The sequence below is a fragment of the Schistocerca gregaria genome, chromosome 7, assembly GCF_023897955.1.
Source record: "Schistocerca gregaria isolate iqSchGreg1 chromosome 7, iqSchGreg1.2, whole genome shotgun sequence".
Lineage (NCBI taxonomy): Eukaryota > Metazoa > Arthropoda > Insecta > Orthoptera > Acrididae > Schistocerca > Schistocerca gregaria.
Genome location: NC_064926.1, coordinates 178091662 through 178668377, shown reverse-complemented (window position 1 = coordinate 178668377; position 576716 = coordinate 178091662). Strand labels below are relative to the sequence as shown.

General features: G+C 41.6%; 3 protein-coding genes across 3 annotated transcripts; 2 read left to right on the top strand and 1 right to left on the bottom strand.

Moving 5' to 3' along the window:
- Positions 1 to 8854: 8854 nt before the first annotated feature.
- On the top strand, positions 8855 to 28790 carry LOC126281986 (lipase 3-like). Its single transcript, XM_049981369.1, has 9 exons — positions 8855 to 8875; positions 11543 to 11658; positions 15883 to 16087; positions 19746 to 19860; positions 21270 to 21516; positions 22973 to 23131; positions 27449 to 27533; positions 27751 to 27893; positions 28414 to 28790. Exons 2-9 carry the CDS (start codon positions 11545 to 11547, stop codon positions 28576 to 28578), a joined length of 1233 nt encoding a protein of 410 aa, XP_049837326.1. The 5' UTR covers positions 8855 to 8875; positions 11543 to 11544; the 3' UTR covers positions 28579 to 28790.
- A 64972-nt stretch (positions 28791 to 93762) lies between these two features.
- On the top strand, positions 93763 to 100071 carry LOC126282342 (lipase 3-like). Its single transcript, XM_049981999.1, has 4 exons — positions 93763 to 93911; positions 98089 to 98335; positions 99668 to 99826; positions 100048 to 100071. Exons 1-4 carry the CDS (start codon positions 93763 to 93765, stop codon positions 100069 to 100071), a joined length of 579 nt encoding a protein of 192 aa, XP_049837956.1.
- A 23859-nt stretch (positions 100072 to 123930) lies between these two features.
- On the bottom strand, positions 123931 to 400801 carry LOC126282341 (lipase 3-like). Its single transcript, XM_049981998.1, has 12 exons — positions 400715 to 400801; positions 400212 to 400387; positions 387591 to 387718; positions 387337 to 387496; positions 233655 to 233892; positions 228808 to 229012; positions 204110 to 204224; positions 186085 to 186331; positions 184219 to 184377; positions 166350 to 166434; positions 135607 to 135749; positions 123931 to 124242 (listed from the first exon to the last, which is right to left on the bottom strand). The coding sequence occupies exons 1-12, from the start codon at positions 400799 to 400801 to the stop codon at positions 124078 to 124080; spliced, it is 1908 nt and encodes a 635-aa protein (XP_049837955.1). The 3' UTR covers positions 123931 to 124077.
- Between the last annotated feature and the right edge of the window lie 175915 nt (positions 400802 to 576716).

The window sequence follows — 576716 nt, the reverse complement described above, 5'->3', positions numbered from 1 at the left end:
TCCACGTATCGTCTCATGCGCCAGAGTTTACACCTCTATCCATACAAAATTCAAATGCGGCAACCTCTCAGCGCCGCTACCATTGCTGCACGAGAGACATTCGCTAACGATATAGTGCACAGGATTGATGACGGCGATATGCATGTGGGCAGCATTTGGTTTACTGACGAAGCTTATTTTTACCTGGACGGCTCCGTCAATAAACAGAACTGGCGCATATGGGGAACCGAAAAGCCCCATGTTGCAGTCCCATCGTCCCTGCATCCCCAAACAGTACTGGTCTGTGCCGCCATTTCTTCCAAAGGAATCATTGGCCCATTTTTCAGATCCGAAACGATTACTGCATCACGCTATCTGGACGTTCTTCGTGAATTTGTGGCGGTACAAACTGCCTTAGACGACACTGCGATCGCCTCGTGGTTTATGCAAGATGGTGCCCGGCCACATCCCACGGCCGACGTCTTTAATTTCTTGAATGAATATTTCGATGATCGTGTGATTGCTTTGGGCTATCCGAAACATACAGGAGGCGGCGTGGATTGGCCTCCCTATTCGCCAGACATGAACCCCTGTGACTTCTTTCTGTGGGGACACTTGAAAGACCAGGTGTACCGCCAGAATCCAGAAACAATTGAACAGCTGAAGCAGTACATCTCATCTGCATGTGAAGCCATTCCGCCAGACACGTTGTCAAAGGTTTCGGGTAATTTCATTCCGAGACTACGCCATATTATTGCTACGCATGGTGGATATGTGGAAAATATCGTACTACAGAGTTTCCCAGACCGCAGCGCCACCTGTTGTTCACAATTGTAACTACTGTTATTTCGAAAGTTTGTCTGCCTGAAAATGTACTGTTGTCCCATGCATATTGCAACAAACTGTGTATTTCTATCGCTGCTCGTTTAGTTTGTATTGCCGTTTCAAATATACCGGTCATTTTTGAAACACCCTGTAACTTAGCTCACTCCCCGTGTGTCATGTGACGACCACATACACTGCAGCGGTACCACTATGCCCAGTGTCAGTTGTCCATTGCAACAGGTAGCTTGTGATGTGCCCATGGTAAGATGCGTTAATGTGTACAATGCATGACACCTACTTACAGATGGAACGTTATTATCCACGAGAGTTGGAAGATATTCATTTAATGTACGATGCGGCCGAATGTAGTGCACGTATAGCACCACTAATTTACAAATGACGCTTTCCCAATAGGTGTCACCATACCTGGAAGAATTTCATCTCCGTGGATAGTAACTAATGAGAGACATAGTTGGCCAAAGTTCCCGCCCAAGATATGTCCGATCACTAGACTTTGAGGAACATGTGTTGGAACATGTGGGCGACCAGTCAGCGAGTATTGATGAAACGCCGGCCGCGGTGGCCGTGGGTTTCTAGGCGCTCCAGTCCGGAGCCGCGCTGCTGCTACGGTCGCAGGTTCGAATCCTGCCTCGGGCATGGGTGTGTGTGATGTCCTTAGGTTAGTTAGGTTTACGTAGTTCTAAGTTCTAGGGGACTGATGACCACAGCAGTTGAGTCCCATAGTGCTCAGAGCCACCTGAACCAATTTTTTTTATTGATGAAACAGGTATTACACCCTGTCATAAATAACGTCTGTACATACTGGGATTAACGGATTTGGAGCCCCAGGTTCGCTTCTGTCAGTAGATTACCCAGTTCATTGCTGTAGTGTGGAATTCATATACACACAAAAGTTTTGCCTCACCCCAGTTCCCAGAACTCTTGAAGATAGACGTTGACTGTGGATATTGTAACACAGACACAGTCCCTTTGACTGTTCAGAGATGTCACTAAATACTCCCAAAGATGTAGACAACCATACATGAGCAGCTCCTATTAGACGGAGGGGCTCCGACAGCCGATCACTTACAGTCGTTTCACCTGGGCGGAGGTACACGGCTCGTGCTGTCTGTAGTTTGACCACGGCTAGACGGTCAATACCGCTGTTAAATCGCGTCCGCACTGTTACTTTGTGCCAGGAAGGGCTCTCAACAAGAGAAGTGTCCAGACGTCTCGGAGTGAACCCGCTCGCAGGAACCCTGACAGCAACGGCACTATGTTGAATAATGCTTTTCGTGCAGCCACAGGAAGTCGTGATACGACTCAATTTGTGTGCAATAGGTTGATGATGCGCCACTTCATTCCCGACGTCCATGGCGATGTCCATCTTTGCAACCAGGACACAATGCAGCGCGGTACAGATGGGCCCAACAACATGCCAAATGGACCGCTCAGGATTGGCATAACGTTCTCTTCACCGATGAGTGTCACATATGCGTTCAATCAGACAATCGTCGGAAACATGTTTGGAGTAATCCCAGTCAGGCTGAACGCCTAAGATATACTGTCAAGTGAGTGCAGCAAGGTAGAGGTTCTCTGCTGTTTCGGGTGGCATTATGTGGGGCCGACGTACGCCGCTGGTGGCCATGGAAGGCGTCGTAACAGCTGTACAATACGTGAATACCATCACCCGGCCGATAGTGCAACCACATCGGCAGCATATTGGTGAGGCATTCGTCTTCATGGACGACAATTAGCGCCCACATCGTGCACATCTTTTGAATGACTATCTGCATAATAACGACATCGCTCAACCGGAGTGGACAGAATGTTCTCCAAAAATGAACCCTATCGAACATGTCTGGGATAGATTTGAAATGGCGGTTTATGGACGACGTGACCAACCACCCTGAGGGATTTACGCCGAATCCCCGTTGAGGAGTGGGTCAATGTGGATCAAAGTGCCTTGATGAACGTGTGGATAGTATGCCACGACGAATACAGACATGCATCAGTGGAAGAGAACGTGCTACTGGGTATTAGAGGTATCGGTGTGTACAGCGATCTGGACCACCACCTCTGAGGGTCTCGCTGTATGATGGAACAAAATGCAAAGAGTGGTTTTCATGAGGAATAAAACAGGCAGAAATGATATTTATGTTGATCTCCATTCCAATTTTCTGTACAGGTTCCGGAACTCTCGGAAGCTAGGTGATGCAAAACTGTTTTTCATGTGTGTAGTTTCTATTGTTCACGGACGAGGTCTTATTCACCCATAATGGTGTTTCAACAGCCATGTCTGGAATGAGGACGATCCCCACGCCAACACGTCGGTGGCCACCAACAACGATTCTCTGCCAATGTATGGGAGAGGGCATTGTCCAAGATCACCTGGCAGGACTTTATTTCCAGCCTTCCTGTTTGACTGTTCCGCGTTACGTGGTGTCCCAGTGAGATGTGCAGTCACAGTTAGTGGGGACCGTACTCGTTGTTGTCCACGAAAGGATGTGGTTGGTTTCAACAATACGGTGTACGAGTCCTCATCCCTGTTAATGTCCATGAGCACCTGAACAACGTAGACCCTCATAGTACGTCTGGAATGGAAGGTCTAGTCCCATGACTAGTGCGATAGCCGGACCTCACACCTCTGGCCTTTTTCCACCAGGGTTACGTTAAGACGTTGGTGTACAAAACACCCTTAGAAGAAGACCCGCTTTCTAGGGTCCACGCAGCCAATCATCTGGTGCAACAGACGCCAGGGTTCTTTGAGATATTGGGCAGAACTTCATGCGCCATTGCCACGCATCCACTGAGACTAGAGGTCGTTACTTTCAACAATTACTATGAGGTACGTTGTTTTTATGCAGTGTACACTGTGTACGTCCATAACTCAATAAACTTGTATCTCCGAATATTTGTTCCCTATCTCAATATCTCGTCGGTTGTGAACCCACTATCGCCTATTTCAGTTTGACTCTAAAGGTTTGAGAGACCCTGTATACGGAGCGTATCTTAAATTACTAGCGGAAGCCAACACGTTTACTGTAAACATGGGTCTGCAAACGAACCACTTGCGAGATACTTGCGAATGTGTGACAACTAACTGCCCCTGATTTCAGTCTGCACGGCACGATCTTCAGTACTGGACACTCTTAACTTCTAGTTTAAGATGAAGTCTTAACATTTTGTGTTTAATCTTACATCTTCTTCCCTGGTTTTGCCTTGTCCTTGCAGGTATGTATTGCAGCCATAACCTGTAAGACTGACTTCAGTGTGATATACTGTTCCGCGCGGCTCCCTCCGTCGGAGGTTCGAGTCCTCCCTCGGGCATGGGTGTGTATGTTGTCCTTAGCGTAAGTTAGTGCATAAGCTTAGGGACTGATGACCTCTGCAGTTTGGTCCCATAACACCTTTCCACAAATTTCCAATTTCCTAGTTAGTGGAAATGTGTTTCAGATGTAAACTTTGCTGTTAACTCCAAACCAACAGGGCCCAATTTTGACGCATGGCCTACCTTCACAAGGCATACAGTACTGCATCACCAAGTTACGTGTTATGACTTACTGTACACACGCACCTGTCAAACAAGATGCTCCCAGTGTCGTCCTTGCATTCGGATGCAATACTTCACTCGTCCTTGTTCGTAAGAAATTCCTTCGAACACCCTCTAATTTTCTCGTAAATCCTCAGACGGATGTACCATTCCCTGCTCTAGTTCTTTGTTCATAATCCAGAGGGCTGAGGCCACGTACTCTGTAAGCTAATGTATCTTAAAGGAGCGTTCAACAAATAATGCGACACCTTTCCTTCTAAATACAATTTGGTTTCGTTAAGGATTTCACTACACCATAATATTTCCCATTCTTTTGGCTACAATATCCTATTTTTAAACATAATCTCCGTTCAATGCGACATCCTCATGCGAGCATTCTGGGAGAGCCTTTATGCTTGCATGGAACTACTTTACAGGTCAGCGTTGGAGCCAACGTCCTGCTGCATCAATAACCTCCCCATCATCCACGTACTGCTTCCCGCGGTTGCGATAAGCGAGCTATAGGTTGGAAGAGAAAGAAAAGTCCAGTGAAGTCTTGTGAGCTCCTCTCCATTGCACCGACTTGTGTGAGGTCTTACAGCGAGGTGTTTGATTTTGATCTGTCGATTATCTCGAATGAAGGTGTCCATAACGTTACAACATTGCAGGAGTAATAACTGTGTGCGGGCGGCCAACATGCAGGAGACCGGACAGGTTTGCGCGACCTTGCGATAATGACAACGCCTCGCCCAACGACTCACAGTGTTTTTGTTCTCTACCAAGTCTCTGTAGGTATTCTGCAAGCGACTTTGAATATCTGCGATTCTCTTGTCTTCCACCGAAAGAAACTCAATTACAGCTCTCTGCTTGGAACGCACCACCGTCACAGAGGCCATTTCAAAGCTACGTATAGCTGCGGCACCTATCACAACTTCATGAAACTATATGGGCTAGGTGGGTATACTTCGCGATGCCACACAACAAATTCTGCAGTTTTCCAACCAAAATTAGCTGACGAAAAAGTGTTGCATTACTTATTGAATGTTACTCGTATCAGCAGAAAATTGTACCGGTGCCCCGCCATGCACCTATCACATTCCCTAACCGCTGGCAATGGGTGAAATTTGAGTACAGTTGAATCAAAACTTCGTTGATAAATTTACGTTTAAAATATATTTGTAAGCATGCAGTTACCTTGCAAACGCTTTATTTGCAGACCCTTGTTCGCTCTAATTTTTCTGTTATTGTAAACTTATACCTGCACTGAGCGTTAGTTAAAGATATTATTGTTTTAGGATCCATTAGAGATGATTCGAAGCCGTTTAGGACTCTTAGTGAAATATCTGTACAACTGGTTCGGTCATTAAGTTACAAACCTTTGGCGGATGATGGAGAAGGGTAAATGTAGCAATTTGAGGCAAGGAACCCATGTCAGGAAGCGACCGAGTCGAAAGTTATAAGCGAAAATTGTCCTGATACCTCCGACAGTGGACCAATTCTACTGCCAGCTCTTCGATTTCCATATTTTCCGAGGAAGTCGCACGGACAAAAACAAGAAAAAACTGACTGGTAAATCTGAGTTGTAAGCTGCATACATTACGAGTATGAGCACTTATTCAATAGACGAGTTGTGTTTCAAAGCAGCAAAGATGAAGAAATACTGATAACTCTCAAGTCATGCACTTTAGGGCTCATATCTATGGGGAATTTTTTGTTGTTTTGGTCCATACTACCTCCTCGAAAAATATGGTTACCAACGAGCTTGCAGAAGAAGAGGTCAGTGTTAGGGATGTTGTTGTTGTGGCCTTCAGTCCTGAGACTTGTTTGATGCAGCCCTCGTTGCTACCCTATCCTGTGCTAACTTCTTCATCTCCCAGTACCTACTGCAACCTACATCCTTCTGAATCTGCTTAGTGTATTCTTCTCTTGGTCTCCCTCTACGATTTTTACTCTTCACGCTGCCCTCCAATACTAAATTGGTGATCCCTTGATGCCTCAGAACATGTCCTACCAACCGATCCCTTCTTCTAATCAATGTGTGCCACAAATTTCTCTTCTCCCCAATCCTATTCAATACCTCCTCATTAGTTATGTGATCTACCCATCTAATCTTCATCATTCTTCTGTAGCACCACATTTCGAAAGCTTCTATTCTCTTCTTGTCCAAACTATTTATCGTCCATGTTTCATTTCCATATATGGCTACACTCCATATAAATACTTTCAGAAACAACTTCCTGGCACTTAAATCTATACTCGATGTTAACAAATTTCTGTTCTTCAGAAACACTTTCCTTGCCATTGCACGTCTACATTTTATCTGCTCTCTACTTCGATCATCATCAGTTACGGATATAAGAACAATTTTCGCTAATATCTTCAGATTCAGTCGTTTTCGAACCAGGGTTCCTTGGTTCATATTGATACTTTTACCCTTCTTCATCATCCCTGGAGGTTTGTAATATCATCAAGAAATCAATCTGTATACTGCACCTTAGCAGGCAACGGATTTGCAATGGATACACCGGTTCCCGTGTGATCAGCGCTGTTGGTCGTGGCCGGCCCTTGGATGAGTGACCATCCAGCCGCCATGCGCTGTTGCCACTTTTCGGGGTGCACTCAGGCTTGTGATGGCAATTGAGGAGCTATTCGACCGAACAGTTGCGGCTTCAGTCAAGAATGCCGTCATAAGGACCGGGAGAGCGGTGTGCTGACCCCACGCTCCTCCTATCGGCATCCTCCTCGGAGGATGACATGGCGGTCGGATGGTCCCGGAAGGCCACTCGTGGCCTGAGACGAAGTGCTTTTTTTTTAATTCTGCACCTTACTAGGTGTAGCTGGTTCCGACCGACATTTTACAGAAAGGTCAGTGACAACGGGGAGTGAGACAAAAAAAGCTCTGGTCTCCTTAATCCAATTTGTATAAGATATGTGTAAATTAGAAAAGAAAATTGTTTTATGTTCGTTTCTCCTTTGGTGGTGTGCAGTTTTCAAGAGTTGTGAATAGAATTACTTAACATCTTCTATTTGTGTGTGGTCCATACGATAAACGCCAGTGGTCAAAACTTTTCGCCATTACCTTAACAGCCAACGTTAGTTTCAAACAAAATAATGAAAACAGATATCTGATATGCACACTATGTAATATATTTCATACGCTACAAATAAACGCACACGATGTTTTTTTGGTTGTGTAATCATTCGATAACACATGACAAATGGAGATGATGTCTTAATTATTGACGACGCCTTTGCCACAATTGTTTTATTAATGTCCATTGCATGATGTAATTTTGGTAAGTAATTAAAAGATTTCCTGCCTGTATTACTTTGGTAATTTCAGCGTTACTTAAGCTTTAGGGTTTCTCATTCCCGATGCTAACGAAAGTATCTTCCTGTTCAGGATTTTCTACTTCTGATGAAGGTATATTTATATATACCGAAACCTTGGTCAAGAATTTTAATAAATTTTTATCCTGCAACTGTTTTGGTTGTCATCCTTTATCGTGAAGAATTTCAACAGTTGCTGTTTCAGCCATGTTTAAGATTTTGAAAAGGTGTAAAATTGGGTGTCAGGCGAATACCGTAGCTTTTATATACCATTAAGTATGCGTGAGCGTTTGTATTAAACTTCCTTCAAGGAACCAATATATTAAGAAAATAAAACCTGCAAGGGACCAGAAATTGAGGAAAAAGCTACTTCTTCCATAGCTACACTAATCAACTGTTATATCGTTTCCATTACTTTTTAATATTCACAAGACTACACTGACCGTTAAGACGTAACTGTGAACACAGCTACTGCAACAGCAACTGCGTACTTACATTGAGCACTGTCGCTTTACTATACTCGTGAAAAGTGCCTACAATCGCTGAAGCTAGATAATCGTACAGGTTTTGGACATAGTCGAGAAGCAAAAAGTAAAAAAAAAACGAGTAACCAGTGCACAACGCAGAATGCAATTCATTTTTACGATCTAGTGCATTACTTTCACCCTTACAATCAACTTCCATAGCCTTATGCTCAATAAGTTTACCTCTGCCCTGCAATACTTGCTCTTTCACAATTATGTGGTAAACTAAATGGTATTACTTCCAGATTTTTAAGGCAAATAACATTTATCTCTCTCTTAAATAGCGTCTGAATGGACAGGAGCAACATTAGAGAAAACCTGAAATAAGAAAGTGCACAGAAATCGTTGTTTCTGCTCTCCGTCCATGATTAAAAACTGACTGCTCGATTTATCGATACCTTATGAAGTCTCCACTTCAAATCCTATGTTACATGAGAACTGCCAGTATATTACACTTTACAACAAACTTGTTAAATCGAAATCAGGTGACAAATTGTAATGAAAATGACATTATTCACAGATGCCGGCTGCACGTGGTGTGGATGGCGCTGCCGAGCCGCCTGCCTCGTCCGGTGCTGATGTCTGCGTTCTCAGCGCTTCGCACATCAGCTGTTCTCCGCCGCTGGTGTTTATAAAGCCGTGAGCTCCACCGGCTCCCTATACAGATCCAGAGGCCAGCAGCCGGGTGAGTGTCTGCTTATCCTATATGAAACATATCTTTTGTTTGGTTCTCATCTGCACTATCTTGTACGCAATTACCGTAGTATTATCTCCATGTTTTACTATGTTACCACTATTGTTTTCGTTTAAATCTCGAATGTAACATGTTCTTTGTTTCATTCATTGTACCGAATTTGCTTCTACATCAACAATTAACTAGAGAAATTTGGATATTCTACTCCAAGTTGCGTACATTCCTCTGCTGTGAATCTCAACCGGATCACTGATTAAATAATGTAGAAGTTTACGAATATTCGTCGTCAAAGCTGCCTCCAGAGAAACACGACTCTGCAGGTGACCACCATGGTTAAAAGGATCCATAAAACATTAGTTACACCGTTTTCCGAACTGTTCTATGCTCACTGTTTGATGTTAGAATTGCTTATGAAGCATAAGCCTGTCCCTGCATATTTACTTACAAGTTTCCTCGGCATCATTCCATCCTTCAGTTCCAGCTTCCTGAGCAATGTAGATCACGTTAAGGAATTGTGACGTATACAGCACTAAAGTTCTCACTAAGTTACCGAAGAGCTTACGATAATGGTTTTTACTCCTGTCATGCTCGCGGAGAGGTTACAACTTGTTGAAACTTAAGAGTATCTACGTTTTAACATAATGTCATTGACTTCCGTGGTTCTCCATTCTGCGATGTCTTTTTTAAAATAGTTTAACCACAGCCAAGATTATTTCACAACATGAGTTGTGTGACACTAAGTACTTAAAACTAAGGAAACTTACGATTTATTTCGATACAGCCTTAAGCATATCACCAACAGCGCCGAAAAGTCTCACCCTTATTTCCCACAGCAGGACTGTGACTATTTCTGCTCCGCGATTCCCTTTATGTTATATGTTACATCATTACAAGACTGCCGTTTCTTAATTTACTGTACTATCAAGCACTTGCGGTATCGCTCGTATACTGTCGTTAAGACTCTCAGCTTATGATCTAGGAAAGTCGTTATGTTTACTTGACACAGTGTCAATATTTTACAGTCTACATATCGGCGCGTTGGATGCCAAATGGTGTAAGTCACAAAAACTGAAAAATGGACTGACACCACTTATCGTTACTTGAGGGGCAGATATTCGTACCCGGCAAGCAGAGTGGGTCCTAGTTCAAAGTTAGCGCATACTGTAGGTAGCTGCTGAGTTCCTTGGTAATCGAGCGGTGTCTTTTTGAGAAAGACCTTCAAGAGTTTTCCACGAAAAGGAAAACAATATTGCAACAAATGTGTCACATAAAGTACGGCAAAGCGAATGGAACATCGGCTTTTTGTAGATAAGCGTTGAATAACAAGGTTGAATTCCACCGGCTTCATTTCAGAACTCAAACCTTCAAAGAACTTTCCTCGGTGGCCGTTTCGAACTTCCCCTGACTCATAATTCGTGGCAGAAGTAGAGAAAAAAAGTAGACGAAGCCATTGTATTTTATACATCCTTGCAAACAACATTTCTTTTTAGATTTAAGATGTGGTCGTGTTGACGTTTCCAAGAGTAACCAACAATTTCATGAAACTGTGGCATTGTCTGATATTTTATTTTGTGTTCTTTTCGTTTTTCTTAATATCTCTTGACAATAACTAACAGTTCTTCCCAAAAAAAAATTCTTATGATATTGATTTTCAGGATTTTAATATTGAGGTAGTCAAAACTAGTCAATAACATTTCATACACTTTGACGACATTTTACATTTACAGGATACAGCGATGTGCCATAACGTACGCAAGAAATATATGATTATGAGTCGCAAATTTTAAATTTGCTCTCCTAACAAGAGCTACATTTTGGATACATGTCGGTACGCAGCCAAACCATCCACACCTCTGAGAACCGTTTAAAAATGCTGCATTTAGAGTGCAATAAGTAAGACTTTACCAAAATGGGTGATAAAATTTAGGAGGGATGGCTGTTCCCTAGCTGTAACATTAATTTACATAAGTTATTCCACGCACATACGTTTGAATACTTTCTCTCGTAAGCGATAAATTTCTTTCTGTCTCTTAGGGCATTTCAAACGACTAAGTTTATAGAGTTTGCTCCTGCGCTCGGTTGTATTATCCCGATATCATACTTCAGCTAATCTTCAGTTATCTCACGGTCGTCCTGAGATAGGGTACAACGCTTAAAGCACGTCCGCCTCGCTATCCAGATTTTGTTTCACCGTGGGTTCGTTTAATTTGAAAAGTATTTGGATTACTTCCTCCCCATGCTTGTCGAGACTGATCATAATCTCTGTCCCTCATCACTTTATTGTCATTAGGGCGTTAAACACAAAACTTCCTTCATTTCTTCTTCTGTCACACGCTGCTCTCTTTAGTTCCGAGTGGTATCATAGGACGCCCACATTCAATTTTCTTAAACACGTATCATGGGCGCATCTTACACCTTCAACCGAAAGGAATGTCTAGAGGTATCTATTTTTATTTTTACTTGAGAGATATTCTATCGCTGGGCCAGATCACTGTATATTTGTCGAAATAGATGTCTAACAGTGTATTCCTGTCTCTCTAAAAATTTCAGATTTGCTCGGTTCCTCTCTACTTTACCTTTCACTCTAAATAAATTTCGCATAATTTTCGATAGGGTATCGATACAGTAATTTCTCAACCTGCTGTTTCGTTTCTGCAGAAATGCGTACCGGAGCGTACCTGCTTCTCGTCCTATGCGCTGCCGCCTGCACCCGGGCGGCAGACTGGCCTCTGGAAAGAGCTGGCGGTCGAGATGATGACGTCGACCTGGACACGGTAAGATGAAATATCTTCTTAAAGAGGATGGCAATTCAGGAAAGTAGTGAGTTACAAAATTTTCAACCTTCTACGTGGCTGAGCACTGTTCTACGTCTTAAGCTGAGATGGAGCATGTGTAATAATCACAGTTCATGAAAAGAATCCCCGATTCCTGCCATTGGTTCGAGACGGAGTACACAGCAGGACTGAACAAGTATGAATAACTTCTCAGAATACGACATCTGTCAAGAGGACTCTCTTGATCATCAGCATCGAAAGACCAGTGAACGAGAGATATGGCGCAACAATTAATATTCGTCTCTGCAGCAATGAGCCTTTCATATTGATTTACATTATCCTTAAATCACTTCATTCGAAAGTCGCATTGCGTCTACTTAAGCGTAGCTGTTGGAAATGGAAATGCCGTGTGGCTAGGGCCTCCCGTCAGGTAGACAGTTCGCCTGGTGCAAATCTTTCGATTTGAGGCCACTTCGGCGACTTGCATGTCGACGGGGATGAAATTATAATGATAAGGACAATACAACACCCAGTCCCTGAGCGGAGGAAATCTCCGACCCAGCTGGGAATCGAACCCGAGCCGTTAGGTATGACATTCAGTCGCCCTGACCACCCAGCTGCTAGGGGCGGGCATTGTAGCTGTTCGTCCTTGTTTAATCCAAGGTCATACTCCGTCTAGGAGCTACTAAACGGCAAAATTTCTTCAAATTCATACTTAGTTACGTCATTAACTTCTACAATTTCTTGCATCTACATACGTACTCTCCGAATCACTATAAACCGTGTTACAGAGCCTTCTTTTCATTCCATCATACACTGTAAGACAAAAACGACGCACCACGAAGGAATTAACTCTATGGTACGAAAATCGGTAGCTATAAATTACATGTACAGAAAAACAAATGATTATAATTTGAGAAAAATTGAATGATTTACTCAAGAGAAAGAGCTTCACAAATTGAGCAAGTCAGTAAGGCGTTGGTCCAAAAATGGTTCAAATGGCTCTGAGCACTATGCAGCTTAACATCTGAGTTCATCAGTCACCTAAAACTTGGACCTACTTAATGCTAACTAATCTAAGGACATCAGACACATCCATGCCCGAGGCAGGATTCGAACCTGCGACCGTTGCGGTTGCGCGGTTACAGACTGGAGCACCTAGAACCGCTGGGCCACATCGGCCGGCAGCGATGTTCCTCTTCTAGCTCTTACGCAAGTAGTTATGCGGCTTGGCATTGATTGATAGACTTTTTGGATGTCCACCTGAGGGATATCGTACCAAATTCTGCCCAACTGCCGCTTTAGATCGTTAAATTCCCAAGCTGGATGAGGGCCCCTACTCATAATGCTCCGAATTTCTCAATTGGGGAGATGTCGAGCGACCTTATTGACCAACACAGGGTTTGGAAAGCCTGAAGACAAACAGTAGAAACTCTCACCATGTCTGTTGGCCAGTAAGGTCACCGGATCTCTCCCCAGTTGCGAACGTTTGTAGCATTACGGACAGGGTCCTCCAGCCAGCTCGGGATTTTGACTATCTAACGCGTAAATTCCAAAGAATTTAGCACGATAACCCTCAGACGAATATCCAGCAACTCTAACAATGAATGCCACTCCCAATAGCTGGTTGGATAAAGACCAGAAGTAGGCTAAAGCGTTATTGACTTGCTCAATTTCTGAAACGCTTTCTCTTGAATAAATCTTCCAAGTCTTCTGAAACTGTAATCATTTGTTGTATGTGCATCTTCGTCATATCTACCGATTTCTGCCCGATTCGGACTATTCCATCCGCTTTTTTTCCATCTTGAAACGTCCCCTTAGAAAAATTTATAAATTACCGTGCTGATAAACCTCTTACATTATTTGATTTTCAAACAGCTGAGCAGAACTGAACGTACTCAGACATTTCACTCTTTACCTATTCTGATCAACACTAAACTGTCACACAATATTTTTTGCGCAACGCAATCTGACTTTCAATAATCCCTACAAAAGAATGGCCCTGACTAAAAATAATATATACCTTTCATCAATCACTTACCTCACAAAAATCTTCGTCACTCGAACTACTGCAATATAACGAGCACCAATACTGCCAGCTAAATAAATGGTTCTAACTACTGAAGGCACTAACTACTGATTGGCATAGTTAGCAAATGAAAGATTTTGATGGAGAACAAACAATGTATTTACCTTAATAGTGTTCAAAAATCATTATATATATATATATATATATATATATATATATATATATATATATAGCATTTCATGACATCCAGTCATACAAATTTACTCTCTCTGATGGACACACGTCCAGATCATCCGCTCTCAAAATTACGCCATTTCTCTACCCAAGTCCACCACTGCTGGCGGCTCACCTCCAACTGCCCAACGGTACGCGCTGTTAACAGCCAACTGCCCAACACTACAATGGCGAATATTCCAACAATGCCAACCAGCCACAGACTGCACACAGCACAGCCAGTGATTTTCGTACAGATCGCTACGTGGCGTTACCAATATAAAAACCTAAACAGCCTACTTACAGTCTTAGAGTGAATATTAAAAATTCATCCTAGTTCAGTGGACATGACGAGCGTGTGAAAAATGAGTGTGTGTGTGTCTCTATGCGATCTACAGAGCGCTGAAGAGCTGTCGTCATTTCCAAGCTAAAATCAGTATTCCTGGAGTTCTTGAAACAGGCTTCCGTGGTGAGTGCAGAGTCTTTCTTTGAAATCCTATCAATTTATGAAATGCTAATTAAATCAAGACCTTAAGCTGTCAAGATACGTTGATATACATCAACGGGAACACTTGAAAATGTGTACCCCGACCGAGACTCGAACCCGGGATCCTCTGCTTATATGGCATACGCTCTATTTATTACAGAGGCCAACCATCTATTTTTTTTTATAACCCGACCGGGAATCGAGCCCGGGATCTCCTGCTTACATGGCAGACGCTCTATTCATCTTTCTTTCTTTTTCCTTTTTTTTTAATTAAGGAAATGAATAAAACTGAAAATGCCCTAATGAAAGAAGATATTGCGAATAGTACAAATGCAATCCATTTGAGCCATAGAGGGTACAGAACATAGTGTGACTGCAGGGGCTTATCCGTTACACGCTCCCCGTGAGACCCACATTCCCAGCCTAATGTCCACACACTACATTCGTAGTCCCCCTTCCCATTACATTAAGTACTCGCGGCAGACAAGCTTACCGAGTTCCGTAAGAGTTCGGACAATGCGTGTGCAGAAGAAAGAATGTCCGAAAGAACAGATACCATTTTCATAAACGTATAAATTTATTCCCATTGCAGTCTGTTGCCAGTGGCGCAAGCCTGTGACTATTCGTTCCGTTCTTGTTTGTGTACGTTGTACACTATGAATCCTGTAAGTCTGACCTGATATGGATATAACATATTTGAGCAGTATTTCAGTAAGTGAAAACCATGTCTTTTGAATGCACCCTAATTCGTAGGCATACTGTAGTTTTTCAATTTTTTTCATCTGCAACTGAATTCATGTGGTCGTTTTAGTTCACACCAATACACAGTGTCACTTGTAGGTGTTTGTAGAACGTGACACACTATTTATGACTAATTAACCGTGTAGTGAAAGGTAACTGTGTTTCTACGTACTGTGAATTTCGTTACTTGACAACAACTCATCTTACTGCGCTGATTCCTTAGAACCGAGTCGCACGTACTCACCTCTTCACTGCCATGACTGACGTCAGCGTGGAGGGTCACGTGACAACGTGGTACTAGTGCCACACCATCCTCAGCATCCCAAACCGGCCAGCGTGTTCTTTTAATTGGGCATACGTTGATCGAACGTATACTACTTCGTTAGAGAGTATCAACAGCCGTCTTCTTTCAAAACTGTACTAATAAAATGAATTTATTATTAAGTAAATAATTCCGGTAAATAGTGGTGCTTCATGTTAATTTTCACGTCTGTGAATTACCTCAGTGAGCAAGGTTTCGCAGTGAATTATGCCAAGAAAACTTTCATGATTTTCGATTACAAACCGAATAGCAAACCTCATCAACGAATTCTCAAATTCGATCAACAAAATAGTTGCAGAATCTGCTTCCACATGGAGTTTTCATTATAGCCAGACAATCATTTTACTGTGCCTACTAATCCCAGATGTCAACAAACATATGTGTAACTACCCGTCCTGCACAAAACCAAGCTGGTATTTCTCTTCATTACAGCCGGAGTTGCTTGAGAAGTACGGCTACCCGTGCCAAGAACACATCGTGGAGACTGAGGACGGCTACATTCTGCGGATGTTCAGGATCCCCTACGGTAAGGCCTCGCCTCTCGTCCCGGGACAACGCAAGCCCGCAGTGCTGGTGCAGCACGGCCTCATGAACAGCGCCGACGACTGGGTCATCATGGGGCCCAACGCCTCCCTGGGTGAGTGACCTTACTGGTTATATTTCAGGTTCATTTCATGTCGCATTCATTTTCAGCAGCATCAGTCCGGAAATTCGATAATTTTACATTATTTTAGTCTAACGAAACATGTAGTATGTACGTGATGTGGGCACACGTATTTTCACAGATTATTGACTGATTCATCTGACTTGATGTGTGGAGCCGAAATACCCAATTTCTTCTACTGATATTATGGTAGTTTCCCTTACGAGTCAGCTGACAGACAGAAGCTGCAGCACTCGCACCGTTACTTTAAGGGGACTGGTCCGTGAATACCACGGGAAACCCCGAAAAAATTGTCAGTTTTCTAAACAGTGCAACTCAGAGAAGATTTTTATGCCCATATAATGCTTACCATTTTTTAAGACATCTTTTGGGAGCATTTTTATGTATAAACCACAGATTTAGCTCTCAACAATTTTTTAATTGTATTTTTTTGTTTCACGTGAAATAAACCATGCTAGTTATTTATGTACATCATAGGTACACATTACTCAAAATATAAACAAAGTATAAGGTTAATTTTTCCCCTGTCAGTTCTTTACACTATTACCTTTAAAGCAGAGTACTGAAAAGATTGTGACTTTATGGTTCTATTTGAGGTTCTTTCCACGTCGCATTCATTTTCAGCAGCATCAGTCCGGAAATTCGATAATTTTACATTATTTTAGCCTAACGAAACATATAGCATGTACCTTATGTGGGCATACGTATTTTCACAGATTATTAACTAATTCATCTGATTTGATGTGTCCAGCCGAAATACCCAATTTCTTCTACTGATATTATGGTAGTTTCCCTTACGAGTCAGCTGACAGACAGAAGCTGCAGCACTCGCACCGTTACTTTAAGGGGACTGGTCCGTGAATACCACGGGAAACCCCGAAAAAATTGTCAGTTTTCTAAACAGTGCAACTCAGAGAAGATTTTTATGCCCATATAATGCTTACCGTTTTTTAAGACATCTTTTGGGAACATTTTTATGTATAAACCACAGATTTAGCTCTCAACAATTTTTTAATTGTATTTTTTTGTTTCACGTGAAATAAACCATGCTAGTTATTTATGTACATCATAGGTACACATTACTCAAAATATAAACAAAGTATAAGGTTAATTTTTCCCCTGTCAGTTCTTTACACTATTATCTTTAAAGCAGAGTACTGAAAAGATTGTGCTGTCATAAACCGTGGTACAAAAAAATTTAAAGTATGGTTATAAAAAATTTGGAAATTAATTCATAGTTTTTTTCAAAAAAGCGTTATCTTTTCAAAGTTAAGTAACAAGAATAGTCTAGTTTTTAGTTATGCATGTTTTAAGACAGTATACAAAATTTCTGCTCTCTATCTTTAATAATTTTTTAGCCAAAGTTTACCAGACAATGCAGTAATTTAACTTCTGGGAAATCCAAGTTAAAGTTAAAACTTGCTTTTTCCATTAAACTTTCATGGCACTAACGCATGCCAGGTCCATATTCATCTAGTTTCCTGTGTTGTTCTTCCTCTCTCCTCTTCTTCACACTTCTTCTTATTCTTGCTTCTCTGGTCGCTTCCAACACTGATTTTTTGTGCTTCAGAGAGTCTCCTTTGGTCAGTGGCTATTAGAGCTCTATGCACACTTAGTCCACCAGGAACTCCCATCAGCTCCATAACAATAAGCCTTAACACTGTTACTGAAACACAGAACACTATCTACCACACATACTTTCAGAGTATTTAGTCATGCTAGAAAGTTTTTGGTATCAGTTCACATATACGATTGTTCAAACTTGGGTTTAGATTTTGAGTCCTAGCATATATACATTTCTCTAATAATCTTGTGTCACTAAGATCCTTATACACAGGTTTTATAACTTCCATTATAGCAAATGGTGAAGAATGTTTATAGGTGTAGATCTCACCTTGAGTAACAGCCCTCTGGTAGCCATACCATGAATCACTGCCAGGTTGGCAAAGTGCTTGACATGGGTTGTAACCTGTGGAGGATCTATGAAAAAAAAAAGGTAGCCCATACTGCCTTTTTCATTCCCTCAAGATCATAACAGTTTTTAATTTTGATGCAGAACCTGTTCTAGCACGTATGTCCTCAACTATCTTCACACCACTATTGCCACAATCATTAAGTTGCAAAGCTTTATTTATTAGTTCAGACAGAGTAGGGAGTTCAACAATAATACAGCTTGAATCAATACTTGGCTTCCCTGTTCTAACAGCATTAATACTTTCAAGCCCATAGTCCAAATATTTCAGTTTTAGCTTCGAAGCATTTTGACTAGTGAATCTGATTAAAGTGTTGTATCACCTTGCATTTCAGTATTAGCAGAGCTAATGCGTTTGGTTGACCAATTTCCACAAAATTTATGTTGTTTGACACCGAACTTCTTAATTCTTCTCATTGCTTTCAAGTTACATGCGAAACTCTCGCACGCAATAAGGAACTCTCACACACATATTACTTCCATGTAAACAAAATATTCGCGTCAAAACAACAGCAAACAATGACTTAACTCTCTGTATAAACAGAAGATAAGCATCTGTAAAGCTTTCGCAGGTTAGCCAACTTAAGGACTAAAAAGTCATAAAAAGGAAACAAGTGAGAGCAAAACTATTTCTAACAGAGATGACAGTGTGCCATGGAGACGAGGTGCTGCATGCAGCCACTTTTAAATTCCTCTACTTTTGGTACTTTCTGTGGTTCTTTTTCCACGAACTAAACTTTTTCTTGTTCAGAAAACTGTAGAGAATTTTTAAGACAAAAATTAAAAATCGAGTTTTTGACTGTTATTCAAGTACAAGTTCCCTTAAACGCGAGAACCACGTCATCGGTTTAGTGCCACAGAATTCACAAGTGCCAGAGACGTTGTTTGGTGACCGAGAGCTTTGTGTTATACGAATCCACGGTCATGACGAAGTTCCGCCCCCTCGTGTAATGTTCACTCGACAGATGATTTCAAACGTCACTGGCAGTTTCCGCTTTTACTTTCAGTACTTCGTCCGGATATTTTTGTGGAAATTTGCACTCCAGGTAACTTCCTAGAAGTCCATGTTGTTAAACTCCTCATTTCAGGATCTATGGAATTCCGTTAAACAACAAATATAGTTGCTCTTAAAAAACAAATCGTTTCATCTTCAGTGTCTCTGTATGCAAAGAAGTTACGAGTATAGACAAAAATAACCTTTTGTAAGCTTCCACGGCTAGTATAAATTTGAATAGTATCCTTTTCGGCATTATGCCATGTGATTTTGAGACTCAAAACTACCATTAAAACGGACGTCTCGGTCGTCTTTGCAATGCTGTACTTCAGGCGACTGAAGAAAACGTTTGCAAAGGTTCTGGTACTTGCTTTTAGTTTCATAATGACGCGACGAGCGGCGTAATGCTCAAAATTAATTTATTCGCAAAGGATTTGACCTCTTCTCTCTTTCTTCGCCAGGTCCTTTTATAGGATTATTGTATATATGATGCTACTGAATAACCCGACAAAACCGGAGCACTGCAACTGGGGCATTCATTTGTGTTATTTTCCGGATATGTGACTACGTTGACAATAAGACGTTGCAGTGGTTTTATTGCTCTTCGTGAACGTACAGAAACACCAGTACCTTTCAAGACTACACGTACTGTCTTTTCGTTTCAGCATACATTCTGGCTGACAAAGGGTACGACGTGTGGCTCGGCAACATCCGTGGTAACTGGTACTCACAGAGGCATCGTACCCTTTCTCCAGAAGAGGACAAATACTGGCGTTTCAGGTACGGCTACAAATGTGCAGTAGGCTGTGAATCACACTTATTCACACATCATCCTTCACTGAAGGCAGAACCATCCTCAGAGACTCTATACGTCGAGCAATCTGTTCTGGAACGTTTTAAGTTACCATTACATGATAGTGGAACCGTTTGTCCCAGCCGAAACCACTCCCTCTCACAGGAAAATACACTGATTGTAACTACCGTTTATCTGGTTAAAAATCACCTCATCGATACAGTGACTAGCACTTGTACTCTGTACCTCTGTCAGTCACTCTTTTTTCGGCGCTTTTCATAAACTGAAAACTGAAATCAAACGTGATTCAAATAATTGTCTTTCCATTTCTGCGGTCCCACTTAATTAAATAATAATTTCAAACCAGAAAACAATATTATATAAACGGGGACGTTATAAACTATACAACACTGTAAACATATTATGTCGATGCACCGAAAGCGCTGACAATAGTAAATAAACACGACTAAGACTGTTTTTACAATCAATATATTACAATCGCTGGAATTCCGCAAAAAGATTATGTCTACATTTATTGCGTAATTGCGTTATCATAATTTCTATAGTTCAGACAAAACTAATAATTTCGTAGGATCCTCGCCAGTACCAGGCACGTTAGTCTTCGAAAAAGTAGCAATAGAACGAGTTTATAGTATCAGTTTTTTAGTCCTCTGATTACCATCCAGTAGAGAAATGAATAGTGGCTCCAAACTGGCGAATTTCGAGAATGTGTGTATGAAACAGGTAGAAGACTCCTTGGCAGAAGATTAGGAGTGAAACGTTTTGCGGGAAAGCATTTATACATCAACCATACAAGCATGATCCCTCCCAGTGCGATTTGCATGTTCTTGGAGACTTGAAGAAAGATATTCGTGGCCGTTGGTTTCCTTCGGACCGAGAAGTGCACGCCTGGGAACAATCATAGTTCCGCAAGCAACCGCAAACATTTTTCCATGACATTGACCGTCTTGTCCCACATTGTGATTAGTTTGTAACTTTTATAGCGATTACTTTTGAAATAATAAACAGTTTACTTACTTTCTTCCATCTGTCGCGTTTTGATTTGACTGCCCCTTTTACAGTACCACAGTCATAAGTCATTTAATTCTCCATGTATTTTTTAATTATATTTAAATTATCATTTAGTATTTTGTGTTTTTGATCACCCTCTGATGACCACTGCAATACGCAATACGCAATCCTTATTATCTAAATTACGACATATCATTGACGTGCACATTATGCAGATAGTAACATAAATTGTTTCGGATTGCGTTAATGACTTTTACGGGCAATTATTACCCACTTATTCATTGATTTTGCTTTGAATGTTCCCTCAGGATCAAAAGGAATGACATTTTTTCGCTGTCATAATAGTCCGTTTTTCTGTTTTTAGCTGGCACGAACATGGCATTTATGACATGCCCGCACAAATAGATTATGTCTTAAACACGACCGGCCACAAGCAGATCTACTACGTTGGACATTCCATGGGGACTACCATGTTCTACGTCGGAATGTCAATGAAGCCTGAGTACAACGAAAAGATTCGTGCCATGTTCAGCTTGGCGCCAATTGCTTACATGAACCATATGATCAGCCCACTGTTCCAACTTTTGGCTCAGTTTACAACGTCCGCTCAGGTAAAAATCTCTTCTAACATTTTTTATATTTTATCTATGCACGCACTTTTAATGTGAAATTTAAAATATTCTTTGTTCAATTCTTGCATGAAAGAAACCGTTGTTTCTGTGTACTGATCTCTTAGCTCTTTTGTTAGTTGTACGTTTGTTATGTATGGAAACCAAGTGCCTTTTGTCTGACAAGAATGCGAAATAGCGTAAGAAAGTAAAATCTATTTTAGAACTTGTAAGAAACTGGACCTAAAACTGCTTAAAAGAGATGTTTCTATTTAGAACCATCTGTATAAACATTTGATTCCTTTTCATTAACATAAAAAATTATTTCTGTTTTGTTAACCAGTCTTTTTGGAATATTCATACATTCACTATTCAAAGTTTGAAATTTACTGCATCACTTATGCGTATTTTTCCTTTTAATGGGATCGTTTAGAGAACAAATATTAGTAGCTATAAGTAGTTTATTAATGCAATAGTCGGTTAACAATTCGGTGAAGTAAAATTTACTCCTAATTACGAAACGAAGATAATTGTAATCTCTACCGAAATAATATTTTTCATGGAAACACTACATGCGAAACAGCTACTGAAGAACTTAGAACTGACAATAGACTTGACCTTTTGCAATATTTCTACTGTAACGGTATTCATCCTTATATCTGTAAAGAAAACGAATTCACTTATTTTAGGATCCACAACAACAGTGCGTGAAACCTTTACAAGTACTGATAATAGCTTCAGTAAAGAAATTAAATAGTTACGTAGAGAAGGTGGGATCAATTCCGAGGTGTAACAGACCAGTAGGACCAATTGTTAATTGCATGATGATGATGATGATGATGATGATGATGACATTTGACATTGGTAACTGTACAGACTTTGCTTCCGAATTCAAACAAATCTAAAATAAAGAACAGTATTCATTCGAGATACATCACTATATTACTATGAAAATTACATTATTATTCTGTATTAAGTACATAGGGAACCTATTATGTACATGTAATTTCATGACAGAACAATACTAATAACGATGATATGGGTGCTAAAGTGAAATAAAAAATAGTTTCATATAAAAAGGACTTTAGTGATAGGTGTGCATGAAGTAATTATTTATGAGTAATGGAATTACAATAATAGTGGAAATAAACTGTTTAATAAAATTCAGTGTTTGCACTAACATTAATCAAACAATATTTCATGAAAAGCTGAGTCACAGACTTCCGTGATATTACACTACCAAATGCTAACTGTGAAGAAAAGTGCACACACAAGAATGCTTATTTTTAAAATTTACAGTGCCACCATAATCTTTTGACTATCAAATTAAAATTATTTCACATATAAATGCACTTCATTTTACCTTTTGTCAGTAGAAACGAAATATAGTTGACTGTGCACATTGTTCTAGAAGTAAATAGTTAAAAGATCCATCTGCATTTCTGTATCTGTGTTTCAGGTGCTGCTGCATCTAATTGGAGCGAGCAAATTTACTCCCAGCCAGGAATTGATAAGGCTAATACAACCAAAGATCTGCAATGACAAAGCGCTTACTGAACCAATATGTACCAATGTCGTATTTATGATCTGTGGTTTTGATAAGGAACAGGTCGTTGAGGTGAGTTGCTACTATTCGTTTCTTAGGTAACTGAACTAGGTGTAATGTGGAACTACGACTTCGACAGTTGCTACTTAACATCGCTGAAATTTACTGTCTCGGGCGTCTCTTTGAACTCTGCTTCTTCCCACGTTCTTTGTACCTGTTTTCATTTCCAAAATTGATTGTACCGTCAAAAATTCCACTTTAAGACTCTTTGTGTTTCTTAGAGCATCTTCCAAATTTGTTACCACATGACATAACGCTACTCCCCCTTTCACTGTTTTGGTTTCACTGAGATTGTTTCCTTGACCTTATCGTCTAACTGTGTAAAAGTTTTATGTGTCTTCTCTGGTGTAAACATTACATAGTACATCCTTGATTTCGTATGGTATTATTTTTTTCATTTACATCAGGCAACATGACCTCTGTAACCGATGCGCGCCGAAGGTTGTACCTTGATGAAAATTAATTAATACGCAGAGATATTACTAAATGAGTACCGACAAGTCTTTAATTCCTTCTTTTAAACACAGCGATACAAAAATTAATTTCAGTATTATTGTCGTCAACTATCCAGAATTTGTTTTCCAGCTTGTTGATGTTTCATCATTCATTCTACCGCTTGCGTGGTCAGAATTCCAGAATGCATCTCTTCCCCTGTTCGGCACTCTATTACATTAGGTAGCCATTCCCTCATCCAACTTTTCCATACACTGTAGACAGCGTAACTTGTTGACCTTAAAGTAAGTTAGTTTACGTTAGATTAGTAGTGTGTAAGCCTAGGGACCGATGACCTCAGCGGTTTTGTCCCATAGGAACTTACCACACATTTTCACCTTTTTTTATTTATAGGGGACCTGGTTTAACACGAGTTTCAGATTTAGCTGTTCTCTTAGGTACCTCTGTGTGCTGTGATCAGCAAAACTACAGTCATTTTAAATTGTATTTTTGCTGCCCCAATTTTGTTTTTATCAGGTCTGTGAAAGGGCTGTACTGTAATACCACGCACGAAAGTTTGAACTAACAAATTTGCATAAATTTCAAGCTACAACTATGTCTATTTCCACGTGTCTACTTTGAACCTTAAGCCTTATTCCAACTATTTCACGTGTGACAAGTCTTCAACTGACTTGTTACGTAGCACCACATGGTCAAACATACTATTAGGTTGGTGTATAGGTTCGCAGCGTTGTTGTATAGCATGTTTGTATTTCGGTTGCTGGGAGTTCATTTATCGATTGTCATTTTTTATCAGTAGTTAACTGTTGCTATTCGAGGTTATGTATAGCCAAAATGGTTCTGAGCACAATGGGAGTTAACATCTGTGGTCATCAGTCCCCTAGAACTTAGAACTACTTAAACCTAAGTAACCTAAGGACATCACACACATCCATGCCCGAGGCAGTATTCGAACCTACGACCGTAGCGGTCACACGGTTCCAGACTGAAGCGCCTAGAACCGCACTGCCACACCAGCCGGCTATATATAGTCATTTTGCCATTGGGAGGTAGTGAGTGGAGCTCTGAACGCTAAGAAATGGATTTATAAGTGGAGAAATCGGGACATTTCCGACATATTCTTCTATTTGAGTTCAGTAGAGGGGTGACAGCAGCGTAGGCTACCAGAAACATTTGCGCGGTGTATGGGGATAATGCCATTGAACACAGCATGTCAAGAAAATGCTTTTCTTGTTTTAAGGAGATCGCTTTGACATTAGAGTCACTCCATGTTCAGGAAGACCTTCGGGGTTTGGCGAAGATTGTTTAAAAGCGTTAACCCACAATGATCCACGTCAGTGTACTCCAGAACTGGCAGATGAGATGAACTGTGAGCATTCTGTCGTTGAGCTACATTTGTGTGCAACGGGGAAGGTTCCAAAATGGGGTTATAGGTACCGCATGCTGTAAGCCAAAATCACAAAAATCAGAGAGTGGTCATATGGGCTACTTTGCTTCCTTGTGATCAATTGGCTCGTGAACAAGACCCACCATTCCTATCCTGTATCGTTACTGAGGATGATAAATGGTTCCCTTATGCTAACATGTGGAAAATAAACGAAAGGTTGAGGCCAAACAAAGCAGCAGCTCTCCGTATAAAGACCAGAGCGCATCTACAAAAGATGTTATTATTATGCATCTGGTGAAACACTGACGGTGTGGTGTACTACGAATTGCTTCCTCGAGGTGTACCTATCTCTGCTGACATTTATTGTTAACAACTGAGACGTCTTGAAGACGGTGTCCAAGAACAACAATCAGGTGGACTGCGTGAAGCGATGCTACTCCACGATAAGGTCCGCGTGCACACTGCGAGACAGATAACACCATACAGGAGTTGGGTTAGGGAATCATTCCGCACCCACCTTCTTCACCTGATACTACGCCATCAGATTTTCAGATTTTCTGCTCTCTATCGAACAACCTTCAAGGATTTCCTTTCCGGATGAAAACGCGCTTCGAACATGCCTCGATGAGTTCCTTGCTTCAGAACCGTGTGACTTCTATAGTAGCGGAATCGAAAAGTTCCCACAACATTGGGAGACTGTAGTAGAAAGTAAGGGAAATACATTGCTGATGACTAAGTCTCTGTTATGTATACCTACAGCGTTCATTAAACTTATGGAAAACGCTACGAACTTTTGTATCAACCCAATGAAATGCAATGGAGTTTAATTATACTCCACATGATCCGAGAGACGCCATGAAAATTCCTGTACCTGTGATTTGTATGCCCAGTTAGATGTCTCTGTCTTTCGCCATGTGTATTTCGTTGGTTTCTCAGTAATCACTACTTTGCTTAGATCATCAAGTACCTATTATAAGGTGAAACACAAGCTCTGATTTATCTATTACTTTTGTTGTAGCGATCTGTAATAAAAATTTTATATTCTAAAACTCTTGCTCCATTGAAACTTCCTGGCAGATAAAAACTGTGTGCCAGACCGAGACTCGAACTCGGGAACTTTGCCTTTCGCGGGCAAGTGCTCTACCAACTGAGCTACCCAAGCACGACTTACGCCCCGTCCTCACAGCTTTAGTTCTGCCAGTACCTTGTCTCCATGCTACTGTCGGCCCAGCACTTCACGCTAATTTGCGTTCAATTTTGCATTCTAGGAAAGCGATTCAACACATTGGTGTTTCATTCTCATCATTAATACTACGAAACTTAACATAATTGCCATTACTCCTTATCTAACGCTACAGTAAACACTCATTTCGTAACTGTAAGCTATTTTTATTTTGAAACTTCCTGGCAGATTAAAACTGCTTTCCAGCCAGTGACTTAAAGCTGAGACCTTTCACCTTCTTGGTCGAGAGCTCTGCCGGCTCAGCTGTCCAACCACGATTCACTAACTGCCCTAACAGCTAAATTATCTCCATCTCTATGAAGCCGGCATGCCGCGCCTGCACCTAAATTTCTTTCTTTACAACAGCCACTTTATTTATTATTTTCCTATTGTGCTACTGCCGTCAAAATGCTGTATATAGTTTTCTGGGTTTTTTCCTTTTTTTTAGGTTCACTCTGTCTAATGTGACCTGAGTCAAAAATGGTGGCAAACATTCAGTCACAAATCTTCTTCTAGAGCACTTCTGCTGTAAACCGTATCGCATACATAGTGAAGTTATTCAGTAATACGTTCGTAATATTAACCAGACCTTAATCATATGTCTCGTTGCAGAGGCTGCAAGTTTTTACCCATTTTATCACCGGTCTGTACCGTTCGAGCACCGATATGAGCCTATTTATTTTTTTATTTTTCATTTAAATTGCCTGTTTCTCGCCCTGTCTGCTTCGCTTGTCGTATCCCTTCTAACGTTTCTGTTAGTTCACATCTTCCTCTCCTATGTCTTTCATCACGCCCATACTGCCATGTTCTAGACTCTTCTCGAACAGAAGTAAACTACTCTTCTTAGTGTAGTTATTTCTATTTTTCTGTCATTATTTGTAAATTTTACACCAGACACTACATATATCAGATACTGAAACACAAGTGTCACAAAAGATTTCAAGATAAAATATGAAAAAGACCCCAACATTTCCGTAATAAAATATCCGAAAAGAAATTAATGTATAAGCGAGAAGAGCAACGAAGATTACTGTCTTATAAGGTTGTGTGGTCTCCGCGTAAGTCAACACTGCTTAATATATAAATAATGTACTGATTATATTATTCACATCATTTGCATTTTGTATACCTCTAATTATCTTGCAACCAAAGAGACCTAAAATATTAATCTCCATTCTTCCTTGACCCTTGATGGCAGATGTGTAAGTAACATATCGACAGAGTTCTTCCAGTCAAATTAAAGAATATCTGTGTTTTTCTTCCCTAGGAAAAGCTAGCAGCAATTTCCTCACATATCCCTGCTGGATCCTCCACCAGACAGTTCATACATTACGCGCAAGGCATAGACAAAGGTAAGTTTATGATAAACATCATCTTTCATGAGGTGAAACGCGAGCTACTTTCACAAACATATCATAATTTTATTATTTTAGTTTTTGATGTCTTACAACCTGATATAGGATAATATACAGAAATTAAAGTTCATTTTCAGAGTGACTATTCGTACATTTGTAGCCAGTGTTCACTAAGCCAGATTCTACCATACACACACAATTTTTTGCATTTCAGGCCATTTCAGGCAGTACGACCATGGTATGGTGGAAAACATGAAACGTTACAAGCAGCCTACACCGCCTGATTACAAGCTTATCAACGTCAAGGCCCCGGTTTATCTGTTCTACAGTCTAAACGACTGGCTGGCAGGACCTAAGGTAATCAATATAATTCAGAACGTTTAGCTACTTTTATTTTATGTATCTATCCATATATACACCCGACTGAATTAGTCAGTTTGCTAAGAGAGACAATTCCAGAACTAAATGTAAATACAGTTAATATTATCATTTTATCTTGACACTCGTCCATTGACCCGTGTTTGCATAAAAACAACAGTATGGTATTGTTGGTCCACCATGATTTATTTCATTTTCTTTCCCCAACTATTAAATGAAACAACAAGTTTACTGTTACCAGTCACGGTTTATTTATCTCCACGACGCGTTTCAAAGGTTTAAACCCCAACATCAAGTGGATTTACATTTGTTAGTATAACATTTGTGGGTGTGTTGTGTTACGATATTTTGGAGGAACTTGTGGCACTGTCTCCAGTGGTCACAGGTTCCTTTCACTGTCGTAACACATCACATGCATACTGTCATATTTTGTATAAATGATTTTAATACGTACCACAACTACGCAACCCTTATCTAAAATTTATCTGTTCTTTTGCAGGACATCGATCGCTTGTACACTCAGCTAGGAAATGCGAAGAGAAAGTTCAAGGTTGCGTACGAGAAATTTAACCATCTCGATTTCACATACGGAAAAGACGCGTACGATTTAGTGTACAAACATGTGTTGGACTTGATGCACAAGTATGAACAAGGAGACTTGTAAACAGACAACCATAGCAGGACAAATGGCAACTTCATTGAGGCACATACAACCATTCTCCGAAACATGTTCCATTATCACTAGATGTAAATTTTCACTTCCTTAAATAAATCATTTAGCATAAAAATTTGTTAATATTTTTTGTGTATCAACCATTGTTTCACGTGTAACGGCTTATCTTCAGTTAAGGAATTACACATATCTATCTATACCACATGATGTCGAGTTCATGAACTGTTTTATTAACACTGTTAGCGACTCAAACAGTCAGCATATCCGAATTTTCAACGTTGTTTATGGCTATTCATTATTTTCGTTAAAACACCACAATGGCATAACATTTCAAAAATGTTCATACACTGTTATTCATTTTTAAGTGGATACGAGCAAATCATAATACACTGAGGTGACGTAAGTCATGGGGTACCTCCTAAAATCGTGTCGGACATCCTTTTACCCAGCGTATTGCAGCAGCTCGACGTCGCATGGACTCAACAAGTTTTTCGAAGTCATCTGCAGAAATACTGAGCAATACTATCTCTTTACCTGTCAATACTTGCGAAAATCTTGTAGTGCAGGATTTTGTGCACGAATTGACTATACGATTTTCACTTTGGAAGTGTTGCAATCGAAACGATATTGTCAATCCCGTTTTTGGGAGTCTGTGTGTGCCATTCTGACACTACTACACATCAATAATCAGTAAGTGAAAGGAAATTAGGAAGTGTCATACGAAACTATTTGCAAGTTAAAAAATGTTTAGTTTAAGGTAATGAGAATGAGCAACAGTTTCTATTTCCAAGATAGGGTAATTTGTTAAGACATTAAGGAAACTGTTCCTCTACAAATATCATATGTGCCACGGTAGACCAACATCTTAGGTTTCAAGGTGCAGGACTGTGCAAGACCGACGAATTATGTATTAGCCATTCGCAAGTTATAGAACTAGATAGTCCAAGCACGACAATACGTTCGTAAAAGCCGCGTGCGGAAATGCGATTTTCCAGGGAATCGTATCTCGGGTTCAGTTTCTCATAAAAATAAGAGGTCAACTGTTTTGGATAGCCCTTGTTTTAGTGACTACCTGTATCCCTGTTGGAAAAAGGGGATACTGTAGCTGTCCTAGAGTACAGGGTTAAAACTTAAACACTACGCACTTCCTCTAGACAACGAAAATTGAGCAAATCCGTTGGTTCTTTTGCATTAGCTATGGTTTAGAGTTCACATTAGATGGCTTATAAAAACACCATTTGTTCATGGGCCGTTCCTGAGAAAACCCCGAAAAACCTTCATTTTTGTGTCCGCATAGTACCAATTGTGGGGATGGCCGCTTTTTTAATTTCTGTTCATGTCAGAACGTCAAAATGTTTCCCTTACGCTCTTAAGGTGATATTCTCAGAGAACTTAGAACTTTTTCCGGTATCATTATACTGTATACGTTCACCAAGAACTTCCATTTTATTGTTTTCGAAAATCTGTACCTATAACACAGATACACCCTAAAAACCATTATTTTTGGGTACCAAAACTAATAATTTTGGGGATGACCAGTTCTATATCTTCTATTCATTGCAAATCGACGAAATTTTTACAAAATGTTCTTAAGATGATGATCTCGGGGAACGTTGAAACTGGTTTTGGTATCATTATCCGTTACAGAGATCCAGAACTTCTAATTTTCCTTACTTATGCGGGTAATATTCGGTCTGGGTTGTAAGTGTAATATTAACTGACGTAGTGAACACATAGAAAGGTTTCTAGGATCATCGCAAGGGTTGTGAGGTCGCCAGGCTATGTTTTTGGTCAACGTTTTCACGAATAAAACTTTGACCCACTGCTTCTGTGTAATGGACACGTCATGGCTGTACAAGTATGCCCAAAATGGTACTACAGTGAGGAAAAATAGGGCTAAAAGAAATATCAACTGTCCTGAAAAGAACTTATAATGATTGCCAAAAATTACGCTAAACAGAAAAGACTGCAAATTCATTAAAATATTTCTAATAATTTTTTTTTTCTCTTAAGATACAAATCATAAGCCGGGCGTTTTCGGTGAATTGCGATCGATTATCAAATAATCCATAAAAATTGTAAGGCAAAGAGTTTGGTGTTTATATGTGTCAAATTATAACAATATGTCGAAACCTAACTGACTTGTATTATTCGTTTCACACCTGCATAAGCAGCACATCCTTTTCTACCAGGGAAAAGAAGGGAACCAGCGTAAAAAATGGGAAATATGTTGGGATTTAAAAGACTGACAGAAAGGGGGGGGGGGGACTAGCTGCCTTAACGTCATTCCGACTTTCTTAGCCAGACATTTGTCATGCGAAGATATTCAAGCTTTTTTTTTTTTTTTTTTTTGCTGGAACAGATTATCAGATACAGTGACACAGTAGGAGGGAAAACACATTGTAGAAGAGCGAAAGAGAGAGGAGACAGAGGAAATGAGAAAAACACAGAAGATTAGAGACCATACATAGGCTTGTGGGGAGTGGATCCTCATGACAGGCGAGCTTTGACACATAGGTATAGGGGAGCCACATCTTGGACTTAAAATTTTAATAACGTGGGTACAGAGGAATAAGCAAGTTGCAGCCCCTAGAATTTTTAAGCTGCTGACGTATGGCGGCAGTGGAAAAGAAAGACAAAAGGAAATAAAGCAAGTAATGATAGCTGAAGGGAACCACACATACAGTCACAGATGCAGAATGCCAGAAGGTATTAATAATTATCACTAAAATGGCAGAATAAGTGTAGATCAGTTCAAAAGTAAAGGGCAAACGCAATCAGAAGATGATCTCGATTATTTTCGTTCAGCTCTAAAAGCGGTTCCTAAGTACAGAGTTTTCTAGGAATCCTAGTACACTTTCTTCTACATCTACATCTACTTGGATACTCTGCAAATCACATTTAAGTGCCGCGCAGAGGGTTCATCGAACCGCCTTCACAATTCTCTATTATTCCAATCTCGTATAGGGCGCGGAAAGAATGAACACCTATATCTTCCCGTAGCTCTGATTTCCCTTATTTTATCTTGTTGACCGTGCCTCCCTATGTAGGTCGATGTCAACAAAATATTTTCGTATTCGAAGGAGAAAGTTGGTGATTGGAATTTCTTGGGAAGATTCAGTCGCAACGAAAAACGCTTTTCTTTTAATGATTTCCAGCCCAAATCCTGTATCATTTCTGTGACACTTCCCTCATATTTCACGATAATACAAAACGTGCTGCCCTTCTTTGAACTTTTTCGATGTACTCCGTCAGTCCTATCTGGTAAGGATCCCACATCGCGCAGCAGTACTCTAAAACAGGAGGGACAAGCGTAGTGTAGGCAGTCTCCTTAGTAGGTCTGTTACATTTTCTAAGAGTTCTGCCAATAAAACGCAGTCTTTGGTTAGCCTTCCCCACAATATTATCTATGTGTTCTTTCCAATTTAAGTTGTTCGTAATTGTAATACCTAAGTATTTAGTTGAATTTACAGCTTTTAGATTACACTGGTTTCTAGTGTAACCGAAGTTTAACTAGTTCCTTTTAGCACTGTTGTAGATGACCTCCCACGTTTCATTATTTAGGGTCAGCTGCCACTTTTCGCACCATTCAGATATCTTTTCCAAATCGTTTTTGAGTTTGTTTTGGTCTTCTGATGACTTTATTAGTCGATAAACGACAGCGTCATCGGCAAACAACCGAAGACGGCTGCTCAGATTGTCTCCCAAATCGTTTATATAGATAAGGAACAGCAAAGGCCCTATAACACTACCGTGGAGAACGCCAGAAATCGCTTCTGTTTTACAACTTCGTGGTTGCATTCCTTCCTTTTTTGCAGCAGTTTAACTCCTAACGATTTAGGCTGTAATTTTAGCTGTCAGTAACTGAAGAGAGTCGTATGTTGCTCTCAAAGTAATGTAATACCATGTGTTCTACATAAGATGTCACTGAGATCACCTTTAACTATTATCAGTTTTTTAAACTATTATGGTCACATTTCACTTGGTAATTTCCTACCATTAAGTTCTAGTTTTCTGAGGTAACCTTCTTGGGCCATGTATAAGCATTCTACAACACAGAACATACAATGATTCGCTACTGGTCGCGCGGTGTAGCCTCGCGGACTGAAGGGCCTTGACACGATTCGCACGGCTCCCCCCGTCGGGGTTTCGAGTCCTCCCTCGGGCATCGGTGTATGTGTTGTCCTTAGCGTAAGGCAGTTTAAGTTAGATTAAGCAGTGTGTAAGCCTAGGGACCGATAACCTGAGCAGTTTCGTCCCTTAAGAACTAACCACAAATTTTCAATTTTCACTACTGCACTGTGTGTTTTGGAAAGACGATGAACTAATTCCAGTTTTCGGTAAAGACAGAATCTGATGTAATTAAAGTTTGTGCCAAGGCGAGGACTTAAACCTGTATCCCCCGCTTGCTAAGCAGAGTGTTCTCTACTATATCATTCTGGTACAATTGCTAACACAGCTATAAGGACTAACTTAGTTCAATGCCCCCCTAATAGTAACTTCAGTTCACACCTCAGCCCATCTTGATTTTTCCCTTCTTAAGTCGTCAGTATCGTCGATACTCTCCGATAGTGAAATAGCACCCCAGTTTTGTACGTAATGGAAAATCCAACCTGTAACTCAGGCGTAGGTGATGTGCTGACATGATGGAAATACATTTTTCATCTTTCATAAGGACAGACCAGTAGATCACCTATGCCTGAGGTACAGGCAGGATTTCCCCATTATGTACTATGCCGTGGCTGCTATTCGAATATCAGAGAGTATCGGCAATACTGACGATATAACAAGGGGAAAATCAGTATGGGTTGTGGCGTGAATTGAAGTTTGTGTTGGGGAAGGCACTTGACTAGAGTAGTCCAGGCAGGTATGTTAGCCACAGTGCCAGGCTCGTTTAGTGGATGACACATCTGCCCAGTAAGCAGGAGGCCCGAGTTCGAGTTCCAGATTTAGCACGAATTTTAATTAACTTCTTCGGCTTATACCCCTGTCAAAGATCAAGTTGAGATTCAGTATGTCTCCAGGAAAATATAGTTCCATCAGATCAATATTTCCAGTCTGGTGAAACAGCTACGTACTGCAAGACCCCAATTTCACGTCTGGGATAGTTCATTGACCAAGGTCCTTCAATTAACTGATCTTGCCTACAGCTCTAGCTTGCATAGAAGCTAATGATACACATTTCAGTACTAGGCAGTCTGCGAAACCTACCACTTAAGTGAAATTCTAAAATGCCCGAGGGTTCTAAAGATTTTCTTGTTCCCTGATTGTCAATCAACTTTAAGACGACGTGCTGTTTTTTTTTCAGTTATACGTGTCGCACACACTGCGAAAACGATCAAAATGCACCCACAGCATGCTTGAGAACATTTTTCTACACAAGCGACATATCTTTTGCTATCCGACCTCCCACACCTCTCGCAGATATTTTCTGTTTCTTCCTCGGCTCTTGGTAAGGACTTTCAAACTACGTAAATCTAACGACCTTGGAAATGGGTTGCTTTTTTTCTTTTAAAATGGGTACTACACAGATACTCCTCTGTAACAAAAATAGATTCACGTATCTTATTCAGATGACAAAAGAAGAAATTCATTTCCATTTAATGTAATTCCCGAGGTATTTACAGGCTTTCAGTGAAACCAGAAAAGACTAGCATCGTTGTATTGTTTGAGTTTAATAAGAACTATCTAGATGTAAGGAATGAAAATATTTGTGATTTTTTTAATTTTATGAAAAATCTTATCAAGGCTATAATTTACAAATTATTTCATTTTTCATTAGAAAAATGTAACAGAAACACATAAAAGTCATCTAATCGATATTGATATTATAAATGCAAAAGTGTGTTTGTCCTTCAGATTTTCACACCTAAAATGCTGCACCAGTTTTGATAAAATTTTGTGTGGAGATAGCGTTACGTTGGAGGAAGGACACAGGCTACATGTTAAAAAATTATAAAGTTTCCAGTCTTATGTACACGTTGTATAATATACAGCTACTTCAATAACATGACGCATGGATGTGCACTGCTGGCCACACCTCTTCATATGTCCTGCCTGGCGGCGACTGGTGAGCATGTAGCCGTGTTGTGCTTACAGCAGTTATGGTGGAGGGAGAATGAGTACGCATCATAAGCTATGCTCATCCGAACAGGCAGACAGGTGGGGACAGCTGATTACTCAGTATCACTAATCATAACAAAACTACTGACATGTGAGTGCAGCTGCTGGTAACAGCTAGTTCTAATTACTGATGTGTTAAACGAAAGACTGTGGAAGTTGTACATTAGACACTAGAATGTAGTTAAATTGTATGAAATTTTCCATGAACGTTGTTGAAAGTAGATAAAAAAATTGTTGTGTATGTGACTGAAAAAGACTGTATAAATTTGTGTGTGATACAAAAGGGAAATAATGCAGGGGATCTAGATTCGCCTACTGGTGACATCACTAGTTAATCGGACATGCCTGACATTGATATGGCATCAACTAAAACATTCATGCGACGCTCTAAACCATGTGAGATTTATTATTTATTTATCTAAAAACATAACAATTTTTTGTGATTATACATACAGGGTTAATAGTAATGTGAATGACATGGCTCATTTACGGACCCATATTTTTATGGAATGGTTTTACCTCTCTTGTCAGTTACTTTTCCCCATGCCTCTGGCGGCACGGTAGCTTAGCGTCCCGAGTGGTTGCTGGTGTCGCATAGGCCTTGAACTGGCCCTGTATGCACCCCACATAAACAAAAATAAACTTGGAAATAGCTTAGATTATCATACAAACTCCGTCAACAAGCAAAGAACCTGACAATAACAGAACGTAACAACCCATGTCTCGCTCCATCTAAATCGTTCACGGAACTCTCGCCAAATGGGGTCACTTATGTTACCATACTCTAGTGAACTCTGGCGACACATTCAACAACTTCGCAAGTATTTGCAACAGTGACAGAATTTCCATTGCCACAAACAAAAAAGTGCCTTTCCACCATCAAAACATTTATATTAAACGTAGATTAACCACCCATGAAAGCCTATTTGAGAATATACAGGGGAAAAAAGGTGAAGGTCTGCTGATATCCTTGCGTTATAAGCAGTGGAAAGAGAAAACCATACGGTTGTCATTAGAAGTCCTCTAGACTCAGCCTATTGAGCCTTCTGGGAGCGTTTATAGATGTGTACTCTGTATAAAGTACACCGCCAAACGTCTCCTACATGGAGGCAAGCAAAATTTCAAGAATCAGCCAGTTTCTGAAGCAGCCGTAAGTCTAACACTGTTTAGTGAACATCACAATGGGACTAACAGTTATACAAAAAATTCACTGTCATTGTGTAAAGCCAAATGGAAATGATCGAAATGCCTCCTGAAAATTATAATTCTTTAACAGATGAAAAATACATTTCAATATGGGTTTTGTGGCGTTTCGGACTCAGAGCACTTGATCACAAGCCACGACTGGTCTCTCTGATGACAAACAGAGTGCATCTACACTCGTACATTAGCGAATCATCTTTCGCAGTAGCCACTGGAGGAGAATGTTTATTAACAAAATAATCCAACATCATCAACAGACAGTACTCTGTTGGACCATTTCACAGTAAAAGATGATGAGAGAAACTGAAGGATCACAGGTATCACGTCTACCAACTTTAACCCTCCAATACCGATTCCTTAAAGAATCGAATTCCTATGTATAAAGAACCTTCAAACGTCTGAATACTTTAGAAATGAGTTAACGTGCTAAATATTTGACTTTAAGCGTGGAAAAACTTTATGTGTGAACGCTAAAAACATTCAGTGGTGCATGCGGATACTGTCTGTAAAATGTGTTGCGAACAGAGTTACTAATAAATAAATATTAAATTGAAACATCATAACAGATGTTAAAGTTTTACTGCATGAACTGCGAAAATGTGGTAAGTGCTAAAGTTGTTTCTCTTCAATATCTTACGGGATAGTGTCAATGACTCATAAGACACTGATCGTGTTATTACTATCTGCAAATCGGGGCCGTGGTAGTCTAACAGACAGAGAGCTAGGTTCCACACCTGATGGCCAACTATCAAATGAGTACCGGAGATCTTTCTGGGGATAAAATAGTGCCGTGAAGACAGGTCCTCCGCCTTCCCCTTTTAGAAACCACGGCAAGGAAAGTATGTACTCTACCTACAGTCAGGCCAGCACCAGCGTCACAATCTGCGCGCTACAGACTTTATATGAAGGGCTTATTTCAATAGTGGTACAAGTCCATCACCTCCACTTTTCTGCCTATAATGCTTATGAAATTAACGGTCCAAACAAATAGAAAGAAAGGCTCATCTCTAGCATCTCTGGTATCTCAACTGCAGATTTTTCAGCGCTCATTTAACTTTAGGTCTCTGTATCTCAAAATGAACAAAAATGGACTTGTACCACTATTGAAATAAGCCCTTCATATGTGAGTCAGTTTGTATCCATGTTGCAATGTCAACTGTAAAGACTTGACCTCATGTTTTAAGGAGGAAAGAGCACAACTGAAAGATATCAGCCCCAACAATAGATGTGGAGCAAAAATTTATGATAGTATGCAATTATGAACTTCTGAAAGTATAACTTTTAAATTTTCGCCTTCACCAGCTGTTTGTCGGTCGCCCCACCCCACTGCAGACGCTTAACGGTCGAGTTCTTTACAGCGGAGTGACGTCCAGAGCTTTGCTGTTCGCGAGATGTTGAAGGCAACGAAAGAGGGCGAAGTGGACATATCCGTACAATTTGTTTCGAACTCTTGTTCGAGTATACGGAGAGGGTCAGAAAAATTTAGACACTCTTTGGTACTCAATATTAATGGAACAAAATGCCATAGCCTTACAATTCTTCCACGGGGGAAAGTTAAATGGCTCTGAGAACTATTGGACTTAACTTCTGAGGTCATCAATCCCCTAGAACTTAGAACTACTTAAACCTAACTAACCTAAGGACAGCACACACATCCATGTCCGAGGCAGGATTCGAACCTGTGACCGTAGTGGTCGCGCGATTCCAGACTGAAGCGCTTAGAACCGCTCGGCCGCTCCGTCCGGCGGGGGAAAGTTTAGAATAACCCCAATCAGCAGCCAAAAAACGTCAATGCTGCTGAATTGTTGGCTGAAATACAACTGTCAGTGTTGCTGGTGTGATAGCCGTACAGCACTCCTCAATGGTTCCTCGTAGCTCGTTCAGTGCAGCTAGCTTCTGTTGATAAACATCATTTTTCAAAGTCCCGTATAGGTGGAAATCAATAGGTGTAGGGTTTGGAGACTGTGGCTGGTACTCAACAATTTCTCTTTGAACAGGCAGATGTTCATCCAAATATACTCTGACATCTATGTGGTTTTAAGGTGGAACACAATCTTGTTATAGGTAAAATCTTTCATTTCCAAACACCTCTCGGATGGCACGTAAAATCGATGTTTGCAGCATACGAAGACACAAATCACCAGTTACACCACTTTCAAAGAAGAATGGGCCAATCAAATCACACGGGGACAGACCACACCGCGTATTAGCACTCGATAGTTCAACATGTTTGTCCACATGTACGTGAGGATCTTCAGGAGCCCAGTACACGCAGCTGAAGCGGTTTACAGTACCGTTCAGTTTGAACTGCGCCTCCTCAGACCAGATAAACCCCCCTGCAAACGAAATGAAATGAAAATTAAATCAAGACCCTCAGCTGCCGACAGGCGTTGATATACATCGACGGGGGCAGTTGAAAATCTGTGCCCCACCTAGGACTCGAACCCGGGACCTCCTGCTTACATGGCAGACGCTCTATACATCTGAGCCACCGAGTGAACACAGTATAGTGCGACTGCAGGAATTTATCCCTTGCACGCTCCCGGTGAGACCCACATTCCCAACTTCATGTCCAAACACTACATTCGTAGTGCGCCTGCCTATTACTCTCAGTACTCGCGGCAGACAATCTCACCGAGTCCCGTAAGCAGGAGATCCCGGATTCGAAGCCCGGTCAATGACCACATTTTCAATTGTCCCCGTTGATGTATTTCAATGCCTGTCTACAGCTTATTGTCTTCATTCAATTACCATTTCAGTCTAGAGAGCTGCACGGTCATCGAAGGTTTCCGTTCTTTCGGTCATGTTCGAAAGAACAGATATCATCTTCATATACACTCCTGGAAATTGAAATAAGAACACCGTGAATTCATTGTCCCAGGAAGGGGAAACTTTATTGACGCATTCCTGGGATCAGATACATCACATGATCACACTGACAGAACCACAGGCACATAGACACAGGCAACAGAGCATTCACAATGTCGGCACTAGTACAGTGTATATCCACCTTTCGCAGCAATGCAGGCTGCTATTCTCTCATGGAGACGATCGTAGAGATGCTGGATGTAGTCCTGTGTAACGGCTTGCCATGCCATTTCCACCTGGCGCCTCAGTTGGACCAGCGTTCGTGCTGGACGTGCAGACCGCGTGAGACGACGTTTCATCCAGTCCCAAACATGCTCAATGGGGGACACATCCGGAGATCTTGCTGGCCAGGGTAGTTGACTTACACCCTCTAGAGCACGTTGGGTGGCACGGGATACATGCGGACGTGCATTGTCCTGTTGGAACAGCAAGTTCCCTTGCCGGTCTAGGAATGGTAGAACGATGGGTTCGATGACGGGTTGGATGTACCGTGCACTATTCAGTGTCACCTCGACGATCACCAGAGGTGTACGGCCAGTGTAGGAGATCGCTCCCCACACCATAATGCCGGGTGTTGGCCCTGTGTGCCTCGGTCGTATGCAGTCCTGATTGTGGCGCTCACCTGCACGGCGCCAAACACGCATACGATCATCATTGGCACCAAGGCAGAAGCGACTCTCATCGCTGAAGACGACACGTCTCCATTCGTCCCTCCATTCACGCCTGTCGCAACACCACTGGAGGCGGGCTGCACGATGTTGGGGCGTGAGCGGAAAACGGCGTAACGGTGTGCGGGACCGAAGCCCAGCTTCATGGAGACGGTTGCGAATGGTCCTCGCTGATACCCCAAGAGCAACAGTGTCCCTAATTTGCTGGGAAGTGGCGGTGCGGTCCCCTACGGCATTGCGTAGAATCCTACGGTCTTGGCGTGCATCCGTGCGTCGCTGCTGTCCCAGGTCGACGGGCACGTGCACCTTCCGCCGACCACTGGCGACAACATCGATGTACTGTGGAGACCTCACGCCCCACGTGTTGAGCAATTCGGCGGTACGTCCACCCGGCCTCCCGCATTCCCACTATACGCCCTCGCTCAAAGTCCGTCAAATGCACATACGGTTCACGTCCACGCTGTCGCGGCATGCTACCAGTGTTAAAGACTGCGATGGAGGTCCGTATGCCACGGCAAACTGGCTGACACTGACGACGGCGGTGCACAAATGCTGCGCAGCTAGCGCCATTCGACGGCCAACACCGCGGTTCCTGGTGTGTCCGCTGTGCCGTGCGTGTGATCATTGCTTGTACAGCCCTCTCGCAGTGTCCGGAGCAAGTATGGTGGGTCTGACACACCGGTGTCAATGTGTTCTTTTTTCCATTTCCAGGAGTGTAGTTTAGGCTAACCGGTAATTGACCTTAGTCTGTGCTGATGCAGACGCATTGTCCGAACTCTTACGGAACTCGCTAAGATTGTCTGCCCAAGTAATGAGTGTAATGAGCAGGTGCACTACGGACGTAGTGTGGACATTAAGTTGGGAATGTAGGTCTCACGAGGAGCATGCAAGGGATAAATCTCTCCAGTAGCACTCAGATGGATAGAATGTCAGCCATGTAAGCAGGAGATCCCGCGTTCGAGTCCTGGTCGAGGCACAGATTTTTACCTGCCCCCGTTAATGTATATCAAGGCCTATCGGCAGATTATGGTCATGATTTAATTATCATTCCATTCTAGAGAGCTGCACGGTCACCGATGGCGTCCGTTCTTTCGAACATGTCCGAAAGAACAGTTACCATCATCATATATCCCTGTAAACCGTTCATCCTCGCGAAGCATACTTTCAAACCACTCCACACTTCGGTCGTCTTCGTTCGCAGCGTGCAGCGACATTGGAACGTATGATTCTAACTTTGCAGCCTTCAGATTTCATCGTACGCTTGACTGGCTTACCCCGCTTTCACGTGCTTCCTGCTTCACAGATTTTTGAGGTGACCTAGTAAAATATTGCAACACAGCAGCGCTGGAAGCTCGACATGTTGATATTTTTATGCAGCCAGACCTTTCCTCATGCGTATCCTGAACAGTACGGTCATCTTCAAATTTATCCCGAATACGATACATTGATCACTTGTTGGTGGCTGAGTTCAATATACATTACGCCATTGCCTTTGTGTCTCCATCATGTTTTCGTATTTCCAGTAGCACTTCAGTAGGGCCTTGGGGTGCTCAAATGGCAATCATATTTCATTCATTGCTTCGAGGTGTACTGTCTGTGTTAATGCATATCGATAAAAGGAGTGTGGCACTAAACTAATCTGGGACCGCTTTATCAAATGACCACATAAAATCCCGCTTTGAAAATAATTTTGTTTATAATGAGAAACAAACCGACGATATCCATCGACATTGGGCGCCGCAAGAAAGATGTGATGAGTTTAGGCTGACTCCAATTACAAAATTCAAAAACAAAATTACAAACATCTGCTGAAACACCAGACAAAATCCGCCTGACGGCTCTTCGGAGAAACACCTTGTATTTATTTTGCAAAAATTCTTTAGTTAGTTAAGTTTAAGAAACTGAAAAATTGTTATGATATAAAGTTAACGATTTTAGATTCACAATTTAATTCCTCAGTTTCCAAATTTCCTTCATCCTTTTAGAGTGTTGTTCCCTTTCTTATTGAGTCCACTTTCATCTAGTTATTTTCTTTCTCTCCTGAAATTCTGCCTTTTGAACTGCCTTTCTGAAATGTGTTCTGTTTTCTATTGTATCTATTGAAATTATTATAAGATTAAACAACCAGAGGTAGACGAGAGTTTCAAAAAGAGCACAAGGCACCTATTTACTGAAATAGACGAAAGAAACAAAATATGAATGTGTATCTCTGACAGACGGTGTAGTGAAGGCAAAGAGACAAACACCCTTAAGAAACCTTGGTTAATGCACTAGATATTGAAAGTAATTGAGGAAAGTGAAACTCAAAATGCAGCAAGTAATCTAGAAATGAGAGGAAGTGTTAAATGACAAAGTAGAAATGCTAGATAAAAATATCAAATCGATAGAAGTATGCATTACTATAAGAAAGATAGATAGTATCAATATGAAAATGAAATAAACCTTCGTAAGAAAGAGGAACAGCTGTCTGAATTACAAAAGCTCAAATGGCAAACTAGTACTACCCAAGGGAGGAAAGTCTGAAACGAGGACGCCGTACATAGAAAGGCTATACAAAAAAAACTAACTTGAAGACAATATTATGGAAGGAGTACTAGATGTTGACGAAGATGGAAAATACGGTACTGCGTCGAGCGGCTGCTCATAAGCCACACATCGCACCGGTAAATGCTAAAAGACACCCTGCTTGGTGTAAGGAGCGTAAACATTGGACGATTGAACAGTGGAAAAACGTTGTGCGCAGTGACGAATCATGATACACAACGTGGTGATCCGGTGGCAGGGTGTGGGTATGGCGAATGCCCGGTGAACGCCATCTGCGAGCGTGTGTAGTGCCAACAGTAAAATTCGTAGGCGGTGGTGTTATGGTGTGGCCGTGTTTTTCATGGAGGGGGCTTGCTCCCCTTGTTGTTTAGCGTGACAATATCACAGCACAGGCATACACTGATATTTTAATGACCTTCTTGCTTCCCTCTGTTGAAGAGCAATTCAGGGATGGCGAATGCATCTTTCAACACGATCTAGCATCTGTTTATAATGCACAGCCTGTGCTGGAGTGGTTACACGACAATAACACCCCTGTAATGGACTGTCCTGCACAGAGTTCTGACATGAATTCTATAGAACACCAATGGGATGTTTTGGAATGCCGACTGCGTGCCAGGCCTCACTGAGCGACATCGATACTTCTCCTCACTGCAGCACTCCGTGAAGGATGGGCTGCCATTCTCAAACAAATCTTCCACTACCTGACTGAACGTATGCCTGCCAGAGTGGAAGCTGTCATAAAGGCTAAGGGTGGGTTGACACCATGTTGAATTCCAGCATTACCGACAGAGGGCACCACGAAATTGTAAGTCATTTTCAACCAGATGTCCGGATACTTTTGATCACATAGTGTACCTTTCTACGTTGTTTTACCTTTTCAGCTCAGGGTCCGTTCTTAGCCCATGACATATGAAAACATTTCTACAAGTATTCCTTGTATCAACAACGCCACGTTTGAACCAGGTAACCAAAATCGGAACTAACTTTTTTCAAGCGTAAATAGTTCCACATTAACTTCTTACAATATCTACAAAGTTTCACTGCCATACAATAATAGCAGCGCTCACTGGAAGTCTGAGTGGTGCTGCACATTAATTATAACCACTCAGTACTTGGAATGGTACGTGAACAGGATGGATGGCGTCTGAAAAACAGATTATACAATGGACATCAACATAAGTGAAATAAGGGTAGGGGCCAAAGATGAATTAGCCATTGCAAAGGGAATTGTAGTAGAAAACGAGACATTAAAAGTAGAAATGTAGTGGATGAATGTTGAAGTTGTGACAGAAAAGTAACTGACGGTCAAAGTAGGGAAGAAACACAGTATAACAGAAAGAAAAGCATTTCTAAAACTGAGAAATTTGTTAACATAGAGTCTTAGGAACCGCTCTCTGAAGTCATTTGCTTTTAGTGCAGCCTTGTACAGAAGTAAAAAGTTTAATCACAACTATTTCTGGTAATCGAACGAATTTTGAAAAATATTCCTACCAAAGAATGCTGTACATTAGATGGATAGATCGAATAACTAATGAGTAGATACTGAACGTAATTGGTAAAAAGAAATATGTGTCATCACCTGACTAACAGAAAGTATCGATTGAGAGAATACATCCTGAGTCACGAAGAAACCATCAGTTTGGTTAGTTTTTTACATCGTGTGCCACAACCACAGATGGAAAAAGGAAGTGCCATTTAGTCAAATTGGTAATCGAGAGGAATATAGGGGTAAAAATGTACAGGAATACCAAGCCGAAAATGGAGGTATGTTGCAACTGTTCGCAGAGATGAGGAGGCTCAAGAACTTCAACAAACCGGACTGAAGACAGCAGTAAAATGAACAACAACTTGTGTGAGTACATCAAGCTAAACCCGATATCCGTTGTTATTATTTCTACACAGTTGTCATCCATCTTGAGATCCAGCCACTTGGCTCTGAGAAAAGATAGATTGGTGAGATGATGTTCGGAAGGTTGTAGTCAGGAGATGTAGCCTTACCATAACACTTGATATTTTCCACAATGCCATAATCATGCTGCCTAAAATGACCTATAAGACAGGAAATGATCTATGAAAGTAATTGCTTATGGTTCGACTAATTATTGCAGTGAGACTCGTTTGTGATGTTGGTGATCCGGATGGAAATCACTCCTTCTGTACAGTATGAAAACATTCCACTAAATGCAGAATACTGAGTTTACAACTTCCGTGACCTAGTTAACCACAGTGCATGAAATGGATTGTGCTCCATTACGAAAAACATTATTGTACAGATGTTCTTACTAGCGTGTATAATTAATATGTTTAACGTTCTTCCCTTACTGTAAGTGGTATGTGTACCAAATTTGGTTGAAATCGATCCATTGGTTTAGGAGGAGAATTGGAACATACACACGTACATACGTATAGATTTGGCATTTATTTAACGAACACATAGTCACCTCACATAATTTACAGTTACCATTATTGTTTTCAGCATTTTTCTTCTGAGTAGAGGGTCGGAAGGCTGTAGTCGCCAGTCATCTGAGTGGTTCGATGAGATAGACCAAAACTATCCCAGCTGTGCCAACCTCTTCGTCACAGAGGAGCACTTGCATCCAGTGTCCTGAATTATTTGTTGAATGTGTTCCAATTCGTGTCTTGTCCTATAGTTTTTACCCTTTTCAGCTTCCTCTAGTACAATGACTCTATTACCTGATTACTTAACACATCAGGTTCTAACATTCTGTGCCGTCTTCTTCTCAGTGTTCTCCACACATTCCTTTCCTCACCAATTCTACGGAGAACATTCTCATTCCACATTGAACCGGTCCACACAATTTTTCAGAATCCTTCTACAACACCACATCATAAACCAGTCGAATCCCTTTTTCTGCAGTTCTCCCATAGTTCATGATTCACCACCAGACCATGCTGTGCTCCAAACGTACATTCTCATAAATTTCTTCCTGTGTTTGACCTGAGTACACTTACTTTAGCTAGGAATGTGTTAGTCCCATATACTGTAGCGTCTTTTATGTTCTCCTTGCTACACCCTTCATGTATTGTTTTGCTTACAACGTAGCAAAATTCCTTCATTCACTTCGTCTATTTCATGCTTCATAATTTCAGTTTTAAGTTTCTTGCTATTCACATTTCATTCTCGTGTTTTTTAGGTTTACGCTCAATACAAATTCTATTCTTATCATACAGTTCATTCCGCATATTCTACAGTTTCTACAATTCTTCCTCATTTCCGCTCACAGCTCGAATATCAAGAGTGAATCTCATTGATATCATTTCACCCTGAATTTTAATCCCACTCCTGAACCTTTATTTTATTTCTGTCATTGCTTTGTCAAAGAACAGACTGAACAGTAGTGGAGAGAACTGCATCCCTGTCTTAGACTCTTTTTTAATTCCAGCGCTTCTTTCATTTCTTTCATCCTTTAGTTCCGTATTGGTTCCTGGACGTATTGAGAATTACCTGTCATTCCCTATAGCTTATGCCTCTATGGGATTGATGTTATAGCCAAGCAGTGGAGGTCATACCTAACCAAAAGAATACAGGAAGTTGTACGTAGGAATTCAACGACTGTATTCAGGGAAGATTCCTCTGACTGTGGAAAAATCGTATATAGATTTCCCCAAAGCTCAGTCTTAGGTCTGCCGTTGTTCCTTACGTACGCAAACGATCTTCCGTGTAATATAAAACAAGCACAATTAGTTCTTTTTGAGGAATAGTGCTGGTATTGCAATCAATCCACGCAAACGTACAGAAATAGAAGAAACTGTAAATAACGTTCTTGACAGTGTCGTTGAATGGTTTCCTACGAATACTCTCACTCCTAAATTTTAAAAGACACATCGTATTTTTTTCTGCACATCTGGATGTAATACACCAATGATAAGTGTAACACACAGTGAGGAAATAATAAGTAGGGTGATAGCGTAAAATTTTTGGGTGTCGGTATGGTAGCAATTTAAACTAGCAAAAAACATCTTTTGGATCTCCTAAAACAACTCAATTCAGCTACATTTACAATTGAATTAATTGCAGATTTTGGGGAAAGACAAATCAGTAAGTTGACATATTCTTCATTTTATCATCCAATAATGTCACATGGAATAAACTTCTGGTGTAACTCATTTTTAAGAAAGAAAGTTTTCACTGCTCAGAAACCTGCTGTAAGCATAATCTGTGGTGCTGACCACGATCATCTTAGTGACATTTGTTTAAAGATTTGGACGTTCTGATTGGTGCTTCACGGTATATTTATTCCCTCATGAAATTTGTTCTAAATAATTCACTGCAGTTCAAAATGAACAATACTATACATATTTAGAATACCAAAAGAAAAAATGACATTAATTATTCACATTAAGGTGGTCTTTAGCACAAAAATGGGTGCACAATGGCGAAAATAAAATTTTTGATCAGTTACCCAGTGATCTAAAATGTCTGACAGACAGGAAAGAAAAAAGGTTTCTTCTTGACAGCTCTTACTATTCCGTAAAGAATTGCTATTATTGTAACGTGTAATAGATGGTGGGTAGGGATTACTGACTCATCTATGTATACTGAATAATAATAATAAATTTATTTTATAAATTATTTTGGGCCGTAAATGTAAAATGAGTTGTTACACTTCATTACGATAATTGCGCAATTGCCCCATGAAACATGAAACTAACTAATTAACTAACTTATTTTTTAATATCAAGCATCTTGTACCATTTTATGTTGTCGAATCCTTTTTTTACGTCGAGAAATTCTATGACAAAGCCTTGATTTTTCTGAAGTCTTACGTTATGAAGTGCGACGTCAGAACTGCCCCTATAGTGCCTCTACCTCTTCTAAAGCTAAATTTATCGCAGTCAAACAAACACTTAATTTTCTTTTCCGTTCTTCTACATATTATTCTTACGAGAATAACGGATACTTCAGTTCCTAAGCTGATTATCGGATGCTTCTTTCTGTCTTCGGGATTGTGTGTACTACATTTTTTTCTGAAAGTCTTCTAGTATGTCAGTTGACTTATAGACTCTACACATTCAGTTAAATAATCATTTGATTAACACTTCAGCAAATTATTGTAGATATTAAAAAAAATTCTATCACTTTTGCTTTATGTTACTGCAAGTCTTCCAAAGCTCTCTCGGACTCTGACTCTAATATTAGATGTCCAATGTGTCCCAAATCGACAGAAATTTATTATTCTATAAAATCAGCAAACAATTAATTCCCCTCGAAGAGACCTCTTTCCACGTATCCGCTCTCTCCTGTAGCTTCAGTACTGGAGTTCCTTTTGCATTATTTACTTCACAAAAGGTTCCTTTGACATCTATACATGTTGAATCCGATCTTCCAACGAAAGTTTCATCTAAGATATCCACTATGTTCTGCAGGTTTCCAAGCACCCATGCACTTCCTTGATTTCATTTCTAATTAAATTGTAGCATTAATGTTAAATTGTAGCATTAATGGACAAAAACTTACATAATTCAACCAACACACTTTTTTACACATACGTATTCCGACACATACACTCTCACATCAGAGTTCTTAGTCTTGCACGTGTTAGGAATATATCATAACAAAGATTTTTTCCGTTTTCCAAAATAACTATTGGTTCTTAGGAACATTCACTAGCAGTTACGATTATGCAACTAATAGTTCACAGTGACCGGAGTTAAAACAGTAGGTGTCTGAAGTTTTTCGACCTCTATGAATTCAGAGTTGGTAACTTAGTGGTCAACAAAAAATTTAAAGACAGTGCAGCTTGATACTGTAGACATCCACCAGAAAAACCTATTACCTTTGTGAGAATACTGTATGTTGTTCATCCTCCATGTTCTTATCCTTTGTCCATGTAAGTGTTAGAGGATTTTTTCTCTGTAGTGCTTTTAATAGAATCTCTTCCACGAATACAACCTGGGGCAACCGAAGATGAAGATTAAGTTTGTAACTCTCGTAGAATTATCAGCAATCGCATAAGTAACATTCAACAAAATTCTGTAACCCCCATTTTTATCCCTCTATAGGAAACGTTAGCGGCAATTTCAGCACATATTATGCTGAGTCTTCTATCAAGCAGTTCATATATTATGCAAAAGGAGTAGACGGAGGTAAATCAGCGATAAATATGAGTTTGTTGAAAATATTCGTTGAGAAGTGTCAGAAAATGAATTGACAAATAATATTCTACAATGTACTTGAGACTTCCTGGCAGATTAAAACTGTGTGCCCGACCGAGACCAGAACTCGGGACCTTTGCCTTTCGCGGGCAAGTGCTGTACCATCTGAGCTACCGAAGCACGACTCACGCCCGGTCCTCACATCCTTACTTCTGCCAGTATTTCGTCTCCTACCTTCCAAACTTTACAGAAGCCCGCGAAGGCAAAGGTCAGGTGTTCGGGTATCGGTCGGGCACACAGTTTTAATCTGCCAGGAAGTTTCATATCAGCGCACACTCGGCTGCAGAGTGAAAATCTCATTCTACAATATACTTGTCATTTTTTAATGTAATACCTTTGAACACCAATGCAGGAGGTAAATGCTTACTCGTCAGATAAATATCTTTTACAGCTTCCACTTTCGTGCTTTTCTGGGTGTCATTATCCTTCCAACTGGCTGGGATATGTTAGGATTACACAGTTCGTCTCAGATAGGGAATAACTGTGAACATCTTTACTATTTGTATAAACTGTTCCCGGTGCACCTTTTGCGTTAATTCACTGTGAAAATTCGAGGTTTCGATATTAACCACCGTCGTTTTTGTGAATAGAGAAAACGAGTGTCGGAGATGTAAAGGAGACACACAGATGTAATGGATGGAGTAGCACCCGCTGTCACTACAGATTACATTGTCGTCAACAACGTAATGTCATTCATAGCGTCTTTGGTGTATTGTGATAGCTAGTCGCAGTGACCACTACATCTTATGCATTTTCGTGAATCCCTTACTTCTTCAACAGCTAGTTGCTTTCTTGGCAAAGTGAGTGCTGATTGTTGTCGAAAGTTTGGATTCTAACAGTTAATTAGCGCTTGAGGCACGCAGAAAGCATTTAATATAGTAAATCTGTTGTCATACCTTAATTATTTGATATAGATGGCATAGTAAACCAAACTACTATAGATATTGATTCCTACTCAACTGCGTAACGGGAATACCATTATCAATGCTAGAACACCCACACCAACTTCAGTTTTGAAAAAAGCAGTGTGGATGGCGTTTTATTTAAGTGTCGTCTTCAGATTTGAAACGAAAGTAAAGAAATGTTTCTTCTGTCAGCGTCGGCTGCTGTGCGTTGTAACAACTCAAACAACGACTTTGTCTCAGTGATGATGTAATACCTGTTCAGAAATGTTGAAGAGTGAATGCTCTCTTTGAAGTTATTCTTTGTGTGCCTTTGACTCCAGGAGAGCTAGGAGAAAAGTGGACACGGCCGCATCAAAGTACTACATGTTGCCCTCAAACATACGATTCAAATGTTCTGGCTAGTCCGACATGATCTGAGGGTATACCATAGAGGGGCATTTCGTTGCTGATTTCTACACCTGGTGCGTAGGGTTCCTGCTGAACGCAGCGGATCAAAGGCCGCACAGTGGCTGCAGCAGACTCGTGCTGACAATAGCGAAGCCGGGCGGCCGGACTGCTTACCTTGCCGCCAGCAGCCGCCGGCTTGTGCGTGCGTAGAGCACACCCTGTCTGCTAAAGAAAATAACGAGTATACCAACCACAATAATCTCTACTGAGTATCTCAGGAACATGGTCTACAATTCAGAGTTGGCTTCGTCAAGGGCATCAAACTTCGAGTAGTGAAAGAAAGGCTGGCTTGGGGCGGAAAGAGTATATCAACACAGTGCTAAAACGTGTTCGGTACGAGGGTCAAGTGATGAGCTACCAGCCTGGCTGTCAAACAACGTGAATACTTTTGTCAAAAAGCATTCACTTTTATACGAAATTCTCTTTCAGAACAGAGCACTTAGTCCATTTTTTTCCCCCGGTGAGTAGGTTCTTCCCTAGAAATGCATTCTGAAGAATGGCAAATTATCGATTTACAGGTACGATTAGTGCTTATTTCGACACTAATTTTGGATCACAAATTTCCTTTGACGTAGGAATATTTGAAAACCACAGGTTTCAGTCGCTGGTAAACACGGTGTACAGTTCCCTTCTTGTTGTGTAGCTATCGACAGTTATTGTTTTTCAATTAATTACGTTCATCATAACAGACGTATTTTCGAAAGCCAGATGTTGTCTACATAATGGTTCAAATGGCTCTGAGCACTATGGGACTTAACTTCTGACCGAGCGAGGTGGCGCAGTGGTTAGCACACTGGCTGGACTCGCATTCGGGAGGACGACGGTTCAATCCCGTCTCCAGCCATCCTGATTTAGGTTTTCCGTGATTTCCCTAAATCGTTTCAGGCAAATGCCGGGATGGTTCCTCTGAAAGGGCACGGCCGATTTCCTTCCCAATCCTTCCCTAACCGGAGCTTGCGCTCCGTCTCTAATGACCTCGTTGTCGACTGGACGTTAAACACTAACCACCACCACCACCACTTAACTTCTGAGGCCATCAGTCCCCTATAACTTAGAACTACTTAAAGCTAACTAACCTAAGGACATCACACACATCCATGCCCGAGGCAGGATTCGAACCTGCGACCGTAGTGTGTGTACATAATGACTAAAATAACTAAATTATGTTACTAGTTACGTTTTTCCATGTGTAATTTATTCCCCTAGGTTTCGCCAAGCGCTGAACACACTCACCACAGCAGCGCGGGATTAGCCGTGAAGTCTACGGCGCTGCATTCATGGACAGTGCGGTTGGTCCGGCGGAGGTTCGAGTCCTCCCTCGGGCATGGGTGTGTGTGTTTGTCCGTAGGATAATTTAGGTTAAGTAGTGTGTAAGCTTAGGGACTGATGACCTTAGCAGTTAAGTCCCATAAGATTTCGCACACATTTGAACATTTTTGAACACCCACCACAGAACTCCTCGAACATCCGGCAAATCGTGCAGTTCCCGAAATGCACGTGAGAAGCCTTCGGGTATTCACAATCTGCCCTCTGTCAAACTCAGATACATCGCGCATCTTACCCAATCTACACATGGACAGCACGCTCATTGCTACTACAAGCACCGTGCGTGTGTCTGACTAGCAATCATTCCTCGCCAGATGATGCTGCTGTTGCCTGGACGGGTTTATATCGACAGCAGGTGACCATAATGTTCTGGTTGATCAATGTAAGCAAATACACAAAAATATATGTAAACAAATCACATCCAAAAGCTACGTAAAATTCTATAGTACTGAAACACGTAATAAATTATCTAAATGGGTTTTGCTACGCATGTAAGACCGTAACTGGTGCAGTAACTTTATTATTTTAAATCATTATTTGTCCACGTTTTCCAAGGCACTCACTGAACATGACTAAGGGCAAAGCGAGAGTAACGGAGCGTTGTGAAGTATGTCAGATGATGCAGAGGGCAGTTAGGAAAGAGTCACTAAAATCAGTAAACGAATTTTGCTATTTAGGACGCAAAATAACTGACAATGGCAGACGTGAAGAGAGTATAAAATTCAGCCTTGCAGTAAGAAAGAAACATTTTATGAAAAGCAAAAATGTTTTCACATCTAACATAATGTGAGTGTGTGAAGAGTTATTTCCTTAAAGTATTTGTCTGTGAGAAGCAAAAACTGTATACAAAGAGAAAAGTTTTTGCTATAGTAAACAGTTTCAGAACGAAGCAAGTTGCAATCGCTAAGCGAGTAGAACAGTTCAGAGTACAGAGCTAAACTGTAGCAAACCAGTTTTCGGACTGACCTCAACTACAACAACAATATGAAGTACTCCTTCTGCATTCAAGAAAATAATGCCACAATCTTTCTTGAAGATGAAATCGAGTTCACCAACTTAGATACTGGGTTACAGGTTTTCACGATCTGCTTTGCTTGTTATACACTATGTGATCAAAAGTATCCGGATACTTGGCTTAAACGGAGCGAGGTGGCGCAGTGGTTAGCACACTGGACTCGCACTGGGGAGGACGACGGTTCAATCCCGTCTCCGGCCATCCTGATTTAGGTTTTCCGTGATTTCCCTAAATCGTTTCAGGCAAATGCCGGGATGGTTCCTTTGAAAGGGCACGGCCGATTTCCTTCCCAATCCTTCCCTATCCCGACCTTGCGCTCCGTCTCTAATGACCTCGTCGTCGACGGACGTTAAACACTAACCACCACCATCACACCTGGCTTAAAATGACTTACAAGTTCGTGGCACCCTCCATCAGTAGTGCTGGGATTCAATATGGTGTTGGCCCACCCTTCGGCTTGATGACAGATTCCACTCTCGCAGACATACATAACGTCAGGTACTGGAAAGTTTCTTAGGGAATGATAGACTATCCTTCAAGGTGTGCTGCACTGAGGAGAGGTATCGATGTCGGTCGGTGACGCGTGGCACGAATTCCCAAAGGTGTTCCGTAGGATTCAGTTCAGGACTCTGTGCAGGCCAGTGCATTACAGGGACGTTATCGTCGTGTAACCACTCCGCTACAGCCCCTGCATTATAAAATGGCGCTCGATCGTGTTGAAAGATGCTATCACCATCCCTGAATTGCTCTTCAACAGTGGGAAGTAAGAAGGTGCTTAAAACACCTGTCCTGTGATAGTGCCACGCAAAACAACAAGGGGGGCAAGCCCCCTCCGTGAAAAACACGAACACACCATAGCACCACCGCCTCCGAAGTTTACCGTTGGAACTACACGCGCTGGCAGACGACTTTCATTGCCAATTCGCCATACCCACATCCGGCCATCGGATTGCCACATTGCTTATCATGATTCGTCACTCCATACAACGTTCTTCCACTGTTCAATCGTCCAATGTTTACGCTCCTTACACCCAGCGAGGTGTCGTTTGGCATTTACCGATTTGATATGTGGCTCATGAGCTCAACCATGAAATCCAAGTTTTCTGACCTCCCGCCTTACTATCGTAGTGCTTTCAGTGGATCCTGATGCAGTTTGGAATTTGTGTTTGATGATCTGGAGAGATGTCTGCCCATTACACATTACGACCCTCTTCAAATGTCGGCAGTCTCTGTCAGTCAACAGACGAGGTCGGCCTGTACGCTGTTGTACTGTACGTGTCCCTTCACGTTTCCACTTCACTGTCACATCGGATACGGTGCACCTATGGATGTTTAGGAGTGTGGAAATCTCGCGTATAGACGCGTGACTCAAGTGACACCCAATCACTTAACTACGTTCTAAGTCCGTGAGATCCGCCAAGCCCCCCATTCCGGTCTCTCACAATGTTTACTGACTACTGAGGACGCTGATATGGAGTACCTGGCGATAGGTGCCAGCACAATGGACCTAAAATGAAAAACTTATGTTTTTGGGGGTGTCTGGATACTTTTGATCAAAAAGTGTATGTGTCTAGCATGAGTCACAGGGCCACGTTTTAGTTATAATAACCGATCGAGACAAAAATATTTTATTTGCTAAACAATGAATACACTGGGAAGAAGTTCGTTTTGTCAGTTGCTTATTGTGAGCATTCAGTCCCCTCGAACATATCTAATTCCCCATAAAAGAACGTACAATACTTTCTCTTTTGATGCACCTAAGGATCTAGCTATTTCGTGCATCTTTAATCGTTAATCATGCAGACTATTTACTAAATATCTGAAAAATGCAATATATGGCACTGTACCATCAGTTATGTGGTCAGAATTATTGGATGGCTGTCGTCGTAGATTATGTTCACATTAATCGGTAAGCTCTTTATTGGTGTATGTCGTCGCGTCCTACTTAAACCTTCAGAGACCACTTTTGCGAATACTATCTTTGTTGGATCTAGCTAGGAACTTACGATCTCACTTTTTGAGGGAGACTGATAAAACGAAACAAAGGAGCTAAATATGTTTCATCAATAACCAGAACTTAATATCTCTGTAAAGAACCTGGGTGTAAAGCTAGTATGCTCAATACGTACTTCTGTTTTCTTTATTTCGACATCATCCACGAGGACATAGTTAATTAGAATCAAGAAACAGCAATAACGAAGTTTCCAGAAAGAGATTTTCACTCTGCAGCTGAGTGTGCGCTGATATGAAACTTCCTGGCAGATTAAAATTATGTGCCCAACCGAGAGTCGAACTTGGGAATTTTGTCTTTCGCGGGCAAGTGCTCTACCATCTGAGCCACCGAAGCACGACTCACGCCCCTTCCTCACAGCTCTACTTCTGCCAGTACCTCGCCTCCTACCTTCCAAACTTTACAGAAGCTCTCCTGAGAACCTTGTACAACTAACACTCCTGGAAGAAAGGAGACTGCGGAGACATGGCTTTGCCACAGCCTGGGGGATGTTTCCAGAATGAGATTTCCACTGTGCAGCGGAGTGTGCGCTGATATGAAACTTCCTGGCAAATTAAAACTGTGTGCCCGACGGAGACTCGAACTCGGGACATTTCCCTTTCGCGGGCAAGTGCTCTACCATCTGAGCTACCGAAGCTGTGAGGACCGAGCGTGAGTCGTGCTTCGGTAGCTCAGATGGCAGAGCACTTGCTGCGAAAGGCAAAGGTCCCGAGTTCGAGTCTCTGTCACGCACACAGTTTTAACCATCCAGGAAGTTTCAATAACAAAGTTACGTAGCGGAAACCCAAAATCTCGTAACTAAAGTTAGCGTAATCGACAAATAAAAATAAATTTTCATATCTAGTGATATAAGATGTTATAGTTGCATTTTTCTCTTTCGGCATGTCACCAACAAGTTTCAGTCTTCGCACTTCCCGTGCAATAAAGCAACATTTCTGAGGTGAAGCAGAATCCGAGCTGTTCACATTTACGAGCATGAATAGGCCGTGAGTTTGTCGAAGAAACCCAACCCAACATTCATCTGAAAGGATGGAATATAACTAAGAAATGATGGATAATATTCAGGACAGGGTACTCCCCGAAATCTAAATCTATTGACTTACGTACTACTTATCATTCTCATGACCGTAAAAAAATTTCAGTCTACAATATTTCATCTATCGGTGTGTTGAGAATACAGGGACCTATTAACAATTTTCATACAGCTAAGTACTTCGACTACTACTTTGCAAACAAAAGTATATCACAGTTTGACGAAAAAAGTCATTCACCTTCTTCCGTCAGCGAAATACTTTAGAATACTCAAGGAATGATTTCGTACGTATGGCAGAACAGTATCGCACAGCAGACCATCTGTACAGGTTTCCAAAGTTCCTTCACTGTTCAACATGTGTCTCTTAGGAATGATTTCGTACGTATGGCAGAACAGTATCGCACAGCAGACCATCTGTACAGGTTTCCAAAGTTCCTTCACTGTTCAACATGTGTCTCTTTCCTTTAACATAGCAAGTCTCTATAGTTTTAGAGATCGAATTTAAGTTCCGGTGACTAAAGGATACCATTTCTCCGTAGAATATACTCGTGGAGTGCCCAGTCACTGTACTTCAGCTAAGCGACAATGTACTCTCGATGACAGGCACAGTCAGCATCTGCGCATATCACCAGCTGCCCATGTACTTGATAATTTCAAATTTGCACGATAGTACAGCTGAAATAACACAGTGATGTGTTGAAAGATATAAATCCACCATTACATCGAGAAACAGAAGACTTACATTAAAAATTTACGCCTACACTCTGCAAGCCATTTTGCGGTGTATGGCGGGTGTTCTTTGTGTGTTCCACTGTCACTTCCCTCTTCACCTCTTCCACTCACGAACAGTTCATGGGTATGACGACCACAGCGCCATATTCTGACTATTTAAAGATCTCTGTATTTGAATATGTAAGGATATCTGTTAAGACGAACAGCACGTTATATGCGAATTTAGACTTTTCAGGAGAATCTCGTGAGAGAATGACTTCCATGGTACTAGAGGGAGCTGTAGAGGTACAGTGCATAGCCTTGCATATTCGTCTCGAATATTCTCTGTTTCCTCTATCAGTCTCATCTGGTATATATTCTAGACTAATGAGCAATAATCAACTAAAGGTCCAATGAGTATTTTGTAACCTGCCGCATCTTTGGATGAACCACATTTCCTGAGCATTCTCCAAATGAAACTCAGTATCCACTAACTGAGCAATTTTTTGCCGGCCTTACAAGTTTCTTCAGGCAGTTGGCACTTTAATCTGGATTTGACAAAGTTAGTGGTATGGCAGGACTATGCCAGTGTCTTTGGAGCTTCAGTGTATTATATGCACGGTCTAACTTGGCACATTTCTGGGAGCGAAGGAATCGATGTAATTCGGGTGACTTCGGACTGATATGTCGGTGCGATGACAGGAAGTGCATCCGGCCAAACTCTATCACTTGTTTTTGAGTCATCAGTCTTTTAACTGGTATGATGTGGCCCGCCATGAATTTCTGTCCTCTTAATCTCAGAGCATCACTTGCAACCAACGACAGTTAATTGCTCTCTACACCTCGGAGGCCATGGCTGCGGTTACCTTTGACGCTGCATCTTAGACACGAGCGCCTGAGATGGTGTACTCAACGACGAACCTGGGTCCACGAATGCCAAAACGCCATTTTTTCGGATGAATCCAGGTTCTGTTTACAGCAGCATGATGGTCGCATTCGTGTTTGGCAAGATCGCGGTGAACGCACATTGGAAGCGTGTATTCGTCATCGCCATACTGGCGTATCACCCGGCGTGATGGTATAGGGTGCCATTGGTTACTCGTCTCGGTCACCTCTTGTTCACACTGACGGCACTTTGAGCAGTGGACGTTACATTTCAGATGTGTTACGACCCGCGACTCTACCCTTCATTCGATCCCTGCGAAACCCTTCATTTCAGCAGGATAATACACGACCGCATGTCGCAGGTCCTGTACTGGCCTTTCTGGATACAGAAAATGTTCGAATGCTGTCCTGGCCAGCATATTCTCCAGATCTCTCACCAATTCAAAACGTCTGGTCAATGGTGGCCGAGCAAGTGGCTCGTCACAATACGCCAGTCAGTACTCTTGATGAACTGTGGTATCGTGTTGAAGCTGCATGGGCAGCTATACCTGTATACGCCATCCAAGCTCTGTTTGACTCAATGGCCAGGCGTATCAAGGCCGTTATTAAGGCCAGAGGTGGTTGTTCTGGGTACTGATTTCTCAGTATCTATGCACCCAAATTGCGCGAAAACGTAGTCACATGTCAGTTCTAGTATAATATATTTGTCCAATGAATACCCGTTTATCATCTGCATTTCTTCTTGGTGTAGCAATTTTAATGGCCAGTATTGTATTATCGAACTATCTGTTTAACACGTCAGGGTTACGAAACACTGAACTGTTATTTACAGAAGAATGGAATAACCGGGAAAAGCCTACCTCGATCAATATCTGTTTTGGTTCCAGAAATGTAGGAATACACAATCCAGAAATGACTCTACGAGTTATCTTAGAATACAGGGTAAAGAAAGGCACACCACAGTTTATAGCATTTGCAGACTTAGAGAAGGATTTTGCAATGATGACTGGGATAAACTCTTTAAAAATCTGAAGGTAGTAGACGCCCAACACAGGGATTGTAAGCCTATAGGTAACTTGCACGGAAACCAGACTGCGCTAATATGAGTCGAAGAGCGTAAAAAGTAACCAAGAGTTGAGAAGAGAGAGAGAGACACACTGGGTTGTATCCTGTCACCGATGATAATCTGTGCCTTGAGCAAGCTGTAGAGAACAAGAAAGAAAAATTTTGAGAAAGAATTGCAGTTAACAGAGAAGGAATAAAACTCCCATGATTTGTCAATAACATTGTAATTACGCAGGGGCAGCACGCGACACTGAAAGATCAGTTGAACCCAAAGGGTGACGGAATTCAGTAGAATTAAAACAGGCAACGCAGAGGGAACTGTGTTAAGAAGTGAGACACTGAAATTAGCAAATGAGTTTTGCTATTTGGGAAGCAAAATAACTGACAGTGGCAACGCTACGAAAAATGTTGAAGATACTATGGATATTCTCGTATGCCGTAACCTGTGAGGAGAAACTGAATAGAATTGGAGAGAAAAGGAATTTGTGGCACAACTTGACTAGAAGAAAGTATCAGTTGATAGTACACGTTCTGAGATATCAAGACACCATTAATTTAGTTATTGGAGAGAAGTGTGTGTGGCGAGGGGAGGGTAAAAGTTTTCTATTGTAGATGTAAGGATGATTACAGTAAGCAGGTTCAAATGGATGCAGCTTGCAGAAATTATTCGGAGATGAAGAGACATGCGCACTGAACAACAACATCAAGTAGGCATAGCGGCAAACTTCGAACGATATCATGGATGCACTGATAAAATCGTAATACGTCAGCATACACAGAAATGTAACAGTGATTCAATGGTAGGGATGGCGGTTATCACTGAATCAACCACTTTTCGGTTATATCGGTTTTTTCCCGCTCCAGTTTAATCTCACTGTTAAAATCGCTCAAAAAAACAAGTTTTGAAATAACCGGTTTTCGGTCTTTCATTCCTATTAATTTCTTAATAAACGTAGGAATAGAACAACGAACGAAAAATTTTGAACCTCTTAGTTCCAAGATACAAAGAATCAAAAATATTATATTAAATAAGCAAATTTAAAAAAAAACTTAGTCCGTGACCATTCGCAGTTTTCCTCGAAAAATAAGTGCTTAAGAAGGAGACACCTGGCACAAAAGTAACATTTTACATATTGCATTTTTACTACCTCCCTAAACACTTTTGAACCAAAAGGAACTAATGTTTGTGTTCTATGAAGCTTCCTAACACAAATGAATTTACTTTCCACAAAATTAAATACATTTAGTATTTGTAAAACCAATTTTAAGACCTGCCGGTGTGGCCGACCTGTTCTAGGCACTTCCGTCTGAAACTGCGTGACCGCTACGGTTGCAGGTTCGAATCCTGCCTCGGGCATGGGTGTGTGTCATGTGCTTAGTTTAGTTAGGTTTAAGTAGTTCTGAATTCTAGGGGACTGATGACCTCAGATGTTAAGTCCCATAGTGCTTAGAGCCATTTGAACCATTTTTAATTTTAAGGCACAGGTAAGTTACGAAAGTAACATTATAGGTTAAGCCACATTCTATTACCTACAGGACTCACACAGTAACGTAAAGTAAATAACCATCACAAAACATTAATTAAACATCAATAAACATCAATTCTCATTCATTTACAATTATTGGGTGAAGGTCACGGTTAAAGCAGGCTCAGACATGGTAATGGGATGACTCTATAGGCCCCCTGGTTCTGCAGCTGTTGTGGCTCAGCACCTTAAGGATAATTTGGAAAATATTTCGAGTAGATTTCCCCACCATGTTACAGATCTGGGTGGAGATTTTAATTTGCCGGATATAGACTGGGAGACTCAAACGTTCATAACGGGTGGCAGGGACAAAGAATACAGTGAAATTTTTTAAAGTGCTTTATCTGAAAACTACCTTGAGCAGTTAAACAGAGAACAGACTCGTGGCGATAACATATTAGACCTTCTGGTGACAAACAGACCCGAACTATTTGAAACAGTTAACGCAGAACAGGGAATCAGCGATCATAAAGCGGTTACGGCATCGATGATTTCAGTCGTAAATAGAGATATTTAAAAATGTAGGATAATTTTTCTGTTTAGCAAAAGTGACAAAAAGCAGATTTCTGAGTACCTGACGGCTCAACACAAAAGTTTTGTCTCAAGGATCAGTGGATAAAGTTCAAAACCATCGTACAATATGCGTTAGATGAGTATGTGCCAAGCAAGATCGTAAGAGATTGAAAAGAGCCACCGTGATACAACAACCGAGTTAGAAAACTGCTGCGGAAGCAAAGGGAACTTCACAGCAAACATAAACATAGCCAAAGCGTTGCAGACAAACAAAATTTACGCCAAGCGAAATGTGGTGTGAGGAGGGCTATGCGAGAGGCGTTCAATGAATTCGAAAGTAAAGTTCTATGTACTGACTTTCCTGGAGACTAGAAATATACTCTGTAGAAATCAGCATGGGTTTCGAAAAAGACGGTCGTGAGAAACCCAGCTCGCGCTATTCGTCCACGAGACTCAGAGGGCCATAGACACGGGTTCACAGGTAGATGCCGTGTTTCTTGACTTCCGTAAGGCATTCGATACAGTTCCCCACAGTAGTTTAATGAACAAAGTAAGAACATATGGACTATCAGGCCAATTGTATGATTGGATTGAGGAGTTCCTAGGTAACAGAACGCAGCATGTCATTCTCAATGGAGAGAAGTCCTTCCGAAGTAAGAGTGATTTCAGGTGTGCCGCAGGGGAGTGTCATAGGACCTTTACTACTCACAATATACATAAATGACCTTGTCGATAACATCGGAAGTTCATTCAGGCTTTTTGCAGATGATGCTGAGGTGTATCGAGAGGTTGTAACAATGGAAAATTGTACTGAAATGCAGGAGGACCTGCAGCGAATTGACGCATGGTGCAGGTAATGGCAATTGAATCTCAATGTAGACAAGTGTAATGTGCTGCGAACACACAGAAAGAAAGGTCCTTTATCATTTAGCTACAAAATAGCAGGTCGGCAATTAGAAGCAGTTAATTCCATAAATTATCTGGGAGTACGCATTAGGAGTGATTTAAAATGGAATGATCATATAAAGTTGATTGTCGATAAAGCAGATGCCAGACCGAGATTCATTGGAAGAATTATAAGGAAATCAAATCGGAAAACAAAGGAAGTAGGTTACAGTACGCTTGTTCGCCCAGTGCTTGAATACTGCTCAGCAGTGTGGGATCCGTACCAGATAGGGTTGATAGAAGAGATAAAGAAGATCCAACGGAGAGGAGCGCGCTTCGTTACAGGATCATTTAGTAACCGCGAAAGCGTTACGGAGATGATAGATAAACTCTAGTGGAAGACTCTGCAGGAGAGACGCTCAGTAGCTCGGTACGGGCTTTTGTTAAAGTTTCGAGAACATATCTTCACCGAAGAGTCAAGCAGTAGATTGCTCCCTCCTACGTATATCTCGCGAAGAGACCATGAGGATAAAATCAGAGATATTAGAGCCCCCACAGAAACATACCGACAATCCTTTCCACGAACAATACGAGACTGGAATAGAAGGGAGAACCGATAGAGGTTCTCAGGGTACCCTCCGCCACACACCGTCAGATGGCTTGCGGAGTATGGATGTAGATGTAGATGTAGATTATATTAATTGAAATAGTAATTAATAGTACTGAAAGAATTCAGGATTTATGAGTAAATGTTCATTAAGTCAATAAAAGAGAAAAGTGATGCATATCTTAGTCCTATTCAGATTCACAATTGTGGCACACGTAAATATCCCCCCCCCCCCCCCCCCTCCTTTTGTATAGGCCACACGAGACCAACCCTTACATTCCCAACACTGAATAGACTTCGCTTTGTGACGACTGTAGCAGAAGGATCGACACATACAAGGCAGTAGCTCTCATTGTTTCTGATGATGATTCTTCGGGTTTTTTCTGCTTTCGCACTCATGGCCGGCTGCTTTTTAAATTTAGCTTCTTTTCCGCTTTTTTCACCTGGGGACGTACTCTTAGCACTTCTTCTGTAGCCAGTTTCTCTAGAGTGTCGGTCAAAATTGCAGACTTTCTCTTTTTTCTTCCTTTTCTTGTTTCTTGCCTTGGACGTGCTTTTGGTAACGGATGAACAACTCCGGGTGAAAAGGATGCGCGAACTGAAGAAGACGATTGTAAACTACTAGATCCTGCATTACAGGCTGTGACATTTGAAAATGTTTTCTCGCATATTACTACTGGATCAGGATTAGATGTCATCCCAGCTTCAGATAGGTCACTAGAAATCGCTAACGATTCTGGTAATGATATAGTTTGCTTTCCATATTCGGAAGCTTTTGCTGGGCGATCAGTGACAGAAGATGGTGCAAAATCGACTTCACTGAACGCATTCCTATTAAATGATACTGTGCCTGTGCAGTGAAAACCTGCTGCATTGTTTTTGGGAGTTACAGCAAGTGGAAGCGCTTCCCTTACAATTGAAGGGATGTCATAAATTGACATGGCCTTTCCCGGATGATTCTTGAGCCTGTTGTTAGCAAAAGCACTCATCATCTTTTCAAATGGACCATAACTGAATGGTCTAGAGTCTACATCTTGTGTGTACAGTGAGGTGGGAATGACAGCATAACAATTCCCTTCCTTTTGCAAAAATTCAGGCTTCTGATGGATATATGAGATTCATGATTTTCGAGAAACAGTAAACATTTGTGCTGAGTTGGTTTAGCTAATTTTACGAAATGGTACAAGAATAACAGAGATTCTTCCCCTTGCATCCAGCCACTCGCATTTCCTGCTCCAATGCAATCAATAGGACAGTCTTGAATAAAATGGACATGATACTCAAACGAGGGAATACAAAGAGAGATGGTGTACTGTTCCCCCGAGCGTTGATGGCAATAGCAACAGTGGCAAGAGTGCCTCCTTCAGGCTAAGTGATAGCTCCTACCTACTTTATTCCCCGTTTAGCAACAGTCGTGTTTGGTTTCTGAACAGTGGTGACACTTGTCTCGTCCATATTCCAGACGTCCATGGGCTCTAACTTTTATCTCTACATAACGCTAGCCAGGTTGTAGAAAAAGGCATTAACATTTGTTGGATTAAAGCTCGTTGCTCGAGCAAGACTTGTGGCTTGAGGTGACGAATAAACAACTGGGGATTCGTCTTCCTCAATGCTGAAAACCAGTTTGGACCAGCAGTTTGATTGTCCACACTAGTTGCTGGAACTGGTATTTGTTTGTCGTTGACAGTTCCTCAGCTAATTTACGGATATCCTGAGGGCAAAGTCAGTAAAATATTTCCTACGCTTTAATCACATATTCAGTTCCAATTTTTCTTTTTCATCAGAGAACACTCCTTTTACACTTCTATATCCAACATGAGGCATTGGTGAGCTGCTACCACTCATATGTTTCTCTTTCTTTTTAATGTACCGATGCAATGTCACATGGCATACACTGTGTTTCTTTGCTGCTGCTCTAGTACTTATAATTTGCAGTAACATCTGCAGCAGTTTGATATACAGTAGTAAGAGTTAGTGCTCTTGTAATCGTCCTAACCTGTGTTCGTGACATAATTCCCTGTAACAAAATAACTGAGTAAATAACGAGTCTGGACAGTAATAAGGTGTTTGTTCAGCACGACACTGCTACTCCTAACGTTATCATACCAAATTTACTGTTCGCTAACGAAAAAAAAGGGGGGAGTTGCAGCTAATAATACTTTCTCAGTAACGGGGACGAAAGAAACACTGTTACTTTCACCCCCAGCAGTAATGTTTCTTTTGTCCCCGACCACGCTTTTCTGTTTAATTGATATTTCAGACACAATCTACAGAAGTAATGAAAAAGTTGATAATGGTGGCATAAAACTGAAATTTTCACATAGTTAAATTATTACAGTGGACTTACCTTTACAGAGTGAAGCCACCGTTATCACCAAACTAAGAAAATTGAGAAAACGTACGTGAGACACTGAAAGCACGTTTTACTGCACCACACTCATCAGAGACTCTCGAATACTGGCCAACAATTGGTAGGCAGTTGGGAAACAGGAAGGGAATACACTGAATACTGGCCAACAATTGATAGTCAGTTGGGAAACATGAAGGGAATACACTGTTTGAATCACGTGATTTTCGGAGCTACATGCGAAGGTAGGGGAGGGATGTTATTTTCATACCCTGTTACTTTTGTCCCCGGTCTTCCCTACTACAAAACAACATCAGTATTCTCCTGTTGATTCTCATTTTTTTGTAACTCTCCTCAAAAATCGTGTAGTCGGTGTTAATACCACTACTTGGGCGTTACCGTCAGTGCTAGAGGGTAAAGACTGAGGCTAAGGAACTAGTTTATTAGTCCATTCTCAAGTGCTACATGCAAACAAAGACAAGTTATGTAGACACAGGCATCGTATTAGCTACAATCTATTTTTATTGTATATTATGAATGAACGTTGTTGAGTTATTAATTTATTACTGTTATCATAATTTCCTTCCTTTTATTTTTTCAGAGAAATGGCAGGCAAATCTTTTATTTTTTTTAAGCAAAGGAAACATTGTTCTTCATTGCTACGTCACTTCGTAGCAATATTTCCAGACTAGGGTAGGGCCATTCTGCACTACAACCGATGTCCGGTGGCGAAAGGGAAAAACTACTGTATAGACGCAGAAGAGTATCTTAAGCCACGACACACGGAAACAGGGACATTATTGTCTCAGCAACGCTGCACCAGGTTTGATACCATGTATTTGTTTTTGTCGACATTGTTACTGAAATAACACTGACCACTTTTCCCATTTTCTATGATAACGCAATATTTCAAACCAGTGCAAATTTCACAAATGTAAATCACCCATTTTTAAATTGAAATTTCGGTTTTTCACTCAGTTGTTAGTAAAAAAGTAAAAATCACCTGTTACTCTACATAACTGTGAACCCCGGCTATGAGAAATTTGCACAGGACAATCTACACTCTTGGCCATTAAAGTTGCTATACCACGTAGATGACGTGCTACAGACGCGAAATTTAACAGACAGGAATAAGATGCTGTGACATGCAAATGATCAGCTTTTCAGAGTATTCACACGAGGTTGGCACCGGTGGCGACGCCTACAATGTGCTGGCATGAGGAAAGTTTGCAACCGATTTTTCATACACAAACAGCAGTTGACCGGAGTCGCCTGATGAAACGTTGTGGTGCCTCGTGTAAGGAGGAGAAATGCGTTTCATCACGTTTTCGACTTTGATAAAGGTCGGATTGTAGCCTACCGCGATTGCGGTTCATAGTATCGCGACATTGCTGCTCGCGTTGGTCAAGATCCAATGACTGTTAGCAGAATATGGAATCGGTGGGTTCAGGCGGGTAATACGGAACGCCGTGCTGGATCCCAACGGCCTCGTAACACTAGCAGTCGAGATGACAGGCATCTTATCCGCATGGCTGTAACGAACGGATCGTGCAGCCACGTCTCGATCCCTGAGTCAACAGATGGACACATTTGCAAGACAACAACCATCTGCACGAACAGTTCGACGACGTTTGCAATAGAATGGACAATCAGTTAGGATACCATGGCTACGGTTACCCTTGACGCTGCATCACAGACACGAGCGCTTCCGATGGTGTACTCAACGACGAACCTGGGCGCACGAATGGCAAAACGTCATTTTTTCAGTTCAATTCAGGTTCTGATTACAGAATCATGATGATCGCATCCCAGTTTGGCTACATCGCGGTGGAAGCGTGTATTCGTCATCACCATACTAGCGTATCACCGGCGTGCTGTTATGGGGCGCCATTGTTTACACGTCTCGGTCTCCTCTTGTTCGCAATGACGGCACTTTGAATAGTGGACGTTACATTTCAGGTGTGCTACGCCCGTGGCTCTACCCTTCATTCGATCCCTGCAAAACCCCACATTTCAGCAGGATAATGCACGACCCCATGTTGCAGGTCCTGAATGGGCCTTTCTGGATACAGCACATTCTCCAGATCTCCCACCAATTGAAACGTCTGGTCAATGGTGGCCGAGCAAGTGGCTCGTCACAATACTCCAGTCACTACTCTTGATGAACTGTGGTATCGTGTTGAAGCTGCATGGACAGCTGTACCTGTACACTCCATCGAAGCTTTGTTTGATTCAATGCCCAGGCGTATGAAGGCCGTTATTATGGCCAGAGGTTGTTGTTCTGGGTACTTATTTCTCAGGATCTATGCACCCAAACTGCGTGAAAATGTAATAACATATCAGTTGTAGTATAATATATTTGTTCAATGAATGCCCGTTTATCATCTGCATTTCTTCTTAGTGTAGCATTTTTAATGGCCAGAAGTGTATAACCAAAATCAAACAAACAACGAAAATTATTCAGAAATAAAGTAGTGCTGTCGGTTTTAACCGATCGGTTATTGCCATCCGTATAGCAGGCCAGGCCAAACAGTCTTCAAGGCCGCGCTTCTGCCTAACGGCGACTGGGGCAGAGGGGCGAGGTATAACGGAGACCGCTAGAGCGAGGCAGTCTGTTTATTACAGACTGTTAACAATACCAATTCTGTTGAATGAGATTTATTTTCTGGTTAGGAATACCATGGCGTCTACGTATATCTCCAAAAAAGGAGGATTGGAAAAGCCACATCATTCAGTACTGAATGGAAATATTCTATAGTTTGAAATCCATGCAAAGTGCTTAATAGACCATCGCAGTATTATGAGCTGGGAAGACATTCGTTGGGACATCATTACAATACCAGCCACGAAGATGATTCGATGCATTTCTCTTTTGACGAACTAGAGTGAGTGCTGGGTGAACTTTGGGAGACTACTACGGAAAAAACTGGCTTAAGGGCAAATAGAACTTTCAGAAAATCTTTTATAGTCGTTATAACCGATTATTTGTATTCATTAAGTCTTTTACTGCAAGAGGAGAATAACTGGAAACAGATACGGAGAACAATATTGGTGCTATCAAACAAAAATTAATCCTGTGGAAAAATCATCGTCATGTTTGTGACATGAGACATATCCAGGAACTGAAGGCAATCATCTGTGAACCAGACATTCTGACTCCCTTTCAGTAACTGAAACATTTCGGCATGAGTGCTCAAACACATTCCTAGACTTCGCACATTAAAGACTGACACTGGTTTGTTTGTCAGACCGTTCTCGCTTTTGGCTGATGTACGTCTTCAGTACCGCCAAGTAACTCTTTATTGGCACGAAGTAATGAGTGTTATCGACAGGCGATCCCAAACTGATTCCATATTTTTAGATTTCCAGAAGGCTTCTGACACCGCTCCTCACTAGAGACTTCTAATCAGATCGCGTGCTTATGAAATACTGCTTCGTTTTTGCGACTGTGTCCGAGAGTTCCTCTCAGAAAAGTCACAGTACGCAGAAATCGACGGAAAATCACCGAGTGAAACAGAATTCATATCCAACGTTCTCTAAGAAAGTATTATAGGTCCTCTTCTGTTTATGATCTACAGACACGATTTAGGAGATAATCTGAGCAGCCCCCTCAGAATGACGGAAGATGATGTTGTCTAGTAAAGTCATCAGATGATCAAAACGAATTGCAAAATGACTTCGACGAGAGGAGGAGGAGGAGATTAGTGTTTAACGTCCCGTCGACAACGAGGTCATTAGAGACGGAGCGCAAGCTCGGGTGAGGGAAGGATGGGGAAGGAAATCGGCCGTGCCCTTTCAAAGGAACCATCCCGGCGATTTAGGGAAATCACGGAAAACCTAAACCAGGATGGCCGGAGACGGGATTGAACCATCGTCCTCCCGAATGCGAGTCCAGAGTGCACTTCGACGAGATATGTGAATGGTGCGAACGGTGGTAACTGTCTCTCAGTAAGGAAAGATGAGTACCAAAATTAATCCGTTAAATTTCGATTACACGATAAATCACACAAATTTCAAGTATGCCGGTTTGACAAAATACCTAGAAATTAGAATTACGAATAACTTAAGTTGGAACGCTTACATAGATGATGCTGAGGGGAAGGCAAACCAAAGACTACCTTTTATTGGTAAAATACTTTGAAGATGCAACAGCTACATGAAAGAGACTGCCTACACTACGCTTGTCCGTCTTCTGTTAGAGTTTTTCTTTGCTTTATGGGATCCGTAACAGGTAAGATTGACGGAGTACGTCCCAAAAGTTCAAAGAAGGGTAGCTCGTTCTGTATTACCGCGAAACTGGAGAGAGAGTGTCATGGATATGGTAGGCGAGTTGGAATGGCAGTGATCAAGACAAGGACGTTTTTCGTTGCGGCGAGATCTTTTTAGAAAATTTCAGTCACCAAATTCTCCTCCGAACGTGAAAACATTTTACTGGCGGCAACGTACATAGGGCTAAGGATAGTCGTAGTAAAGTAAGAGAAATAAGTGCTCGTACAGAAAGATTTAAGTGTTCACCTTTTTCTCACGCACGTTAGGGAGTGGAATGGTAGAGAAATAGTCAGAAGCCGGTTCGAAAAACTCTCTGTGAAGGCTTAATTGTGAATTGCAGATTATTCAGGTATATGTCGCTGTAGATATAACTTTTTGTGACAGACATACAGTATAGCACCTGGATCAATGTTTCACCAACCCAGCTATTTACGAGACTCATAAACTGTTCCGCCAAGAGCAATATGCTCAACTGCACAAACAAGCTGCTAAAGTTATTTCAATCTTTGAGACAATGCATGTCAGCAAACGGTACTTTTCTGTTATGAAACCAACACGTACCACCAATGCTTGGATTTAACAGAATTTAATCTGCGTAATTCCAGGCGTGCGGGATTAGGCGAGCGGTCTCAGACGCTGCAGTCATGACCTGTGCGGCTGGTCCCGGCGGAGGTTCGAGTCCTCCCTCGTGCATGGGTGTGTGTGTTTGTCCTTATGATAATTTAGGTTAAGTAGTGTGTAAGCTTAGGGACTGATGACCTTTGCAGTTAAGTCCCATAAGATTTCATACACATTTGAACGTTTCTCGCGTAATTCCACGTATTTGAGTGTATCATGAACCACAGTTACAGAACCACACTCTAAGACAAAAAAAGAGGAAATAATGCATCACATAGGAATTATGCGAATTGGACGGAAATCGGTAGATAAGATGCGCATGCACAGACAAACAAATGATTCCAAAAGGAGCCAGCTATGAAAAGAAATGACTCGTCAGACCATTACACCTGGTATGGAAAAGAGCGTTTGGCGTCATTGGCCGCCTCGGTGCAGGTCTTATTACATTCGACACCATATTGGGCGACCTGCTCGCCGGATGTGGATGAAATGATGATGAAGATAACACCCAGTCCTTGAGTGCAGAAAATCCCCGACCCAGCCGGGAATCGAACCTGGGCCAGTAGGACGGCAATCCCTCACGATGACCACTCAGCTGTCAGGGCGGACATCACTTGGTTATCGGGCCATATGGCGGGTGACAGTCAGGTTGGTATCCTAATGCTGCCCAGAGTGTCTCTAGACGTCTTCGGCCTGGAATCTGATTGACTGCAGTAGAATTGTCTCCAGTGTTGAGTCCGGTTTCGAAATAAGTCCCGATGCAAATCGAGTCTGGAGACGCCGAGGTCATCAGCTGTTTACTAACCAGACTATAGCCCATCATACGGCCCCAATAGGTGGGAGTGATGGTCTGGGGTGCCATTATACTCGTATTTCGTAGCAGCAGCCCTCTGGTTGCCATCCGCTGTAACCTTACAGCACAGCGGTTCGTCGACGATGTTCTATGCCCCATTTCCTTGCCCTGCGTGGTTAGTCATCCTGGGTTTCCATTTCTGCTAAATAATGCCAGCTCAAACATGGCGACAGTTTCTACGGCTCGTCTTCGTGCTTACAAAACCCCATCTTGGCGAGCAGGATGGCCGGATCTCTCCCCAGTTGAGAACGTTTGGAGCATTATGGGCACAACCCTCCAACCAGCTGGGGAGTTTGACGACCTAAGGTTGCAGTTGCAGAGAATTCGACACTATATCCATCAGGATGACATCCACCAACCCTATCGATCAATGCCAAGCCGAATAATTACACACATAAGGTGCAGAAGCAGATAAACACGTTATTCACTTGATCAATTTGTGAAGCTCTTCTCTCTAGAGCAGTGGTTACCAACACGTGGTCCGCGAGCTATGTCAGAGCCGTCCGCAAGATGCTATTAGAATAAAAAAACGTATTAAATATATTTCGTATGATAACAGATTTTTTTATTTTGGCTGCTTACTGCATGAGCAGAGCTTTAGCGAACGCTAAATTCTGCGTCTAGCGTCTTCCTAGAGCCAACTGACACTAACACACTCTAGCGCAAAACTAGAATTAGAAAGAGACAAGTAGTTCTGCTGTATGCCTTTAGACTGCGAGCGCTGCCTCTTTGCAGCTGACAACTGACAGTCACTTTACGCAGAGACTCGCATTTCAGACGACAATCGGTCATTGTTAATTTATTGCCAGTGCTTTCACAGACCGTGAAAGTTTCAAGTTTGGAACCTAATATTTCAGAAATAATGTATTCAAAGGTAAGATTGACCTCATCTCATTACAGCTGAAAATTAAAACTGACTGTATACTGATGGAATAATCTGTTATAACTGTATTTTTTGAAGTAAATAATACCTTGTATGAAATTAGTGTTTTCTTATATTTCACACTTGTCTACTCAATGTAATCTCAAGTGTAGTTCCCTTGAAAGACCAATACACTCAGTTTTTATTTTTTCCCGTCATTTTCAGTTCATACTCAATTTTTATTTTTTTAAGGAATTTGTTATACTAAACACCCAGATTTGAAGACAAAGATTTTGAGCAATAATCAATAATTTGACAATAACAATGATGGCTAAATTGAAAAAGTTTTAAGCTCAATATTGTTTCAATAATGAATATGTCAATGTTTTTTCTAAGTACCAAAAATAGAAAACGTATAAAAAGACTCTTAATTTGGGTTTTTTAGGTACTTGAGACTGTGATGTGACAAGGTACAAATCATGCTCGATGAGAGGATCTACCAGAAAATTTTGTTCGGAACCCCTGCTCTAGAATAAATCATCCACTTTTTCCGAAATGTAACCATTTGTTTGTCTGTACATGTACATACCATCTACTGATTCGGGTAATGCCTCCGTGGTGCGTCACTTTTTAAGTGTTTTGCCCATTGTAACTTAGAAATGTGAGTAAATTTTAAACAGTACTGTCTAATGTTAGGTGACTGTATCTAAAGTTGTGAGTAGTTCTGCTCGCATTATTCGCGCTCCATACTGTACTCATTTAATCAAAAGTTAATGCTTTGGCAGGAAGATAAAAGGTTAATTGAAACACTAGTCATCCTGCTTATAGATGCGTGCTACAATATTCGTCCCTCAAACGCAGTCGCATTTTGTTGCAAACGCGTCTTCCTAACTTTCCCGCGTGTGCAGCTTACAGCGTGAAGCATTCTCTCCCGCTTACCTCCTCGGTATAATGCAGTGGTGGGGGAAGCTGCAGCGCTGAGCAGACTCTGCTGCGAACGCAAGGCGCGAGCGCGCTTCGTCAGCGCAAATCTTGGCCAGGCCTGTTCTACCGGAGCACAAACAGGGATCTTTAGAACAGAGGTCGTCAAAATGCTGCCCGCGGGCTGCATGCAGCCCAAATCAAGTATCCGGTTCTCAGTCATGTTTTATAAAAACGAGCATCTACAACTAACAGCCGAATCCACAAACATCACCTAACGTTAACAGCTTCTTAAGAGCGTAGACGTCCAGTAACGAACAAAAATACTTACGGAGACAATAATATTTGAGAGTGTTCACTTTAAATGACGATAGTAAATTTGGCTGTGACCTAAGTAAAAGTGGCTGCTTTCTTCAGGGGCAGAGGTGTAAGCAGAGCGGCTACTGCCGGCGGTAGAGGATGTGAGAGGCGGAATAGTGTGCGGTACCAATACGTTCCAAAAAGCCGTGCTAGAAAACATGATTTTCCAAGGGGACATGACTCGGATCTATTAATCACAGAGATAAGGGGTGAGGTATCTGTCATAGCCCTTGGACGAGCGATCATTTGTATACCGCCCGATAGCCGACTGCATATCATTCCTCACTCTTTGAATATTGTAATTTATGACTGCAATTATCTGTCACCTTATTTATATTATTTCATTGTAAGCTAGCCAAACGCTCATTTCATTTGTATACCTATGAGAAAAACGGACATACTGTAGCTATCCTACAGTATAAGATCAAAGTTTAAACACCACGGACTTCCTCCAGGCCAGGCAAATTCAGCAAATCGGCTGGTTCTTTTGCATTAGATGTGGCCTACGGTGGTCCTTAGGCATCTCTTAAAAATACCGTTTACCCATGACGATTCACGTGAAAACCCAGAAAAAACATGGTTATTGGGTACGAAGTGTCAATTGTGGGTATGGTGACATCTATAATTTCTGTTCATGGCAGATAGTCGAAGTTTCTACCATATGTTCTTCAGGTCATATTCTCTGGGAACTTCGAAAGTTCTTTCGACATCATTAACCGTAATCGAAAACCAGAAATTCAAAGTTATCGTAACTGCGCATGTAAAATATACATGTAATATCCTGTCTGAGGCGTAAATGTTGTACAAACTGACTTTTTGAAAAAGTGACAAGTTCTAGGCTCATCGCATGGATTCTGACTTCAGCAAACTATGTCTTGGTATTTTTTCACCAGTAATAGTTTATGACGCGCTGTCTCTGAACAATGAGCACTTTACCCCTATACTAATACACCGAAGGTGCTACTTCAGTGACAAGAAATGACATAAAAAGCGATGTAACATGTCTGAAAAATTTTATTGATTGACGTCTCCATGGCGTGTTGTGTGCACCACGACCAAATAGTGGATAGAATTGGAAGGAAAATCAGCACTGGCCGTATTTTTTTCGGTCACTTAATTTCCATCCTCAGTGCTGTAATATACGAGGGTCAGTCAAAAAGTAATGCCTCTTATTTTTTTTTCTACGTTTAATTGTCAGGAAATTTAAATGCAATTACATAGGTTGAAAACCACAACATTGAGGATCATTTTGTCATTTTTCAATGTAATCTCCGCCCATCTCTACAGTTTTGGTCCATCTTTGAACAAGGGCATGTATCCCAGCACGGTAAAAATCACAGCTCTGCTTCCTAAGCCATTGACGCACAGATGTTTTGACGGCCTCCTCATCTTCAAAATGAATCCCACGATGAGCTTCTTTTAGTGGCCCGAACAGATGGAAATCTGATGGTGCCAGGTCAGGGCTGTTTGGGGGATGAGGCAAAACTTCCCATCCAATTTTGACAATCTCGTCAGAGGTGTGACGACTGGTGTGTGGTCTTGCATTGTCATGCAAAAGAAGAACATCTGCCATTGATTTTGTTGGGCGAACTCGCTGAAGACGTGCTTTAAGTTTTTTGAGGGTTGTGACGTATTGAACAGAATTTATTGTGCATCCCTGCTCCAAAAAATCAACCAGAATCACACCCTCTGTATCCCAGAAAACTGTTGCCATAACTTTCCCTGCCGATCGCACAGTTTTGAATTTTTTCTTCCTCAGTGAGCTTGTGTGACGCCACTCCATTGACTGCCTCTTTGATTCGGGTTCAAAAAAATGCACCCATGTTTCGTCCCCGGTCACAATGTTTTTCAGAAACTCATCTCCCTCCAAACGGAAGCGCTGCAAGTGTTGGGAGGCTATTGTTTTCCTTGCCTCTTTATTCTGATCGGTTAACATTCTTGGAACCCACCGTGCACAAACTTTTGAGTACCCCAATTGTTTAATAATCGTAATCACACTGCCTTTACTAAGAGAAATAATGCGACACACTTCATCTGCAGTCACCCGACGGTCACCACGAATGATGTCATCAACTTGCTGAATGTTGTGTGGAGTCACTGCACTCACCGGCCTGCCGCTCCGCTTTTCGTCAGTCAACGGTGTTTGCCCTTCAGCTTCCTTACAACGACGAACCCATCGTCTAACAGTGCTGACATCCACTGTCACAACACCATACACCTTCTTCAGTCTTTCATGAATGCGTATGGGCGTTTCACCTTCTGCATTCAAGAATTCAATCACACAACGCTGTCTCAAACGAACGTCGATGTCGGCCATCTTACAAACTTCTGCTGTGCTGCCACCTGTTGATACAGAAAGTTACTACTGCAGTGGATTGCAGAAGAAGGTTTGAGGAATGGCGCCAAATTCAAATTTTTCACTTAACTTAATTTTTTTAAGTAGAAAAAGAATGGGAGGCATTACTTTTTGACCGACCCTCGTACAATCGCTCTAAGCTTGTGGTTATAGCTTGATACCAGTGCCTAGCAATTTTAATTGTATATTACAGTACTGAGGATGGTCACTAAGAGACCTAAAATCGATTTTGCTGACAATAAAACAACAAAATACGGCCAATGCTGATTTTCCTTCCAATGTCTGAAAAAGTTGTGAAACTGGAAAGACTGAAAATTCAGCAAAATATTTCTATAAATTTTTCTACGCTTTTTAATACAATTCTTTCTGTTTTAATTAGTCGGGAGTTGACCGTCTGGTTTTAAACTTTCTTTGATTTTTGCGTTTAATGTGATTGGGAAACCGTTGAGATTGATCTTAACATATACATGGATGGAGATGAGAAATGAAAGTTTGCAATACATTTTTCATCTGTGATTATTACTTTACGTATGAAATATCCTGTTGCAGATTAATAAAAATTAATTTCTTTAAATATTCCTAAAATAATTATCCAAGTTTTACTTTTATTGTGCAAGAATGAAAATATTATTGTCCATCGAACTTAGCAAAAACTTTCACGATGCAGTGGATTTTTGTTTACTGGATATACCCCGACTAGCTTTGAAGCATAAGACTATCTTCACTATAAGAATTTTATATATATATATATATATATATATATATATATATATATATATATATATATATAAGCTCTCCTGAAAAATTATCCACTTTTAAATACACTTTACTATATGTTCAGAATTTATCACTTTTTGAATGAAAATTTACAAAAGTTACAGCTTGTATCCACTTGTGTCTGGAATGCTGTGAAAAGAAACACTTTACTATTTTCCTTTACCTCTACCTATACCCTTTTTAGGATGTGGTCGTTATTGCAATCGCATATTTAAATCTGCCGCTGCTGCAGACTGCTCTCTCGCGGTGCAGCTCCGCACCGCCAGCGATATCCAATAAAATGCTGAAATTTCTTAAATAAAAAGGGTAGTGTCCGGGGCGAACTTTGCAGTAATTGTAACAAACAGATTTTACTACATAAATATTTTTTAACGGAAACAATTAAAATCTTTACACACCTTTAACAATCCCAGCTACAAATGGCGTCCATCATCGACTAATGTCAAATGAAAAGTTCCTAAGAGCCTAAAGCAACGTCACGGGTTCCTCTCCCATTCAGTCCGTGCAGAAGACAAGCGATTCTATTACAATACATTGCCTATTTATATCTTAACTAATTATTGGACAGTCTTTGTCATTTCTCATTACATATCGTTTCTTCTGTGGCGGTTTTCACATCCTCCGCCACAGATAGTATTTCACACTCTTTGAATAATCATTTATAATAGCAAAATTCATAATTATCTTTTTCCTCAGAAAATTAAGTGTCCTTTTGAAATTCAATTAACAGAAATACATACAAATGGTTTGTTACAGTGAGCATTAAACATCGAAATGTTCTTTAAACTTTCACTTTAGATGCGTGCTACCAAAGAACGTTACAGCGATCGACGAGCAAAGTATCCAGAACAAATTTACAGCAGATTATTTTGTGAGGTTACTGTAAATCAACGGAAAAAACGAAAACTGAGGCAGAACGTCATGCACAGACATTGGCAGCGAGACTAAAATGCTCAGTATGAAGATTTAACTACATAGAGAGACTGTAGAAGGAGTTCCAATATTTTGTGTTAAAAGAGGGAGAATACGTTCACACACCAAAATTTTTGGTGAGGAAGGCGGAATCAGGATTAAGGCCACTGGTTCCTCACTTTTCTGTCAGAGTCTCTCCTTTCTCTCACAGTCTTTTAAAGAGGATCAAATATGCCTTTTTGTGTTCCGAGAGGAGCATACTTCCGCTAATGTTGTATTGTTTAGCCGGCTGCTGTGACCGAGCGGTTCTAGGCGCTACAGTCCGGAACCGCGCTGCTGCTGCGGTCGCATGTTCGAATCCTGCCTCGGGCACGGACGTGTGTGATGTCCTTAAGTTAGGTTTAAGTAGTTCTAAGTCTAGCGGACTGATGACCTCAGGTGTTAAGTCCCATAGTGCTCAGAGCCATTTCAACCATTTACAGAGACAAACAACAGCAATTCCTCAGGCAATTTTAGTGTCACAACTTGGGGGTCGCTGATGGTGGCAGTCATCTGAAACACAGAACAGGCATCACAGAGCGTTCCGAACGGTGTCGATACTTGGGGCCAGGGGTCAACTTATTGCTCCGTTGCTACAGCTAATCAATCGGGGGCTCGTACTTACTAATTTAATTATAAAATCGGTGCGTATGTGGCCAGAGGTGCCGCCCATAAAGTCGGTATTGGCTCTTCACTAAAAAAACGTTTGACGGCCACTGTTTCAGAATAAAGGTGACGTAGTTACCGAGGAGCATTTAGAGAACGTGTATTACAGTGAAGCTGTGTGAAGATTCTGGTGCCACCACTGTGAATCACACGCAGGATTTATGACAACCAGGTAAGAGAATTTAGGGTGGTTACAGAGGTGTATAGGCAATCGTTTATTACTCGTTCAACCGGGAACAAAATAGGACAGAACGTTAATAATGTGGGTTCAAAGTGCACTGTGCAATGACTTGCGGAGTATTTACGTACACACAAATTTAGAATTTTCTACTTGTGTGAAACCTGAGTTAGTTGCTGCAGTAGTAAGACCCTGGACTCGCGTTACAGTGAGCAGCAGTGCCAGTCCCTGCCAGACCGTTCAGATCTAGTCTTCCCGTACTTTCCCTGAATCGCTGAAGGCCCGAAGAATTCTTTGATAATGAGACAGCCGAATTCCTTCCTCACGTTTCCCAAATACGAGTTAGTGTTCCATTCCTAAGGGCCCCATTACCCGTGAGCTGATACATGCAGGGTGTATCTTGAGAGCTGTCTTGGTTAGGACAAACGTGTTTAGGATGTTAAGTATCCGATAACGCTAATGGCCCATTTTTTCCAAGAAATACAGTACTGCTGCAGCACGTTACATGTTACGACTCACTGCACACATTTATTGTGTCGTCCTCGAATTCGGATACAATTTTTCAGACGTCTTTGCAGGAAGTTACAAATTATTTCGAATTACAATAAGTAGCTTTAATGTAAACCTATTAGCGTAATGACGTTTGGACAATATGTTTGTTCTTAATCTTAAAAACGCACTGACAGAGTGTAACGAATGATGATGTTTGGTTTTTGGGGTGCTCAACTGCACGGTCATCAGCGCCCGTACAAAGTCCCAATTTTTACGCAGTCCATTTTCTGGTGCTAGGGCGTGAAATTTAAGTCGAAATGAAAAGCTTACAATCAAAGTACATTCGTATGCATTCGCAACTAACTCGCAAACGGATTTTTGCTGAGCCATGTTTCCAGAGACGTTTTTGCTTCTCTTATCGTTAACATTCACCTGTAGTAAGCTTTAGTTAAAGACAGGTGCCTGTTCCAGGATTCATTAGAGGTTGCTTGCAGTTGAGTACGACCCTTAATGCACCAATTACATTCTTCGTCTTATTAGCCTCAAGTTGTTCAGACCAAGAGTTTACAGAACGGCCAGTTGAAACTTTTCTCCGTTATTCTTAAATACTTTCTGTATTAAGTTCGTGTAGAGTAAAAAAAAAGAGTTTCTTTTCATTTTCCCATTTGCTGATGTGCAGTTTTCAGATGTTCTGAATAAAGTCAGTCCATATATTTGATGGGCTATGCTAACTCTAGGACAGAAACACGTAACACTTCAGTGGTCCGTACTTTTTGACTGTAACTTAAAACGGAGATAATCCCCCAGTAAAATAAAGAAAAGAGGTATCTGAAATGTACACCATCTAATATCTTCCAACAAAACAAATGAACGAACTTGACATTTTCTGGAGGTGTAACTGTTTAATATGGAACGTTCCAAATTCATTCGTTTATTCAACGTCCCGTGTATTCCACCATGAAGAAGTTTCAGGGAAGTAGATTACGTCAACGTGTAAAACGAGCAATCAAACCAATATCGTACATTACATAAACCATGAACTATCACTGAACGATCTAGTCTATTCATCCTTTAATAAAAGTATAACTTAACAGATTGAAATGTGCAAGGAAGGAGTGACTTCGGAAAACATCTGCCACTTTCATAATTATATTAATCAACTACTATTACATTCTACTTCCTTTCTAGTATTCACAAGACTACACTGGTCATTAAAAAATCATTGCTGCAAAAGGTAGCGACCTATTTAAATTCAGCACTATGATTCTATTATGCTCGTAATCGTAAATACCATCCGAAGCTAGGTAATCGCACTATTTTTGGAGATAGTCGGAAAGTAAAAGTTAAAAAAGAAGCGGTAAATCTCATCGAAGGCAGAAGAAACATTATCCATTAGTCGCTAATTCTCTCAACTTATTTCTTCACATCAACACGTTCAACTTTCCTAGATCTAGGCTCAAGAACTTCGCCTACACTGATGAATATTTGCTCCTGCACAATTATACAGTAAACTAGTTGGATCTCCTTGCAGAATTTTAAGGTAAAGAACACATTAGTTTCCCTTATATTCCGTCTAAAGGTATCCCGACGCATTAGAATTTTCACAAGACATCCTCTTTCCCGCCCACCGTTCATGAGTACAACCTAATGGCATGATATAACGATACGTTATGAAGTATACCCTACAGATCATATATTACTTAGGAATTGCTAGGGGGTATTAACAACAAGCTTGTAAGAAATTTATCACGTTCGTAACACGCCGCTCTTATAAATTTCGAAGTCAAGTCACAAATCATGTTTTTTCCCATTGGTGTAGTACAATGGATTGTACGACACATATTTTAATTAAACAGTGCCGCTGAATAAAGAAATAATAGTCAAAGGGCACTGACCACGTGCGGTATGTTACTAAAACCACTTAAATGGGTGCGTAATGAAACCGAAATTCATCATACGTGTTGGGAAACGCGCTGCCCAGCCGTCCTCTCCTGTGGTGCTGATGTCTGCGTCCTCAGCGCGTCGCACGTCAGCTGTTTTTCGCGTCTGGTCTTTATAAGGCCAGGGGCCCCTACAGTCCCCATACTGATACAGACGCCAGCAGCCGGGTGAGTCTTTGCTTGTATATATTTACCTTGTATGTATTTACCTTAGCACTATCTTGATTTTATTCTATGTATCATAAATATTTTCGTCTATGTCAAGAATGGACCGTCTAGCTCTTAGACGTACCCCTGTACGTCGTCATTCTAGCGCAATGTCTGCTTTTGTTTCTTGCTCCGAATGCGTTCCCACTCCAGATTCGGATGTTTTATTCCAAGTTGTATACTTTCCTTCGATCTCATTCGGATCATTGTTATGCGATCTAGAACGTTGCGAATTAATGCAGGCCATTTATAATTAGTTGTCAACACTGTTCCCTGATGAAAACTTGAAGTGCAAATAAAACATTAGTCACTCATTTTTCCATAACTTTTCTTTGCTCCCTGTTTGGCGACACAGTGTTTTATCGAGAATAGGGCTGCCCCTAAATATTTACTTACAAGTTCCCTCGGCGTCTTTCTGTCTTTCAATTCCAGATTCCCGGGTGCTGTAGGCCACGTTCACGTATTGGACGTATACAGCACTGGTACTGAGTTACCGTAGTACTTACGTGAAAGGTTTTCACACTTGTCTGTGTTGCAATTTAGAGTATCTGCTGTTTAAGATAATGTCATTGATGTCCGGAGTTATTCATTCTTCGACACAGTTTGGAATTAGTTCGAATTGTAATGAGTGTTTAACTACAATCTTGATTACCTCGAAATATGTATACTGGCCCATGCAGTTTTTCTTCGTGCACTGTGATACTGATTCACTGTGATGTACCAAGTTGCTACTTATTTCGATTCTAATTTTAAGGCACCGTCAACAAGGTCGAAAACTCCAAATATCTTTTCTCACAACAGGATAGTCACTATTCTTGCTATGCATTTCACTTTGGTTCATGTGTTACATCAAAACAATGTCGACGCGTCTTAGTTTAGTACTCTATCGTGTAATTGTACTGTTTATGGCACAGTCAAGTTCAACCTCTCCGCTCATAATCTGAAAGGTCGTTAATACCTAAATGAGAGACAGGAAGTTGCATTTTGCTTCCTGCTGCAAAATTCGTAAAAACATTTCGTCTGTGGCCTTAGCAACACAGTGCCAATGTTTTGCCACACGGCTATGATTGAAAACCTTCTCTGGTAAGCCATAAAATTATTTCTGCGGTTACTGCAAATCTGAAAGCGTTTAAAACTACTAAGTTCCCAGAATCATCCTCTGCGCTCGGACACAATATCCTGTATTTCAGATAGTTCAAAAATGACTCGAGCACTATGGGACTTAACTGCTGTGATCATCAGTCCCCTAGAACTTAGAACTACTTAAACCTAACCAACCTAACATCACAGACATCCATGCCCGAGGCAGGATTCGAACCTGCGATCGTAGCGGTCGCTCGGTTCCGGACTGTAGCGTCTAGAACCGTTCGGACACACCGTTTCTGACAGTTTTCAGCTATCTTGCGTTCCTACTGATAGCTGTCACAATGCTTAAAGCACTTTTCTGGACATCCAGATTTATTTACACCTTGTTTCTTTAGATCGTTCAATCTGTCAGTACGTTCGAAAAACACTTGGATGATTTCCTATCCATCGCTTTTCAAATCTGAACTAGTGTTCCATTCTTAATGACTAATACGGACGTTAAATCCTAAACTTCTTTCGTATCTTATTGCCCTTGGTCCAAAAGCGAAATATTTCCTTTAAACTTCACCGCGTTTCGTAACATAGCAAGATTTCCAACAGATCAAATTACTCTGACAGTTTACTATGTAAAGGATAGTTGCTACTCGCCAATAGCGGAGATGCTGAATCGCAGATAGACACAACAAAAACTGTCAGGAAATGAGCTTTCGGCCAACAAGACCATAGTCGGAGACAGCACATACCCACACACACAAACTCACGCAAATTTTCTGGCAGTCTTTTCGTTGTGCCTATCTGCGACTCAGCATCTCCGCTCTACTCTGTGCCCGCAGCTCGTCGTCTAGGGCCTAGCGTTGCTGCCTGTGGATCACGGGGTCCCGGTTTCGATTCCCGGACGTGTTGAATGTTTTCTCTGAGCGGGGACGGGGTGTTTGTGTTGTTCTCAACAATTCATCATCATTTGTGAGTGACTAGATTGTATTGCGAAAAGAAAATGGACTGCGTAAAAATTGGTACTTTGTACGGGCGCTGATGGCCGTGCAGTTGAGCACCCCAAAAACCAAACATCATCATCCGTTACACTCTGTCAGTGCGTTTTTAAGATTAAGAACAAACATATTGTCCAAACGTCATTACGCTAATAGGTTTACATTAAAGCTACTTATTGTAATTCATAGGCCGAGCTAAAACCGTTCTCTCAATGTCAAAATTCACTACAGAACGCACAGAGGCGATATAGCATCGGAAAAATAACTGGAGCTAGTTATCGAGCGAACGGTCTACCGCCTCTGTCAATCATCTTACAAAAGCTAATTTTACTCTGGTATATTCACCAGCGCTATTAGCAACTGTCACTTTGAGATGACAGCATTTCCGGTTATGTAATGTGCCATTCCACCACCATTAAAATATCTGACGTCAATCCACTTGCGAAAAATACATTGGAGAGCTACGTAAGTGAAATGCACATTCCTGAATCCAGAGCGAAACCACACAATGAAAATATCCATTTTCTGAACTAAACGTCAATGTTGGTGACACTCGTGTCAGCAAAATGAAGATGCAATGGAAGCTACTTTTTTATTGCTTTTTCTGTACGTTGTCGCTAGTGTACTGGAACTGAAATAGAAATGTCATGAACTATATTTGATTCTAATGGCAACTAATCTTAATTGCCGCGTGAGGAACTAAGCGCAGAAGTATGAGCTGTTGACCCCTTGAGGAATAATACTGGAAAGCCGTCTCAATAATATCCGTAAGGCAACTGCTGCCCTATTTGCTGCCCCAGACGATACATGTTTTGGATGGAAATATGTTAAATACCGACTAATTAAACTGATGCGGAACGTCATCTCACCGAGCGAGCGAGTTGTCAGAGTGGTGAGCACTCGACTAGTATTCGTGAGAGCGGAGGTTCAAATCCCTTCTCAGTCATGCAGGTTTAGGCTGACGGTGATTTCTCTTAGTCGTTCAAGGCGAATACCGGAAATTCTTTGAAAGGGCACGGCCGACGTCCTCCTCGGATTCTCCTTACTATAAGACCATAATTCAATTTTAGGACTGCATCAGAACTGCTTGATTCGGTAAAAATTCTCTGTTGTCAGATGTAGCTCTCTTTGCTGTAATTCCGTATGGGACCTTAGGTTGCCCACAAAGAATATTTTATTTTACACACGTGTTATGGGTGCACGCTACACATTCAGAGACACATTTATGTTAGAAGTATCTACTTCTTTGCAAGAGATACTATCGCTGGCCCTCATCATTTGGAATTTGTCGGAAGAGACGTCTAACAGTGTACTCCTTCCTCTCCAAATAAGCACGTTTCAGATTTCGTCTGTTGTTCACTTCTTTACCTTTCACTCTAAATAACTTTTATGTAACATTCGTTATGGTATCGCCATAGCAATTTCTCAACTTGTTCTTTCGTTTTTGCAGAAATGCGTGTCGCAGCGCACGTGGTTCTCGTCCTGTTCGCCGTGGTTCTGCAAGCCAGCGCTAAGGATGATGACATCGACTTGGACACGGTAAGATAAACAGTGTCTTGTTTATGAAGAGGGTAGCAGTGCTGCAGAGTGGCGAGTAAAGAATTATTTGACTTTCCATTAAGCTGAGCATGGTTTTTTATCTTAAGCTGAGATACGACATATCTTAGAAATTATTGTTCTTGAAGAGAACGCCCCTTTCCTGCTGATGTTTCGAGACGCTGTAAATCCTAGGTTTGGACGAGGGGGAATAATTTCGCAGACTGTGACATCTGTCTGCGAGGCGCAATAGTTAAGGCAATGCATTGGTATCGGCAGCAATAAGTCGTTTATGCTGTCTTACGTTATCCTTAAATCCCTTCAGTATCCTTGTCCAATATTAGGTCGTACTCCACCTTGAAGTCTACGAGACGCTATACTGCAACATTCCTTCAATCTCATGTTTAGCTGCGTCAATAACTTCTGTAACTTCCTACATCTACATCTAAAATGTACGAGTCATTATAAAGCTTGTGAGCGAGGATTCGTTTCATTGTCACACATATTTAAGTATCTTCCCAGTCCCGTTGAAGTGTCGAACGTGAGAAGAATGGGTGCGTGTGCCTCAGTGCAATCTACAGAGCGCTAAAACGGCTTCGTGGTTTCAGCGCTGAAGACATTATTTTTGGACTGTTTGAAGAAGTTCACGCGATAAGCGCAGTGCATTTCCATGCCACGTGTGCAGTTAAGACTTTCCACCATTCGTGTAGCATTCTCCAACCACGCAAACAAGTGTGACAATTCGTGCCTCTTTTGTTTGTATACGCTGTATTAGAGATGGTGGTTTCACTGAAAATAATGCTTTTCGTTATATTGATTTCTTTTTCAAATCCAGTTCAACCGAAGTATTAAAACCGCTCAAAGTAACTGGATTCTGAAATAACCGATTTTTTGTTTCTTTATTCCTATTACCTTCTGTAATAAAAGTAGAAATCGGAAAAAGATTGAAAAATCTTAACACTCTCGGTTTCACGATACATAAAAAAATTTAATTAAATAGGCAAATATAAGAAAACTTTGACCGTCCACCATTCGCTGTTTTTCTCGTAAAGTGATTAGTGGTTGACTAATACAAAGAACCACCAGTATTCTCCTACTGTGTCTAATTTTTTTTTAATTTTGGTCAAAAATCATATTGTAACCGAGGATCATGTCACTATTTGGACATTTCGAGTAGTCAGTGCTGAAGAGTGAAAACTGACGTTGAAGAACTCTATTTTCCGTGTTGATTTACCCGTTTTCAAGGTTGCAAGCAGACAAAGGCAACTTATGTAGACACAAAGCAGCAGTTCAGCTGCTTTTTATTTCTATTGTAAGCAAAGAATGAAATGTTAAGTTTTAGATTTTCTTCTTACACTGTGTCAGGTTGGTTGTGGCTCCTTCAGTTTTTAATATTTGAAAGCAAATGAAGCATTGTACTTCATTGGTACCGCACTACATAAAATTTGCTTTCCCCATTTCTGTAATGATGCCATATTTCAAAACAACGCAAATTTTACGAATAGAAATGTTCATTAAAAAAGGTTTATTTGAATACCAATATTATTGCAGCTATGGATAATCGATATTTCGGCTTCTTTACCTGGTTATTAGTAAAAGTAAAAACGCCTGTTATAACCGAGGCCAATCAAATACGGAAAAATACATGATTTTTAAAACTAAAGTACCGGTATCAGTTCTAACGAGTCTGTTTTACCCATCCTTACGCTGTAGGCTATGTATCCTGTTAGCCTGACCTGATATGGATCCAACTTGTTTGAACAGTATTTCAGTAAGCGACGATCGCCCGCCCACGTAGCCATGCTGTCTAATGCGCTGCTTCCCGAGCGGGAAAGTGTGACGGTTCCCCGGCAGGAATCCGCCTGGCTTTATTGTCGAGGTCCGGTGCGCCGGCCAGCCTGTGGATGTTTTTTAAGGCGGTTTTCCGTCTGCCTCGGCGAATGCTCGGCTGGTTCCCCTTATTGCGCCTCAGTTACACTATGTCGGCAATTGCTGCTCGCAAACACTGTCCCCACGTACCTGTACACCAGCGTTATTCTACCACACAAACATATTTTGGGGCTACACTCGAGCCGGTCGGTGTGGCCGAGCGGTTCTAGGCGCTTCAGTCTGGAACCCCGCGGCCGCTACGGTCGCAGGTTCGAATCATGCCTCGGGCATGGATGTGTGTGATGTCCTTAGCATAGTTAGGTTTAAGAAGCTCTAAGTTCTAGGGGACTGATGACCTCAGATGTTAAAGTCCCATAGTGCTCAGAGCCATTTGAGCCATTTTTGGTTACACTCGTCTCGTAGGAGACATGCCCAGGCGCCCCCACCGCGTGCCGAACCGCACAATAACCTTGGGTTCGGTGTGGGGCGGCGGTGGGATGGGTGCACCGCTGTGGCCTGTTGTGGGGCTGTGAACCACTGAGGGCTACGGTGGACGAAGCCCCTCCGCCACTTCTATGTGCCCGATTCAATACACACAATGCAGAAGCGACGGCAACGTTGTTTTAATGCAACATCACTCGTACGCAAATTGTTATTTTCCTATTTTGTTTGTCTATAACTGAATTTATGTTGCCATTCCAAGTCACATCCATACGCAAGGATACTTGGCAGGTGTGTGTAGGAAGTGACTGACATTATTTATGACTAAACAATAGTGAAATGTAACTACGCTTTTTACGTATTGAGAACTTCATTAGTTGACGTCAACTCATCTTACTGTTCTGGTTCCATACAACCGACTGTCACATACACACCGCTTCACTGCTATGAATTACGTCAGCGCGGAGGGATCCGTGTGCAACGTGTGCTAGCGTCGCTCGGTGTGGAGTCTGTACAACCTCAAACCCTGGGATTTAACCGCCTGCCACCCTGGTTACTGAAGAGGCCCGGAGTGATTTTAGATTTATTGCAGTACAAGAGAGATTGCACTCCTACCACCGTTTTTAATGCAGCATTTTCTGCCATTTTATCTGAGCACCACGACTATGTAGCTGTTTTTACGGATGGGTCGAAACAAGGGGATTCCGTTGGCTGCTCAGTTGTTTTTCCGGATCGTGTCCTCACGGTCCTACTGCCTCAGACATTTACTGTCTTTGATGCAGAATTGTCTGCGATCTTGCGGGCCCTGGAGCAGATGGGACTTTCTTCCTCTGCTAAATTTCTTGTCTGTTCCGATTCACTCAGAGCCCTTCACTCATTGCAACGTTTGTATCCGGCGAAAAAAATGTAGTCCAGACCATCCAGAATGCCCTTCTCCGACTGCAGCGACTGGGGTACGTTGTACCTTTCTGCTGGGTTCCGGGGCATGTTGGCATTGCTGGGAATGAAAGGGCAGATCTGCCAGCCAAGGAGGTGTGTCTCGATTCACAAGTATCTCAGTCTGCTATCCGCTTGCACGCACTCACCTCGCTGTTGAGCTCAAGAGTCATGCGTCGATGGGAGGATGAGTGGCTGGAAGTGACTGACAATAAGCTCCGTATAGTCAAGCCCACAACGCGTGTGTGGTGTACTTCCTTTCAGCCCCGTCGACGAGACGAGGTTCTCCTCACTCGGCTTCGGATAGGCCACAGCCCTGTGACGCATGGCTTCCTGCTCCGGCGAGAGGACCCTCCAATTTGTGGTGCTTGCGGCGTCCAGGTCACTGTGCGCCACGTTTTATTGGATTGCGTTTTATTTTCTGACCAGCGGGCCGCGGCTGACTTGTTGGCGGACATGCCATCTCTTTTAAGCAACACTCGGGCGGATGTGGCTAAAGTTTTAAAGTTCTGTGCCATGTGAAATGTTTTTACAAAGATTTTAGGGAGAGGATTTTTATTTGCTCACTGTGTGACAAGCTCGCCCATATTTTATGTAAGAGGCCAGCCAATGACAATTTTGTGTGGCATTCCTGCTGCTATGTTTTCCCTTTCCTTCGGTTTCACTTTCTTACGTAGTATTTTCCTTCTTTTCCTGCTTTCTTTGAGTGTGTTTTTCAGTTTTATTAGGTCTGTCCACATTCGTTCCTTTTAATGTGTGTCAGGGCGCTGATGACCTCAATGTTGAGCGCCCATAAGCCCCAACACACCAACACACACGTGACCACCTGATACGAATTCTACACCATCCATAGCGCTTAAATCTGCCATTTTGCTCTTTTTAAGGGAGTTTACATACACTACTTGGTTACAGAGTACAAGCGTCATATTCATATGAAACTGTACTAATAAAATGAATTTATCATTAACTCGAAGCCGGCCGTGGTGGCCGAGCGGTTCTAGGTGCTTCAGTCTGGAACTGTGAGACCGCTACGGTCGCAGGTTCGAATCCTGCCTCGGGCATGGATGTGTGTGACGTTCTTAGGTTAGTTAAGTTTAAGTAGTACTAAATTCTAGGGGACTGATGACCTCAGATTTTCAGTCCCATAGTGCTCAGCGCCATTTGAACAACGTTTTAGACACCGCACACCAAACCCGAACCTTCTGATCATGTAGTGGTGTTTCGTAGTATTATGCGGATCCTCAGCTGCTGAGAACACGTGATTCTGTGAGTTGACATAACCACCCAGGTGAAACCAGGCTTCAACAGACATAAAGAACAGATCCATGTATAACCTATTCATTCTCATCTCAATGAACAGCCACTCACAAATTTGGAGGTGAGCCATTAACTCCAAGATTTGAGCAACACGGTGCTCCATGTTTATTTTCATGTGTTTTAATTATTTCGGTAAGCAAGGATTCGCAATAAAGTATACCAAGGAAGCTTTCATAATTTTCGATTACAAACATAGAAACTTGTACGATGAATTTTGAAACTTTCGATCGACAAAAACTTGCAAAATCTACTTCGTCATGGAAGTTTCGTTATAGCCAGACAATCATTTTACTGTGCCTACTGATCTCAGATGTTAAGAAACATATGTGTCGCCGAGCGGTCTAAGGCGCTATAGTCCTAGAGTGTGAGGGTCGAGTCCTCCCTCGTGCATGGGTGTGTGTGTTTGTCCTTAGAATAATTTAGGTTAAGTAGTATGTGAGCTTGGGGATTGATGGCCTTAGCAGTTAAGTCCCATAAGATTTCACACACATTTAAACAAACATATGTGTAACTATCCGTCCTGCACAAAACCAAGCTGGTATTTCTCTTCATTACAGCCGGAGTTGCTTGAGAAGTACGGCTACCCGTGCCAAGAACACATCGTGGAGACTGAAGACGGCTACATTCTGCGGATGTTCAGGATCCCCTACGGTAAGGCCTCGCCTCTCGTCCCGGGACAACGCAAGCCCGCAGTGCTGGTACAGCACGGCCTCATGAACAGCGCCGACGACTGGGTCATCATGGGGCCCAACGCCTCCCTGGGTGAGTGACCTTACTGGTTATATTTCAGGTTCATTTCACGCCATATTCATTTTAGCAGTAGTAGTACCAGCAATTTCGCTCATTTTACATAATTTTAGTCGGATGAATTCAGTGACAAACATACTGTATATACTTGATGTGTACATACACGTTTTGTTTAACTGATTCATCACATTCTGGGTGTGTAGCCGCAAATACTCAATTTCTTCTATTGATATTACGGACGTATACCTTTAGAATCAGCTGACAGACAGAGGTTGCAGCACTCGCACCATTCGTACTTTAAACGAGAAGAACCACGTCGCCATGTTTGTGACCACAGAATGCAGCGCTGAGAGTGTCCTGTCAGTGAACTTCGAAATCGGGAAAATATCGCACGATAATCTGTATTCCTCCTTTGGCGAAATACGAAAACTATAGTATACTCTTTCTCATTTACATTTTATGGGCGGGTCTGATAATTAAGTGTATTTATTTGCATAATCCAATACAGAAATTTTGACCGTGTGATTATTATCAAGTGGCAACTGTGTTTCTGATTACGACCTTCTTGTGTGTGTTGCACTCTTTGAATTACATTGTAAATACAGAGTCCGCCAGAAAAATGTATGCACTCTTTGTCATGCTCTATCGCGATATCGATATTGTCGTTTGATTTCAGTTTCGAGTGTATTCTAGTATGATCTTTGGTTCAAAAGATGTTAGTACTTTCATCTCGGTATTCAAAAAACAAGATGGCTGGAGCACGCTTGACACTCGAGCAACGGAAATGTATTGTGATGTCGTTTTTCAAGTTTGATAATGCCGCTGAAGTGCAGCTTCAGTGGAGGCAGATGTTTGTAACAGGACCGCCAACTCGCCTAACAATTAAGCGCATCATTGACAAGTTTCAATTGCATGAAACGATTTACGATAATCACAAAGGAAGATCAGGAAGACAGTGTACAGCTACAAGTCTTGCTTCGTCGGCTCTCGTGTTTGAAATGTTTGTTAATTCTCCACAGAAGTCTGTTACGCAATGTGCACGTGAAAATGGGGTTAGCAGTACAAGTGTATGAAGAATTCTGAAAGCCGGAAAGTGGCAAGTTAACATTCCATGATTACTGCACGCGATTAATGATGACGATCCTGTTCACCGAATGCAATTTTGCGAACAGTATCAGCAAATGGCATCTGTTGACGAGCAATTTGTGACGATGTAAGTGTGGAGTGACGAGGCACAATTTAAACTTATTGGAACCGTGAATCGGCATAGCCGGCCGCTGTGACCGAGCGGTTCTAGGCGCTTCAGTCCAGAACCGTGCTGCTGCTACGGTCGCAGGTTCGAACCCAGCCTCGGGCATGGATGTGCATGATGTCCTTATGTAGTTAGGTTTAAATAGCTCTAAGTCTATAGGACTGATAACCTTAGACGTTAAGTCTCATAGCCATTTGAACCGTTTTTTTTTTTTTCGGCATAACAGTGTGTACTGGGCACCAAAAAATTTTCATGTTTATGTGGATAAAGTGGTCAATATACCAGTGGTTCATGTGTGGTCTGGAGTATCATGTGAGGGTTTAGTCGGACCCTTTTTCTTTGATACTAAAGTCACTGGAGAAATGTACCTGGAAATGTTACCCACATCAATTTTGCCAGATATACGTGCGCTTTATAGAGCTGATGAAGAGGTCTGGCTGGGACGCCACCACACTACCACATGGCCCTACTAGCTTTCCTGGATGACAGTTTTCCGGACACTGTATCGGACGAAGAGGGTCGATTAAGTTCCCTCCGCGTTCGTTCCCTATGGAATTTTACTCGTAAGGAACTGTGAAAGATAACTTCTATCGACGTAAGCTAAGCACGCTGGAGGAACTTCACCAGGAGCTTACAGCCACATGTGCAGCGATCTCCATTGTAGCATTGACTGACGTAGTTACGGCGACCGCTCGTCATTCTGTTTATAGCCGCCAACGGTGAACATTTTGAACACTTAAAGTAACCATGTGATAAACTGAAGGTTGTACAACATGTGTGATCAACTATTAAATGTAAAATAAACACATAAGTAATACTTTTCGATACTTAACGCGTGTATACATTTTTCAGCGGGCTTTGTATATTGCTCATATTCTGCTTAATTTTTGCTCTCATCCTTCAAAATGGGTGAGATCAGAAACGGTGTTCGGCGGCAAAGAGCTTTGCATTACATAAATCTACCGTCACGACAAAGTTTTGCCCCGTTGAGCAATATTTACGCGACAATACAGCTAAAACTTCACTGTCAGTCTTGAATCTCAATTTCAGTACTTTGCTCAGCAATTTTTGAGTAAATATCCGCAGTAAATAGTTTCATGAAAGGCGGTATCGTTAACTCCTTCTTTACATAGTCATGGAATTCCGTTAAACGAATAACTTTGCTGTTTAAAACAAAATGTAGTATCATGAAGGAAGTTGTGAGTATAGACCAAAAAGAAAAATATATGTTCGTAAGCTTCCACAGTGAGTATGAATTTGAATAAAATGTTTTTAGGCGTTAAACTCCGTGTTTTTGACACTGAAAAAAAAACAATTAAAACCGTGTTTACAGTGGTGTTCTTCAGGGCAGCTGAAGAGAATTACTGCAAAGGTTTCAATAGTTGTTTTAGTTTCAGGATGACACGGCCTAATATCCAAATGATTTTAATCACTTAGAGGCTCAGTATTTGTGCCTCTTTCTTCTCGATACTCCTTTTACAGGGCGACTGTATATCTGATGATACTGAATCAGACAAAACCGAAGGACAGCAACTGAGACAGTCGTGCGTGTAGTAAAACAGTATTGATCCTACAAACGTGCGATTAAGTTCAAAATATTTGGCTGCATAACAAAAGTAAGCTGCAATCGTTCTGTAATTCTTCCTAAAAGTGCGGAAACACCAATACGTTTCAAGAAAGACGAAAGATAAGCAACCCATTTGACAGGTGCAACAAAGATTTTATTACAGTTTTCTAATAATCGAAAATCGACCGGGAACTTATAGACTGTAAAGTTCTCTTTCCCCTTCGCAGATATAACAATTGAAATCTAACCTTTGTATACATCGGTGTACATCGAATTCATATTGCAACAATTATGGTTTTCCCGTTTCAGCATACATTCTGGCTGACGAAGGGTACGACGTTTGGCTCGGCAACATCCGTGGAAACTGGTACTCACAGAGACATCGTACCCTATCTCCAGAACAGAACAAATTCTGGAATTTCAGGTACGGTTACACATAAAATTAGCTGTGATTCAAAGTAATTAACATCATCCTGCACTGAAGATCCTGTGAATCAAAGTAATTAACATTATCCTGCACTGAAGACAGAATGACGCTCAGAGAACTACAAGTTGAAAATTCGGTCCACCAATAAGATCTGGGAACTTTTTAGTTTAGCATCAGTTGATGGAGAAAATGTTTTGTCCAAGCCGAAAGTGCGATACTATCTTTCTCTTTTCTGGAAAATACAGTGATAGTAATTACAATGTATATAGGTAAAGAGGATACTTCATTTTCACCCTTTTAACAATTGTTCTTTGATACACCAACTAGGACTTCTACATCAATAAGTTCTTAGCTTCCTCGATCTATTCTTATTAACTAAAATTTGGTTCGGGGATTTTCAAGAATGAAAAACTAAACTCAAACGTATTTCCTCATTTATTTCGTCATTGATACCTTCGCGTAATTAAACCATAGTTTTAAACCAGAATGCAGTGTGATAGGCAACGAGGATAGTATTCATTATATGAAACTGCGGACGCATATAATCTCGATTTAAAAAACAGTCCTAATCATTCTGCTCAGTTTTCGTCAGCTACCAGACGGTATTACCTCAAAGGCCACGACACTGCCGCTTCAAATTTTTCTGATGGTTGTCTATTGACCGTAAGTGCTCACAACAGAAAATAAACGTGACTCACACTTTCCTTTACAATCAATATATTGCAATCGCTGCAGTTCCGCGTCATTCTTCTAGACTTGTTGCGTATATAATCTCGTAATTTCTATACTTCAGAGGACACCAATGATTTTATGGGATCGTCACCAATACGAAGCAACGCTAATCGTCAATTAGGTAGCAATGGAAAAAACTGGCCGTGTCAAACTCTTAACAAGCCGCTGATTGTCGGAAGGGTGAGAAGTGAATAGCGACTGCTACCAGGAAAATTTGAAGTATGTAAATGCAATACAGAAGAATACCTGCCAAAAGATTAGGAGTGACAGAATAACAATCTTCTACGTAACAATGGACTCCCCATACAGCAGTGACCAACCACATAATCCAACAGACGAAGAAGTCACAATTTAGCCTGTAGTAACGTCTACTGCTCTAACGAAAAAGCATAAGTATAGGAAGAATACGAATATGTTTACATTATTTTAACCTATCCGGACAGAAATACGATAGTTCTTTCCTTATGCCAGAAGATACAAAGCGAGCTACTCGAGAGACATATTTGTCCTACAGGGTTTTTGATTTATTTACGTTTTCGGGTACTTCCACAGGCGTTTCAGTTAAGCTTAAAAGTGTCCTTTAATCGCTTGTATTTTACTGAATCAAGATTGAAAAGGACTGCCGCACTCTTGGGATCGTGGAAAGAACCTTTCTGAAGTGAGTTATGCAATACCGCAGTCATATAACCGTTAATTCTCGGTGCATTTATTACTATACCGTCCGTCCACGGTAGCTGAGTGGTCAGTTAGCCGCTAGCGACCGTGCGAAGCGGAGGTCCGATACTTGCACCTGTGCGGCGTTTGCGAGTGTTTGTTTACTTGTGGACTTAGTCTGCGCGCGGGCTAGTAACAACGATCATGGCGAACAAGTACAGGAAAACTAATTTACGATTCAATTCCTGCAAAGACTACGAACGACCAAAGGCTTTAGCAGTGGAACGATTCATTCGAGAGGACGTCAATATACAGCCAAACGATATTGTCGGAATTCACCTGCCCATCGTTAGTCCCACGTTGTATGTTAAGATGGTAAATGACGCGGCGTGTGAGAGAATTCTACAGGCGACAAAAGTAGGTCTCCGATTTTGCCATAGTGACGGGAATGTCGGCACAGTAACTGTAGAACATGCTGGTCTGAGTGTACGGACAATACGTGTTTTTGAGCTGCCATTTGAGCTCCCGGCTGACGAAGTTTCGAGGCTTTTAAGCCATACGGCACGGTACATGGTCACACAGCAGAACGCTGGACACAATTCGCCACGTACCCCGTTCTTAACGGAGTGCGACAGATCACTATCGATCTTCAGAAGCATGTACCGTCCTATCTGACAATTGGTGGTTCTCGGGCGGTGGTGATTTACGATGGTCAGCCACGTACATGTTCTGGCTATGGCCAGGAGAGACACCTCAGGTCGAACTGTATGCAACGGCAGATTACGCAACTGCCTTCAGATGTGCGGGAGCCCTCACTGCGTCCGCTGATGAAGAAAAGGACACAGCCCCGGTGGAAGATCAAGATGGCACTCTCCGAAACCTTGTAGCAGACGTCGGGGTGACAGAGGATGCTGCTCCATCGAGCATACAATCCACGGCGACAACATCAGATGAGACAGAACTCCCACCAAGCACACCACACCGATAGTACAGGAAGCAGTTCCAGCCACTACGGATGCTGTGGCGTCTGGAACGCACTTTGTGACGACAACATCAGTTTCGACCGAACTACCGCAAAGTACAGCGATGGGACTCGAAACACTTCCAGTTCCTACGGATGATTTTCTGGCGGGCACCCGTGATTCCCTACAATATGAGGACACGAAAGGAAGATCACGCAAACAACGTTCCCCGAAAGGAGGAAACGGCGTCGTCGCACGACATCTCCTAGGGATGACTCCCCTTATTCCGACGGCGATGTGCCTGTGGACCAAGACGACACAACAGCCTCTACGAAAAAGGATGAGACAATGGAAGCTGTTCGATCAGACCCGCAGCGGTCTGTTACATTGATGGTACCGGGACGCGGTGATGCTGAAGAGGAATCACAACCAGTTGGCTCTCCAGACGCAGATGCTGTGGCTATGGACACGAATATATCACTGCCTGCAGAGATGTGGTATGACGATATTGAGGAGGCGCCGGAAGTCATACAGAGGCAGCCGGCACTCATGAAGACGGCCTAATAATTGCTGAAGATGAAGGGAGAGGGTCGAGAGAACGTCTTCTAACTCAGCCCCTAGCGCCGATGCAGGGTGATGTTGTTGCGCCTCGACAGAGTGGGATTCAACGCCATGCGAACCGTATTGCGACATTAAATATAAATGACGTGCGTTCACCGGCCAAAATACACCTACTGAAGGAAACGATTTGGGCATCTGATGTGGATATTGCTTAGCTGCAGGGAATCCACATAGCTGCACTCCCATACATGGCAGGCTACCAATCCTATTCGTCACATAGAGATCACAATGGGAGTGGGGTGGCAGTTTAGTGCGAGATGGCTTCCCAGCGGAAAACGTGTGTTACCTTCCGTCGGCCAGGGGAATGGCTTTCACGACGTTTGGGACACGCATCATCAATCTTTATGCACCGTTGGGAAACAATCGGCGGCGGGAAAGGGCCCGATTTTATGCAGAAGACATTGCCTCACTTTTCCATGGACGTTATGAATGTGTAATAATTGGTGGAGATTTCAACTGTGTTCTCAGCCATAAAGACCAATGGCCGCAAGCAAACATCAGCCAAGAGTTGCGAATCGTTGTCCACGACGTTGTACTTAGTGACACGTGGGAATTACGACATGGAGATGCACCTATGTGACAGGTCATTCGGCGAGCAGGTTAGATCGCATTTATATCTCATGGGCTCATGCAAATGATGTCCAGGACACGGAACGCTGGCCATTGGCATTTTCAGATCACAGCGCTTACATCTGTACGGTGATTCTTCCCCGTAGAGAGGTGTGGAACAGTAAGGCCCCGTGGAAATTAAACATTCAACATCTACATGATTCTCAATGCCATCAACGGATCCTTGAGACATGGACGATGTGCGAGCGAAGGGTTGGAAGGTATGCGACGAAGCTTGATTGGTGGCTGACTTGTGCTAAACCGTTGTTTCACCGTACGTTCATCTCATATAGCAGAGAGATGGAACAATGACGCCGCCGTACTACCGACTTTTATTTTGCAGCGCTGCGCGACCTGGACGATGGTCCGCCAGGACAGGACGTCTGGATCGAACGCAAAAGGATAAAAGCTAAACTAGTGGCTTTCGCTCGGAAACGTCTTCAGGGAACCATGGTGAGCGCCAGATGTCACGATACGATACTGCATTTGATTCCTTCCACGCCCCACGTCGTGAATGAACGAAAGCACCGACGACGCGTTTTGGTACGGGAATTAATTACCCGCGAAGACCGAAGAGTGACGCGTCAAGCGGACATTGTCTCTGCATTCGTCGACCATTACCAACACATCTATCAGGAAGAAGCAGCCCCTGTCGATGACCTCGAACGTATAGCCACGTACGTCTCCCGTACACTGACGGTGGAAGCCGCGGGAACCTTACTGGAAGCCATTAGCTGTGAGGAAGTACATGATGCGATCGCAAAGGGTGCGTTGAATCGGTCACCAGTCATTGATGGACTTCCTGCTGAATTTTATCGAGAATTTCGCAACGAAATGGCACCGAGATGGACGCAAATGTACAACGAGATGTTAAATTCCGATGCGCCTATTCCACCGGCTTTTATGGAAGGCCTCTTGGTGCCAGTACATAAACCGAAGCCAGGAATTACGGTCACACATTATCGCCCCATCACCCTGCTTAATGCCGACTATAAGATCTTTGCACGATTGCTAGCGTCCCGATGTTAATTTGTAGCGTTCTCTCTCCGGAACAGACGACACCGGGTGGATCGGTGAATGTGCAAACAGCTACTGGCGAATGCCTTGGTGTGATAGCGCTGGCGGAGGAGTGCTGGCTTAAAGCGGCGATGGTGTCGATTGATTTTGACAGTGCTTTTGATAAGACGCGCAACAAATATCTGTACGCTGTACTGGAAGAAATGGTGTTTCCAGACAGTTTTACTGGTCTCTTTAGAAAGATTTATGGGGGCGCACAATCCTTGATACAGGTTAATGGGCGTAAAGCAGTGTCCATTCAAATTCGACGATCCATTCGCCAGGGCTGCCCTCTTTCGATGCTGCTGTTCGCGATAGCGTTGGAACCATTGATTGGAAGGCTAGCAAATTCTCTTTGTGGGATGGAACTGCGGGGCTACACCTTCAAATGTTGTGCCTATGCGGACGACCTCCTGCTGCTCGTTCGTTCTTATGAAGAGGTGAAGCCGGTCCTTGAACTGTTGTTGGACCACAGTGTGACGGCGGGTAGTGCAGTGAACATGAACAAATCGGCAGCAATGCCGGTTGGAACGGGCCTTACGCCGGAAGAAATCAGTCCGTTTCCTTATGTGCAACGATTCCCCTATCTCGGCATAGACTTTATCTCATCTGTAAAACATACTGAGGCAGTTAACTACCGATGTATCTTACAGACAACACGTACCATGGTCCGACAACGTCTCCTACGGCGCCTTCATCCTTTGCAGCGAGTCGAGTATCTGAACACTTATGTGGTTCCTCGAATGGTGCGTATTTCGCAGATCCTGCCCCTACCACTCACGCTCGGACGTCGACTTCAATCAGCACTAGGCTATTTTGTGATGATTGGGTCGCCCCTCAAGGTGCGATACGCAACGCTCACACTCCCTACGCACAAGAGGGGACTCGGACTTACGAATGTTCACTGCCGAGCGACGGCGCTTCTTCTAGCCACGATGTACAAGCAATGGCGTAGCGGGCGTGATTCCCTTACATCTCGCCTACTGGATCTCCTAGTTCCAGCGTCCCTCACACATCCGGTGTCGGTGGGCAACATTACGCCACATTTTGCGCATGTATCAACATTTATCGCGGAACTTTGTTATATCAGAGACGAGCTTCCACGCACGAGACCGCCATGCGCGAAGGATTTTTATGTTTGGCTGCTACGACGGATAAGTCGTAATTTCATTGAACTCAAACACCCCACGTTGCATTGGCCGAAGATTTGGAGACATGTGCACCAAAAATTCCTTCCTACCTTCGTTCGGGCACTGAGGTTCTCTGTCACGTGTGGCAAGTTCAACACCAACCAACGACTCCATGCAATTGGACTAGTGGACTCTCCGCTATGCCCGAAAGGTTGCCAAGTGGATGACGACCATCACCGCTTAACTTGCATCGCGGTGGAGGACGTATGGCTCCTAGGAAGACAGATGGTGGCTTGCTACCTCCGTATGACCCCGCAACATATTACACCTGCTTCCTTCTTACTTCCGGAGAGTGACTACTTTCCGGCGACTAAATCACAGTCGATCATCTGGGTCAAAGGTTGGACGATCGCGTACCTCTATGGGGATGCTGCCAAGTCGTGACTTGACTTTTGGTATTTCTTGCAGCAAGCCCACAATGAGGTTCATAGATGGTCACACTATCGGAAAACCTTTGCCAGCTATCTTCAGGCAGTCTTCCTCGACCCCCCCCCCCCCCCCCGCCTCGCAGTTGGGATGTGCCGGGTGCAGTCGGTGTGCACATTTGACAGCTCATCATGAACCTCACGCTTCTCTCACCGCTCCATATGTAATGCACATACTATACCATGAAATGATCTAGATGTTCCTTTTAAGAGACTGATCTTTATGGAAAATAAATAAATAAATAAAAACAAAAAAAAACAATAAGTGGTCAGCGCGACAGTCAGTCAATTATAAGGGCTCGGGTTCGATTCCCAGCTGGGTCGGAAATTTTGTCCGCTCAGGGACTGGGTGTTGTGTATTCCTAATCATCATCATTTTATCCCCATCGACGCGCAAGTCGCCGATGTGGCGTCAAATCGAAAGACTTGCACCTGGCGAACGGTCTACCCGACGGGAGGCCCTCGTCACACGCCATTTATTTATTTTTTATTTAAAACTATACTTAATTTATTGTTTGGTATGATCAGGTTTTGATAATCGTCTCATGACCATCACAGCACCACAAGCTTACGCAATGCCTGTTACCTACATTTCGGCAACTCATTGATGTGCACTTAAACATGCATGTATTACAAACTGTTTCGGACTGTGTCACTGAATTTTGTGGGTGATTATTATTCACTTATTCGTTGATTTTCCTTTGAATGTTTTCCGAAGAGCGAAAGGAGTGTTATTTGCTCATCGTCGTCACTGCCCGTTTTTCTGTTTTTAGCTGGCACGAACATGGCATTTATGACATGCCGGCACAAATAGACCATGTCTTAAACACGACCGGGCACCAGCAGATCTATTACGTTGGACATTCCATGGGGACTACCATGTTCTACGTCGGAATGTCAATGAAGCCTGAGTACAACGAAAAGATTCGTGCCATGTTCAGCTTGGCGCCAATTGCTTACATGAACCATATGATCAGCCCACTGTTCCAACTTTTGGCACCTTTTACAACGTCCGCTCAGGTAAGAGCTTATCCAAACCCTCATTTACATTTGATGTACATTCTCTTTTAACATGAAATATAAAATCTACACTAGTCACTTCTCGTATAAAAAAACATTTGTTTATATGTATTTATTGTTTATCTCTTTTGTTACTTATATGTTTGGTCTTTATTAAAATTACTTGACCGCTGTCTGCTAAGCATGCGGGACAATGAAGGAAACGATTTTTTGAAGTAATTGTACTTATAATAGCTTAAAGATTAGTTCCTGTTCAGGACCGCCTATATAAACACGGAAATGGCTTCCCTTAATGTGACAACAGTGTTCTTATTTTATTATCCAGTCTCCTTGAAATGTTTATACTTTCACTCTACGACATTTTTTAGTCTTAGTCCATCATTTGTGCAACGTTTTGCTTTTTACTACGATTATTTAGAGAACAAATTCTAATTACTCTAAGAAGCTATCCAATGCAGTGACAGGTCAACAGCTTGGTGAAGTAAAATCAACTCCTAATTTCAAATCGAAGATAATTATAACACCAGCCGAAATAATTGTTTTTTTCATGGAAACACTGATTGCTAAACGCCAACTTGAGAACGTAGAAGTGACCACAGAACTGCTCTTTTGCAGTATTTTGACTGTATTCATCTCGTTATTTGTAGAGGCGATGGCCACACCTATTTTACTATTCACAGTAGTAGTGTATGCAGGTTTTAGAATTGTTAATAATAACAGTTGTAATCAAACTGACTAGAGGCGGAACAGACCAATAGGCCAAATTCTTTATGTCTGTGATGATGATGATGATGTTCTGGTGGTGATCGCTTCATATCCAACAAATACATCTAAACGTAAAAAATTGCAATCATTCGAGATTTAGTCGATTAATATTCTGTGTTATGGAGACATGTAACACGTTATTTTCACGTAATTTCATGACAGAACAATATCAATGACGAAGATGTGGGGTGCTACGGTAAAGAAATCAGTAGTTTCACAAAACTGGATTTCAGTAATAGCTGTACATCAGGTAAGTATTCTTGAGTAGTAGAACTGCAGTAACGGTATTACCAGTTTCGTTAGTAAAGTTCAGCATCGGCATTAACATTAAGCAAACAATATTTCATGAAAACCTTATCAACAAACGTGGGTAACATTATATTGTCAAATTTTAAGCGGGCAGATTTTACTAATTAACAATATGAACAAAATTTTCAAATTTCAGTTAATATTAATATACTTCATAATATCTTAGTTGCGTAGAAAATAACGGGAACGGACACTTGCTCATTTTTCTAGGTGCAAGGAGCTAAAATATTCATCTGTACTTGTGTATCTTGATTACAGGTGCTTATGGATCTAATTGGAGCTAGTAAGTTTACTCCTAGCCAAGAGATGATCAGGCTTATTCAACCAAAGATTTGCAAAGAAAAAGCAATTACAGAACCAATGTGTACCAATGTAGTATTTCTCATCTGTGGTTTTGATAAGGAGCAGATAGTTAAGGTAAGTTGCTGGTATTCGTTTCCACACAAAACAACTGAACTAAGTGTAATGTAAAGCTATGTCTTCTAGAGTTGCTATTTAAGTTCACTGAAATTTACCTTCTCGAGAGTCTCTTTGAATTCTTCTTCTTCCCGTGTTTCACTGTGCTTTTGACACTCATTTCCTAAACTGCCAACTGGAAATTATTTTAATTCAACTGTAATACTTCTTGTGTTTTGCAGATCATATTTCAAGCTTCTTCCTAAGTGATGTAACGATTCCGGCAAAGATACGCTACACATTACCCTCGCTTTCACTGGTTTGGGTTCACAGAGATTTTTTCCTTGATCTGATAATTTACTTGTGAAAAATTTATGTATGTCTTATCTAGTCTAAACATTCCATAGTACATCCACTGGTCTCTCATTGCTTCATGTCTCCATTACTTCTAAATTTATGTGCCGACATAATTCTCCTGTGAGTTCATATGCCTGTTATTTTTTTCATTTCCGACAGGCAACGTGATCTTAGTACCTGATGTACGCTAAAGATTGCACCGTGGTAAAAATTAATTAACACGTCAAGACGCCAGTAAATGAGTAACGATAAGTTTTTAATTAGTTCTTATGCAACAAAGTTTTATATACTTCCATCGCAGTACTATTGCCGTCAGATATATGGATTAGGCTTCCAGCCTGTTTAGATTTCATCAGTTATTCTAACGCTTGCATGGTCAACCTGTATCTCTCTCAAACTTCATGTATTACATTACACAGACTCCCCTTCTTCAATTGTTGTACTCATTATTGCCATTATAACTCATTTTTAGAGACATAGATTAATACTGGTTCCTGATTTAGCTCTTCTCTTAGGCAAAATGTTTGTGATGTGACCGAAAACACCACTTATTTTACTTTACGCGGTCAGGCTCAGAGTACTGCGTACAGCTACAAGACTCCTCCTCCATTGGATTCTGTGCTGTGCCTTCTCTCACCAGTCACACTCTATGTCGATCTGCATCCTCATGGATCCCATATCTCCATCTTTCCTTTCCGTCTTCCTAGTGGCCTTCTTCCGCAGGGAGATTTATGGATTTCAGAACTCATCCGAGCGACATGTCGTGTCCACACTAGATGCTTGCTTTCCATCAGACCTGGCGCTTGGTCTATTGTGGATTTCATCCAGTTTTAAATTATGCCGGATCCTCCTTTCTCCAATGACTTCATTTTACACCGGACCGTAGATCATCCTGAAGACTTTTTCCCTCGAAAACGAGATTAGTCCAGTCTTTCTTCCGGACAATCAAAGTTTCGCAACTATACAACACTGCAGATTTTGTATAGCTGAAGCTTGAAATTCCTTGACAGACTGAGCGATTTAAAAAGCTGATACAGAATGAACTATTACCGGTTTACGACTTGAACCCTCGCTTTGATTTCTGCCTCACATGGTGCGTCCTCTATAAAGAATAACCCAGATATTCGAAACTCTTAACGCTTTTGTACGATCGGTTTGCGACTACCAGAGGCTGGAGTGGATCCCTTGAATAGGTATGGGTCCTGCTCGTCACCAGATTCTCGGTCTTCGACTGAGCCACAAGGAGACCGATTCTGCTCGCTGGAGCCTCCATGCTGTCGCTCATCCGCATCAGTTCTTCCTTAGATCTGGACGATAGCATCGTCGACAAACGGGAGGTGTGTGATTTTCTCACCCTCTACCTCGATCCCCTAGAAGTTCTTATAAAAAGCTTCTCTCCTTACCTTTTAGAGGCCCACGCTGAACACTATCGGTGACACACCATCTCCTTGTCTCAACTCTGAATTTACGTAAAACCTCTCCATTACTTGTTTCCCGAGCTCCACTTTGCCTCAGGGACCAGTGAGACAAACTCCAACTAGGTTGACGAGTTTCTTTAGTATTTCAAATTCTATTAGGCAGTTCATAAGGTTCTCCAAGTGGATGAAATGATACACCTCCTTAAAATCTATGAAGAGTACATTTAGGTCTTGGCCGACCTTTCCGCTGATCTGTCGCATCACACAGACGTTGTCGACAGTCGAACGGCCCTTTCTGAAATCTCCTTGGTATTTACTAACCATCTCTTCTGTAAACGGCTGGATTCTATCCCTATACAGTTGGACAAGACGTTCAGGAGGGCGAGCCTCTGCAGTTGGCGCAGTCCATTTTGTGACCTTTATTGCATGTACAGCAGATGACCGCTGTCTTAAAATCCTCTGGGATCTCCTCCGAAATCCAGATCCTCTTGATTATTTGGTGAATTTTCTTGAGGCGTGTCTCTCCTCCAGGTTGAATGACTTCTGCCTGGATTCCATCTTATCCTGGACTTTTGTTCTTCTTCAGCTTCATTATCCGGACCTACATCTCTTCTCGTCTATGAGGTGGATAATCTAAATCTACAGTGTGAAGATGTTGACATTCCTACAGATCTTTAGGTTCACCGCAGTTGAGGAGCAGCGTGAAATATTGTTTCCATCTCTCAGCAATGTTGTACTCATTGCTGTGTTGCTGTTGTTATTGTCACTCTTGTGACCTTCAGTCCGAAGACAGGTTTGATGCAGCTCTCCATGTTACTCTATCCTGTGTGAGCTTCTTTATCTCCGAATAACCACTGCAACCTATTTCCTTCTGAATCTTCTTACTGTACTGATCTCTTGGTCTTCCTCTACGATTTTCAACCCTCACGCTTCCCTCCAGTACTAAATAGGTGATCCCTTGACGTGTCATAATGTGTCCTGTCAACCGACTCTTTCTTTTAGACAAGTTGTGCTACAAATTTCTGTTCTCCCCATTTCTGTTCAGTTCCTTCTCATTAGTTATGTGACTTACCCATCGAATCTTCAACATCTTTCTGCGTATTTCGAAAGCTTCTATTCTATTTTCGTCTAAACTGTTACTCATCCATGGTTCACTTCCATACAAGGCTACACTCCAGACAAATACTTTCAGAAAATACTTCCTAACACTACAATCTATATTCGATGGTAACAGATTTTTCTTCTTCAGAGCTTTCCTCACCATTGCCAGTCTACATTTTATATCCTCTCTACATTCGCCATCATCAATTATTTTGCTGCCCAAATAGCAAATTTCAGCTATTACTTTAAATGTCTCTCTTCCTAATCTAATTCCCTCAGGATCGCCTGATTTAATTCGACTACATTCCATTATCTTTGTTTTACTTTTTTTAGATTCATGTTTTATCTTCCTTTCAAGACACTGTTCATTCTGTTCATCTGCTCTTCGACGTACTTTGCTGCCTCTGAGAAACTTTAAAGTTTCCATTTCTTTTCCCTGAACTTTAACTCCTACTCCAAATTTTTCTTTGAGTTCTTTTACTGCTTGTTCAGTGTACAGATCGAATAACATTGAGAATAGGCTACAATCCTGTCTCACTCCCTTCTCAACGGCTGCTTCCCTTTCATGCCCGTCGACTCTTCTAACTGCAGTCTGCTTTCTTTACAAGCTGTAAACAAACCTTCACTCCCTGTATTTTACCCCTGCTACTTTCAGAATTTCAAAGAGCGCATTCCAGTCCACAGTGTCAAAAGCTTTCTCTATATCTAAATTGCTATAAATGTAAGTTTCCCTTTCCTTAATCTATCTTCTAAGGAGTAGAAAGACTAAAGAAGTCGAAAGACAGTATTGTCTCGCTTGTTCCTACATTTCTCCAGAATCCAAACAGGTCTTCCCCGAGGTTGGCTTCTACCAGTATTTCCATTCTTCTGCAAATAATTCGTGTTAGTATTTTGCAACCATGACTTATTAAACTGGTAGTTCAATAATTTTCACATCTGTCAGCGACTGCTTCCTTTGGTATTGGTATTACAATATTCTTCTTGAAATCTGAGGGTATTTCGCTGTCTCATACGTCTCGCGCGCCAGATGGAAGAGGTCTGTCATGGCTGGCTCTCCCAAGGATTCTGACGGCACTTCTACACACTTGAAATTTCCTGACAGACTCATTCTAGGCACTTCTAAACACTTTATCTTATGTGTGTACCTCTCAAGCAGCAATACGAAACTGTTTTTCTTCTTCTTTTTCATTTACTGTGCCTGCTTCTCGTCCTTTCTTCTTCCCCTTCCACATCCTCAGAATCCAATGTTTCTACTTCTTCCTCTGTTATTTCTTCCGTCATGCCTATTACTGCCACGGTCACCACTCTACACATTCACCAACTTTAAATCACATATATGACTGCACTCTTCTCAAATAAAAGTAAATGTTTTTCTGGTGTAGTTACTATGTTTTTATTCAGTGTGTCGTTGGAAATGCTATAGTATATACTGCAGTATCATCTACTGAAACTCAAGTGTCACAATAAATTTCCTAATAAAATACGGACAAGGTCTATTTACATTTGAGAGTAGGCCTTATGACCCATATTTCCCTTGTTAAAAAGTCCATAGATAAATTACCTTACACACGGGAAAAGGATCAACGGTTACTGCTTTAGTACCTTGCGTGGTCACCGCAAATGTCAACATTCTTCTCACATCTGGAGCATTAACTGAAGGCATTAACATCACTTGTATTTTTTCCTCTCTAATTAACTTGTGATCGACAGGACTTGAAATAGTAATCTTCCTTCATGCTTCCACTTTGAAGGCAGAAACGTAACATACCGCTCGAGTTCTTCCAATCTTATTGAAACACTTCTGTTTTTCTGCCCTTAGGAAAAGCTAGCGGCAATTTCTGCACACATCCCTGCCGGCTCCTCCACCAGGCAGTTCATACATTACGCGCAAGGCATAGACAAAGGTAAGTTATTCACAAACATCACCTTTGCCGGAATGATCATGTGAGAAATAAGCTACTTTCAGAAATATATAACAATTTTGTGTTTATCACATGCATTCGCAAACTGCAAAAACGATCGTACAGTGGCTATACGATTTACTAGTCAAGTATGAAAATTTGTGACGGAACGGGACTCGAAATCGGATTCTGCGCTTTACTCGGGCTGTCGCCATAACGGGTTGGGCTATCTGTGAACGAATCACTGCCAGACTCAAACTTCTATATGTCCTAGTGTCTACGTCCCAAAATGCTCGGATGCAAGCCGTATGATTACTGCACAGGAAGAGGCATTTTGCTGTTCAGATTGTCTTGCTTTGACATTAAATACCTTAGGGCAGTGTCTGCATTTTGCCTTGTCTGTATAGTTCGATGCAATGTTCCTTCGGACAATACAGACACTGTAAAATACACACACTGCCCTACTGAATTTTGTGTTTGTATGTCTGTATCTTTCAAGCAGAAAATCGAAATTAATTTTTTTTCTTCTTCATTTACCTTGCCAGTTTCTGTCTCTTATTATAGTACAACCCGTTTCACGATGATATACCTAAATTTTAGTTCACTTTCGAACTGACAATACGTACATTTATAAGAGTTACTCAATACGCCAGCTGATACGTTACTCACACAATGTTTTGCATTTCAGGCCACTTTAGGCAATACGACTATGGCATTGTAGAGAATATGAGGCGCTACCGCCAACGTGTGCCACCTGATTACAAGCTTATCAACGTCAAAGCTCCGGTTTACCTTTTCTACAGTCTTAACGACTGGCTGGCAGGACCTAAGGTATGCAGAACGCTTAACTACTTTTACTGTGTGTATCTACGTTTATACACTCCTGACTCAATTAGTCGATTTCTCAAGACATATTTCGCGAACTAAATTTAAATACAGTTAAAATTTTCATACATAATTTCTTCTGGATAAACTGATAGTACATTCTTATTTACCGCAGCCATTTTTTGTCTTTTATGACTGAGATAGCAATTAGTTACACATCTGAAGTTAAGATCAACTTTAATTGAAAGTTTAATTTATATCACACGCAAGTTTAATTTAAATGATACTTAAATTTCATGAAGTCGAAATATTTTTCTTCTGAGAACAGCTTCCGGTAAAAGCGAATACTTCTCAGTTTACTGAAAATAGTTTAGTTGTTTCATAACATTTCAATGCCTAACACAACACTGCAATGCTTTTCTAAAATGCTGTCCGTTATTTTGCAGGACATTGATCGGTTGTACACTCAACTAGGCAATCCAAAGAAGAAGTTCAAGATTGAATACAAGAAATTTAATCATCTCGATTTCACATACGGCAAAGATGCACCTAAGTTAGTTTATAAACATGTGCTGGACCTGATGCAGAAATACGAACAAGGGGATTTGTAAACGGTAGACTTTTGCCATGAAAGCACGATAAATAGCCATTTCATTGACACACGTACAAGCAATCGCTGAGACATACCATTACCACGACCTGTATGTTTTTAGTTCTTCAAATAAATCATTTTCCACATAGATTTTATAGATTTTCTTTTGTACATTACTCATTAAATTTCATATAATTATTTAACTGCAGTTAACGCATTACAGATGTGTATCAAACTTCACCATACAATTCCAAAGTCTATATAACTATCATTACCAACACGAACAGCTATCATATATGAGTATGCATCATCATTTTCGGTTATTTATAGTTTTCCTCAAAACATACCAGAGGAACATGTTTAATCAATGTTGACTCAATATCATCATCTTATCCATATACAAGCCATTCAACATATAAAATACACAAAATGATATTCACAAGGCAGTACATCGGAAATACACCCTAACTCCTGAGGTAATTTAAAATATTCACTGAGTGCATAATTACTGTGGTATTTGCTGCAATAAATAAATAAATAAATGAGAACAAAGACAATGACTGGTAACAGGTTGTTGTAGCAGCTACGCTGATATAATTTTGAAAATTTTGACTGAACATAATTTAAATCATGATACCGATATGGTGCTGTTGTTGTTGTTGTTGTTGTTGTGGTGGTGGTGGTGGTCTTCAGTCCTGAGATTGGTTTGATGTAGCTCTCCATGCTACTCTATCCTGTGCAAGCTTCTTCATCTCCCAGTAACTACTGCAACCTACATTCTTCTGAGTCTGATTAGTGTATTCATCTCTTGGTCTCCCTCTACGATTTGTACCCTCCACGATGCCCTCCAATACTAAACTGGTGATCCCGTGATGCCTCAGAACATGTCCTAACAACTGATCCCTTCTTCTAGTCAAGTTGTGCTACAAACTTCTCTTCTCCCGAATCCTATTCAATACCTCCTCATTAGTTATATGATCTAACCATCTAATCTTCAGCATTCTTCTGTAGCACCACATTTCGAAAGCATCTATTCTCTTCTTGCCCAAACTATTTATCGTCCTTGTTTCACTTCCATACATGGCTACACTCCATAAAAATACTTTCAGAAACGACTTCCTGACACTTAAATCTATACTCGATGTTAATAAATTTCTCTTCTTCAGAAGCGCTTTCGTTGTCATTGCCAGTCTACATTTTATATCCTCTCTACTTCGACCATCATCAGTTATTTTGCTCCCCTAATAGCAAAACTCCTTTATCACTTTAAGCATTTCATTTACTAATCAATTCCCACAGCATCATCCGACTTAATTCGACTACATTCCATTATCCTCGTTTTGCTTTTATTGATGTTCATCTTATTTCCTCCTTTCAAGACACTTTACATTCTGTTCAGCTGGTCTTCCAGGTCCTTTGCTGTCTCTGACAGAATTACAATGTCACTGGTGAACGTGAAAGTTTGTATTTCTTCTCCATGGATTTTAATTCCTACTCCGAATTTTTCTTTTGTTTCCTTTGCTGGTTGCTCAATGTAGAGATTGAACAACATAGGGGAGAGGCTACAATCCTGTCTCACTCCCTTCCAAACCACTGCTTCCCTTTCATGTCCCTCGACTCTCATAACTGTCATCTGGTTTCTGTACAAATTGTAAATAGCCTTTCGCTCCCTATATTTTGCCCCTGCCACCTTCAGAACATTGTCAAAAGCTTTCGTTAAGACTACAAATGCTAGAAACGTAGGTTTACGTTTCCTTAATCTAGCTTCTAAGATAAGTCGTAGTGTCAGTATTGCCTCGCGTGTTCCAATATTTCAACAGAATCCAGACTGATCTTCCTCGAGATCGGTTCTACTAGTTTTTCCATTCGTCTGTAAAGAATTCGCGTTAGTATTTTGCAGCTGTGATATTTCGGTAATTTTCACATCTGTCAGCTCCTGCTTTCTTTGGGATTGGAATTATTATATTCTTCTTTAAGTCTGAGGGTATTTCGCCTGTCTCATACATCTTGCTGACCAAATGGTAGAGTTTTCTTGGGACTGGCTCTCCCAAGGCTGTCAGTAGTTCTAATGGAATGTTGTCTACTCCTGGCGCCTAGTTTCGACTCAGGTCTCTCAGTGCTCTGTTAAACTCTTCACGCAGTATCGTGTCTCCCATTTCATCTTCATCATGATAATGAATTTAATAAACGTGAATATACACTGAAGAGGCAAATAAACTGGTACACCTGCCTAACATCGAGTAGGGCTCCCGCGAACACGCTGAAGTGCAGCAGCACGACGTGGTCATGGACTCGACTAATGTTTGAAGTAGTGCTGAAGGAAACTGACATCATGATTCCTGCAGGGGTGTCCATAAATCCATAAGAGTACGACGAGGTGTGGATCTCTTATGAACAGCATATTGTAAATCATCACAGATGTGGTGAATAATGTTCATGTCTGGGGAGTTGTCGGCCAGCAGAAGTCTTCCTGGAGCAATTCTGGACGATTGGGGTGTCGATTTGTCCTGCTGGAATTGCCAAAGTCCGTCGAAATGCATAATGGACATGAATGAACGCAGATGATCAAACAGGGTGCTTACGTCCGTGTCATCTGTCAGAGTAGTATCTAGACCTATCACGGGACCAATATAGCTCCTACTGCACACGCCCCACATTACAGAACCTCCACCAGCTTGAACAGACTCTGCTGACATGCAGGGTCCATGGATTCATGAAGTTGTCTCGATACTCATACGCGTCCATCCGCTCGACACAATTTGAAACGAGACTCGTCTGACCAGGTAACGTGTTTCCAGTTATCAACAGTCCAATGTCGGTGTTGACAGGCGCAGGCGAGGCGTAAAGCTTTGTGTCGTGCAGTCATCAAGGATACACGAGTGGGTCTTCGGCTCCGAAAGCCCACATCGATGATGTTTCGTTGAATGATTCACACGCTGCCTCTTGTTGATGGCCCAGCATTGAAACCAGCACCGATTTGCGGAAGGGTTACTCTTCTGTCACGTTGAACGATTCTCTTCACTCGTCATAGGTCCCGTTCTTTTTCCGGCTGCATCGATGTCGGAGATTAGGGGTTTTATAGCATTCCTGATATTCACGGTACACTCGTGAAACGGTTGTAAGGGAAAATCCGCACTTCATCGATGCCTAGGAGATGCTGTGTCCCATCGCTCGTGCGCCGGCTGTAACACCACGTTCAAATTCACTTAGATCTTGATAGCCTGACATTGTAGCAGCAGTAACCGATCTAAAAACTGCGCCAGATACTTGTTGTCTTATACAGGCGTTGCCGACTGCAGTGGCATATTCTGCCTGTTTACATGTGTCTGTATTTGAATACGCATGCCTACACCAGTTTATTTGGCGCTTCATTGTATATCCTGCACTATCAGTGTGAACTCGATTCTAAAAAAGTGTAAGGAAAGAAAGTTGCCATTCAGTAAAATATGGGAGATCTTACGTAGGCTTAGCAGAATTGGTTGGAAGGAAATAAAAAGCCAAATTAAAAGCAGCTGAAATGACATTTTCTAACTAAAGTAAGGAGACTAAATGTCGGGATCACATAACAGATAAGAATATCCGAAGGGAACCACACACACAATCACAGATGCAGAATACCAGAAGCTATTAGGAACAATGAGGAAGTGGCAGAGAGGTCGGGGCTGGCAGTCTCGCGAATTCCGTGATCAGAAGGCGATCGCGACGGTTTTCTTTCAGTACTTAAACGAGCCGCTGGATTATAAGTGTGAAGAATTATCTTCATATTCTAGAAGACTCCCATCCTAGCTTCTTCGTCCTCTTCTTTTCTTTTTTTGCGTCCATTTAATTCCTAATCATAGGGGCTGTAATTTCTGCAGGTAGTAACTAAAAGATTAAAACTGTATGCCCGACCTAGACTCGAACTCGGGACCTTTGCCTTTCGCGGGCAAGTGCTCTACCATCTGAGCTACCAAAGCACGACCCACGCCCGGTACTCACAGCATTACTTCTGGCAGTATCTCCTCTCATACCTTCCAATCTTTACAGAAGTTCTCCTGCAAACCTTGCAGAACTAGCACTCCTGATAGAAAGGATACTGCGGAGACATGGCTTAGTCACAGCCTGGGGGATGTTTACAGAATGAGATTTTCACTCTGCAGCGGAGTGTGCGCTGATATGTCTCCGCAGTATCCTTTCTTTCAGCAGTGCTAGTTCTGCATGGTTCGCAGGAGAGGTTCTGTAAAGATTGGAAGGTAGGAGACGAGATACTGGCAAAAGTAAAGCTGTGAGTACCGGCCGTGAGTCGTGCTTTGGCAGCTCAGATGGTAGAGCACTTTCCCGCGAAAGGCAAAGGTCCCGAGTTCGAGTCTCGCTCGGGCACACAGTTTTAATCTGCCAGGAAGTTTCATATCAGCGCACACTCCGCTGCAGAGTGAAAATCTCATTCTAGTAACTAAAAGAGTTTGGTGCAGTTACCAAGGTAGTTATGTACACGTGTCACTGGAATTACCTTTAACTATAACGAATCTCATACTAATTTAGTCGCATAACATTCGTTGCCTGCCGTCTAGAGACGGCACTACCTGCTGAAGAACAGGAGGGGGTCGACCGTGGGAAACTACAGCAACAGACGGCCTCCACATCGTGCTACAAGCAAGAAGGGTCCCACTTCAAACACCGTCGCAACTGCGATCACTTTTAACATGACCATAGAGTGTGAAATTTATTAGACTCAAAACGAAAATATTGATATTTTATAGTTTCTCTCAGGCTAGAATTACTCAGCCATGTGATATTGGCATTTTCACTCACTTACATCCATATGCGGTTACTTTCGTCCTTTACCTGCACCTACCTGTCAACTTGTTGCAGCAGATCGCCGGTAGGAAAGCCGAAGAGAAACCTACCATACTGCAACTGGCACCAGGCTCCATACAACGTAACTATTCCAAGCATCGGGAAAAGGTCTTAATTTTGAACGGAAAATGGAAATATTGGCAAAACTTCAGTATATTCTGAACCTTGATAATGTACACATTCACTGCCAAGCCTGTGTTAATCTTGACACTGTCATGCACAAAAACCTTTCATTCACGTTAGCAAGTTTGTGGTAACCTATTTCCCGAAATCTGAACAGCTACTAAGCACGGATTGTTCTTAAATGGAAATGCTCGCCATACTATTAACTTCATCGCTGTCTAATGCACCCAAGCTTTTGGTCACAGATCTGCTGAATATGCCACGTCACATTGATGTCTCTTCTCATACACAAAATTACTTAAAAATCTGTAATTTCTAAAAACACACATGGGAATAAATACGCCTTTACTTTAAAACACTTTTGAGACATGTAGCACAACTAAAACCGGAAAATAATCACTTCCTTCGGAGCTCATACTATACACGAACGTACCATTGAAAGGCTGGGTTCCGTCTCCTTAGACGCTGAAAGCAATCTGTATCTCCAAGAGAAAAGAGAGGCAAAGAATACTCCGTTCTCATTGGTGAGTTTTCTTTAAGGCCAATAGAAAAATATTATTCTCCCGCTTTAATCCGCGCTTTTATGATTAACCCCCCACCCCATGAAACATGGACCTTGCCGTTGGTGGGGAGGCTTGCGTGCCTCAGCGATAGAGATGGCCGTACCATAGGTGCAACCACAACGGAGGGGTATCTGTTGAGACGCCAGGCAAACGTGTGGCTCCTGAAGAGGGGCAGCAGGCTTTTCAGTAGTTGCAGGGGCAACAGTCTGGATGATTGACTGATCCGGCCTTGTAACATTAACCAAAACGGCCTTGCTGTGCTGGTACTGCGAACGGCTGAAAGCACGGGGAAACTACAGCCGTAATTTTTCCAGGGGACATACAGCTTTACTGTATGGTTAAATGATGATGGCGTCCTCTTGGGTAAAATATTCCGGGGGTAAAATAGTCCCTCATTCGGATCTGCGGGCGGGGACTACTCAAGAGGACGTCATAATCAGGAGAAACAAAACTGGCATTATGCGGATCGGAGCGTGGAATGTCAGATCCCTTAATCGGGCAGGTATGTTAGAAAACTTAAAAACGGAAATGCATAGGTTAAAGTTAGATATAGTGGGAATTAGTGAAGTTCGGTGGCAGGAGGAACAAGACCTTTGGTCAAGTGAATACAGGGATATAAATACAAAATGCAGGAGTAGGTTTGGTAATGAATAAAAAATAGAAGTGCGGGTAAGCTACTACAAAAAGCATAGTGCACTCATTATTGTGGCCAAGACAGACACGAAGCCCACACCTACTACAGTAGTACAAGTTTATATGCCAACTAGCTCTGCAGATGATGAAGAAATTGATGAAATTTATAATGAGATAAAAGAAATTATTCAGGTAGTGAAGGGAGACGAAAATTTAATAGTCATGGGTGATTGGAATTCGAGAATAGGGAAAGGGAGAGAAGGAAACGTAGTAGGTGAATATGGATTGGGGGAAAGAAATGAAAGAGGAAGTCGCCTGGTAGAATTTTGCACAGAGCATAACTTAATCATTGCTAACACTTGGTTTAAGAATCATAAAAGAAGGCTGTACACATGGAAGAATCCTGGAGATACTAGAAGGTATCAGATAGATTATATAGTGGTAAGACAGAGATTAAGGAACCAGGTATTAAATTGTAAGACATTTCCAGTGGACTCTGGCCACAGTTTATTGTTTATGAACTGTAGATTAAAACTGAAGAAACTGCAAAATGGTAGGAATTTAAGGAGGTGGGACATGCATAAACTGACTAAACCAGAGGTTGTACAGAGTAGCAGGGAGAGCATAAGGGAACTATTGTCACAAATGGGGGAAAGAAATACAGTAGAAGAAGAATGGGTAGCTCTGAGGGATGAAGTGATGAAGGGAGCAGAGGATCAAATAGGTAAAAAGACGAGGGCTAGTAGAAATCCTAGGATAACAGAAGAAATGTTGAATTTAATTGACGAAAGGAGAAAATATAAAAATGCAGTAAATGAAGCAGGCAAAAAGGAATACAAACGTCTCAAAAATTAGATCGATCGGAAGTGCAAAATAGCTAAGGAGGGATGGCTAGAGGACAAATGTAAGGATGTAGAGGCTTATCTCACTAGTGGTAAGAGAGATACTGCCTACAGGAAAATTAAAGAGACCTTTGGACAGAAGAGAACCACTAGTATGAATATCAAGAGCTCAGATGGAAACCCAGTTCTAAGCAGAGAAGGGAAAGCAGAAAGGTGGAAGGAGTATATAGAGGGTCTATACAAGGGCGATGTACTTGAGGACGATATTCTGGAAATGGAAGAGAATGTAGATGAAGATGAAATGGGAGATACGATACTGCCTGAAGAGTTTGACAGAGCACTGAAACATCTAAGTCGAAACAAGGCCCCGGGAGTAGACAACATTCCATTAGAACTACTGATGGCCTTGGGAGAGAGAGTCCTGACAAAACTCTTCCATCTGGTGAGCAAGATGTATGAGACAGGCGAAATGCCGTCCGACTTCAAGAAGAATATAATAATTCCAATCCCAAAGAAAGCAGCTGTTGACAGATGTGAAAATTACCGAACTATCAGTTTAATAAATCACAGCTGCAAAATACTAACAAAAATTCTTTACAGACGAATGGAAAAACCTTTAGAGGCCGACCTCGGGGAAGATCAGTTTGGATTCCGTAGAAATGTTGGAAGAAGTGAGGCAATACTGACCTTACGACATATCTTAGAAGAAAGAGTAAGGAAAGGCAAACCTACGTTTCTAGCATTTGTACACTTAGAGAAAGCTTTTGACAATAATGACTGGAATGCTCCCTTTCAAATTCTGAAGGTGGCAGAGGTAAAATATAGAGAGCGAAAGGCTATTTAGAATTTTTAGAGAAACCAGATGGCAGTTATAAGAGACGAGGGACATGAAAGGGAAGCAGTGGTTGGGAAGGGAGTGAGACAGGGTTGTAGCCTCTCCCCGATGTTATTCAATCTGTATAATGAGCAAGCAGTAAAGGAAACAAAAGAAAAGTTCGGAGTAGGTATTAAAATCCATGGAGAAAAAATAAAATCTTTGAGGTTCGCCGATGACATAGTAATTCTGTCAGAGATAGCAAAGGACTTGGAAGAGCAGTTGAACGGAATGGACAATGTCTTGAAAGCAGGATATAAAATGAACATCAACAAAAGAAAAACGAGGATAAGGGAATGCAGTCAAATTAAATCGGGTGATGCAGAGGGAATTAGATTAGGAAACTAGACACTTAAAGTAGTAAAGAAGTTTTGCTATTTAGGGAGTAAAATAACTGATGATGGTCGAAGTAGAGAGGATATAAAATGTAGACTGGCAATGGCAAGGAGATCGTTTCTGAAGAAGAGAAATTTGTTAACATCGAGTATAGATTTCAGTGTCAGGAAGTCATTTCTGAAAGTATTTGTATGGAGTGTAGCCATGTATGGAAGTGAAACATGGACGTTAAGTAGTTTAGGCAAGAAGAGCATAGATGCTTTCGAAATGTGGTGCTACAGAAGAATGCTGAAGATTAGATGGGTAGATCACATAACTAATGAGGAGGTAGTGAACAGAATTGGGGAGAAGAGGAGTTTGTGGCACAACTTGACAAGAAGAAGGGACCGATTGGTAAGACATGTTCTGAGGCATCAAGGGATCACAAATTTAGCAATGGAGGGCAGCGTGGAGGGTAAAAATCGTAGAGGGAGAGCAAGAGATCAATACACTAAGCAGATTCAGAAGGATGTAGGTTGCAGTAGGTACTGGGAGATGAAGAAGCTTGCACAGGATAGAGTAGCACGGAGAGCTGCATTAAGCCAGTCTCAGGACTGATGACCACAACAACAACATGACTAACCAATCAACAAATAACACACTTTCGAACAGTACTTTTTCCCGAAATAAATATTTAACCTTCTGATATTTTGTTTATACTTTACGTTATTAACTATTTTCATTTGCACTCGAATTAGCTTTCCTTTTACCTAAAGTTACCCAACATATTTTGATACAAAATTCCCTGTCGTCTGGTTTCACACTGTCTTAAAAATTTCTCACGCTGTTTCGTACAGCGCTTACCAGTAGAACAATAGAACTTTAGACGACATTCACGCATCATGCTAAAAGCATATACAAAACTGTGCAACTGTAAATAATCAAAAAAGCCTTCAAGAATAAATATAACAATTCACGAAAACATTCTCTTGACCTGTTTCTTGAATGTCTCTGTGCACTGCTGTCCTGTAGCAGATGAAAATTAGAACTACATACTCTACTGATCCCGCTTCAGACCATCTGTCACTGTGAACACATGAGTCACCCTCCCGATACACAGGTTCTAGACAGAAGCGATAAGGAGTCACGCCACAACATGTAGAAATTTTCTTATGTAAAGTACGATTCATATGAGCATATAACATCTGAAATTATAGACGTCTTATGATTAAAATGTTTTACTTCTTTCAGGTCTGCTTTTCTGACTAGTCAGTATCCTCTATATGTGAAGAAAGTAGCCATTGTGTCCGAAGAACGGTTGACGAAGAGTTTTCTGAGCATTGCATGGCACGCATTGTAAAACATCCCACATCTGTTGTAGTGTGGAGTTGCATGGCTGCAAAGGGTACTGGCCGACTTTACATTGTGGAAGACACTATGAATCAGAATCAGTATAGGACAGTTTCGGTAAAGAGGTTTTTACCTCAGGTGAAGGAATGGTTTCCTGATGGTGACTTTGCGTTCATGCAACGTGTCTTAAAGTTAAGTAAAGTGCGCAACTCTTAGCTGAAAATATTGTAGAAACGTTGCCATGGCCTGGGAATAGTCCAGACATGAAATCATGACTGTTCTTTTAGCAACTATTATGTTTTTCATGTTACGTTTTAACAGGTGTTCACTTAATTTTAAACCTTTGGCTATGTAGCCCATGGGACATAGAGTATTTTAATATATCTCAGTGCTCTTTCAGAATAATATTTACACGCTTTTATGATAGAAGTTTATTTTTAACGACACGAATTTTTGATGCTTGTAGAGGAGGAGGAGGTTAGTGTTTAACGTCCCGTCGACAACGAGGTCATTAGAGACGGAGCGCAAGCTCGGGTGAGGGAAGGATGGGGAAGGAAATCGGCCGTGCCCTTTCAAAGGAACCATCCCGGCAGTTGCCTGAAGCGATTTAGGGAAATCACGGTAAACCTAAATCAGGATGGCCGGAGACGGGATTGAACCGTCGTCCTCCCGAATGCGAGTCCAGTGTGCTTGTAGAGAATGGATTAAAAGCTCCCACTGTAGTCAAATGTATAATTGGTTGCCAGCCATATACAGTGACATTAACACGCGTATGATAGAAAATATTATCAGCTTATTATTTAGCCTTGCACTATGAGCAATGGTGTTTTCTTGTATAATCTGACCTAAGCACCATATCTTTAACCTGATCCTAATCGATAGGTGTGACAACTAGTAAAATGGAATAAATGTGCAATGCTGTTATGCTGAATATACTCTAATGTAATGGTTTTTGTAAAATTCCGTTACTTGAACAGGTGCATTTGAAGATGACTTTGGTCGTCCTGAAATCGATTAGCAATTAAAGAAATTAAAAACCATCCTTGTAGCCAGAGGCAAATTTATTTACAGTTGCATATCATCAAGCAGTTTCTTTCCCACGATCCACTAAGATGGAAGATCAGAATAACTTTATGTGTTAAATATATTTGATGTTGAGCATGTAAAAGCGTTATGCTTGAAGACGTAAAACATTTTGTGGAATAAATGGCTGCTATCTGTAAAATTTGTTGTGAATAGAGTTTTCAGTAAAGAGGTAATAAGTTAAAAGTCATGATTAATGCTTAAGTTTTACAACATTAACAGTGAAAATGTAGTAAAATAAAAAAAATCCTTTCATTTTTGTCGGAGACCTTCAGCGAGAAAAATATTCCACAAAAATTGAAATTATGTGTAATGTTAGCTGGAAGTCATTGAGTTCTCTCATTCTGAATGAATATGTTTTGGATAATACGTACTTTGCGTTACACTGGCTCAAGACATACACTTTCTGAATTTAATGGACTACGTGTCATATTTCGTTAAATCTTCAGTGCAAAACTATAGTTCTTAACGAGCAGATTGTAAAAGTATTGTTGTTAGTGAGCAGGTTGTAAAAGGATTACAAATTTTTGAATTTGGTCAATAATCACATGAAATACTGAAACTCAAGTTGTTATTGGCCCTGGAAGCAGTTAATAATGACTGACCGCTATAGTTGTTTAATAATATAATTATTGAAACTGCTCGTGGCTCCTGTCTATATCGGAGATAAATCAGACAGCAAAGCTTTGACACGTAAACATTAAAATCACATAAAGAACTCTACGTCAGAAGTTTCGTTAACGGCTGAAGAACTACACATAATATTTTCCGTAAACAGTGTTTCACAGTTGCAATGCACTAAAAGAACTGCATCGTAGGACAAGTTGCTGTAGTGTATTTTTCTAACAGGTAACCAGTTTCGGTCAAGGACCCACTTCCAAGTCACAAATTGTACGTTGCATTGATAAATAATTTATTTCAGGGGCCAGAAAATATTTTTCTCATTAGAGACAAGGTTTGCGAACGTCAGCCATCTGAACCGCGTAGAAACGTCACAATCGTTTAAACCACATTAAGAAGAGGCAGCTAAAAGGCATCTCTCCCTTCAGTGAGATATTTTACCTGCCACACCAAGCAATTAACAAATAAAATTCGGAATACAATCAAAAGAAGACTCCATATAATGGTTCATCACTAGAGAACTAGGCATAGAAGTTGGTACACGGGAAGCGGGGGCTGTGTGAGTGGGATTTGGTGACTTCTTAGGTTAGAAGCTCTCGGTAAACTACAGAGAGGGCGTCAGTCTAAAAGTGTGCAGGAAAAATATAGGAAGGTAGACCTACACAATCGGCAGTGTAGTCGTAAATTGTCGTAGATGTGTTGGGAAAGAACCAGAGTTCCAAGCACTAATAGAAACCACTCTAACTCAAATCGATATAAGTACGGAAAGCTGGCTACAGCCGGAAATAAGGGCAGCCGAAACTTTTACAAAGGACCAAACCGTCATCAGAAAAGATGGATTAAATAGAGTTCGTGTTGGAGCGTTTATTTGTGTCAGAAGTAGTTTACCTCGTAGTGAAACTGAAGTATGTAGCTCCTGTCAGCTGGAATCAGTAAAGGTTTCACATGACAGCCGGAATAAAATAATAATTGGCTCCTTTCACCGTCTCGCCGACTCAGATGATAGTTCCTGAACAGTTAAAAAAAAACTTGAGTGTTATTTCAAATAGTTACCCCAATCATGCAATTATAGTTAGTGCTAACCTACCTTCGATATGCTGACGAAAAAACATGGTTAAAGTCGGTGGTAAGCATAAAACTTCCTGAACTAATAGGGAACACCATGACGGGTACGGATATTAATGACAACAAGGTTCTTGTAACGAAACTATATACCGTAACATCAAAGCCCACCAAAAACAACGCAAAACATCAATTTACTAAATCAGATAAAAATTATCTTGATACCTTCCTAAGAGACAGTCTCCTCTCCTTCCAATCTATGGAGGTGTAGATCAAATGTGTTTTAAATTCAAAGAATAGTATCGACGGCAATTCATCGATATGTACCAAATAAACTAATAAGAGACTGTGCTGATTCCCCACGGCACAAAATAATTCAAAACACTGTTGGAGAAGCAAAACCTCCAAGATTGGCAAAGTTTTACTGAAGCTCGAAACTTAGCACGAACTTCAATGCGAGACGCTTTTAATAGCTTCCACAACGAAACTCGGTCTCGAAATCTGGCAGAAAATCCAGAGAGAGTCTGTTCGTATATAAAGCACATCAGTAGAAAGAGAGAATCAATACCCTCACTGCACCATAACAATGGTGACATTACGGATGACAGTGCTACTAAAGCAGAATTACTACACACAGATATCCGAAATTCCTTCATCAAAGAAGATGCAGTAGACATTCTTGGATTCGAATCACGAACAACTGCTAATACGAGCAACTTATAAGTAAATATCCTCGCTGTCGTAAAGCAGCTTAAATCACTTAGTAAAGGCAAGGCCTCCGGTCCAGATTGTGTAACACTCAAATTCCTTACGAGTATGTTGATACAATAGCCACATACTTCGCAACCAGATAGAGTGATTTTTTCCATCGTGTACAAACTCTAGGGATTGATCGATGAGAAGATACGGACCAAACAAGGTCTAACGAACTTATGTCCGGAAATGCATATTTTCCATGCTAGCGTCCATTTATTCAGTCATACATTGATACACAGACTGCGGTCTTATACGCAGCTTTCCTCTTAGATGGTGGTGCTATAACCCCTTACGTCATGTCTTAGCGTCCTCTCCTGCCATAGTACTTGGTAATGCTGCGTCCGATTTAATCATCTTGCTGACTCACTTTGTAGTGGATGTTACACAGCGGTGTACTCAATGGTTCCGTATTCAAATCGAGAGCTTGCCCATATGGTATTTACTTACAGAAAGGCAAATGGCGACGGGCCCCGGGCAGCAAGGTTGGTATAAGGAGACCTATCTCCGCCGACAACAGCCACAGAATCAACGTTTGCAACAGTGTTTCGCCGATTAACTGCGAAAAGGTCTTTTCAGGTAGCAGGAAATCATGAAGGATGTACGCGAAATGTTCGGACAACAGACTTGGAGGAAAATTTGACCAGTACAGGATAAGCCAGACGACAGTGTGGAACATTCACTACGGCAGTTGTTACTACCCTTATCACTTACAGCGTGAGCAAAACTTACTAGCGACAGACTTTCAACATCGGAAGCAGTTTTGTCACTGGTCTCTTCACCAAGCAACGATTCCGGAATTTGCGTTATCCACCCTATTCACAGATAAGGCCACCTTTACGTGGAGTGGTATCTTTAACTTCCATTATAGCCATCTGTGAGACAGTATGCAGAACCCCCATGGTATGCTGAGAGCTAATCATTGATGCTGCCTTTGATACTGTTCAGATGCAGCCTGACCCACGTGAACGTGTGAGACAGAACATGCTACGGCGCTTACTCGCTCGCATTCGTTGAAGCACATGGAAACCATTTTCAGCGCATACTGTGTCTGTGGCTGCATGCTACAGCGTGCATTAGACTGCAGTCTCTGTAACCAGGTATGATTGAATAAATTGTCTCTAGAATGGAAACCATGGATTTCCGAACATAAGTTCATTAGACCTTTTTTGTTCCGTACCCTCTCATCGATCGATAACTAGAGTTCGTACACGGGGAAAACATCAGCCTGTATACATCCGCTCCCTCGTCGAAAAATCCGTACCTGAACACTGGAAAGTTGTTCAAGACACACCAATACAGAAAAAAGGGATTACGGATCTATATCGCTAACGACGATTTGCATTAGGATTGTGGAAGGTATATTATGTTAGAAAATTATGGGTTATCTCGAAGAGAACGATTTATTGACAGACACTCAACACGGATTCAGAAAATATCGTTCTTGTGAAACCCAATTGGCTTCTTATTCTCACGCAGTACTGTGTGTTATCGACAGTGGATGTCAGACTGATTCCACATATTTATATTTCCAGAAGGCTTTAGACAGTCCTTCACGAGCGACTTCTACTCAAACTGCGTGAATATGGAGTCTCGTCTCAGACTATGGAGTCTCGTCTCGTCTCACGAGCGACTTCTACTCAAACTGCGTGACTATGGAGTCTCGCCTCAGTTGTGCGATTGAATTCGTGATTTCCTTTCAGACAGGTCACAGTTAGTACAAATTCTTGAAAAGTCATAAACTCATGGATTAAAACGGAAGTAATATCGTGCAGTGTAAGCTTTCACGCTAGGTACTGACATCACTTAAAACTTCCGGGCTTATAGACAGTAGTCGATGTACAAAACTTTCTCCTGACGCTTCCTCTCCAACTGCAGAAGACATCTTCAGATTTAAAATGTCGAACTGCAATCAGAACTCGAGGGAGCGCCGAATATACTCCTGTAGCCTGTGTAGTGGGCACCACAGTCTATCACAAGACTTCGGCTACGAGATTATCGCTGATACTGCCAACATTCTCGACTGAAAGTAATCGATCGTCATTCTTACGTTGCAATATTGAGATCCAAATTTTATCTAATTTAACACCTTCCTCTTTACTGTTAAAATTATTATGGTGTTTATAAATCTCAATAGCCTCTCCATGCATATGCGCATGATAATACGATGTTTTCGATATGATACTCGTCTCAGTGAACTGTATTTAGCGATCACCCTCTTGATAAAGGTGTTCCGCTACGGTAGATTTATTCGTACGTTTTAGGCAGCAATTCCTCTTGTGTTCAACGACACGGGTGTTAACACTTCTTTTTCTGGTACAATGTAAACCAGTCAACAACTACAAGGAATTTTACATACCCCGTGTGTAGCCAAGGGATGTCCTTTATCTTCCGCTGATCTTAAACATTCAATGAGGCAGTGTCTAAATAACTCCACAACATCTGCTGGAAAAACATCAGCTATACATGAGATAGCTTCGTTCACTGGAATCATGGTAAAAAACGACACAAGATCAAAACTAACAAAAATATTACCTTGGCCCACGTGCATTTCTTTTAATTTATCAATGAATTTTAATATGACTATCAGTTTCGCCAGCATAATGTTGCAGCAGTGACGGAAGGTGTCTAGCTAATTCGTGGGTGGGAGATCCTATAACTATCTAATGTTAGGTAAAGTACTATGAGTAAAACATCATAAAATCCTGCCGACACATTGTCAAATGCAACGACTGTGCTAATATCCGCAGCCAAGCGTCACGCAGCCCTTCCTAAAAACAAGTATATATCTCGGAAAGTATGTTTTTCTGGACCCATGTTTGTGGGACTTACTTTTCTTGTTTCGATGAGTACTGTCACCTGTCAAACTATTTGACACTTTTTTTAAGACCCTGTACATTCTGAACTTTGTGTAGTAAAATAGCATAATTTTGTAGGCACATTCACCGACATATGTGGATACTAACTGTGAAATTGGTTGTGAATAGTTTTTGTAGCAAAGAAGTAATAAATTTAAACGTCATGATTGATGCGCTAGTTTTTCAATCATCATAGTGTATAAGACGTCATTTCTCATGAACTATGTGTTTCACAATGAGATAATTTTGCAGATGAATTCACTGGTAAATGTGAATACTGTGTGCAGAAGTTAGTAGTAAAGAAGTAATAAATTAAAACGTTATGTGCAATGCATCAGTTTTACTGTATGAATGGAGAAATTGCAATAAACGATAAACATTTTTGTTTCATCGTGTTGTGGGGTTGTCAGAGAGAAAATGCTTCTTAAAGGTTTGAAACTATGTGTAAACTTTATTGCAAGTAATTAAGTGCTCTAATTCTCAAACACTCGTTGAATAAACTGTGAGTATTCATTCGTCGTGGGCTTCACTTCTTTGTCATTCCCCCTCCCTTTAGCAGCTATACCCCTAAGGTGATTCTTTCCATTCAGTAAGTGGTGTGTGTATCACGTTTGCTTAATATAGTTCCAGTGGCTTAGAGGATATGTGGAACATACCTTTCGGCTGGCGTACTGCACCAAGTTGACGTCGCATGGACTCAACAAGTCGTTTGAAGTCCCTTGTAGAAATACTGAGCCATGATGCCGTCGATAATAGCGAAGTGCTGCCGGTGCAGGATTTTGTGCACGAACGGATCTTTAATTATGTCAAATGAATGTTGTTGACGTTCATGTTGGGTAAACTGAGTGTTTAAATCATTCCTTCGAATTATTCAAAATGTTCTTCAAACCAATCGCGAACAACTGTGGCCTGGTGAGCATTGGCATTCACAAAAATTCCTTGCACGGTACCTTGTTGACCACCTGGGTCTATGACTTTGCGGGGTCTGCGCCACACACACACTATACTCGAACCTTACCATCAGCTCTTATCAACTGAAATCGAGACTCATCTCACCAGGTCTATGGTCGTCTATGGTCCAACCAACATCGTCACGAGCCCAGGAGAGGTGCTGCATGCGATGTCGTGCAGTTGGTAGAGGAACTAACATTAGTTATCTGCTGACATAGCCCATTACTGCCTAACGGAAACGCGGGGGAGGCATGCATGCATGAGCACTGCCTCCGAGCTGTGTTCTTGCTCGTCGCTGCTGTAGTATGTAGAATGATAATAGCAGGAAGAGTATGTTAAAAAAAAGAAAGTCGTTAACCTGAGGTGTCACAAATCATTTATTGTTTGTCCGGAGTGTAGCCTTGTAAGGGAGGGAAACGTGGACGATGAACTATACAAACAGCAAGGGAATAGACGTTTAGGAAATGTGGTGCGAAAGAGGATGCTAAAGATTAGATAGACAGATTGTATAGTAATGAAGAGGTACTGAATTCAGAGAAGAAATATGTGTCACAACCTGACTATAAGAAGGAATCAGTTTATAGCACATATACGGAGTCATTACTAAATCTTCAGCATGGTAATGAAGAGAAAAAATTTTAGAAGGAGTCTATGTGGCTACTACATTGAGTTGTTGTGAAGAGATGAATACGCTTGCACACGGTAGACCACCGTGGACAGCTTCACCAAACCGGTCTTCAACCTAAAAAGCACAAGAACAAAGCCGCGCGGAGTGGCCGCACGGCTGAGGCGCCATGTCACGGATTGCGCGGCCCCTCCCCCCGTAGGTTCGAATCCTCCCTCGGACATGGGTATGTGCGTGTGTTGCTCTTAGCATAAGTTAGTTTAAGTCAATGTAAGACTAGGGATCGATGACCTCAGCAGTTTGGTCCCTTACAAATTAACACGCATCTTAACATTTTTGAAATTTTTGAACAAGAACAATACGTGCAAATCGCAGTACATTGAGTAATACAATAACAGTCATGGAAGAAAACTCGGAGAAATATAACGAAAACACAATACAGACATAGTTACAGACTGTTTATTTACCACTGACAGTGCACAGAGTAATTGTGATACATTTAAGTAGTTGAGTACCATTTTTCCTGAAGGGGCTATCATTAATTTTCTCTCGCTCCACTCTTAACTGTATACAAGTTTACCTTCTCCAATCATATTGTTCCTTTTTCATAACTGTTCATTAAGTCCAACACTGGTTTGTACACAAAATCATACGCGTCTCTGCCATATATAAAATCCAAGTGGTTAAATTTCGGAAATTCAATCTTGTTCTTTTCTTTTGAATTTCCAAGTTGATTGTGCAAACGATCGATGTCCTGCAAAAGAAAATACTTATTATCTGAGGAATTAAACAAGCCTTACAAAATAGAAATATTTATAATAACTGAAAACAATTTCAACTGAGTGACTTCACTCTTTTTTTCGTGTAAAAAAGACGTAATTAACAGTGAAATTACAACAGAACACTTACTACATCCATATGAATACTCTGAAAATCACATATAAGTGCCTGGCAAAGGGTTCATCGAACCTCCTTCACAATTCTCTATTAGTCCAATCTCGCATAGCGCGCGGAAAGAATGAACACCTATATCCTTCATTAGTGAACTAATTAATAATAAAACAGTTTTGAGACATTATTTATCGTTTATTTACACAGATTCTAGAATCTGTTTAGTAAACTACGTGGGCAGTATTAAATTGTATAATTCAACAGGGCTGTTGGTACACAACAATTCTCTTCTCCCACTTCTGGTAGTAACTGTTTTTACTTTCCAGACTTCACAAATCTCCGCCAGGAAGCTTCATAATAGCGCAAGCACAAACCATGCTGAATGACTCATGCTGGAAACAAGTTAATGCCGTGGCTAAGGCGTTTTTCTACAGTACGCTTTCTTCCAGGAATGATGTTCCAGCAAGGTATTCTGGAGAGTTTCTACAAGATCTGGAAACGTAGAGAGAGTTGCTAGATGCTTCGAAACTGTGAAGATAGCTCGTGGGTCACGCCTTGATCACTTTTAAAAAAGCATTGACTGACAACGCAAGGGTCCGGGTCTGATTCTCGATGGAACACACTGTTTTAATATATCAGTAAGTTCCAAGAAAAACCGCACCGTCACAGAAACAAAAATTAATACGGCCTGTTTCCAGGTTTCGGTTAAGATTTTCAGGATGTTTCCACTGGTCATAAGGCAACTGTTGAAACCGGTAATACTCTCAAAGCTTTTTGGGATTTGGTTGAAAAAATGTAGCTCTAGAATAGGCTAAATCTCTAACGGCCCTTCACACCCAACGGAAATGAACGATACGAAGAATCAAACTGGGCCCCAGTAATATTATCTAACTGAGATTTTGTCTCGAGTGTGAAGTCATATCGTACTGTAATGTTCAGAAGTTGTTTGTTATTGAAATGGTTTATTCAGTTACCACTTGAACAACATTTCCTCTGTTTCATTCCTGCAGAACATGATTGCTGTAGTTTAGGTAACAACTCATACTAAAAGTACGTACAACAACTTCCAATGGAAATTAGTATTGCGGTATAAACAGAAGTTCTGGAATTGTTTGGAAGTGAGTTGTAATGCAGGAAGTTATTTGACTGATGAAACATTCGAGAATTTAGATTTGTTTTGTAATTACTTCTAGAACGGTGCGGACAGAATATGAAACGTCCCCTTAGAACAATTATACATGACTGTGCTTAAACTGACACACAATATTTTTTAGCGCAACGCAATCTGACTTTTAATAATCCCTACAAAAGAATGGCCCTCACTGACATTTACCTATACCTTTCACAAATCACTTACCTCACCAAAAATCTTCGTTACTCGAACTACTGCAATACAGCGAGCGCCACTACTGCCAACTAAATAAAAGATTCAAACTACTGAAGGCACTAACTACTGATAGGCATAGTTAGCAAATGAAAGATTTTGATAGAGAACAAACAATGTTGTTTAATAGTCATAACATGTATAGCAGTTCATGACATCCAGTCTTACAAATTTCAAAACTCCCCCATCTCTCTCCCCACGTCCACCACTGCTGGCGGCTCACCTCCAACTGCGCAACGCTACGCGCTGTTAACATCCAGCTGCCCAACACTACAATGGCCAACAACAATGCAAACTAGCCGCAGACTGCCCACAGCACAGCCAGTGATTTTTCATACAGAGCGCTATGTGGCGTTACCAATAAGAAAACCTAAACAGCCTACTTACAAATATATTGGAGTAGTTCCAATGATCGGAAGTAAATAGACAGTTTTCCTTTAGATATGGCACAAATAGCGTATTTTTCTTTCTTATTCGTTGCTTGTGTAGAATTTCATATATGATCGATAGTTCGGCAATTGACATTTTGCATGTGAATGGCATAGATGATTAGGGTGTAAAAAGCTCTGATGATTACTTAAGTGGCACCTGTACTGTGTACGCAGAAAAATGCAAGATAGAATGCATTGTAAATAAAGTACTTCAACGATTACTTGCAAAACGGTTGACAATGGTGAAGAGACGTAAGGAGCTGCATTCTACCTTCATTTCCTACTACCTGTACTGTGTACGCAGAAAAATGCAAGATAGAATGCATTGTAAATAAAGTACTTCAACGATTACTTGCAAAACGGTTGACGATGGTGAAGAGACGTAAGGAGCTGCATTCTACCTTCATTTCCTACTATCGTCGAATCAATTATAAATGTAGGGTGGCACAGCTTTGAATGTTGCAAGTGCACAGGCTGTAAAGCAGAATGAGATACAGCTCAGATAAAAGGTAAATCAGATCAGAGACCATTTACCAACAGACGAATAGTATCGAGAAGGGAAGAAGGATCGTCTATTGAAAATACAAAGGTGGGAATCTAGAGAGGTAGAGGAACTGTACTATTTGATAGAACAGAAAACACTATTCTATTAACGGGAACATATCCCAAAGTAAGTATTCCATTATTATGAGACAAACGTTGTGTCTTTTGCAGTATTGTGTTGAATATAATCAACACTCCAGTGAACAGCTTGGCAAGACGTGGGCTCGCGTGCGGTGCCTGGTTGTGAGATGCAAGGCGCTCTGATTCGCTGCACGCTTCCCCGACCGTCAAGCCACGCTGTCTGAGCATGAGGAGGAGGAAGAGGGGAAAACTGCGAACGAACCGCATTTAAATGGTAATGGAGTCATACTGCATACGACTTGTTTTTGTACTTCACATATCCCAACAAATAGCTCATAAATGAAATAAATTTTCAGTACTATTCAATTATTTATCGCTCGCTGAAGAAATAATATAATTTTTATCTGGTACAAACTGTCGGCACATGGACAGATGCAAACTATTTCACATGCTCTCGCACTCAAAATGTGACGTAATCGCGACTTGTTAAGTTTCATAATCGAAAAAAGGTCTCTCACACAAATCACACAAATAAGTCGATCGACATATTGTAGCATTTGACAACTGCAAACTGGAAACGTGGATATTCTAACTGGGGAACCAAATGTAGACTCCCTGGACAGTTTTAACGTATAAAGATTTGTCATTAAAACTGGAGTTACCTTGCAGGTCAATCTGTCACATCTGCACATGCACAGGGACGCTTTCAACTGAATCGGCGAACGGTCTCGAAAACAGATGTGAGAGCGACATTGTCATCAAAACCTTTAAAAATCTATCCCTGTATTTGTCTCATGGCATGGCACTGTCTTGCTGTGGACAGTGTGCTGTAAAGACCACTCAGAATGTGAGATTTCCAATCCATTCTAGATGTTTTCATTTTCGTTCCTGCACTCCTTTTTTTCTTCATAAATTCAACGACAGCGATTTTTAATTCAAAAAGTAATTTCGAGTTTTCTTCACATGCTGCGTGCCTGAAACTTCGGAAGTTAAGTGTTTGTTGATGTACTGAACAACGAATTCCATCTGTCAACTGTTTTAATTTTTTGTTCTTTCATTGCCAGCTAAATCTTTAAACTCGTCATGTATGGTTCGTAATGTTGTTTCATAGGAAATTTGCAATACCTGCCGTTTATGTGATTGCATAATAGATACCAAGAACTTTCATCTCTGTCTTCCGTCATTCCCACTCATGTTTAAAGGCACGTGACAATAGATCGCTACATTGCCTCTTTTTCGTAAACATCCACTGAAACAGTGAACGTCCATCATGCCACGAACAGAAGGCCAAAGGTAAACAGCCCTGACACCACAATTCTGCCGAACTGAATAGAGTTCTGGCGACCGAGAAATGCCACATCGCAATACTAAATGAAATGTCGTGCTGTATCGAGTACTCCTGGGAAGGAAAAAGCTAAGTCGGAAGGGTCAAGCCACAGCCCTCCCATGGTCAGCACCTCCGTCCTGTGTGAAGTTTGTCACTGAGTGGCTGACTCAGCTCTACTGAGTACAGAATACGAATTAAGAGTAAACCGAAAAAAGACAAATACAATGAAAATTAGTAGAAATGAGTATAGCTGGAAACCTGACACCAAAATTGTTCGTCGCGACGCAGACGAAGTTAAGGAATTCTGCTACACTGGAACCAGAATAACCCATGAAACATTCTGCCAGATTAAAATTGTTTGTCAGACCGAGACTCGAAATCGGGACCTCGGCTTTTCCCTGGGAAGTGCTTTACCGACTGAGCTACCCAAGCACGACTCACGACTCTTTCTCATAGCTATACTTCCGCCAGTAGCTCGTCTGGAAAATAACCCATGATGGACGAAGGAAGGAGGACATAAAAAGCAAACCTGCACAGACAAAGAGGACGTTCCTGGCAAAGAGAAGTCTACATGTACGAAACGTAGGACATAATTTGAGGAAAAAATTTCTGAGAATGTACGTTTGGAGCACAGCAATGTAAGGTAGTGAATCGAGGGCAATGGATAGACGAAGAGAATAAAATCGAAGGGTTTGAGTTGTACTGTTGCAGAAGGAAGTTGAAAATAAGGCCTCAGGCAATAGCCTCCTTGGTACCAGAGGCAACTTCAGAGGGTCAAAACTATAGTGGAAGAGAGGAACTGGAACGCATCCAACAAATAATCGAGGATGTAGATTGCAAGTGGTACTGGGAAATGAAGAGGTTGGAACAAGAGAGGAGCTACTGGTGGGCTGCACGAAACCAGTCAGAAGAATGATGACTCAAAAAAAAAGGGTTTGGTAATCTGCTCAATTAAAAACAGAATGTCGTGAACTACGAGATTAGCGTGAAAATTAATGTGGGCTAAAAACTGACGCACACCTGCTTTTAGAACGCGACCTAAATGACGTTGAGAAAAGTACCAGGTGTGATGTGGAAGCTAGCATCCCCCCCTCCCCCCTTACGCATGTGTCGTTTGAATGCGCTGCATTCATCCAGTGCATTCTGAGTAGCCGAAGTACAGAGACATGTCCTACTGCTACGTCAACGCGAGGTAAAGAGCGTGCTTTTAACGTATTTTTAACTATTGAAAATGTGACTCCTAGAGAGATTTGTCCTCATTTAATAGCTATTGATGGTGACGTGCTGTTGATAGGTCTACTGTAAATCATTGGGTATTAAAATTTCGCTTTTACGAGTCTGGAAAAGCTATAATTGTTAATCAAACGCGCAGCGAATGTGCTGTAATTGCCACAGACGATAAACATCGCAAACTCGTCGAAAGCTGCATTCAAAAAGATCGGCCAACCACACCAAAGCATATCTCGAACAATAGTGCAATATCACAAGAACGTGTCGGCTTCATTACTAAACAATTAGAATACCGTAAAATCTGTGCACGATGGGTACGAATACATCACACAGACGAAAACAAACAGCGTTGACAGGAGTACTACGAGCAGAATTAGCAGCGGTTCCGTGACGAAGAAGACTGGCTACCTTTTGAAAATTGTGAGGCGGCCGCTGTGGCCAAACGGTTCTATGCGCTTCAGTCCAAAACCGAGCTGCTGCTCCGGTGGAAGGTTCGAATCCTGCCTGGGACATGGATGTGTGTGATGTCCTTAGGTTAGTTAGGTTTAAGTAGTTCTAAATCTAGGGGACTGATGACCTCAGACGTTAAGTCCCATAGTGCTTAGAGCCATTTGAATGTGAACATTGTGACGAGAAATGAGTCATGGATCCACCATTATGACCTAGAGGAGAAAAGACAATGCACCGTATATCGATATCCGTCTTCTTCTCAGACGAAAAAGTTGAAAACACAACCATTCGTAAAAAAAAACGAAAAAAACTCTTTTGACTGGGTTTTGGGATGCTCACCGAATTTATGTGGCTGATTATCTGGTACGATGGGCTGCGGTAAATTCTTTTCAGTGCACAGAGACTCTAACACACCCCTCAAGCGAAGTTTGTAGTTTTAGAGGCAGCCTGGAGCCAATATAACAACTCGTCCACACACCTTGCCCTCAAACTAAAAGGCTCAGTGAAACCTGAAGTTTGAACCGATTCCATACCCTCCTTCCTCGGAGCGATCTGGATAAATCAAATTTATCACATCAGAATCCTGTTCAACGCCACCGACAGATTTAAACGTTAACAGTTTGGCTTCAGAAGAAATACAGAAACACATGACACAATAACGGCGCTACGACTTATCTTAGAAAATAAGCTGAAAAAGGGCCTATCTACGTCATAGTGCCGCACGGGATTAGCCCAGCTGTTTAGGCGCTGCAGCCATTGACTGTGTGGCTGGTCCCGGCGGAGGTTCGAGTCCTCCCTCGGGCATGGGTGTGTGTGTTTGTCCTTAGGATACTTTAGGTTAAGTAGTGTGTACGCTTAGGGATTGATGACCTTTAGCAGTTAAGTCCCATATGATTTCACACACATTTGAACAATTTTTTTTTTACTTTACAGCATTTGTATCCGTACACAATTTTTTTGACAATCTTGAGTGGAATATACTCTTTAAGATACTGAAGGCAGCAGGGAAGAAAAACACCTAGCTCCTAGCGAAACCTTATTTACAACTTGTACAAATGGTTCAAATGGTTCAAATGGCTCTGAGCACTATGGAACTTAACTTCTGAAGTCATCAGTCCCATAGAACTTAGAACTACTCAAACCTAACTAACCTAAGGACATCACTCACATCCATGCCCGAGGCAGGATTCGAGCCTGCGACCGTAGCGGTCGCGCGGTTCCAGACTGTAGCGCCTAGAACCGCTCGGTTACTCTGGCCAGCCGGCACACTTGTATAGACCCCGGACTACTGTTGTACAGGGTGTTACAAAAAGGTACGGCCAAACTTTCGGGAAACATTCCTCACACACAAAGAAAGAAAATATGTTACGTGGATATGTGTCCGGAAACGCTTATTTTCAATGTTAGAGCTCATTTTATAACTACTCTTCAAATCACATTAATCATAGAACGGAAACACACAGCAGCAGAACGAACCAGCGTGACTTCAAACACTTTGTTAGAGGAAATATCCAAAATGTCCTCCGTTAGCGAGGATACATGCATCCACCCTCCATCGCATGGAATCCCTGATGCGCTCTTGCGGCCCTGGAGAATGGCGTATTGTATCACAGCCGTCCACAGTACGAGCACGAAGAGTCTCTACATTTGATACCGGGGTTGCGTAGACAAGAGCTTTCAAATGACCCCATAAATGAAAGTCAAGAGGGTTGAGGTCAGGAGAGCGTAGAGGCCATGGAATTGGTCCGCCTCTACCAATCCATCGGTCACCGAATCTGTTGTTGAGAAGCGTACGAACACTTCGACTGAAATGCGCAGGAGCTCCATCGTACATGAACCACATGTTGTGTCGTAGTTGTAAAGGGACATGTTCTATCAGCACAGGTAGTCTATCCCGTATGAAATCATGATAACGTGCTCCATTGAGCCTAGGTGGAAGAACATGGGGCCCAATCAAGACATCACCATCAATGCCTGCCCAAACGTTCACAGAAAATCTGTGTTGATGACGTGATTGCACAATTGCGTGCGGATTCTCGTCAGCCCGCACATGTTGATTGTGAAAATTTACAACTTGACCACGCTGGAATGAAGCCTCATCCGTAAAGAGAACATTTGCACTGAAATGAGGATTGATACATTGTTGGGTGAACCATTCGCAGAAGTGTACCCGTGGAGGCCAATCAGCTGCTGATAGCGCCTGCACACGCTGTACATGGTACGGAAACAACTGGTTCTCCCGTAGCACTCTCCATACACTGACGTGGTCAACGTTACCGTGTACAGCAGCAACTTCTCTCACGCTGACATTAGGGTTACCGTCAACTGCACAAAGAATTGCCTCGTCCATTGCAGGTGTCCTCGTCGTTCTAGGTCTTCCCCAGTCGCGAGTCATAGGCTGGAATGTTCCGTGCTCCCTAAGAAGCCGATCAATTCCTTCGAACGTCTTCCTGTCGGGACATCTTCGTTCTGGAAATCTGTCTAGAAACAAACGTATCACGGCTATTGCCCGTGCTAATCCATACATCAAATGGGCATCTGCCTACTTTGCATTTGTAAACATTGCACTGACTGCAAAACCACGTTCGTGATGAACACTAACCTGTCGATGCTACGTACTGATGTGCCTGATGCTAGTACTGTAGAGCAATGAGTCGCATGTCAACACAAGCACCGAAGTCAACATTACCTTCCTTCAATTGGGCCACCTGCAGTGAATCGAGGAAGTACAGTACATACTGTCAAAACTAAAATGAGCTCTTACATGGAAATTAAGCGTTTCCGGACACATGTTCACATAACATCTTTGCTTTATTTGTGTGTGAGGAATGTTTCCTGAAAGTTTGGCCGTACCTTTTTGTAACACCCTGTATACATTTATGAGCCCATACATTATGACCACCTACTTGAAAGCGTATTGGTTCACTTCTGGAACGCTATATACCAGTGATTCTGGGTTCCATGGATTCGAAAAGTACGTGATAGGTTTGTGGCACCAGATGCCTATGCACAAGTCACACACTTCCCGTACGTTACGGTCTGTTGATTTGTGGGCGCAGAGCTGGCGTCCGATAGCGTCCCAGAAGGGTTTCATCGGGTTCAGGTAAGCCGAATTTGATGGACAAGATAGCAATCTGAGTTTAGTATCATGCTCCTCAAACTATTGCAGCACGATTCTGTCTTTGTGAAACGAATAGTTATCCTGCTATAATATGCCGTCACTGTGTGGAATACATAAAGCATAAGGGGTTGCAGATGTCTCTAATAATGTTCCGTTGGTCAGCAGCTGTCATGGTGCCCATGAAAGTCTAGGAAAATGTCCCCCATAACATGCTACTGCTCCCACTGGCCTGCGTCCGTGGGGCGCTGTATGTTTCGAGCAGCCGCTTCCACAGATGACGGCGTACCTAGACACGACTATCTACCAGGTTTAACAACAAATGGATTCAGCCTACCAGACGACACGATTCCATTGATCCGCTGTCCATGCTCACTGTTGTCATGAGTGACGATGTTGTTGGGTCAGCATGAGGCAGGTAGTAGTCTTCTGCTGCGAAACACCATGTTCAACACTCTGAGCTGAACAGTGTGCTCCAAAACACTTGTGCCTGAGTCAGCACTGTATTCTGCCGTCAGATATGCCACAGATCGCAGCCTTTCCTGCTTTAGAGAGTGAGTAAGCCTCCGATCCCTATGTTCTGTGATGAGGTATGGAAATCCATCTCCTTGTCGCGTACTCGTGGTTTCAGCATTCTCCGATTACTTTCCATAGATGCTCACGACAGTAGCACGCGAACAGCCGACCAGCTTCGCCGTTTCCAAGATGTTCGCTCCTAGGCACTGGGCCACAACAACCTGGCTTTTGTCAAAGTTGGTTAAGCCGGCGGATTTCCGCATTTACGCCACTTACCGTCGCTGGAATGATTTCCCCATTCGTCTTTGCTACGCTCATATATTTCTTTTACCGCGTTGCGTGCCGTCAGAACCTCCAGGCAGCATATAACCTCGTGGCGGATATTGGTCATAATGTTTTGGCTCATCAGCGTAATGCGACATTGCAGTGCCTGTGTTGTTCAGAAGTAAGATACAAAGTTCCTTTGGACATGCATGCATGGATGACGACAGATGGATATTTGGGTCCAGCCGAGAGTCGTGCTCGGATAGCCTGAAGTTTCATTGCCGTAATTTCATCATACAGCTGATGGTTGTCCATATTCTCAACTGCGAATATGTTTCATCTACAGTTATATGAGTCCAAGGACATGAGAAAGAAGCAGTTAGTGAGAGAGGAGTGGGACAAGACCGTAGCCTAATCCCAGTGGTATTCAAGTTGTACATTGAGCAAGCATTGAAAAGCAAGGAGAAGTTTGGAGAATTAACTTTAAGGAGGGCGAAATAAAACTCTGAGGTATGATATTGTAGTCCTGCAGAGATGGCGAAGTATTTCGAAGAGCAGTTGAATGAAATGGCTAGTGTCTGGAAAAGGGGATATAAAATGGGCAGATACAAAAGTAAAAGAAGGGTAAGTGATGTAGGTGAATTAAATCAGACGTTGCTGAGGGAACTGCGTTAGGTATTAGGAAATGAGGCACTAAAAGTAGACAATAGTAGATGAGTTTTACTATTTGAACAGAAAAATAACTTAAAACTGTGAAGCATGCAAAAGTTTCACGTAAGTTTTCTTGAGTCTGCTATCTGATTTCCAGTGGTCGGTGTTCCCCCCTGCAGGCGATCCTTGTACTCGCTAGAGAAATAACTGAAAGCCAAAATAGGGAAGATATAAAATGCACACTGGTAATAGCAAGAAAATTCCTTCTGGAAAAGACAAATTTGTTAACATCGACTATGAATTTAAGTGCTAAGACATGAAGTGTAGTCTTGTACGGTGCAGTAGTTATTCAGATGTGAAGAGACTTGCACAGGATATTTTTTAAAAGAATATCATATTCGCTTTCGACTCTGTTGTTGTTGTCTTCACTCCTGACATAGGTTTGATGCAGCTCTCCATGCATTATACAGTAAAGCTGCATGCCCTCGGGAAAAATTACGGCTGTAGTTTCCCCTTCCTTTCAGCCGTTAGCAGTCCCAGCACAGCAAGGCTGTTGACTCTACGGATTATTTATTGCCTAACGCAGTTTAGGCCATTGGGCATTTCCAAGTAGTAGTGTAAAAGCTTCCTAGCTCGCTTCGCTGCCGTAGATGCCGACTTAGTTTTATGTATTTGATGTATTTTGGAATTACGACTTTGGATTTACAATGCTTGTTAAACTTTATATGTCTGCTGTCTTCAGCATTTTAACCTTCGTATGCTGAAATCGAAGTAAAGCTTGAGAATTCAATCAGTTGCGTGCCTAGCAAGGCATATGTGATTTAACTGCAATTTCAGCGTGTGAATATTAGATTTCTAAATACAATAGAGTGTATAACGTTTAACAAGTAATGTAAAACTAATAACGTAACACCAAAATACACAAATGATAAATCTGGCATCTACAGCAGCGAAACGAGTTAAGAAGCTATTGCAGTACCGCTTGAAAATGGCTCGAAGGACGAAACTGCAATAGTGAAATAAAACAAATATGATGTCTTTTAAAAAACTCTACATAACTGTGAACCCCAGCTATGAGAAATTTGCACAGGACAAGCTAGTATGGAGAGCTGATTCAGTCCCTTCTTCGGACTGAGAGCCACAACACCAACAACCTGCGTAAGTATATAACGTAGACTCTGAGATTCGATCTTGTTATTTCTACACAGTCGTCATTCATCCTGAGAACTTACCGTGGGTCCAGCGAGCCAGTCGTTAGGCCCGTAGAAAAGATAGACCGGTGCAGTGACGTTTGCAAGGTTGTAGTCAGGCGGTGTAGCCTTTCCGTAACGCTTGAAATTTTTTAAGATGCCGTAATTGTATTGCCTAAAGTGACCTGAAAAAGAGAAAATTATGTGTTGAAACCATTAGGAGATGGATCGCGGAATTACTGCAATGATATATTTTGGTGATAGTGAAATCATGTTCTCTGTGCAATTTGAAAGAATTAGTCTGGACACAGAATAATCGAGTATACAGCTTCCATGAATCACATATCGTGTTCTATTGTATGTCCCATTGTAAAAAATGTGTTTATAAAACAGTAGGTAGTCGAAGGCGGACACAGAATATCATGGCGTTTACTCTTTAACTTGTATTTCACTACCAGATTTTTTTGACGAAGTTTCTTTGGAAAACAAAATTTGATCGCGATATAAGACACTTAGTAAAAGTTAAGCCTTGGTCAGATTTTCTTTGATCAAGTCTAGCGCCTCGCATTAGATTTGGCAAAAGAAAGTGTCCGTCTTCTATTTACTGCATAGATCTATGTAAGCGCTTGGAGCGCTAGCCTCGCTAGAGCTGAAACTCCCCGGCAGATTAAAACCGTAAGCCCGACCGAGGCTCGAACTCGGGACCTTTGCCTTTCGCGGGCAAGTGTTCTACCATCTGAGCTACCGAAGCACGAATCACGCCCGGTACTCACAGCTTTACTTCTGCCAGTATCTCGTCTCCCACCTTCCAAACTTTACAGAAGTTCTCCTGCGAACCTTGAAGAACTAGGCAAAGGTCCCGAGTTCGAGTCTCGGTCGGGCACACAGTTTTAATCTGCCAGGAAGTTTCATATCAGCGAACAATCCGCTACAGAGCGAAAATCTCATTCTGGAAACATTCCCCAGGCTGTGGCTAAGCCATGTCTCCACAGTGTCTTTTCTTTCAGGAGTGCTAGTTCTGCAAGGTTTGCAGGAGAAATTCTGTAAAGTCTGGAAGGTAGGAGACGAGATACTGGCAGAAGTATAGCTATGAGTACCGGCCGTGAGTAGTGCTTCGGTGGCTCAGATGGTACAGTTCCTCTTGGGACGCGACAGCGACCGGACGTGTCGGTACTTCCGCGTAGTCGTAGCGCCGCAAGCCGTGTATATAATAATTCTTGGATTGTGACCTGTGATATTCTCAGTGTTTCTTCACTACCGTCGTATACAAGCTTCTTAATTTACTCACAGCGGTCCCGACCGCTCATAAAGTGCAGTTATGGCTCCCAGTGTACCTCGTAAGAACACCCTGTGTTTTGCATTTCAGAAATCTTCCAGGAATGTGCAACCGAGTTCTCTAGAAATCCATGACTGGATAGTAGATATTATTGGCATCACATCCGATCAGGTCCACACAGTATATTATGACATGGCGCAATACTGTTTCTTTGTGAAGTATTTAGACCAGATACAACTGGAGAAAATTTTGGTGAACACTGGTGGGAAAGCAGAGTTTCGACATCGTGATCAGTCGGTAATTACAGTTTCAATAACTAACGCTGACATTGAGTATAAACAAGTGCGAGTGTTCAATTTGCCACCTGAGGTTGAGAATTGTTTTCTTAGAGATGTCCTCACCAAATACGGAGACATCCGACAGATTAGAAACGAAAAATGGTCGAGCCGTAACAAACTCCAATGTTATAGTGGGGTTCGTTCAGTTGACATGGCCGTTAAAGTCAATATCCCATCCTGTATTATGGTTTGTGGTTATAAGGCTCATGTCATTTACGAGGGGCAAGTAGGCACTTGTTTTATCTGTAACACGGGTGGCCATTTGCGAGAGGATTGCCCACGGCGAGTTGTACTTCGAAACAATCTGCAACAACGACAGAGATTAAAATTGGCTGATGTCCTAACTCAAAATCAGACGCCTTATGTGACTGACTCCCAACCGAGTGCATCTGTGTCAGAGGACAACGATCTCGGTAACAGCACCTTCCCACCCTTGCCTCAAAAACCCGTGGCCAGTCACCCCTTAGTCACCGGTGTTGCATTATAATTCGGTAACAAACGACGACGTACTATAAGTGACGGTAGTGGTTCCGGCGACCAGGTAGTAAAAAATCAAACCGATGACTCGGAGCCACGGGCCCCCACACAGGACACGCATGTGTCGGGTGGCGCAGTTACGACCCGCCAAATTCCCATTCATCCGCCCGACGCCGAAACTGTCAATACAAGTGCAGCCGAGTGTTTACAGCAATCCGTTCCGATGCCGCTTGCCGACTCGCCGCAGGTGGCCAACACACAAGAGGCGGCAGTCAGTCTACTGCAACTCGTAAACACGGCGGATGAAGCACGCGGTGCAGAGCATGACATAAACAGCCACCACCTCGAAACTGCTTCAAAACAACACGAGGACCCGGACAGCTGTATACAAACAGCCAGTGCGGCTCCAAACAAACACAGTGGGCCTCCTGAAGCCGCATCTTCGGACTTGCCGTCACCCGTCCCGAAGCAAGGACATTCACATACTGCTTACAGCCATGACCCGCCGACTCCGCCATCTTCAATGACACTTCGGACGACTTTGCGACGGCAAAGTAAAGTTAAACCAAAGGACTCTGTGGCTGGAAGTAACTCAAAAAGTAAAGTCAGCGCGAAAACTGGTACAAAACCGGCAGATGTAAGTTCGAAGTCCGGCGGTGAGATGGACTGGGCTTCCTACGCTTCCCATCACCCACAACTATCGGACGATCATGAATCAAGCTTATAAGTTTTTGTCCCTGAACATAAATAGAGTTAGGACAGATTTAAAATTAGCAATGCTACGGCAGTTTGTCTATGAGTCCGAAGCTGATATACACTCCTGGAAATGGAAAAAAGAACACATTGACACCGGTGTGTCAGACCCACCATACTTGCTCCGGACACTGCGAGAGGGCTGTACAAGCAATGATCACACGCACGGAACAGCGGACACACCAGGAACCGCGGTGTTGGCCGTCGAATGGCGCTAGCTGCGCAGCATTTGTGCACCGCCGCCGTCAGTGTCAGCCAGTTTGCCGTGGCATACGGAGCTCCATCGCAGTCTTTAACACTGGTTGCATGCCGCGACAGCGTGGACGTGAACCGTATGTGCAGCTGACGGACTTTGAGCGAGGGCGTATAGTGGGCATGCGGGAGGCCGGGTGGACGTCCCGCCGAATTGCTCAACACGTGGGGCGTGAGGTCTCCACAGTACATCGATGTTGTCGCCAGTGGGCGGCGGAAGGTGCACGTGCCCGTCGACCTGGGACCGGACCGCAGCGACGCACAGATGCACGCCAAGACTGTAGGATCCTACGCAGTGCCGTAGGGGACCGCACCGCCACTTCCCAGCAAATTAGGGACACTGTTGCTCCTGGGGTATCGGCGAGGACAATTCGCAACCGTCTCCATGAAGCTGGGCTTCGGTCCCACACACCGTTAGGCCGTCTTCCGCTCACGCCCCAACATCGTGCAGCCCGCCTCCAGTGGTGTCGCGACTGGCGTGAATGGAGGGACGAATGGAGACGTGTCGTCCTCAGCGATGAGAGTCGCTTCTGCCTTTGTGTCAATGATGGTCGTATGCGTGTTTGGCGCCGTGCAGGTGAGCGCCACAATCAGGACTGCATACGACCGAGGCACACAGGGCCAACACCCGGCATCATGGTGTGGGGAGCGATCTCCTACACTGGCCGTACACTTCTGGTGATCGTCGAGGGGACACTGAATAGTGCACGGTACATCCAAATCGTCATCGAACCCATCGTTCTACCATTCCTAGACCGGCAAGGGAACTTGCTGTTCTAACAGGACAATGCACGTCCGCATGTATCCCGTGCCACCCAACGTGCTCTAGAATGTGTAAGTCAACTACCCTGGCCAGCAAGATCTCCGGATCTGTCCCCCATTGAGCATGTTTGGGACTGGATGAAGCGTCGTCTCACGCGGTCTGCACGTCCAGCACGAACGCTGGTCCAACTGAGGCGCCAGGTGGAAATGGCATGGCAAGCCGTTCCACAGGACTACATCCAGCATCTCTACGATCGTCTCCATGGGAGAATAGCAGCCTGCATTGCTGCGAAAGTGGATATACACTGTACTAGTGCCGACATTATGCATGCTCTGTTGCCTGTGTCTATGTGCCTGTGGTTCTGTCAGTGTGATCATGTGATGTATCTGACCCCAGGAATGTGTCAATAACGTTTCCCCTTCCTGGGACAATGAATTCACGGTGTTCTTATTTCAATTTCCAGGAGTGTAGTTCTGTTACAGGAAGTGTCCATTTTAAGTTTTCATGTATCAGGATTTGCAACAAACGTAAACACCGTGGCGGACGGGGGTACAGGTTACGGCCATTCTATCACGAGACGGAATCTCAGTGAGCAATATCGAAATGTTGGACTCCGGTAGAGGCATAGCTTGCCAAATTTTTGACGTCACCCTCGTCAATATCTACGCTCCATCAAGAACGACCTTAAAATCAGAAAGAGCTAACTTCTTCAAACAAGACATCATATACTTGCTACGCCGCAACCCAACCCAGTTGATAATTAGTGGTGATTTCAACTGTGTGATCCACAGGAGAGACCAATCGCCAAACTTTAATTACTGTAGGGAACTACATGATCTGGTGCGTCACCTGCAGCTGAAGGATGCGTGGGAACTAAAATTTCCTACCCTGGTAAGGTACACGTACCTGACCACCACCGCATGTAGCCGTCTAGACCGTTTGTACATCTCTGAGAACATTTGCCAACATGTTCTGGACGCCGATGTCATTCCGGCTAGCTTCTCCGACCATTGCGCCCTCTGTGTCACAATAAATCTGGCCAAACAGCATACTAAATGGCATAGGATTCCGTGGAGCCCAAATTTTTCTATTCTCGCCGATGCCTTGCTGCAAGAAGTCATCTCCACGAAATGGGCGGACTGTCTCAAGCAATGCTGCAGATATCCGAGCAAGATATCCTGGTGGAATGCTGTGGTCAAACGGAAAATGCGATTATCCTTAAGAAACTACAGTTGGCAACGGGCGCAAGATGTCAAACGCACGATTGATTTTTACCAAACAGTTTTGCGAGAGTTGTATGCGACTACGACACCAACCAACACACAGCTGACGACCATCAAACAAATAAAGGCGAACCTTATAGGCATAAAGCGAACGCAGCTCGAAGGACTGAAGATCAGATCTAAAGCAAAATCGCTTCGAGAGGACGAACTTGCATCGTTGTATCACCTCATAAAACAATGTGCCCATCGCAAGCGAGTTTTTATCGGGGAGCTGGACACAGATGATGGACTCCGTTTAACCCGACAAAGTGATATTCTTACTGCAGTTTACTGGTACTTCACGGATCTGTACTCGCAATGCGATATATATGGTGATGACGGCGGCGATATCGTGAGTGCTCTGCCCACCGTAGTCACGTCTGCGGACAACTCGGCGGTCGTACACGATTTTGCTCCAGACGAAGTCCTTGAACTGATCTGGCTCGCCATCGAATAAATCCCCTGGCCCTGATGGTTTGCCACGGGAATTTTATGTGCGCTTCTGGCCCATAATCGGACACGCATTTACAGATGTTCTCAATGAAGTGATGCGAGGGAGTGACGTGCTGGCCGAAATGAAGGAAGGCCGAATTGTATTGATACCAAAAAGCAAACACCGAAAAACCTTAGATAACTTCCGACCTATTACTTTACTTAATTTTGATTACAGAACCTTCGCCAGAGCACTCAACAGCAGATTGTCTCCGTTAATGAAGCAAGTGATTCACAGCCATCAATCATGCATCCCTGGTCGCACTATTATGACGCCCCTTTCGGAATATAGAGATGTAATAGCCATAGCGTCACTCACTAACGTGAATCTCGCATTGCTGTTTATCGACTTTTGCAAGGCTTTTGATCGCGTCCGCCACGAGTACCTCCTACAGCTACTGCAGCGTTGTGGTTTCGAGCAACGGGTTATAAATGTCGTGCAACATTTCGTCACGGGCATTACAACCAGAATCAGCGTAAATGGACAGCTTACCCAACCCATCGAGGTCCAAAGAGGAGTGCCGCAGGGGAGCCCTCTCTCCATGATGTTATTTGTTTTGTCGCTCGAGCCACTCTTTCTCTCTATTCATGACAAACTTGCAGGCCTTTCGATCGCCGGGACGTCCTTCGTGGTTCGTGCTTACGCCGACGACGTCGGAGTGTTATTGCGCAACGACGGAGACGTATCAACCCTCAAGACCGCGGTAGACGAGTACTGTCGTGCTTCCGGTGCTAAAATCAACGCAATGCGCCTTTGTCATTATTCGAGGATTCGACGCAGTAAATATACCTTGGGCGAAGCGTGTCGAAACCCACACCACTCTGGGGATGATTATAGACAAATGCCCCCTAAAAATGAATGCAAAAGTTGGAAGCAGGTCACCAATAAAATGCAAGGTGCCATCTATGAAAACAATTGGCGGTCCGTTAACATACTCCAACGCATACGACTCCTCAGCAGTTATACATTCAGTAAAGCGTTCTATATGGCCCAACTATTTCCAGTCCCCAAGATGCAGGCCAAACACGTGATGAAACTCTCTAATAGATTTATCTGGCAAGGGCATCTATTCAAAGTGAAATATACCACGCTGACGTCTTCCAGACAGGCCGGCGGACTAAACATGCCTGACATTAACCGAAAGTGCACTGCTTTATATATTAAACGAATCACCCATTTGTTGGACAAGGAACCTCTCAGCGTAACCAGTTGGCTCTTCCGAACCTTACAACCCACCGATATGCATCCACCCATTGATGTAGGTAAAATACATTACAAATTACGACATGTCAAGCAGTTTTTTCTTGAAGTAAGTTATATTGATGGACATTATTTAACGCTGGATTTACCGACGACGCGCCTGTTTTTAAAAAGATGGACATCTCCTATAGTCCGGAATCCCATTGAACTTAAATACCCGAGTGTTCATTGGAAGGCAGTTTGGGACAACGTAAGTTTAACTGTCCACGCTTGTCAAGAACTTCGGCTCCTGGTTCGAGATCAGCTTCTCACCGACACGTGGGAGACAGTGCACGGTGACCGTCGCGGGCCGACATACCTCACTAGTCGCTCAGCCAGTCGCCTAGACCGCATTTATGTCTCACGAGCTCTAGCGCCGGGAGTACTGGACGCCGAACGTTGGCCGCTTGCCTGCTCCGACCATAGCGCTTTCATACGCACACTCACTCTACAACAGCAGTGGATATGGCGCAGCCGAGGACCCTGGAAGCTGAATGTGGCACATCTTCAAGCCCCGGAATGCCGTCAGATTATCGCCAACACATGGCTGGATTGCGAACGTCGTCTTCCCCGATACCCATCGACTCTAGCATGGTGGGTGGACTGTGCAAAATCAGCGTTTCGGCGTGTGCTAACACAATTCGGAAAAGACATCGCAGCTTGGCATCGTCACACATTGGACGTTTATTACACGATGCTTCGCGAACTCGACAGCCAACCACCATCTCCAAACCGACAAATGGAAAGCCTCCGAATCAAAGGTAAAACATTGTCGCTTACGAGGAAACGTTTGGAGGGGGTCGTAGTGCGAACGCGAAGTCAAGACCGAGCGGAAGGAGAAAACCCGTGTATGCATCACATCGTGCTCGACAGCCGCCGACGCCGACAGCATCTGATCACGGACCTCGTATTGCCAGGTGGTAGGGTCGTAATGACTCAGGAGGCGGTTACAGAAGCCTTTGTAAATCACTATCGCCGGTTTTACGACAAGGTGAATACAGAGGAAGCGGATGGGCACGACATACTGCAGCACGTGTCGCACACCCTCGACAATGCAGCAGCGGCGACGCTGTTAGGTGGAATTACACGGGACGACATCGAGGACGCGCTTAACAAGGGAGCACTCAACAAACCTCCAGGGCCAGACGGACTGCCGCTCGAGTTATATCGCACTTTCCGCGATTTAATGATGCCCCAATGGATCATCATGTACCAAGAACTGATGATCCCTGGGTCCCACGTGCCACCTGCATTCGTGGAAGGTCTCCTCATACCGATACACAAGCCTTCCAGGGGTCGGACGGTCGAGGACTACAGGCCCATTACAATGCTCAACTCGGACTACAAAATCTTCGCCCGACTACTCGCCAGCCTCGTAAAGAAGGTTCTGCTCCTACTCCTCTCAATGGAGCTAACGACATAGGGCGGAGTGATCAACATGCAAACGGCAACCAGTGAATGCAGGGATTTAATAGTCATCGCCACATCCTGTCACCTTCGAGCTGCTCTGATCTCCATTGATTTCATCCACGCCTTCGACAGAGTTCACCACAAGTTCCTTCTGTCCGTTATGGCCCGTATGGGCTTCCCGCCTGACTTTCCCGACATCTTTCAGCGCCTTTTCCGTGGAGCTGCATCCCGTGTACTCGTAAATGGACGGATTGCGGGTCCCTTTCCGATCCGACGGTCAGTTCGCCAAGGATACCCACTTTCCATGATCCTTTACGCGATCGCACTCGAACCACTTGTCGGAGAGTTGAAAAACAGGCTCTCAGGCATGTCATTGAGGGATCACACCTTTCACTGCAGGATCTATGCTGATGACCTTCTATTACTTGTCCGATCTGGTGACGATGTACGCTCAGTGATACAATGGCTCAATCGCTATGGATTGGCAGCGGGCAGCCTCATGAATGTGGCCAAGTCGTCAGCGATGCCCATTGGGAGGGGTCTACAGGAGGACGCTTTAGCCCCACTCCCACTAGTTAACAAGATCCGGTTCTTGGGCATAACATTTACATAGGATGTTCGTCGCACGGCTGCCATGCACTATGCACGATTACTACAGGCAATACGCACAGAAGTTCGCCGGAACTTACTTCGACGGATGGACCTCCTACAGCGTGTGGAATACCTCAACCTTCACGTGGCGACTAAGCTGATCCACATGGCCCATGTCCTACCGATATCGACAGCGATGGCTCACAGACTGCAAGCAGCGTTTTGTTATTACCTTACCGCCGGACACTTATTCAATGTCCACTACGAAACACTCACCCTCCCTCCGCTTGATGGCGGACTGGTACTTATAAATGAACGAGCGAGGGCTACAGCATTATACTTGTGCACAATGATGAAATTGTGGACCCACACAGATGCTTCCCTTACGGGACGTCTGTTAAAGGAATTGCTGCCGGCGTCTCTTCCACCTGTCACGGTTGCGCACATTACACCCTCACTATCGCACCTCTCGGCATTTATTCATGAGTATAGTTACGTGCACCCAGACCTTCCCAACACTCGCACTCCCAAGGCGAGAGACGTTTACAGACTGCTACTAAGGTCCATCCATTGCAATGTGATTGAGAGGAAGAGCCCTACGACCCTATGGCCTGCACTGTGGAGAGCGGTTCAGAAGCCGTTCCTCCCCACGCGGGTATGAGCTGCGTGGTACCAGGTGGTGAACGGGAAATTTGTAACACGACAAAGGCTGCACGCTATTGGGATGACGGATTCCCCCCTTTGCCCACGTTGCCACCTCGTGGATACTGACGAACACCGTTTAACATGTGGATCGGCGTTAGAGGTATGGCTGCTAGTGCAGAAGATCCTCGCGTGCTACCTACGTATCGCGCCTCGCACAATTGAGCCACGTCTCCTCCTTTGTCCAGAGGATACTTATTTCCCACCTGCGAAGACTCACGCTCTCACATGGTTTAAAGGCATGTCCATATACCACCTCTTTCGAGATGACGAGAAGATGGTGCTTGATTACTGGCAAATTCTCAGTCATAGCACACTTGAGTGTACACCCCGATACTATGTGCGCAGTGTCTTCGATGACCCCCCTCACAGTTGGGGAGTACCGGGCAGAGGACGACCGCCTTCATGGGGCTCCACACGCTGCGAAATGTTGAACCAATTTGGGACATGGTTCTGCACGACGAAGGGCCATGCACATGGAATGGCGTGCGGGATTTGCTTACATTTCTCTTTCTTTATATCTATCATCACACTATTAGTTTCAAATTCTATTTCATAGTTCAGAAGGAGCTCTTGTTCTGTTGTTGCTACGGATGTACATTCTAATTTTGTTCGTCGTAACTGAAAGACGCCTATTTCCATATATAAAACAAAAAGAAAAGGTTTGCAGAGGCAAAAATTTACAATTTAAAAAATAGATAAAAAACAAAAAAAGACAATGAAAAACACCAAAAAAACAAAAAATAGAAAAAGTTGGTAGAGCACTTAAAAAAAGTGGTCAGCGCGACGGGCCCAGTTTCGATTCCCGGCTGGGTAACAAAAAGAAAAAAAAAGGTGGTAGAGCACTTGCCCGTGAAAGGCAAAGGTCCCGAGTTCGAGTCTCAGTCGGGCACACAGTTTTAATCTGCCAGGAAGTTTCATATCAGCGCACACTCCTCTGCAGAGTGAAAATCTAATTCTGGAAACATTCCCCAGGCTATGGCTACGCCATGTCTCCGCAGTATCCTTTCTTTCAGGAGTGCTAGTTCTGCAAGGTTCGCAGGAGAACTTCTGTAAAGTCTGGAAGGTAGGAGACGAGATACTGGCAGAAGTAAAGCTGTGAGTACCGGGCATGAGTAGTGCTTCGGTGGCTCAGATGGTAGAGCACTTGCACGCGAAAGGCAAAGATCCCGAGTTCGAGTCTCCATTGGACACACAGTTTTAATCTGCCAGGAAGTTTCATATCAGCGCACACTCCGCTGCAGAGTGAAAATCTCGTTCTGGAAACATTCCCCAGGCTATGGCTAAGCCATGTCTCCGCAGTATCCTTTCTTTCAGGAGTGCTAGTTCTGCAAGGTTCGCAGGAGAACTTCTGTAAAGTCTGGAAGGTAGGAGACGGATACTGGCAGAAGTAAAGCTGTGAGTACCGGGCATGGGTAGTGCCTGGTGGCTCAGATGGTAGAGCTCTTGCCGGCAAAGGTCCCGAGTTCGAGTCTCCGTCGGACACACAGTTTTAATCTGCCAGGAATTTTCATATCAGCACACACTCCGCTACAGAGTGAAAATCTCATTCTGGAAACATTCCCCAGGCTGTGGCTAAGCTATGTTTCCGCAGTATCCTTTCTTTCAAGAGTGCTAGTTCTGCAAGGTTCGCAGGAGAACTTCTGTAAAGTCTGGAAGGTAGGAGACGAGATACTGGCAGAAGTAAAGCTGTGAGTACCGGGCATGAGTAGTGCTTCGGTGGCTCAGATCAGTTGACAGTCTGCGTTCGGCAGGGCAGCAGTGCGCACCGCGCTCGGCCGTCCACGCCGCTGCGCCCGCGGAGTGTTTTGTTTACATCGTCGTCACAGCGATTCTCAGTCGACCACGCTCTAATGGCCAACTCTTACAGGAAGAACACTCTTAAGTTCACCTTCTCAAATGAATACGCACGACTCAAAGCACTAGCATTAGCAGCGTCGTTTATGTTAAGATGACTTCTGACGCTGCCTGCAATGAGATTATTCAAAGGACGCGACATGGACTAAAATTTCGGCACTCCGACGGAAACGTCGGGCCTGTGGATGTCGACCATGCAGGACTTGGCCTTCGGACGATCCGTGTGTTCGAACTGCCTTTCGAGGTAAAAGAAGATGAAGTCATCGCGGCGCCAAGCCCGTTCGGAAAAGTCCAGAGCCACTTAGCCGAGACATGGGCACAGTTTACGACGAATCGATCTCAAACGGCACGTTCCATCGTACATTTCTATCGGCGGCTGCCGCGCGGTGGTCATTTACGACGGACAACCTCGAACATGTTCCGGTTGTGGCAAAGAAGGCCACGTCCGTAATGAATGCCTGCAACGCAGGCCCGACGATACGAACACCGACAGAACCACGACCACCCTTCCAGTCACCTATGCGGCGACACTGCACGTCCAGCCCACACAAGACGCCGTTCATGAGCATCTCTCTGGTCCGATACACTCGGAGGCGTCCCAGTACCTTGACACCGACGATGCCGCCCGTGAACATGTCCAACAGCCGGACACACCCACGCTAGAAGATCACAAGGATGCCAGTGATAGTGTTCTGGGGAATGACGACCGCATCATAGCACCCGCGGCTTTTGTGCCCGAACGACGTGAATCTCTTCCTTCCTCAGACACCGAAACTCATTGCCGAAAACAGAAGTCGCCCAAACGACGAAAAAAACGCCGCAAGACATCAGAATCAACCATTGAGCTCCCTCCGCAGGACGAAGAGATGGCACATCACTCTGACGGAGAACACGATAACACTTTCTCCTCTGCCACGGAGACGCGTCATCCAAAAGACGGTGAACCGTCCAACAGAGAGCGTGCGCAAGCCCCGCGCCCTGAAGCCATGGAACATAGCACGCCTGTTGTCACCGACGCAACTGAGCCGACTCGGCCGGCGCTGCCACCTCTCGCCGATGTCAAACCTGTCGGACATTTTTCATGGGCGGATGACACGGATTTCCCACCTCCATCTGATGCGGAAATGAGATCTGTTCCTCCGTTAGACCAACACTAAAATGGGGGAAGTTTCTACGGCGACTACTGCGACTTCTATGGACTTCCAGCATCCACCACAACAATCTTCACCAGCTACGACCCTATCGGCAGCACGAATCTCCCATCAGGCGTACCGAATAGTTACTATCAATACTAATAATATCGGCTCCCACGCTAAACTTCAACTGCTCCGTGACACGCTAAGAGCAGCGGACATCGACATCGCCCTGTTACAGGAACTGAGGACAGCGACTTGGGCTGGGTGTTATGGATATAAGACGTACGCCGCCCCTGCAGCTATGGAACACACAGGCGCAGCCATCCTCCTCCGAGAAGGGATTGCAGTTTCCGATGTCGCATACCTCCCAACAGCGCGAGGGGTGGCCATCACAGTTGACGGACTCAAAATCATTAATCTGTACGCCCCATCGGGCACTGATAAACGGAGATATCGCTCCCAGTTCTACGCAGAAGATATCACACCATTATTCCTCGGCCGATACGATCATCTCATCGTAGGTGGAGATTTCAACTGCGTTCTCGAGCGCACAGACCAATACCCCCATTTCACCACATGTCCGGAACTTCGCTTCCTCGTCCGCCGCCTTCGTCTCCTCGACACTTGGCGAGTGGTACACGGTGACCGCCCGGGGTATACACACATTACGAGCCACTCCGCCAGCCGACTTGACAGAATATACATCTCTAACGCTCTAAAATCAGTTCTCCTCGACGCGGAACATTGGCCGTCTGCCTTCTCGGATCATGACATCTACATCTGTACCATGAACCTACGTCGACAATCTATATGGCGCAGTGCAGGACCTTGGAAACTCAATATAGCACTACTGCGGGACCCTGAATGTCGACAACAGGTCACCGACACGTGGCACACCTGTGTTCAACGTATTACGCGTTACGAGACCACACTGCAGTGGTGGTTGCTGTGCGCCAAACCGGCCATCCGACGCACATTGACACACTATGGCAGAGCCAAAGCCAGGTGGAATCACCATACAACTGATTTCTACTATAGCGCTCTACGTGAACTCATGGAACAACCTCCATCCCCGGATCGTCTAAAAGAAGCTCAACGCATTAAGGCGAAGATTTTAACCTTGACCAGATGTCGTCTAGAGGGAGCTATTGTACGAGCACGCAGCCAAGATAGGATTAACGGTGAAGAACCTTCTATGCATCATATTATTCAAAATGTTCGTCGACGCCGACAGGCTTTAATGACAACTTTAGACTTACCTGATGGACGCCGACTGACTTCGCAAGCTACCATTGCGGATGCATTCACAACGCACTATAGACTTTTATATCAAGAGGTACCTGCCGGTGCAGAAGCCATTGCTGAGGTTACCCAGGAGACACTTGGTACTCTAAACGCAGCAGCTGCTACCCTCCTGACTTCTGAAGTGACCAACGACGACGTCCAAGGCGCTGTGGCTAAAGGGTCTCTGAATCGATCTCCCGGCCCGGATGGTTTACCTCTCGAATTTTACAGAACCTTCCAAGATTTGATGATGTCACGATGGAGGGACATGTACTGGGAACTTTTGTCCGGCGCGGCGAACCCGCCACCAACGTTCATGGAAGGCTTACTTGTACCAGTCCCGAAACCCGCAGGAGGAACACGACTCGACAGTTATCGGCCGATCACGTTACTCAATTCCGACTTCAAGATTTTCACACGCCTTCTAGCACTGCGACTCAAACATGTCTTACGAGACATTGTTTCCCACGAACAAACATCTTTAGGCGGCGATCGTAATATACAGACAGCCCTCAGTGAATATCGAGATGTGATCGCTGTGGCAACACACTCGAGGCTGCCAGGCGCTTTAATCTCCATCGACTTCAAACAAGCGTTTGACCGCGTCAATCATGCATTCCTGAACGCAGTGATGAACCGAATGGCAATTCCCCCGACGTTCACGCAAGTGGTTATGCGGCTCCTTCGTGGAGCAACGTCCAGGCTTCTCGTCAACGGCAGACTTACAGAACCTATACGGATTGAACGCTCAGTACGGCAGGGTTGCCCCTTGTCGACGGTGCTTTATGCCATTGCGATGGAACCACTCATTTGCGGATTACGGCGACGTTTGACAGGTATTCCACTACGGGATCATATGTTCCGCTGCCGAGCTTACGCGGACGACTTGGCCCTCGTCGTACGTTCAGCGGCCGACGTACAAGCTGCGATGCAGTGGATTACCCGTTACAGTGAAGGGGCAGGGAGCGCTATGAACGTGGCAAAATCATGCGCCATGAAGATCGGCCGCGGCCTTCCCGCAGACAGCGTCGTCCCATTTCAGCTGGTGGACACTCTTCGCTGTCTCGGGTTGGTGTACACGCGAGACATTCGCCGCACCTCAGCGATCAATTATCGGGCGCTGCTGCAACGCATCCGGGCCAACATACAAAATCACATTCTACGCCCTCTGAATATGTGCCAGAGAGTCACCTTCGTCAATAACCATCTGGCAACCCGGATACCCCATATAGCGCAGATTCTGCCCATCACTGCGACAATGGCGGCCAGATTACAGGCGGCTTTCGGCTATTTCATTTGTTCTGGACACATGTTCAAAGTCCAGTATGAAGCTCTCACCTTACCGAAGCGGGATGGTGGCCTCGACCTGGTTAATGTGAGAGCCAGGACTACGGCACTTTACACCAATACTATGCTCCGGTTATGGAAAAGCCAAAATGATAGTTTTACTGGAATGTTGACCACCGAGCTCGCACCTGTTTCGAGACGCCCACCGACGTCTTTGGCGCACATCCCACCTCCGATTCACATATCGGCCGTTTCTTTTTGGAGTACAGCTACATATGCACCGAGCTCCCCAGGACCAGGAAGACGACCACCCGCGACATCTACCGCCTTCTCCGAAAGTCTCCACCACGCAGCCCCGCCGAAACACGTCAACCTCAGGTTTCATGGCCTACAGTTTGGAAAACGATCCACCAACCATATCACACCACTGACACCACCTCTATGTGGTACCTTCTCGTCAACGGCAAGTATACTACAAGACAGAAACTGCATCGTATCGCACTGGTGGACTCACCCCTGTGCCTCAAATGCAATGTCGAAGATACAGATTTACATCGTTTTGAGTGTGGGCCAGCAGCAGCTGTCTGGACCCTCGTACAGAAGATTGTGGCTTTCTACCTCCGAGTACCACCACATCATGTTTCTCCTACTATGATGATATATCCTGACACGACCTACTTTCCACCGCCTAAGTGGCACGCCGTCACATGGATCAGTAGCATGACTGTCAACTACCTCTTCCGGGACGACATCGTCGATCCGGCGGACTTCTGGACACGCCTCCGTCACCACACCCTTCGCCGACATCGCCACTATCGGGCCACTTTCGCGAACTATTTACAGAGTATTTTCACCAACCTGCCTCAAAGCTGGAATCTCAACGAACATTGCCAGCCAAGACTGGACGATCCCACGTCCCCCTTCAATCGTCAATGATAGAATGCATTTTGTTCTGATGGCGCGCCAATGTGGAGCATGGCGCAGAAAGTATTCCTATTTTATTTCACTTCTCTTTTCTCCTCCTCTTCTAAGTTTTTTTCTCCTTATACATGTTTATCCCTTTCACACATAGCTCTCTATCTGCAGCCTATTTGTTTTTCTTTCTCCTGTGCTCCCCCAAAACAAAAACAAAAAAGGACTAAAAAAAAAATTTGCTGCTGATGGTGAGACTGTATACTCCTTTATGTTAACAAAAAAAAGGCCTTTGCGGAAATATAGCTACCTCTTATGTTTTCCATTTTCAAAGGGTATTGTGTTATTTTATGAAGAACGTCGTCTCTTATTTTCATGCACAAGAGGTTTTTATAAATTTTCTTATTTAAAAAAAGTGGTAGAGCGCGAAAGGTAAAAAAAAAAAAAAGGCGGCAGAGCACTTGCCCGTGAAAGGCAGAGGTCCCGTTATATATATATATATATATATATATATATACTCCTGGAAATTGAAATAAGAACATCGTGAATTCATTGTCCCAGGAAGGGGAAACTTTATTGACACATTCCTGGGGTCAGATACATCACATGATCACACTGACAGAACCACAGGCACATAGACACAGGCAACAGAGCATGCACAATGTCGGCACTAGTACAGTGTATATCCACCTTTCGCAGCAATGCAGGCTGCTATTCTCCCATGGAGACGATCGTAGAGATGCTGGATGTAGTCCTGTGGAACGGCTTGCCATGCCATTTCCACCTGGCGCCTCAGTCGGACCAGCGTTCGTGCTGGACGTGCACACCGCGTGAGACGACGCTTCATCCAGTCCCAAAGATGCTCAATGGGGGACAGATCCGGAGATCCTGCTGGCCAGGGTAGTTGACTTACACCTTCTAGAGCACGTTGGGTGGCACGGGAAACATGCGGACGTGCATTCTGCGGTTGGAACAGCAAGTTCCCTTGCCGGTCTAGGAATGGTAGAACGATGGGTTCGATGACGGTTTGGATGTACCGTGCACTATTCAGTGTCCCCTCGACGATCACCAGAGGTGTACGGCCAGTGTAGGAGATCGCTCCCCACACCATGATGCCGGGTGTTGGCCCTGTATGCCTCGGTCGTATGCAGTCCTGATTGTGACGCTCACCTGCACGGCCCCAGACACGCATACGACCATCATTGGCACCAAGGCAGAAGCGACTCTCATCGCTGAAGACGACACATCTCCATTCGTCCCTCCATTCACGCCTGTCGCGACACCACTGGAGGCGGGCTGCACGATGTTGGGGCGTGAGCGGAATACGGCCTAACGGTGTGCGGGACCGTAGCCCAGCTTCATGGAGACGGTTGCAAATGGTCCTCGCCGATATCCCAGGAGCAACAGTGTCCCTAATTTGCTGGGAAGTGGCGGTGCGGTCCCCTACGGCACTGCGTAGGATCCTACGGTCTTGGCGTGCATCCGTAAGTCGCTGCGGTCCGGTCCCAGGTCGACGGGCACGTGCACCTTCCGCCGACCACTGGTGACAACATCGATGTACTGTGGAGACCTCACGCCCCACGTGTTGAGCAATTCGGCGGTACGTCCACCCGGCCTCCCGCATGCCCACTATACGCCCTCGTTCAAGGTCTGTTAATTGCACATACGATTCACGTCCACGCTGTCGCGGCATGCTACCAGTGTTAAAGACTGCGATGGAGCTCCGTATGCTACGGCAAACTGGCTGACACTGACGGCGGCGGTGCACAAATGCTGCGCTGCTAGCGCCATTCGACGGCCAACACCGCGGTTCCTGGTGTGTCCGCTGTACCGTGCGTGTGATCATTGCTTGTACAGCCCTCTCGCAGTGTCCGAAGCAAGTATGGTGGGTCTGACATACCGGTGTCAATGTGTTCTTTTTTCCATTTCCAGGAGTGTATATAAGATGGTAGAGCACTTGCCCGCGAAAGGCAAAGGTCCAGAGTTCGAGTCTCCGTCGGACACACAGTTTTAATCTGCCAGGAAGTTTCATATCAGCGCACACTCCGCTGCAGAATGAAAATCTCATTCTGGAGACATTCCCCAGGCTGTGGCTAAGCCATGTCTCCGCAGTATCCTTTCTTTCAGGAGTGCTAGTTCTGCAAGGTTCGCAGGTTCGCAGGAGAACTTCTGTAAAGTCTGGAACTTAGGAGACGAGATACTGACAGACGTAAAGCTGTGAGTACCGGGCGTGAGTCGTGCTTCGGTAGCTCAGATGCTAGAGCACTTGCCCGCGAAAGACGAAGGTCCCGAGTTCGAGTCTCGGTCGGGTACACGGTTTTAATCTGCCAGGAAGTTTCATATCAGCGCACACTCCGCTGCAGAGTGAAAATCTCATTCTTCGCTAGAGTTGTTTGACATCCAATGTCTATCTACATGGCTTCGAAATTTACATGGTGCGTCGCACCTATAAGGTTCAAGTGGCTCTGAGCACTATGGGACATAACATCTGAGGTCATCAGTCCCCTAGAACGTAGAACTACTTAAACCTAACTAACCTAAGAACATCACACACATCCATGCTCGAGGCAGGATTCGAACCTGCGACCGTAGCAGTCGCAAGGGTCCTACTGAAGCGCCTAGAACCGCTCGGCCACAACGGCAGGCACCTATAAGCAAATTGATAGAAATGTACGAGCCAGATAATTCACTGTGTAACTTGCAGCATCCCGTATGTATAAATAAAGTAAGAAGCAAGAGCTATTAAAAAAGTGCGGAGGCCATTACCCGTGTAATATGCCCAGGATGTACCCTAGAGGATAGAAAGTAAGAGGTCTATAATTTTTGTAAGAATAAATTTTTTTTAATAGCTATGGTAGGAACTAAACACGTAGTTGCTTTCAGATACTCCTCCTTCGAAGCAAATCGCAGTCAGTATCTTTGCAATGGAGCTTCCAAATCTAGATTTCGTATACCGATTTCCCAATACCGCTTCTGGTTGAAGTGAACGCCCCAACACCTATGATGGAAATCCACTTCCAGCTACCGGTTTTCCACTTCCACAATCGACTTTCGCTCCCATGTAAACGCGCAATCGTTCATGAAACCTGCTTCGGTTGTCAGGTTACGTCTAGTTTTTTTAAAATTTTCGGATAATATTGACAGACTAACTTTTGTACGGTGAAGGAGAAGTAGAAACATTAGGCTGAGCACAAAGCTTTTTACACCTCTAATGTCTAACTGAAGAGAAATAATGACTGTGCTCAGTAAATCAGAAACTGAAACAGCTGTTGTCTAGACGCTGTATTTAACTACACTAGAAAATTCATTTAAGTCCTTAACATGTAAACAAGAGAGCGGAAAATGGTTTCTGAAATTAGATTCTCGTCCTTCGTAAGCTGTGTCGCATGTAAACGTAGTGAGTGTTTCTGTAAGTACGTCTTTTGCGGATATAGCATTTCTGACGTGAATGTTCTGCTTCGTAATATATGGAGCCACTTTCCTGAGCGCATATGGAAATGTACTCTCGTCCATTCACAAGTAATTTTCATTATGAGTTAACGTTCCCGACTTGCAGCTCCCGTAACAGATTTTTAGGTGCTATTGGCATCTCACCGTGAAACTCACGGCTTCACCCAAGTATGTTTCCCTTTACTTTTCTTCTGCTCCTCTTTCAAATGTAAACACAGTGCAGTTGTGCTGCACGCAAGTGCAGAGTACAGAAATAAGTCTTGAGTAACAACGCACAGCAGCTGATGCTAGTGATAGCAACAGTCCTCTATTTTTGTTTTAAATAATGGCAGGTACATAAAATGCGATCTAGATTTTTTTCATCAAATAAAGTTCTATCAGTAACAACGTAATCCATGTCACGCACTGTTATAATAATCACTGTCTACTGCAATATTGCTGTGTGTGTCTTTAGGAAGTAATGGAAAACGAGTATATTTGCATTCAGTTGTAAAGGTACGACCTCGGATATGTTGTATAAAATGTTCTGGATACACTTCTAAGTTTAATTTACTATTAAAATCCAAGCTTTCGACAACAGTACAATTGCCTTCTTCAGGAAAGCAACTCTGTGTTGAAGAAGTAACGGCGAAGAAGTAACGGACACGACCAGGTCACTTCGACCAAAGAGCACATTACATCAAAGACGCGACAAGTGACATTTCGTCGTTAGCTCCAATGCAATCTGTGGTAGCAGCGGGTGCTACTAACGAAGTTAGAATATAGGAAGACTTTCTCAAGCCGAAAAAGAAGCCCGCCTCCGCCATACTGCTGAGTTTTGGTGAAGCGCTACTCTTTGATCACTCTTAAAAACAGGAATAAAACGTTCGGCTGTTTTGTCCCGATGCACACCATGCTCAATGAGTGTCAACTGGCGTAAAAAATTTTGCTGTCGGTAGGACTATTATAGCGACTCTGCACAACTTTGTTTACATTTGTGACGTCAGTCGACCTGTGTCACTGACCTAGTGATACAGCATTAAAATCGAAGATGATGGAAATAGACCAACTGTGTGCCTTACACTCCGCCCCCCTCCCCTCCCGAAGCACCAGCCTCTGCACTAAACGGTAAATGGCAAACTCTAAATGCGTAATGGTAAACGCTAAAAGGTAAATGCTAATTGGTAAACGCTGAATGATTGACGGTAAACGCTGAACGAAACTTAGTAAATGCTAAACACCCAGCGGTAAGCACTAAATAGCACACGCTAAACATTGAGCGATAATTGGTAAACGGTAAATATTAAAGGACCAACGGTAAACACTAAACGGTAAAACTGAACGATGAACGGTAAATGCTAAACACTAGAAGCCTAACAAATGACGCATAACGTCTATTGATCACTGATAATCACTGATCAGTGACCATCACTGATCGCTGACCATCACTGACCGATAGTTATCACTGACAGCCATTGATAAATGACTATCAATGATCACTGTCAATCATTGATCACTGATTTTCACTGATCACCGACCATCATTGATACTGAGCATCATTGATCACTGATCATTATTGATTACCATTATTGATCACTGACCGTATGTGACACTACTGTCACAAAAGGTGACCGATGTAGAAGTACACCTTCCAGCCATTCAATGCGCAAGTAGCCGAAGTAGCGTCAAATCGTAAGACTTGCACCCGGCGAACGGTCTACCTGTCGGGAGGCCCTAGTCACAGGACCTTCCAGTCGTGACAGGAAACGTTGTTGAAGTATGCTCTGTCTACTAGCAATTTCAATTATACGCGATGAGTCACTAACTATTTCCACCAAGAATAACTCCGAAAGTATGACAGGAGTTGAAAATTTTGTGGGACAAAAGTTGCATGGGTCAACTTTGTTTTTTTAAATGGGATACTCTAGTTTGATGCTTATTTTCTGATAGCGGCTATTGAGACAAATCCAATTACGTGTAACAGTAAAGTCTTTAAAGGTCACCTAAGGTCAAAAAGGTGGCATGACCGTCCATTTACAAAAGATGTTTGAAGCGATGACCATTGATAACGTGTACTGAGTGGTAAGCTCCACTAAATTTCGTTGTCATTCTCCGTAAATAAGAAGCATATCGTCTTGTTCGTCTAAGGAATACCCCATTCACACTCGCTTGATACGACAATATTAGTGTTGTATTGCGAAACCGTCGAATGTGTTTACATGTCAATGGCACCTTAGATGGATGCGCCGTATTCGTCGTATATTTACTATATGCACGATATAATGAGAGAGAATTGTCAGAGCATGTGCTTCGATAAGTGCCAGACTTTTGGACGCTATTAAGGTAAATACATCGTTTGTTCTCTATCAAAATCTTTCATTTGCGAACTATGCCTTTCAGTAGTTAGTGCCTTCAGTAGTAAGAATCTTTTATTTAGATGGCAGTATTGCAGTAGTTCGAGTAACGAATATTTTTGTGAGGTAAGTGATTCATGAAAGGTATAGGTTATTGTTAGTCAGGGCCATTCATTTGTAGGGATTATTGAAAGTCAAATTGCGCTGCGCTAAAAAAATATTCTGTGTCAGTTTAGTGATGATCAGAAAAAGTAAAGAGAGAACTGTCTGAGTACGTTCAGTTTTGCTCAGCTGTCTTCGTATCAAATAACATAGAAGTTTACCAGCACAGTCATTCTATAGTTTTTCTAAAGGGACGTTACAAAGTATAGAGCTCATCTGAATACAAGACCTTTGAAGATTACGCAGTCTTATACATAAAAAGCCCTGTCTTGCTTCTCGTTGATGTGTTCCGCACACTGACTTAAAACATACGAAACAGATATCCCTACTATGTGGCCACATCTGGCTTGGGGTGGGGCCTATTACTAAAACCAGTGAGGGAAAAATACAACTTACTACCGATATCGAGCAGTTGCAATCTGTTGAGCGGGGCATCAGAGTTGTATTTGTTCACTGCTCCCACAGACCTGCAGTGGCAAACAGCAGTTACGTGGATGACTCTGATGAGAATAAGGATGAGTTGTACATTGTACTCCTCGATGTTAACAATCTGTACAGTTGGGTCATGATGCAACAACTATGAGACCGATTTTTGATGGATGCCTGTTGAGGGTTTCAACGTGATGAGCGTACCGTATGATCCAGACGAGGGCTATATCCTAGAAATATCCCTAAGAGAATCCGGAAAATTTCTACTACTGGCCATTAAAATTGCTCCACCGCGAAGATGACGTGCTACAGACGCTAAATTTAACCGACAGCAATAAGATGCTGTGATATGCAAATGATTAGCTTTTCAGAGAATTCACACGAGGTTTGTACCGGTGGCGACACCTACAACGCGCTGACACGAGGAAAGTTTCCAACCGATTTCTCAGACACAAACAGCAGTTGACCGGCGTTGCCTGGTGAAACGTTGTTGTGATGCCTCATGTAAGGAGGAGAAATACGTATCATAACGTTTCCGACTTTGATAAAGGTCGGATTGTAGCCTATCGCGCGCGATTGCGGTTTATCGTATCGCGACATTGCTGCTCGCGTTGGTCGAGATCCAATGACTGTTAGCAGAATAAGGAATCGGTGGGTTCAGGAGAATAACACGGAACGCCGTGGTGTATCCCAATGGCCTCATATCACTAGTAGTCGAGATGACAGGCATCTTATTCGCATGGCTGTAACGGATCGCGCAGCCACGTCTCGATCCCTGACTCAACAGATGGGGACATTTGCAAGACAACAACCTTCTGCACGAACAGTTCGACGACGTTCGTAGCAGCATAGACTATCAGCTCGGAGACCATGGCTGCGGTTACCCTTGACGATGCATCACAGACAGGAGCGCCTGCGATGGTGTAATCAACGACGAACCTGAGTGCACGAATAGCTAAACGTCATTTTTTTTTCGGATGAATCCAGGTTATGTTTACAGCGTCATGATGGTCGTATCCGGGTTTGGCGAAATCGCGGTGAACGCACATTGGAAGCGTGTATTCGTCATCGCCGTACTGGCGTATCACCGGGCGTGATGGTATGGGGTGTCATTGGTTACACGTCTCGGTCACCTCTTGTTCGCCTTGACAGCACCCGAACAGTGGACGTTACATTTCAGATGTGTTACGACCCGTGGCTCTACCCTTCATTCGATCCCAATGGTTCAAATGGCTCTGAGCACTATGGGACTTAACTTCTTTGGTCATCAGTCCGCTAGAACTTAGAACTACTTAAACCTAACCAACCTAACGACATCACACACACCCATGTCCGAGGCAGGATTCGAACCTGCGACGCCATTCAAGCTCTGTTTGACTCAATGCCCAGGCGTATAAAGGCCGTCATTACGGCCAGATATGGTTGTTCTGGGTACTGATTTCTCAGGATCTATGCACCTAAATTGCGTGTAAATGTAATCACATGCCAGTTCTATTATACTTGTCCAATAAATGCCCGTTTATCATCTCCATTTCTTCTTGGCGTAGAAATTTTTAATGGCCAGTAGTGTGCATCATCTGCTCTCTGAGCTATCTACAAGTGCGGAGAAAATTACGCCACCGTCCAGCATGAACAATGCGAGCAATCCAAATAATTTCTACACCGAACAATAAGAAAAACTGTGTAATTCATTATACGTAGAAATTTATAGCAGTTCTAAAGAATAAACTTACTCTGCGCAAAATTCCGTTCTTATTGTCATTCCGTCAATCAGCCAGGATGAAAAAGTATGTAGGTATGAACACTGAGAAATTCATGAACGCGAAGAATCAATTCAAAAAAAATTCTTCAGGCTGATAATCAATACGGTTCTCGGCAAAGCTATTGAATGAGCGACATGAAACTTGTAACATATTGGGATGGGAGATACGGAGCTGCTGCTCTGATCGCAAGACGTAACTGCACGAATAGCATCATATTTAAAAATGACTGAAATTAGCGGACACAACATTGTTGTCGACAAGCCTATAGCTCAAATGGTTGAAATGGCTCTAAGCACAACGGGACGTAACATCTGAGGTCATCAGTCCCTTAGACTTAGAACGACTTAAACCTAACTAACATAAGGACATGACTCACATCCATGCCCGAACCAGGATTCGAATCAGCGACCTGGGCAGCAATGCGGTTCCAGACTGAAGCGCCTAGAACCGCTCGGCCACAGCGGCCGGCTAGCCTATAGTCATAGCAATTGCCATTCTACATTGAAGCGCTAAAGAAACTGGAACAGGTATGTGTACTCAAATACAGAGACATGTAAACAGGCAGAATACGGCGCTGCGGTCGGAAACGCCTGTACAAGACACCAATGTATGGTGCAGCTGTTAGATCGGTTACTGCTGCTACAATGGGAGGTAATAAAGATTTAAGTGAGTTTGAACGTGGAGTTATTGTCGGCGCACGAGCGATGGGACACTGCATCTCCGAGGAAGGGACGAACTGCGGATTTTCTCGTACGACCATTTCACGAGTGCACCCCGAATGTCAAGGAATCCGGTAAAACATCAACTCTCTGACATCTACGCGGCCGGTAAAAGATCTTGCAAGAATGGGATCAATGAAGACTGAAGAGAACTGTTCAACACGACAGAAGTGCAACTCTTCCGCAAATTGCCGCAGATTTCAGCGCTGGGCCATCAACAAGTGTCAGCGTGCGAACTGTTCAACGTAACATCATCGATGTGGGCCTTCGGAGTCGAAGGCCATTGGTGCGCCCTTGATGACTGCACGACACAAAGCTTTGCACTTCATCTGGGCCCGTGAACACCGACATTGGACTGTTGGTGACTGGAAACATGTTGCCTAGTCGGACGAGTCTCGTTTCAAATTCTTCCGAGCGGATGGACGTGTACGGGTGTGGAGACAATCCCATGAATCCACGGACACTGAATGTCAGCAGGGAATCTTCAAGCTGGCAGAGAATCTGTAGTGGTGTGAGGCATGTGCCGTTGGAGTGATGTTGGACCCCCGATACAGACAGATACGACTCTGACAGGTGACAAGTACGTAAGCATCCTGTGCAATCACCTGTACCCATTCATGTGTGTTGTGCATTCCGACGGGCTTGAGCAAATCCAGTAGGACAAGGAGATACCCCACACTTGCACAATTACTACAGAGTGGCTCCAGGAACACTCTTCAGTTTTTAAACACTTCCGCTGCTCACCAAACTCCCTAGACATCAACATTATTCAGCGTATCTTGGATGCCTTGCAACGTGCTGTTCAGAAGAGATCTCCACCCCCTCTTACTCTTACGGATTTATTGGCAGCCCTTGAGGATCCATGGTGTCAGTTCACTCCAGCACTACTTGAGACGTTAGTCGAGTCCATGTCACGTCGTGTTGCGGCACTTCTGCGTGCTCGCGGGAGCCCTGCATGATATTACGCAGGTGTTCCAGATAATTCCAAGACGGTGGTTGTAGATTTTTATTATGAGTATTTGCTGAGAAAATGCAACCCAAAAATGTTTAAATGTGTTACACCGATACGTATAGCCCACTATATCATAAAATACATGAAATATTAATGATATTATCAAAAACGACGTACATATGTGGTTTGATACGTCGGCTTACCCCGATTACAACTTTCATAACACCGACGTGTAAACAAAAAGAAAATGGGTCTAAAAATGGGTCGTCGAGTGAGACCATTACTAAATTCATAGTACCGAGAGCAAAACCGGACGCTCTGGAAACTAAGACGCAGAGCAAAAAGGCGTAGAGCAAAAATTCTGGAACACTCATTATCAAAAGAACTTACGGTTGATGATTACCAGGAATGTTTGTTAAAGACACTGACATATCTACTGTGCAGTACGTAATTAAGTCCAGGAATCCCCTTGTTTCTTCTTTTAGACAGCAAAATTTTACTTTATCTGGACTTGAGGATGAACGTTTGATATTTGCTGATGAAGACATACAGTAGTGTAAAAACCGTTAAAAATTAAAATAGCTTAAATTGCAACCTTAGGCGAACAGCACGTTTTTCTGATGGCAAAATGTAGTGATCGATAGTAATTTTATTATATTGCAAAATCTGGCCAACAGAGTAGGTGTCGACCTCTGAGAGTTCAATATGAACTTAATTATGTATATACTCAATTCATACATACCGATAATCAAGACTCTCGATGACTTTTGCCTGTTATCATATTGATACTGGTAAGATATCAGTCGCGGGAATGCCTAAACTTGGAAATCTGTGACATATATTGTCATACGTTTTGACTACGGCAACGGCCTTGCCGCAGTGGATCCACCGGTTCCCGTGAGATCACAGAAGTTAAGCGCTGTCGAGCATGGTCAGCACTTGGATAGGTGACCATCCAGGCTGTCCTACGCTGTTGCCATTTTTCGCGGTGCACTCAGCCTCGTGATGCCAATTGAGGAGCTACTCGACCGATTAGTAGCGGCTTCGGTCAAGAATACCATCATAACGAGCGGGAGAGCGGTGTGCTGACGCCACGCCCCTCCTATCCGCATCCTCCACCGAGGATGACACGGCGGTCGGATGGTCCCGGTAGGCCACTCGTGGCCTGAAGACGGAGTGAGTACCCTTTGACTGCACTGACTTAGATGCTTCATTTGTTTGCATGAGCCAAAAACTTCAACGTGTTACGTCTACCCGTTACTGAGGAAAAAAGTTTTTAACAGCCTGAGAAACAGACAGACAGACGGACAACAAAGCGATCCAATAAGGCTTACGTTTGAGGTACAGGACCCTAAAAAATTAAATATACCACTGGCCATTAAAATTGCTACACCACGAAGATGACGTGCTACGGGCGCTAAATTTAACCGGCAGCAAGAAGATGCTATGATATGCAAATGATTAGCTTCTCAGATCATTCCCACAAGGTTGGCGACGTGGACGACACCTACAACGTGCTGACATCAGGAAAGTTTCCAACCGATTTTTCATACACAAACAGCAGTTGACCGGCGTTGCCTGGTGAAACGTTGTTGTGGTGCCTCGTGTAAGAAGGAGAAATGCGTATCATCACATTTCCGACTTTGATAAAGGTCGGATTGTAGCCTATCGCGATTGCGGTTTATCGTGTCGCGACATTGCTGCTGTTGGTCGCGATCCAATGACTGTTAGCAGAATATGGAATCGGTCGGTTCAGGAGGGTAATACGGAATGCCGTGCTGTATCCCAATGGCCTCATATCACTAGTAGTCGAGATGACAGGTATCTTATCCGCATGGCTGTAACGCATCGTGCAGCCACGTCTCGATACCTGAGTCAACAGATGGAGACGTTTGCAAGACAACAACCATCTGCACAAACAGTTCGACGACGTTTGCAACAGCATGGACTATCAGCCGGAGACCATGGCTGCGGTTACTCTTGACGCTGCATCACAGACAGGAGCGCCGGCGATGGTGTACTCAACGACGAACCTTGGTGCACGAATGGCAAAACGTAATTTTTTCTTATGAATCCAGGTACTGTTTACAGCATCATGATGGTCGCATCCGTGTTTGGCGACATCGCGGTGAACGCACATTGGAAGCGTGTATTCGTCATCGCCATACTGGTGTATCACCCGGCTTGATGGTATGGGGTGCCATTGCTTACATGTCTCGGTCACCTCTTGTTCAGATTGACGGCACTTTGAACAGTGGACGTTACATTTCAGATATGTTACGACCCGTGGCTCTACCCTTCATTCGATCCCTGCAACACCCTACGTTTCAGCAGGATAATGCACGACCGCATGTTGCAGGTCCTGTACGGGCCTTTCTGGATACAGAAAATGTTCGACTGCTGCCCTGGCCAGCACATTCTCCAGATCTCTCAACAACTGAAGACGTGTTGTCGATGGTGGCCGAACAACTGGCTCGTCAAAATACGTCGGTCACTACTCTTGACGAACTGTGGCATCGTGTTGAAGTTGCATGGGAAGTTGTACCTGTACACGACATCCAAGCTCTGTTTGATTCAACGCCCAGGCGTATCAAGGCCGTTATTACGGCCAGAGGTGGTTGTTATGGGTACTCGGGATCTATGCACTCAAATTGCGTGAAAATGTAATCACATGTCAGTTCTATTATATTTGTCCAATAAATGCCTGTTTATCGCCTGCATTTCTTCTTGTTGTAGCAATTTTAATGGCCAGTAGTGTACTTTGTTGGTTTTGATGAGTGAGTTTTCGAATACTGTAATCTGTGACATAAATGGCCATACCTTTTGACTGCTTTGACTTAGATGCTTCACTTGTTTGCTCCGCTAAGGGACCTTTGGCAAAAATTTCTACATGTTACGTCTAACCGTTCCTGAGAAAAAAGTTTTGACAGAGTGAGGGGCAGACAGACAGATAGACGGACAACAAAGCGATCCAATAAGGCTTACGTTTTAACCGCTTGAGGTACAGGACCCTAAAAATTAAATATCTGCACATATGCATATCTATTTGTATAGGCCTGTAAAAATTTAATGAGAATATTATAAAAAAACGTACGGAAAAAAAGCCTTTTAATAACAAACTTAGTATGTAGCCTTTTTTGTCTGTGGGTTTTCCTTCCCGCCCACTGTACAGTTTGTTTCCAGACATCGTTTGTGAGTGTCTCTATCTCTCGGGGGTACTGCATCTTAACAGGATAGCTGAGACACGCAGAGATATCTCGCCTCTCCTAACTGCTCCTCTTCCTCCCTTTCTGCCTCGCAGCAGCAAGTGAAGGCGTTCACTGACGTTGATGATGTTGCGATTAGCAACTCGCAGGCGTCTATTGTCTATTGAGGCCTAAGCGCTGTAGTGTGCGAGTGAGACAGACAAGAACCTACGTCGTAGGGAAACCCAGTAGAAAGCTTTTTAGTGGCCAGGGAGACGTAGTAGTGTTAACTATGGAGAACCTAAGATCGGCGATAAAGGGAAACATTTATGAAAACTATTTAATTCTGTAGTAATACAGGGAATCAAACCACAGTAATTTTAATTTGCTATGCTCCATAAATTTTCATGGTGATCCCAATAAAACTTGACTATTGATCTTGTCTATAATAATTTAGGTTTTACTGTTAAAGAGAAATTCACAAGTTTTGTAACAAAGACCTGAATGCTGAAATATGAAAGCTTTGGTCGATCTTAACGATCGATATTTCATACAAAAGAGCATCATTAAAATGACAAACGTTGTAAGTATCAACTCTGTAACTTCATTTGTTCAAAAGATATAGTAAACTTGAATTATCAGTATTTTCAGTTAAGCATCAGATCATCATTTCCTCCACACAAAACACATTACGATGATAGCATGACGCCTTAATTAAACATTGTCACTTATGTTACATTATTTAGAACGTGAAAGTGGTCAAGCTTTGATCGTTTAAATATGTTAAAATGTAAAGTAATGTAGAATAAACTGTAGCCAATCAGAAGGACGCCTTCAGGAAAGGGAACTGCACTAGTCAGTTGAGCGAAGACGTTCAGCGCGCGGGAAACGCGGTCGGAGACGGACAAAACGCAGTTCTGGTCGAGACACCAAAGGGAACAGTTCGGATGGAGACGCGAAAACGGACAGTTCAGCTGGAGACACCAAAGGATACAGTTCCGACAGTCGGTCTTTAGGTAGCTAGGACGTGAAACGACTTAGAAAATTTCGCGAAGTGTGGCATCGCGGGACTTAGTCTCTGAGCGGTGAGAAGCCGCGCGCCTTTTGTGAACCCTAACTTTTCGTATAGTTAACGAAGTGGAGTATTGGACGGGTAATTCGCGATGAGATTGTGAATTATCGAACTGTGTCAAATAGACATGCTCTCGAGTGTAACAATAACTCTAAATACGACCACTTTCGCTATTAATTTGCTTTCGGAATAAACGTTATTCTAACCGAATCGCAACTGTGAGGCCTACATCATTCATGGGTCGATAATTTAGTTCCCAATATTATTATTACTGTTATTATATGTTATGTTAACTTTGTATTTCGCAAACTTGCCTTAAGCCAGACAATTTAACCAAAGGGTCACAAGTGTCTAATTTAGGGAGTGTAATGCGACACGTGCGGTTCAACCCCTAGACGAGTTTCAGCCAAGATATTTCGACGAAGAGGAACCGCATGTGAGCCCGAACAGCTTTGGGATGTTAGCTCGCAACAGAGATTCATTTTCAAAGACGAATTTAGTAATGCTAATGTTTCTTGTCAAAATGAAGAAATCACATAATTTAGGCATCCAAATAACCAGAAAATGTAGAGGATTACTAACTTCTAAAACTCTGTGTTTGAAGACAGTGCACGAAAAGTGACAAGATACAGTGTAGGATACGTTATTTTATAATGTGAATGTAATTATAATTTTATTGCAGATTTACCTTTAGCTATGCCTTGTGCATAATGTATGAATTGCCTAATAGAAGATCCAGCAGGAATATGTGCTGAAATTGCCCCAAATTTTTCCTATAAAAAGACAAAAATAAAACATGTTAGAGTCAATATTAGTACGTTACTAATGCGATTACAGATATTTCTACTTATCGAAAACAAGAGTTGTTCAGTTAAATGTAACCTTCATCTTTAGTTGGATCAGGCTACATTGGTACAAGAGACTCATGTAAAAGAGCTACAAAGGAAGATTCCTTTGTCATTTATGGGGACAGCAGACAAGAACATGGTGAACGATATCTTTTATCCTTATTAAAGGCAAAAGGTTTTTTCTCTATCGTATATCTATAGCACCAAGTTTCACTGTCTGTCAATTTTATCTTTATCAATAGGCCCCCAGGAATAGGCAGTTGACACATGACTTCAATCCACTACTGGCCACTGCCAATACTATGTGTAGCGTAGTAGCAGACTATGTGAGCGTAGCAGCAGACGCTAGCGAATATTCCCGAGAACTAAAAATTATTTTGGAAAAAAGTAAATATTTTGTCATCATCTATTGATAATAAGTAGAAGATTAAGAACTATGATATAAGACTGTACTTGGGAGAGGGATTCCGTCTGTGGAAAAGCGACTGTGTGTAAATGCTGCGTCTATACCTACATGACTACTCCCCAATTCACAGTTAAGTGCCAGGCAGGGAGTTCATCGAACCACCCTCAAGTTATTTCCACTTTCGACCAACGCGCGGGGAAAACGAACACTAAATCTTTCCTTAAGAGCTCAGATTTATTTTATTTTATTACTGTGATCATATCTCGCTATGTATGTGGGTGCCAACAAAATTTGTCCACATTCGGAGGAGAAAGTTGGTGACTGAAATTTCGTGAGAAGATATCGCTGCAACCAAAAACGCCCTCGTTTTAATCAGTCCCACCCCAACAAGCTGAGATTTCGTGGTACAAATCCTATACTGCGCCGCAACACTCCAGAAGAGAGCAGACATGCTTAGTGTCTTCAATATACCTATTCAGTTATAGGCGCTCACTCCGGAACCGCGCGACTGCTACGGTCACAGGTTCGAATCCTGCCTCGTGCATGGATGTGTGTGATGTCCTTAGGTTAGCTAGGTTTAAGTAGTTCTAGGTTCTAGGGGACTGATGACCACAGATGTTAAGTCCCATAGTGCTCAGAGCCATTTGAACCATTCTGAATATACCTATTGTATCCTCAATAAAGCGAAATCCTTGACTCACATTCGCCACATTACTAACTAGTTGAATTTACAGATTTTAGATTTGTGTGGATTATCGTGTAACCAAAATTTAACGGATTCCTTTCAGTACTCTTGTAGATGACCTCCACTTTTTATTGTTTCGATTCAAATGAAACTTTTCGCACCATGCAGATATCTTGTCTAAATAATTTTGCAATTGGTTTTGATCTCATGTTGACTTCACGAGACGGTAAATGACATCATCATGTATAAAATGTCTAAGAGAGCTGCTGAAATTGTCTCTTAATTCATTTGCATAGATTATGAACAGTAGAGGGCCTATAATGCTTCTTTGGAGAAAGCCAGATATCACTTACGTTTCACTGGATAACTTTCCGTCCGTTACTACGAACTTTCAAGTTTCTGGCAGGAAATCACGACTCCAGTAGAACTGAGACGGTACACAATAGGCACACAGTTTATGTAGAAATCGCTTGTGAGTAACGGTGTCAGAAGCCTTCTGTGAGCCAGGAGACATACTTGGAGAAGTTCAGAAAATATTGTATACATTGACAGCAATGTGAGATTAATGCGAGAAGTACTGCATAATCAGCTTAGCAGCAGATTCGTTCATTATGCTGTCAAGAATAATATGCTGAGGATGGCAAAGAAAGCTGAGAATTTGTTAGATAACAATTCAGAGGGGTAACCCTTACATTGCGCTTGTTAATATAGGGGGCGCAAGAATTCAGAAGACATGTGCATGGAATTTGTCGATCTTGAAACAGGTTACGACAGTACAAAATGGTGCAAGATGCTTTAAATTTCGAAATGTAAATTATAGAGAAAGAGGGGTAATACACAACATGCACAAACATCAAGAAAGAACGATAAGAAAAGAACGAATTTGACAGATTACAAAGAGCATACATAAGGTGCGAATGAAGTCTTTCGGCCCTACTGTTCAATCCGTACACCGGGAAAGAAATTACAGAAATTAGCAGTGAGATTAAAATTCTAAGTGAAATGATATCACAGATAAGATTCTCTCACGACGCTGCTATCTTCAGTGATGACTAGGAATAATTACAGGACCTGTTGAATGAATGAACAATCTCATAAGATTAGAATTCTAATTAAGAGGAAATCTAAGAAAGAAGAAAGTAATAAGGAGTAGTAGAAATGAGATTAGCGATTAATTTAGTATCAACATTGGGGCTCAAGAAATAGACGAAATGCAGGAATTGTGCTACATTGAAAGGAACGTAACGCATGATGGACGAAACAAAATGAACACAAACAGTAGCCTAATAAAGGCAAAGAGGATATTCCTGGCCGAAAGGCTACTGGCATCAAACATCGGTTTTAATCTGAAGAAAAAATTTTTGAGGACGTGCGTTTAGAAGTGAATCATGGACTGTGATAAAACTGGAAAAGAAGAGATTCGAAGCGTTTGGTTTGTTGTGCTACAGAAGTAGGTTGGGAATTATGTGGACTGTCAAGATACGAAATGAGGAGGTTTTCTGCAGAGTCGGTGAGGAAATCACAATGTGGAAAATTGTGACAAGAACTAAGGAGAAAATGTTAGACCATATCTTAAGTCATCAGAGAATAGCTCCGTAGTGCTATTGGAATCTGCAGACCACAAAAACTACACGTCAAGGCAGAGGTTAGAATATAAGTACCCAATAGGTACCTGAGGACGGTGCGTGTAAGTGCTACTCTGTGACGAAGGAGTTGGCACAGATGAGGTGGTCCGCAGCAAATCAGACAGTTGACTGACGTCCCCGTAAAACTTTTAAAAATTAAGGTAGGTAATAGTAGTAATTGTATGGTGTGGAAAATGACTGTAAGACTGTCAAATGAAAGAATAAATTACCCAATTTGGAGTTGTAAATACCGTTGCTGAACATATCATTAAACTACCTTGAATTTTGATTACAACAAAGATGTAAGATTTTGTTTCTTTGGTGTGCCGCTTCTGATTTCATAGGTGCTACGCCGACCCCGCTGTGACCGAGCGGTTCTATGCGCTTCAATCCGGAACCGCGCTGCTGCTCTGCTCATAGGTTCGAATCCTGCCTCGGGCTTGGATGTGTGATGTCCTTAGGTTAGTTAGGTTTAAGTAGTCCTAAGTCTAGGGGATTGATGACCACAGATGTTAAGTCCCATAGTACTTAGGTCCATCTGAACAATTTTCATAGGTGCTTGGCACGCAGCACAAAGCAGGGATATAGTTAACTATACTACGCGAAGGTTGTGGGGCTTCCTCCATTCACGTAGCTGCGATATCCATGACAGCCTGCGCATTGGCTGAAGCTAAGTTCCTCTGCTCATCATTGCTCCCTTCACCAGCGCTACATGAAAAATAGACCTGAGCACATCGATATACTACGTGGGGTCCTCAAGAATGTGATACGGTATCTGGTTGGTCTGACGCAATTTGAGCGTACAGCGCAGAGTCGTAGTTTCATTTTGACTTGTAGCTCAAGCGAGAGATGATAGATCATGGTGATATCTGCCCAGGATTTATGTTTGGAACAAACGGGATTTATGTTTGGAAGAAACGGGATTTATGTTTGGAACATATCGGCACACCTACTTCTATGATCAGTGTGGGGGACTTGGTGAAAGAAAATAACGAGAGAGGCACCTTCAAGATGATCACATGTTACCTGTAGCTGGGCTCGTTGCTGTCGTGATACACGTTGCTTTACGTACGCGCGGCCACACTTCGTATTACAGCTCAAAAAACACACAGAGAGTCATGGTGCGGCAATATTTGCCTTCTTTGCCTTCAGAAACGCTTGCTTATCTAGAGTTACTTCAGCATAACGGTAACGGGCTGCCTTCAGCACCGAGAGCTTACAATAGTGGTGTACGGCCGCAGCCTTAACAACTTGTTGAGCTGCAACGAATTTTTGGACAAGAACAGTCAAATTAATAATTTAATTATATGTTGTATCGTCAAAATATGCTCAAAGAAATGAAAAACTGTTACTTTATAGTATACGAGTGAAACATCACCACAGTGAGTTGGTTTACGTCATCTTTCCACGTCCAGTGTGAATGAAGAATGAAATAAGGTGTATTAATGAGAAATGAAGCACTTCACACAATCAAAAATCGTTATTACCAACAGTAAACTGCGTTAAATGATCAATGTGGACCTCTTAGAACAGATGGGTGGGCAAGAAATATTTTAATCTGTAACACTGAATAGTGGCAACGAATAACAGGTTTGGAAAGTTACATACGAGGTATTGCTATTTTACTGGCTCTGTGAAAGTCTATTTCCTCTGTCGAAGAGCACCAAACGAAGAAATAATGGAGGATGGGGAATACTAGGAGTGATAAAAAGTGCCGCCCGAAGTGGCCGAGCGGTTCTACGCGCCACAGTCTGAAACCGCGCGACCGCTACGGTCGCAGGTTCGAATCCTGCCTTTTGCACGGATGTGTGTGATGACCTTAGGTTAGTTAGGTTTAAGTAGTTCTAAGTTCTAGGGGACTTATGACCTCAGCAGTTGAGTCCCATAGTGCTCAGAGCCATTTGAACCATTTTTTGATACAAAGTAGATTTTTATGTGAAAACTCTTAAAGCTTTTCGAATAAAACAAACTTAATTAACTTTCTACATCTTTATTCTTCTTGTATACGTAATTATTTCTCAACGTCATCACCCTGGCGACGAACACATTTCTCCTGGCATGAAACCAGTTTCTTGACACCGACGCTGTTGAATGTTTGACTTTGTTGACGGAGCCACAACATAACTTCTGCTTGCAGTGCTTCTTCACTATGTTGTTTAATTTTTTGTAAACAGATGAAAATTGGGTAGGGGCCAAGTAGGGACTGCATGGAAGATGATCGACGACAGTGACCGCAAGGCCTCAGATAGCTGCAGGTGTCTCAGCGCTCGTATGAGGTCTGGTATTGTCACGCTGAAGGAGGGGTGCTTTATGTTTGTACCAATTCTTCTAAGTCGAAACCCGATTACAGCACGCTGTTTCTCACGCACTAATTCAGTAACGTAACACACCACCATGTTACACTTTACAATTTTGAGCTGAAGATGTAGAATATTAACAACATTTATTTTATGGAAAAGCTTTAAGAATTTTCACATAAAAACTACGGAGACATAACTTCCCGGCACGCCCTCATATTTCATAACATATAAATCTACCTGAACAGAAGAGAATCGAGGCGCCTGATATGTTATGCTACTGACGAATATCGAGAATTAGGTGGACTGATAAACTAAAGAATGATGTGTTTCTTCGTAGAATCGGCGAAGAAAGGAACATACGGAAAACACTGACAAGAAGAAGAGAGAGGATGGTAGGACATGTCTTACGACATCAGGGAACAGTCTCCACGGTACTAGATGTAAAGACTAGGGTAAAGACTATAAAAAAAGAGAAAAATTAGAATACATCCAACAAATAATTGAGGACGTAGGGTACAAGTACTCTGAGATGAAGAGGTTAGTGCAGGATAAGAAATTGCGGCGAGCCGCATTAAACCAGACAGAAGACTGATGACGCTAAAGAAATCAAGATGAAGAGATACTAAACGAAAAACCTTTAGAAGAATATCGGAAGACATGTTAAGGAACTAATGATTCTGTGGACAGTCATTATAAATTACTGAGGTGTTTAATAATTCTATATTTTCCATAACACAGAACATGAATACATTATCTTCTATTATCCCAAATGACGGAGACTACGCATTACTTAGATTATGAAGCAAGGAAGATTCGGATCTAGCGTAACGTCGATGACGTCGTCATCAAAAACGGAGCACAAAGACGCATAGAGGAAGCATGGAAATGGAATAGGGCATGTCCTTTACAAGGAAAATCCTAGAATCTTCCTTCTGCGACTTAAGGAAATCACGGGGATACTTAATCTGGATTGCCGGCGGGAATCTAAATCACCTACTTCCGGAACGTACGTCTAGTAGTACCTTACCACTGCGTCACTTCACTCGGTTGCGGTGCATACAGCACTCCGTGTGGACCCCGTGTGTAATACGGAGTAAAGATCCAGGCTATAGTCTCTTTCTCGCGAAGACCTGTAAAAGAGGCTTGTGTGACATCGTTCATAGCTGCGGTAATTAACCTTCTCAATTCCGAAAACCTTGATCAAGGAGAGATGTGTGAACTCTGCCCTTGATGATACCTGACGGGAAGAAACCACGAAGTAGGAGACAGAGCGAAGGGGGTTATCATATGAAAACATTGTGTGCAGCCGACGCGCAAACAGTGCGCCGTTACGGAATGCTTCAGTACAATTATTTGTAATCATCCGTGTGAAATGTGGTGTACATGTGTTCGTATCCTTTAATATTATTTTCAGTGATGACGAACAGGTAAACAGGTGTCACTCAGAGAAGACACAGAACACGTATACTGGTGGTCGCGTTTGATATCAGAGACACAGCAAAGCTTTTCTGAATCCTGTGTTACCACACTGGGCAACTGCGTTCTCCAGGTAAATGTAATGTCATTTCATCACCGGTAACTATCCCTTCCAGCAAACTGTCAGCCTGCTCACTAACGGACATGAAATTCTGTAAGAAAAGCTGCTTCTTCATGCGAACGTAAGAGTTCAGCTTGTATAACAGACATCTGTACAAGCCCCACTGCAATAATCTACATCTGCAACTACATCTACATTTATAACACTTCTCTTCAGTTCACACTTCACTGTTTGGCAGAGGGTTTCTTGAACGATCTACAGACTATTTCTCTGTCGTTACACTCTCGAACAGCGTTTGGGAATAATAAACACTTATATACTCTTATTCCGTGAGAGCTCTGATTTTTCTTATTAACCCCCGACGCAAGCAGAGGGGCGCTATAAGTTTAACGTGTGTATCTACGTATCTCTCTGTGGCATCGTAGTTCCAAAACTAAAGGTCCGATTTTAATGCAGTTTTTTTTTTATCTACGTTCCATGAAAGTCTGTTCAGCCGTTTAAATTTCTTCAGCTAAATTAAGTAAAAACGTTTTCCGCCACCGCGTTCTCTTGATATACGCTACGCAACACATAAGAGCTACATTAAGTTACGTAGTACCAGAGTGTAGAGCTCAAAAATATCTAGTTAAATGTTGATCAACAGTGATGATTTTTGTCTTTTCGAGTCGCCCGTTTTAGCACCTACTAAGCAGAAAAAGGATGACTGTGACTCAGCTGTAACAGACAAAGACATGCTCTCCCAGACTTGTTTGTAGTTATTTTTGAGGTCTACCTTTCAGTCCTAAATCACATGATTTTGTCATAATAGTTAAGGCAGCCTACTGCAGAAGAGTTCAGTGGCAGATTCCTATCTTGATTTAGAATTGTCGCCACTGCTTATTGCTTGTACTACCTAAATAAGCTAAATATATACTAAAACGGGTCGATGAATAGATGTGTGAATTAAAAAAACAAAAACGTAAATCGTATAAGTCAAAATGGTAAAATACGATGATAGTTTTTAATGCATTTTAATTACTAATAGTAGCTACAAGTCAGAAGTGCAAAGTATTCGAAATATAACAATATTTTTAAATACTGCATTGCCAAAATCTTGCAAGTGTAATAATATTTATGAAGATATATGTAATTTCAGAATAAGCAGATGTCGGCGAGGCAAGATCTCGCGTTGCAATTTCGTGTGTCGTCCCGGACAATATTTGTGTGAGTGCGGGGTTGGATGTGGATCGTACCGAGCCTGCTCGTAAAATATAAACATTAAAGCCATTAAATAAGGCTTAAACTACAAATTAAAAAAAAACTCCAAAAAATCCTATATATATGTATTGCATCTTTCAGTTTGGTGTACGTCGTAATATTTTCATCGTTGCGTCGGGGGTCCGCTAAGTAAATAAAATATTATAAAAATGGTAAATTATGAAATTTAAATAAAAGGAAGCTACAGGGTGTTTCAAAAATGACCGGTATATTTGAAACGGCAATAAAAACTAAACGAGCAGCGATAGAAGTACACCGTTTGTTGCAATATGCTTGGGACAACAGTACATTTTCAGGCGGACAAACTTTCGAAATTACAGTAGTTACAATTTTCAACAACAGATGGCGCTGCAAGTGATGTGAAAGATATAGAAGACAACGCAGTCTGTAGGTGCGCCATTCTGTACGTCGTCTTTCTGCTGTAAGCGTGTGATGTTCACAACGTGCAAGTGTGCTGTGGACAACATGGTTTATTCCTTAGAACAGAGGATTTTTCTGGTGTTGGAATTCCACCGCCTAGAACACAGTGTTGTTGCAACAAGACGAAGTTTTCAACGGAGGTTTAACGTAACCAAAGGACCGAAAAGCGATACAATAAAGGATCTGTTTGAAAAATTTCAACGGACTGGGAACGTGACGGATGAACGTGCTGGAAAGGTAGGGCGACCGCATATGGCAACCACAGAGGGCAACGCGCAGCTAGTGCAGCAGGTGATCCAACAGCGGCCTCGAGTTTCCGTTCGCCGTATTGCAGCTGCGGTCCAAATGACGCCAACGTCCACGTATCATCTCATGCGCCAGAGTTTACACCTCTATCCATACAAAATTCAAACGCGGCAACCCCTCAGCGCCGCTACCATTGCTGCACGACAGACATTCGCTAACGATATAGTGCACAGGATTGATGACGACGATATGCATGTGGGCAGCATTTGGTTTACTGACGAAGCTTATTTTTACCTGCACGGCTTCGTCAGTAAACAGAACTGGCGCATATGGGGAACCGAAAAGCCCCATGTTGCAGTCCCATCGTCCCTGCATCCTCAAAAAGTACTGGTCTGGGCCGCCATTTCTTCCAACGAAATCATTGGCCCATTTTTCAGATCCGAAACGACTACTGCATCACGCTATCTGGACATTCTTCGTGAATTTGTGGGGGTACAAACTGCCTTAGACGACACTGCGAACACCTCGTGGTTTATGCAAGATGGTGCCCGACCATATCGCACGGCCTACGTCTTTAATTTCCTGAATGAATATTTCGATGATCGTGTGATTGCTTTGGGCTATCCAAACATACAGGAGGCGGTGTGGATTGGCCTCCCTATTCGCCAGACATGAACCCCTGTGACTTCTTTCTGTGGGGACACTTGAAAGACCAGGTGTACCGCCAGAATCCAGAAACAATTGAGCAGCTGAAGCAGTACATCTCATCTTCATGTGAAGCCATTCCGCCAGACACGTTGTCAAAGGTTTCGGGTAATTTCATTCAGAGACTACGCCATATTATTGCTACGCATGGTGGGTATGTGGAAAATATCGTACTATAGAGTTTCCCAGACCGCAGCGTTGACAATTGTAACTACTGTAATTTCGATAGTTTGTCTGCCTGAAAATGTACTGTTGTCCCAAGCATATTGCAACAAACGGTGTATTTCTATCGCTGCTCGTTTAGTTTGTATTGCCGTTTCAAATATACCGGTCATTTTTTAAACACCCTGTACCTAGGCAAAGAACGTAAATATTGAAACAACAGTATCAAATCGTTTAGTCTGCGTCTTAGCTGATTTACTCGGAAAAATTCGCAGCACAGAGGCGACCGTCAACGACTCCTGCCCTATTGCGACTCCTCGTTAGGGTCGCGGCACCACGTCACTCACCACGCGCCGCATACCACGCACCGTTCGACTGGAGCGCGTGGGTTAATGAAGCATGAGCCAGTACGTATCATCACATCACTACAGGACATGGGCCTCATAAGCTAGATCAATGCATACTTTTACGCAATTACGTAGGAACTTAGTTAAGCTGGTACGTAATTATGTATAAAATAACTAGGTAACGGGACCGATTACCTCGTAGTGTGGCCCCTTCCTCCCTTTTTTAAACCAACAACAACAACTAGGTAACTCTGTTCCTTAACAACGTTATGCTAATTACAGACAAATTGAACTTCGTGTTTGTATAACGAGTAACTGTAACTTCTCTAGCTAATACGAGGTGTGGATGCGAGACGGGAGGAACTGGAAGGGATGACGTCAAACAGAAGAGGCTTATATATAGCAATAATGGAAGTATTCTCTTCTAGAAAAGATAGTTTCTGTTAACTTCTTTTTTTTTTTGTTTACTGTCCGGTCTCCCGACGTGGCAACGCTTGGATCAGAATATTACATTCACATTAAACTTAAAGGGGCAATATGTATTTTTTTTACTTTTTAGAAGTTTTGTCGTCTTTTTTTTAATTTTTTTATTTAAGTTTCTTATTACGCTGATCGTTTATCCCTATGTAGGTGGGCGTCGAAAAATATTATAACATTCGAAGGAGAAATTTCGCAATTCAAATTTGGTGAAAAGACGTCGCCGCAACGAAAAATGCCTTGCAATTAATAACTGCCATCCCAATTCATGTACCACACCCCTCCGCCACACACCGTCAGGTGGCTTGCGGAGTATGGATGTAGATGTAGATGTAGATACTAGCTCGCCAACTTCGCGAAAACACAAAACGACCTGCCGTTCTTTAAACATCCTCTCGCGGTTCTAGGCGCGCAGTCCGGAACCGTGCGACTGCTACGGTCGCAGGTTCGAATCCTGCCTCGGGCTTGGATGTGTGTGATGTCCTTAGGTTAGTTAGGTTTCAGTAGTTCTAAGTTCTAGGGGACTAATGAACACAGCAGTTGAGTCCCATAGTGATCAGAGCCATTTGAACCATTTTTCTAAACATCTGCACTGTCGTCCATAAACCCCTCTGGTAAGAATCCCATACCGTGCAGCACTATTCCGGAAGAGGAAAAATGGTTCAAATCGCTCTGAGCACTATGGGACTTAACATGTGAGGTCATTAGTCCGCTAGAACTTAGAACTACTTAAACCTAACTAACCTAAGGAATCACACATATTCATGGCCGAGTCAGGATTCGAACCTGCGACCGTAGCAGTTACGCGTTTCCGTACTGAAGCGCGAGAACCGCTCGGCCACCGCGGCCGGCCAGAAGAGGACGCAAGAGTGTTGGGTATGCAGTCTCTTTGGTAGATCTGCTGCATGTTCTGATTACTCTGCCATCTTCCTATGATTACTTGCATATGCTATAAAGAAAGTATCGTTTGCAAACAGTGTAAGAGTGCTGCTCAGACTGTCTCCTGAATCGTTTACGTAGATGGGTCCTACAATGCTTCATTTAGGAACACCAGGTATCACTTCTTTTTTACACGATGACTGTGTACAATGGTCATGTTGACAGGAAATCACGAAACCAGTCTCACAATCCGGTATGTCGAAACCAGCCTTGAAACTTTTCACGCGTGAATAATAAACTAAAGGATAGGACCCGTCAGAATTGTAGGTGCTAAGGAGTCCTACAAGTATTTCTTAAAAAACGACAAAATTACTCATATTTGACGCAAGATGAAACACTTATAACAGCAGTTCGTACAGCCCGTCCTACCGACCTCGCTAATTGGCGAATAAACAGACGCAGCCGCGATAAGAGAACGTAGCGCACATGGGAATTTTTAGCACTTAAACCTCACCAAAAGTGCCTCAATTCATTAATTGTTTAAATAACTTGCAATTCAATCGACAACTAAACTGCCGCATATGTAATTGTCACACAAGTGACTAGGAGAGGAAAGAAAATCAAGGCAATGTACGACGTCTATTCGGAAAGAAAGGACTGACAGGTCGTGAAATGGAAACCACTGTGAAAATCAAGTTAGCTACATCTTCCACAGCAACTCTACGCAGTCTCTGCTCCGACTTGCAAGACTCGTCGTAGCGTTGCACCAACGCTCCAATATCCTCGTCATACGCTTTCCGCCAATCCTCTACACTGCTCTGCAGTCTGTGACAAAATGTTGTCTTCAAAGCCAGCGGTTCATGTGAGCAGAGATGAAACTCAGAGCGAGGTATTTACAGGCCGAACTGTGGGTGATCAATAACGTCCCATAGAGAATGCTGCAGAAGCATCTTTATTGCCCCTGCAGAGAGCGACCTGGGATTGTCATGAGTTAGGAAACGCATGACAGTTAATGTTATGTGGGCTGCATGCCACTGGGTGAAGTCCATCACCAGGACCTCATACTTGGCTGGAGACACTATTTTCTAAGAATCACTAAGCGTTCAGAATTGGAAAGAGCGACGTGACGCGATCGACCGGGAAAATTGTGATACTGCTTAACACATCTTTGCATAGCTTCGTGGGATTTTCACTGGCGATTCCATTTCGCACCCGATCGGACCTAACTTTCCGAATAGCCCTCCTTGGACGACGAAAAAAATATTTTCGTTGCACCAGGCACAGCTGATAAAAGAAAAATCAGTTCATTCAGGGCATTTCACAGTAATTACTAGGTTTATTGAGACAAAATTAACACGGAGGAAGAAATGGTCGTGGCCGTTGCTCTGTGACTTATGCTGCGTATCAGGCATACTTGATCAAGTTCTTAAAATGTGGTGATGCAAACTGAAAATGCGTGAACGTCTGAAGTTTAACAAAACCGATCTGCTGATAAATCTGAGATGACATAGAGCTATCGGAAATTACACTGTCCGACAGTTTTCTGAAAAAGATGCTTCACACTGAAGAAAAAATTCTTTTCTTTATCGAAAGGCTGAATCACACTATTAGTTGCGAATGGAACCCAAGTTACATTAACAGTCTTTTCGTCGTCCTCCTAAAGAGTTATTGTTCTGTCAAGGTCAAGAGTGCCACAAAAGAAATTAATTGTTTTTCGCAACTAGTAAGGAGATGCATCGGATGTAATATTGAAACTTATTCTCTCCCATTTTTCCAGATTTCGCTACGTCAATTACAAAATTTTTGCAACTAAACAGTCGTTTTTTTTTAAATTTTTGGTCCTAATCTGCCCCCCAGGTTCCTGAAGAACGCTAAAAAACTGCGGAAACAGTAATACATTGATACTTATCACTGTCATTGGTGTATACGAATGTGTCACAGCATTCACAAACTATCAAATGACTCTGTCATCTCTCGAAAAGATGAAGTGCCGTTTGCACGCAGTTCTTGCAGAAAACCTAACTGATTGCCTACATTCACCGTATTTTAGGGGGTAAAAAGAATCTTTGTCTTCGCGTCAGCTACGAATTTCTATATAGTATTACCTGTTAATGACATCTCCCTCAACACGTTTACTTGAGGTATACTTCATAATTTTGCGACTTGGATTTCTGTGTTATTCTGTGAATCTGGTTAAACAGATTGAAAAAGCCTGGAAATCAGTAATGTTCATCTCATTTGCAAGTCAGAGCGCCCAGCCTACTAGATCCCGCTCGGTAACGGCGCATTGATTTACACGAGGAGTTCTAAATCTTTAGAATGCTTTTTCTTTCATATTTTTGCGAGTTTCATTTTGGCGCATATTTCATACTTCGTGTAAATCTTTTTTCCATTTATGCGATTCATTCTCAGATTTTAAGAAACGAAACTGGGTTTTCACACTGCGTATGAATAAGCGTTTTCTCCCTCCTTCGTGTAACTAAAATAGTAGCCTGTTCTTTGTAATCTGTCTTCTTCGGGTTTGGAAGATAGTCTGGATATTAATTAGCAAAGCAATCTAACCAAAATTCAAGTACTCGACCGAGTTATCTTCTGTTTATACTGATGTTTCCAAAATTTCTAACGAACTGTAGACACCATTCAAACAAATATCCAGAAAATTAACTAAGTAATGTCGATTGCATACAATATTCTTCATATTTCAAAAGGTTGAAAACATAAATAGGCTTCCACATTACTATGAAACTCTGGAACTTGCTCAAAGACAGATACTATTAGGAAGTATATATGAAGAAATCACGAAGAAATTTAGTTCAGTTTTATGTCCACTGTTAATACTTAGCAATACTGCCAAGGCGACTGCTAATTATTATGGATATAAAAATAAGTTGCAAATTCAAGCAAATAGTAATTGTTGAGAGTGGTGTCCGGGTAACTATAAACATAAACTGATATTCGCTTTAGAAATCACGGTCATGTTCTGCCCATGTGCCGTCAACCATGTGCCCACCGTGATGCGTATACACTTTCTGCTGCTACAGCTGTCGCAGGGGTATACACTTCTCCAACTGCCTATTACGAATTTCGCATATTCCAACAGTTTTACCTGCAGCTATTTTAGGACCTACAATTTTTTACGTGGTGTTTCTTTCGGTGTATTCTACCTGTATAAAACATTCCAGGGCAGGTTTAGACATGACGGATAAGACAATATCCTTATGAGACGATATTCCATAGGCACCACTTTGATTAGAAGCCCCTAGTGAGGAACGAACCAACAGTATCAAAAGCATTCTGGAAATCTACAACTATGGAATCAGTCTAGGATCATCTGCAGATAGCACTCATCATTTCGTGTGAATAAAGAACTAGTGTTTCACAAGAACGATAACTTCCGTGTTGTTACAAGTGTCAATAGCTGCTCTTGGTTGTTCCTCTGCATTGATTTCTGTGGGACTTCTGAGGAAATTCACTTACACTTTGTGTAATGGCGACTTTGGGCATACAGTTTTTGCAGCGACAGTTTTTTTTTTACGCTAGGCAGCTTGGGGAGCTACGTTTCTTTAATAAAATTACTGTACCGATGAACGCTGAAAATTATCAGACAGTCAGACCCATCAAAACAACACACTTATATGCAGAATTTCCAGTCAGTAAACACTACAAGATGTTGTCTCAGCTACAGTAATGGAATGAGGTTACATTATAATTGGTCTTATTTCTACACTATTTATCTAATTTCCACCACAGTCAAATCAACAGAAGTTACACTATAAAAACATTAATTAATACCTAAAGTGCTTAATGGAAACTAATTAACAGATTTCGATTATAAATCAAGTTTTAAATATAATTATGTAAACACAGTGTTAATAATAATCTCCGGCTCTCTTTTTCGGGTATCTAGTTTTAATGACCATGAGACAAATGGAACATTGAAGGGCTAATTTTAACAGAAAACTATTGGTTTATCTCATTACCGGTTTCAAATTGCAGTCTGACATCAGATGACACGTGCCACGCACGCTGCAAACGGGAGACATCAGTATCTCTACGTGCAACTGTCATATTTATAGTGACTGCGACCAAACCGGACCTGACCCCACAAATGTCACTAATAACTCTGTCTGATCGCCATTGTTCACACTAATTAACAAAATGTTGAACGTTTTCCTTGTAGATTTCAAAACATCTCATTTTATGTGCACCAGCGCAGCATCAACCAGTAGCAATACATCAAAGTATCCTTTTTTCCGCAGGCATACACCCTGACACGGAGAAGTTCCCAGAGGTGGAATGAATTTTTTGAAACCAAGTATACGGTTATGTATGTTAAAATCCCAGGTATCATATCCTGCAACTGTTCACCCTGGTGGGCCCTCGTTTTCGAGTAACTGGCAAAAAGAATTCGAAATTTTGCACGACGCTCAATAGCATTAAGAAAGATACAGCAAAAGTCCGATTACGGGGTGTAATAGCTAGGATAATAAGTTTCTCTTGCAAGAGATTGTGGGTTCGAATTTTGTCACATGCAATAAAGTTTTTATAGTTAAAACTTTATCGAAATGACTTTTATTATTTTTATTCAGTTAACTGGTTTAAATGTTGTTTTTTATTTCTAATTCTTTGTCACATTAGTTTAATCACCATATGGGCTCTTCTCATGTGTTTCATTTTTTCTTCATATCATTCTTTTTCCAATCGGAATTTTTGTGTATGTGGACTTAATTACATTCATCTATTATAATATTAAATTATTTGAAAATTCCGATATAGCAGTTAAAAAACAAAAGACCACATAATCTATTTATATTGACTGTAGAGTGGTGTGAAAAATTTGGTTTTCGTTACCTGGTATGCAATTCTTTTTGCACGGTAATCGTCATACAAACATTCAAAACATAACCTAAATACCTAATGTACTATGGGCAAAATAACGCAGGGGAAGATTTAAATGGAAGAAGGACTAATCAGTATAACATAATTCAAAGAAAATGAGAAATAAATATCAGGAAAACAACAATTTCGACGAAAAATAGGGTGATAAAACAAAAAATGAATCGAAATTAATACATAAAATTAATTAAAAACACATAAACAAACATTTCAAGTGGAAAAAGAATGAGAGGAAGAAAAATGAGAGAAATGAAGAACTTGATATTACCATTAAAATTATGTGGTAAAGGAAAGAAAATAAAAAATTAGACTTAACTCAATTAACTAAATAAAAAATTATGATCAAAGTTATTTCAATAAATATTTAAAAATGCAAAAATAAATCCTGCATCTATCCACTACGTAACCAGACTATTGGCTGCAAATTTTTAACGCTACTGAGTACCACACAAAATTCCGAAATTTTGTTTTGTCATTAACTCACAAATGAGGGCCCACCACGATGAATGGCTGCCGTGTATGATACATGGAATCTTAACCTACATAACCGTATAGATGGTTCCAGAAAGTCGATCTCAAACCTGGGAACGTCTCCTTGTGAGTGTGTATTTACTTTTAATTATTATTTTTTACATCCTGATCAGCTCGGATTTATCGTGTGATCAACCGAAGTATTTATCAGCTATCGTTGCTCTTGAGAAATTCATTCTTTTGTCATTCTAAAAAAATCACATTTCCCTAAAACGTCCCCTCTAAAAAATTACCGCCTAACGCTTAGTTTTACTGGTATTTCCGTCAGCATCTCTCAAAACTCCACGTTTTGTAGTGTTAGAATGTTTTATGGGCTCTGATCCCAGCTCCGACCTGGGTATTGTACTCTGTCACCTGTCAACAGCAACAAGGCTAAAATTCCTTTCACTCTCATAGGTGCCTGAGGTATCATTGCCTGGTGAGATGCAACTTCTTCTTCCGTCATCATGCGCCACTGATGCATACATGCATTAGAATTTTTCCACTTAAACTTAGCTTTAGAAAGCGTCTTCAAGCGTAATAACATTTTCTGCCGCCGGCTCATTTTTTAACCATGTCACTGCAGACGCAGGTGGATCACAGAGTCCCACTTACAGAGTAAATACCTGTCACATAGCAGAAGCGGTGCCGGTGTCCTCTGCGTATTCAAGTACACACCAGCTATGAACACCCAGAAAATTTAGTGTTTTCCATCGACAACAATAAACACTTTTTGCGCTAGACACAATAATGCCAGAGCTAGATAAATAGTGGTACCATTATAGAAGAATACTGAAGATTAGATGAGTAGCTCATATAACTAATGAGGAGGTATTAAATAGAATTGGGGAGGAGTTTGTGGCACAACTTGAAGAAGGGATCGGTTGATGGGACATGTTCTGAGGCATCAAGGGATCACCATTTTAGTATTGGAGGGCAGCGTGGAGGGTGAAAATCGTAAAGGGAGACCAAGAAATGAATACACTAAGCAGATTCAGAAGGATGTAGGTTGCAGTAGGTACTGGGAGATGAAGAAACTTGCTCAGGATAGGGTAGCATGGAGAGCTGCATCAAACCAGTCTCAGAACTGAAGACCACAACGAACAACAACATCATTTATTTAGTCCCAGAATGGATAACTGCCACTTTATGAAATGATTCTGTTACATTAATAAACTTAAATACATAGTGTAGAGATTCAGATTTAGGATCATTATCTATAACAACTAGTTCTGTAAAGGAAAGAAAGTAACTTACGTCAATAACTTGATCATTATCGAAGCCACAGATGAGAAATACTATATTTCTACATATTCTCTCTGTGATAACGTTGCTCTGACAGACTTTCGGTTGGATACGTTTTATTAACTCTGGGCTAGGAGCAAACCTCGTTGCTCCAATTAGTTTCAGGATCGTCTGAAACCAATACATAGTAAGAGGTATTTATTCAGGTATAAATCACATTAGAAATAATTTTACATTAATATTAACGGTAGGTTAGCGATTGTAAAGTTTTTTAGACTAGTGCAATCTGCAAAATACTTCATGCTTTGTGTATCTGAACTACGTGTGGAAAAATTGGTGTTCGTATCTTGTCGTATGGTAGGGAAGAGTGGGGCAAAACACATTGGATGGTTCAAACCGACTCGTAGAAGAATTGAAACTTCCTAGCAGATTAAAACTGTGTGGCGGACCGAGACTCGAACTCGGGGCCGGAGTTCGAGTCTCGGTCCGACACACAGTTGTAATGTGCCAGGAAGTTCCATATTAGCGCACATTCCGCTGCAGAATGGAAATCTCATTCTCGTAGAATAATTCCTGTTAGGTACTGATATCGGGAGCAACATTAAGAGTTAGTCAATAGGCAGCGATTATGAATAGTTCGAGCTTGATTTCGTTTGCATTCTGGCCATTTGTTTGGATTGTGCGAATTTTTTAAGCTTTTAACAGTTCCTTTTCCAGCTAGCAGTAAGTTTGTTTATGGTTTTGAGAATTAGTATGTAATTTGCTTCTCAACGTTGGAGATACATTTTATCCGTCGCCATCGTCCTGTCCTCTAACTTTTATGCTTCTCTTGGTCTTCTCTATTTTGTTCCCTATACTGACATAGTTTTGTCTTCGTCATCAGAATAATCAGACTCGCTTCGTCCGTCGTCATCCACCTCTATTTTACCTTCCGAGCCTCTCTTCCCATTTTCCTTTGCGTCCATTATTGCCCTAGTTTGGTATTAGAATCACTATAACGAGGATCCTTATTTTATTCTGAGCTACTGTCATTATTTTGACTACGCTGGAAAATCTAAAGTTTGTTGTTCGATATACGTGAGGGCTAGAAAGGAGTAATTTAAACACCATAAGTAATTATGAAAGAACAAACTGCAACTCGTAACAAATCACAATTTGCTGTAACAATTTCGTAGAACAAGTTTCGAAGCATAGTACCTAATATTCCCAGCCCGTCTGAACAATGTACGTGTGATATTTTGAGAGGGACCAGCTTTTACACTGCTAGGTGCCTACAGAAATGACAGTAAAGATTCGTAATGATTTTATGTGGTTGTCCTCACTTAGTGTTAACTATGAGGCCTGTCAAAACATAGCAATAACGTCTCTCAGAAGGACATCACCCCATATACTTTCTCCGAAATTGGCCTATAGACATAGTAATCAATGAAATTAATGAATGTAACACTGAAACTTTGAATTGTCGCAGGCTGATGAGCACAGTTTATTGTTACTATAGTTCTGTCTTTCACAGCAACGACATCTGCTATGTTAAAATAGAATGGATGAATAAATAAATGTTGTTTTATGGCCCTAGTAAGTTACGTCTTTTCTGTGTGACCGCTGATTATATTTGAACGAATTTCAAATGAGTTTTGAGGATTTATCGATGGCGTTGAAGTTTTAACAAATAGTAGAGTCTGCAGAACGAAAGTTTCCATTCTGCAGCGGAGTGTGCACTGATACGAAACTTCCTGGCGGATTAAAACTGTGTGCCGCATCGATACTCGAACTCGGGATCTTTGCCTTTCGCGGACAAGTGCTGGTAGAGAAATCTGCAGGAAGTTTCAGTGGAGTCTGTCTATACAATGCGTTAAACTATCCTGAATGAATTCTTACCTGGACAACCGATGTTAAAGGTGCTAAAATTCTGAACAGCGGGCTCTTCATGTGGTTCATGAAAGCAATTGGTGCCAGGCTGAACATTGCCCGAATTTTTTCGTTGTAGTCATGCTTCAAAGACATTCCGACGTAGAACATGGTCGTTCCCATGGAATGTCCAATATAAAATATTTGCTTGTGGCCAGTGGCGTTTAAAACGTGGTCTATTTGTGCCGGCATGTCATAAATACCATGCTCGTGCCAGCTGAAACACGTGAATGAAAGTTATTTTCATCTCCATAACAGCCCATTCTCTTTAGCCAGATATCTTCATGGGGTTGGTTAATAATCATCTTTCTAAATGCATAACGCTATAACGCTGCTCTGTATAATTAATTTTTATTTTCGGGTTACGAATCTAATTACGATAGTTAACAGCCGTACGAAATTTGTGGCACTAAGTTAAACAGGTTGATTTCCTCGTCCGTAGTGCCTGCATTAATAGCCCAATAGCTGAAATAACAGGTTAGCTACTCTGGAGGAGTTACGAATATTTGTAGCATGCAGAAACATTCTGTCATAAACCAGAGGTAAATAAAAGAGAACGGTGTTTCAAAATTCAGTCAGCCTATCTGTCTACGAAATGTGGTGTGTGTGTGTGTGTGTGTGTGTGTGTGTGTGTGTGTGTGTAAGAGAGAGAGAGAGAGAGAGAGAGAGAGAGAGAGAGAGAGAGAGAGAGAGTGGACGAATTTCAAGCAAAACTGTGATGTAGTTGGCTGGCAAACTTTACGTTACCCTTGAATCCGCTCGCATTATTATCATCACACCTTCAAAATCAACACAGCATTAACTTTCACATTATCTTACAAATATCTTTCCATTTAATATTTAAGCTCCAATCCTTGAAGGGGTAATATAACAAACTTAACTGCAGTTTCGACATGGAAAATTGTAAGTAGGCTGTTTACGTTTTTTTATTGGTAACGCCACGTAGCGCTCTGAAAATCACTGGCTGTGCCGTGTGCAGTCTGTGGCTGGTTTGCATTGTTGTCTGCCATTGTAGTGTTGAGCAGCGGCAGCTGGATGCTAACAGCGCGTAGCGTTGCGCAGTTGGAGGTGAGCCGCCAGCAGTGGTGGACGTGGGGAGAGAGATGGCGGAGTTTTGAAATTTGTAAGAATTGGTGTCATGAACTGATATATATACCTGTATTATGACTATAAGGGTAAATACATTGTTTGTTCTCTATTAAAATCTTTCATTTGCTAACTGTGCCTATCAGTAGTTAGTGACTTCCGTAGTTTGAATCTTTTAGTTAGCTGGCAGTAGTGGCGCTCCCTGTATTGCAGTAGTTCGAGTAACGAAGATTTTTGTGAGGTAAGTGATTTGTGAAACATATAGGTTAATGTTAGTGAGGGCCATTCTTTCGTAGGGATTTTTGAAAGTCAGATTGCGTTGCGCTAAAAACTATTGTGTGTCAGTTTAAGCAAAGCCTTGTACAATTGTTCAAAGAGGACGTTTCAAAATCACAGAAATCAGAAATGAGAAGAAAGAAAATCTGACCATCGCATAAGCTTCATGTAATACAATGCTGAATTGTTTTGATCTGAAAATAATTTCTGTGTTTTGGAGTTTATCATGCAAGACGTGCTCTCCCAACAGTATTTAGAAATTAATACCCTAAAAGTATAGGACAAAACGTTAGTGATGTTTAAAACCTTAGCGATAGCCCAAAAGTACTAGGAGAAATCAGTAAAACAGGGACGGTTTGCAGAAGGCAGAAATAAGGACTCCAGAGTCAGTTCAATCCAAAGATTTGATCTTCTGCAATGGTTGTTCCAGAATGTGTATAGTTTGCTGGGGTTAATCTAAATATCAGGGCTGTTTAGCACAAGATTTGGTATTTAGGACGTCCTGAACTGCCAGGCATGATCAATTAATTTAAAGTGATTCGCTTCAGTTATACACCTGAAAGACGGGATTTTAACATTCCGACACCGGTCGTGGTTTGAACAAAACATTGGTACAACTGAAGCGGATTTCTTTAAATAAATTAATTAATTCTCTTTCTATTACTGTTGCGTATGTGTTCGTTCAGACTCCGTTCTCAGAGATTCTGTTCCGCTAAGACAGTAAAACTACTCACAGAAAACTGCAATGGTTAACCTTTCACTTCTTCCTCACACGGCAACATATGCCGTAAGACGGATAGGATAAAAAACATATTTTATTTTTATGACAGAAAATGTGAGGTGTCTAAATGGAAAGTTTTGTATGAACAATTGTTTCTACTTTGAAAAGCTCAGAAATTACTATTAAGTTCTCTGGACACTATTAGCAAGCCTAGGTGAACGTAAGTTAATTATCGGATGTTTTTACCGGTCTTTCCATTCCGCCGTAATATGTGTCGATTCAGTCAGTGAAAGTCTCGCTCATTATCACGGAAATACCCAGAACATGCAATGTTAGTTGGAGGCAACTTTCTGTCTACCAAGTATAGACTGGGAATTCTATTGATTCATTGCTGGTGGCGGAGACAGACACTCTAGCGAAGTATTTCTGAAAACGTGCCTTTCCGCAAGCAGAGACAATATTTTAGATCTTTTAGATACGTAACTACATTCAGACGTGACTTTATCGACAGTGTCAGTATAGAGACAGGAATCGGTGATGATATCATTAAAGGGATGACGTGTACTAAAGTTAACAAATCCGTCAAATGGGGTAGGAGAGTATTTATTCTAGAAAAAGCAAATAAGCAGAGGTTAGCATCCTACTTAGACAATGAATGGAAATCAATTAGTTTCAGTACGACAGACGTGGAGAAAGCATGGACAAAATTTAAATGAATTGTTATTTCGTTTGGCTGTCCTACAGACGCCCGCACGGAGGACACAGAAATAGGCATTCGTGGCGTAGAGAAGCACCTGAAAGAGTTAAAAACAAGTAAATGTCCAGGTTCACATGGAATTCCAGTTTAGTTTCAGACGGAGCACTTTACGATGTTGGCCCTTTACCTAGCTTGCATTTTATCGCAAATCTCTCTCCCAGCCCAAACTCCCAATCGAACGGAAAAAAGCGCAGGTGACTCCTGTAAATAAGAAAAATAAAATAATTACAGAACAATATTTTTTAATGTTACGGCGTAAAGTCAGCGACGGTACGCCAGTCGGGAACGACGGGGAAGAGAAGGCTGTGAGAAGAAGTCAGCCAAGCCCTGACTGACCTCCCTTCTAGGACGACAACGCAACAGCGGCGGCCCCTACATGACGAGGACGTAAGCACCGCGCCCGAATTGTGAAGCCAACTTCAATACCAGCTTCAATATTAGCCACTTGGATAGCAGCGTCAACGTTAGCGACTTCATCAGGAATCTCTATGTAGCACACACTTGTATTTCTCCATTCTGAAGAAGATTGATTATTTTGTATGTCGCCCTTTGCTTGCGACACATATCAAAGGTAAGTATTGTAATTGCCTTATTGTAATAAAACTCATTAATACGAGCTGTTTGATTGTTTGTCTAGCGAACCGAGTAGGCAGGGTTCCTAGACACAACACTTAACATCAGTTTGCTGCACAATCCTTCAACACATTACGAATTCAAATATAACACACTACTGGACATTAAAACTGCTACACCACGAAGATGACGTGCTACAGACGCGAAATTTAACCACCAGGAAGAAGATGCTGTGATATGCAAGTGATTAGCTTTTCAGAGCATTCACACAAGGTTGGCGCCGGTGGCGACACCTACAACGTGCTGACACGAGGAAAGTTTCCAACCGATTTCTCATACACAAACAGCAGGTGACCGCCGTTGCCTGGTGAAACGTTTTTGTGATGCCTAATGTAAGGAGGAGAAATGCGTACCATCACGTTTCCGACTTTGATAAAGGTCGGATTATGCCTGTCGCGATTGCGGTTTATCGTATCGCCACATTGCTGCTCGCGTTGGTCCAGATCCAATGACTGTTACCAGAATATGGAATAGGTGGGTTCATGAGGGTAATACAGAACGCCGTGCTGGATCCCAATGGCCTCGTATCACTATCAGTAGAGATGACAGGCAACTTATCCGCATGGCAGTAACGGCTCGTGCAGCCACGTCTCGATCCCTGAGTCACCAGATGGGGACGTTTGCAAGAAATTGTTGTCTTGCAAACGTTCTGCACGAACAGTTCGACGTCGTTTGCAACAGCATGGACTATCAGCTCGGAGAACATTGCTGCGGTTACCCTTGACGCTGCATCACAGACAGGAGCGCCTGCGATTGTGTACTCAACGACGAACCTGGATGCATGAATGGCAAAACGTAATTTTTTCTTATGAATCCAGGTACTGTTTACAGCACCATGATGGTCGCATCAATGTTTCGCTACATCGCGGTGAACGCGGTGGAAGCGTGTACTCGTCATCGCTATACTGGCGTATTACCCGGCGTGATGGTATGGGGTGCCATTGGTTACACGTCTCGATCTCCTCTTGTTCGCGTTGATGGCACTTTGAACAGTGGGCGTTACATTTCAGATGTGTTGCGACCTGTGGCTCTATCCTTAATTCGAACCCTGCGAAACCCTACATTTCAGCAGGTTAATGCACGACCGCATGTTGCAGGTCCTGTACGGGCCTTTCTGAATAGAGAAAGTGTTCGACTACTGCCCCGGGCCAGCACATTTTCCAGATCTCTCACCAATAGAAAACGTCTGCTCAATGATGGCCCAGCAACTGGCTCGTCACAATACGCCAGTCAATAATCTTGATGAACTGTGGTATCGTGTTGAAGCTGCATGGGCAGCTGTACCTGTACACGCCATCCAAGCTCTGTTTGACTCAATGCCCGGGGGTATCAAGGCCGTCATTACGGCCAGAGGTGGTTGTTCTGGGTACTGATTTCTTAGGATCAATGCTCCCAAATTGCGTGAAAATATAATCACATGTCAGTTATAGTATAATGTATTTGTCCAATGAAGACCCGTTTATCATTTGCATTTCTTCTTGGTGTAGCAATTTTAATGGCCAGTAGTGTAAATTTCCTTGAGGTATAAAAGCTTCCGTCCATAAATCAGTACGTATTTCGTTCGTGTGAAACTCTCCTCTGACATGATATCCTCCGAACCACAGACAGAGGGGTAACAGGCAGATTCCATATTCCTAGATTTTCCTAGAGCGTTTGTCATTGTGCCACAGGGAAGTGTGATAGGACCATTCTTATTCTCTGTGTACATAAATGCTCTGACGGACAAGATGATCAGCAATTTACAGATGTTCCCTCATCACGCTGCGTTTTATGAGAAGATGTCGTCGTACGTCGCAGACTAGGTACGAGCACATAGAATATGTTCCCAGGTAAAAAATGAAATGTCGTGTGGCTAGGGCCTCCCGTCGGGTGGCCGTTCGCCTGGTGAATGTCTTTCGATTTGACGCCACTTCGGCGACCTGCGCGTCGATGGGAGTGAAATGATGATTAGGACCACACAAACACCCAGTCGGTGAGCGGAGAAAATCTCCGACCCAGCCGGGAATCGAACCCGGGCCTTAGGAATGACAGTCTGTCACACTGACCACCCAGCTACCGGGGACGGACCGTTCCCGGGAATGCGAGAGTCTCGTGGACTTCTTAAGTAACAGAACCCAGCATGTTGTTCTCGACGGTGAGTGTTCATCAGGGCCGGCACCCCAGTCGGGAACGACGGGGAAGAGGAGGCTGTGAGAAGATGCCAGGAGTGCCACAGGGAAGTGTGATAGGACCAGTCTTATTCTCTATTTACAGAAATGCTCTGACGTACAAGGTGATTAGCAATTTACGGATGTTTCCTCATCACGCTGCGTTGTACGGGAAGGTGTCGTCGTTGAGTAACTGTAGTAGGATACAGAATGCTTTACACAGAATTTGAGCTTGGTGTGATGAATGGCAGCTAGTTCTAGATTTACGAAAATGTAAGATAATGCGCATGAGCAGGGAAAACAGTCCTGTAACATTCGAACAGAGCATTAGTTGTGTGCTGTTTGACACGACCACATCGATTAAGTATCGAAGGGTAAAACTGCAAAGCGAAATGAAATGAAACGAGCACGTAAGGACGGTGGTAGAGAAGGCAATGGTCGACATGGGTTTATTGGGATATTTTAGGGAAGTATGGTTCACCTGTAAAGGCGACCGCGTATACGGCACCAGTGTGACCTTTTCTTGAGTGGTGCTCGAGTGTTTTGGATCCGTAGCAGGTCGGATTAAAGGAAGACATCGAAGCAAGCGTCCTGCTAGATTTGTTACCCGTACGTTCGATCAGCACGGATTATGTTCGCGTACAATGCCTTTTCTGGAGACTAGAAATCAACTCTGTAGGAAGCAGCATGGGTTTCGAAAAAGACGGTTGTGTGAAACCCAGCTCGCGCTATTCGTCCACGAGACTCAGATGGCCATAGACACGGGTTCACAGGTAGATGCCGTGTTTCTTGACTTCCGAAAGGCGTTCGATACAGTTTCCCACAGTCGTTTAATGAACAAAGTAAGAGCATATGGACTATCAGACCAATTGTGTGATTGGATTGAGGAGTTCCTAGATAACAGAACGCAGCATGTCATTCTCAATTGAAAGAAGTCTTCCGAAGTAAGAGTGATTTCAGGTGTGCCGCAGGGGAGTGTCATAGGACCGTTGCTATTCACAATATACATAAATGATCTGGTGGATGACATCGGTAGTTCACTGAGGCTTTTTGCAGATGATGCTGTGGTGTATCGAGAGGTTGTAACAATGGGAAATTGTACTGAAATGCAGGAGGATCTGCAACGAATTGACGCATGGTGCAGGTAATGGCAATTGAATCTCAATGTAGACAAGTGTAATGTGCTGCGAATACGTATAAAGAAAGATCCCTTATCATTTAGCTACAAAATAGCAGGTCAGCAACTGGAAGCAGTTAATTCCATAAATTATCTGGGAGTACGCATTAGGAGTGATTTAAATGGAATGATCATATAAAGTTGATCGTCGGTAAAGCAGATGCCAGACTGAGATTCATTGGAAGAATCCTAAGGAAACGCAATCCGAAAACAAAGGAAGTAGGTTACAGTACGCTTGTTCGCCCACTGCTCGAATACTGCTCAGCAGTGTGGGATCCGTACCAGGTAGGGTTGATAGAAGAGATAGAGAAGATCAAACGGAGAGCAGCGCGCTTCGTTACAGGATCATTTAGTAATCGCGAAAGCGTTACGGAGATGACAGATAAACTCCAGTGGAAGACTCTGCAGGAGAGACGCTCAGTAGCTCGGTATGGGCTTTTGTTAAAGTTTCGAGAACATACCTTCACCGAAGAGTCAAGCAGTATATTGCTCCCTCCTACGTAAATCTCGCGAAGAGACCATGAGGATAAAATCAGACAGATTAGAGCCCACACGGAAGCATACCGACAGTCCTTCTTTCTACGAGCAATACGAGACTGGAATAGAGGGGAGAACCGATAGAGGTACTCAGGGTACCATCTGCCACACACCGTCAGGTAGCTTGCGGAGTATGGATGTAGATGTAGATGTAGATGCAGATATTACGGAGGTGCTTCGTGAACTGAATTGGGAATCCGTGGACGGATGAGGACGCTCTTTTCGCGGGACACTACTGACGAAATTTAGAGAACTGACATTTGAATCCAGTTGCGCAACGATTCTATTACCGGCAACGTACATTTTTCATAACTACCACAAAGAAAGTTTGAGAGAAATTAGAGCTCGTACGAAGACTTATAGCCAATCGTTTCTCATCGCTCTATTTGCGAAATGGCTATTAGCAGTACGTGGCACCCTCCGCCATGCTCTCGACGGTGGCTTGCGGAGCACTGATATAGAATAAGATGTAGATATAGAACTTTAAGACAAGAATCTGGTGCTAACTACCCAAACTGGAAAAAAGTTACTTTAAGTAGTTAAATTGTCATAGTGTTTGAACTTAACAAGTTTAGCACTGACTTCATTTCAAAATGTGCATTTCTTACTATCTGAATGGAAATTTGCATATCACTGTTTTGTAAATATAAATGTCTACTGGTGAGCCCTAAGATTAAGACCACTACCCACCGCGAGAATAAATAGCGTCAAATGGTGTTGCAGCTATGTTGCGCGGTACAGATTAAAATTAAAATTAAAGTGCAACTACAAGCAAAGGTCGAGTATAGGCTGTAATTATCGTACGGCAGCGAATTTTGGCTTATATTCCAATCACTTAGTGCGGAAACGATTTACGATGGAAACAAAAATCCAATTTTGCCACTAGGTGCAAATCTGGCGCTGTGTACAGTTGATTAGGAACTGAACGTGGGCAGCAAAAGTCCTTTTAAATATCCCCAGAGCTAAAAGTCAGATGGATTTAGATTTGCAGGCCATGTATCACGAAAATCTCTGGAGTAACACGTTCGTGCGAGGCTGCATTAAGCAGATCTTTCAACGGCGAGAGACATGAGGTGTTGTCCCGTCGTGCATGAAAACAGTTGTTTCCATACAGCAGCTCTTTTCGAAAGCAGGAATCACGTGCTATACAAAGAGCTCTAGATAAGGTGTAGACGTTACGGTACACCTGGAAGGTGCGTGTGAATCCACCTCACACAGTTCAAAAAATGGTTCAAATGGCTCTGAGAACTATGGGACTTAACTTCTGAGGTCATCAGTTTCCTAGATATTAGAACTGCTTAAACCTAACTAACCTAAGGACATCACACACATCCATGCCCGAGGCAGGATTAGAACCTGCGACCGTGGCGGTCGCGCACTTCCAGACTGTAGCGCCTAGAACCGCTCGGCCACCCCGGCCGGCAACCTCACACAGTCTTACACGGTGAGTGCAATGGTTGTTCGTGCACAACACCCTGTTTAACATTACCCGATATTCGGCCTTTCTTTGTATTCACTGCACCCTATAGTGCAAAATGTGCCTCGTCGTTCCATAGAACATTGCCCTGCCACATATCATCAACTTCGGTACGCTCCAGGTACCGATGAGCAAATTCAGAACGTTGCTGCGGATCACGAGGTTTCAGTTGTTGCAGTCTGGATCTTGCGCCGATACCAATGTAAGATAAACCGCAAATTTTCTGTACCGTTGCCCATGGGATGGACAATTCTTGTGACACTGCACGAGCAACAGCACTAGACGACGCACCTGCTGTTACAGTTACAGCACCTGGTCAGTTACAGCAACAGCAGCCTCGTCAACAACTTCCAGCGGGGTGGGACGCCTTCCTCTTCCAGGTGCCACACCAAGTTCACTCGTATTTTCGAATTTCCTTATCATCTTCTTTAAACCATTTAATGACATCTGGTGTCTCGTCCGACATTTCATCGGCAACGCTGTCTCAGTGCAACGCTGTAATTGCTGCCGTTCACATAAAGCAATCTCACTAACGGCGCACGATCTCTCTTGTCGATAGCTACGCTGTTCACTCGCGTTATGGGTATTCAAATGACAGCGTGGATGTCGTAACGTCATACACATAAAGCTTTGTAAAGGGAAAAAGGGGCCAACTTGCCAGTGGCCGGCATTTTGGGCCCAGTGAGCCGCTGGTGATATATTGACGTACGCAGCATATTTCAGCATATTTAGCCGTGTAAATTAAAGAAGTGCACTCAACCGTCTAATGTACTGCTAAAACTAATCAATAGCTTCAAACGTAACAAATTTAAGGTAAATGAGTCGAAAAGCATTTGTTGTGGTGAGTACGAAACAGTTTTTCCTTGCTATCCTTTATTAATAGCGAAAGCAGGTTTCGCAGTTATTGTTGTGGCATAGAGTTTGAACTCCTGTTTTCTTAATTAACGTTAAATTGGTGCTGTCCAGTAGTAAGCGAGACAAAAGTTAACCAATATTAGTTCACAAATGTAAGGAAAAACCCGTCACTAATTTAAAGCTCTATATCGACATACTTCTTGTTCCTGCTACTCGGTACTATGAGTATTCACCCAATGTCTCTTCTGTTATACGAAATAAAGCATTCGATTGAAATATATATATGCTCGGTACGTTAGTAAACAGAACTTACAAAGATGCCTATATGATTATGCATACTTTATATTTTTGTCAGATCTATCTCAAAAACTTTTGTCTGCAAATTTTTCTCTGCCATTAAGAATGGTTCAAATGGCTCTGAGTACAATGGGACTTAACTGCTGAGGTTATCAGTCCCCTAGAACTTAGAACTACTTAAACCTAACTAACCTAAGGACATCAGACACATCCATGCATGCAGGATTCCAACCTGCGACCGTAGCGGTCGCGCGGTTCCAGACTGTTGCGCCTAGAACCGTTCGGCCGCTACGGCCGGCTGACATTAAGAGAATGATTACGAAAGTACAAGAGAATACAATATTTTTAAGGTTTGTTCGAATAACACTAAGCCTATGATCAAAAGTTGACTGTAGGAAACAGTAACAACTCTATTTGTATTAATACAACATCGATTAGCGGCCAGGCTGCAACAGTAATAATAGTCTCCTGGTAACGGCAATGGTTACTGAATAAAACGTCGTAGGTTCGGTAGTTGTCTAGAGCAATTTTTTTTACGTTATATTCTGTGGAACAAAGTACAATTTATTATTGTGAGAATCGTAAATATAAGTTTAAACTATACTGTACAGTCTACCAGGTCAAACTTTTTACCGGTCACGATAACTTTGTACGGTACCACTCACTATTTTTCGTTTTATGTGCTGACTGTGGCAGTTTTATCTCTAAGGTTTCTATTTTGTAATTAAATTGCCATTAAACCATCCCATTAGCTCTTCTGCCTTTTTTGCTGTTCGAATGGATTGGAAATGAAGTAACAGAAGTGTAAAAAGGAGACGAAGGCAAAGGGCCAGAAATGAATAAAATTAACTGAATGGTTGAGTAGAGTTCCTGCAACCTTTCCCATTGTGACCAATATTCTCCTTCTTGTTGCATATCTCTCTTCGGAAGGAATTCTGTACAGTGTTCCCCCCTTTTCGCTTCGAAATGAACAGCTGAAAGCAAAGCACTGAGGCTTTATTCTACTTCAAACTTCGAAGGTACACAACAATTCTTGTGAGACCTGAGTTTCTCCTGGCGTATACAACTTTCAAATAACTTCCGGGAATTCAGCAAGGTAACACTTTCAGCGACCGCCGATATTTCGGCGGGAGAACACCCCGCCATTTTCAAGGCAAACTGCAACGGACATGCAATTCGCAGGTGAGGCAGCATTGACTCTGTCCCTTTGATTTTTGACAAGGGAGAGAGCCGGATTCCAAACAGTGTTTAAACAGAAACCTCCATCCCTGTTAACGAGGTTGTTCGCTAATTTAATCTCAACTGCCTCCCTAATAACACTGTCCCAATAGCTGGACGTGCATGCCAATATCTCGGTGTTATTATATAACATGGGTTGACCAGTATCCAAGCAATGTTCGGCAATAGCGGATCTATTCTTACGCTTCACAGGCAACGCTTGGGGCCACAGTGACTGCTAATGTCACGTGACGCAGTTTTAGCCAGTCCTGAACGGCGGACGGCGACAAACGCAGGGGAAAAGATGGACATGCATTCCTTTATACAGAGCTTTACCCACACACACACACACACACACACACACACACACACACACACACACACACACACACAGTGTAGAGCGCCAGATTTGCACCTGGTGGCCACAACAGGAACTAATTTGTTTTCCAGATAGAATCGATTCCGCTATAACGCATTAACATATCTACCAGGCATTATATGCCGATAATTACAGTCCACGCTGGACCTCCCTGATTAGCTGCACTTTAATTATAAACACCTATTATGTAAGCGCAGCTAAATCGAATGGGGAACCATCCTAGTGACAATAGTAGCCGCAAATAGCGAAATCAACTGACACGAACGACTTTGACAGTGGGCAAAATTTTTAAAAATGACTTTTAAATTTTAATTGGACGTGAATGGTGGGGAGTGGCTACAGGGCAATGTTCAACGTTACTATGTTGTAAATAGCGTGTGTGAGTACTTTCTTGTTTCATTCAAAAAACTGGCTACTTAAAAGTGTAATTAACACCTCAGAATTAGGGGATATAATAGTTTATATGAGCTCTTATTATGTTGTTCTTTGTACAGATTGCCTGAGGATGCACCGGTAAGTGGTGCGAAACCGGTCGAAGATTTAATAAAAATCATTCACACAGCCAGTGCGGAATTTTGTTTGAAAAAATATATGGAAAGTGCTTGAAAAGCGTTGAAACCAGGAGTAGGCGACAAGGCGTTGGACGCACACGCCTCTTCGCACAATGCGGAGGCTTCCAGCTTGCCCGCTATGTAAGGTGGGGTAGGCGCTGATTTGTGGTAGACAGTACAAAGCTGGTGCAGTCACAAGCGTCTTTTAGCACATGGTAGGTGTACATTGTTGGACATTGACCCCCTCAGCAGTGTTCCCGTGTTGGCGCAACGGAATCGTCAATTACGATTGTAAGGGCGCAGAATCATCGTAGCCTGACTGCCGATCAGTGGAAAGGAGTCTCCTGGCCGCATAAAACATCTTTCTTATAACACCATGTAATTTCGTGTCCCGAATAACGTCACTCATGAGATTGCTGTTCTAAACATGCACCGCGCCTCGGATGCAGGCCGATGTTGGCAGTACCACTCCGTGGAGGAGGTTCATCTGGGCTTCCATGGAACCTCCGGTAGAAATCAGATGTACCGTAACACCTGCAGACTACTTGAGTATTAATTCTGACCACCTGCGTCCCTTCATGCTTCCCCGACGGCAGTGGCACCTTTCAGCAAGATAGCTGTCCGTGTCACAAAACCAGGATCTTGTTACAGCGCGTTGATGAGTATTGTAGCGAACTCATGCTGATGTCTTCGACACCATGTTGGCCTAATCTGAACCGTATGGAACATAACTTGGGCACTTCGGGCGCCAGCTCAGTGCCCACAAACAGTAAATTACGGGAATTTCCTGGAAAATGCACCACCATGTCTATATGGTGCGAAAAGTGGCAGTTGACCCTGAATAAGGAAAAGTGTGAAGTTGTTCACCGAAGTACTAAAAGAAATCCACCAAATTTCGATTACGCCATAAGTCACACGAATCAAGGACTGCAAATTCAACTAAATACTTAGGGATTACAATTACAAATAACCTAAACTGGAACGACTACCTAGATACTGTTGTGGGTAGAGCAAACCAAAGACTGCGATTCATTGGCAGAACACTTAGAAGGGGCAACAGGTCTACAAAAGAGATTGCTTACATCACGCTTGTCCGCCCTATTCTAGAGTATTGCTGTGCGGTGTGGGGTCCGCATCAGGTAGGACTGACAGATGACATCGAAAAAGTACAAAGAAGGGCGGCTCGTTTTCTATTATCGCGGAATAAGGGAGATAGTTCCACAGATGTTGTACTTGAATTGGAGTGGCAATCATTAAAACAAAGGCGTTTTTCCTTGCGGCGGGATCTTCTCATGAAATTTCCATCACCAGTTTTCTCCTCCGATTGTGAAAACATTCTGTTGTCACCCATCTACATACGGAGAGATGATCATCACGATAAAATAAGAGAAATCAGGGCTCGCACAGAAAAATCTAGGTGCTCATTTTTCCCGCGCGCCATTCGAGAATGGTACGGTAGAGAAGCAGCTTGAAGGTGGTTCATTGAACTCTCTTGCACGCACTTTATTGTGAATAGCAGAGAAATCACGTAGATGTAGATGTAGACTACAACTGCCAAATACCTCCGGAAGCTTGCTAAAGAATTTTCCAATTCATTCCACGTATACACTCTGCTGTATTGTCTGCTAAATATCGCCCAACACACTATAAAGCAGATGGTCGTGATGTCTTGCGTCATCAGAGAATCATCAGTGAACTTCTGATAAGCAACATATACTACCTCGTGCTGCTTAAGTAATATCTGTGGCACTGAGCTTCCATACCAAATAAAGTAAATATTACCTGTAACGAAACTTCCTTCTCATTGAACTTGCTGGTAAGAAGGTGGTAGCTCGGGACTCGAATTCGGAACTTCATGTTGCTACACCAAGGCGCAGACTGTGTTCGAGTTCCAGTCGATCATGCGGTTGTAGTCTTTCAGGCCTTCAAATTCTCCTATAAGTGGTATATATTTGTCTTCTTTCTCAAAGACTCGATGCAGCTTTAAAAAAAAAATTATAGAGCCTCCTAATCTTCTTTCTTAATTACTCCGCTTTTGTGTACTGAATTCTTGTTTCACCTTATACCATCAGAGTTTTGCATTCCAAGCCTATTGTGCCGATGGTTGGCACTAATGCTATCGACAGCGGCTGTGTCAAAGATATCGCAAGATCAGGTGCCCTCAGTGATCTCTATGCTGGGTGCCCACGTATCTGAACAGTGAGAAGTGACAACAGGCAGCTAATGGAGGTGGACGTTCAGATTGGAGAGATCCGTAAAGTGTTTGCGAGCCACGTAGACGTAAACGGTGTCGAGAGCAGGCTGTTGGCTCTTGTAGGATTAGCACATGGTTTCTGCGCCATCAGACAGAACCGCGTTTAGCTACGTTGTGGTAACGGGCTCCAAGCTAATATATGTTGATGTTGCAGCAACATTTGAACGCTTCCCGAGCGGGATCAACTCCTTCCAGATACATGTTACAGAGTACGGTTGAGTCTGCATGAGCATATGTGTTCACGAGGAACTAACAGCCACATTCGATAAGCTGTGCTGTGCTGGGGGCGCTCTCAGGTGATACTTGTCGGGTCATTTTTGAATTGGATGATGTTATGATGATGGGACCCGGGTTTGGAGGCTGTTTTGTGGTACGTTGTGGTTACGCATCACTGACGTTATACTGTGAATGTTCTTGTTTTTGCATATTAGTCTAAAGATTAATGCCACCGGTATACTGTAAGCTTGGACAGTAATTATTTCTGCGTGCTTATAGGTACGACAGTATTGCGGTCGTTCGTCGTCAAGTTGATGGTCAAGAACATTAAGGTGCCTGTCTTGTCCAATATTACCGAATGTTTTTCTGTTTGTGGCACCAAGTAAAATTGTCCTCTATAGTATATACTGTCGAGGCTAATGTAAAGCTTACACAGTAACATTGAGGTTTGCGTTAAGGCTGAGGTTTCACTACATATATTTTTGAGGCAAGATTAGAAGTGCTGTATGTTTCACTGAACCTTATTACGATTTCTTCGAACTATTCCCGTCACCTTAAAAGATTTCACTACCTTCCTGGCCGAGATTTAAAATTTACTGTCGCGCAGTAAGTGGTACGGTTAGTTCTTGCTTGTGTGTGATCTACTGTTAGTCTGTGTCTACAGCATACATGTTTCAGGAAACGGACTGCATTGTAGTCAAAGACTGCGAAGCTGGGTTATTGTGTAATGAAAGCAGACGTCAGTAGCCCGGATAGTCATTAACAGATGTTCAGCGTAAGTGGAACGTATGACGTAAATGGTAATGCGTCGTCAACAGACCAAATTACCTTTCAGCCGGCCTGTCGTTTTTTTGTGAACTTATTATTGTTCTACTTAATGGTTTTGTATTCTTTATTAAGAGGACTGAACGACCTTTCTCTGATATTTTTGTATGTTTACGTAATAATTACGCTTTTTTTAAAAACTTGTGTAGGCAGTCTAGCGGAATTACGTTTGAGGAAATTGTTTTAATATTGTTGAGACATTGTGGGAGTTTCTTCCATGTTTTGGCGAGATGCGCATTATTAAAGACATTGGCCAGTATCTGTAAACTGCGGTGTTACATTGATGTTAAAAATTTCTTGACTTGATATTTTGTGGGTAACAATTTCTATTCTGAAGAATACATAGCTGTATGTTAATTTGAAGGGGTGTTTGTTTTTGGAATAAATAATCTATTTTTTTACATGTTAAACAAATGGATGCTACGAGTGAACGTTTGTTTACACTCCTGTCCTAAGGTGCCAATCAGCCATGGTAATTTGTGTGGGCTGCGTAGATTAATTAACAGCACACTATAAACATAGTAAAAAAATGCATTTCCCTGTGTAACGATAACATCTTTTCGGTTATAGCACACAGTCATGTCAACTAAAATTATTCTTTTATTACTATATTTGTTATTATTGCCTCGGTAGTACGGTACTTGACGTCCGCAAATAGGGTTGTACGATGGTCACGTAAGAGATTTGTTAACTCGTCAACCAAGTTTATAATACGTACCGATTTCAAAAAGTAATATATACATTTTGTCCCGTGCTAATACCACTGCACAAGAACGGTGCATTATCAGAAGTGAGTATAAGTTCCTGGTTTCGTGACCCAGTTCTGCTGTGGTACGGAAAACAAGTGCTTTACAGGTGCTCGATTGAAACAGAACGGCTACTGGAAACGTACTCCAGATTCGAATTACGTGGTATAATACGACTAGCATTGATAAAACATTTAAATTGCACAGAGGTTCACCTTGAAGTACTGGGGGACCAATGGAATGCAAAGTTGTGTCTATCCGTAATGAAATGGTGCCAACAATTTGACTAAGGCCGCACAGAGGTCTTAATTGCAGACTGGTTCATGGTGAAATTCTGGCAGACCAAATCTAGTGTGGGTCCAACCGTAGTGAAATGGTAAGCAGTAGTTTGATCAAGGCGGCACGGACGTTTGTGAAACTGATAGAGAAGTCCAGATAATCGCACTATCCGACTTCCTTCTCACCATCCCACAACCTCTTTCATCCCTTCTCTTCGCCCCCCCCCCCCCCCCCCCCGTTTTTTTCCACGGATTTTCTGTTTCGCTTTCTCTTGCCTGCTCCACTGGTGACCCTCTATGCTTTTCCTGCGTCCTTCTCTGCCGTCGATCTCTGTCGTAATTTGCCTTTGTATAATTGCTTCTCCAATTTTCTTCCCCTTTCACATTGACCGCCAATTCAAACCAGCTATTCATGGGTTCAAAAACTCGCCTGTTCCCGCCTTTTCTCTTGTGCTCCTTGTTGTTACCCATACTCTCTTCGTCATTATATTTGCATTCTTCCTCATGCCCCGACACATTTCTTCCCTAAGACACTGCATCCGTATCCCAGTACCTAATTTAGAGCCTAGTATTATCCTCAGTATTTTTCTCTCTTTTTTTCAAGTTGTTCTGCAAAGCGGACGATAAGCAGTTAAGACAAGAACATAACGGAAGTTTTTGAAATCTGGTGCTACAGAAGAGTGTTGAAGATTGAGTGGGTAGATCTAACAGCAAACGAGGAAGTACTGAATCAGTCTGAGGAAAATAGTAACCCATTGCACAACCTGACTAAAAGAAGGGATCGGTTGACTGGGCATATTTTGAAGCCTCGGGTAATTACCAATTTTGTAAAGGAAGAGAGAGTGGGAGATAAAAACTGTAGGTTTCAAAATATAGTAAGCAGGTTCAATTGAATCTAGAATGCGGTGGTTATGCAGAAATGAAGAGGTTTCCACAGGATAGACTATCATAGGGAGCTGCATCAAACCAGTATTCGGACTGAAGACCACAACAGCAACAACAACACTTGCACCATTTCTTCCTCGTTTTATCGTCTCAGCAGCATATAATACCACATTCATCACCGTTGCCTTGTAGTGTTTCATCTTTGCGTCTGTATTCTCTCTATTGTATACAACTCTACTCATACCGAAAGGTGACCTCATCTTATTCACCCTCTCTCTTATACTTTCCTTCTTTGTTAGTGTTTCTTGCTGTTATATATTCTCCACGTATTTAAATTTGCCCACCTATTCCACTGTGCCATGTATGTTCTCCCGTATTGCGTTGTATCAACATCATTGTCTTGTCCTACCCGATACTCAGTTCCACCCCTTCGGGTATCTTGCTTAGGCTGACGAGTTGTGTCTTTGTGTCTTTTTCTATCCCACTTCATTACAATAGCTATATTCTTTGCACTGTACGGAACTGAATAAAAATATTCAGTGATGACGGCACGAATGTGTTGAGCATCAAAAACCACAGTTGTTTGCATAACAGATGGACGTGAATCCCCATAAAAGTTTTCTGTGGCTGCTGTTTCGTTTTAGTGTCTTCAAAGCTAAATTAACCGATAATAAACTTACCTGAATTTCCAGAATTTATCTTTTTTTGGAGAGTAATCCTGATGTTTTTGTGAGTACCAATTTCCACGAATGTTTCCCAGCCAAACGTCATATCCAGCATCAGCCAAAATGAACCCTGAAATAAAAGGAAGGGAAACAATCGAGTAGCTACCGTCACAGGTCCAAATGCATTCACTTCTGCCTAGACTATTCAACATGCTATATGTCATGGAGGACAGTAGCGATTACACCGACCACAGAGATGAATGAACTTATAGCGAGCTTGCGCAGAGGTAAACACTCTAAGACAAAAAAAAAGAAGACGCGCCACAAAGGAATTATTAGAATGGGACGGAAATCGGTAGACGTCGTGTGAATGTTCAAGCAAACAAATGATTACAATTTCAGAATAGCTTCATAATTTGTTAATTAAAAGGGTTTCACAAATTAAGGAAGTCAATAAAGCGTTGATCTACCTTTGGTCCATATACAAGCAGTTATTCACTTGGCATTAATTGCTAGTTGCTGGATGTTCTAGTAAGTGGATGTTGTCCCAAATTCTGTCCAACTTGCTCGTTAGATTATCAAAATTCCGAGTTGGTTGGAGGGCCCTACCCTTAATGCGCCAAATCTTCTAAATTTGGGAGAGGTCCGACTACCTTGCTTGCCGAGGTAGTGTTTGGCTAGCAAGAAGAGAAGCGGGAGAAACTCTCGTTGTTTGTGGGCGAGCAATATCTTCCTGAAATGTAAGCCCAGAATAGCTTGCCGTGGAGGGCACCAAAACAGGGCGTAAAATATAGTCGACGTACCGGTGTGATGTACGGTTGCGCTGATGACAGCCAAAGGGGTCCTGGTACGAAAAGGTATAACATCCCAAACCATCGCTCCCAGTTGTTGGTCCATATGGCGGGCGACAGTTAGATTGGTATTCCAGCTGTCCGGGGCGTCTCCAGACGCGGTTTCGGTAAGCATGGCGCCTGTAATTTAATTTACTGGAGTAGAATTGTCTTCAGTGTTGAGCCTCGCTTCGAAATGAGCCCCGGTGACTAGCGAAGAAGTGTGTGGAGACACTCCGAAAAGCAATGAAATACCAACTTGTCTGTCGCCCGTCTTACAGCAGGACAAACAGCAGTAATGCTGTGGGGTTGCCTTTCCCTTTCATAGCAAGACACCTGTGTTTGTCAACATGAACGACATTCTACGCTCCTTTTTATTGCCATTCATGGCAAAGCATCCTGGGATTACATTTCAGCAAGATAATGCCCGCCCGTGCACGACTCGGATTTCCACTGCTTCTCTTCGTGCTTACCAAATCGTGCTTTGGCCTGTTAGGTCACCGTATCTCTTTCCAGTTGAGAACGATAGGGGCATTATGGGTACGATCCCCAACCATCTCGGAATTGTGACGATCTAACGCGCCAATTGGACAGAATTTGGACGGTACCCCTCAGCAAGACACCCAACAACAATATCAATCAATGCTAAGCCGAATAACTGCTTGCATTAGGGCCAGAGGTGGACCAACGCGTTATTGACTTGCTCGATTTATGAAACTCTTCCTATTGACTAAATCAACCAATTTTTTTTTCAAAAATTGTGATCATTTGTTTGTACGTACAAGTACATCACATCTACCGATTTCCAGCCCGTTCGAATAACTCATTCGTGGTGAGATCCTTAGGCTGTATATACACATATATACAGGGTGTTCCACTGATCGTGACCGGGCCAAATAACTCACGAAATAAGCGTCAAACGAAAAAACTTGTCTAGCTTGAAGGGGGAAACCAGATGGCGCTAAGATTGGCCCTATAGATGGCGCTGCCAAAGGGCAAACGGATATCAACTGCGTTTTTTTTGTTTTTGTTTTTTAAATAGGAACCCCATTTTTTTTACATATTCGTGTAGTACGTAAAGAAATATCAATGTTTTAGTTGGACCCCTTTTTTCAATTTGTGACAGAATGCGCTGTAATAGTCACAAACATTTGGCTCATCATTTTAGATGCCGGCCGGAGTGGCCATGCGGTTCTAGGCGCTACAGTCTGGAACCGCGTGACCACTACGGTCGCAGGTTCAAATCCTGCCTCGGGCATGGATATGTGTGATGTTCTTAGGTTAGTTAGGTTTAAGAAGTTCTAAGTTCAAGGGGACTCATGACCACAGCAGTTAAACCCCATAGTGCTCAGAGCCATTTGAAGCATTTTAGACGAACAGTTGGTAACAGTTAGGTTTTTCAATTAAAATACAGAACGCATGAACATTTGAACATTTTATTTCGGTTGTTCCAACGTGATACATGTACCTTTGTGAACTCATCGTTTCTGAGAACTCACGCTGTTACAGCAAAAAGTGCTCGAAATGATGTTCATCAACCTCAATGCATTTGGCAATACGTGTAACGACATTTCTCTCAATAGCGAGTAGTTCGCGTTCCGTAATGTTCGCACATGCCTTGACAATGCGCTGCCGCATGTTGTCAGGCGTTGTCGGTGGATCACGATAGCAAATACCCTTCAACTTTCCCCACAGCAAGAAATCAGGGGACGTCAGAGCCGGTGAACGTGCTTCGAAGACCAATCCACCTCTCATGAAATATGCTATTTAATACCGCTTCAACCTTACGCGAGCTATCCATCCATGTTGGAAGTACATCGCCATTCTGTCAAGCAGTGAAACATCTTGTAGTAACATAGGGAGAACATTACGTAGGAAATCAGCATACATTGCACCATTTAGATTACCATCTATAAATTGGGGGCCAATTATGCTTCTTCCCATAATGCGGCACTATACATTAAACCGCCAAGGTCGCTGATGTTCCACTTGTCGCATTCATCGTGGACTCTCCGTTGCCCAATAGTGCATATTATGCCGGTTTACGTTACCGCTGTTGATGAATGACGCTTCGCCGCTAAATAGAACGCGTGCAAAAAATCTGTCATCGTCCCGTAATTAACCTTGTGCCCAGTGGCAGAATTGTGCACGACGTTCAAAGTCGTCCCATGCAATTCCTGCTGCATAGAAATACGGTACGGGTGCAATCGACGTTGATGTAGCATTCTCAACACCGACGTTTTTGAGATTCCCGATTCTCGCGCAATTTGTCTGCTACTGCTGGACGGATTAGCCGCGACTGCACCTAAAACACCTACTAGGGCATCATCATTTGTTGCAGGTCGTGATTGACGTTTCACATGTGGCTGAACACTTCCTGTTTCCTTAAATAACGTAACGGCGAACGGTCCAGACACTTGGATGATGCCGTCTAGGATACCGAGCAGCATACATAACACACGCCCGTTGGGCGTTTTGATCACAATAGCCATACATCAACACTATATCGACCTTTTCCGCAATGGTAAACGGCCCATTTTAACACGGGTAATGTATCACGAAGCAAATACCGTCCGCACTGGCGGAATGTTACGTGATACCACGTACTTATACTTTTGTGACTATTACAGCGCCATCTATCACAAAGCGAAAAAAGTGGTCCAGTCATATTTCTTTACGTACTACACGAATATGTAATAAAATATAAGGGTTCCTATTTAAAAAAACGCAGCTGATATCCGTTTGACCTATGGGAGCGCCATCTAGCGGGCCAACCATAGCGCCATTTGGTTTCCCCCTTGAGCTAGACGAGTTTCGTTCTTTTTAGTTATTTCGTTTGATGCAGATATTTGACCCGATTACTATCAGTGCACCATCATATATATATATATATATATATATATATATATATATATATATATATATATATACCTTTCTTTGCCTGCAGCGTACCCTGATTTTATAGACTAGTTAGTACTCCAACGGAACTGGCTGCAAATTCCTATCCAACCATTCAGATTTTGGTTTATCTTTGGTGTCTAAATCAAACATAGAAATGTAAGGATGGCTCCTTAGAAAAGACACAGGCGATGTCTTCCTGCAGTTCATTCCGACTGATGCTGGTATCGAAGGAAATTTCATATCTAAGTTTTCGTTCTTCATTGCAAAATTTCCTAAACTGCTTCGTAATTTTCAACAGTAATGACGCCCGCTACATTTATAGTTCATATCAGTTTCCCGAAAGTCTTATTTTGTCTTATCAGCTTAATGAGAAAAGAAGGACCATTACTATTGTTTTTGGCTTGTGAACTGTTCCTCTAGTGCTAATGTCGGGTGTGTGTGTGTGTGTAAATATAGACACTGAAGTAAGAACGCCTCATTGCAAATATCATACGGATTCACAAAAAGTCACTTCTGTAGACGAAGTCACTCACACATGCTCGTGCACTGTCACTATATGATAATCCTGTAGTGTACGGAAAAGTGTCGTCATTGAGTGACTGTAGGAGGATAGAGGACGATTTACACATTTTCTATTTGACAAGGTGAATGGCAGCTTGCTCTAACTGTAGGGTAATGTAAGTCAATGCAGATGAGTGGGAAAAACGGTCCTTAATTTTCAAATACAATATTAGTTGTGTGTTGCTTGACACGGTCTTGTCGATTACATATGTAGGTGTAACACGGCAAAGCGATATAAAACGGAACGTGCGAGTAAGTACGGTAGTAGGGACTTCTTTTTATTTGCATAATTCTAGAAAAGAGTAGCTCATCTAGAAAAGAGACTTCTTATAGAACATTAGCAGGATACATTCTTGAGTATTTCTCGACTGTTTGGGATGCCCACCAGGTCGGACCAAAGGAAGACATCGGAACAATTCAGAAGCCTGCTATTAGATACACTGACGGACCAACACACTGAGATCACCTGCTTAATAGCTTGTTTGTCCGTCTTTGGAACGAAATACATCACTGATTCTGCGTATCAGGAATCCGACAGTTTGTTGGTAGGTTTTTGGCATTAGATGTCTACGCACAGGTCATGTAATTCGCGTAAATAACGGGCTGCTGATACGCGTACGCAGTGATGCCGCCCGATAGCGACCCGGATGGGTTCCATATGATTTACAACATGCGAAATTGGTCGCCGAGATATCAACTAGTGTTCACTATAATGCTCGTCAAACCACTGTAGCATGGTCCTGGCTCCGAGACACGGGCAAGTATACCGTCGGGGAATGAAGGGATGCAGGTGGTTCGCAGCTGTCAGCGTGTATTCGGTTACTGCCACAGGACCCATGGCAGAGCAGGAGACTGTCTACCATAGCACAATACTGCTCCCACTAGCCTGCGTCCGTGGGACGCTGCACGTTTCGAGCACCAGTTCACTTCGATGACGGCGTTTCTGGAGTCGACCAGCGACCTTGAGTAGCAAAAATGTGATTCACATTAAGAACCGACGCGTTTCCATTGATCGATCGTTGACTCCCAATGGTCCCGTGCCCACTGCAGTCGTACTTTATGATGTCATTGAGTCAACATGTGAACACATTGGGGTGGTCTGCTGCAGAGCTCCGTGTTCAACAATTTTCTATGAACAGTGTGTTCCGAAACACTTGTGCGTGCACCAGCATTGTGTTCTTACGGCAGAGATGCCACAGATCACCATCTATTGTACTTAACAGAACAGACAAGCTTCGAACCTCACGTTCTTTGAGAAGTCGTGGACGTCCAAGCATTGAGCGCCTCGTGGTAGTTTCACTGCCCTTCAACGTGTATCCGTAGATGCTCGCGACAGTGGCACGTGAACATTCTACCACCTTCGCCGTTTTCGGGATAGTCTTTCAGAGACTCTGCGTTGTAATAATCCGCTCTTTGTGAAAGTCGCTTATCTCAATGGATTTCCCCAATTGTAGCCCATATTCTCGCAACGCCAACACGCGGCAACTAATGTCACGGTGGGCAGTCGTCATGATGCTTTGCTTATCAGTTTACTTTACCAGTAGGTTCCGTCAACAACTGAGTATTGCGGAAATAAACCATGTACTCCAATGGGAAACCCTGGAGGAAAGTTCTTTTCGTGAAACACTACTTAGAAAATTTAGAGAACCAATGTTTCGGCTGATTGCTGAACAGTTCTACTGTCACCAACATATGTTTATCGTAATGTCCTCGAAGGCAAGAGAAATTATGGTTCGTACTGATGCATAGACAGTCGTTTTCCCCTGCTCCACTTGCATGCGGAACAGGAAAGGAAATGACTAACATTGGCACAAGGTATTCTCCACCATGCAAAGTATGGTGGCTCGCGGAGTATGTATGTAGGTGTAGATATAGATCTGTAGAAAAAGTTTAGTGCTTAATGGCAGTGAAATAATTCGAGTTTGAGCCCTAGCTCAGCTGGGAAATTATTGAACAGGAAATTAGATGTGGACTACTTTCAGTGAAACATTCCTGCAAACCGCAAGTGTGGTTTTTGAGGAAATATAAACCATGATGGCTGGACAACGTTGTGAACCACGTTCCTCCAGATTAGGAGTCTTGTGCTTCTACCACTGTGCTACTTCCCTCGGTCTAGAAGCTGGACCAGTTCCAGGTGATGAAAGAAATTATCATCCCCATAAATTTTTGGACAGTGTGATATACCTTTTGCATTTCTTACTTTTATGTTTTCATCCTCTTTAAAAGCAAAGAGAAAAGATGAGGTGGTAGTAGCCCAGCGTAGAGCCTGTGCCTACCGTCAGGTATTTTTGACTTTCAGATGTCAGAGCAGTTTTTGTTCTTGTACGAGTTGTTGGAAGGCAGATTTCGCTCAGTGAGTGAACGAGTGAGAACCGCCATTTTTAGCGAGTAATCGCAGACCGCCATTGTGCGTATTTTCTATGTGCATCGAACCGAAATATAGTAGTGTTTTATTAACAGAATATTTGTGAGAGTTATTATTATTTCAAGTAGTAATGCAATAAGAAGAACGGAAGCCCACCTGTGTACTTCGGAAAATTTACGAAGATCCGAATATAACAACACGGCCACAGTCAAGGAGACGGAGATCGGACATAATATTAATAATTGGTACGCATAAAATACTATGAAGACGATTTATTTATATAAATATAAACTAAAATGATTCCTTTCCCGTTACAGGCAATGCCTAGCTTATTGTGCTTGTCCTTCATGCCAAAGAATTAATCTCTTTAATTCATCCATTTTAAAAAAGCCACACATTCCAACATTTTATTATCATTCATTCCCTATCCTATTATACTATCATTTTATTATATTATAACAGGGGTAGGACAGCTGGTGAGATACTGTCGCTGATCGGTAGACTTGCAGCTCTGTTCCAAATGTCGTTTCTCCATAGCGTCGCATTGTGTGACGCTATATCGCCCTGATCTGTCCGCCAAATGGCGACATTAAGATAGGAGGCTAGTTTTGTGCTATTTATTTAATGTGTATTTAATATACAGATAAGTAGGTAGAAAGTAATGACATACTAGTGGACGACGACCTGTTCAGTTACAAAAGATGAAAAGGTAAATGTGGTGTAATTCCCTACGATTAGTAATGGGGAGGAAGCCGAAGAATAGTCGAGAAAACCTTCCAAGCATTTTGAAAACCAGTGAGAATGTCGTAGAAAATGTGATATTCGTAATCCTGAGAAATGTGGAGCTGAAATACGGAAAAAGATGAATAATATACGACATATACAAATGGCAACAGGGATTAACTAAAGTGGAATATTAATAAAAGGAGAATCTGTGCTAAGTGCAATGTAAGCAGGATCTTAGTTTATCACAAATATTGTTTACTTGTGCATAGCAGAAGTAGAGTTACGGATAAATTAAGAAGAAGGCGCTGCTGAGTAGTAGAAAGCCTGGCTTCTGTCCGAAGCTGTTAAAACAGAAGGTGTAGGAGAAGTAAAGGAATTCCTACCCCTGGAAAGCAAGAGTGCGCATGATGACCAAGCAAGGAAGACAGAGAAAGGTCGACTGGCGCACATAAATATTACGTTAATGAAAGAGCACTATTGATATCAAATGTTGTTAGGAAATTCAAAGACAAGTCTAGCAATACTGCATCGTATGGTTATGTGCTTTAGCAGGACAGAATGAAACAGTGAGCATTTGGTAGCATCCAGGAATATGTAACTGGGGACTGGAAGGGGAAATACAGTAGGAGCATTACGTAGAGAAAAAAGATAAGAACAAAACAGGAAATGAGTAGAGATGACATCCAGCCATGCACAAAGTTGATGATTTAAAACAGTCCACGTTCTGTTATAAGATCTCACGTTCTCTCTCCCTGCTGTTAACGTACTTGCTCATAAAAACACCGTCACAGCGAAAGGCCGCACTTGCGATCATCGCCTTCACCTAAACAAATGATCGCCAAACTTTTTTGACATTGTGGGGCAGCATCTAGGGCCGAATATGTACCGACCTTTCTATTACAACCGAGTTGACGAAATAACGTTTTTGACAGCCCGCGACTATGTTGCGAACGCTACTTACACGGATGTTTGTCGTTACGCCGCGTCGATCAGCCAGTGGTCTTAAATATAAACATGAAACACAACTGTAGTGCTTCGTATCTATGAAAATCGTGACGGTCAATTATTGTTAGATTGGCAACTCCGTACTTATAGATCATGTTGTTTCGTGCTTTCCTTCGTTTGAAAATAAGTTATGAACGGTTTACTCGTATTACTTTTATAAACGTATAACGATGAAGCACTGTGTAGCTTATGGTTATAGACAACTTCAAAGGAAAGGACGTGGAGCTTAGTTTTATAGGTAATTTATATATTTATTCAGAACTAGTGTTTCTCACATTGTATTTAATGTATAAATTACACTACTGTTGATGGTGCTTCTCGTATTCAATTCTATAGTTGTGTCTTGTTTACGCAGATTTCCTTTTTCTCGGCCGGAAATTCTAAAATTATTAGTGCAAGCAATTCGCAGAGAAAATTGGTCCGCTACTGTGCAAGGGAAAAAAGATGATTTGCATGCTGAAGAAGATACTCTTAGTGGTACTGAATCCTGGTCAAGATAGGTATATTAAACTTAATTGCACTAATGTGCAATTGGTACCAAGCGAGACCAGGAGCATTACTAAGATTGTTAACAGAAGATGCAGTAGCGTCTGTCTTTCACTTTCCTAAATATTTGCTCAGAAAGATGGTTGCAAGGAGATAATTGGCACTCAAGTAAGTTAAATACGTTACAAGCATTCAAGTTATAATTGTATCAACGAAATAACAGCTAAAACAACATTTGCCATTGAAGTATTGTTTGTTAGTATGCCAGAGAAGCTATTATAACGGTGAACTATTGTGAGTGCAAAATTTCAGTGATCTCCTTGCAGGATGTAAACTAGGCAGATATACATTTGGTAAAGTCTCCTGAAGCACTTATAGAAAGCAAAGGAACGTAGACAACTCTCCGTTCACCAACAAAAATAAATTTGAGGAGGTAGATGAGAAGATTACAAATGTCTGTAAGTCGAAGAAACAAAAAGATTTCATTGATGACCCAGATGATTGTTGAATTTAAGAAAAAAGGACATTACAACAGTAATCATTTCAAATTTAATTTTAGTAGTTTCCCATTGCATTTCATATTTACCCAGTTGAAAAACTCTGTATGTGACAAACAAGTCAGAAGTTACTCTGATATCATAAAGCTGTTTGTTCTGACATTACATCTTTATTATACAATTTTAAACTTGGTCTACGGCGGCAACCATAAATAAGTTTTCAATATATGAAGTACACAGCCAACCGATTGCATTAGTTTAATATACATATCTTGACTAGGATTCAGTACCACTAAGAGGATCTTCTTCAGAATGCAAATCATCTTTTTTTCCCTTGCACACTTTAGGCACCACCATGCTCAAAGTGAAAATGTTGATTTAAATGATGCTTCAGTAAGACAATGTTTAAATTATTTCTGTACCCTGAATGATATAAATATTAGTACTTACATCGACAATGTTTTGTAATACATAGCACAGTTTGTTGATAACAAATGTTGATCCAATTACTAAGTGTTTTGAGTGATCCAGGTTGTTAATTTGTGAGAATGTCCATGAAAGTGACCCCGCATTTTGTAAAAAGCCTATGTCTGAATCTTCTGCTTTTACTTAGCAAGTTTCTAGGGAGAACTTAAATTTACTTCTGAAAATGTTTATAAAATTATTATTTATTTTGAGAAGAATTTTCGTAGTTTTGCTACTGTGGAAAATCTGGGCAAGGCTTATGCTCTGTTCGTTATTCAGTCTGTCACCATTTTTCTGTTAAGGAAAGCAATATTTTTAAATCACATTCAATAAATTTTGCATTCTACTTAGAAGATATGGACAAATAAAACTCGTTAAAAATATTGTATCAATATAGATTCGATTCAGATTAAGAGCTAAATCAAAAACTGCAACTAGTAAAGTCTAGGGAAAAAACTGTTCTGTATGACAGAAGTCAACTTCAATCATTCTGCTTTGAAATGTCTTGTACAAATAGTAAATAGAAATGAATATTGACTTGAAGATTGTTTAATTTTAAATTTTGTTCGTCCCTTTACAAAAAACCAGCTAGAAGAAACAATTAAAAATTTCAGAATGTTATATTCGTTGTAAACATATAAAGCATTTTATTTCGAATGAAGGTATTCAAACTTGCAATTGACATTTGATGAACGTTATAACCAAATTATAGAAATGTAATGTCTCCTGGGAATTTTTTTTACTTTACAGTTTTTCAGCTAATGAAAAGACCAACATGAAGAGACAATTTATTTATCAATAGGAATTTATTTTGTATGGATATTTCAGTGCTAGATCAGAAATGTAAGGCCTATGGTATGAAGATTAGCATCTCCAAAACGAAAGTAATGTCAGTGGGAAAGAAATATAAACGGATTGAGTGCCAAATAGGAGGAGCAAAGTTAGAACAGGTGGAAGGTTTCAAGTACTTGGGATGCATATTCTCACAGGATGGCAACATAGTGAAAGAACTGGAAGCGAGGTGTAGGAAAGCTAATGCAGTGAGCGCGCAGCTACGATCTACTCTCTTCTGCTGTGCACCGTTCAATCTTTCGACCAACTTTGTTGTATGGGAGCGAAAGCTGGGTGGATTCAGGCTACCTTATCAACAAGGTTGAGGTTACGGATATGAAAGTAGCTAGGATGTTTGCAGGTACTAGTAGATGGCAACAATGGCAGGAGGGTGTCCACAATGAGGAAATCAAAGAAAAACTGGGAATGAACTCTATAGATGTAGCACTCAGGATGAACAGGCTTAGATGGTGGGGTCATGTTACACGCATGGGAGAAGCAAGGTTACCCAAGAGACTCATGGGTTCAGCAGTAGAGAGTAGGAGGAGTCGGGACAGACCAAAGAGAAGATACCTGGATTCGGTTAAGAATGATTTTGAAGTAATAGGTTTAACATCAGAAGAGGCACCAATGTTAGCACTGAATAGGGGATCATGGAGGAATTTTATAAGGGGGCTATGCTCCAGACTGAACGCTGAAAGGCATAATCAGTCTTAAACGATGATGATGATGATGATGGATATTTAATGTTCGAATAATTGCACGACTGAACAATCAGGCACGTCAAAAATTCAAATTTCACATAAAATGTGATACATTACACTAGCCTGCATGGTATCAGATGTCTGAAAACTTATACCGACACTACGTCAATTTTTTATGCTCCTTCCAAACCTGTTTTCAGTTTTTTCCTATCATGTACAGTGTTGCCGTAATCTGCTTCAAAGTATATTGCTGTGCCAGTTGGTTAAATATATTATTGGAGGGAAATTTTGTCAATATACCTCTCGGTTGCTACACCTGCTGATTCTAGTTGTTATTGTGTTTATCTCAGAGGCTTGCATTACCAGTGTTATATTTCGATTATTCAGTATATTTAAGAAAAGAATTGATAAAACAACTCGCCTGTTGTTTTGCAATTACTGCAATGTAACACGCAAGTGTGTGGACGACCCCAATGTTTTCTGCTGCATTTGTGGAAGTTATACAGTGCCTAATCAGAGAATGGTTAAAACAGCCTTACTGAAAAAAAAGCTTACCATGCTTATTTTAAAATTAAATTTGGTGACCAGAACAAGAGATGGGCGCCATAGACAGTTCGCCGCTGTTGTGTTGAGGATTGTGGTAAGAAAAGAAGCATGTCATTTGCAATTCGAATGGTTTGAAGGTAGCCTAAAATCGCCTTAACGACTGCTGCTCCGCTTAGTTATTGTTCAGGGGTGCAGTGTATGCAAACTTTGATTCAGCCGTTAGGCCTCTTACACATGGAGAAGATCTAGTTGCTCCTCTTCCTTCAGCTGTTTTAAAGAAAATGGCAGAATATGATGATGAAAATGAAGCTGATGCAGTTACCGAAGACGATAGTGATGTCTACCAACCTGAATATGACTTTACTCCACAATTATTCTCTCAGAGCGAACTTAATGATCTCGTAAGAAATTTCAGTTTGCCTAAAGAATCTGCGGAATTATATGGCTCCCTATAAAAAACTAAGAATATTCTGGAACCAGAAACTCATTACTCATGGTGCAGATATAGAGAGAAAGAACTAGTTGCTTTATTCTCATAGAACGCTTTCTTGGCTTCCTGCATTAATGTGAATGAGTTAACGCACTTCTATGGCACTGAATATGATCCTACTCAGTGGGGACTTTTTCTAGACTCAGAAACGAGGAGCCTGAAGGCGTGTTATTGGACAATGGGAAGTGTATGGGTCCATTCCATTCCTGTGGCTCATTCAGTTCAACTTAGAGAGGCGTATGAGAACATGAAGATCCTCTTAACAAGTATCCATTATGAGGAACACGAAATGCTAATCTATGGTAAACACGTACAACCATCAAAAAGAAACGCAAAGTACATCTATTTTAAAAAAGCTGATAAAATGCTCTTAACTCCTATTTAAGAGACAGTCCCCATTCCTTCATAACTGATCACGTAAGTGTAGAAAAGATGTGGAATGATTTCAAAGAGATAGTATCGACAGCAATTGAGAGATGTATACACACATAAATTAATAAGTGATAGTACTGACCCCCCCCCCCCCCCCCCCCCCCCCCCCCCCATGTTACACAAAACGGGTCAGATCGCTGTTGAAGAAGCAGCGAAAACAGTATGCCAAATTTAAAAGAACGCAAAACATCCAAGACTGGCAAAGTTTTGCAGAAGTTCGAAATATAGCCTGTACTTCAATATGAGATGCTTTTAATAATTTTCGGAAAGAAACTCTGTCTCGGAATCTGGCGGAAAACCCAAAGAGCTTCTGGTCATACATAAGGCACACCAGTGGCAAGACGCAATGACACCTTCACTGCACTATAACAACGGTGAAGTCACTGGTGACAGTGCCACTAAAGCAAAGTTATTAAACACGGTTTTCCGAAACTCCTTCACCAAAGAAGACGAAGTAAATATTCCTGAATTCCAGCCAAGAACAACTGCCAAGATGAGAAACATAGAAGTGGATATCCTAGGTGCAGCAAAGCAGCTTAAATCACTTAATAAAGTCAAGGCCTCCGCTCCAAATTGTATACCAGTCAGGTTCCTTTTAGAGTATGATGATACAATGGCTCCATATTTAGCAATTACATGCAACCGCTCGCTCACAGGAAGTTCCGTACCTAAAGACTGGAAAATTGCTCAAGACACTATAGTACCTAAAAAAGAAAATAGGAATAATCCGCTGAATTACAGGCCCATATCACTGACGTCGATTTGCAGTAGGGTTTTGGAACATATACAGTGTTCGAACATCATGAATTACCTCGAATAAAACGATTTATTTGTGCATATTCAGCACAGATTCAGAAAACATCGTTCTTGTGAAACACAACTAGCTCTTTACACTCATGAAGTAATGAGTGCTATCGACAAGTGATGTCAAATTGATTCCATATTTTTAGATTCCCAGAAGGCTTTCGAAACCGTTCCTCACAAGCGTTTCTAACCAAACTGAGTTCCTACGGAGTATCGCCTCAGTTGTGCGACTGGATTCGTGATTTCCTGTCAGAAAGGTCAAAGTTCGTAATAATAGACGGAAAGTCGTAGAGTAAAACAGAAGTAATAGCCGGCGTTCCCAAAGGAAGTGTTATAGGCCCTTTACTGTTCCTTATGTATATTAACGACATAGGAGACAATCTGAGTACCCGTGTTAGATTGTTTGCAGATGATGCTATCATTTACAGTCTTGTTAAGTCATCAGATGACCAAAACGAATTGCAAAATGATGTAGATAAAATATCTGTATGGTGCGAAAAGTGGCAGCTGACCCTGAATAAAGAAAAGTGTGAAGTTATTCACATGAGTACTAAAAGAAATTCACTAAATATCGATTACCCTATAATTCACACATATCTGAAGGCTTTAAATTCAACTAATGACAAATAATCTAAATTACAATGAGAAATGATCTAAATTGGAACGATCACATAGATGATGTTGCGGGTAGAGCAAACCAAAGACGGCGATTCATTGGCAGAACACTTAGAAGGTGAAACAGGTCTACTAAAGAGACTGCTTACACCAAACTTGTCCGCCCTATTCTGGAGTATTGCTGTGTGGTGTGGGATCAACATCAGGTGGGACTGACGGATGACATCGAAAAAGTTAAAAAAAAATCGGCTCGTTTTGTATTGTGCGAAATAAGGGAGATAGTGCCACAGTCATTATACGTGAATTGGAGTGGCCATCGTTAAAACAAACGCGTTTTCCGTTGTTGCGGGATCTTCTAATGAAATTTCCATCTCCAGTTTTCTCCTCTGACTGTGAAAACATTCTGTCGTCACGCACCTAAATAGGGAGAAATGATCATCACGATAAAATAAGAGAAATTAGGGCTAGCACAGATAAATTTAAGTGCTCGCTTTTCCCGCCCGCCGTTCGAGAGTGGAACAGCAGAGAGACAGCTTGATGGTGGTTCCTGTCAGGGAGAATAATCACGTAGACGTACACTTCAAAATTATCGGAATAAACTAGGACAACAAGCTGGGTCCACCAAAACTCCTTGCTTTATACGCGAATGGGACGGATGGGCAACGAAAACACATTGGAGTGTGAGAGTTTGACCAGAGCAGAGAAATTTTGTGCCTGGAACTAATAAGATCCTGCACGGACCGCTTGTAGATACACACAAAAAAAGGAGACACTGCTTCCACCAGTACACACAAAATTGGGCTTGATGAAACAGTTTGTAAAGCTCTAAGACACTAACTGCTTCAAGTAACTTTCCAAGAATTTTCTCTTAGTCACACGAGACAATTTTTGTTGGTCCTCAGATAAATAAACTGATAAAGGATAAGGATTTTGATACGACAAGGAAGCGGAGAGAAAAGGACGCCAGGTCCGCCTTCCGATCAGTTACCGAGAACTTTCTGGAAATAAAAAATGTCTAATTGCAACGCATTTGCTCAAGAAATGCTGCAAAACTTCGAGAAGATCGGATGTAATATGAGACTGGAAGTCCACTTTCTACAATCAAGTATTGACAACTTTCCGGAAAAGTTGAGACTTTATCGTGAAGCACAGGATAAACGTTTTCACAAAGATATTAAGGCGGGGGAGAGGAGGTACCTGAGGTCCTGGAAAGCAACTATTATGGCCGAATATTGTCCGATGTTGAAGAGGGAGAGTCATCTTATACAGGGGTCTGCAAGAAAGTTAAAGAAGTGAAAGTTTAAAAATTAATGGAACATTGTTGACATTTTGTTTTTAGACAAGGTAGTCACGAAATAAATTGGGGGGGGGGGGGGGAGGGAGCTCTGTAGAGTATTTCTTAAATGTATTTTATTTTTTAAATGTGTTTTGATGAAGAACTCAACTTATGTGAAATGGTGTTTGAATATATTCCTAGGCTCAGAAGTAAAAATCTTCAAAAAATTACGTCTTGTTTTTTGTAAGTACCTAAAGTGATAGGCAAAAACGGAAGTTATTTCTAGAACCAGCACAAAAAATTCTACATCTGCATCTACATCCATACTCCGCAAGCCACCTGACGGTGTGTGCCGGAGGGTACCTTAAGTACCGCTGTAGGTTCTCCCTTCTATTCTAGTCTCATATTGTTCGTGGAAAGAAGGATTGTTGGTATGCTTGTGTGTGGACTCTAATCTCTCTGATTTTATCCTCGTGGTCTCTTCGCGAGATATACGTAGGAGGGGGCAATATACTGCTTGACTCTTCGGTGAAGGTATGTTCTTGAAACTTGAACAAAAGCCCATACCGAGCTACTGAGCGTCTCTCCTGCAGAGTCTTCCACTGGAGTTTATCTATCATCTCCGTAACGCTTTCGCGATTACTAAATGATCCTGTAACGAAGCGCGCCGCTCTCCGTTGGATCTTCTCTATCTCTCCTATCAATCCTATCTGGTACGGATCCCACACTGCTGAGCACTATTCAAGCAGTGGGCGAACAAGCGTATTGTAACCTACTTCCTTTGTTTTCAGATTGCATTTCCTTAGGATTCTTCCAGTGAATCTCAGTCTGGCATCTGCTTTACCGACGATCAACTTTATATGATCATTCCACTTTAAATCACTCCTAATGCGTACTCCCAGATAATTTCTGGAATTAACTGCTTCCAGTTGCTGACCTGCTATTTTGTAGCTAAATGATAAGGGATCTATCTTTCTACGTATTCGCAGCGCATTACACATGTCCACATTGAGATTCAATTGCCATTCCCTGCACCAAGCGTCAATTCGCTGCAGATCCTCCTGCATTTCAGTACAATTTTCCAACGTTGCAACCTCTCGATACACCACAGCATCATCTGCAAAAAGCCTCAGTGAACTTCCGATGTCATCCACCAGGTCATTAATGTATATTGTGAATAGCAACGGTCCTATGACACTCCCCTGCGGCACACCTGAAATCACTCTTACTTCGGAAGACTTCTCTCCATTGAGAATGACATGCTGGGTTCTGTCATCTAGAAACTCCTCAATCCAATCACACAATTGGACTGATAGTCCATATGCTCTTACTTTGTTCATTAAACGACTGTGGGGAACTGTATCGAATGCCTTGCGGAAGTCAAGAAACACGGCATCTACCTGTGAACCCGTGTCTAAGGCCCTCTGAGTCTCGTGGACGAATAGCGCGAGCTGGGTTTCACACTACCGTCTTGTTCGAAACCCATGCTGATTCCTACAGAGTAGATTTCTAGTCTCCAGAAAATACATTATACTTGAACATAATACGTCTTTCAAAATTCTACAACTGATCGACGTTAGAGATATAGGTCTATAGTTCTGCACATCTGTTCGACGTCCCTTCTTGAAAACGGGGATAACCTGTGCCCTTTTCCAGTCCTTTGAAAATTGATTCAAGAACACCTATATTCATGAAATCATCTGACAAAAAGTTTTAAAATGCAGACTAGTGTTATGCCTATGATATATGTAAAGCAAAATGTACTAGTCTACTTGCCAATCAATTGTGTACTGACTGTTGAGAGGGACAGACAGATATACGTTCGTCAGTATCGAGGGCAAAAATATCGACCATCACAACTTCGTAATACACACTACTACCTCCAGATTATCTTCGAGTTCACAATTGTCACACGACACGAATCGTCCCACGAGACAATTGTAGAGCCGTTCCAATGTTGTGCCACTAAATCGTGAACAACCGCTAATAACAATGAGGGCTTGAAACGTGTCTCTTCGTAATCCAAATGAATTTAAGGTTTGGGTATATGTCGTGAGAGATTAAAGGTAACGATCTTTCAGTATCTCAGTACATATATTAACGCGTAATGCGTAGATGTATCTCATACCTCCATCTCATGGTAGAATATCGTGAACCATAGTCTTCGGTGAGAGTGTATTTATTGGCCACATCTATTACGTCACTATCACTATCATCACTCCTGCTGCTGCTGCTGACATCCTCTAATCTAAGATGTACTACATGTGTGTAACAATATTGTTCCGCTTTGTGGGAGTAATATTGCCAAATTTTTATTCGTATTGAAGGAAGAGGAGGAGAAAGAAAAGGGAAAGGGAAGGGATTATTGACATCAGCTGGATCAGGACAGTTTGAGGACAGAACCGGGATATCATGTTGTGTTAACCACTGCGCCATCAAGACATTGTGTTCGTCGCAGTTCCACGCTCTACTTGACACACCTCTCGACCAACGCACATTCTCATCTAGCGCCACTTATCTGCCGTCCTTGCCCATTCCTCTAAGCTCGCTACTTAGAGATTCCCGCAGAAGGCCGGACGTAATTGTGCACCCACAATGAATGTGGTGGATCCATCCCATTGAGGCGAATCAGCTGTCTTTTCTCTCGGACATGTCAGAAAGAACAGACACCACGCTGTCATGTAACTGTCGAATGTCTCATGCACTTCAATTTCGTCTTCTTTTAATTTAAAACTTTTGTTTCTGCTGCAACATATGATTTCACCTGAGCCCACATGATTTACAGGGTGCACCCATCTGCAGGTGGTCGCTCATGTCGGCACCAATGACGTATGTCGCTATGGATCGGAGGAAATCCTCTCTGGCTTCCGGCGGCTACCTGATTTTGTGAAGCCTTCCAGTCTCGCTAGCGGGATGAAAGCAGAGCTCACCATCTGCAGCATCGTCGACAGGACTGACTGCGGACCTTTGGTACAGAGCCGAGTGGAGGGTCTGAATCAGAAGCTGAGACGGTTCTGCGACCGTGTGGGCTGCAGATTCCTCGACTTGCGCCAGGGGGTGGTGGGGTTTCGGGTTCCGCTGGATAGGTCAGGAGTCCACTACACGCAGCAAGCGGCTGCACGGGTAGCAGGGGTTGTGTGGCGTGGACTGGGCGGTTTTTTAGATTAGATGGCCTCGAGCAAGTACAGAAAGGGCAACAGCCTCAAAGGGTGGGGTACAAAATCAGGACATGTGGGGACCAAGCAGCAGTCGGTATTGTAATTCTAAACTGTCGAAGCTGCATTGGTAAAGTACTGGAACTTCAAGCGCTGATAGAAAGCACCGAAGCTGAAATCGTTATAGGTACAGAAAGCTGGCTGAAGCCAGAAATAAATCCTGCCGAAATTTTTACAAAGGCACAGACGGTGGTTAGAAAGGATAGATTACATGCAACCGGTAGTGGCGTGTTTGCCGATGTTAGTAGTAGTTCATCCTGAAGTGAAGTAGAAATGGATAGTTCCTGTGAATTATTATGGGTGGAGGTTACACTCAACAACCGAGCTAGGTTAATAGTTGGCTCCTTTTACCAACCTCCTGACTCAGAAGCATTAGTGGCAGAACAACTGAGAGAAAATTTGGAATAAATTTCACATAAATTTTCTCAGCATGTTGTAGTCTTAGGTGGAGATTTTAATTTACCAGATATAGCCTGGGACACTCAAATGTTTAGGATGGGTGGTAGGGACAGAGCATCGAGTGACATTATACTGAGTGCACGTATCCGAAAATTGTTGTTGTTGTTGTTGTTGTTGTGGTCTTCAGTCCTGAGACTGGTTTGATGCAGCTCTCCATGCTACCCCATCCTGTGCAAGTTCCTTCATCTCCCAGTACCTACTACAACCTACATCCTTCTGAATCTGCTTAGTGTATTCATCTCTTGGTCTTCCTCTCCGATTTTTACCCTTCACGCTGCCCACCAATACTAAATAGGTGATCCCTTGATGCCTCTGAACATATCCTACCAACCGAATCCCTCTTCTGGTCAAGTTGTGCCACAAACCCCACTTCTCCCCAATTCTGTTCAATACCTCCTCATTAGTTATGTGATCTACCCATCTAATCTTCAGCATTCTTCTGTAGCACCACATTTCGAAGGCTTCTATTCTCTTCCTGTCCAAACTATTTATCGGCCATGTTTCACTTCCATACATGGCTACACTCCATACAAATACTTTCAGAAATGACTTCCTGACACTTAAATCTATACTCGATGTTAACAAATTTCTCTTCTTCAGAAACGCTTTCCCTGCCATTGCCAGTCTACATTTTATATGCTCTCTACTTCGACCATCATCAGTTATTTTGCTCCCCAAGTAGCATTATTACTTTACTATTTTAAGTGTCTCATTACCTAATCTAATTCCCTCAGCATCACCCGACTTAATTCGACTACGTTCGATGATCCTCTTTTTGCTTTTGTTGATGTTCATCTTATATCCTCCTTTCAAGACAATGTCCATTCCGTTCAACTGCTCTCCAAGTCCTTTGCTGTCTCTGACAGAATTACAATGACATCGGCGAACCTCAAAGTTTTTATTTCTTCTCCATGGATTTTAATACCTACTCCGAATTTTTCTTTTGTTTCCTTTACTGCTTGCTCAATATACAGGTTGAATAACATTGGGGAGAGGCTACAACCCTGTCTCACTCCCTTCCCAACCACTGCTTCCCTTTCATGCCCCTAGACTCTTATAGCTGATATCTGGTTTCTGTACAAATTGTAAATAGCCTTTCGCTCCCTGTATTTTACCCCTGCCACCTTTAGAATTTGGAAGAGAGTATTCCAGTCAACATTGTCAAAAGCTTTCTCTAAGTCTACAAATGCTAGAAACGTAGGTTTGCCTTTCCTTAATCTTTCTTCTAAGATAAGTCGTAAGGTCAGTATTTCCTCATAGTTACGTCGAGCAATTAAACAGAGAACCGACTCGTGGAGATAACATCTTGGACCTTTTGATAACAAACAGACCCGAACTTTTCGACTCAGTAAGTGCAGAACCGGGAGTCAGTGATCATAAGGCCGTTGCAGCATCCCTGAATGTAGAAGTTAATTGGAATATAATATAAGGGAGGAAGGTTTATCTGTTTAGCAAGAGTAATAGAAGGCAGATTTCAGACTACCTAACAGATCAAAACGAAAATTTCTGTTCCGACACTGACAATATTGAGTGTTTATGGAAAAAGTTCAAGGCAATTGTAAAATGCGTTTTAGACAGGTACGTGCCGAATAAAACTGTGAGGGACAGGAAAAACCCACCGTGGTTCAACAACAAAGTTAGGAAACTACTGCGAAAGCAAAGAGAGCTACACTCCAAGTTTAAACGCAGCCAAAACCTCTCAGACAAACAGAAGCTAAACGATGTCAAAGTTAACGTAAGGAGGGCTATGCTTGAAGTGTTCAGTGAATTTGAAAGTAAAGTTCTATGTACCGACTTGACAGAAAATCCTAGGAAGTTCTGGTCTTACGTTAAATCAGTAAGTGGCTCGAAACAGCATATCTAGACACTCCGGGATGATGATGGCATTGAAACAGAGGATGACATGCGTAATGCTGAAATACTAAACACTTTTTTCCAAAGCTGTTTCACAGAGGAAGACCGCACTGCATTTCCTTCTCTAAATCCTCGCACAAACGAAAAAATGGCTGACATCGAAATAAGTGTCCAAGGAATAGAAAAGCAATTGGAATCACTCAACAGAGGAAAGTCCACTGGACCTGACGGGATACCAATTCGATTCTACACTGAGTACGCGAAAGAATTTCCCCCCCTTCTAACAGCCGTGTACCGCAAGTCTCTAGAGGAACGGAAGGTTCCAAATGATTGGAAAAGAGCACAGGTAGTCCCAGTCTTCAAGAAGGGTCGTGAGCAGATACGCAAAACTAGAGACCTGTATCTCTGAGGTCGATCTGTTGTAGAATTTTAGAACATGTTTTTCGCTCGCGTATCATGTCGTTTTTGGAAACCTAGAATCTACTCTGTAGGAATCAACATGGATTCCGGAAACATCGATCGTGTGAGACCCAACTCGCTTTATTTGTTCATGTGACCCAGAAAATATTAGATACAGGCTCCCAGGTAGATGCTATTTTCCTTGACTTCCGGAAGGCGTTCGATACAGTTCCGCACTGTCGCCTGATAAACAAGGTAAGAGCCTACGGAATATCAGACCAGCTATGTGGCTGGATTGAAGAGTTTTTAGCAAACAGAACACAGCATGTTGTTATCAATGAAGAGACGTTTACAGACGTTAAAGTAACCTCTGGCGTGCCTCAGGGGACTGTTATGGGACCATTGCCTTTCACAATATGTATAAATGACCTAGTAGATAGTGTCGGAAGTTCCATGCGGCTTTTCACGGATGATGCTGTAGTATATAGAGAAGTTGCAGCATTAGAAAATTGTAGCGAAATGCAGGAAGATCTGTACCAGATAGGCACTTGGTGCAGGGAGTGGCCACTGACCCTTAACATAGACAAATGTAATATATTTCGAATACATATAAAGAAGGATTCTTTATTGTATGATTATATGATAGCGGAACAAACACTGGAAGCAGTTACTTCTGTAAAATATCTGGTAGTATGCGTGCGGAACAATTTGAAGTGGAACGATCATATAAAATTAATTGTTGGTAAGGCGGGTAGCAGGTTGAGATTCATTGGGAGAGTCCTTAGAAAATGTTGTCCATCAACAAAGGAGGTGGCTTACAAAACACTCGTTCGACCTATACCTGAGTAATTCTCATCAGTGTGGGATCCGTACCAGATGGGGTTGACGGAGGAGATAGAGAATATCCAAGGAAGAGCGGCGCGCTTCGTCACAGGGTTATTTGGTAACCGTGACAGCGTTACGGAGATGTTTAGCAAACTCAAGTGGTAGACTCGGCAAGAGTGGCGCTCTGCATCGCGGTGTAGCTTGCGCGCCAGGTTTCGAGAGGGTGTGTTTCTGGATGAGGTATCGAATATATTGCTTCCCCCTACTTATACATCCCGAGGAGATCACGAATGTAAAATTAGAGAGATTCGAGCGCGCACGGCGGCTTTCAGACAGTCGTTCTTCCCGCGAACCATACGCGACTGGAACAGAAAACGGAGGTAATGACAGTGGCACGTAAAGTGCCCTCCGCCACACACCGTTGGGTGGCTTGCGGAGTATAAATGTAGATGTAGATTTAGATTTCCATTGCTCTGAAGTGGCAATGATATGGTGGTAGGCGCCACACAGTAGGACCATTTCATTTTCCATTTTTTTCAGTTTCGTAAGTGATATAACATTATTCCACTATTTCTGCTTTTTTTTCATTTCCCTGTCAAAGGAACTTACGCTGTTCTTCTCTATCCACCCCACTATGTCACTCTTCCTGCTGCTGCTTGTGCGGACTCTGTGTGTAACTGAACGGAGTTCCAATGGCTCTGAGCACTATGGGATTCAATGTCTGAGGTCAACAGTCCTATAGAACTTAGAACTACTTAAACCTAACTAACATAAGAACATCACACACATCCATGCCCGAAGCAGGATTCGAACCTGCAACCGTAGAGGTCGCGCGGTTCCAGACTGTATCGCCTAGAATCGCTCGGCCACAGGGCCGGACTGAACGGTGTGTTATGGTGCAAGGTTGAAGATTATAACTGAGTTCTTTTGTACGTTTGGAAGCAGAGAGTGTACGAAGCATTCTTTAAATTTCCTTGGAGTCGTTTCCCCTTGAAAGTCCCCCGATGCCTTTGATGTAAATAACAACAAAGCTCTTGGAACGGGGCCACCTATTGTTCCAGTACGTAAAAGGATGCCTTAACTGCCTTTTCCAGCTGGAGCTCCCATTCTTTGTGGAGCAGTGTCACCAGTCCTCGCAGTCGGCGTCGTATGATCAGCATTTTCCGCGTTCCCTCCAACCAAACTGTTTCGTGAGGTTTGGATTTAGATAGTTGCCTCAGAAAACGGCATCTCCAGGCAACGATATCCTCCCTTTCAGGCAGAACTCTTTTTCCAGGAAGCTGCAGGAACCAAGTGCTGCTCTTTCAACTCCAGAGAAAACAGACACGGAACTTGTTAATTTTCAAGCTTTTTCCAATGAAACCATATCTTCTTTAGTATAATTCAAAGGCGGGTTTTTCGTCTGAGAAACAACTTACTATCTCCAGTGAGACAGGAAGCTTCTTCCGGTTGGGATATCTCTTTCTACAAACAAGTGCCGGATTCGAACATTTACAGATTTGTCTTTAACGCGCATTCATGAATCCATGTTACTTTCGTATTAAAATTTATACTGTATCAGCTGATCGGTACGATTTGCGGATTTCTCAGTTTTGCAGGACAAACAATAAAACGGTCCCTCTCTCACACCCGCTAACCCTGCGGTGGCTGCACTACTTATCCTTCTGCCCTTGAGGTAAGCGGCCAACTTTAGTTAGCTCATGGCGGTATTGACCAACCCAATTACAATTCAACACATGTTTAAACATTACTGTCTGCGTAATTATTTTTTGTTTGTTACAGAGCAGGAGAACAACACTCTTACGAAGCTCTTAACGTTAGCTGACATTTATGATTTCGAATTTTAATTGCTAGATGCGCATTATTATAACATACAGCTGAGAACCGCGGGCCAAACGAATGCTTGAATACTTTGCGACCGATCAGTCTGAGTAATTATTTTTGGTGTGTTACAGAGCAGGAGAACTACACTCTTATGAAGCTCTTAACATTAGCTGACGTTTATGGTTGCTAATTTTAGCTGCTACATATGCATTACTATAAAATAGCTTAGAACCGCGGACCACACGAATGCTTGAATAGTTTGCGACCGATCTAGACGCTACGCATTTGAGCCTTAGCTAACAAGTCCTCTGAGCACTGAGTATAGAACTGCCTCCGGATTTTTCCATACAAGCTCAACAGCTGTACGAATAAGGATTAGGATAAAACAATAATTGAAATGACGATCTTCTTGGATCTACTGACATTTTCCATACGTTAAATGCTGTTCTTAGTATGGAAAAACGAGCTAAGAACTAACGTGTGGGCGTGTGACGATGTGCACTGAAATAGCTGAAATACGCAGAGTATCATGCGGACTTGGGTATAGGACAAGAACGGGGATTCCGAACTTCTGCGCTGGCTGAGGACACAGCATCAACTTACCGAGAGCCCTGTCTGGACCAATGATTAACCAGTCGTCGGCGCTGTTCATGAGACCGTGCTGGAGAAGGACTGCTGGTCTCCGTTCTCCTTCCTTCAAAGGCGATTTTTTGCCATAGGGAATCCTGAACATTGTCAGTACGTAGCCATCTTCAGTCGTCACTTCATATGTTTCGACCGGATACCCATACTTCGTAAGAAGGCCGGGCTGCAAGGACGTTAAAACAGAGATTTAGTGTGTGCTTCATAACTTACAATGAGAATGATGACTTGGTTCCATGTACAATTATTTAAAAAGGTTTGTCTCACAGAAACTCTCTTCAATTACATTGGTGGGCAGAACTTAAGGAAAAAGTAACTTTTGCATGATGTATCACTGCCTAGTAACACAGCTCGCTTAAACATGGACCATACACAGAAAGAACTACTACAGTATGTACAGAATGTAACTGAAAGAAATAAGCAATGAGACGAAAGCTATTGTTAAACATTTTCAAAAGGTGACTATCAACAGCCGTCAACTAATGCATAAAATTAATGTTTGACCATCACCTGCTTTTATTTTAAACCCAAATATCGACCGGTTTCAGTTACAGAGCATCTTCACAGATTACGGTTAAAACAGCTTAAGCCACATCACATCTATCATTACTTAAGTAATGGCCATGTCTCACGTATAGAGTATGTCATGAATTCCAGTATACGACACAGGAATTCTAGAAGCAACTGTACTGCTCAGGTTACGCTTGTTATTGGTATCTTTGCTTCTAAAAGTATTGGCCACCAAGGGGAGAAGAGGTGGTGGCTTTAAGTTCCTGATCACCAGTCTTCATTTCAGGGTCGTCGATTAAGTTCCAGACGACACTGCAATGTCTCGAGAAGTGAAAGCATGTAACACTGTTGATGGTGATACAAACGTTTGACAGGAATTTAAGTTCGGAGACCCGCTTAGTGCTATTTGAAAGGAGAAGGCTTCGTATAAGCACAGCGTTTCACCCGTTCACTTCTCTCCTCGTTATCATACATCACAAACTTAACACTACACTCACAAGGAAAGGGGCCAATGTGTGAGGAGGAATAACAGCCTTTCCAACAGGTGGTTGAACCCACCCTATAGGATATCCCAGCCAACATCTTTTTTAGTAGGTTGGAAGAAGGTAGACTATTAAAGATACCATACAACGAAAACTGAGTAGGACGAAGAAAAACAGTAAGATCCACAATGAGATGGAGAAAGTTAGACTAATCCTTAGAAGAATACGTGCAGAAGACGAATATTAATGAAGAAATTCTACACTGTAATATTATGAATTACGTTAGTCCCGGTGTAGCACGTAGCTGTTCACGTCATTATTTATGTGTACTACGTAGACGTTAAATATTCCGCATGGCAATAGGAATGTCCCACAGACTGCTGCTGAAAGAGATGAGACATCCCTTATATTATAAAGTGCAGCTTTTACTCTCTGTGTTAAACATTGGGATCTCGTTAACGGCAAACGTTACGCAAAAGAAGCACTTAAGTATCTCTGTAGCATTTCTTTTTCCTTTTCTTTCTCACATATTTCATTCCCTTCTCCTAAGAAATGAGCAGGCTGTTATCCACTGCTGAAAAAAGAATGCAATACCAAGGACAAGGTCATTTTATTCACAGGTGAGGTGATAGGTAGTTCACCATTGTAGGAGTGTATGATATCAAATTCAGACCAGATGAAACACACGTCACAGTACATTTATGCCCAAACAGTCGCATTAATACGCAGTGTACCCCGCCCCCCCTACTTGTGGCAATGCAGGAGAGTATTCTCGCGTGAAAACGATCATAAAGGTACCGAATGGTATGCTGCGACAAACTGTCCCAAGAATCGTGCGTCTTTTGTTGGAATTCCGCAATGATACATGCGGGCCATAGAGAATCTATAAGTTCCCGCATCACCACGTCCCATACGTGTTCAGTTGGCAAGACATCTGGTGCTTTTGCTGGACAGGGAAATAGTTGTACATCCACGAAGAACACGTTTCATCGCATCAACCTTATGTGGACGTGCATTGTTTTACTGAAAAAGCGACTCATCTTCCTGTCGAAGAAGTGGCAGTACCACGTAGATAGCAGCCTGTGTAATGTAGCGGCCAGTGGTTACTTTACCTTCTCAAAACAACAGCAACTCCCGCGAGTTGTGTCTAATTCTCTCATCCTCGCCACCACCACCATGAAGCCTGGGACAGAGACTGTGTATCGTGGGTGAATGTACTCTCGAGCAGGCAGCTGACCACCTCTGCGCCATGTACTTGTATTTTTATCATTCGCATACAGACAGAACCTATCTCGCCACTGAAGACAAAAGAGCGGCATTCTTCTCTCCAGTTAACTCTTTCGCGACACCAGAATAGCAATTTTTGATGGTGTCATGGTGCTAGTGGTGGCCTGGCCAGAGACGCACGTTATCGTAATCTTGTTGCAAACAGGTGCTTGCCAGTGGTCCCTTATGACATAACATGTCCAACATGTGCCCAGATTTGTCTTTGGATGATGTTCATTCTGCCACCGCTCTTCAAAAAATGTGTTCACTTGACGTACGTCTGTAATACGCGGACGACTAGAAGCTGGTCTACGGGTGTGGGAATGTTCCATAGACAAACGTTGAAAACAGTGACACACCACCGATCGTTGTGTCCATCATGTAGAGCAGTCTGTCGATACATCCATCCAGCTTCCTGCAGGTGCCCACAATGAGACCCCATTCACATGGCTGAAGCAGTTCAACAGGAGTATGTACTCGTTGGTGGGGCATGGTCGCACTCTACCATGAATGTTGCTCACCTCGAAACTCAGTACAGTTATTACAAGGGTGAGTCAAATAAAAACCTTAAGTTTGTAATAAGAAATCGAAATTTCTCGCCATTATCCTGTAAGTTGGTAAGCGTGCTACAAACAGCGTGCAGAATGGCCTGTAGGTGGCAGCAATGTGCAGATGCACACATACCGTAACAGTATCAGTATAAAGATGGCCGCCCTACTTGCGACTTGCACCAGGGAAGAACAGCGTTATGTTATTCGGGTTTTGCGAAGTGAAGGTGTGAAACCTATTGCAATTGATCAACGAATGAAGGTTCAGTACGGTGATGCATGTTTGTCACAGCAGCAAGTCTACGAATGGAGTAGGAAGTACGCTAATGGTGTGACTTCAGTGGAAGATGCTCCTCGTCAGGCAGAATGAGTCGTGACTCCACAGAACATTACAGCAGGTGAAGCCATAGTGAAGGAAAACCGCCAAGTGTCACTGAATGACACTGCAGCATGTTTACAGAGTAGTCATGGGTCAGCACACCACAATGTGCGCGATATGCTCCAGCTTCACTAAGTGTCTGCAAGATGGGTGCCACGGCAGCTGACTCATGAAATGAGAGAACGACGTGTTGACGCTTGCGAAGAACTTCTTCGGCGCTTTTAACGACAAGGTGATGGCTACCTTGCAAGAATCATTACTGAGGACGAAACCTGGGTTAACTTCCACCAACCGAAAACGAAGAGAGTGAGCAAGGAATGGCGCCAGTCCTCATCACCAAAACCAAAGAAGTTTCAAACAGAACCATCAACAGGGAAGGTTATGCTGACGCTCTTTTGGGCCGAAAAAGGCATCATTTTGGAGCATTACATGCCTAGAGGAACCACTGTCATCAGTGCATCGTGCACAGATCTCCTAAAAAATTATCTGCGGCCTGCAATCAAATCAAAGCGACTTGGATTACTGTCAGCAGGTGTCCTTTTGCAACATGACAATGCAAGGCCCCACACTGCCCGTACAACAGTTGCAACAATCACAGACCAGCATTTTGAGTGTCTTCCTCATCCACCATACTCAACAGTCCTTATCCCAAGTGATTTCCATATGTTTGGACCACTCAAAGACGCAATGGGAGTAAAGAAAGTCCGTTCTGATGAAGAGGTACGCCACTCAGTGCATGAGTGGTTGCGCGGACTACCAAAAGAATTTTATTCTAAAGGAATTTATGCACTTTGCAAGCGCTGGAGGACTTGCTTTGAGCGTGGGGGAGATTATGTTGAAAAGTGATACAGCTTTGTACCACTTCTGCACAATAAATAATATTTAAAAAAATATTTAAGGTTTTTATTTGACTTATTTTATTCTTTACCTGTAGATTCAAAACAAGGGCGCACAGACTGGTCTCCCGAGCGCCATCTCATCGCAGATGACAGTGAGAAACAAATGGCTAACGCTACAACCCATCAGTATACACATATTGTACCCTGGGGCCACTATACACAGTTGCTAAGAGTGTTGCAGTTTCTGTGGCAGTGTAGAACAAAGTTCATTCTTTTCAGCTAATCACCCCAGCAGGCTGCAAGTGGGGCGGAGGGGCTCCGAGTTGGGAGTATGTGGGAGGGAATTTCCAATTCCAGCATTCGACTAACGGAACTGATCGGAATTGAGTTGCTAGAACTATTTTATTTCTAGGTCAGTGTTTACCACTGTCTCATTCAAAAATTGTGTGTGTGTGTGTGTGTGTGTGTGTGTGTGTGGTGTGTGTGTGTGTGTCTGAGTTCTTGGCCAGACGATTAATCTCAAACGTCACCACAGCGTCATGTCAGCAGAGGCGGTGCACAGAGCATACTGAAGTGTGTATTCAGTGACATTTACTGTCTGCTGAACGTGATAGGTTTCGCACTACAACTATATCTACTCGCTACGTCTGTAGCATGTCTATGTTCTCATGAAAGCCGAATATGAGGATGTTGCAATTCCTTTCTATTTGCTATGCCGTCGAGGGTTGCGACACATCGCACCCAGCGCCAACAGACGCAGTAACATCAAAGTAACACGACTTACCGCGTCCAGGTGCACGTCCTCATCGTCGTGGCCTCCGCCTATCAGACCTCGCTCGATGACCGTGACTTCGTCACCGCTGACCGCTGTGTCCTGGACGACGGTGACGTTCTTCTCGTCGCCCACCGTGGATTCCTTTTCAGCGCTGCCGCAGAGGACGGCCGAAAGGACGACAAACAGGCAGGATACACCACGCATTTCTGCAAAACATGGAACATGTGAGAACTTCGCTTTCAGCGCACTGTAATTTCCAAGTAACGTTACACACAACGTAGCGAAGAGCAGATAACGCGCGACAGACACACAGGCGTTCACGTCTCTCGTCGTTCTCATCGTTAGGCAGGTGAATTTGCGGCAAAATCACAACTGCCTTTTCGTGTATTTATGAAGAAGCAAAGGTACTGATGCGCAGTTTAACGTTTACCCCGCATACTGGTGCTCTGCCTAGGACAGTTACGACCGAGCAAAGTTGTGAGGAACAGAAGGAATCTACTGTGGGTCGGTAGCCGTATTAGACAAATTTTCGCTAAAACAAAGACAGCTGCATCACAGGTTTTACTAACTCAAAGCGTAGTGGACAAACAAAAGTTGAGTGAAACCAAAATGAGCGTAAGGTATTCTTCTGTTCCTAACCTGCACAAATGACTAAGGAAACAATCTTCGCAGTCATCTTTGATTGTTTGCTAGTAATGCTGTCATTTATCGTCATCAGAACAAAATCAATTGCAAAATGGTTTAATAGAATATCTGTATGGTACGAAAAGTGGTAATTGACCCTGAATAATGAAACATTTGAGGTCGTTCGCATCAGTACTTAAAGGAATCCGTTAAATTTCGGCTACACGATAAATCAGGCAGATTTACAAGCTTCCAGTTCAACTAGATATCTGGGAATAACAATTACGAACAATTTAAGTTCAAACAGTGACAGGTAATGTTGTTGGAGAGGCGACCAAAGACAGTTTTTCATTGGCAGAACACTTAGAAAATGCAACAAACCTACTAAAGAGACTGCCTACACCACTGTTATCCTTTCTATGCTAAAACACTGCTATGCATTATGGAATTCTTACCAGATGCGATTTACGGAGGACATCGGAAAAGTTGAAAGGATGGAAGCTCGTTTTGTATTTTCGTGAAATAGGGGAAAGAGTGTAACGGATATGATACGCAACTTAGGGTAGCAATTATCAAAGCGAAGGCCTTCTTCATTGCAGCGAGCTCTTTTCACGAAGTTTCAATCTATAGCTTCCTCTCCCGAATGCGAAAATATTTTGTTCACTCTCACTTACATAGGCAGATATGATTATCGTAATAAAAAAAAGAGAAATCAGAGCTCGCACTGTAAGATGTAAGTGGTCGTTTTTCCGGGTCCCTGTTCGAAAGGGAGAGACGTATCGTGGAAGAGGTTCCATGAAGCATCTGCCAGGCACTTACGTGTGAACTGCAGGCTAGTTATGCAGGTGTAGATACAGGAGTAGATGTAGATGGAGAGGCATGCTAGGATGTTTCAGTCGGTATGAAGCAAAACTTTTCCGAACCATCTAACAATCCAAAACACTTCTTCTCTTTATAACATCAGAGAGTGAATGGAAGTCATCTGTTCAGTAACACAGTGGCCACAGTGGTACTGAAACAGATAACGCAGAGAAGACTGAAATATTAATTTCGGTCTCCAGAAATTGTTTCATCGCGGATAATCGTAGTACGATTCCAGTCATCGCACGAATTTCGAAATCGTAATATCGATATAGTAATCAAGGAATGGAAAATCAACTGAAAACACTGAATAGTAAATAGACGACTACATCGAGTGATTCGCCTACGAGGATATATCGACAATACGCAAAAGAAATTACTCGCTTCTAGCAGCCTTTTACGATGGGTCGCTGCAGCGACGAAGAGAACCAAGCGATTGCGAAAAGAACAGGCAGCTCATTTCCAATTTCAAGAAGGGTCGTCGGACATAATGCACATAATTATAGACCTATATAAGGAACCGTCATTTAACTGTAGAAATATGGAACATTGAAACGTGTTTGCATTTTGAATGTCCATTGCATTAACATTACAAAATCAAATAGGGGTAATGCAGGAGTAGGTTTAATAGTGAATAGGAAAATAGGCGTGCGGGTAAGCTACTACAAACAGCATAGTGAACGCATTATTGTGGCCACGATAGACACGAAGCACACACCTACTACAGTAGTACAAGTTTATATGTCAACTAGCTCTGCAGATGATGAAGAAATTGATGAAACGTATGACGAGATAAAAGAAATTATTCAGATAGTGAAGGGATACGAAAATTTAATAGTCATGGGTGACTGGAATTCGAGTGTAGGAAAAAGGAGAGAAGGAAACATAGTAGGTGAATATGGATTGGGGCTAAGAAATGGAAGAGAAAGCCATCTGGCAGAATTTTGCACAGAGCATAACTTAATCATAGCTAACACTTGGTTCAAGAATCATAAAAGAAGGTTGTATACATGGAAGAATCCCGGACATACTAAAAGGTATCTGATAGATTACATAATGGTAGGACAGACATTTAGGAACCAGGTTTTAAATTGTAAGACATTTCCAGGAGCAGATGTGGACTGCGACCACAATCTATCGGTTATGAACTGCAGATTAAAACTGAAGAAACTGCGAAAAGGTGGGAATTGAAGGAGATGGGACCTAGATAAACTGACTAAACCAGAGGTTGTACAGAGTTTCAGGGATAGCCTAAGGGAACAATTGACAGCAGTGGGGGAAAGAAGAACAGTAGAAGAAGAATGGGTAGCTCTGCGGGATGAAGTAGTGCATGAAGCAGAGGATCAAGTAGGTAAAAAGACGAGGGCTAGTAGACATCCTTGGGTAACAGAAGAAATATTGAATTTAACTGATGAAAGGAGAAAATATAAAAATGCAGTAAATGAAGCAGGCAGAAAGGAATACAAACGGCTCAAAAATTAGATCGACAGGAAGTGCAAAATGGCTAGGCAGGGATGGCTAGAGGACAAATGTAAGGATGTAGAGGCTTATCTCACAAGGAGTAAGATAGATACTGCCTACAGAAAAATTAAAGAGACCTTTGGAGATAAGAGAACCACTTGTATGAATATCAAGAGCTCAGATGAAATCCCAGTTCTAAGCAAAGAAGGGAAAAGCAGAAAGATGGAAGGAGTATATAGAGGGTCTATACAAGGGCGATGTACTTGAGGACAATATTATAGAAATGGAAGAGGATGTAGATGAAGATGAAATGGGAGATATGATATTGCGTGAAGAGTTTGACAGAGCACTGAAAGACTTGAACCGAAACAAGGCTCCGGGAGCAGACAACATTCCATTAGAACTATGGACAGCCTTGGGAGAGCCAGTCCTGACAAAACTCTACCATCTGGTGAGGAAGATGTATGAGAAAAGCGAAGTACCCTCAGACTTCAAGAAGAATATAATAATTCCAATCCCAAAGAAAGAAGATGTTGACAGATGTGAAAATTACCGAACTATCAGTTTAATAAGTCACAGCTGCAAAATACTAGCACGAATTCTTTACAGAGGAATGGAAAAACTGGTAAAAGCCGACCTCGGGTAAGATCAGTTTGGATTCCGTAGAAATATTGGAACACGTGAGGCAATACTGACATTACGACTTATCTTAGAAGAAAGATTAAGGAAAGGCAAACTTACATTTCTAGCATTTGTAGACTTAGAGAAAGCTTTTGACAATGTTGACTGGAATACTCTCTTCCAAATGCTAAAGGTGGCAGGGGTGAAATACAGGGAGCGAAAGGCTATTTACAATCTGTACAGAAACCAGATGGCTGTTATAAGAGTCGAGGGGCATGAAAGGGAAGCAGTGGTTGGGAAGAGAGTGAGACAGGGTTGTAGCCTCTCCCCAATGTTATTCAACCTGTATATTGAGCAAGCAGTAAAGGAAACAAAAGAAAAATTCGGAGTAGGTATTAATATCCATGGAGAAGAAATAAAAACTTTGAGGTTCCCCGATGACATTGTAATTCTGTCAGAGACAGCAAAGGACTTGGAAGAGCAGTTGAATGGAATGGACAGTGTCTTTAAAGGAACATATAAGATGAACATCAACAAAAGCAAAACGAGGATCATCGAATGTAGTCGAATTAAGTTGGGTGATGCTGAGGGAATTAGATTAGGAAACGAGACGCTTAAAGTAGTAAAGGAGTTTTGCTATTTGGGGAGCAAAATAACTAATGATGGTCGAAGTAGAGAAGATACAAAATAGAGACTGGCAATGACAAGGAAAGCTTTTCTGAAGAAGAGAAATTTGTTAACATCGAGTATAGATTTAAGTGTCAGGAAGTCTTTTATGAAAGTATTTGTATGGAGTGTAGCCATGTATGGAAGTGAAACGTGGACGATAAATACACTCCTGGAAATGGAAAAAAGAACACATTGACACCGGTGTGTCAAATCCACCATACTTGCTCCGGACACTGTGAGAGGGCTGTACAAGCAATGATCACACGCACAGCACAGCGGACACACCAGGAACCGCGGTGTTGGCCGCCGAATGGCGCTAGCTGCGCAGCATTTGTGCACCGCCGCCGTCAGTGTCAGCCAGTTTGCCGTGGCATACGGAGCTCCATCGCAGTCTTTAACACTGGTAGCATGCCGCGACAGTGTGGACGTGAACCGTATGTGCAGTTGACGGACTTTGAGTGAGGGCGTATAGTGGGCATGCGGGAGGCCGGGTGGACCTACCGCCGAATTGCTCAATACGTGGGGCGTGAGGTCTCCACAGTACATCGATGTTGTCGCCAGTGGTCGGCGGAAGGTGCACGTGCCCGTCGACCTGGGACCGGCCCGCAGCGACGCACGGATGCACGCCAATACCGTAGGATCCTACGCAGTGCCGTAGGGGACCGCACCGCCACTTCCCAGCAAATTAGGGACACTGTTGCTCCTGGGGTATCGCCGAGGACCATTCGCAACCGTCTCCATGACGCTGGGCTACGGTCCCGCACACCGTTAGGCAGTCTTCCGCTCACGCCCCAACATCGTGCAGCCCGCCTCCAGTGGTGTCGCGACAGGCGTGAATGGAGGGACGAATGGAGACGTGTCGTCTTCAGCGATGAGAGTCGCTTCTGCCTTGGTGCCAATGATGGTCGTATGCGTGTTTGGCGCCGTGCAGGTGAGCGCCACAATCAGGACTGCATACGACCGAGGCACACAGGGCCAATACCCGGCATCATGGTGTGGGGAGCGATCTCCTACACTGGCCGTACACCTCTGGTGATCGTCGAGGGGACACTGAATAGTGCGCGGTACATCCAAACCGTCATCGAACCCATCGTTACCATTCCTAGACCGGCAAGGGAACTTGCTGTTCCAACAGGACAATGCACGTCCGCATGTATCCCGTGCCACCCAACATGCTCTAGAAGGTGTAAGTCAACTACCCTGGCCAGCGAGATCTCCGGATATGTCCCCCATTGAGCATGTTTGGGACTGGATGAAGCGTCGTCTCACGCAGTCTGCACGTCCAGCACGAACGCTGTTCCAACTGAGGCGCCAGGTGGAAATGGCATGGCAAGCCGTTCCACAGGACTACATCCAGCATCTCTACGATCGTCTCCATGGGAGAATAGCAGCCTGCATTGCTGCGAAAGGTGGATATACACTGTACTAGTGCCGACATTGTGCATGCTCTGTTGCCTGTGTCTATATGCCTGTGGTTCTGTCAGTGTGATCATGTGATGTATCTGACCCCAGGAATGTGTCAATAAAGTTTCCCCTTCCTGGGACAATGAATTCACGGTGTTCTTATTTCAATTTCCAGGAGTGTAGTTTGGACAAGAAGAGAACAGAAACTTTCAAAATGTGGTGCTACAGAAGAATGCTGAAAATTAGATGGGTATATCACATAACTTATGAGGAGGTATTGAATAAAATTGGGGAGAAGAGAAATTTGTGGCACGACTTGACTAGAAGTAGGGATCGGTTGGAGGGTCGTGTTCTGAGGCATCAAGGGATCTCAAATTTAGCATTGGATGGCAGCGTGGAGAATAAAAATCATAGAGGGAGACCAAGAGATGAATACACTAAGCAGATTCAGAAGGATGTAGGTTGCAGTAGGTACTGGGAGATGAAGAAACTTGCACAGGATAGGGTAGCATGGAGAGCTGCATCAAACCAGTCTCAGGACTGAAGACCACAACAACAACAACAACAACAACAACAACAATTGCATTAACAAATTGTTTCATGTTACTCCACAGAAAAAAATCTTAAACATCGAGGGCAACAGAACTTGCAGGCTACAGAGCTGGTCTACCCTTGCCTATCCATTTTCCACTACTGATATTGCCCTGTGCATCTGCAACAGTGTGACTGAAACAGTGCTCGTAATTAATGATCTGTAAGGTTCTTGTAATTACAACAATAACATTCTGACATTTTGTGGAGCAACTGGGATCGTTTATCAACAGGTCGACTTTTGTTGCCAACATCACATAAAATCAGCTTTCAATGATGACTCAAAAAGAATATTCTACACTACCAGAAATAAAATGCAACACCATCAAGGACAAGTCATGTGACAGGTAGTTCAACATCGCTGAAGTATTGTGCAACAAATTTAAACCAAATGAAACACACAAATCCCAATAAAGGCTGTCCAGTCGCACTATTCAGTGTACTACCCCCCCCCCCCCTTTCTGTTCGCAACCCGAGCGTGTATTCCCACATGAAAATGACCATAAACATGCCAAATGGCATCCTGCAATGGTATTCGCTGTGTACCTAGCGCCTTTTGTTCTAAATCGGCAATGGATAATGATTAAGTTCTCATTTCACCAAGTCCCATACCTGTTCAACTGGCGAGAGATCTGGTGATGTTGTTGACCAGGCCCGCTATTTTACACCAATGAAGAGCTTGTGCACCGCAGCAGCCGTATGTACACAGGCGTCGTCCTTTTGAAAAAGCACATCTCCTTCCTTTCGAATAAATGGTAGTAGCACGGGGATAACAGCCTGTCCACTGTGGCGGACACTGGTTGATTACCCTACCCGACAGGAACACCAACTGTAAACGCGATTTGTAGCTTATAGCCTCCCCCCTCGCCACGTCATGAATCATCGGATGAAACCTGTATATTGTGGGCAGCTCTTCAGGTATACAGGGTGTTACAAAAAGGTACGGCCAAACTTTCAGGAAACATTCCTCACACACAACTAAAGAAAAGATGTTATGTGGACATGTGTCCGGAAACGCTTAATTTCCATGTTATAACACATTTTAGTTTCGTCAGTCTGTACTGTACTTCCACGACTCATCGCCAATTGGCCCAATTGAAGGAAGGTAATGTTGACTTCGGTGCTTGAGTTGACATGCGACTCATTGCTCTACAGTACTAGCATCAAGCAATCAGTACGTAGCGTCAACAGGTTAGTGTTCATCACGAACGTGGTTTTGCAGTCAGTGCAATGTTTACAAATGCGGAGTTGGCAGATGCCCATTTGATCTATGGATTAGCACGGGGCAATAGCCGTGGCGCGGTGCGTTTGTATCGAGACAGATTTCCAGAACGAAGGTGTCCCGACAGGAAGACGTTCGAAGCAATTGATCGGCGTCTTAGGGAGCACAGAACATTCCAGCCTATGACTCGCGACTGGGGAAGACCTAGAACGACGAAGAAAGCTGAAATGCACGAGGCAATTCTTCGTGCAGTTGACGATAACCCTAATGTCAGCGTCAGACAAGCTGCTGCTGTACAAGGTAACGTTGACCACGTCACTGTATGGAGAGTGCTACGGGAGAACCAGTTGTTTCCGTACCATGTACAGCGTGTGCAGGCACTATCAACAGCTGATTAGTCTCCTCGGGTACACTTCTGGGAATGGTTCATCCAACAATGTGTCAATCCTTATTTCAGCGCAAATGTTCTCTTTACGGATGAGGCTTCATTCCAACGTGATCAAATTGTAAATTTTCACAATAAAGATGTATGGGCTGACGAGAATCCGCACGCAATTGTACAATCACGTCATCAACACAGATTTTCTGTGAGCGTTTGGACAGGCATTGTTGGTGATGTCTTGGTTGGCCCCCATGTTCTTCCACCTACGCTCAATGGAGCACGTTATCATGATTTTATACGGGATACTCTACCTGTGGTACTAGAACATGTGCCTTTTCAAGTACGACACAACATGTGGTTCATGCACGATGGAGTTCCTGCACATTTCAGTCGAAGTGTTCGTACGCTTCTCAACAACAGATTCGGTGACCGATGGATTGTTAGAGGCGGACCAATTCCATGGCCTCCACGCTCTCCTGACCTCAACCCTCTTGACTTTCATTTATGGTGGCATTTGAAAGCTCTTGTCCAAGCAACCCCGGTACCAAATGTAGAGACTCTTCGTGCTCGTATTGTGGACGGCTGTGATACAATATGCCATTCTCCAGGGCTGCATCAGCGCATCAGGGATTCCATGCGACGGAGGGTGGATGCATGTATCCTCGCTAATGGAAGATATTTTGAACATTTCCTGTAACAAAGTGTTTGAAGTCACGCTGGTACGTTCTGTTGCTGTGTGTTTCCATTCCATGATTAATGTGATTTGAAGATAAGTAATAAAATGAGCTCTAACATGGAAAGTAAGCGTTTCCGGACACATGTCCATATAACATATTTTCTTTCTTTGTGTTTGAGGAATGTTTCCTGAAAGTTTGGCCGTACCTTTTCGTAACACCCTGTATACATGCACACAGAACCTACTATTATCATCGAAAACAACAGTGCCTCTTTCCTCTTACCACTGCACATTTTCACTACACAAGAGTAGCTATGATTGGCGTTGACGTGGTGTCGGTGGTAGAGTGGTCAGATTAGCACTTGTTCTCAGTCCTGCTGGAAGAATATGGTTCCAAATGGTCCTTGATGACACAGCAGTGAAAATGTGAGCAGATTTCGTACTTGTATGATATTCGATCTACCACCGCCACACGCACAACGCCTCGTTTCTGCCGTACGTCTGTACTGTACGGACGACGAGAATCTGGTCTACAGGTGTAGGAATGTTCCACAGACTACTGTTGAAACCAGTGACACACCAACGATACACTGTGCTCATCATATGCATCACTTCCTCGATACATCCATCCAGCTTCATGCAGACGTCCACAATGCGACCCCATTCGTATGGTAAATCTATTGAGCACTATTATGTACTCGTCGGAGTGTATGGTTGCGTACTAGAATGAAAGTTGTAACGCTCTTCATCCCTAAACTGAGCGGAACTGCTACCTTCAGAGTCAAAGCAGAGAGAGCGTAGACAGGCATCCGGAGTGTCGTTTGATGGCTGGTGACCGTGAGAAACAAATGACTAACACCACAAACCTCCAGTATGCACGTATTATATCGAAGAAGCACTGGTAGCGAAAATTACATCCACCACTAGGATTGGAACCAGCTTACCTCCGAGTCAGGCTCCACCACAGAGGCGTGCGTTAGTAACTCTGGCTACGGAGGTTGGTGGCCAGTGCTTGTACGGATGTTAAAATTATATATTTTGTTCTTTTTTACGTGAGCAATCAATCTCAAAATGTTGGATTTTGGTACCACTTGTCGAAACCACTGCAGTCATCCTTGTCTTACCTATGCATCAATCACAAACGACCTTATGAAATCGCAATTAATATTTAGTCATTCTTTGTGATTTTGTACTGACTGATAAGACTAAAGGAAAGCATTGACGTATTTTGCTTAGTCTCATTGTCAAACTTCCTTTGTCATGCAAGACCGTACCCATGTTGTTACATGTGTACCAGTCATCATCCAACAGGAAAGTTAACTGCTGAATGATAAAGGACCGCAACAAGTGAATTTATAGATAGAAACCTAACATTAGAGACAGTGTTGGATTTAGTTCGACGAGAGGCAGGACGACGGCAAGGTACCTTGGAGCCCCTAAATGGGTTTCTAATGATCCAGTCTATAAACATGTCTAGTACGTCTCAGCGTTAGGAAAGATGTGAAATAGCTGACAAAAAAAACGGTCATCATCAGATGGATTAAGTAAATTTGTGAGACGAGTCACAAACAAGTGGGTTCATTCTTTTGAGTTCCTTGATGCCAGTAAAACAGCCTCAGAGTTCTATTCTTTGTTTTTTTTGGGATCTAGCTTTTATTTTAAACTGTAAATGACAGTGAACAACGAATTCATTTAAATACTTCAAAAATTTTGTGATTGATTATTGTTTCACACCTTATCTTACGATTTTGCTATGGCGCAGTCGTCACCTATTAACAAAGTCTCTGTTCATCAATGGTGGACGCGGAAAACGGCTGCTCAAATATTTACCAAGGAAAGTCGCCAAACAGCCGTAACTTTTCCAAAGTTATTAATTTAACTTTGACAACCTGTTTCGGCGTTTCAGTATTCCATCTTCAGGCACCATATACAGTGGTGAACCAAAGCATTATGACCATCTGCTTAATAGCTTGTTTGTCTGTCTTTGGTACGAAATACATCACTGATTCTGCGTGTCAGGGATCCGACAGTTTGTTGGTAGATTTGTGGAGGTATTGGGATTAGACGTCTACGCACAGGCCACGTAATTCGCGTAAATAACGGGCCGCTGATTTGAGTATGGCACCCCATAGCGACCCGGATGGGTTCCATAGGATTTATATCAGGCGAATTTGGTCGCCGAGACATCAAAGTAAGTTCACTATAATGCTCCTCAAACCACTGTTGCATGGTTCTCGCTTCAATATACGGATAATTACAATGCTTAAAGATGACATCGCCGTCGCGGAAGACATGAAGCATGAAGGGATGCAAGTGGTTCGCAGCTGTCAGTGCATCTTAGATTACTACCACAGGTCCTGTGCAAGCGTAGGAAAATGTCTCCCTTAGCATAATACTGCTCACACCAGCCTACGTCGGTGGCGCGCTGCAAGCTTCGGGCCGCCGTTCACCTCGATGACTGCGTTTGTGGAGACGACCTACGACCTATTGTAGCAAAAATGTGATTCACCCGAAGAGCTAACACGTTTGCGTTGAGCGCCGGCTGAATCCCGATGGTCCCATGACCATTGCTATCGTCATTAGGGATGTCATTGGGTCAGCATGTGAACACGTTGGGGTGGTCTGATGCGGAGCTCCATGTTCAACAATGTACGATCAACGGTGTGCTCCAAACTCTTGTGCGTCTACCAGAATGTGCTCTTTCCACAGAGATGCCACCGATCGCCAGCCTCAGAGCCTCACGTTCTGTGAAGAGTCGTGGACGTCCAACGATTTAGCACCTAGCGGTAGTTTCACTGTCCTAACTCTTTTCGTAGTTGCTCACGGCAGTAGCACGAGAACATTCGACGAACTTCACCGTTTTCGAGATACTCGTTCACAGGCTCTGTGTAATATTAAACTTCTCTTTGTCAAAGTTTCTTATCTCAATGGCTTTACCCAATTGTAGACCTAGGGTGATCCCCCGTCCATATCTGCTCCTCGTACATACTTTTGTTACTGCGTCACGTGCCCGCAACACCACCAGGCGTATCCAACGTCGTGGTGGGCAGTGGTAATGTTTTGGCTTATCAGTGTACATGAAGTGCATATAGGGCCTGAAGATGGCGTATTAAAATGCCGGTATTGGATGTAAAAATAAAATATAATGACTTCTCGAAACGTACGGTTGTTAGCCTACTTTCCTTGGTAAACACTGACAAAGCCGTTTTAAGTAAGATACTTACATTTCTTTGAAAACAATCTTTAGGAGAATATGTGACTTTACTAGAAGCACATCATTTACAATGAGAGACGAGCCTGACGGATGGATGGATGAAATTTCTTCAGAAGGAGATAGGAGAAGAACAAGAAGTGCCCCAGGGCTCTATTTTAGGTCCCTTGTTGTTCCTATTATATAGTAATGACCTTCCATATGCAGTGTCACAAAATGCAAATTTTGTCTTATTTGCGTATGATAAAAGTATTGGTATAAAAAACGGTACCCATGATCTCTCTGAGCAATCAGCTAATGAAATATTTGTATCAATGTGTGGTTCACAGCAAATGGATTGTCACTCAATTTTGACAAGACCCCGTACATACAGTTTAGTACCTCACAATGAATACCTGACCCTATAAGTATAATGTATTCAAACAATGAAATTAAACTGTAGACAGTGTCAAATTTTTAGGGCTACAAACTGACCACAACCTAAGTTGGAAAACTCGCACTCTAACGTCATGAAACGCCTTAGTTTAGCTACATTTGCAATACGCATGATGAAGAAGTTAGTTTATTCGGCCTACTTCCATTCATTAATGAGTTATGGAATCATCTTTTGGGGAAACTCCTCTCACAAAGAGAACATTTTCAAAATTCAGAAACGAACCGTTAGAATTATATCTGGTGTCAGTCCTAGCTCATCATTCAGAGACCTCTTCAAGAAACTTCTAACAACAACTTCTCGGTACATATACTCATTGATGTCCTTTATCACTTCCAACATGTCTCTTTTTACACAAAATAGTGCAAAACATGATTACAATACCAGAAATGCATGGGTACTCATACATTGAATAACTTACCAGAGCATATCAAAGGTCTTGTAAGCGATAAAGATAGGTTTCAGAGTGTATTAAAGGACTTCCTGCTGGCCAACTCCTTCCACTCCATCGATGAATATCTTCACAAGGAGTATAGCTCATAACTCTGTCTGCATTATAACCGTACAATATCCATGTATCTGAGTATAAAAAAAAGAGAGAGAGAGAGACTTTGACTCTTTCCACATCCCAGAGACTCGTCTCCAAGGGATCCATGGAAAACGATAAATGTAATGTAAAAAAAAAAACTGAGAAAATGTCGGTAATAGGTGCGATTGGAGAGGTGGTCTATATTCCGGATTGAATCGGTGTTCTTGCTTTGGAGTTAAGCTTGCAGTAGAAGAGACGTGTTTCACTGTATCTAAGATGAGCAAATGCTCATACCTCTTAAGATACGCATCTTAGAGTCTATATTTATTAGACATTTATTTCCTGTTTTGGTCGGTGGGGTTCTGGTTCACCCTGGATATGTTGCAAAGGCCAACAGAGTCAAGGTATAAGTCGTAAAAAATTGACACAAGTGTTTTGGTCACTCTAGCAAAGACTCAGTCAGCTTTCTGTTGACGTTACAGAACAGCATCACATCAGATGGATGTAAACACAAAAGCTAAAACTGCAGCAATAGAAAAATGGTGAGAAGATGGTTCCCTGACACAAATTAATTTGTTTTCTAAGTGGAAGAAATACAACTTACAGAGACTACTTCCAATAACGAAACCTTGATAAATGTACCCTAGCACTTTACAACCGTACAGGTCTTTGTCACTGGACTAGCCTTTATTCTATTTTCCTCTTGTCTTTTCCCGTGTCTCTAAGGCGCTGCAATTATTATACATCGGTTTTGGAGTGTTAATGACATCTATTGGCCATATGCCCTTCCTGACGCCATCACGTTCCTCGTAAGGAATCTGTGTACCTTACTTGTGTATGTCTAGTGTAGATCGCAAGTGGAAATGTAATAAAATTTTCCATGTGTTTGCCACAGGAGTGGGAAGTGGATACCAGTCAGGTACTCACGTAACTGGATGTGGAAAACCGTCTAAAAACCACATACAGGCAGGCTGGCTCACCGCCTTCGTCGTTAATTCGCCAGGCGGATTCCACCTGAGGCTAGCTCACCTCCCCCTGTTTCAGAAACGGGAGCTTAAGCGCTCTCGGCTGTCCTATGTCGCTGGGCGACGTGTGCCAGAATTCTTACTAAATAATTTGAGAAACCTTACTTTACACGAGCATGAAGTCTGAACCTAGCTTTTCCGGAGAAGTGAGTGAGTGTAGCACGGTTATTATAAAAAAAAAACATAATTCCCTTCGCTGGTTTACGGTAAGTAACTTAGAAGTGCCCCTTGGAAGCGTGCTGGGGACTTCATTGCTCATGATCTTTATTAATTACTGCCAGACAATGTTAATAATAAACTCAATCTATTTGCAAATAATACAGTTGTATATAACGAAGTACTATCAGGAAAAGTAGCACAAACAACCAGTAAGATTTTCATAAGGATTCAAAGTAGTGCCAAGATTCACAGTTAACTACAATTATTCAGAAAGGTGTAACTGTGCTCTTCATAGAATTCAGAAACGTATTATCCAATGACTGTAATATCAATAAGTCACAACTTGTATCAATCAACTCATATAAATACCTATGTAGAATAATTTGCACGAATATGAAATGGAAATAACACATGTGCACAACTGCAGTTTAAGCAGGTGGCAGACTTCGGTGCGTTGCGTGTATAATGGGTAAATACCCTCAGTCAACAAAGGAAATTTCTTGCTTAATACTCATGTGAATCATCCTAAAGCACTGCTTAAGAATTTGTGAACTAGTACCAAACAGGAGTAACGGAGGATATAGAACGTATGCAGATAATGGCAGCACGATGGCCACAGGTTTGTGGGAGAGTAGTTAGCGAATCTGTTGTTAAGTCCATTGTTTGCTGAAGGACGCATTGACGACGAAGATAAAATTGTTTCTTCTCTTTCTCTATAACGAAGGTGAAAAATCAATAGACGTTACACTGAGTATTTATCGCATACTGAATTTCCAATAAGTACAGTAATCCCTAAAATAGGTTTGTCCCTCTATTTCAAAGGTTTCTTTTTTATTCAGTTCATACCAAGGATTTAGTTTGCAAGTGGGTGCAGGGGAGAGATTGTCGTGTAAAATTCTTAATTGGCGGACTTAGCTTCAACGTTGTGGTTTAAACTGAAAATCTCCCCATACTCTCTTTTGGAATGAACCTGTGACACTGTTGATCATGATTCGCCCGTCGTTTGTTTAAATCGACATCTCCGACGATTTATTTCTTTGGTTCTTCTCCTCTCCGTCCCTCACTGCCATCGCCAACACAAACACGCACGCACTCATAGGTCACCTCCACCTGTCAGTTATAGTTAAGATACCTATCGCGCAAAGTGTCAACGATGTATCGACCAGAACGCTTGCGCAACGAGAAGCTAATTGAAAACTAGAACTGCAGTTGCGATTTAAATTAATGTAATGAAATACCTCGAATTAGCCGTATACTTGTGCGTGGATCCAAATTCCAGTCCGACGAAGAGAAGGGAAACGATACGTAAAGCCACACATTTCGTAAAATCATCAGATAGGCAACTTGCAACTGAAATTGTCAACCATGAACTAGGTTAGTCACCTAGTAATATATATGTTAGCTTGTTACGTCATTCTTATGATGTCAACGATGCCATCGTTAGAATTACACAATGTCTTTGGGATCAAATTATCGTTTATAGAATTTCAGCTAACACTACAGGACCGTTTCAAATCGTGATTAAACTTATCAAAACAGGATTCGGGAGTTCTCACAGTCAGGCGGTTCCGTTCACATGGAGTTGATGTTCATGATGTATTTATTGAGCGTAGTTTGCATCATGATACAACGGCTACAAACACACTAAAATGAAAATCAGTACGAAAATGCCAAAGTAATAATTGGACAAAATGTGGGTGTTTTTGCGTTTGATTAGTAAATTACAACTCTGGAAACAGATTTTTCAAGGCTAGTTGGCTAGTTGTCTTGCTATTTATAGATGACTTTATCGATGTTTCACTAATTTTGGGTTGGTGCATAAGTTCGTAGCGTTTTTGTTTTGCGTATTTCTGTTCGGGATACGATGGGTATTTATTTATTTGTATTTATTTATAGTGCGGTAGGCGCTAGAAAATAGAATGCCAAGTGGAGAAATCGGACGATTTCCGACGTATTCTTCTGTTTGAGTTCAATGGGAGGAGGGAAGGAGGGGGGGGGGGGGGTTGACAGCAGCGGAGGCAGCCAGAAACATCTGCGCCATTTGTGGGGATAATGGCATTTGGCATTGGACAGATCACGATAAAGGTTTCCTCGCTTTATGGAGGATCGTTTTGACATTAGTGACTCTCCACATTCAGGATGACCTTCGGGGTCTGATAAAGATCGTTTAATCGCGTTAATCCACAATGATCCACGTCAGTATACTCGAGAACTGGCAATTGTGGTGAACCGTGATCATTCCACCGTTGTGTGACATTTTCGTACAGTGCACAAGGTTCAAAAATCGAGTGTATGGGTACAGCATGCTGTAGGCCAAAATCAAAAAATTCAGCGGGAGGTCATATGTACCTCTCTGCTTCCTGGCCATCAGTTGGCTCGTGCACAACACCGCCCGTTCCTATTTTGTATCGTTACTCTTGACGAGATATGGTGTCCTTATACTAGCATAAGGAAGAGAAAGGAATTGATGAGCCCAAACAATTCCTGTTCCTTACGAGGATAACGGAATGTAGTCGAATTAAGTCGAGTGATGCTGCGGGAATTAGATTAGGAAATGAGACACTTAAAGTAGTAAAGGAGTTTTGATATTTGGGGAGCAAAATAACTGATAATGGTCGAGAGGATATAAAATATAGACTGGCAATGGCAAGGAAAGCATTTCTGAAGAAGAGAAATTTCTTAACATCGAGTATTGATTTAAGTGTCAGAAAGTCGTTTCTGAAAGTATTTGTATGGAGTGTAGCCATGTACGGAAGTGAAACATAGACGATAAGTAGTTTAGACAAGAAGAGAATAGAAGCTTTCGAAATGTGGTGCTCCAATGAATGCTGAAGACTAGATGGGTAGATCACATAACTAATGAGAAGGTATTGAATAGAATTGGGGACAAGAGGAGTTTGTGGCACAACTTGACTAGAAGAAGGGATCGGTTGGTAGGACATGTTCTGAGGCATCAAGGGATCACCAGCTTAGTATTGGAGGGCAGCATGGAGGGGAAAAATCGTATAGGGAGAATAAGAGATGAATACACTAAGCAGATTCAGAAGGATGTAGGCTGCAGTAGGTACTGGGAGATGAAGAGGCTTGCACTGGATAGAGTAGCATGGAGAGCTGCATTAAACCAGCCTCAGGAATGAAGAACACAACAACAACAACATTTATATAAATTATATGCCCTCTAGTATTACGGATAACTCTAAAATATTTCTGTTTGCTAATGCTTGGTAGTAAAGGATGTTGTGTGCAACATTGGCTCGGTTTCAAATAGTACAGTACATGACCTAAGTTCATGGCTTGTAGGAAATAGACTAACGCTAAATCACAGTAAGACTCAGTTTTTACAGTTTCTAACACACAATTCAACAAAACCTGACGCTTTAATTTCTCAGGACTGGCATATGATTATTGAAACTGATCAGTTCTAATTTCTAGGTGTTCAGATAGATAGTAAGCTGTTGTGGAAAGCCCACGTTCAGTATCTTGTTCAAAGAATTAATACTGCCATTTCTACTATTCGGACGGTATCAGAAGTGTGTGATCGTTCACGAAAATTAGTCTACTTTGTTTATTTTCTTTCGCTTATGTCGTATGGTATTATATTTTGGGGTAACTCTTCCCACTATAAAAGGATATTTTTGGCTCAGAAACGGGCGGTTCGGGCAATAAGTGGCGTAAGTACACGAACCTCTTATCGACCCCTGTTCACGAGTCTGGGTATTTTGACATTGGCCTCTCAGTATGTATATTCCTTATTGTCGTTTCTTGTTACCAATATTAGTTTATACCAAAGAATAGACAGCTTTCGCTCGGTTAATACTCGGCAGAAATCAAACCTGCATTTGGATAGGACTTCCTTAATTCTTGTGCAAAAACGTGTGCAGTATACTGCTGCATCCATTTTCAATAAGGTACCACTCTAATTCAAAAATCTTAGCAGTAATACACGCGCTCTCAAATCGAAAATGAAGAGTTTGCTCATGGGTCACTCCTTCTATTCTGACGAGTGGTTCCTTGAAAAATTAAACTGATCCTTATTTTATTGTTGATTGCGTTTACTCAAACTTATGGACTGACTTTTTTAGGGTTCATGAACATTTCATCTTTACCTGGTATCACTTTTATGTTGTAATTTTATGTACTGACACGTTCCGTGACCTTGCAGATTGCTCCTCAGTTTCGTCCTACGGAACTTGACGTGTAAATAAATTTAAACAAAAGTAGCAACTATCCCTACGAAGATTTGCGCTCATCCACAAAAGATAGAATTATGCATGTGGTGGAACAGTGACGGTGTGGTGTACTACGCATTGCTTCCCCGAGGTGTAATCATCACTGCTGAAATGTATGGTCAACAACTGAGGCGTCTTGCGGACGCAGTCCAAGAGCATCGACCAGGAAAACTGCGTGAAGTGATGCTAATCGACGATAACGCCCGCCCGCATTCTGCTAGGATAGCAGAAACACTACACAGAAGTTTGGTTGGGATGCCATTCCGCGTTCACCTTATTCATCTGATCTTGCGCCCTCAGATTTTCACATTTTCCGCTCGCAATCGAATAACCTTCAAGGAACGTTCTTTCCCGATGAAAATGCGTTCCGAACATGGCTCGATGAGTTTTTAGGCTCAAAACCACGTGATTTCTACAGTCACAGAATCGAAAAGTTACCCCAGCGTTGGCAAACCGTTGAAGATAGTTAAGTAATATACACAGGGCGGGGGTGTAAAATTGTCCGGGACGAGTGGATACGATTGGACGTGCGAGTATGTATATAACTACAGCCCGTGACGCGGGCACCACGTGTAAGCACGCCCGTCACGCGATCCACACCGGTTCAGAGCGTAGTGCCGGCTGTGTCAGTGTGAGTGGAACAGTGCAATGGGGACGATGGTGCTCACAGCGGAGCAGCGGGCGTTCGTTGTGGAACGTTATGTGCCAACAAAGTAGTGGTAACTGTGTGCTCAGTTGTTTTTTGTGAGGTCTAATGGTGTCAAAGCGCCGGCAAACAGTCAGAAAATGGCGTCAGATATGATCTACTACGAATAAGTCAAAAAACCTTCCGAAACGTGCTCACACACCAGAAAATGTGGCTGCAGTTCACCAGAAAATACTTCAAGAGTCCAACCAAATCATCCCGACGCCTGTCGCAAGAGACCGGCATATTACGTCGACCATGCGGACGAACATTCCACCTGGACCTACACGCTGGTTACGCATTAAAATCAGCATAAGCTCCTCAGCACCTCTAGGTTTGTGACTGGCTGTTCATTGAGATAAGAATGAATAGGTTATACATGGATCTGTTCTTTATGTCTGTTGAAGCCTTGTTGCATCTGGATGGTTATGTCAACTCACAGAATCACAGGTTCTCGTAAGCTGAGGATCCGCATAATTCTACAAAACACCACTACAAGATCAGAAGGTTGCGGTTTGGTGTGCAGTGTCTAAAAAGTGTTTCAAATGGCTCTGAGCACTATGGGACTTAACATCTGAGGCCATCAGTCCCCTAGAACTACTTAAGCCTAACTAACCTAAGGACATGACACACATCCTTGCCCGAGGCAGGACTCGAACCTGCGACCGTAGCGGTCGCGCGGTTCCAGACTGAAGCACCTAGAATCGCTCGGCCACAGCGGTCGGCGTGCAGTGTCTGTACACCGCATTATTGGTCCCACGTTCTTTCATCAGACGCTGACTTCGGCACGTTACATTGCCAACATTTTGAAACCATTTGTGACAGCATTAACGGAGGACGAAAAGACCTACAGTTACTCACAGGATGGAGAAACTGCCCATACAGCCGGCCGATCCCTGGAGCACATTTACACAATCTTCACTCCTGACAGAGCTGTTAGCAGAGGACTGCCTGCCTGGTCGCAGCCCTAGCTGGTCACCCAGGTCAGCTGGTCTGTCAGTGAGCGATTACTTTGTGTGGGGAGCCTTCACGTCTAATGTGTACCGCTTCAAGAACTGAAGCAGAACATTTAGGATGAGACTGCAGCAGTTCCAGCAGTCCACCATCGATCCGCCTTCAGCAACTTGCTGACCGGGGCCTAAAAGTGCCAAGAGATGAATAGACCTGCTGGTTAGTACTGTATTTCCTTTCCTCTGCTGTGTTTCTTTGTACTCTGGAAAACTTCTTCGTGCCATTTTTATTTGCCTCAACTTACATTATTGATGACTAAAGTCTCTGTTATGTGCATCTATTGTGTTTGTCGAACTTATGGATAAGCGCTACGGACTTATGCACTGACCCGACAGTAACGATTAAAACATCGCCTTTAGATAAAGCAAGCTATCTGTATCGTAATATTTTGTATTTCTACTTTGACAGAAATTCTTCATTTTCTTCAATATGTTTTCTGAAAGAAGGAGTCGAAAAATGATGAAATTAGTTCATGGAAGATATCCCCGGTAAACATAATACGTCACTGCAATAAGACAGGAGTCTGACATTCGACTGCAATACTGGGGAAAATTTGTAAAGAGGAATCCAAATCCAGAAACTTAAATCACACAGAAGCGATAAAGTCAATATACGTAAAAAGACTAATATGAAAAGATACGGATAATTTCAAGTAATTTTAAGCTCTAACAGAAAGTGTCTTAAATTATATGAGAACCAACTACTGTTGGTGAAAATTTTAGTTTTCTTCAACAAAGAGATTTCAGCCTGAAGTAGATCAGAAATAAATAGATCGCTAACGGTGAATCGTAGGATAACAAAAAGAGCGGAGAATTCGACACACTTCTATCACAGTACACCCTTGGAATTTTGAAAGTAGACTCTCCACGATTCATAACTTCCTTGAAACGATTCTCACTGGAATTTGTTGCGAAATTGACTCGGTCTGTCTGACCAATACAAATCATTGACAATTCTCGCAGCTCTTCGTTGAATAATCTCTCTTTCTGTCTGTCATTTCTATGAATCCAATGTATTGAGAGCCTTTAATCACACAACACTACTGAAAAATTAATAGAATGAGAATTTTTAACTGACCTCCTGCATGGAGAATTAGACCGCCTTTTACAACTCCAGACAGTTTGCTCTGGGATCTATTCTGGCCGCCACCAGATGCATGCGTTCGTTTCATTTAAAAGTAATCTCAAAAGAAATTTGTTTGTTACGATCTGCTCCGGTACTCGAACGACGACCTCGTGATCAGTCGATAGAGAGTGGTTTAATCTACTTACGAACATTACATTGTATTCCTTTACAATTATGGACAGCTGCCAGATCGTCTATCAAGGGCTGTTCTTTTGCATTGAAGGCGAGGACGAAGGGATGACTGGGTTTAACGGAACCGATTACAGACAAATGTCCTTACTGAAGAACTGAAGAGTATTGCCAATAAATTCTAGTAAAATTTTCGACTTAGTTAAATATGATTTTTAGCTTATAGAAAGGCCGATAGGTTGCGACTTTCGCGAACCCGCTTCATAGATGCATGTACAAACAACTGGAAATCTGATATAAGAACACTTTATTGAAGCAACAGGATTATTTCTAATATCCTTCCTCGAATTCTTTTCCGTCTTAAAAAGCGTTGTAAATAGCTTATTTCAAGTCCTCAACTGTTTGCCGTTTTGTAGCATATCGTATAGATTAACACAACTCCGAAAAAAGAAATCCATTGGTGTAAAGTCAGGAGACCTAGGTGACATTACTATTGCCCTTAGGCGTCGATTAACACTCCCACCAAGTACCTCAACAAAGTAATTTTTGCACAGCTGGTGCGTAATGAGGTAGGAACCAACCATGTTAAAAGTAAAATGATTTGAAATCGTCACACGTCACTTGTTGTCCCGGAATGACATACGCTGTCAACATTTCCAGGTAGTTCTCTCCTGTTAGTTGCCGAATTACTCCACGACATGAGATACCACCCGAAAAGTTAACACTAGCTCGGGTTAACTGCCTCTGAAAAACAATTCTACGGTTCACTGTATACCAATAGTTACAGATGTCTCAGTTGACTTGAGCTCATAATTTGAAAACTGCTTCATCACTTCAAATTATCTTAGAAAACAATTAATTATCACCTCCTCTTAATTCATCTAAGATTGTCTTACGAAAGTGAAGCCTACGATGAAGATCGTCTTCCGGTAGCCCACGTATGAGATGAATTTAGCCTTCCGTAAAATTCTTCCCCCATAAGTTCTACAGATATCCCGTTCGAGAGGTAGCCTAGGAGTAAACATCTCAGAGCTCTTGATATCCGCTTGTTAAACTTTGTAAGCTTAGTTTCACGACTTATTGATGCCTACGTGCCCTATGACAACCCGCTTCAGATCTACTTTTCTCGAAACGTTTCCGTAAAATGTTCACAGCCTTCCTTGTAGATGGAACAGTGTTGGAATTATTATTCCACTCATTTATTATAAAACTGTAACCACCGCTGTATCACTTTCTTCCTTAGATAACACCTTCACAACAGGTTAGAATCAACAATGAACAATGCCAGAGATATTTGATTTAATAGCAGTGCGCTCTGGTGTTTGTATCAATAATTATCTGAAAAAGGTCAGCCAGTTGTGAGTAGGACTCGCGCACTAAGGGTTTCGCACAAACTTAATAGGCAGTTCATCCATTTTGGAAATCGAGGGTATTGACGATTTTCTCCTCTTTTCGACAATGATACTGGGAAGGTTCAAAAATGGTTCAAATGGCTCTGAGCACTATGGGACTTAACTTCTGAGGTCATCAGTCCCCTAGAACTTAGAACTACTTAAACCTAACTAACCTAAGGACATCACACACATCCATGCCAGAGGCAGGATTCGAACCTGCGACCGTAGCGGTCGCGCGGTTTCAGACTGTAGCGCCTAGAACCGCTCGGCCAATCCGGCCGGCTACTGGGAAGGTATCATTCCCTGGTATCCCAAGACTTTCAAGAATGTTTTAATTTCAACTCTGAAGTCGGATAAGAAATTACGAAAGAAATATTTTTTCCCTCCGATATAATTACGAATTAACAGTTTCGGATTTTTTCTTCTACTTGTAATGCAAAATCTTGCCTCCCCACAAATTTTATGATTCTAAGTCAACAAGAAGTATCCTATAGGTTTTGATGAATGAATTTTCGAGCAACAAAATATATGAAATAAATGGCCGTATCTTTTGACTGAATTGACTTAGAAGTTTAAAATGTTAACACCACTAAAGGACTATAGACTTAATACGTGACGTAATTTTGAACTTGAAATGTGTACTCGTTTGTGAAGAAAATGGTTCTCAACAGTCAGACAGACAGACAGATGGACATCAAAGCCATCCTAAGACTGAGGCACGGAACCCTAAAAACATAGCAATGCAGTCTGATATTTGTCTGCATTTTTATGTATTGATATTTTAAGTACGAATATTATGGAGAAGAGAATTAAAAACCGTTATACCGATTAATGCTCCTTTCATGACGACACTGTACCGGTATCTTTTAAAAATGGCACTGTGAGCTAAAGACGCAGTTAGCTGCCACTTACCTGTATAGCGCGTGTAGAGCCGTGGTGCTGATGTCCTTTTAAAGGGCAGGCGGGCACGCAGGCTCTGAAAACAGCTAAAGGTCTGGTCGCCGTGGATGCAGCCATTAAGAGGCAGCCTCCGTCTTCCTTCCCGCCGCTAGCTTGTCAGCTCGTTTTGGAATATCCGTCTTCCGGATTATGAAGTAACTGTTCTGCTTAATGAGTAACACATCACCTTGCACAACACTCCAGTCCTAGCGAACTATGTCTACGTCCAAGACTGCTTCAGTAGTATAAGACAAACTGTGCTTCTGCCTCTACACTGCTTCTTCTGTTGTTAACCTTCTATTTACTATGGGGACGTGGTGTACCCAGGTCATGTATTTTCTTAATTATTATTCGATTGTCTGGAAGAAACTTTGTATGTTTGTGACTTAAGCTGTTATTACTTACATGTGAAAAATTATATTTAGATATTCATAAGCTGATAAAAATAGCACTGGAACAGTTTCTACCCACTTAGTATTTGGTTAATCGTTATTTTAAGTTTTGCTTGCTTCAAAAACACTGTTGGTAAACAAGAGAATTTTAAAAATAAACGTTACATTCACCTGATTGTTGACAAAAAACACACAACAGCCGCAGAAATTTAGTTAGCAAAAGAAGTTTCCTATGAATAAAGTACGAATGCAATAGAAAAATGTTGTAAGTGGTAATAGACGCTGTAAGCATGTACCATCATACAGCAGCAGTTTAGCTGTTTATTACTTTCAAGAGAATAAGGCAATGTCTTTCGAGTACGCACACATACAACGAAATCTCCTTCTTTGACACCGTGATCTGCTTCTCATGGTTCAGAATTCTCTCTCCACCTTGATCGTAGTTCCTTGTACCTAGCTATGGTTCAATACAACTTCAGTTTCTCGTTTGGCATTGCGTAACATAATGTTTTGCTTCATTTTGATTTAAGAATTTCTATTAATCCTTTATTCCCATAATGTTAGTGTTATGATATCGACCCACTTTTCCCCAGTATCCAAACAAATCAGGTATCCCTTGCAAGGAAGAATATTCACGAGGCCTTACACGGTCGGATAATGGATACATATTTATTTATTTAACCTGGTCTGGTTAGAGCCATCGGGTCTCTCTTACAGTGGACCAGCGTTTCACACATGCAGTAACTTTTTGCATTTTATTTATCTCAGAAAGAACCAGGAAATACCTTTGCTTAGGTAACATGTTTAAGTCATTAACGTTGTAAGATCACAGATTAATGCAAGCGCGAGAAAAGCTATAGTAAATGCGAAATGCTGGTACATTAATAACCGGAGTAATCGCCAAAATATTGAATGCAAACTTGCAGATGTGCATGCACTGTATACAGGTATGGTACGTCAGTTTGAGGATGGAATTCCATGGCTGTTGCACTTGGTTGGTCTATACAGGTGCGGTTAATGCTGTTTGTGGATGACACTGGCAGTGTAGCCCGATGATGTCTCATATGTGCTCGATTTGAGAAAGATCTGGTGATCGAACAGGCCAAGGCAACATGTCGACACTCTGTAGAGATGTTGAATTACAACAGCGGTATATGTGCGAGCGTTGTCCTGTTAGAAAACACCCGCTGGATTGCAGTTCATGAACGGCAGCACAAAAGGTCGAAACACCAGACCGACGTACCAATCTGCAGCAGGGTGCGTGGGGAAAACACGAGCGTTCTCCCGTTGCAGTTCGAAATCGCACCCTAGATCATAACTCCAGGTGTAGGTCCAATGTGTGTAGGCTGCAGACTAGTAGACATGTACGCACCTGTAGCCCTATTCTGTATCGCCCATATCGTTCAGTTCCGTAGGTTAGCCTCGGTAGTGACGCCATTTTCGGTTCAGTAGTTGCAGTTGCTTTCCTGTATGCTGCTGAGGCCAGTTACTGGTCGGTCCATCTACCGATTTTTCGTCTTCTGTACCGAAAGGTGATGAGGTGTCGGTAAGACCGTTCGTTCAGTATAGTGTGCTTCGATTGCACAGTCAGTTTGTTATTTATGAAATATTGAGTGGTTTTTAGTTTTGGACGTAGCGATTTATTGAAGAATCACCAGGATGCATCCAAGTGGAAAGTGACTTCATAAACGATATTATACATGATTTCTGGCAAGAATCATGAAACTGGAAGTGGTGTGAGCGGTACTGTTCAGGAGAAGGTAAGAGAATCAAAGGCAGGCAAGCAGCTAGAAGAAATGCCGCGCCATGTGATTTGGCAACATAATTGGCGGGACGAGACGAACCCTTCTGAAATTCCTGAGATCAACTTTGTGATGAGGTTCTGACTGAGTTGGAAGGCGGCCCGTAGTTTGGCTGCGGAGCTATGGCCGTAGCTGAGGGCCCATCAAAGACCTACAGCCAGCTGTTTGCACCTGGAGGTATATTTGTCCTGAAATGACTAAATCAGTTGAACAATCTTTATCACTCATCCAGTTTTTAACACAAGGGTTATTCTGTGGAGGGCCAGTCAATAATAAAGTGTTTTACTGCATCCCCGTTATATTTCAAATATAGCACACATAATCAACACACACAGTGACAATACACGAATATACACTGAAACGCCAAAGAAACTGATATAGGCATGCGTATTCCAACACAGAGATAAGAAAACAGGCGGGGTACGGCGCTACGGTCGGCAACATCTACATAAGACGACAAGTGTCTGGCGCAGTTCACAGATGCCCGTACGATCATTTCACGAGTGTACCATGAATATCAGGAATCCGGTGAAACATCAAATCTCCGACATCACTGCGGCCCGAAAAATATCCTGCAAGAAAGAGACCAACGACGACTGAGGAGAATCGTTCACCGTGACAGAAGTGCAACCCTTCCGCAAACTGCTGCAGATATCAGTGCTGGGCCATCTACAAGTGTCAGCATGCGAACCCTTCAATGATACATAGTTGATATGGACTTTCGGATCCGAAGGTCCACTTGTGTACCCTTGATGACTGCACAACACAAAGCTTTACACCTCGCCTGGGCCTCTCAACACCGACATCGCCTGGGCCTCTCAACACCGACATTGGACTGTTAAAGACTGGAAACATGTTGCCTATTCGGACGAGTCTCGTTTCAGATTGTATCGAGCGGATGGAAGTGTATGAGTATGGAGACAACCACATGAATCCATGGACCCTGCGTGTCAGCAGGGGACTGCTCAAGCTGGTGGAAGCTCTATAATGGTGTGGTGTATGTGCAGTTTGAATGATAAGGGACCCCTGATATGTCTAGAAACGACTCTGACAGGTGTCCCATATGCAAGCATCATGTCTGATCACCAGTATCCATTCATATCCGTTACACATTCGAACGGACTTGGGCATTGCTGCAGGACAATGAAACACCCCACACATCCTGAAATGCTACAGAGTAGCTCCAGGAACACTCTTCTAAATTTAAACACTTCTGCTGCCCACCAAATTCCTCAGACATGAACATTATTGTGCATATCTGGGATGCCTTGCAAAGTGCTGTTCAGAAAAGATCTCCAACCCCTCGTACTCCTACGGATTTATAGACAGCCGTGCTGGATTTCTGGCGTCGATTCCCTCCAGCACTACTTCAGACATTAGTCGAATCCATGTCACATCGTGCTGCAGCACTTCTGCGTGCTCGTGGGGGCCCTACACGATATTAGGCAGGTATACCAGTCTCTTTGGCTCTTCACTGTATTTCACTGTCACTGGGACGCGAACACACTAACCTCATTTTCTTCCACTATTTTCACTGTTATCTTATGTGGCACTACTATTCACTGTAAGCACATTTTATGGAAATAATAAAGAGAATAGCTGGTCTGGTAGTTGTGTTGGCTGGCCGCTTCGGCTATGGGACGCTGTTCACACTGCGGTGAGCCGAGCCGGGAGTGCAGTCATTGGGTGAGCATGCCCACAGCTGTAGTCACTAGTCACTTGTCTTTGGTTGGCTGGCGAGAGGAGAGATGGCAACACGGCACAGGACCACTTCAGTAACTCGGGAGCTGTACCGACTCGCTGCCGAATGGCTTACGGAATTGTACAGAGGCTGGTTTGTGGTAACCTTACACCTTGGGGTGCGCTCACCTGCCGAACTGATCAGCAGCGCGAGCGAACGATACAGAATAGAATTGCTGGCCCTCATTAGCACTGAGGCAGAGCCGGCTTTCATCAGAAAACACGCCAGACCTCCACTCCACACTCCAAGTAGGTCTCACTTGACGTGACTGAACTCGCAAATGGGGGCGCCTTGGGGTCAGTGGAATCCATGCTACAGGGAATCTGACGGGATACTGTTCCTAAAGTAAGAAATTTCATTGAGTCACTGTGGTGCCAACTGCTGCTCAAAATATTGCAGCAGACATAGTACACTTCGCCACAACCATAAGCCAAACAAGACTGTCTTCCCTCTCAGTAGTGCCACATGGTCATCCAGAGCCTGGTATTCTTGCGACCACATATTGCAGAAAGAACATTCAGCTTCTTGTAGCCCTATCACACGATATCGTTCAAACTTAGTGAGGTGTTGATAATGGTATCTTCATCATTTTAAAGACATTCTTGACTAGCATCAACCCACTACAGCCAATCTCAAAATGTAATTAACGCTCACAATCATTCCATTGCATACTTAAAGGAAACCTGATTTGCATTCTTATAATGGCGCTGCTAGAACCAGTCTTATGCGACTGCCAAAAAATTGGAATAGATGTCATCTTTCAGCTGTGGAAACATGCCTACAAACTTTAGTTTATCTCACACACCTCCTTCTTGGCGTTGGGATTTTTTCCCGTCGTGTAGTTTTAAAATGATTAGTGTCTATAGTGACAATGTGAGTACTGGAATGAGATTTTCACTCTGCAGCGGAGTGTGCGTTGACATGAAACTTCGTGGCAGGTTAAAGCTGTGTACTGGACCGAGGCTCGAACTCGGGACCTTTGCCTTTCGCGGGAAACTGCTCTACAATCTGAGCTACCCGAGCACGACTCACGCCCCGTCCTGACAGCTTTACTTCCGCCAGTACCTCGTCTCCTACTTTCCAAACTTCTGTGAAGCCCCACTGGGCTGTGAGAGCGCGTGATTTCCTGGATGAAACATTCCCGGATCGGTGGATTGGAAGCAACGCTCCAACACCCTGGACACCCCGCTCACCAGACATTACGCCCCATGACTTTTTTTCTGGGGCTATAACAAGGACAGAGTCTTCGTCACATCAGTTGCTGACGTTGACGAACTGAAGGCTAGGATACAAGCTGCTGTGGGTACTGTGACAGAACACATGTTACGAAACACCTGGCTGGAACTGGAATACCGCCTCGACATTCTCCGAGCTACCAAGGGAGCACATGTCGAGGTTTACTAACGTAAGTGGTTTTAAAAAAACTAGTAACGCTAACCTATGTAACCGCATCAAGTGTAAATTATTAAATTGTTATAATCAGTACAAAACTTTGTGATCACCCTGTATATCTGTCACCATTACGTTCCAGTTTGGGGAATTGTGTTGCTTCAGAGAAATTCTGCTCTAGAAGCGTTTTCTACTGTTATTTCCTTTTCTTGTATACTCTTTCCTTACCCATTTATTGGATCTTTTACGATCCAAGAAGTTTGTAACATTCTTTTTTGGAAAATTAAGGATGATATATTCTGATAATTATGACAATGTGAACTGGGAGCTGCTTTTCAGGACCATGTACGGAATATTACTTGACTGGAAGGATACAAGAATAATTAAGCAACTCTATCAGGACCAAAGCGTAAAAAAATATAGAAAAAGTAGAGGAAGAGGCCAGGATTACAGAAGGCGTTAGACAAGGGTGTCCACTATCTGAGTATTTATTTAACATGTTCCATGAGAAAGCTATTCAGATCATGAAGGAGAAGCCAAGTGGAATTAAATTCAATGGTGAAAATATGCATTGTTGTATTTCCCGTCTGACACCCCATGTCCTATTAAACACTCTTCAACTGTTGAAATCGAAAGTGAACAAACGGTAAAACGAAAGTGATGCAGCACGGAAAAATGTGGAACAAATTAAAATCATATCTTCTATGAAAAGAAAACAGAAAAAAAGCAGAAATCTTGTTTCCTTCCACCTTCAATCTATTCTTGACAACGATGAAATACTAATAAGTACTGCCAGCAACGTAATCCTTCAGGCTGATGTTTTGTTTATCCTTACAATCCTGGCGAAAGTACTAAAAAACACTGAGGCAGTCGTTGGCTGTGAGGGCCTAAATGCAGGAGAAGCTTAACGTGACAATGCGCAACTGCTAGCGATTACGAAACGCTTCTCCGACAGTTAACGCATACCATCAGACTGACAGATGAGTTAACCGTAGGAGAAAGTGGACCCCTTCGCTTAGCACTAGCGTACAAGGCCGGGCGTAGCCACCCATCCAGTTTTCGTCGGGACTGTCCCGGAATTTTAAGTACTGTGCAAGATCCCGGCTAAACGGACTCGGGACACACTTTTATTATCCCGTCTTCTCCTGAATTTGGAAATCATGAGAGTGAAAAGAAAGAATGATGTGTGAATTTCCTTCCCCAGACACTATCCATGAGTCAAAATACCAATTTGATTGTTAAATCAGTGATTATTCATTCTGTCGTTAAGTTGCCAGCGCGTTTCGTGTCCAGTTTGAGTATTTTATAATTAGAAAGGATCGGCGTTGGGAAAAGATCTTTCGTCCTTACTCTAATGATGAAGACAGTTCATCAAGTTCGTCTGTTCTGAAAAAGAAACTTAAAAGATATACGGCTTTCAACGTAGGCTGGTTAAAAAACGAGAACTTTTCCACGTGGTTGATAAAAGAAAAAAACTTCACACCAAAGTGTGGTATTTGCCCTGCCACATTTTCTTTAAAATTTGGAGCAAGAAAAGCTATAGTGGATTATCAGAAACACAAAAATACACTCTAGCACAATAGCAGTGTCGTAAAACTAAAACTATTACAACTTTCTTTGTGAAATAACATACGTCTTCGGATGATGACGTGATATGTGTTGACGTTTCATCTGCTCATTACAGTGTAAAACACAGCCTTACTTACAGGTCATTGGATTACCAAATGAAATTATATCGTTCCCTGTTAGCAGACAGTAATATTGCATCGAGTGGAACAATTAAGGCAACGGCTATCTCGTAAAATGTTATTGGCCCATACAGTCTAGATGTAGTCATATGCTAGCTTCATAATGCATTTTATTTTCCTCTGTCTTCATGTGCTTCAAAAGAAGAAAATACAAACCCTTTTCCTTACGCAGTTACGTATTTCGATGTTAACCACGGCATACGTCAAAGATTGATAGATTTTTACGAAGGCTCCAAAGACACCTTCCATGCAATGGACAACATTACAGAATCTTACGGCTTTCATCTGAATCAAGCAAGTGCTGACAATGCTCCAGTCACCATCATCATCATCATCATCATCATCATCAGTGTTCTGCCTAAAGGCAGGTTTTCACTTGGTAGTTCTCCAGCCTGTCCGGTCTTCTGCCATCCTCTTCAGGTTTGCATAATTTCCTTTTCCCTTTATGTCGTCTATCATCTTGTATCTCCTTCTTCCTCTCAGTCTTCTCCCACAAACCAATCCTTCCAAAGCATCTTACAGCAAGCACTCCCTTCTCAATGAATGCCCTAACCAGTTCTTTTTCCTTTCTCTTACAACCTTCAGCAGATATCTTCTCTCACCAACCCTTTCCAATACTCTTTCTTTGCTCACTCTTTCCATCCAGTTTATTCTCTCCATTCTCCTCCACATCCACATCTCAAATGCTTCAATAAATTTTAGAGGAAGAAAAACTATAGTTGATCATCTGAAACACAAAAATACTCCAGTGCTCCAGTAAACTATGGCAAAAGCAATTCGATTTTTGTCTTACAGAAAAACGAAACCCCACCAATTTTGAGAGGTAATTGCAACTGTCATGATAATGTTGTAAAATATGGTCTTAAAGAGATTCATTATGATACAAAGACATTAGTTTTTAAAATCTACACTTAATTTGGTTCCTATGCATCAAATGTTCAGAATTCTCAAAGTTCGTGGAAACAGAGTTTAAGGAAATGTTACGACACGTCAGAACAAGATGGATGTCGCTACTTCTGGCATTTGACAGAACCGTATACTGCTTGCCGACCATCAAATCATATTATATTTCAAAAAAATGGTTCAAATGGCTCTGAGCACTATGGGACTCAACTGCTGTGGTCATAAGTCCCCTACAACTTAGAACTACTTAAACCTAACTAACCTAAGGACATCACACACACCCATGCCCGAGGCAGGATTGGAACCTGCGACAGTAGCGGTCGCGCGGTTCCAGACTGAAGCGCCCGGAACCGCTCGGCCACTCCGGCCGGCTATTTTATTTCAAAAGGCGAGAAAGATTGTCCAAGAATGATTGGGCTTTTTGTGACATCAAATGGGGAGCACGATACTGAAGACGCTGAACATTCACTTCCTGAATACTATCTACGTTTTCTGGAGCTCATTTCGTTCCTGTCTAAAACTACTGTTAGAAAACTTTAACCCAGTTCAGTTACTTCTGTTGACTTATTAAAAATAATAAGGGACCTTAAGAGCAAGCTAGAGTTCAGGAAATAAGATAAATTCTAAGAAAAGTAAGTTAATAAGATCCTGAAGTAAATACCAAAATCAAAGAGGTTAGGTTTTGAAAATAGTGCACAGTCCTTCGTGTTACGTTGCATTGATTATTGTCTCAAAAGTATAACTTTTCAACTTGCTTACAGGTTTTTCTCTTAAAGAACGAAAAGCTTATCGTTTACAGTGACAGTATGTTTTAAAGGCTACGAACAAATTGAGTCTCAGCTTGGCTGACGATTAGCCATGCAATTAATTCTGCAATTTCCGAAATGCGTATGCTGGAATTGATAAAAGTAAAGTAGAAGACCAAATTTGGGTAGATTTCATCAAGCAGCAGATCACAATTGACATTTTCCATTCTCAGCTGTTTACGATTATATTATACACATATTGAAATCCTACTAGTAATTCATTTGCTGAAACAATCTTCATATGATAAAGAACCAGTGTTGAGAATAAACAAATCGGAAGATTCAAATAACAGTGAATTTTGGAAAGTTGTGGTGAATTCTTGAACTTTCTGGGAGAGAGGGGCGACGGTGAAGGGCTATTCAGAGCAGCAAAGAGCAATACAAAATACGCATTCAAAATACAAAATAATGATCATGTTACTGTTAGACAGTTTTTCAGTATTTTTTATCTCTATTTTTTATCTGGAATTTGGAGGGAATTTATTATATTGCTTGTTAATGGTCGTTTAAAAATTCATTTCATGTTAAATAGCAAATCCATACATTACAAATTAGAATGAAAAGGGGAAGACTAAATTTTTATTTTTGCGTTTACAAACCAATAAAACTAAATTTTGATATGTTTGAAAGTCTTTGACGCAAGTTGATTATATTACTTACGATATTTGTAGTAACCGAGTAGCGTTTCTTCATTCCGTATGATCAAAATGTTGTTGGGTGTGGGCAAATGTGCTCTTAAACAGTTGAATCGTTAATTCTGTTCATGCCCGTACTTACGTAGAGATTCGAGAATTTATGCACCGTAAAAGATCTCTTGCAGAACCATTAAAAAAGGCGATGTTCCAGATTAGCAGCAAGTTAACTAGAGCTTTCTGCTAAAAGCAAAACACAATTTCTTTTTGTTCATTATTTTCCGTGCATGTTACGCTGATGATAAATATAGCCCCGTGAGTCCGTTTAATGTTGGACAAATAAAATACAAACAGGAGAGTGATCACTGACAGTTTGTACAAAACTTATACCTCAGCAGAACATCTGATTATTCTTTTTGCACTCTGCCATCTTTATTAGAGGTGGTATTTAATACAGTTTGCCATCTGCAAGTAACATTTTTTTTCGGTGTACTTTCTGTGACGCTGATACTTCGATACTTGTCTCAAATATTTTTTTCCGCTGCACCTGTTATGGTTACGTATTTAGTGCTTCTTCAAGATTTCTATTATACTTTATGTCGATTTCTCTCTAAAGGTATGTTTTGTATCATTTTTCGAACACACAATTGTTACAAATTCCAACCTAAAAAATACGTTTTCTGTTTTGCAATCTGATAGACTTTCGAGAAAACTACAAAAACATTTCTAAAAACGTATATCTCAGAAGGAAACCAACATCATCATAGTAGTCTGGAAGACGTAGTAAGTAAATAATCATAACAAATAATCGAAAAGGTGCCTTATATACCACCATACATTTTGTGGTAAGTTTTCGTTTCAGAGGAAAGATTCTGAAGTAAAAAGGTATTATTAGTCTCGGATGTCAAGCTTTAATCAAATATAATCCGTAATGTAGCAGGAACACATCAATACGAGCAAGTAAAGGTTCAACAAATGGGTATGTGTCTGTGAAACTGTTAATTGTATCCTCATCCGTATTTATTTTGTTTGCCCTATTAGTTACCTCTAGAAACATGCTACAGCAACAAAAAGTTCATGTGGTATCAAACATAAGTCATACTACGGAAATTTAGTTATCATTGTGTAAACCTCCACAGACTTAAATTGTAAGGTGTTCGAAAAGAAAAAAACCTTACGGTGGATAGCTTGCATCAGAAACGTATGAAGTATGTCTTCTTCGTCAGTCACAAGCAGAAACGGAGTCACTGATGGTGGAGTATGAAAGAAACACCAATATGATTTTGATGTAGACGGTAGGCGACAGTTAAACTACAGCTACACCGGAAGCGCCTCGTTTGGCGACTAGGTACCTCGCAACTCGCCAGGCAACAAACAGGTATGGACTTAACGAGACCGGCAGCAATGGGTGTTACGTGATTTGCTTGGTGTGACGTTAGACTATCTGTCGTGTTGTTTTTCCCTGGCGTGTCGTCTAAGACCGTTGATGTTTTCAAAAATATCGGGAATTCGAAACATTGATATTTAAAAAAGTATCATTATCGCGCCTCGATATTTCGGAAAATAGTACCGATGTACCATCAAAAAATATCGACATAACGACCTGTGAAAATATCGGCTGCACACTGTAAATATACTGCCTGTTTCAGAGCTGTATATTTAAGTATTGATTTATCATTAGATATTTTGTACATCAACAGGCTAACAGCCTGCCTGCATGCGGGAAGACGATGGTTCAAACCCGCGTCCGGCCATCCTGATGTAGGTTTTTCATGATTTCCTTAAATCGCCTCACGCAAATGCCGGGATGGTTTCTTTCAAAGTGTACGAGCTATTTCCTACCCCATCCTTCCCTAATCCAATGGGACCGATGAATTCGCGGTTTGGTCCCCTCCCCCAAACCAACCAACCAACCAACCAGCCAACCAGCCTCTCTATCCCTCTTACAGAAAAAAACTGAAAAATAAACGATGGACGTTCACGCTTGGCGATAATCATTTTGCTAATATGGTAATTGCATGTGACACAATTAAAGGCGTCCTATGGGTCCGCTGTTCGATTTCATTGCATATCGATTTGTCCGGACCACTTCATGTCGGCTTCCCTGTTTTTTCATATCTGCCAATTCGAGCAGTCGTAATGACAGAATTGCGTGGTGAAGTCAAACGTTGAAGTTTCTGTTGGTAATGCCGAGAGCCGATTATGTCAGCAGTTTTCCTCTCACATCTGCGCTCATCGCAAACAGTCTTGACATTTAGATTTTCGTTCATCATTTTCAGCAGCTGTTTCTGAGAAAGCCAATGAGAAGAAACAGCACTCTAGTGGCGTTGATTTTTTTTTTTAACGCAACTGGTGTGCTGTTTCTTCACGTCGGAAATCTTGTTATTCCATTCACACCATCAACCCCCAGTACAATTGGACTTCTTCTTTGTGCACTTGCTTCACACAGGCAAAGAGAAAGTCTGGCGTCATTAAAGCTCAAAAATTAGTAAGACTGCATCATGCAGTGAAAGTAAACTTATGTTCTACGACAATTTAAAAAGAACAAACGTTTACCGAAACTCCCGAAAAAAAGATTATATTAATGATCGGCAACTCGATATCGTCGATATACATCGCTATTTTCCGGAATATATATCGTCATACAGCTATATCGATATTTTATCAACAGCCCTAATTTCGAAGATTATACTACCTGACAAACGCTGCTGATTACGTAATTTCGTTTGTTTCTTCTCTACCATGGAGGACAAAGCTTTAATTTCGGCAATTTTCAAAAGGAAATGTCTGTGGAATCGAGCACATGATCTTCACAAATAAAGTAATGATTCTAAAGAAGAAGTTGCAATGAAAACTCGCAGCTCCGTTAAGTTTTAGTTTTATTATTGTTCATGAAAGCAATTACTGAGTAATTAACAATTGTAATTAAATAATAATAATGATAGTGGTTAATTGTATTTTTGATTTTGTAATAAATTTAATGTTGAACAAATTCTATATAATAATAGCGTTCTGAGATACACGTCTCATTTGCCAAGGCAACGAACCACCCCAGTTGAAATAATCAACTAAGATATTCCTCGCATTTATTGGGCTGTTGGTATATTTGTTCAAGTGGCTATGAGCACTATGAGACGTAACTTCTGAGGTCACCAGTCGCCTAGAACTTAGAACTACTTAAACCTAACTAACCTAAGGACATCACACACATCCATGCCCGAGGCAGGATACGAACCTGCAACCTTAGCGGGCACGCGGCTCCAGACTATAGCGCCTAGAACCGCTGGACCACTTCGGCCGGCCGTATATTTGTGCTGAGGTCCTTGTGAACTGAATGTTGGCAAAAAATTTGCATCATTGTCTTCCTGAGTAGTGAATGGTCGTTCATTCTACATCACAAAGTTCTGGATAGTACATAGTGCCCTCTAAACTACACTACTGGCCATTAAAAGTGCTACACCAAGAAGAAATGCAGATGATTAACGGGTATTGATTGGACAAATATATTATACTACAACTGACATGTGATTACATTTTCACGCAATTTGGCTGCACAGATCCTGAGAAATCAGTACCCAGAACAACCACCTCTGGCTGTAATAACGGCCTTGACACGCCTGGGCACTGAGTCAACCAGGGCTTGGGTGGCGTGTACAGGTACAGCTGCCCATGCAGCATCAACACGATACCACAGTTCAAGAGCAGTGACTGGCGTATTGTGACGAGGCAGTTGCTCGGCCACCATTGACCAGACGTTTTCAGTTGGTGGGAGATCTGGAGAATGTGCTGACCATGGCAGCAGTCGAACATTTCCTGTATCCAGAAAGGCCGGTACAGGACCTGCAACTTGCGGTCGTGCATTATCCTGCTGAAATGTAGGGTTTTGCAGGGATCGAATGAAGGGAAGAGCCACGGTTCGTAACACATCTGAAACGTAAAGTCCACTGTTCAAAGAACTGTCAATGCGAACAAGAGGTGACCGAGACGTGTAACCAATGGCACCCCATACCATCACGCCGGGTGATACGTCAGTATGGCGATGACGTATACACTCTTCCAATATGCGTTACCGCGATGTCGCCAAACGCGGATACGACCATCTTGATGCTGTAAACAGAACCTGGATTCATCCGAAAAAATAACGTTTTGCCATTCGTGCACCCAGGTCCGTCGTTGAGTGCACCATCGCAAGCTCACCTGTCTGTGATGCAGCGTCAAGGGTAACCACAGCCATGGTCTCCGAACTGATAGTCCATGCTGCTGTAAACGTCGTCGAACTGTCCGTGCAGATGGCTGTTGTCTTGCAAACGTTCCCATCTGTTGACTCAGGGATCGAGACGTGGCTGCACGATCCGTTACAGACATGCGGATAAGATGCCTGTCATCTCGACTGCTAGTGATACGAGGCCGTTGGGATCCAGTACGGCGTTCCGTATTACCCTCCTGAACCCACCGATTCCATATTCTACTAACAGTCATTGGATCTCGACCAACGCGAGCAGCAATGTCGCGATACGATCGCAATCGCGATAGGCTACAATCCGACCTCGAAATTCTTATGGGAGTACTTAACTCATTTTAAATAGCTTTTTGCAATACTCTCCACGCCGGCCGGAGTGGCCGAGCGGTTCTAGGCGCTACAGTCTGGAGCTGCACGACCTCTACGGTCGCAGGTTCGAATCCTGCATCGGGCATGGATGTGCGTGATGTCCTTACGTTAATTAGATTTAAGTAGTTCTAAGTTCTAGGGGACTGATGACCTCAGAATTTAAGTCCCATAGCTATTTTAAGTCCCAGAGCCATTTTTTGAATACTCTCCACTTTGATGTCATTATGCCGAATGCACACTCAACGCTTCGGCGAGATTCCGAAAGACAATAGTTGTACACACTTTTTCCGTCATCAAAATTTCTAATCTTTATCTCCGAAAGAACAGATACCATGCATTCATATAATTGATGCACCTCGATTGGCAACGGGTCCACCACATTCAGCGCCGATGCACAGTTACGTCCGAATTCCTGCAGGAATCTCTAACAAGGGGAACTCCCCCCCCCCCCCCTCATCATCAAATTTAGTTACAAAATGGCCCAGTGGATAGCCCGTCAAAAACTGAACACAGATAAAGCATGAAATTGGGAAGGGGGTTTACTGAACTGCGAAAAAAGAAGCAAAATAGAAACAACGAACAGCCCAAGCAAATGATATGAAACATCTTTGACTACTCATGGTTGTTTCGTCACAATGTGGAAAATTTGTGGTAAGGTTCCATGGGACCAAACTGCTGCGGTCATCGGCCCCTACGCTTACGCACTACTTAATCTGACTTAAACTAACTTACGCTAAGGACAACACACACACCCATGCCCCGCGTACCACCACAAGGCGCCCTAGACCACGCGGCTACCCCCTCGTGTCATGGTGTTGGACGCCGACACAGGAGATCAGTATTCAAATCTCCCTCGTTCATATTTGTTTTAATCCAATTACGAACTTTTCTTTCTGTCACTGACGTATCTGTTCGCCGCATTCAAATTTCTGTCAGTGACGTGGTGTAACGTCCGTTTGCAACAGCGAGGTGTACGGAAGGGACCTCAAGACGTACGTACATCCTATTTGTTCTACGCAAGTACCACATGTTGTGACTCTTGCGTTCCGTTTTGGAAGTTGTAACTCTTGGATTTGTCTGTTGTAACATACTTCGCACCCGTTTATTTGCTCCTTTTATTTCTGTGTGTGGTCGATGCGGGATCTCGTCTTCTCTCACTACCCATCACTTTAACTTGCGACACTAATATACGCTTTATCACATGACTCATATTCTACAACTGGTGTATAGTATGACAGTTGTCAAGACTATAGAAGGAGAACAGCCACGTCAATGACTTGAGAGAAATTCATAATTTTATGAAAAAAAATATCGCTATGAGGGAGATTTCAACACGGATCTTCCGCTTTATAGTGCAACAATTTGGCCACAGAATCACCACAGTCGATTTTTTGTATTTCACTCTATGTTGCATATCATGAGTTTCGAGCGTTCTTTTTTTTCTTTTTTCATAAATCAGTACACCTTTTTCGTGTTTTCATGCTTGATCTATGCTCAGTTTTTGACGGGCTACGCACGATGTCTTTTTACCACTAAATCTGAGGGGAACGCGATGAGGAGTTTCTCTTGTAAGAAGCGAGCATGGAGGGCATGGACAGGGACTGAGAATAGGTGGGGCTAGGTAGCAGTGTGGGTCGTCCGTGAGGCGCGCCGACGTAGTCTGTGCGAGGGCGATAAACACTTCGTTCGGATAGCGCAGTGGTTAACGCACATGCTAAGCAACCAGGACATCTCGGTCCAGCACACATTTTCACTCGTCGCCCTTGATGCCGCAGGAAGTTCTGATTTAACTGATATCATTAATCTCTTCTCTTTCCTTTTCTTTCTTCCACCTCCTTCAATTTACATAAAATTTACTATTCGCACATCCTACAGCTTTCAGTAAAGTAGAAAAGTATTGTTTGTATTTGTAATACAAAGATAAATTGGGATGTGGGCTTTTTGCCTATACATGTTTCCCACCTATTGCGCCGATGCAACTCGGAAACTCCGTTTCATAAAAAAGTTGTTAGCAATTTTTAACCATCGCTCAGTGGTAGGAACTGGCAAGTGGTCATCCTTCAACGAGTCCCAGAGTATTTGGTATGTCTCCTTTACCATGACAGCCACTGTTAAGCGATCCAGGCGAAAGTGGTAGGCAAGAGACCTGTAACCCTCCCTTATCGACGAACATCTGGAATTAAAAATAATGAAAATATTATTGTTTTACTTTTGTATCAACTGTACAGTTAATTTCTAATACTTTTAAAACAAACTGATGGTATGTTTTTATCTTTTTTCTTTTTTGCGAAAAAAGTCTGTAAGGAAGGTGGAAGAAGTTGCAGTCCTACTTTCTTAAAGAACTGTGAAAAGTCGGCAAAGCACCAAGTGGAGACGGAGCTGATGATGCTGGCACGTACTCTCGGCACTTCTTTGAACAGTTACAATTTTTAAAAAAAACGTAACGACCTCCGAACGCAACAATTCTAGTATTTTAGAAAGTGAAAGCCAGTCAACAACAGTTGAAAGAGCTACACTGTTTCAAGGCGTGCAATAAATAATAAATAAATAAACTGGAGCAAGATATCGAGAGAAGTATAAATGGCGATCTCTTGTTCTTTTGTAGTTTGCTACCGTATATGGCTGAAATTCCACCTTTGTAGAAATTTACCCTGTGAGGCAAAATTCAAAATTTAATTGTTGCAGAACTTCAGTCGGTTCAAAATGGCATTTACCGACCACCTTCTGACACTCTTGTATCAAACAACCATACACTATTTCAGCCAACACAGGAAGAACGACAATCACTTAATTTAAAAATTTCGAGAAAGCTACTTCAATTGTGTTGTTGCAGCCGCTCATACAATTCCTCAAATAAATGCTTCTAATACATAGAAATTTTTAAAATTGCTTACAATGCATGTATGCAGGCATGTTTGACTGTCGTTAGGTGTAAACCACTGAGCATAAAAAAGAATTGCTGGTGACAAAGGCTAAAGCAAAAGACATTAGTGTAAATGGTCATTATGTTGTCATATTTTTCGCTCTCAGCGTGCATTATGAGGGTGAACCAACTCGTTCGACATTACAGTGAGAGAACGCATTTATGATCTATTGAACAAGCAAACAGTTAAACCACCCTAAGCGAAAAACTCGAGGGAATGCTGACTCATAACTTCGAAAACCACCAATATAGCGACTGCTAACCCCTCCTGTCATTTTAATGTATTTTCACAATTCGTGCCTTGAAAACGATGGAGTTTACCTGTCAAAATATCAGATTATTGACGAATTTATCCGGCCGCATTCTCGTGAGTTATAAAAACGTACAAAATGCTAGGAACATCTTAACTTCTCCGTGGGCAATACGTTGACCATTATAGTCTCTAATTCTTCATAGGGAAAAATTCCTACTCAATAAAGGCTAGAATGTTCTCAAGTACGGTATGTGCAATTCACATGTTGACAAAGACGTTAAAAACACCATAATACCATTGTGAAACGAATTTTTTAAAACCACATGTCTTTCAAACCAAAATCAACATCGTAGTACGATCGTCAGTGCTATCTGACTGCGTCCGAGTCATTTGACTGTAAATTTAGGATGACAGATTGAAGGCTTGTGTCTGTCTTCCCCTCCCAAACAGCAGGAGTTCAGCACCGGTCTGGTTAATACTCTGCGGAATATATTGTTTTTCTGCCATAGCACAATACCCACTTTATTCGTGTTTGTACATTGGTGTTTTCTCTATAACAGCTCAATGATAACTGGCATGGCACGTTACAACGACCGACTTCGAAGCAAGAATTGTTCAGTGAGCCAGTCCTTCAAATTAACAGCATTCAGTTCCGAATGTTGGTCACTGCTGTATTTCTTATACCTAAACAAAACTTTACTCTCAGAAATTGAGAACCTTTTCAATGAGAACTTTGAAACAGCGCAATACCATCACTCATCTTCCAACAAGTATACCTGGAATGATTCTGATTCACCCATGTTTCATAAAGGTAACTCGCTGTCGATCTACCACATTGTCTTGTATTGTGCCTCTTTATAAGGGACATGGCCCATGATGCACTTATGTCACTTTCAATTAAAAACTCTCTTCTTAACATATTTGAAACCAATGTCGTTTAAAATTCGTTGCATTGAGGAAGCGCTACCTTTGAACCCAACTTTCTCATCCATAACTGTAGCAAGTTTTTGTGATGTCGGGCATTCGCCACTTATACAGGGTGAGTCACCTAACGTTACCGCTGGATATATTTCGTAAACCACATCAAATACTGACGAACCGATTCCACAGACCGAACGTGAGGAAAGGGGCTAGTGTAATTGCTTAATACAAACCATACAAAAATGCACGGAAGTATGTTTTTTTAATACAAACCTAAGTTTTTTTAAATGGAACCCCGGTACTTTTGTTAGCACATCTGAACATATAAACAAATACGTAATCAGTGCCGTTTGTTGCATTGTAAAATTTTAATTACATCCGGAGATATTGTAACCTAAAGTTGGTGCTTGAAACCTCAGACGTTCAGTTGGGTGTTGTAACAAACACGCGCCCCGGTCGGCGAGCAGCATCTGCAGGGACATGTTTACGAGTGTGGCTGTAGTGCACTGTTGTGGTTTGGTCTAGCTATCGCAGTGTCCGTATGTAGCGCTTGCTGCTATTGTTATTCTGCATTCGTCTCCGCACGCAGACCAACTGTAGTACACCGTGTTACCAGACGTCTGTGATAGTGTAGTGTTGTAGGAACTGTGACCATGGTGTATTACAACTCTGAAAAGGCGGAGATGATACTCATCTATGGCGAGTGTCGACGAAATGCAGCTGGAGCCTGTAGGATGTATGCAGAACCGTACCCAGACAGAGAACATCCAACGTGCCGCACATTGCAAAACATCTACCGCCAACTGTGTGCAACTGGTATGGTCGTAGCACGCAAACAGGTCCGTAACAGGCCCGTCACAGGAGAAGCGGGTGCAGTTGGTGTGTTAGCTGCTGTTGCCATTAACCAACACATGAGCACACGGGACATTGCGAGAGCCGGTGGACTGAGTCAAAGTAGTGTCATGCGCATACTGCATCGTCACCGCTTTCACCCGTTTCATGCGTCGCTACATCAGCAATTACATGGTGATGACTTTAATCATCGAGTGAAATTCTGTCAATGGGCATTAACAGAGAATGCGTTGCAGTTCTACCTGTTTACCGATGAAGCGGGTTTCACAAACCACGAGACAGTGAATCTACGGAAAATGCATTACTGGTCCGTGCACAATCCTCGCTGGCTCAGACAGGTAGAGCGACAGCGACCGTGGACTGTAAATGTATGGTGCGGGATCATTGGCGACCACCTCATCGGTCCTCACTTCATTGCAGGGGCCCAAACAGCTGCAACATACATCGCCTTTCTACAGAATGATTCGCCAACGTTGCTCGAAAATGTCCCACTGGAAACGCGTCGACGTATGTGGTATCAGCATGATGGTGCACCTGCACATTCCGCAATTAACACTAGGCTGACCCTTGACAGGATGTTCGACGGGTGTTTCATAGAACGTGGAGGACGCATCAATTGGCCAGCCCGTTCTCCTGATCTTACACCTCAGGACTTCTTTCTGTTGTTGTTGTTGGTGTTGTCTTCAGTCCTGAGACTGGTTTGATGCAGCTCTCCATGCTACTCTATCCTGTGCAAGTTGCTTCATCTCCCAGTACCTACTGCAACCTACATCCTTCTGAATCTGCTTAGTGTACTGATCTCTCGGTCTCCCTCTACGATTTTTACCCTCCACGCTGCCCTCCAATGCTAAATTTGTGATCCCTTGATGCCTCAAAACATGTCCTACCAACCGATCCCTTCTTCTAGTCAAGTTGTGCCACAAACTTCTCTTCTCCCCAATCCTATTCAATACCTCCTCATTAGTTACGTGATCTATCCACCTTATCTTCAGTATTCTTCTGTAGCACCACATTTCGAAAGCTTCTATTCTCTTCTTGTCCAAACTAGTTATCGTCCATGTTTCACTTCCATACATGGCTACACTCCAAACAAATACTTTCAGAAACGACTTCCTGATACATAAATCTATATTCGATGTTAACAAATTTCTCTTCTTCAGAAACGCTTTCCTTGCCATTGCCAGTCTACATTTTATATCCTCTCTACTTCGACCATCATCAGTTATTTTACTTCCTAAATAGCAAAACTCCTTTACTACTTTAAGTGTCTCATTTCCTAATCTAATTCCCTCAGCATCACCCGATTTAATTTGACTACATTCCATTATCCTCGTTTTGCTTTTGTTAATATTCATCTTATATCCTCCTTTCAAGACACTGTCCATTCCGTTCAACTGCTCTTCCAAGTCCTTTGCCGTCTCTGACAGAATTACAATGTCGTCGGCGAACCTCAAAGTTTTTACTTCGTCTCCATGAATTTTAATACCTACTCCAAATTTTTCTTTTGTTTCCTTTACTGCTTGCTCAATATACAGATTGAATAACATCGGGGAGAGGCTACAACCCTGTCTCACTCCTTTCCCAACCACTGCTTCCCTTTCATGCCCCTCGACTCTTATTACTGCCATCTGGTTTCTGTACAAATTATAAATAGCCTTTCGCTCCCTGTATTTTACCCCTGCCACCTTTAGAATTTGAAAAAGAGTATTCCAGTCAACATTGTCAAAAGCTTTCTCTAAGTCTACAAATGCTAGAAACGTAGGTTTGCCTTTTCTTAATCTTTCTTCTAAGATAAGTCGTAAGGTCAGTATTGCCTCACGTGTTCCAACATTTCGACGGAATCCAAACTGATCCTCCCCGAGGTCTGCATCTACCAGTTTTTCCTTCTTTCTGTGGGGTACGTTAAAGGAGAATGTGTACCGTGATGTGCAACCCCAGAGGATATGAAACAATGTATTGTGGCAGCCTGCGGCGACATTACACCAGATGTACTGCGGCGTGTGCGACATTCATTACGCCAGAGATTGCAATTGTGTGCAGCAAATGATGGCCACCACATTGAACATCTATTGGCCTGACATGTCGGGACACACTCTATTCCAGTCCGTAATTGAAAACGGAAACCACGTGTGTACGTGTACCTCACCCCTCATGGTAATGTACATGAGCGTCAGTGAAAAAGACCTATAAAAAGGTGTTAGCATGGGGACGTAATGTGCTGTTCCTGTCTCTTCCGTACCTAAGGTCCATCACCGTTCCCTTTGGATCCCTACGTAATTCGGTGCTCTTCGATACACACGATCGAACAGTGGAGTAGTGGTACTCAAGCGTCAATATCTCCGGATGTAATTAACATTTTACAATGCAACAAACGGCACTGATTACGTATTTGTTTATATGTTCAGATGTGCTAACAAAACTAACGTGGTTCCATTTAAAAAACGTAGGTTTGTGCTAAAAAACAAACTTCCGTGCATTTTTGTATGGTTTGTATTAAGCAATTACACTAGCCCCTCTCCTCAAGTTCGGTCTGTGGAATCGATTCGTCAGTATTTGATGTGGTTTACGAAATATATCCAGAGGTAATGTTAGGTGACTCACCCTGTATATCTTTGAAACTCGGAGGACTTTAAAATATCGTTGTATTTGTGTTACACGTTTTTTGCGATTTCGATGCTTTCCAGGCGACAAGAAACCAACATTTCCTGATGTTTCTGAAGCTCTGGCACCTTCATTTGTAGTTTTCTCTACAGTTCTCTTGTCGGTACCCCAGGCTTCTGCAGTTCGTTCTTGATCCCCCTCGCTTGCTTGTGAAGCACTTCACATTTATTGCCGTCACCTGATACATTTATTTGGAAATAGCACTAACACATTTACAGATACACATTCACAGCAACATTGCTACAAGAAAATAATATCTACAACTGAATGAATAATTCAGTAATCGCGAAGTATGGCAACAGTGCAGCATGCAGAAGAGAGATTCTCGCCGTCCAGCTGTAGGCTAGACGCTCAGAAAGACAATGAATCTCATTGGCTGTTGGCGGTTAATGGAAGTGGATGCGCAGAATGCCTGAAAATTGGACCGCCTTCCTGTATGAAGCGGAATTAAATACTTTATTTATTTAATCGTACGGCTAGGGTCTCCCTGTGTGGCAGGTCGTTAGCCGAGTGCCGGTCTTTCAATTTGACGCCGCTTCGGCGACCTGCAGTCGATGAGGATGATAGGATAATGATGAGGACAGCACAACACCCAGTCCCTCTGCGGAGAAAATTCCCCGACCCAGCCAGGAGTCGAACCCGGGCCCAGAGGACTGACAATCCGTCACGCTGACCATTTAGCTACCGAGGGCGGACACTTAAATACTAAGTACCCAGCATGATGTTGCACTGTCGAGTCACATTAATGGGACGAACTTTCAAGACGAAAAACTACCATTTGCAGCGCAGACTACTACGGGACGTGCAGGAAGATAGTCGGTGAGGTTCCTGAAGGTACCGACGGGGACGTGCAGCCATGCCGACTTCAGTGCCGTGGTCATCTGTGCTGGGTTTCTTGGTTGAGGATCCATGACGCATACAGCTCGATCGAGGTGGCGCTGCAGATTCTCGACTGTCTATAAATCTGAGGAGTTCGGTGACGGTGGATGTACAGTGAACGCATACCGGTTCTCTTCGAACCATGCACATACACCGCAATGGCACATTGCATTGTTCTGATAGTAAACACCATCTCGCTGAGTAAAAACTTTTCCACGTAGTGTTGGACATGGTCGCCAAGAGTATATGCATACTTGTGTTGATGCTTTGTGCCTTCCAGAATGATGAGATCACCCAGAGAGTGCCACGAAAACATTCCCTAGACCATAACGTTCCCTCCTCCGGCCTCGACCTTTCCCACGATTGTTACGGGTGTTTGCTTTCAAACGTTACACGCCCAACACGCCAACGGCCATCTGTCTCATAGAGCATAAAATGTGATTCATCTAAAAAGACTACCTGTCCCCGCTCAGTGGACAGCTGACGGCATGGGTATATGATCCAGGCACCAATTGTGGAGGCCCATGCGTAGCAACCTCCACTGAACAGTTGTTGAGGAGATACTATAGGCAGCCCACTTGGTTCATCTGGACGGTCAGTTGCTCAACAGTGCACATATATTCGCCCACACACATCTTCACAACCGTGGTTCACTCCTGTCTTCTATGGCCTGTGGTGCACCACTGCTGCCTCTGGGCCGGCTTTGGACGGCGCCATTTCGGCGTATATGGTATTCTTCAACTATGGGGGCACAAGAACAGTTAACAAACTTAACCGTTTCGAAAATGATTCCACTCTTGGCGCGGAAAGCCAATACTCATACCCCTTTTCACGTCAAATAAACCGCCTCATTTCCGCATTATGTCAATGACTGCATTGTTTTCCGCATCCCGCCAGTGCTGCCATCTACTGTCTGTGAGCGGTTATTGCACGTTGACGTCAGACACGGGCTGTGGTGACATTAATGTGACTGGATCGTGTGGTTGCCATAACAGTTCGTATTTAAAAGACATTTTCTGTCAGGAGCATTTCCTGACTCAGCGTTGGAAGAAAGGATTCGACAATGTGGACCGGTACTCGAATTTCCTGCTTTACGGGAACGGTCCCCTTAACAGTTGGCCATCCGAGCACGACTCACGATCAGACCCAAACTTTCGTATGTCGCCATCCAAGTGTCTGCAATCCGCTCTCGTACACATCATACAATTTCCGTACAAGACAGAATTTTAATTGAAAATCGGTTGTCCAATAATGGGCGTATGTGCGACATTGCAGTCGTGTATTGGTAAGAAGTACTCTTTGGACTTGCATGCAAGTTTGGGTCTTGCCGATAGCCAAATGGTAAGGCGACCGCCCGCGATAAGTAGGAAATCCCGGTTCGAATCCCGATCCGGCACAAATAGTCACTGTCGTCATTCCTTTAGGAAGTTGAAGGTCTCCGTATTCGCTTCTGCGAATGTATTTCATGTATTTTATTACGGCTGTAGTCACCACAGTGCAGGAACATTGTATCGTCCTTCTTACCAACACAGGCATTGCAATATCGAAGATGCAGATGTGTTCGAGAGCTAAGCCTATTGTTACTTCACCCACAGAGCAAAGACATAAAGCTGTACCACGCCAGCCTTCGAGGTCTCGGGCCAGCGTCATTGCCAAAGGGTGTACGTTGTGGTCCATCGAGTGGCCGAGCGGTTCTAGGCGCTACAGTCTGGAACCGCGCAACCGCTACGGTCGCAGGTTCGAATCCTGCCTCCGGCCTGGATGTGTGTGATGTCCTTTGGTTAGTTAGGTTTAAGTAGTTCTAAGTTCTAGTGGACTGATGTCCTCAGCAGTTAAGTCTCATAGTGCTCAAGGCCATTTTGTGGTCCATCTCGCTGTTAGGTGGAAAACTAGTTCATTACTGACAACATTTTTGTCGTTGTTGTTGTTGTGATATTGAGAGTTCACTGATTTTTTTAACGTCACTTATAATCCCCTTATGGAGCTTGTTTATAGATTCGTCAAAACGTAGCCTGAAAGGTGTACTTTTGCATACTGCGAGAGAAATTTGTTTGTCTCAATATACAAGTATGTTTCGCCCTACGTCAGAGAGGACTGGATGCAGTGAAAACAGCAAGAGAAATTAAATTGTCAGAAGCATGTTGTGGTTTTGTAATAATTATCTGCATTTTTAGTGAACTTATAGCAACCTCTACTCTAATGCAGTATGTAGTGGTTAAATAAATAATTTATTTTAATACAATTTTTAAAAATTCTCAGAAAAAAAAAACAAGATTATAACATAAACGTCAGACTTGATTTGAAAAAATCTGACGTGAAACAGTAAATCCGAAAGCAGATTTGTAATCAGAATGAAAAATACTTTAAATATAACCTTACAGACACGAAACATCTCTCCAAAAGTTTTAATATGCAGCATAGTGTCATTTTCCCGTGGGTGGCTCGGCAGAAAAGTCTTCGTTTCCAAAAATAGTGCCTTCCCAGGTGCTGCTGGATGTCGTATTCTGAACACATGCAAGGAGCGTTTTGTAAATTTTGCTTTCTTTTTATGTCAGACGCTATTTGGAAAGGTTTCTATTAACACGGGCGTACACTAACTGGAAAGAAACTTCTAGAAGGTTTCTTGGCTATTGCAAAGCCATTGTATAATCTATAATGTGTCGAATCCGCTGATAGTTTTTTGAAGAAGGCGTGAGAGAAAAAATCTTTTGTGCAACAGTTGAACGCCGAGCGGAGTGGCCGCGTGGTTTGAAGCGCCATGTCACCGCCCGCTCCCGCCAGAGGTTCGAGTCCTCCCTGGGGCATGAGTGTGTGTGCTGTTCTTAGCATAAGAAAGTGTAAGTAGTGTGTAAGTCTAGGGACCGATGATCTCAGCAGTTTGGTCCCTTAGGAATTCACACACATTTGAACGTTTGAACATCGGTTGAACACCGAAAAGGCATGTCAAGTTGCTGACTGTAGTAGAAAGCACTCCTGTCAATTGTGAAAACTGGGATCCTATAGGGCCAGCAGAAACTGGCCCTTTACGGCACAAACGACTCTGGAAATTTAATGTCATATGATGTGATGTGAATTAAACGATGGCAATTTTCGATTCCTGTCGAGGCTCCGACCTGAAAATGGCTATTTAGTATTGCAAAGGTATCTTCAGTGTGGTCCTAAGCTGCTGGTATTCAGAACCATATTATAGAAATATCAGATGATACAATATAACCTAGTTAGCGCGAACTTGCAGTTAACGCGAAAAAAATATTGGCTCTGACAGGAATGCATTAGTTCTTATTGGGAAGTTTTACCGGTTAACACGAATTTCTGTTGGGGCGAATTGCGAACTGTTTCAGTTCCTTGAGTAATTGAATTTCCTTGTAATACAAACTTCTGATGTTACAGTATTTTTAAGTCTTAATTTTTTTCCGAAATGAATGCAAGAAGTGTAACTACAAAGCTAACTACCCGTTGTTGATTCGTTTCTAACGTATTGTAGGTCGGCAGTGCGATTATCACCTCAACAATCAGCGTGTACGGTACATTTAAATAAATTTTAGTCGTAGCCAAATCGAGTTAGAACACTGAACAGTGGCGGATTATGGGCCTAAATTCTGGAAAGGTCTTGACACATATTGGAAAATCCCTTTCCTTCTCTTTTAATGTGCACTTGCCTAGCGTTTCTAACGACCACCACCACTACTACTACTATTACTACTAAGACGACGACGCCTACCATTGGTACCACTACTATTAATAATAATAATAATAATAATAATAATAATAATAATAATGACATTTTTGTTTATAGACCAACTGGTAGATTTGACTTCAGAGAGTTGTTACGTAAACAAGTTAACTCGACTATCCCTGTTCTTCCAGAATATTTCAATGACGTCATTATACCATGTGTCTCTGCATTCCAGTGTTCGCAGTACATATTTTTCAATTGAGGTACAAGCAAGAGCTGATAAGCGATCCTCGGAAATTCTGTTCCTCTAATACGTTTTTACAAGTTTAAGACAAGAAAAACTCGGTTCAGTCAAGCTCTTGTTTTAGGAAATGTAGCAATTAGACAAAATAATCTGAAAGATTCAGGAAGAATTTGGTCCGTTTCATTCTCAGACATTCTTTTGATTACCGATACCTCTCCCAAAATGGCAGAGTGAAATGCTGGGAAGCACTACGAAAAACTGAAGGACGAAACACACATCTGTAATAATGAACCCACACCGTCTACACAGAAATGCTGAGGGTAGTTGGTATTCTCCTAATTTAACGAAGAGTAGTTTATAACAATAAATTGTTTCCAGTTGTGTTTCAATATTATCCAGAACCTCGAAGTGACCTGTCTGAATTTGACATCAATGGACTGCCAATGTTTTCATCCATCATTTCATCTCTATTAATGAGCTCTTCGTTTAAAATAAAAACATAAATACGGACACTTTATCTTGGATCAACTCTCACCGTAAGAAAGCTTGGATCGACGGCACATCATTTCGCAAGCGGCTTCTTCATTTCAATAGTCGAAAGATTCATCAAAACATACATCTTCTTCTTACATTGGACGATGTACTGCCGCTAACATACAGGATCTGAACCTAACCAACATAAAGGTTGAGGGTTTTCAGCCAAAGGCGACAAACCGCCTTCAGCCCTTGGACCAAAACATAATTTCTCTCATGAAGGCTGCAATTCGTGCTGTTGAAAACAACACTGCAACCCCAAATTGGAATGTGTTTGACACAATAAGACATTGCTGCAGCCTGGAATTCCGGGTCACCATATCTTACAAGAAGGTGCTTTAAAAGAACGTGGAGACATAGCAACATTGAAGATGTCCACGAATTAGACTATGCCACTTCAGCTGACGAATGGACAGTTCTACAAGACGTTGCGAACCCTGAGATTAGTTTTGAGGAATTAATTTGTACAGACGGCGGTGTTGCCGTATTTGCTTCTGTGGAATCTGATGTGCCAAAAGTTGTGGCCGACGTTCAAGAAGGGCCATCAGAAGAAAGTAAGGAAGAGGGGAATACAGATAGTATTCCACCTACCCATCAGTTTAAAACAATTCCTTCATCAATCGACGTCACTGCTCGGTTTACAGACGCTATAGTTACAATTGGTTGTGAAATTACAAGATATTTTCGTTCCTGTAAACGTCAGTAAACCATATTTGAAATTTTTCCAAGAAAATAGTGTAATTTCTGAATACTCGTGCTTTTACGGTCACTTTATAGTGTTATAAGTCTACAGGAATGTAAAGTGACTGATACTGTAGTGTATTACGCATTATTGTACTACGGTACATGTACACGAATTAAAATCTATGTTTTTCACGTAACACGAATTTTTTTAACACATGCTCTCGATTTTTCGGCCCCTAGGGATTCGGCTGTTGATATACATCGCGGTGCCCACTCTTTAAACATGGCCTTAGCAGATTCATGTTCCCTGCAAGCTATTAGTAAACAATAGGGAGAGTACCATCCATCCAAGAAAATGCCTTAATTGCAGTATCAAAGATATACTGCAGTCCACTACTTTAGTTGGAATAATATATTCACGTAGTAGTTTTCACAGAATAGTCTAAAATATTCTGGGACCTTTTCTTTTGTGTCTTTTTCCTTGCACACAATGAATTTCATGACTGCTAACTGCAATAAAATTTGTGTGGACGTAGTTTGGAATAAATATATCTGGTAACGCCGGTCCTACACTGCTAAAGCACTGCTGGATTACTTCCGTAGTGTTACCAGCTCTTCGTCTCTAACTGTAGAATCTCCATTTGCGAAGAAAAAAAAAGCAGCAGCGTAAGTAAGAACTAAGTACAAGATTGGAGAACGCTCTGGTGGCGTTAGACACATGCACTTCAATTTTTCTCCCAATATTGGAACTCTATTCCACTTTTTCAAACTGTCACCACGGATAAATGGTTGCTAAAGGTGAGTACTAAGAGTTATTTCACATTTGCCTTTTTACTTAAATCAGTAAATTTTTGGGGCTGAAATTAACTAGTGAATATTATAAATTTGGGCAGAACCCCCGAACCCCTACTTCCCAGAAAAAAATTTCTTGAACGCATACATGTCACCACTCTCTAACGGAGAGGTCGCAGTTTTAAGTGCCGCCTCAGCTATGGGAGAGAGTTTCTAATATACCACCACTTCTCAGTGCTCCTAGAATACGATAGGTATTGTTTCTCAGCCACCGGGTCTCACGGCAGAAGTGTCTCGCGAACAAATGTCAGGTGTATCGCGAGATTTTCGACGTCTTCTAATCTTCCGTAGATAAAATAACTAGAACATACAAAGTTTATCGCCAAATCGTGTCCTGCGGGAGCCCAATCTGCTATAAATTGGCCATCATTATACGTAGTTACCGCATAATAATAATAAATCTATTGTATGTACTTTATGGCTTTGCTTTTTTGAATCTAGGGAAAAAATCACATGTAGGGGTGTCCTGAAAGTTTGAACAATACTTTGTTGTACCTCAAAGAAAAAGGTTGAGAATCGCAGTGTTAGGGTATAACTTGACTTTGAGTCTGCTGCAAAGAAAGACCTGTAGAGGACGTCCAAAGGTTTTAGCGTCAAAATTATACATCCTCATACGTACGCCACAAGCCACTCTACAATGCGTGACGGAGAGCGCCTCACGCCAATCGCAGCAATCTCTGTCCAATTTCATTCTCGTAATGAGAGACGAAAAACTACCTACTCTATGCCTCTGTATCAATCTCTCTCGCGTTATTTTCGTGAGCACTAGGCGAGCTATACGATGGTGGTAGCAGAATACTTACACACTCTTCCTCGAATACAGGTTTTCTAAATTTACGCAATATGGTTTCGAGGGAACAATGCTGTCGTTCTTCGAGAGATGTTCCTCGAACATCTTTGTACTCTATATTATCGTGTTACGACATTAGCAGGTTGCCAATGAATTTGTTCTGTCTGTAATTACATGCCGGTGAGGACTCCAAACGCTCGGACGATAGAATCGGTCGCAAAAAGCGTTTTGTATTCGTTTTAATACACCTTTGTTGTTTGTTTTTTTTGTCATCCGTCTACTGACTGGTTTGATGCGGCCCGCCACGAATTCCTTTCCTGTGCTAACCTCTTCATCTCAGAGTAGCACTTGCAACCTACGTCCTCAATTATTTGCTTGACGTATTCCAATCTCTGTCGTCCTGTACAGTTTTTGCCCTCTACAGCTCCCTCTAGTACCATGGAAGTCATTCCCTCATGTATTAGCAGATGTCCTATCATCCTGTCCCTTCTCCTTATCAGTGTTTTCCACATATTCCTTTCCTCTCCGATTCTTCGTAGAATCTCCTCATTCCTTACCTTATCAGTCCACCTAATTTTCAACATTCGTCTATAGCACCACATCTCAAATGCTTCGATTCTATTCTATTCCGGTTTTCCCATAGTCCATGTTTCACTACCATACAATGCTGTACTCCAGACGTACACCCTCAGAAACTTCTTCCTCAAATTAAGGCCGGTATTTGATATTAGTAGACTTCTCTTGGCCATAAATGCCTTTTTTGCCATAGCGAGTCTGCTTTTGATGTCCTCCTCGCTCCGTCCGTCATTGGTTATTTTACTGCCTAGGTAGTAGAATTCCTTAACTTCATTGACTTCGTGACCATCAATCCTGATGTTAAGTTTCTCGCTGTTCTCATTTCTACTACTTCTCATTACCTTCGTCTTTCTCCGATTTACTCTCAAACCATACTGTGTACTCATTAGACTGTTCATTCCGTTCAGCAGATCATTTAATTCTTCTTCACTTTCACTCAGGATAGCAATGTCATCAGCGAATCGTATCATTGATATCCATTACCAGGTATATTTCCCATAACAACATGAAATTCGAAAGTCGCAGAGAATTTTTTTAGTTAAAAAGTCCTTGTGAATCGTATGTCTAAGAAAGCATGAATACAATCAGAAAACGATGGCTCGACTCACAGACCACAGACGGCATCTTCCCTAACGTATGAACACTGGCGATTGTTGTCTCCCAGAATCGGTTTCCACAGAAACGACAAGAATTGGCAGTATTATCCGCGTTTGTATCGTTTCTGTCGGTGCTGCGGCGCCATTGGACAGCTACAATGTGAGTACAACAGCGCATTTTGTCTCCGCTAAGTGAAGGCAGAGGTAGTGATAATTTACAGTGAAAAATATTTTCCGTAGAACAGTACGTACGAGATTTGGTACGTAAGACATGTGCAACCGACTGGAATGATAATTAATTTAGAGACATCCGCTTCAGTAGTTCATCTGAAGCGGATTTCACTAATTTAGTACCAGCAAGTCTCTTGGTTCTGGAATGAGTTTGTACGTGGTACACGAGCTATGCAGTAATTAAACTTGACAGTGATGTGTTCTACATTATTCCTCTCCATCGTAAATTAAACACATGTCGAAGACAGTTAACACGACATTCCAATTATGTGTAAAACATGAGAACATCATATAAAACGTTTTACTTACTACTGTTACTGCAAATTAATTCTTGTAAAGTGTAAAATGCGATATTTTATCAGATATTTCTTTAAATTAGTTTTTAAACAATAGTATATTTTCTTGTGGAAATCATTTGGTTGTAAACTGAAAATGGTAAAAGTTACATAGTCACCCACTTTCATTCAATGTTTTCTTTTACGTGTGTATGTGTAGGCCTCTGTTCCACGCACCTGGAATCTGGTATATGGAGTTTTCATTCATGGATTGAGTGGATAACCAGCAATTCATTGGTATGTATTAAGCTTTTAGTACAGTCACACATAAAGTTACTGTTCATGGCATGAGATGTCTCGACTCTGAAACACTAATTTAATTTTAAAAAATGGGAATTTTAGAGTCCAGCCCAATTCCCCACAATAGGAAAAATTTATGTGGACGCTCCTGAGTGTATGTATGATGTGTTTAACATGCATCAAAATACACATTGGAGGATTGTCCACTAACATGTGCAGGAACCAGGCTCCTGAATTTAATTTTGGAGTTCTAGATTTTATAACAAACAGTGGTTTAAATATGGTACGAACATTGAAGTAAGGCAATGCTGCAGATCAGTACGTCACAACAGAATTTGTATCCCATTCAGATTCGTTGGTGTCATCAATTCACAACAAAAATATCACCTTCCTTCCTAACCTAGACCCTGATTTACGGCACAGATCACTCTGTCATCACAGTGCAGAATTCAGTGGGTCTACTACTGCACTCCAGCCAATATTTCAGCCATGAGTAGAGATCGTCTTTCATTTTAGGTATTTTGATGACCAGGGTTTTGGCAGTTTGTTTCATATTGAGTGAAGTTGTTTATGAAGAAACACATCATGGAGTAGACACACTGTGATGCTGTAATAATTTGACAGAGTCGTTTGTAAAGAGTGTAGCATGAGGTTTCATGGGATAACTGCCACTTTCTGTTTTCTGTGCTGCGATTTATTTATTTTTTTTTTTTTCCCCGGCATATTGTCCCAGAATATTATGCCGTAAGATATTACTGAATGAAAATAGCTGACTCTGAGATACTGCTGTTGACAGACTTGGATGTGTCTTTTGGAGTAAATGTTGCTGACTTTGATTGCTGCAGTATCTGGAGAACGTGATAATTCCCTGACCAGCCTACTATCTACATGAATGCCAAAAGATTCTAAAATGCCCGCCTGTTTTATTACCTAATAGCTTAATAGCTGCTTCTTCTGGCTTCTTGTAACTTGCATGGAAGTGAATGAAACTTGTCAGACTTACGGAGCTTTTTAATTTTATTATTATTATTTTTTTTTTTTTTCATGGCCATCTTCCGCAGCAAGCACAGAAATATGCCTTGTGAAAAAAGGCAGTGCATCAAGAGAAGGCATTTTTTTGCTTACAAAACAAATATTGTCACACAGATTAATTCAAAGGGAGTTGACTGAGAGCCAGGCCAAAACTTCATCAACATCAGGCTCCAATTTAGTAACTGATGCATGTTATACCACACTGCTTATGCCATCAGTGAACAATGTGAAGTTACATTCTTTGCTGATGAACTGTTGCAGATCATTTGCATAGCTATATGGTAGGACCAGTAAGGACTCCAACACACACCCCTAACTACCTTCTGTCTAGAAGGTATGATTTTAACCAGGTGCCTACAGGTTCTGTGATTCCATAATGCCAGACATTTGCTAAGCGTAGATATTTTGTGATCAATACAATCAAAGGCCTTTGTGATCAATTCAATCAAAGGTCTTTGAGGGACTACACAAGTCACTAATTGTCTACTTTTTCTTTTTTTGGAGGTTCTAGCACATCATTAATGAAGAGAAATTGCATGATATGTAGAAGCCACTTTTTGATAGACAAACTGGCAACAGTTAATAATGTTTAAGTTTATGAGGTATGTCAGAACCCTATTAGGAGACATAAGGAATATGTTGTACTGTGACATGTACTGCTGATACACATGTGGCGTCCTTAGATTTGTATAAAGGCCTAAAAGCTACATGTTACATTCTTTCTGGAACATTTTTTTTTTTTTTTTTGTTACAGGGAGATGTTGTATATAGCTATGTGTCAAAACTTTGTATATTTTGTTACAGCAGACATTCAGCAGCCTGCTACAAATATTATCTATGCCAGGGAAGATACATTTCAGTAGATCCACAAGGCTGTGTCAGCAGGATCAAGGCAATCTATTTGTAAAGTGACTGTTAACAAGTGCTGGTTAAAAATTTCATCTTCTTTGCTGTCATCTGCTTTTGAAATGTTCTCATTTAAGATCATGTAACTCCAGTTTTTCTTTCTATTGCATTCCTATTTCCTTTGGTTTTATTGCTTGAGTTAACATTTCAGATGCTAGTAATAAATTCTTGGATTTTGTAATTGCTTTTACCAGAATTTTGCAATAGATATAATAATTCTGTAATTGTGTACATGTTTTTATGCTTTTTAGATTTTTCTTTTTGTCTCACAGGATGCTCTTATGACCTAAGTAGGACAGACTTCAGAGGTTTAGACTCTGCATGTCTTTTTAGGGAAAACACTTTCAGAAATTGTTGCTACATATGTTAAAAATAAATAGTAATTTGAGTTACAGGAAAAAACTTTCAAAAAATCATGGCTCGACTATACTATAATAAATAGTATGTTTAGAGTTAGAAACCTTCATCATATGGTAGCAACCAGTCAGTTTCTTTGAGTCATGATCTGAACACCCTAATACTGGTAGCTTCATCATTCATTCATCTTACAGTTTTCCACTGTGGCCTATTGTCTGTCAGGAAAATATCAAAACTGCTATAGGTACAAGTATACCCATCATGGTCAAAAAGACCATGTATAACCTAAGCTTGACAAAGTTGACTTGACTTCGATTTACAAGAAATGTTTTGAGTTACGGTACCAGTTGTAGTTGTGGTCCTCGTCGGGAACCTAACTATGGGAGCAAGGTTACTGTGGGAGCAAAGTTACAAGTAAACATAAGTTGTTCAGACCCTTTTATCTGAAAGGAGGTCTCCATGTATTGTCTAATTACAATATGATGGAATTGAACTGTGTAACAAACATATTAAAATAACTAGAGGGTGCCCTGTACTGCAGTAATTGCTAATTAGGAACAAGTTTGACATCACAACAACACATACTTCAAAACATAGGACCTCTTATTTTATTGCATAAATAACCACCCTTCCTTTCCTCCTAGGTTTCTGGCAGTAGGAGATAGCTAATGCAGAATTTGTATGATGGATCATTTCAGTATGATCAATGGTGTGATGTCACATTCTGTTAAAGAGAGAATGTTGACACAGTTAGTGCGTTTCCATTCCTCTATATTTGCTGTGAACTGGTAGAGCTTGCTGAGTAGACACCAGATATTTTGATGAAATACTTTACACTTTCAAGTGTTACAAGCCCTGTTTCCTTTAAAGTGAGACTGTTGACTTTTGCTGGGCTGTTAGCTTTAAGCCATGATGAATGCAGAAGTAGGATTCAATTCAGGGCAGGGTATTGCCACCTGCACTTTTAACATGCACCAGATGCTTACAACTTAAATAATATCAATAATAAAATATATAAACTGTTTAATATAATCATAATAATTTACAGCACTGCTTAGTACAGTGGTTTACCAAAATGAGCCTTGTCCCACCTACAGAAAATCCTGGTTATAGGCTGAATGTCTGCACTGATGTGTGGAAGTACTTGTAGCTGTCACTTGTGGGGATCCAGAATGTAATTGCATTGTTATTGTAACAAAAGTATCATCTAGTGAAGAAATTTCCTCAGTTACTTCTTTTAGACTGGATGCTACAGCTGTAGGTGCTACTTCAGCTTGAACTATTCATTAATTTCTTTTGTTTCATTTTATTTGCACAAAGAACATATTGATAACACATTTGGTTGTTGTTGTGGTATTGGTTTTGTCACATTCTGGCTATCAGTGAAAAACAGTGTTTCTTGAATATCTGAAGAACAGGATATAGACAAATCACTATTTAAGTTGTTAATCTGTTAGTTATAATTTACATCATTATACGTCTTCTGAAGGCAGTATATACTGTTGTAGCACAGAAATTATATCTGTATTCTACTGTACATTTCATTAACAACAAGAAGTTACCAAATTAGCTATAAATCAATACAGGCATTTTCAGCTTATCTAGTTTATCCTATTTATTGCTCCTGGAGTGTCACCTATGTAATAACTAAAATATGTAATGAGTCTCAATTTTTTTGTACCATGTTCAAGAGAACTATAAGCACATCTGTGTTTTCTTGTTTGGTAGTCTATTACTTCTATTACTTGTTTTTAGAACATTTCATTGTCTGAAGAGATGTAAGAAACCATTTTCTTTTCCTTCCCTTTCCTTTTTTTCTTTTTACGAAAATTGTTATGGCAAGCAAGCAAACTTGATTTATGTTTTTAGGTGTCTGGTTGTAATACTGGCCCTGTTGTGGCCTCGTACCTACATCATTCCTCTTGGAAAGCCAGAAATGATACAATATAGCAGGGTAAAAACAGTGCATGACACTCACACATGACATAAATTCACATGGATGAGAAGAATAATTAATTTTTTTAAAGAAATTACAACTTTTCCTGCATGTGTTTTTAAATTCACTGTTGCAGTTTTGGTCTGTTATGCCATTCTCAAGTGACAGTTCACTATGAAGTGTGTCGGAGCATAATTTTTCTAGAGACACAGGTTAGTGAGATGTCACTTGAGAATGATTATGCTTCGACTCGGTTCACAATGAGCTGTCACTTGAGAATGGGATACATGAAAACTGCGCACAGTGAAATTTGCACTCAGCCAGAAATCTGTGAAATTTGCAAAGTCCAATATACCTGGAAACTAGCTGCTCAATACTTCACAGCCTGTTTGCACTCTGAGTCCTCGCTCACCCCCTCTCTCCGTCCGCACGGGGGTGCTGTTTGTCCTGTCTGAGTTGTGTTATTGCTGCCTTACAAATGAACAATGTAAACAAAATATCCTACTGCCAGAATAACAGCAAGATTAGAAACAGTTGTGTACATAACATTCTACAATTTTCCATCTTATATACACATATGCCATGGCACTACTTGCCTTAAAGTTTCTATGCTACTTTTTCTTCTTTTATGATACACATCCACACCTATGTGTATATGATTACTCTGCAGTTCGCACGTAAGTGCCTGGCAGAAGGTTCAGAAACCACGTTTATGCCCTTTCTCCACCATTCCACTCTTGAACAGCATGTGGGAAAGATAAACACCTAAATCTTTCCGCACAAGCTCCTTGGCTAACTAAAGGACTAAGAATACCTCACAACCGTAAAAGAGAACTGTATCTAACAGCAAGAGGGAGTACTGCCCCCGAAATTGTTCAATATTATAAAAACTATTGTGGGGTACTAAGAAAAGTTATTAAAAAGTCCAGAAGAATGTGTATCATGTCTGAGATCAGTAACTCTGATAATAAAATTAAAGCAATTTGGAATATTATTGAAAGGGAAACCGGGCAATCAAGAGCACAGGAAGACTTTAGTGCCATAAAACTGAATGACAAGTGTACTAACAAACAATCTGAAATTGGAAATATTTTCGATAATCATTTTCTAAATGTTGTGGAGAAAATAGGATCTAGATCTTCATTAGAAGAGGCAAGGCTTCTAATAGAAGAGGCCATACCTGTGCAATTTGAAACAACTGTATTTCCACGAACCTCTCCCTCTGAAATCAGTAAAATAATAAACTCACTGAAAAGTAAAAGCTCGTATGGAATTGTTGGCATTTCCAGCAAGATACTTAAAGCTTGTTCCCCACAGATAAGTAGGATTCTCAGCCACTTATGTAATAGCTCTTTGGAGCAGGGTGTTTTCCCCGATAGACTGAAATATGCCATTGTAAAACCATTGCATAAAAAGGGGGATACGTCGTATGTCAACAACTATCGCCCAATCTCTCTTCTGAACGCTCTATCAAAAATTTTTGAGAAAGTAATGTATTCAAGAGTAGCCTCCCATATTTGTAAAAATAAAGTACTAACAAAATGTCAGTTAGGTTTTCAGAAAGGCTTTTCAACAGAAAATGCTATATATGCTTTCACTGATCAAATATTAAATGCTCTGAATAACCAGACATCACCCATTGGTATTTTTGTGATGTCTCAAAGGCCTTTGACTGTGTAAATCAAGGAATTCTTTTAGATAAGCTAAATCATTACGGTTTGAGGGGGACAGTACACAAATGGTTTAATTCATACTTAACTGGAAGAATGCAGAAAGTTGAAATAAGTGGTTCATGTAATGTTAATTCCTCAAACTGGGGGGCTATCAAGTACGGAGTCCCACAGGGTTCGGTCTTAGGTCCTTTACTGTTCTTGATATACATTAATGACTTACCCTTCCATATTGATGAAGATGCAAAGTTAGTTCTTTTTGCTAATGATACAAGTATAGCAATAACATCCAAAAACCAAGAACTAAGTGATGTAATTGTAAATGATGTTTTCCACAAAATTATTAAGTGGTTCTCAGCAAACGGATTCTCTTTAAATTTTGATAAAACACAGTATATACAGTTCTGTACAGTAAATGGCACAACTCCAGTAATAAATATAGACTTTGAACAGAAGTCTGTAGCTAAGGTAGAATTTTCAAAATTTTTAGGTGTGTCCATTGATGAGAGGTTAAACTGGAAGCAACACATTGATGGTCTGCTGAAACGTCTGAGTTCGGCTACGTATGCTATTAGGGTTATTGCAAATTTTGGTGATAAGAATCTCAGTAAATTAGCTTACTATGCCTACTTTCATTCATTGCTTTCGTATGGTATCATATTCTGGGGTAATTCATCATTGAGTAGAAAAGTATTCATTGCTCAAAAACGTGTAATCAGAATAATTGCTGGAGTCCACCCACGGTCATCCTGCAGACATCTATTTAAGGATCTAGGGATCCTCACAGTAACCTCACAGTATATATATTCACTTATGAAATTTGTTGTTAATAATCCAGCAGTGTGCATAGCTATAACACCAGGAGAAAGGATGATCTTCACTATGCAGGGTTAAATCTGACTTTGGCACAGAAGGGGGTAAATTTTTCTGCCACAGAAGTCTTTGTTCACCTACCAAACAGCATCAAAAGCCTGACAGATAGTCAACCAACATTTAAAAATAAATTAAAAGAATTTCTAGATGACAACTCCTTCTACTCATTGGCTGAATTTTTAGATATAAATTAAGGGAGGGAAAAAAAGTAACTTAAGCATTAGTGTCATGCAATATTTTGTGTAATGTAATATCTTGTACAGACATCTTTCTTTAACCTGACACGTTCCACATCATTACGAAGTGTCGTATTCATGATCTAATGAACAAGTATTAATCTAATTTAATCTAATCTAATCTTTTCTCTTTTTTCTTTATGATGATCATTTCTTCCTTTGTAGGTGGGAGTCAATGAAATATTTTAGCATTCAGGGGAGAAAGTTGAAGATTAAAATATCGCTAAAAGATCTTGCCACAAAGAAGGATGCCTTTGTTTTTTAGTTTGCTCACCTGTCTCGTGTATCATATGTGTGACACCCCTTCCCCTATTTCATTAGAATACAAAATGAGTTAGCTTTCTTTGAACATTCTTGAATCCTTCCGTCAGTCCCATGTAGTAAGGATCCCATACTGCACAGCACTACTCTCACAGAGACTGGAATAGAAGGGAGAACCGATAGAGGTATTCAGGGTACCCTCCGCCACACACCGTCAGGTGGCTTGCAGAGTATGGATGTGGATGTAGATGTAGAACAGATAAGCATAGTGTTGACTGCTTCCTTAGTGGCTCTGTTGCATTTTCTAAGTGTTCTGCTAATAAAATGGAGTGTTTGTTTTGCCTTCCTCATAACATTGTCAGTGTCATCATTCCAGTTTAAGTTGTTTGTAACTCTTATCCCTAGATATTTAGCTGAACTGACAGCCTTTAGATTTGTATGATTTATTGTGTAACAGAAACTTCATGGATTCCTTTTACTGCTCATGTGAATGTCGGATCACTTTTCATTATTTATGGTCACCATTGCCACTTTGCACACCATGCAGATATTTTGCTTAAATCATCTTGTGATTGGTTTTGACTTTCTGATGACATTACTAGATGGTAAATGACAGTATCATCTGCGAGTAATCTAAGATGACTGCCCAGATTGTCTCCAAAATCATTTATACAGATGAGGAACAGCAGAAGGCTTATAACACTTCATTGGGGAATGCCAGATATCACTTCAGTTTTACTCATTGACCTGCCGCAACAAACTATGACCTGTCTGACAGGAGATCATAAATCCATTCATAAACTGGGATGTACTCCATTGACAAACAATTTGATTAGAAGCCATTTGTGAGGAACAGTGTAAAAAGTCTTCTGGAAATCTAATACTATGGAATCAGTTTTGGTATCCCCTCTTGATAGCACTCATTAGTCCATGTGAATAAGAAGCCAGTTGTGTTTCACAAGGACAATTATCCTGAATCTGTGCCATGTGTCAGCAGGTTGTTTTCATGGGGGTAATTCATGATTTTCAAACATAGTGTATCTTCCAAGATCCTACTGCAAAATGACACCAGTGCTATAGGTTTTTGATACAGGTCACACCAATACTTTTGTATTGGTGTGACCTGTGCAACTTTCCAATATTACTGTATGGATTTTCCATCAAACGAGAAGTGGTATATGACTGCTAAATATGCAGCTACTACATCAGCATACTCTGAAAGGAACCTAATCAGAATGCAATCTGTACTGAAAGGCTTGCCTTTATTAAGGCTATTATTTGCTTTATCAAGGACATCTACATCTAAGCTATTCATGTTGGCAGCAGTTCTTGATACCAATTCTGGAATATTTACTTCCTCTTCTGTGATGAAAGAATTTCAGAAAACCAGATTTAGTAACTGTGCATTAGCGGCCTGGTAACAGTAACATTATCATGCATATTTTGTCCTTATGTGAAAAATGATTATGTTTTGTCACCTTAAAAAATGTTATTTTGGTATGTAAACTATGATGTTACATAAGTTGTGATGAATTTACTGTTCTTTTATAGTGTATCTTACTTAATACATAATTTTAGAGTGCTTATGTATCTTCCATAATTACAGTGATTTGCACCAGGAGTATTAAATATGCTAAACTCTGTCTGAACAGGCCTCGGAAGGCCCAATGGTACTGACTGACCACTGTGTCATCCTCAGCTGTTAGGTGCCACTGTATACAGATATGGAGGGGCATCTGGTCAGCACACCACTCTCCAAGCTGTTGTCAGCTTTTGTGACCAGAGCCACTACTTCTCAGTCAGTTACCTCCACAAGTGCCCTAATAATGGCTGAGTGCAACCGTCTTGCCAATGGCACTCGGTAGACCCTGATGGTCACTCATCCAGGTGCTAGCCAAATGCAACAGTGCTTAACTTTGGTGGTCTGATAGGAACCACTGTAACCACTGTGGTAAGGCTTGGTGACACCCAGGAGTATTACTCCTACATATTTCTAGCATCTGTGCAAAGAGAAGTGCTATAGATATTAGTCTCAGTGGTACTAAGAAACAGCTAAAATTAATAAAATTTAAAAAAGTGCCAGCACCTCATAGAAACCCTATCAGATTCAATGCCATTTTTCATCCTAGTTAATCTGTCGTTTAGTCATAATCTATCATATATCCCTCAAATGTAAAATGGTGCCCAGTGGTTGAAAGAAAGCACCTATTTACAAAAAGCGTATCAGAAGTGAACTATAAAACTACCATTCAATATCCTTGAGATCCATTTCTTGTAGAATCATAGGACATTTTCTGAACTCAAACGTAATAAGGTACCACCTCCATGCCAAACAGTGTGGATTCCAAAAATATCGGCCATGTGAAACACAACTTGCAGTCTTTTCACATGACACACTGAAAACCATGGATCGAGGCAGTTAGGTAGTTGCAGTATTTCTCGATTTCTGAAAAGTACTTGACTCAGTATCACATCTATGCATACCATTAAAAGTGTGGTCATATGGTGAAATTTGTAAGTGGAGTGGAGATTTTTTTTTGTAAGGAGGATGCAGCAAGTTTGCTGGAGATTCAACAACAGATATAAAAGTAACTTCGAGTGGGCATGAGGAAGGTGTGCAGGGACCTCTGTTGTTAATGTTGTATGGTAGTGACCTTGTAGACGATATTTTAGAAACCTCAGACTTTTCAGTAGTTACCTATTATGAGATACTTATTAAAGAAAGCTGAAGAAATCATTTAGATCTTGATAATATTCCAAAGTGGTGTGAAGATGGGCAGCTTGCTTTAAATGTTCAGAAACACAAAATTTTGTACTCCACAAAATGAAAACAATGGGATATCGTATGACTACAATGTCAACAACTCACCCTTGGAATCAGTCAATTCATACAAATACCTGTGTGTAACATTTTTTAGGGTATGAAGTGGAACAACCACATAGGCCCAGTCGTAAGTAAAGCTGGTGGGAGATTTTGATTCATTGGTAGAATACTAGGTAAACGTAGTTGAGGAGACTGCATACAAAAGTCTTGTGCGACTAATCCTAGAATTCTGCTCAAGTATGTGGGACCCATACCAGAAGACCTAAGAGGGAACATTTGATGAGAAATAGAAAGATAGCTCTAATGGTCTCAGGTTTATTTGACCAGTGGGCAAGTGTCACAGAGATGGTGATGAAATTGAAGTGGCAGACATTTGAAGGTTGAGGAAGCCTAGTTAGTAAGTTGCAAGAATCAGCTTTAAATGATGAGTCTAGGAATATGCTACATAGGTCCCATAGGGATTGCAAGTACAATTTTATACTGATCCCAGTGCCAACTGAGGTGTTCAAGCAATCATTCTTCCTGTGCTCCAACCTTGAATAGAATGTTAAGAAACCATAATAACTGGCACAATGAGAAGTACCGTTTGCTATGCACATCACAGTGATTTGTACTGTATGGATGAAAATGTAGAATTATTGTTATAAAGAAAAAATTTTTCATGTTTTAAGTCACATATACGGGACACCACATGTAATAATAATAATAATAATAATAATAGCTTTATTCAACATCGAATAGTACACTGCACATGTACAAAGAAACAGTAATGATTAAAGTTATTTGTACAATACGCAAGACACATTCTTCTGAATACGTCATTAATTTACAAAAAAATTACAATGAGATGTTTACTGATTTCTATTCACATAATTTCACAAAGCATTTGTTGTTCTCAATATAAGTATGGTACTCTTCTAATTAGTAGAAAGGGTGTTTTACTATAAATTTCTTAAGTTGATGTTTCAGTTTAATTGTAGGAAGAGCCATGACTGCAATACGCAGTGCATTAGCTAATTTTATACCTGCGTACTGAGGCCCCCTTTCGTAAAGCACTGTTCTGTGGCTGCCAATGTAAAACCTTTCTTTATTTCTAGTGTTGTACTGGTGGAAATTTGAATAAGTGTTTGGGTGCAGTCTTTTCACAAGCAATATGGCTTTTAGAATGTATATGTTTATAACAGTTAACACCTCTGTTTTTGGAAACAAGTTGCGACAAGATTCTCTATATTTTGCTCCACAGATTATTCTCACACCCCTTTTTTGAAGAATGAGTAGCTTATTTCGATTAGCTTTGGTTGTTGCCCCCCAAATTTTTATACCGTAGTTCAAGTGAGAGGAGAAAAGAGCATGGTATGCAGTCTTTAGGACTACGGTGTCTCTACAGAACTTGTTAATACTACTGATTGCAAATATATTTTTTGACAACTTAGTTGCTAGGGAGTCAATATGTGTGTCCAATTTCAGGTTGCTTTGGATTGTTATGCCAAGGAATTTTACATTAAACTCTTTCTTTACCAATTTGTTGCCCATGTATAATTTAATTTCAGTATTCAAACTACTTTTGTTCAACTCCATCAAACATGTTTTATATACTATAGTCACATGTATTACCTTTAAAACTTTAGTGCATGTTTTTATGTTTGCCATTTATGGCTTCCCCTATGGAAGAAAAATATTCATTAAAAATATTTGCGATTTCCAGTTGCTCTTTTATGAGCATACCATTGTGGTTAATAGTAAAGTCCATACAGGATTTGTCATTGCAGGTTCTAAAACTGTTTATGACTGCCCAAGTGCCAGCAGTTATGTTGTGTGAGTTTTGAAGCTTATTTGCAACATAGTTGCTCCTGGTCTGTGAGAGTAAGTCCTTATAGTGTGCTTGATATATTTTGAAGGCTTCCTTTACCTCAGGAATCTCTCTATTATTCAGCATTGCACTGTGGAGTAGTTTTAATTTTTCCCTCACTTCAGTGACATTACTATTTACCCAAATATTTTGGTTTATATTTTTTGTTTGTTTCATTTTTGTGATTACAACTGGGCATGTGGTATCAAGGCAGTAATAGAAGTCAGCAGGAAAGGTATCATATGAAAAGCTACTATTTTCAAACCATTTCATTTGTGCTAGTATGCAGTTTAGTCTTTTTATGTTGTCATTATACATTATTCTTTTAGTTACAAACTGTTGCTTTGTAGTGACAGTGGGGGCCTCATGGAGCTCCAATTTAAGCTTTACTGCATGGTGATCTGAGATGGCTAGTTTTAAAACCGATGCACTGTGGGATAAGTGGGTCATGTTTGTTATTATGTTGTCAAGACATGTTTTACTACTGCCAATTTCTCTAGGGGGTTCTCGAATGAGTGGGGTCAGGTTAAATTCATCGCACAGACGATGTAACTTTTTGGTACTGATGTCATTTGTTAATAAATCTATATTTATATCCCCTGTAACTATAATATTTACATGACCATTTGGCCCAGAAAATGTTGTGTCTATATATACAAGCAAGTCAGGAAGATTTACAAAAAAGGTATCTGTATTTGCTGCAGGTGGCCTGTAAACACCGATAACTGTTATGTTATCTCTACCCCATTTTAGGTTTATTGCAGCAAATTCTGAGACTCCTTCCAAGCAGAAGGCACTCACATCAATAACATTAAAATTAATTTCATTTACAGTGAAAATTGCTACACCTCCCCCAGTCTTGTCTTTTCTACTGAAGGCTGTGCAGAATTTCATACACAATGGTAGACTAATACTAATCAGAGCTTCATTGTACCAATGTTCAGTTACAACTGATATATCGGGTTTGTCAATCCGTGAAATTACACTCCTGGAAATGGAAAAAAGAACACATTGACACCGGTGTGTCATACCCACCATACTTGCTCCGGACACTGACAGAGGGCTGTACAAGCAATGATCACACGCACGGCACAGCGGACACACCAGGAACCGCGGTGTTGGCCGTCAAATAGCGCTAGCTGCGCAGCATTTGTGCACCGCCGCCGTCAGTGTCAGCCAGTTTGCCGTGGCATACGGAGCTCCATTGCAGTCTTTAACACTGGTAGCATGCTGCGACAGTGTGGACGTGAACCGTATGTGCAGTTGACGGACTTTGAGCGAGGGCGTATAGTGGGCATGCGGGAGGCCGGGTGGACGTACCACCGAATTGCTCAACATGTGGGGCGTGAGGTCTCCACAGTACATCGATGTTGTCGCCAGTGGCTGGTGGAAGGTGCACGTGCCCGTCGACCTGGGACCGGACTGCAGCGACGCACGGATGCACACCAAGACCGTAGGATCCTACGCAGTGCCGTAGGGGACTGTACCGCCACTTCCCAGCAAATTAGGGACACTGTTGCTCCTGGGGTATCGGCGAGGACCATTCGCAACCGTCTCCATGAAGCTGGGCTACGGTCCCGCACACCGTTAGGCCGTCTTCCGCTCACGCCCCAACATCGTGCAGTCCGCCTCCAGTGGTGTCGCGACAGGCGTGAATGGAGGGACGAATGGAGACGTGTCGTCTTCAGCGATGAGAGTTGCTTCTGCCTTGGTGCCAATGATGGTCGTATGCGTGTTTGGCGCCGTGCAGGTGAGCGCCACAATCAGGACTGCATATGACCGAGGCACACAGGGCCAACACCCGGCATCATGGTGTGGGGAGCGATCTCCTACACTGGCCGTACACCTCTGGTGATCATCGAGGGGACACTGAATAGTGCATGGTACATCCAAACCGTCATCGAACCCATCGTTCTACCATTCCTAGACCGGCAAGGGAATTTGCTGTTCCAACAGGACAATGCACCTCCGCATGTATCCCGTGCTACCCAACGTGCTCTAGAAGGTGTAAGTCAACTACCCTGGCCAGCAAGATCTCCGGATCTGTCCCCCATTGAGCATCTTTGGGACTGGAAGAAGCGTCGTCTCACGCGGTCTGCACGTCCAGCACGAACGCTGGTCCAACTGAGGTGCCAGGTGGAAAAGGCATGGCAAGCCGTTCCACAGGACTACATCCAGCATCTCTACGATCGTCTCCATGGGAGAATAGCAGCCTGCATTGCTGCGAAAGGTGGATATACACTGTACTAGTGCCAACATTGTGCATGCTCTGTTGCCTGTGCCTATGTGCCTGTGGTTCTGTCAGTGTGATCATGTGATGTATAAAGTTTCCCCTTCCTGGGACAATGAATTCACGGTGTTCTTATTTCAATTTCCAGGAGTGCACATCTAGATCATTATGCTTATTTCTAAGACTACCAAGATTCTGGTGTATGGTTTTAAGGCTGAGTTTTACCTGCTGGACCTTAGAGGATAATTTTGGACAAGCAATGAGGCCAGCAGGCTTTACAAGTTTCCTTGGCTTGCCAGCGGTGACTGGTGTTGTGGCAGATTTTGTTGAGGTGGGTTGTACCACCCCATGGCAATGGACTTCTTTTCACAACTTTGTAAACAATGTCGCCTGACTGCCTCAATAATTTTGCTACTAACAATCTGTTTGCCTCTTCAGTTCATGTGCAGACCATGAGATGTGTGCAGCTCCCTTTCTAGATACCTGACATCTACTAGAGACACATTCTGAAATTTACTACATAGAGCTTTAATCCTGTCATTTGTTTTATGAACTTCCTGGTTCACAATAGACTGTTTCATAAGATCATGCCTCTGTGGAACGTTGACAACAATTGTTATAGTGTCATTTAACTTACCCAGTACCATTTTCATATGTCTTATTGCATCATTTGCCTGATTTCTTGCTACATCATATGAACCTCCCATAATAATGACACAGTCATTGGATGAGAAGGAGTCACAATCCTGCAGGCACGGCTTCACTACAGCAGAAAGAGGGGCTCCAGGCTGGATGTGGCCTACCGCTGCAAAGTTGTCTTGCATATTTGCGATGTTTTGCACTATTTCACGTCCATGGCTGTCTCCATATAATAGAATCCGGCCCTGCTTGTGTTTCTGATTGTAGTCGTTTCTACTTGTACTTATAGGAATGGAAGAAAAAGCTATGTACAGCTCATTTCACTTATACAGGATGAATCAGAACTCTACCAACATTTGAAGATTGTTCAGGGATGATTCCTGAGTACTCTGGTGTCAGAGACCCATGGTCTCTGATGGCTCGTTGCAAAGTAATAATGCAATTATGACTTATTTGGCCTTGTTACCACAAAAGTGGAAAAACATGTTATATTGAATAACCAAATTGCAGTAACAGGAAAGGATACAGTTTTATGTGGGCACTTAGGTCTAGATGCAAAACTACTGTAACATGGTTGCCGTTGCTGTGGAAACAGCTGAACATATCAATGTCATGTTGTTTTTGATTGCATTCAGTGAAGTCACCCACAAGATTCATATTGGCTGAGTCATCATCAGTAAACCCGCCCGTACTGTTGTGTATCGCTGTTAACATACAACTAGTACTGCTGGAATAACGATCCTGAGACTGGGCTGAGCAGTACGGAATGTAAACTTGAGGACAAAGAGTGAAGTAGCCTTTACCGTTGTCATCAGGAAGTACTATGAGTGAATAAAACAATATTGTTTTCAAACAAGATATACAGCACACACAGTCAATATTTTGACTGTTCTGCAAATATTTTCAGTGCATTGGGTAAGAAATCAAACAAAATGAGTTCACTCTATAACAAGCAACTGGAGACTACGGGTCCCTTACACCAAAATTTTGTCAATGGAGTTCTGGTTCATCCAACACATCTTATGCACATTACATGTATCATATGGTGATCCTTGGGTGTAGACCATATTTTATTTCAAAGTATGTTTTGACAGTAGAAGAGACAAGATTTTTAAAATTTGTTTTTGTAATTCATCCCTGTTGGTGTCTACTGCACAAAAAATGAAATCACTGTGCTGCCTCATCCTCCATACTTTCCAGATTTGGCCTTTGTGGACTTTTTTATTTCCAAAGTTGAAAATCCCATTGAAAAGTTGGAGATTTGCAATAATATATGAAATAAGAGAAATTTTGTAGATGGCACTTCTCATGGACCAGCACGAGGCATACCAAGACTGCTTCTGGAAGTGAAAATGGCTTTGGGAGCGGTGTATCAATTTTGGAGGGGAGTATTTCAAAGGAAAACATGCACAATAAGTAAATGGTAAGAATAGAAAAAGTTTGTGGACAAGGTTCTGGAATTTTTTGAACACGCTTTGTACGCCACAAAGAATATATCTTACAAGGTAAAACTAATATTCATTACTTACAGTTGGCATAACTATTATTATGTATAAAGATAAGGTGAATTTTTAAGTAAAGTAACATTTTATCTGAAATCTTGACACACTTATTTTAAAAGGGGGTACGGCACAGAACAAAACTCACCACTTGGTCCTCTTGCCTATTTGCTCAGTTGGAAACTCCACCAACTTAGATTCCACACATTGATACCCAAGCTCCCTATAGCAACACCACAAACAATACATCCTACTAAGGGCAAAATTGTGTTTGGTACAGACATCTGGCACAAATATTTATTCATGTTTAGACTAGCAAAATAATTAAATCTGCCTCATTTATGAAGTTTGTAGGCAACAGAGCAGAACTCAAGACTTGAGCTGTGTTGATTTCATGGCTCAATTAGATACATCACCCCTTTAAATTCCTGATAAATATACCCAATATGTACACAACAAACAATACATCATACCTGGGAAATAGTACTATTTTGTACACAATTTGGTATATGTACTAGCAAAGTAATAATGTAATTAGAGCTGCAGTTTAGTTTAGATCTACACAGTCATTTAAAATATATTTTGTACATATGAAATATCAAAATGTGAATTGTGTTGACCCATTTGGGTTGATTATGTATTCAACACTTTTCATTTCCTCACAACCGCACCCATTTCTCTTTTTACATATGACTCTAAGAAAATATTCTATATGGGGGAAAGGTATAATTTTCTCCATACTTGCAAGTATGCAAGTGCAAATATTTGTTCATTTTCAGACAAGCAATAAAATTAGAGTTGCAAATTGGCCCTAAATCCGCACGCAGCCATTTACTAAGTATGCAGAGAACAAAAATATTCTAATATGCTGAGCCTGTTTTTCCTTAAATCATTTAGAAATTCTACCAATTTAGAAAATGGTAACCTCAGCCCCTCTACATACATCACAAATGATCCCTCCTACATGGGAAGACTGCTTTTGGCACACATGACTACAGAAAAGGCATACACAGACCACTAAAGTAATTAACAGAATAGTGGTTTAGCACTGATATTTTAAAAAAAAAACATTTGAAATTTATGTAGTGTTCTGTATAAAAACCAACATACAAATCCAGTTGGCCTCATTTATGTGATTAAACTCCTTTGCTTTCAATTCCTGACAACCCCTGTCCCTATTCATACACCACAGGTGTTACATCCTACGTGACAAAAAGTATTATTACATGTCCAATAAAAATTTTTTGTGTATATGGATTCAAAAAATAATTAAACAGTGTTACAGATTAGCTGAAATACTCCACAGTAATTTGACATATATATATATAGGGCTCAGAAAGATATTCAGCATGTGAATGCAGTTGACCCCATTTTCTTGATTACAAATTCCACCACTTTATATTCCTTACAACCACACACCATTCCTTTGTCTAAATCAGAAACAATAAATTATTCTTTGTGTACAGTACGTGTTAGTACACACATCTGACACAAATGTTTATACATGGATAGACTAGCAAAATAGGAGGAATTGTAATTCAGCTGAAATCAACACACAAACATGTACAAACTATTTAGGGAATGGAAACAGTTCTTTATCCTTGGTCCAGCCATTTTCCTGGAATTGATTCCAAACTTCAAGAATTTGTGTTCCTGACAACCACAACTAAGAAAAGTACCATTTTGCCCACACATACGATACAGTGACACATACGTATAACTCTAAAAAGTAATTAAATGTAGTTACAAATTATCTTCAATCTTTTTAGACTGTCATTTACAATATGTGCAGGGTAAGGAACAAAATTAACACCTGAGCCGTTTCATCCACCTCCCTCATATAGGAATTTCACTATCCTTGATTCCTGATACCCACAAAGATTGCCACGCTGTGTTTTTGGGGGAAAAACAATTTGCCATACCACACATACATGGCATAAATATTTATTCATATATAGACTACACACATAATTTTAAATAAAATTTAGCTGAACTCCACATACAATCATTTATGAAGTATATGTGGAACAGAAGAAAACAGCATTAGATTCCAGGTGGCCCCTTGGCCTGATTAAAAAATCGCTATTTAAGATTCCTGACAACCACACTTATCTTTCCTGTATGAACACAACAAACAAGTCACGTACCATTTGGTACATACACATAGCAAAAATATGGAAAACACTGACAAAATATCTTCTGTGGTACTAGTCAAACCTCTAAAGGTTAAAAACTGTAGGAGAAGAAGAGATTGGAATACCATGTGGTTATAATGAAACATTTCCTATTTAACACATTATAACACCAAAACTAATTGCCATACGAGAACCAGATTTGGTAGCATTAATGTAAAGGACATGGGGAAGCACAATCAGTTCACTTGAAACACTTCTATTCTGATGCTATGGTACATCATTCCATAACGTACTGCTAGAAAAGGGGCTCAATATGGCACACATCAGTGTCCAGAAGAGCCTGAAAGCACAGGATAGCATTCTGCACAGCAGAATGTAGCATGTACATAGGTATGCTGACTACCTCTCTTGATATGCTGCTCTTCAGACCAGTACATGTGTGAATGTTCACCTGGTTAACCCTTTCCTTCAGGTAGCCCACGACCAGAAATCATGGTGATTATGCCGGCCAAGCATTTGGAAATGACCAGCTGATAATTCGATCATTTCCAAATGTGTTTTGGAGAAGCAAGTGAACTTCATGATCAATGTGCAGTGGGGCTCCATCTTGCATGATAATTGTTAGTTACATGAAAACCATTAGTTGAATGTGTCTCTCTCCTGTAGGGCAGGTATGATGTGCTGGCAAAGCATATATCAGTAACGTTGGCCAGTTACACTGCACATCTTTGATCCTTGAGTGCTAATCTGTTCAGAAAAGAATGGACCAGTGATTGAAATAGCTGTGATGCCACGGCATACCATGGCATGTGCACCATACAGAGGAACTTCATGCACAGTGACAGCAGGTGAAGATCCCCACATTCAGCAGTTCCGTGTGTTCATCTGACACATCAGAGAAGAATGAGCTCCAGCTGTCCACAGGATGGTGCAGGGCCAGCCCTCATCAACTTCAGTCCTTGTGACAAAGTGGAGAGAAAAGTCAACATGTCATTGTGCTTCTTGTGATGCAAGCTGCTGCATGATATGGATCTTGTATGGATATCATTTGAGAATGGTTCGTACCAAGTCTGGTACTCATACAGTACTTAGTTTCTGTATTATAATGTGTTAAACAGGGAAAGTTTAATTATAACCACTCAGTATATCCAACAGATAATTGAGTGCATAAGGTGGAACTGCTATTCTGAGATAAAGAGGATAGAAGAGAAGAGGAATTAAGAGGGGGGCCACATCAAACCAGTCAGAAGACTGATGAACCTCTCAAATATTCCTAAACCTCATCTGGGTTGTCCAGCAATTTGCAAACTAGAATTATGTCCAGAAAATCGTCCATTTATCAGTGTCAAAACTTAAAATTTTGTACCATTTTATAAAATGAGATCATCAATGAAAGCATAATATTGTCCTGAAGGCGATGCTTCAAGAACTCGCTGCATATTAAAAATTTGCTGGTCACAGGTTCAGCAGTTGTCCCTCTAAATTCAGCAGTGGAATAAATGTGAAGAGTGGCAATACTGAATAAAAGTAATGAGAGCATTGTGTTCAAAATAAATTTCAAAAATATTACCAACCAATAAGCTTTTGTAAATGCAGGCAACATACTGATCTGGTAAGAAAATTGTAATGTTCAATTATATTGAAAGCTTGCTAATAAATGGCTGGAAGTCCCCAGAGCATTATTTCATTGAATCTTTAGGAACAATTTGGTGATTTTAGCTTGTTTCAGTAACTGTGGACACAGAAGAATATGTTAAACATAATCTGTCTAGATGACTCTATCTCAACCTTGTCAACAAAAATTAATTTAATTTTTGTCAGGTTTTTGTGACAAAATGTGCAGAAAAAAAGTGTTAAAATCTGATTTTCTTTGGGCACTGCAAGCTAACCATACAGTCAGTTGTTTGACAGTTCTTCCAACTCCGTGACATGCAGATGTAGCAAGGCTAGGACCAAAGACATTTTGTTACGCTTGATGTTAAAGGAAATATTGTTTACAGAGGCACAGATGGATGAAGTTTTTAACAGCTTCATACTGGGCAGCAAACCAGTTACTAAAGTACAAACTTTTTGTAACTCAGGCACCATCTATTTCTGGAATTTCACTAGTTCTGTCACAAAATGTGAACAGCTGTGTATCAACCATAGGCTGTCACTTATAATGCACAGACTTTTGCTATACGTGTGTTGATTTTCTACAAAATAAATCACTTTGGGTGTGCAGCAGACTGTTTTGACAATGAAGCCTGTCCACAAATCCCTGAACTAAAAATAAACAATGATCTGCAAAATCTGTTAGTCAGGGTTGTTTTGAAGTTATAACATACTTTGTTTGAGTTTTCAAAGTCAGAGAATTTTGTGGGCAACTCCAGTATGAAATATTTCAACAGGCAGTGTTTGATTTCAACATCATCTTCCATCATCTTTGCACAAATCCAAAAGTTATTACTCAAATGCATTTTGTGCTTGGTAGCTTTTGCATGGATGAAGCATGCAGTCTTTTGATTCCAGTAGAATGTAAATAATTTTGGGAGTAAAGGAGGCCTCTTGCTGAACAGCATAGGCATTGAATTGTAAACATACACACACAAAAGAGAAAGGAAGATTACTAAATCAAAATCAATGTTTTCTTGAGCTAGAGTGCACACACACACACACACACACACACACACACACACACACACACACACACACACACACACACACAGTGCTGCCTGGATGCGCAATGCTGTGATTGCTGTTCAGCAACGTGGAATGGGTGACTTGGAGGTTGTGTCGTGTGGGCGGGTGGAGGGAGAAAGAGATGGGGCAGAAAAAGGAATTGGGGTGGGTGCCTAGCCTTTAGAGGGAGGCAGCCAGTTCTTGGGCTAAGGATGTGGGAGGAAGGGTGGCAGGCGTACGAGCTGGGCATGTGATACATGGGTGCTGGATCCAGTGAGGAGCAGCACACAATGGTGACATGGAGACATGAATTAGGAGGGGCTTCTAGGGCAGCGGAAGGGGAAAATGTTGAGTGGAGGGTGCGGGGACAATGAGTTAATGGACATTGGAGCCAGGAGGGTTATGAGAGCCAAGGATGTGTTGCAAGGAAAACTCCATCTTCATAGTTCAGAAACACTGGTGGCGTAGGTAAAGATGCAGATGGCCCAGGTTGTGAAGCAGCCATTGAAACTGACCATATTGTGCTCAGTTGCATGTGTGCCACTGGATGATTGAATTTGTTCTTGGCCACTGTAAGTTCTTATCACTGCTTATACACCATAGAGGGTGGCCAGGCTTTGTGGGAGGTATTTTTTAATGTGGAAAGGACAACAGCTGTCAAAATGCAGATGCTGTTTGTGGTTAGTGTGTTTTATGTGGACAGTTGTGTGAATGTGGCCATTAGATAGCTGGAGGTCAACATTGAGGAATGTGACACATGTGTTACCAGTATACTGCAAAACACAGTGCTTAAAAATCGGATTTTTCTGGGACTCAAACCTTTGGTTGTACTGATGACAGAAAGATACGGCCAAGTGTTTTGGATAGCTCTTGAGCTAGGTAGCATTTTTATACCCACCAAAAGGATCATTTTACTGTAACTATACTGCACTGTGAGGTCAAAGCTTGAATGTTACACACTACCTCCAGCTTAGGAAAATGGAGCAAATTGATTGGTTCTTTTTTAATTAGATGTGGTCTATGGTACACATTAATTGGCTTATTAAGGCACCATTTAGGTCATGGGCGTTTCCTGAGAAAAACTGAAAAAAGAATTTTTCATCATTCTTTACCGTCTGTAGAAGATATCTAAATAACTAACTGCAGGAACTTTCTTAAATTTCAATGGTATAGTCACTAGGCATTTATCTAGAAGAGCTACCAAACCAAACCTGAATTGTGGATTCCAAGATGGCTATGCACAGAAAATGGCTGAAATTTTTACAAAAAAATTCTTGAGATTTCCCAGTCTGAAACAAGTTGTTTTGATATCTTTATCCATTTCGAAGATAGAGAAGTTCAAAGTCACCCTAATTTTGCACATAAAATTCTCATGTAAAATCTAATGTGAGGTGCAAACATAGTTTATAAAGTGATGTAGTATGGAGAAAATTGCTGGAAGTTGTCTCCATTATCGTCAGAAGGATTCTGGGAACACCATGCTGTTGCACTGGAGCACATTCAAAATTTCTGTGCACCTGAAATGCGATCTGAGATATAAAATTAATTTTGCAGTATTTCAATTTCATGTAAGTAAATTATCAGGGAAAAGAAGGGAACCAGCCTATAATGTGCTCCACGAGGGACATCTTTCCACTGGTCAGTGTATGATTGAATATTTATTCAAGCTTTTTAAGACAGCTCTTACAGATAACTGCACCATGTACAAAATGCTCAGGTTACTGTAAATATTATCTACCAGCTCATATATATACATTAACAACAAGGTTACCAACACACTTCCCTGGAGCACACTTGAAATTAATCCTACTTCTGTCAATGAGTCTCCATCAAAGATAGCATGCTGTGTTCTCCCTACAAAGAAATCCTCAGTCCAGTCACAAATTTTGCTTGATATTCTGTGTGATCCTACTTCCATTAATAAATGTTGGTGTGGTACCAAGCCAAATGCTTTTTGGAATTCAAGAAATACTGCAGTACCTGATTTACTTGATCCATGGGTTTAAGAATGCCATGTGAGAAAAGTACAGGTTCCCCCCAAGCTACTCACAGTTGTTTCATGAGTTCATGAATGGCACCCATGGTGCCCTGAGCTATTGCAGCCCATTCGTCCTTCTGGGCAGCATTTCCTTCCCCATGCTCCTCTCTTCCCATCCTTGCTCCTTCCCCTCAGCCCCCTCCTTCACCTCTATGTGTTGTTATTGCGGTTTTGTTCCCCTTGCCTTTTATTTGTCATCCTTTCTTTTTGGCATTTTTGGCTCTCCTTTGGGGTTTGAAATCGCTTTTAAATTTTCTCTCCATAGTGTGAGCCATTTGGAGAAGAACTCCCACCCTAGCATCCACAGCATGTATCCCTTCCCCACCATAGCCCCCTTTCCCCCATCAAGTCACCAGCACTTGTGGTGGGGCTGTTATGTACTCATCTGGATGAGCCCTCTGACAACAAAGGGATCACACTTCTGATGCCTGAGCTTTTCGCTCCCCATGTATGATTGGAGTGGTTGCTTGTTTTTCTGCAGCATCAGAACTCATGGCAATGGCTGCCATGCAAGGTGGCGCTTGCTATGGCTGGATGGTGCCTGAGGAGAGAGCCCATGATTGGAGTGGATAGTATTGGGCCAGACACTTTGTGTATGAAACATATCAAGCTCCAGAAAACTGGCTGCTCTTCTACGGTCATCTCTTTGTTTGGTAATGGTCCATTTAATGCTGCTTCTTATGACCATGCAGCCTTTCCTTCCCTGGCTACACATTGGGAGGAGGGCCAGTCTCACTGGCTTGGGTTGAAACACTGTCCTAGTGAAGATTGGGATAGTGGAGATAGGGACACTTTCACCACTACAAAACCATAATTTTTTGTGGAAAATATCAAAGACAAGTTTGGTGTAGTGAAGACTCTCAATAAGATGTGGTCAGGTTCACTGTTGATCAAAACTTCATCTACCGCCCCATCTGCAACACTTCGTGCTTGTGATCACCTTGGCGATGGCCCAGTGCCCATTATAACTGATCTGTTTTTCACTATGGTTCAGGGAGTCATTTTTCATAGGGACCTCATCCTTCAAACTGATGAGAAAATATGAGCCAATCTGGAATGACGAGCATTCATTTTGTCTGGCATATTCAGAAAGGTTGTGAGGTCAGTTTTATGGACACTGGTGCCTTTATTTTGGCATCTGAGTGAGGTACTCTTCTGGAGAAGGTGAAGGTTGTGTGTTATTGGTGTGATATGAAGCCATATGTCCTGCCACCCATGTAGTGTTTTCAGTGCTTGCATTTTGGGCATATGTTTTCCCACTGTAGGGTGGACCCTCCATGCGGTGAATGTAGACACCTATTCCATGAGGTGAGTCCCTGTGTTCTGCCACTCATGTTGTGTTAATTGTCACAACCATCACTCTCCACATCCACCAGACTGCCCGGTGTATAAGAAGGGAAAGAAAATACTATCAAGTATAAGTTCAAAGGAAACAGACATAGGCTATGGAACAGGAATTCGGGAGATGGAAACAAGAAACACTGCTTCACATTTGGGAGATGGAACATTTGTAGTCTTAATAAACCAGCTGTGGCAGCAATTTTGATATCTGAATTAAAAACTTACAAGACAGACATTGTAGCACTACAGGAAGTTAGGTGGCTCAAAGAAGGGATACAAACAGAGGATAATTGTGTCATTTTTTATGGGGGGGATGAAAAACATGAATTTGGTACTGGTTTTGCTGTTAAGAAAGGATTGTACATTGGGTTAAGGAATTCCATCCCATTCATGAAAGAATGTCTTACACAGCAATCAAACACCAGTGGTATGATATAACATTCATAAATATCCATGCATTGACTGAAGATTTAATTGAGGGTGAGAAAGATGAGTACTGTGGAAAATTAGAGAGAGTAGTTGAAAGTATTCCAACAAGAAATATGAGAATTATCCTAGGGGACTTTAATGGAAAAATAAGTAAAGAGGATATGTTCATCCCCACAATAGGAAAACATACCAAGCACTCAACCACAAATGAAAATGGATTAAAAATGATCAACTTTGCACTGTCAAAGAATATGAAAATTTGCTCAACGACCTTCCCTCACAAAGAAATACACATAGGTACATGGTGCTCTCCAAATGGCACAACATTAAATCAGATTGACCATGTTATGACAGATCAATGTTGCAGTTCATTTATAAGAGATGTCCGAACATACAGAGGAGCTGAAATTGGCTCAGATCACTTCCTAGTGTAGGAAAGATGAAAATCAAGATGATTTGGAAACAACAACCAAAAGCCACACCAAAACCTAATTTAGACATCAAACGACTGAAGGAACTGTCTGTTAAAGAAAACTTTGTGACTGAAATAAATAATCAATTTATAGCATTGCAAGAAGCAGAGGAGGGAAATAGTGTCAAGGAGGCTTGGGAAGGAATAAAGACTATAGTAACAGATACAGCAGAAAATGCACTGCGCAGGAAAAAGAAAACAAAGAAACGGAAATGGTTCAACGAAAAGTGTCAGAGAGCAGTGGAAAAAGAGGAAATAAGCCAGGATGCTGTGGCTGCATGATAAGGAGAGTGCGAATAGGAGAGAGACCTTCAAGACGGTTAGAAGAGAAACAGCAAGAGTTTACAAACAGAAAAAATGAAATATCTAACTGGAGCCCCAGAATTTATAGAAGCGGAAAGCAGGGATGGGAACTCAAAGAAGTTGTTTCAGTATACAAAGAAAAGTAAGTGAGGTTATCAAAGTGAAAACCTATTCATAAAAGATAAAAACACAGCTGGAATATGTCCTAGAAAGAAGGAAAGAGTATTACTCAGAAATGTTAAATACCACTGATCCAACATAACCTTCAATTACGCAATGTCTGAAAGTGACAGTATTAGTAATGATGAATGTAGAATCACAGAACAGGAAATGATCCACACCATTCAAAAGCTGAAAAACAACAAGGCAGCAGATGAAGACCAGATATCAGGAGAGATGTTAAAAGAGGGCAGAAGCAAACTACACAAAGAAATTTATAACCTTATCACAATGCTGTGGTAAACTGAAACACTGCCTGAAGATGGGAAAACAGCAATAACTTGTCCCATACACAAAGAAGGAAATTTAATGGAATGTGGAAATTATAGAGGAATCAGTTTTCTGATCATAACATACAAAATCCTGTCAATGATCATTCTGGAAAAACTTAAACTTTACGCAGAAAACATTATTCAAGATTATCAGGCTGAATTTTGAACAAAACATTCCACAACTCATAATTTGTTTACTATATGACAGATCTTTGGGAAATACTGGGAATTTGACAAAAACATCCTCTGTCTCTTCATTGACTTCCGGCGAGCCTATGACAGCATTCACAGAAGTAGCCTCTACAGCACATTACAAGAATTTAGTATACCCAGTAAAATGATTAGGATGATTGAACTGTGCATGGATAGCTCCCAGGCTGCAGTGAAGTTCAGAGGATCCATATCCCTCACCTTTCCAATTAAAACAGGCTTATGACAAGGATACACTCTTTCATGTGTCGTCTTCAACCTTGCATTAGAGACAGTGGCTTGGGAGAGTAATTTATATCTGTACAGTGGTCTCAGATTCAAACACAGTGAAGTAAAACTCCTGGCTTATGCAGATGATATAGTGTTGCTGAGTGAAATGGAAGAAGAACTGAAAGACATCTACAAATCTCTCAGGCACAGTGCCAGCAAAGTGGGGCTTTTGATGAAACAAGAGAAAACAGAATCTATGGAAATGGGTAGAGTCATAAACCCAAATATATAAGAAACTATCAGCCTCGATTGTGGTAATGAAACCAACCTTCACCTAGGTTTCAGCCCAAATAATTGGGCCTCCTTCAGAAGATATACCTGAATCTATAAATTGTCTAAGAGGGCATGGTCTAGAAATAGAACTAAAACAGCCTGTATAGGCGTAGACACATTTTAAAAATGCGGTACATAAGTACTAAGTCAACACCAAGACTTAACTTAAGCTCTGGCGTGCATCTCGTCTCCGTGGACGCTTTGCGGTGGACCTCGGGAGCTCACATGAAACTAAGTAGGACTAGATAACCTGCTGCAAATCAAAATGGCGGGGAACATTGAACATGTACATGTCTAACTGAGACCATGACTGTCAAAGATAAAAGACCAACACAGTCATATCTTAAAACAACTTATAGAAAGGTTGAAAATCTTAAACATAAAGCCTCTGCCCCAGGTTATGACTAAACTGTAGAAGACTATGCAAAATAAGTTCGAACACACTACTTGGACTTACACTATTCGAATATATCGGCCCTTCGCAGTGATTGCTGCATAATGAGCCCATCATTATTAATGAAAGATGAAAGAACATAAAACAGCAAAACTGTAGTATGTGAACACCATAATGCAATAATCTCTGTTAACCTGTACACAGATGGTCGAATAGGTGTTCTTATCAGTTAATGTAGATATACTTCATATTGCTGACACACACAGAATGGAGAATATTATCAAGATTAATTTTTTATCTTATTACTAACAATAATGCATGAGTGAACAAACAACACCACTTCATTGCCATGTAATAGCAAATGACCAGCATAGGTCAAATTATGTTTTATGTATAAGAAATATGGTAATTGCCTGAACGGACGTGCAATGCCCTTTCATCACCCTTATACTTTATCGACTGACAGAGATCAATTTCACTACCGACAGAGATCAATTTCACTACGCGCTACAAAAGGGAATTATTGCCTCTTATATTAAATGCTATTGTTATATTAAAAACATAGATTCCAAGACTTACCAGGCGGGAAAGCGCCGGTAGACAGGCACAATAAAATAACACACCAACACACACGCAAAATTTCTAGCTTTCGCAACCAACAGTTGCTTCTTCAGGAAAGAGGGAAGGAGAGGGAAAGATGAAAGGATGTGGGTTTTAAGGGAGAGGGTAAGGAGTCATTCCAATCCCAGGAGCGGAAAGACTTACCGTAGGGGGAAAAAAGGACAGGTGTACACTCGCACACACTTCACAGGAAAGAATTAAAAAGAAATAAAAGATAGCTACTAATAAGAGGTGATAATTCTCTTTTGTAGTGTGTAGTGAACTTGACCTCTGTCGGTCGATAGAGTATAAGGGAGATGGAAGGGCGTTGCATGTCTGTTCACACATATAACCATATTTTTTACATGTAAAACATAATTTGACCTATGCAGGTCATTTGCTATTACATGGTGATGAATTGGCATTGTTCATTCACTCACGCATTATTTTTAGTAATAAGATAAAAAATTAATCTTGATAATATTCTTCATTCAGTGCATGTCAGCCATATGAAGTATATCTACATTAACTGATAAAAAACACCTGTTCGACCATCTGTGTACAGGTTAACCGAGATTATTGCATTATGGCGTTTACATACTAAAGTTTCGCTGTTTTATGCTCTATGTCATCTTTCATTAATAACGATGGGTGCATTATGCAGCATTCGTTGTGAAAGGGCCGATATATTCTAATAGTGTAAGTCAGGGTAGTGTGTTTAAACTTATATAAATCTATGAGTTGTTTGTAACATTTTAGTCATAACCTAGTTTGTTAGATTTTAGTCATAACCTGAAGCAGAGGCTAGTGTCATAACCTAATTTGTTAAATTTTAGTCATTACCTGGAGCAGAGGCTAGTTTACGATTTTCAACCTTTCTATAAGTTATTTGTTTTAAGATATAACTGTGTTGGTCTTTTATCTTTGACAGTCATGTTCCCTGTTAGACATGTACAATGCACCTTGCCATGTTGATTTGCAGCACGTTACCAAGTCCTACTTAGTTCCATGTGAGCTCCCGAGGCCCACCACACAGCGTCCATGGAGACGAAATGCACTGCCAGAGCTTAAGTTAAGTCTTGGTGTTGACTTAGTACTTATGCACCACATTTTTAAAATGTGACTACGCCTATTCAGACTGTTTTGTTTTATTTCTAGACCATGCCCTCTTAGACAAATTATAGGTTCAAGTATATCTTCTGAAGAAGGCCCATTTATTTGGGCTGAAACCTAGGTGAAAGTTGGTTTCATTACCGCAATTGAGGCTGATAGTTTCTTATATATTAGATTATCATGATTGCTGCCTTTGCTGCAATGTTGTAAGTAGATAAACCCAAATCCTTACTTTGAAATTGACCAACATTCTAAATTCAGAAAAGTTCCTCAATTTAAATACCTTGGATCACGTTTCAACAGTAAATATATCATGAAATTGGATATAAGTAAAAAATAGCCTCAGGGTTGAGATGTCTGTACTCACTAAGCAACCCACTCAAAAGTAAAGCTGTGTCAATTGCTACAAAGATGAAGATATACAACACTATCATCTACCCCTTAGTACTATACAGTTCAGAAAGCTGGCCACTTACAAAGAATGAAAGAGAAAAACTGAATGTTTTTGAAAGAAAAGTAATGAGAAAAATATGGGGACCTGTGTTGGAGAATCATGTGGAGAATTCGAAAGAACAATGAAATTTATCAGTTAATGAAGCAACCCACTTTCATCCAGAAATTAAAAAGTAGGAGTCTGCAATGGGCTGGACATGTGACTAGAATGGAAAACAACAGAGTCGCCAAGAAAGCATTTGAAGGAGCTCTCCAGGCAACAAGACCATTGGGCTGACCTCGTACAAGGTGGAAAGATGACATAGAGAAAGATGTCGCAGCATTAGGAGTTTCCCCAGAGTGGAGAGACTGCGAGAGATAGAAGGCATTGGAAGCATATCGTTGATGCAGCACATGGTCTACAAGGCGTGTGATCGCTGAGAGAGAGAGATAGCCTGTTATGTCCTTTCGCCCTCCTCCATCTTTCTTACCCCCCTCTCCTCTGTCCTCCCTTGTGGTTCCCAGGCTCTCCCATCAGGGTGCTGTTCCCCCTTCCCTTCTGAAGATGTGTCCCCACCAAATTTTCAGCACTCATCGATGATAGGGCTCACCCTCCCCATGTCTCTCAGGCCAGAGGCCTGCTACTGTGACTCGGCCAGGGGACTCATAGTTTGTGCACACCAAGGTCGCACAACCTCTTTAAGTCTCGGATCTTGCAGAAGCCTGCCCTGCATCTATGACCTGCCCTGATCGACCTATGAAAGAGAAGAAAAAGAAACAAGTCCCAAGACAAGTGCCCACCCCCCTCCCCACCCCCAACCGCCACTGGTGCCATCTCCTCTCTTGCAACCATAGTTTGACCTTCTATTTATGGATGTCACCCCTTACTCATTGGTAATGGCCAGTGATTTGCCAGTGTGATTGGCTCTAACTCATTTACTTCCCATTTGGATACCTGCTCTGTGCTTATTCAGAGGAACTGAAATAGGTAATACAGTCACCTCCCAGAGTGGCAATCCCTTATTGCCTTTTACTCAGCTGCTTGTGTCATTCTCCAGCAAACTTGTTTTACTAATACACACCTATCCTTTGTGGGTTCCATGCTTTCTGTTGGAACTGGTTCAGTCCTCTGAGATATTCCAGTGACGTTTTCACATTGGTCCACATGGGCATTGTTAGTATGTAGTTCCCACTTTGTACCACATTGGAAGAAGTTGCCATCTGACACCACTCAGATTCTGTGTTCACAGTTTGCAATATGCCTCCCTCCTGAAAGGTTATCTACACTGCTGTCCTAACTGCCCTCCTTCAGCAATATCCCCTCTACCTCCAGTGCTTTTTCATCTAGTCATGGGCTCCTCATTGACCTGTTTCTTGTGTACCTGTGCCTTCTTAATGATGGTTCTGCTACTCATTTTAGTGCTGCATATGGCAATTTCTCTGCCATTGTTGTTTTACTCTCTTCCCCTCCCCTTCTTTCTTTCTTACACTGGGCACTGGTCACTGACTGTGACCACTTCCCATTGATTCTCTCATTCCTTTCCTGCTGCCAGATGACCAGGTTACCACACTAGGCTTTCAATTGTGCTGATTGACCTCTATGTACTTTCCAGGCCGTGTTTACACTCTCTTTATCAGGTTGTATTGCATCTGTGATCTGACCAATAAGATAATCTGCATTGTTGCCAGTGACATTCCCCACTTGATGGGCCACTTTCACAATCAACCAGTTCTATGGCGGAGCACAGCCATTACCACCACTATCTGTCATCATCATTGTACCTTACAACATCTGAAGCAGCACCCATGCTTAGCCAATCTTATTACATTTAAATGTCTTCGCAAGAGAAGTAGGTGTATTAGAAACATTTTGTCTCATCTCTAGATTCTGTGTCCCTTTGTCACAGTTGTGGGCTGCACTCTGCACACTCCAAGGTTGTCAGCAGTAGCCTTCCATTCCAGGTCATGCCCATCCAGGTCGCCTTTGCACAGATCCATCAGTTCTCACAGAACAACTTGCAACCCATTTTGGGACAGCATTAGCATTAGCCTTCTCCAGAAACAGTGGACTGAAACTTCCTGCTAATATTTTACTCTTTGTCAGGTGGAATCCTACAATGAACCTTTTATTGAATGGGAGCTTGTTCTAGCCTTCTCTTCTTTCCACAATTCAGGCCCTGGCCCTGAGTCCATCCATAACCAGTTGCTTCAACATTTCAATCCTCCAGAACAACAATAAGCTGGGCAAGGATCCATTGCCCTTGATAGTTATCGGCCGGTCAGCCTGACCAATGTCCCCTGCAAGTTACTACAATGGATGGTGGCTCATTGCCTCAATTGGATCCTTGAACCTTGTGACCTTTTATCTCCTTGCTAGTGCAGCTTTCAGGAGGGACAGTCCCTGATCGATCATTTGCTTCAATTGGAAACTCCCAAACTTCAATTGGAAACTGCAGTTCGGCAAGCCTCTTATCAGTACCACCATCTTGATGCAGTTTTCTTCGTTCTTTGTAAGGCCAACAGCAGTTTGGTGCCATCACTTCCTCCTTATACTCCATTTGTGGGGTCTTCAGGACCCGCTCCTGATTTTTATTCACCATTTCCTGTTCCACTGGTCTTTCAGAGTTCGAGAGTTCGGGTTGACACCATTCTCAACTCTTCGCAGACCCTGGAGAATGGCATTCCCCACGGCTCTGTATTAAGTGTCTTACTTTTTCTCATTGCTATTAAGGGACTTGTGGTCTCTACCAGACTGTTGGTCACCTCTGCTCTGTAAGTAGATTTGGGCTAGCTCCCACTTGGTGGGCTCTACAGAATGACAGCTCCAGGGTGCCATCTGGCAAGCTTCTGTGTGGACACTCATGCATGATTTTCAACGCTCTTTTCTTTAGTAGAGGGTGGTGCATTTCTGTCACTGTAGTGCACTCCATCCTGATCCGGAAGTCTACCTCAATGCCTAACACCTGATGATGGTCTACAGTTCTCCAACTGGTTCTTCTTTTTGACAACAAGCTTACTTGGTTGTCCCATATCCATCATTGGCTGTTTAGTAAACTCGGTGTCCTTCACTTCCTTGCCCATTGCCTTTTGGAGTGTGAATCATTCATTCAACCCTTCTCTGCCTTTACTGGTCATTAGTTCTGTCCTGTCTGGACTATGATTGTCAAGTTTATGGATTAGGTGCCTCTTCCAAGCTGCTCCTCTTGGACCCAGCTCGTCATCGTGGTATATGCGTAGCAACTGGTGCCTTTCACACTAGCCGTGTCAGCGGACTTCTGGTTTATGTGGGATCCCTGCCCTTTTGACTCGGCAGTCCCAGCTCCAGGTTTTCCCTAATCTGTTCTTCCCTCGCTACACCTGTCCTCCCCCCCCCCCCCCCCCTCCCCATACTGTAATCTTTTTGTGGCTTTGGGTTGTTGCCTGCCGCCCTCAGGTGGATTTACCAGTTGGCTCCAACACGATTTCCCTCTCCCCTCCTTGTCCTTTTTTCCACATAATCTCCTGCCCACCTCCCCTTGATTAGTTCCTTGGCACCAGTTTCGGGTGGATCTCTTACGGGGTCTGAAAGCCTCCATTGCTTTAGTGGTTGGTCATTGTGGATGCTCTCACAGGAGAAGGTGCCATTGTTTTTTGCACTGATGGCTCTGAATCTGCCGGTCATGTGGCATATGCCTTCATATCTTGTGATGGCACATAACACCATCTCCTGCCTGCCACATGTGGGGTGTTTGCTGCAGAATATAAGATGATGAACTATACGTTTGCTCTATTTACTCACCTGATGATGGCGACATGTATGATCGCCGAAATATTGTGCCCGTTGGACACTGTAGACCAGCAGTACACCTGTGGATATTTTGATTATCAAATACGCTGGCAGTGAGTAAATCGAGCATATGTATAGTTGTGACGACCACGGCGGACAGAGCCATCATTCCGACGCCGTCGCAATCTGTTCCACATCGCGACCGTGGCACGGGGTGCGGACAGCGGAGGGAGCACGCCACGGGCGGAGGGTATTTAAATCGACAGCCACTGCAACCGAACCCAGTTCCCTCTGAGCAGCCATAGCGTACGGATCTCCGTGCCGGCACATTCACAGGAGCTCAGTCCATCAGTTCACCTGATGATGGCGACATGTAAGATCGCCGAAATATTGTGCCCTTCAGACACTGTTGATCGGCAGTACACCCATGGATATTTTGATTATCAAATACGCCGGGAGAAACTCAAGAATCACAGTCTTCAATTTATTGCTCAGTGTTTTCTCACCATCCTTTGGATTCTGCCATCCACAATCTTCTCGTTGATCTTTGTGATGCTGTTTGGTTGGTTGATTTCCTTTGGGTCTCTGACCACGTAGGTATCCCAGGCAATGAACTTTCTGATCATTTGGCTGGCTGCACGGAGGAAGGGGCAGGGGGGGTTTGGTCACCTACTTCTCTGTCTCCGTGACACCTTTGGGGGTGGGTTTGTGGCTTGCATCAAATCCCCTTTTGCTCAGTCGTGGATCGAATCTTAAGAGGCTAACTCACTGCCCAAGAAACTTTGTGCAGTCATGGAGACTCCCACTGCATGGCACTCTTCACTCCACATCTCCCCAGAGGGATCTATCATCTTAATATCAGCCCCTGAGCTTTTACTCTGCAATGAGCCCCTCATCCTCCCCCCTCCCCCCTCCTCTGCCTTTGTAGTTGAGGGGCCCACCTCACACTGATCCATATTTTACTGAACTGCCCCCACCTGGCACTTCACACCAAATATGCCCTCCTATCTGCCTTGTCCTGGGTGTTAGCATACAACCCTCACATCTGTCTTTGGTTTTTCTTTAAGTCCTTCAATTTTTCTCTGGTATTGGAGACCCTCAGTTAGTGCCGGAACTGGTTATGGGGCCTTGGCCTTGCGTCAGCATTATCCAAGTTCTTCATGCCTTTTCTCTATGTTCTTTCTGGTCTTTTGTACAGTTTTATTTCCCCTTTTCTTGTGCCTTTTTGCCTTGGTGCTGCCCATGTTGTGCCATGATCATGTTAGGGTGTGGACTCGGAATGGGTGGGTGGCAGTGCTGCTGCCACTGCATGGTTAGTGTTTCTGGGGCACCCCTGCTCTCTTCATTTCCCCCAACCCTCTTCTGTTCTTTCCTCTTCTTGCTGCCCTGACGTTATTTTTACCTCTGTTTGTCCTTCTTCACTTCCCCTTACCACACTGTGTGGTTTGTGTTACTTCTCCCTTGATTTCTGACACCTTCGGTCATGGGATCAGTGCCATTGTCGATTGGTCCCCTACCCCCAATCAACCAACCATCCAAAAATACAGGTTGAGTTCACGTGATCTGTATTTTTGGAATGTGTTGGATGGGAATGTTGTGGAATGTATTCTGTTGCCCTTCTTGTAGACAGGTGTGATCTGTGTTTTCTTTCAATCACTGGGCACAGGTTTTTTTTATTTTTAATTTTTTAAAAGGGATCTACGATGTATTACAGTTAAATTTAGACCAAACATAGTTGCAGATTCTGTGTAGTATCTAACAGGGATCCCATCAGGCCTCGGAGCCTTGTTGCATTTTAGCTTTTTCTCGATTCCACTGCCACTAATATATCATCCATCTTTGCTGTGGTGTAAGAAGTTTAATGGGTTTAAAACAGAGTTCAATATTTCTGCTTTTGCTTTGATACCCTCCATTTCAGTTTCTGAGTCATTCGTGAGCATTAGGACATTAACTATGGTGCCACTGAGAGCCTTTACATTTCCCTACAATTTCACTGGGTTTTGTGAGAGATCTTTCAATGAGATTGGGGTATGATAATCATTTAAGCCTTTGCACATTCCCCACATTACAGCTGAATTTGTTTCATTCGGCATCTGTCTATAGCCACATTGTTTGTTTTACACCTATAATATTATGCAGAAGTCATCATTTCATTAGAAGTGTTTTACAGCGACTGTATACCATGGACGGTCCCTCTCATGATGAGCTGTTTTGCTAGGTGCATATCTATCAAGGGCATGGTCAACTATTCTTCTACATGTGAGCCACAGTTCTTCTAAAAGCTCTGCTCCCGAGCTACATGCTATGAGTTCCGTACTGAAATATGACAGTTTTGCCTCTTGATCTAGTATGCTTAAATTGTAGATCCTTCTACTTGTTTTATTTGTCCTCTGTACTTAGGTAATTATTGCTAAACCGCCTCATGGTCAAAGCTAATGGTTTCAATGTAGACATTTTCCAATAGGTCAGGTCTGTTTATTCCCACTAGGTTTAATACATTTCCATCATAATTATGCTCTCAAACTGTCTCTTCTAGATAGTTTTCAGAGGAGGAATTTAGTGATATTTTTCAAGATGCCTTGTCATGCCCATAACTTAAAAAAAATGTAATTTTTGCACTTGATTGTTTGTTTATTAAAGTCTCCTCCAACAATGACAATATAATTCTGGAATATTCACGCTAGTCAACTGAGGTCTTTCCTAAAGTTTTTTGTTACATCTAGGGGTAAATCTGGCTTCAAAAGAAACAACCATTTACAAGTTTATGCCCACCTTTGATAGTAAGCGCTACCCAAAGAATCTTGCATACAGCTTCCATTTCTATCTCAGTGGATTTGAGTTCCTTGTCTGTGACGAAAACACCACTTCCATTTACTATTAGCCTGCCCTTCTAATATGCACTTACATTTACCTGAAAAAATCTCATTGCTGTCAGTTTTGGGGTTAAGACAGCCTTGTGTGTGTACTATTTTAAGAACTTCACTGCTTTTTATGGCTGCTTGAAAATGAGAATATGTGTCAATGTTCATACAAAATTTCATCAAAATCCATGAGGGTCATGTGGGAGCCTCTAGACCACTTGGCATGGGATGACCCGGATAGAAGTCGATGGAGAAGGGAACTTGTAGCAGTACATGGCCTGTTGAACCTCATTACATAAAAGTTAAGTAGGTAAGTAATATAAGTAAACTTATCCCTAGTGTGCCAGTTAGGGTAATATGAAGTTTGTACTTCAATTCAGAAACTTCGAAGATGACGGTACGTCTATCCTCACATATAGCTTCCTGAAGCTATAGTGGAGTAATGGCCAACAGTCCAGACCAGCAGACTGTTAATGCAATGGTGTTCTGTCTGTTTCTTGTAATGCACTAATTGTTTGGAAACAGATAGAAAGTCTTATGGCCATTCATGTTATTTCCTTGAAAGTGTCTTGGAGATATCTGGAAACATGATACAAAGTTGTGGTATCCTGTATAGAAAAAAAATGCTGTTTGTAATTAATGTTGAACAAACAGCATTAGAGACGATCTGCATTGTATATAAGAATTCAGAATTACCTAAATATTTTCTGAAACAAATAATAATTTTCTGAAACAAATTTGCCTCTAATTATCTCAAGCACCATCCATTCTAGAAAGCTAAATTTTATTGATCCCACAGAGAAACTCAAAGAGTAATAATCCAAAGCAGAGCTTTCAGTGACCATTTTTTCAGGAAATAATTCTACATCAACTTTGAACATTTTTATTACAAAAAAATTTTTGATGTCTCTAAGGGTCTCCAGTGGGGTGAAAACTTCGAGGGTTAGTCAGAAGGTACTATTTTTTATATGTATTTTAGAAGAAAAGTGTATGCCTTATGTGTCAGGTAACAGCTGCAATATTCATGATTAATTTGTTACTTCTCAATTTAGTTACCACCATGGCCTGCGGCTTACTTTTAACTTTGAAACAATGGTATGTATACCTGGGCAGTAAAAATTATGTCACATAGAATTTTGCAAGGTCTCCACATCTTCAAAGTGATACCTCTGATGAGCCTCTATGAGAGGGCGAGCAGATGGAAGTCTGATGGTGCAACAGATTGGCGGCAATTGGTTCCCTTGCCTCTTTATTCTGGTTACTTAATATTTTCAGTACCCTTTGTACACAAATCTTGGAGTAGCCCATTTTTTTTATTTTTTTTTTTAATAGTGGCCACCACACTGCCCTTACCAATGGATAACTGGTGACACAATTTATCTATCGTTGCCTAGCAGTCATCATGGATAATTTAATTGACATGTTGTAAAAGGTCACTGCAGTCACTGACTGGCTGCTCCATGTTGCAGTAGCCAACTGGATTTGCACTTCAGCTTCTCTACAGTGATGAAGCCATCGTCTGACACTGCAGACATCTACCGTAGTATCTTCATACACCTTCTTCAGCCTTTCATGAATGTAGGTGAGCATTTCACCTTCCACGATGAGCAGTTCATTCACAGAATGCTGTCTTATACACCCATCAATGTCAATCTTTATTTGAATTTATGCGTGCCTCAGCGATACAGATGGCCGTACCGTAGGTGCAACCACAACGGAGGGGTATCTGTTGAGAGGCCAGACAAACGTGTGGTTCCTGAAGAGGGGCAGCAGCCTTTTCAGTAGTTGCAGGGGCAACAGTCTGGATGATTGACTGATCTGGCCTTGCAACATTAACCAAAACGGCCTTGCTGTGCTGGTACTGCGAACGGCTGAAAGCAAGGGGAAACTACAGCCGTAATTTTTCCCGAGGACATGCAGCTTTACTGTATGGTTAAATGATGATGGCATCCTCTTGGGTAAAATATTCCGGAGGTAAAATAGTCCCCCATTCGGATCTCCGGGCGGGGACTACTCAGGAGGATGTCGTTATCAGGAGAAATAAAACTGGCGTTCTACGGATCGGAGCGTGGAATGTCAGATCCCTTAATCGGGCAGGTAGGTTAGAAAATTTAAAAAGGGAAATGGATAGGTTAAAGTTAGATATAGTGGGAATTAGTGAAGTTCGGTGGCAGGAGGAACAAGACTTCTGGTCAGGTGACTACAGGGTTATAAACACAAAATCAAATAGGGGTAATGCAGGAGTAGGTTTAATAATGAATAGGAAAATAGGAATGCGGGTAAGCTACTACAAACAGCATAGTGAACGCATTATTGTGGCCAAGATAGATACGAAGCCCACACCTACTACAGTAGTACAAGTTTATATGCCAACTAGCTCTGCAGATGATGAAGAAATTGAAGAAATGTACGATGAAATAAAAGAAATTACTCAGATAGTGAAGGGAGACGAAAATTTAATAGTAATGGGTGACTGGAATTCGAGTGTAGGAAAAGGGAGAGAAGGAAACATAGTAGGTGAATATGGATTGGGGCTAAGAAATGAAAGAGGAAGCCGCCTAGTAGAATTTTGCACAGAGCACAACTTAATCATAGCTAACACTTGGTTTAAGAATCATGAAAGAAGGTTGTATACGTGGAAGAACCCTGGAGATACTAAAAGGTATCAGATAGATTATATAATGGTAAGACAGAGATTTAGGAACCAGGTTTTAAGTTGTAAGACATTTCCAGGGGCAGATGTGGACTCTGACCACAATCTATTGCTTATGACCTGTAGATTAAAACTGAAGAAACTGCAAAAATGTGGGAAATTAAGGAGATGGGACCTGGATAAACTGAAAGAACCAGAGGTTGTACAGAGTTTCAGAGAGAGTATAAGGGAACAATTGACAGGAATAGGGGAAAGAAATACAGTAGAAGAAGAATGGGTAGCTCTGAGGGATGTAGTAGTGAAGGCAGCAGAGGATAAAGTAGGTACAAAGACGAGGGCTGCTAGAAAGCCTTGGGTAACGGAAGAAATATTGAATTTAATTGATGAAAGGAGAAAATATAAAAATGCAGTAAATGAAGCAGGCAAAAAGGAATACAAACGTCTCAAAAATGAGATCGACAGGAAGTGCAAAATGGCTAAACAGGGATGGCTAGAGGACAAATGTAAAGATGTAGAAGCTTATCTCACTAGGGGTAAGATAGATACTGCCTACAGGAAAATTAAAGAGACCTTTGGAGAGAAGAGAACCACGTGTATGAATATCAAGAGCTCAGATGGCAACCCAGTTCTAAGCAAAGAAGGGAAGGCAGAAAGGTGGAAGGAGTATATAGAAGGTTTATACAAGGGCGATGTACTTGAGGACAATATTATGGAAATGGAAGAGGATGTAGATGAAGACGAAATGGGAGATACGATACTGCGTGAAGAGTTTGACAGAGCACTGAAAGACCTGAGTCGAAACAAGGCCCCCGGAGTAGACAACATTCCATTAGAACTACTGACGGCCTTGGGACAACCAGTCCTGACAAAACTCTACCAGCTGGTGAGCAAGATGTATGAGACAGGCGAAATACCCTCAGACTTCAAGAAGAATATAATAATTCCAATCCCAAAGAAAGCAGGTGCTGACAGATGTGAAAATTACCGAACTATCAGTTTAATAAGCCACGGATGCAAAATACTAACGCGAATTCTTTACAGACGAATGGAAAAACTGGTAGATGCAGACCTCGGGGAGGATCAGTTTGGATTCCGTCGAAATGTTGGAACACGTGAGGCAATACTGACCTTACGACTTATCTTAGAGGAAAGATTGAGAAAGGGCAAACCTACGTTTCTAGCATTTGTAGACTTAGAGAAAGCTTTTGACAATGTTGACTGGAATACTCTCTTTCAAATTCTGAAGGTAGCAGGGGTAAAATACAGGGAGCGAAAGGCTATTTACAATTTGTACAGAAACCAGATGGCAGTTATAAGGGTCGAGGGACAAGAAAGGGAAGCAGTGGTTGGGAAGGGAGTGAGACAGGGCTGTAGCCTCTCCCCGATGTTATTCAATCTGTATATTGAGCAAGCAGTAAAGGAAACGAAAGAAAAATTTGGAGTAGGTATTAAAATTCATGGAGACGAAGTAAAAACTTTGAGGTTCGCCGATGACATTGTAATTCTGTCAGAGACAGCAAAGGACTTGGAAGAGCAGTTGAACGGAATGGACAGTGTCTTGAAAGGAGGATATAAGATGAACATTAACAAAAGCAAAACGAGGATAATGGAATGTAGTCAAATTAAATCGGGTGATGCTGAGGGAATTAGATTAGGAAATGAGACACTTAAAGTAGTAAAGGAGTTTTGCTATTTAGGAAGTAAAATAACTGATGATGGTCGAAGTAGAGAGGATATAAAATGTAGACTGGCAATGGCAAGGAAAGCGTTTCTGAAGAAGAGAAATTTGTTAACATCGAATATAGATTTATGTATCAGGAAGTCGTTGCTGAAAGTATTTGTTTGGAGTGTAGCCATGTATGGAAGTGAAACATGGACGATAACTAGTTTGGACAAGAAGAGAATAGAAGCTTTCGAAATGTGGTGCTACAGAAGAATACTGAAGATAAGGTGGATAGATCACGTAACTAATGAGGAGGTATTGAATAGGATTGGGGAGAAGAGAAGTTTGTGGCACAACTTGACTAGAAGAAGGGATCGGTTGGTAGGACATGTTTTGAGGCATCAAGGGATCACAAATTTAGCATTGGAGGGCAGCGTGGAGGGTAAAAATCGTAGAGGGAGACCGAGAGATGAGTACACTAAGCAGATTCAGAAGGATGTAGGTTGCAGTAGGTACTGGGAGATGAAGCAGCTTGCACAGGATAGAGTAGCATGGAGAGCTGCATCAAACCAGTCTCAGGACTGAAGACAACAACAACAACAACAAGTGGTACTATCTGCTGATGTAAGATGCTGTTACTTGATTGGGCTGTAGGACATGAGTTGCAGAAGTGCGCCAAATTCATAATCGTATCACCACATTGCCAACTTTATGAAAGCATTACTTTTTGAGTGGCCCTTGTATTTCCAGATTCTTAGAACTTGTATGTTTTATATCTACCAAACTATCATAGGGCTGTAGATCATTTTCCATTGGGAGACATCTATTCCAAAAATAACTTTTGCAGTCTTGTCACAAAATTTGACACCTATGTCTTGACACATTGACTGTCATGAGGTTGCTGCTGGCACAGCAAAGCTGTCCACATGGCAGTCAATGTGTTAAGGAACTGCTGAAGGAGAAGTACTGCGTATTAAGAGCAAAGAATTTATGGAATTACGTGAAACATGTATAGGCATCCTCATGCCAAATGTGAACAGAATCAGTCAGTAAATTAGAAATGAATTTGGATGTTGGATCACTTGACACAGAATGACCATAATTAGGCTAGCAAAACAAGTAACTGGTGTTGCAGTGTAGCAGAAATCTAAAATAATTCATTTGCAGCATATTTTTAGAGAACAGAGAAAAATTAATAAAGTAGACCTTGCAAAAAATCCATCCTGTCCCCCTCCCCTTACACCCCAACAGTACGTCCTCCTTAGGGAGCAGTACTATTAGTTGAATATCTAACTTAAATACATATAAAGGTGTAGCTGAAACTGAGCCATAGTCATATACAAAGCACATAGGGAACATAATGAAATGCAACTCATGACATTGTTGGTCCCTTGTTTGATTAGAAATGCCATCACTCAGGCAACCAATCCCCCCTCTTCCTCTCCACTCCTATATGAACTCCACATAGAATGCAGCCTACTTGAAGAAAGCTACTCAAATACAAACCCAAATCCAGGTTTGGAACCCACTACCACCCTGATTACTGCCTCAGCGCAGAGTAATTTTAAATTGAGTGACATACAGGAGAAGCTGCACTTGTACATCTGTTTTTAATTCAATATTTACTAAATTTTAAATTACCACCACAACTGTATTCATGGCTGTGCCTAAAGAGGGAGCCTCTGATGGCTGTTCTGTTGGTTTCCGTGATCGTGTTCTCAATATTCATTTACCTCTAGAATTCACTGTGTTTGATATGGAATTTTACACAATCTTCAGGATGTTGGAGTAGGTGAGATGTGTTGTGAGTGCTAAATTCTAATCTGTTCTAACTCCCTGAGTGCCCTTAACTCTTTACAACACTTCTACACAGTAGATAAAGTAGTCTAGGACATCCAGGACACCCTTTTCCAACAACAAAGGTTGGCAAAGAACGTGAGTTTCTGCTGAGTACCAGGATACATGGGTATTAATAGAAATGAAATAGCAGATGTAGCAGCCAAGCAGGCATGCACGATAATCAGATAGTTCAGTGCGCCAGCCCCCTGTATGCGGTCACCTCACTGTTGAGGTAAGAGTCTTGTGCAGAGGGAAAGAAGAATATCTGTCCCTGACAGATAACGAGCTATACCTAGTGAAGTCAACAGCTGGGTCATGGCGTACTTCTTTTCAGTCACGCAGAGATGATGAGGTCTTTCTCACTCGTCTTCATGGAGCACATCTCTGTGACACAAGGCTTCTTGCTCTGGTGATAGGACACACTAATGTGTGGTGCTTGTGCATATGGATCACAGTTCACCACATTTCAGTAGACAGTGTTTTGCGTTTGAACAAGAGGACAGCAGCTAATTTACCAAGACATTTTCTCCCTATTTTAACTAACAGTCTTAACAAATATGGTACAACTTTGAAGGTTTTGTGAAATGTCCAACTTGGTTATTAAAATTTTGGAGAAAAGTTTTTAATGTGTCGTCAGAGTGGCCGACACATACTTTTTTTTTCGTAAATGAGCATCTAGTGAAATATCCCTGCATAGTAGTTATTGTAGTTGTCTCTTGTATTACTGTTATTTTACTTGAACAATACTATGAAAAGAATGAATTGCTACTCACTGTAAAGGTGACATGTTGAGTTGCAGACTGGCACAATGAAAAGGCTGTTACATACTGAGCTTTCAGACAAGGCCTTCTTACTAAAGAAAGGAACACACACACACACACACACACTTTCATGCAAGCAAGCACACCTCATATACACATGACCATTACCTTTGCCCACTCTGGCCAGAATGCAACTATCATCTAAATAGAAACAGCAGTCCAGAGTGTATATTAAGGTACTGGTGGGGGAGATAATTATTTTACTGGACTGTTTTAGAACATCTGAGCAACTTTGCACCATCTTAAAGGATGTGAAATAGTGTGCTCGTGCTGTTGGTTATGAGCAGGGTTGAGAGAGAGCAAGTGTAGTTCTGTAAAACACATTCTTATTTGTTTTATGACATTTTAAAACACACACACACACACAAACATCTGGCACAAATATGTATACATACACAGACTAGAAGATATTACACACGGTAGTAATTTAGCTGAAATCAATGCATAATCATGTACTAAGCATGTAGGCAACAGTTCAAAACTAAGGTTGTGAATCTTGTTGCACCCCTGGTTCAGTTACAAATTACATGGCTTTTGATTCATGATAGGTAATCCCAGCTTCCATATAGAAACTCCAAAAACAGTACATTGCACTTGGAGAAAATAACATTCAGTACACATAGGATGATAAGTACACAAGACAGATGAGCAAAATATTTCAGTAGAGATGCACCTTATCTCAAATTCTCTCACAATGATTCCCAGAGTTTAAAGAGAACAGAACAAAACTCAACAAGCAAATCCTTTTACGCACCTCAGCTCAGTTAGAAAATACAGCTCTTTGGCTTCCTGACTTCCTGACAACCATTATTATCCCTCTCCCTCCCTCAAAATCTAAGCATGTCACAAACAATGCATGCTAATTGGAGGAAAATATTATTACCTACAAACATCTGGCACAAATATTTATACATATACAGAACAGAACAAAGTCTCATCTTTGCATAATATTGGGCACTTGCCTCATTGATATTCCACTGCTTTAGATTTCCAGTTATAGGTGTTTTGGTAGATGTTTGCATTTTTGTTTTTGCAGTGTTGAGCTGGAGCCAGGCCAAACACATACTACTGATCAAATCTTTTATGAGACGACCAGTGTTAGAAAACATCAGTTTGTTACCCATTATAAACAAAATTATTTTTAAAGCAGAATTTTACATAGCCATTCAATAGAGAACTTCTAAATTAGTTCAGTATGAAATTTGTTTTATCAATATGCAGTAACAACAACATAAAAGACAAAAAATATCCAATGCTTCAGAAGTGACTGAGCAGCACTTCTGCATTGTGGTAGCAGTCAGTGCAGGCCAGGGCTGTGCAGTCACTGCTGGAATATTGCTTACCCTTGATGTTTTATTGTACCTGTTAATATATATTGATGAAACAAGTAACACACTTGGCCAATTTGGAATCACTCTATGGAAGGGGAATGTAATATTCTTTTTAAAAATGTTTTTGGTTGTAACAGAAAACAACCAACACTTAATGTTGACAATGGGTGTCACATGAAAAACGTTATGAGGAGTATTTGTTTCGGTTCACCACAGCAACCTGTTGCGGAAACAAAATTGAAGTTATCTGCCAAAACTCGAGAGAAAATGAGCCTGATGACTCTTAGGAGCAACAACCTGTACACAGTGTGTATACGATAATACTGTTCACAACTTTCCACATAACAAAGGATGTCAAGTCAAACAATTTGATGTAGGTTGCTTGTTGTCTATCAGTTTGGGAAACTACCACAAATTGACCAAAAAAACAATAGCTAAGCTACACTCACTGCATGTCACACAGGATTTTTAATTTCCTCTTTCTCTCTTCATGCAAACTATTGGTCCTGGAGAACAAATGAGCAGGATCTTTTTTGTACTAATTAAATGCAGTTTAATGTTGTGCTACAATACATTTTTGTTAGAGGCCACGGTTTCTGAGTTATTCAAAAAAATTATACAAAAGTGAATTTCATACACTCCCCAGTCCTCACACTCATCCCCAATCAGTCCGTCGGGATTTCTAGTATGTTAATCATGGCACTCCCTCCTGCTACTGTACAAAAATTTTTGACTGCATGAATTACTTCCCATATTTGACCTTTTTTTTGTCTTCATTGACAGGCTTGTTAAGTAATCACCTTAGTGAGCTATTTTGTTAACATTATTAAATTAAAGCATTGAGTGAGGCTTTTGAAAGGAAAAAGAATCCAACTATGTTTATCAATTTGACATAATCTCTACTCCCACAAACACAGTAGTTTCATGGTAAGAAAGTCAGGCAGCATAACATTCCATTTAATTCAGCTAAAATTAACAAGATTCTGAGGTAAAATTTACACAAACATTAATTTTAAATTTGTAAGCGCATGACTAAGCTATTGGCATAATAATAGGCTAGTCAATGAAGACAAAAAATGTTTGAATGTGGGAAATAATTCATATACTCACAGATCTCCTACACCAGAGCTTCTGCACATTTTTTCTCCGGTACCAATGTTTAGCACAAAGAGAGCAAGAGAACATTGAAAGTCTTGTGCAATGTACAAACGATGTAGTTTGACTGATGTTTTTTGCCTAATTTGAGGTAGGTCCCTGACTTTATGACCACAAGTGTCCTTTTATCCAAATTGTTCATTTTGACTTCCTATATAACCACTAAGGCACATTGTAAACAATTATTGCTTATGCCCTTATATGAGGTCTGTCCAGAAAACTCCAGAACTTCGTTCACAAAATTTTTATACCCTTACATTTTATTTGTTGTGCATGCTCTCCTTCGAAATGCTGTCCTCCGCAATTGAATGTGTAGGTGATTTATCATGATGCAAGAGCCATGAATTGTCCCACCACATTTCAGACCATTTCCTTCTCACATTTTCTCACAGATGTTGCAACACATGCTTATAACACAATCAATTAACTGTTTGCCTCTGCGGCACAGATTCATGATGAACTAATTCTTCAAAGTTAAAGAAAACTATCAGCATGCCTTTAATATTTAACCTGACCTGACAAAGATTCTTTGGTCTTGGAGAGCCTTTCCCAACCCAGTGCGAAGATTGAATCTTGCTCTCAATATCATGACTATAGACACACAGCTCATCACCAGTTATGATCCTCTTAAGGAACATCTCATTCTCATTTGCGTGATCCAGAGTCTCCTCATGGATTTGGAGGCAAAGGTCTTTCCAGCCTTGACTCAAGATCCATGGAACAAACTTGGCAGCAACATGCTGCATTCGAAGATACTGTGTCGTGACTTTATGATATGATCTAACTGAAATGTTACGTTGTTCTGCAGTCTCTTGGGCAGTCAGTCTTCAATTGGTATGTACAATTTCATTGAAGTTCCTGACATGAGCATTGATGGTAGATGTCAAAGGGTGTCCTGAAAGAGGGTCATCTTTAATTTCCATCCGGCCATTTTTAAACCATATTAACTATTCGCAACACTGAGCATGGCTTCAGCACTCAATACCATAGGCTTCCTGCATCATTTGGTGTGTCTCTGTAAAGATTTTTTGAGTTTTATGCAAAATTTAATGCGGACGTGTTGCTCCTCACTCTGCCATCTCAGAATTTGCAAACTGTGCGACACAATGTTCTGCTCAATTCAACACTGAATAATAACTAAGAGACATACAACAATGAAACTTCAGGCAGTTACATTTTAAACACAGGTGTGTGTGGGGAAGTAAATTGCATTTTAGTCCAACACACCAATTGCATGAAATTATGAATGTTCTGGAATTTTTTGAAGAGACCTCATATGTAGTAAGACCTAAAACCCAACTTTTACATTCCCTGATTTTATGGTTTCCTGCCTTTTACATTATTTGCTGTTGACCTCATTGTCTGTATACACATTTACTTCTATACTCTGCAAACCACTATGAAGTGCCTGACAGAGGATATTTCCAATTGTACCATTTATGAAGGTCTTTTCCCATTGATGCACATATGGAGCACAGAAACAATGATTTTTTAAATGGCTTTGTGCATACTGCAATTAACCTAATGTTGTCATCACAATTGCTGTGTTTGTCGTTGTGGTCTTCTGTCCAAAGACTGATTTGATGCAGCCCTCCATGCTACTCTATCCTGTGTGAGCCTCTTCATCTCCTAATACTACTGCAAAATACACCTTTCTGAATCTGCTTACTGTATTCATGTCTTGGTCTCCCTCTATGATTTTACCCCCTCACTTCTATCCAGTACTAAATTGATGATCCCTTGGTGTCTCAGAATTTGTCCTACCAATCGATCACTTCTTTTGGTCAAATAGTGTCACAAAATCCTTGTCTCCCCAGTTCTATTCAGTATTTCCTCATTGGTTACATGTCCGACTTTTCTAATCTTCAGCATTTTTATGTAGCACCACATTTCGAATGCTTCTGTTTCCTTTTTATTTAAACTGTTCATAATGTTTCTTTTCCATACATGGCTACAGTCCAGACAAATACCTACAGAAAAGACTACCTAACATTTAAATCAATAATCGATGTTAAAAATTTCTCTTCTTCACAAATGCTTTTCTCGCTATTGCCGGTCTACATTTTATATCCTCTCTACTCTGACCATGATTAGTTACTTCACCACCCAAATAGCAAAACTCATCTGCTACTTTAAGTTTTTCAATTCTTAATATAATTCTTTTAGTGTCACTTGACTTAATTTGCATACATTCCCTTATCCTTTTTTTACCTTTGTTGATGTTCTTCTTATATCCACCTTTCAAGACACTCTCCATTCTGTTCAACTGCTCTTTGTATTGTATCTGACAGCATTACAATGCCATCAGCAAATCTCAAAGTTTTTATTTATTCTCCCTGAACTCAATTCCTACTCCAAATTTTTGTTTGGTTTTCTTTACTGCTTCGTCAGTGTACAGATTGAACAACATTGGGGACAGGCTACAGCCCAGTCCCTCCTTCCATGCCCCTTGACTCTTGTAAATGCTGTCTGATTTCTGAACAAGTTGTAAATAGTGTTTTGTTCCCTGTATTTACCCTTGCTGTCTTCAGAATTTCAGAGTATTTCAGTCATCATTGTCAAAAGTTTTCTGTAAGTCCACAAATGCTATAAATGTAGGTTTTCCTTTCCTTAACCTAACCTATCTTCTAAGATAAGTCGTAGAGTCAGTACTGCCTTGGGTCTTCCTACATTTCTCTTGAATCCAAACTGATCTTCCATGAGGTCTGCGTCTACCAGAATTTGTGTTAGTATTTTGCAACCATGACATATTAAACTGACTGATTGGTAATTTTCACTCCTGCCAGCAACTGCTTTCTTCGGAAGTGGGATTACTACATTCTTTTTTAAGTCTGAGGGTATTTTGCCTGTCTCATACATCTTTCACACCAGATGGAAGAGGTTTGTCATGGCTGACTCTCCCAAGGCTATCAGTAGTTCTGACGGAATATCGTCTTGACGGAATATCGTCTACGCCCAGGGCCTTGTTTCTACGTAGATGGTTCACAGCTCTCTCTCTAATTATTCTCTCAATGTCATACCTCCCATCTCATCTACATCTACATTCACTTCCCTTTCTATAATATTGCTTTCAAGTTCATCTCACTTGTATAGATTCTCTATGTATTCCTTCCACCTTTCAGCTTTCCTTCTTTGCTTAGGACTGGTTTACCATCTGAGTTCTTAACATTCATACAGCTTTTCCCCAAAGGACCCTAATTTTCCTCTTGGCAGTATCCATCTTTCCCTAGTGAAAGGAAGTGAAGGATTTAGGAAAATCCTTACATTTCCCCTCTAGCCATTTCTGCTTAGCAGTTTTGCACTTCCTGTTAACCTCATTTTTTAAACATTTGTATTCCTTTTTGCCTGCTGCATTTTAAAAAATTTCTCCTTTCATCAATTAAATTAAATATCTCTTGTGTTATCCAAAGATTCCTACTAGGCCTTGTCTTTTTACCTACTTGATCCTCTGCTGCCTTCACTATTTGATCTCTTAAAGCTACCCATTTGTCTTCTACTATATTCCTTTTCCCTGCTATAGTCAACTGTTGTATAATGCTCCCTCTGAAGCTCTCAACAATTTCCGCTTCTTTCAACTTATCTAGGTCTCGTCTCCTTAATTCCCCAAAATGGTTCAAATGGGACTCAACATCTGTGGTCATCAGTCCCCTAGAACTAGTTAAACCTAACTAACCTAAGGACAGCACACATATCCATGCCCAAGGCAGGATTTGAACCTGCGACCATAGCAGTCGTGCGGTTCCAGACTGAGCACCTGAACCGCTAAACCACCGCGGCCGGCCTTAATTCCCCAGGTTTTTCCAATTTCTTCAATTTTAATCTACAGTTCATAACCACTAAATTGTGATCAGAGTCCACATCTGCCTCTGGAAATGTCTTACAATTTAAAATCTAGTTCCTAAATCCCTGGGGACCGATGACCATAGTCTGATCCCTTTAATACCACAAACCAACCAACATAAATTCCTTTCTAGCCATCATATAATCTTAATAAACATTTTTGGTTGACATCATAGCAGCGGAGAAGAGTGTTCCGCCTACCATCTTCAAAGGATGCCATGGGTCTGATGATGGTCATGTGATATGACGAAACTGGTCACCTATCTTCTTGTAACATACATGGTGTGATTAAGACTGAATTTTAAAAACAAAAAACATTATATAATCAGTCTGAAACCTTCTGGTGTCTCCAGGTCTCTTCCACATACACAACCTTATTTTATGATTCTTAAACCAAGTGTTAGCAATGATTAAATTATGCTTTGTGTGAAGTTCTGCCAGGCATCCTCTTTCATTTCTTTTCCACAGTCCATATTCACCTACTGTTTTTCCTTCTTTTACTTTTCCTACTATTGAATTCCAATCCCCCCTCATGATAAAATTTCCATCTTCTTTAACTATCTGAATAATTTTTTTTTATCTCATCATACATTTCTTCAATCACCTCATCATCTGTGGATCTGGTTCGCGTGTAAACTTGTACTACTCCTTATGGAAGTGATATATGGAGGGTTGTGGTATATTCCTGGAGTCATCATTTAAAGTCAGTTCTTGAAATTTTGTAAGCTTTCTGTAAGCAAGATGCTTTCTTGGCACTCTTTGCTTTTATCTTCAAGAGTCTGCCAGTTCAGTTCTTTCAACATCTCTGTGACTCCAGCAGGTTAGATGAACATGTTATCATTTGTGCTGCCCTTCTCCATATATGTACAACATCCCCAGTTAGTCCTATTTTGCTCAGGTTCCACACACTTGAGCAGTGTTCTAAGATGAGTCTCATTAGTGATTTGTAAGCAGTCTCCATTGTAGACTGATTGCATTTCCCCAACCCGTACAAGCAAACTGAATTCTCCCACCTGTTTTACCCATGACTGAGCCTATGTATTCTTTCCTACAAAGTGTTGCACCCTAATATTTGTACGATATGGCCTATTCTATCTCTGCCTCACTGACATTATAGTCATAGCATACAACATTCTTTTGTGAAACGCACATTTTTACATTTATACCATTAAAGCAAATTGCCAATATTTGCACCATTTTAAAATCTTAAATCAAACAGTAGAAAATTCAGGATTGAATGCAACAATGTTATGAAAAGGAAAGTTGCCACTCACCATGCTGAGTTGCAGATAGGCACAACAAAAAGACTGTCACAAATAAAGCTTTCAGCCAGTAAGGCCTTTTTCAATCATAGACCCCCCCCCCACACACACACACACAACTGCAGTTTATGGCAACTGAAACCACACTGCATGCAGCAGCACCAGTGCATGATAGGAGTGGAGACTGGACAGGGGTACGGAGGAGGCTGGGGTGGAGAAGGGAAGGGATAGTATGGTAAGGGTGGCAGACAGTGAAATGCTCCAGGTTAGACAGTGGGCAAAGGAGAGGTAGGGGCAGGAAATAGCAGAAAAGGAGAGAAGTAAACAGACTGGGTGTGATGACGACTGTGTAGTACTGGAATAGGAACAGGAAAAGGGGCTGGATGGTTGAGGACAGTGACTAATGAGGGTTGAGGCCAGGAGGGTTACGGGAACGTAGGATGTATTGCTGGGAAAGTTCCCATCTGTGCAATTCACGAAAGCTGGTGTTAGTGGCAATGATCCATATGGCACATGCAAAGAAACTGAGGATGTCATATTTGGCAGCATGCTCAGCAACAGCGTGTTTACTTGTTTATTGGCCATAGCTTGCCGGTGGCCATTCATGCGGACAGACAGTTTGTTGGTTGTCATGCCCACATAGATTGCAGCACAGTGGTTGCAGCTTACCTTGTATTTCACATGACTGGTTTCACAGGTAGCCCTGTCTTTGTTGGCATAGGTGATGGTTGTGGTGGGAGGATTTATGGGGCAGGTCTTGCATCTAGGTCTATTACAGGGGTATGAGCCATGAGGTAAGGGTTGGAAGCAGGGGTTTGAAAGGATAGATGAGTATATTATGTAGATTTAGTTGAAGGCGAGATACCCCTAGGGGGCAGGTGGGAAGGAGTGGGCAGAACATTTCTCATTTCAGGGCATGTCAAGAGGTAGTCAAAACTGTGGTGGAGAAAGTAATTCAGTTGCTCCAGTCCTGGATAGTACTGAGTTATGCGGGAATGCTCCTCTGTGGGTGGGTGGTGGTACTTTTGGGAGGTGGTGATAGACTGTAAAGATAAGGCACAGGAGATTTTTTTTGTACAAGGTTGGGAGGATAATTACGGTCTGTGAAAGATTCAGTGAGACCCTCAGTATATTTCGAGAAGGATCACTCGTCACTGCAGATGCGACGACCATGGGTAGTTAGGCTGTATGGAATGGACTTTTTGGTGTGGAACAGATGACAGCTGTCGAAATGGAGGCATTGCTGGTGGTTAGTTGTTTGATATGGACACAGGTACTGATGTAGCCATTTTTGAGGTTGAAGTCGACATCTAGAAAGGTGGCTTGTTGGGTTGAGTAGGACCAGATGAGCAAATGGGGGAGAAGTTGTTGAGGTTCTGGAGGAATGTGAACAGGGTGTCCTCACCCTCAATCGCAAAGACGTCATCAATGAACCTGAATCATGAGAGGGGATTTGATGTTTTTACTGGATTCCTCATATTCACAGTATTTACATGAAATGGTCATATGGAAAATCCCCACTGCATTGCTACCTCAGTGATGCTGTGTCTCATTGCTCATGTGTTGACTATATGACCACTTTCGAACTTAATTAAACCTTGATAACCTGCCGTTGTAGCAGCTGCACCAGACACTTGTTGTCTTAGATAGGCATTGCTGTCTGCAGCGAAGTATTATTCCTGTTTACATATCTCTGTATTTGAATGCACATACCTATACCAGTTTCTTTGGTACTTCAGTGTATAATTCAGTAGATTTTACATTTAGCTGCAATCCACACACAATCACTTGCAAAGTATCAACATGGCATTATAAAAATAGGCACATGAATTCTGTCAGTCAGTAGGCTCAGTTGAAAACACTACAAGCATTACTACACAAATATTTATTTATATATACAGACTAGCAAAATATTGAAATAAATTCACAGTTAAAGTTAAATCCACAGTCATTTAAAAAGTACTCAGGAAACATAATAGGAGTCATCGTGTTAATCCTGTGGGTCCCTTGGATTGATTATAAAATCTCTCTCTTTTCATTCCTGACAGATATGTCTTACACCCATTCAGATTCTAAAAACTATATAACTTACTTGGGGACTGTTTGCTACTGACATCCAGGGAAAATATCTATACTAGTAAAAAAAGAGTAGTAAAAAAATTATTGTGGTGCAGTTTTTCTCAAATGCACACTCAAGCATTTACAGAGTATTGAATTAACTGAACAAAACACTTCACCTGGAAACATGTTTGACCCTTGGCTTTGTTGGAAACTCCAATAATTTTGATTGATGTTGTCCACACCTACTCCACTGTGCATCACACACAATACATCATATATGGGGAAACGTATATTCAGTGCACAAATTGCATATGAATATATGTAAATATACAGGCAAGGAGAAATGTAAAAGCATTTGTAATATTACTTAAACCTACACACAGTTGTTTAAAAGAAACATAATGAAAAGATTGACATTCATCACCTGAACCTGTGATACCTTTGATTTGATTACAGAGTCCACAATGTTAACTCTTCAATACAAGAGTAAGTTTAAGAAACCACTAAAAATATTTCTGCTAGAAAAAGCTTTTTACAGTCTAGATGAATGTTTAAATAAATAAATTGTAAAATTTTAATATTATATAATACAAGTTGGCATAATGCCACTAAGAATGTTATTTAACTTGAGGTATGTATCTGTGTGTGCTCTGTATCTGTTTTTCTGTAGTGCTTTAATGATTCTAAGAAAATATGTATCATCTTTATTCTGTATTTCTTCTCAAAGAATTTACTGTATAAATTTTTATATAATTATGTACTTAAATGTCTGTATATGATATTAGATTATCTTATTGTATTTGTAAAAAACTGACTCATTCCACATCCTTATGAACCCAACACAGTTGGATCTATGGAACAGAAAATAAAATAAAATCATATCATCCTGATAACTCTAACTACCTTCCCTCTTCTGCAGATACCACAAAAAAGTATTCTGCATGGGAAAATGTATCACTTGTAAAAGACATACATACAGATATGTATATGTATTAATCCCTTCAAACCCAACTGCTGTAACTCCACTTTTTTTAAAATATGTTTGAGATCTTGTTCAGCAAGTGACATTCTGTTAACAGTGCAAATGGTATAATTTGTAACTCGCATAGCAATCGCATAAGTATCAGTGCAAAATTCTGCTGTCATTACAAACAGCTACCTGTTGACAACTAAAGTTGTGTAGTTGGGAATGAAGCCACTGTTCGTGCTACTGTTTTGAGTTTTTGAATCTTCTGACTGTTTCAACAATAGGATTTTCTTCTTTAGTTATTTGAATTATTTTCATTGTGCTTCACCAAGAGTTAGAATGACAAAGCAGCATCAAGGAACCAATTACTTGGGATGATAACAGATGTAGCATTGAAAATTTTTAATTGCTGTCAGAGTCATTGAGTGGTAGTCATTGTTTCTTATTTTCTCATTTTCATTTTACTTTACATCACAATTAATAGGTTCTAGCATTTGAAAGATTTTATAATATACAATGTCTTACACATAACAGACATAGATGAATTCTACTTGTTATGTGGCCTGATAAAACAGAAAATGCCACAATTTCATCAACCCACAAACAGCAATATAGAGAGAAAAAAAGGGCAACTAACTTTTTCATGTGATTGTTGATGGAAGAAGTGAAAAAGTGTGCAAAAAATACATCTAGGAAAAATTCCAAATCTTTTATGGAGGAATGACCCCTACCCACGAAAATTTAAAACTTGCAGAGTCTCCAGGCGAAGATAAATGAGACAAAATTCCAATAGATAAATGGTAATAGCATGTGGTCACATAAAATCATCCCCCTTATCATCACCATATACAAGATCCCACATCCCAAACTGAAGATATTCACCAGAAAATTTGGACAAAGAACATGCTGAACCTCAAGAAAATAAGGCATTTGCAGCCAAGAACTTTTAACATTGAATTCAGCTTGCAATTTTCACACTTTTCACAAGGAAACTTTTGTGCAGTTTGATAATTTTGCGAATAAACTCAAGCATTCAAAAGATGAACAAGAAAAGGCACTGCTTTCAAACTCCACCATTTTTTATTCCAATCAACAATACCCAACCCCTCCAAACAAACTCCACAGTACCATGTTACTCAGGGAAGAAATACTGTTTGGTCCATATGTCCAAAAGAACAAAACTGAAAATGTGAATTGTACTAAGCACTTGGCTTGAATAAAAACCAAATTCTTTCATTTCCTGACAACAAAACCTATGTAATTAAATATATATCCTACTTGTGTAAGAGAATTCTTTGTTACCTACCACCTGCAAAAACATTTATATGTGTACAGACTAGCAAAATAATTAAATGGAACTGCAATGTATGTGATGTACCTAAGAGTGTACACAGCAAAACAATACTACATTCATGAAACTTGATTGTCCATTGGCTTGTTTCAACATTCTGCCACTATTGATTCCTCACAACCACATCCATCCTTGCTCTACAAAAACCACAAATAATATGTATTATATACTGGTGGTGCTGAGTTGCAGATAGGCACAACAAAAAGATTTTCACACTTGAAGCTTTCGGCCAATGGCCTTTGTCAACAATAAACACACACACACACACACACACACACACACACACACACACATATACACACACATATACACACACATACTCACAGAAACGCAACTCACACACATGACTGCAGTCTCAGGTAACTGAAACCACACTGCAAGCAGCAGCACCAGTGCATGATGGAAGAGGCACTGGTGCTTCTGCTCGCAGTGTGGTTTCAGTTGCGTGAGACTGCAGTCATGTGTGTGAGTTGTGTTTTGCGTGAGTGAGTGTGTGCATATGTATGTCTATTGTTGACAAAGGCCATTGACTGAAAGCTACAAGTGTGAAAATCTTTTTGTTGTGCCTATTGGTGACTCAGCACCTCCGTTATATAGTGAGTGGCAATTTTCCTTCTCATAATATTGTTACATTCCATCCTGAATTTTCCATTGTTTGATTTAAACAATGTGTACTACTTGATAAAACATACTAAAACATACTATTTGGTGCAAACATCCAGTACAAATTTTTATAGATACACAGATAAGAAAAATAATCAAATAAAGTTTTTATTTTGCTGAAAATCAAATAAAATTAGTTGTTGTTGTGCTCTTCAGTCTTGAGTCTGGTTTGATGCAGCTCTCCATGCTACTCTATCCTGTGCAAGCTTCTTCATCTCCCAGTACCTACTGCAACCAACATCCTTCTGAATCTGCTTAGTGTATTCATCTCTTGGTCTCCCTCTACGATTTTTACCCTCCACGCTGCCCTCCAATACTAAATAGGTGATCCCTTGATGCCTCAGAACATGTCCTACCAACCGAATCCCTCTTCTGGTCAAGTTGTGCCACAAACTTCTCTTCTCCCCAATCTTATTCAATACTTCCTCATTAGTTATGTGATCTACCCATCTGATCTTCAGGCTTCTTCTGTAGCACCACATTTCGAAAGCTTCTATTCTCTTCTTGTCCAAACTGTTTATCATCCATGTTTCACTTCCATACATGGCTACACTCCATACAAATACTTTCAGAAATGACTTCCTCACACTTAAATCAATACTAGATGTTAACAAATTTCTCTTCTTCAGAAACGCTTTCCTTGCCATTGCCAGTCTACATTTTATATACTCTCTACTTCGACCATCATCACTTATTTTGCTCCCCAAATAGCAAAACTCCTTTACTACTACTTCCTAATCTAATTCCCTCAGCATCACCCAACTTAATTTGACTACATTCCATTATCCTCATTTTGCTTTTGTTGACGTTCATCTTATATCCTACTATCAAGACACTGTCCATTCCATTCAACTACTCTTCCAAGCCCTTTCCTGTATCTGACAGAATTATAATGTCATCGGCAAACCTTAAAGTTTTTATTTCTTCTCCATAGATTTTAATACCAACTCTGAACTTTTCTTTTGTTTCCTTTACTGCTTGCTCAATATACAGATTGAACAACATCTGGGACAAGCTACAACCCTGTCTCACTCCCTTCCTAACCACTGCCTCCCTTTAATGCCCCTCAACTCTTATAACTGCCATCTGGTTTCTGTACAAATTGTAAATAGCCTTTCGCTCCCTGTATTTTACCCCTGCCACTTTTAGAATTTGAAAGAGAGTATTCCAGTCAACATCGTCAAAAGCTTTCTCTAAGTCGACAAATGCTAGATACGTAGGTTTGCCTTTCCTTAATCTTTCTTCTAAGATAAGTCCTAAGGTCAGTATTGCCTCACGTGTTCCAGTATTTCTACAGAATCCAAACTGATCTTCCCCGAGGTCGGCTTCTACTAGTTTTTGTATTCGTCTGTAAAGAATTCGTGTTAGTATTTTGCAGCTGTGTCTTATTAAACTGATTCTTCAGTAATTTTCACATCTGTCAACACCTGCTTTCTTTGGGATTGGAATTATTATATTCTTCTTGAAGTCTGAGGGTATTTCGCCTGTTTCATACAACTTGCTCACCAGATGGTAGAGTTTTGTCAGGACAGGCTCTCCCAAGGCCGTCAGTAGTTCCAATGGAATGTTGTCTACTCCGGGGGCCTTGTTTTGACTCAGGTCTTTCAGTGCTCTGTCAAATTCTTCACGCAGTATCGTATCTCCCATTTCATCTTCATCTACATCCTCTTCCATTTCCATAATATTGTCCTCAAGTACATCGCCCTTGTATAGACCCTCTATATACTCCTCCCACCTTTCTGCTTTCCCTTCTTTGCTTAGAACTGGGTTTCCATCTGAGCTCTTGATGTTCATACAAGTGGTTCTCTTATCTCCAAAGCTCTCTTTAATTTTCCTGTAGGCAGTATCTATCTTACCCCTAGTGAGATAAGCCTCTACATCCTTACATTTGTCCTCTAGCCATCCCTGCTTAGCCATTTTGCATTTCCTGTCAATCTCATTTTTGAGACGTTTGTATTCCTTTTTGCCTGTTTCATTTACTACATTTTTATATTTTCTCCTTTCATTAATTAAATTCAATATTTCTTCTGTTACCCAAGGATTTCTACTAGCCCTCGTCTTTTTACCTACTTGATCCTCTGCTGCCTTCACTACTTCATCCCTCAAAGTTATCCATTCTTCTTCTACTGTATTTCTTTCTCCCATTCCTGTCAATGTTTCCCTTATGCTCTCCATGAAACTCTGTACAACCTCTGGTTCTTTCAGTTTATCCAGGTCCCATCTCCTTAAATTTCCACCTTTTTGCAGTTTCTTCAGTTTTAATCTACAGTCCACATCTGCCCCTGGGAATGTCTTACAATTTAAAACCTGGTTCCTAAATCTCTGTCTTACCATTATATAATCTATCTGATACCTTTTAGTATCTCCAGGGTTCTTCCACATATACAACCTTCTTTCATGATTCTTAAACCAAGTGTTCGCTGTGATTAAGTTGAGCTCTGTGCAAAAATTCTACCAGGCGGCTTCCTCTTTCATTTCTTAGCCCCAATCCATATTCATCTACTACGTTTCCTTCTCTCCCTTTTCCTACTACCGAATTCCAGTCACCCATGACTATTAAATTTTCGTCTCCCTTCACTATCTGATTAATTTCTTTTATTTCATCATACATTTCTTCAATTTCTTCGTCATCTCCAGAGCTCGTTGGCATATAAACTTGTACTACTGTAGTAGGTGTGGGCTTCGTATCTATCTTGGCCACAATAATGCATTCACTATGCTGTTTGTAGTAGCTTACCCACATTCCTATTTTTCTATTCATTATTAAACCTATTCCTGCATTACCCCTATTTGATTTTGTGTTTATAACCCTGTAGTCACCTGACCAAAAGTCTTCTTCATCCTGCCACCGAACTTCACTAATTCCCACTATATCTAACATTAACCTATCCATTTCCCTTTTTAAATGTTCTAACCTACCTGCCCGATTAAGGGATCTGACATTCCACGCTCTGATCCGTAGAACGCCAGTTTTCTTTCTCCTGATAACGACATCCTCTTGAGTAGTCCCCGCCTTTAGATCCGAATGGGGGACTATTTTACCTCCGGAATCTTTTACCCAAGAGGATGCCATCATCATTTAATCATACAGTAAAGCTGCATGCCCTCGAGAAAAATGACGGCCGTAGTTTCCCCTTGCTTTCAGCCATTCGCAGTACCAGCACAGCAAGGCCGTTTTGGTTATTGTTACAAGGCCAGATCAGTCAATCATCCAGACTGTTGCCCTTAAAACTACTGAAAAGGCTGCTGCCCCTCTTCAGGAACCACACGTTTGTCTGGCCTCTCAACAGATATCCCTCCGTTGTGGTTGTACCTACGGTACGGCTATCTGTATCGCTGAGTCACGCAAGCCTCCCCACCAATGGCAAGGTCCATGGCTCATGAGGGGGGGCAGGGGTAAAATTAGTTATGAAGTATGTAATTAACACATCGAAACATGTGAACCTGAATAGCCCCATGCCTTGATCAGAAACTCCATCACTTTCGATTCCCAACTACCACACACAACTGCCACATACAACCACCACAAATAATACATCTTACTAGGGGGAAAGTAGTATTTAGTGCACACATTTAGTTTAATACATGGAATAGAAAAATAACAGAGATAAATAATAGAAAATTCAAGATGGAATTTAACAATATTATGAAGAGGAAAGTTGCTGCTCACCATATAGGGGAGATGCTGAGTCGCAGTAAGCACAACAAAAAGACTGTCACAAATGAACCTTTCAGCCAGTAAGGTCTTTGTCAAAAATAGATCACACACACACACACACACACACACACACACACACACACACACACACACACATGACTGCTGTCTCAGACAGCTGAAGCCACACTGCAGTTTGACCAAAAGTGTTATCTGTGACAATCTTTTTGTGGTTCCTATCTGTGACTCAAAATAATAGAGCTACAGTTTATCTGAAACCCAAATACAATATTTTGGAAAGTGTTTGGACTGATTGGTTTGGGAGAGGAGGGCGGGGGGGGGGGGGGGGGGATAGAGGGGGAGGAGGGGGGTACCAAACAGCAAGGTCATCAGTCTCCAGTCTCATCTCATTAGGGAAGGAAGGGGAAGACGTCGGCCATGCCCTTAAAATCCGGATGGCAGGGTTTGAACTGTTGTCCTCCCAATCACTTCTATTCACACTCAGTATATACATAATGAACAATGCAGCCTGCTTGGAAAATACAATTTGGTGTACACATTTGGCCTTCATATGTTTTTTAAGTTTGAATTAGTCCAGAATCAAGTTCCCAAATAAGGATTTGGTTTTTCAGCTTTTCAGCGCTCCCTTCTGCTTCCAATTTTTTTTCAATCTTTCCAACGTGGCTGCAATTCCTATTTCAGCTATGGTGTATTGTTTTGTATAAATGTTTTTAGTTTAAATCTCATGTCTCTGTTCCTCAGAATTGTCCTTTATTTTCTGTTTTGCAATGATTCTAAGTGCAAATGTGGCTGAACTAAGTTGTTTTAGGGGTCCCAAAATGTGTTTTTTTCCAATTTAAATTTTCATCAATATGGACCCCTAAGAGTTTTGAAATTTCCATCCTATTTATTATTTTTTCACCATGTGTTACATGTTTCATTGGCATAATATCGCTGGGTGTGCACAACTGAGCATGTTGTGTCTTTTTAAAATTGAGAGTGATACCATTTGCAGAAAACCGGTCACAGATTTTTTGAAGAACTTTGTTTACCATTTCTTCTGTTTTTGTCTGTATCTTTCATTGGTTGCAATACTAGTGTCATCTGCAAAAAGAACTAAGGCTCTCAACAAGGCAAGTGCCCAGGCGTCTCAGAGTGAACCAAAGTGATGTTGTTTGGACGTGGATGAGATAGAGAGAGACAGGAACTGCCGATGACATGCCTCACTCAGGCTACTCATGGGCTACTACTGCAGTGGATGACTGCTACCTACAGATTATGGCTTGGAGGGACCCTGACAGCAATGCCACCATGTTGAATAATGCTTTTCATGCAGCCACAGGATGTCATGTTTCAACTCAAACTGTGCGCAATAGGCTGCATCATGTGCAACTTCACTCTCAACGTCCATGGTGAGGTCCATTTTTGCAACCATGACACCATACAGTGTGGTACAGATGGGTACAACAACATTCCAAATTGACTGCTCAGGATTGCCATCACGTTCTCTTCACTGATGAGTGTCGCATGCGCCTTCAACCAGACAATTGTCGGAGACGTGTTTGGAGGTAACGCCTTTAACACACTGTCCAGTGAGTACAGCAAGGTGGAGGTTCCCTGCCGTTTTGGTGTGATATTATTGGAGCCAACGTATGCCACTGGTGGTCATGGAAAGCACCGTAATGGCCGTACGATATGTGAATGCCATCCTCAGACTGATAGTGCAACCTATCAGCAGCATATTGGCAAGGAATTCGTCTTCATGGACAACAGTTTGCACCTCCATTGTGGACATCTTGTGAATGACTTCCTTCAGGATAATGACATTGCTCAACTAGAGTGACCAGTATGTTCTCCAGACATGAACCCTATCGACCATGCCTGGGATATATTGAAAAGGGCTGTTTATGGATGATGTGACCCACCAACTACTCTGAGGGATCTATGCCAAATTGCTGTTGAGGAGTGGGACAATCTGGACAAACAGTGCCTTGATGAACTTGTGGATAGTATGCTACAACGAATGCAGGCGTGTATTAATGCAAGAGAACATGCTGCTGGGTATTAGAGGTACCTGTGTGTATAGCAATCTGGAGCACCACCTCTGAAGGTCTGACTGTGTGGTGATATAACGTGCAATGTGTAGTTTTCATAACCAATAAAAATGGCAGATATGATGTTAATGTTGATCTCTATTCGAATTTTCTGTGCAGGCTCCGAAACTCTCGGAATCGAGGTGGTGCAAAACATGTTTTAATATGTGATTATGAGGAGAAGTAGTAGACTTAAGATCAAAATCTTGGGGAACCCCATACATGGTTGCTCCCCAGTCAGACTTATGTCTCCGTACTATATTGCTTGGATTACTAAGTACAATTTTCTACATTCTTTTGGTTGGATATGACATTATCCATTGGATGACTAAACCATCAACCCCATAAAATAAAATGTCAATTTATTGTGGAGAATACTATGATTCACAGTGTCAATCCCTTAGAGAGGTTGCAGAAAATACCAACCAGCACTGTTTTATTATTTAATGTTTGTAAAATCTGGTGAGTGAACAATACGGTAACCCTTCTGAAACCCAAACTGATTTGCTAAGGATACTGTTGTTGCTATGATGAGACACTATTCTAGAATGCATCATCATCTCAAAAATTTTAGAGAATGATGTCAACACATCCACTGAAGTTCACACATAATCATTTACAAAGAGTACAATGACAGAACAAAGCCCAAATCGAGAATCTTATTGGCCTGTGGCTTGAACAGATACTCCGCCAATTTAGCATCCTGACATATATACTTATCTTTCATCTATGAACATCAGTAGGAGTGCATTCTTCATGGGGTAAAATACTATTTGGTACATATATTTGACACAAATATTTATACATACCCAGACAAGAAAAATTTTAAGTGGACTCCCAATTGAGGTGAAATCCGTACACAGTCATTACAGAGTATGTAAGAAACTGAACAAAACACGACACAAGATGCTTTATTGTTCTTGGCTTGTTTTAGAACTCCACTAATCTCTTTCTATACAAATATGTCAACATATCCACAGAGATAGTCTGCAAACTACTGTGAAATACATTACAGAGGGTACTTTGCATGATACTACATGTCATGCTTTTTCACATTCCATTGAGAAAAGAATGACTGCTTAAATGACTCTGTGTGTGCTGTAATTAGCGTAATCTTGTCCTCACAGTCACTATGTAATATATTATTCATTGCACGACCTATTACTATAAACAAATGTCGCAAATCTATGTAAATGACAAGTTCTACACCCAAGAAATTTATCGGTAATGGGTCTACAGAATATGAATGAAATCAATAAATAAAAATAAATGAATATGAGAACAGTACAGAACAAGCTGAAAAATGTAACAACAGTAGGTTTTTACTTGTGTCTTTGCTTGTGTATGTGAATGACACATATACTGAATCCATATATGTCTGAATATCTGCTGTTTTACACCATATGACTCCAGAGAGATTCTGAAATTTATCTGTGATATCCAGCCATGTGGTATGATCTTCGGTTACAAAACATGTTAACAAAAATATTGGTATGCTGCAGTGCTCATTCTTGCAACCTAGTTGACACACTAAACAACACAAATAAGGGACAAATTGCCCTTTATGTATTTAAAGTATTCCAAGTCAGCTAAATACTGGAAAGAAATACCAACAGGTTGTTCTGGAGCATTTTCACAAATGACTCCATTTTCACCCTTACCCCACTCACTGCCCCTAGGGTTAGTAGAGGTACCTTACTCATGCACTAGTTTTACACAAAAAATAGGTCGTGCATACAAAATTTTTTGAAATTGCTCCAGGCATCCCAATGTGTATACAAAATGTTTTGATACAGCTCCAGGCATCTCTGTGTTCTGCTTTTATGTTACCTCGTTTCACCCCCATACAGCTGCATGAGTGCTGCTCTATGCATTACAGAGGTGGGCTGATATTTCACTGTCTTTGCACCTCACCACCTCCTTTGCACAACATACACACACACACACACACACACACACACACACACACACACACACACGTAGGCGCAAAACATCCTCTGGATTGAGCCTCATGACGCTGAAAAATGAGGAATGGATTCTGATATTGGTTGCTATTAAATGATTAGGAAAAATTTAAATCTCTCCCCCTAACCTACCTCCGCCTTCTATTTCTCTCTCTCCTTTCTTCCTACTTCATCACCCCCTGTCCCTCTTCTACCTACCTCCTCGACCCTGTCCTTCTTCGGCTGGCCTCCTTACACCCTGTCCCTCTCCCACGAATCTTCTGACAACCTGTCCCTCTGCCAACTGCTTCCTCGCACCATCTCCCTCTTCGATTTACCTCTTCATATCCTCCTCCTTTTACACCGGTCCATTGCTCCTCTCTATCTGTATTCTACATCTTTCCTTTCTGCCCAATATTTCTGTCCGTCTCATACTTCTCCCCAACTCTCTGATCATTTTGTACTCTCTTTCTCTGTCCATCTCCTCCTACTCCCTCTCTGTCTATCTACTCCTCCCCTCTCTCTTCATCTCCTACACATTGTAATGTTGCACAAACATAATATTAGAAATCTCACCAACCAACTTTTTATTCGCTTCCATATAAAGGGAAAAACACACACATACATTGAATGACCTAATAAGTATCAACAGACAAAATCAGTGGTTATGTTAACACACCGTCTAAACATGAGGTGTTCCATAATCCTGAAAGCATTAGACCTTATATACAGCTGTTGGCACAGGGTGCAGTGCTTGCTGTGCTGATGTAAGGCAGCCTCTTTAGGCTGGGTGTGGAGATGCACACTTTTTGATTATGCACCCTCACTGTATATGGTTGCAATACTCTTTCTCTCTTTGGGAAAACTTCACCATGAAGATGTCCATGACTTTGTCAGGAGATGACTTCTGGAGCAGGTGTCATGCTGTGACAGGATAATATTGTCTAAAATGGCATGGGCATGGACAGGTGCAGTGCCCATTCCCCCTGAGAGACTGTAAGGAACCAACAGTGATGGAGTCATTGTGTTCATGTCCATCTCTGGGCAAGCAGCCGGCGACTGAGGCAGCACTCAAGACAAAGGAACTGGCAGCATCCACAGGCGCTGCTGAATGGACGCAGCATGGTACTTACAATACTGCTCCTTGGCATTAGCACCCAGAACAAAAATGGCACAGGAGATGAAGGGGGCTTGGACTGTGTTGCAGAGGCCACCATGGACAATGGAGGTAGACACCGGGGCAGCAGGGCCTCCGACCCATGGTCGGTCATGCATGGGTGGAGCTGGTCACAGAGTCAGGGCACCAAGCCTTCTAAGGTACACATAAAGCAAAGCTGGCAGCTGCAGCAGTGATGGGTGACTGCTTGGTATTCACTTTTAGGTGACCAGCCAAACCCGCAGGCCCATGTGTTAGAGCCTAGATGGAACCAATGTGAGGTGGGTGGTGGCAGCTGACTGGGACATCTGCCAGAGTAGAAGAAGCACCATATGGGGCTGGTGGCTGTGAAGCAGCTCTGCTGGGCTAGGTCAGCAACAGTAGCAAGACTGAAATGTATGTTTTCTTCTTGCACAATCAACAGGAAAAAGTAAATGAGTCTGACTCTGTAAGACTTCTTGGAATTCATCTGGACCCCAAATTAATCTTGAACAGACACATGCAACAGTTATGTACCAGACTATCTTAGAGTAGTCTTTTGTTAAGGAAACTAAAAATATTAGTTAGCAGTCAACAACTTTTATCTTCGTATTATGCCTTCTTTCAGTTGCAACTGCAATATGGGCAACTCTTCTGATGCTCAGACAGTGCTTACATGGCAGAAGAAAGCTATTAGAGCAATTATATATATTAAAAGCCAAGAATCATGTCAAAAGCATTTTAAAGATCTCAACATCTTGGCTGTACCTTCACTGTATATTTAAATGTTTTTTCTTTGCATAAAAAATTTAAAAAAACCAATACATGCATTACCTTGCAAAACATATGTTCATTCACATGGAACCAGATATAACACAATCTCGACGTCGACTTTACAAGACTGTAAGGTCCAATGTAGCTTTAAATAAACCAGCATAAAATTATATAACAAGTTACAAACATCACTGAAACACCTAAAAAATTGTACTTTCAAGAAGCAGCTTCACAAATTGTTAGCTGATAAGTGTATCTGTAATGCTAAGGAATTTGAATGTGAAGAGTAGATCCCTCCATCGTTAAGTATTGAAATATGAATATACTTAATTTTCCATTGATAGATTCACTGTCAAATGTGACAAACCTAAAAATAGTAAAATTGGCAATTTCGGCTAGTGACAAATAAATAAATAAATGAGCTGAAGAACCGACTTCCTTGGGAGAGGATTGCATGAGGTGTTTTTCATCTCAGTTTTGAAAGTGTGGACCAGCCACTCTCTCACACCATTTGACTGAGGGTGAAATAAAGGGGCTGTAACATGCCAAATGTCAGTCTTAATACAAAAATCTTAAGCATGAATTGCAGTCTATTGCTCATTGCAAGCATGTATGGTAATCCTTCCAAGGAAAAATCATTGCAAGGGCAATGACAATATCTGCCATGTATGTGGACAGACAGTGAAACACGTAAGGAAATTCTGAGACTGCATCAGCTATAATAAGCCAAAAGGAGTTAATGAAGGGACCGCAAAATCAGCTTGAGCAACCATGGGGAAAGAGAGGCCTGTGGTGCCACCTGATGTGTGGCACACTGCAGGCAAGCTGACACAACACATGTGATTTCATTGTAAATATGCAGCCAAAACATGTGGCGGTGGGCCAGAATTTTGTGTAAGAAACAACCCAATGGTCCAGGTGGAGAAGGTGCATGATGTCCCACTGCAACATAGGTGGGGAACAACCCTGGGTGTCAACTCTTCAGTAGCCAACTGTAACACACCAGCAAGAACTGAGACACGGTGATGGAGAGCATAATAATCATGCAAAGGATCATACGCTCAGCTTGGTGGTTTATCTTGCCAGCTGAGGTGGACAAGTTGAGCAACCTCATATATGACAGGATGGGCCACAACAGCCATTGAAATTCAAGAACTGATAATGGGAAAACCATCCACAGTGTTTTGGGCTTCAGCATCTACATGGAAATTCAACAGTTTATCCTGATCAAATGTAGGATCCACCCCAGACAGCAATTAAGAAGAGCACTTTCATTAACATATTGTGCTGTGGGGCAGAAGTTAATCTTGTAGTTATAGTGCAACAAAAGCAGAGCACAGAATTTCTAGTGATGGGCCACATTGTCTAGAATAGATGCCAAAGGATGTAAAAAAGAAACCAGAGGTTTACGATCAGTCATCACATTAAATTTAGAGCTGTAGAGGAAAACATGAATTTTTTTGAGTGCGTACATAACAGCAAGGGCTTTTTTTCTGTCTAGGAGGAACACTGTTGTCCCTTATTCACAGTTTTGGAAGTGTACACAATAGGGTGTGCAGAATCATTCACACATTTGAGCTTGACAATGGCCCTAAGTCCATACTGGGAGGCAACTGTGGCCAAAACAAGATGCTGGGCTGGTTGGAAGATAAGTATGCAACATTTCTCAATTTAGTCACAATATTTGTTTAATTCTCCATGTAATCATACTTTTGTTAACAAACGCTCCATATAATTACACTTATGTTAATAAACATCGGTTTGCTACAGTGTCAAATGCTTTTCAGGAATCAAAAAATACTACACCCACCTGGGTTCCTTTATCTATCTCAATCCTGATGTTTGGAGAGGAAAGTGGAAGGTGGGTTTCACATGATGGGTGTTTTTTGAAATCCATGCTTGTTCGCCTGGGGAAGTAATTCTGTTCGAGAGACTTCACTAAATTTTGAATTCAAAATATATTCTAGGATTATCCAATGCCATTAACAATGCATCGACTTGGGAGAGACTACTGTTGGGTGCAAACATCTGACAAATATATTTATTCACATACAAACATACAACATATTAAATATAGTACCAATTTAGCTGTAAGACACACAATAATGTGCACAGTATTTACATAACAGAAGAAAATGAAACATACTGTATGAACAGATCTGTACCCTTAGTTCATTTCAAAATTCAAACATTTTTGATTCCTGAGAATCACACCCATTCCCCACTGCGTACACCACAAACGATGCATTCTACTTCGAGAAAGGTACTATTTGGTACACAGATGCAGTACCAATTTTTATACATTTATGGGGTGAAAGATAAGGAAACAGAGTTGCAAACCAGCTAAAGCCATCACACAATCATTAAAAAGCGTATAATGAATGCAGGGAAACTCAAGTCGTGAATCCTATTGGCACCTTAGCTTGAATAGAAGCTTCACTGTTTGAGATTACTTATGACCACATCCATCCACCCTCTAAATACATCACAAAACATACGTTCAGCTAGGGAAATGGTAGTATTTGATACGCATATGAGAGGGTACACAAAAAAGAACTTGAAATTATTTTTTTAAAGGTATATATTTTCAAGATTTTTACAAAACAACCTTATTCCCTTCAGTATATTCTCAATTACAACTAATATAATTGTCCCACAGGTGCCTCCACTGTTTGAAACATTTTTTGTAGTCATCTTTAGAAATGGCTGACAGTGCCTCCTTTCTTTCCCTCTTTCCCCCCCCCCCCCCCCCCCCCCTTCTTCAATGTTGTGAAATCTGTGTTCTTTCATGCCCCTTTCCTTGCATGGAAATAAGAAAAATTCACATGCAGCCAGATCAGGCAAGTAAGGGCAGTGGACTCATGCCACTTTTAGCCAAAAACTGTCTAACAAAGATTGCTGTGTGTGTAGGTGCATTGTCTTGGTGGAAGAACCAGTCTCCTGTCTGCCAAAAGTCGAGTCTTTTTTAGCAAACATGGTTGCAGAATCTTTGACAGTTGATCAATGGTCTGTGAGCACAAGCCCTCGAATTTTTCACTATTTTCATTGATTTGGGCAGTTGATGGATGTGGAGAATGAGGTTTGTCATCAGTTGACGTGCTGCCATTTTTAAATTGAGCAGACCACTCATAAACTTGAATTTTTCCCACAGTGTCATCTTGGCAAGGTGTTTTCAACAGTAAAACATTTTCAGCAGCATTCTTAATAAGAAGAAAAAAAATTCACAGCTGCTCATGGTTCACTTAAACTTGGTGTCATAAGAAACGAAACAAGAATAAAATGGTACTAACAAAAACAGTCACTGCACATGCCAAGTTGACAACACAGGCACTCTGAGCTGGCAATAAGTTATGCTGTACATCCCTTGCAGTAAAAATGCATACTGCACAAGCTACATGCATGGCAATGTTATTCTGTTTTGGTACTCCTCATATCTGTCACAGATAATTATACATACTACCGAAACACCACAGTACATTTGCAGTTTAGCAGTATCCAGACACAATAATTTACAATATGTATATGGAATGGGATTAAAACTCAACATGTGAAGTGTTAGCCTTTTCGTTTGTCAATAGCTTTTGTCCCCTGACAACTGCAAGAACCCTCTGTAAAATGCCAATCAACATTGATGCTACTTGGGGAAAACTACAGGGTGTATAAAAAAAATCAACCAATTTCACACATCTATGTTTCTGAAACTAATGAACATATACAATGAATTTTGTTTTTTGATGAATGGGAAACTCAAAAAGCTCCCACAACTGATGTTAAGAGATGTCTCAGTTCATTCATTGTTGTGGTTGTTCCATACCCCATATTCTCACATTATGATGGTTCACCTTTCCATTTAAATGGGATGTTGCCTCGTCACTGTACACTAAGCATGGAAGAAATCTGTCATCTTCCGTCCTGCCAAGAACGAAATTACAGAACTCCACATGTTGTTGTTTGTCACCTTCACGAAGAGCTAGCAGCAGCTGAGTTTTGTATGGTTTCATCAACGCAACAAATCTCAGATTGACATTGAGGTCATGTTGAGCTGTCAAGCTGCACAGCAAACAGATTTCTGTGGACTCCTTTGAAACTATATCAGATGTGTTCAGTGTTTGTGTCAGACAGTCGGGGATGGCCTGGCGATTTGTCTTTACATAAACAACCTGTTTCTCAGAATTGTTCATGCCATCGTCTAATCCTCTGTGCTGTTGGAGGATCCACACTATACCTAATACGAAAGTCATGTTGAACTGTCATTACTGACCTGCACTGCGCAAAACATAGGACACATAGTGCCTTCTGTTGTTCCAACACTATTTTTACTAGATCTGAAGTTGGTGCAAACTGCTGCTACCTAGAAGGAACCAAGTAAAATTTGAGAGTTTGCTCTTTCCAACAGTACATTGTCCACACACATATCAAATTATTCTTTTAAATTGGATGATTCTTTTTGATGCACCCTGTATTATTGATACACAAGCATTCATACACCTTTTCACATATTCAGACTATGAAACTAGTAAAATAGAGTTGCAGTGTAGCTAACATCCACACTTGGCATGTAAATCCTGTAGGCTCCTTGGTTCAGTTATAAACTCCATCACTTTAGAATACCAATAATAATGCACAGTCATCCTCTACAGGTACCCTTCGCTCCCAGCTTCAGGCTGTGTTGGCTTCGGTCACACAGCTTGAGGCTGTTGCCAATGGGCATCACTGTGGGGGTCCGGATGGGGGTTTGTCGGGGACGGCCAGCTCGTCCCACGCATCCCCCAATCGGACTAAGACTGTGGTTGCCCGGGATACTGCCCGCATTGAGGCTGATCCCTCACCTGTGGTAGAGAGGGAGGTCGTGTCAAGGTGTGGCAGGGGACAAAAGATATTCTGGAGGACTGAACGAAAGGCCTCTCCGGTTTGTCTGACGAACCGGTTTCAGGCTCCGTCTCAGGCTGATACTGATCTTCGGCCTGACATGGCTGCTTGTCCTATTCTAGAGGTTGCCCCTCAGTCTGCAAGATCCGGGTGGTCGCAGAGGGTGGGCTTACTGGTAAATGGGAGCTCCAACGTCAGGCGCGTAATGGGGCCCCTTAGGGATATGGCAGCAAGAGAGGGGAAGGAAACCAATGTGCACTCCTTGTGCATACCAGGGGGAGTCATTCCAGATGTGGAAAAGGTCCTTCTGGATGCCATGAAGGGTACAGGGTGCACCCATCTGCAGGTGGTCACTCATGTCGGCACCAATGATGTGTGTCGCTATGGATCGAAGGAAATCCTCTCTGGCTTCCGGCGGCTATCTGATTTGGTGAAGACTGCCAGTGTCGCTAGCGGGATGAAAGCAGAGCTCACCATCGGCAGCATCGTCGACAGGACTGACTGCGGACCTTTGGTACAGAGCCGAGTGGAGGGTCTGAATCAGAGTGCTGAGACAGTTCTGCGACCATGTGGGCTGCAGATTCCTCGACTTGCGCCTGGGGGTGGTGGGGTTTCGGGTTCCGCTGGACAGGTCAGGAGTCCACTACACGCAACAAGTGGCTACACGGGTAGCAGGGCTGTGTGGCGTGGGCTGGGCAGTTTTTTAGGTTAGATGGCCTCAGACAAGTACAGAAAGGGCAACAGCCTCAACAGGTGCGGGGCAAAGTCAGGACATGCGGGGACCAAGCAGCAATCAGTATTGTAATTGTAAACTGTCGAAGCTGTGTTGGTAAAGTACCGGAACTTCAAGCGCTTATAGAAAGCACCGAAGCTGAAATCGTTATAGGTACAGAAAGCTGGCTGAAGCTAGAGATAAATTCTGCTGAAATTTTTACAAAGGTACAGAAGGTGTTTAGAAAGGATAGATTGCATGCAATCGGTGGTGGAGTGTTCGTCGCTGTTAGTAGTAGTTTATCCTGTAGTGAGGTAGAAGTGGATAGTTCCAGTGAATTATTATGGGTAGAGGTTACACTCAACAACCGAACTAGGTTAATAATTGGCTCCTTTTACCGACCTCCCGACTCAGCAGTATTAGTGGCAGAACAACTGAGAGAAAATTTGGAATACATTTCACATAAATTTTCTCAGCATGTTATTGTATTAGGTGTAGATTTCAATTTACCAGATGTAGACTGGGACACTCAGATGTTTAGGACGGGTGGTAGGGACAGAGCATCGAGTGACATTATACTGAGTGCACTATCCGAAAATTACCTCGAGCAATTAAACAGAGAACCGACTCGTGGAGATAATATCTTGGACCTACTGATAACAAACAGACCCGAACTTTTCGACTCTGTATGTGCAGAACAGGGAATCAGTGATCATAAGGCTGTTGTAGCATCGCTGAATATGGAAGTTAATAGGAATATAAAAAAAGGGAGGAAGGTTTATCTGTTTAGCAAGAGTAATAGAAGGCAGATTTCAGACTACCTAACAGATCAAAACGAAAATTTCTGTTCCGACACTGACAATGTTGAGTGTTTATGGAAAAAGTTCAAGGCAATCGTAAAATGCGTTTTAGACAGGTACGTGCGAGTAAAACTGTGAGGGATGGGAAAAACCCACCGTTGTACAACAACAAAGTTAGGAAACTACTGCGAAAGCAAAGAAAGCTTCTCTCCAAGTTTAAACGCAACCAAAACCTCTCAGACAAACAGAAGCTAAACGATGTCAAAGTTAGCATAAGGATGGCTATGCGTGAAGCGTTCAGTGAATTCGAAAGTAAAATTCTATGTACCGACTTGACAGAAAATCCTAGAAGTACTGGTCTTACGTTAAATCAGTAAGTGGCTCGAAACAGCATATCCAGACACTCCGGGATGATGATGGCATTGAAACAGAGGATGACACGCGTAAAGCTGAAATACTAAATTCCTTTTTCCAAAGCTGTTTCACAGAGGAAGACCACACTGCAGTTCCTTCTCTAAATCCTCGAACAAACGAAAAAATGGCTGACATCGAAATAAGTGTCCAAGGAATAGAAAAGCAACTGGAATCACTCAACAGAGGAAAGTCCACTGGACCTGACGGGATACCAATTCGATTCTACACAGAGTACGCGAAAGAACTTGCCCCCCTTCTAACAGCTGTGTACCACAAGTCTCTAGAGGAACGGAAGGTCCCAAATGATTGGAAAAGAGCACAGGTAGTCCCAGTCTTCAAGAAGGGTCGTCGAGCAGATGCGCAAAACTATAGACCTATATCTCTGACGTCGATCTGTTGTAGAATTTTAGAACATGTTTTTTGCTCTAGTATCATGTTGTTTTTGGAAACCCAGAATCTACTCTGTAGGAATCAACATGGATTCCGGAAACAGCGATTGTGTGAGACCCAACTTGCTTTATTTGTGCATGAGACCCAGAAAATATTAGATACAGGCTCCCAGGTAGATGCTATTTTCCTCGACTTCCGGAAGGCGTTCGATAAGGTTCCGCACTGTCGTCGCCTGATAAACAAAGTAAGAGCCTATGGAATATCAGACCAGCTGTGTGGCTGGATTGAAGAGTTTTTAGCAAACAGAACACAGCATGTTGTTATCAATGGAGAGACGTCTACAGACGTTAAAGTAACCTCTGGTGTGCCACAGGGGAGTGTTATGGGACCATTGCTTTTCACAATATATATATAAATGACCTAGTAGACAGTGTCGGAAGTTCCATGCAGCTTTTCGCGGATGATGCTGTAGTATACAGAGAAGTTGCAGCATTAGAAAATTGGAGCGAAATGCAGGAATATCTGCAGCGGATAGGCACTTGGTACAGGGAGTGACAAGTGACCCTTAACATCGGCAAATGTAATGTATTGCAAATACATAGAAAGAAGGATCCTTTATTGTATGATTATATGATAGCGTAACAAACACTTGTAGCAGTTACTTTTGTAAAATATCTGGGAGTATGCGTGCGGAACGATTTGAAGTGGAATGATCATATAAAATTAATTGTTGGTAAGACGGGTACCAGGTTGAGATTCATTGGGAGAGTCCTTAGAAAATGTAGTCCATCAACAAAGGAAGTGGCTTACAAAGCACTCGTTCAACCTATACTTGAGTATTGCTCATCAGTGTGGGATCCATACCAGATCGGATTGACGGAAGAGAGAGAGAAGATCCAAAGAAGAGTGGCGCGTTTCGTCACAGAGTTATTTGGTAACCGTGATACCGTTACGGAGATGTTTAACAAACTCAAGTGCCAAACTCTGCAAGAGAGGCACTCTGCATCATGGTGTAGCTTGTTCGCCAGGTTTCGAGAGGGTGCGTTTCTGGATGAGGTATCGAATATATTGCTTCCCCCTACTTATACCTCCCGAGGAGATCACGAATGTAAAATTAGAGAGATTAGAACACGCACGGAGGCTTTCAGACAGTCATTCTTCCCGCGAACCATACAAGACTGGAACAGGAAAGAGAGGTAATGACAGTGGCACGTAAAGTGCCCTCCGCCACACACTGTTGGGTGGCTTGCGGAGTATAAATGTAGATGTAGATGTAGATGGACAATACAACATGACTGAGTCAAAGTACTATTGGAAGACACCCAACAAATAATTGAGGATGCAGGATGGAAATGTGACTCTGAGATGAAAAGATTGGAACGGGAGAGGAATTCATGGTGGTTCTCATCAAACTAGTCACAAGACTGATTACTCAAAGCTGCTGAATACAAAATTTGATACATATACAAACTAGTAAAATAATACAAAAATATAAATTTACCTCTCATAATTATTTACAAAGCATATAGGCAACTGTTCAAAACTTAACTTGTGAGTCTTGTAAACGCCTTGAGTTGATTTGAAACTCCACAGGCTTCATTTCCTGATGACAACATCTATTCCTCATGTACAGATACCACAAACAGTCTATCTTACTTGGGGAAAAGTTCCGTTCATTACATAAACCTAACAAAATCATATCTTCATTTTCTTACTGTCAAAATAATTAATTGGATTTGCATTTAATTTAAGATCTGCACGCTGTCATTTATAAAGTATATTGGAAAAGAACAAAAGTGAAGCTAATTGTCACCATGGCTTCATTAAAATCTCTGCCGCTTTCTCTTCCTAACAAACGCACTCATACTCCTAGAAACACCAATAACAGTGATTGGTACTATGTGAAAATCCCTTCTTCTAGTCAAGTTGTGCCACAAGCTCCTCTTCTCCCCAATTCTATTAAATACCTCCTCATTAGTTATGTGATCTATCCATCTAATCTTCAGCATTCTTCTGTAGCACCACATTTTGAAAGCTTCTATTCTCTTCTTGTCTAGACTATTTATCGTCCATGTTTCACTTCCATACATGGCTACACTCCATACAAATACTTTCAGAAAAGACTTCCTTACATTTAGACCTATACTCGATGTTAATAAATTTTTCTTCTTCAGAAACGCTTTACTTGCCACTGCCAGTATAAATTTTATATCCTCTCTACTTCGACCATCATCAGTTATTTTCCTCCCCAAATAGCAAAACTCCTTTACTACTTTAAGTGCTCGTTTCCTAATCTAATTCCCTCAGCATCATCCAACTACATTCCGATTATCCTTGTTTTGCTTTTGTTGATGTTCATCTTATACCCTTCTTTCAAGACACTGTCCATTCTGTTCAATTGCTCTTCCAAGCCCTTTCCTGTATCTGACAGAATTACAATGTCATCGGCGAACCTCAAAGTTTTTATTTCTTCTCCATAGATTTTAATACCAATTCTGAACTTTTCTTTTGTTTCCTTTACTGCTTGCTCAATATACAGATTGAACAACATCTGGGACAAGCTACAACCTTGTCTCACTCCCTTCCCAACCACTGCTTCCCTTTCATACCCCTCGACTTTTATAACTGCCATCTGGTTTCTGTACAAATTGTATATAGCCTTTTGCTCCCTGTATTTTACCCCTACTACCTTCAGAATTTGAAAAAGAGTATTCCAATCAACATTGTCGAAAGCTTTCTCTAAGTCTACAAATGCTAGAAACGTAGGTTTGCCTTTCCTTAATCTTTCTTCCAAGGTAAGTCGTAGGGTCAGTACTGCATCACGTGTTCCAACATTTCTATGGAATCCAAACTGATCTTCCCCAAGGTCAGCTTCTGTCAGTTTTTCCATTTGTCTGTAAAGAATTTGCGTTAGTATTTTGCAGCTGTGATTTATTAAACTGATAGTTTGGTAATTTTCACATATGTCAACACCTGCTTCCTTTGGGATTGGAATTATAATTTTCTTCTTAAAGTCTGAGGGTATTTAGCCTTTCTCATATGTCTTGCTCACCAGATGGTAGAAATCTTATGTGGCATGAATTAATGTGGAATTTACTACCAACTTGGTCAGTCTTTGTTATACAACGACTTCAGTTTATTTCTTCCCTACAGCAACAGCAACAAGTCAGCTCTATGAAGCTGAAGAAATTTCAGCCAAACATTGTACACATATCCTTTACTGTCTGCCAATAACTGCTGTTGGTATAAGAACCACCTATCTAACCCCCCCCCCCCTTCCCCCCTTCCAAGAACCATGGACCTTGCTACTGGTGGAGAGGCTTCCATGCCTCAGCAATGTAGGTAGCTGTACCGTAGGTGCATCCACAATGAAGGGGTAGCTGTTGAGAGGCCAGACAAATGTGTGGTTCATGAAAAGGAGCAGCAGCCTTTTCAATAGTTGCAGGGGCAACAGTCTGGATGATTGACTGATCTGGCCTCGTAACACTAACCAAAATGGCCTTGCTGTGCTGGTACTGCAAATGGCTGAAAACAAGGGGAAACTACAGCCATCATTTTTCCTGAAGCCATTTAGATTTACTATATGGTTAAATGATGATGGTGTCCTCTCAGGTAAAATATTCTCGAAGGAAAATAGTCCCCCATTCAGATCTCCGGCTGGGGACTACTCAGGAGGATTTCTTTATCAGGAGCCACAAGAGTGGCAATTTGTGGATCGGAGCATGGAATCTCAGATCCCTTGATCGGGTAGGTATGTCACAAAATTTAAAAAGGGAAATGGATACGTTAAAGTTAGATATAGTGGGAATTAGTGAAGTTCGGTGGCAGGATTAACAGGACTTCTGGTCAGATGAATACAGGGTTATAAATACAAAATCAAATAGGGGTAATGCAGGAGTAGGTTTAGTAATGAATAAAAAAATAGTAGCGTGGGTAAGCTACTAAAAACAGCATAGTGAATGAATTATTGTAGCCAAGATAGAGACGAAGCTCATGTCTACCACAGTAGTACAACTTTATATGCCGACTAGTTCCGCAAACAACGAAGAGATTGAAGAAATTTATGATGAGATAAAAGATATTATTCATATAGTGAAGGGAGATGAAAATTAATAGTCATGAGGGACTGCAATTCGATAGTAGGAAAAGGAAGAGAAGGAAAAGTAGTAGGTGGATATGGACTGGGGGTAAGGAACAAAAGAGGAAGCCGCCTGGTATAATTTTGCACAGAGCATACCTTAATCATAGCTAACACTTGGTTTAAAAACCATGAAAGAAGGTTGTTTACATGGAAGAGGCCTGGAGACACTGGAAGGTTTGTGATAGATTAGATAATAATAGGACAGTGATTTAGGTAGCAGATTTTAAACTGTTCGAAATTTCCAGGGGCAGATGTGGACTCTGACCACAATCTATTTTTATGAGCTATAGATTAAAACTAAAGAAACTGAGAAAATGTGGGAATTTAAGGAGATGGGATCTGGATAAACTGAAAGAACCAGAGGTTGTATAGAGTTCCAGAGAGAGCATTAGGGAATGACTGACAAGAATGGGGGAAAGAAATACTGTAGAAGAATGGATAGCTTTGAGAGATGTAACAGTGAAGGCAGCAGTGGATCAAGTAGGTAAAAACATGAGGGCTAGTAGAAATCCGTGGGTAACAGAAAAGAGATATTGGACTTAACTGATGAAAGGAGGAAGTATAAAATGCAGTAAAGGAAGTAGGCAAAAAGGAATACAAATGTCTCAAAAATGAGATTGCCAGGAATTGCAAAATGGCTAAGCATGGATGGCTAGAGGACAAATGTAAGGATGTATGGGCGTATACCACTTGGGGTAAGATAGATAATGCCTACAGGAAAATTAAAGAGACCTTTGGAGAGAAGAGAACCACTTGTATGAATATCAAGATCTCAGATGGAAAACTAGTTCTAAGCAAAGAAGGGAAAGCAGAAAGTTGGAGGAAGCATAAGAGGGGTGATATACTTGAGGGCAGTATTATGGAAATGGAAGAGGACGTAGATGAAGATGAAATGGGAGATACGATACTGCGTGAAAAATTTGATAGAGCACTGAAAGGCCTAAGTCAAAACAAGGCCCAGGGAATAGACAGCATTCCGTTAGAAGTACTGATAGCCTTGGGAGAGCCAGCCCTAACAAAGCTCTACTATCTTATGAGCAATATGTATGAGACAAGCAAAATACCCTCAGACTTCAAGAGGAATATAATAATTGTAATCACAAATAAAACAGGTGTTGACAGGTGTGAATTACCGAACTATCAATTCAATAAGTCATGGATGAATTCTTTACAAACTAATGGAAAAACTGATAGAAGCCTACCTCAGGGAGAATCAGTTTGGATTCCATAGAAATTTTGGAACACATGAGCCTACAACTTATCTTAGAAGTTAGATTAAGGAAAGGTAAACCTACATTTCTAGGATTTGTAGACTTAGAGAAGCCTTTTGACAGTGTTGACTGGAAAACTCTCTCTCAAATTCTTGAGGTAACAGGTCCTGTGTACAGCCACTTCAGACATTGTAGCGCCTACTGCATCGGCATCCCATTTCCCATTTCATGTCCAACCAACACAGGTTGCCAGCATCACAGTGCGTATATTCACCAGGAAAACCTACATCATCTGTGTTGTAAGTACAAATATTTTCCGGTAGCCACAACACAGCACAGCACAAAATCACACCAGGCTCCCACCAATGGCCACCATGGACCACTACCTGTTGACTGAGCCTGCAGAACAGCTTCACCAGAGGCCACAGCTAGTCCAGGAACTACTTTGATATGCCAGGGACATGATCAAAAATAGTTCCGGCAGATATATCTGCCAAACGGGCTTTATATGGTGGCGCACTGCTGGCAAAGAGTGGATTGATGCACTGCTTGGAAGTATATTAAGCTGCCACCAGGGCAGCCATGGCCAGATGCCTCTTCTAGTTGATCAGTCTCTTACGGATGGACATGATATAGTCGGCGAACATCTTGACATTGTAGAATTGTTTGATTGTAATCTCTCCCCATGAAGAGTTGGGTCTTTTCTATTATTATTTGTTATTGTATAATTGTGATGATACACAGTTTGGATCAAGTCTATTGTTCTTTTGGGAGATTGTTTCGTTTTGGTGAGCCCAATAAATTGTTTTTCGCCTTGTGTTTTTCACATTTATATTCTGATAATGCAGGTACATCAACAGGGGTCAAATACAGGGAGCGAAAGTGATTTACAATTTGTACAGAAACCAGATGCTGAAAATAAGAGTCAAGGGGCATGATAGGGAAGCAGTAGTTGGGAAGGGAGTGAGAAAGGGTTGTAGCTTGTCCCAGATGTTGTTCAATCTGTATATCAAACAATCAGTAAAAGAAACAAAAGAAAATTTTGAGTAGGAATTAAAGTCCATGGAGAAGAAATAAAAACATTGAGGTTTTCCAGTGACATTGTAATTCCATCAAAGATGGCAAAGGACCTGGAAGAGCAGTTGAACAGAATGGACAGTGCCTTGAAAGCAGGATGTAACATGTACATCAGCAAAAAATGAAATGGGGATAATGGAATATAGTCACATTAAATCAGATGATTCTGAGGGAATTAGATTAGGAAATGAGACACTAAAAGTAGTAAAGGAGGTTTGCTATTTTAGGAGCAAAATAACTGATGATGGTCGAAGTAGAGAGGATATAAAATGTAGACTGGCAATGGCAAGGAAACCGTTTCTGAAGAAGAAAAATTTGTTAACATCGAGTATAGATCTAAACGTAAGGAAGTCTTTTCTAAAAGTATTTGTATTGAGTGTAGCCATGTATGGAAGTGAAACGTGGATGATAACTAGTTTAAACAAGGAGAGAATAGAAGCTTTCATACCTAATGAGGAGGGATCACCAATTTAGTATTGGAGGGTAGCGTGGAGGGTAAAAATGGAAGAGGGAGACTGAGAGATGAGTAGATTAAGCAGATTCAGAAGGATGTAGGTTGTTGTACTTACTTGGAGATGAAAGAGCTTGCACAAGGTAGAGTAGCATGGGGGGCTGCATGAAACCAGTCTCTTAACTGAAGACCACACATACAAACACACACACACACATTCACACATGTAACATAGTTCAGGACATACAATATCATAAACAATGATATGCATGAAAAACTGCGGCATCATCCATGACACTGAAATGTAGCACTTCTGTGATACTAACTGTATTTGCAATGAATTTTGCAGACAGTATCCATATATACCACTGAACGCACCTAAAAAAGAATATTGTGGTACCACACGCCGTTCAGGGAATATGATGTCATAAACAGTGAGGTGCATGAAAAACTGCTGCCTTGTGCATGATGTTTAAATTTTTTGATTGTTTTCTACTAACTTGATTAATTCTTTTTACTAAGACACTCATATAGTTGAGTTAAGTTAAGGTAATCCGTGACACCTGGCAGTGCATTTGACAGCTTTCAACTGTGGACCAGAAATGGCTGTGGGCAAAAACAGTACCTGTCTGTATATTCCTGAAGAGGTGCCACCATAGAGACATTTATAAAATTGTGTTATAGACATGTGAAGCTACACTCAGTCTACATAAACTGTCCAGGATCATGCTTCTTAGTTTGTATACTTTATTTATGCATTTGCACATAATGCACATTTCTTTGTAAGACTGTTTCATAATTTCAAAGGTATTTTCAGAAAAGTGTAGAATTAAATTTTTTTGATAATTCAGTACAAAGACTGTACATTTTTGTTTTCATTTCTAATAGAAAATTTGCAAAATGAATACCCACACAGTTCCAGGTTTGTCAAACTCGTAACCCAGCACCACTCATCCCTTAGGCAGGCAAAGAAGCTGATCTTATTTCTCATCCTAATAACCACACACATAAGTCATAAAAACAACTGCAAATAATACATCCTTTTTGTTGAGAGGTACTAATTGTTCTATGCATCTGTCACATACACATGACAAATACAAGCTAGTAAGTACATTAATTGCACTTGCAGCTTCATTGGAAACCACAAATCATCATTTATGTGGTTAGAGGAGAACAAAACAAAATCTACTATGTAAAAACTATCAGTTTCCTATGTTGGTAAAGCAGCCCCATCTTTCCTGAGACCTGCCAACTGCACCCATTTGCAACAAATACTCACCACAAAGAGCTTCTCCTTCTAGGGAAAAGTACTATTTGCCACATACATCTGCCACATATGCATAAACACACAGAGACTACTTAATATAAATAAAGCTCCATTTTCACGAAAATCTCGAATATTTGTTTACAATATATTGAAGGATCCTTTCCAACCACTGCAAAGCTCTGTAAAGATGCTCACTTATGATGAGAGATGTCCATTATCAGTACGTGATACCAGTCTATATCATGGCTGACCCAATTTCACAAAAATCTCAAATAATTGTTTAGATGGTCTGTACAGATGAGATAAAAACTCAATACCTGAAACTGCTTGCCGTCCTCCTCCCCCACCACCTTAGCTGTTGGAAATGTTCCATCCCATCAAATTCCTGAGAGTCGTATTCACTGCTTGTAAACATTCATCACAAATCATATTTCCTTCCCAGGGGAAAGTACTATTCTTTTACACATTTGGTGCACATACATATGCATGTAGAGCTTTTATCATATGTATACCTCAAATATGTGGGGACCAAGATGCAAGGGGAACAGAATCTGGGAGAATAAGCCTTATGAAACTTAAAACATAGCTATACTGCAAAATAAAAACAAAATAGTAATGAAACTAAGGACATTATATTTAACAGGGCACATCTTTGCACATCACTGGAATCAAATTTTGTTCTGGGAAACATTCAGTACTTGTTTCTCCACTCCTTGCAGAATGACATGCTTGGATCCTCTTAGTTTGCTGTCCACAAGTAGTGAAGATGTCACTTCTCAAGAATTTGATGGGTGGTCTCCTAAGGTAATTCAGTGTATGGGAAGGGTTTTGAAAATGAACTGCAACTTTCAGCAACTTCCAAGCAAGTTTATTTGTGTTCATTTTGGCAGATTCATCTCAACAATTCATTAAACTGGTTACTACCTCTTGGAAAAAGTTGACCATGCTATATGCAGTGTGCTCATGCATTATTGGGTAGAAAAATTAACCTAATGGTGAAATGTTGGCTGTAGAGCTGTACAGTATATTGGAGGATCCTCTCCAAACAATGCACAGCCCTGAAAATATGCTCACTTATAATGAGAGTTGTCCATTATCAGTACGTGAGACCAGTCTATATCACAGCTGATCCAATTTCAAAAAAATCTCAAATATTTGTTTAGATGGTCTGTACAAATGAGATAAAAACTCAATACCTGAAATGGCTTGCCCCCCTGCCCCAACCGTAGGTGTTGGAAATGGTCCATCCCAACAAATTCCTGACAGTTGTATTCACTGCTGGTAGGGCATTATTTTAAACAGGGCACATCTTTGCACATCACTGGAATCAAAATATGTTCTGGGTAACATTCAGTACTTGTTTCTCCACCTCTTGCATCATGACATGCTTGGATCCTCTCAGTTTGTTGTCCACTAGTGGTCAAGATGTCACTGATCAAGAACTCGATGGGAGCTCTCCTAAGCTAATTCAATATGTGAAGGCTGCATGTTTTGACATACAATGGTCCATGGTGGCCTCCACTCAATTCTATGGTGATCATTAGGTGTCAGATAAATCTTGCACTAATCAGTGATGAGAACTGAGTGTCTTTAATCAAGATTACATTCCATGTCTGCCCTTTCTCAGTATCTTTGGATCACCAGTGGTGCTGGGGGTTTCTACTGTTGCAGGTAATGGAGACCAAATGTCCCATGAGGACAGCTATGTACTGTCTGGGTTGACACAGCCCTTCAAATTCCTCCAAAAAGGCAGTGTACAGTTAAGAAGCATTCTCTTTCACATGAATATGAGGGTGGTTTGAAAAGTTCTCAGCATACCACAGGAGGTCAGTCTAATGCAACGAATTGTTCATGTGATATTCATTGGACTGTTGCCTGTAAACACATGTCACATCAGTGCTCTCGGAAGACAGCTGTGATTGTGATGTGACTCTGTTGTTGTCTCCTTGTAGTGATTTATGAAGATGGAAGAAATCAAGATTCAAGCAGTGATTAAGTACTTCGTAAAGAAAGGTATGAAAGCAAAGGACATTTATGCTGATTTCCAGAATACACTGAGGTACTCTGCTCCTTCATATTCAGCTGTTGCCAAGTGGTCAAATAAATTTGAATTTGTTTGGGAGAGCTTAGATGATGATCCATGCAGTGATAGGCCAAGATGGGTGACTATTCCGGAAATTATTGCAAAAGTGCACAAAATGGACTTCGAGTATTGTCATTTAAAGTGTGTGAAAGTGCTCACGCCTTCCAGATGTCATCTGAAAAGGTATATCACATTTTAATTGAAGAATTACAAATGAAAAAATTATCTGCAAGATGGGTGCCACAACTCTTGACACACGCCCACACACATGCCCTGTCACCATGGCAGAATTACACAAACTAAGGTATGAATTCTTGCCACATCCTCCGTACTCACCTGATATGGCTCTGTCAGACTTCCATCTCTTCCCAAAACTGAAAATTTTTCTTGGTGGACAAAGATTCGCATCAAACGAAGAATTGATAGCTGGAGTTGACAACTATTTGGCAAGCCTAGAGGAAACTCATTTTCGAGATAGGATCAAGGAACTGGAACATCGTTGGACCAAATGCATTAATCTACAAGGAGACTACATGGAAAAATAAAAAAAAGTTTCAGTGATGTAAGTATTTTTTTTTCTATTCCATTTTTAGGTTGGTGTCGTCAGGTCATGTTAGTGATCATGGGCAACCTAAAGGCAGATCTTTAGTGTTAAATTATTCACCTACTGGTTGAATGTACAGTTGACTACATTGTGTTACATGCCATTTTTGGTGATTGGAATTACTTTAAAAAATCACAAATGTTTTTTGATCTGTAGGGAACAGAATAAAACTCACCATATTAAATACCTCAGAGTCATATTTGGGGGGGGGGGGGGGGGAATAGCCTCACCAGTTGTGAAATCTAATAACACACACATCCAATGAATACACACCATGCACTGTATCTTCATCTTCGGAAAAGTACTTTTCACAGACATATCTGGTGAACATCCATATATAGGCAAATAAATACGTTAAATACAATAGCAGTCATGCTAGAAATGATAAACATTGCTTAACTCAGTCTGAATAGAAAAAGTGAAACTCAGCACATGAAACCTCTCTGTCCTATCTGTCCTATCTAGGGAAGAAGCTGCAACAGTTCTCAAATATAGTAACCACACACCTCACCCATATGTGCACCACAAAAACTGTCTTCCCCCTTGTAAAAAGCAGTATTGGTTACAGAGTTATATTTAACATTCCTCAGTCTATCTCTCTCTTCTCCTCAGGGAATGAACTGTTAGTTCCGGAAGCGAGGATAGTGCATGTACTTCTGTATTTGTCTAGGCAGATCCTGTGTTCTTTGCCTTGTGATAACAGTTGGAACTACAAATAGTGACACTGTACTGTATGCCAATTCAGTGAACAACTTCCACTGTTAGCAACTCTTCATGTCATATTTTGACAATGTATGTGAGGTCTAAGCTTGAAATGACCATTCAAAATTACATTAATACACTCAACAGAGTACACAGGCTGCGCATTCCCATCCGTAACTGAAGATACATGACACTCTATTGAAGGACACTGAGTGTGCCAGTTCACCACTGCATAGGTGGTTGTATGAATCATCAATTTCTTGTAGTAAAAAAAAATTGAAAGGAGTACCTGTATGAGTCATCATGAGGGTGGGCAAAAATAATTTTGGGCCCACACACATCTAAGAGTATGGACATATTTAATACAATCATAATTCTGCTACCAACGAAAACAAAAACCAAATCTGTAGAGAAAAAAATAAAATTGAGCTTCGAATCCCTTGCGCTGGTGGTATAACTTCATCACTCCAGAATCCTAACAGCTGGTTCCACCTAAATACACAGTATGAACAATATCTCCTTCTTTTGAAAACTGTTCCACATTATACATACATACATACATACACATACACATGCTTGTAAAAATTGCAATTTCATTTGGTTGGCCTGAAGAGAATGGAGTAAAACATACACCAGAATTCCCTAAGCCCCTACATTGAGGAAAAAGCTGCACTAGTTCCAAATCCCAACAGCCATGTGTATCTGAACTAGATACACACAATTAACAATATTTCCTCCTTGGGAAAGGTACTGTTTGTTTCACACATGCACTGCAGAAGCTTATACACATGCAGACTAGTAAATACACTGCCGGAAAAAAAATTAGTACAGTCTTTTACAGGTTTCCATTTCACTCAAGATTTATTGTTGCAACAGTGCATATGGAATACATGGAATGATCGGATTTACAAATCAACAGCATGAGTGGTTCTTAGGTACCAGGTATCAACACCCATATTAGTATATGGTGTATCCCTCATGGGAAGCAATGCAGGTGCTGACTCTGGCATCCAGTTGACATACACATGGAAAATGCTGTCCTGGGATATGTTATTCCATGACTGCTTGACCTGTTTACATAATTCTGTAACAGTTGTTGACTGACAAGTTGCACAAATCATATCTTATTTCACACAGGATCAATTGGAGCCAAGTCTGGAGATTATGTTGGCCAGAGAAGTTGCTGCACATCTTACAGAGCATGTTGAATTTCACAGGCAGTGTGTGGACAATCATTATCCTGTTGGAACAACAAATCACCTTCCTGTTCCAAGAGTGGCAAAAGAATGGGTCTAACAACATTCTGCATGTACAAAGTGCTGATTAGCATCCCATCCAGAAACATGAACAAGAATTATAGCACATCACACACCAGACCATAAGGCCTGAGGGGGACCAGAGTGTCATGCACTAATGAACTCTATGAGACAGCGCTCACCAAGTCTACACAGTACATGCAGACAGCTATCACTTGTGTTCAGGCAGTATCTGCTTTCATCACTTAAGAGCATGGAATGCCATTCCATCTTCCAAGCGATCCTCTGATGGCACCAGTTGAGCCATGTACATCAATGCTGTGGCATGGCTGGAAGACGTGCTAGAGGTGTGCATGCCTGAAGTCCCATTGCTACTAATCAGTTATCAGCAGTTCATATTGACATGTGTGGGCTCACAAGTGCTGTTATATGTGCTATAGTAACTATATGATCTGCCACTGCTGTCCTTACAGTACACCGATCCTGGTAGGCGTCTGTGTTGCGTGGACTCTAGAACCTCATCTAAAGGTGTGAGAATGATCACATGATCACTGATACCAGTATCATTGCACAACTGATGCAGAATATCCAATCTGTGTGGTAGGTCTCTTGAAGGACTATCTTGCCACTAGGGAGGCCATAATTTGACCCCTTTCAAACTCATTCAGTTAGCTGAAGGAAGCCTGAGTGCATCTCTATGGCATGGTTGCGTGCTAGCTTCACACATTTGCGCTACACTGAGGCTTCTGGCTGTGAACATTCCCTATTAAACAGCAGACAGAAATTGTGCTCTGGTAACTATGCCACTGTGCTATCTGTTGAAACGTGATATTGAAACTATTATCAGTACATAGACTATCCTCCAGGTGGCATGTACTGTCATTGGATCAAAATCAACATTGTCTTTCCAGTTGGATTAATTTTTTTCTCACAGTGTATATTAATTACAATATAATTTTTGTTAAAAACTGTAAACATACACTCTCACTCTCTGTGGAGAACAGAACAGAAATCACCATCAGAAATTTCACAGACCACTTCATGAATGAAGGAGCTGCATCACCTCTGATTCATGCCAAGTCCACTTACATCCAACAGACTCACAACAGTGGCAATACCTCATGCTTGGGAAAAAATTCTATTCATTACACACATTAGGCAGATATAGATGCACATACAGACTAGCAAATATATTAGTTACAACTGAATATTCATAAAAACTAGCTAAGAATTTCAACCTGATCTGTAGAGAATAGAACGAATCTCATGACCTAAAACGTATCAGTCTAATGACCTAGAGAAGAAGTTACACTTGATTTGAATCTTAATACTTTATACTTCCCACCTAAATACACACCAGAAGCAGTATCTTCTATTTGTGAGAAGTATTACTCATTACGCATGTCCAGTGTGCACACATATACAGATACCGTAATAATAAATGTACGAATTGCAGAACAGTGATTTGCATTGTTTGTAGAGAACAGAACTCATCACCTGAAATTTCGTAGCTCCTTTGCATCAGATTCCTAAAACAACTTTCATACTCCCTGAACACAAATTGTAGAGACTATCCCTGTTTTTGGGAAAATGTATTATTGGTTACACACTTCTGATACACATCCATACACAAAGACAGAATTGTGAATATACTAAATACAATTGCAGTTGGACCAAAAGAGACAAACACTCATTTACTCAGTTTGTAGAGAACAGAATGGAACTGATTGCCTGAAACTATTCAGATCTCTTAGAGTGCCAAAGTTGCTTCACCAATTCTGAATCCTAATAACCACTTCCAACTCATCTAAACACTCAGCATGCACAATATCTTATTCCTGGAAAAAGTGATAGTTGCTGCACACATTCATAATGGTGGCTTCTGATGTGTGAAGGAAGTACAGATAAATTGCAGACAGATTCCTCTTTCATATTTTGATTGGTTGGACTAACGTTTTGTTTATATGGACTACCATTGGCAACCGACTGCTTCCACATTCCTTTCAGTGTTATCTGTATATTGTTTGATTTTCTTTGCTCATAGAAAAATCACACTGTGTATATCTACTGACTTTAGAATATACCAGATACAATTGCAAATATGTATTGCTTTGAGACCAAGATGCTGCTGTGTTTGATTGCATTGTTTATTATGATAGCCCTATTTGATGCTGTTGGAGCTACAGTAGGTGTTAAACTTTTGCTGGAGCAGTTATTTGTGAAGTTGTCAAATTATGAACATTTATGTTATAGTGATGTTACTAGACAGCTGCATTAACATTTGAGTCAGCATTGTCAATACAGCTAACAAGTAATGTTGTGATGAAGCAAGCTGGGATCTCTTTACTTCCTTTCTCGTTTTGCCATCTGCCTCCTTAAATTCATTTTATTTTCATTTTAGCCTAATAACCATTAACATTACAACAATGTTTGTTTAATTTATTTGAAAAATAGTGACCAACATACTGTATGATTCCGCAACATTATGAACTGTGTGGTTTTTACTGCTCAGTGCTGTTTAACAACAAACTATGCTAGCAGTATGTTGATGTTTGCCTGCAACCTATTAATGAGACTTATCAACATTTACCAACAGTGAACAGGCCATATAATTGTGTAATATTGGGTGATTGTGAACAGTGAAAGTAAAGAACTGTGAAATGTAATTGTGCAACTGTCGGCTACATCATTTACAGTAATGTCTGCTTGTGTCTGTGTATGTATGGATGGATATGCGTGTGTGTGTGTGTGTGTGCGCGAGCATATACCTATCCTTTTTCCCCCTAAGGTAAGTCTTTCCACTCCCGGGATTGGAATGACTCCTTACCCTCTCCCTTAAAACCCACATCATTTCGTCTTTCCCTCTCCTTCCCTCTTTCGTGAAGAAGCAACCATCGGTTGCGAAAGCTAGTAATTCTGTGTGTGTGTTTGTGTGTTTTGTTCATTGTGCCTGTCTGCTGGCGCTTTCCCACTTGGTAAGTCTTGGAATCTTTGTTTTTAATATATTTACAGTAATCACTTTGCACTCCCATCTCCCCCAATTGTCAGCCAGTATAACAATGCAGTATGTTGACACTGAGGACTATCATCAAAGAAATGAAGCAGGCAAACGTTACAACATCATTATAAAATAAATTTTTGTAATTCAACAGCTTCACAAATAACTGCTCTAGCAAAAGTTTAACGACTACTATAGCTCCACCAACATCAAAGGTTCAAACTTACACAATAATGTGACAGCAACTGAGACATTGATGTCATATGGATAAGAAGACCGCTTGATGTAGCCTGAAGTGGCAATCATGCCGAAATATGCCTATTGTAATAAACAATGTAATCAAACACAGCAGCATCTTGGTTTCATAGTGTAATAAATAATGTCCTTATATGATACATATGAAGCAGTGTGCCCAGATGAATACAGACTGAAAATATGCTATGAAATGCGAACTTTTGTTTTCTTGGCGTTAGACAGAACAGCTTAAAACATGCAATGTAAATCATCTCGTCTGTCTAGGCTGTGGGAGCAGTCCCTACAATTTTTAATACTGACAGCTATACACATCCAGTCAAAGTATGAACCACAAAGAGTATCTCCTTTTTTGGTAAGGCACTCTCTGTAGGACTTATCCATCACACATGTGGTACACCATCAAATACATATGAATACTAGTAAAGGTATTAAATAAAATTTTAATTATGTTAAATACTGCAAAATTTGTTGACTTGGTATTTAGTGAAAAACATAAAATTTGCCTCATGAAACCTCTCAGCCTGCAATGCTAAAGATGTAGTTTTGTTGTTTCTGAAACCCACCATTCAACCCTTCAACCCCCCCCCCCCCCCCCCACTTCCCCAACATACACCATGAGCAATATCTCTTTCTTGGGAAAAGTACTATTAATTACACATATTCATTGCACAAGCACATGCATTTACAGTTTAGTAAATGTTTTAATTAAAACTGCAACTAAGCTAAATATCACAAACATTGTTTGTTGTGAAGATGTGAATAGTAGTACTTTTTTTAAATAGCACCCTATTTTTTTATTTGGTAACCCATTTTCTCTCTTGAAGATCTGTTTAGAAGCCCATCACACATCCATATAAACACAGTATAAGCTTAATAATAAATACTGATGGAAATCTTTAATGCTGTTTTGTAATACTGTAATTCATTGTGGGCTCAAAAAGTGATAGAACATTCCCAGCTGCTTAAATCGTTGACTATGGACACTAATATAAGAATCCATGAGTTGGATGAAATATTTCATCACTGCTTCCATGGTTTGTTACTGATGTGAATTAAAAGTAGGCATAATAATTTGTCTATGTATATATGGTTCTTGGACGAGACGCCGGATGTCATAGTGAAAACATCGCAATATTTCATCAGCGCAACTGGCTGACATCTTCAGGTGTGATGAACACACTGCTAAGGCAGGACCAGAGCCCCCTATTTATGCCAGTCTTAGGTAGGAAGTGCACATGCATGGAGGTGCCAAATTCGATGGCCAATAGCAACGATATCAACCGATAGCTGGAAGGACAGCAATGCCACCTACAGAATGAAGAACCAAAGACTTCGACACACGTGCAGAGGCTGCTGTTGCTGCTCTGCACTGCCATTGGCTGCCCCAGCGACCTCTGCCAGAAGCCGCAAGCACAGAGGCTGCCGCAGAGGCGAAACATCTGGCAGCACACCTGAGCCCTTTAGTAGGAAAGTGTGAGCATCATATCTGAAACTCACAAGACTTTATTCATCGTCTCAAGAACTTACGACTCGCACCATCAGATATACTCGTAAGTTTTGATGTAGTCTCACTTTTTACTTGAGTACCATTGCAGGAATAGTTGTTGCTCATTAGCGAGAGCTGGATTGGGAACTTTTAGACTTATTCCAACATGTGCTCACCTCGACGTACTTTTTATTTAATAGATACTACTTTGAACAGACTGAAGGCGTTGCAATCGGGTAGTCCCTTGTCACCCATCGTGGCTAATCTTTTTATGGAAGACTTCGAGGAGAGGGCACTCCAGATGTCAGAATTGAAACCTATGTGTTTTAGGTGATATGTGGACAACACCTTTGTTATCTGGCCTCATGGCATTGCATTGTTGAATGATTTTCTTGAGCATCTTAACTCGCTTCATTCCAACATCAAGTTCACTATGGAGATGGAGAAAAATGGCGAACTTCCATTCCTGGACGTGTTGGTACAGAGAAAAGATGATGGCACATTAGGTCACACAGTGTACTGTAAACCAACACACATGGACTTATACTTACAGGCCACCGGCTGTCACCATCCTTCGCAACGAAGTGGCATACTTAGGACTTTGGTTCACAGAGCACGAGCCATATCAGACTCAGACAGCTTATCCAATGAGCTACTCCATCTGCGTACCACTTTCCGAACAAAATGGATACTCCGAATGGGAGATTCGCCATGCCTTACACCTGAAGTGGGTTACCCAATGTGAGGAACTGGAAGGAGGCAAAGAATAAAGGGGAATGCTCATCTTGCCATACACTGTCTCTTCAAAAATAGGAAGATTATTGAAGAGGCATAAAGTTAAATGTGTCTTTTGGCCACCGGCAAAACTCAGAGCTCTCTTGGACTCATCTAAGGACAGCCTTGGTCTAAGAAGACCCAGTGTTTACAAGATTCCTTGTAGCTGTGGCATGTCGTACATCGGACAAACTTGTCGCACTGTAGAAGAGAGATGTACTGAACACCGACACTACACGTGTCTGGAGCAAACAGAGAAGTCTGCAGTGGCTGAGTATTGTCTCAGTACTGGCCATTCTATGAATTAAAATATATACCAAATTTCTCGCATCAACGAGTTAATACTGGGACAGTGTCTTTAAGGAAGCTGTGGAAATATGTAGCTCGACAAATCTTGTAAACAGAGACATGGGCTTTCAGCTCAGTACAGCTTGGGATCCAGCTGTTGCCATATTGAAGTCACATCAAGCAGAGAGGAGTACTATTGGTCATACGACAGATGACGATTCGCCAGCAACATAAATATTCTGTTGACAATGGAAGGATAGTAACGCGCCTACACGGATGCGCATTTTTGCTTGCGGCTTCCGACTGAGGTGACTGGGGTGGCCGATGGCAGCTCAGAGCAGCAGCGACAGCCTCTGTGCTTGCGGCTTCTGACAGAGGTCACTGGGGCGGCTGATGGCAGGGCAGAGCAGCAACGGCAGCCTCTGTATGTGTGCCAAAGTCTTTGGTTCTTCATTCTGTAGGTGGCGTTGCTGTTCTTCCAGCTATTGGTTGATATTGTTGCTATTGGCCATCGAATTTGGTGCCTCCATGCATGCACACTTCCTGCCTAAGACTGGCATAAGTAGGGGGCTCTGGTCCTGCCTTAGCAGTGTGTTCGTCGCACCTGAAGATGTCAGCCAGTTGTGCCAATGAAATATTGTGCAGCTATGATATCCAAGGTCTCGACCGAGAACCATATTTACAACATGTCCATTGGAAAAGCCTCAATCAACACATCCAATTTCTCTATGGTCTGTGGAGTTGTTGGAACATCATGATAGACAAATGTCTTTCATACAAAGAAAAAAGCCTGTATGAGTTAAGACAGGAGAGTAAGCACATCAACCCACTGTTCCTCCATGGCCAATCCATCTGGCAAGACACCTTAAATTCAGAACACGACCTGCCCAGAAAATATTATGTGATGGACATTCATCGTGTTCATTCCATGTAAGTATTCTGGTTCTTTGCGGCACTTCATATAGAAGATTATGAAGAATGTATGTAAGAAATTTTGCATATCGTCGATGAAGAAACAATACCGTGTAACTGACAAATTGCCGATTTTTCATTTTTCAGTCAGATGATATTGTTGATGGTACGCGCATCTGCTCTTAACGCTGTAAGTCCAAATTTTTAATTATTTACCACGAAAAAACTATCTAAAAAAATACCACATATGTGACACAGCAAATAAATAGATCGCATAAGATAGTTATGCAAATGGGTCACTGTGATGCACTTCTGAATAGGTTTTGAGGAGAGCAAGTGGATTACCCAATCAAAAATACAGGGTACTATATAAAAAGGATGTACTGTTGTTCATATCTTCATAACGAACAGAATTACAAGAGAACCAGTCATGCTGGTTAATGTTCCATTGGTAGCTAAATAACATCTGATTGATGTGTGTGTGTGTGTGTGTGTGTGTGTGTGTGTGTGTGTGTGCGCGCGCGCGCACGCGTGAGCATGTGTGTTAATGCTTCTTATTAGGACTAAAGTTATGTTCAGTCTACTGGCTTGTTGTGTTTATACCTAATTAAAACATCATTGGTGATGAGTGTGGTCCTGTACTCCACGTAAATTTCTACTGTGGTTGGTCCTCCATTCTTTCTCACGGTGGTTGATGGTGTTACAGAGGACATTTTATGGGGATTGGTCAAAATTTAGTCTTACATTTTTAATAAACATGGTTATGCAAATAGGACACTATGATACACTTTTGAACAGGTTTTGAGGAGATGATGTGGATTACGCAATAAAAGAATAGGGTACCATATAAAAAAGATGTGCTGTTGTTCATGTCTTCATCTCTCTCTTTCTTGGTAATAGTACTGTTAATTACACATATCCAGTGGACAAACATGTGCACTTACAGATTAATAAATATATCAAATGAAATCTACAGTTTGCTAAATGTCACAGGTGCTGGACAGTCAAACTCAGATACCTCAGTCATTGGCTTCTGTTTTATCTAGTCAGCCTACTCCTCTGTCTGTATTGTCTGCTATTTTAGCCCCCTGCCTCCCTCCCCTCCAATGGCCTCCATGGTTTATCCACCTCCCTTTTCTTCACTGGATGATTCTATTAAGGAATGTGACACATATGAGAAATGTCTGTGACAACACTGTCAAGCTTTTGGGATTATCGATGCTATTTAATGTCGGACCTTGTTCCTTTCAAGGATTTTATCAACAATGTATCGAGTCACATGTCAACTTGCCCCTTTGCAGGATCCATCTTCTTTAACGTTTGAGCAAATGTGTGAATGTCTTTCAAAATACTACTGTAACACACCCATGTTCTTGCATCCTGGGTTGAGTTTTACCACTGTAGGAAGCAACCACATCAACCCTATTGGCATGAGTGGCTGAAATCTGTGGGTTACACTGTTGCCATCATTTTGTGTCTGATGCACATGAAGAGCCTTATGATGATCAGATGGTGAGAGATGCCATCATTTTTTCAGTTCCGGATCATGAGGTGTGACAGCATGCCTTCTAGTGTAATAATCTGTTCCTCTCCGAGGCTTTAGCTATCACACAGTTGTCTGAGGTGTCTCAAGCTGCAGGTAAACATATTGAGTCATGGTACGAGATATCAGGAATCCAACCCTCTCGTCCACACCAATATTCAGATAGTTCCCCGGGGGAAGAGGGTCGCAGTGGTTCGCACACTATCACAGTGCCAAAGCAGCTGGCCTCACTCCCAGCAACAGCCATATGAACAAAGTAAACAGACCATTAAACAGCAACATACACATTTCATGCCTCCATCCTGCCCTTATTGCTTTATTAACCTTGGGCACCCAGACTGCCCAAAGTGCAGGGCTACCTGTCATAATTGCAACAAAAAAGGTCACAGTGCTTCTGTTTGTAATGCAAAAATTCCGCATAACAGTCCTAATGTGGATGGGGAAATAAACATTCTACTGTCTATTTCTGTTGAGCCAAACAAGCATGCTGTTATAATTTTTTGTAAAGTTCTGCACACACAAGTGGATGCAGGATCAGAAATAACATTTTTAAACTCAGAAACTTATATGGACTTGGTCTCCCTTCCATTTCATCTTGTGTCACAAAAGTTAGTGAATTACAATAAACAGAGGATTCTTGTTCTCAACCAGTTCTGTGCCCCAGTGACTGACAAGTCACTAGTCTGGTCACTTACATTTCTTGTTGTAGATAACATATGTACATAGAATCTTTTTGGATCACTTGCTTTTAATTTGTTTGGGTTTTGCCATTTCAGATGGACTGAATTTAGTGTCTGAACAAGTGCTGTACACTCAGTTAGATGCATTACATTCTGAATTTTCCTCTTTGCTCTCTCTTCGATTGGGGTGCACCAACAATTTTCGAGCACACATTGCCATTAAACCTTCTGCCTGGTCTCATTTCTTCCGGGTCCGTCCACTACCAGTGTCACTCAGGGAACAGTTTGAAGGTGAATTAGATCACCTCATGGAATCTGGCATTGTTCAATCTATTACATCAAGGGTATGGTCTACCCCCTTAGTTATAGTAAAGAAACCCCTAGGCCAGTTATGCTTCTGTGGCGATTTTAAAGTTTCTGCGAATGCGTAATCTATGATACATACGTACCTGATACCATGCCTGGACAAACTCTTTGCAGAGTTATCAAGTGGTCAATATTTCTCTGACTTGTTGGATGCCTACTTACAACTCCCTTTTTGATACAGAGACACATCTTACGTTAGTTGTTAATACTGCTTTTAGGCTGTACCAATTCTCACAGTTGCCTTTTGGAGTCACCAGCAATCCTGCTATTTTTTCAACATTTTTCGGAACAACTTACAGCATCTGTGCTGGATTGTGCAAACTATTTGGATGACATTGTAGTTTTCAGTGACTCCACTGTATTCTTTTTTCAGTCCTCCAAGTGGTCGTATTGAAATGCAATTTAGAAAAATATCAATTTTTTCAACCTTCTATTGTTTAGCTCGGGTTTGAATTTCTCACGAGGCTCTCAGATCCCTGCATTAGTATGTTTCTGTTATTGTGTCCCTTCCAAGCCCTACACCAGTCAAAGAACTTCAGGTTTTTCTAGGCAATGTCGCATACAACGATAACTTTTTGCTAAAAGCAGCAACAATTGCGCCACTGTTACATGTGATGCTGTGCAAAGGGTTCAGATTTTCTGTTTGCCAACCTGTGAAACAGTGTTTTCCACCCTTAAGATCATGTCACAGTCTGCACCCTGCTTGGTGATGTACCAACCAGGCCTCCACATGGTCTTTGTGAAGGACGCTTGGAAGTTCTGGTTGTGGGCAGTGCTGGCTCGTAGATATCCCGATGGCGCTGAGTGGCCTATTGCTTATGCCTAAAAAACAATGACTCCTGCTCAAACTAGGTACTCTCAGATAGGAAAGGAAGCTTTAGCAATGGTATATGCTGTGAATAAATTCCATGTTTTTCTCATTGGTACCAAATTCTACCTTATAACTGAGAACAAACCACTGGGTTCCTTATTCAGGCCTTCTGCATCATTAACAGATAAAATGGCGTATCTCATTCAATGGCAAGCTCTTTTCCTTTTGTGTTACAATTATGAGGTTCATTTCCACCTTATGAAACAACACACTGATGCTGATGCTTTGTCTCACACGACAGCTGATCCGGACCCAAGATTTGATCAGGAGGAATTGCTGTGCTTCCACATTGATGTTTCTGCACAGCAGATGGTTGATGGTTTTCCTCTAACTAGCACATGGATCATGAATGCTGTAGCTTCAGATCTTGTTTGGGAGAAGTGTGGTTGGTTGGATTCACCACTTTCTCATGAGTTTCGATGCTTTCCATAATTTTTGCATCTTTTGACATCGATTCTCTGTTGTGGATGGTGCTCTGATTTTAGACATGGCTCACATGGCCCCTCAGGTAGTGATCCTTTCAGTGTTCCACAATTTTCATCACAACAGTTTGTGGCATTTTGCAGTTCCTGTTGTATCTGTCACTTCCTTGGCCTGCTGTTCCATGCAAAAAGTAATGATGAGGCAGAACACCTAGTGCAAATGTTCAAAACTCAGATGAAAAAGTATGTTGCCAACTCTTTGTCTGAAGTTGCCTTAGGTTGGTTTCTCTCATCGTACCATCTCACACAGTTTGTTGAGAAGATCCCGGAGGAGCTACTCCACAGCTACCAGCCAAGGACACTGCTGTGTGTGTGTGTGTGTGTGTGTGTGTGTGTGTGTGTGTGTGTGTGTGTGTGTGCGTGTGCATGTGCATGTTTGTGTGTTTGTGTGAGAGAGTGAGAAAGAGATAGAGAGAGAAATAGAGAGAGAGAGAGAGAGAGAGAGAGAGAGAGAGAGAGAGAATCACCGTCAGAGCTTGCCATGGGCCCCAGTCTATTTAAGGCTAGCCAAGCTATGCTTCGCATCAGTTCTCTATGTGTATAGCTACAGCGTTTTGTGTACATAATAGATACCTACTGAATCTTACTAAAATATTGTGATAAAGTTGTTAATGATTCCATGGAAAAAATTTGTATTCAGTCTGCTGATTGTGTTGTATGTATACCTAATTACAGCACTATGAAATATAGTTAATAAAAGATATTCATTTACTCCATCTCTAGAAAACAGAATAAAGCTCACTGCTTGATATCTCACAACTTTAGGCTGTTAAAATATTTCCATCTGTTCTGAATCATAACACAACCCACTAAAATACAGACTATCAAAGTTACTCCTATTTGAGAAAAGTTAATATCTTTACACACATCTGGAGAACATCCATTTCACATGCTGTCTAATGTATAGAGCGCGGCACAAAAGTTGCTACACACTTATTTAACTTATCACTTCTTATACAGGGTGAGTCACCTAACATTACCGCTGGATATATTTCGTGAACCTCATCAAATACTGACGAATCGATTCCACAGACCGAACGTGAGGAGAGGGGCTAGTGTAATTGGTTAATACAAACCATAAGAAAATGCACGGAAGTATGTTTTTTAACACAAGCCTAGGTTTTTTAAAATGGAACCACGTTAGTTTTGTTAGCACATCTGAACATATAAACAAATACGTAATCAGTGCCATTTGTTGCATTGTGAAATGTTAATTACATCCGGAGATATTGTAACCTAAAATTGACGCTTGAGTACCACTCCTCCGCTGTTCGATCGTGTGTATCGGAGAGCACCGAATTACGTAGGGACTCAAAGGGAAAGGTGATGGACCTTAGGTACAGAAGAGACTGGAACAGCACATTACGTCCACATGCTAACACCTTTTTATTGGTCTTTTTCACTGGCGCACATGTACATTACCATGAGCGATGAGGTACAAGTACACACGTGGTTTCCGTTTTCAATTATGGAGTGAAATAGAGTGTGTCCCGACATGCCAGGCCAATAGATGTTCAATGTGGTGGCCATCATTTGCTGCATACAGTTGCAATATCTGTCGTAATGAATGTCGTACACGCCGCAGTACATCTGGAGTAATGTTGCAGCAGGCTGCCACAATACATTGTTTAATATCCTCTGGGGTTGTAGGCACATCACAGTACACATTCTCCTTTAATGTAACACACAGAAAGAAGTCCAGAGGTGTAAGATCAGGAGAACGGGCTGGCCAATTTATGCGTCCTCCACATCCTATGAAGCGCCCGTGGAACATCCTGTCAAGGGTCAGCCTAGTATTAATCACAGAATGTGCAGGTGCACCATCCTGCTGATACCACATACGTCGACTCGTTTCCAGTGGGACATTTTTGAGCAACGTTGGCAGATCATTCTGTAGAAATGTGATGTATGTTGCAGCTCTTTGGGCCCCTGCAATGAAGTGAAGACCAAGGAGGTGGTCGCCAATGATTCTGCACCATACATTTACAGTCCACGGTCGCTGTCGCTCTACCTGCAGTATGACCCAGTGAGGATTGTCCATGGACCAGTAAAGCATGTTCTGTAGATTCACTGCCCCATGGTTTGTGAAACCCGCTTCATAGGTAAACAGATTGAACTGCAACGCATTCTCTGTTAATGCCCATTGACAGAATTGCACTCGATGATTAAAGTCATCACCATGTAATTGCTGATGTAGCGACACATGAAACGGGTGAAAGCGGTGACGATAAAGTATGCACATGACACTACTTTGACTCAGTCCACCACCTCTCACAATGTCCCGTGTACTCATGTGTGGCTTCATGACAACAGCAGCTAACACACCAACTGCACCCGCTTCTCCTGTGACGGGCCTGTTATGGATCCGTTTGCACACTACAACCATACCTGTTGCATACAGTTGGCGGTAGATGTTTTTCAATGTGCGGCACGTTGGATGCTCTCTGTCCGGGTATGGTTCTGCATACATCCTGCAGGCTTCTGGTGCATTTCGTCAACACTCGCCATAGATGAGTATCATCTCCGCCTTTTCAGAGTTCGAATACACCATGGTCACAGTTCCTACAACACTACACTGTCACAGACGGCTGGTAACATGGTGTACTACAGTTGGTCTGCATGCGGAGACGAATGCAGAATAACAATAGCAGCAAGCGCTACATGAGGACACTACGACAGCTAGACCAAACCATGACAGTGCACTACACCCACACTCGTAAACACAGTCGTCATCGTAAACATGTCCCTGCAGATGCTGTTCGCCGTCCGTGGCCCGTGTTTGTTACAACATGCAACTGAACATCAGAGGTTTCAAGCGTCAACTTTAGGTTACAATATCTCCAGATGTAATTAACACTTTACAATGCAACAAACAGCACTGATTACGTATTTGTTTATATGTTCGGATGTGCTAGCAAAACTAACGTGGTTCCATTAAAGAAAACTTAGGTTTGTGTTAAAAAACATACTTCCGTGCATTTTTGTATGGCTTGTATTAAACAATTACGCTAGCCCCTTTCCTCACGTTCGGTCTGTGGAATCGGTTCGTCTGTATTTGATGTGGTTTACGAGATATATCCAGCGGTAACGTTACGTGACTCACCCTGTATATAAACTGTTGCCTTTCTTCGATAATATACCGATCAGATTTGCCTGGAACTCTTGACAAACATGCATATGTTTGTCGTCCAGATTGTGGAAGGTATCCTTAATGTAACCATTCAGCTCTTCAAGAGCTAGTGGTTTACTTCCATAGACTTCATCTGTAACCATACCCCACAGGATGAAAACAGGTGATATGGGGGTTGTGGTGGGAAATAAATTGCAGCACAAAAACATTATAAAGGTGTATCCTACATGATAATGCATAATTCACAGGAGCTTCATCATGCTGGAAGTGGAGTTGATCATAGTTGTCCATATGCATGATGATTCCCAGTGCAGCATCTTGAAGTACAGCCAAGTACTTGTCTTCAGTGAGATATCTGTCAGTAAATTACAGACCAATTACAACACATACCAATATTGTAGCCCACACATTTATATTGAGTTGATTTAGCAGTTCCTTCAAAACAACATGGTGTTTTTTCCATGTACCAGTAAGTATAGTCAGGTTGGTTTACATTTCCTAATAACTTGCATTTGGCATCATCAGATCACAAAAGTTTAGAAAAAAATTCTGGTCAACTTGATACTGATGGAGCATTGTTTCACAAAATTGTAGCTGCCAGTCTGGGTCATCTTCCAGCAACCCAGGTATCAGATGTGCATTGTACAATTTTAAGTTCTGCTGATGCAACATCTTGTGAATTGGCCAATGTGATATTTCTGAGAACTCTGCCCTTAATAGGGACACTGTGGAATTATTATAACTAATCATAACAACCAAACATACATTGAGTTCATTATCATCAGTTTGTGCTATCCTAAGTGGCCCATTGCACGTTGCATCCAGAGCTGAACCTTGAGTCTCAAGCTTGTGAATTAAATTGTAAACAGCACGACAGGTTCATGGATTTGACTTGAAATGTTCTCATGATTCCCTCAGCAAAGCACTGATCCCACTTTGGTAAGTTGTCTTCACAGCAAAAATACTTTCTTCTTTTGTTAATATTGCGTGAAAACTGTTACATGTATTGCCAAGTCAATGTGGTTATGATAGTGGTTTATTTGTTAGCAATAGTACTGTAATTTCCTGTTTCCTACCAACCAAATCACCATATATAGTACCAACCTAGATACCATGTATACATGACTAAGTGATCAGTGACTTTTGAAATTTGACAAAAATCTGCAAACATACATTCACTCTGGTTTAGAGAACAGAGTGAAATAAACCTTAAACATCTTAGCCAGAACACAATGGAAATATCTCCACCGACTCTTAATCCTCACAACCACACACACCCCACCTACGTACATGATCTAAATGAGCACTAACATCGTGGGGAAAAATGCTATTTACTACTTGCTTCTGGTGCACATTCATTTACAGGGTGTTTCAAAAAGATTTCATCAATTTAACAAGGCTTTATCTTCTATATGAACAAAGACAGAAACTTGGAATACTCACAGGGCAACAAAGTTTTTATTTTGAATAGTGTCATTCAATTTTACAAGTGCATTTGTTTTACATGCATGCATATACAAACCTGAAGAACTTTCTAAAATTACGTTAAGATCAAAGTCTTCGTTTACTTTTCATAGGTATTCAGTGTACGCTCCACGACATGCATGACAAGAATCTAAATTATATACTCATCTCATACTTTTGCAAGCATGTATGGATTTATTGCATTTACTGCTGTTGCTATGCAACATTGAGTCCACCCAAAGATGTAGGAAGGGGAAGCGTACGGATGGATAACGTTTCAAAAAAAAAAAAAAAAAAATAAAAATAAAAATAAAAAAAATAAGGTCACAAATCATGAGAAATTCAGTACTGACCAAGTGAGTGAGTTGCCCTATTGGCAACTACATGAACTGGCAACTCACTGCGGATTCCAAGGTAACCTTTTAATTTTGCAGTGTAAGTTAAAATTAACACCAAGTTTCTGTCTATAATTATGTAGAAGAAATGGTCTTTTGAAATCTGATGATTTCTTTTGAAACACCCTGTGAAGTACAGACTGGTAAGTGTATTAAATGTGCATTACTATGCTGTTAAAAGAAACACACTATCATGTACTTGGTCTGTAAAGTAAACAGTAAAATTTACCGTCATAAACATCTATGACACTTGGCATTCATTCATTCATACACTATTGTCATAAATCTCATTATGGAGCAGAACGTTTAGGAATGTGGAACAAGTCAACTTACACGTTAACAGGCAAGTTACTTTTGAAAAATGTACTAACAACAAATTCTGACTATTGTTATTATACCTACACTTATAATTACAGGAATTTCTTCCAAGTTACTTAACGGATATTTACGTATAAGTATATTAGAAGAAAAACAGCTTCTCTGAAAAATACTGCTGCTCCTCCTTGTTTACTAATCAGATGGGATGTTGATCTAATACTCCAAAGAAAGCATTTATGTAATTTTACACAGACTACTATCAATTGTCTATATGTTGTGAAACCTACCAATAACATAACCATCCTGTCTTTGAATTACTTTGATGTCTTCCTTTACTTTGATGTAGATCTAAAACATTCAAGTAGAACTCAAGAAAAGGTCTCACTAGTGTCTTTTACAGATGAACCACACATTCCAAAAATTCTCTCAACATGCGGAAGTCGACCGTTCACCTTCCCTATCACAATCCTCACATGCTTGTCCCATTTCACATCACTTTGCAGTGTGACACCCTGGTAGTTACATGGTGTGACTGTGTTAAACAGTAAACTAGTAAAGTCATATTCGAACATTACAGGTACGTTTTTCCTGATCCTCTACATTAACTTAAATTCTCTGATGTTTCCGGTAGCTGCCATATGTCACACCAACTAGAAATTTTGTCTAAGCCATCTTGTAACTAAAGTCACTCAACAATGACACCCTCCTATACACCAAGGCATCATCAGCATTATACTTCTAGAAATGAGTGTTACTGCTACGTATTTCATTGTATCAAGAAATACATCTTGACCCATTGAATGGTTATTTTGGGAACTCAAGCACAACCAAGTCAGCGCAATAGTTTAGTGCTTTGGTTGAAATGCCAGGATAACCAGAAGTGTTACTGCTTTTTAAATACCCAATGATTTTTGTGACCTCTCTAACAGATAAATTGGCAAAATTTATTTCTAGTGGTGGAGTACATACCCAATGATTTGATTTTTATATCATCTGCTTCAGTGGTGCTGTCATCAAGGAGTGAATATCATTTGTTGTGAATTATACATAAAATATGGAAAAGGCAACCACTTATGTATAGAGGATTGGTATGTTCCACACAGAAACACATAGTAGAAAAGATTTAACACTAACTTTCAAGCTCTTGCTCTTTTTCTAGTGAGAGTACATGCATTCATACACACAGACACCCTAATGTACACACTCACAGTAGCAGTTCTGCTGCTACCATCAGTGAGCATGTTTGAGTGTCTGTGTGGTTGTGTATGTGAATGTTTGTACTCTTACTGGAAAAAGAGTAAGAGCTGAAAGCTGGTGTTAACTGTTTTCTATTATGTGTTTCTGTGTGCATTGCACCAACCCTTATAGGTAACCAGTTGCAGTGCCTGGTACAGCCTGGGATGTTTAATATCTGCCACACATATTGATTGGTCCTGTGTCTTGTTGATACTCATAGTGAATGTAAGCTTCCTGGTACACTACAATCACTCTAAATATCGCCTCTATTTTTTCTGCTCAGTATTGACGGTTTCAGGTAAGGCTGTGTTTGAGGATGGCTTGAAATGTTTGAACAGTTTACATCACAGTTTGGGATACCTTGGGTTCTATTCAATATTTTTATTGCCCTGCAATCTGGTTGCTTTTGTTGGTACTACATCGACAGCCTGCCTTAGCATTTGTGTGACATTGTGGATTTTAATTATATAAATAGCTTTGAAATGCAGATTAAAATATCTTCTATGGTATATATTATATGTAACAACTCGAAAAAAAAAGAAATTTCGAAAAAAGTTTTGAGCCACGTGTGAAAGCACTCACGTGATTTACCAACTGACCTGCCTGCACTGTGACGCTTTCTATGTGGGAATGACCAGCAACAAACTGTCCATTCGCATAAATGGACACAGGCAGACAGTGTTTGTTGGTAATGAGGATCACCCTGTGGCTAAACATGCCTTGATGCACGGCCAGCACATCTTGGCACAGTGTTACACCATCCGAGTTATCTGGATACTTCCCACCAACACCAACCTATCCGAACTCCGGAGATGGGAACTCGCCCTTCAGTATATCCTCTCTTCTCGATATCCGCCGGGCCTCAACCTCCGCTAATTTCAAGTTGCCGCCGCTCATACCTCACCTGTCTTTCAACAACTTCTTTGCCTCTGTACTTCCGCCTCGACTGACATCTCTGCCCTTACTCTTTGCCTTTAAATATGTCTGCTTGTGTCTGTGTATGTGCAGATGGATATGTGTATGTGTGTGTGTGCGAGTGTACACCTGTCCTTTTTTTCCCCTAAGGGAAGTCTTTCCGCTCCCGGGATTGGAATGACTCCTTACCCTCTCCCTTAAAACCCACATCCTTTCGTCTTTCCCTCTCCTTCCTGAAGAAGCAACCATCGGTTGCGAAAGCTAGTAATTCTGTGTATGTGTTTGTGTGTTTTGTTCATTGTGCCTGTCTGCCGGCGCTTTCCCGCTTGGTAAGTCTTGGAATCTTTGTTTTTAATATATATATATATACTCAGGCAATTCATGTGAAAAGGTTTCTGATGTTGTTTTGACCCCATGACAGGAATTAACAAACTTTGAATGTGGAGTGGTAGTTTGTGCTAGATGCACAGGACACAGGAAATTCAACATTTCAAGATCCACATTGTCAGAAGTGAGCCAAGAAAACAAAATTTCAGGCATTACCTCTCACCACAGACAAGGCAGTGACCAACAGCCTTCAATTAATGATCGAGAATGGCATTTGCATAGAGTTGTCAGTGCTGACAGACAAGCATCATTGTGTGAAATAGCTGTAGAAATCAATGTGGGATATATAACAAATATACCTGTTAACACAGTGCTGCAAAATTTGATATTAATAGGCTACGGCAGCAGACAAACGATGCAAGTGCCTTTGCTAATACCATAACATTGCCTGCAGCACCTCTCCTGACCTTGTGACAATATCAGTTGGATTCTACATGACAAGAAAACAGTGGCCTGGTCAGATGAGTTCAAATTTCTTTTGGTAAGAACTGATGATAGGGTTCGAGTGTGGGCAGATGCTATGAAGCCATGGCCAACAAGGCCCTGTGCAAACTGGTGGTGACTCCATAATGCTCTGGGCTGTTTTTACATGGAATGGACTAAGTTCTCTGTTCCCACTGAAATGATCAGACTGGAAATGGTTACAATTGGCTACTTGGAGACCATTTGAAGCCATTCATGGGCTTCATGATGCCAAACAATGATGTAATTTTATGGGTGACAATTGCACTGTGTCACTGAGCCACAATTGGTTGTGACTAGTTTGAAGGACAGTCTGGACAGTTTGGGTGAATGATTTGGCAGCCAATAAGACATTCGTGGGATGTAATTGAAAGGCCAGTTCTTGCTCAAAATCTCACACCAGCAACACTTTCACAGTGTGGTTGGCTATAGAAGCAATATGGCTCAATATTTCTGCAGGGGACTTCCAACAACTTGCTGAGTACGTGCCATGTCGTGTTGCTGGCCAAAAGGAGGTCTGACACAATGTTAGGAAGTATCTCATGACTCCTGTCACTTCAGTGCATATTATGCACATATATGTTTAAGGCAGACTGTGATCTTCCTCTTCTCTTGAAGGTATAGCAGGCAATATATCATCAAGATCAGAATAAAACTGTAGATTTGTATTAAGTACAAACAAACAAATACTCTTTATATATAGATAGATTGGTTGTCTTTTCCTTATTTTATTATTTTTCCAGCCACTAACTTTCATTATTGTTTCATGAATTATAGTTTTCCAAAATGTCTTTGCACTGTTCTTGGAATTTTAGTGTTTGTAATGGTTTCTGCCTACCTGATGACCCAGTAAAGATTTTTGCAATATTGCTTGCAGTGTTCCTTTAATTTTCAGTGCAGCTAGCACTCTGCATTATTCTCTCTCCCCAGCACAAGATGATATGATTTCTGTTGGCTTCTGCTGCTCCTGAACCACTGTGAAGGAAACCTAGATTCACAATGTAAGAATATTTTAACAGAGAATTAATTTGTCATCTGGTGAGTGTCATTGGTAAACTGCTTCCCATTGTTCATCGTGTAAATTCCTTCTGAACAATTTGAGTCACTATTTATGATCATGTGAAACTGTAGGTTTCCCAGTATGGTTAAATAAAGCACTTATTATGGGACTCACATCTACTACAAGTTCCTCATCCTTTATGTTCTATTTTTATGGGGAATATTATTGTGAAGATCAACAACTTTAAGTGCTCCCAATTTGAATTCTGTGAAATGAAATCTGTATTGGAATTCCCACTTACAGTTGGTCCCCACAATTTCTTGGTCTTAGTGTCCCCTCTAAATGCTAAGTGAAGCTTGAGACATTTGCTGTGTCAATCCAGTAGTCTGTCAGAACTGCTGTCTTGTATTTTCCAAGTCCAGTACTGAAGTAAAGCACTCAAAGATCTGTACTTATTTCTTTCTATGCCCGTTACTTTATTCTTCTTTTTCTGCATATAACCACCATTTCAGTGATGTCAAAAAGATGTTCTGTTATGCAGAGCACATTTGTAGAAACTCCTGTAGATTTTTAGATAGTCTACAGTGATGTGAGAAACTTGTGATATAATTCTCTTGAATTCTCCACTATTTTCATAAATCAAACATTGAATGCAAGAATTTGATCTATATCTAGTGGATTACTTCATACAGCAGCCTAGAAATCCTGCCAGACTTCTGCTCGTCATGGAATTCTGGTACAAAGCAGATAGTTCTGAAAATGACATGTTAGCAAGTAACCAGAACCTTTCATTTCTTTAAAGAATGGCAGAATGTTCAATGGAAAATATTTTTGGCCTCAGTGCATATAGAGCATTTGTGTCTTCAATCTAAAGCCTGATTGAGGCAGTTCATAATGCCTTCCTGTGTGTAGAAGTGGATTTTCTGTGTCTGCAACATAATCTCTTGCTTTCTCCAGTCCGGGAAAGGTTTCTAATCATTTTGTCTATACGGCAGAAGCAGAGTCAACAGTACTGCAATTTTTCAAACCCTCCCTGATACTTTTAACCTCACAGTACGCCAGTATGAACCGGATCACTTAGAGGAGATAAGAGGACTGCCCCAGATACCTTATAACAGATAAGCATCACTTTTAATCATTGCCCACAAATCAGGTGATTCCTTACACTTATGTGGGGACTTAAGAAATACAGTAAATGCTCAGTCAATTGTGGACTCATATCGTGTTCCACATCCAAACGAATAGTTTTCAAAATTAGCAGGGAGTCAGAGAATGATCATTTCGTAGCTTATTTTTTAACTTTCTTTGTTTCAGATGTCTAAAGGCATTCTGGTGTTAAAACACACCTTGTGGCCTCTATCAATATAACAGGTAACATTTCACTGTTGCTTGAGAACCAGTGATCTTTTAGAAATTTTTAGAATTAAGTGTTACCAACATCCCACAATGTTTCAGTAATCTGGATGATGTAGTAGTGACAAAAAGAACTTGGGATGAGCCTATATAAAATCTCTGGAAAGTATTTCCAGTCCTTTTGAAATCCTAGGTTAAAGTGTAACTGGTCAAAATGCTCCTTCTTTCAGCCTTCTGTAAAGTACATATTTTCTTGGCTGGGAAGATCTTAAACCAATGTCAGATATGGTGCCAGCCATTTCTCATATTCCAGTACTAAAGCACATTAAGTATCTGCAGGTTTCAATGGCCAAGATTATGTATTATGCCCTATTTATTATCTATATTACAACAATAGCTTATCTGTTGAATTATCTGTGAAGAAAATATATCCCTCTTCAGTTATCTGCAGATTGTGATCAAGCATTTCTTAAGATGAGGGAATCCTTCCAAACTGCTCCATGCCTAACCAAATATCAGCCTTGTTTACCAGTTGTTCCAGCCACAGACATGTCACAATAATGACACTGGGGCTGTTGTGTTGCGTGAGTGCCTGAATGTTTGATGACCTATAACATTCTCGTGTAAGACACTGACCACAGCACAGGAAAATTATTCACTGATAGAGAAGGAGGCACTGGCAAATGTATTTGATACCCTGAAGTTCCGCATTTTCCTGTGTGGAACAAGTTTCATCCAGTCACATAGAATAAGTGGTTGTTGTCCACACTGGCCCTAAGTCAATATTGCTTGAACTGATATCTCAGAGATTAAGTTTTGGGCCCTTTTACTATCAAATTATCAACATTCCATTCATTATCATATTTCAGCTCAGTATACAAATAGTCGTATGCAGCCAAGATTCCCTCTAATGTCAGATGAGGAAGTTGATAAACAAGAAACATCGTGATTCATAATTAGAAAAATTGGTGGAAGAGTTCCCTATCACTTCCAGAGGCAGTTTGTGCAACCAGATGATAACATGTTCTTTCTTTGGCAACTTCTGTGAACCCCCCCTCCCCCCTTGCATTCCGGTTTCACCCCCTTTATGCTATGCCCATCATCTTATCAGAGGTTGTCTATTGTTGAATGAAGATGTGCAATAATGTCGAGTACTGTTTCCAGTGATTCTGTGCTCCCATATATTGCAACTCCCGCATTAGTCCCAGTGGGGGATTTCCAGATTGAAGAATCTTGCCTGACAGTATGTGCATTGTGCATATTTAATGAGGATATTGCATGAATGGCTCAGAAATACCAGGCTTGTCAGATGCAGCAAGCACCACCACCCCAAATCTACTAGCTGTGGGCTAAGCAGCCACTGGACTGGTTCCATGCGCATTTTGCAGGGCTATTCCATGAGGCCATGTGGTTGATTTTGACGGATACACATTTTTGTTTCTGATATATAAGGAAAACAGAACAGACTATGATGGAAAGTACCTTTAAGAAACTCACAACTATTTTTTCTACTGTAGGAGACCCACACACTCATGTCAGAGACAATTGCCTGCAGTTTACTTCTGCAGATTTTTAGTGATTTTTGCATCGAAGATGAAATTAAGCATATTGTTGTTGTTGTGGTCTTCAGTCCTGAGACTGGTTTGATGCAGCTCTCCATGCTACTCTATCCTGTGCAAGCTTCTTCATCTCCCAGTACCTACTGCAACCTACATCCTTCTGAATCTGCTTAGTGTACTCATCTCTCGGTCTCCCTCTACGATTTTTACCCTCCACACTGCCCTCCAATGCTAAATTTGTGATCCCTTGATGCCTCAAAACATGTCCTACCAACCGATCCCTTCTTCTAGTCAAGTTGTGCCACAAACTTCTCTTCTCCCCAATCCTATTCAATACCTCCTCATTAGTTACGTGATCTATCCACCTTATCTTCAGTATTCTTCTGTAGCACCACATTTCGAAAGCTTCTATTCTCTTCTTGTCCAAACTAGTTATCGTCCATGTTTCACTTCCATACATGGCTACACTCCAAACAAATATTTTCAGAAATGACTTCCTGACACTTAAATCTATATTCGATGTTAACAAATTTCTCTTCTTCAGAAACGCTTTCCTTGCCATTGCCAGTCTAAATTTTATATCCTCTCTACTTCGACCATCATCAGTTATTTTACTTCCTAAATAGCAAAACTCCTTTACTACTTTAAGTGTCTCATTTCCTAATCTAATTCCCTCAGCATCACCCGATTTAATTGGACTACATTCCATTATCCTCGTTTTGCTTTTGTTGATGTTCATCTTATATCCTCCTTTCAAGACACTGTCCATTCCGTTCAACTGCTCTTCCAAGTCCTTTGCCGTCTCTGACAGAATTACAATGTCATTGGCGAACCTCAAAGTTTTTACTTCGTCTCCATGAATTTTAATACCTACTCCAAATTTTTCTTTTGTTTCCTTTACTGCTTGCTCAATATACAGATTGAATAACATCGGGGAGAGGCTACAACCCTGTCTCACTCCTTTCCCAACCACTGCTTCCCTTTCATGCCCCTCGACTCTTATGACTGCCATCTGGTTTCCGTACAAATTGTAAATAGCCTTTCGCTCTCTGTATTTTACCCCTGCCACCTTTAGAATTTGAAAAAGAGTATTCCAGTCAACATTGTCAAAAGCTTTCTCTAAGTCTACAAATGCTAGAAACGTAGGTTTGCCTTTTCTTAATCTTTCTTCTAAGATAAGTCGTAAGGTCAGTATTGCCTCACGTGTTCCAACATTTCGACGGAATCCAAACTGATCCTCCCTGAGGTCCGCAGCTATCAGTTTTTCCATTCGTCTGTAAAGAATTCGCGTTAGTATTTTGCAGCTGTGACTTATTAAACTGATAGTTCGGTAATTTTCACATCTGTCAGCACCTGCTTTCTTTGGGATTGGAATTATTATATTCTTCTTGAAGTCTGAGGGTATTTGGCCTGTCTCATACATCTTGCTCACCAGCTGGTAGAGTTTTGTCATGACTGGCTCTCCCAAGGCCGTCAGTAGTTCTAATGGAATGTTGTCTACTCCGGGGGCCTTGTTCCGACTCAGGTCTTTCAGTGCTCTGTCGAACTCTTCACGCAATATTGTATCACCCATTTCGTCTTCATCTACATCCTCTTCCATTTCCATAATATTGTCCTCAAGTACATCACCCTTGTATAAACCTTCTATATACTCCTTCCACCTTTCTGCCTTCCCTTCTTTGCTTAGAACTGGGTTGCCATCTGAGCTCTTGATATTCATACACGTGGTTCTCTTCTCTCCAAAGGTCTCTTTAATTTTCCTGTAGGCAGTATCTATCTTACCCCTAGTGAGATAAGCCTCTACATCCTTACATTTATCCTCTAGCCATCCCTGTTTAGCCATTTTGCACTTCCTCTCGATCTCATTTTTGAGACGTTTGTATTCCTTTTTGCCTGCTTCATTTACTGCATTTTTATATTTTCTCCTTTCATCAATTAAATTCAATATTTCTTCTGTTACCCAAGGATTTCTAGCAGCCCTCGTCTTTTTACCTACTTTATCCTCTGCTGCCTTTACTACTTCATCCCTCAGAGCTACCCATTCTTCTTCTACTGTATTTCTTTCCCCTATTCCTGTCAATTGTTCCCTTATGCTCTCCCTGAAACTCTGTACAACCTCTGGTTCTTTCAGTTTATCCAGGTCCCATCTCCTTAATTTCCCACATTTTTGCAGTTTCTTCAGTTTTAATCTACAGGTCATAACCAATAGATTGTAGCCAGAGTCCACATCTGCCCCTGGAAATGTCTTACAACTTAAAACCTGGTTCCTAAATCTCTGTCTTACCATTATATAATCTATCTGATACCTTTTAGTATCTCCAGGGTTCTTCCACGTATACAACCTTCTTTCATGATTCTTAAACCAAGTGTTACCTATGACTAAGTTGTGCTCTGTACAAAATTCTACTAGGCGGCTTCCTCTTTCATTTCTTAGCCCCAATCCATATTCACCTACTATGTTTCCTTCTCTCCCTTTTCCTACACTCGAATTCCAGTCACCCATTACTATTAAATTTTTGTCTCCCTTCACTATCTGAATAATTTCTTTTATTTCATCGTACATTTCTTCAATTTCTTCGTCATCTGCAGAGCTAGTTGGCATATAAACTTGTACTACTGTAGTAGGTGTGGGCTTCGTATCTATCTTGGCCACAATAATGCGTTCACTATGCTGTTTGTAGTAGCTTACCCGCATTCCTATTTTCCTATTCATTATTAAACCTACTCCTGCATTACCCCTATTTGATTTTGTGTTTATAACCCTGTAATCACCTGACCAGAAGTCTTGTTCCTCCTGCCACCGAACTTCACTAATTCCCACTATATCTAACTTTAACCTATCCATTTCCCTTTTTAAATTTTCTAACCTACCTGCCCGATTAAGGGATCTGACATTCCACGCTCCGATCCGTAGAACGCCAGTTTTCTTTCTCCTGATAACGACATCCTCCTGAGTAGTCCCCACCCGGAGATCCGAATGGGGGACTAATTTACCTCCGGAATATTTTACCCAAGAGGATGCCATCATCATTTAATCATACAGTGAAGCTGCATGTCCTCGGGAAAAATTACGGCTGTAGTTTCCCCTTGCTTTCAGCCGTTCGCAGTACCAGCACAGCAAGGCCGTTTTGGTTAATGTTGCAAGGCCAGATCAGTCAATCATCCAGACTGTTGCCCCTGCAACTACTGAAAAGGCTGCTGCCCCTCTTCAGGAACCACACGTTTGTCTGGCCTCTCAACAGATACCCCTCCGTTGTGGTTGCACCTACGGTACGGCCATCTGTATCGCTGAGGCACGCAAGCCTCCCCACCAACGGCAAGGTCCATGGTTCATGGGGGGGATTAAGCATATTATTACACCTCAATTTCATCCTTTGTTTAATGCCATGGCAGAATGTTTCATGAAAATGTTTAACATTCAGGTGGAAAAAAATCTTGACACGCACTCCTATTAATTCTGCACTGCTCACTGCTCCCCCTTTTACCACTGCCAGGGCAACACCATTCCAAGATAAAGAGCTGACGGAACTTTTGGGTGGGAACCATTGTTGTTCCTTGCTAGATTTGTAGCAGATGCCATCAGTGCAAGAAGAAGAAAAAGCTACACCTTTTATGATTGCTATCGCTGTGTGGTCATATGCATTCACAATAGACCTGGCTGTATGTATGGCTCCACCTCTGCCCATCAAGGCTGCCAGCTGATCCTTGTGGTCTCACCTAGGGGTATCCTAGGCTGTCATCAAAACCAGCTCTTCTTGCATCTCTGGGGCAAGCTCCACCTCTGGATCTGCCACACCAGCAGGGAGAGCTCTCATCATGCACTCCAAGGACTGACAAAAGCAGAAGTTCTCTGGTTCCAAAATGACATCACAGTTGGTGGATACCTGGCATTCCTGATTCTTCAGTTGTTGTCCATCAGTCTTATGGATCTGGACCTGGATAACACATAAGAGGTTCTCCAATGTGAGCCTCATCTAATGTAAGAGCCACAGCCCACTCAGGAACCAGCAGCAAGCTGCAAGTCTGACCCAACATTGTCTCTTGCATCTCTGATGCCAGACATTGGAGGGGCTCCTCTACTACCATCAGCATCAACAGTCACACCTCTACATCTACATGTACATCTACATCTACATCCATACTCCGCAAGCCAGCTGACGGTGTGTGGTGGAGGGTACCCTGAGTACCTCTATTGGTTCTCCCTTCTATTCCAGTCCACAGCTCACTCAGGAACCAGCAGCAAGCTGCAAGTCTGACCCAACATTGTCTCTTGCATCTCTGATGCCAGACATTGGAGGGGCTCCTCTACTACCATCAGCATCAACATGTACATCTACATCTACATCCATACTCCGCAAGCCAGCTGATGGTGTGTGGTGGAGGGTACCCTGAGTACCTCTATCAGTTCTCCCTTCTATTGCAGTCTCATATTGTTCATGGAAAGAAGGATTGTCGGTATGCTTCTGTGTGGGCTCTAATCTCTCTGATTTTATCCTCATGGTCTCTTCGTGAGATATACGTAGGAGGGAGCAATATGCTGCTTGACTCTTCGGTGAAGGTATGTTCTCAAAACTTTAACAAAAGGTCGTACTGAGCTACTGAGCGTCTCTCCTGCAGAGTCTTCCACTGGAGTTTATCTATCATCTCTGTAATGCTTTCGCGATAACTAAATGATCCTATACTTGTCTACATTGAGATTCAATTGCCATTCCCTGCACCATGCGTCAATTCGCTGCAGATCCTCCAGCATTTCAGTACAATTTTCCATTGTTGCAACTTCTCGATACACCACAGCATCATCTGCAAAAAGCCTCAGTGAACTTCCGATGTCATCCACCAGGTCATTTATGTATATTGTGAATAGCAACGGTCCTATGACACTCCGCTGCGGCACACCTGAAATCACTCTTACTTCGGAAGACTTCTGTCCATTGAGAATGACATACTGCATTCTGTTATCTAGGAACTATTCAATCCAATCACACAATTGGTCTGATAGTCTGTATGCTCTTACTTTGTTCATTAAACGACTGTGGGGAACTGTGTCAAACGCCTTGCGGAAGTCAAGAAACACGGCATCTACTTGTGAACCCGTGTCTATGGACCTCCATGTTCACAGCAGATGGCACCCACTTCATTCACTCCCCCCCCCCCCCCCCCTTTCCCCACACACACACAGGAAGTGATGGATTTTGTAATTACACCGAATGTATCAGCAGATCAATCAATATAATTAAATCAATTTCTGGTGATGTGCTAGGCTTGGCATAGAGTGATACATCAGTTGGTGCCAGGTTACATGGGTAAACAACTGAGGCAGATTTAAGGACTTCCATGAACTCTCGCAGCCTTAATTGTCTTTGCATGCTGGTGCATACTATCTGCTCTATGGTGGACATATTTATGACAATCTTGTGATGCTTGGTTGTTTTCTGGATACTGACTTGGACTCCGTTATTTCCACTTGCTGACATTTGGGATACATGTGGTCATGTCTATTTTCCTAATGCTGTGCATGTTGTGCCTACCTTGAGTACACCTAATGCATGTGTGTGCAATGAGAGTCATTCATGGAGAGCTTCCCCAGTCTGACGAAGTTACAGTGATCTTCAGGACTAATATTTGAGTTATTCAGTGAAGTGCCAGAGTACTTTAATTGCCAATAGGTATCCATCCCTAAGAGCCTTTATTTCTGTTTGGTTCAAAGAGAGTCACTATCTGTTGTTTCGTGTGATTTACTTGTATTTTGTGAGTATTCAATAAAACCTGTGTTGTTGAAGGAGCTGGGACATAATAGGAAGTACCTTTTTTCACCTTAAGCTAAATTTTCACATAGTAAAAGTTGGTTCACCACCATGACAGATGTTTTCAGGTACAAAATAAAATTTCTTGAAATTATCCCCCTCATTTCATGTAAATCTTTTTACTTGTGTTTAATTTAGCAGCTTTTTCATAAAATGAAAGTTTTCTCATTTGTTATCCCTTTTAGAAATTATTCCCAACATTTCCAGAATGAGATTTTCACTCTGCAGCGGAGTGTGCGCTGATATGAAACTTCCTTTCAGATTAAAACTGTGTGCCCAACCGAGACTCAAATTCGGGACTTTTGCGGGTAAGTGCTCTACCCATTGAGCCATCCAAGCACGACTCACGACCTGTTCTCACAGCTTTAGTTCTGCCAGTACCTCGTTTCCTACTTTCACAGAAGTTTGGAAAGATGCTTCTCAGCTTTGGGTCAAGAAAAGGAGAGAAGTATAGAGGCTGTGGGTGCATTTTTGAAATAGAAGGCTGTGTATTGCTGGAGTGGGAAAGGGGAAGAAGGTAGGTGGGTAAAGGAATTGAGTAATGAAGGCTGAGTCCAGGAGAGTTATGGGAATGTAGGATACATTGCAGGTACAGTTCCTACCTGAGCAGTTAAGAAAAACTACTGTTAGTAGGAAGGATACAGATGGCACATGGCACAGGCTGTGAAGTCGTCGTTGAAATGAGGAGTGTTGTATTGGGCACCTTTCTCAGCAATTGGGCAGTACAGCTGTTTCTTGCACACAGTTTGTCTTGGACATTGATGTGGACAGATATGTTGTTGGTTGTCATGCCCACGGAGAAAGCGGCACAGTGGTTGCAGCTTAGCTGGTAGATCACATGACTGGTTTCACACGTAGTCCTGCCTTTGATGGGACAGGTGATGCTTGTGACTGGAATGGAGTAGGTGGTGGAGGGACCAAGTATGGGACAGGTCTTGCATTTACATCTATTACAAGGATATGAACCATGAGGTAAGGGATTGAGAGCAGGAGTTGTGTAAGGAAAGACAAGGATATTGTGTAAGTTCAATGCGCAGCAGAATATCATTGCAGGATGAGTGGCAAGGACAGTGGGTAGGCCATTCCTCATTTCAGAGCATGTTGAGAGATAATTGAAACACTGGTGGGGAATGTGATTCAGTTGCTCCAGTCATGGGTGATACTGAATCACAATGAGGATGCTCCTCTGTGGCCACAGAGTGGAAATTTGGGAGGTGGTGGATCACTGGAGAGATAAGGCACAAGAGTTCAGTTTCTGTACAGTGTTGGGGGTTATTACAGTCTGCGAAGGCCACAGTGTAACCACTAGTATATTTCAAGAAGGACTTCTCATCAATACAGATGTGGTAACCAGGAGTAGCTAGGCTGTATGGAAGGAACTTCACTGTATGGAATGGGTGGCTGCTGTTGAAGTTGAGGTATGGCTGGTGGTTGGTAGGTGTGATATGGATGCAGGAACTTATGCAGTCATCTTTGAGGTGGAGATCAGCATTGAGGAAAGTGGCTTGTTGAGTTGAGGAGCAACAGGTGGAATGAATGGTGGAGAATTTGTTGCGGTTCTGGAGAGATGTGGATAGGGCGCACTCACCACCAGTTCAAATCATGAATTTGTTATCAATGAGTCTGAACAAGGTGAGGGGTATGGGGTCCTGGGTGGTTAGGAAGAAATCCTTGACCCATGAATATGTTGGTACAGAATAGTGGAATGCTGGTGCCCATCACCGTGTGCCATTTTTGGTTGTAAGTAATGCGATTAACGGAGAAGTAATTGCGGTTGATGGTATAGTTGGTCCTGGTGACCAGGAAGGGGATTGTAGGTTTGGAAAATGTTTTGGGCATTGGGAAGGTAGTGTTCAGTAGCATTAAGGGCATGGGTATTAGGGATTGCAGTATAATTGGAGATGGCATCAGTTGTGTCAAACGGGCGCCTTGTGGTAATGGAACAAGAACTGTGGAGAGTCAGTGGAGGAAATGGTGGGTATCTTTTATATATGAGGGTAGATTCCAGGTAGTGGCTGGAGGTGTTGGTTGACAAAAGCAGCGATTCTTTCAATGGGGGCACAGAAACCAACCACAATGGGGTGTCCTGTGTGGTTGGGTTTATCGACTTTATAAAGCATGTAGAATATAGGAGGATGGGGAGTTGTAAAAATGAGGAGAGATATAGACTTCATGAAGAGGTTCTAGAAGGGGCCTAAGGATATGAGGAGAAACTGGAGATCTCACTAGATTTATGGAATGGAGTCACTTGGCAGGGTTCATAGGCTGATGAATTTGACACCTGGAAAAGTCTGCCGGTAATCTTTGTGGTAAGGTAGGGATTGGTTTGTTGGTGGTGGATTGTGATTCTTTCTGCAGATGTAAGATTAGCTTGCATGTTGTGGGATTTGGAGAGTGATGATGAGCAAAATTTGAGGTTAAGAAGTTCTGGGAAGTTAGCAATTGGTGATTTGCGGGCAGTGGGGTGGATTGAAGTTGGATGAAGGAGTGAACTGAGTCAGGCAAGCTTCTACACTGGTCTTTGGTTGGGTTTGATTAGTTGGCTTAGTGGCATTAAAATGTTTCCACTGCAGAGACCAGGAGAAGGAGAGGAAATCTTTAACAAGTCCAGAATGATTGAATTTTGGAGTGAGGCTGAAGGTAGGGCCTTCAGAAAGGACTGATACTTGTGTTGGTATAAGTCTTTTGGAGGAAACATTCATGATCATTTTTCTAATCTCTTTAGGTTCTGGATTCTGTATGGTGGTGGTAGGAAGTTTTTGAGTGTTTGGTAAATATAGTAGGTTGCAAGGCAGGGTTGGTCAGCTATGGGGGAATGTGGTTGAGATTTGAGGGCTGTTGTAGAGTGGTGGATTGTAGCAGTCTAAGGTTGGAGAGTTTATTGAGGTGGCGTTGTGTGTGCTTCTCTCATTCCTGGAGGAAAAGCATTTCAGTGTGTGAGATGCCATCCAGGAATTTGTGATTGCACAGCAAAATAATTTTATGGATGGAGAGGAGGTATAGCAAGGAGGTTTGGGCCTGATTGATGTGGTTTTGAAGGACTATGCTGGTGAGGGTTAAGGACTGACAGAATATGAAGAGAAGGAGATCATCGCGTAAGGAGGAGCTTCAGCCAGATATGGGTAATTTGAAGGTAATAGCATTTGGGTGGATTCCATAAGCCAAGAAACACCACAGGAACAATATGCGGGCCTGAGTTCTAGCTATGGATAAGAAACCTTTTCTGTACTATGCAGGTGGAAAGAGCAAGGATCCATGGTGGAGGATAGATACGTGGAAATTTGGTAAATAACGTAAAAATGTGTGCATAAAAATTAGCAAAAGTACATCAAAATACTTGGGAGAAATTACAAAAAGGATGTTACAGATGGAGTATGGGGAAACAAATTGGAACCCTTGGGAGTAAGCTGATAGTGAAAGAAGGAAACGGACTGAAATCGAGGTCAAAACACAGTGAGATCATAGATGAAAGTAAATATATATTTTGGGTTGCAGGTCTGTAGGCAGATATGAATGGAGAAGGAGGACAGCAAGTGTGGCTAAATTAGATGAGGTTAGCATCTGGAAACTGGAATAGGAGAGGATGTTTGTTTGGTTTGTGTTGCGCTCAACTGCTCAGTCATCAGCACTTGTACAAAGTCCCAATTTTTACACAGTCCAATTTTTTACACATTCCAATGAAGCCACTACCATGAATGATGATGATGATAATGAAACGAGGAGGACAACACAAACACCCAGTCCCTGGGTGGAGAAAATCCCCAACCCGGCCAGGAATCGAACCTGGGACCCTGTGATCTATAGGCAGCAAAGCTAGCCACTAGGCTACGACCTGCGGACAATCGGAGAGAAGAAAGAGGGGTGGGGTGTGGAAGAGTTCATAGGATGAGGTACAAGTTTGTGTGGCACAGGAAGGTATGGAAAATAGCATGCAAAAATATGCAAGAGTGATGGAGGAAGAGTGATCAAGGTATACAGTTAATGACATCGGCAGGAGCAGTGGGGCAAATGAGATGCTGCACCAGCAGTCAGCATGGTTTTGTAGCTGTGTGTTGTGCGTAGATGAGGTGGTTGATACAGGTGTGGGTTGTGGGTAGGAGAGTAGGGTGCGGTTTGGAAGGCAACAAATGCAACACATAAAAGAAGAGAGAAAAAAGGATTGCCACTGAGTATTGTAATTCATTAGAAAGTAGTTACAAAGGAAGACAGCATCTCATGTTCCTTATTACCTCTGATAATGTTTTTAATACTAGACCTTCAAATTGGTCACTCTACCTGTGTCACTCTTGCCTATTTTCACATGTTGTTTAGTGTATCTTCCCGTACCACATGAACTTGTACCTCATCGTACCAAATGCTCCCCACGTCCTACTCTTTCTCCTCTCATAATCGAGTTCACATGTACTAACCTAACATAATCTAGTCACATCTGCTGTCTGCTTTCTCCATACAGACCTACAACCACATTATATCTTTTTATTTTTGTATCTTCGATCTAATGGTTTTCTCATGTCAGTTTCAGTTCATTTTAGACTTTCACTATCTGCCTTCTCTACGTATAAATCTTCATCTGTACTTTGCAAATCACTGGGGGTGCATGGTAGAGGATAAATCCCATTATACCAGTTATTATGGTTTCTTGCCATTCCACTCACATATGGGGCATAGAGAAAATGATTTTTTGAATGCATATACTCATGTAATAATTATTCTAGTCTTATCCTCATGATACCCATATGAGCGATATGTAGAGGATTGTAGTATTTTCCTACAGTTATCATTTAAAGCCGGTTCTTGAAACTTTGTTAAAAGACTTTCTCAAATTAGTTTACGTCTCTCTTCAAGAGTCTTTCAGTTCAGTTCCTTTATTATCTTTGTGACACTTTCCCATGGGTCATACAAACATTTGACCATTCATGCTGCCCTTTTCTCTATACATTCAATATCCCCTGTTAGTACTATTTGGTATGGGTCCCACACACCTGAGCAGTATTCTAGAAATGCTCGCATAGTGATTTGTATGCAATCTCCTTTTTAGACTAAGTGCCCTTTCCCTGTATTCTACCAATAAATCAAAGTCTATCACCTCCATTACCTAAAAGTGATCATTCCATTTAATATCCCTACAAAGTGTTACACCCAGGTATTAGTATGAGTTAGCCATTTCCGACAGTGCCTAACTGATATTATAGCCTTAGGTTATGACAATTGTTTTGGTTTGTGAAGTGCACAGGTTTACTTTTATGAACATTTTAAGCGAGTTTCCAGTCTTTGTACCACTCTTTACCACTGTGAAATCTTATCAACATCTGACTGACAATTTATGCTTTCAGGTAGTACTTCAGTAAAGATGAGTGCATCTTCTTCAAAAAGTCTGAGGGTACTACTAATATTGTCTGCAAGGTCAGTAATATAGAACATGAATATTAAGGCTCCCAACTCACTTCCCTGGGGCACACCTGATGTTACTTCTACATCTGATGATGATTCTCCATTTAAGATGGCATGCTGCATTCTCCCTATCAAAAACTCCTCTGCCTAGTTATAAATTTCACTTGATACCCCACATGTTGTGCTTTTGACAATAAGCATAAGTGTGGTATTGGGTCCAATACTTTTTGGGGATCAAGAAATACTGCATCTACCTCGCTGCCTTGATCCAAAACTTTCAGTACATCATGTAAAAAAAAGAGTAAGTTGGCTTACAAATGATCGATGTTTTCGGAATCCATGCTGGTTAGTATTGGGGGGAGGGGGGGGGGGGGTCATTCTGTTCAAGATATCTAATTGTGTTTGAGCTACAATTGTACAATAAGTTCATATAAGGATATTGGTCGGCAGTTTTGTTGATCATCTCTGCTACCCTTCATGGAGAAAGGTTTTTTCCCCCCAAGAACTGGGCATGGTTTCTTGTTCGAGGGATCTGTGACAGGCTACAGTTAGAAAAGGGGTGAACTCAGATGTAAATTCAATGTAGAATCTCATGTTGATTCCATCAGGCTCTGTAGCTTTGTTCAGATTTAACAATTTCAGCTGTTTCTCAACACCACTGACACTAATACTTATTTTATTAAACTTTTACATGGTACAGGGGTTAAATTGGGTCAATTCTCCTGTGTTTTGCATTGTAAAGGAACATTTGAAAACAGAGTTAAACATTTCAGCTTTTGCTTTGCTAATTTCAGTTCCTGTCTCATTTGCTATGGACTGGACACTAACTTTGGTGCCACTAACAGCCTTTACATAGAACTAGAATGTTTTTTGAGTTTTGTGAAATATAATTTAACATTATTCTGCTATGTTAGTCATTGTAGGCATCATGCACTGCTTCTTGACAGCCAAAGAAGTATCACTGCTTCTTTAGAAGTTTCTTTATAGTGACTGTATATCATATGGGTTCCCTCCCATTATGAACTGTTGTACTGTGTACATATCTATCCAGTGCATGGTCAGCTGTTCTTTGGAAATTGAGCCATTGTTCCTGTAGACACTCGTGCCCTGTGCTGAAAGTTTCAATTTTGCCATTGAGATAAGACACTACTGATTTTTATGTAGTATATGGAACATGTATATCTTTCTGCTTATTTTAGTTATCCTTTGTACTTTGGCGATCATTGTTGCCACAGCTGTGGCATCATCACTGATGGCAGTTCCAGTGTGGATGCCCCAAATAGATCAGGCCTGTTTGTTGCCATTAAATCCAGTATATCTCCATCATGAGTGGGGTTCCTGACTATCTGTTGTAGGTAGTTTTCAGACAATGCATTTAGCATGTTTTGCAATATGTCTTATCATGCCCACACCAACAAAACTCTAATTTTCCCAGTTATTTAATACTCCTCACATTTCATCTTGTTTCCTCATACTTCAATTGTTCTTACCTTTTTGTAAGTGTTCTCAGGTATTTTGATGTATTTATGCCAATTTTCACATGTGTTTCTGTGTCATTTATGTATTTTTATTTGTTTTTATCCTCCACCATGGGTACTTGCTCTTTCCACCTGCATCAGTACAGAAAAGGCTTCTTGTTATTAGCCAGAACCCCATTCGCTCCACCTATTTCTCCTCAACTCAACAAGTCACCTTCCTGAATGTTGATCTCCACCTCAAAGATGACTGCTTAAGTTCCTTCATCCATATCAAACGTACCAACCATCGCAATACCTCCACTTCAAGAGCTGCCACTCATTCCATATCGAGAAGTTCCTTCCATACTGCCTAGCTACTCCTGGTTACCACATCTGTATTGATGAGTCCTTCTTGAAATATACCAGTGGTTACACTGAGTCCTTTGCAGACTGTAATTACTCATCCCCCCCCCCCTCCCCCCGCCCCCCAACACTGAGCAGAACCAGATCTATTGTGCCTTATCTCTCTAGTCATCCGCCATCTCCCAAATTTCCACTCTCTGGCCACAGAGGAGCATTCTCTTTGTGATTCAGTTCCACCCAGGACTGGATCTATCCACTGTCCTTGCCAACCTTCCCGCAATGATATTCTGCTGCTCTGCTGCACCTGTTGACGAACCATTAAAAGAAATTCACATCCAGCCATTCAGATTTAGCTTTTCCATCTTTTCCGTAAATCATTCCATGAAAATGCTGGGATGATTCTTTTGAAAGAGTATGGCCGATTTCCATTCTCATTCTTAAAAGATACCAAGCTGGTGCCCCATCTGTAATGACCTAGCATCCGACGGGATGTTTAACCCTAATCTTTCTTTTTTTGTCCAGCGTACAGTCTAGAGGTGAACCTCCATTCAGTGCAGTGGTTCAAATGGCTCTAAGCACTATGCGACTTAACATCTGAGGTCATCAGTCCCCTGGACTTACAACTACTTAAACCTAACTAACCTAAGGACATCACACACATCGATGCCCGAGGCAGGATTCGAACTTGGGACCGTAGCAGCAGCGCAGTTCCGGACTGAAGCGCCTAGAACCGCTCGGACACAGCTGCCGGCTCTGTGCAGTGGGTCAGTAAAACCGTAAGTGCACTAAAACACTTTAAACGGCATCACAGATAATGCAGACCGTTTCTATTACAATCAGTTACCGCCTATTATCACGCACGCTAGATTAATGAACCGTTTCCACAGTGAGTAGAAGTGGAAGTGGCGAAAATAAGCGTGAAAAAACTGGCCTTGTATGAAAATGATTCACGAATCCACGCCTCACATGGGTTGTTCCGAAGGCGAAAGTACGCGAACTTTGGAAAAATTCCCTAGCCACTGTACGATTGGTCATATTGCCCTACTGTGGCTTCTTTGCGTATGTTAACCTCGAAAACTCAGTTACTTGTGGAGGAGGGAGGGGGGGGGGGGCAATTTTTTCTTTCTGTGAGTAGGCCTGGTATGTGTGCCGTAAACGAATATTTTGTATATTGAATAATATTATTACTAGACCGCGGATTTTAGGTAAAAACCTACTTTCTTCCTGAGTTCCTATTTGCATAAAAATTTGTACTTATGAGTTTCACGACTATTTATACTTAATAGGGTTAATTCTATAGGACCTAAAAAGCCTATTTCGACGTTAGTGCCTATTTTTGCCTATTTCGGCTTTAATATCCTAAAACGTGCCTATTTCATCATATAAGACAGTGGCTCCAAGTTTTTCCCCACTATACGACAGATGGAAAAAAATACTTTCTGCCCAGCGAGCAGCAAGGTGGCTAGTTGATATGAGCATGCTTCGTATTTGCCTAACATTTTGGTCTTTTTTATTTTTTATATCGCTATCTCTGTTAATACCAAATACTCTTTATAGGTGTTGTATTAGTCGTATGTAAAAAATAGATCACGGATCTTCAAACCTATTTCTTTCCTAAGCTCCAATTTGCATATAAGTTGGTACTTATGCGTTTCATGACTAACTAAACTGAATACCGTTAGTTCTATAGGACCTAAAATTGCGTATTTCGACGATGATGCCTAATTTTGCCTATTTCGGCAACAAAATCCTAAAAAGTACCTATTTCATTAATCTGACATAGAGTTCTTAGGTTTTCAAAGATTGGAAAAAGGAAGTAAACTTAGGGCTTTACGTCTCGTCGAAGGCGAAGGTCGTTAGAAACTGTTTACAATTCCTTTGCTTGCCTTACTACCAAGAGCACTCGGCACAGTTGAATGGTTATCCATCCAAGTACGCGCCGAGCGCGACAGTGCTTAACTTCGGTGAGCGAATGGGAACCGGTCAAAGATTTGAGTTACAATCGAACGTGGGAGTACTAAATGCTATATTTGAAAATATATCGTTCGTAGGATTCTGGCCAACTGTGTATTTTCGCAAAGAAACGGTTTCATAGGCCTTAAGCTGAGCACGAATTAAAAAATCGCAATGTTAATCGTAGTCGCCCTCTATAGCTAAATTACTGCCCTTCGCACATCTCGCTGCTGTCTACAGGCAGTCCTATCAAACTACTCTGTTTAGTGAAAGGTATTATACGTGAATTTTTCGATTCGAAAAATAATTTGCCAATGGTGAGATGTTTTCATCCGAAGCACGGGTAGATTCCATTCACTTGTTCAGAAGGGGCGGCCATATGTCAGGTGCCATATGTCCAGCAACGAGTACGGTACTTCCCCTACACCTCCCATGCACCGTAGTAAAAGGAAAAAAAAAAAAAAAACAGGTCATCGTTCACTTTTTCCCAGCGAAAACAATTCATTGCATTGTGTAGCGACCGACGAGTTAAGTGCTACTGACGTTCTAAGTGCAAAATAAATTCTAGTTTCTGTGTGAGAATACTACGCCATGCCGAAAACAGCTAGTTCAAAGCCTACTCATATAAGGCAGTGGCTGCAAGATTTTTCGCATTATGCAACAGATGGGAAAATTATTTTCTGCCAAGCATGCAACAAGGAGGTTAGTTGATGTTTTTCTTAGACTTCTTATTTTCCTGTCACTTAGGATTCTTTTTTATCGCTATCCTTTAGTAATACGAAATATTTTTTATATGCGATTCTAAACTGCATTTCCATTTTCTCTCGTATTAGGTTTCGTGTGTTAAGAAATGTCACTTAAATCAGCATGCAGATGGAATCGCACATAAAGCTAATGTTGAACGAAAGTTAAAACTGAAGCAAACTCTTTTAACCAATAAATCTGGTGAATCCTCAGAAAAAAAAACAAGTTCTGCAGTCATTTGTGTCATGCACACCCCCTTTCGGAAACAAGAAAACCCTATTTTCAGAGGTTTTCTTGAGAAGCACTGGCATCAGTCTGTTCCTACAGACTCAACTTTACGTAAGAATTATGTGGATTCAGCATACAATGCTGCATTGCACAGAATCCGAGAAGATGTTGGAGAATCTTGTATATGGATTTCTGTGGATGAAACTACTGACAGTCTTGGCCGTTACGTTGCAAACCTGATTATTGGCAAGCTAGATCCAGATGCCCCATCCAGCGCTCATTTGATTTACTCAAAACAGCTTACAAAAACTAACCAACAAACAACAGCACAGTTAGTGAACAATGGGCTTAAGGTGCTATACCCAAACGGAGTGGATGAGAATAAGGTGCTTCTGGCTGTCGCTGATGCTGCTGCATATACACTCCTGGAAATTGAAATAAGAACACCGTGAATTCATTGTCCTAGGAAGAGGAAACTTTATTGACACATTCCTGGGGTCAGATACATCACATGATCACACTGACAGAACCACAGGCACATAGACACAGGCAACAGAGCATGCACAATGTCGGCACTAGTACAGTGTATATCCACCTTTCGCAGCAATGCAGGCTGCTATTCTCCCATGGAGACGATCGTAGAGATGCTGGATGTAGTCCTGTGGAACGGCTTGCCATGCCATTTCCACCTGGCGCCTCAGTTGGACCAGCGTTCGTGCTGGACGTGCAGACCGCGTGAGACGACGCTTCATCCAGTCCCAAACATGCTCAATGGAGGACAGATCCGGAGATCTTGCTGGCCAGGGTAGTTGACTTACACCTTCTAGACGACGTTGGGTGGCACGGGATACATGCGGACGTGCATTGTGCTGTTGGAACAGCAAGTTCCCTTGCCGGTCTAGGAATGGTAGAACGATGGGTTCGATGACGGTTTGGATGTACCGTGCACTATTCAGTGTCCCCTCGACAATCACCAGAGGTGTACGGCCAGTGTAGGAGATCGCTCCCCACACCATGATGCCGGGTGTTGGCCCTGTGTGCCTCGGTCGTATGTAGTCCTGATTATGGCGCTCAGCTGCACGGCGCCAAACACGCATACGACCATCATTGGCACCAAGGCAGAAGCGACTCTCATCGCTGAAGACGACACGTCTCCATTCGTCCCTCCATTCACGCCTGTCGCGACACCACTGGAGGCGGGCTGCACGATGTTGGGGCGTGAGCGGAAGACGGCCTAACGGTGTGCGGGACCGTAGCCCAGCTTCATGGAGTCGGTTGCGAATGGTCCTCGCCGATACCCCAGGAGCAACAGTGTCCCTAATTTGCTGGGAAGTGGCGGTGCGGTCCCCTACGGCACTGCGTAGGATCCTACGGTCTTGGCGTGCATCCGTGCGTCGCTGCGGTCCGGTCCCAGGTCGACGGGCACGTGCACCTTCCGCCGACCACTGGCGACAACATCGATGTACTGTGGAGACCTCACGCCCCACGTGTTGAGCAATTCGGCGGTACGTCCACCCGGCCTCCCGCATGCCCACTATACACCCTCGCTCAAAGTCCGTCAACTGCACATACGGTTCACGTCCACGCTGTCGCGGCATGCTACCAGTGTTAAAGACTGCGATGGAGGTCCGTATGCCACGGCAAACTGGCTGACACTGACGGCGGCGGTGCACAAATGCTGCGCAGCTAGCGCCATTCGACGGCCAACACCGCGGTTCCTGGTGTGTCCGCTGTGCCGTGCGTGTGATCATTGCTTGTACAGCCCTCTCGCAGTGTCCGGAGCAAGTATGGTGGGTCTGACACACCGGTGTCAATGTGTTCTCTTTTCCATTTCCAGGAGTGTATGATAGCAGCGTTTCAACTATTAAAAGTATTCTACCCATTGATGCTGCACGTAACTTGTGTAATGCATGGGATCAACCGAATAGCAGAGCAAGTAAGGCTACAATTTCCTAAAGTAAATAAAGTAATGTTTATGGTGAAGAAAATTTTTGTTAAGGCACCATCAAGAATACAGGCATTCAAAGAACAGCTTCCAGATGTCCCATTGCCGCCAGAGCCCGTTGTCACCCGCTGGGGCACGTGGCTGATAGCAGCAGAATGCTATAGTACGCATCTCTCGGCTATCCAGAAGGTGGTTGAAAATATAGCGGAGGATGCTGCATCCGTAACTGCAGCAATGGAGTTACTCAAAGATTCTTCTTTAAAACGGGACTTATCTTACATTAGGGCCCACCACACATTTATGGCAAGAATAATTTCACAATTAGAAGGCTCAGGGAGAGCTATCTACGACAATATTTCTTTGCTTGAAGAAGTCAAAATGAAAATTAATGAAGCGCCAGGTGAAGTAGGGATATAAGTTCGGGAAAAAAATGTAAACGGTTTTTTCAGAAGAACACTGGCCTGAAGGAGTTGTGCAGCTGCCGACATACTTAGTGGAAAATCCAGCACTCCTGACTGCAGCATTCCTGTCCAACATGTGCCGAAAATGAAGTACGCCTCTGTCACATCTGTTGGTGTAGAACGTTCTTATTCAGCGTATAAATTGATTCTGACTGACATGTGCCACACTTTTTCACTAGAAAACCTAGAAAAGATTTTGGTTATTTATTGTGAAGCCAACTACGGTCAGAATATGTGAAACTACGAATGTATTAACAAAACCATTGCCACATCTCTTTTACGGAGATCTTTATCTTGTAGCAACTCAGAAATATTTGGATTTATATTCAACATTAATTTTGTAGACTGCTGTGCTCTGCAAATGTCTAAGTATTCATTATCCTTGTTTTAATGACTAATAAGATGTTCATACTGTCAACACTGTGTATTTAAATTTATTTTGTTTTCTCTACATCATTTTTATTAGAGCCTATTTTAGGTTATATATAGCCTAAATGAACTACTGAAGGAGCCTATTAAAGGTGCCTAAAACACACTTTTTTACGACCTAAAAATTCGTGGTCTAATTATTACCTGGCGAAATGACAAGAACAATATTATTTTCTGGTGAAATGATAAAAATGGATCTCTATGGAACAAATATTTGAGCACAATGGAGGTTACAATAAGAAATAATTATTTGATTTTGGAAAAATTTTGTGTTTTCGGTTTTTATCAAATATGTCGTATTACCTTCGTATAGTACTATGTCCATTCCTGAACTGTTCTAGCGGCATTTGTACAAAAAGTGGCCTCACAGGTTTTGATTTGATTCATAAGAAAACTGAAAGGCATAATTCAAGCGTGTTGTGCTATATTTTGAGGTATATCATGTAAACATTGTACGAGGGTCAGTCAAAAAGTAAGGCCTCCTATTTTTTTTTCTACGTTTAATTGTCAGGAAATTTAAATGCAATTACATAGGTTGAAAACCACAACATTGAGGATCATTTTGTCATTTTTCAATGTAATCTCCGCCCATCTCTACAGTTTTGGTCCATCTTTGAACAAGGGCATGTATCCCAGCACGGTAAAAATCACAGCTCTGCTTCCTAAGCCATTGACGAACGGATGTTTTGACGGCCTCCTCATCTTCAAAATGAATCCCACGATGAGCTTCTTTTAGTGGCCCGAACAGATGGAAGTCTGATGGTGCCAGGTCAGGGCTGTATGGGGGATGAGGCAAAACTTCCCATCCAATTTTGACAATCTCGTCAGAGGTGTGACGACTGGTGTGTGGTCTTGCATTGTCATGCAAAAGAAGAACATCTGCCATTGATTTTGTTGGGCGAACTCGCTGAAGACGTGCTTTAAGTTTTTTGAGGGTTGTGACGTATTGAACAGAATTTATTGTGCATCCCTGCTCCAAAAAATCAACCAGAATCACACCCTCTGTATCCCAGAAAACTGTTGCCATAACTTTCCCTGCCGATCGCACAGTTTTGAATTTTTTCTTCCTCGGCGAGCTTGTGTGACGCCACTCCATTGACTGCCTCTTTGATTCGGGTTCAAAAAAATGCACCCATGTTTCGTCCCCGGTCACAATTTTTTTCAGAAACTCATCTCCCTCCAAAGGGAAGCGCTGCAAGTGTTGGGAGGCTATTGTTTTCCTTGCCTCTTTATTCTGATCGGTTAACATTCTTGGAACCCACCGTGCACAAACTTTTGAGTACCCCAATTGTTTAATAATCGTGATCACACTGCCTTTACTAAGAGAAATAATGCGACACACTTCATCTGCAGTCACCCGACGGTCACCACGAATGATGTCATCAACTTGCTGAATGTTGTGTGGAGTCACTGCACTCACCGGCCTGCCGCTCCGCTTTTCGTCAGTCAACGGTGTTTGCCCTTCAGCTTCCTTACAACGACGAACCCATCGTCTAACAGTGCTGACATCCACTGTCACAACACCATACACCTTCTTCAGTCTTTCATGAATGCGTATGGGCGTTTCACCTTCTGCATTCAAGAATTCAATCACACAACGCTGTCTCAAACGAACATCGATGTCGGCCATCTTACAAACTTCTGCTGTGCTGCCACCTGTTGACACAGAAAGTTACTACTGCAGTGGATTGCAGAAGAAGGTTTGAGGAATGGCGCCAAATTCAAATTTTTCACTTAACTTAATTTTTTTAAGTAGAAAAAAAATGGGAGGCATTACTTTTTGACCGACCCTCGTATAAGTGTTAAGCAATCTGATCTCTCAACCGTTTTGATTTCTATATTAATACTTGCAATACTTCCTTTGCTATGATTCAGAATTCTGCGTTTTTCCACATTCAGCAGCTCAACTTCTTGTCAGAGCTATTCCTCAGGCCATATCACTCAATTATCAGCCTCAGTTTTCCAGGACCGACAGTTCAATAGGATCTTCAGCTGCGATAATGTTCTAGTAGTAGCCTACTGTAAACGTTTCTACTCGTGAATAGGAACACGAAATATACGTACCTTCAGAGTGCACCCAATGTGAGAGACAGAAACAAAAATAAATAATTGTACTGAGATAGGTGCTGCTATCTGTTTTTAGAGGCATAAGTGAATGTGTCACTTCATAGCAATAATTTCATAACAGGGAAGCATGTAAGAAATTACTCTATGTTCCAACGGAACATCTACATCCATACTCCACAAGCCACCTGACGGTGTGTGGCGGATGGTATTTTGAGTACCTCTATCGGTTCTCCTTTCTGTTCCAGTCTCGTATTGTTCTTGGAAAGAAAGATTGTCGTTATGCCTCTGTGTGGGCTCTAATCTCTCTGATTTTATCCTTATTCTCTCTTCGTGAGATATACGTAGGATGGAGCAGCGTCTCTCTTGCACAGTCTTCCACTGGAGTTTATCTGCATCTCCGTAACGCTTTCGCGATTACTAGATGATCCTGTAACGAAGCGCGCTGCTCTCCGTTGGATCTTCTCTATCTTTTCTATAACCCCTATCTGGCATGGATCCCACACCGGTGAGCAGTATTCAAGCAGTGGGCGAACAAGTATACTGTAACTACTTCCTTTGTTTTCGGATTGCATTTCCTTAGGATTCTTCCAGTGAATCTCAGTCTGGCATTTGCTTTACCGACGATTAATTTTGTATGGTCATTCCATTTTAAATCACTCCTAATGCGTACTCCCAGATAATTTATGGAATTAACTGCTTCCAGTTGCTGACCTGCTATATTGTAGCTAAATGATAAGGGATCTATCTTTCTATGATTTAGCAGAACGTTACACTTGTCTACATTGAGATTCAATTGCCATTCCCTGCACCACGCGTCAATTCGTTGCCGATCCTTCTGCATTTCAGTACATATTTCCATTGTTACAACCTCTCGATATACTACAGCATCATCCGCAAAAAGCCTCAGTGAACTTCCGATGTTATCCACAACGCCATTTATATATACTGTGAATAGCAACGGTCCGATGTCATCCACAAGGTCATTTATGTAAATTGAGAATAGCAACGGTCCTACGACACTCTCCTGCGGCACATCTGAAATCACTCTCAGTTCGGAAGACTTCTCTCCATTGCGAATGACATGCTGAGTTCTGTTATCTAGGAACTCTTCAATCCAATCACACAATTGGTCTGATAGTCCGTATGCTCTTACTTTGTTCTTTAAACGACTGTGGGGAACTATATCAAACGCCTTGCGGAAGTCAAGAAACGAGGCATTTACCTGGGAACCAGTGTCTATAGCCCTCTGAGTCTCGTGGACGAATAGCGCGAGCTGGGGTCACGCTATCGTCTTTCTCGAAACCCATGCTGATCCCTACAGAGTAGATTTCTAGTCTCCAGAAAAGTCATTATACTCGAACATAATACGTGTTCCAAAATTCTACAACTGATTGACGTTAGAGATATAGGTGTATAGTTCTGCACATCTGTTCGACGTCCCTTCTTGAAAACGGGGATGACATGTACCCTTTTCCAATCTTTTGGAACTCTACGCTCTTCTAGAGACCTACGGTACACCGCTGCAAGAAGGGGGGCAAGTTCCTTCGCGTACACTGTGTAAAATCGAAATGGTATCCCATCGGGTCCAGCGGCCTTTCCTCTTTTGAGAGATTTTAATTGTTTTTCTATCCCTCTGTCATCTTATTCGATATCTATCATTTTGTCATCTGTGTCCCAATCTAGAGAAGGAACTACAGTGCATTCTTCCTCTGTGAAACAGCTTTGGAAAAAGACATTTAGTATTTCGGCCTTTAGTCATCCTCTGTTTCAGTACCATTTTGGTCACAGAGTGTCTGGACATTTTGTTTGGATCCACCTACCGCTTTGACGTAAGACAAAAATTTCTTACGATTTTTCTACCAAGTCAGTACATAGAACTTTACTTTCGAATTCGTTGAACGCCTCTCGCATAGCCCTGCTCACACTACATTTCGCTTCCCGTAAGTTTTGTTTGTCTGAAAGGCTTTGGATATGTTTGTGTTTGCTGTGAAGTTCCCTTTGCTTCCGTATCAGTTTTCTAACTCGGTTGTTGTACCATGGTGGCTCTTTACCGTCTCTTACGATCTTGCTTGGCACATACTCATCTAACGCATATTGTACGATGGTTTTGAACTTTGTCTACTGATACTCAATACTATCTGCAATTGAGATAAAACTTTTGTGTTGAGCCGTCAAGTACCCTGAAATCTGCTTTTTGTCACTTTTACTGAACTGAAAAATCTTCCTACCTTATTTAATATTTCTATTTACGGCTGAAATCAACGATGTTGTAACCGCTTTATGATCGCTGATTCCCTGTTCTGCGTTAACTGTTTCAAATAGTTCGGATCTGTTGGTCACCAGAAGGTCTAATATGGTCTCGCCACGAGTCAGTTCTCTGTTTAACTGCTGAAGGTATTTTTCCGATAATGCACTTAAATTTTTTTTACTGGATTCTTTGTCCCTCCACCCGTCATCTATTCAGTATCATTTTACGGCATGGATTACTTAGTCGTATTCTAAGTAGTTTTGTCACTAAATTTGTGTAACGTGAACTGAGAGCTACTTTTGGTATTTGACGACTATTTTAAAACAAAGTTGTCCTTCCGTCTTTGTAGGTTATTTCACAGTGCTGCGTGGGAAGTTAATAGTGCTGCACTACAACCTCTTCTAAATTTGTGAGCGCATACTGCTCAAAACAAAATCGCAGAGTATTGCTGGAACGTTATCGCATTGCACAGTATATTTAACAGCATTTCCGAACACTGTAGCTGATAATGGTTTTCCATTTATGAACAAACATAAAAATTTATTGCCATCGTGTCTATTGCTGAAGTTCATACATTCTTATCGCTTCAGTTATGTGGTTATAAAAGCAAACAATAACTGATCGGCTATCACTGGTTATTACGTCTAATTGCGTTCAGACTAAAGCGAAACAGGTACAGTTAGAAAAGAAGGTAAGTTCCTGTGGTTATCGCTCAGTGTATATATTGCGAGAGATTTCGGTGTTATGGCTGATAACATCACGCTCCAGCATTTTGACGTAGCATTGTGTTATGTCAGTCAATCAGAATGTGTGCACCAGAGCGAACTTGTAGTCTATGAGCGGAAAATCGATGTAATACGTTCTGTCTACTATTAACGTGATTTTCACTTGAAATTCTTCACATTGTAATCTCTCTCTTCATACTAGCTTTATGTCATTCTCATGTTCTGATTATTCTGTCGGACTAATCCACTTAAGCTCATCTGAAAGAAATATTGTTTTGTTTCATGGGGAAATGAAGTCAAAAGCTGTAGGTCAGGAAGTGACGAAGGGTTACGTTAACTAATTGTAACATAATTTGCTTTGGTACAACCTATTTTGCACCTCTCACAACGGATTTCAATGTATGCTCCACAGAATGTTTAGTCGGGTACTAACTGCATTTAGCGTCAGTACGTTTAATTCAGTTCACATCACTCACTGAAGCTGCGTTCTCGCTCTCCTTTCAGACGTTATTCGCAATAAATTCGATCTGATGGCAACATTCTACTCGTGTTTTGCGGTTGCCCGCAAATAGCTTACTGGGAGTGGAATTGTTCTCGTAACCGCTGGATCCTCCACAGTGCTCTGAACTGAGTGCGCTTATAGCAACTAATTATTATTTTCTCCAATACTGTTTCCTCTCTGGCTCACTTATTCAAAAGTTTTTGTTTGTAGTTGTTGCGTATTTCCAGTAACAACCTTGTTATTTACGAGTAGAATCGAAGGCGACATTTTTGGTCAGAAAAAAAGTTCTCTTGAATGATCCTGAAGTTTACTATGTTTACCATTGTGATTTCAGAATGGGCTGCTTAGTGTAGCATTGTAATAGCTTTCCACATTCCCTTTTTACGGACCGAGTCATGTATCTACATCTACACATGTAGGGAAGAGTGTTGTACTTGGACAACAGAGTACCTAGGAATACGTGATACTTCATTGTCGGTGTTTCAAATGAGGTTGTGTTTTGTGCAACGTTTGTAAATATTACCAGATTAAGTGCTGTACACCGTGTTTAAGCGCTGTATAACTTATTAAAGGTACTTGGATAATGTTGTTAAATCTTCAGTAACAGAATTTTATTGTTAATAAAATTCTGTATATTTTTAGGCTTGTTATATAACATAGGGATAGCTATACTTCATTGGTCGTGTGCCATGTTGTATCTCGAAACGTAAGGTCGTCTACCTTGGAGCGCGTTAAATGTATTGACAATCTTCCCTCTCTCGAAAATGAAAATTTGTGTTAGTTGCCAACACTTTCTATTTCCAGATGTTTTAAAGTTGTACCTCATTTTGATATCTCTTTTCTTAATCTGGTTTCACTTACTGATTATTGGCTAATAATGTAACACACAGTGTGTTAAATACAGTATTGCCAAGATTTCCCCGACTGCAACTCTTTTGAATTTGAAAAGCATATTTATTCCTAGCTATATGACCGTATTGTATCTTGGAATTGTTGTTCACATTTGGAAGAATCTTACTTTTCTGGGGTAATTTTTGTAATTTGAGAAAAAGAGTCTAACACACACAAAGTGAATGCAGTCATTTCAGAACGAAATGACAGGGCTGGCTTGAGGCGAAAGTCTGGAAACTTTTCCGAGGTAGAACACTGTCACCTACGTCTCAAGATATTTCCCAGTGCATCGACGAGAGTGTTTCATGACAATTTCAGCCGTTCTAAAAAAATGTTCAAATGTTTGTGAATTCCTAAGGGACCAAAATGCTGAGGTCATCGGTCCTAGGCTTAAAACACTACTTAAACTAACTTACGCTAAGGACAACACACACACACACACAAGCACACACCCATGCCCGAGGGAGGACTCTAACCTCCGACGGGAGGGGCACCGCAATTCGTGACATGACGCCTCTAACCGCGCGGCCATTTCGCGTGGCTCAGCCACTCTCTGTCATCTTCCATTCGCATAGGTAAAATGATTGTGTGTGTGTCTTATAACGTGTGGGATTACGGTTTCTGTAATGTCACAGGGTTGATCACACACAATAGAACTTCATCTGTGACGCAAATGAAGTATTGATTTTCATTGTAGATGTAACTAAAACAAACAGCATGGTTGCGAGGATACCGTTGACCAGAAGACCTTATCAGATATCAGTGAATCGGAAACATAAGGTTCCGAGGGGAAGGTCACCTTCAGAAAAAAGAAAAATGATGTACCAATGGGCTGCTGAAGTGAAACAATACAGTGCAGTAACAGAATCAGCTGCGTGATTTTGAGACCCCATAGCTGCAACCACGGCTTAATACAGGAACAATATTTACCTTAACGGATTTCACAATGAACATTTAAGTTCAAATGATCTGCAGCTCCAGTATTATCCACCATGCTGTAACCACTTTCATTAATAATGATATTTCAGGAAAATGTGCAGACGAACAGTTTCGACAACACCCAACAGACATACTCTGACGTCATACAGTGAGGCCTTTTCTGACATCTGTTTCCATTTAAGTGCTGAGTTACGCTTTCTTACGAGTTATATGAACCTAACACCACGCCTCTTAATTACTTTGTCTACATCTACATCTAGATCCATAGATGTTCCTTCCGACTGGCTTGATAAGCAGCTCCACAATTTCTCAGAAGTTCTGCAGTGCTTTACATTTTTAACCAAGAGTCAATCAACAGATACCCCTCAATATTATTCGTGCAATCAAATAACACACCTTACACTAAATTCCTGATGCAATACTGGTTAACTCGGTATGTTGCACGACATAGTTACGTGAAAATGTACGAATTTTATTGATAGACAAAGTGAAGTGAATAAACAAACTGACATTTCGTGAATATAAACCACTAACACTCACACTAGTAATGTCCCTGATCCGAGCAACGAGATGCAGTTCTGAGTGAAAGGAGAATTTAACGATGGCACATCATCTCGCATGGCTGAAACTCTTGCCCCGGGACACATAGTGGACGCAAAGACATGCCGCAGTCACTGCGTAGACCGGTGGCTAAAGCAGTCCTTGTCCCTGCTTTTAGCAATGACACTTCGGAAAGCCTTTCTACAGGAACCCAGCCGGAGATTGCAGATAAACGTGCGTAGAAACCCAATTCAAAATATTGGTGACTCACTGTAGCCACCTGCGTTAAAACATACATGAAAGAAAAAGCTGTTTATCTGAATATTACGTAGCAGAAGTTAAACTCTGCCCCACGAAAGAAACGACGCCTGTGATAGGCTACAAAAAACTCTAGTGGGCGGAGTTATAACAAGTACAAACTCTCTGATTGGCTAGAAAGAAAAACGCGTGAACACCAGCTTTGATATAGGCAAATTGCAGACACAGTAATTTGCCTCTACTCTTGCAGAAAATCGTTGAGCGCTTGAGCAAGGCCACTCGCACCACGCTGAGACAATTTCGACAGTCATTACGTGAACACTTGTTAACAGGCTCGTCTTAGCTCATAAATAGTCAAACTGCAAATTCTCCTAGTACGGAGAATCGTACAGAGCACTGAAAGCTAATGGTTGCGAGCGATTTGAGGGCAACGATGTACCCGCTATTCGAGCCAAATAGTGTGTACCATGCCAATTAACTTAGCTAGGCAATAAATAGAAGTCTCGGCTTCACCAAAGATGCAGGAAATGTATTGGACTGGTGTTTAACAGTCGAGAGAGATTTAGAATAGATTCACAGCTCGCGCCGACAGCCGCCTCTGCCGCCGCCGACGCAAGGTAATCACACACGCTATGCCAGAAAGTGATATTCAATTGACACTCAAAACTGTGTTGTCTCCGTCTCTCCTAACTTCCGTACATTCGATCATGACCAGTAGTTAAACATACTCACGATTGTTGGGCTTAATTGAAGCAGAAACACGAGATGTCCAATCTAACGAAAAGGACTGATCAACCACTGTAGAGTTATGAATTGTCTTAATTGTCTACTTCTTTTTGATTGCTCTTTACCGACCCCCATTTAATTTTGGGTATTTACATTGGCATTTTAGCGTAAATGATATCTCTGGCTCCAACTGTATTTAATTTGTTTGTATTTTTGTCGACCGCCAGACATGGTCATCAACCATCTTACTATTAAAGAACCGTATAATAGTTAGGAATTTCGCTTCACAGTTTGAACACCCAGTATCAATATGTTACCACCCTGTACATAATTTTGCTAACATTGCTATGTCATGAAGTCACAATTAGAGTAAAATTAAACCTTATTAAGGAAAAACTAAGATTTTGATTTTTGCTAATATATAATGGTATGCCTGAACCCGTACACTAGTTTCTGTTAGCGATAACGTCGAACCTACATTTCTACCTTGCAGGTCGTAGATTCAACACCAAATTCCTAAAACACTCACAGAGCATCCTTGCGTAACTGTGGTAGGAAGATAGATCGGAACAAATCTCACATGTGTTAGACGGTTAATGACGGCTTTTGTGGTTTGAGATTTCTGTTTTCTAAATGATCACAGCTTTGGCCTGGCTGGTTCCTACTTATAATCCACTGCAACAGATACCCATTTCGTTGCCCAGTGATAACATTAGTAAAATGAAGTGAACACTAGCTTTAAATTCTTGTCATTACTATCACTGATACTGTCATTGTTATTTTTATTCTGCAGGTGTATGTTTCAACGTTTTGCTATTTCTCAGTTTTCCTGCAAAAATTTTGAGTGTATAAAGATGTGTTCTTTGATAAGTTTCCAGTGATAAAGAGGTCAACTGAAGCAAAAGAATAAAGGAAGGATCGTCAGTTACACTAGAACCCATAAACTAGAATCAAGTTATTCCTCGCGCTATTCACAAAAAAGTTTAGTAATCTGCAGTGCTTTTCTCAATGTCTCCAAGTGAAAGTTACGTGAGCTCATTGAACCGCTGACGAAATGAAATATACCACAAACTGAAATGCAATAACGCTACTACTTTATTAAAACTGTCGTCAAATCATAGGATCGAAAAACCAAAATCAAACACTCCCTGAACAACCATAGTAACTCTGTGGATTGCTTTCCAGTCTACGTCACTTCTCGTTCCTCCTACACACAAAGTTTCTGGGAGGTCACTTCCTGGATTGCTTAAAGCAGTACTAAACGTCGAATGTAAGTTGGTATTTCGAGCAGGGGATGACGGCAGCCGATGGAAGCTATCTCTGTCATCCACGAATACTATTGCAGCAGGACAGGCAGCGTATAAAACAAACAAATACTTGTATTTCTACGAAAACATAAATGTGTAAATAAGGTTATGATCTTGAATATTATTATATGGGACCGAACTGGAAACGTTGTGGCTACAAATTACAAAATACTTACTACACAACGCAACTGCGAATATTATTGATGGTTTGTAATATTAGCACCGAGCGGAAACAGTTCAGTACCGGATGACCAGTACCTCAACTCGCAACACCACCCGCGTATAGTACTGTGCTTGTGGACAGGCAGCACCAAACAACTAAACAAAATTTTCCAACATTTGAATTCACACCATAGTGAAATTAAGTTTACATTACAGCTAGGAAAAGATGCACTAAATTTCTTAGACCTTACCGTTCACATCAGCAAACCAACAGCACTTATTTAAGATGTACAGGAAAGTAACGTCTACAAATACTATAATACCTACCAATTCTCAGCATTCTGTAACACAAAAACATGTTGTGTTCTACTCCATAGCAGACTTCCTACAGCCTACAACACAGACCAAATCAACTCTTATTAATGAATTAAAAATATTTAAATGAATTGCATACAGTAATGACTATAGTCCTACCGTACCCCTTTCCACGCTGAGAGATATTTTCTTAAACGTTTACCCAATAAGTACCAATTTCCGTACATTACGTCCTGTACAATCAAGCAAAAATATTGAAAACATTCCCGTACTGACATTTTGTTCAAGAAGTCACTAACATTATTATGGTACTCAATATATAAACATGTAAAAATTCCAACAGACACTTCATGAATTTTAGACACTTTATGTACGTTAAATGAAACATCCCCAATCTAAAACTCCCAAGAATTGCACGCAGCCGACAAAATGTAGGAAAATACTCCATTTATCTCGCTGAAGCATACCTTTATCTTCTCGTCGAAGTCTGAAATGATGTGTTGCTTCCTGCTGGTCACAATATGAAACAAATCAACTGCCAAAGGGAAACCGGGAACTCGCACAGTCTTTGCCGTCCGGAGTGACGCAGGAAAGTGACACCTAAGTCGTGTAGTTGAGCCACGACCCATTCAAAACCGAACTCGCATGATCGTGCAGGGCACGGCGGAAAAGGCTAGTTAGTACTTAGCAGAAAGAAGGAACAAAGGATAACAACACATCTGTATCCTCTTCAAAAGGCAGTGTATCACACTGATAACAAATGGACCCACATGCTACATGTAGGTTCCAGGAAAAATAAACCAGCTTCCTATGCTACGAATACTGTTACTTTTATTCTGTTTAGTAGGGACGGGAAGTTTCCACCAACAGAAAAGAGTAGAATTTATAGGATTTCGTGCAGTTTCTGTATCATTCCTATGTAGTTTAATCAGGTAGGGCTAGAACTATTAGCCTGACTGAACAAGGAAGAAGTCAGAGATTGTAAAAGAAAGGTCCCACCTTTACTGACCATGCTTATTGTATTAAGTGTGATGTTCTCCAAAGAACAAATATAGGAAGACAACTGCCATTGTTTGAAATTATGGCTATCAGTAAACACCATTCACAGAATCCGGAATCAATCCTTAATTACCAAATACAGTTTCATTATTCACTCTTGCTAAAATAGCAGCAGCCATTTAATGTTACTCACCATAATGTAATAAACATGTTGTAAATGGTTCTTTCTTTGTCACTCTTCCCTCTTCTGCTTCGTTTGGATAACATACTTAGAATTTATCAGTAAAGCTACCTCGTGAGAAAACGATTTCCCACGAAATACATCCGAATCTGTCATCACAAAAACACTGTGTGGGTAGAATGGTGGAGTAAATGTGCATGGCGCTTCAACAGACGAATCACGTAACTATGGATTTTCATAAAATGGGGTAGTGTAAGTCGGGGTATTACTGTTCTTGGAGTATAATGAGATATAAAGTGTATTTATTCATAACTTCTTTGGATATTTAATTAAGCTTGTGTATTTCGTACAGATACATAATCGTAAAAGTTCATATCTCTCTGGAAAAACAACCTCTGTACAGTTATAAACCCTTTCTGATGTTGCTGTGACTATCTGTGTAGTATTAAATTGTCTAGGATGGCGTAGAAAGCAGATATCCAGCTCACAACGAACTATAAAATGGTTCAGAAGCATTCACTTATGTGTCTGACCATAGGAGACAACGAAATTAACGGGAAATATCAAAATGGAAAGTGTGGAAGTAACAGTTTTTTGGAGTATTACCCAATGAAAAGGGCGATTCAGCTGCTCCTACCGACTGCGTTTTATGCAACCCCACATGACAATTGTTGTTGGCCAGTTCGCTCTGGAAATGTGAAAGACATTGTCAAAATGTCACAGAACAACTATTAAAGTATACAAACACATCTTAGACCTATAGTACAGAAGTTTTTTTATAAAACTACTTTAGCACACTAATTCTGTGAGTCATACATTAAATATTTTCGTGGGTTATGTACTGGAAAGTTGTTACTTCCAAGATTTGTATATCTCTTGTCAATTTCTTTGTTTCTGATAGTGAAACACACTTTGTAAGACAACATTTCTGAACCCTTTGCTAGAGACTGACTACTATAATGGAATTAATTTACAGAGAGTAGTGGGGTAAAGCTGACTGTGGTACATTTTGTTTGAAAAGGTTGCATATAGTCAGGGGCAAGTACACATTCAGGGGCAGATTATGGCCATTCCCTTAACTGTATTTATACTGATTGGTTTATGACTCATTGGTGGTTGATTTATAACCCCATAGATATAATCTGTCCTGACAAACACCACCTCCTCCCCTCCCTCCTCCCCAGCCCCTTTGCGAAAAGGTATGCTGATCCAGGTACACTTTTTCTGTCAATCCCTCCTCATTCCAGTTCTGAGTCACTTTTCCCTCTCTGACAAATCCCCCATGCTTCATTCCTCCCCACACTTCCTCCCCTCCCCCCTCTCCACCAGTCTCCTTGCTACTCCCATCCACCATCTGGAAACTGGTGGGAAAGGAAAGCTCAGTCTGTGCTGAGCTGTTGATGTGGAAGGATCTCACGACATGAAATTCAAAGTGTCAATTAAATTTCAGAGGACACAATAATATATTGCTTATTTTTAAAATTCAAGTTGCATATTCCTTATTTAATCAGTTTGCAGGAGACAGTGGTATAAAGACTTTATCTGTGCTGAGGTGCTGGAGAGGAAGGATGTAAGGTACAGTTTTTATTTATTTATATGTTGATGGTCCTACAGCTGCCCCTCTTCCGCCACTTGTGAATTGGTGGGAAGAAGACTCAGTATGTATTGAGTTATCAGACTTGGAGGATCTCATGACATGATGTGGGTGGTAAATTCAAGAAATATATTGTTTACTTATCGCAGCATTAATTACATTGGTAGGAAATGCTGAGCTATGGTTCTCTTTGTTTGAGTGGGTAAAATAGCCCACTCTTATGACACCACAGGACAAAGGGGGAGCTAGCATGATTGCAATATCAAAATGGTGGGATATACTCCATTTACATGACGTTGTCAATTTAGTTGTTTAATAAATTACAGGAGACCAGGTTGGGGGAAAGGCTCTGGAAGGTGCAAGGGAAACAGATCATTAGAAATACTCACCACCACCTTATGATGACTCGTCTTCGTAATAAAACTTGTGTGAGGTTTTCAGTGTCTGAGAATCACACACGTACATTTTGCAAGTAAAGTAATTAAATTTCCACCACATATCAATTTTAGCACTAAATATATCTGAGGTCTTGTATGCATCGATGTTTGAGAACACAAGCACTGTCGACCACCACAGTATTTTCACTAAACATATGCAGCAAAAAAGGAAAAAAAAACCCTTCTAATAGCACATATGCGTGATCGTGAAGTGCACTGTCTGCCGACTGTAGGACTGCCAGGGAGCTGGTGCGCCCATCTCCTGGTATTCACACGCCAGCTGTACCAGACACTCGTAGTCTGGAGACACTGTCGCAATAACCACCCTGCAGTCAACCAGTCAATTCTCAAATTTCCAAATAAAAATTGGAGAACGAGTTTGTACCCCAAACAATGTTATACGGTAAGTTTTAAGCGTAAGGAACCAATGTATCAAGCAGAATTAAACATTTCACATTAAACAAATTCTCTCTCCTGTTAGTGCATGTAAAAGAAAACAGGAAATGGATGGGGTTGAAGTCAAGAAGGGAAAACTTGGGTATTTAGTGGGAACAACTGCCATAAAGGATGAATATATAACCACAACTGGAAAAAGAAGAAGCTATTACAATGTATAGGCAAGATTCGCACAATGCTTTGTACATAGTGTATTGAGAAGCGTTGCTGCATGCGGGGAATATAAGATTCCAGAATTTTCTGTTAAATCAGTTGCAGATGGTTATACTTTGGAGTACTTTCCGTATATGACGGATTCGCGTATGTTTATTGCATTAAAGAACACATCAAAAATTTCTTTATAACGTCCCATCTGGATGTGTTTAAAAAAGAATAACAATATTGTATCTAAATATGACGAATTAGACATTTTGCAAGTAGCAACAGAACAGGCTTTTGCGGAGTTTAAAACTGACTAAGTTGATATTTTTTCTGATTTTAAGCCTCCTTGGCTTGTTACAGAGTGGTAACGGAATGATTTTGTCTTGCGTTATAGAGATTGTATTGTTACTTAGTTTTAATCCATCCTAGCGCTTAAATATGACTTGAAATTGTAATGCCACCACATATAAGCCGGTGTGGTAAGACCAAGACAGATCTTCGTCAGTCATGGCCCTACACCTTTTGCAAGATTAGACGAGTGTTAATTGCATATGTTTTGTGTGTAGTTTTAATGGTAATAGTTTATATTCACAGAGGTTTAACATGTAAATTCACTTACTCACGTGTAACTATACTGTTATTTGTTCCATGTCGTCCTGTCAAATTATTTTGCCACGTTAGAGGCAGTCGTATTACTGAGTTTATGAGGCACTTCCTTGTACAATGACAGGACATAATTATGACAGACAGCTGAGCAATAAGAAATGTATTACTGTTTATCAGGCCACTGTGATCATGAGACAGACTGGTAGCATTGAGCATTGTATGCTGATTTGGAATTGTAATAATAATATGAGGTCCAAACAATTTCTCAAAGTGTGACACTTCGGGGGGGGGGGGGGGGGTGTTGAATGACGGTCAATGTGGAACAATGAATGGTGAGCGTGGAATGACATTTGCATTAAATATAACAACAGAGATCAAGATGAGTAGATATAATGAGGCAAATTGACAGTTCATCAGACGCAACTTGTGACGTGGAACTGCGTGGTGGAAACGGCAGCTGCCAGTCTTGGGCTCGAATGGAATGAATGGACATTTTTGGATTAAGGTGCAGGCCGACGCTGAGCTCCCCCGAACCGTTCAAGAGGAGTGTGGGGGTTCTGTTGACCTATGAATGTTTTTCCGCGATCTCTGCGGCCTCTGACATTCAGCCATGCCAACTATAGGATGGATCGATTTACAAAGTCCTCTGTCACTAAATAATCTACAGTTTCATAACTGCAGTAATTTGAAGTTAGTGACCGGGTTTGTGAAGAACTGCAAACCTTGTGTACACGTTTGCTTGACAATTGTTGTGTGTGGAAGAGACGTTGTGCTGTTCGTAGAGTTAGTGCAGCATGGTGTGTAACTTCTCAGGTCAGACAACGCTGCTATGCGTTTGTGTATTTCCTCAGAAGATGTCCTTGTTTCATGTATTTCCCTTACTGATGATCGCTTTATAGCGTTGGTTCAAATGGCTCTGAGCACTATGGGACTTAACATCTATGGTCATCAGTCCCCTAGAACTTAGAGAACTACTTAAACCTAACTAACCTAAGGACAGCACACAGCACCCAGTCATCACGAGGCAGAGAAAATCCCTGACCCCGCTGGGAACCGAACCCGGGCGCGGGAAGCGAGAACGCTACCGCATGACCACGAGCTGCGGACGCTTTATAGGGCTGATGCCAGTGAAGCATAATTTCTGAACTGTAAGCAGACGTGAACAGTGAGCACTATTTACCTCTGGGAAGCTACACGGCAAATAAGATAAAGAATCTATTTTTTGGTGTAGAAGATAGTAGTTTTATCATCTTGCGGTTTCTCACCATAGTGAGTGGAATACAATACTTGCAAAGTGAATGTATGCAGGTGTTGGAAATATATTTCCTGCATTGGAGCATTAACAGCATTGTGTTCCATATGACTGATATATCGGAAAACCATATAGCTTTAACGTTATGACAAGTTTATGTGCAGAACCACATAGCCTTAGGACTAGGTATTTATGTTCTATGATCATTTCTCTCTCCAGACACTAGAACAATACTCCAGAATTGATAGCACAAGTGATTCGCACAAAATGTTTCAGGCTCCTTTCATCTGGAGCTCCATCTTACGTTTCTTCATCTTCTGTAATGACCCCACATCCCTCTCAAATATTTCACTCTCATATTTACAATACAGTAATGGGGCATGCTAACCTCCTCATCATGTATGCATCTATAGAGATCACATGTACATCGATGGGTGCTGTGAATTAAATGAGTACGGAACAGTCTTTGCAGAACGGCAGTTCCGATATTGGAAAGAGAATACAAGTCCATATCACTGGTGTAGGTTGGTTGTGCAAGTTTGAAACATATGTTATGCTCTTTCCAGAGGAACTCAGCTCGCTCCGTTCAATCATGAGATATCGAATGTAGCGGTTCTAGTGACCTCTTAATTCTGGTCAGTTCCCCGTTAAATCGAGGACACTGTTGCAGGGAGGGTCGGCCAAAGACAGAGGAACAGTCACAAGAGGCATAGAGAGAGAGAGAGAGATCTTCTCGAGTTTTGTTCGGGGTCCGTAGCTGATAGTTTCAATGAAGGGGCAGCTCGTTTCGAAAGAAAGGGCAGAGTGCTGCTAATGTAGTTTGTACTTTTACTTTGTTGGATGTTAAAAAATAATGAAGTGAGAGTGAGCTTGCTGTTCAACGTAGTCACTGCCAACGACAGTAGCACTGAGAAAGCAGTGCTGACTGGTGGCGAAAACTTTACTAACTATGAGTCAATAAGTACCTTGCTATACCACTTGAAAGGTACCGGTAACATCTGACTACATAGGAGGAGAAAACGTAGTTACGTAAGCAGTCGACGTTTTTAAAACTTGTTTCATACTTAGAACTCGCAATTCTGGTATATAGCTCGTGCACTGTGTGACACACTGGGCTCGTATTTTGGAAGAATGTGGTTGGAACGTCGACCTGACCAACGGGATCAAAGTTTTCCATGGTTTCCTTAAATCAGTTGATGCGAATGGTGCGATAATTCCTTTTAAAAACTCGCTGTTGGTTTTTGTTCCTCATCCTTGCCTGAGACGAACCAGTGCTTCGTCCTTAATGAATTCAACAGAATAGCTACAATCAGTCAAGATCATAAGTACGGTTTTTTGGATGATTGCAAGTTTCGGTTTATTTAATAATCTATCTTCAGATCATCCACTATGACAGTGGAACATGTAATCAATAAATCTAGCGTATGTTTTGCTGTGACATGGTATACTTGTGATCCTAACATATGAGAAGTATTATTTGAAATAAGAATCGATTCCGATGTTTTCTTTGACAAAAATGTTTTTTCGCATATAGGCTACTGATCTGATAGTCGATGGTAGCTGAACCTAAATTTAATTTATTAATTAATTTATGAAATAGTGTTTACAATAACACATATCTTAGAAAGAAGCCTAGCGTATTGCGCTGATGCTTTATCACTTTATATCCATCACAAACTCGCCGGATGTCACTGGAATTACCCATGTAGAAAGACAGACTCCGTTCAAGAAACCCACCGTTACGGCAAGCAGAACAGCTAGATACTAGGAATATCGAGGTGAGGGACCTATGGGATCGGAAGTGTCCACTTGTTGAAAATCCTGAAGAGGATGAGTGGTTCCGGAAGTTTAACTGTGATACTGCTGGCAAACGACAGAAAATGCGCAGACTTACATTGCAAACAGGGTGCTACGGACTCTCTGGTTTGTGACTATGGGGTTCCGAGCGAATCAAGCACGTTCGTATCAGGGGAGTTGGAGCGACTTCATGAAAGCGGACGATGCAGCTCTTATATGGGACTTATATATTAACATTTAGTTAGTTTTATGTGTAGTTTTTTTCTTTCTTTACTAATGTTATAGACCTGTATTTGTACACTGCATGTGAGCCAAACGAATAAATAATAAATAGAAAAATAAATTTTTGAGTAAACAAATGCCAGATTGAGCATTACGTAAATCACTACGGAAACTTTCACATTGACTGGCATTGGCCAAGGCCATATATTTTATAAGAAAATAAATACTGAGAAGTTGCTATTAGTGTTAATACTATTTAGATATTATTAAATTTTCGCTTATATTATTCTCTCTTGTTCAGTACACAAAAACTGAAACTATCTAACCTTTTTTACAGCAAAACAGTTGGAAAAATTTCTTCGACTTTTTGTTCATTGAAATTCTTAAACCTTCAAGAAACTTGTTTTGCAACTACGTCAAAGTCAATCTCAAAGCCCCATTACATTTTATTGCTAGACGGATATGTCGCACCTTATTGGTGTAATATTCTCGCCCAGTTAATCATTGACAGCCCAAGCATTGTTTTTATAAGTCTGATTAATAGTTTTCAAACGATATTATCTTCATTACTCCAAAAATATTTCCTTAATAAAACATGACACTTTCAGAAAAATTATTTTTTCATTCCTTGTAGATATGGACGGCACCAAGGAAGTGTTTGTAATTTGAGGAAAAGAAAATGAAAGTTCTCGAAGTTTCAGATTTAAGATTTTTGATTGCTGAAGGTAGGAAGACCCATAAGAAATGATTTGGACGGAAATTTGTCATCCATCAGGGAAGTCACAATACGTCACCGTTTCCCTTCAAGGTAAGCATGCAAATAGATGAAATCATTTTTGAAGATACAAAATCCGTTTGCATCTTGCTGCTAAATTGTTCCTTTGTTATCATATACGCCAGCATCATAAACAGTAATTGAGGAAGGCTGCTACACACACGAAGCTCACAAACAATGTCAACACCAAAAAGTCCTAATTATCCGAAAAACGAGCGTCATAAGTTTCGGGAGTAAGTTAACAGATATTTGAAGGCGTCAGTTCTACAGCACAAAGGCTCCAGTATCCTTACAACGCCCCAGATGCTAAGATGATCAACGCCTGTCTTCAAACTTGGGTCTTCAGCAGGTTAAGCTGGAGAGGTATTATACGAGCGAAGGCGTTAAAGTTGGCGATGCGTCATTCTTCCGCGGATGCGACTTAGCGTCGCCAAGTTTTCATCAGTTCCATCACTTTCCCTTGTCAGAGTTATGAGATTTAAGTCATTTTCATATAGACGACACTTCTGCTGTTTTACGTAAGTCTTAGACCAGAAAAGTAACGACCTTTGTCTTGTACGTGCCTCTTCACAGAGAGAAGTTTGAGACAGTTTTAACGCCAACAGTGGACTGTTTCCACTTGTAATCTCTTAGCTGACTTCTGGGAAAGCGTCCGCTAGAACACCATAGCCATATGAAACATAGTATGCTGCTTCTGGAGGATCCTTCCCCTATGTTTCTTGATAAGTCTCCTCTTGCATGCAACAGTTTCTCTCAAGTAGAAAACAAGAAGTTGTTAATAACGTGCTTCTGCCGCTGACGGTATATACTTGGCTGAAAATGGAGACAGATTGTAGGACATATCCTGAGATGTCGAGGAACAGTTAATTTGGTTGTGGAGAGAGAAATGTAGCGTTAAAGTTCTAAAAGGAGGCGATGACTTGACTACTGTAAACAGGTTGACAGTGGGTATAGGCTGCAGTAGTTACGTAGAGATGAAGAGACATCGACTTAGGAAATCATGGCTTTCATTTACAAAATTTAATTAATTTAGCAGACCATAAAAGGAGGTAGAAATCGGGTGCTTTAATTTTCTGTAACGAGGAAAGGAAATGAGGCAACTTGTTTCTTGCGTTCTTCTCACTTCTCTTCCCTTCCGAACATTGTTTAATTAAACTTGACTTCATTACACAATCACCCTTTGCGGCAATACACGTGTTAAGGGTATAAGTATAGATATTTTTATTGGTAACAAGCTTGTTTACGTGGACATCCTCCGCAGCAAGCACCAAAATACTTGTTTTATAAATAAGATCGCCTTTTCTTGCTGCAACTTCATTTATTTTTCCCAGACGCGTTTCACCTCTTTCTTGCTCTAAGGCATCTTCAGTGGGATAGATTGCTGTGATCTGCGTTTCCTCTCATCTGGTCTGGATGTCGCACTACCACTTTATTTCCGAAACATGAGCACAGTGATGCATATCGAACTTTTTCACACTGTTCACCATGTTCCTCTTCCTTTTTTGTGGTGTACTGTTATTCTTTTGTCACTAGATATACCTATTTGTTCGAACACTGTGCTTTTGACAACGTAAATATTCTAACTTCATAATTGTTCAAATGGCTCTGAGCACTATGGGACTCAATTGCTGTGGTCATTAGTCCCCTAGAACTTAGAACTACTTAAACCTAACTAACCTACTGACATCACACACATCCATGCCCGAGGCAGGATTCGAACCTGCGACCGTAGCAGCCGCACGGTTCCGCACTGCGCGCCTAGAACCGCGAGACCACCGCGGCCGGCTTTCATTATGAAGTTACCATACTGTACTGTGCTTTTAACAACGTAAATATTGTAACTTCATTATAATGTTGCAATATTTACGTTGTTAAAAGCACATTGTTAGAACAAATAATTATATCTTGTGGCAATAGATTAATAGTACACCATAAAAAAGGAGAAACTTGGAGACAAGTGTGAAAAAGTTCGGAATGCAAAACTGTGCTCACGTTTCGGAAATAAAGTGGTAGTGAGACCTCCAGGTCAAATCAGAGGAAACGCATCACAGCAACCTATCCCATTGAAGATGCCTTAGAGCAAGAAAAAAGCATAACCCGTCTGGGAAAAGTAAATTAAGTTGCAGCAAGAAAAGGCGGTATTGTTGACATTTGTTGGCGACTGAGGACAGTTTACCGAACAACATTACGTCATTATTTACTTCATTTGAAGACTGACAATTACGGCTATTAGAAGTAGTGTGTTTTCAGGTTAGTTAGTACCTCCAGGTACGTGCGGAAAGAGCAAGCCATTAATCTTACTTCCCTTGTGTAGCAGTCAGGTGTTGGAGTGTGAATCCATGAATGCAAAATGGTTAGTCTATACTGCCAGATGTAGTTCACTAAGCGGTTCAGCTGCTGCTATGCAGAAGACATCGGTTAGTAAATTATGTGACATATTTGCGGGACGACTGTTAAACGCAGAGGGAAAACAACTAACATCGTAAAGTGGGTACATGTTAAGGTGCCAATGATGACAAAATCTGCAGTTTCACGATACATCTTTCCTTACCGGATATTACTTATAGTTCGTTTTGGTGTGGATTAAATCTAAGTCTGTCATTTATTACATATTGCAGGCTTTAATGGACAATATTTGCGTTATTGCTGATATTTATTTTATGGGCAGTAGGCTGGTGTTCACGGAATAATTCTCTGCCTAACATGTCGTCTTCCATGTTGGCAACAATCAGAGGCTTTAACGACTACGAAAGCAGTTACAGTCTCAAATAAGCTCAGCAACCTGGACTGTTAATTTATGGGCGCAAGACCCATGCCTCCCGCGGTTAGAAATTAGGACCCATGCTTTCTAACCCTTAAAAGTTCACCTGGAGCTAGGGTTGCCATACGCCACGGACAGTCCGCGATTTTAGGGTAAATGAAAACGTCCGGGCCGAAAAGGCAAATGTCCGCGATATTTGCTGGATTTGAAGTCAACTTTCGGTAATTTCAAAAATTGCTGCCAAAGAAGCATCAATATGTTATCTCTTTGCCTTCACATTATATAAAACCCAAACAGAACAGAACAGCTTTCGAGATATGGAAACAATGGTCAGTCAGGCTCAGGCGTATGGTACATCCTCTTCGATTTGCGAGTTGTCGATACAGTGGGCGGTCAGTCATCTCTGGCAATGAAGAGTATTATCCTCTTTGATTAGCTTGTTGAATGTTCGCATGGTTTGTTGTGCTTACGATTTCGTTGTGTTACATTGTATTAAATAGTTGTTATTATTTGCCTGGTGGTTTAATAATGTCGGCTAGACGGAAGGTTAAGTACAGGGAGGAATATGCTGAACAGTTTCCAAGTATAAAGCGAGGAAGAACTGAATACGAAGCTTTCTGCAAAATTTGCGGGTGAATAACATTACGATTATACACAGACCCATTGAAATCGTTGTTTTCCTAGATAAATTATTCTATTATACGTTTTTCCTCTTCACAGATCCTACATTTCAATCAGTAATGGAGGTAGACGTGATATTAACGACCACGTGCAATCGAAAAAGCATAACACAGCAGTGGGTTCATCATCTTCCAAACAGCTCACCAGCTTTTTCGACAGATGGTAATAAAGTAGCTGCAGCAGAAGCACCATCATTCATACAACTCAAGTTCTTGCACATCAAAAATTATCACTCACGTTTTTAGTGACTCGAAAGTTGCAGTAAACTTCTCCAGCGGCAAAACTAAAACCGTTCATTGAAGACAGAACAAGGAACAGTCTATCGAAGGCCAATTATGTTAGTATTAGCACTGATGCTAGCAACCACAAGTATTTGAAAATATTTCCTGTTCTTGTGCAGTTTTGTGATTATGACGAAGGTGTCCAAAGAAGATTGTTAAATTTAAATGAATGTGACAGTGAGGATCCTAGTACAATAACTGAGTGTGTATACAGTGCCATTTTACAATATGGGCTTAGTGATAAGGTATCTGTTTTTGGTGGAGGTAACACAAATACTGACTTTGGGGGTGTTGCGAGAAAAGGAGAAAACAATGTATACAATAAACTTCAGAAGAAACCGAATAGGGAAATTTTAGGAGTAGGTTGTCCAGCTCATATTTTGCATAATGCAATTCATACTGGTGCAGATGTCCTCTCTTATGATATTGAGAGCATTATCATAAAGGTTTTTAATTATTTCTCCATATACACTGTTCGTGTAGCATCACTAAAAGAATTTTCAGAATTTGTTGATGTGACACATAAGGACCTACTTAGAAATGTAACAACCGGATGGCTAACCATGTTTCCTGCCTTAGAGAGGTTCATCCACATCTTTAACACACTTGAGTCTAAATTTCTTTCACTTGATACATGTCCTTCCCTTCTCAAGAAATTCTTTTCTGATTCTGTTCTTGAAATGTATCTGCTCTCCTTGTATGCACAAATGAATCCTTTCCAGAGGGCAGTTAGCAGCATTGAGAGGGGAGGCATATCAGTAAATGAGGTAAGACTGGAGCTAGAAAATATACTGCAAATTTTAGGAGAGAGAAAACAGTGTGTTTCCGTTACGTCTAAAGTTAAAGAATTAATGTCTGACCTCACACAATATCAGCAGTCTACGTTTCTAGGGGAAGTCTCTCTTTTCTATCAAACTGTTATTGATTACTTGATAAAATGGAGTAAGCTCTTGTTTGATATTAAACATTTTGACTGGACTTTGCTAAAGACTGTGCCTTCATGGGAAAATGTTGAAAAGACATTAAGTGGATGCATGAAAACACAAGCTGTAAATTGAATGAGTCCCTTCTCTTTGACCAAGTACTGAAATTAAAGTGTTTTGGGGGAGGTCAAAGATGAAAGTTTTGAGAATATGATTTTACATAAGAAATAGGTGTTCTTCATTCATAATTGTATTTCTAGTCAGCAGCATTCAGAGTTGCTGAAAATTGTGGAATTTTATTTCTCCATTCTCAGTCATAACGCCAATGTAGAGAGAGTCTTCTCCCCAATGTTATTCAACCTGTATATTGAGCAAGCAGTAAAGGAAACAAAAGAAAAATTCGGAGTAGGTATTAAAATCCATGGAGAAGAAATAAAAACTTTAAGCTTCGCTGACGACATTGTAATTCTGTAAGAGACAGCAAAGGACTTGGAAGAGCAGTTGAACGGCATGGACAGTGTCTTGAAAGGAGGGTATCAGATGAACATCAACAAAAGCAAAACGAGGATAATGGAATGTAGTCGAATTAAGTCGGGTGATGATGAGGGAATTAGATTAGGAAATGAGACACTTAAAGTAGTAAAGGAGTTTTACTATTTGGGGAGCAAAATAACAGATGATGGTCGAAGTAGAGAAGATATAAAATGTAGACTGGCAATGGCAAGGGAAACGTTTCTTAAGAAGAGAAATTTGTTAACATCGAGTATTGATTTAAATATCAGGAAGTCGTTTCTGAAAGTATTTGAATGGAGTGTAGCCATGTATGGAAGTGAAACGTGGACGATAAATAGCTTAGACAAGAAGAGAATAGAAGCTTTCGAAATGTGGTGCTACAGAAGAATGCTAAAGATTAGATGGGTTGATCACATAACTAATGAGGAGGTATTGAATAGAATTGGGGAGAAGAGGAGCTTGTGGTACAACTTGACTAGAAGAAGGGATCGGTTGGTAGGACATGTTCTCGGACATCGAGGGATCACCAATTTAGTATTGGAGGGCAGCGTGGAGAGTAAAAATCGTAGAGGGCGACCAAGAGATGAATACACTAAGCAGATTCAGAAGGATGTAGGTTGCAGTAGGTACTGGGAGATGAAGAAGCTTGCACAGGATAGAGTAGCATGGAGAGCTGCATCAAACCAGTCTCAGGACTGAAAACCACAGCAACAGCAACCTGGAGCACAGGACCCAGGCCTCCCGTTCCAAATAGATAGTAACGTGCTTAGATCTAGTCGAAGCTGTAAGCCAGTTTTGTGTCATAAGTAATAAGGAAAAACGACTCTGAATATTCTGAATCAAAAGGAAATGAAGCTCTAGTGCTGTATATGAATTAGTGTTTTTTTTGTTTATCGTTACACAGAGTGCACCATGAGAAGGCGAGCTGTCTCACACCCCAAGTGTATTTACAGATTTATTTACAAATTTACACTTTTTTATTTTTAAATGTATTTACGGATTTATTCTCATGCTAGCCTATGACGTATGCCCATCGTTAAAATTGGCAATACTTTACATTTAGGTTCGTGGTTCCAGGTTTTACTTCATAGGAAATTAATTTCGCGTTTGCCATCATGCCTTCATCAGTTTTAAATCCGGACAAGACCTTTGCTTCTTTTGTTTTTTGAGGAATTGGTTGCAGTTTTGGTGTCAAGTTTAACTGTCTTCAATACCTTTGGAAATCTGTTATATCTTGGCTGCAGGAGTTGAACTGACTATTGCACTTGCTGTGGAAACTTTTGCAAGCATCAGTGATTCACTGTCTATTACAACTTATTGCTGCCCACGTGGACTGAGGGAAGAAAGCATTTTCGTCGGTACAAGTATCCACTAAGTAATCGCAGAATGTTTACAGTTTTTCAACTCAAGCGTCGCTGACATATCAGAGCACAACAGTAACAAACCTTATCAGGAACCAAGATTGACGAACTAAATATATAAGATAGAAACTAGTCGACTACATTTGTGGAACAGTACTCACGTGCAAGTCCCAATAATTGTTTCTTTCGCCACCAGCTCTGTGTGATGAGATTTACAATCATGAATTCTTACATCAGTCCACACTTCACTTTCTGATTTCACAGTGCTTTCTTCAAGGCCTGAAAACATTTGTTGACAGAGATAATTTCAAACCTACATTATCAAATTTATCAAAAACTACTGAAATGGCATTCTGATTAAATAAAGTTTTCTTGTCGTTCAACAAAGAAAGAAACGAATGGAGTATAATGTCCATTAACAAGCCCATGGATTGTAAATAGCCGACAAAGAAGCTTTGTGCAATAGTTGAATGGTTCACCGTCATATACTGTGTTACAGTGACTAAGTATTTTGAGGTTTTCAACTTCACAGAACAGTAAAACGTTCTCGCCATCATCATTATGCAACTACAAATGGGCCCCATCTGTAGTTTTCACACTATATGAGTTCAGAAAAAACATGAATCTCCTGATTACTTGTAGGTAATTTCGGTGAAATTTGTCGCCTACCTTTGTGAATGGATTTACGAAAGCTGTCGACATTTTTAATGGTTATCTCTCCCGTTTGTTGTCCTTTCAGTATGACAGTTTTGATGGTCTCTCACACTTATCTTCTTTAGCTTTCCTCCTCAGATCACAAATTATTGCTCTAAATTATATAATCACTACTTCCGCGTGGTTGTGATCATCTTGAATAGAGGCACTTTTAACAAAACTTTTGAAATTCTTAATGTGGCACATCCATTGCGCTACACGACCATTTAACAATGTTCTGGAATTAGAGAGCGTAACCTTTCTGAAGTAGCATTTTCTGCCCTTTTCCACTGAAAGTACTGCGACAGCATCGAAGGTCACGTTCATTATGAAATGATCCCCACGATAAACTCCATGCATACGTCCGTCACGTCTCCGTGATCCAAGGCAGCGGTCTGATGGCGTCACGAAGCGACCGTTGCGTGGATACATTTAAATAGTTGGGCTGGCAAAGCTTATTTAGAATTTAACTGCTTTCTTAATCGTTAGTGTCTCTGATGATGTCTCTAGCACTGGAACACGAAACAGGCAAAGAATTATGCCTTGGGCCACGACCAAGTGCCCACAATAAAAATATGTCACTTATGTTGCGTGGAATGTCAGATCACTTAATCGGGCAGGTAGGTTAGAAAATGTAAAAAGGGAAATGGATAGGTTAAAGTTAGATATCGTGGGAATCAGTGAAGTTCGGTGGCAGGAGGAACAAGACTTCTGGTCAGGTGACTACAGGGTTATAAACACAAAATCAAATAGGGGTAATGCAGGAGTAGGTTTAATAATGAATAGAAAAATAGGAATGCGGGTAAGTTACTACAAACAGCATAGTGAACGCATTATTGTGGCCAAGATAAATACGAAGCCCACACCTACTACAGTAGTACAAGTTTATATGCCAACTAGCTCTGCAGATGACGAAGAAATTGAAGAAATGTATGATGAAATAAAAGAAATTATTCAGATAGTGAAGGGTAATGATAATTTAATAGTTATGGGTGACTGGAATTCTGTAGTAGGAAAAGGCAGAGAAGGAAACTTAGTAGGTGAATATGGACTGGGGCAAAGAAATGTAAGAGGAAGCCGCCTGGTAGAATTTTGCACAGAGCACAACTTAATCATAGCTAACACTTGGTTCAAGAATCATAAAAGAAGGCTGTATACATGGAAGAAGCCTGGAGATACTGACAGGTTTCAGATAGATTATATAATGGTAAGACAGAGATTTAAGAACCAGGTTTTAAATTGTAAGACATTTCCAGGGGCAGATGTGGACTCTGACCACAATCTATTGGTTATGACCTGTAGATTAAAACTGAAGAAACTGCAAAAAGGTGGGAATTTAAGGAGATGGGACCTGGATAAACTGAAAGAACCAGAGGTTGTACAGAGTTTCAGGGAGAGCATAAGGGAACAATTGACAGGAATGGGGGAGAGAAATACAGTAGAAGAAGAATGGATAGCTTTGAGGGATGAAGTAGTGAAGGCAGCAGAGGATCAAGTAGGTAAAAAGACGAGGGCTAGTAGAAATCCTTGGATAACAGAAGAAATATTGAATTTAATTGATGAAAGGAGAAAATATAAAAATGAAGCAGACAAAAAGGAATACAAACGTCTCAAAAATGACATCGACAGGAAGTGCAAAATGGCTAAGCAGGGATGGCTAGAGGACAAATGTAAGGATGTAGAATCTTATCTCACTACTGGTAAGATAGATACTGCCTACAGGAAAATTAAAGAGACCTTTGGAGATAAGAGAATCACTTGTATGAACATCAAGTGCTCAGATGGAAACCCAGTTCTAAGCAAAGAAGGGAAAGCAGAAAGGTGGAAGGAGTATATAGAGAGTCTATACAAGGGCGATGTACTTGAGGACAATATTATGGAAATGGAAGAGGATGTAGGTGAAGATGAAATGGGAGATACGATACTGCGTGAAGAGTTTGACAGAGCACTTATAGACCTGAGTCGAAACAAGGCCCCGGGAGTAGACAACATTCCATTGGAACTACTGACAGCCTTGGGAGAGCCAGTCCTGACAAAACTCTACCATCTGGTGAGCAAGATGTATGAGACAGGCGAAATTCCCTCAGACTTCAGGAAGAATATAATAATTCCAATCCCAAAGAAAGCAGGTGTTGACAGATGTGAAAATTACCGAACTATCATTTTAATAAGCCACAGCTGCAAAATACTAACGCGAATTCTTTACAGACGAATGGAAAAACTAGTAGAAGCCGACCGCGAGGAAGATCAGTTTGGATTCCGTAGAAATGTTGGAACACGTGAGGCAATACTGACCCTACGATTTATCTTAGAAGCTAGATTAAGGAAGGGCAAACCTACGTTTCTATCATTTGTAGACTTAGAGAAAGCTTTTGACAACACTGTCCGGAATATTCTGTTTCAACTTCTAAAGATGGCAGGGGTAAAATACAGAGAGCGAAAGGCTATTTACAGTTTGTACAGAAACCAGATGGCAGTTATAAGAGTCGAGGGACATGAAAGGGAAGCAGTGGTTGGGAAGGGAGTGATACAGGGTTGTAGTCTCTCCCCGATGTTATTCAATCTGTATATTGAGCAAGCAGTAAAGGAAACAAAAGAAAAATTCGGAGTAGGTATTAAAATCCATGGAGAAGAAATAAAAACTTTGAGGTTTGCCGATGACATCGTAATTCTGTCAGAGACAGCAAAGGACTTGGAAGGGCAGTTGAACGGAATGGACAGTGTCTTGAAAGGAGGGTATAAGATGAACATTAACAAAAGCAAAACGAGGATAATGGAATGTAGTCGAATTAATTCGAGTGATGCTATGGGAATTAGATTAGGAAATGAGACACTTAAAGTAGTAAAGGAGTTTTGCTATTTGGGGAGCAAAATAACTGATGATGGTCGAAGTAGAGAGGATATAAAATGTATACTGGCAATGGCAAGGGAAGCGTTTCTGAAGAAGAGAAATTTGTTAACATCGAAGACAGATTTAAGTGTCAGTAAGTCGTTTCTGAAAGTATTTGTAAGGAGTGTAGCCATGTATGGAAGTGAAACATGGACGATAAATAGTTTGGACAAGAAGAGAATAGAAGCTTTCGAAATGTGGTGCTACAGAAGAATGCTGAAGATTAGATGGGTGGATCACATATCTAATGAGGAAGTATTGAATAGGATTGGGGAGAAGAGAAGTTTGTGGCACAACTTGACCAGAAGAAGGGATCGGTTGGTAGGACATGTTCTGAGGCATCGAGGGATCACCAATTGTGCAGTGGAGGGCAGCGTGAAGGGTAAAAATCGTAGAGGGAGACCAAGAGATGAATACACTAAGCAGATTCAGAAGGATGTAGGTTGCAGTAGGTACTGGGAGATGAAGAAGCTTGCACAGGATAGAGTTGCATGGAGAGCTGCATCAAACCAGTCTCAGGACTGAAGACCACAACAGCAACAACAATGTTGCGTTTCGAATTGCCTATAGAAATGTCTCTGGTTCTTTTAAATTTCACACCTATTCAATGCTGAACACTTACGAAAGTATAAAAGGGCCAACATTCTTCGATTAGTCGCTGCATAATCCACAACCGTTAAATAACTAGCAGTATGACCGCGAAGCAACCTAAAGGTCGAAATTGGCGTCGTAGAAAGTGTAAATAACGTGACGTTATATGAAAAATTCAACACGACTGTAGTCACTAAACAAATAGAGTTGCCTGAAGTGGAACGACTGCACAAAATTAGTTGTAGCAAAGGTAAAGATCGGACTGATATTCACTGAAAGTGTCGCTAGGAAATGTAGTTCAGTCACGAAAGAAATAGCTTACAGCAGTTCATTCGGCAGATTGTGGAATGTTTCTCGACACTATGGAATCCTAAGCGGCTAAGATTAGTAGAGCAAGGAATGCAGATCCAAAAAAACCAAAAAAACTGACTTTTTTAGCATACGCGAGGACGTCATGGGGGTGCTCATTGAACACCAGTGGCAGATGCTACAAGAGGGGCGCTGTATATCGCGGAAAGGTTTACTGTTTATATTTCAAGAACTATCGTTCAAGAAGATTCAAGCAATATATATTAGCTTCTCAGCATATAACTCACGAAACGACCGTATAAGTTAAACAGCGCAAGTTTGTCAGGAGTCATTCCTACTGGCGAAAATTCTCGAATGGAGTAAGGAAAGAGGAAATGGAAATAACACCCTAAATACCTTCCGATATTCGGAATAAGGTCTTTGGGGTGGGGGATGGTGGCAGAGGGGGGAGGTGTAATTGTAGTTGTGGTGTAGACGTTGTAGCAGTGTATCGAACAAGCTTTGAAAGTTCACCTGAGACGTTGTAGCATTGAATAGAACAAGCATTGAATGTTCAAATGAGAAACATCTTGCCAGAAAGCATCTATCCGAGCATGAAGTGAAACACGTCGGCTATTTGCATCGATCTGTTTCACATGCATGCAAGCGCGCAGTTTGCCAGTCCGCTGTTTTTTCAATGTTTCGCATTTCTGATCGGCTGCAGTACCTACTCGTTTGGGCCGGTCCAGGATTTTGTCTTGTGAGAGACAATCAGAGGCCTTCCCGCGAATATTCAGTCAGACGGGAGCGTGGCAACGCTGAAGTAACACTCTGAGCTAAGACATTGTACTGTAAGAAAGCTGGGCGGTGGTCTGCAGTTTCATCATGCTACTTTACATTTTTAGCTTAAACCGCACTTTTCACGTATTTCAATTACGGTTTTTGCAGGACATGTTGTTTGTCAAATTATCTGTGCTATCGACAGGGGACATCAAATTGATTCCATATTTTTAGATTTCCAGAAGTTTTTCGACACAGTTCCTCACAAGTGATTTCAAATTAAATTGCGTGCCTATAGAATATCGTCTCAGTTGTGTAACTGGATCCGTGACTTCCCGTCAGAAAGGTCACAGTTCATCATAACTGATGAAAAGCTGTAGAGTGAAACAGAAGTAATATCTGGAGTTCCCCAGGGCATGTTATAGGCCCTCTAATGTTCCTGGTCTACATAAACGATTTTGGAGACAATCTGACCAGTCCTCTTAGATTGTTTGCAGGTGATGCTGTCATTTACCGTTATGTCGAGTCATCGTATGACCAAAACGAATTGCAATATAATTTAGACAAGATATTTGTATGGTGCAAAAAGTGGTAACTGACTCTAAACCATGAAAAGTTTCAAGTCACTAAAAAGAATCCGTTTAATTTCAGTTGCGCGATAAATCGCATGAATCTAAAAGCTGTAAACTCAACTAAATACTTGGGCTTTACAATTACGAATAACTTAAACTGGAACAGTCACATAGATATTGTGGGAAAAGCAAACTATTTAGACTGCAGTTTATTGGCAGCGCACTTAGAAAATGTAGCAGATCTGCTAAAGAGACTGCGTTCACTACGCTTGCCGCCCTCTTCTGGATTATTGCTGTGCGGTGTGGGATCCGCACCAGATAGGATTGACGGAGGATATTAAAAAAGTTTAAAGAAGGGCAGGTCGTTTAGCATTAGCGTGAATAGAGAGTGTGAAAATATTTTGTTGGCGTCCACCTACATGGGAAGAAATTATCGTCATAATGAAATAAGAGAAATTGGAGCTCACACACAAGATCTAAGGCCTCATTTTTCCCGCCCGCCTTTCGTGACTGGAACGGTAGAGAAGTAGCTTAAAGGTGTTTTCATGAACCCTCTGTCAGGCAGTTAACCGTGAATTTCAGAGTAATCATGCAGGTGTAGATAGATTTAGATGTAGATGATTACGCGTCGATTCGCATGTTTGTTTAAATGCAAATGGAACTACTCATCATTCATTTATGATTGGTGCAGAAACAGTGACCCACGTGGAGAACAATATCCAGATATCCAGTTGTGCTTCGCACATCCGTGGGCACTCGTGGCATGCAATCTCTCTCTCTCTCTCTCTCTCTCTCTCTCTCTCTCTCTCTCTCTCAAGAATTAGTGAACAGATTACTTTAGTTGTGCTGTTTCTCGCTAGTGGTGTAAAACTGAGGATTTAGTGGTTTTTACACAATTCTTGAGATTGTTTGTAATAGCCCAATAGGGCTGCCTATAGTGTAATTAAAGTAATTCAATAGTGGATCATCTTTGCAAAACAATTAGTATTCCTTGTTTGAACATGAAACCACTTTTCTCTGCATATTCACTACCAGGACTGAGCTTCTCGTGACGCTGTATCCCATTTAACGTCCCTGTTTCGACGAAAAATGTACTCACTTCGTACCGCATGTTTCTATTATCTCACACCATAGTTTCAGCTGCACGGTAATTACAGGTGTTGCAGTTTGCTGATACATGCAGTTCCGCCAGGAACAACATCTTCAGATGAGTCTTGTACGAAATTTCGTTGTATAAGCATTATAACTTAAACTTGTGTACTCTGGTTCATATCGTAAAGATGCCAGATACATCCGCATTACAACAGTATTCGTTTAAATGGTGGCCACATAACACAAAACGTTCATTAACTTTTCGGAATTCCTTCCTGATATTAACTAATCTGTTTCCTTTAGAAACACATAAATGAAGTTAAGGTTGGGAAAATGTAACGGTTGTCACTGAACGTTTCGAGTCAGACATCGTTATCACAGAGTCCTTCCTCAAAAACGGCTGTAAATTATGTTAAAAGATACTTAGATTAAAATTAAAAGACAAGGAGTAACTTTCAGGAATTAATCGCACTGGACGATTGAAGGTTTATGTGCGTTTTTTAAATACATCTACATCTACATCTACATGATTACTCTGCAATTCACATTTAAGTGCTTGGCAGAGGGTTCATCTCCCTACCATTCCACTCCCGAACAGCGCGCGGGAAAATCGAACACCTAAACCTTTCTGTTCGAGCTCTGATTTCTCATATTTTATTTTGATGATGGTTCCTACCTATGTAGGTTGGGCTCGACAAAATATTTTCGCATTCGGAAGAGAAAGTTGGTGACTGAAATTTCGTAAATAGATCTCGCCGCGACGAAAAACGTCTTTGCTTTAATGACTTTCATCCCAGCTCGCGTATCATATCTGCCACACTCTCTCCCCTATTACGTGATAACACAAAACGAGCTGCCCTTTTTTGCACCCTTTCGATGTCCTCCGTCAATCCCACCTGGTAAGGATCCCACACCGCTCAGCAATATTCTGACAGAGGACGAACGAGTGTTGTGTAAGCTGTCTCTTTAGTGGACTTGTTGCATCTTCTAAGTGTCCTGCCAATAAACACCGTGAACTTACAGATCTGTGTCGTGTGTGTTCCCTATGTGCCTATGCTATTAGCACCATTGTGTAGTGCCACGTTGTGTGGCACCAATTTATGCAATTATCCTTATTTATGAGCTTGAGTGTAGCTGCCCTACCGTGATCAACCTTCTGACATTCTACACCCCAACTCGTAGAACGATATTGGTTATTAAATCTGTTTCACATCGTCTCCTACCTCTTAGCAGTTCCCTCCCAGAGATACAAAACGGGAAATAGCCCGAAATCTTTTGCCAATGAAGATATCATTATGAAACTTTTTCAATTAGTGGCCACATGTCATGTGATTACACATTTTATGTCTTTAATGCTGTGGTTTCCATTGCCTTCTGCATCCTCATGTCATTGATCGTTGCTGATTCATCCGCCTTTTAGGGGCAGTTTTGCACTCCAAGACAAGGGAGTGCCTTGGACCTCCGTTTGCTGCTCCATTATTTGACGAGGCTGGCGACAGAACGACAATGACTTGCTCTGCCGGAAGTTATCGGCCGTCATTCAAGCAGGAACGGGGTTCGAACCCGGAACCGAGGACATTTTGGTTACCCTAGTCAAGACGCTACGCTATGTCTGGACTACGGGAGTCAGCGCTATCGTGTTGGAAAACACCACCTGGGACAATTGATGAATGGTAGCGCAACAGATCGAATCACCGGACTCAGGAATGAATCTGCAATCAGGATGCGTGGGATAACCACGAGAGTGTACCAGCTGTCATACAAAATCGAAGCGCAGACCAAAACTCCGGCCGGCCGGGGTGGCCGGGCGGTTCTAGGCGCTACAGTCTGGAACCGCGTGACTGCTACGGTCGCAGGTTCGAATCGTGCCTCGGGCATGGATGTGTGTGATATCCTTAGGTTAGTTAGGTTTAAGTAGTTCTAAGTTCTAGGGGACTGATGACCTCAGAAGTTAAGTCCCATAGTGCTCAGAGCCTTTTGAACCATTTGAACCAAAACTCCAGGTACTGCCCCAGTGTGACTAGTATGCAGACCGATTAGTTGGAGGCCCTCAACTGGTCTCCTAACCAACACACGATCATCGCTGGCACCGTGGCAGAGCCACCTTTGATCAGAAAATACAATAGATCTCCACCATACTCTCCAATGAGCTCTCGCTTGACACCACTGAAGTGGTAAATGGCGGTGGTTTTGTGTCAATGGAATGCACACTATAGGGTGTCTGGCTTGGGCCTGTCATTGAAGTAACTGATAAATAACAGTCCGTTGTGTCACTGTGGTGTCAACTGCTGGTCAAATTGCTGCTGCAGATACGGTATGATGTGCCAGAACCATATGCTGAACTCTATGAATGTTCCTCTCCGTAGTTCCACCTGGCTGTCTGGAGCCTGGTCTTCTTGCGATCGTACATTCTCGTGAGCACTGTTGCCAGCATTCATGTATAGCCGTTACTTCCCGCCAAGTGTTTCTGCAGTGTCATGGAAGGAACAGCTAGCTTCTCGCAGTACTATTACTCTCCTCGTTCAAATCCAGTGACTTGATGATAATGGCATCTTTGTGGAGAAGGGGGTGGGGAAATCGACAAACTGGCCGACTGGGAGCAGGAGAGACAACACAGGCAATTTTAATTTCCATTGTCAATACTTTTCCAAATAAATTTATAAAACTTTTTGACCAAGACCAGGAAGGGTTCAGGGTTCTCATTGGTAATAGTGGGAATTCCAAAACCTAACAGAACAATGTTTTTCTTTTTTGCATGGAGGTATCCTCATTTTTTACTAGCTTTTGGACGCACCTGTTGATATAGGTACACTTTTCTTCATAAGTAAGAGAGATTCTTTGATGAATTCCTCAGAGCATAAAAAGCACACTTGAAGGTGTTTGAAAGTCTAGAATTCATTTAACTGATGAAAAATGAGTGAGCACTTACATTTTAAATTTCATGTTTAGAAGAAAACGCAAAATCCGTAGTCAGTTATGTCGGTTTCTACGACATTTTTAATAAATTTGGAAAATTCTAGAGTTTTGCTTTAAGGAGGTTGTGATTTATAAGCATACCAAATTTGAATGAACCCCGACTTTTACTTTGGGTGTTCTATGCACATATGTACACAAATTTGTTTTGCACAGATTGACCGTTAAAGTTTGCACTTGTATCTGGTATTCTTTTAGAACTGTCCATCACCATAAGCAGGTTCTTTTTCACTTACTGTATCAGTTTTCTTCCTTTTAAAAAAAATGTCCAGATGTGTGTGAATCTGCAAGGGACCAAACTGCTGAGTTTATCGGTCCCTAGACTTACACAGTAATTAACCTAACTTAAACTAAGGACAACACACACACACACACACCCATGCCCGCAGGAGGATTACAACCTCCGGCGGGAGGGGCCGCGCAATTCGTTACATGGTGCCACTAACCGCGCGGCCACTCCACGCTGCGGCTCTTCCTTTTCACATTCCTGTGATGCACTCTCCTTGATTTTGTCACCTCAAAATATCATTAATCTGCTTTCACTACACCCTCTCTGTCCATCAAATACAAAACTTCCACATAGTTCACTCCGGGATTAGTTTCTGTTTTTATGAAACAAGTTTTCTGCTTTGCACACAATCGTTAACACATGAAAATGCATCATAAACATCAATAGGAAGTGCAGTTTTTGGCAATCTTCCCCATGCAGATTGGTTGATACTCTCAGTTGGATTTTGGGTACTGCCACGAAGGCATTTCTTCAATAACTTCGAGTAAGTTCAATAATATCGATAGTCCTTTGTTTCAGGTATGATAGTCCCTATCGATAATATTCGCATTTGAATTCCACAGAGCGAAATACAGTGGCGTACGTCAGAAGAATGCTGTGCGTCGAGGCATGGTGCTGCACTTTGGTACACTTAAGACCAAATAACATGACTTATATTTCCTCAAACATATGTTTTGTGTGCCAAACACTTACAGAAGATGTGTGCTGCAAAATGACCATATTTTTGAAAACTCGAATTTTTAATACATTTTTGACTTCCCACCTCCCTTGCGCAATCTTGACTAACATCAACTCAACACGAAACTTCATGTCAGATTAAAACTGTGTGCCCGACCGGGAGTCGAATTCGGGACCTTTCCTTTTCGCTTGTAAGTGCTCTACGATCTGAGCCACCGAAGCACGACTCACGCCCGCTGCTCACAGCTTTACTTCTGCCAGTATCCGTCTCCTACCTTCCAAACTTTACAGAAGCTCTCCTGCAAACCTTGCAGAACTAGCACTTCTGATATAAAGGATATTGCGGAGACATGGCTTAGCCACAGCCTGGGGGATGTTTCCAGAATGAGAGTTTCACTCTGCAGCGGAGTGTGCGCTGATATGAAACTTCCTGGCAGATTATAGATTGTATAGACCTGTTCAAAACATTGGGCACTTTAGTTATACCATGTGAGCACATTTACCATTCAGTTGTAGACATAAAAAAATAACATTGACAACTAAGAGATTATTGAAACAATCTTATTTAAAAAGGCAGTTAAAAATATCTCTTAAGGAATACTTTCTATACAATGAACGATCACTCGTGTAACTCAGGGCATGGGTGTGGTAAAAAAATGTAAACAATACTAACAGTGATAATAAAACATAAATTATTTGACAGAACACTTTCACATTGCATTTAGCTGTTCTTTTTTCTTTTTTTCTGGAAAAAAGTTACTCCCAAAGCTATGCAATGTGTAACACTAACACGTTATCTACTTTCTGAGCTCAAGATGTCGCTCATTACGGGATGATGATGACTCACTTTTTGAGGCTAGCAAATAGGAAGTCGGGTACACAAAATGAAAACCACATATCGTGGCTATGGTCGTGACGTCAGCTGACAGTGCGTGTAGTGTTACATTGTGAAACAATGCTTGTATAGCGTTGTATTATGTGCAGTGACTGGGACTGAGAAATGAACGAGAAGTGCAGCACTAGGCTTTTACATTATTAAATAACTTCTTTTCAAAACAGTATTGTATGCTACAGATAAACGAATGACGTAGCTCTGTTTTAAACGAACTGGCCTTGTCGTCTGGAGGGTCGAGGCTCCAATTTTCTTCTGATCATTTTGATTTATCTTTTCAGAGGTTAGCCTAAATATCTGTAGGCTTATCTTTTCAGAGGTTAGCCTAAATATCTGTAGGCAAGTCTCGGAATAGTTGCCGCCACAAGGCCATGGCCGACTGCCTGTCCCATCTTTGTCAAACTATATGTACTGAAATTCCTGTATAATTGAACTACCTTATTGTTTTGGTTCTTGAATTGTAATACTAAGACCTCTCCAGTATAATTTTAAAAGTAAGCTACTGATTAAAAAAATCGGCTACTACTACTAGTACCACTGCTGCTACTGTGAAACTTACAACTGGATATAAATATTTAAATTGTGCTTCCGAAGGAAGAAAAAACTGAGAATACTCCCGTTACCGGTGTAATTATTAAAGACTGAGCACCATTTCGGATTAGACAAACTAACAGACAACTTCTAGGTGTTTAAGACGAGGCCAAAGCATAGGATGTGGTCACTGTTCAGGAATATTTCTGAGGTGTCGCATTCATCTAACACGTGAATATATCTTTCCACATATATTTTATTTTTGATACCTTTGGAAAAAGGAAATTGGGAATTAGTGGTAAGTTCTTATAGGACCGAATTGCTGAGGTCATCGGTCCCTAAGCTTACACACTACTTAATCTAACTTACACTACGGACAACACACACACCCATACCCGAAGGAGGACTCGAGCCTCCGACGAGGGAAGCCGCGCGGACCGTGAAAAGACGCCTCAGACCTCACGGCCACTCCACGCGACTTGGAAAAAGGTATTGTATACTTCAAAACGTGAAGTAAGGCGTATTCCTCATGGTATATTGACACAGTGCATTCACTTTAATTTAACGCTTCTTACCTATTATGTCTCTAATTGAAGAGCTGAAAGAGATATATGTATTATTTAGAACGAGCTGAAGAAGAGATTCGCGGAAGAGTGAACCATTGAGTCACTGGTCAACTCTGAGTGATGCCTGCGATTTAATAAGGTTGACATTAAGGGAGGACGTTCATGAAATTGAATGAAAATGTCAGATTCCAATTTATTTTTTATTCTTTAGTAGAACCCATGAACAACAAGTTTCCAAAGTTCCTGTCAGGAAAATGGCATCCGAAGTGTCTGAAAAAATATCAAATGTGTGATGCGACCCTCCTGCCACGCCCGCCTTTTGAGACAACATTTATGTATCTACAGGCTCAGAGAATAACAGCCTCTACATTCACAAGAAGAGGCTTGCAAGTGATATACTGGATGTTGTCAAGCTCAGTTTCATGTTTCTGGCCGATCTTGAACTTCTAAAAAAAGTGGGCTCAGGGCAAAACCCAGAATCTACATGTGTCTCTAAATTTACTCATATGGAAACGATGCCCTAAAACCATATTTTCATCTGCTACAGTTGTCAGAATTTCAACTTATGATGCAATTCTTGTAGTTAATGATGGGAATTTAAGGACGGTGAAGGTAGAGAGACTGGGCTTTAAGACAGGAAATTTCACTCAAGACGCCTTGAGGAAAATAGACTTAAGCGTCTCTCCGCACCTGAAAAGTGAGCTGAAGACCTGGTAAAGGAAGCAAGACAGAAAACTAGAAATCAGAGGAGAAGCCTTGAAGGGAAAGAGGACACTGACTATAAATCTGGGGCTTCTGAAGAGATTACATAACAATAAACGTTAGGTGAACTTTTTAATTGGATTTCCTGAGAATTACGTTTTTTTAAAAACATTATCAATCTCCTTCTCAGAATCTATGAAGCTAAGAATTATGAAATTTTGTACGCACTTTTCTATAAACCTAATAAATATTGTATCAAAAGTAAATTTGAAATTCTGAGTGTAAGCTGAGGTATTGGACAAAGTGCTTGAAATTTTGCATGAATTTTATATTGCACTTACAGAATTATAATTAAAAACTATTTAAATTCTCCTATTCTATATATTCAAAAATTTTTGAGAGAAGCTCGCCATATGTAAAGAGATTAAACAGTGAAACATTTGTAGAAATCCTTTGAACAGTTTCTTAGAAAAAGTTTGTTATATCTTTCTTGAGAACCAAACTTTAAATTTCATAAAAAATGTAAATATATATAATCCAAGAAACGTAACAGCAAATGTGTTAGTTTTACGTAAAGCACGGTACAAAATTTCGTTACTGCATCTTCAAAATAATGGATTTGCTGCATTTTTTAAATTGTGTGTGTTTTTCATGTACGTCCCTCTTAACAACTTGTTTGGTTGATCGATTCCTAAACAGCTTGTAAATCTTCGGTAAAAGAATTTCTAGCTGCCACTACGTTTTCTACTCTAGCGCCCAGACACAGCTCATGTTCGCATGGATATAGGGGATAACTGCCGTCTGATGGTGTAGGTTATATGTTGGAAATATATTAGGAACGTAACAGAGTGTCATCACACGACAGAGAGGAATCTACAATAAAACGAATTTTTGTAAGAGGGTAGAGTAGGAAGTATATTCTAAACGAATTCATACAATAGGCGCTGTTACCACATAAATCAGTTGAGCTTGTCGAATCACGGACAATGTATGTTCTCTAGTTTCGAGAACTGCATACCGTTAAATTTTCAGTAGGTGTTTTGTGTAAGTGATTTCATGGCCACATATATTTCACTCCTAATTGCGTCTTCCTCTCGCTGATGTAAAATTTCGCTGAATTCATCCTCATTTTAAACTTTGTTTAAAATTCCCCGTCAGTGATACTAAACTAGAAGGTACGGTATGTATTTACTTCTCGTTTCCATACAGTTTCCACGTCAGTATTCTTTGGAGTCTGTGGTTAATAGTAACCTAGAGATTTTGGTAATTTTACACATATTGTCAGGTGTTGTGCATCCTCACTGTATTGTAAATGTTAGAACACCGGCCAAAAGATTTGTCAGCCCCCAGCAGACCTCTCGCTAATACTATGCAACACTGTCTCTAGCCTTGATAATGGTCTCAACTCAGATCTAACGACCAAGAGGGTCCACATTTTCTTCAGGTACACTATGTGATCAAAAGTATCCGGACACCCTCAAAAAGATACGTTTTTCATATTAAGTGCTTTGTGCTGCCACCTACTGCCAGCCACTCCATATCAGCGACCTCAGTAGTCATTAGACATCGTGAGAGAGCAGAATGGGGCGCTCCGGACCTCGAATGTTGTCAAGTGATTGGGTGTCACTTATGACATACGTCTGTACGAGAGATTTCCACACTCGTAAACATCCCTAGGTCCAGTGTTTCCGATGTGATAGTGAAGTGGAAACATGAAGGCTCACGTACAGCACAAAAGCGTACAGGCCGACCTCGTCTGTTGACTGACAGAGACCGCCGACAATTAAGGAGGGTCGTAACATGTAATAGCCACACATCTATCCATACCATCATACATGAATTCCAAACTGTATCAGGATCCGCTGCGAGTACTATGACAGGCGAGAGGTGAGAAAACTTGGATTTCATGGTCGAGCGGCTGCTCATAAGCCACACATCACGCCGGTAAATGCCAAACGATGCCTCGTTTGGTGTAAGGAGCGTAAACATAGAAACGATTGAACAGTGAAAAAAAGGTGTGTGAAGAGACTAATCACGGTACACAATGTGGCGATCCGATGTCAGGGTGTGGGTATGGCGAATGTAAGGTGAACGTCAGTCAGGCAGCAGTAGAAGACAGACGCAGCAAGAGGGAAGGAGCAACTTTTGTGTCATTTACGAGTTCCTAAGCAGGAGCGAATTTTATTATACCATCTGTGTGCTTTAATAGTTTAGTTTCTTGAGTTTCAACGCGTAAATTTGATATCTAATAACCACAGTTCGTTCGCGTCGGAAAGTAAACCGATTTTCTGACATACTAAAAGTTCTAATTAGGGGTAAATTATTTAGTATCAGTTGAGTGCTTCGGTAGTTAGGTTTTTGAATATCTCCGTATTACTAGACACAGTTCGTGCGTTTTCGTCAGAGTCTGCAGTAGATTTGCGCAGCACGTGCGGATAGTCTGTTTATCTGAATAGTTTAGTTTTCCACGGTATCTAGTCTGGACAGGGACTGCGATTGTTGTGTGCCGATGCGAGCTGAGTTGGTGACACTTCGCTGTCAGCTTCAGGCTGTGATGGCTTCGGTTACACTGCTTGAGGCTGCAGTGAATGGGCGCCACTGTTGTGTGCCGGCCGTGGGGATCCAACGGACGTCCAGCACGTCAGAGTCCTCCGATCGGTCCTAACCGGTGGCACACTCAGTTACTGCTAGCACTGAAGCTGACCCCTCACCTGTGGTCAAGTGTGAGGTCGCCCTGGAGCGAAGCAGGTGGCGGAAGACTTCCCAGGCGGCCACACGTAAGGCTTCCTGGTTTGTCTGCTAAACAAGTTACAGGTGCTGTCTGTGGCTGACACTCTCGCTGAGCGAAGCTGTCGCCTGTCCTGCTTCACAGGAAACCATTCAGTCTGCAAGATCCGGGCAATCGCAGAGGGTGAGACTATTGGTAGTTGGGAGCTCCAATGTTAGGGGCGTTATGGGGCCCCTTAGTGACTTGGCTGACAAGGAGGGTAAGAAAACCAATGTGCACTCCGTGTGCATAGCGGGTGGAGTCATTCCAGATGTGGAAAGGGTCCTCCCGGATGCCATGAAGAGCACAGGGTGCAGCCAACTACAGGTGGTTGCTCACGTCGGTACCAATGATGTGTCTCACTTTGGGTTAGAAGAGATTCTCTCTGGTTTCGAGCGGCTAACAGAAGTGCTAAAGGCTGCCAGTCTTGCTTGCAAGATGAAAGCAGAGCTGGCCATTTGCAGCACATTCGAGAGGACCGATTGCGGACTTCTGGTACAGAGCCGAGTGGAGGATCTGAATCAGAGGCTCAGACGGTTCTGCGACCGTGTAGGCTGCAGTTTCCTCGACTTGCGCCAAAGGGTGGTTGGGTTTCGGGTTCCGCTGAATAGGTCAGGTGTCCACTATACGCAGGAGGCGGCTACACGGGTAGTAGGAGCTGTGTGGCGTGGACTCGGCTGTTTTTTACGTTAGAGGGTCTCGGGAAAAGAAGGGCTTCAGTCACAAAGAGTGCAGGCTGAACACAGGAAGAACGTAGATACAGGAACCATTGCTGTAGCAGTTGTAAATTGTGGTAGCTGTCTCGGGAAAGTACCAGAGCTCCAAGTGCTAATAGAAAGCACTGATGTTCAAATCGTTATAGGCAAAGCCGGATATAAGCTCAGCCGAAATTTTTGCGAAGAACCTAACGGTGTTCCGAAAAGATGGGCTAAACAAGGTTGGCGGTGGCGTGCTTGTTGCTGTCAGAAGTAGTTTAACTTGTCGCGAAATTGAAGTAGATACTTTATGTGAGTTAGTATGGGCAGAGGTCATTGTTGGTATCTGGAGTAAAATAATAATTGGCTTCCTTTACCGACCTCCCAATTCAGATGATACAGTTACTGAAAGGTTCAAAGAAAACTTGAGTTTGATTTCAAACACGTACCCGACTCATAAGATAATAGTTGGTGGTGACTTTAATTTAGCCTCGATATGTTGGCGAAAATACATGTTTAATTCCGCAGGTACGCATAAAATGTCATCCGAAATTGCGCTAAACGAATTCTATGAAAGTTATTTCGAGCAGTTAGTTCATGAGCCCACGTGAATAGTAAACGGTTGTGGAAACACACTTGACCTCTTAGCAACAAATAATCCTAAGTTAACAACGAGCATCAAAACCGATAAAGAGATTAGTGAACATAGGGTTGTCGTAGCGAGATTGAATATTGTAATCCCCAAATCCTCGAAAAATAAGCGAAAAATATACCTATTCAAAAAAGCAGATAAAAATTCACTTGACGCCTTCCTGAGAGACAATATCCACTCATTCCAAATTAATAATATAAGTGTTGACCAGATGTGGCTTGAATTCAAAGAAATAGTATCGGCAGCAATTCAGAGATTTATACCAAATACGTTAACAAACGGGTTAGAACAGTGTTGCAGAAACAACGAAACAAACATGCAAAATTTCAACAGACGCAAAATCACCTAGATTGGCGATCCTTTAGAGAAGCTCGAAATTTAGCGCGGAGTTCAATGCGAGACGTCTGTAACAGTTTCCACAACGAAACTTTGTCTCGAAACCTGGCAGAAATTCCAAAGAGATTCTGGTCGTATGTGAAGTATGTTAGCGGCAAGAAACTATCAATGCCTTCTCTGCGCGATAGCAATGGAGATACTATCGAAGACAGTGCTGCCAAAGCAGAGTTACTAAACACAGCCTTCCGAAATGCCTTCACAAAAAAAGACGAAGTAAATATTTTAGAATTCGAATCGAGAACAGCTGCCAACATGAGTAACGTAGAAGTAAATAGCCTCGGAGTAGTGAAGCAACTCAAATCACTTAAATAAAAGCAAGTCTTATGGTCCAGACTGTATACCAATTAGGTTCCTTTCGGAGTATGCTGATGCATTAGCTCCACACTTTGTCGTTAACGTCGATATGCAGCAGGATTTTAGAACATACATTGTGTTCGAACATTATGAATTACCTCGAAGCAAACGGTCTATTGACACACAGTCAACATGGGTTCATCGTTACCGTGAAACACAACTATCTCTTTATTCACATGAAGTGCTGAGTGCTATTCACAAGGGATTTCAAATCGATTCCTTATTCCTGGATTTCTGGAATGCTTTTGACACTGTACTACACAAGCGGCTGGTGAAATTTCGTGCTTATGGAATATCGTCTCATTTATGTGACTGGAGTTACGATGTCCTTTCAGAGAGGTCACAGTTCGTAGTAATTGACGAAAAGTCGTCTAATAAAACAGAAGTGATTTCTGGCGTTCCCCAAGATAGTGTTACAGGCCCGTTGCTGTTCCTTATCTATATAAACGAATTTGGAGACAATCTGAGCAGCCGTCTTCAGTTGTTTGCGAATGACGCTGTCATTTATCGACTAATAAAGCCATCAGAAAATCAAAACAACTGCAAAACGATTTATAAAAAATATCTGATGGTGCGAAGAGTGGTAGTTGACCCTAAATAACGAAAAGTGTGAAGTCATCCACATGAGTGGTGAAAGGAACTCGTTATACTTCGGTTACACGATAAATCAGTCTAATGTAAAAGTCATAAATTCAACTAAATACCTAGGTATTACAATTACGAACAACTTAAATTGGAAAGAACACATAGAAAATATTGTAGGGAAGGCTAACCAAAGACTGCGTCTTATTGGCAGGACACGTAGAAAATGTAACAGACCTACTAAGGAGACTGCTCCCACTACGCTTGTCCGTCCTCTTTTAGAATACTGGTGCGCCGTATGGGACCCTTACCAGATACGACTGACGGAGTACATCGAAAAAGTTCAAAGAAAGGCAGCACGTTTTATATTATAGCGAAATATGGGAGAGAGTGTCACGGAAATGATACAGGATTTGGGATGGAAATCATTAAAAGAAAGGCGCTTTTCGTTGCGACGGAATCTTCTCACGAAATTCCAATCACCAACTTTCTCCTTCGAATGCGAAAATATTTTGTTGACACCGACCTATTTTAGGGAGGAACAATCACCACGATAAAAAAGGGAAACCAAAAATACCAACCAAAAATACTTGTTCAAAACCGGTGGTAGGCAGAAAACGTCTTCCGAGATTGTCCTAAATGCTTTCTCCGAAAATTATTTCGAGCAGTTAGTCCACGAACCCACGCGAATTGTAAATAGTTGCGAAAACACACTTGACCTCTTAGCCACAAACAATCCAGAGCTGATAGAGAGCATCATGACTGATACAGGGATTAGTGATCACAAGGTCATTGTAGCTAGGCTCAATACCATTTCTTCCAAATCCATCAGAAACAAACGCAAAATAATTTTATTTAAAAAAACGGATAAAGTGCCACTAGAAGCCTTCCTAAAAGACAACTTCCATTCCTTCCGAACTCACTATGCGAATGTAGACGAGATGTGGCTCAAATTCAAAGATATAGTAGCAACAGCAATTGAGATATTCATACCTCATAAATTGGTAAGAGAGGGAACGGATCCCCCGTGGTACACAAGAAAGGTCCGAACGCTGTTGCAGAGGCAACGGAAAAAGCATGCGAAGTTCAGAAGAACGCGAAATCCCGAAGATGGGCTAAAATTTACAGACGCGCGAAATTTGGCACGTACTTCGATGCGAGATGCCTTTAATAGGTTCCACAACGAAACATTGTCTCGAAATTTGGTAGAAAATCCGAAGAAATTCTGGTCGTATGTAAAGTACACAAGCGGCAAGACGCAGTCAATACCTTCGCTGCGCAGTGCCGATGGTACTGTTATCGACGACTGTGCCGCTAAAGCGGAGTTATTGAACGCAGTTTTCCGAAATTCCTTCACCAGGGAAGACGAATGGATTATTCCAGAATTTGAAACACGAACATCTGCTAGCATGAGTTTCTTAGAAGTAGATACCTTAGGGGTTGCGAAGCAACTCAAATCGCTTGATACGGGCAAGTCTTCAGGTCCAGATTGTATACCGATTAGGTTCCTTTCAGATTACGCTGATACTATAGCTCCCTACTTAGCACTCATATACAACCGCTCGCTCACCGATAGATCTGTACCTACAGATTGGAAAATTGCGCAGGTCGCACCAGTGTTCAAGAAGGGTAGTAGGAGTAATCCATTTAACTACAGACCTATATCATTGACGTCGGTTTGCAGTAGGGTTTTGGAGCATATACTGTATTCAAACATTATGAATCACCTCGAAGGGAGCGATCTATTCACACGTAATCAGCATGGCTTCAGAAAACATCGCTCTTGTGCAACGCAGCTAGCTCTTTATTCGCACGAAGTAATGGCCGCTATCGACAGGGGATCTCAAGTTGATTCAGTATTTCTAGACTTCCGGAAAGCTTTTGACACCGTTCCTCATAAGCGACTTCTAATCAAGCTGCGGAGCTATGGGGTATCGTCTCAGTTGTGCGACTGGATTCGTGATTTTCTGTCAGGAAGGTCGCAGTTCGTAGTAATAGACGGCAAATCATCGAGTAAAACTGAAGTGGTATCAGGTGTTCCCCAGGGAAGCGTCCTGGGACCTCTACTGTTCCTGATCTATATAAATGACCTAGGTGACAATCTGAGCAGTTCTCTTAGACTGTTCGCAGATGATGCTGTAATTTACCGTCTAGTAAGGTGATCCGAAGACCAGTATCAGTTGCAAAGCGATTTAGAAAAGATTGCTGTATAGTGTGTCAGGTGGCAATTGACGGTAAATAACGAAAAGTGTGAGATGATCCACATGAGTTCCAAAAGAAATCCGTTGGAATTCGATTACTCGATAAATAGTACAATTCTCACGGCTGTCAATTCAACTAAGTACCTGGGTGTTAAAATTACGAACAACTTCAGTTGGAAGGACCACATAGATAATATTGTCGGGAAGGCGAGCGAAAGGTTGCGTTTTATTGGCAGGACACTTAGAAGATGCAACAAGTCCACTAAAGAGACAGCTTACACTACACTCGTTCGTCCTCTGTTAGAATATTGCTGCGCGGTGTGGGATCCTTACCAGGTGGGATTGACGGAGGACATCGAAAGGGTGCAAAAAAGGGCAGCTCGTTTTGTATTATCACGTTATAGGGGAGAGAGTGTGGCAGATATGATACACGAGTTGGGATGGAAGTCATTACAGCATAGACGTTTTTCGTCGCGGCGAGACCTTTTTACGAAATTTCAGTCACCAACTTTCTCTTCCGAATGCGAAAATATTTTGTTGAGCCCAACCGACATAGGTAGGAATGATCATCAAAATAAAATAAGAGAAATCAGAGCTCGAACAGAAAGGTTTAGGTGTTCGTTTTTCCCGCTCGCTGTTCGGGAGTGGAATAGTAGAGAGATAGTATGATTGTGGTTCGATGAACCCTCTGCCAAGCACTTAAATGTGAATTGCAGAGTAGTCATGTAGATGTAGATGTACATGTAGAGCTCGTACGGAAAGATATAGGTGTTCATTCTTTCCGCGCGCTGTACGAGATTGGAATAATAGAGAATTTAATGTGATTTGCAGAGTATCTATGTAGATGTAGATGTAGATCTGCCAGCGTGTTTAGTGCCATCAGTAAAATTCGTAGGCGGATATATTATGGTGTGGTCGTGTTTTTCATGGAGGGGGCTTGCACGCTTTGTTTTGCGTGGCATTATCACAGCACAAATGTACATTGATGTTTTAAGCACCTTCTTGCTTCCCACTGTTGAAGAGTAATTCGGGGATGGCGATTTCATCTTTCAACACGACCGAGCACCTGTTCGTAATGGACGGCCTGTGGCGCAGTGGTTACACGATAATACATCCATGTATTGGACTGGTCTGCACAGAGTCCTGACCTGAGTCCTACAGTACACCGTCTTGTTGTTTTGGAACGCCGACTTCGTGTGAGGCCTCACCGACCGACATCGCTACCTCTCGTCAGTGCAGCATTCCGTGAAGAACAGGCAGCCAAACCCCAAGAAACTTTCCAGTACCTGACTGAACGTATACCTGCGAGAATGGAGACTGTCATCGAATCTATGTCGAGGCCAACACCACATTGAATTCTAGCATTACCGATGGGAGCCAGGCGTCCAGATACTTTTGATCACATAGTGTATGACATATTCCGCTGAAAGCATTCATAGATTATTGCATTCCAAATTACAGGGCGTTCATTGCTACGTTTCGTCAGTTATTCCAAATAGTCCCTTGCATTTTCTAAGGGACTGAGATCAGGTAGATTAGCGAATCAGTTGAGTTGCGATAAGGTGCCGGAGTGTTCGTCAAATCAGGATCGTAAGCGGGCATTCCCGTGAATAAAGATGTTTTCATCTCGGAACATGTGAGTGTATAAGTGTACACAACATATTTATATCGAAGGAGTACGAGAAAGCACAACACATGGTCAGTGAGAATGCTGAAAGAACCATAATGATACACTTTCAAGGCAGCGTGAATCATTGTGACAAAAGTCATGGTACGAAAAAGCCCAGAAAACATCAGAGATCCTTCGGCTTGAATTACGCCCACTACAAAAAAAACAAATGCTCCGATACAAGTAAATATAAGTAAGAATTCGAAATCTTTTTTTGGATACGGAGTACTTATACACTACTCTGTGTACAATGTGAAACACTCAGAAGCAATGGTCAGCAACAGGCCACAATAACAGGACCTGTAGAATACAGGAGCCATAACAAGTAATTTAAATGGCAGAGAGGTGGCGTGCAAGTAGGCACAGCAGCGCCCTCCTGTGTTGGAGCGCACAGGTCATTGTCGTGCAACGATCAGTCGATGCGGAGTCGTAATACGAAGTGGAAACGTGTAGCCAAGTGACACTATGCCTCGCTGACACTAATGGTTGGAATATCGGCATGCGAGTGCGTTCTAACGGGGCAGAACGATTATTTTCACGAAGCTGATCTGTCGTTCCATGACACTGAGGCTCGTGCAGGGTATGCTGCTTCGACAGGGAGGTATATGTGGAACCAGCGGAGAGAACATGGCCGACGGGGTAATGGATGACACAACTTACCGCAGGGTGGGATGACCGCCATCTTATCTGCTTAGCCGTAAAAGACAGAACGGTTTCGTACACAACGTTGGCGCACTGCTACGGGTGTGGACAAAAGCCGTCTTCTGTGGACTGTACTGGTACCACGTATGCGATTGCGTTGGCCTCCACTGACCAGAACCCGCCAACGCCGCAGACTGCAATGGACACTTGAACGCTGCCACTGGCATGTCGAGTGGCAGTGTTTTCGGGCGAGTTCCACTTCAGTTTTGATACGGTGATGGCCTCATACGCGTTCGACGCCGCCGCGGTGAATGCAGTCGGGCAGACAGGACTGTAGTGGCATAGCGGACAAACGTCAAGTGTGATGGGTTGGGGCGCAGTTGTCTATAACACAAGATCTCCCCTCCGACGTCTCAGTCTGAACAGCTGCCGCTCCATCAGGGAAGTGTTACAGCCCGAAGCACTGCTCCTTCCTGTAGACCGTTCCATGTGCCGTATTTCAGCAGGACAACGCCCGACCGCATGTGGCGAGGAATACACATCCCTTCTTCGAAAAACGACGATTATCACTTCTTCCCTGGCCTACCCGTTTGCCTGAAATATCGCCCATCGAACATGTCTGGGATATGGGAAGTCGGTCGGCCGTGGTGGCCGAGCGGTTCTAGGCGCTACATTCTGGAACCGCGCGACCGCTACGGTCGCAGGTTCGAAGTCTGCCTTAAGCATGGGTGTGTGTGATGTCCTTAGGTTAGTTAGGTTTAAGTAGTTCTAAGTTCCAGGGGACTGATGACCTCAGAAGTTAAGTCCCATAGTACTCAGAGCCATTTGAACCATTTTATGGGATGTCGGCAACTTGTTAGTTCAGGTCCTCCTGCACCCACGGTTGATGTTTTATGGACGCATCTACAAATCGCGTGGCAGAGTATTACCCAGCAGCATATTCGGGCGCTCTTTGATTCCATGCCACGACGTCTAGCGGCTCTAATTGCAGTACTTGGTGGTGCTTTTCCGTACTGAATTTCCACAGTCACACTGCATTTACAGGTCGGTAATGCTAATCGTGAGTGTAGTGTCATGTCCCTAATCTGCGGAATAAATTTCACTGTGATGACTTCTTTCAGTCTTGGTGTTTCCCGTTTTCCAACGGTAATGTAGAATCGAATCATTCTTTCGATGTCTAGTCGGTGTCATTGTATTGAATCGATTTTCTGTATATTGCCATAACCAAAGTTATAACAATTATTAATTGTTTGACAGCAGAATTTAACACCTGTCCGATCAATTGGCAAAGAATGCAAGGACGTTTTATTGAAACAGCTGAAGAAAATGAGTCGGTTAACTGAATTAAACGACTATGCTGCGATGCTACTCCATCAGATCGAAGATTTGATAACCTGCATTTTCAACAACTGTTGTGTGCCTGCAAGCCACACAGCGACTCAAAACTATGGTCTATAAGCAACAAAGTAGTCCAAGTGAATCAAAGTAAGGCTGCTTCGTCTATTGTACCACAGAAATGCGGCTTCTAGGAGCTTCATAGACAGCAACAAAGAAGCCCAAGTGAATCAAAGTAAGATGCTGCTTCGTCTGCTGTAACACAGAAATAAGACTTTTGGAGGCTTCAGAGACAGCTAGCACAGGGGTGCAAACAGAAAATGAACCACATTAAAGTGAAGAAGTATCTTGTAATTTATCAAATCCTATAATATCTTTTAAAAGCAACCCATTTGCAGAATACGTAGATATGAAAGTCGTTTTTCCGTCTTTGTACAAATACGCTCAGCCATGTCCTATCATCGTTGCTATATCTGTGCCTATGCAGTATTTATTTTCAAATGCTAGTGCAGCTATGACACTCAGAACAGGAATAAGATATCTACAAAACATTTGCAAAAATTACTCTTTTAGGGAAACCTTCCAAAAGGTAGATTTTTTCTTTGAGGGGAGTACGTACATCCTATACCGACAGTGCTCAATTTGCATTAGTGATGACCCAGTAATAGTTTCTGAGATAATGAGTCGAATGTTAAAAAAAGTCATTTTCAGGAAATCAAGTTAAAACGTTTCATTTGATATTAACTCGGTAATGGAGGCATGCCAGCTCCTAGAAACAACCAGGCCCATAATCAGCATTATCTTCATTCTGTTCTTGATCATCCTGCAAACTTAAAAACTTCTTTCTTTTCCTGTATCTTGCTTCGTTAGCTATTTCCTCTGCTGTAAGCTGGTCTGTCGTGATCCTAAGTCGATCCATTCGTTGGAAAGCTTGAAGTGTATTGGCTTCTGGAGTGATACCAAGTTGCTGTAGTACTCTATTTCTTGACTTGTTACCATCATTAAACGTTCGTCACAGCGTCACAAACAACGAAACATAGAGTTTTCCTTCCTATAAAGACATTTTTTGGTATGCGAGTCCAAACGACATTATTGAAGGACTCATTCTGGTTTTGCTGTCGACCATGGAGACATTTGAAAAAAAGATCATCAGAATGAGCTAACTCTCTATATATTGGATTAATAGCTTCCATCATTGCAGATGGTATGCTGTTTTTGTGCTAAATTGTTCCTCTGGATCCGCTGCCTAATCTTTGCGGTACTTTCAGCATGAATCAGCAGAGTGAAAATTTCATTCTGGAATCATCCCCCAGGCTGTGGCTAAGCCATGTCTCCACAATATCCTTTCCTTCAGGAGTGCTAGTTCCGCAAGGTTCGCAGGAGAGCTTCTGTAAAGTTTGGCAGGTAGGAGACGAGGTACTGGCAGAAGTAAAGCTGTGACGACGGGGTGTGAGTCGTGCTTCGGTAGCTCAGTTGGTAGAACACTTGCCCGCAAAAGGCTAAGGTCCGCCACACAGTTTTAATCTGCCAGGAAGTTTCATATCATCCATGAAGTAATTTAGTTTGCGAGGTTGCTGTGAAGTTACTTAGGTTGAAACATCATGCCTTTTATTAGAAGCTCTTGTCGCCTATGGGCACGTTGGGACAAAGAAATGGTTTCATGTTAAGGACCTGGACGATGCACAGCAATTGGAAATATTAGATGAGCTGAATAGGTGGAAATATTTCGGCTAGGTGTTTGGAATAATATTCGAAAGCACTGTTCTACCTGTAAATACAATGTCTTTGGAGATGTGATATTTGTTACTTATTTAATAACAGAAATTTATCCAGTGCAATCGAAATTCAGGAACTCTGGAAGCTTTCCTAACCTTTCGCCATTATTCTTTTTGCTTGAAAATTCCTCGTACCTTCTTCTAGGCGGATTATACAGGGTAGAGGTAGGGGTGTAAAAGTGGAAGCGTGTGGCTAATGAGGAAACGTCTAGTATGTGGCCTGTAGAGTGCTGCCCTCTTGCGGAGCAGCCAGAAATTGTTGCAATAGTTCCTATTTGTCACGGTAGAGGGTTAGCAGTTGAGCAACAGACACTGTGACAGTGATGCAATTTACGTTCGTGCATTTTCTAAACCTTTTTCGAGGTAAGTTTTGGTATTATATTTATCCACATACTTTGTAGTTATCTTTCTTTACGTCTGATAGCTTATTAAGGGAGGTGCATAGAATGTTTTAGCAGTCCTTTGTCAACCTTAAATGGATAGTTGCTTAATTTAATCTACCGAAATTTAAAACGGCCATTGTGTAGGTAATGTAGAAGCGGTCATACTATGGCATTGTGGAAACGTTTCCACAATACCAACATCAAATATATTACTTCTAATACTTTTTGCATCTGTTTCAAGATGCCACGAAAGATAACTGATCGGACACCAAGATCTATTGTGAAGAAGTGGGATGCTGAAATGTGATTAAGGCTATAACAGCCTTAAGAGAAAGGCAGTTGGGGTTAAGAAGAGCAGTAAAAGCTTTCAGTGTACCTCGGACGACACTTCACACGTTTGTGCAATGTTATATGTCACCTGAAGAATGTGTTTCTTTGAGACTTGGGCGTAAGCCTGTACTACCTGATGCTTTGAGAAACAGATGGTATAGTATCTCATTGAAATGGATAATCGCTTCTATGACCTTACCAGATTAGATGCCAAGAGAATGGCATATCAGCTAGCGGAAAGAAATAATATTAATCACCTTTTTACTTCAAATGCTGCAGGTAAAGCTTGGTTTGACATTTTTCTTAGACGACACAGAAATAAACTCACAATCTACAAACTTATGGGGACCTCATTCTCGAGAGCAAACGGGCTCAACACAGAAGCTGTAGACAAGTTTTCTGCATTTTGGAAGCTGAGTACAGTTAACACTCCTATAGTGCTGATCGTGCGTACAATGTGGACGAGACTGGGCTCTCTGTCGTCCAGAACAGAAAACCACATGTAATTGGTATGAAACGTAAACGTCAAGTAGGTGCCCTCACATCAGCAGAGCGAGGATCCCTGATGACTGTCATATGCTGTATGAGTGATGGCGGTACTTTCATACCACCAATATTGATCTTCCCCAGGAAGAACTGGACTCATACTCTACTGAAAGGAGCACCATCTGGAACAATTGGTAAATGCCATCCTTCAGTCTGAATTCAAACTGAGCTCTTCTCCAAGTGCCGGCCAGTGTGGTCGAGCGGTTCTAGGCCCTTCAGTCTGGAACCGCGCGCCCGCTAAGGTCGCAGGTTCGAATCCTGTCTCGGGCATGGTTGTGTGTGTTGTCCTTAGGTTAGTTACGTTAAGTAGTTCTAAGTTCTAGGGGACTGATGACATCAGATTTTAAGTCCCATAGTGCTCAGAGCCATTTGATTTTTTTCTTCTCCAAGTGGTTTACCACTTCATTTCTAAAGCACATCACTCAAAAGAATCTCCTGTGTTGTTAATTCTTGATGGGCATAACAGTCATGCCAGAAATCTTCAAGTTATAGAACGTGCAAGGGAGAACCATTTCACAATCGTGAGCATCCCGCCTCACACCTCTCGTAAAACTCAGCCACTTGATAAGACCTTTATGGGCAGCCTAAAATCCTATTACACTGAGTATGTTCGTCAATGGTTGCGGCCTAGCAGCCGGCCCTTAGGACCACATGACATATCTGCGTTGTTTGGGAAAGCCTACCTAAAGTGCCAGACTGGCTCCACTGCTTCAAAAGGATTTTTTGAGACTGGAATTTTCCCATGTGACCGGACTGTTTTTGTATAAATCAACTTTATAGCTGCCACGTCAGCTTTAGATGAAGCCATAAGTTTGAGAGGAACTTATGAGAATCCAGCATCTCCAGGTCGAAGTAATGACCTCTGACAAGAAGACACTCAGAACGCATTCAGGCCTGTGACAACTGGCAGCCCAAATGAATATGGCCAAAGAGAAAGCAGAAGGTCAACATCGTTGTCAAATACCTCATTAAAAACGTGTGTGTCTCCATGACGTATAATGCCAATCCCTCTTTAAAAAGGAAGGTTTCCAACAGAGGTCGTAAGCCAGGTTCATCAGCTTCTTTTACATCTTCGCCATATAAAACACGCTTGGATGACTCCTTACTGAAGGGTGAACAGAAGATTCCTGAAGGACCCGCCAAAAGCAAGAAAAAAACGTGAAGCTCCTCCTAGAGAACCGTGCAAAAATCGGTTTAAGTTATCTGAGGATTCAGATTAAGAGCCGAATGCACCAACTGTCTCTTCAGACTAGTCAGATTTGGATCTCCCAGTTGGGGAAGAAAAACCTACTGAAGAGGATGGCATTTGTATTTTTGTGGAGGCGCATTTTCCGAAGACGTTCGGGGAGAATTGTGGATTAAATGTGTAGTGTGTGAGGAGTGGAGTCACTCTTTGTGTGCCGGAAATGAGGGAGACATTTCCATATGCGATTTTTGCAAGTAAAATATTTTTGTGCAATTTTGAAGTAATCAGTTTCCCACAATTTTAAGGCGTTTCCATATTACCCATACTTCTTAAAAAATTAATGAGTTGTGCAAGCAGAAATATTTTTTTTAAATTTTTAACGTATTTAGTTTTTGTGTTTGAAATTATTTTTGAAGCGGAAAGAGAAGTAAATATTTCTTTTATTCAGCAAAAACAAACTGGGTTTCCACGTTTCCACCCGCACCTCTATTCAATAAGAAGGAGCAGGTCTGAATGATTTATTCCAGATAAGTTATAAAGGGGTAGATGCATAGTTCCACCATTCTTTGACACAAAAAGCTCAGATTGTAAGGTTCAAATGGTTATATGTGTAGTCAATATTGGCACCATGTGTTATGTGACAAACATCAAAATGGTAGTGAATTTCTTGCATCACACAAATCATCACCTGGTCTTTTAATATCGAAATTATAACTTCAACAATTCGATCCCGTATATCTTGAAGCTTAACAGCCGTAAGTGTGTCAAAAATACGGTCTTTTATGTGCCCCTACAGATAAAAGTCGCTACGGTAAGGCCTGGCCCCACGAGAGACCACCGACGATTAAATCTTTCTTCGATTCCTCTTCTTACAGTCCAACGTCTACATCTTCGCTTGGTGTCATTCAGGTACGCCGGATGTGGCTGCACATGTGAGGGGCGGCGCCATCTTATATTAAATTGAAGTTACGTGAATAGCATTGAACTTGGTGAAATAGCCAGTTTTCTAAAATGTTTAGTTAGACATTCCTGTTCCAGTTCACTCAGTAAAAAATAATACTCCGTAAACAATGTTTACAGAAACGGCACAGAAGATATTAACCTTCGGTGAGTCTCTTTCCCTACTAAATAACTGCGGGGAGGCTTTAAAAACTAAGTTACACATTATTACGGCAGGCTAAGTACGTTTTAATAAATGCTGCAGTGTAGTTCAAAGTGACGCAGATATATGACGGCATTTCTCAACATAGTCAAAAAGTTTCTGTAAACAGCGGTCGGGACGTACTACCGATCGTACAGTTCCTCGACGATAGAAATCCGCTCTCGGCCACGGAGCCACTCGAGAACAGCCGTCTGAAAGTCCTCATCTTCGAAAACTCTGCGACTGCTGTGAATCGGTTTCTCGATTGCTTGGAAACTGTCGTCTGTGGTCGATGTCATTGGCCACCCTTCCCGATCATTATCACCCACGTTTGTCCCACGTTATCGGTACCATTTCACTACGGCAAGACGCGACCTTGTATTTGGTCCATATGGCGCCAGAATTTCAGGGTGAATTTTTGTGGAATTTATACGTTTTGGCCACAAGAATCGTAGTGCCAAGCGTATTACAACTTTGGAGTAGGTACCAGCTGCCATGCCATTTCACTCGCACACTATGATGGAACTGTTATCCGCACCACAGCAGAAATGATTCTGTAGGAAATGCGGAACGTATACTCTCTTCTCTTCTGACAGTGCACCAGTCTTGTTAGGCATTGGTGTTAGGCTGCGGCCGCAGTGGCACCGACGTCGGTCGAAGACGGCCGATGCTTTTAAATCGGTTCCTCGGTACGTGCGCAATCACAATGCAGCCGATCTCATCACCCGAACGTACAGTCTTCGGATGAAAATCGATGAAATTCAGATCAGTTTGTTTTCTTCGGTCGAATCGGCCGACATTCTCACACGTAGAATATGGACTGTGAGAAAGTGATACGTTTAGTCCCCCAGCCTAGTGATGAAAGTTATAATCGGGATATGGCTCGGAAACTAAGGACTGAAATCACAGCTCCATTGGAAACCATACTGAAGCAAAATCTCTATTGGAAAATTTAGACATGAATTATAAGCTTGCAACAGTGATGGACAATATGTTACGAAAATTTTGAAGCATAAGTTGCGATGGTGAGAATCCGGTCGCCCAATGAAATGCTTTTTCTTAGCGATCTTGGCGTGTGAAATTTTCTTCAGTTATTTGTAACATGACTCTGAGGGATGTTGTAATAAAAATAAACAAAATAATAGAGATTTATCATTTAGCTCTAAAAAAAGTAATTTTCACAACAAAAAGGTAAAATAAAGCGCGAAACAAAAATATGTGTTCAGTATTTCGTCGAACTTAGGCCTATATAAAACATGTTTCTGTTATTCATGAACAACATTCATATTTATCGGTAGCAACGTGGAACCCTCACGGCTGATCTGATGAAGAGCGTTCTAATTACGCACGAAACAAACAACGAAAGGAACAAACTCTTCTTCATCTCATTTATTCGTAAAAGTTCTTTGGTTATTGAAATAACTGAGGAAATACTGGACTGTGCAGGTCACTTTTTTTTCGAGGGTGTTTACGCTGATTTACACGCACTCGGTGTCTTTTTTATTAGCAGAATTAGTAATCCATTGCTCAAGGCCAGGCACACAGATACGTTGTCCATCCATCCAGCTCTAGGAAGTTAAAATACATTCTAACCTCCTTGGCAGAATAGATTCCAACTTAATGAAACCTAGCCTCCTCCGTCCCGACAAATGTGACGAAAGAGATGGGGCGCCTTGTGACCAAGCCGTCGGCCGATTTTATCGGGTGGCCTCCGCGTCTGCCGACCAATGTCGGTTCCACTCCGAACACAATCTCAGCGATGTACAACATGGTGCGGCACCGATGTACTGTGTTACCTGGCCATAAGGCACGTGGAAGCAAGGTTGCAGGTAGTACAGCCCTTTGACAAAGGGAGGTGGCCAAGTAAAATTTAAAAATACTTTCGATTACAGATTCAGATTTGTCTTCAAATTACGAATAGACTGATGTAGGTCACGGGCTAATCGCCTCAGTAGTTTAAGGTAGCTTGCCAGTGAATGTCTGGAAAAAAGTAAGAATTTTTATAAAGTTTATGAGGGTCTAACAACATAATGTGAACTCTGAACACAAAGAAATTTTAGGACAATGAAAGTGTTTTAAGGATGAAGAGTAGCTTTGATATAAACTTCATTATATAAACATTTATGTCGGTCAGTAATTTAAAATATATCCTGCCAATCTACGTTTGGAGTCTATAGACTTAGTAACTACTTTTCTTAGATGCTTAAAACTTTGTGCACCCATTTATGACATTGTTATCTAAAAATTAGACTAGAATCGAATGATTTCAATCAATTGTTTTTATGCTATAAATACATAAATTAGACAATCAAAATTAAGGTAATTTTCTATAATTAATAATGGTTTATTTTTCATCCTGGTGATAGTAAGCTGGTGTCTGTAGTCTACTTGTCTCCAAATGGTAGTCTGAAATATCACAAAACATTTCAGACCGCTAGCTCAAATAGTTTTTTTGGTATAAAATAAACATGCCAGAAAATTTTATTCTTGGGAAATTCAGTTCAATGGTACAATTCACCTCTTACTAACCTCTGCTGTTCTTAAAACCCTCCAGTTGCATAATATTTTTGGTTTGTGTGTTCCTCATCTTCTCTCTTCCTTTTCTTGCTTCTCTTTGCTATTCTTTAGTTGCCTCAAGAACCGATTTTTCGCCTTCGTCCACTCTCAAGGAATCAGTTGCCATCAGTGCTTGTCTCATATTGAAACTAGGAGATAGTCGCAACAACTCTAAAACATCACATCTGCTAACTGCCCCATCGTTAAAGCAAATAACAGCATCTAATACACCTAATCTCATGGTATTGAAACCAACAAACACAGTTTTAGGGAGACTTTCTCATATCACAGTGTTGAAACATTCATTAAAATTTTGTGTCTTTCCGTGTAAGCACCGTGACAACTGTTTAGTGTCATTTAGGTTCCTGTATATGGGCTTAATTGCTTCCAACACCTCCAATGGCAGGGAGTGATGGTGTGCATAAGTCTCAATATTTGCTATTGCTTTTTTGTATCCAATCGTATGTCCATACCACTGTCGCACAGAGCATGCTGTGGATGGTCATCCGTAGAAGCAATGAGGCAGCCCATACTGCTTTCTTTATGGCCTCAGTATTGTCTCGATTCCTTCTTGTGGCTAAACCATAATAGAACTGCAGTATGTCCACCTCTTCCTTAGTAAAACGACCCCAACTACCAACTGGTTTGCCATCGCTGAGCTTTTTCCCCTTCATATCCCTTATTAGCTTAGGTAAACGTATGCCCATCCTCTTTTGGACATGACCAGCACACTCTAACTTTTCAATCTTTACAGTTCTTCCAAAGGCATATTTTCCATCACATGTGCAAACGCTTTTGGAGTCTCCGTCTCCAAGGTACTTCACATATTGTACACCATAATTCTCTTCTGACCGTTGAAATAGTCTGAGAACTCTGTCTGATTCCATTCCACCACTGTATCCAGAAAAATTCTGAACACAAACATGATCGTGGTTATTTCCTTTGCAACCATAGCAGTACTTTGTCAGACGTTCTATTTCAATTACCTTTCCATTTTCTAGGGATGTTGCGGTGACAACACCATTCAGTAATAGGTGACCACGCTTCTGCCATGTCCCATCAAAGGCTGCAGCTGTATCAGTGCCACCTTCATTGCATAACACAGTTTCTTCTACTGCTTTCTTCATTGACACAGCACTCACTTGACCAAGACTTTCAAGAAGTAACTGTGTGTACTTCTCAAATCTTGTAGGTGGGATTAAATTCATGACAGCACAAAACGTTTGAGCTGCCTTTCTACCCTCCCAATACACCTCATCCCATATGCAAGTCTCATATTTGTGTTATAAACTCTACCTTTGCACAATCCAGAAGAATACCTAGTTTTAGTTACCCCACAGAAATCACAAAACACTTATAACTTACTAGCCACACCTTTCCTGCCTTCAAAATCGTCGACGATTTTAATACCACATTTTCCACAAAGCGCACACACAGCTGCATTCTTTAGAAGCGAACATAAAGCACTCAATTCAGCAATTATGGAAACAAATTCCGTTACAGTGTTTTGATCATATTTTACAGAAATGTCTTGACGCACTTGGCGTAGTCGATATAACATCCAGTTGGTTTGTAGATGTAATTACACAATATCTACTTTCCAACGAAGTAAACCGATTACCATAAAACTTATGTGTTCCCTTTCCAAAATACTTTTTTGGAGGCATAACTACTTCTGAGAATGACACAGCACCAACTACTCAATAACATACAGAAGTTTGAACACAAACAACTCTCGTAAGCCATAGATAGATATACAAAGGAAAACAGAGGAGCATCGGAAAGCGTGTATGCTAACAGGGATGCCAAGTCAAAAAAGATTACGCAGTGTATCTTTTCGAAGTGGCAAAACAATAATGACGCCATTTGACATCCGACCGCGGGGGAAACACGGTCGTTGCTGTATACCGACATATAAATTCGTTTTTAAAAATGTTCCCCGTGTCTGAATCGATTCATTTAACTAGCATTTTGTTCACAAATCTCTAAATATTGATTTAAGACGAAAAAAACTCTAATTTTTGAAGCAGATTGACTAGCAAGTGACCTTAAAAGTCGATTTAATTAAATGCCAATTAAATCGTATCAAATGAGTTTTCCCTGGCAATTAGTGACCTCCATAGACTTGCCTAACCACAGGACTCCTAGCTATTGAAGACATTATAGTTTTCTGATAATGACTTAATTAGTAAAGAATTTGTACAATATGGTGTATTTCTAGAAGACCAGTGCAGCCGATAGTTAGAATTTTAGTCAAAGGGCTACAGGCACTGCCTTTACGGGCCGGAACAAATTCGTTAGAGACGCATCTGTTAACGTTGGTCACAGGGGCTCTTCTTCATGCCGGCGGAGTTGTGCAATGTCGTTGGGTCTTCGTACGCAAAAGTGACGAGAACCACCATCGACGCCGCAGCTGAAGTCAATTTTTAGTTGCAGCAGGTTCGTGGTCGTCGTCAGTGAGAGAGTTGCCGTCATTGCCCACATTGTCACATCGATAGCTGACACTAATCGCACGATTTCCAGAAGTACGGTCAGTAATCTGTCTTCGTTTGCAAATAGGTAATAATTCCAACGCGATGCAATGGCGCACACGTGTGAACCATTCGTAATATTGAGTACGGCTTAGCACCCATCACCGTAGACTTCCTGCATGATTTGGTGTATCTCTGTAAAGGTTTTCTTGAGTTTCACGTAAAATGTAAAGCAGATGGGGAAATTGCCCACTCACTATATCCAAAAATTCATCTAATCAGTAGAAGGAAATGCCATTAAGAATTTTTTTAATTTCTTTTTAAATGCTATATGGCTATCTGTCAGAATTTTGATGCTATTAGGTAAGTGACCAAAGACTTTTGTGGCAGAATAATTTACCCCCTTCTGAGCCAAAGTTAGATTTAACCCTGAGTAATGAAGATCATCCTTTCTCCTAGTGTTGTAGCCATGTACACTGCTGTTACTTTTGAATTCGTTGTGATTCTTAATAACAAATTTCCTAAGTGAATATATATACTGTGAAGCTACAGTGAAGATTTCTAGCTCTTTAAATAAGTGTCTGCAGGGTGATTTTGTATGAGCTCCAGCAGTTATTCTGATTACACGCTTTTGTGCAATGAACATTCCTTTACTCAATGATGAGTTACCCCAGAATATGATGCCATACGAAAGCAGAGAATGAAAATAGGCGTGGTAAGCTAATTTACTCAGACGTATATCCCCAAAATTTGCAATGACCCTAATAGCACAAGTAGCTGAACTCAAACGTTTTAGCAGATCCCCAGTGTGTTTTTTCCAGTTCAACCCCTCACCAATGCATACACCTAGAAGTTTTGAATATTTACCTTAGCTACCGATTTCTGATCGAAGTCTATATTTATTAATGGTGTCATTCGATTTACTGTGTGGAACTGTATATACTGTGTTTTGTCAAAGATAATGAGAGCCCATTTGCAGAGAACCACTTAATGATTTTCTGAAAAACATCGTTTACAATTTCACCAGTTAATTCTTGTCTGTTGGGTGTGACAGCTATACTTGTATCATCGGCAACATATGCAAGATTTGGCCAGGTATATATTTTCCCCCCTATTGTGTCCTCGTATTATCAGTCGAATACTGAAACGCCAGCTAAACGTAATGGAGCCTGATGCGGACCTTAGCTGGGGCAATAACAGAACCGCAGGTGAGGTTTCATATCTCCATTTCATTACGGGAACAATGGAACTGACAGCCAATATAATCATTGCTATTGCACTCGCATTTAATCTCGTCATCTCACGCCGTCTCGTGAAACAACCACCAATAACATGTAAATTACATTTTGAAGGTCCCTCACACCATTGCATTTTCGTTCACCCAAAATTTAACATTTGGTGATTAAATGTACCAAAAAAACGAAAAGATGGTTTCATCCGAGACATTTAAGCTTTCTGAAGAACTACGCTGTTACTAGTTCTCTAGAATTGCAGTGCAAAATTAGTACCTTTTGGTGTGGTTGTTGGGATATAAAATGCAGTTTGTGCGGCTTCTAATGCAGAAGGTATTTCGGGATCGCCATACTGTTGGCTGAGGGACTTTCAAGTTGATTACTTGCTCGTTTTGTGGATTTCCCAGCTCTCTTTTCGTAAGCTGCACGGATCTCTCTCTCTATCTTTTGTGATTCGAGAGAGGTAAGTTCTTGGAATGTGCTCCTTTCTGAATAAGCCTGGAAAATGATGGCCTTATGGTGGCTAGCCGGTCTGCGGGTGTCCGCCGAGGACAATGGCAACACGCGGCAGCACTCAGACGCCAGCGAGCGGCGCCGCCCCTCCTGGAGCCAATTAAACCGCACAATGGCCGCCGCCGAGCCACACTGCGCCGGCCTCGAGGGCCGTGGCCGTCTTGGGCCCGCGATTGTGCTCCGCGGCGGCCGAATCGACTCCAACTGGAGTCAACATCGCGATTAAGGCCGACCTCACTTTCTCAGCGGTAGCTACGGTCGTTCAAAAGTTAACATCGGTTCCTCACCGAACAAGGAGTATTGACACTGCAGTACCGGGTGAGTCAAAAAGAAGAAACAGACGAACTACAAAAGGTAGAAAGACACTGTGCATGTCATTGGATAGAGGGAGGTTCAAAGTTTTGACACGGCTGCGCTGCTGTTTGTTTGTATTGACACGGCGAGTACGCCACAAGAGAAATCATTTTCAGTGTTGGAATTAGCGCGAAGTCAATCCATTGTTAAAGTGCAGCGTGCATTCCGCTCTCGATTCAGTAAGAAGCCGCCTCTGCACAAGCGGGTTTATGGATAGCACTCAAAATTCGTGCACGTTGGTTGCATGCACAAAGGGAAGAGCACTGGTTGACTACGCATGACTGATTAAAATATACACTACTCGCCATTAAAATTGCTACAACAAGAAGAAATGCAGATGATAAACGGGTATTCATTGGGCAAATATATTATACTAGAACTGACATGTGATTACATTTTCACGCAATTTGGGTGCATAGATCATGAGAAATCAGTACCACCTCTGGCAGTAATAACAGCCTTGAAACGACTGGGCAACCGGCCGGGGAGGCAGAGAGGTTCTAGGCGCTACAGTCTGGAAACGCGCGACCGCTACGCTCGCAGGTTCGAATCCTGCCTCAGGCATGGATGTGTGTGATGTCCTTAGGTTAGTTAGGTTTTAAGTAGTTCTAAGTTCTAGGAGTCTGATGACCGATAGTGCTCAGAGCCATTTGAACCATTTGAACGACTGGGCATTGAGTCAAACAGAGCTTGGATGGCGTGTACAGGTACAGCTGCCCATGCAGCTTCAACACGATACCACAGTTCATCAAGAGTAGTGACTGGCGCATTGCGATGAGCCAGTTGCTCGACCACCATTGACCAGACGTTATCAGTTTGTGAGAGGTCTGGAGAATGTGCTGACGATCGCATCAGTCGAACATTTTCTGTATCCGTACAGGACCTGCAACATGCAGCGGTGCATTATTCTGATGAAATGTAGGGTTAGACAGGGATCGAATGAAGGGCAGAGCCACGGGTCGTAACACATCTGAAATGTAACGTCCACTGTTCAAAGTGTCGTCAACGCGAACAAGAGGTGACCGAGACCTGTAACCAATGGCACCCCATACCATCACGCCGGGTGATAAGCCAGTATGGCGATGACGAATACACGCTGCCAATGTGCGTTCACCGCGATGTCTCCAAACAAGGATGCGACCATCATGATACTATAAACAGAACCTGGATTCATCCGAAAAAATGACGGTTTGCCATTCGTGCAGCCAGGTTCGTCGTTGAGTACACCATCGCAGGCGCTCCTGTCTGTGATGCAGCGTCAAGGGAAACCGCAGCCATGGTCTCCGAGCTGATAGTCCATGCTGCTGCAACCGTCGTCGAACTGTTCTTGCTGATGGTTGTTGTCTTGCAAACGTCCCCATCTGTTGACCCAGGGATCGAGATGCGGCTGTACGATCCGTTGCAGCCATGCCAATAAGATGCCTGTCATCTCGACTGCCAGTGATACGAGGCCGTTGGGATCCAACACGGCGTTCCGTTTTACCCTCCTGAAGCCACCGACTCCATATTCTGCTAACAGTCATTGGATCTCGGCCAACGCTAGCAGCAATGCCGCAGTACGATAAACCGCATTCGCGATAGGCTACAATCCGACCTTTATCAAAGTCGGAAACGTGATGGTACGCATCTGTCCTCCTTACACGAGGCATCACAACAACGTTTCATCAGGCAACGCCGGTCAACTGCTGTTTGTGTATGAGAAATCGGTTGGAAACTTTCCTCATGTCAGCACGTAGTAGGTGTCGCCACCGGGGACAACCTTGTGTGAATGCTCTGAAAAGCTAATCATATGCATATCACAGCATCTTCTTCCTGTCGGTAAAATTTCGCGTCTGTAGCACGTGGTGTAGCAATTTTAATGGCCAGTTGTGTAGAACGCATCCGAGATGCATTCACATGGATCCCGTGGATGTCCACAAAGACGGGCAGACCAGGAGCTTCAACTTGCTCAGACAACGGTGGGACGTTTTCTGAAACGACGACAGCATATGAAACTTTGCAAGCTGCAGTCACATAAAGCCTTTGAACTTGGAATTCTTGCAACCATTTGCGTCCCGGCGACCATAACAGAAAATACCAAGTTTCCATTTCAGTTCTTCAAGGTATGGAAGAGGACACTTTTCCTGAACGACTCATCTTTTCGGACGAATCGACGTTTCACCTGTCGCTTAATGTAAACAGCCTTTATTATAGAATTTGGGCGTCACAAAATCCTGACGTTATCGTCGAATATGAAAGTGACTCACCGAAACTGAATGTGCTTTGTGCCGTTTCTGTTCACAAAGCTTGTGGACCTTTCTTGTTTTCGGAGGAAACTAACAGGAATGCCATACCTGGACATGCTGTAAAACTGGTTGTCTCCTAAAATTCACGAAGATTCCAATTATTTCATTTTCATGCATAACGGCTCCCCGCCTCACTTTCACGCCGGCCGTTGTGGCTCCGCGGTTCTAGGCGCTTCAGTCTGAAACCGCGCGACCGCTACGGTCGCAGGTTGAAATCCTGCCTCGGGCATTGATATGTGTGATGCCTTTAGGTTAGTTAGGTTTAAGTAGTTCTAAGTCTAGGGGACATGACCTCAGATGTTAAGTCGATAGTGCTCAGAGCCATTTGAACCTCACTTTCACCATGAGGTGCTGCGTTATCGTAACTACAACATCCAACAACGATGGATTTGAAAAGGTAGACAACAACATCTTGCTCATTGCTTTTGGCCTCCCACGTCACCAGACCTCGCAAATTGCGATTTTTTTTCCGGGGGTGTACATAAAAGACAGCGTCTTTATCCCACCTATGACAGCTACTCTTCAAGAGCTGAGAAACCGAATTTCTATCGATTCAGTAGTGTGTGGAATTAAATGGAGTACCGTTTCGGTGGTTCTCGAGCAACGCGTGGTGCTCATGTTGGTATAGTGTTTGTGTCGAACATAAAACTTTGAACTTTCCTCTATCGACTGACATGCGCATTGTATTTCTGTCTTCTCTAGTTTGTCTGTAATAAACAACTGATATCTGCTACTTGTCTTGTATCACCGTGTATGAAAAAAATACATCAACAGTCACAAAACGATTGTTAACGCACAATGCATTTTAAACCTGTGCAGAGACTTCTGCATGTTAGGCCAACGTAGTATACATGACATCTTTTACAACGTGCTTTACATAAGCCACTGATTACTTTCTTGTTGCTGTCTGATTTTATTTTATTCTTTACTCAGCGCCCTAACAGGTTGTTTGTGCATTAATACAATTTCACTTTGCTGCTTAAACGTACAGATTACTTTTTGCAGTGGATGGAGCAGGAGGCGGTAGAGAAGTCACTTTCATACTTTTGTCTTGCCTTTTGTGTGTTTTTTGTGCTGCTTTTGAGCTTTTTTACTAACTGATATAACTTACTTTAGCTTTTCAATCAGTTTCTATGAGCCACGATTATATTCCGTTAATGTTTTTATTGTCAGTGGCATAAGTTTCAGAGAGATCATAGATACATTGCGTCATAATCATTCCAGCAAATTAACAATACTGTTAGTTTATCCTTGTGCCAATGCCGCAACTGTTCGATTAATTAATCAGGTAGTTCTATATAGCAAAATTTCACCTAAACACTCTATTTGTCCTTATAATATACATATGTAACCCATATTTTTTTCATCTTCTGTTATATACAATGCTTATATATGTACCACATTTATGGCAGTTTTTAAAACCACTTGAAAATGGTCTAATATAAGGACCGAAACCGGTCTTTTGGAGCGGGGTTTCATTAACTAGATCAATAACAGCCAGCCATATGTACGCCTCTGAACTTACAGCGAACGACATAAACTAGAACCTAAAATTTGCGCACACACGAATCAAGAACAGGAGTTTTGTTCGTCTGGAGTACCTGGGAATTTATTTGTACTCACTAAAGATATGCGATGACACGATAAACGGCAAAACGTAATTCAAAAGTCACAATTGTTTTTACAGATGCAGTACACAAATGCAGAAGAAGGTCTAAATTAATTTACACAATGGAATGTTTTTAAAAATTACGGACTGAAGAGACGCTATGAAGACGTGCAGGAGGCACGCTAGCATGTTAACCGTCCTGGAGACAGTTTTCCGAACAGACTGGATGGAGTCCAATTGTCACCAGCGGGTGTCCAGAGAGTGTGTAGCGATAAACTAGGTTTTATGTTGTAAGATAGCTGATAAAATATGTGTACCATCAAAAGAAAATTGTACAATAGGAACCAACCGAATTAGGCACTGCAGTCGTTCAGAACTGACCTCATTTTCGAGAGTATGGAATTTGCTCCGACCTGCCACACTGATTTAGGTTTTCCGTAATTTTCTTAAATCATTTCAGGCAAATTTAGGGATGGTTTTTTTCATCATGTTCATGGCCGACTACCAATCCTCCAAATGTGAAAACGTGTCAATTTAATGTGTATGTATATTTGAAATATTTATGTTCATTGTGTTATGACGGCAAGTCCTATAAGATTTTGAGACGATTCCTGGATGAATATATAAATAAATAAATAAACAAGACAGAAGATCTGGAGGCAGTAGCAACTTGGTAGTGTGCTGTGGGAGCGAAAATGCTCATGTCTGTTGTAAATATTCTCTTTAAGGTCACTCTCAACTATGCATTAAAATATCTTTCAGAATACGTTTTGAACTGTTTTAATAAACTGGGAAGTTGTCGCAATTTAGCAAAGTTTTTGTAAAAGGTACAGAAATGACTAGACACTAATAAACGAACTGCATGTAGAAGGCACTTGAAGATGACCCATTGTGTCTGAAATGCATTTTACGGTAATAAACATAATCTGACTGAAAGTAGCTATTATTAACCACTGCGCTGTTGATCACAGTCAGGTTAATAAGCGTTCCAGTCACAGAGAAAATGAAATGTATTAATGTACTGAATTATATGCGTGACAAACAGTTACAGAATAATCCACTGCACGAAACTGAATGCGAAGGGCGCTCAATAAGTAATGAAACAATTTTTTTCTCGGCCAGTTTCAGATGCAAAAATGCGGAATTTGTTGTGGGACATCGTGAAATATTCCTACTTCAGCTCATATAGTTTTATGAAGTTCCGTTAATTGGTGACGCTATACGTAACCTTCAAAATGGCGTTTGCAACGGAGGTGCATTCCAACCAGAGAGCTGTCACTGAGTTTCTTTTGGTGGAAAACAAGAGCCTCGAATATATTCATAGGTGCTTGCAGAACATCTACGGAGAACTGGCAGTGAACAAAAACACGGTGAGTCGGGCGAGGCGCCTGTCATCATCGGAACAAGGTCGCGCAAGCCAATTCGATCACCCGCATGCGGGTCGGCCGTGCACAGCTGTGACATCTGCAGTGTTGGAACGTGCGGACCCTCTCATTCGAGATGATTAACGGATCACAAGCGAACACCTCACTCCACAAGGGGACGTCTCGGTTGCTGACACACTCATCTAGCAGTTGGGGTACTCAAAGGCGTGTGCCCGCTGTGTTTCTCGCTGCCTAACAGAAGACCATAAAGAGCAACAAAGGATCGTATGTACGGAGCTGCTTACGCGTTAAGAGGTTCATCATGGCAATTTTTTGTCTTACAATGTCACACCGTGCTGAAACATGGGTTCAGCACTTTGACTGGACACAAAACGGCAATCCATGGAGTGGCGTCACACAACCTCTCGTCCGAAGAAAAAGTTCAAAGCCGCACAGTCAGCCGGTAAGGTCATGGCGACGGTCTTCTGGGACTATGAATGGGTTATTCCGTATGGTATCCTCCCTTGTGGTGCAACTATAAAAAAAAAGACTTCAGCGTGTTCGTCGCCACAAAAATGCAAACGCACTTCTCCTTTTCCATGACGATGCGAGGTCTCATACAAGTCTGCGCACCTAAGAGGGGCTCACAAATCTTCATTGGGGTGTTCTTCCTCATCCACTCTGCAGCCTGGATCTCGCACTTTTCCAACTTCCATCTGTTTGGCCCAATGAAGGATGTACTCCGTGAGAAGCAGTATGTGGACGATGGGGAATTTGTTGATGCAGCAAGACATTGGCTACGACATCGTCGTCGGTATACAGGTCGTTAATGTGGCGTAAGGCTGTCGCATTGAACGCAGATTATGTTGGCAAGTAGAGTTCTGTAGGTAAAAGAGTGGGGAATAATATTGTTTACCGCAATCCAGAATAAAACCAACCTGATTTCAGAAAAAAATGTTTTGCATTACTTATTGAAGGCCCCTCGTATAATCTAATAAGGAAAATACGTGTGAAGATTACAGCCACATTGTGTAGCTGCGAAATGTTCATATTATTTCACTGGTGTCCCTTAATGACGTCAGAACAACTGAGTGGCGCAGTTGTTAAGGCATGGGACTGGAGTAATTCGTGCCCGGCTGCGTATGTTCGACAGAGAAGTGTACACCGAAGGACGCTTAATAAGAGCACTGGCGTTCTCGATATCCATAAACGATTTGTCAGATAGGGTTCACTGGCGATGCTATTGCCTACAAGAAACCTTCGTTGTTGGATGATCGTAGGTCAGTTCAGAAAAACTTCGTCAGAATGACCACAGGGTGTGGTGTGCGAGAGCTTGCTTTCAGTATGGGCAAAATAAGGATAATGTTTATAAGAAGAAAAAACATAGTTAGTATCTAATTATAATATACACTGATAAGACAAAAAGTTATACCACCTGATTAATAATCTGTTGGTCCACCTTTGCAACGCAATACAGCAGCGAATTTTTGTGGCATGGACCGGCCAAATGCTTGGTAGATTCGTGGATGTATGTGGCCCCAGATTTCTGCGCATAGGCCACTCAATTGCCTTAATATACGGGCCAGTGGTGTGCGGGGGCGAAGCTGGAATTCGATAGCGTCATAGATCTGTTCCGATGGGTATACGTCAGTTGTGTTTTGAGGTCAAGAATTCAGCGTGAGTTCACTATCGTGTTCCTCAAACCACTTTATCATGACTGCAGCCTTTTGATAGGGACAGGTATTTTGCTGTAGATGATGTAGTTTACCAGCTGTGTGGTTTACGAAATCTCGCTCCCAGCCGCTGGGAGATGGTAATATGTATTTTGTCAAAGTCGATTATGACAGAGGATTTTCCCGTTTTCTTTCCGTATCGTCGCTATAATTATTCTCCGTTCATCCCCACTCTGATTGTATACATTCCTTATCGCGTCACGAGCCCGTGTATGGCATACACTGGTGGAGACATCGTGCACGATTCAGCCCACTATTACAACCAGAGATGTTTCTGGAAACGGCCTGTCAACATTTTTTGACCAAATGTCATGGAATACCTCTCTGACGCATTGGCCGTCCACTTGGTCCCAGGAACGAGTATGACAGAGTGAAACAAACACAATCTAAGACAAAAAAGGGATAGAAATCGGTAGATGTGAATGTTAATTTACATACAAACAAATGGTTACGGTTTCAGAGAAATTGCGTGATTTATTCAGGAGAAACAGCGTCACAAATAGAGCAAGTCAATAATGCGTTGATCCATCTCTGGGCCTTAGGCAAGCAATTATTCGGCTTGGCACTAATTTATGTCGTTGTTAGATGTCGTCCTGAGGGATACCAAGCCAAATTCTGCCAATTGGTACATTACATTGTCTAAATCCCGATCTGGTCGGAGGGCCTTGCGCATAATGCCCCAAACGTTCTCAGTTGGGGAGGGGCCCGATGACCCTGCTGGCGAGTGTAGAGTTTGGCAAGCACGAAGACAAGCAGTAGAATGTACTGTCGTGTGCAGATTGTCGTTACCTTGCTGAAATATAAGCCCAGAATGGCTTGCCAAGAGGAGCAACGAAACGAGGCTTAGGGTATTGTCTAAGTACCGCTGTGCTGTAAGGGTGCCGCAGATGACAACCAAAAGCGTCCTGCAAGGAAAAAAGAATGGCACCCTTACCAGTACTCCTGGTAGACCGGCCGTATGCCGGGGAAAGTCAGGATGGTATCCCACCACCGCCTTGGGTGTCTCCAGATAGGTATTTGGCTTCATCGATGAGTTCCACTTCGAACTTCGTCCCGATGATCGGCGAAGACTTGTCTGGAGACGCCTCAGAAAGCTGTGGGATACAAACCTGGCTGTCGCCCACCGGCCAGAGTGACCGAGCGGTTCTAGGCGCTGCAGTCTGGAACCGCGCGACCGCTACGGTTGCAGGTTCGAATGCTGCCTCGGGCATGGACGTGTTTGATGTCCTTAGGTTAGTTCGGTTTAAGTAGTTCTACGTTCTAGGGGACTGATGACCTCAGAAGTTAAGTCCCATAGTGCTCAGAGCCATTTGAACCATTTTTTTGTCACCCACTATATGGCCCGATAACCGGTGGTGGTGTTCCGGGGAGCCATTTATTTTCATAGGAGGATCCCTTTGGCTGGCCGCAAGCTGCAGTCGCGCGGTCTGGGAGCCTTGTCTCGGTTGGTGCGATCCCCCCCCCCCCCCCCCCCCCCCCCCCCCCCGTCAGAGGTTCGAATCCTGGGTGTGTGTGTTGTATTTAGCGTAAGTTAGATTAAGTAGAGTGTAAGGTTAGGACCGATGACCTCAGCAGTTTGGTTCCATAGTAACTTACCACAAATTTTCCCTTCGGCTGTCGCCCGCTGCACCCTTACATTATAGCGCTGCGTCGACGATATTCTATACTCCGTTTTGTTGCCCTTTATGCAAGTCAGCCTTATCCTACAATTGAGCATGATATTCCCGCATGCACACGGCGAGAGTTTCTACTGCTTGCGTTCGTGCTTCCCAAACCATATCATACCCAGCAAGGTCACCAGATTGCTCCCCAATTGAAAACGTTAGGAGCATTGTAGGCAGGTCCCTCTATTCAGCTAGTGATTCTGACGATCTACAGCGCCAGTTAGACAGAATTTGGGACGATATTGTTCTTCTAACTTAAACAAACAATGAGAGCCACAAAACTGCTTGCACAAGGGCCAGAGGTGGTCCTAATCTTGCTTAATATGTAAAGCTCTTTCTCTTGAATAAATCACCCAATAGTCCTGAAACTGAAATTATTTGTTCGTCTGTACTTACACTTCACATCTACAGATTTTGTCCATTCCAATAAGTCATTCGTCGTGCGTCTCTTATTTTTTGTCATGAAAGATGCTTCTAAGAAATTACGAGTGAAAGGAAACGTGTCCGCGTGAGAAGAATGAGGCTTCTCAACATAGAAATTACGACAGGAACGCAGTTATTGGGGAACTTGATTGACAAGTCAAAATGGCGCAACGAATTACTGGTGCAAGCCACCACAGGTATCAAATCTAACATCCATTAACTGGAGAACATCTTACAGACAAACCACTAGTTGTAAACCGAGAAAAAAGAAGAGCATTGTAGGAGAACACGTTGCAGAATGCAGCTCTGATCTGTTGAAGCCTTGGGGAATAACTATTAAAAAGAGAGTTCTGTTCGGTGAAAATTTCTGTTTGCTTGTGCCTCGGAGCTTCTTTGGCGTTGCAGGAGATCACACTCTCGGCGATGGCCAAAATCCACATTTGGCGTGTGAGACAGAGTGCGCGACGTACGGAAACTTTCATTGATGGACCCAGATAAATTCTCTGTACTTTAGTCCAGTCAGACTAAAGGAGGATCGCCTGTCTCGATTTGAGCCCCATGACAGGAATAAATTTCTCACTAATCGAAAATAAATAATAGTAAAAAACCTGCAGCTATTTATCTACTTCCAGATGATTTCGAGAACTGACCACTGGGCTGGGGTATACATAGAATCAACAGTTCATACACCGACTACAACTGGCTCCTAGCAACTGCCGCCAACAAATTCCACTACAACAGAACAGGAATACAATTCTAATGTGCAGAGCTACAGCCACTGGCCTCTTGGGACTTTCAGTGCCGCTCAGCTGCGGTTTCGTCTTCTGCCGATTGCGTATTTGGATGTGGTTCGTGGGATAGGGTCAGTGCACCGCCTCCCCGCCGTTGTCAGCTTCTCAGAACTTGGAGCCACTTCTTCTCACTTAAGCAGCTCCTCAGTTGGCTTCAAGAGGCTGAATATAACCTGCTAAAGTACTAACATTAAAGAAATATCGCTGCAGCACTGAGAATAGAACCTGTATCTTCTGCTTAGCAGTCATATACGCTCACCACTGAGATACAGAGATAGACCAACAGAGAAAGAGTCACAAAAATATCACACTCAAATTTCCACGCAAACGAATATAATTTATTGGCTTCAGCGGAAATCTTTCCAAGTCCATCTCTCTTATGAAACATCACCATCCAGCAAGCTACTTGGACTCCACAATCTTATTTTAGATCTCTGCCTACTGAACGCGTGTACGGTCGCTAAACGGCACCCCTCGTGTAGAATACCGGAGCCGGCTGGGGTGGCCAAGCGGTTCTAGGCGCTACAACCTGGAACCGCGCGACCGCTACGGTCGCAGGTTCGAATCCTGCCTCGGTCATGGATATGTGTGATGTCCTTAGGTTAGTTAGGTTTAAGTAGTTCTAAGTTCTAGGGGACTGATGACCTCAGAAGTAAAGTCCCATAGTGCTCAGAGCCATTTGAACCATTTTTGAAGAAAACTGGAAGAGGAGTAAACAGAAATCCACGCCTGCCCGTGGCAACGCACTTTCCGAGTCTCTGTTTTCTGTACTGCAGGAAAGAACTAGGTTGATTACGATGGATTATCTACTCTCAGCTTCGGAAATAGATCACTAAAACATCACCTTCTCACCGGTGGTCAGTCGACTTCTGCACCGCACGAGGGCGGCCGACGGACTCTCGATTTCGCGAGCTACTGCACAAAATTATTTGTCAGATCTGTACTTTTGCCCAATTAGCGTCCAGAGCAGAATGTAGGAACATCAATTGGCCATCACCTCAGGGCAATCAAAGTATCTGTTTTAGGGTACTTATTCCTCTTAGGACATTCCGAAGTTTTTCTCTCAAAGGCTGTTAGAAAACACCGTCCACCCGGTGGAAATCACTCGTTTTTGAAAACAGTACGATTAGCCCAGTCCACCACCCATTTAGCGTCTTTAAGGGAAGTCCAGTCCATTATTTCCAGGCTGGAAAACAACCATCGTTCCCCATGAACCGGTAAATGGCCCCTGTTCTGCACAGTAGGTACCAGCTGTAACGGAACAGAAACAATCAGTGCCTAAGGCACAGTGTTAGGGCCTGGACGTCGACTGCTGGACAACACGCCTGCTGATGCAGCAGTTCAGAAGGTGCTGCTTCCATACCGCTGCTTCCGTGTGCCAACGACCTGGGACACTGACCAGGCTGTAGGAAGTTCCTGCAATTTGACACACTTCTGCAAACGGCAAACAGACGTCGGTCACCAGTCCAACTCCAGCCTTCTTCACGGTGATACAAACGCGGCAACTTCCACACTGTCAGCCTGGACCAGCTGCATTCTGAACCCACCCATTGCGCTCAACCAATAGGGGAACTTAGCTCCTCCTCGTCTGTGACAGCTGTACCCTCGGAGTCTCTGTCAAAAGTACGTAGCCATCGTCACAGACGTAGCCGTGTCATGATCCGTGGACAACTGTCTGACTGCTCAGTTCCTGGTGCTATCGTATCTGGCACCGGAGTACACCAGTTCATCCGCTGTCAGCTGCCTACCTTCTGCAGATACAGTGCTCTGTGTTCACGTGTGATTGTTTGAGTGTTAGCAGCAGATTGGTTACCTACGTCGTCTGCACCTCCACTCATCTCCGGCAGGGTGCTTGCTGTAATGCACTGCCAGTGCCCTGATGGAAATCCTCTCTCTTATTGTAAGCCTTGTCAGATCGTACACCAGACCTTATCACTTCATATAGCATCCGTCTATGCGTTACCCAGACAAAATACTCTGGAATAGGTTTGTTCTCTGAGCAGCTGTCAACGTATGCTTCTGTCCTCTTAGTCATTAATTCCAAAGTTTTTCTCATACTATGTTCATTTGCATTGGTTCAAAACATGTTCTGACCAATGTTAATGCTTTATTGCCTAATGCTACATGTTTCAGTTTTCATTTATGATATTTTCTCACCAAGAATTGTATGCACAACACAGCATGTTTTGGGTGGCTTGTAGTAAGCAGCTCGGAACACAGATATTTGAATTAATTGCACTCGCGTAGCATGTAATAACCCCAGTACATTCAAATCACAATGTGCTGTTCGTTAAATCAGAATGTACAGTGTGTTTCTCCTAAGAGCCATGAGGACTTCCGTTAATGCAAAGTGTAGCTGGATTCAGCCGATGAAAACACTATTCATCGCATCTTCCAGCCGAACCCCGGCGCAGATGGAAAACATCGGTTTATTTCCCGTTACAAATAAAATGAATTTTAAAACGGAAATTTTATGTGTACATTCGACAGAGCGATCCCAAAGTGTAGAGAGCAATTCGTTTTGTTGATATATTTCAACAGGGACAAAGTGTAACGAGTACCCCAACAGCGACAGCACCACCCTGCCCACGATGACTGGCGAAACGTAACATTTAGTGTGACGTGGTGCGATAACAGAGTGTTTGGTGAGCCAAGGTTGGGCGGGGTATAACAGTCTGAAGCTCGTCACATCGTTTAAATAAAGAAGTCTAATATCACGAAGCGATGTGAAGTGGGATGAACACGAGAATGAGTAGGGAAGACAATGAGAGACTGATTTTGTTTTATACTTTCTTGAGAATGCAATGCATTGTAACGGAAACTGCGTGCAAGATGATAATGAGACCATACCATACACCGCAAACCACCCAACGGTGTGTGGCGGAGGGTACTTTTTGTACCACTAACTGAGCTCTCCAACCCTTTTCCACTTGTGAATAGCGTGTAGGAAGAATGATTGGCGGTAAGCCTCTGGATTGACTGTAATTTCTCGAATTTTCTCCTCATGGCCATCACGAGAGTCGAATGTAGGGGAAAGTAATACGTTGTCCGAAACTTCTCTTGAAGTGCTCGCTCGAAATTTCATCTAGAGGACTGTTTCAATGGTTAGAGTCCATATCATGGAGACGTAACAGCAAACACTAAAGGAATTCAGCGAACGTTTGCTATGTTTGTAAAAGATCGGTAAAACCATATAGAAGTACACAGAAAAATTAAACAGGAATGTTTGGATGAAAAGTGACGTTGTTCTTGCTAAATTCTTTTGCGTTAATTAAGAGAATTTGTACTGAACGAAGACTGTGCGACAGTTCTGCTTTTACCAACGTTTGTCTCGCACGGAAAGCGAGAAAGGGATAAGAGTGATTAAGGTCCGTACAAACATGCGAGAGGACTTCAAAATGTTTCACATTATTATGTCAGGCCAAGTAACTTTGAATAAATGGTGCAGTATCTCCAACTGAGGTAGATACATGACACTGTGTTTCAACATTGTCACCAAGTCTCTGTAAACACCGGACGGACCGTACTGCTATTTGTTCAATTTCTCGACGATAGAAATCCACTCACTGGTCACGGAGACATTCGACAGTCGCTGTGTGAATGTCCTCATTGTTGGAAAACCTGTAATTGTTGCGAATCAGTTCTTCAGTGGCCTATGGTCAACGATGATGGCCTTCCTTGCCGATCAGCACCGTTCTCGTCTGTGAGAACTTGGCACTGTTCCACCGCGGCTGGAGGTGACGTTGCACTTGGTACGTAAACTGTCCGAATTTCCCGGCGAATCAGTGTGTAATTTGGACGGTTTGTCCGTAAGAATCGTACTGTTGCGCATGCTTCATCTTTGGAATATAAGTTTTCAGTTTTCTCACCAATTCATTCCCACACTGCGATGTAACTGTTAATCCGTACCGTAGCAGAACTATGTCTAAAGGATACCCAGAACATGTACACACTTCTGACAGTTCGCCTTTCATTTTGCGCAATAGATGGTCTTCCTGTTTGGAGTTATCTTGTACATGAACAGTCGTGTCTTTCTCGATCAATGCCCGAATGAAATAAGACATTAAATCGCTATCGCTGGTAGCAAGTACCCTCCGCCATACACTGTCCAGTGACTAGTGTAGTGTATAAGTATAGGTACTGTTCGGGAGGGTGGGGGGGTGTATGGTTCATATCCCCGTCCGGTCATACACTTACAGGATTTCTCGTCGTAACACAAATAGAGTAGTGTAATAGGTTATCGTCCTTGACGAGGTGTCCGCACCATGTTCCACCTTCCTGTCTGGGCCCGGTATAACTGCATGAAATAATTCGCTACTAAGAGCTAACATGTCAGATGCTACACAACGCAGTCTACATATCTTGCGTGAGAGGCAGTCTTACATTATCCGTGTAAGGTGATATCCCAACGTTCTGGGGAATGCATCGTCTCGTGGTATAGTTAATGCGCAAAAATGTAAAGCGGAAAACGACCGTCGTAAGAAACAGATTCAGGCGAAATTCGCTGCGGAACCTACCTGAATCATAATCTTTGGCAATCATAAAAAGTAGAGGCGATGGTGTACCGGCCGTTGTATAATATTCTCCCAGGGAAGTCTTATTATTAGAGTAAAGCTGACATCATCGCGATAACGGATGTTAAATGAAAGAGGTTGAAGATATTTCTTCCTGTGGTTGCTATCTGTACGCTGATTGTTATTAGGAATAGCTCAACAGCCTTTAGGGAGTATCCGCTGATTGGTGTCGCATACACAAGGTGTGTTTTAGTGTTAAACTGAAAATATAACATCACAGCCGGATTTACAGTGCTGTGATGTTAATAAAGAGCAGAGGAGAAGATTACTGTACGGTGTGGAGATGTTTCTAACGACTAAACGATCAACGATAAACATGAATATTCTTAGTATTAACCTCGTCAGTTATTTGACTGGAAACAGGAAGTGTGACCCTTGTGCCTCACTGTTCATCAATAACTCATTTACCAGGTATAGTATGCTTTTAATGATTGCTAACTTCAGCCATATTAGCAAGAGCAGACTACTTCCTGTGCTCGCGAGAGATGGCGTACTTGGGATGAGTGAACGCACTAAAGCAGGCGGTAAACTGCCGACATTTATTGTAGTGACTCACACTCAGCTTGCCTCGTTATTCTTTAAAAATATCGCGTTAAAAACAGATATGCAAGCATTATAGGTGGAAATTGGTTAACTATTTATTTATGTCACAACCAGGTTGCTTAACAGTTAAGCTGAATGTGAAGAACTTATTTAATCCTGAACTGTTCTGGTATTTTCAGGTTGCGCTAGTATGCTGAAGGGGTCTTATCTAACCCAGATAAAAAATTATAAAAATGTCAAATACAGGAAATGTTGCGTGTAAGCCATAATATTACGAACAAATACGTTATAATTTCTGACGAGAAAAGGTTATTAACAATTTTTGCATTATAAATGGGTAAACAAACTACAAATAAAAATAATGCACCTTTCACACTAATTTTCAGTTTTTTCTCTGACTTTGGACAATTATAAGAAAAGTTGTTTATAAACCATAACATTATGAAAAATTACAATGTTGTATCAGGTGAGAGATAGGTACTGACAATGTTCGTATACAAAATGGGGATGTTGCCCTCAAATGGACATGCCACACTTTTCACACCGATTTTGTTTTTCTGTCTGCCTGCCATGGACATGCTTCACACCAAGATTTTCTTGGTGGTTCTTCTCCGATTTCGCGTTGGAAGGTATGTATCTCTAAGAGCTTGTATATGATGGTATGCACATTTCGAGGGACCTGCTTTTTTTTCAAATCCCTACGTTGCTTATTTGGGCAGATTAGAGATTTCGCAAGCTGCCTTATTGCTACTCAAGAGTTTGTTCCCTCAGAATTTTCAAGAGACTTCAGAGCATTCACACTGTTTATATCGGCGATGTTCAGTATGGCAAAAAATATGACCATTCGCCATATCCTGGTTTGTCTACACACTGAGTCGTGAGCACAAAGCTGGTCAAGGATGTCAATTCCTTCTTTAGCGTTGTACAGTCATTTATGATGTTTTGCTTTCCATTTTCTTTGCTTACTTCTTGATCATGGCGTACTGCGCGCGGGTAGACAACTGTCTGATTATTTTTAGGAACCTATGAACAAATTAACATGTTTATGACCGAAAAGTACTGTATATACTTGACGTTTCCGATTACGCTTAAATTCTGATGGCAACTTCAATTATACATTTTTCGAGTACCTAACAAACATTTTGTATCAGTTTTTCATATGAGACCTGTTACAAAAATTTCGAAAACTTTGTCAGCAGCATTTTTCTACGGTTACCTCTTACTCATTGTGCATGGTCTTCTTCGGAACCCTGACCTCCACAGTTGATTCACCGCTCGCAACGCCGTTTCCACTTCGAAAGCAGTCTTGGCATGCCTCTTGCTGGATTACGGGAAGTGCCGCCTGTGAATTTTCTTTTATCTCATTTATGGCTGGAAATCTTCGTCCTTTCAATGGGGCATTAAACTTTTGAAATAAAAAAGAATCCGCAGGTGTCAGATCTGGAGAGTAGAGAACCATGAATTGACTCGCCACATTTCAGGCTGTTTCCTTCTCAAATTTTCTCTTATGTGTCGCAATGCGTCCCGCTTGTACCGTCAATTAACAGTTTGTACCTTTGGCAAGAGTTCGTGACAAACTCATCCTTGAAAGTCAGATAAAACTATGAGCATGGCGTTGACATTTGACCTGATCTGACGAGCTTTTTTTGGTGTTGGAGAATCTTTCCCGACCCATTGTGAAGACTGAAACTTTGTCTCACATCATAACCGCAGAACTATGTCTCACCACTTGTTATGCGTCTCTTAAGGAACATTTCGTTCTCATTTGCACGATCCAAAAGCTCTTCACAGATTGCGAGGCGAAGGTCTTTCTGGTCTTGACTCATGAGCGGTGGGACGAACTTGGTGGCAACACGATGCATTCCGAGATGTTGTGTGAAGATTTCATGTCATGATTTAATTGAAATATTACATTTTTCTGCAATTTCTCTGACACTCAGTCTTCAAGTGGCACGCACAATTTCGTTGACGTTCGTGGCATGAGCGTCGTCGGTAGACGTCGAAGGGCGTCCTGAACGAGGGTAATCTGTAACTTCCGTCCGGCCATTTTTAAACAGTGTGAACCATTTGTAACACCGAGTACGGCTTAAGCACTCATCATCGTAGACTTTATGCATCATTTGGAGTGGCTCTGTAAAGGTTTTCTTAAGTTTCGCGCAAAATTTAATGCAGAAACGTTGCTCTCTAACTATGCCACCTATAACACAACGTTCTAATCAGTACAGTACTGAACAATAACTAACATACGACAATGAAACTTCCGGCAGTTACACATTAAACACAGGAGTGTGCAGGGACCAACCGCATTTCTCTCCAGTACTCCAATGGCGCAAAATTACGAATTTTCTGGAATTTTTTGAGCAGATGTCGCATAAGTCTACAGACATAAACCAGTTATCATTTACAACATTCCGATTTGACATTGGGTGGAAGTAATAAGTTGCAGTATATCATTGTTTCTTACCTGTGTTTGCAAAAGCATTACACAAGAAATGAGTATGAGAGGCATACATGCTCTTTGTTTTATGCCATATTTTACAGGGTTTTTGGCATGTACATTTTGAAACTGCAACTTATACGAAATGGATCTAACACTGTGTCAGCAGTGTCGTTTTCGCTTAGTGCGGTGTAAGATTTGCTGTTAGAAAGAAACAGATTCCATATTTCACATGTGGCTAGTAATTTCTCGCAAAATTTTATTTCTGCTCCGGTGAAGTGCTCATCAAATTACATACAAGACATAATGAACAAAAACCGTGACACTCTCATGGTTGTACGTAACACGTCCCTGCCAGTATCATCCGATGCAAATAATGCAATAGCATCATCATGCCTAGACTTCATACATCCTGATAACTACAGCAGCCCAACGAAAGATTTTAGTTCCATCAAATGTAAGTCATTTATGTACGATGGGTATGGTTCTTTGAACTTGTCTCTTCTTGCCGTTATTTTTCCATTTGTATGTAACAAAATAATATTCAACATGGGCTCAGAAACAAATAAGTTCCAGGCATGTGACAGATTTCCAGGCCCAATATTCCTTACAATACCTTTCAATCCTGGTAGGTGGAGAGCCAGATTTTCAGCTTGAGTTCTCGTACATCGTTTACATGTTTAACACGATCTCCAATTAGGATTTTTAGCACTGTAACAGGTTGTTGCATTTTTGTTTTCTTCTTCATTGCGGTCATTAAATCCCTATGAGAAAGCCTCAGACTCTGAATCATGATCACTGGCGATAAACTGATTTTCTCCAGCATCACTTTCATCGTCTGAATCGAAAATGGAAAATGTGTGGATCACTGACAGTTGCCTCTGTTTCAGTTTCCGTTAGCGGCCTGTTAGTTGTTCGTGCGAGGTAAGCGTGACGTTTAGTTAGACTACACAACATGATTAACAACGAATCACCACTTTTGTGTAAGCCAGTTTTCAAACTAAAGTTAATTTTTTGAAAGATTAACGTACCCAGTAACAGAAAAAAACATCTTACACATAAATGCTGGTGCAATACAAATGATCAAAAATTGCGATATTTTACCTTTCAGCGTTAACTATGCACACCGCTTCTTGCAACGGTTAAACGACAATGTATACCAGTATTACGAAAAGCGGAACGACGTTTGGCGTTTAACTCGAGAATTACAACAAAACAAAAATGACGTGTTTTACAAACCCTACCAGCACAGTTGAGGGTTAAACGTAAGGGCTCAGATCTGAAATTACATAGCTCTTCTCCTTTAGGCGTTCAAATGTTTTTTATGAAATGATTTAACAATATAGGAGAAATTTGTAACTCTCTGTAAATGAAGTGATTTATTAGCCTAAGTCAGATGCTTCATCTTTTACCGCCTTTCTAAAAATTTTGGATACGGTTTGTTGTGTTACTTTATGTGGCATTTCATACGGTACCTGTGACATATTCTACAGTTTCAAGAGACGAGATTCAAGAACTGCACACTATTTTGTACCGCTGATGTCCATTCAGTAACATTTAACAAGATATTAATTGTTTCCATTTGATGGAGGAATGCAGAAACGACTAGCAGTTTCTCTCGTTGGAAGTTCTGACGAGACGTACAGTGAAACAGACACTGGGGAGAAAGCTAGCCAAACTGTTGTATGGAACTTGATGGATTGACGTTCCCTCTGTGCTGATTAGCGTCAAGCCCTGAAATCTCTGACAGTAGACTGACAGCTTTCGATATGTCGCTCGCGGAGAGGGACCTGCAGATGTTTTCGCTTGGACTTCCTACATCGTGCTCCGGCCGAAAAGGGATCATGTGTCCGTCATGGATCAGAAGCAGTTTTACAAAATGCATTGACAATGAATATTCCTGACACATCATTAAAGCTAAGTTTCCGCTACAGCGTAATTTGTTTCGTTCAATAATTTCCTTAAAAAGCCCTACAACGACTACAAATGACTTTCGCCTCTGGAAAGTTCCCACATGTACAAAATGGAATTTCACAGACATCGAATACTACTGAAGGTCACTTGCGTTATGCGTCTGAGGATGTGTGAGTACGGACCCTGTTGTGGTTGGCAGGAGAGCCAACACCGTATTGCTAAAGGAGGCCGAAATGCACGCGTTTTAGCTCACGCAGGCTGGCGTGAGATCTGGAACATGACAAGGGAATTAGAATTGAGAAAAACGGACGTAGCTGGTGGAATACTTTAATCCATTAATGGAGAACGTCGCTCTTTATGGTACATGATTCACAATATCAATAGTACGGATACTGGCGCCTTGCTAGGTCGTAGCAAATAACGTAGCTGAAGGCTATGCTAACTGTCGTCTCGGCAAATGAGAGCGTATTTTGTCAGTGAACCATTGTAGCAAAGTCGGCTGTACAACTGGGGCGACTGCTAGGAAGTCTCTCTAGACCTGCCGTGTGGCGGCGCTCGGTCTGCAACCACTGATAGTGTCGACACGCGTGTCCGACGTATACTACCGGGCCGCGGCCGATTTAAAGGCTACCACCTAGCAAGTGTGGTGTCTGGTGGTGACACCACAGACCCAATCAACAACAGTGATCGACACAGTTCTTATGTCACGCAGTCTTCCATTGGTGAGACGTAAGGGGATCTGTACGATATGGACAGCGGAATGTATCTGTTAGCTTCACGAGAGGGCAAGTGCAGGTTAGAGTAGACAAATAAAACCAGAGGAATCACAATGAAGGACCAATTGCGACGGTGATATAGCAGTACTACAGAATGTAGCGAAGCAGCAATTATGTAAATCATTTATTCACAAAGATACTTTAATTTAGAAGCACTCTGACTGAATCAGGTTATGTCTATAACTATAGTTGCCATTCCAGTATCAGGCGTTTTATCTGCTGATTAACAGCGCACTGAAGGACTAATTTTTATGATTGTATGGCTATACATTTGAGAGACGAGAGCAAGAAAAATTCGGTAGTGTCGAAGTGTGCTACAGTCAGTACGTTGAATATCTACACAGCTAAGCAATGTTCGTTTGTAGAAAAGATTTATGTATCATTTTATAAGTTAATTCTTTCGCCATATTCAATTTTCCAAATCATTGTGCTCATTTTCTGGTACGGCTAGGAGATATCAGTAGGCCTTCTAAAGGATGCAACGAAACAGTAACAACATATGTAAACCTTTTTTTTACAAAGATTCTTTGATTTTGAAACACGCTGACAGAATCAGTTGCTATCTATAATTAAAGATGCCATACTAGTAAGAGGCGCTTTAAGTGTTGATTGATATCGAGTCACAGTGTACTGAAGGCATAGAAAAATGGAGCGAATTTTTATGACTTTGTGGTCATACCTTTGAGAGACAACAGCAAGGATAATTCGATTATGTGGTAGTGTGCTACAGTCAATACTTTGAATATATGCACCGTTCGAGCAAGGTTCATTTATAGATAAGATTTATATATAATTCTTTGAGTCATTTTCTTCACCATATTCAGTTTTCCAAATCACGTCGCCTATTTTGTAGTAATCATAGAGTTCCTATGACATGGTGAATGACTACATGCGATTATGTTTTACTTTCCCTAATGACGAAAAAAGATTAGAATCATTGTACAAGAAAATAGAAACGCAAGAATTTCATCTCTAAAAATTTTTCTGAGTAGTTTAAATCGGTAACTCCAAACCGCTGTTGTTGGAGTCACACTCACTTTGAGCTAATCGGAAGCCATTACGAAAGAGCACTGCAACGTAATTTATTAATACAGACATTCGGGTGCGATCGAGTGAAGTGAAATACGTAAAAAATAATGGCGGGTGTCCCTTCTTTTCCTATAGCAAAAGAAGTTATGACACTTGGCGGAATCAAACGAAACGACTTTGCGTTTACCACTTCAATGTTTTAAGCCAAGTTTATATCGAATGCAATTTGTCACGATATTTATGAAACGCGTATACAAAATCCATGGTACTTTGTAACGGTATACGTCTGTTCAGCTACGTAATGACGTTCGAAATCCGCAGAGAGCTTACAGGAAAATGTGTCGCCATACCATAGTCACATGAATACTGGAGTCGATGTCTGCTGGCGACAAAAATTCCGTTCTGCGCATATGTATGCTCATTTCATAAATATTCCTACTCTATGAGTGGCGTCTGAAACCACTGACATACAGAACGCGCACAGCGCTATGTCTGCCATGCTAAGCTTTGAAATCAGCGTTTAAGTTAATTGACGAGAATAATAAAGGCCTCTTTCTGTCATTAGTGAAGTAGAATTGACAGCCACAGTTACTAATTTACTGCATTTATTTATTTATGCATTTATTTTACCTGGCAAGATTAGGGCCTTTAGACCCTCTCTTACACCTAACCAGGAATACTCAGATTGAACCAGTTACAGTTTCTAAATGACATTAAGCAGATTTAACGTATTATGCAGTATTGATGTTAAACAAAAAAATTGAGATTATAACAGTAGTACAATGATAATTATAACAATAAAAATAATTATAACAATCAAGAATAATAATGATAATAATAATGATAACAATAATAATAGTAATAGTAATAATAATAATAATAATAATAATAATAATGATAGTGACTATGTATATGAAAGTAAACATACTTTTCTTTTGTGAATGTCAGTCCCATTGTTAATTGGGAATTTTCTCGTTATATTCTTGCAGCTTGTGAGTTATTCTCATCGACCAGAGACATAAGACGATAGAATGGGGTGAAAGAGATATATAAGAGGTAGATAGGTTAGAGGAAGAGAAAAAGAATGGTAAAATTCGAAGCTGTGATGGAGAGGAGAAAGAAAGAGATGGGAGGGGCACAACAATGGTGGCTATACCGTCCCTAATATGTTAGTTTTGAGTTCCCTCTTGAATGTTGAGTAGTTCTGGATAAGACGCAGATCACAGGGGAGTGCGTTCCATAGTCGTATGGCTGAGATGGAGAATGACACAGAGAAAGATTTTGTGTTATGTAAAGGTACAGCCAAGATGATAGACGTATCCGATGTGGTATTGCGATTGTGGAATGATGATAGGTGTTTAATGTGAGAAGATAAGTATTGGGGGCACCAGTGGCTAAGAAATCGATGAAGTAAGCACATCATGTGGAGATCGCGTGCCTTATGTGGGCGTATCCAACCTAGCTGGGAGTATGAAGGACTGATATGATCATACAACCGCATATTGCACACGTATCTAACGCAAGCATTCATCACGAGCTTGAGGCATCTAGAATTTTCACTATTTGTGCCATGTTGAACTACATCGCAGTAGTAAAGATTAGGCAAGACTAGTGTTTGGACTAATTTTTGTTTAACATGGGTTGGAAATATTTTTCGAAATTTTTGAATTGCATGTAGGGAGGAGAGCCATTTCCGGCAAGCTGTGACTGTTTGTTCTTCCCAGTTTAGGTGTTCATCCAAGATTATTCCAAGGTCTTTTACTGTTTTTTGGCATGATAGTTGGGTACCATTGAGGAGTATTTTAGGGACTGTTTCGCGAAAGTACCGGCTGATTAACTTTGGATGAGATATAAGTGTGACCTGGGATTTCTTGGGGTTTAGTTTCAGACCTAGGTTCTGTGCCCATCGAGAAACAGAGCAAAGATCTGCGTTCATACTCGCTACTGCGCCAGCAATGTTTTTGGGGCTTGCACTTATGTACAGTTGGATGTCGTCAGCATATAGATGGTAGCTGCAGGAGTGAATCACTGAAGAAATATCATTAATGTACAGTGAGAAGAGTAGTGGACCAAGGACGGAGCCTTGGGGAACTCCAGAGTGCACGCTTTTCCATGATAACTTTTCCGACCCACAAACGACTTGTTGACTTCTGTTTTTGAGGTAGCTGTCGAACCAGTGTATTGCGCTGATTGAGAAATTCAGCTGCTTCATTTTAATTAGTAATATATCGAAGTCAACTGTGTCAAAAGCCTTGCTAAAGTCAAGCAGTGTTAGGATAGTAGCTTCACGTCTGTCCATAGCATGTTTAATGTCATCGGTTACTTTGATTAATGCAGTTGCTGTACTATGGTGCTTTCGAAAGCCTGACTGATATTCGTCATGGATGTTATGAGTTTTGAGGTAATCCGTCAGCTGTTCATGGACGATGTATTCTAGGGCTTTAGATATTGCAGGTAGTATGCTGATCGGCCTGTAGTCACCTGGCGACTTAGGGTTGTCAGTCTTGGGTATAGGCTGGATTAAACTTTGCTTCCACTCAGTAGGATATATACTACTGACAAGAGACAGGTTGAAGAGTTGCCTCACGTGTATACTGGATTTCAGACGCCGAAATTACATTTTCTTCAATGTGTTTCAGTTTTTGCTACGAGGTGCATATCCTGGTTCAGCGATCATAAAAAGATGAAAGACAAGGTATTAGTTTCGTAGGAAATAATTAGCTTTTGGACGACTCCTCAGAAATACATGGAAAATGGTTTTTACTCTGTTAGCGAAAATGACATTCGCTTTTATCAAGCACATCCTATTTTACACAAAATAAGCTATAAGTTTTTATGACTGTTACTAAATGCATGCCAGACACTGAAACGATATTAAATCACGAATCACAGTGTATCACGAAACGTTTATCAGTAATAAAACAATTATTGTGAATCAAATAATTTAAAATTTTGTCGGCTCGAACTCTTCATCCCACACCAATCTTCCGATCTTAGGATCAACATAAAGTCCAGCTTTAAACACTGATTTTCTTTAAGAACCGTTTCAAATTTCGCAACCAACATTTGCAAGTATACATATCGCATTCTTTTACTGAAGTTTTCCTCTCAGTGTCGGACTATTGCTGTTCTGACAATGACAATCTGATTTAACCCTGCTAATCAAGGCGTTTCACGAAGATTTTTATACAATCTAAACCAAACATACGGTAATGGACTGAAACTGTACATTTCGGAGAACGAAAAGTGTGCGTGAAATTTTTCTGAATAATTATGTTATAAAAGATCAGTAAAACGCATTTTGCTTCTCAGTGTTCGATACAAATGACAAGTCTTGCACATTTCTCTTAAACTGTGGCTGGATTTTTTTCCGTGGGCGCTAAATGCACAGATAAATTAAAAAATGATCCCAAATCATTTGTGTTTAGTTTTCTTTTGACACCAAGGAAACACTGTCAAAACGTAAAATATAAGAAATATTTAAATGCATAATTTTGCATAATATTTATTCTTGATTATTTTTTCAAAGGAAAAGGCGGAACATTTCTTCTCACTTTATTAGTGAACATACTGTTACCACCAGCTATGTTGACGTAAAAAGAAATTACAAAGTCCATGTCGTAAGTGAAGAAAAGGAAAGATAATCTACTCTGCATTTATTGGCCCCAGTTTCCAGGACAATGAACTAATCCACATCAGAAATGGAACCCTTTACAAAATCACCGATAATCTCTCAGTCACAATGACATAAAAATGAATTGATTTTTATGGACAGATTCACAAAACGAGCTCAAGTAGATTAAGCAAACAATTCTTTTACTACTTCCACAAAAAAAACCAAATCTATTTGGATTAAGAAAAGTAAGAACTCCAAATCATAGAAAACCTGCTCATAATAACACTGAGAAAATGTAAGAAAACATACCAAATACGAGAGAGACAGGTTCCAAGAAAAGGAACGATACACATCTCTGAAGAAAAAAGGACAACAAGATCAGAAAGAATGAAACAATACTGGTCTAATAGAAAGGCACATAACATTAAAAATTTATTTGTTTTATGAACCTCAAAGTTGGGTGAAACGAAAGGAGAAAAAGAAGAAGACAGTATTTCAGAAATTTGTGACCTTATTTTATTGAGTCCAATATATGGTGACCTCTACCAATATAACTGCAACACCAAGAAGGTTAGCAAACCAGAAGAAATAAGTTTTGTTCTTGTACTGTGTAGGGAAGAAGAATAGGTATTAAATTTGTAGTTGATTTGGGGCTATATAGGATGTGAAATTTAATTCACTGAGCTAGCATCCCTGGCAACATCAATGACACTAACCTGGCTGGGCATCGACAGGATTGGGCTTCGGTATGGATGTGGTTCCATTCTCCCATTCTGCTTCAGTTCATGAGCATAAGTTTGTGAGTAGTATTGGAAAGCAAGAGGTCACGTGCCAAACTTTCGCCAATCTATGACCATATTTATTTGTGGCCATGCTGGCTAAGTTTAAGAACTGTGTGTTGAACAATTTTTTGTATTTATTAATTTTACTTTTAATTTAACACATCAAGCTTGTTTTGCTCATCGCCAGACGTTCATGAAGAGGTTACTTATAGATAAATTGTTTTAGTCTGCATGACCCTAAAACCGTTTTTCTTCGCTGTTCTGCTATTGACTTGGCTTTTGGTGTATTTTGGGGGAGGGGGTAACACAGGGTGGCCAGAAATCGATGTCTAGTGTTGTTTTCTGCTGATGTGGAGCTGTCCTTCGTTGTTATGATTGGTACCACAGTGCGTGCGGGATTCAGATAGTCTTGCATCAGTTTTTATAGTGTGATAGTCGTTTGGAATACTTTTTTATATGTCGGTTATTCAATAACGATTTTGACTTCCCACACCTTCATGTGCGTAGCTTTTACACTGGAGGAGCAGTTGTTCAATGTTACACAATTACACTGATTAAAATAACGCTGTTTTTGACGTACTTTCACTGCAAAAAATTGTCTCCATTGTAAGGTGTCAGGCAAATCCAACACCTTCCATGAAAACCCTGACATGATAAGCAAATCCAGTAGTATGTCACATAGCTCCGAATAAATCGTGACATTAAATTAACCAAAGTAATACGAGTAACGAGTGAGCAAATGGAATACCACAGACTAACACAAGAATGCCTAAATGCATGTCATACCTTCCCACCGTGAGACAGACGCAGTTCCGAGGGGAGAAACGAGAACAGAAGCCGAGAGCAGAACCGTGTTAAGTTAGAAGGCCCTACGATAAGGGACAGACACCCACGTGTACAGCTAACCGCTAGGACCACCTCCCAGCCCATGGTAAAAGCTAGAGCCCTCCAGAAGAACAGTATAGATCTTACGATAACACAAAAAGGGCCACCCCCAGCCGCAAGTTTTAGCGTGAGACTTTTTCGCGTCTCTGTTTCGTCAGGACCACCCCTCAGCCGATGTTAAAAGATAGAGCCCCCCAGAAGAACAGTATAGACCTTATTAGAACACCAGCTACAAGTTTTAACGTGAGACTTTTTCGCGTCTCTGTTACGTTGCAAACTTTAAAAACATTGCCCCCCCCCCACGAAAAGTATAACGTTTCTCATTTGGTAGGCAGAATTTTTGTAGGCGGAGCTTAAGGTTAACATTGAGTCCCGGATTGGTCAGGTGAAAACACAGCCAGATAGTTTTTTTTAAACCAACTTCGGTAAATTGTAGTAAGGAGAAGTTAGGAGAGAGTTGCTTCCGAGACGACGAGGTGATCGGAGCTGTGCTGCCCTCCGCCCCTGACGAACACCGATAAGGTAATGAACGCTTGCGATGCCGCATAACAGCACATAAAGCTTCATTCAGAACTGGAGAAGTCTCATCTGTTACATCCCCTTTTTGCGTAATACTAGTGTCGATCGTCAATTAAAGCTCATGGTGTTCACATTTGCCACTTGAAGCTAAAATCTGAAACGCGATGATATTTCTGTTATGTAGTTATTGACAAGCCACATCAGCCACTGTAATTTACGACAAGTTAGATACGTAATTAAAGATAATTGAGGGTCACTGTAGACCATTTTGATAGTTTTCTCTTTTGTGAAACTTAATTTAAACCTAGATTATAGATGTGAAATGACAAAGGTCATCCTTCAATCCATTGTAGAACTTGGAAACCCATTCAGGGAATATACCTTCATATTTTTGTTGAACACAGTTGGTTTGTACCATCCTGTATTAAAACATTTCCTTTTATCAATAGTGCAATTTATAAACGATGTTTTGTGAGTAGAATAAAATTTCCAATGGTAAACTTAATTGCTTTTTCGACGTTATTTTACCAGCTAACTAAAAATAGGAAAGCCTTGAACCCCTTCCACTAAATTTAGTTAGTATTAAGATTCTTTTACAGGGAGTGCAGTAGAGCTGACACTGAAATCATTAAGTATTTGGTTATATCATCGCTAGTCTCACTGAACTCTTCTGAACTCTACATGTCATGTGCGGTCTGGCGTCTCCTTACCAGCAACAGGTCGCAGGTTCAAACTAGTCAATTCCCTAAAAAACACGCTCAGAGCGACGTTGTGCGAAAGTGGTAGGGAGACACGATATAGAACAAACAGACGCCACGCAGATTGTTAGACCATGCATGGAAACAGTATAATACAATATGGCGACTTGCAGCGTTTGGGTGAGTATCGACTATCATTTCTTTTCGGCGATGTTCACGATACTGACAGTATGGTACTCTTTTCACACTAGCATATCTTAAGTATACCGCCATTAGTACTGGTTTAACGCTACTGAAGGCTTTTCAATGTTTGAATTCAGTTGTCTCAGTAATAATATCATTACCATTTTTTGTATTATGAATGTAAGTTTCCTTGTTTTCCACGATATTATTCTTTTCAGTTTCTACATTTTGTGCGAATTTTCTAGGTTCTCGTCAATTTTCAGAGAGTGGCCTGCGTCCTTAACATGTGTCGTTACTGCTGATTTATTACATTTCTCTAGACTGACCTGTATAATATTTTAGCAATGGCTACAGGTAATTTTGTTAATGCCAGATGCGCCAAGATCTGTATCTGGCGATTTTATAATGTGGATAAGTTTCTTATTTACGTTGTTGGAGTTGCTGAAGCAGGTTTTTACATTTGTGTTTTGAAACCTACTTCAGTTGTCTCAGTAATAATATCATTACCATTTTTTGTATTATGAATGTAAGTTTCCTTGTCTTGCACGGCATTATACGAAGATACGGCGTTTTTACATATTTCACTGCTGGGGTGGTGTCAGCTGTGAATGTAGTTTGTAGTTTTTTGTGCAGTTTGTTTTTGAGCTGTTGTGACATTGTATTAATGAATGAAGGGTCATGTCCATTGTTTATTGCGGCACACTTCATGGTTTCTATTTCTTGATGGAATTCTGTATGTTCAAGTGGAAACTTGTGGGCCTTGAATTGCATTGACTTATATTCAGATTTTTTGAGTGGGGGAGGCGTGTATAGCGAAGTCTGGTATAGCGGTGTCGGTGCCACAGGTTTTCTGTGAGCATTGAAAGACACCTTATGCTTCTGTTTTGATATTTTCTTGTTGAGAAAAGGTATGGTATTTTTCTCTTTATATTCAAGTGTGATCTGGGTATTTTTTGCAGGTTATTGAATTTATTGGAAAGGGTTATGGCTTCATCATCTGTTCTATAAAACGAGACGAGAGTGATGTTCACATACATTTTTCAGAATTCAACTTTGGTTGTGATACTGTCTTATAGTTTTAATATTTTGTTCTCTCTATTTCAGCTATTAGGCTACCAAGACGGCTTCCCATTGCAAACCCTAGGTCATGCTTCTGAATTTTGTTGTTGGAAGAGAACTGATCATATGAAAATACTAAATTAAGTACACCGTGCGAGGTGGCGCAGTGGCTAGCACACTGGACTCGCATTCGGGAGGACGACCGTTCAGTCCCGCGTCCGGCCATCCTGATTTAGGTTTTCTGTGATTTCCCTAAATTGCTCCAGGCAAATGCAGGGATGGTTCCTTTGAAAGGGCCGAGACCGATGGTCTCGCTGTCTGGTCTCCTTCCCCAAACAACCCAACCCAATTACATTAAGTACTTTTATAAACTCTGTTATTTCTGGTCTGTGTATTGTCTCATTTTTCATTAGGTTTTTTTGTTATTAGATCAACTGTTTCGTCTATAGCTGTACTGCTATATAACTTTGCATTGTTTGAGGATAAAGATTTAGCTTGAATACTACAGTCAGGTCATTCACACTATTAATAAGTTCATAGCTGGTTTTTACGAAATAATATTTTTCAAACGTGTATTTTTCGACTAGTAAGTCATGTTTTCTCATTAATTTGTAGGCTGGGCTATTTATTGACCGGACAATCGGCCTGATAAGTGTGCTGATCCTATGAAACTTAGCTGTAAGCTGACAGTCTGTGGGATTAATTAAAGTAAGGCCCTGTACTTCAACCTGGGTGTCTTGGCAACATACTAAAACTCCAAGCTAAAATAAGTAAATGCATCAACAATAGTAAATTCCTCTTCATTAAGAGTGATCCCATGACGAAACGCGGCGCTCTTCGTTGTATCTTGGCCAACCTTCTACTAATCCTTGTTGGCAACGGTCCCCGAATGATGAATGGTACTAAAAAATCGGCTGAAGGACTGTTTTGCTGGGCCGTTTCTGTCACGGATGAGTTACATTTTCTTAAGATTCTCCTAGTCAACCACACTCTTCCATCGGCTTGTCGTACTGTTTGTTTCACGGGGTCATTACTTTAGGTCGCTCCAGATGGCTACTCCTAGATATTTTGCGTTCTGTTTCCAGTGATTTCTCACCTATAGTGTAACCCAACAGTAGCGAATCCCTTTGCGTGTTTATGCTAAATATGATACACTTGTTTACGTTCAGGGTCAACGACCAGCCCGCGTACCAACCGTTGCTCATCTACAGGTCTTGCTGCCCTTCAGTGCAATTTTGTGGCACTGCAACCTTCCAATAGACAACTACCTGATCCGCGAATAACCTCGCTGGGGCTACACCGTTATTCATCACATCATTAATATAAACTGTAAATAGTAATGACCATATAACACGCCCTTGGAGTAATCCCAAAATTACCTTCTGTCGATCTTATTCTGTTACAAACGACATTTTGGGTCCTGTCGGCAAAGAAATACTTTATCCAGTGGCAAATATTGTCCGATATTCGGTAAACTCATACTTTATCCATTAAACGGCAGTGCAGAACTATGGTGAATACCTTTCAGAAATCGAGGAAAACGATATCAGCCTGAGTGCCTTTGTCTATGGCGTTCTGTATCTCAATGACGAACAGAGTGAATGGACTTTCACATGATCTTTGTTTCCGGGTACATGTAGATTTTTATAGAGGAGTTAGTCTTTCGCCAAGAACCTGACAATGCGTGAGCACAAAACTTGTAAATAATTATGCAACAGATTGACGTCAGCAGTATAGCCCTACAATTATTCACGTCGCCACGACGGATTTTCTTGAAAATAAGATTGACCTGTTCTTTTTTCTGATCGTTAGATACCCTTCGTTGCTCCAGTGACCTACGATAAAGTACTGCTTGAAGGATAGCAAGTTCTTTCACATAATGTTTGTAGATCCTCACAGGTATCTCGTATGGTGAACTCTCCACTGTTGAGCACATTTGTTGATTTATGAATAGAGAGCTGTGGTTAGAAAGGAATGTTCGTCTTGTAACTGAGATGAACAGTATACAGTTGGAACTTCAATTCATAGCACCCGCTGTAAGTGGCTGTCGGTGCTCTCAACGTGTGCTTCACAACGGCACATGAAATGTGATGACACACTCCAAAATATTTTTTCTGTTGTTCAAACAGATAGGCGGCTAAGACATTAATAACCGTATCGTTGTGTCTGTGTTTCCATCAAAGAAATCATTGAACACCACAGAGAAAATCCAAAGGATTTAGATCTAACGATTGTGTTTATCATGGCACGAGATCTACCAGTTCTGTCCAACGAAGACGGTATCTCTCTTCAAGTGATCACGGGGGTTACTATTAAATCCAGATCATGGACCATCGTGTTGTAATCATATCCTCTAGTTCACAGAAAAAAAGTACAGTCTCAAACAGCTATGGCAGCAAATCTCTAATGAACTCTACCTAATGAGCACCATTCAAAGGAGGTCGTAGGAGATCAGGTTCTACTAACTGGTTTTAAACGTTTTCTTGGCACTATTCATTAATGGCGAACTTTCGGGTGTTCTGACAAGTTGTTGTTTCCATTTCACGAACAATATTTCGACAACCGGCCCAGTTGTTTGTACCTGCTGCCTGCACTCCCACCACACTGTGAACTAGTGTAGTCTCGCGCCACTATTTATAGCTAAGTTCGATTCCCAACGACCATTACGCCATTCGTGCTCTTTTGTTCTTCAGACCTAGTGACTTGCATACCGCATTGAATAACATCACTCCAAATGTGGCTACTGAGGAAACTCCAAACTTGATTGAAACAGTTACTACACCTGAAGGCTGCAAACCGCAAGAAGTTCGTGTGCAATTTGACGATTTCTTGGCAAGAAATCTTTTCCCACACGATTCACTACCGTCTCCCCAAACTCTGCTGTGAATACAGTTATTTTTTGAGAACCTCTCTGAGTTTTGAAGCGACACATTTCCTTCCTTGTTTGTACCCATTTCATTAGGTTAGGGTGATACCTCTTGCAACATGATTCTCTGAATATTTGATGGGATTGCCAATGACTATATGTCGCTCCACCCCACACTAAATGCATGTTTGTAAGTTCCTGTAATTCAGAGTCACCATCTTTGATAACTAGTCATGAAATGTTAACTCTGCCATGGAGACATCACATAAAAATGGGTACCTCTTTGTAGGACAGCAGCAGTAACGCTGATGTGCTAGGCAGTTGTTCGATAACAGACGAAAGCAGTTTTCAGACAAGAACCTTACACGACTTGCGTATTCAAGAAATAGTAACACTTCAAATGTTTATCTCCGACTACAATCTATTCAATATTCTCTACTGTCGATAGAAGTTTAAGCCTACTGGTTGAGACACCACGTATTCCAATAAACTCATGCACGGCAAAGATAATCATGTTTTCTGCCAGGTCATACCATTACAGATGTCGCCTGTAGTAGTTTTATCTACGATGACATTGGCCCATAGTTCAAGTTTCCATTTGTACTCAGCGCACTGGGAAATTCAGAAACCTATAATGGCAGATTGTGGGAAATTTAAAAATTTGTTTAAAATACAAAACTGCAAGACGAAGGACAGTGGAAATTAAAAAAGTACGCAAGATGGTGCTGGTAGAAAATTTACAAATTGTCGAGAAAATTTAAAAAATCCAGGATGGCAGAACTGACCCTGTTGTGCTAGTTGAAAATCTAGAGTCCGTCTCTCCAGCCAATGACAGCATAGTATTAAAATGGAGCAGTAAATCAGAATAAAGTTTTAATAAACGAAAAAATAACATAAAAATTGTTCTTTCTACCCCACTTCTCCAATCAATCACAGCGAAGTATTAAAATAAGGTGTAAAAGTTGCAAGTTAGAAAATATCTATATAGAATTATTTAATCAGTGTAATACAGGGCTTGCATGCGAGGTCTGGGGGTAGCGTCTTCGAGAAATAAGCAGAAAGTGTTCGCTCCTAGTCTCGAATGACGCCTTTGCTTACATTTTCAATAAAAATAATCGGCAATGTCAGCCGAAGACTTCCGGCGTAAGAGGTCACCCTCATTCCACCAACAAGAACAGAAGAGCGGACATAGCTTCAGGGCACTCTCTTGAACTTTGGGTGGGAAATTTATCCTAAAAGCAGGACGCAGAACGCAATGAAAAACACAGACACATAATTTATAACCACAGGACACGTGGCCTGTCACTGAAAATGAGTCATTATGATCTGCCAAATGGAAAAAGATTCCGGACTAGTCTCCATTCAGATCTCTGAGATGGGACTGCCAAGGGAGAGGTGACCATGAGTAAAAGATCGAATAACCAATGAAAGGATAACGTTCTACGAGTTGGAGTGTGGAATGTCAGAAGTTTGAACGTGGTAGGGAAATTAGAAAATCTGAAAGGGGGAATGCTATGGTTCAATCCAGATGTAGTGGCGGTCACTGAACCGAAACGGAAAGAGGACTGGATTTCTGATGAGATGAGTACAGGGTAATATCAACAGTAGCAGGAAACGATATAATGGGAGTAGGATTTATTATGAGTAGGAAGGTAGGACAGAGAGTGAGTTACTGTGAACAGTTTAGTGATAATGTTGTTCTCATCAGAATCGACAGCGAACCAACACCGACAACAATACTTCAGGTATACATGCAGACGTTGCGAACAGAATATGAAGAGACAGACAATGTTTTTGAGGATATTGGGTGGGTAATTTAGTATGTAAAGGGGGATGAAAACGTAATAGTCAGGGGGGACTGGAATGCTGTTTTAGGGGAAGAATCAGGAGACAGGGTTATGAGAGAAGAGAAAGACTAATTGAGTTCTATAATAAACTTCATCTGATAGTACTGAATACTCAGCGCAAGAATCACAAGAGGAGGGGGTATACTTGGAAAAGGCAGGGAGGTACACGAAGATTTCAGTTAGATTATGTCTAGGTCAGACAGAGATTCCGAAATCACTTACTGGATTGTAAGGCATACCCAAGAGAAGATACAAATTCAGATCACGAATTTGTAATGATGGAGAGTAGTCTGAAGCTTAAGAGACTAGTCATAAAAAACCAATTTGCAAAGAAGTGGGATGTAGAAATATTAAGAAATCAAGAGATACACTTCAAGTTCTCTGAGAGTATACATACTGCAGTAATGAATATTTCAGCACCGGTTCAGCTGGAGAGTAATGGGCATTTCTAAAAAGGGTGAGCATAGAAGTTGGAAAGAAAAATATAGGTACAAGGAAGGTAACTGTGAGGACCCCATGGGTAACAGAAGAAATACTTCAGCTGATCGATGAAAGAAGAAAGTAGAAAAATTCCAGGAAACTCAGAAGAAATACAGAGAGACAGGTCACCTACAACTGAATAAATAGGAGGTGGATGGAAGCTGAAGCTGAAGCGAAATAGCTGCATGAAAAATATGAAGAAACCGAAGAACTGATTGTTGGAAGGACCGACTTAGCATGCAGGTAAATCAGCCAACCTTTGGTGAAATTAAAAGCGAGGACGGTAACATTTAAGAATACAATGGGGTCGCACTGTTAAATGCAGAGGAGGGAGCAGAGTACATTGAATGCCTCTGTGAGGGGAGCACTCGCCTAATGTCGTGACAGAGGAAGAGGTTTAAGTTGTTCTAAGTTCTAGGGGACTGATGACCTTAGACGTTAAGTCCCATAGTGCTCAGAGCCATTTGAACCATTTTGAAGAAACAAGACTCGATGGGGAAGAGAGAGGGGATTCAGTATTAGAGCAAAATTTAAGTCTTTGGAGGACTTCAGATAAAATAAAACAGAAGGGATAGATAACACTCCATCGGAATTTCTAAAATGGAAAAGAAAATTAAGGATCTGGTAGATGACGGTCAATTTGTCTTTAGAGAAGGTAAAGGCACTAGAGAGGCAGTTCTGACGTAGCGGTTGATAACGGTAGCAAGACTGAAGGAAAATCAAGACACATTAGTAGGACTTGTCGACCTGGATAGAGCGCTCGACAGTGTCAGACGGCGCAAGATGCTTGAAATTCTGAGATAAACAGTGGCAGAGAAAGATAGGTAAAATACAATATGTGCAAGAACAGAGAGGGAACAATAGAAGTCGAAGATGAAGAACGAAGTGTTCGGATTAAAAAGAGTGAACGATAGGGATGCAGTCTTTCACCCCTGCTATTCAATATACAAATCGAAGAAGCAATGACGGAAATAAAAAAAAAAATTCAAGTGCCGGATTAAGAAGACATGTCAGAAGAATATAAATGATAAGATTCACTGATGACATTGCTATCTTCATTGAAAGTGAAGAATAATTACAGAATTTGTCGAATGGAATGAACAGTCAAATGTATACAGAATATAGATTGACAGTAAATCGAAGAAAGATGGAAGTAATGAGAAGTAGCGGGAATGAGAACTGTGCGAAACTTAACATAATAAATGGGGACCACATAGTAGTCAAAGAGTTCTGCTATCTAGACGATAAAATAACACATGTCGGACGGAGGACATAAAAAGCAGACAGGCACTGGCCAAAAGGCTTTCATGGCCAAGAGAAGAATTTGATGAAGAAATTTCTGAGAATGTGTGTTTGTAGCACAGCACTATATGGTAGTGAAATCATTTGTGGTGTGGCGCTTCAGAAGAATGTTGAAAATTGGGTGGACTGATGAGGTGAGGAATCAGACGGTTCTCCGTAGATTCGACGAGGAAAGGAATATATGCAGAACACTGACAAGAAGAAGGGACAGGATGGCAGAACACTTGAAAAGATATCACAGATGAAAATTTTCGCACAAGAGTGGAGTTTGTGGTGGCCACGTCAAACCAGTTAGAAGACTGATGACGCAAAAAAAAGGGAGGGGGGAGATAAAGTGATGTGTAAAAATGACGCCAAGTTGCTTTATTTACATGAAAATCGAGTGTAATACTCTGGAAACGGCCGAGGTTTCAGCGCTCGATTAGAGAGAGTGATAGCAATATGTCTAACAGATTCGCCAGCTGCGGCCTTGTATATTTCGTGCCCGCTCATCGTTCCTCTGCAGACGTTTGAACCAGGACCGTCACCTGAGCTATACATCGAGTAAAGCATACAGTATTGCTGCTCCTGCTTTTGAGAGAGAATAGAATCACAATGTTGACACTTTTTCTCAGTTGCACCAACGTAGTATAACTTCCGTGTAGAATAACTGCATCAACATCTATTCAGCATTAGGTAATTTCAGATTGCGTTATTCATGTTTTGAGCCAGAGTAAACAGATTAATCAGACAAATCTTAGTCTTCGCCAACCAGTCCTCTCGAGTGGAATTCAAAATGTTCAAATCTGTGTGAAATCTTATGGGACTTAACTACTAAGGTCATCAGTCCCCAAGATCAGCCGCACAGTCCATGACTGCAGCGCCCAAGACCGCTAGGCTAATCCCGCGCGGCTGAAGTGGAATGTTAACTATTTGTTGCGTCTATTTTTGCTGCCAACTGTTCATGATTTATTTCTCATCTCGCATAACTTTTACAGTTTTCCTTTTTTACGATCAATAAACTTATGTAATGATTTCTTTTATAAAAGAGCAATCCCATGTTGATATATTAATCACCCATCAGTAACTGATAACATGTCAGGGCCACCAATTCATTATTTAGATTCTGTTAAAAATGGTAACCTCGAATGCAGGCTAACAACAACAACCACTGTGAAACGGCAAAATCAATTTAGCAGGTGAATGGGATAGATAAACAAGTGGAAGGATCACTAGTTAAAGTGACTGCTGTCAGGGCGTAAACTCATAGTCGCCTGTAGCTTTTCAGATCATACTGCAAGACTGATGTAGTCATGTAACTACATTCAGCCTGTTCGGTTCAATTTCGAAAAATTTTTCTTGAAAAACAACGCTCCTACGAAAATTTAGATCAGCAGTTAATGCAGCTGCATCAACTCTGCCTTCCCAGGAAATTGCTAGTCTTCTTCGACAAGCTTTTCACATTTTGTGACACAAAATTACTCATCACTTTGAAAAAGTTCCTCTCGAAATAATTACCTGCCCTGATGTGTTCTCTGTATTAATCTCAATTTTTGGTTTTATCCAGGGAGCTTACCTAAACGATAAAATTTGATGAATGTTTTTTAAAACTCTTATGTTGTAAACATTATTTTCTATTTCCACAGTGAATAAAGTAGTTTTTGTTGTTATATTGAAACGTCCTCTTATAAATACACGACTGTGCTTAAACTGACACACAATATTTTTAGCGCAACGCAATCTGACTTTCAATAATCCCTACAAAAGAATGGCCCTGGCTAACATTAACCTATACCTTTCCCAAATCACTTACCTCCCAAAAATCTACGTTACTCGAACTACTGCAATACAGCGAGCTCCACTACTGCCAGCTAAATAAAAGATTCAAACTACTGAATGCACTAACTACTGATAGGCATAGTTAGCAAATGAAAGATTTTGATAGAGAACAAACAACGTATTTACCTTAATAGTGTTCAAAAGTCATAATATATATAGCAGTTCATGACATCCATTCTTACAAATTTACTGTCTCTGATGGACACACGTCCAGATCATCCACTCTCAAAAATCCGCCATCTCACTTCCCCACATCCACCACTGCTGGCGGCTCACCTCCAACTGCGCAACGCTATGCGCTGTTAACAGCCAACTGCCCAACACTACAATAGCCAACAACAATGCAAACCAGCCACAGACTGCACACAGCACAGCCAGTGATTTTCATACAGAGCGCTACGTGGCGTTACCAATATAAAAACCTAAACAGCCTACTTACAATATAAGGTGGAAAATATTTAGGTAACGGCGGCATTTTTTCCAGACACAAGAGCAAACGCGAATACAAATCGTTAATGCTTGTGGGTTGTTCATGATTAATAGCTAAAGTGTACCCTATGTGGAAATTGTATGGTACGTTTTTCAACACAAAAATTTCGACGCTCTCTGGAGAACACCATTCGAAATTGAACACCAAAAGGTACTGCCACATTGGCCAGTTGTATAGGCTATTCACATCAAGATGTAAGGTTCGTCAATTTTAACATCTTTATCAGAGACCAATCTGTTGTTGGCAACAACATGCCTGCAAGAAAAGTGAACAATACGCCTCTAATGTTTTTATGCGGTTATGAGTTGTAATTCAGCTTCAATAATTTTCAGCAAAGCATCCTACTAAATGCCAGGGGAAGAAACGTTAAGTGCAGGATCCAGCTCATCTGACTTAAATAAAGATCTCGACAGTTTTCGAACACGCCGAAGAGGAGCAGAACGTCAATTTTCAAATGAAAATCAGAATATTCTCTAAGTGTTTTAAAGCCGAAGACATTTGTAGACTGGTAACTCTTTGAAGACAAATCATCGAGTAAAACTGAAGTGATATCAGGTGTTCCCCAGTGAAGCGTCCTGGGACCTCTGCTGTTCCTGATCTGTATAAATGACCTGGGTGACAATCTCAGCGGTTCTCTTAGGTTGTTCGCGGATGATGCTGTAATTTACTGTCTAGTAAAATCATCCGAAGACCAGTATCAGTTGCAAAGCGATTTAGAAAACATTGCTGTAGGGTGTGGCAGGTGGCAGTTGACGCTAAATAACGAAAAGTGTGAGGTGATCCACATGAATTCCAAAAGAAATCCGTTGGAATTCGATTACTCGAGAAATAGTGCAGTTATTAAGGCTGTCAATTCAGCTAAGTACCTTGGTGTTAAAATTACAAACAATTGAAGTTGGAAAGACCACATAGATAATATTGTGGGGAAGGTGAGCCTAAGGCTGCGTTTCATTGGCAGGACACTTAGAAGATGCAACGAGTCCACTAAAAAGACAGCTTACACTATACTCGTTCGTCCTCTGAATATTGCTGCGCGGTGTGGGATCCTTACCAGGTGGGATTGACGGAGGATATCGAAAGGGTGCTAAAAAGGGGAGCTCGTTTTGTATTATCACGTAATAGGGGAGAGAGTGTGGCGGATATGAAACGCGAGTTGGGATGGAAGTCATTAAAGCAAAGACTTTTTTCGTCGCGGCCAGATCTATTTACGAAATTTCAGTCACCAACTTTCTCTTCCGAATACGAAAATATTTTGTTGAGCCCAACCTACATAGGTAGGAATGATCATCAAAATAAAATAAGAGAAATCAGAGCTGGAGCAGAAAGGTTTAGGTGTTCGTTTTTCCCTCGCGATGTTCGGGAGTGGAATGGTAGAGAGATAGTATGATTGTGGTTCGATGAACCCTCTGCCCAGCACTTAAATGTGAATTGCAGAGTAATCATATAGATGTAGATGTAAATGCTCGGCTTTTTTTTACCATTTCGCCTATCAATAAACATCCAAACTTTTCGATTGACGATATGCAATCTTCCAGTAAAATAGATTCGTTGCTTACACATTCATATGAAAAAATTAGTCTCTTGATTAACTAAATTAAACGCTCGATCTTCGGGAAAATATGTTCTTATTTTCTTCAGTTTATCTGATTTTACATATGACCTGCAGTTCTCAAGGGAACATGATAAAATAAGAAGAGATTCGATGAATCCGAAATTTATAAGACCGCTCTTAGTGCAACGCAGCAATACTTTTCGTACAAGATTTATATTTTTCCATATCTGATGACAAGAGAAATAGGACCAAGATTTAGTTTAATTTCTCCATTGACATCTATTGTCTTTTGCTGTATATGAAGAACACTGTGCAGTGAGGCCTGTAATTCGCACTGCAAAGTGGGACGTGTTGCGTCTCGACACCTAAAGGTGAAATGACAGTGGCCTCTGTGTTTTACATTACATCTCTCAAATAGTTCCTTGCAAATGAGGCAGATCTCTGCTAAGAAAAATGCTGATTTTTCTGCAGGGCATATTTCAGTCTCTGGAAAAACGAGTGATTCACTTAGCGTGTGTATCGATCTGTTCAGTAAACCATTTCATGCAATAGCTGCCTCTCTACGGTTTAAACGCGGAATACTCCTGTTCATAACAACAGAATATGAAGTAGGCAATAATGAATGAGTTATGCAAATGTATCCGATTGGAATACAAACCAGAGTCAGTGCTACGACTGCAACTAGCAACTGGTTCCAATATACATTCCGTGTGAGCGTAAATCCCAAATTGCATTTTCAATATGTTTGCGAACTTCATAATTTGGAAAGGTGTACATATCACGAGAAACGCTTATGGAAGGTGTGTAAATCATGAGAAATATCTGTTTGTTTGGTATGTTTGCCACTATATGCACCTTTGCATGCCTAAAGACATGAGTGATACGAATTCTTTGCTTACAAGACCTTGTATTACCACAGTTTAACATAAAAGTCGCGATATCCCGTATCTTTTTTGTTACCAACTGCAATTAAGCGCGAGGAGCGCCCAGGAAGTTATTCTGCTGACTTCGGCGAGATGTTGTGAAAGCAAAAGTTAATCGTAATTGTTTATACTGGTCTGAAGAATGGTTTTTACAAACGGGAGCGGCTACCAATAGATTGGAGCAGCAACAAGAAGAAGGCAACACTTTTTTTATAAGTTTCGTAACGACCCTAGGCTTTATGAACCGCTACATTACATTTTCTCATAACCCATAGTTATTTACTGAACGTCGTCGTGTTCTTTAAGACAAAAAATGGCAGTAATAAACAGAAGACCTGATCTTTTGCTGGTTTTCTACGTTATACTACCAGTTAAACCAGTGAATGTGGAACACTGGAAACATGTATGAAACGCAATGCCTAAGTTATTTAACGTAACAGAAAAACTGCCACTACTGTAGCTGAAAGATAAACCACACAGACGTGATAGTAAAAGGGCAAAAGCTATAAAACTCTTTCCAAACACAGAAGAGGCAGTTCCACAACTTATTGTTGTTGCATCTCAGCCACAAATGAGAAGAACCTTCCACATATTTGCTTTTGAAGCAAGAGTAATTACATTTACAAAATTTTTATGTGTTATAAAGTCCACTGAAGTGTAAGGGTGAACGAAATATTAGGATCCCTACTAAGTTCTTATGTGCCAAGAAAAGTGCCTGTCGTAATAAGAATAAACAAAACAAATATATTCTTCTAATGCATAAAATATGTGTTTGTGTTCTCTTGTTTTCAGCTGAGTAAACTGCAATTATACACATATTAGAAAGCATTTCTTCATTAAATTACAGTTTTCGACACTGAATCACCGAGAGTCGGATGTGTTTACACGTATTTGATCAGTCATGACTCTCGATAATTTAGTAACGCTTGGAATGCACGGGTGTAATAATTGTTTCGCTAATTAAATAGAAAAATTAATTGTACGGCTGTCTTATCTCCGCTTAGAGCGCTAGTGTCGCGCCAACTTGTCAGATGGTGACCATTCCTCAGCGGTAGCTGTCGCGATTGCATATGTTAGATTGTGGAGCAGAGCTCGGATGAGCGAGTGACTTTCAGAGAGAGAAAGAGTGGGAGAGTAGTGTGTCGCTGAGTGAGGAGCTTGGATGGCGGACGTGCTGTACAGAGAATGAATTTTATTTAGGATGCTCCCTGATGTGGGATTGAGGATAAAGGATGATTTTCGGAAAGACTTTATAGTGAGACGACACTTTTCAAAACAGCTGAGTAATTGTAGGATGGGTTATAAGTCATGTGTTCAGTATTGTGATTATCGTCCTCCCTCCAGTGTTAGTTAAAAGTTTTTTTATTAGAAAAGCAAGAAATAAATTTTAGGGTAATTTAAATATTGCGTCCAAAAGTTTTTTTTTGTTTTTTTTTGTATGTGATGAAGCTGAGGAAAAATTATAGTTCATGTTAGTATGAGTCACTTCTATGTTAATAAAAGTATTTTTAAACTAGTTTCAAAATAACCTTTACTCATCTGGAAGCATTTCACTGAGGCTTATCATTACACTATAAAATGAAACGTAAATCTGGTCAAAATTGCACTGTGGCGTCTTGCACTACTACGTGGACAGCGAACTGCATTTTAAAAAGGATAACGAAGTTTAATTCACAAAATCAGCTTACAATAAAACAAGATAAGACATGTGGCCGAGCAGTGATTTATTTCAAATGCATGCAGTTCGCCACTTCATATTTTCTCAGTATTTGGACAGAGTGGAGTAGATGCGTTTTCTAACACGGCATACTTTCGAAACGCTTCAGCTGACCATTGTGTGTGATTGTTTCGTGATAAAGCCATTCTGTGTGATACTGATAACAATTCTTTATATTGAGTCTTATTTACAAATACTAACATACAATTTAGATCAATTAGCAGCAAACACATTAAAAGTAATATACATAGTTAAGGTTCATGTACAAAAGAAGGGTAGCAAAGGAGATTCCAGATAAGAGTGGATGGGCGACACTCTATTCGGAATTCATAGTACTTCTTTTTATATTACTGGTGAGAAATATTGTTTAATAGATTTTACAGTTAACATCAAAAGCTTTTAAAAGAGTCACTTTAATAAACTCGTTTTTGCCACTAGGAAATACAGCTGACCAGTTTTAATTGTGCACAGTCAACTAAAAGTGCATCGAACTTACCTGGGAACCCAAATACCATTGGAACCTGATGATCAGTAATATTATTTCATGCAAGAGTTGACAAGTCTTTTTGTAATAGAAATGACGTATATCTGTACTAGCAGCCTGCAACTTTGATACATTTACATGTTTCTCACAACCGCATTTTGTAATATGCAGTGGTACAACTCGGAATTCTTTGCAATCTATTTATAGTCAGAATATTGGATGCCAGAGATATTTACAGAGGTGTCTTGTTTATATTTTCCGAAAATGAAAACACGTTACTGCTCTGCAGGAAACGGAATTTTGGCAAAGTTTTTGTTTGTTTGCATATGGAAGATATTTAGACACACAGTCTTCATGCTTGTTTATAGCATACAATCCAGTTAAAATTGACCACTTAAAATAGGCATTGTCATGTGACTCAACGTTTCTTAGTGCATCTTTATTTGCCACCACTTTGATCAGTTTCATGGATACTCCCACATAAAACTGCTTATTTTTATGTACAGTCGTGCTCAAAAGTATCCGAACGACCTGAATTGCATTTTGCGTGAATCGCATTCAACCCGCATAACGCAGATGTCTAGCAGGTCATCTAATCGCTCCTTGGTATAGTCGTTTGACTATTGAAAATGAACAAGTCACCACTAGAAAACACTGCTCTGTATCGCAATACTTAAGCTGTAAAATAATACCACGATACTACAAATATTAGGAAACACCTTATCACAGATAAGACGTTATTCACGAGCTGCTAGTTGAGAATATGTATGAACTTCAAATGGCACGACGAACCGTCTCGTTCTTCATATGGATTCAAACCCAGGTCATGCAGACCAAGATTTCGTGACTGACGGAAACTAACAGTCATTCTTGACTAGGCATACAGAGAGTGATATACCTCAATTTTAGACAGTATCAGTTAGCAAATATCAACTTTAAATTACATAACGTAAACGTTTTTAACGGACGCGAATTCCTACCTAGCATCTATTGTCCCTGTTAACGAACTATGAGAGATGTTAAATATTGCTTTTTCACAAGTAACTTACTTGAAATGCCGTGAGGTAAAGCAGTACTTAATCGGATTGATATTGAAGCACAATCAACTGACATTTCGGATTTTCTCGTCAATATCTAGACGTTTTAACTGGAATGACGAGACGAAACATTAATTTTTTCCTTCCCAGGACACCAACACGGCACTATCACTGTTATATTCAAGAGAAAACGAACGTTAAATATGGGTTTGTTACACCAGCAGCGACATGTGAGCATGTTTGAACTAGAAATAACATGACGAAGAGTTCAGTGCTGACTGGGAATCGAACCCCACACTTATCGTTCTTGACTGTACACAAAGAGACGTCAGCTACCGAATTTTTCTCCACCAGCAGCTCGGAATAACATCCATGAACTTACAGTGATCTCGTAAATAGTTCTGTGTCTCACTGGGAGTCAAAAACGTCAGATATCGTTAGTGCTGACAACGAATGAAAATGCATTAAAAGTCAAAATTATTATCCAACAGCAGATAGGTGTTCTCATGCTAGAGCTTGATAATACATAATTAAAACGTTAGTGCCAGGCCAGGATTCTAACCTATTCAAGCACAATATGTGGAAATGTTGAGGAATCTGCAGTTTGGAAGAAACAACAAATTGTAGTTGAGCTGTATTGTCACGAAGGGATCAAATTCCGCGTTAAGGGCGGTCTCAGTTGCATTCCCAGTTCAGAACCAATTTTATCGACAAACAGAAGCTCAAATAAAAGATGGAATAAGTGTCCTGTGACCCGACATAGCGTTTGTTTCGTCGCTAGAAATAAATAACTAGTATAAGAAAGGTTACTGGTGATAGTTTCTTTATGTCACCACTCCTGAGTTTATTGTTGTTCAACCTAACGTCTGGTTGGAAGAGAAGGAATATCATGTTTAATGTGAATTTCAGACCGCAATGCCATTCTAGCTTCTTCGCTTAGTGTAGCCAGAAGCGAATAGAATCTGTCTCTCCCTATGAAAAATCATCGGCAGAAGTTGGAATCGGACCTAGACCGTCAGTATATGAACATATCATTAATCCAACTGACCACCAAATCCTTTTCTATGTGACTCATTTTTCTACCATAACACCGTTGTGGCACACTCGATGAGAATTCTGACACACAGGCTCCTTGTAGTGGTTTGCAGCATGTTCAGTAAATCATTTACTTGGTTGACCGAATCGCCATGAACTAGCTGCCTCGGCTAACCATTGCATATATTCGACTCTATTTTGCAATCACCGAAATTAAATAACATAACTGACACCTACACAGAACTGCCAAAGTTTAGGATGCAGAAATGTAAATAGGAAGTGTTCCTTTCCAGTTGAGCTACTCTAATGGGCTATCTGTTTGCTGAAACCGTTGTGCAGTGCAAAAGAAAAGCTGTAACTGTCTCTCTCAGAAGTCTAGATGCAGCCATATACATTATCTGACAGCACTGTGAAATGCGGAAGTTCTGGAGGCACTGTTGTTGACTTCTGGACATGCTGTAGCTACGTGACAGCTAGTAGCGTAGCGGTGAGCGTTGAGCAGTGTAGCTAAGACGTTGCAAGTTCTGTTACATTCACTGCTATATTTTTTAAAACGCAATTCTGCTGTCTGCTGATGTTATCAGTTTAATGGAACTTTGAACATAATCCCTTCACTTCTCAATCCAAAATAGTCGCATGTGGAAAAGGACTAACGTCTTTGACATTTTGTTCTTTTGAGGTTTAATAGACGGCCAGGCAGCAGATACATCTAATGGTAGTGACATTTTATTCTTCTTCAAACCTTGTTTATGAGATTTGGCTCAGAACAAGTTTTCTACATGCATCTAATCAATAAACTGCATGTGCATTGTGAGTCTGTTACAGATAACATAAGAGAATTCGCATTTATCGTTAATGATTAATTTCTCTCTCATGTTTAGTATTGTTTTAACAGCACTAAAAGAAACCTTATGAAAATTGTGCACTGTATTATAAGAAATGAAATAAAACTACCCACGATAACCTTACCATGAAAGTCTGTTTTAATAAAACTAGGTATCTGTACACGTGCATGGTTCTATAGGCACGAATTAGTAAAATACTACTCACTTACATTTCGGTTGGGTCTGTGGTTAATTCGTATGCTGTGTCTTACTTAACAGGTAGGCAAATATGGCATTTCATAAATAAAGTTATGTATTCCTAGAAACCCAAAATTTGCTAGTCAGCATGCGGAAAGAGGCGTTATCTGTTGAGCAGCAGCCGGGTTCGGTGGGTGAACGGTTCTAGGAGCTTCAGTTCTGAACCGCGTGATTGCTACAGTCGCAGGTTCTAATCCTGCCGCGGGCATGGATGTGTGGGATGTCCTTAGGTTAGTTAGGTTTACGTAGTTCTAAGTTGTAGGGGACTGATGACCTCAGATGTTAAGTCCCATAGGGCTCAGAGCCATTTGAACCATTTGTTGTGCAGCATTATAAGTTTTTCACCACCACTATGATCTGAAAGTATTTTCTTGCGATTTGCCTATCGATGTTTGATCTGACTGCCTGTAGCTCTTTTACAATAGGGATAAAAACTTCACAGTCAGCGAGACTGGAACAGCGAACCATAACAAATGTTGATCAGCACGTTACCACACAGCTAGCGAAGAGGTATGTGTTATACATTCCTCTTATAAGGCCAATAGTAGCTAGAACTCGTAAACCGCTATCTAAAGGACGAGATTAGTTGCGATTTCCACGTGCAACGTCTTTCCTGGGCTGAAAACGGTAAATTTACAATCTTCTGTTACACCTCAAGAAATAATAACAGATTATTCAATGGAAATGACAGGAAAAATCAGGTGAAGTTTGAGGCTTGATTCTGTGCACACCAGGAAGTAACACGTCGATCACAGAGTTGCCAAACATACCTTGCCTTGTAGCCAAATCTCACAGTACCAGCAGGAAGAAGACGAACCGATCTGATCCTACAGCGGACTGGGAAGTGACCATAGTTGGCGTCTCAAAGACGCGGCTGCTACGGCCTGGAATACGTAATGCGTCTGTTTCGCATTTCAGTAACGAGGTTTAGGCGCTGGAGCGCAGTTAGTAATAATACTCAGAACTGGCTGCAAACTAAGCATCATAAATCAGTAACTCTCATAGTTGTTTTTATATTTCTTTCGTAACTGAACTCAAAATTAAGAAAATCATTCACGGACCTTTTCGTGCCTCACTGATAGTCGAGCACAACAAACAAATAAAAATAAAAAGAGAATGTGTGTGTGTGTGTGTGTGTGTGTGTGTGTGTGTGAGAGAGAGAGAGAGAGAGAGAGAGAGAGAGAGAGAGAGAGAGAGAAATAAAAAAAATGAGAGAGAGGGTAAAACATTGTTGTAAAGAAACTGAATACTGATATGTAAAGAAGAAATCTTACATTAAAATGACACGTTCCACATCATTACGAAATGTCTTATTCATGATCTATGGAACAAGTGTTGTGGTTGGCAGGAGAGCCAACCGTGTTCCTTAAAGGAGGCCGAAATGCACGCGTTTTAGCTTACGCAGGCTGGCGTGAGGTCTGGAACATGACAAGGGAATTAGTATTGAGAAAAACGGACGTAGCTGGTGGAATACTTAACTTTAATCCATTAATGGAGAACGTCGCTCTTTATGGTACATGATTCACAGCATCAATAGCAACAGATAATGGCGCCTTGCTAGGTCGTAGCAATTAACGCAGCTGAAGGCTATCGTCTCGGCAAATGAGAGCGTAGAAGTCAGTGAACCATCGCTAGCAAAGTCGGCTGTACAACTGGGGCGAGTGCTAGGAAGTCTCTCTAGACCTGCCGTGTGGCGGCGCTCGGTCTGCAACCGCTGATAGTGGCGACACGCGGGTGCGACGTATACTACCGGACCGCGGCCGATTTAAAGGCTACCACCTAGCAAGTGTGGTGTCTGGCGGTGACACCACAACAAGTATTAATGTAATCTAATCTAATCATATCATATTGCTGAGTAGCCTTGAAGAATCATGAATTACCGAAATTTTCCCCAATATCAGTAACCAAATCTAAACTTGAAAATAAAAGACGACAGTTTTTGTAATAAACCGGAACTCCTATCAAGACCCTTTCATCCCTGTTAACTAACCACGAAAGATGTCTGTTATACCTCCATTCAGAAGTAACAAAGTGTGTACGCATTTAAAGATGAAACGCATAATGTGAACTTCTGTGACGGAGATACGGACCCAACACGTAATCGGATTAATAACTAAGTAAAATCAAATGATACGTATCAGTTTTTTACCAGGTGCTAGGTGTTCGAATTTAAAATAAGGTTACAAATTTTTCTGCCTGAGCGACAACAGAACTGCACTCCAATCGTTCTTCTTTATCGTCCAGGAATATAGCTTAAGTATCATTTGCTTACTCACCAACAGTAAGATGTGTGGGTGTTTGACCAGAAATTATTGGCAACACATGAACAGACATTAAAAATGCACGTTAATTTTCACTAGGAGGCCGGTGTGCACGTGATAGGGCTTGAAATGAAATTATGAAGTACTTTGAAGAGAAAATCATGAACACGACGAATTTACTACGTGCATTACCTATCTGACGTAATAATGAGAGTGGTAACGTTTCAGGTATGTCATTTACTGCAATAAATGTGAGCTTACAAGCATTAAGGACAGTCTTATTTGTGATAAGGTGCTCCCTGATGTTTGTAGTATCGTGATATTACTTTATATCTTGAGTTATTGCGATACAGAGCAGTGTTTTCTAGTGGTGACTTTTTGGAACCATTTTCAGCAGTCAAACAACTGTACCAAGATGCGAGTAGAGGACCTGCTAGACAAATGCGATATGTGGGTTGTATGCGAATCAGGCGAAATGCAAACAAGGTCGTTCGGATACTTTTGAGCATGACTATACATTAACCTACAGCTATTTCCTTCAATACCCAACCGGAATCTCTTTCTTGAAAATCCCAAGTTCCCTTAACAGCTTATCAATGACGTTAGTAGGGTTTTGCGTTTCTTTGTATTGAAGTACATCTGTTTCTCCTTGTCTGAAAGGGCAAGAGAAACTTGCGTACTAGCGTTACGTTAATTTTAGGTGACTGGTTTGGTTAGATCGACAACCTATGCTCTCAAAAATGTGAAAACAAGCATTCAAGAAATGTCTAGGTTTGGCTGTTTAAATCCAATCCACGTTCGATTTCTAAATGCACGCCCTACAGCAAGCTATTTGGTATCAGCTGATTTTACGCACTCAAGTCACGCATTGCATTGTTGTTGTTGTGGTTGTGGTCTTCAGTCCAGAGACTGGTTTGATGCAGCTCTCCATGCAACTCTATCCTGTACAAGCTTCTTCATCTCCCAGCACGTACTGCAACCTACATCCTTCTGAATCTGTGTAGTGTATTCATCTCTTGGTCTCCCTCTACGATTTTTACCCCCCGTGCTGCCCTCCAATACTAAATTGGTGATCCTTTGATGCCTCAGAATATGTCCTGCCAACCGATCCCTTCTTCTGGTCAAGTTGTGCCACAAATTTCTCTTCTCTCCAATTCTATTCAATACCTCCCCATTAGTTATGTGATCTACCCATCTAATCTTCAGCATTCTTTTGTAGCACCACATTTCGAAAACTTCCATTTTCTTTCTGTCTAAACTATTTATCGTCCACGTTTCACTTCCATACACGGCTACACTCCATACAAATACTTTCAGAAACGACTACCTGACACTTAAATCTATACTCGATGTTATCAAATTTGTCTTCTGCAGAAACGCTTTCCTTGCCATTGCCAGCCTACATTTTATATCCTCTCTACTTCGACCATCATCAGTTATCTTGCTCCCCAAATAACCAAACTCATTTACTACTTTAAGCGTCTCATTTCCTAATCTAATTCCCACAGCATCACCTATTTTAATTCGGCTACATTCCTTTATCTTCGTTTTGCTTTTGTTGATGTTCATCTGATATCCTCCTTTCAGGAGACTGATAGGCAGATTGAATAACATCGTGGATAGGCTACAACCCTGTCTCACCCCCTTCCCAACCACTGCTTCCCTTTCATGCCCCTCGACTACTATAACTGCCATCTGGTTTCTGTACAAATTGTGAACAGCATTTCGGTCCCTTTATTTTACCCCTGCCACCTTCAGAATTTGAAAGAGAGTATTCCAGTAACATTGTCAAAAGCGTTCTCTAAGTCTACAAATGATAGAAACGTAGGTTTGCTCTTTCCTTAATCTATTTTCTAAGATAAGTCGTAGGGTCAGTATCGCCTCACGTGTTCCAACATTTCTAGGGAATCAGAACTGATCTTCTCCGAGGTCGGCTTCTACCAGTTTTTCCATTCGTCTGTAAAGAATTAGTGTTAGTATTTTGCAGCCGTGGCTTATTAAACTGATAGTTCGGTCATTTTCACATCTGTCAACACCTGCTTTCTTTGGGATGGGAATTATTATATTCTTCTTAAAGTCTGAGATTATTTACCTGTCTCATACGTCTTGCTTACTAGATGGTAGAGCTTTGTTTGGCCTGGCTCTCCCAAGGCTGTCCGTAGTTCTAATGGAATGTTGTCTACTCCCGGGGCCTTGTTTCGACTTAGGTCTTTCAGTGCTCTGTCAAACTCTTCACACTGTATCATTCTCCTACTTCATCTTCATCTACATTCTCTTCCATTTCTATAATATTATCCTCAAGAACGTCGCCCTTGTATAGACCCTCTATATACTCCTTCCACCTTTGTGCCTCGCCTTCTTTGCTGAGAACTGGGTTTCCATCTAAGGACATGATATTTATGCAAGTGGTTCTTTTTTCTCCAAAGGTCTCCTTAATTTTCCTGTAGGCAGTATCTATCGTACCCCTAGTATGATGTGCCTCTACATCCTTAGAATTGTCCTCTGCTTAGCAATTTTGTACTTCCTGCCGATCTCATTTTTTTACTTCATTTTTATATGGTCTCCTTTCATCAATTAAATTCAATATGTCTTCTGGGACCCAAGGATTTCTACTAGCCCTCGTCGTTTCACCTACTCGATTCTCTTCTACCTTCACTATTTCGTCTCTCAAAGCTACCCATTCTTCTTTTACGGTATTTCTTTCTCCCATTCTTGTCAGTCGGTCCCTAATGCTCTCCCTGAAGATTTCTACAACCTCTTGTTCTTTTAGTTTATCCAGGTCCTACCTCCTCAAATTCCCAACTTTTTGCAATTTCTTCAGTTATAGTCTACAGTTCATAACCAATAAATTGTGGTCAGGGTCCACATCTTCCCCTGGAAATGTCTTACAATTTAAAACCGGATTCCTAAATCTCTGTCTTACCATTATATAATCTATCATATTCTAGTAACTCCAGGTTTCTTCCATGTATACAACCTTCTTTTATGATTCTTGAACCAAGTGTTAGCTATGATTAAGTTATGCTCTGTGTAAAATTCTACCAGGCGGCTTCCTCTTTAATTCCTTACTCCCATTTCATATTCACCTGCTACGTTTCCTTCTCTTTCTTTTCCTACTACCGAATGCCAGTCACCCATAACTTTTAAATTTTCGTCTCCCTTCACTATCTGAATAATTTCTTTTTTCTCATCATACATTTCATCAATCTCTTCGTCATCTGCTGAGCTAGTTGGCGTATAAACTTGTACTACTGTGGTAGGCGTGGGCTTCGTATCTATCTTGGCCACAATAATGCGTTCACTATGCTGTTTGTAGCATTCATTACTAAACCTACTCCTGCATTACCCCTATTTGATTTTGTATTTATAACCCTGTATTCACCTGAAGAGAAGTCTTGTTCCTCATGCCGCCGAACTTCACTAATTCCCACTATATCTAACTTTAACCAATTCATTTCGCTTTTTAAATTTTCTGACCTACCTACACTATCAAGGGATGTGACATTCAATGCTCCAATCCGTACAATGCCAGCCTTGTTGCTCTTGATAACAACGTCCTCCTGAGTAGTCCCCTGCCGGAGATCTGAATGGGGGACTATTTTACCTCCAGAATATTTTACCCAAGAGGACGCCATCCTCATTTAACCATACAGTAAAGCTGCATGCCCTCGGGAAAAATTACAGCTGTAGTTTCCATTGCTTTCTGCCATTCGCAGTACCAGCACAGCAAGGCTGTTTAGGTTAGTGTTACAAGGCCAGATCAGTGAATCACCCAGATTGTTGTCCATGCAACTACTGAAAAGGCTGCTGCCCCTCTTCAGGAACCACACGTTTGTCTGGCCTCTCAACAGATACCTGTCCTTTGTGGTTGGACCTACGTTACGGCTATCTGAATCGCTGAGGCACGCAAGCCTTCCCACCAACGGCAAGGTCCAAAATCCATGGTTCATGGGGGGGGGGGGGGGGGGGGGGGGGGCGGTCTATTACGTTAATGTTACCCTAGTAGTGGGATTTTAGCCAACCGAGGCACTCTTCTTCTGCCGCTACGGATTCTCTACTATTGACGCTGCTGCTGTTTGCACATTTTCCATTGCTCGATCAGGAAAAGTACTAGACCACAGTATTCGACTAATGCCACGGTAGGTAGGAGCTGGAAGTCAATGTTAAGCGGTCTTTTGCACTCAGTGCATACCTGCTAACAAATTCAGACACTAAGTTCTTTTCCATTTTCCTTATTTTGTCAAAATAGTTGTGTAAAATTGTTCATTGAAGTTTACATCATGGTTCTAACTATATAGTGTGCTGACTATTTGCATAAAAAGGTAGCCTTCATAATCTGTGCATGTGTTCTCCTCTGTTCCCTCTATTGTAAACGCTTAATAATACAAAGGGATGGTGAAAAACTGCCTGCTCATTCGCTTCAGCTGAATGTTTAGTGAAGTTAACTACTTAAAGTTTACAATACCTCATTTCAGTTGCATTACCATTGATCGAGCGTCATTCGCAGGCCGTCAGTAGTTCTAATGGAATGTTGTCTACTCCCGGGGTCTTGTGAGAGGCTGGTTTTAAAATTCATCACTAACACAACTGGGTTAGTTCCAGCTTCTTGGGTATTTTGAAATTTCCTACCAATTTTTAAATTTTGCACCGCCACACTCTTGAATTTTATAAATTGCTTACACTCTACCATCTTGAATTTTCAAATTTCCATCCAATTTGTAAATATCCTGACATGCACAGTTTTGATTTTTGAGCTGAGTGCCACTACACGCGACTGCAACACCGTGGCACAGGTTGTAAGGTTTGGGGAGTAAAGGGACCAAACTACGGGGTCATCAGTCCCTTCTTCCTCATTCAAATAGGTCTCTAGTTTAAAACAGCCCCAAAAGTGGTAGGGACAAGCAAACAGCGTAAAACTAACTTCGAATCACACTGAAACACAAGGCGACAGAAGATAACGGAAAGGGGAGAACATGTACTTAAAGGAAAACGTAGGGGAAGGTATTAACAGAATGTAGCAGACGGCCTGGGCTGGCTGATCGCGTGAAACACACTAAAACCTCAAGCCTGAAAGACAGTGCCAGAGGACCATAGATAGGGTAAAGACGAACACCAAGGTAATCAAACAGCAAAGAAAGTGTGAGAAAGAATTAAAGTGGAGGGAGGGGCGAGCTCTGGAAGAGAAGTCCAGACGCTCGCCCTTAGATTTGGAGATAAAAACCCCCCTCACGAATAAAACGTAAATCAATATCAGCTACTGAGGCATTGTCTCCCAACACCGTTGGTGGGAAGGTTAAAATTCGACCGTAGAGCGGCTAAAATTGGGCAATCCAACAAGATGTGGACGACAGTCATGCGGGAGCCACAGCGACACAGAGGTGGGTCCTCCGGATGGAGAAGGTGACCGTGTGTTAGCCAGGTATGGCTGATGCAGGGCTGGCAAAGGACAACGGAAACTCTGAGAGTTGCTCGCATGGATGTCCGCCACACTTTCGTTGTCTCCGTGATAACATGAAGTTTATTTGGTGTACTGAGGTTGCGCCATTCAGTATTCCAGATCGCGAAAACTTTATGGCGGAAGACTGATCGAAGATCATTCTCCAGCAGGCCGATCTCCAGAGTAGGTTTACTGGTGGCCTGTTTAGACGGGCTGTCAGGGGGTTCATTGCCTGGTACCCTGAGGTCCAAATAAAGGTCACTGTACTTCCACGGTTGCCGAGAGCGTAAAGGACTCCTGGATAATCATCACCGGAGATCGGATTATATGCACCATAAAAACCTTAAAATATGCATGCAAATGTGCGTGAAAAATGCTTAAAAATGCATGAAAAGTGTCGAAATATGCAAAATCAAATAATAAGAAACCATGGTAGTTACTGCGTGCATTATATCCTAAAGTCAAACCTGTGCATATCAGTTAAGTGGAAGAGCGCTGGCCACGCGAAGAAACGGTACATTTAGAACGCTGATATCATTTTCTGAATACCTTCTGGTAGAAATTACGAAGGGGGCCTTTCTCTGATTATTTTCTAAAAAATTGCAAAATGGTGACGCATACTGTGTTTCAAGAATTGTTCCTTCTTTCCTTTGGTTGGTAACAGGCGGATGCGATGCGAGTGAGTCGCAGCGAAACAGTCGATATGAACAGCACCAACTGCAAGATATGTCGCACGCAGCGGGCCACGACCAAAAACACCGTAATATTTTATTTAAAAAAACAACACACAGTCATGAACTTTTTTGAAGAGCATTAACTTTTAATTAATACTTTGGATCAAAGCATCATTTACAATTTATTTTACATTTTTCTACTATTGTAAACACAAACGACCAAGTACTGTTCCAAAATTTTGGTAGTAGGTGTTTAGTTAACAGGCATGAAAGGGTCTTGATAGGAGTTCCGGTTTATTACAAAAACTGTAGTCTTTTATTTTCAAGTTTAGATTTGGTTACTGATATTGGCGAAAATTTCGGTAATTCATGACTCTTCAAGGCTACTCAGCAATATGATATGATTAGATTAGATTACATTAATACTTGTTGTGGTGTCACCGCCAGACAACAAACTTTCTGGGTGGTAACCTTTAAATCGGCCGCGGTCCGGTAGTATACGTCGGACCCGCGTGTCGCCACTATCAGTGATTGCAGACCAAGTGCCACCACACGGCAGGTCTAGTCTAGAGAGACTCCGTAGCATTGGCCCCAGTTGTACAGCCGACTTTGCTAGCGATGGTTCACTGTCTACATACGCTCTCATTTGCAGAGACGACAATTTAGCACAGCCTTCAGCTACGTCATTTGCTACGACCTAGCAAGGCGCCATATTCAGTTCCTATGATTACTTCAAGAATGTATTCTGAACAGATAATATTGTGAATCATGTACCGTCAAGAGCGACGTTCATCATTAATGGATTAAAGTTAAGTATCAAACTAGTTACGTCCGCTTTCTGAATTCTCATTCCTTGTCATGTTCCAGACCTCACGTCAGTATAGTTCTTCCCTCCACACGCCAGCCTGCTTGAGCTAAAACGCGTGCATTTCGGCCTCCATTCGTAACACGGTGTTGGCTCTTCTGCTAACACAAAACCTTCGATCACTCAAATATTTTTATAAGTGGGAAAGGACCGTTATACATCAACTGAGGTAACTGGGCAGTATCTGAATTGGGTGCTATGTTGGCATTTATTCTTTCTGGTAAAAGTTCATCCGTCCAGTTAACAACGCTATCAGTTTGGCACATGCGATCAAAGCCTGGGTTATTGTTTAAAATGCTTCCAAACTATTCTTTACGTTGTCTTGGGAATACCTCCGGCGATGAGGAGTTCACTAGAATAATTCTATTCATTAAATGAATAGATTCATTCAACGCCAAACCTTGAGTTTCAGGTTTTTTATACTTGCAGGTGTATGGGGAAAAATGAGTGCTAATCACAGCCATGTCTTTTTTAATATCGGAATCATTAAAATCTTCCTTGGACTGGCAAACCGCCAAAGCCTCTGCGCTATCGAAGTCGGTACTACCCGTCTAATGGCCTCGAAATGTTCACTGTAAAACAACACAGCTTCGATCCACGTACCCCAACGAGTTACCACTAGTTCGGGAGATAAAGGCACAATTGGTAGTTTTTCTTTGTAGGTCTTGTACCGAGCAGGACCCTGTAGAAACACTTTCTTTGTGGATGAAATTAGTTTATTTACCTTCAGAAATTTGGAACGCACTTCTTCACCAAGGCAACGTGTTTCATGTTGTTGTTGTTGTGGTTTTCAGTCCTGAGACTGGTTTGATGCAGCTCTCCATGCTACTCTATCCTGTGCAAGCTTCTTCATCTCCCAGTACCTACTGCAACCTACGTCCTTCTGAATCTGCTTACCGTATTCATCTCTTTGTCTCCCTCTACGATTTTTACCCTCCACGGTGCCCTCCAATAGTAAATTGGTGATCCCTTTATGCCTGAGAACATGTCCTACCAACCGATCCCTTCTTCTGGTCAAGTTGTGCCACAAACGTCTCTTCTCCCCAATCCTATTCAATACTTCTTCATTAGTTATGTGATCTACCCATTTAATCTTCAGCATTCTTCTGTAGCACCACATTTCGAAAGCCTCTGTTCTCTTCTTGTCAAAACTATTTATCGTCCATGTTTCACTTCCATACATGGCTACACTCCATACAAATACTTTCAGAAATAACTTCCTGACACTTAAATCTATACTCGATGTTAACAAATTTCTCTTTTTCAGAAACGCTTTCCTTGCCATTGCCAGTCTACATTTAATATCCTCTCTACTTCGCCCATCATCAGTTATTTTGCTCCCCAAATAGCGAAACTCCTTTACTACTTTAAGTGTCTCATTTCCTAATCTAATACACTGAACATCACCCGACTTAATTCGACTACATTCCATTATCCTCGTTTTGCTTTTGTTGATGTTCATTTTATATCCTCCTTTCAAGACACTATCCAGTCCGTTCAACTGCTCTTCCAAGTCCTTTGCTGTCTCTGACAGAATTACGATCTCATCGGCGAACCTAAATGTTTTTATTTCTTCTCCATGGATTTTAATACCTACTCCAAATTTTTCTTTTGTTTCCTTTACTGCTTGCTCAATATACAGATTGAATAACATCGGGGAGAGACTACAACCCTGTCTCACTCCCTTCCCAACCACTGCTTCCCTTTCATATCCCTCGACTCTTATAACTGCCATCTGGTTTCTGTACAAATTGTAAATAGCCTTTCGCTCCCTGTATTTTACCCCTGCCACCTTCAGAATTTGAAGGAGAGTATTCCAGTCAACATTGTCAAAAGCTTTCTCTAAGTCTACAAATGCTAGAAACGTAGGTTTGCCTTTCCTTAATCTTTCTTCTAAGATAAGTCGTAAGGTCAGTATTGCCTCACGTGTTCCAATATTTCTACGGAAGCCAAACTGATCTTCCCCGAGGTCAGCTTCTACTAGTTTTTCCATTCGTCTGTATAGAATTTGTGTTAGTATTTTGCAGCTGTGACTTATTCCATGTTTCATGAGCAAAGCATGTCACATGAATAAAATTGGGATAAAATACTCGGAGGGCCTTTCCTGCTTTGACCATATAAGGAGCAGCATCTGAAATAAACACAAACACCTTTTCATCTGCTGAAGATTCTGGAAATATTTTTCTGGATCTCTGCTTCACAAATATGGCGATCGTAGAATGGTTTTCCTTTTCCAAGTTCTTTGCACACCTCTAAATAGGGAGAAGAAGGCTCTTCTTTTAAAGCACCAACAATTAAATTAAATTTGCCATGTAACGGCAAATAATGATAATGCTGTTTTTGAGTTCACTGCCAATTCCTTCCAGAACATTTACGAAAATTGTCGGTAAGTAATTATTACGCAATGTTGATTCATCTCGCATAGTTTGATTTAAGCAATGTTGGCGCGGGAAGCCTTTGAGGATAGGGTTTGTAAGTTTGCGAAGAGGAATATTTCTTGCAATGAATGGCTCACATAGAACCACGTTAAATCGACTTTTTTTGTTACCTTTGGACAAATTCCCGCTGCTGCAACTTGCTGTTGTTAGAAGATGTTGTCGTGACCCTTTCTTCTGCATTCCTGCGATTTGAAGATTTGTTGTGAGATGCTGGTCTATTTGAAACTATTTTTAGCACGAAAAGTTTTTCTCGCTAACTCGACAATATGAAACAATTTCGTAATATATAAATGTTGCAAGATGGTCAGCTATCCGAATTCAGGAGGCATGGCTCACAATGCATTACACACTACACGTCGTAAACACGTTCAAATGTACAAGTAAACAGAAAGCTAAACTGAAACAATGGACGTCCGACTAGAACCTTGCGTAGCTCAATTTAATCGTTGCAGCCGCGTATGGCATGACAGAGGAAGGGTTTAACCTTCGGCGCGGTGCAGGAGCATTGACTCTGTCTACCTGTTCCAGTTCCTTTTGTGTAATGATTTCGCTAGGCAGTGGCCTCTCGGTTGGCAATTGCATGCAGTTCTAGCTCGCTGTTAACTTTTGAGACATCAAAACTAGATCGAGCTAGAGATTGCCCATCTATTTTTTTAAAAAAATATTGTAAACATAGAGAGAAAATATGCATCGCCACTACTTTTTAGTTAAAATATGCAATAACCAGGCGCCAAATTTGCAAATGCGTATGCAACATGCTAATGTACACTCCTGGAAATTGAAATAAGAACACCGTGAATTCATTGTCCCAGGAAGGGGAAACTTTATTGACACATTCCTGGGGTCAGATACATCACATGACCACACTGACAGAACCACAGGCACATAGACACAGGCAACAGAGCATACACAATGTCGGCACTAGTACAGTGTATAGCCACCTTTCGCAGCAATGCAGGCTGCTATTCTCCCATGGAGACGATCGTAGAGATGCTGGATGTAGTCCTGTGGAACGGCTTGCCATTCGATTTCCACCTGGCGCCTCAGTTGGACCAGCGTTCGTGCTGGACGTGCAGACTGCATGAGACGACGCTTCATCCAGTCCCAAACATGCTCAATGGGGGACAGATCCGGAGGTCTTGCTGGCCAGGGTAGTTGACTTACACCTTCTAGAGCACGTTGGGTGGCACGGGATACATGCGGACATGCATCGTCCTGTTGGAACAGCAAGTTCCCTTGCCGGTCTAGGAATGGTAGAACGATGGGTTCGATGACGGTTTGGATGTACCGTGCACTATTCAGTGTCCCCTCGACGATCACCAGAGGTGTACGGCCAGTGTAGGAGATCGCTCCCCACACCATGATGCCTGGTGTTGGCCCTGTGTGCCTCGATCGTATGCAGTCCTGATTGTGGCGCTCACCAGCACGGCGCCAAACACGCATTAGACCATCATTGGCACCAAGGCAGAAGCGACTCTCATCGCTGAAGACGACACGTCTCCATTCGTCCCTCCATTCACGCCTGTCGCGACACCACTGGAGGCGGGCTGCACGATGTTGGGGCGTGAGCGGAAGACGGCCTAACGGTGTGCGGGACCGTAGCCCAGCTTCATGGAGACGGTTGCGAATGGTCCTCGCCGATACCCCAGGAGCAACAGTGTCCCTAATTTGCTGGGAAGTGGCGGTGCGGTCCCCTACGGCACTGCGTAGGTTCCTACGGTCTTGGCGTGCATCCGTGCGTTGCTGCGGTCCGCTCCCAGGTCGACAGGAACGTGCACCTTCCGCCGACCACTGGCGACAACATCGATGTACTGTGGAGACCTCACGCCCCACGTGTTGAGCAATTCGGCGGTACGTCCACCCGGCCTCCCGCGTGCCTTCTATACGACCTCGTTCAAAGTCCGTCAACAGCACATACGGTTCACGTCCACGCTGTCGCGGCATGCTACCAGTGTTAAAGACTGCGAAGGAGCTCCGTATGCCACGGCAAACTGGCTGACACTGACGGCGGCGGTGCACAAATGCTGCGCAGCTAGCGCCATTCGACGGCCAACACCGTGGTTCCTGGTGTGTCCGCTGAGCCCTGCGTGTGATCATTGCTTGTATAGCCCTCTCGCAGTGTCCGGAGCAAGTATGGTGGGTTTGACGCACCGGTGTCAATGTGTGCTTATTTCCATTTCCAGGAGTGTATATAATCCGGTCTCTAGTCATTACTAAGGGATGGCGAGGGAAGTACTGGTGGAGCGCTTGTAGGCTGCTTAAGGAGTCAATACTGATGACGAAGGACTCACCGATAGATAGCTACCAACTCTGCAGTCAACACACAGCAGCCATCCTTCAAGGAGCTCTGTTTAGTAAGTCAAACATGAGCGTAGGCGAAGCCAACAAGATGGCCGACCATTCATCCATTGGTGTAGACTATTTCTGGGCCCTGGAACTCGCTGAGAAGAGAGAAAAATTGCTGGCGGAGGGCCTGAGGTGGAACTGAGACTCTTGAGTCTTTCTATGGGTCCAGACGAGGCTGTGGCCGAGGCATGGACCACAGAGGCATACATAAGAGGACCTGACGGAAATTTGGTGGAGACAAATTGTCGAGTTCAGTTAGAGGCAACCAGACACATACTGCAAGGGATTCTCCATCGTGGGCAGCCATTGTAAGAGATGTATCGCCACGTTAGGGAAAGGGAAATGCTCATTTGGGTGGTGAGGACCATATAATGAAAGTGGACCATATAATTTACAAGCAGTCATTTCCACTGGAACCGCAATGGACGAACGCCAGCTTCCGCAAGGAGGCTGTTCACTGGGCTCGTTTAGAAGGCTCCCGTCGCAAACCAAACTCCACAGAGGTGGATAGGATCCAGCAGCCGCTGCACAGAGGGCAATGCTGAACTATACATCAGGTTCCCATAGTCAATACAGAGCTTTGTACAGCTAAAGCAGTGTAGGGAAATCAGCACCCTAATTGGTGTGGCTCAGGCATCGAAGAATATTAACATGCCACCAGCATTTTTCCTTTAGCTGACAAAGATGTGGAAGCCAAGATAAGTGGACACCGAAAACCAGTCCTAAAACGCGGTAAATCTCCACTACCTCAAGTAGTTCGTCATCGAGATAAAGTTCAACGACGGCAGAAGTGCATTAAGCAAGTCTTGGCGACCGAAAACTGAAAGCCATGATTGAGGACTCATGACCTCACCTTTCGTATGGCTCCCTGCAGCTAGCGTTCAGTTACACCAATAGAAGAGGTGCAGAAGGAAAAACAGAAATCGTCATCATATAGAATGGGAGATACTGAGTACCCCACTACTAGTACAAGACTATTAATGGCATTTAAAAAGAAGTGGGACACTCAGGACAGAGCCCTGTGGGACCCCATTCTCTTGGATATGGGGCGCACTGTGAGTAGCACTGATGCAAACTATGAAAGTGCGGAGTGAGAAGAAGTTTTGTATAAAAATCAGCAGCAGGCCACAGAGACACCACTCACGCAGAGTAGCGAGGTTATGGTGGTGCAAAGTGGCATCTTAGGCCTTCGTCAGGTCAAAAAAGACAGCAATAAAGTGTTGTCGCCAGACAACGGCCGATCAAATGGCTGACTCCATGTGGACCAATTTTTTGGTGGTGGAGCGCCCTTGGTGAAAACTGCCCTGGGACTTAGCGAGAAGGCTACTAGATTCAAGGAGCCAACACAACTGTCAGTCGGCTCATCATACATTCGAGCTGCTTGCACAGAATGCTGGTGAGGCTGATAGGATGATAGTTTTCCACATATAGCAGGTTCCTACCAGATTTTAACGCTGGAACGATGATACTTACCCGTCACTGCGACGGCAATTCTTTGTCACTCCAGGTGCTGTTGAAGATGGCGAGGAGGTGGCACTGGTAATCTGCTGACAGACATTTAATCGTTTGGTAATGGATGCAGTCCAAGCCAATCGATATGCCAGGACAGTTGGCAAGGGCACTGAGAAATTCACCCTTACTGAAGGGAGCATTATACGGCTCAGGTTGGCGTGGAGTGAAAGACAGGTGTTGTCATTCCACCCACTGTATGAGGAGACGAGAGGCAGGACAGTAATTCTCAGATGTAGAAGTGTAAGCATAATGCTTGGCTAGATACTCTGTAATTATATCTGGACCGGCAGATCAGCTCCATGTGTGGAAATTCCAGGTACACCTGCAGGTGACAGCCCTAAAGACACTGGAGCTTGGTCCAGATCCGGGAAGGAGAGGTTCGTGTTTCAATGATGGAGGCGTATCGTTCCCAACACTCCTGCTTCCATCGTTTGATGAGTAGGTGGATTCCCAACACTCCTGCTTCCATCGTTTGATGAGTTGGTGGACCTGAGAATGGAGCCATTTGAAGGCAATGAGCTTCTCTAGGGACGGGTGACGCTTATGACGTTTTAGGGCCTGCCTGCTGTCTCTGATGGCCACAGCGATTTCTGGCGACCACCAAAACACTTACTTCCGCCTTGGGAAAACTAAGGTACAAGGTACTGCTGATTCAGCTGCGGCAGTGATGCTAATGGTGATGGTGTGGATCATCTAATCGATGTTGCCATGCAACAGAGATTCAATGTTCACAACGGTGGTGAAAGCATCCCAGTTAGTTTCAGGAAGAACCCATCTGGGTAATTGTCCAGTTGAGTGACATTGGGGTAGGAACAGGATGTGTGGAAAGTGGTCAGTACCATTACTGCCACATGAGTCATCATGAGCTCTCTAGTGTATAGTTGGCTGGAGGCCAGGACTGCCAACTGAGAGATCAATGGCCGATTATATGCCATGTGACACACTGAAATGTGTGGGCCACCTGTATTTAGGAGGCAAAGGTCGAGTTGAGTTAATAGATCCTTGACACCTTTACCATGGCCAGTAACTTTGGTCCCATCCCACAAAGGGTTATGGGTGTTAAAATCACCAAGAAGTAGAAAAGGTTTGGGGAGTTGGGAAATTAGTGCAGCCAATACGTGGGGTGGCGCTTCACCATCTGGAGGGAAGAAGATGTTACAGACGGTAATCTCCTGTGTTGTCCTTACCCTGACAGCCACATCTTCTAAAGGTGTCTGAAGGGGCATAGGAACAGAGGTAAGGACATAGATACAAACTCCCCCTGACAGTCTGCCACAGTCAGTATCGTTTCTGTAGTAACCCTGATAGCCACAAAGGACAGGGGTCGACACTGTGGGAAACCAGGTTTCCTGAAGGGCAACGCAAAAGCAGGTTTAACGCTTAAGAGTTGTCATAATTCAGCCAGGTGGGAGAAAAAAAAAACGCCGCAGTTCCACTAGAGGAGGGCGCTTCCTGTAGTTGGGAAAGGTATGGAGTGACCAATAGGGCAGTTTACACCTCAGTATCACCTACTGCTACCAGTTGAGTGTACATATTTATTTCCATAGCGGGTGAGGCGTCTGCGAGATCCAGTTCCTTAGGGGACGCTGAAATGTCCACCTTGTCCTCAGATGCAGAACTGGTAGGGAGTGGTGGTGTTCGGGCCACCGGAGAGTCCTGTTTCTTAGCAGATTTCTTCTTTGTTTGCTTGCTCTCTAGGTTCCCTTTAGGGGCTTGCTGGGAGGGCTTCTCCAAAGTAGCTTCAGGTATGGAGGAAGACTGTGAAGCGCTTCATCTAGCAGCTTGTGGCTCCTTCAGTCACTGGTGAGTGCCCACTTTGGCATTAGTGGAGACCTTGGAAGGGAGAGTCGCAAGGGACCTCATCCATGTGAGAGGAGCTGGAGGAGGCTATGATCTCTCTAGCTGTGGAGAGGGGACCGATGTCCCCAGCATTTAGGGGGTATTGCTCCTGAAATAGGTGGTTTGTTAGCAACAGAAGAAGAGGTGGTCCCAACCACCAAGATGGCGGATGTTTTTGGCAGCCCAGAGAACCCACTGTATGAGGCAGAGATGTTGGAAGTACCACTGCAAGTGAAGGTAATATCGACGTAGCTGCAGCATATGTAGATGTCAAGTGAATGGGGTCCAACTGTTCAAATGTACGTTTAGCCTCTTGGTGAGGAAGCCTGTCAAGAGTCTTGTACTCTATAATTTTCCATTCCCTTTGGAGTACTGTCCCATATTGCGAGCAGATGGAGTGGTGCTGCCCACAGTTGACACATGTGGGAGGAGGTGCACATGGAATATTTGGATGCAGTTGGCGACTGCAGTCATGACATGTGGCGTTGGAATTGCAGCAGGAAGATATGTACCCGAATTTCCAGCCCTTGAAGCTCGGCATATGTATACCATTACCTTGACCTTATCAGGCAATGAATGACCCTCAAAGGCCAAAATGAAGGCATCGGTAGAAACACTATTGCCTTTGCGTCCCCTATAGATGATCCAAACGAAGTGAACACCCTGCCATTCTAAATTAGTGTGGAGCTCGTCGTCAGATTGGAAGGGGAAGTTGTGATGGAAAATAATACCCTGTTGAGGCTTTTGTGAGGGGTGACAGAAACGGGAATATCACACAGCTGGGTCACAGGCTAGCAATTCCTGTGATTGGGATAGGAATGTTGCGTCAACGAGGACTGCCTCATTTCTGATTTTCGACAGCGCAGCCACCTCCTCAAACTTGTCCTCCAGGTTTTCGACAAAAATTAGAGGCTTTGTAGCCATAAAGTAGTCCTCATCCGTTCGCTACAGACTAAATACCTTAATGAATAAGGCTCTCTCTTTTCCATAGTTCTGCGTCCCTCCCCTGGTGCTGCTCTGGAGGGAAACGATTTGAGGTCATATTTCTCAGCACTAAATTAGGTTTTCCTTTTTTTAGAGAGTGCTGGGGTTATTCAGTCTCCGGCAAGAGTTGACTTGGTCCACTTCATTGCAGTTCATCTGCCCTGATGCCACCCACTCCTATCAGGGGTTCTCACCACTGGCGCCACCCAGCCACAGCAAAGGCCACCTGGCGTGATGGCCATTGGTGAGAGACCTTATGCCCCAAAAACACTGGCATCGACTCCTTGGCATACGTGGAGAATTTGCAGCTCAGGCATCAGCTGTGCAATCCCTTTGTTGTCAAGGGACTACCATCAGATGGGCACATGACAGCCCTACCACAGCAGACTGGCTACTGTGCTGGATAGTGGGTGCCAAAGAATCCAATATGTCATGGGGGCGAAAGAGGATACTGGACTATGGAATGTGATGATAGAGTGTTTGGAGCGCAGCACCATCAATTTGTTCCCGCCATGTGACACATGAATGTAAGTAGCGGTAGGCATGTTACAATGTTTAGATACGGTAAAATGAATTTTATATTTTGTTGATACAACTGTAATAATAGAAGAAAATGTCTTCCCATTTTCACATAGTCAGAGTTACCGGCCATGAGAAACGTGACAACGACGGTCGAGTTCCAGAAAAGACGTCCCAAAGCAACTCGCCGAACCTTGCATAAATAATGGAAAAAAAGAAAAATGTTACAAACTGAAAAAGAATCTGTATGGAATTCATACTGTAAACATTGAGAGAATTCACGTACAGGTTTAATCACGAATGGGTGCCAAATTACTCATCGACTTTGTTAATGTTTGACACATGGATATTTATAAATGTATGATTTCACTCCCCCCCCATGAACCATGGACCTTGCCGTTGGTGGGGAGGCTTGCGTGCCTCAGCGAAAGAGATAGCCGTACCGTAGATGCAACCACAACGGAGGGGTATCTGTTGAGAGGCCAGACAAACATGTGGTTCCTGAAGAGGGGCAGCAGCCTTTTCAGTAGTTGCAGGGGCAGCAGTCTGGATGATTGACTGATCTGGCCTTGCAACATTAACCAAAACGGCCTTGCTGTGCTGGTACTGCGAACGGCTGAAAGCAAGGGGAAACTACAGCCGTAATTTTTCCCGAGGACATGCAGCTTTACTGTATGATTAAATGATGATGGCGTCCTCTTGGGTAAAGTATTCCGGAGGTAAAATACTCCTCAATTCGGATCTCTGGGCGGGAACTGCTCAGGAGGACGTCGTTATCAGGAGAAAGAAAACTGGCGTTCTACAGATCGGAGCGTGGAATGTCAGATCCCTTAATCGGGCAGGTAGATAAGAAAATTTAAAAAGGGAAATGGATAGGTTAAAGTTAGATATAGTGGGAATTAGTGAAGTTCGGTGGCAGGAGGAACAAGACTTCTGGTCAGGTGACTACAGGGTTATAAACACAAAATCAAATAGGGGTAATTCAGGAGTAGATTTAATAATGAATAAAAAAATAGGAGTGCGGGTAAGCTACTACAAACAGAATAGTGAACGCATTATTGTGGCCAAGATAGACACAAATCCCATACCTACTACAGTAGTACAAGTTTATATGTCAACTAGCTCTGCAGATGATGGAGAAATTGATGAAATGTATGATGAGATAAAAGAAATTATTGAGGTAGTGAAGGGAGACGAAAATTTAATAGTCATGGGTGCCTGGAATTCGTCAGTAGGAAAAGGGAGGGAAGGAAACATAGTGGGTGAATATGGATTGGGGCTAAGAAATGAAAGAGGAAGCCGTCTTCTAGAATTTGGCACAGAGCGTAACTTAATCATAGCTAACACTTGGTTCAAGAATCTTAAAAGAAGGTTCTATACATGGAAGAATCCCGGTGATACTAAAAGGTATCAGATAGGTTATATAATGGTAAAATATAGATTTAGGAATCAGGTTTTAATTTGTAGGACATTTCCAGGGGCAGATGTGGACTCTGACCACAATCTATTGGTTATGACCTGTAGATTAAAACTGAAGAAACTGCAAAAAGGTGGGAATTTAAGGACATGGGATCTGGACAAGCTGAAAGAACCAGAGGTTGTACAGAGTTTCAAGGAGAGCATAAGGGAACAATTGACAGGAATGGAGGAAAGAAACACAGTAGAGGAAGAATGGGTAGCTCTGAGGGATGAAGTAGTGAAGGCAGCAGAGGATAAAGTAGGTAAAAAGACGAAGGCTGCTAGAGATCCTTGGGTAACAGAAGAAATATTGAGTTTAATTGATGAAAGGAGAAAATATAAAAATGCAGTAAATGAAGCAGGCAAAAAGGAATACAAACGTCTCAAAAATGAGATCGACAGGAAGTGCAAAAAGGCTAAGCAGGGATGGCTAGAGGACAAATGTAATGAAAATAGAAGGTTATCTCACTAGGGGTAAGATAGATACTGCCTACAGGAAAATTAAAGAGACCTTTGGAGAAAAGAGAACCACTAGTATGAATACCAAGAGCTCAGATGGGTAAGGTGTCAGGCAAATCCAACACCTTCCATGAAAACCCTGGCATGATAAGCAAATCCAGTAGTATGTCACATAGCTCCGAATAAATCGTGACATTAAATTAACCAAAGTAATACGAGTAACGAGTGAGCAAATGGAATACCACAGACTAACACAAGAATGCCTTAATGCATGTCGTACCTTCCCACCGTGGGACCGATGCAGTTCCGAGGGGAGAAACGAGAATAGAAGCCGAGAGCAGAACCGTGTTAAGCTAGAAGGCCCTACGATAAGGGACGGACTGGACACCCACGTCGCCAGCTAACCACTAGGACCATACAACCAGCACGTTTTAGCGTGAGACTATTTCGCGTCTCTGTTACGTCAAGGACCACCCCCCAGCCCATGTTAAAAGCTAGAGCCCTCCAGAAAACCAGTATAGCTCCAGAAAAACAGTATAGATCTTACGATAACACAAAAAGGGCAACTACCACCCGCAGTTTTAGCGTGAGACTGTTTTGCATCTCTGTTACATCAAGGACCACCCCAAGCACATGTTAAAAGCTAGAGCCCTCCAAAAGAACAGTATAGATCTTACGATAACGCTAAAAGGACCACACCAGCTGCAGGTTTTAGCGTGAGACTTTTTCGCGTCTCTGTTATGTTGCAAACTTTAAAAAATATTGCCCCACCACGGAAAGTATAACGTTTCTCATTGGATAGACAGAATTTTTGTAGGCGGAGCTAAAGGTTAACATTGAGACCCTGATTGGTCAGATGAAAGCACAGCCAGATAGTTTTTTTTAAACCAACTTCGGTAAATGTAGTAAGGAGAAGTTAGAGGAGAGTTGCTTCCGAGATGGCGACGTGAGGGGAGCTGTGCTGCCTACCGTTGCCCTGACGCTGCCTAAACACCGACAAGGTAATGAACGCACGCAATGCCGCATTTTTGAGCGCATAAGGCTTCACTCAGAACTGCAGAAGTCTCATCTGTTACACCTCCTTTTTGCGTAATACTAGTGTCGATCGTAAATTAAAGCTCATGGTGTTCACATTTGCCACTTGAAGTAAAAATCTGAAACGCGATGATTTCTCCGTTATATAATTATTGAGAAGCCACATCAGCCACTGTAATTTACGACAAGTTAGATAAGTAATTAAAGATAATTGAGGGTCACTGTAGACCATTTTGATAGTTTTCTCTTTAGTGAGACTTAATTTAAACCTAGATTATAGATGTGATATGGCATAGGTCACCCTTCGATCCATTGTAGAACTTGGAAACCCATTCAGGGAATATTCGTTCACAGTTTTGTTGAACACAGTCGGTTTCTATCATCCTGTATTAAATCACTTCCTTTTATCAATAGTGCAATTTATAAACAATGTTTTGTGAGTAGAATAAAATTTCCAATGGTAAACTTAACTGCTTTTTCGACGTTATTTTACCAGCTAACTAAAAATAGGAAAGCCTTGAACCCCTTCCACTAGATTTAGTTAGTATTAAGATTCTTTTACAGGGAGTGCAGTGGAGCTGACGCTGAGATCATTTAGTATTTGGTTATATCATCGCTAGTCTCACTGAACTCTTCTGAATTCTACATGTCATGTGTGGTCTGGCGTCTCCTTACCAGCAACAGATCCCAGGTTCCAACTAGTTAATTCCCTAAAAAACATGCTTAGCGCGTCGTTGCGCGAAAGTGGTAGGGAGACACGATATAGAACAAACAGACACCACCATGAATGTTTAGAGATGGCAACCCAAGTCTAAGCAAAGAAGGGAAAGCAGAAAGGTGGAAGGAGTATATAGAGGGTTTATACAAGGGCGATGTACTTGAGGACAGTATTATTGAAAGGGAAGATGATATAGATGAAGACGAAATGGGAGATAAGATACTGCGTGAAGAGTTTGACAGAGCACTGAAAGACCTGACTCGAAACAAGGCCCCGGTAGTAGACAACATTCCGTTAGAACTACTGACGGCCTTGGGAGAGCCAGTCATGACAAAACTCTACCAGCTGGTGAGCAAGATGTATGAGACAGGCGAAATACCCTCAGACTTCAAGAAGAGTGTAATATTTCCAATCCCAAAGAAAGCAGGTGCTGACAAATGTGAAAATTACTGAACTATCAGTTTAATAAGTCACAGCTGCCAAATACTAACACGAATTCTTTACAGACGAATTTAAAAACGGGTAGATGCGGACCTCGGGGAGGATCAGTTTGGATTCCGTAGAAATGTTGGAACACGTGAGGCAATACTGACCTTACGACTTATCTTAGAAGAAAGATTAAGAAAAGGGAAACCTACGTTTCTAGCATTTTTAGACTTGGAGAAAGTTTTGACAATGTTGACTGGAATACTGTCTTTCAAATTCTGAAAGTGGCAGGGGTAAAGTACAGGGAGCGAAAGGCTATTTACAATTTGTACAGAAACCAGATGGCAGTCATAAGAGTCGAGGGGCATGAAAGGGAAGCAGTGGTTGGGAAAGGAGTGAGACAGGGTCGCAACCTCTCCTCAATGTTATTCAATCTGTATATTGAGCAAGCAGTAAAGGAAACAAAAGAAAAATTCGGAGTAGGTATTAAAATTAATGGAGAAGAAGTAAAAACTTTGAGGTTCGCCGATGACATTGTAATTGTGTCAGAGACAGCAAAGGACCTGGAAGAGCAGTTGAACGGAATGGGCAGTGTCTTGAAAGGAGGATATAAGATGAACATCAACAAAAGCAAAACAAGGATAATGGAATGTAGTCAAATTAAATCGGGTGATGCTGAGGGAATTAGATTAGGAAATAAGACACCTAAAGTAGTAAAGGAGTTTTGCTATTTAGGAAGTAAAATAACTGTTGATGGTCGAAGTAGAGAGGATATAAAATGTAGACTGACAATGGCAAGGAAAGCGTTTCTGAAAAAGAGAAATTTGTTAACATCGCGTTTAGATTTATGTATTAGGAAGTCGCTCCTGAAAGTATTTGTATGGCGTGTAGCCATGTATGGAAGTGAAACATGGACGATAAATAGTTTGGACAAGAAGAGAATAGAAGCTTTCGAAATGTGGTGTTACAGAAGAATGCTGAAGATAAGGTGGATAGATCACATAACTAATGAGGAGGTATTGAATAGGATTGGGGAGAAGAGAAGTTTGTGGCACAACTTGACTAGAAGAAGGGATCGGTTGGTAGGACATGTTTTGAGGCATCATGGGATCAAAAATTTGGCATTGGAGGGCAGCGTGGAGAGTAAAAATCGTAGAGGGAGAACAAGAGACGAATACACTAAGCAGATTCAGAAGGATGTAGGTTGCAGTAGGTACTGGGAGATGAAAAAGCTTGCACAGGACAGAGTAGCATAGAGAGCTGCATCAAACCAGTCTCAAGACTGAAGACAACAACAACAACAACAACAACAACCACACTGCCATTAGGATGCTGAAATTTCCCTTAGCAGGCATCCAAGAGACAAATCTAAATTCATAACATTGCAGAAACTAAAGTTTACCAAATTATGGGCGAAATAAGTTTTCATGCCACTGTTATAAATCAACATACAAAAATCATCTTTGTACTTGAAGCGCAACGGCGGCGGACCACTGTATTAAAGTTACTGGATATTGGAAGTTACGTTAAATGCAATTTTAAAGAGGAAAATCATACTAATTATGGAAAAGTGTAAGTTGGAACTAACTAGTCCAAAAGCCATTTATTCTTTAAAAGGGAAACTTCGTCAGTGGATTTTTTTTTACGTGAAAAATCATAAACTGTTCCAACATTAAATGTTATTAGGACCAAACATCTATCTCTGTGGAAACTGGACAGAAAATGAATATATTTGGATTACTATGTTGGCAAAATAATAAACATGACCGTGATAAGGAAATTTTTATAATCATGAATACCACTAAAGCTACTACTACGAATGCGCTTACGTCCTCGACGATAGACCGTTAAAACTGAACCTTCATATTGAGTATATCTTCGGAAGTGTAGAGTTTACGGCAGCTACTGTAAGTGCTTTACTTTATTGCAGTAGCATATCGTGACTGACGGATAGCACCTTTTCGTCGCGAAGCAAGAAAAGTTGCCGGGCGACTGTAGAAAGTAGATGATGTACCCTGTAGGGAGTCCTACTTCACATAACTGGATTGCAGGTGGAGTTGCAGATCCAGGACAATGTGAACATTGTCAGGTGTAGGTCTAGTCACGCGCTGGATATATGGTGCACCATGTAATGTGTCCTTCCTCAAATGGCCACACTTCGGATAATTTTGAAAGATGTGTTGGTCAGACCTTGAAAGTGGACCACAACGGATTAGGCATACAAGTAAGAGACTCCTTTTAGTCTCCTCTTTCGACAGGCAGGACTACCTCGGGCCTATTTTAACCCCCAAACCGGCAGGGGGCACCATACACTATCTGATCGTAAGTATCAGGACATACCTGTTAGTAACTGGGTATGGTAACAAATTCATCAGAGACATTTGTGCCTTTCTAAAGATGTCCAAGTCAGGTATTGGTGATTTGATTGTGGAGTGTAAATGTGAAGGACCAACGAATACTAAACCAAGACCAGGTGAACCGCATCTACTGATTCACAGCGACAGTCGAACATGAGGAGGGTGGTTGGCAAAATCCGCACGAAATGAATGAAAAGAATCAATCGCTACTTACAAAGTGCTACCAGCAATCCGGGTGGCCCAATGACTGTCTGCAGGGACTTAAAAGGAATGGGTTGCAACTGTCTAGCAACTCCTCATAAGCTACGCATATGGTAGTGCTTAGCTACATGTGATATAATGAAACAGTGACGTCACTGGACGGTGGATGACCGGAAACGAGTTATTTGGAGTGGTGAATCACTCTTTAGCCTTTGGCAATCCGAAGGAAGAGCTTGGGTTTGGCAAATGCCTGAAAACGTGGCCTGCCATCATGTGTAGTGCAAACACTGAAGTAAGGAGTAGGTGGTGTTACGGTAAGGGTGTGATTTTTGTGGTTACTTCGTGGTCCCCTTATTGCCCTCAAGAAATCGCTATATGCGGAAGTATATGAACACTTTTTACTGCATTATGCACTGTGTACAGTAGAGGAACCCTTCGGATGACAGTGGACCCTGTCACAAAGCAGCATCTGCGAAGGAATTGTCCATGTTCAGTAACATTTCCTGAAATAGACTGGCCTGCCTTGAGTCCCGAAGTGAACCCAGTGGAACAGCTGTGGAACTGCTTAGAACGTTAAAAATTCCCTCCCGACCCCAACGTCCCACATCTCTGTCTTCTGTACTTTCAGCCCTTGAGGAAGAACGGGCTGCCATTGTCCACAGACGTTCAGACGCCCCATTGAAAGTGTGCGTAGCAGAGTTAAAGCTGGCCATTAACAGGTACGCTTTATTATATTGATATCTGTTTATTTCTTCCTTAGCTCTCGGCTACATCTAGTACAGCCTAGCGTGCATTTTTCTGACTCTGTATGTGTTTGCTGAAAAGATAGAACTGTTTTCTCTGGTTCACTTCTAGTGATGACGATTCTGTAATTAAAATTTGCTTACGATAGCTTTATGGTATGAACTGGATAATCTATCTTAAATTTACTGAGTAGAGGGAAAAAAAGAAGGTCCGTACTACAACGTACGTCAGCCTAAAGCGCATGGACTTCATCACAATCACTCTTCTACCTTTCACTGTAGGTTTTGTTAGAGGTTTTGGCAATGGTAACATTCTTTGTTTGTACTCCCAAAGTAATTTCTCACAAGATTAGTCAGGTGTCGTGCGACGTCGGTATTGTTGGGCGTATGATTCTACATAAAAGTGTAGGTCTCTGCAAAATGATTAATAACAGGCAAAGCAGACGACAAACGATCTTAAATCATCTGGAGACTTATCAACGAATCTCAGTTCTTTGTCCAGTGATAATGCTTTGAGTTCCTCGATCCTATCGTTCGTTCTAATGAGGTGAGTACTTAGCAGCGTTTCCCTTTTTCGTCGGAGCTCCATGTACGTCAGGCTCTGTGAATATTTGTGTCGACAATCCGAGACGGTAATCAGCGCCTATCGTCAAATCCATTCGATCAATGTGTGTTTCTCATTAACTTCTTTGTGGCCCTTTGTGAAGTAGCAGAAGATAAGCCCTTTGTTACCTCGATGGCAAGGACTATGTTAGCACTGATTACCATATAATCAAGAGAAGTTTAGCTACATATATTAATTAACAGCGTCTCCGACAATCAATATAGCGAACGGTGGGGTAGCAGTACTGCTGAAATCCCAGACAGCAATCTGGCAGTACGGAGTGTCGCGTTTACGCTTCTGTTCTGTTGACTCATTCGCCACCTGCAAACGAATGATGTGCGTGCCTTCTTTGTATGGGCTTGAAACAGGTAAGGTGAGCAATGAGGCTGTAGCTATCACATAAAAAAGAAAGTCTTGTATTAAATTCTCTTTACAATATATTACAATAGTTGTATTCCATGGAGACCACGGAGATTAGACTGTGGGATGTGGAAATAAGTCAAGGATATTTTAACTTTAGTGCATTTCAGCGACTTGACATTAGGTTACTATACTACAGCATTAATTAAAATTATGATTTAAGCTAAAACGTTAAATTTAAGAGTTTATATGTCAAATACTCTTTGGTAGAGTGGAAGGAGTTACCCAACATACTCGTAGGTTGTTGAACACATGTATACCCCTGAATCTGATTCCTTTTCGTGCTAGGGTGAGAGTTAATGAACATACGTACTGCGAAGTAGTTGGCAAAATATCTAGCTTTTTTTTAAAAGAGGTTTCTGTATGATTTTTTAGAAGTAACGCCAGATATAATTCTTGTAACATAACGCTGCGATCAGAAAATATCAATCCTATAATTTTAATTTCCTCATAAAATGATTCTATAAGCCTTTGGTGAATGTAAATATGCAAAATAATCCGGTTTCTTCGTTTGCAACAGTATACAGAAGTAATCATGTGTGATGCAAATAGATGTACCAAGGCACTTCATTAATTTCAGGAAGTAGATTTTCCAGTTGAGGTAGTGATCGCTCTGTAGCCCCAGGATCATATCACTTCCTACTTCATGTATTTCATTGTCTTAGAATCTTATAGCTTGAGAAGTTCCATGAGAAATACTGAGTGTATGTGCTGAGTTCTGTCTAAAATCACTGATAATACAGCTGCTTTCAAAGATCTGTTGCTGTTTTCAAATATTTAATTAGATAACTTTTCATGGAGGGAGCTAGTACTATTTTTCATCCCCATATCTCTAACATCTACAAAAGTTGTAAGATTTGCTTCGAATGAAACAGCAAATGCAAACCCTTTAACGTATATTAGAAAAAGACCAAAAATCAGACTTTCGGTACACAATGTCTAATTGATTCGAATTCCGAGTGCCTGTCCGTATGTAATTCACATGGTACTGATACACAATGCGTTCTGTCATTCAGATATACCTGCTCTGCCTTCTGTTCCGTAAATGTTTGATTTCTCCATTAGGATATAAAGATTCACGTAGTCAAAAGCCTTATCCAAGTCATAAAACACTGCATAGTAATTTGTGATTTATTGTTTCTATTACACCATCTGCCAAGGTAAAGATAGCCTTTTTCGATGACAGTCCTTTCTGAAGTACGAACTGCTTTGTACTGACGCCCGCATCTCGTTGTCGTGCGGTAGCGTTCTGGCTTCCCGCGCCCGGGTTCCCGGGTTCGATTCCCGGCGGGGTCAGGGAGTTTCTCTGCCTCGTGATGGCTGGGTGTTGTGTGTTGTCCTTAGGTTAGTTAGGTTTAAGTAGTTCTAAGTTATAGGGGACTGATGACCATAGATGTTAAGTCCCATAGTGCTCAGAGCCATTTGAACCATTTTTTGTGCTGACTTTATTTTTCTACACCGAGTGTGTATAAAATCTGTTGTACATTATCGTCCCTAAAACATTTGGAAATGCTGCAGTAATGAGATGGGCTGTTCATTTTTAGTAAATTTTATCTTATTTTTTGTAAAGTTGCTAAACATTAACATATGTAAGTTTATCTGTGGAAGTATCACTACAAAAAGATTCATTACATAAGTATGTTTATGAATTTATAAGTTAAAGTGAACAACATATCATTATTTTACTACTAATTTAAAGTAAGTACTTGAACATTTATTTTTAACAGAGTTGATAACAATGAAACCTTCCTTGCAAAGATAGGTAGAGCCTGAATTTTATCTAAATTGTTTTCAGAGAATTTCATAGGAAGTATAGGCTTTCTGCTGAAGAAATGTTCAATCCTGTGTTATATACTACTACAGAAAAACACTGTTAAAGCTTCTGCAATTTAGGGCTGTATTTGACCAATTTATTATCTACATATTGTCTTCAGGTTCTAAATTTGTATTCCTTGTCTCATATTTTACTATGTTTCAAATAGTTTTACCTCGTTGATGTGTGAATTTATTTTTTCCTTGCAACTACATGCATTTTGATGCTCTGATGACTTTGCTTAAAATTTTACTGTACAGTGTGTAACGTGGTTTAACCCTGTCATCGTCCATTTCCCTGATTGCCACTAGATCCTTCTATTAGTTTTGCATGATACTCTGTAATCCAGGCTTCACCCGCATTGAACATGCTTCAGCAGCTCAGTTTACTGGGAAAAGAGTTTCAAAAGTACCCTATAAATATACTACAGAATGCTTTATATTTATTTTTATTTATGCCGGGAATGTTGACCACATCTAACCAGTCTGTATTTCGCTAATTCATTTTGAACAGCTCAATTACTTTTTCATTTATTATCCTTTTAGTTTTCCATTCAGTTTCATTTATGTCATGAAGTCATGTACTGAACATCAGCAGTTGACTATCATGAGTGGATAGGCATTTAACTATAGGATTTACACCATGACTTCGATATAGTGTCGAAGCATTTATAAAAATATTATCTGTAGCAATGTTGGTGCTTCTCACAGCTCGTGTTAGATTGCATGAAATGGGCAGGGACTCAAACTCTAGAATGAATATGCTCTAAAACTTTAAATTAAAATCTCCAGTTAGTATTGCTTCCTTCTGCTTGGAAGTCAAAAACTTCAATATTATATTAAGTTGTTTCGGCAATACTGAAAAATTACTGATTACAATTACAGTATATTTTGTAAAAACTAATAATAGCCAACGAGTTCATGAATAAAACTTTATGATAGTCACTGTGGTTGGCGCTAGGTAAGAATGTACTGATGCTCTGAGCTCAGTGTTATGAGGCCGCTTGCTGTTAACTGCATTGTAGCTCTTCCGGCTGTTTACGATCTCCCACTGAAACTCGTGCTCCAACTATTTTTCTTCTTTCCTCCTTTTTTTATAACCACAACACTTTTTAGTACGTTATTGGCGGTAGAACGAAAGTGTGTGATGATAAATACACTCCTGGAAATAGAAAAAAAGAACACATTGACACCGGTGTGTCAGACCCACCATACTTGCTCCGGACACTGCGAGAGGGCTGTACAAGCAATGATCACACGCACGGCACAGCGGACACACCAGGAACCGCGGTGTTGGCCGTCGAATGGCGCTAGCTGCGCAACATTTGTGCACCGCCGCCGTCAGTGTCAGCCAGTTTGCCGTGGCATACGGAGCTCCATCGCAGTCTTTAACACTGGTAGCATGCCGCGACAGAGTGGACGTGAACCGTATGTGCAGTTGACGGACTTTGAGCGAGGGCGTATAGTGGGCATGCGGGAGGCCGGGTGGACGTACCGCCGAGTTGCTCAACACGTGGGGCGTGAGGTCTCCACAGTACATCGATGTTGTCGCCAGTGGTCGGCGGAAGGTGCACGTGCCCGTCGACCTGGGACCGGACCGCAGCGACGCACGGATGCACGCCAAGACCGTAGGATCCTACGCAGTGCCGTAGGGGACCGCACCACCACTTCCCAGCAAATTAGGGACACTGTTGCTCCTGGGGTATCGGCGAGGACCCTTTGCAACCGTCTCCATGAAGCTGGACTACGGTCCCGCACACCGTTAGGCCGTCTTCCGCTCACGCCCCAACATAGTGCAGCCCGCCTCCAGTGGTGTCGCGACAGGCGTGAATGGAGGGACGAATGGAGACGTGTCGTCTTCAGCGATGAGAGTCGCTTCTGCCTTGGTGCCAATGATGGTCGTATGCGTGTTTGGCGCCGTGCAGGTGAGCGCCACAATCAGGACTGCATACGACCGAGACACACAGGGCCAACACCCGGCATCATGGTGTGGGGAGCGATCTCCTACACTGGCCGTACACCTCTGGTGATCGTCGAGGGGACACTGAATAGTGCACGGTACATCCAAACCGTCATCGAACCCATCGTTCTACCATTCCTAGACCGGCAAGGGAACTTGCTGTTCCAACAGGACAATGCACGTCGGCATGTATCTCGTTCCACCCAACGTGCTCTAGAAGGTGTAAGTCAACTACCCTGGCCCCATTGAGCATGTTTGGGACTGGATGAAGCGTCGTCTCACGCTGTCTGCACGTCCAGCACGAACGCTGGTCCAACTGAGGCGCCAGGTGGAAATGGCATGGCAAGCCGTTCCACAGGACTACATCCAGCATCTCTACGGTCGTCTCCATGGGAGAATAGCAGCCTGCATTGCTGCGAAAGGTGGATATACAATGTACTAGTGCCGACATTGTGCATGCTCTGTTGCATGTGTCTATGTGCCTGTGGTTCTGTCAGTGTGATCATGTGATGTATCTGACCCCAGGAATGTGTCAATAAAGTTTCCCCTTCCTGGGACAATGAATTCACGGTGTTCTTATTTCAATTTCCAGGAGTGTATTTAAACCTGCCATATAAACTCAATATTTTCATTTGTTGCCATTTGTGATCGAAAAATTTACTATGACGGTAATCTTCTCTAAAGATGAAGTCTTAGCTTCTGTCTTTCGAGCGATTCCCACATACACCTACAACTTAATGCAACGGCCAATGGATGCCACAACCGACGAGATGTGTTAGGATATGTGGCTTTCCCATCAAGAAACCCTACATCCCGAGTAAGACCGACGATGTCTTGGAAATGTACTGTAAGAGAGGCTTCTAACACACAAGACCATAAGCGCGGTGTAAATTACTACCTGACCATACACAAGGGAGGGGAAGTTTCGCGGACTAGGTTCAGACAACAATAGTTTTACGCATAATTCATTCATTAAGTTATCACACAAAGTAATCGTCCACGCATCATGATAGGTATGTCGGTTTACCTACATGTACATCTACATTTACATGATTATTGCGCAATTCACAATTAAATGATCGGCAGAGGGTTCGTCGAACCACCATCAAACTATTTGTCAACCTTTCCACTCTCGAACAGCGCCAGGAATAACGAACACTTAAATGTTTCATTGCGATTTCTGGTTTCTCTCATTCAACTATGATAATCGTTCATCACTGTACAGGTGAGCGCCAACAAAATATTTTCACATTCTGAGGAGAAAGTTAATCGTTGAAATTTCATGAGAAGATCTTGCCGCAACGAAAAATGCCTTTGTTTAATAATCGCCAGCCCAATTTACGTCTCATATCCGTGGCTATCTGTCCCCTGTTTCGCGACAGAACCAAATGCACTGCCTTTCTTTGAAATTTTTCGGTGTCCTCCGTCGAATAGTATAGTGCATCTCTGTAGCAGATCTGTTGCATTTTCCCATTGTTCTGCCAGCTTTCTTAAACCAGAGAATACTGTATAAGTACTGGAATGCAATTGTGTGAGCTCACAAACCAGAAACTGAGTCCAATACTTGGAAGTATTGTCTCCTGTGGTATGGTGCACAATCCTATTGGGTTGAAATGAGAGAACGTATGTGTGGGGGACATAAAGCCAGAACCTTGAGGATTAAACGTTTGTGGATACGAATGACGTCGGTGACTTTTTGGTGAGGAAACCTTGTGGGAGGCTAGGAGCCTCGATATCTGGAAGCAGAGGAGGGTGTTCTACCTTTGTATAATTTTGAGACTTTCGCCCTTAGCCAGTCTTGTGACAGAAGTGCAATATATTTTCGTATTCCATTTGTAAATGATGGTATTCGCTTCTTATGTGCTTGTCTTTTTTTTAAAAAAAAATCACGAAAATTATCCCAGAAAATTAAGGTTATTCCAAACGTGAAAACATGCTGCAAAGTACTACATGGTCATTACCTAGAAGCAAATATACGACTAAAATTTAAAAGCGTTCCAGTCGGTAAAATCTTATCATTATTGTATTTAACAGTCTATTGGTTACACTATTACTCTACTAAACATCAATATCAAATGCAATTACATGGTGAGTACGTTCCAAAATAGATTCTATTGGAAAGTGGCATAAATTTCCTTTGCTAAGTCAGGTGAAACTGTTGAGTCATTGAAGAAACTCAGTTCATTTGCAAGAATTAGATATTCCGTGGTAAAAGATCATCTTCTGTTTCAGCTTACGAGATGGTGCATGGATCCACAAAGTATGGCTTAACTGTCCACATCTTATATAAATAGTACTAAAATATAAAGCGTTTTACTCACCATAAAATTCTGCACCCAAACAGTTAACCATATATTCCAAATAGTTTAAATATATTATACGGCACATAAATGTGTTGAAAGCAAAATATTTTAAAATGCTGCACAAAACACAAACTCATATCTAACAACAACAAAAACTGCAGAAAATGGCGGGAGCAGATTTTGGCAGCCTTTAGTGCGCATTCGTTTGTGTGATTCTAAAATTAGTCGCTAGACTGCAGTACCGACCATAAAACACCGGATGTTCGTGGGTACACCATCGTCGAGGTCAGGGTGCTCGGTCACCCGCCGATCTCGATCGGCCAGTCCATAGCCATGGCTTTATGAGTCATCTTTCAAAACCTTTGTCCTAAATCTATTTAAATTGGCTGTTTTTGTAAAATACCAGTTTGCTGACAATAAGTATTTCGTGTGGTATTTGCAGACCGTGAATCTGAAGACTCTATCTCCGTCTCCTATCCCCGCTTTTAACGCTTGCGCCAAGCAACGGTCTTTGCTCCTGCATGGTGAGGCAACTACTTGCATACTATAAGTTGGCGCGTTGTGAGCGGGGGCTGCGGTGAGCGGTGGTTGCCGGAAGGGAACGCTCCGCCTCCATTAGGTATCAGTTTCCGAGTATCCACGAAACAACAATGTGCACGATGGGGAGGTAATGATCAGCTAATACTTCGTGTTACCGAGTCAGATTGCTTTTTGTATTGACGTGTCAAATAACCGCCTCATCACTCAATTTCGAAACAATGCCGATCAAAATAGTGCAAAGTACGTACCACTGCGACAATACAGACAACATCGTCTGCAGCTGGCAACGAATGGCTCCGAACCACTATGGCACGATGTTCCCCGACCGTTGCCGAGTGTTACCGATCAGAAACAGGGAGACTACATGCCGAGTCGCAGTTCTCACCTAGTAACGTGTTTGTGAAAAATGAGTGCAGCTAAATACAGGAAAACATACCACTTCTGTGAAGTTTGGGAAAAACGTCTTTTGTTTCAGAGCCTGAAGACAGGTGTATATGTTTGATATGTAATGCTACTTTGACCATACCGGTATTTAAAAAGGGAAGTATTAATCGCCATTATCGAACAGTTCACAAAGACTTCGAATCGGAAGCAGCTGTTGGTAGTGACTTGAGCAGGAAGAAACCTTCTAATCTCAAAAGTAAATTACAGTCACAGGAGTCGTATTTTTATAAACTCTCTCCAAAAAATTCTTTCATCAAACATAGGAACACTTTGTTTATCAGAAGCACTGGTGAAACGTACAAAACGATTTTACTATAGAATTGTAGTTAAGGAGTGCTTCTTGGTAGTGAGTCCTAGTTTTCCACATTCAAAAACAAGTCAGTGATAATATCAGCTACCAGAGTTATGCCTCTGTCAAGACCTACTATAACAAGAAAAGTGCAATAAATGGCGGAAAATATAAAAAGTCAACTGATAACATATTTGCGATCCTGCTTGTATCTCTCATTACATTTAGACGGCTCAATAGATAACGTCGATTGCAGTGTAAAAGTGCATCTACTTACAATTTTGACCCTGAAAGACAATACACGAGAAGATATTTACAATGCATTCAAAACCATCTTTTAAGAATACGATTTGTCAGTTCAGAAACTAGCGTCTACTACTAGTAGTCTAATGGGTCGCCTTGCTTCGTAGGCAAACACAAGAAGTTGTCACCTCACATGTGAACGACGAATCTTTTCTGCCTTTCTTTGAGTATAATTGTATCATGTATCAGTAAGTGTTTTGTGGGAATATTTTGAAAATGGCACATGTTATGAGCACTGTGTATTCAGTTCGCTCACAATCGCTGCAAAGAATAAAGTTTAGACTGCTCTTAGAAGAATTGGATAGCCTTATGGAAACCTGCTATTGCACACCAAAGTTTGATGACAAAGTAGGGGTGTGGTTCCAAATAGATTCAAGGAACTTCAACTAGCGATAAAATCTTTTGTGTCTGAAAGAGAGGAAGACTATTCACAAGTGTATGATTGGAGCTGGTTGGTGGGTTTGGCACTTGTAACTGATACGACAGTTGAACTAAACGAGTTAAACAAAGAACTCAAAGGAAAAAACTGAACCGTCATATCTCTTATGTCTTCTATAAAGTGTTTCATGCAGAAACATGATCTTTGGATAGCACAATTATAGAAATTAAATGTGACAGGCCTTATTCAGATAAAGTCAGAGCTATAGTACCAACAAACATCATTGGGTCAGGAAGTTGAAAAGAACTATATGGCCAACAAGACACTACTGAAAACAGAGTTTGAAAACCCATTGTCAGTTTTAAAGCTAGTGGAACATGATCTAGCATTCATACATCGTCGTCTCCAGAAAGTAATTTGGAAGGTTTTTAAAGCAAAATGCACAGTATTTTCTCTTGTAGTGAGATTGAACTTGAAAAGGAAATAACTAGATTTCACAAAGCCAGTTCCTTAAAATCGGTGTACGATGAAGGTAACTTTAGGAAATTAGTGAGTGTAAAGAACGTACCCTGACACTGCAAAGGTGGGATCGTATGTTTTATTGTTTTTCGATCAACTTACCTATGTGAGGTAGCGTTTTCAACAATGAACATAGTGATAACGTATTTTGTATAATTAAAACGATTAATTTTGGCTACAGTATTGTTTTATGCTTAAACCTTAATGAATTTTTGATTCAGTAGGTCTAAATGAAGCAAACTGCATGTAGTAAATGTCAAGCCTAGAAAGACTGAGACCCTCTGCTCTAGATACAACACTGTCGTCCACAAACTGGTGAACATCTATAATGTCGTAAGTGAATAGCATTCCTGTGGTGGAGTGGTGGGAGGGGAGAGTTGCCGGCCGGGGTGGCCGTGCAGTTCTAGGCGCTACAGTCTGGAACCGCGTGGCCGCAACGTTCGCAGGTTCGAATCCTGCCTCGGGCATGGATGTGTGTGATGTCCTTAAGTTAGTTAGGTTTAAGTAGTTCTAAGTTCTAGGGGACTGATGACCTCAGAAATTAAGTCCCATAGTGCTCAGAGCCATTTGAACCATTTGAGGGGAGAGTTAACGGGAGTGGGGGAAGAGGTGGCTCGAAATCAACAGAATTAACGGGATATTTTTATAGTGGAAACGAAATTAACATTCTTGTGACGTAATTCAAATAGGTAGAGCTCATCAGACGAATCTATAATTTCCAAAGTAGCATAAAATACGAAAATAATAAAAGTTGAAAAAATGCTAATATCAGGATCCAATACTAATCGGCCACAAATCCCCATGTGAGGATCGATACGTGCGCAGTTTTACTTTAGGGTACGGGATTAAAAAATTACTGAAAATATACGGAAACCTAGAAATTTCTCAAAATTAAGTGAAATATACCAGTAACAGTGCTCAGACCCAAAATATTTACAGCATGAATCCCCATGTCAGGGGAATCCTACCCACCATTGGAACTTACGATGGGCCTCTGCTCTCTCAAAAATGTTCAATTGTGTGTGAAATCTTATGGGACTTAACTGCTAAGGTCATCAGTCCCTAAGCTTACACACTACCTAACCTAAATTATCCTAAGGACAAACACACACACCCCTGCCCGAGAGAGGACTCGAACCTCCGCCAGGACCAGCCGCACAGTCCATGACTGCAGCGCCTTAGACCGCTCTGCTCTCTCGGTGACATCATGTGGAGGACAACAAGCTGCCGTCCGCAAGAGTGGGCCCAAGGTGCGAAGTCGCGGCATCCCGGGTGCGGTCACTGAACGAGCTGCCTAGGGTAGATGGTCGGAGCGGCTAAGACTCCCAATAACGGACACGGTCGGTCCCTTCGGCTCTCTACATGGGGTTCACGAATCGCACTTGAGGGATCAGCCGACACATGTGATGCGTACTTAGCTGTGAAGCGAATACGGACGCTACGTCTGTAACACTGGACGACCGGAAGCCGACGTTGCAAATATTCCGGTATTGGCATTGGCGCTGACCCACGCACGCACGGTGCGCGGCGCCATTGCCGAGTTCAGCAGAAAGCCTGCTGTGTACCTTAAATGTAATAAAGTCAGTGACACACTTGCCTGTGGTTCTCTGCACGCTTCGGCGTGTATCATTCTTCTCTCACAAACCACGCCGCTTGGTAGTTCTGACGTACTGCAACCCGTGAGCTCGGGGTTATAACAAAAATCTATGAGTATAATATGCTTCGAAATTATATCTTTGCCCTTATCAAAACCGAAAAAGACTCATATGGGGGCATCGCGAGCGTAGGAAATTTGCCGTTCAGATGCCTCCAGCAGGACCAGATGATCTGTGGAAGGACGGCATCTCCTGAACCCACACTGGACCCAACTAAGGAGCTGCTTGGAGCTGAGACCCAAACAGCACTTCATCGTATCTCCTTCTCCTACACGTTTCACTGAGCAACACTATATGTCGACTTCGGAAGTAATGTCCTTCCCTATCTTCAAGAGAAAATGAAGGGCACTGGAGGAGACCAGAGACTTTCATTTCTAAAGAAACTGTAAAACTAGCTGCCTTAGTTAATTAAAGAAAACGATTCGAATGACTCTAAGCAGCATGGGACGTAACATATGAGGTCATCAGTCCCCTAGACTTACAACTACTTAAACCTAACTAACCTATGGACATCACACACATCCATGGCCGTGGCAGGATTCGAACCTGCGACCGTAACAGCAACGCGGTTCCGGACTGAAGCCTCTAGAATCGCTCGGCCACAGCTGCAGGCAGCTAATTTCAGTTTATTTGAACATATAACTGATCTCGTCATTGCAGCTATTATCAGATGTTAAAAAGGCATTAGCACAAGGGACACATAGACGTTTATGTCTATTCGTCGTCTGTGTCACCGTTTATTTCTGACTTATTGATGTCTGGAACGTCGAAACTGATTATCTGCTCAAATAAACTGAACTGTGACTAAGGATTTGAATTCTACAGTTTATTTCTAAAACAGTCAAAGGCAAAAGACGGCAAATGAGGATATACGCAATAACGCCTCATTTCTGTATTGGTCACGCAGACAAAAAAGTGAAGCACACAGAAGACATGGTCAGATGTGAATGTAACTTTGTAGACGTACACGCCATCAGTGGGTACGTCCTTGAAAAGTGTTGCAATTATCTGTGACAGAACAGTCATCACATGTAATTATGCCGGACGCTGTGGCCGAGCGGTTCTAGGCGCTTAAGTCAGCAACTGCGCTGCTACTACGGTCACAGGTTTGAATCATACCTCAGGTATGGATGTGCGTGATGTCCTCAGATTAGTTAAGTTCAAATAGTTCTAAGTCTATGGGTCTGATGACCTCAGATGTTAAGTCCCGTAGTGGTCAGCACCATTTGAACCGTTTGAATATGTCATTAGCGATGTTGGCGCTTAGTGTCGTTACCAGGCCTGGTATGAAATGTAAGGGGCGTGGATAGCGTCAGATTTTGAGGTATCACTGTGAAAGATACCGAGATGTTGTGTAAGCGTGTGAGACAGTCTTATCACGACCTGATGGAACTTGAAAGGGACCTCACTGTGGATCTTCACATGGTCCGCTGATGAAGTCGTTCAGTATTGAGATTTGTGGGACATTTGGAGGTAACAATGGCCCGACGTTGAACCTGATGGGAGCATTAGGGCGGGCAATTCGTTGTCAAGGTTCCGGTCGACGAAGTCTGGTCACCACAAGGGAGTTCAGCCATATTCTGCATCAAGCTCACCCCTCCACATCCGCACTTGCCATCCTAGAACAAGTAACGGACTACCACCAACAGTCTGCTATATTCTGCACCACTGTTCGGATTTTATCAGTAGCCGGACTAGGGAATTATAGTCCCATACACACGTTGCCGTAATACCTCAAAAGAAACGGCTGCGCCTCCATAGGTGATGTAGGACTGCTGATGAATAGCTTCGCTTCGTATTGAGCGAAGATTCGCGGTCTGCACTATGCCAGATGACCATCATCGGCGAGTATGGTGGCGCCCTGTGGAGGTGTCTCACTCTCCCAACGTTTTGAAGAGACATGGCGTTAGTCCTGGCAACGTGATGTAAGGAGCCGTCGAGTATGACTTGCAGTCGTGACTGGTAATGACTGAGGCACCTCAGAGACACAGCGGTACGACTGGGACATCTTGCGTCGTCGTGTGTTATTTCTCGTGCTACAGTATCTTCGTGCCATTTTTCAGTAGGACTACACTCTTCCACACATAGCACGTGTGTCTATGATTTGTATGCATTATGTTGAGGTACTCTAATGGGCAGCAAGATCGCCAGGTCTGTGCCTGATAGAAAATGCGAGGGTTCATCTTCTACGCTGTCAAGGACCAGTTACAAGAGTTGTTCGTCAGCTTGCCTCAGTAGGACATGCAACGGCTTTTTATGACACTCTTCACAACCGAAATCATTGGATGCATTCAGGCCAGAGGGGGTGCGACATCATAGTGGTAAGTGCGTTTATGATTCCAACTTCGGAACCATTTCATAATCACTGAAATAACATTACACAGTCTCTCAACCCGTGAAGTTTCGTTTCGTTTCCTTTCTGGGAGTGTTGTATCTGCAAACCTACAGCGGGCTTTTCACGAAAAATTTGTTAACGAATGCACCTCGTGAACACGCAGGGCTGCTATTCCTCCTCACGCACTAGGCAACTAGGCCCTAAGGGCACCCATGCACGCTCCGCGAATCTAACTGCTGTCACTTAGGCCTGAATAGCCATCAAGGAGACCAGCTATCGGAAGGTGTGTGGGTTGCACAGTTCGACTGATCCAGAGGACGGAGAATCAAGGAGCAACTCGTTCGTCCAAACTGTCGAATTGACGAATTCGCAGACGACAGGACGACCGATCTCAAACTCCGCCATTCAGATGCCAACCAACGGGAGCCTGTCAAGAACTACATTGGTGATGTGTTGTGTGGAGCTGAAGATGGCAACTTAACTGAAGTTATTCACTTGTTCGTCACTTTACTCCTCACTATCACAAATTTTTCAGGTTCAGAAATGGTTCAAATGGCTCTAAGCACTATATGACTTGACATCCGAGGTCATCAGCCCCCTAGACGTAGAGCTACTTAAACCTAACTAACCTAAGCACATCACGCACATCCATGCCCGAGGGAGGATTCGATCCTGCGATCGTAGCGGCAGCGTGGTTCCGGACTGAAGTGCCTAGAACCGCTCGTCCACAGCGGCTGGCTTCTCATATTCCCTCACATGTTTGTAGCAATAGTTAGTATATATCTCTGAACTCGAGAACCGAAACACCGAATCCACCCCACGCCAATCAACTCACCAGGCACTCGCTACATTCAGAAAGTAAACCAACGTTAGAGTCATAACGAACGGAAGCCAAAATAAATAAATAAATACATTAATATACCCTCCACTCTTACGTCTGTGTATGATGGTTTTTCACTCTTCGTACTTTCATTTTTTGTATTTATGTTAAAACAAAGAAGTGCGTGAAACGATTATACGCCAGTTTTCTTAGGTGCAGTTGATCCTTACTTAGGACGTTGTAAATTGCTTTACAAGCTTCTCTCTATATATACAGGGATTAGAGAAAAATATGGCAAACCGGTGTATCGTGGTATTTCATGGTCCCCATGGGTATCCTTCAAGATGCCATTACTCCAAAGAATTATGTGACCATTTTGGCTGATGATGTACATCCAGTGACCCAATATTTGTTGCACAATGGTGATGCTGTGTTGCAAGATGACAATGCCCCTATTCACACAGCTCGCATCGTCCAGGACTGGTTTTGCGAGCACGAGGAACTCCCCCCCCCCCCCCCCCCCCCCCACGCGCCCACCCGCTCTGACCACCTGGCCATTGCAAACAGCAGATCTCAGTATTATTAAGCCTTCATGATCTACTTTGTAGGGAAGTGTGCGTGATCGCTAGCGTCCTGCGTTTTCGTTACCTGTATATGACACTACTTTGTAGAAGAATGGTATGAGATTTCGCTGAAAATCATACATGGGCTTTGTTTGTCCATTCCGAGACGACTGCAAGCTGTTTTGACTGCCAGCTGTTTTCGTACACCTTATTAAGCGTGGTACTGTGCCTTGTTTTTGGTGTATTCATATTTTTGCTCATTCTCGATACATAAACTGAAATGCCTCAACAGGATTTCCGTCTGTACAGTATGTTCGTGTTAATCTCAGGAGCTACGGTATGTACTTCGATATAATTATCACTAATACACAGACTGATTCAAGAGGAAAGGTTGTGCACACAATTTTTAAATATTTCCCGCAAATTGGCTAGACTAAAAAGAATTTAATTCCCACACTTCCTTCAAATCGATGTGATTGCTATCTACTGGCGAATGGCTGAACTCCTTGGAATCGCTAATAGATGTTATGGCAGACAGACTCCAGCGCCATTCCGGTGCGAGCTATATTTTCTGTGGGACTTTCCCCCCCACGAGCCTTTGCGTTGACATCTACATAGATCCTCCGCAAGTCACCGTACGTTGCATGGTGGAGCGTACCCTCTACTACTGCTAGTCATTTCCTTTCCTGTCTCACTCGCAGACAGAGAGAGGGAGAAACGACTCTCCATATGCCTCCGTATGAGCCCTAATTTACCGTACGTTACGCGCAGTGTATGTTGGTGGCAGTAGAAACGTTCGGGAGTCAGCTTCCAATGCCGGTTCTCTACATTTTCTCAGTAGTATTTCTCGAAAAAAACATCGTCTTCCTTCCAGTATTTCCCATTTAAATTCCCGAAGCGTCTCCGTAACACGTGTTGTTCGAACCTACAGGTAACAAATCTAGCAGTTAGTCACTGAATTACTTGTATGTTGAATATTTATTTTCTCCCTCTTTGCACTGTATGCAGCTCTAGGTAATATTCGTATCTACATAACTGAAAGACATTTTTAAGCTCTTGGAGAGCTATAAATAACATTGTTATCCTATCAAAAGAAATACTATCAGTGTCAAGTGGAGATGTGTGCTTACATACACAAGATGATGTTTGTATATTATTTTTTTCTTGACTGCGTTCTACAGCTTATCAATTTCTTATTATGTACCGTACATAACTTATGCAATCCTGTGCTTATTCTTACGCATTCTACCACTTTTTTAAGCATTCTACCACTTTTTCTCAATTTTGTTATGTAAACATTCTGCCTTTGCTCCTTGTCGACATGTTAAGAATGAATCACACCACAAAATTCTGAAAAGTTCCGGTGGAAGTCATGAGAAGTAGGACGTTACTACTTCTTTGCAAAGTTGACCAATGATTCTGCTGGTGTGCATACATAAACTCTGACTCTGAGATATTATTATCGCGAGTATGAGCGAGCGAACAGTTATTGAGAGGAGTCGGAAGTGGGCGGACGCAGCCTGCGATGGAGAGAAGCCGCGCGACATGAGAAGTCGCAGCCTTCCGTGATCGTGCTTGCAGCGCCAGGGGAGGCTTTAGTATTAATAGATGATTTTTGATAATTAGCCTTTTTTTGCACTTGGTTGTTGCTTGCTTGCACATTGGAGGCATTTTGTCAAATTTTTATTATGTGTTTATTGAGTATAGACATTTTGAAATAATTGAAGTCTGTGTAAAGTTTGTCAGTGTTTAAATAATTCATCTTATGAATACATAAATCAAAATCTTAATTGGTTTCGTTTATTTTTTTTACTCCGTTTAAGTCTTGATGACCAACCGCCCCCCCACCATTATTTAACTTCTGTATAAAAACATGGCAGTAATTAGTGCAATTATTTTGATCAAGCTTTCTGCAAAGATCACAGTATTAATTCTGAAATATTTTTAGCATGTTGCTAATGAGGTAGTTGCAGCGGCAAGACGAGGTAAATTGTCCGTTGCGTACAGGAGCATTGGAGAACAGTTGTTAGGACTAATTTGAGAATATTTTAAAACTCGCAGTCAGGTACCTGATAACTGATTTATTTATGATTTGTAGATAGAGTAATTAATTTCTTTCTTTTTGTACTCAATCAGAATTTTATTATTGTTAGAGATGTAAATCCATTTCGGCACGTCTTTTAAAATTACCAGTTTCACCTGTCGACCCGTCTGCCAGGATTTCGTTTAGTTGGACGATTTCGCAGTTAGAGATGCTTCGTCTTGCTACCTGCTTTTGCAAAATTTGATGCAATAGTACTTCGTCAGTAGTTGTGGCATAGCATTTTTTGTTGCTTGCACGCTGTTTCGCGTTAATTCAAAACTTTTTGTTTCGGAAATTTTCTACTTCAGAAATTATTTTCGAACTGTGAAGTTCTCAGTTTCGTGTATGACAGTTGTTCTGCGTTTTGTATTATTTTCTTTATTGGTGCTACGACAATGAAAACAAGAGCGCAGTCAGGAATTGAAGAGACTACAGAGGTAGCTTCAAATGAAATTTCGGAAAATTTGAGGCATAGTGTAGCAAATTCTTCTCAGGATAATAAAGTTAGGGAACTGTGCTACAACACTGTGAATAATCGGAGTGTAGAATATTATTTGCCTGTCATGCGTGACGAACTACAAAGAGCTACACGCAATTCAGGCGATCAGAATACCGTAAAACAATCCGATTTTGTTATGAGAGATTCAGGCGCTGCTTCTACTTCTATAAAGTAAAATAAATTTGTCTTTCCCTCTTTCAGTGGTACTGTTTCGCAGTTAATACTAGCACAACTTGATGATATTAGGAAATCTAATAATGAAATTAGAAAATCCAATCATGAAATTAGGAAATACAATGACGAACTTCGTGGAGAGATCAGAGAATCTAGTAGCAAACTGGAGAAGAACTCCAAATTGTTTCGTGATTAGATAATTTGACAATTCAGATCGTAAATTGGAGGAAATTTCAGAACAGGTGAAAACTCAGCTACGCAAGGAACTAAAATCTGTTATTAATAATCTTGAGTCTAGACTTGACCATGTACAGTATGTTGATATTGTAGAGTTGAGATGTCACAACAAGAATTGCAAATACTGGAATTAGGGTATAAGTTCGAGCCATTACAGTTAAGAACTAACACTGAGGTTTCAAAGACGCAAAATCAGTTGTTGATTGCTGCAAAACGTGTCGAATAATTATCTGAGAGAGTGACGCTATAGAACAATCATTCAGACAAAAGCTGAGACCATGTTCAGCCGGTTCCGTTCGCTGATTCCGAAGTATTTCAGTCTGCAACGTTTTAAAGAAGGGGTGATGACGATTAATGAGCAAGTTAAACATGACGTAACACAGATACAGGAACAGCTAGTCAATATCGAAGAAAACATCGGTTGCCATAACGATACCAGCAGTTTCAATAATTATCACTGTGGAAATAACAATGAACGCACTAATTTTGGAAATGCTAATCACTTCTCTCTTGAACGTGATATGTGAGTGGAATGCGAGTTTCGGTATGAGACAAAACTCATCCGCTCAGAAAAACGATGATTTTGATTACAAACGTTTTCTCGCAGTTCAATTACGGGATACATGTTACATTAACTATATGGAAAAGCGAACTGGGATTGTATTGGTTTAATACGAACTGCGCCGAAAGTCAAAACAACCTATTGTAATGCATAGAGCACCACTATTTCCGATTATTCCTGTGGAACTGAGAGAAATAGTTGCTGTTGACATTTTAGGTCCCATTACGATATCTAAACATGGTCATTCGTTTGTTTTTATAGCTGTTAAGCTTACTTCTGAATTTATGTCATTCACACCCTTAAGGAAAGCTACTGCAGAATCTGTTTCTATAGCATTCTTAAAGAATTTCGTTCTAATACATGGCTAAAAGCTTTGCGACGTAGAAGAATTAAACCTATGTTTCTATTTGCCATCTTGTAACCCTTCAGAAAGCATTATGAAAGAATTAGGTAAACTTTGAAGATTGTATTGCTATCGTCACTGCGGAAATTGGGATTTACACGTACCTGATTTTCAAAATTTCACCAACGTGCTACCGAAAGTTTCTACAACCTTGCCTCCACTTCTTGTATTAAGGAATAAACCACCATCAGAGATTATAAAACAGTTAGTAGCTTTCCCTACACAACGACTTTTAAGAAAACGTGAGATAATAAATTTAGTAGTGGAAAACATCAAGAAAGCTGTAGAGAAAAGGAAGAAGCTACGGAATCCACGAGTTGACTTTTTGAGCTTACAGGCAGGTCAGAAAGTATTGCTCAAATCGCATCATTTATCTCCTAAAGTAAAAGTCTCTAAGAAACAAGTTTATCTTGGTGTATGAAGCTAGTTTTCGCATACCGTTACGGCGAATCGTACGTGCAAATACTGTGGCACTTGAAACCATATGCACGCATAAATCACGAGGTCTTCATCAAGTATCGAACATCAAAGTGTACGAAAACTGATACCCTAGGTGGCTTACTGCAATTTGGTGAACATATGCAGTGGCGAGCATAGGTGCCTCAGCTGTTGCAATGCGTTTTATTACTTTAACTTTCTGCACTGCCATACTCTTCAACCAGTCTGTATATCTGATAATGTATTTCTCACTGCCAATCTATTTAATAGGGAATTTTAATGGAAACTAATGATCTATGATCTGTGTTGCGTGAAAGAAAGTACTTTGAATTTACTAAGCATGGTCTCACATTGTGCTAATAAAGTGGAAATACACAATTTTTTTGTAAGTTTTGTATGAATGATTTGCACTCAGCTGGTATTGTTCTGACTTTAATGGTGAAGTATCTGATAGAAATGTAATATTGCAATCATATTTAACGAGTCTGCAACTGTTGTTTTGAGATCTTGGTATATCAGAGTAGACTTGGTTTTGAGGTTCTCAGACAATAATTTTTTTTCCTTAGGAAGATAGTTTGCACATATATATCTTGTGGTAACTTGTGATATACATTTTCCCTTACCTTCACCAGACAGAATACTGCATTATTTTTGTGGATAGTGCGTGCGATGATATTTTCGGTAGTCACATATTTTATGAAGTAGGTCATGAATTCTAGAGATGTAAGTTTATTTTGAATGAGAGACTGTGTATGAATGGTTCAGAATTGTGAAAGGTATTTCTGATGGGTAAAACTGTATCTAGGAACATGTCTGATGCTTGTTCAGCAATTTAGGAAGTAGTTTGAGGATTGATAATTTCTGAGTTGTATGCATACACACGATGAATTTATGAAATACTGTGTGACATAGGTATGGAATATAATGAGGAATTTTGCTTTAGGATTGCCACGTAAGGCTTTTGATGTTATTATGGTTTATTATAGTGCAATTGTTGTACATTACGGTGCAATTATGGTATATTATATGAAGTGGATTATGATTTGTAGGATATTGGGCTGAAGGTTAATGACATATGCTGTTTTGAGGAAGACAGACGGTATGTTATATACTATGTGGTGAGGAAGCATTTTTTTCGCAACTTGGTATTTATGGAACAAGGCAAGATATGGAATGTACCCTCTTTACACAAAACAACCCACAGCTGCACTAGATAAATGGAGGTTCTGTTTGTGCACTCTTTATTCGAAAGTGTAGTCGTAATGATATCTTCAAAAGTGGTTTATTTTGTCATGAAAGGATTTCTGAAATGACAGTGCTATTGAAGTCTTTTTTTGCTACTGCTAAGATGTATTATGACGTTAAGTGCTATCGACTACGGAAGGAACACAAATTACAGTTTGAAGTACCAATCATATCTGCTATATACACTAAAAACTCCAGAAAACACGAAACTTTTACCTGTAAGAAACACCAGCGCTTGCAGATGAGAAATTTTCTTTTCGCCTATTTGGAGATAAGAGTGCATATGTGGATAAGCATGGATAGTTTTACAAAGATTTCTTACCTACTGCTGAGTTCACTAAAAACTCCAGAAAACACGAAACTTTTACCTGTAAGAAACACCAGCGCTTGCAGATGAGAAATTTTCTTTTCGCCTATTTGGAGATAAGAGTGCATATGTGGATAAGCATGGATAGTTTTACAAAGATTTCTTACCTACTGCTGAGTTATGTGAGGTGTGTGTGGAATGAATTTTCTAGCTTGTAAAATGAAATTGTCTCAATGAAAAGTTTCGTTTTTCTACTTTATTTTTTTGTGTCTGACATGGTCATAACTGAATCTTTTCTCTATTGCAGAAGTAATAAGAGAAACACAGAACTCTATGCATTTGTATGAACTAAGCAATATTTTCAGATCGGAGTATAACGTATATAGCGTGCGAGCTACATTCTATCAATGCGAATGTTGCAGTGGTCTGTTATAGAGAATTATAGTTGGAGTCCTGAACGATGGTGGTCGAGTTTATGCTTGTCCTGAGCACCTATGTCACGGTTCTGAGCTCTCTGCTCTGAATGCCATAGCTAATGTTGTTGTGGCGTAACCACAAGCGCTGGAGCGAAGAGGAAGGTGAGGCGACGTCAGCGAATAGTGCACTGACTAGCATGTCACCACGATAGGAGCGTCATCTTGCTGAAGTGAACAGAAGTGCTGCTCCTACCAGCCTCGGCCAGACATTAAAGGATAGATTATTAGCACTGCCTAGCAAAGAGTGCTACAATAGCGTCTTTTAGCGATCCACAAACTGTGTGTCAAACTTGCATGACCATTATATATAGCCAAGGACTCGGATATATGTTGCATGTCACCCATGGCTTGCAGCACCATTGTTATTTCAAAGTTAAGTATTGCCAATCTGCTTTATTGAACTAAATCTACTAATATAATTTGCTTGAATTGTTGTATAGTGTTCCGAGAACGCAGCATCCCCTAGGCACCCTATACGAGACGAGTGGGCAAGACCCCACATTAGGATCCAATCCTCATCTCCAAATGTCTTTACTAACTTATGTTGACTGGAGCTCAAGTCACTTACATTGTATAAGAAGGAACTACATGTATACCCACTTTTTCTTAAATGTCTACCACAAAAATGAATTATATGAACTTAATATTTTGATTGTTTTCCTGTAATTTCACTGCGTATGTGAATGTATCTTCACGCAATGCCAATTTTATATTGCGTGATAATTTAAATAACATGTACTTACTATATATACATCAACTCTGCGATATGTTATTAACTGTAACATTGTTTTCAATATGTCACCATTAATGACTTTGGACAAACCTGTATGTCATTCAGTGATGTTATACAAAACACATTTTAACATACCTTAACATTTTGGTGTGGTGGAAGTGGACATAATATATGTAATGAATTCCTGAGTCTGCTTACACCTCAAACTTTTGTGTCGTCAAATGAATATATTTACATTTCGGTGTGGTTCTCAGTGGACATAGTGTGACTTTTCCCTGAGTCTGCTGCACCTAAAACATGTCTTTCTTTACCCGGTTTCTATTTCCAGATGATTTTTTACTCTCTTGAAGAACTATGAATAACATATTGTTATCTTGTCAAAAAAGCTGCCGCCAATGTCATGCAGATATGAGTGCTCACCTGCACAATGATACCCCTATATTTATTTTCTTTCTCTTTGCACTGTATGCAGTTCAAGGTAATATTTGTATCTACATAACTGAAAGACATTTTTAAGCTCTTGGATAACTATAAATAATATTATTATCCTGTCAAAAGAAGTACTATCAATGTCAACTGGAGATGAGTGCTTACATACACAAGATGATATTTGTATATTATTTTTTTCTTGACTACTTTCTAAGGCTTATCAATTTCTTATTACATACATAACTTATGCAATCCTATGCTTGTGATTATGCACTATAGCACTTTTGTAAACGTCTGATGCTACTCTTCTAAATTTCGTTATATAAGAATTTTGCCTTTACTCCTTGCCAACATGTAAAGAATTAATTACATCACAAAATTTTGAAAAGTGCCGATGGGGGTCATGAAAAGTTGGACTTTACTACTTCTTTGCGAAGTTTAGCACTGATTCTGTTGGTGTGTATACTCTGAGATATTATTTTGCGAGTACTAGCGAGGAGTCGGAAGTGGTCGGACGCAGCCTGTAGTGAATAGAAGCCACGTGAAATGAAAGGTCGCAGCCTACTGTGACCATGGTAGTAGCCCCAGGAGGGACTTTTGCATTAACTGAGATTTTTGGTAATATGCCTATGTGTTGCACATAGTTGTTGCTTGCTTGTGCACTGGAGGGATTTTGTCAGATTTGTGTATGCATACAGTGAGAGTAATATTGTATCTTTGTTGTGGCCAGATACGTGTTCATTGAGTATAGATATTGCGGAATAATTAAAATCTGTGTAAAGTCTGTCAGTGTTTAAATAATCTATTTTGTGGATATAGTCAATTAAAGTCTTTCTTGGTTTCTTTCATTCTTTTTTCACTGTATAAGACTTGTAGAACATACCCCTCCCGATTATTCAATTACTATATAAAAATATCGCAGTTATTAGTGCAATTGTTTTGACCATGCACTGCATTCTGCATGGATCGCAGCATTGCTTTTGAAATATTTTTAGCATAGACATAAAGCCGCGTGACTGATGCGCCAGGTCGGCACAAGGTACTATTACTAGGACGCCAGTGCGAGATAACACTGACCTGCTAAACGTTCTATGACGCCATCACGTTTTTTCTGTCATTAAGTGAAGGCAAATCTCAGGAAATATGTAGGGATTTTCATACGATTTTCACAAACAGATCACGAGGATGATTTGTTGCCAGAGGAGATAGCCGCGCAACTTCAATGTCAGACCAGCGCAATTTACCATTTCTGCGAAGCAGGCGCGAGCTAACACCGATTTCCTAAATGATCTGCGATGCAGCATACATCAGACATTAAGCTGATAAGAACAGATTATTTTCCGATGGAGTTAATGTATAAAGTGTGTGAAGAGGTTTGTGTGAAAAGTGACACAGAAAACGTATCTCGTGCCGGACTGGTGCTGGAATCAGGTGGCCTGCAACTGATCACAGCTCGCGCCACTCTTTTACGGTTGAGCAGACCACACTGTACATGTGTTGGACAAGTCAGCGGGTTGGCAGCGGCTGGGCAAGCCCGAGAGCCGACTGGGGATAGTTAAGGACCCTTCACCCTTTCTATGTTGTCTTACGGCGTTTGATATGAAGTGATTGTGTGGGTCATCGTGAGTGAGGTGGAACTAAGTGAGAGTCATTTGTAGGTCTACTGCTTACGGCGTGACAACATTTTTAGCCCTTTTATCCGCATTCGTTTCTTTTAATAGTTACAAGGGCGCCCCGAAACTTTAAACATACACACACACACACACACACACACACACACACACACTCACACACACACACACACACACACACACACACACACACACACACACTATACCGATGCTGCGATTGTGTGGCCCATAAGTAGTCAACCTCGTCGCTACCGCTCATTAGTCGGCGTTCTGGCTTTAAGCCTAGTATGTATATCCTGGGTCCAAGAGACCCGCAAATAGTATTAACTTTTAATTGCTATGTGAAAGACTTAAAATTGTGGCCCTACTAATCAGGTATGCTTTCTTGCAGTACTGAGTAACAAATTAAAGGTACCATTAGAGATCTGTGTCATCAATTTTAAATGTCACTAACATTTTCGTCTTTATACCACACATTTACATAACGTGTATCCGATGGACACTGTGCTTTATGTTGAAGTGTCATCAAATTATGGTTCAAATGGTTCTGAGCACTATGGGACTTAACTACTGAGGTCATCAGTCCACTAGAACTTAGAACTACTTAAACCTAACTAACCTAAGGACATCACACACATCCATGCCCGAGGCAGGATTCGAACCTGCGACCGTAGCGGTCGCGCTGTTCCAGACTGTAGCGCCTAGAACTGCTCGGCCACTCCGGCCGGCCATCAAATTAGATTGGGTTTTAATCGATTACATCTCGTTGGAATTAAGAGAATGCGTTGTTGGTACACCTACAGATTGTTGTCATTGAAGAAAATATATTGTTACAACTCGCAACTCTGTTCAATTGTCAGATAGCGTACTCCTATGTTATGTAAGAGAACGAAATATTGTAGCGGATTATTACGAGTATGTGAAGCAGTATAGTAATGTGGGAGTTTGCTGCGCAGCAGTGTTGTATTCGATATCCGATACGAACTTGGAAGAAAAGAAAGTGTCTTTCGTAGCACTGAACAGTGAAATGAACAGCAGTTACATTTCAACAGTCGACAGGAGAAGAGAGTAATGAGGTTATTTCTTCACATTATTTTTTCAGATAGAATGTCAGGACCCACATCTAATAAAATGAGATTTAAAGAAGATAGCATACACTTATGAAGCCCAAATTTTGAATCAGTTATTAGTCAATAGGTAGCTGAAGATGATGATTTCCTTTCAGATGTAAGTACTGCTTCAGATGAAAACCATGAAGTTGTTCCTCAGGCAGCGGCATGCAACTCTTTGAGTGAAGAACAAAGTAGTGGTGGTGATTGTGATGATAATAGTGATGATAGTGATTATGACGATGATGTAGATAAGAATGGCTCTGGACAAATAAGCTGTGAAAATGCTAACATGCATGTAGCTCCAAATAGCATGCAATGGAGTATGTGCCCCCCCCCCCCCCCCCATTGCAAACTAAAATATGCGCTCACAATTTAGTGAAATTTATTCTAGGACCAGCAAGGGGCATAATGACTTACACCCCCTAAGATGCTTGTGACTTATTTATTCCTCTAGCCATTGTGAATGAAATTGTGAGACACACAAACCTAGAAGCAAGAAGAGCTTGTGTAGCAAGAAAAATAAACAGGAATGATGTAGCTAGCGACGAAATGTTCGCCTTCTGGGGAATTTTACGTCATATTGGAGCAGATAAGGATTGGGATTTTCCAATCAGGAATTTTTCTTTGGGAAGGTTTTCCAGTCCGTTATATAGAGCTACAATGTCTTTGAGTCGGTTTGAGGCAATAAGAAGATTAATTAGATCATATGACAAAAGAACAAGAGAGGCTAAGTTACAAACTGATAAGCTTGCTGCTATATCCTATGCACGGAAAATATTTACAGGATAGTGCAAGAAAATATTGATACTTAAATGTAATGTTACATTAGATACCGTTGTGGGTATCTGCAATATATGCCACGAAATCCTGGCAAGTATGAAATTAAAATATTCTGGATTTGCGAAGCTGAAACTGGTTATGCCATTGACGGCATTGTGTACACGGGAAGAGGACCACGCGAGGCACAGGGAAAAATTTGGGCCTTACCATCGCGAAAACCCTTGCGGCAATATTACTGGCACAGCCAGAAATGTTACCATACGTAATTGTTTCACAAGTGTACCATTGGCAGAACAGCTGTTGAGTAAAAAACTAACTCTTGGGGGAACAATGAGTATGAATAAAAGAGAAATTCCGTAGGAAATGACGCCAAATAGGAGCAGAGCATTAAATTCAAGCCTATTTGCATTTACAAAAGCAATGACAATATTAATTTTTTCGCCAAAGAAAAAAAGTGTGTAATCCTCCTAAGTACCATACATCATGATAAATCTGTATGTTAACAACACCCAAAATGGAAGATTGAGATTGTGAAAGTTGGAACAATTAGTGTGCAATTATACACGCAAAATACAAAATCAACGGTGGCTAGTGGCTCTCGTGCAACATAATGGATATATGCACTCTAAATGCCTTTGCTCTTTTCAAACACGACGTCCCACATATCT

What these genes read in the sequence shown, in the direction of transcription:
- LOC126282341 (XM_049981998.1), bottom strand. Translation starts at nt 400,801, where the DNA reads ATGGATGTAGATGTAGATGTACATGTTGATGCTGATGGTAGTAGAGGA. An exon ending in GGCAACAGTTTATATACAGG is followed by an intron (nt 233,893 to 387,336) that starts GTGAGTCACGTA and finishes TGGAAATTACAG; the next exon opens with TGCGCTGAAAGCGAAGTTCT. An exon ending in TGGTCCAGACAGGGCTCTCG is followed by an intron (nt 204,225 to 228,807) that starts GTAAGTTGATGC and finishes CTTTTATTTCAG; the next exon opens with GGTTCATTTTGGCTGATGCT.
- LOC126281986 (XM_049981369.1), top strand. Translation starts at nt 11,545, where the DNA reads ATGCGTACCGGAGCGTACCTGCTTCTCGTCCTATGCGCTGCCGCCTGC. An exon ending in GACAAATACTGGCGTTTCAG is followed by an intron (nt 19,861 to 21,269) that starts GTACGGCTACAA and finishes TTCTGTTTTTAG; the next exon opens with CTGGCACGAACATGGCATTT. An exon ending in AGTTTACAACGTCCGCTCAG is followed by an intron (nt 21,517 to 22,972) that starts GTAAAAATCTCT and finishes TCTGTGTTTCAG; the next exon opens with GTGCTGCTGCATCTAATTGG.
- LOC126282342 (XM_049981999.1), top strand. Translation starts at nt 93,763, where the DNA reads ATGGAAGCTGTTCGATCAGACCCGCAGCGGTCTGTTACATTGATGGTA. An exon ending in TCACTGCCTGCAGAGATGTG is followed by an intron (nt 93,912 to 98,088) that starts GTATGACGATAT and finishes TTCTGTTTTTAG; the next exon opens with CTGGCACGAACATGGCATTT. An exon ending in CTTTTACAACGTCCGCTCAG is followed by an intron (nt 98,336 to 99,667) that starts GTAAGAGCTTAT and finishes TCTTGATTACAG; the next exon opens with GTGCTTATGGATCTAATTGG.